Source organism: Seriola aureovittata, chromosome 18 (genome assembly GCF_021018895.1).
Source record: "Seriola aureovittata isolate HTS-2021-v1 ecotype China chromosome 18, ASM2101889v1, whole genome shotgun sequence".
NCBI lineage: Eukaryota > Metazoa > Chordata > Actinopteri > Carangiformes > Carangidae > Seriola > Seriola aureovittata.
Window position 1 is genome coordinate 4,884,092 of NC_079381.1, and position 478,580 is coordinate 5,362,671.

Below are 478,580 nucleotides of genomic sequence, written 5' to 3' on the forward strand. Positions count from 1 at the left end.
TGAGGTGTAAACCAGGCAGAAACAGTCAACAACATCCATTCTTTACTCACTGTCCTGTTAAGAGAAGCCATGGAAAATGTCCTTTCATCAAGTCAACACTTTGGTGGTTTTAGAGCCATTTCATAGTACCACCAATATGAATATGTGTTACCTTACTGTAATCTTGCTGTAATTAATGAATCATTCACAACTCATTTATTTAAGGATAATGTTTATCCTGCTCTGTACCTTGTGTTACAGCTGCACCGCTCATGAAAAAAGGACTCTACAAAGACAGTATGTTCCTGCAGTCCCTGTCTCATTTGTGCATTTACACTTTTTTAATACTTTCTTTTAAATCTCTTCTTAAGAAGTATCATGCTCATTAAATCCCCATCCAACAGTTCAGAGGTTTCTTGAAAGCCTTATCGTCCTAAATGGAATTGTTCCGGGGAAAGAGGGACTGAGTGTCGTGCAGCATGAAGCAGACAGCCAAGCTGTGTTTGCCACCCTTTGATAATGAAGTCCAAGACAGTTTCAATGGATAGCTAACCTTTCTCCTGCTGCTCCTCAGCTATTAATAGTTCTGTTCTTCCAGAAGAAAAGACAGGCAAGGCAAGCAAGCCTTACAATGCCTCTTTGCAGAGGTTTCAAAGTGCCATAACTGCAGCACTGTTATGAAGCATAATACAAAAACGTAATGGGAAATCAGCAATAACTGATGGTCTTGATAAAAGCTTTTGCTGCAGTTATGTGATAATTAGAGGGTTTTAAGGTCATGTTTACCTTCATATTTTTATTATTTCATTATTTTTTTATAGTTGTTATATATACTGAAGAAAAGTTCACCTTTCAAGCAGCGCAGCAACACAGTGAAGCAGAACTCTTCTGTTGATCTCCACAGTAAATCCTGGTCACACTGATTATTGCAGGTGATCCCTTTAGTTTATGAACAAGTAAGATGTGAGACAGACCTCTGCTCGGCTGTGTTTGAACACTGCTGTGATTTCTCACTTGCTATAAACCACATGTCACTTGTGTTTTAGTTGGCTCATTGATGAGGAGTTTGGCAGCTAATGAAACGTTTTGACAAACAGGTTTACCATATATGATAATGAAAGCTGATCAGTTTACATATGTGTTTATATCATTCACAGGAATGTTGTCAGGAGCTGCAATTGTTTGAAATAATGTATAAAGGTAAAAAAGGTCAAATGTGTGAAGCATTGTGGTGCGACATTGAAGCCACAGCTTATAAATGATATTATCCTGATGTAAAGGAAACTGCTTAGTTGGTACAATACCCTGCAGAAAGTCACATCATATTAAATGTTTGTCTATGTATTTTAATTTGAAATGGAAAAATGCTCAATATCTGCCACGATAATCGCAGTATGCACTTTTTGTGCTTATCCTTCGGCTCTAACATTAACCTGACCTGCATGTCTTTGGACTGTGAGAAGAAGTAGGTGAAACCCACGAAGGCACGAGGAGAACATGCAAACTCCACACAGAAAGGTCCGAGCTGACCGGCAGGTTCGACCCCAGAACCTTCCTGCTGCGGGTTGACAGCGCCAACCACTGCACCACCGTGCTGCCCTATTTATATATATCATATTGACAAGTGCTTATCTTCAGCTGTTGAAAAATGAAGATAACCACTTGCCTATTACTTTGAGAATCCTGACATTTACAATATGATATAATAATATATAATATACAATAGGCAAGTGGTTATCTTCATTTTCTACGACTGTAGTACAGAAGTGCATTTATTCGCTCACAGTCATATCCTATAAATACAGTGATGTATTCCTCCTCCTCTGTTGGTCGGGACGAACAAACAAAAAAAGCACATGGTACTCTACACATGAACCCTGTTCACAGCAATGATTACATTTGTCTACAGCCTTTGTTAAACCACGCTATACAACAGAGCGATATATCAACCACGTTCTAAAGGGTGTTTGGTTCGTCTTTCAGTGATTTAAATTTGGTGTTTTGCCACACACATGCCTCATCTCAGCCAAGTTAAAAGAGGGTCGAAATTATTTATTCCATACTAGAGTATAAAAACTTAAAAACAGTATTCAAGATTTGACATTCATGGTAAATTAAATTAAAAACCACATAAAACCAACCACTGATTAAATATAAAGTTGCACGGCCTCTTGTTTAACGGTTTCCAGATGTTGCTCCCCACAGTTATCTGTAAAACAAAACACCTTCCCATAAAACGTTTATCTGAATTGCATACTCTTATGAGGTATGCAAATGCCAAAATGCTAACCCTTGTAATTTGTCATAATTTTAAAGGGCTTTTACTTTAAAGCCAGGGACTTGAAGCATTAGAGCATGACAAACAGGAAAATACACACCGCGGTAGGTATTTCTATCAGCTGGAAATTGTTTTTTTTAGCATCACTCCAGTTAAACCAAATCTTCCCAACATTATGACTCAATGAGTTAATCACCTTTTGAGATCCCCCAATGTTGGTAAAGTCCACATGCTTAAGCCATTTTTTTGCACAATAAAACAAGAGTCCCGACCTTTTTCCAACTCATGTCCCACTTGAAAATCTCAGAAATGTTGACGGCCCACATCCGACCCCGTAACAATAGGGAGGTCAAATGAACGAACTGAATGAACTGAAAGTTTTTCTTTTTTGTTTTTCAGGAGAAGTCACTTGTCGATCTGTCGGTTGACTTGCTTTCCTTTTAACTCTGCTTGTTGCTAATCAGCTATCCATCTTGATGCTTCTTTCTTAATTGATTATTTCTATTTTTTTTTTTTTTTTAAATAATAATATCTTTTCACCAAAATTTTATTGTTTGGCAAATGATTAGTCGGCTCACTTGCAATATGTTCACGGCACAACAGTGGGCCCCCGGTCCAAAGGTAGGTAACCACTGGTCTACAGCAGTACTATCCACTCTACCACTCAGTGAGGTGCTATGGTACACACTGTAAATAAATTAAATTAATTAAATTCAAAATGTTTTTATTCCTTAGATAAAATGTCATGACAATCCATCCAATAATTATCAAGACATTTTGCTCTAAACCAAAAATGACCACCTGACAGTGGCGCTAGATGAATAGTTAGGGATCACCAAAGTCACTGTGGTTCCTCCCCTGGGGACCATGATCACATGATATGAGTTATCCACTGAGCAGTTGTGGAGATGTTTCAGTCTGGACGGACTGACCAACCAGCACTGCCATCCCTGACGCCATACTGCTAAACACGACTTAAAGTCATCTGTGTCCTCAAGGTGAATAAAACAGTTGAACTCTGTTCTCACAGTCTCAAAAACATTATCTAAAATTTGTCATTCAACATTTATCAGCATCAAATGATTTACTTTGCAGGAACTGTTCTCATGTTGTCAGTTTATTAAAACTTACAAAGTACCACAGTTTTCCAGATTGTGGCCGATGAGTCGTTTTGTCAGAGTAGGCATCACATTTTTCTCATGCTGGATATCTGCCGCTGTCTTCAGCCTAATTGTTTTTCCAACCAGAAGCTTACTCCCAGATTCCAAAAAGGTGCAGACATTCCCAGAAACACATCCTCCTTTCTGCTGACTCACTGCTCTCGCTCTGTATTTTGCGAGGAATGTTCTGCAGTTGTTGGCTGAGCCGCTTTGACAGACCCACAACAATCAAGCAGCAGAGGCGTTTTTTTTAAAACCAGTGTTTCCTGGTAGGGAAGGTGCTGCAAGAATTCACACGTCACATCTGGACCACACATACTGACACGACTGCGCAAACGAAAAAACCAGATCATCACCAACAGCTCGTTATTACACCTGATGGGTTCATTTGTTTTCTCAGATATTACGAAGACTAATGGGTCATAAACAACGACAGAAAGGCGGATGAAGAATGAGATGTTACACAAGAATTTTTCACCAGATTTCATTAAAGTGAGAGTGTGTGTTTGGTCTGTGGATCTTCATTATCTTTGCATTTGGCAAAGCATGAGCCATAGCAGCTATAATGACCCAAACCATCTGTAATTGATTTTATATCAAACATCAGGAAGCTCAATTCCCATCCTGATTGATGGAAAGGGTAATTTCTGTTAAATCCCGACTCTGCGGTGCAGGACACATCTGCCAAGCTCAGGAAATCACTTATAGCTTAATGCGCTGGTATTATGACAACACACACCTCAATTCTCAGATGTCACAGATGTTATTGTTGAATCAGATCTACAGTACATCCAGAAGAGGCCAATCGACAGCCTACATCCTACTCTGCAGGAACTACTGCTGCTACTTCAAGAGCTACTGCAGGAAAGACATTTACAAGCATTTTCAATGACCAATTTTCCTTGTGTCACAAAGTTTTGAAGAAGATCAAATCATTTTAATTGATGTTTTCCACCCACCTTTCCTGTGTCTACCATTCACTAGTGTCTGGTTTTGAGTGTGAAGGAACAAGTTCAGTATTTTGGGAAATATGCTTCATTTCCAAGAGTCAGATGAGATGATCGACACCATTCTCAATGTCTGCGCTTTAAGTGAAGAGCTGAAACTGGCACATGTGGACAAAGTACACAACTCCACAAAGTATAGTATATAATATATAATGTACTCCTGGTCAAATATTCCTCCAATACAAGTGAAAGTTGTTCAGCCCTTTTTTTTTTAAACTTGAGATATTGTAATGGAGTACTTTATTTTTAAATAGTATTCAAACGATAATTTTTTATGTCAATGCATTGTTGTATTGTTCCACAGTGCATTTAGAGAAACTAATGACTCTGAAACAACCTACTGAAGCAATGATTTACTTGTAGAACCTGTAGAATGAAAAGCGATTGGGCGTAGTAATACGGTAGGTCAACGGTTGGAAACATATAGTTCCAAAGGAAAGGGTTAGGGTTAGGGTTACATAAAGGTAAAGATAAAGTAAGATAAAGCTGTGAAAAGCTACACTTCAACTGATATTGGCTTTTTTTCTGTGGGCATTTTTTAAAGTGGCTAAAACTAGTTTTTGTGCATGGCCCCATCCACAGCAGCTCATCACTCAGCTTCTGTGCCGTTTCTCCTGACTGCTTCTCGAATATACTGATGCACTGACTATGAATAACTACCTCACACACCCCCTGCTTCAAAGTAAAGAGATAGAAATGTAGTGGAGTCCAAAAAAACAAAAAAAACAACCATAGAAACGTGGAGGTGGAAGCCTTAGTGTCTAGCTCTGTTCAAAGTTCAACCATAAACCTGCCAACACCTCTATAGCCCCGTAATGAAGTCACTGTACTTCTGTGCCATCATTAATGAACATGTCTGAAAGTAGAACTCCAACACAATCTCAACAACCTCAAAAGAGACGTCAAGCACGCACAGGACATAAGGCAGAATTAAATGATTTTTTATTCTCAGATATGCAATAATTCAAATATAGATACACAGGATTTTGGATTATATTACAACTCAGTGTGAGCTGTAAACTGTCCTAGACTTCCCAGCATGGCCGGTACACTCGTCCCACCATGCACCTCATGTTGTCCCTCCTCAGGATGGGGATGGTCTGGTCCTGGCCGGCGTTGTTGTGCTCGGCGACCTGTCCGTTGGAGTCAGCTCTCCGCTTGTAGAGGGGAACTCCATTGTGCAGCACCCGCAGGTCCCTCCACAGGCTCGGATCGGCGACGATGATCACCCTCGGCCCTCTGGTTTTCCTCGCAGTGGCCATGTCTGCATCGCTGAGGCTGGTTTCCGTCGCTTCGTCACTCAGCAGCGAGGCAAAAGTATCCTGCTCCAAGGAGGCATCTTCGGTCTTGGCCATGGGTAATGCTCCTGACAGTGCGTAGCACTTGAATAAGAGTGCTGCGGCGAAGATGACGGACACGAGTGACTGTCTCATGGTGAAGGTCTTCTCAGAGGTATGAGGCGTTGGTGTTGTGGGTGAATTGCTTTCCCAGAGCTCTTCCTTCGCTGTTCTGATCCTGGGATCGTATCGTGGTCTTTTATACTATCTCGGACACACTGGATAGGCCACGCTGTCATTTTTCATCATAGCTTCTCCTGTTGTGTTCAGGAAATTAGCTAATAGCATTAAAAGGCAGTTGGGTAGAGCTCTTACAGTGTTCAAGTGTGTTGTTTTGCCGGAAAGTTAATTAAAATCATCTCCAGTGTGGTGGCTGATATTGCGCTCTTGATGATGAAACAGTGGGAATTCTTTGAACAGGTGACACCGAGAAAAACATTAATCCAATACTGATGCCCTTTAAAACAACAAGGATGGATTACCCACCCGTGAAGCTCTTTGTGGTGTCAGATACACCTTGATGAAAGCTGTCCCGTCGCAGCATTGTTGCAGCGATGTTCAATCAGGGATTTAACCTTGGATTATTGCAAAAGAAAAGAAACAAATGAATCCTGAAGTGTGTGTTTGTGGCAGCAACTCCTCATCGACGTGTCAAAGAGGAAGTTGACGAAGATGATGAAGTAAGTAAACGTTTCATTGAGGAGAATATAGTGGATCTGCTCCCATTGGCTTGTGGTGGAAAATGAGTTAATCTTCAGCGTAATCACAATCCTGCCTAATTACAGCTGCCAGATGGGTGCTACAGGAGCTGTGCACACCTGTCCCTGCATAGGATCCATATTAAATTAGTTCATGTAATTTATGCAGGTGACATTTGAGTCGGATAAACATGTTGACAAATTAACAAAGTTTTTCTTTTTGATTTGGATGATTTCATGTCATCTGCTGTTCCAGAAAAACAGTTTTTTTGGGTAGATCTAGATCTTTTAGATCTTTGGAGCAGAGGCTGCAAATAATAATCTAATTAGTGCTGAAAAGTTTCTTAGATTTAAAGGTCCAATGTGTAACATTCAGAAAATCCAGTAAGGTAAAACAGTAAGGTGACACACACGAGAGTGAATATGATTGTCCGGCATCATGTTGATAGATGAGGTAACTAAAGTTACTCTGGTAATATAGTTTGACCGTATTAGACTGTGTGTGTCTGTGCGTGTGTGCGTAGTGGGGTATTTAAAGTCAATGAGAAAAAGATTTGCAATTTTTCTTGCATGATAGATGAGGCTCTAAAAGAGGACACACACACTCTTGAAGATGCACTTCAATGCATCAAAGATGGTGCGTTGCTGAAATCAGTGTCTCGGAAATTTGGCATACCGCCGAAAACTCTAGTGAAGAGGCCAGGCCATATTCATCTGGGGGAAATATTTGCCTTCACTGCAACATTTGGAAATTATCTGGTATGTCATATCCAAAATACGGAGAGAGCTCTCCTTGGACTAACATCATGGGATGTACAGAAACTGACCTATGACCTCCTCCACATCCCACAGGCCACCAGCCTTGCACGAGCAGTAGGTAGTGGGTGAATTCTGAAAGTGGGTGTTTATGAAAACATGCTTTAGAAGCAGAACAACATATGTCCAACCGAGCTGTGGAACATGGATGAGACAGGAGTCCAAAGCATCCAGACACCCCAGTCTGTGGTGGCAACGAAAGAGGTTCTACAAGTTGGGAGGATGACCAGCTCTGAAGAGGATATAATGTTACTGCTGTGTGCACTATGAATGCTACAGGGCTATTTGTTCCTCCGATGCTTATCTTCCAGAGAAAGGGAATGATCGCGATCCTGATGACAGCGGCACCTCTTGAATCTGTGGGAAGTTTTCGATTCTAGTTAGATCGACAGCCGCCTGTTTTGTGGAGTCGCTCACCCACTTTGCGAAGAAGGTAAATTCCAGCAAGAATGATCCACACATCTTCATATTTGATGGGCACCACTCACTTTAAACTTTAGAGGCTGTTAATCTGTCAAAAGATCTTGGCTTAATCATGAGTTCACTACCACCCCTGTCAAGGTTTGCGAGGTAAGTTGGACCCAAATGCAGCCAACACATGGGAGACGCTGCAGGCAGGTTTATTTAACCAAAATCAGACATGAACAGACGTGAACAGACGTGAACAAACCCTGAACTAAAAAGACGAACTGACACAGACAAAGGGAAGCACAAAGACTATATAGACACAGGAGGCAAAGGTGATTGCACACAGGTGAAACACATTAGGGCGGGGCAGACAATCACCACACAAGACCAAGACAGGAAGCAAAAACACTGACACACATGGAAACCTATTACATAAAAAGTGCAAAAAGTCCAAAATAAAACTAACGAAAAGTGAAGAACATGACAACCCCACCACAGGCATAAAATGCAGCCCCTCAACAGAACCTTTTTGAGAAGCCTGAAGTGGCCAAATGACAGACGACCAAAGACCCTGGGCAGTGGATAAGTATATATGAGATTGCTGGCTTTTTTGGTGATGTCTTTTGGTCTAAAAGAGAGTGGAAGGGTTCAGGGACTGTGGCTTTATGGCATGTAATAGGGACATTTTTGTAGAGGAGGACTTAATTAACAACTGAGGCCGCTGGTTGAGTGAATGCTGGTGCAATCTGGCTGCCACTGCTCTCCAGATCTTTAAATGTCTCTCTGTTAACTAGTAGTTAACTCTGCCTACGCTTGCCAGAGTTTTCTCTTTGTTCGGGTTTAATGATAACTAAATGTATTCAGGGTAGCGGAGGTCACCAAGGAGCTAGAGCCTGCCCCACAGCCTACTCCATCCACCTCCAAGGCTGCACCACCTGTCCGCCGATGGAGTGTGTGCGGAGTTGTCCCGTCCTCATCCTGCAATCCTGCAATGACTGCTTTCCTTTCTTTTGTTCCGACCCCCCACTCACCTGTCCGCAAACAGCAAGCACACAGTTCTGTCTGCTAATTCTGAGCCGTGGGGGGTGTGGTGCAATTACTCCCAGCTGTTTCTCATCAGTTCATCAGCTTGATTCATAGTCCTACACAACATCACAACCAGGGATAAACTGGGGTAAGACGCCCCCCCTTAAGAACAATAACTAGTTTCTATTTTTTCTAAATAAATATATTTTATTGGAATTTTATTAAAATCTAATTTTATTAGATTTTACTGGCTTTTTAGCAGTTTTAATAATTTTTTTAAACTGTCTGTGTTGCTTGTATGCCTTAACAGTAGAAATATATTCCTGGCATAAAAAGAACTTCACACTATTTTGTGACACTTGCATGATGCAGTAACTGTATTTATATAATGTGATGGCATTACTACTTAGCTAGTTTTCATCAAGCACTGTTTATGTAGCTTTCAGACAGACTCAGCAATGTCAGCTGTCAAATTATCTGGATTATAACGCTGACCAGACATCTCAGTTTGTCCAGGATTTCAGTTTCAAGCTGGGTGTCCCGACAAATATCAGTAAAACACTGAACTGTCCCGGTTCTCACCACATTTAAAATAATATAATATTACAGGCCCTATTGTTTTCAGTGTTTATGTTTTTATTGTTTTCAGTCATTATTACCTAACCCAATATAAAAACAAACATTGCACAATGTGTCTGAATTCGACACTGATCTGTCTGTATGTCAATCAATGTGTGAGTCATAGGCAACAAATCCTGTCAGTATGCTAACGGTAAGCTCTATAAGGTACCCGGCAACATAAAATGATGCGTTCAGGACATGCATGTTGAAATGTGAAATGCTCATACGCGTACATATGCGCAAACATGTGCATGAATGTGTGGTAGCCTACACTTACCAGTCCCAGTTTGGGTGTTTGCAAATATGGTCACACTACGCTACGGTTAGTGAACCAGATGGAATATTATAACACTGACTTCATTATTGACATGATAGTTTCATTCACAACTCTCATTTCGCTACTTTAATATCTCTGTGTAATAGACCTTTTATATTGTCAAGTAATGTTACAGATCTGAATGGGTCTGACAATAGGTTGAACTTACGTCAATTATAAACATGACAGCAGTGGGATGAGTAACGTTGGCCTCAGACATTGAGGCAAGGCACTTGGGAGTGAGCGTAAACGTCACATCCACTGGATTTGCCTGAAAAATTCACCTTGAATCCTTTCCATAGAAATCCTGTTACAGGCAGCCGAGAACGTCTAATTTTCTTTACGTTACGTTACAATGCATTCACACATTGGTAATAAAAAAGCAGTTTATACATGTAAATTGCTTCACATTTTTACATACAGTGCCTTTAACACTGCTGAACACAGTACTTTAAAAGAGGATTTTAGATTTAAATGATATGATATGCAGCACATTACAAAACTTTGATGGCTAGACTTATAATTTGGTGTCATTAAATTGTTAAGGTTATTTTAGAACTGGTAATGTGCAGCTGGGCAGCTCAGATGGGAAGTTCTGTGGACCATTTCTTATTGAAAACCATGTCTGTGGTTTCTAAAAAAGTCTGGCATTTGAGAATTATCTACACCCTGTTTTTATTACTGTCTGAAAGGCCCTGTGCGGTTTTCTGGAGACAGACGGTTTTGTTTAAATCTTATCTTTCATTCCTTGATGTCAGATATTCATATGTATAATTGATTTGATGGGTGGAGCTCTCCCTATGCAGGAGGTGTTAATTGTGCAGAAGAGAATGTCCCTCTCTTTGATAAAAACCATATGGATCTGTAAAATAAAGGTGTTTCAGGTTTTTCTTTTTTAGCACATAATCTCTCATCTTGAAAATATTCAGAACAGTTTGTCATACATTCCCTGTTGCATGATCTGCACTCAGTTTGTCTATTTACACTGTGAAGAAAAGCAACATAAAGAACATGATAGCACTTTTTAGGGCTAATAATATACAAACAAGATGGTCTCATGGAGCATGATGTCCATGGCAGGACATTATGGAGGAAGGCGTTGCTCTCCAAGAGAAACATCACTGCGTGCCTGAAGTTTGCCAAAAAGCAGCTTGACACTCCTCAACACCACTGGGAAAATGTTTTATGGACTGATGAAACTAAGGTTGAATTGTTTGGGAAGAACATGCAGTACTATGTATGGTGCAGAAAGGACGGTGCATACCAACGTGAAAACCTCATCCTGATGGCAAAGGAGGGCGGAGGGAGCATCATGAGCTGGGTCTGCTTTGCTGCCTGTGGGCCTGGACAGATCGCCATCATCAAGGGGAAAATGAAATCTTACAGGATAATGTCAGGGTGGCTGTCGCCAGCTGAAGCTCAGTAGAAGTTGGATGATGCAGAAACATCAAAGTAAATCTACTACAAAAAAAAAAAGCTGCCTTTTAGAGTGGCCCCGTCAGAGCCCAGAAACTAGACCCAGTAGAGATGGCGTGGAATGACTTAAAGAGAGCCGCTCTCACCAGACATCCTGAGAAAATGTCTGATCTTCTGTAAGAAAGAATGGTCCAAACTTCCCCCTGAACACTGAGCAGGTCTGATCAGCAGCGACTGGAAGAGCTGGTTTGAGGTTATAGAAGCCAAAGAGGTTGGACCGGTTATTAAATCCAAGGGTTTCACTAACTTTTCTCGCCAGCGTTGTGAATGTTTAATGCATGTGTTCAAAGACATGAAAGATTATAATAGTTGTGTGTTTGTGTTATATTGATTCAGGAAACCAGGTCATTCTGAAAGAGTCACACACACTTTTTCATACAGTTTTCAATGCAGGACTTTCACTGGGAACTGAGTATTTTACCAAAGGGGTTTTAGAGCTGCGATGATTGTATATAATGTCAATGCAAGAACACAATAGGCTATGAAGCAAATTCACTCTGGGCAATGCAAACTGAGGCAAAGACATCAGCTCACATTAAATATATTTGAACTTGAGTGAACGATTGACTAATCCCACAGCTGCGTGACTCTACTTCCTAATAAAATAAGGAGATAAGTCAGAGTCAGAGCTGACTTGTGTTTTCCTTGAGGTTATCAGACTACACTGGTGTGCCATGTGGCCATTGCAGAACTGACTTTTTTTGCATATTTTGCCAACATTTTCCAGCCAAAATCCAGCTTTTAAATATCTGTTAAAGAAGAGGAGATGCAAACCACTGCATGTTCTTTGACACGCTGTTCCATATACTGTATGATAATAAAAAATCATTTTCCTTACTTTCCTGGAAAACAGAGAAGCAGAAGCAGGAAACATTTTCCATGTTTCCCCTCGGGTGTGAAGGAGCAGACGGTGGACACCTCCTCAAGACGAAGAAGAAGAAGGAGAAGGAGAAGGGGATTTCTAAAAGCAAGAGGCGAAGATGTGTCGACCAGCTGACTACACTGATGGGCGCCAACCAAAGCACAAAGCCTCGGCCCAGGAGTTTGAAGGGAGCGTAAAAAGACCCAACTGTGTGCTGAAGGAAGACAGTGGCTCTCACATAACAGCAGCACCTTCGGCACACAGCGGCGCTTCTCTTTATTATGATACTGAGCGGTGGGCTGCACGACGCAGGCTCAAGTGTTATTCCAGCTAGGTAAATACAGGAGACAGATCTAACAGCAGTGAATGTATTAACAGGCACAAATTGAATTATGTCGTTGAAATTCCTACACGGTGCGCACTGCCAGCCCATTCTGAGGTCTGACCAATTGAAATCTGTTTTCATTCACTCACAGACAAGTTAAGGATTTCTGCACTGCAACATGCACAGGGGACTTCCTTTACAGGGGCAGGAAGTTCTGCTGGAAATTCACTGGATCTTCTGAAATAAGCAAGTTCTGCTTTTACACCAAGGTAGGGGCGGGAAAAAAACTCCACTTCTTGTACTCAACTTCTGCAACTTATGTTTAACTTAACTTTACTTGAGTATTTGGGAGACTTAATACTTTTACCTTGCAACATTTCAGAGGGAAATATTGTGTGTTTTACTTCACTTCTACACATTTATGTGAGAGCTATACCAGCAGGTTAAGATTTTACATTTGTCAGGAGTAAACACCATCTCTTTCTTTCCTTCATTGTTTTCTTTTTCCTTCACTACCTCATTTCCTTATGTATATATAAAACATACTGTATGTCTTCAAAATATAGTGTCATGTGAATAAGGACACATTTTTGACAAATACACCAGATAGAACCCTACAATTTAAACCTTAGCAAGATACACCAATGATACCGGTGTGTCAGCGAGGTAACGTCGACTCAGACACCAGATTTAAAACTCAAGTATTTTTAGATTAGATTTACCTGGCGCTGATAGTCTTAATCAGCATTGTGTGAACTCGTTTTGGTCAGGGTTTACTTGATTACTTTTGCAGGAGTAAAACTTTTGAATGCACATTTTTTATCTCCTGTTTCGTCTAGTTTCTTGCTGGGAGGGTGTGGCGGTGACGGTCAGTCGCCAAGAGCGTAAGCCACCGTTGCCGTCTGAGCAACGCTACTTTTTTCAGGGTAATAGACTGGACGCTTCAGTGACTCAGTTTCGGAAGGTGACAAGATGGGCCAACCAGGACAGAGCTAGCTGGTTAGCGTGCTAATTTAAGTAGCGTTTGAAATCGAGGTGAAACAAAAGTCAACTTTGGCTTTGCTCTTAAAGCCACAGTCTACCCACCAATCAAGACACCATTATACCACTGGTATCATGTTTGTGCTCAAACTGGACTTTCAAAGTGACCATGTCTTGTCTATGGGTATACTGAAGATAATAATGACGGCACTCAGCACAACTCCAAACACACCTTCAAGAGCCCTAAGATGAGAGCCAATCACTGCTTTTAGTCATTTGAAGCTCATACTGATAATGGCAGAGAGTGTTGGTATTGTTGGTCTGGGGGTCAGGATGTGACTGCAGGGGAAGATGAAAGACAGGAGATGAAAGCTGATCTTAGATCTGGTGCTTCCTGTCACAGTGATTTGACTAAAACACAGAACAAGAAATTCCAACAAACAAGCGACATCTCCAAAGTGGGCGTCCATCTCAGCTGCAAGACATGAACGCAAGGTTTCCAAGAAAAAAACAGCCCGTCACATTCATATCTCATCAGTATATCTGCAGAGATACTGGTAGTCATGGAGATGGTCAGTCAACATGTAATCACAATGAGTTACAAAAATAGCAACATCGGCACTCTGAGTGTTGGTTAAGAGACAGAGGGGGTGAGGAACTCGGACGGTAAAATGAACTACATGGATGGGTTTTGGAGAATCTGATCCCCGTCCAGCTCACACTCGCCTCACTGACCACACATAAGCCACGGTGGTGAGGCTGGGCGGGGGAATGTTGCTCCATGTTTCAGGAATTTGAGCTTAACAGATGCTTTGCTTGAAAACCTTCTTACACACATTTGCACTGGGAATAAATCTTGAGCTATTTTTGGAGAACGGCATTTTCTAATGCATGTATTAATATTGCAAAGACCTCAAACCTAATTTCTTAATCAGTTTCTTACTCTAAGTGATGGAATCATTTATGAACACAAAGTTAGGAAAATACTGATTATATCGCCTCATTACTGTATTTATGTTTTTGTCTGAGCTCCTCTGTCTGGTTTGAAGTGGGTGTGGATCTTTTGGTAAAGGGTGATGTCAGCTATTTCCATGCACCAATCAGAATTTAACAATATAAGAACCAAAAACAGGCTGTGTCTGAAGTCACTCCGTATTTACTATCTAGTGCACTATGGGTGAATGAAGGAGAGACACAGAATCAGATGACAGTTGCTACTTTGTTATTTAAGAGCCACTGTCAATCAAACAAAATCAAACCACACCCACACAGGTTCACATAGCTGTAATTGTTAAATCAAATGCTTAATATTTGAAATAGACTTAACATGTGACACTTTGAACTATTGCACATTCCTCCATCCATATTACATATTGTACATATTTGTAGTATTTTTATAATATTTGTTCACATTTTTATTGTAAATAATTTATTGAAAAAATGTATATTTATCTATCTGACTTGCAATACTTGCTTTTGCTTTATCAATCTTTACATACTGTATATTTTTTCTTACTATGTTTATTGTTAGGCACCAAAACACCAAAATAAATTCCTCGTATGTGAAAACCTATACTTGTCAATATAGCTGATTCTGATTTCATGTGTAAAATCGTACATTTCATCATGTGAAATATCTGAAAATCACATGCGCCTGCTTTATGTAAAGTTTTCACTTCCACTTGTAAAATGATTCTCCACATGATGTAAAGTCACGTGAGAAATTCACACGTCACAATTTTACTTTCATTTATGACCAAACAAAGAACGGCATTCCCATCAGCCTCAACTTTTTGTTTAGGGTAACACGGTGAATTAGGATGGTGAACATTACTGCTGATCCTCAGCAGGTTAGCATGGTCATCATGAGTATGTACAGTGTCAAAGAGGCACTAGAGAGGCTGTAGACACTTGTTGATTAAGACACACAGCTTTTGTTTGGTAGTACATCTGGTTTTTATTTATGAATGTGTGTGGAGATGTTGGAATGTGGGAGTTAGTGTGAGAAATCCTTTTCTTTTTGCACCTTTCCGTCTTTCCTTGCCGTTTCTTTGGTCTATTGTGTCCTTGTGAAAATTGAAAATATACAACTAGAAAACAGCTTTTCCATCCAGAGAGGTATGTAGTATTCTTGGTGACTGTCTCAGCCCACCACTGACATAACGTCAACATCACATTGCTTGTTTATTGCAGCACATACTACAGAACATGTGTCATTTACAGCCAACATAATCACAGATCACTATAAAATAATGGGTGGACACCCATTAGTTTGCATGGCATGACAGGGCACAGTTTGACAGTCTAGCATCTATAAAACATTGATTAGATTTCTGACTGTGCTTCATGCTGAGGTGGTAGACTGTTCCAGACGCTTTGACAGTGAAAACTCCTCTGCTGTTTCTCAGCAACAGACTCAGTGGTTTGTTTCTGTGTCTCATATCCACGGTAACAAGCACCAAGTGTTAAATGTAGCAGGGTTTGCATTGATATGAATAAACGGTGTGCGATTCTCAATGGAGAAGTCATTCAACAAGGTTACTGAGCAAATAACTAAATTCTCAAATTGAGTTTTCCCCCCAAATGATGATGTTGTTTCTTGGTTTGGCAGCAAATTACATTCACCGTCTGAGAGAGAGCTGCAGCACTGACTTTGCAGATTGTAGGTGAAAGGAAAGCAGAGAACAATACCCCAATACTGCCAAGTGAATTTGTTGAAGAATCCTAGAAAAACATATTCTCACATCATAGCCTAATTAGTTTTACATATTATAATAAAGCAGTGATCTCTCATGATTTTAAAAACTACGCATTATGGCATTATGACATTATGACATTATGACATTATGACATTATGGCATAATGGCTGTTTTGGGGCTCAGTATAAATGTGTAAACTGTTAAAGCTTTAACAAGAAAATATGTAAAAAATACTGACACTTACACTTTCAAATAAAGATTTAAGTAAATATTCTGGCAAAAAGTATATTTCTTGAGCATGTAAATTAATTCTTGACCTCGGTAACAGCAATAATCTAAACTCAAAGTCCACTTACAAGCTTTTTGGGGGGGGGGCTTCCAATCACAATCTCATGGTTTTCATAAGTGAACAGAGTTGGCTCAGCTGTCATGTAAACTAACTATGGAACTTTAGTTGTGAAGACGGGGGTGGGATTGTATCTTGTCTCTGTTGGTCCAGGTGATTGTTTATTTTGAATGTGATATTGATTCAAATATTTTGGAAGGGTTTCTATAAATAGAAGTTTTTTATTTTTAATTTTAAAATACAACCATTTTTTAAAAAGATATAAATGTATTCCAAGACTCGTAACTGCATGGATACTAAATATTGAGTGCAACTATACAAATGACTGTAACTGTTTTGCTGTTCATATTTAGGCTTTTTTTTCACTTTGAATAACTCTGATGATGTAACAATGGGTGATGATTGGATGGATCAGACAATGGCTGGATGTAAAGACATTTTGCCAGGTGATCAAATGACTGGAGTACCATCTTTGTTCACTTTAATTGCATCTCAGGGGACAATGCTTTAACCCACAGCTGTCTCCTGGAGACCAGAGGATGTGCTTCTCTGCTCACCCAAAAGAATGTGAGGAAGATTATTCATCCCTTCACCCTTAGTTCAGAAGAAACCTTTTAACTCTTTTATAATTGTGACTGTATTACCCATAAGGTTACTTTAACAAGTTCAGATAAGAGATTATTTTAATTGTCCAGAATCATACTGATGAAAAGCCAGTAATATATGTGCTTTGTATTATTTTGGAATTATTAAAAGCAGATCATACAATTAAGGTAAAAGACTTTGCATTTTGGTGTCATATTATGCATTGCATACATCACAGAAAAATAAAATAACTCCAAATGTAGGGAGAAAAAAATACCAGTGTTATAATTCAAAAGAAAAGGAATATTATATAAATACTGCAACTACATGGCCTCCCACCCTGAGTCCGGTTCTGCTGGAGGTTTCTTCCTGTTAAAAGGGAGTTTTTCCTCCTTGCTGTTGCCAAGTGCTGCTCATTGTAGGAACTGTTGGGTTTCTCTATTATATTATATTTTATATATATATGGTTTATATATATATATGGTCTGAAAGTTTTGACAAAATATTTGTGTAGTAGAGGAGACAAAATATTTGGCTTTTACTCTTTAGTTATGTTCCTCAATTCATTTTTTGTTAGGTTTTATGTTGAGGTGTAAATTTCCAATGTTTAAAGAAATGGGACTCTGCTACTAACTTTACTTTACAAGTGTTAGCCTATTTGTGTATGCTCTGGGTTCTTTCTACAGTCTGTTTTAGCAGAGAAAAAAAAAGCAGCTGTTGTAATGGCGACACTTCCGTCAACAGAGTCCTGTTGCTAAGTGAGAGACTTGTCACCTCATTCAGAGGCCAGAGGATTTTTTTTTTTTTTTATCGTACTTTATTTTTAACCCTAGTTTACAAGTGTTGATTGTGTATGCACTAGTTTCTCCCTCTTCTGTCTCAGCAAAAGAAAAAAAAATGCAGTTGTCATGGCGACACTTCCGTAAACTGAGTCCTGTTGCTAAGTGAGAGACTACCGCTTCATTCAGAGGACGGAGGATATCAAGTAACAGTAACAGTTGTTCAGTTTTACAGTTTAGTAGTTAATTTGCTACGATGACGGAACAGAGAGACACTGGCAAAAGTAAAGTTGGAAAATGTCTGTTGCATAACTGGACAGAGGAGGTAAGTGCTTAGTGCGAAGTAAAACCTCGCTACAGTTAGCTAGCAGTCAGACCTCACTCAGGACTGGGTATAAGGCGTGGGCTAACGTTAAACATACAAAACTAACTATAACAGTAATTTATAACTTCGTATTAGTTGTATTAGTGGCTAACACTACAACACCAGTTTTTTCAACAGTAGGACGGATGGATGGATGGATGGATGAATAGATAGATTTGGCTGAGGTGTTATAGCCTGATGGCAGTGGTGATCCCTGAGCACATTTTAAGTTATCGTGTGAAGACCTTTTTCACAGCAGACTTCTTGACATGTCACTGCAGGACAAGCACTGGTGTACGATAACTGATACTATTAGAAATGATTGCTTTCTATGAGGGTGAGCTGGTTCCAGGGTCCATGCAGGCTCTCTGGCGTGGCTGACTGGGACACTTAATGGAACTGAGCCATCATTAATTGCTTTTCCTGCTATGACAAGTTGAAATGTAGACCGTTTTCAAAGCAGACAGTTACTTGTCATGGTACAAAAAGCGCAGGTGTGCAGGTGCCAGCATGCAGTGCACTGATGCCTCCAATTCACTCATGACTGATGTTACGAGTTACACCTGTGTTTGTCAAGTCAGATAGCGTGTAAAAGGTCTAATGCTACAGTTTATTTTTATTATCTTTTGATTTTTTTTTTGTTTTGTTTTTTTCTTTTTATTTCAACCATAGTCACGTACTGTATTTTGTTAGCTGTTTCCAAGACGGATGATTCAATATGTAGGGTCACATAGAGTGCACTTAGTGGCATACCAATAACCACAGTTCCACTATCACTCTTTCTTTCGTGTGTTCATCCTTGCACCAGACTATTACACTATCATGGAGGGGTTGCACATGTAGTTTGTAGTTTGTTTTAGTTGTCTGTCATATAGTGATTCTGTGCGTACTTTAATTTTTCCTTTTTTCTTGTTATTTCATAATGGCTGTGAGACGTCTTTGTATGCTGCATTACCTTGACAACTCAGTTATAGTGTCAGGCCACTAAAGGTGACACATGCTCATAAAAGGTATTCAATCTACCTATCATTAGGTACATATACACAGAATATCTAAAACACAGATGTCCTAAATATGCAGAAAAGTTCCCAGATAGTATACCAGATACCAGATACCACCTCTTGAGATTTAAAAAAACAAAAACAAAACAAAGACAAAGAAAAGCAGGAAATCTTTGCATTCGAGAGGCTGTTATAAGCATTTTTTGTTAATTTCCTTTCCTTCCTTCTTTTCAGCTCTATTCTTAAATAAAACACACAAACCCAGAAAAATGTGGGTATGTGTATAAAACTACAATAAAATGAATTATAAATGCCATGAAACACAAACAAGATGCTATGCATTAAATCAAAGCAAGAGACAGTGTCTTTAATTGAAGCCTACAACTGAACACTGTAGGCTTAACAAAGGCAGTGTTATTTGCATTGCTTTAGACTGTAACATGTTTGTATCTTTTCATGTAAACACTGCATGTCCGTTTATCCAGAGGGCTGTTGCGGCTCTCGACAACGAGGAGACAAAGACACAAATCCAGAGACATGGGCACAGAGGGATTCTCACAATGGATCAGGAGTCTAAAATGGAGACTGTCACCACACTAAAAGCAGCTTATGTCCTTCCAAAGGGTCCAGGGGTGAAGCTTAAGGGTATGTGTCTTTGTCAATCACCACCCACAGAGAAAAACTATTTCATAACCCATGTATGGACTAGAAATGTATTTCATGAGAGCTGAAAAGACTTTATTCAAGTGGAGGTGTCTGCACAGCATTCACATACACACTGAAGCTATTGTGACCTTTTTTTATATTTGGTTTCTGTTTTGTATTTTACCATTCAATAAATCTTTTTCAGATGATTTGCTATGCATGCTCAGATCATCTCCTCTTTTATATTTCCATGGTTAAGGCATCAGAGGCGAGCTTTTGGAAAAACATATCGCCCAGATGATAAGGTAAATCAACTATGAAACAAGTCTTTTTGATGCTAAATAAATTACTGTTGAAAGTGGTTTGTTTATGGAAACGGAGAACACTGCCTGACCATGTCTTGAGGGGAACATAGCGGAGCAAAGTGATGTAATATTTATACGTCTGGGTTTGTTTTACCGTTCAATCACAGCTGTAATACCTTTTAAATCAGATTTTATTATGTTATTTTACGTGGAGGCCAGTCATCCTAATGGGGTTTATAGAGTCTATCCCCACAGATGTGGTTATTAACATCCCACACAAGTTAACTGCTCATAAAGAATACAAACCATCATGTCTTCGATTAAATCTGTTTCTCCAGTAGTAGACAGTGTCTCATCACTCAGCCTCAAGCCATACACTAAATTTCCTGGACTTTATAAGTGCACACCAACGCCGCTTGATTCATGCCGGGTTCTTTTCCAGCAAAGGACTGGGTTTTTCTAGGCTGATCAGTTGTAATGTTAAACACAATGCACATTTTGAACAAATGAATTACCAGAGTCAGCCAGATGAGAGGTTTGTAGAGTGGAAGGGTTTTGTTTTTCATGGTTTAAATATGACATCAGTCTCTTTTGACAGACACAATTGTATTCCAATGCACATGACGACCAGTGAGTGATATTAAGTGTAAGGATGATTTGTTTCTTACACACACAGTGGTTCACCGGCACAATTGTTTGCACTGATTATACCTGGTCTCAGGTCTGCGTGGGTACAGATTGTGTATGACGAGTGCTTTCTGCCTATCTCTATTGATAGTGTTCTTGCACCTGTTGTATGTTGACAATTTATATCTTTACCATTTCTGTTGAAACATGCCAGGTCACTTGTTTCCTCTCGTGTTATGCTGCATTCAGGCAAGAATGGGAACAGAAAACATTTCATTATATGTTTATTTACCTAATCATTCATCATATCAAACACTTATCATATGTAAATATACTGGACCATGAAGAGGGAAACAGACCTGTGCTACTGATTGGTTCTGAAGCGCTCAGACAAATACTGATAGAGGCTGATATCTTCTTGTTTTCACAGTGACAAGGTTCATGCTCAGCTGAATCCACTGACGCCCAAAACTGACTTCTGCTCCACCACCCACAGGGATTTCTGTGTTGAGGGATTTGTGCCTCTTACCCCAGGCACAACACAGGTATGTGTATGTGCTATGTAAAGTATACTGTATACTCTATGTGTGTAACTAAGCATGTTCATCAATACTGATGAGATCAACCCTCCTCTGTTGAATTAAAAAAATTGTTGGTTAATGTGGTTGGTTAAGTGCCTATAATTCTACTTCAGTCCCATTCTGTTTCAAATTAGTAGCCTATTTTAGATGGGGATAAAATCTGACACCAAAAGACTAAAATAGACTTTAGTTGCAGTGTGAGCAGCCATTCTTTCCACTTGGCTCGAATCCATATTATAATGTTGCCATTACTGATTGTTGATTCTATACGTCTGTTAGTTTCCTTGATGTCAACACTGTGTTAAGTTCTGAAATGAACACTTGTTTTTTTTCATCCACCTTTCTGATGGCAAAAGCAGAGGACTAACTAACAACACTGAGATTGAACCGTTACTAAACCGTTATTAAACTTCCGCTTACCCTGGTTCTATTTGAGCTACAAGGCTTCATTAAGCTTGACATTTGTTACCCTGGATAAGGAAACTGGTAATCAACTGGTTCAGTCAACTGTGGGTCGTTTTTAAGTAAAAAGACCCAACAGTTGCTGGTTCCAGCTTTTTAAATGTGGTGATTAGCTTTTCTTTCAGACCCATGTGTTCTTCTTCACATTTTCAGGCTCATGATTATAAAACTGACCAGGCGGTTACATTTTGGAGTGAAAACTACCAGCTGGTGCAGGTTTGTTATATTGTTCCTTTTTTTGGACAGTGTTTACTGTTGTCATTATATTTTTGTTTTTGTTACTACTTAAAACCATGTTAAATAGTTTTTCTTCCTGTTAAGTTATTTATTCCACGGCATAAAGTTATTTTATCTCTGCTGCTGTACTGTACTGTTTGTGTCTTATTATCTGAGTCTGCTGGAGATGTTTTGTATTCAAAGCTCTTTGCCCTTGATTCCCTCTCTGCTCTGTTATTACTTCGTGCCATATTCCTCAGTCCTTCACTCACCGACTGAACACACAGCATGTACAGTAAGATTCAGGAGCTGATTGATCATGGTTTAACATTATTCTTGTGTTGTTTTGTGGCACAGGGTGTGACGCCCGTACAGACCCTGAAAGCACCTTTCAGGAAGTCTGCGCTGTTCAGCACACCTATCAGTGAGCGGCTGGATGAAATCGAGCCCCCACTCGACGACTGACATAGTACGTCAGAGCATCGCGTTACAACACTTCATTACCAGTTTATAATAAAGTGGTAATCCACTTTAAAGGTTATTGTTATCCTCAATGATGGTGACACATCTGAAGATTAGCTGCCATTGTCACATGATGTTTTGTAGTGGAGAACAGCAAAGTCATTGGAAAGGCATCATTTATGTATAAATGTTTATTAAAAATGGGACGACGATGTTTAGCGAGAAAGTTACATGCCTGGAAAAACACATAAATCAATAGGTCAAACCACAGCCAGCAGCACACTGATATATGGACTTTAAACCTGCAAAACAAGCGATCTCTTACCTCAATCAAACGCACCAACAGTTTCTGTTGAACTGATTTGCTGAGAAACGTTTGCCTTCCTAAGAATCATCATGTGTTGTGTTTGTAAGCACTGTGTGTAATTCTAGTTAACACTCACCCAAAGCACAGTGACACAATGCAGATTGCATCTAGTAAACCATGACTAAAAGGTTGCAGAGATGTAGCTGCCCTGCTCCTCCTTCTCTCTTCTAGTCTTGTTGCTGTGTTTTTTTTCATGTTCAATGTTTAATGTCCTGTTTGCCTTCCTCTGACGTCTTCATCTCCTTTTTCTTCTCATCATTATGTTGCTGAAGTTTAAATCTCTGTAGGTGTTACATGTGCTTTTTCTGTTCCGCCAAACTTACAGTTTGCTGCTGCCACTTGTGGATCTATTAACCACATCATATCCAGTACGTATATACACATAAACATAATAATGTACCATAAATGCTTTTAACATTTAGAAACAGATTGGATTAGTAGAGTAGAAAGACTGGAATTATTTGTATAGAACGTTGCTGAACTAGAAATGTAGTATTTATTGTTTCTTTCTTGATAAGAAAAAGTTTTTACGTACACTTTATACACAGTCTCTGATAAGAACCTGTCACTATTAGTGTCTCAACATCAGCAGACAGATGCAGCAGCTGTTCTTAACCTCAAACGTATTCATGCATCACTAGTTTAAAACAGGTCGCATCATGCAACCTATGTTTACACATACTTACTTCTAGTTGTAACTGTTGTGCAGCTGACTGGACCAACCTACACAAACAGATCCCAGGACCAGCTTAGAGGGAGTGAAAGAAGTAATATGAATGGCAGAGGACAGCAGTGATAACCTTAATGAAATGCACAGCAATAATTAAATGTTATAGCATGACGGGAATCTCATAGAAACTGGTAATATTTGCATTTAAGAACTACGAACTTGCATTTCTCAGAATACCAGTAAGTAGTGTAATTTACAATTCTCCCATTACTTTAAACTGCATGGATTCTAAAAGACAGCCACCTTTACAACAGACTGGCCTTAAAAGTATCTGTATATTTAATGTTGTGCAACAGAGGTTTAGTAGATATTCCTAAAATATTCCTTAAAGTGACAGTTTTGGTTATTTGACTTGGAGGCTGTATGAGGTATCAATCCATAGTCAGTGTATTACCTGCAGTAGATTCAGGTCTGTGCCCTCTCAGTGTGGAGAAGCAGGCAGGAGCACTGGTGTAGAAGCTGAGTGGTGTACTATTGGGGACGGGGACTTAAAAATTGCCCACCTAAAAACCCAATATAAGTGCACACTTCACTTTGAATATTTTCACTGCTTTATCTTGCCGTCAAACAGAAATACGTTTTCTGCTGAGCTGAGCTTCCATATTCCTACGCATAAGTATACTTGCTCTGCTCACCGTATTACTGTGCAGATCAGCTGTTTTAGGTGTAAAGGGCAGTTGATGGCAAGATAAAGCAGTGGAAATATTCAAAATATAGTGTACACTTCTACTCATATAGTTTTTTTTGCTGGGCATTATTTTTAGGTGGTAAAAAAATAATTTAGTTTCTGCTGTACCTGTCCACAGCAGCACATCACTCAGCTTCTGTGCTCTCCTGCCTGCTTCTCCAAACTGGGAGGGTGCAGACTTCTACTACTGCAGATAATACACTGACTATTGAATAGATAAGTTACACAACCCTATGTCAAATAACCCCGAAATTTCACTTTAAGTTTTAATGGTGCAACCTGACTAATGGAATGAGCAGTCTGAACCTTCATCTCGTGTTGAAAGTTTGATTTTGTGACAGCAAATGTACTCTGTGTAGCTGCACTATTGTTGCCTGTGCTTGCTTTGTTTACAGGCTCCATTCATCTTTTTTTTTTTTACCATTTCACTGTTGCCTTTTGCAACCTCTAATTATTGCAATCAAACAATGCAACAAAAAGCCACACTTACCTCCTACGCCGGGCAAATATCTCTCTATTGTCCTTGAACAAAATAACAAGAAAAGCTATCGGGACTCAGAGAATTGCACAGAGAGTGCATCTCCACCTTTACAAAGACGTGTTTTCACAGGCCCACAGTATGGAGATGTGAAACACAATACATTGTTGAGAATCACACAGTGTATGCTACAGATTCACATATATGTTCTGTCAATCAGAGGACAATTCCAGGCGCCGCTGATCCTCTCTGAGCTTTCAGCGGGGATTAGTAGGCGGTAGCTATGGCGACAAGTAATTTTAGCATATATTTATGCAGCTTTTCTCTCCAAACATTTCATTATCTCATGGGATGATACAGGAAAACCAATTTGCCTCTGAAATACAGGGCTTTTGAGCAAATTTGTACTTAACATTTAAAGTGAAATGCAATACAGCAATTTTCATTTTACTTCTGTTTCTTTTATTTCAGTTGTGTCTCTCTGAGTGTGTCTGTCTGAGAGGTTTTTTTTTTTGGGTGGGTGGGGTAAAAAATCAGCAAGATTTTAAGGCATCTGATTCTCTGAAAAATAATAAACCCTGATTGTTGAAAATCCAGGTTTTACAGCTGAATTCAGTTTTTTCCACAATCCTCAAGATTCTTCTAATCATCTGCAGAAAAAAAATAAAAAAAATAAATAAAATAAAATCTGTTGTAACTCTATTTCCTAATCCAAACAAATATGCCGGGGAGACAAATGTTCATCCTTAGTTTGTACTTCATAAATCAAAATCAAAATGTTAAATTATATTGCAATATTAATGTTACTGTTCATTGTTTGATATTTTCATACACAATCATGCATTTATATTTTTCTTCTGCTGTTCTTCAAAAAAATATTTAATGTATGACTTCCATCTTTGTTTGGATTAGAATATTAAGATTAGAAGATAATATTGGAATAGAGTTGCAACTTGTCAAACTAGTCAAAATATTTTATTTATTGAGCGGCAGATGGTTTGAAGAATCTTCTGGAAATACCTTCAGAACTGCGTCTTGTGACCTTGTTTTTGCCAGAGACTTATCTTTCAGGAGAAGTGATGCTTCGCTCTATGACTTGAATGCAATGGAAAGAGTTAGGTTAGAGTTAAGTAGAGTTACAGAAGGTAATTGCACAAGTGAGGAATACAAAAAATACAACAATGAATAAATCAGGATCAATATGACAAAAAATACATGACTAAAAGAAAACCTCCTATTCACCACCTCCACTACAATCTAATAAAGATGAAAGTACTGTGTTTTAGTCTGGTGCTGGTTCAAGAGTCATGAAATCATCAAACAGTTGGAAATATTTATTTTATTTAATGATTTTGAAAATTATTTTTGCAGTCAGTATGCCTGGAGGCTTTGTACTTCAAGGTCTGGGCTGAATGAAAATGCAGAGAATAACACATGACACGATGACAGACAGACAGCCCAGTCAGTGGAGAGAAGTTAGCAGGTCAGCGAGGGACTCAGCGGAGACCTTCACTCCGCTGCTGTGCCTCTAACGGGCGCCGGCCGTGTGTCACTGTGAGGATGTGGGCGGTAATTACAGCTGTGCAGGAGGGGAAGATGTTCTCCGGCAGAGATGAAATCACACAACCACACACACAGACACAGTGCCCACGCCCCCGTTCCATACACTGATAATGAGCATCTAATGAGCAGTGATGTCATTACAACAAACACACAGCTGTCTGCTACCAACTCGCTTTTCCCTTATCAGTGCACAACTGCTTGCAGCTTAATTAGGCTGCAGATAGTTAAAGCTGTTTTTCTAAGGCACAATTTATATACTAAATTATAATAATAATATAATAATCCTGGCAGCATCGTAAAATGTAAAGTGATAAGGCTAATATATGTTGGATAAACCTGAACTAATTGTTATGACTTGGACCTCATATTTAATAGAGGATAAAAATGAAAAATAAAGCCTTCAAGGTGCAGCTTAATTTCAACAGACGTTCCCAAAAGGTTACACTTACAGACCGCCCCTCTGCTGAACGGGCTGCCACACTCCTGCCTTTTAAATGTGGTGGTGGGGTCTGAGCACAAGGTCTTTTATAAATTCTTTCTCGGTTAAACTGTGATGAAAACATTTGGCTGAGTGTTGTCAGGAGGAGATGATGGCCCAGATACACAGAGCTAACATGAACAGAGTGATGGGGACTTTAAATCCTAAACAGAATAGACTCATTAGAGCTGGTTTCTCATGTTACACCCTGTGTGGAAGCAAATATCAATAACTAACCACACTCCGACAACTAAAGCAAAAGTATAAAAATACTGCCTGCTCCATAAATGGAAAAAAGAGTATTTTACTCAGTTTATTGAACAAAATATCTTACAGTATCTTGGATATACATATATACATATTAGTTTGTACTGTGTAACACGGTTGGTGAACCCCTGCAGTGACATTGATTGTAGTTGTGCCTCCAAACTTCAATGGATGTTTCAAGGAAATATTAATACATCATTGACTTCCAAACACATTATACAAATCTTAATATAGAAAGCACAAAAAATAAGATTTTTTCAGTGAAAAGTACTCACTCTCAGGACAGAAAGGTTCTTCATACAAAAACAACTTTAACATTTTCTTTTTCTTTTTTTTTTTCTTCTTTTTTTGCAGTTACAGTATGCAGGTAATAAATATACCTGGAATTCCCTCCGTTTATGTCACATGGTGTCGTTCACTTTTCCTCTGCACGGAAATCACCAATAAGGACTTATTCTAGAACAAATAAAGAAGTGGCTCGGCCACCGGAGCTTCTGCTGCTGCTGCACATTATCTGCACGCCTCTCAGATAACATACACATCAGTCTTCTCCCCAAGAAGCCAGTACGTTCTCATTTTGCCTTTGCCCTGCAAAAAAAAACACAGAAATCAATAGGCTCATCAATGGAGATGAAGTGGGGGTGGGTGGGAGGTGGGGGCGACATCCTCTATTAGGCTGCCCTTCTTTAAGGGTGACCCTGATGGTTACTGCTGCTCAGCTTACACCTCCACCTTTCCACCTTTGTATGAAGCATCATACATGAGCAGAGCAGAATTAACCATATCATACTTGTTTACAGCTTATCACTGTTGTCAAGGGGAAATCGTGTATCTCTGCTGAATGCTGAAACGGTCCTTTAAGTGATTAGATATCACGTGTGTAATGTCTGTAATAGTAGATCATGAACCTCCAAATACACAGAAACAATACTGAGGACATAACCTGTGTCCTCAGTGGTAGCCACAGATATACAGACTAAACTATTAATCGATTCATCAGAATAATATTCCATCATTAGTTGCAGTCCGATTAAGTAGCATATGATCCTGTAACCCCTCCCCCAGACGGCCGCCCACCCCGAGTCCGGTTCTGTTGGAGGTTTCTTCCTGTTAAAGGGAGTTTTTGCTCCCCGTTGTTGCAAGTGCCTTAAGATAATATATGTTATGATTTGGCACAATAAAAAAAATGTAATTGAATTGAAAGATAAGCTTTTATTTGATGTAGTACCAACAGAAATCAACTTGTTGAAGGAATGTTTTAAAATCATATATAATTCTCTCTGGTGTCTTATTCTGAAATTTCTGAACAACATGACAACATATGTAAATTATTTTCTGCCATCAAATCTGAATCTGAATGACTTGTTCATACAGATGTTTTTTGTAGTGTGATGAAACATGAGCTTTGGTTTGCTTAATGGCATTTATTTTGAAACAGCAAAGGAACAGTTCTCACCTTCATCTCTACATCTCCTCGTAACTGGAGGTCGAAGTATCCAAACTCATCCAGAACTTCTTTGGTGGCTGATGATACGTGGATTTTCAAGGCTGCAAAACACATGAAGAGCACGTGAATGACACATGACAACTCTAACAGTATTTGATTTTTACCACCACACCGCCTCTATCTCAGGCCTCAGGACAGAAAGCAGGTGAGGAAACTGAGGAATGAGTCCCGACAGACGCCAGCAGCTGAAATGCAAACGGTGATGAAAATCTGTATTGTTTTGTCCAATTAATGCACACAGTGCAGAGATATGAGATGTGATTCCTGCCTGTGAAGCTTCAGGCTGCACAGTTTATCGCTGGCTAAGGGCCCTTAGCTGTAAGTGCTATCAATTATTTACCAGTGGAGGCACAATACAGGAAGCGACCCAGTAGTTAATCAATACATCTGATGATCCATTCGCAAAATATCCAACCACAGTTTCATAACACTAGTTCCTGTCACTGCCAGTTAAGAACAGACACGCCAGTGTAGAAAGTATTAGACTCAGCAGCTCAATACGTCTTATATTCAGCTTAGAAACCATGTTTCATCCAACCACAGCAGCAGATACTCGTTTATGGTTACCTCAACATAAGGACAATAAATTAATGATTTGCTGTTCATTTCGACCCTCATTAGTTGTTACCTTGCCAACAACTAATCTTCTCCCTTAAAGGTCTCATATAGTGTAAAGGGAGATGATTATAAAGCAGGTTTAGGTTCTATATTAATACTGTGAAAGTATCAAAGCGCTCAGTCCACAGAGAAATACAAACAGCCTGTATTCAGAAACTGAGCTTTAAAACCAGCTGTCCGAACTTCTGGAACTTTGTGATGTCACAACAAAGCAGGCACCGCTCTCAGCTACGCCCTAAGCCCCGCCCACCTGGATCCACCATCCAACCTTGCAGGATTTGGTTTCTCTGTGTGTTTACCTGAAATCTGCTATATTTTTATTGGATCACTCAGAAAACAGTCAGCCAATCAGAAGAGAGGATCAGAGCCTCCTCTCTAATGATTGGCTCACTGTTTGTTACTAGAGAAGAAGTCTGAGAGAGGAGATGTAAGACTACATTGAGATGGTTTTTGGTTCTTAAAACCATAAATATATCTTCTTATGGATCAACACTTCAAATAAAACACAAATTAACAAAATACAGTTTAAATCACACATGAGCAGTAAAACAGGTGCTCACTGTGTATAGGCTGATATTTCTTAGCTGAAAACAGTTCCCAACAAATGCTCTGTTTACTCCTGTTTGAGAACCGTTTGCGTGCAGAGCCCTGCTGTTTTAGAAAATGACTGTGCTTATTTAAAAAAAAAAAAAAAAAAATGAAACTATATACTTGTGAACTTGTTCTTATAGATTTCCATCTTTAGGAGGAACCAATGTGCTCGGGGCTGAGAGCCACAGACAGAGAGGGGAAGTCAGAAAGAGAGAGGCAGGAAAAAACTCTTTAGTTACTTCAAGTTTAAACCCTGTAAACCAAGTTAGAAATGTCTCACACATGGCAGAAGTTAATATGAACCATTGTGTAAATTTTCTTTTGGTACAAGCCCTATAATAGTCAGTGTTTTTATGTAGCCAAAGAAACACTTTTCGGAGGCTTTACACTATGTGAACATGCAACAGCCTCTATCCTTACATCATCAATTTAGATAAGGGAAAACTTACAAAACCAACATGCAAATGGAAAAACTTAACATGTATTATATTATGGTTCCTAAATAATTTGAATAGTGCTGGTGGTAAATTTTGGTGGAGAAACATGATCAAGAATAAGAAATCCTTTACAGTAAGGTGACAAAAAGCTGGAAAAAAACAAAAAAACAAACAGGAAATAATGAGGATGTTGTCATTGGCACATACAGCTGTGTCAAACTTCTACCCCCTGTTGAACATTTTTTTTGTTGTTGTTTTTTTTGTGGAATAAAATAGAGAATAGACGAAGAACAAGTGGTGGTGGCACTCACCCTCTCCGTTGGACTCCATTCGAGATGCCGTGTTGACAGTATCTCCAAACAAACAGTATCTGGGCATTTTTAGCCCGACCACACCGGCACAGACTGGACCTATAAAACACAAGCTAAATATAGTCACATTTTACAGGGGAAAAAAAACAATAATATGTGGAATGCGGGGAGTAATGCTGCTGTCATTATCACACATCCTACCTCAATGAAAAATGTTTTTAAATATGTCAGCAAAGGTGTGAGAGAATTGAAACTGCGCTCAGGATGTTTTAAATGACTCTGACAAGGCTAAGTACCAGCCTACGCACGCTGGTCTATCTCTGCTGCATGTCAAGTGTCTGAATAAGAATATAAACAATTCCACCATGAGCTGATGAAGTCTAAATACGGTGTCAGAAGCCTCTCGTAAATTACACCAGACCAAATGTTGCAGACAGATAGGGATAAAACATCCTGAGTTGTCATGTCCTCTTATTACCTTGGTATCCGGAGGTTGGAATTTACAAATCGGAACTGCCCTACACTTGAAGTACACTCCCAGATCGTTAGATGTACCTTGCTAAAAATTAAAGCATACCCTCCCTGACATACCATCCATTTATTATTAAATAAGATCTAATGCTGAACCAGTTTCTCATGGCGATAATCCCGTAGAGTCATTCACCAGTTATTAAAAATGTTACATTACTGCGATTGATAATTGGGTTTTTGGTGCAGATTAGGCTGACTAATTTTATTGGATGGATAGAAGCTAAAATAATTTACATTTAGTCATTTTAAAGCAGTTTAATCAGGTTTTATAGCACAAGTTGTCACATTACTTATACTGTTATTACATTCAATTTTAGATAGAGGAGATGGAGAGCTGTCTTTTAGTTAGTCCAAGTTTGTGATGGAAATTATTGTTCTTATTAGCTGAAGATTTTTTTAATTAATTTACATCAAAACCCTGGTACAGGGGAAATTAGAGGGGTCATGCAGGAAGAATCCTGATGCTGCCTGGACAGCTAACTGTATTTCCTATTAATGGGAAGTGGAAACGATTAAGTTCTCATAATTACAAGATTCAAGTAGCCTGGTTCAGACATCTGAATCACTGGCTGCATCTTCGATTTGTTCAAAAATTCAAAAAGGTCTGGTGTTGAACTCATTACCGGCCATTTTCCCATCAATTGTTGATGGACACAAGGCAGAATTAGGAATGCGATAGTCACCTTCCTTTGCCGGAGCGAGATAAATAGCTACGTCAATGAGAAATAGCGACAGAAAAACGGCTACAAAAGTGGGAATAAGTGTGGAGGAGATGGACGCTATGGTACATGTTGTTGTAAGTGGACTTGCTGTCGATTGTTGTTGAAAATATTCTCTCCAGAACAGAAGGTGAACACATAAAGTTACCATTGTCAGGCTTCTACCTAAAAGAAGGCATCTGTGCTTTACACTTGACATCGTGAGTCATCAAAAGGTCTTGGTCACCTTGGTGCAGATGTCCAGGTGAGGCTGAGAGTCTGGACTCACCTGTGTGTATACCTATCCTGAGTCTCAGCTGGTCGTTGGGCCTGTGCCGGATCTTGAACGTTTTGACCTGCTCTAACAAAGCCAGCGACATCCCGGCAATCTCTCTGGCGTGGAGTTTCCCGTTCCGCACCGGCAGCCCCGACACCACCATGTAGGCGTCACCAATGGTCTCCACCTGAGGGACCAATCACAAGAGATCAAAGCATCAGGAAGTAAAAAACATCATCGTTTTGCTGTTTCGTTTAGTCCTGTAATTATTCAACAAGATGAAGGACTCACCTTATACACATCAAAGTTATCGATGATGGCGTCAAAACAGGTGTACAGATCATTGAGCAATGTGACAACCTGTAGAGAGACAGAAGGGTTTTGATTATATGACTTCAGTAAAACAAATGTGCTGCAATTAAACTCTGTGTTTTGTTAAAATGCCGCCAGACTGGAAGAACAGTGTGTCTTCACAACCAACTCACAGTCTCTCACATTATGTCTGCTGCTGGACGTTTGCCCACTGAGGCTCTCTGATAAAAACACATTTACATGATCAAACATCAAATCCACAGATGGAATATCACACACACAATCTGTATTAGAGGCATCAGAGGCGGGCCATTTATTCAAAGAGGAATTATTCATTTAGTCTTCAGTTTTAATTTTAATTTCTTGTTAATTGTGTCTGAACCTCAAATTAAACCCAGCTGGTTCTTTATCAAGCTAAGACGTTCCTGTGCTGCACTTTAAGAAAGAGCAGTGCTGAGTGAATGTGAACATTTGAACTGAGAGAAACTTAAGATCATTTTGTTTGTACTGAACTCTTAACGGAACAAAGAAGGATCTGACACCAAGTTCAAAACACAGGATTGGATCCTGTTCCCAAATCTCACTCCCAAATTGACTGATGCTGTTAATGGTCTGTTTCTTCAGGAACATCCAGTATATGAATTAATATGTAATTTATATGTATGACGTGATTAGTGACTGAGCCTTTAAAGGTACCCTGTGGAGTGTTTCTTGTAAACAATTAACACTCAGTGTTACTCATCAAAACACATTCTGTGTTTCCTAACAAAAGCGTTGAGTGCATTTCTTTCCACACAGAACATCAACAAAGCTGATTTATTAAACATTTTAAAACCTCCATTATTTAGATCCGTGTTTGCATTGCCAGCAGTCATCGTCACTGTGGCCAAATGAATATCAGTTTCTTCTTCCTGCCTTTTGCTGGTTTGTTGGTGCATTACCACCAATGGAGGATCAAAGGATCTGTGAAATAGTGAGGAGCTGACAGCAGAAGCGTGTATTGCATCGCCCATGTACTTCTGCGTGTATATGTGTGTGTGTGTGTCTTCATGGGTGTGCACAACATACAAACCCACTCACCATTGCTCCGTAACGCCACTGGTCAACAGTGCATGTTACCGTTTATTTTCAGTGTGTTAAGTTTGAGTAATTGAACAAGAAGAAGACTGCAAGAAGACTTGCATTAACACTTTGCCTATTTAGCCTTTATAGGCAGGAGCTTTTAAAGTGTTACCACATTATCTACTAATAAAACTAAATGTACTAAATGTGATTTTAAGCAGGGATAGTCCATTAATAATACAACAATTTTCATTCAGCATTTATTTATTTATATCATACTTTACTATTTGCTGGATTGATATGATGACATATTAGACATCCTGCATGTATTTAAATGCAGGAAACAGCGTTCACATAACATAATAATTCACATAAGCTTTTTTGCCTCCTTCATATGGAGTGACATGTTCATTTGTTTTAATGGAACTAAACTGACTTGCACAATGTGGGGTAATTTTTTAGTGCACAACTTTCCAGCCTTGGAAAGACAAAACACAACTTGAAAAGAGAAACAAGATAATGGTGATGCGTGGAACACATTTTTGTCCTTGAGGTCACTGCTTCAACACTTCAGACTCTCCGCCTGAATGTGACCTCATGATAATGTCTTTGGTCTAGAAGCCTCCCTTTGGTATTCAAGTGAGAGCGAGATGTGGAGTGGCATTATGTGACTCAACTCTGCGTCAACGCTCTTCCATCTAACAACTGTACTATTTTGAGTTGTAGCTCGTGTGTGGGAACACACTGTGGGAACTATGAGACACACTGTAGGAAGAGACCTGATACTGGTGAGCACTTTTATGCATGAACAGAGAGAGAGAATTCTACGTGACTGTGATCACGACTAGGGATTTTTAATAAGCTTTTAGAGAAGGTGGAGAGAAAAAAATCAGGAGGAAAAAGGAAAACCTGCTACTTCAAGATACGTTACGGGAAGTCCGCTGGAGGACTGCAGTGCGGTATGACCTGCTGCGTACCTGTAGGGGTGTACTCTCTGCAGACATGGACGTGAAACCCACGATGTCGCTGAAGTAAATCGTGACGCTGTCAAATGCTTCAGCCTGCACTGTCTCCCCTCGTTTTAGCTGCTCTGCTACTGAACTGCATGAAGAGAGAAACATGAGGTCAAAACATTCATGCTGCAAATCCATAAAGACAAAAAAATAAAAAGGATACTTAGAGAATAAAAAGATCAAGATCAAACAAGCAACTGCAGGTGATGAGATGATGTTTGTTTTTAGAGTTGATATCAGTATCAGAAATGCCTCTGACGCTGGCTAAAATGCTGGATTGGGTATCGACGAGTGTGTGAGTCTACGCACCGAGCCGATACCATGGAATTCATTGATCAAACAGAAGTTTTCCCAGAAATCAATTCTTATTTGCCGCTCCAAAACAGTAGCCTAAACAGGAAGTTGCGCTGTGCAGCCACTGGCAACTACTGTTTTAGAGCCATGCCATTCAACAATGACAGCAATCATATCACGTCCATACAGGGTTAGTAATACACAGCTGTTGAATTTTTTTTTTTTTTACGCAGTGGTATCAGATCAATACAAGTTCAGGTATCAGAATCAGTATCGGGAAGGGAGAAATATTATTGGAACATTATCTGTTTTGTTGACGTCATGTTGTCAGTTTTCAGTAAAAATCGTTTGTCTCTCTGAAACATAATTACACAACGCCTGGCAGGTTCAATTATAACCACACGTCACATTATCTGTGTTAATTCTGCTCACATTAATTTTCTCTTAATCAAATAACACCATAGGCAAAAACCACTGTGGCAGAAGTCAGCTCATCTAATTCTGAAGCGTGGTGAGAAATGATATCTGTCCTTCCTCTCAAGCTCCTCTCAGTCTGGATGAAGGTTTTTCAGCAGGAGAAGAGGATAAACGGGTGAGAAGGACGGGATTTGTTGCTGCGGTGTTATCCAAACGCCTAAATTCGCTATAATGCCAGTTTTTCTGTCTCGCCTTAATGAGCGGTTCGCCTGACAGCTCTCTCCTTTCCCTTTCATCTACTCTGAGATCGCACCGCGGGGAAATGCGTATCTGTTGGTAAAATGCAGTGTTGGGAAGGATTTCGAGTCTTTAATTAATACAGGGATTTAACACAATTGACAACGTGTCACTGAGCCACGCTGGTAACACTCCCCCTATTTGCTGGGGAGTTAATTGGGGTTTTAAGCTTTGGGCTGGAAGGGCAAGAGTGTCAATGTGATTGTGATTTTTTTTTCTTACTGCGGTAAAATTTGGTAGAGGAGGTTTTCAGCTTTTCTCTTCTCCTCCAGGTAGGCTTGTGTTCGCTCCTCCACCAGGTTCTCCAGATTATTGGCGTACTGCTCCATCCTGGACAGCAGGTTGTTGAGAATACTGGTGCTGCCCTCCCTGTGGGAAACATAAACACAGAGGAGAATTAGGAAATGTCCACACGAAACCCTGATTACTAAATCACAAAAAAAAAGTCTGGCAGGGCAAAATCATGAGCAGTCAAACAGCCAGGCAGGATTTAAGCAAGATATATACTCCTGATCATCCGAAAGGCCCTCCCCCTTACACTTGACCGATGTCACACAGCGAGGTCTACATCGACCGTTTTTCTGTAAATTTCTGTAACCGTCGACCTGACATTCACACCCACTTAATGCAGTGACTGACCAGTTGTGTGGAGGTGAGAGAGGAGCCATGCACGTCTACCTCTCTTTACAATCACACATGGCATTTTTCATGTGAATGACTGGATGCTGCACTATGAATATCTTCTAAGAGAGACAGTCTGAAATTGTGTGCTTTTATTTCAGTGTGCAAAACGATTTCTTTACAACCAGTAAACAAACCACCTGGAGTACCCAGATCAGTTACTTTGATGAGTACAAAGTTATCATAACTGATGGAAATGATAAAACTACACAATCAAAATCCAAACTGGAATAAAACAGAATTATTCTTTAAAAGAGAACTACACTCTCTTATAACACTGTCAAACTCATGGTGGACAGGGTAAATTAAGTATTAAAAATCGCAGAACCAGAAATATCTCCTTTTTTTATTCCATTCATACTTCTTCCTTGTTGCCTACATTACCCACAGTGCAAGTAGCCCTAAAGTAGGCTTGACTCGCTACCCTCAAGCAGAAATGAGGAGTGGGCTACAGAGGTCTGGTAACTTCACATCCCCAGATTCTTCTCATTTTAAAATTTGTCTTTACCGCCGACCGATGCTGACTCGAGTGACATCACTTGAGGACAGTTATCACTTCACACAGCTGTCTCCGGAGACACATATACAACACTACTCCCCAACATCTGTAAACAGACGTTAATGAGTAAAATCCGGGAGTTACCCTTTAAGTTGCTGGTTATCTGCACTAACACTTCTTTATCATATATAAACGATATTGGATTTGTGAATCTGCTCTGTCAATTAAAATCTGATGAGCAAATTATCCATATATTTACCACTTCAATTCCATTTGAATTAAAAGTATTTGTCGATATAATGTAAATATACAGTAAATAAAACGTCCTTTCCAATTAGCAAGGTAAAAGCTCCTGCTTGCACTGTATGTAAACGTCAATGCCAAGTATAAAGACTGATCCTTGTGGAGCCTCTTGTCGCAAAACAAATTTACAACGAATGACAGAAACATCAATAGAAGTTAGAGAGAAGAGGGTGGGGGGAGGTCCCAGTTAGAAAGGAGCTGTAAATAATATTCAGTGCATTGTAACATGGAGCGACAGACTCAAACAGAGCAGTGGGGATTAAGTCCGTAGATCAAGTGGACGACTTAAGCTACTTGATGACTGCACCTGGAATTTAAGGCATTCCAATGAATTGGTGTTACAGTCCCATCATGTGCTTTTAGCAGCTCGATAAATATGGGCCCCGCTTTCTCAGCTTTACATAATTACTTCAGGGGCTAAATGTCAGTGTACATGACTGAGCTAACAATCTATTAATTCAGGCTTCACATATTTGAGTAGCTTTCTCTCCCACAACATGGCCACCTGTCACTATTGGCAACCACTTTCGAAAAAAAAAAAAGACTCACATATTTGTGTTACTTTGTTTGTGTACAGTTTTTCAATATGAACACAGCAGCTGTTGTAGCACCCTTCAAACAGACACTACAAACATCCTGTGACGATCTCTATGTTCATCTTCTCTGATGCCATCCCAGAAGTTCACATATATTTTATAATTATATAATACATCTGTTGTATAATATTTGTGTGTCTCAGGATATTTCCACATTACGCACACAGACACACACACAGACACACGCATGTACACGCAGTAACTGCGACGGAGCAAGCAGGTGAGTCATCCACACCACCATGGCGGCTAAAAGCATCAATGCCTGGCATCCTGCCACGTTTCTTCTGGGTCACAGATCCTCCACACACCCACATGTTTAAGTTTAAAGAAGAAAACATCAGAGACAGGGATGAGTATCAACACACTGAATGCAATCACACAGGCCACGCACTGTTTACTGCAGCACACATCACAGACATCCATGTTTTGCCACCATTCATCCAAACTAATAGTAATGGTGAGGACTGAGAGCGGTCTGTGATGCTTTTCATTTCTGCAACCGTTCTTCAAACCCCTTCCCCCTTAAAGCAAGTGAAATTAAATCTGTTTGTTTGTTAACTCTACTATTTGTTCTGTTGATAGGATAGTGGTGAGAAGTTGTTACAGTATAAAGCACTTTTTGCTTATGTCCTCTCAGACCGTGAGCAGTTACCATGTAACTGCCACCTCCATTGTCTCCCATGTAAAAGTGAAAGCAGCCGTGCCACTGAGGTCGGCAGCAGCAAGTAGAGAGAGGACAGTTGCTGCTCTCGTGAACGCGCATGATTTTTTGCCACAGAGATGGTGATGATTGAATTTTTTCAATCTGGTTGCTGTGTAACCATGGCAACCGCAGAAACTACACAGAAGAAAACTACCTAGAGGGTACCTGAATTATACCTGAATTTTTTACCCTTTTCAGCATCTCTGAACAAACACACAGTGTATCCGAATAGTAGGATATTCAGGCTCCTTCACTTTTTCACATTTTGTGAAGGCTTATGCTAAAATCCCCAAAAAGATTCCCTCATCACTCCATATTCAATATCCCATAATGACAAAGCAAAAACAGAATTTAATTCAGAGCCTTTGCTATGACACTTGAAATTTAGCTCGTTCAGATCATTTATCTTGATCATCTTTGAGATGTTTCCTTGATTGGAGTCCACCTGTGGTAAATTCAATTGATTGGACATGATTTGGAAAGGCACACACCTGTCTATATCGGGTCTCACGGTCGACAATGCAGATCAGAGCAAAAAAACAAATCATGAGGAGGAAGGAGCTTCCTGCAGATACCAGAGACAGGATTGTGTCGAGGCTCAGATCTGGGGAAGGCTACAAAAAAATTCTGTGGCAGCGAAGGTTTCGAACAACCAGGACTCTTCCTTGTGCTGGTCCCCCAGCCATCCCGAGCAATGGGGGGAGAACGGCCTTGGTAAGAGAGGTGATCAAGACTCTGATGGTCACTCTGACTGAGCTCCAGAGATCACGTGTGTCCTAAGATGGAGGGGCTTATGGCAGAGTGGCCAGACAGAACCTCTCCTCAATAAAAGTTTGCAAAAATGGCAACTAAAGGACTCTGAGACTGTGAGAAACAAGATTATCTGGTCTAATTAAACCAGGATTGAACTGTTTGGCCTGATATCTGGAGGAAACCAGACATGCTTACAATTGGTTGTCCTTCATCTACATAATGAGATTTGAGTATAGCACAGTAGGAATGATATGTGCATAGCAGCAAACATTTTCAGGTAAATGCTTTACTTGATGGGTTCCATAGTTAAATCACTTCCAAGAAAGGGACTAGTTATATAACTGCAAATTCACAGGAAGGTTCCTGAAAGAGTTGGTGTAATTGGGGATTCATTTTCAATTGTTTATTTCCCATTTACTTCATTTCAATTAGCATAAGTGAGATTCTTTTAATCGGTGCAGCGGGTCAGATGAATGAATGAAAATTGAAATTAGTTTACAGGCAAGCATAAACTTGAAACAAACAAATATGAAGAATGAAGTTTCCCTAGAGCTGTTCTATTAAAGAAATTTGTCTGGATCTCAACATCTGCTTTAAAGGGGTTATTTGTTTTGCTATTGCTACATAGCCAATGTTAGCATTAACAGCAGTTTACTTACCAGTCGAGAACAAACTTTGTGAGTTTCAAACTTTATTCCATTTCTCACCAAGAGCTGTTTCCGGTGGTGGAAAGAAACACTTTTGTTCTGCTTGCACTTCTATTACTTATTTTGTTCTACTGAAGTCAGCATGCTAACCAGCCAGCCCTGACCCACTTGGCCAGTCTCATCACTTTAAACACTAGTCAGTGTCCAGGCTGCCCTGAAGAAGTAGCGCTGCTCAGAGGGTATTATTACCTCTTGTCTTGAAAATACAACAAAGCTCTTGCCAAGACTTGTGAGTAAACAGCTGTTAATGCTAACGTTGGCTATGTGGCAATAGCAAAACTTACAAATAGCTCCTTTATACTCAACATGACCAGCTGAACTAAAATAAATCACTGACTGAATTTAACTGCTGTAATTCTTGAACACATTGTTCAACTACAACCACATGTAGATGACACATGCAAAAATCTGTGTGACCGTGCAGCTAAAATTGATGACTAGAAGTCAGATCTCGTCAGTCTGAGTCACTTGTACAAAGTTATAATTTTCCCAGACATGATCTACGTAGTTTCAGGAAATCATGTCCTTCGTCACCCAGCTTGTCTATTATTGTGTATTTTAATCAGCATCTGGATCCAGATGCTGATTAAAAATTTAAAGCATTGTGCAATGTTTAAAAAACAAATGAAGAGGACGGTGCAGTCTTGGCTGAGACTTGCATTCTCTGAGAACTTTGCTGTTTACGAAGCAGCTAAACATGCGTCAGGAAGTTACATTTTTCTCAAATATGTGAACTGACGTCAAAAGCACAGAAAAGCGCAGGTAAGACTAAAAGAATTAGGAGCACAAGAGAAAAAAAGGAACATTTCAGTGATGAACACAAGGTGAAATTAATATTTTTTTGCTGTATAAGTAGTGATGGCAAACAGTGTGACACTTGATGTGCATGGTGAGAGGTCAGTTATTCATAGCAAGTGAGGTGTCAGCTCGCTGTGTGGGTTAAACCGAACCGTTTACTGCTGGAACACCCCTCTTGTTACCGCGCCCTTGAAGCCCAAGCCCGTACATACACCAAAAATAACAGCCCATCCATCACATCATGTCAACAACATACATTTACCTAATGAAAATAACCGGCAAACAGTGCATTAACGCACGGGGCTCCGAGGCAAACGGCTTCATACACATAAGCAGGGACTTAGCTTGTGGTTGTCAGGAGCATCCTTGAGTGCTTCTGGGGATATAAATCATATAGAGCTCTCCACTCCAAGCTACTCCAAATGGATAGCTATACATCACCGGGATCATCCTGCATTGACTTACAGAGATAACAGAGAGGTCAAGCTGAGAGGAAAAACGCACCAGTCACACAGATCTGTTTATAGATTCCCTTCCAAACCACCTGTTTTTAGATTGCTACTCCAACAAGTCAACACGTGCACGTTTGTAGTTTTCCCCAGTCACACCAATTCTTCATTATTTTAAGGGATCATAGCTTCTGGTTGTTATGTGCAGTATATCACAACAGTCACAGGCTTCTATCAGGTTCAACCAATTTCATTTCTCCTGCTGAGGTAAAAGATGGTCTGACATCCAGGATTTGCATTTCAACTGAGAGCAGCAAGCGTTCAATGGCAAAAATGACACAGTATTCTTCTCGAGTGAGTATTGTTTGCGCTCAAGGTTCAAGGCTCAGCAGTTATCATACAATATAGGGGTGCACAAAGAAATGCAGCTGCAGTCTTATGGATTTTATTATGTGGACGTTGTGAATGTAGTGGTCTTTGGCACCACTACTGACGGCCTTGAACTCTCCAACAAGGAGGTTCTCGTTCACAGCAGGCGATGGTAATATACTTCGATGGAAAAGGCAATGAGACGGTAACTGTGATGGATTTCTTGTTTCACGCAAGATTTTCATATTGCGTTGAAATGAATGGAAACCAGTGGCTGGATGGAAATTGCTCGGCACTAATGTGAAATATACTTTAATAGGTAAAAAAAAACCCCACAGTGTTATCAGTGTTATGTAAGAGATCATTCATGACGAGGAACACTGGATAACCTTGCACTTAAAAGTTGTCAAAAATTAAAAATGATAGATTTGTATTTTATGATAACAAATATTTCAGATATTCAAGTTAGCTTTTATAGCACTGATGAGGATGCTGGGGTCAGATCTGTGCTGTTATTGGAAAATAAAAGGTTGAACTACTTTATTACTACACACGAGATCAGCTGTCAGACAGACGGCTAAGTAAATGTAGTTTAAAAGGAACGGGCTGTTTGATTGCAAGAAAAAGCAGCGTACACTTCAACTGATGTTGTTTGTTTTTCGATGGCTTTGACAGTAATCGTGTCTACTTTTCCAAAATGGCAGCGCAACTGAATTGAAACTACTGCAGGTAAGCCACAGACTATGTGCAATTACCTCACACACCTCTATGTCAAATAACCCGAACTATCACTTTAAGTCAACAGCAAATTCTGCTGGAATAATGAGTAATAATAATATTGAATAGGTTATTAAGAAAATTAAGTTCAAGCAGGTATGAAAAATAGACTGAAAGCATCACTGGACAATCTGTGCTCTATAGCTGGATTTATACTGGTGTGCTCACACAGCCCCCGAAGCTGAAACCTGTACCTCCTCAAATATACAGTATAACTGCACGTCTTTCTTACAGTGGCTATTCTGTGGAGACCACAGGAACTATGATTGGTCAGCCTGGGCTGCTTGTGTTTTCTGCTGCAGGTGGAAATTGCTGATAGTAAGAACAACATCATGCAAGGTGAAGGAAGCTCAGCTATTTTTTTTCTCCTTTTCACTAACACACATTTAACAAAGCCATCTGTACTGCAAACCTCCTGCTCACTGTGATTGCCGCTCCATCGTAGTGAATGAAAGAATGTACACATGACTACTTTGAATATGGACTGCCCGGCCTGCAAAGTCCTGTTCAACAGTGACACAAGGTAAATCTTCCCATCATCGCTCTCTATCACAAAGTGAATGAAAGCATGTTGACACATTAACAGTGGGGTATATAATTAAAGCACAACACAGCCCGATCATATGTGCAACACGTGTCTGGTGCTATCAACAGGTGAAAATCAGCTCTGAGCCTTAAATCAGCTCTTTCACCAGAGGCACTTACAGCAGGAGCTGGAAAACTGTATCTTAAGCGAAGCTAGATACCACACAACATGACCATGTTAGTGGCAGAAAGCTCCAAGTTGCCATTCAGAGTAATGAAGCGTGACCTGTGTTTTGATCTCCCTGTCACAACTCACGGGACAGGAGGAGCGACTGCAGCTGGCAGGCTGAACGTTACAACCTCTGGCAGCAACAAACTGCTGCTACTTACGTGCTGAGCTTAGCCTCCTGAATGCTGATTCTTCCTTTAAATCCCCCTTTTAACACCATCGGAGCTTAAACTAAACAATACTCTTATCACATTATATTTACATAGTGTAAATCTGTTTCCACTTTTTCCAGCTCTATCACAGATGTAGGATGCTTTGAATGATCGAAGTATTCAAACCTAAGATGCCATGTTTATTGTGGCTTTATTGTCACATCCAATTAAAATATTCAATTTAGTCTTCATGCTGAATTTTATACACATCTCCTCCATAGTTGAGCACCATATTTGGTGTTTTTGGAAACATTTTGGCATCTCGACTAGATCTGGAATAGAAGTGGCCTTGATTTGATGACAGTTGGTTTATTCGGTCTGATCGAACCACATCCACACAGACCTGATGAAGGAAAATCTTTCTTAACTGAGGTTTTTGTTTATTTAGCGAGTAGACTAATGTAGACTTATTATATGCCTTAGAATAGTTTTTAAAATACCTTTTCAAAGAAGAGATTTGAACAGGTGAAATCGGGGGCAAGTGGGGGAGTGAGTGAAAGAGAAGAAAGAGAGAGAGACAGTGTTGTTTTTCGAGTAATACAATTTCTTGGTGCTCACCTCAAACTCACATCTTATCAGTCTACTTTCTGTCTTTTTCTTTTGCCTCAGTTGTCTCTTTTTAGGTAGGCGGTGTACACACACACACACACACACACACACACACACACACACACACACACACACACACACACACACACGCCTTTGTTCAAATCTTTTCTTCTTGTGTGGTACACTACTAAGCATAGTACAATGAATGCTGTCTCCACCCAACGAGTGCACTAATTAAACACAGAAAAGTATGAGCTTGAAAACATGTTGATGGTTTTTGAGGGGGTCACATTTTCCTCTCTTGCACATTGAGGGGATGGGGGCTGGGGGGGAGAGATCATGTCCTTTGGTCGCCGTAGGTAATTACACATTACATATAAACACAATTTGAAAAATCAACTGACCTCCAGTGGGACATTGTTAGATAGTCTAGAAGCCAGGAATGAAAAAGCTCTGCCACCACAGTTCTTGAACTTTGAGGCACAACCTGGAGCCCTTGTTGACCTTGTGATTTGATTCGGAAAGTCCAGAATCGATTCATTTCATTTACATTCTTGATGATTCAGTTATATCAGATAAATGACAATGTTGTGTAAAGCTGGTTTTAGAATTTATCCTGGGAATTTACATTTCTTCTACATTCAGTGAGCAGCACTGTTGTTTCTTTGAATATAAAATTGTGTAAAATTATCATTATACACTAAATTGTAAACATTGTTAATTGTGGTTATAAAACTGGATCATCAATATTTCTTATGCCAACATGTGCAAAACAGTTGAGCAACAATTAAAAAAAAAAACCTGCACCCAGTTACAAGGGTGTCACTATGCATATTTTAAACGATAAATACTATCCCATACAGCTGTATGGGATATTTGTGTCAGTGACAGATGCTTCAACAAAGTACAGCAAATCCACTTTAATCATCACGTTGAGCACAGACAACAGTCTGTGACAGAAACTCTGCTCTGTGCACTGTTTGTTTGTCTGATATCTGCAGACAGACGTTAGCTTGTGTTGGTTCCCAGCAAGGACAGACTGAATCGGCCACTCGAATTCTGTGGCTTCACATATCATAACCAGAAATAACAACAACACACAACAAACACAAACTGAGAGTTCAGATCAGCAGAACTTTTTTTTTCAGCCTATCTCTCTCGTAGATAAAATCTTTAGATCCGCTAGGAGATAGCCAGAGTCAGCTAACCATGCTGGGTAACAACCGCAACTGTTTAATTATATTTAAAATAACCATTTTGTGATCATTGTTATAATTGGAGTTCTGCAAGGAAGAAATTTTACACGTCATGCACCACGTACAACAAGTAACCACTGCCGACAGATAACATTTAGCACAGATTTATGTGTACTGATTGAAGATGTAAATATCAATGTTTTTATAATCAATATTGGATCATTCTAATAATTAATTAATCAGATTTTAAATTTCAATCCTAAAATTGACTGGAAGCCAGTGTAACGATTCCAGCACTGGGGTAACGGGAACGCGGAGGAGTCTTTGTTAGTAATCATGCAGCAGAATTTTGTTCTTATTGAGGTGAGAGGAGCACAGACTCTGTCAGCGATGGATGCGAGAACAGGATAATGCATTTAGTCATGAATATGAGATAAATAAATACTAGCCAACTTTTCAGCTTTTAGTACAGTCCTGTGAGTTGGAACAACAGTTAGCCTCCCAACATCCATCTGAAGTGATGAATCCCCACTGATTGTGTCCAGATCAAAATGACTGTTTTCGTTTTATAAGAATTTAGCTTAATGCCACTTTTACAATTCTTCAATGGCCACAGTCACTTTTTTAATCTATAAATAAACTGTTTCATATTTAGCAGCTCATGTGAACCAGAAGCCACTACATGAAAACCTGCACACGTTAATGCAAAACTACATTTGATACTTCAGTGTTTTTACTCTAGTAAAACTGTGAGTACAGGTCTTCTCTATTATGGTATTTCTTCTGTAGTATTCTACAACTTACTTAATATATGTTGTGTTTTTACAGAGGGAATCATGTCTGTACATAAACAGTATAGTAGTGTTGTACACTCTCGAACAGTTCCTACAGACCTCTCATATTTCCATTTCCGTGTTTTAGTGTTTGTTCTCTAAAGTGTTCTCTCACTTTGTATCAGCAGGGATGCTTCACACAGTAACTCCCTCTGTCAGAGCTGCCCTCCTTGAGGGAAAACATGCGTGCCTCCCTTCCTGCGCCGACATAAAACTCAGAACCAAAATATGCATATGAATGATTCATGGGATCATTCAAAACAATACCAGAAACATGGACTCAAACACACACGCACACACACGCTCAGAGATGGAAAGGCAACAAAGAGCGCTTCCTGTCAAGAGCTGCCTGTCAGGAATTACAAGCAGCCTTTTATCTAAAATTGTCTTGGTGATTTCCAAAACATGATTCTTTTTTCCTATTTGCCTTTTTGAACCTCTTAAACACATCAACTTTCATGGCAGTCAGAGGGACATCGAGCTATCAACACAGCGTTCATGTGTTGAGCTTGGCAGGAATGATACTGATAGTGTGGGAAAAAAACTGGCTCTGTCGATTTCAATTTGTCAAATTATCTCCGCTTTGAAAAATAGGATGGAAGTGTGGAAAATGTTAAATAGATCAAGAGTGTGTCCAGCTAACTGTGTTTTGGTTTAATTCTGTTGATTAAAGGGTCGCTTCACCCAAACTACAAGAAAGAAAAATCTTTTTTTTAATCACTTCTCATATCTAGCCATGGTAGTGAAAACCAGTGAAGTGTGGGTCTCACTTGTTGAGTTTGGCCACGTAGATCTTGATGTGGCCGAAGTCGGCCCTCTCTGCGGGGTCTTCGGCCCAGCAGCCCTCCATCAGGATGGTCAGCTCCTCCGAGTGGCATCTGTTGTCCGTCGTTGGTCGGAAGTACGGCTTCTGACCGTTCCTCACCTTCTGTACGATCTCTGCAGTGGAGAGACAGAGAGTGTGATCTGCAGTGAGACACGTAGTGTGTGTGTGTGTGTGTGTGTGTGTGTGTGTGTGTGTCTGTGTGTGTGTGTGTGTGTCTGTGTGTGTGTGTGTCTGGATGAGCAGGCTGTTATACTCATCAGTCAGTTCAGGCATTTCAATCTGTTCAGTGTGACTTGATGCAACCTCCTGTGCAGCTGAAGCTGAACACCGCTGTATTATATGGGGTGGACAAATGATACAACAGCCCTGCACTGACTCAGGGAAGTTAAAAAAAACAAACTGTTTTTCTTTTTCTTTTTAACATTAAATGCTTAAGGATTAGTTCAGCATTTTTATTATTTCATTTTCTTACCTGTCGAGATTTAGAGAAGAAGATTGATGCCACTCTCATGTCCCTCAATAATTGTCCGGCACATAACCTCTAGTAACACCACAACATGTCGGTGGGCAGATTGCCTCCTCCAGACAGAGTCAGACTAGCTGCTGGCAAACCCCAAAAGCCTTTAAGTCAACTTTTTACAGAGAGGACGAGGCTGTTCTGGCAGATAGCTCCCACCCTCTCTCCAGCCAGTTTGAGCCTTTGAACTCTGGGAGGCACTTGGCAAATAAAAATGTATTTAAAAAGTCCTTAATCCCAAGTGATATCAGTATTATTAACTGTCTGTGAAGGATCTCACTCATCCAGGTCATGGTGATCCAAGAAAAGTTGAACTGAGGGCAACGAGACTTGGTTGAAAGACAAATCACCTCTGATCAAGAGGTTTCTTCAGTTCTGAATATTTTGCAGTGTATATAGTATATATTAAATATAATGAATATTTATATCTCTACAAAGTAAGAGATAGGATTTCAACCACAGAGACTGACATGAACTGTTCTTAATGTGTAATGTGACCTCGTCTATATGTTTGTTTTACTAACTGCTTCTTATTTTGTTGCTCCTTGTGTTTGAGCTGAAGACAAATTTTCACCCTGGTGGACAATAAAGATATTCTATTCTATTCTATTCTGTTTTCAGTCTTTTGCTAAGCTATGCTAACCAGCTGCTGGCTTCATATTTACCTTACAGACATGTGAGTGGTATCTGTTCTTCTAACTCTCAGCAGGACAGTGAATAAGCAAACTTACCAAAAATAATTACTATTCTAAGGTTTAAAAAAACAACCCTCTTGTTAGGCTGGTAAAAGCCTTTAAAAAACCTTTGGATTATCTTAATTCATCTCATCAGGCCAAAATCTTGATTTGTCCGTTACACTGATTAATGACCTACTACACGGGAAACTAAATGCTAACGTCATCATGCTAATATGCTAGAGTTAGATGTAAACAAAGCAAACACCCGCTTAACATAAGCAAGTTAGTTTCCACTCAGGTTTGAAAATGCACCTTGTGTGACCAGCTGAAACCAAACAGATGTTTTTGAATTATAAGCTCTTTCTGATAATTTGTTCACCAACAACATGATTTTTTACCACGTGAGTGTGACCCTGGTTCTCTACACTTCTGCAGCTGAAACACATTTACTGAGCTTGTATTTAACTAACAACTCCTTACTGCCACCACAATGCTGCTGCAGTGTGACTTATTTCTCTTTAGGGATTTCACTACGGGTTTTAATCTTTATTGCTGCATTCGGTGGCTGCTAAACAGAACCTAGATTACTATTTTGAGAATCATGTATTTCTGTTAATGTGCTATTTCTGGTGGATGAGCTTAATATATTCCTCAGTGCAGATTAGCTCTTTGCTGTTACCGATTTCTTCTCTCTGATCCATTAATCGTATCAATCTAAAAGTTTGTAAGAGACATCCTTCCCACAATTATTCCTCTGCATCCTCTTCTTTCTGTTATTAGTATCATCATTGAAGACACCACAAAACTACTACTACAGTGCTGGTTAAATCACATTCAGACAGCAGAGAGCAGGTGACGACTTTCACTGCTCTCAGCCTGTTATGGATGGAAAAATATCAAGCACTTGTTCAATGAGCATCGAGCACGACTGCGAATAAAAAGCCAATGAAAGTCATCACATGGAGGAAGCACCTTTTACACATCCACTTTGCATGTGTAGAAGTTGAAGTCAAGATGTTGAACTGCTTTAAAAGTTAAAAGTTTTTTCCCACAGTCCTTCAGCAGAAGCAGCGGTGGAAGTATAAGAGTGGTGGTGAAGAAACCGGTCAAACCGCAATCAGCAACATGTGTGCAAGAAGGTGACGAGCCAACATGTCCGCAGCGATTAAACTCAGATTTTCTTTAAGTCTTAGTTCATTTAGGAAGATAAAAACATTGTGTTTGAGTTTTCCAGCGAGAGAAGGCTACTGCTAATTAATTCCAAAGTACATCTGAAGCCAATCGGCTTAAGCAGACTGAGCTGGACAACAGTTACAGGTTTTTTAGGACGAAATTCCCTCTTTGTGTCCTAGAGCAGTGTTTTCCTTGCTGAGCTGCGGTGGAGGGATGGTGACAAAAAGCTCACCATATAATAACTCATGGTAGCTTTGAACTTAATTTTTCCACAGAAATTAACCGTGGATTTGATCCCCCGATCACCGGGAAAGGATCTGTTTGAGGCCAGTTCGTGCATAGCTCGTGCAGTGCCTTCGAGCTACGAGGGCACGAGAGGATTGTTTTCATTTGAAAAATATTTAACCTTTCCTTTCATGTATTGTTGGGCAAATACCTACTTGCCTCTCCAGCCATTTAACTTCTCTTTTTTGCCGGACCAACTCTAGTAATTACATTCGTAATAGAGCATCAGCGCATAATTTAAATTAGGGTCAATACAAGAAGTGTTCCCCTCGCAGTGGCCACACATGAAGTACAGTAAGCGTGTGGAGTCTTAAACCTCTAATGTTCTTTATGGGGACAGACTTGTTTTTACTACAGTATCAGCTTTGTTTCTCTTCCTATACTCTTTAAAAATAGATATTATTATTATTTTGAAGCATTTACAGTCTACCTTAAACAAATCCTGCTGCTATCTTGAGCTGGACTGACTTATATTTTTCATATATAATATATGAAAAAGATCTATCTATCTATCTATCTATCTATCTATCTATCTATCTATCTATATTTCTATCTATCTATATTTCTTGTGGATGTGTTTTGTTAAGTTTTTTTTTTGTTGTTGTTTATCTTATTGGCACCTTCCAAGCCAAATACAGGCTAAGTCAATAAAAATATTAACATTTTTCAAAATCATACATGAGTAGGAATTTTGAAAATCCCTGCAGCCTCTTAAACAAACATATTATAACAGATTAAGCTGCTTCCAGACATAAAACACATTTTTGTTTATTTCATTTATTTTTACTCGTATTAATCATTTTCCTTATCTGTGCTTTGTTTGGTTTGTTTCACAGTTCCATGTCTGAGATAGGAGCTGTGTTGGTTTCTGTGACTCCACCTGCCTTTGACATCTGGCCAACATGTGTTCTTTGTTTGTGTTCATGGCTGCAGCGCCACGATATAGTAGTCTGACCTTACAGAGGTCCCCTCTGAAATGTCAGTGAAAAGCCAATGAATGGTGTTCCTATTATGTGAACTTCTGTCGTTTCTGTCCTTGTCCTTCAAACTGAGTCTTCACAAATACAGTGTTCCTCTGGTTTCCTATAGAGAAGTTTTGTGTACGTTCTGATTCATCTGTCTGATGTTAGTCTGTTAGCGTGCTGATTTCAAGGCTCCAGCTCATTTGATGCCTCAGGGGTCCACTGACCTTTGACCTTAGGCCTATAAAATACAGTTGTGTTTACCTTTGGGGCTGAGGTCCATGCCCTCCACATAGAAAGGCCCGTTCCTCAGGGCTATTTCCTGCAGGATGATGCCGAAACTGTACACGTCACCCTTCTGAGTCCCGCGAGGAGGATGGCGGTCGTATATGAGCAGCTCAGGAGCCGTCCACAGCTTCTCTGAAAAATGAGTCACAAGTGTTAAACAACAGTGGCTGATGTCTTTGTGAATGAGAATTGTGCTGCGGACGTTCAAACTTTGAACTCGACTTACTTGCATAGACAGCGTGCGAGTCATCGTTTTCGCAGGACGAGCGGAAGCTGGCCAAGCCATAATCCGTGATTTTCAAAACAAATCGACTGTCCACCACGCAATTAGATGACTTCAGATTTCCATGGCAGCCGATGTAGCTGTTGTGGAGATAGTTCATTCCCTGGTGGAGAGGAGCGTTAAGTCAAGCATTAAAGGGTGTTCCCCCCCCCCCCCCCTTTTCCTCTACTGCATAATCATACATGAAAACACACAAATCCAGACATATGGAAATAATATGCTTTGACAAGTGGATGTATGCTGAAGCTTTTGAAAAGATGCCTTGTTTCAAGCACGGCAGAGTCATTGGGGGAATTTCTGTGAAATTACTGTTAATTCCTTTGGGAGGGGGGGACGGCGAGTACTGACTGTACTCATGTTCAATATTTTGTGGAAACGGTGAGTCAAACGTCCCTCAAAGCTTCAGCAGCGCCTCTCCTCTGCAGTGCGCTGCTATCTGTGTGGAGCAATTTAGCCGCAGCGCTTCGTCACGCATGTAGTTCAATATTGAATCCAACCAGGAGACCGACCTCCAAACAAAAAGCCCCTTTATTAGGACGGATTGAAGATAATCTCTTGAAGTATGTCCACTATTAGTTTTGATTGAGCTGGAAGGAAATTTTAGCAAAGTTTATGATTATGTTTCTGCCCCACTTTACGCTATATAATGGCAATATTTACTGTAGTTTCATACACTGCACTGTGCCAAAAATACATTTCTGTGCCTCACTCACACTTTCCCTGTCCATGCGAAACCATGGCAACCTAGACATTTTTTTTGTGTGTGTCTCTAAAGCACACAAAGCAGCTCATTTAACATTGAAAAGCAACCTTTTGCCAGCATTTCTATAAAACCAAGAGATAAATCGATGCCTCTGTCCTGCCTGTGACTCCTGGTTTTTGTTTACAGTACAGTCTGACCACCACGCACCTTCACAATGTCATTGATCAGCGAGTAGCGGAACATCCAGTCCAGGTTGATGCTCTCATTCTCCAAAATGTCCTGGACAAATCAGAAATAGAGAAGAAAAAACATTCACAGACAAGAAAAAAAAATTGAGTTTCTGCTTCATCTTTTGAACTCTCTGCAGCCATTTGAGCAACAAAGTTTATTTTGGGACTAAACACAGAACCACTTTCAGACCAGATACCGTATATTCTTTTTCATTTTCAGGGTCAGGATGTTAATGAATAACCCTCAAAGGCCCTGCAGCCAGTCACTTACTGGAATCTGGGTCCTGCTTTGACTTTAAGCCACATCACATCAGCTGCAACTATTTGTCTTTTTACGCAGAAGACCTTCTCTACAAGTGTGAGTGATGAAGTCCATGGCTTGAGTTTCCCATTGTTTCCAGCTCGTCCATTTTAAGAAGCTGCTGGCATGTTGGGAATACTGTGTGCAGGCCAAGAACAATTACACTTGGTGCATCGCAAATTTCTTAGGACAAATAACAAAGATTGAATATAAGACAAAGACAAAAATATGTCAAACAAAGGCGCTCATACTGTGTATTTTAGTGGGTCCTGTAGAGCTCCAAGGACAGAGCTCGGTCTACACACCGACAGGAATAGCCCGTCCATGATAAAACAGTTTATTCTGGTAGTGTTTGTAGTTTAATGTTTGTTTGTCAGCAGATATGTCAAAAGCCTGTTGAGTGATTTCAGTGTAATTTGGTGGAACGATTGGAAAGTCATGATCACAGGATTTGTTTTTGTAACGTGGATCCAGAAATTTATTAAAGGGTCCAGGCTTTTTTAAAAAAACAGTCAGGCTTTTTTGTGAACTACTTCACTTACTTGAAAGTAAAAAACATTTGCACGGTGCAGCAGCTAAAGTGATTTTCATCAAATTACTCGATTTAAGTCAGAAAAATGTCGGGAAATAGTGAAAATGCTGCTCAGAATTACCCAGAGCCCAAAGTGATATCTTTACATTGCTTGTTTTTGTCCGACATAGATATACAAGATATAAAAGATCAGCTGATCCTCACATCTGAGGAGCTGGAAATATTTGGCACTTTTGCATGAGAAATTACTTTTTAATGAAACAGATCAAAATGGTGTCGTTGTATCTGTTTCTGTGTGACCACTGGGCAGATCACCATCATCACTTTGTGTGCAGACAAAACAAATAACATATAATATGATAATTATTGTGCTTTATGGTTGCTGGCAGGTGGATTTTTGAACTTTCGGACAGACTCATGCTAGCTGTTTCCCCCTAATTCCAGTCTTCATGCTAAGCTAAGCTAAGCTAACTGGCTGCCGTCTCCAGCGTCATAGTAACTGCACAGACATGAGAGTGGTCTCGATCTTTTCCTCTAAGACTAAGAAAGAAAGTGAATGAGCATCTCTCCTAAGGGGCAAATGATTCCTTTAATTTTTTGTTGATCAACTAACAGTCGCTGTAGAGAGAGACCGTACAGCCTGGGCAGAGTATGTTGCTCTCTTGAGGCTTTTAGTTTACTTGTAAAATTGTTCATTTTTCAAGGAAACAATGATTTCATTTTCAAATATTGGCTGATTATGTTCAAAGTATATAAATACTCTGCTAATAATAATAATTTGTACCTGATGTGTTTTTTTTTCACACAAAGTTTAATTACCTCATTAAAAATAAAAAATTACACCCAATCCTACTTTCTCTATGTATCTATTAATATATGCAAATATTGTTTATTTCAAAAGTTTAACTTCTGGACACAAGATAAAGATTTTTTGAAGTCGATTGTCAGTGTATGTGCACTGGAGGTTTCAGGTTTTCACATCACACATTGTAAAAAGCTGCATATTGGACCATTACTGTCTTCTACACTAAATGTGTTGTCACATAACGCTCCCATATATGCACTTGTTAAAGTCAGATTTTATGGAGAGCACAGTGAAAGCTTCTACCTTGAATGTGAGAATTGAAAACAACAAACTTTATTCTGCACAGTGACGGTCTGAAGAAACAATAAACAACACACAATTTCAAGCGGAAGGAAACTTCAAGTAGCAGAATATCAGCAGTTTGACACTAGTGTAAAGTCATGTGTCATAAGCCTCTTCAGCAATATGTGTATAAGTGAAAGAACAGGAGCAGGAGACTGTACCTGCAGGCTGCCTCTGGGACAGTACTCTGTTACGATGCAGATGTTGGGAGGGTCAATGCAGGCCCCGATGAACCTGGTTAGATGGTTGAACTGAACGTCTCTCATCTGAAAATAACCACACAAACACACTGCAACTGTGAGTGCAAGTCTTTCCAAACATCACATTCCCAAACCCCATGGAAACAGAGGACGGGGGAGAGGACTGACGGTTCATTTATATACAAAGTTTTGAGAATAACGCTGCCAGCAGTTCATCAAAATAGTCTATTTGCAGTTGGCTAGCTGGCACGCTGTCCTTTTTCTACGTGTTGAGACGCATTCCTGCTCAGGGCACCCAGTTGAAACATGTGCATGTGCATAAATTGCCCTTGGAGGTTATGAATGAGCCAGTGTGCTGGGGATGATGAAGAAAAAAAAAGAAAAAAAGAAAAAGGTTGAGGTGTTGAGAGGATGTACGAGCAGGAATATGAGAGCGGAGCAGGCAAAACATGTAAAACTGCTCTACACGGAAAATAATCACGAATCACACACTGGGTTTACGATAAAAAATGTCTTCCAAAACATGAATCACTTGAAATATAAAAAGTATGAAAACAAAGATGTTTGAGGTTAAGTGATTAAGAGGGAACTTGGAGAACATTTTCTGGCATTTTCCTTTTATGAGAAAGTGTGAAAAAGCCTAGTCATTTTCTTTTATAGAAACAAACTACATGGACGTCCTGCTTCATTCCAGCCCGTAGGAGCACTGACAGAAGCAGAAGCAGAAAAAAAAAAAGAAAAGCCAGCAGCCAGCATGAAACTTCAAAAACAGTGTTCATAATTTCAACAGTGTACTTTTCTTCTTTGAGCGCAGTGAGTGACAGCTGCTCTCGCACCAAAACCAGGGAGTTAGTCGCTCCTGTTTCACGGCTCGGGAGATGTTAGCCTACCCTTTGGCCTATATAATTTCCCCTGCTGCACACTGGTGAGGGGGTGGGGGGTGGGGGGGTGAGGGTGGGTGGGGGGTTGGGGGGTGTCCATGAGGGGGAGGACAGAGAGCGCTGGAAGACAAGTGGTTAAGTTTCCACTGGCAGATCCGTCTCTTCCCCCATCTGGTTGGCTTTTCATGAGCTGAGGTTTGACAGCCGATCAGGCCCCCGGGGCATCTGAGAAGCTGCCAGCTCAGACAGCAGCCTCTCTCCCATGTGCGCCTTCTGACTGACCGAGAGGCCACAGAGGCATCCGAGAAGCCCGGACCCCTCTCCTCCGAGGGGGGGCTGCAGCTCACTCAAAGAAAGGGACCAAAAATACAGAGTTGAAAATTTGAGTAGAGAAAGTTGAATATTAAAAGATGCTTAAAGTGAGGAAATGGCCAAAAATCTTCCCCATGAGCATCCGTCTTGTTCATGAGTGCCTGTGTAATTTCAAAATTAGGGGTTTCCTTGTGCCACACTGTGTTTCCATCACCAAACCACATAAATTGTTTGTCCCTCAGCTTCCTTATAGCTCTCTCTTAAATATTTTCCAGCCAGGGGGACCTCTTCTTCGGCAGCTGCTGTCGCTGATGTTGAAGAGACAGTTTAAGGACGGTAATTCTTTGCTGGAAGCGCTCGAGTAACAAGTGGCATCCTGCAATGGAACTGGTCACAACATCCGTTTGGGTATGCTAACAAGGAGCCAGGTTCCACTTCTTGCGTTCAGTTCCAAAGAATAAAAAATAAAGCTTTTACTGTCCTACTGAGTCAGAAAAAAACTGATTCTCAGCCAATATGCTGAAATAGTTCCACTTTTTAGGAGCCTGTTTTGTAGCAGACAGAGCGATGGAACCTTGTATGAAGGTCTTTCTCCTGTAGTCGTAACAAGTGGAATAACGTCAGTTCATGGTTGTTTTATTTCAGAGAGACAATAAACGATTTGATGAGTAGAACTCTTTTTTTTTTTCTTTACAATTCACCCCAAGGTTCCAGTGGACTTTCTTCAGACCGAGGCCACTGAAAACTCTCAGAAACAGCTCAAGCCAATGGAGAAACGCAAGAATTTAGGCTTGTTTTTCTGAAGGAAAAAAAAGACTAAAAATAAAAGTAGAATGTAGAGTCTGTATCACTACAAACAAAAATACAAAAGTGTTGGAACAAAGACGTTTCTATTTTGAAAGTTTTACCAGGAGCAAAGCTAAAAGGTTTTGTCCTGTGGGTTCCACTTAAGGACAGACCGTGAAATCATTAAAATCAGGGGTTTGTCCTCTGCAGAGCATGAATTAGCTCAACAAATTTACCTGTATTCCTTTTAAATGTTTATATTTCTTTCTACAAGCAGAACTTCCACCTTACTTCGGCTCAAGAGGAGTGCTAAATATCCGGGTTCATCCTCTCGGGACCAAGAATATTCACGACAGTTTGGCCCTTTAAGAAGGTTTACTCTTCTTTTACCTATGTTTTGGGCTCCACCAACTCACCATTTTGTGCTGGGCAGGTCGTGTACAGTAGATTTCAAAGGTTTTTAGCTGAAAATATCTGCCTACTGTTGCAGGAAACAACTCAGTAAAGGTGTGGGCCATGAAAGCACAACAATGAGCTGAAAGACGCTAAAACACTTTGTATTTCTGACCTACTAAAGTCATTCTGTACAAGGGTGAATGCTCATGTCAGCTGAAAAAGCACTTCTCAAAGTTGCTACCAAGGGTGAATGTACATCTACTGTCATGGCAGCTAAACTACTGTGCTGTACAGACTTTTAATTTACTGTTTTTAAGTCATCTTATCAGGTTAGACACTTACACACACACACTGTATTATTTATTACTGTTTAACCACTAAAAATCAAAAAGTTATTATATTATGTTAGTACCAGTCGTCTGGCCAAATTCTCCACTTGTACAAAAGAAACATTAAAATCTAATGGGCAGATTACATTTGCTTATTTAAAGCTGCAATATTCATTATTTGGATTTTGGGGAATAGAGGATCACATGACGAAGATGTGTTTGTGTAGTGATACACACACAGATAATTATCGTCCAACTGTGCAGTTCCATTCAGATATAAAGCATGAAGCCAATCTGATTAATGCCTTATGAGAAATTGGAAGTGTATTATTGAAGTGCAGACCAGTGAAATTATACTAAAACTGGGCTAATTTGTTCTCTTCTCTTAAATGCAATTAAAAGCAGTGCAGCTGCTTTTGCCTTGTTGAAATTTAATACAAATTGGTCCGAAGATAGAGTGTCATATATTGTACAAATTGGACTGCTCTCATTTGTGATTGGGCTGCTCTCATTTGTGATTGGGCTATATAAATGAAATTGATGTGACTTGATCAATACTGAACGCTTACATGTTTGAGTTCCAGTAAAACCTGTCTGGTCAGCTCGATCCTCTTCTTGTTGACATGCTTGATGGCCACCAGGTTCCCCTGCGTGCAACACAAGAACAGACAGAGGGATCAATCCAATGTTAGAGACAGCACTGATGCAGAGTTCACTACAACGAGGACGCACTTTTGACTGGATGTCAATAAGGCGGGAAAAACGACAACAGAAACACACAGATTATAAAAGAAGTACAAATATGGATAATGAAAGTGGGGAGAGGAAATCCAACAGCCTTCAGAGGAGAGAACTGCACCTCGCACTTTATCCCTACATGTACATTTGGGGCCTGTTTCAGTCTGCTGCTGGAGAGGAACTCTATCTGTCACTTTCATTATGTGAGGATCAGTTAAACAAAGGAGCTGAAGTGAATTCCTCAGAGCCAAACATGTGACAGACCGGTAACTCGTGTGAGTCCATGTGAGCGCTTTTAAGTTTTATTCAATATGAAATACACAGATAGGAGCTGACCATGACTGCATGTCAGATACATCTAGTGTCTGAATGCTGTATGAAAAAGCAATTCATTTCAGAGTTTATCTTCCAGTATTCACAGGTTGTTAAGGCACCTCTCTGTTTGTTCTTTGGCTTCAGATTCAATCATCGCTGGCCTGTATTGAAATTGAGAAGCGTATCAGCACCTACGATGGTGCACGAGACCTTCAAGCTGTACCGTGACATCAGCATTCATATAAAACCCACATCATGCAGCTTCAAACAAAGACAGCTATCTCATTATTCAGCAGCTTCTTTATGTCACATTTCCTCACACCTCCTCCATCTTAAACGGATAAATCAGCAGCGGCAACAACTTGATGGTTATGTCCAGACTGCGAGGCGGGAGTGTAGAAACAGAGAGAGAGAGAGAGAGAGAAAAAAAAAAGAAGAAAATTGACACATTCTGCAGCTCACATTAAAACCAACTACCTCAATGCGCCCACACTCTCTCTTTCTCTCTGCTCTGCGGCTCTCCGGCTTTCTCCGCGAGTGTGCACATGTGTGGGTGGGAAAGGAGTGCGCAGGAGTTGAAAATGTCAGAACTCACTAAGCCTTACCTTAAAATAGCCTGTTTTTGCAAATAGCTGATATTTTCCATGGGCAGTTATCAAGGAGCCGTAGCTGGAGCCTCTCTGAGAAAGTGGAAAGGAGTAGCGAGAAGAAAAAAAAAACTGTCAGTTAGATGAGAGAAAAGAGGATTAAATCTTGGTCATTTAAGAAGAAGCTTCCACTTCATTGCAGCTTAGATTCCCCCCCAAAAAAAGGGCTCATCCACTGACATACATAGAGCACTTTCCTCTGTGCAACGTGAAATTGACTTTCGCTTGTATTTGAGAAAATAAAGCGTTTTCAGTTTTCACAACACCAACTGGAGTCCTTGGGCGAATGTCTGCAGTGCACACAGAGTGAACAAAAATCAAGTGGGCGCACTGCAGACTAACAGCCAGCACAGTCAACTACGCATTTGTATAGAATGCAAATATTGGCAACACATGGCACACTGGAAAATACATTGGTCTGGAAATTTACTGTGTTTTCCACACACACACACACACACACACACACACACACACACACACACACACACACACACACACACACACACACACACACACGCGCGCACGCACACACTCTCACACAAATTATCCCAGGAATTGCACTGGAAACCAGTAATGAAAAAGGTGTGTGCATGTGCTTTTCATGAACGCTCGCACGTGTGGGACGAATCACAACCCAGAGGAGATGCATTTCTACAAAAAACCGCACACTGCATTTTAATACACGGCACACAGCGTGTAAACAGGGTGAAGCTCTGCACTTCAAACAGGTCAAATTAGCATTTCTGATTCCCGGTGGGTCCGATTTTACAGCAGCAACATCTCGAGACGGATAATGAGTATGAATGGAAGCTGTCGACACATGTGTTAAGTCTTTACCAATGTGACCTGCCAGATGAACAACAACACGGGAGGCTGCGCCAGCAACACTGACGGCATAACAGACGGTATAAAGCTCAGAATAATTAAGAACTTTTCAGGGCTTTGCCACAGTGTAAGTACATAAAGTGCTTGAGAAGATGATCCACCTGTGAGAGGGTGAGGCGACTACCGGCTCGTTTGTGGTATTTATTGGGGCTCTCGAACTGAAGGTCCTCCCACCGGATCCTCCACAGCATTCCAGCCAGCTCTTTCTCCAGCTTCAGTTTCCTGCAGAAAAGAAAAACCAGGTGGTGAAATCAACAAGGACGGCGGTGCAAAGACCAGAGGAACAATCTCACATATAGAGCTCTGGGTTGAGCGTGTAGCAGAGGCTGTAAGCTGATATTTTTTACTACAGCTGTGAATCTGGAGCTAAATAAATTAATAAAACTCCGTCAGAGACAAGGTGGTCTGTTGACTCACAGGTTTTACTTTGAGGAATTAGTTCATGAGGTTTAAACCAACATAGAGTTCATCTGGCAAGTCACCTTCAACAGAGAGCCAATCACTCAATTTGCGTAGATTCATTCGATCTCCATCTTTACTGGAGGAACTTCCTGAGATACTGGTCTCAGGTCTGATCGCAGACCGCTTCATGTCCAGCGTTTCCTAATAGTTACAGGGAATTCAGAAAGTCTTCTGACCCTTTCACGTTTTTCACACGTTGTTATGCTAAAATAAAAGATATACCTTTTTTTTCCCTCATTAATCTACACTCAATACCCCGTAATTACAAAGTGAAAACAATCTTAGAATTTTTTGTAAAATTATCAAGAAGGAAAAACTGAAATATCACACTGACGTAAGTATTTAGATCTTTTGCTATGACAATTGATCTTGATAATCTTTAATATGTTTCTGCACCTTGACGGGAATCCGCCGGTGGTAAATTTAGCTGATGATTTGGAAAGACACACACCTGTCTTTATTAGATCTCACAGCTGACAATGCATATGAGAGCAAAAACCAACCAAATTTCTGCTGCACTGAAGGTTCCCCAGAGCACAGTGGCCTCCAGAAGGACCAGAGAGGGGACCAAGAACCTGATGGTCCCTCTGGCTGAGCTCCAGAGAGCCCGTGTAGAGATGGGAGAAACTTCCAGAAGGACATGTGTTGATGCATGCAGGCTTGCGTGTTTGTGTTTTATTAGATTTTAACTTCACTGGTGCAGATGCTTATTGAACTTTGGTGAAGAGGAAAACAACTTTTTCAGGTGACACAAAGGGCTCCTTCTTTCAAACACATACTGAAATACACAACAACATGTCACCAAAGTAAAGACCATATTGGGATTTAGTGAAATCAACTGATCTGTAGTCAGTAAATTGTATGTGTATGTAAATAAAAAATGTTAGTCAAAAAGCCATATTAATATAATAACAAAACCACTTTTGACCTTTAAGAAAAACTTTAAATCACATTTGTGACTTGAAATGTTGGTGAGTTGACTGGATGTCCTGCTGAGCATCCACTGAAGTTGTTAAACTGAGGTTCTCATATCTCCCTGCATGCACTGCGTTTGAGGTAAGAGTAGAGAAAACCTTCTGTCTTCTACTTTACATAAAGATACGCGGATGGAGACTTGTTCTGATGACTCATGGGTCTTTTCTTCTGTGTAAAATGAAATAAAAAAACAAAGATAACTATGATGAAGATTAGAGTCCACTTCAATTCTCACTCCCACTCTCTTTATTTTTAACAAACTCAGTGAGAGCGGACTCAGATGTTCTAACCTTATTTCAGTTCTAACACTGGTCCAAAAATAACTCCCAACTCAAAAACTGTTAAGAGTTATTGATCCTTAAAACTTGAAGGAGTAATGTAACTGGAACACTGAAACATACATCTGTATGATTGGAGAGTTATGGATTGGACCTAATGTTTTGAATGTTATTTATAGTGTTGTACGGTTGCTTTGGCTCAGTTTTCATAACAGAGATCCAAAGAGCAAAACTCTCTCACAAAATGCTGTAATTTTTATCTGAGGCTCAATATCACATAACTAAAACAGCAACTGAGGCGTCATAAAACATGTTTATCAGAGAATCAGAACACTGCATCAGTGAGCTTTAATCACTGTTGCATTGAAAATAAAATGGTCATTATCAAGAGCTGCTGTCAGACAGTGACTAATAATCATCACAATGGTGTTTGCAATAGTCATTGCCTCGAAGATTATAAGGAAAACAAGGAAAAGCAAGGAGGGGAGACAAGTAGCAAGGAAATTAAATGTACACACACGTCAGTATTTATAATCATGTAGAATAAGACTCTGAACGACATAGGCATTGAAATTCAGCTCACCTTCATAATGTTCTTAAAATATGTAGGTATTTGCAAATACAGTGATTTAGCGGTGTTCATTTCTAGGAGAAACCATTAGACTAATATGAAGTGGCCATTTTCTGCCGAATGAGAATGTGACTGTTTTGCAGCATTGTATATAAAGACATTTTTCTTTGTTTAAAAGTAAAAATATGGGAGGTTAGTCTGACCCTGTGTATTAACAGCATATTGAAACCCTCTGGTGAAAACTGATCCAATGGTCAAATAATGAAATAAACATGCTCAGTGAAGATTAATGTTTTATAATTACTCATGAACAAATTCTACACGAACTATACAGTAGATTATTATTTCTCTTATCACAATTTTAAGGAAATTTGTGTTTTTATTTTAATATTTAATGTGTTATTTTATACTGAACAAACATATTAATGCAGCATTTTTGTTTATACTCACATTTTTCATTAGTTGAAATAAAAGATCATAGATTTTTTCTACACACAGAGAGAGAGAGAGAGAGAGAGAGAGAGAGAGAGAGAGAGAGAGAGAGAGAGAGGGCTTAATTCCCTTGAATTTTGTTCATAAATGTGTTTGAATCTGTGTTAGTGAGCACTTCTCCTTTGCCAAGATAATCCATCCACAGGTGTGGCATATCAAATCACTGATTACACAGCATGATTACTGCACAGGTGTGCCTTGGGCTGATCACAATAAAAGGCCACTTTAAAATGTGCAGTTTCATCACACTTGTTGAGAGAGCTTGCACTTGGCATGTTTAATGTCCACCAGAGCTGTTGCCTGGGAAACCAATGGTCATTTACAACCATAAACCGTCTCCAATGTTTGTGGAAACATGAAACATGGGAGCAAAAACAAAAGCATTTTTGTTCAGTGTTATTTTACATTACACTTTGTCGTGTTGTTTTGTTGCATTTTGTTACATTGGGTCGCGTTGCTGCGTCGCCACATTGCATCACGTTGCATCATACAGAAGCATTTAATGCATTCACTTTAGAAAAAAAAAATCTGCTTTCTCAAGTAAATGCATTAGCTTCCATAGCATCACATTGCATCATTGCGTTGCATTGTTACGACACAGTCCTTTACACTGTGTTATTGCATTAAGCCGCTGCGTTAAGTTACACTCTGTTGTGTCCTATATGATGTTATCTTATGTTATTATATTAAGTTAGGTCACATAATTATGTTACGATAGATACCGTTACTTTTGGTTACATTACATTACGTGTTATGTGATGTTGTCTAGGTTGCGTTATGTTGTGTTGTGGTAGGTTCTGTTAAATTTTGTTAGATTAATTTACGTGATGTTATGCTTAGTGTTTTTACAGTGTAAATAGGTTGCTGAGTAAAGCTGTTGTGGCTCGTTGATCCAGGTGTCTCCTTTGGCCCAGTCAGTCTAATGATTCAAATGCGTCAATATAATTATGTCCATCATTCACTCAGTACCACCCTGATCACTTCTGTCTCCTATGTGGTGCATAATGACAGATGGATAAAAGCAGACATGACTAGAAACTCTTTCCACAGTCTTAAACTGCCTCCAAATATCAGCAGAGTCTAACCACGTTAATTAATCTAGTAATTTACATGTCAGTGATATTTTTGACATGTTTTGAGTGTTATTTCTGAGCATCAGTCTGACTGGCAAACACCAAGAACCACAGAGGGGAAGAGGCATTCCAGTGAATCAACACATCTGGGGCAAATCTCAGAGGAGCTGCTGTTTCTTAACACTTAATGATTAACAACAGAAACACATTCAAAAATAAAACTATTAGTCCAGGGTTGTGAAAACCTGAGTTGTTTTTTTTGTTTGTTTTTTTGGGTAGGGAGGAGGAATTTCATTTTCAGTTTGAAACACTGAGAAATGAAAAAGGAGCAGAGCCCACACATTCCAATCCAATCTAAAAGGTGTAAAACACTTCCAGATGGCTGCAGGAAATTATTGCAGTGTTTGCATATCGCAGTGTTTTAGCCTTTCCCCGAACCATCCCAGCTGGCCCCAAAAAGTGGCCCGTTTATTTCCTTTCTTTCCTTTTTTTTCACCAGGACAAACTGTGTAGGTGGACCCAGAAACTTAAAGGGGATTCTGATGCTTGTTTGTGTCCGCAAATACTCCAGACCCTGCCTATGTGAAACCATTTTCAGGACAGGAAACACCATTAAACCACCGGTGCCCTCCAGCCCCATCCACCACCACCAAAAAAAAAAAGGTATTTTTCTATTTAAAGAGCCTCGTTTAGAGACCTCTGGCAGCCAGAGGGGCAAAGTGTGGGGCTCCACACTGGGCCTATTGTTTCATAACTCCCATATGTGAATACCTCTGCTGGACCAACCCCTCCATTAAAACAACAGAGCCACTGCTGCTCTGCTCAACATCCCCTCACACTGCTGCTGCACACCAGACGCCAAAATCAGATGAGAGGGGCCGACCGTCCACCTGGTGAAATCTACTGAGCGCTGCGGGATGATATTCAACAGTAGCTCGATCAAAAATGAGCATTACTTCATTTTCACAATTTTGCATTTGTGCACTGCAAAAAAAAAAAAAAGAAGTCTAATGTGTGAGTAAATAATCTGTTTCTCATAGAAATCAGCTTGTTTCAACAATATTGCACCCGAGCAGTGATTTACCGTATTCCATCTTATTACGCTTTTTCGCATTTCCACTAAATTTCTTAAAACAAGAATTTTTCAAGTTGTATTCTTCTTTTCTTTCTTTTTTTCTTTTTTTAAAGAAAAACAAGAATTGAGGCTAAATTACTTTTTTAAATTCCATTTTCAAATATTTTGCTTAAGTATATATATATGCATATGTTTTTACCATGAAACAATACAAAAAAAACAGACTCAATCCACATGTTGCTTTTTATTAAATTGCATATTCAACAAAATTTTACTATTGTGTACATTTTGCACAGTCAACAGTTTTACATCAGTGGATCAATCTATTACAAAAAAATACTGAACCAGCCACCCATTTGTTATACAAAATACACCAATAATTTAAAAGTATAGATTACTCATCTCATTACAGATTAAATATGGATTTCTCATCCTTTTCTGCCTGTGAAATAGATTTAAATCCCAAAATGTACCCCAAAGAGATTTAATTAATCTGAGTATAAAATCTTTTCTTATATGTATCAAAAAACGTAAGCAGCAGCAAATATATAATTAATAGAAACGATAATAAATTCTCTGTTTAATTCTTGTCTTTAAAAAAATATTAAATAAATATAAATTTATCTTTGCAACCCTATCAAGCGACCCCAAGCTTGAGAAACTTGTAGACTGATTGATCTGAGAATAACTTTCAACAGTGACAAAACTCCAAAGTGTTTTAGTGGTGTTTATGTAAGGCAAAGTAGTGAACATGGAGGCCTTTCAGCAGCTGGTTGATCTTTGAGACGGTTGTAAAAAGCTCTGCTGTCTGCCTCGCTGTCCATCAGCAAAGTTCCACTGGTGTCTGCATAAACAGGAAGCGATTTGTTAGCCTTTGGTATCAAACAGAGCCGTCACAGAGAACACCCCCCCCCCCCCCCCCCAGGTTTAAATTTGCAGTTGCATGGCTCTGGAGTGAATGAAGTCGACTCAAAATCCAATAAAAGACAACATGTTTGGGTCCGTGAGAAATGGCTTTCCATGTATAAAACTGTCATTGATGTAAATGATAGATATAAATATAGACTGGGGCAGAGAGTGCAAAACTGCAGTTCAGGACCAAAAATGCATCACAGAGATAGATACTTGTTGCTATAAATCACCAAATGTTTCTCTTGGATCTCAGATTTTAAAAAGAAAAAAGAAAAAAGAAAAAAAAGAACAGCATGTTTCACTAAACTTACCGGCCGAGAGGCTAGCTGCTCAGGAAACCGTGCTGTGCTTGCTGCCCCGTGAGCTGAAAAAACAGAAAAGAACCTCTTAATGTTTTCAGAATTAAGTGCATGCTCTTTGTTTAATTAATGATCAGGTAGTTATTTGATATTAAACATGATTAACTCAGATTCAGGTTTAATGGATTTACCTCAGGTGGATAGGCGCTCCTCCATCTTTCTTCCACCATTCGTCTGATCAAAATCCATTCTGATTGGCTGGTGATTAACACTTGTTTGTGTTAATAGTCAGTATTAGTAAAGTGATCAGATTACCGCTGTGATTTGTTAGTTAAAATCAGCTCCTCTTTACTTGAAAATCATTGTGTTTACTGGTCGTGAACATAATTAACGTGTAGAAGGAGAAAACTTTGAAGAAGCGATGATGAAAGAGGGAAAATAAACATTAATTTTCTTTCATTGCATGCAGATTTTTACCAATGACATTAAGCAGAATTTAGTAATCTTCCAGTAGCTTGATTGCTTAGAGCATGCATGATTAACTTGTTGTGTAATTAAATGAGGCTCAATCTAATTCTCAGAATAATTTCCACAAACATGTCGACTGAGACACTAACATTTCCATTCAAACTGATTTCTACAGCTGAATAGAAATGATGTGGCGGGTTTTTACCTCAAACATACACAGCTGCACGTGGCAGCAATTAACCGTTAAACACCATCACTTGTCTAAATACTTAATTACATATCATTGAATCCAGTTTATTTTTAACTTCTCGCACACACACAGAGTCTGTAGGATCTGTAGCATCTCTAATGCCACCTACAGTATGGCGTACCTGACACTGTTCTTGCTGCTCAGTCCTTGAAATAAGTTGAAATAAACTCAATAAAATAAACTCATCTATTTTGCTGATTTCACTGACCATCTCCAGATTTTTTGGAATCAACAAAAGATACACCGCAAAACATCTTCATCTTATCATATCGTGTTATTTTTGTCTGCTGTAGAGTCATAAAAGTATAAAAAAAAACAAGTCAGTCATAAAAGTCAAATGGAAAAAATCTGCCAGAGCAGTAAGTTATTTAACCAACTTGTTTCAAGGCTGTAGCCTGGATTTTAGAAACACTGAGGTCATGAGTGCAAATTCCTCCAGCGTGACCCCAACCCACCCCCAACAAAACGTTTTACTCCACACCAAGACTTTTATATTCTCCACACGTTATTTTTATTCTTTTAACTCTTCAGTGAGGTTTTGGATAAATTTAATGTCACTACATGTTTGTCTAGATGCCGTTTCAAAGAATGATCAATCCTACTTGGAGGAAAAACACAACAAAGTATATTTTTGCCAACAGTTCAACTGAAAGATACTGAAAAACAAACTTTTCTTTTTTTTTTGTGATTGTAGAACGTAAACATGATGTTGAAATCCCCAAAATTCCCAGAAACAATGTTGACCTCATCCACACAGTGAACAGCCACAGTCAAGACAACCTTATTTTATTCATATAACCTAAAATCACATCACAGCGTACAACAGTCGCTATCCTACATAAGGGAAAACTCCATCAAAGTTGATTTATATTGGAAGCACATTAAAAATGATTTTACCACAGTGGCAGATGTTTTCAATTGTACAATTTAGTACTTAGTTTTAGACTGAAATGACTTCACTGGATTGAGATTTTTGCTGTGTAAAGGTTTGTTTTGCGGTGTAAGAAACACAGGTTTGTTTTTAAATTGAAAACCAGGCATCTTTGCGCTCTTCTAACAGGATTTTAAAGACTTTTATAAGCCAAAAGACTTATAATAACCAACAAGGAAACATGCAGTGCTTTGAGAGTAGTACAAAAATCACAGAGACTGATGTTTTCCACCTGACATCAGCAGTGTGTGGATTATTAAAATAGGAGGCATTTAGCTTTAATCCAGAGCAAAGAAAATAAACTTAATGAACACACTAATGATCATTAAATGAGAATAGCAGTAAGGGTTGTCTGGGGCCAGTATATGAGCTCACTTGGCAGCTTAAACACACTTCACCGCTGCTTTAACGCCGTCACCTGCTGAGCTGTTGCTGTGGCAACAATCGTGTAAATACCACACTGGCACCTATAGCAGCACGACCCATAAATCCTGTTTCAAACATCTCTCTCTCTCTCTCCCTCTCTCCCTCCCTCTCCCTCCCTCCGAGATAGAAAACGTCTGCTGTTTGATGAGCTAAGAGCAGTACAGACAGGAAGCATCAGCTCGCTGAGATCAAACTCACCTGTAAATGAGGAAGCTGGAGATTCCAAAAATGATGAGCGCTAAGCCGGATCCCACAGCTACGATGCCCAGAACTGGCAATTGACCTGGAAACAGGAGATGGATTCTACACTCAGTTGTCTGTCATGCGTTCAACAGATGTCCACATTCATATCTTTCAAAAAGAAAATAAAAAAGTGTGAAAAACACAGCTGTGACTTCCTGGAGAACAGCTGTACCGCTTTAGCAATCTGTCAGCTGTGGACACCAGCAACAAATTCACACAGTTGCACAGATCTGACATTTCTGATTTTTATTTTAAAACCCTGATGGAGACTAATTTTCCCACCAGCTGTAATCACAGGATAAGCTGATACTCATCATAGGGGGAATATCATTTCTTTGTTTGAGAAGATCGAAGTCACCTGCAGTATTTGCATAGCTCGAGCCAAGACATGTTTAGCCTAGCCTAGCATAAAGATTGGAAGGCATGGCAAAAACAGCTAGCCTGCCTCTGTCCAAGGTGAAACAAGAGTCTACGGCCGTGTTAGTGCTGTGTGAGGCTGTAACTAGGCACAGTGGTGCTTTTATCTAAATGACTAGATGCTAACATTTTGACAGCGGCAATGCTAACGTGCTGATGTTTAGCAGGTAAGAAAGCCGAGGCTGATGGGAATGTTATTAATTTCGCAAATTAACCAAAATTCATGGGAGTCCATCCAACAGTTGTTGAGACATTGTACTCAAAACCACAAGTTTCAACCTCATGGTGTCACATGTCACATCCTCTGGGGACATGAGTGTTTCTACAGAATTTCAGAGGCAATCCACTGAGTATGTTGAGGTATTTTAGTCTGGACCAAAGTAGTGGACCAACCGACCAACACTGCCACACAGCTAGCATGGCTAAAAGAAAATGTGCCGACCTCCAGCACCACTACATCTGTCTTTTTTTTTTTTTTTTTTTTTTTACACATTGTATCTCATTTGTTTAATCCATTCACAAACAGAGATGTAAAATTATGATTTGTGGCTTTAAGGGGTGTTACATGCTGGAACTATTTCTATCCATCCACCCAGCACTTCTGAGCAGCATCTCAGACTAGTATAGCACTGAGCACAGGTCGATGAATTCATGAAATACAATTAACTTCATTGTCAAACCTGCTATGCAGTTTGTAAACTTCATCAGTCTTATCGTTCTCAGTGTTTCTACAGTTTTGTGGAATTAAAACATGAAGGGCAACAAACATTAAGGCAGCAGCTTAACACTAGGAGATAACAACTTGTCTTCTTTGTTGTTGGGGTTGCACAGTTTGATATTACTTGCAGCTTATAATTGATTTTAATAATCCCATTCTCTGGAAAAGAAAACTCATGGTGCTGACAGTGAAACAATGGATAGTATACTGGCCTCTCTGTTTCTTTATTCTGTAGATTAGACACTTTGTGTCCATACATGATGTAAAACTGTTGGTCGACAATATGCTTCTACAAATTCCAGAGTATTCATTGTGCTTGGTGCTGAAAGCAGTACTCAATAAGGCGACATCCAGGCTCTCAGCTCTGCAAATTATTTGCGGATGGCTTCAGAGTTTGGGACAGAGTCAGATTTATTGCTCCTCCACTCATTATCCGTCCTTCTTGCCAAAATACATTCATAATTGCAGTGGTTTTCCTTCACAGTTTATCATCTGTGACATTTCCCTCTGAAACTGTCACTGTTCATACACCAAAGGCCATTTTTAACACTTATCTTTCACACTGCTTATTATTCGAGCAAATATTACACTTGAGGATTTGCTCTTTCAACTCATTGAGGCAAAAGGCTGGGATGAAATTGATGATAAAAATAAAACAAATATACCCACGCACGATTGACACAAAAATGTCACAGACCCTGTAGGGATTGTAGTGATAATATAAACAAAGTGTGAGTGCCCTGTCTTACTCTAAGTCAAAAATATATCATTAAAAGGTACTGTATGTAACATCCAGAATCCTTGCTAATAATCACCCCGGTGGCCGTGTCAGTGAACTGCAGTCAGCGTCATGTTGCTTGTGCTCGCTCACGTGTTCGCTGTTTGCCTCGCTTTCTCCGAGATAAGCAATGTCAGCCTAGCTAAATTTGTTGGATGATGGTTAGTGAACAAGACACAATATTATAAATAAGATGTGATGCCACACTTCATTACTGACATGATATAGACTGGAGATAATACACATGAATCTACAAAGTAACAGGTTCTAAAGAACAGACGTTTTGTGCCGAGAGCGAGTTGTTTGTTGAGGTTAGCGGGCTTCATTTCTAACATTAGCTAATGATGCACACTGTTGGTGCTGCAGGGGAGTGGAAGAGAGGTATTGAGATCAGTTACTCAGAAGCAAGCATTAACGTCACATCCTTTGGATTTTCCAAGAAAATACTTCCCAGAAAGTCCTCTAAATCAGCCTATAGGTTGTTAGGAAACCAAGAAAGTCTCATTTATAGTTACATTACAATCTGTTCACACATTGGCAATAAGAATACATGTAAACTGCTTCACATTCTTAGCAAAATGAAAACTTCTGGCCCAACCTTGTCCTCAGCCCGAGTCTGGCCCACATACTTCCACATCTGGGCAGATTCAAGCTGTTATTCTCCGGTACTGGCTGAAAGCCAAAAGATTTTCTATGTGTGTGCCAGAATTGGTCCAGATGTGGAAGTAGCATCTGACAGTCATGCTGTATATGGGCCGTGGATATACTCGATCAGAAGAAAACAAAGATGTTACCCAAGTATGGCCCGGATTTATTTTTGGTATCTGGGTTAAGTGTGTGACAATTTCACATGATGTCAATTTTGTGCATGAACTTCCTTGTAACAAATATTTTCATGCCATTTCCAACCACAGGTCAGTGAACCTTATGTTGCTTGTTTAAAAAATACTTCACTTCAGAAACAGACGGACTAAAATCATCTGTAGGCAGATTAAACTCTGAACAGTGTCCTGTTGAGACAGAGTGGTCATACCATCATTGCAGGAGGGGTCGTCAGTGGAAAACACACATGGGGGGTTATCCAGCGGTGGGCCCCCGCTCGGCCAGTGGATCTTCTCTGTCTGGGACCAAATGATCTCTTTCATGGTTCCATTGTAGTACGCAACAATCTGCAAACACAAAGGAATTCACTGATTAAAATGGACGAAAATAAAAAATATTATAGCAGTTTCTAATTTCATTGTCAATGCAATCTCTCACTGAAGGTTTCTAAGTTAACATGAGACCGTCTTGCAATGGGATCACACCAGCCATGACGCCCTTCAACATGTTGACATTCTGACCCATGAGTACTCATTATTACCAGCCGTAACAGCGGGGTTGGTATTGTTTTCACCTTGTGAGTCTGTGTGTGTCATCATGCCAAAATGTGGTCCTGGAGACAGCTACTGTAGCGGGAACTAACACAGGCAGTTTTGAGTAATTTGGCAGGTGTGTATGTGTCTGTGGACGTGTTTTGTTACAACAATAGCGTCACACAACCGTGTAAGATACAGTCACAAAACTTTTCCGGTACATTTGCGTACAATTTGAGACAAAAAGACGTCACACTATTCCTTTAAGACACGGCATTAATTTGCCAATACTTTTCAAAATTCCAGTGAGTTAATTATCTTTTTACCTTAAAATATTGTCTTGTAATCACTATTTTTAGACTTAATTAATTGCCCCAAGAATATGTGTGTTATGTGTGTGTGACTTAAATTCAAGGCAAAATTCAATCATGACCTTTTGATAACAAGCTTAAAAAACTAAGTTCATATGTCAATATAATCAATGAGCTCAGAGTGACGATATTTTTATTTCTTAAGACAATGAGATAATTAAGTTGTGATCTCACAGTAACAGGGCTAAAAAATATTCACCTCAGTAGTTAAGTAGAACAGAGGATGGTATATAGTTTTATTCTATCGGCATTAATGTTTATTTAAGAGTTACATTAGGTGTTCAACAGAAAAACTATTTCTTGTCCTGTTCTGTTCTTGTTCTGTTTCTGTGACCTATGATTAAAACATATAAGCTAATCAGGAGTTACATCTCCACAAGCAAAGTTTGTTGCGTGTGTGTGAGAGCTTTATTTTGACGGTGCAGCTTCCTGAGCAGCATCTGTTGTCCTGATGTGAAACATGATTCTTTCTCACTAGCCGGAGGAGTTGTGTCTGTCCCCTCTGCTCAGACCTTGAAGGCTGTCACCCCTACAGAGGGTCATCAAAACAATGCAGAATTTGACGGGTGGAGGGGCAGAGGCTGTGCAGTCTGAAATAGCGCCGGTATTTCAGTTCAGGGGATGTGTTTACCACAGTCTGCGCCCAAAAACTCTCCTCCAACAATTCACTCCATCTTGTGTTCACTCGTTAAACCTTGAATACTTTTTAGGCTGAAAGCAGAACAATTTAGTTTATTTTCAGTGCAGCTAAAAAAAATGTATTGAGAATAGATAAACGTAAGAGTAAATATATGTTGAAAACATGGAATATACACAATGCGGACAAACGTTTGTCATAATGAAATTAGAATTGGAAACACATTACAGCCTGTTTACAGGTGTTGGGGAGCACTACAGCATGAATGTGTGGAATAAAAAAAGACAATGAACTGTCCATCTTGAATCTCACAGTGTTATAGATGTGCAATGCTAAATCAGCAGTGTAGTAGTAAGATGTCTCCTCACGAGTCCAAACCATGACAACAGAACCAAGTGTACAGTGAAACACCGTAGTGATGTAGGTTAATTCTTGTCCTCAAAAAATAAGATTTGTAAACTGAGTTTAAGATCACATCATTATGCGTAAAAGGCATAAACAAACACTACAGTTATCCAGAGAATAAGTGCTTACAGCAAAGTAAGATATATCTTGAATACGATCTTTTTTAAACATATGAAGCCGTCCATCACAATGAATCAGCCTGAGTCATTTTGATGGATGCATATTCTGTTTTGAAAGTGAAGTCCATATATCGTCATCTACACAACACGTTCCACAGTCTGAGGTCCCGAAAGCTAAAACCGTTCTGTGATGTTTTCAACCAGGCTACAGGCAACTCAGGTCAATCATCACATGAATCAACCAATTAAAAGCTGAGGATAAATGAGACCAGGAAGTCACGCTGACAGCCTCTGAGGACTGCTATGAAATTCTAACTGAAGTCAAATGCCGATAACCCACTTCTTCTACCCTCACAGCAAAAATTTAAAAAAACACAGGACAACACTGGTTCACGGCAGTGTTTGCAGAGCACAAAATACACAAATATTTTCATTGGACTGTGAGGGAAATTTGAGGTTTTATGCATCTTATCATTAGAGAACTCAGGACTGCAGAATATCTCCCAAATAGTAATATCATTTGCCTTCCTTGTATCAACAACCAAACAGAAGTAATGGCTTAAGTTTTAAACTACGCAACACAATTTTAATAAAATTCTCATAAAAACAATTAGAAACACAACCTTATAGAGACTAAAAATTATTCCTTTAAAAGCTCCAAGTAAAAGGTTCCTAGTGAGAAAGCTGACAACAAAGACTGTTTTGGAGTCAATTACACAATAATGTTACATATTATTAATTCGTATATAATCATTATAGCAGTTATCGGCAGTGACATGCTTGCAACGCTTTTCTTTCTTAAACTTACCACATACAAATAATAAAGAGCAGTACATAAAGACAGAACAGCAAAATATGTCACAAAGAAAATCTACAATTACTCCTCATTTAATGATCAGTCCAGTTTATTCCCTACAAAAAGAAACTTCCCTGTGTCAAATCAGGTAATAATCTGATCATAAGACAGCAAGTCCACCACCGAAGCTTGGTATCAGACCTTACCTTCTGTGGTAACAAGAACTGACAGCTGGCTTCGTCAGATTTTTAGTCTTGTTCATGTATTATATGATTAGATACTTCCTGATTTAGTCAAGATTTTAGACTATTTTATTGTGACAAAGTTCATCAGCAGTTGATTTTATACATATATAAAATTCTGGACAACAAGAAAGGATTTTTGTATGGCATATGATCAGACGACAAAGTTTAACATTTGAGATCTCATATTAAAAATATTAATAAAATACTATTTAAAAAAACATCAAGAATGAGGCTGACATGGTAAAAATAGGTCAACTGAGTCCCTCACTCCCTCATTTGCCTATCAGCTCAGTCCATGCCTAAAATCAGCTTATAAACTGCCCCGACTCTCCCCGAATGGGCTTTTGGTTAGATGCCTGAAATAAGGTCTGTGGTTAATACAAACTCAAGACATTTTCACATTTTATTCTACAACATAAAATTTGTGAGTAAATACCCCAGTCGTGAAGCTTTTACGTGTTTTACAGTTGCTAACAAGGAGCTAAATAAGACTGGAGGTTAAACATCATCACACCGAGCACGAAAACCGATCTACTCACCAGTCCACCTTTATAGACTTGTTGTGTTTAGACTCGCGCTCTTGCAAATTATTCCAAACTTTGTAAGAGAAAAGGCTTTTATAGAAGAGGTAAGCGCAAATTCATGCAAATGTGGTGTAGTTTGATTATAGTCTAACATTCGGTTTTTACATCTGGCAATTGTACTGAGGCTTCAAAAATCAAAAAAGTGGTGTTCATTTGTGAAGATTATTGTAATGAAGAAACGTGTCACGGAGCTTATTTTCTGCAATAATCCAAAATCTAGTGGAAAATTCGTTTTGTTGAGGGAACCAGGGTGATCTCTAACTTCTGGGTTGGCCTACAAAAATGTCATCCCTGCAGCACCTATGACTCCCCATATGAACCTCTGCTGATAATCACATACACAATAAATACAAAGCAAATCAACGACAGTAGCAGGAAATGATTTACTCACCCCGTACTCTCCTGTCTCCTGGTCGGTCATCGCCCACAGGTTGACGTCTATATCCCTGGCATTTTTGTGGTCTGTGTTAACAAGTCCCGTCACCCCTAAAAAAAAAGAAAAAAAAAAAAGTAGAAAATACCCACATCAAGAGTGTGATTCAGTGTGTAACGTCACATAGTGTCCCTGAGATGTGTTCATATCATCTGCTCCCATTTAAATTAAGATGATTCAGTATGTGCACACAGGAGTTTTTCTCTGTCATCAGTGTCTGCATTGCAGGCGCTTTTCAAACAGGGACCTTCCCCACTCCATCACAGTGTTACTCTGTTTATAGTCAGCTGAATGAATAAATACAGCAGCAAGCTTCTGGATGAACTTTGCTCTCAGGAACTGTCGCAACTTTTCAAAACAGTTGTTACTCCCAAATAAAACGTACTCCTGAGCTTCTTTTGTTGCATTTCTTCTTTTTTTTTCCTTTTCTTTCAACATCTCCTGCTTGATTTTTGCACACAACACTTTACAATAAAATGAACCCATCTACTGTTTCCTAGACTAGAGAATGGTATATTTGATCCTTAATACAATGTAACCTTTAAGTTGTTAATGTCTGAATGACAATATGAAACGTCTGTCTTAGTTTGAGCAGTTTACGAGTATATGTTCAGGTAGTCGCATGGGACTAACAGTGGAATGGAGCGTCTTCCATGGCGAACACAACACAGGTCTTGCACATGGTCAGTAAGTCTGTATCGATGTTGACTCACTGTTGGAGGGTTTTATAACCCACCCACTCCCCACTACTTGGTTTGGGATGGCACTTCATGTGGCGGACCCTCCACACAAACGTGCAAACGGAGTGGAAGTGGGTAGGGAGAGGGTGCAGGGCAGGGGCCGTTATATTTGGATTATTTCCTGTCAGTACAATATTCTTACCATACTGACTTTAAGTGTGTATTAATAAGAAACAGACACCAGAGAAGTTTCTACAACATCACCAGACTTATGTTACCTGAAAAGTGACAGCAAAAATATCTGCAGGATTTTGCAAGTAATCCTTCAAGAGACAGTGTTTGACATTGTTGCAAGCTGGTTCACAAAGTTCCAACACAGATGCATCAATTAGGCTCACGACATTCATTTCTCCTACACTCATGTACTGCACTGTCGAATGGATTCATTCAAAACAGATAATGTGGAAACTCATGATAGTACCACCACCATTTTCAGTATTATCACAATTTACATGTCACATTTTTCAGCTTAGTTTATATCTTGTAAAGAGCTCCATTAGCAGACACCACACTGAGCTTTGTTCTGTCTAGAACAACTGAGTACAACAAAGGTTAAAAAACAGGTGACCTCGAAGCAGAAAAATACATTTGCTGGGTCAGTACTGGATATTTGAAAAGCTCTTGCTTCTATAAAAACAGGTAGCATCAAACATTATCAAAATGTCCACGATAATGAATTGAAAGTTTCCGTTGTTTATCCTAAGCGTGGGCTCTCTTTTCCTTCTTTTCCACTAAAACAAAAAGCAAAACATCCCTCATCAACCCTTTTAAGCTGAAGCTACAAAATTCCATTGTTCTGCTTCTTCCAGTGATGTGAAAGCAGATCTGGCAGGCACCAATATAAACAAGCAAGTGTATGAGCACCCACATCAAGCATCAAATGGACTCTTAACTGAAGTGTTGTGTGATAACTGTTCAATAACACTGTAATTATTGTGTTGAAAGGGCATATTTTAATCGCATTTTGGGTTCAACTGTGTTTTCCAGTGCTGTGCAGCTGTGCCGGTCACTTGGCATCACTGCATGTTTACTGGAGAGCACTGTTCCCTGTACTGATTTATAATGATTTTCAGAGCCAGTGGAGCCTCCTGCATTTACATATAAATCAACATCAAGTTCATATACGTGTATATCCGTGTGTAGCTGCAAGTTTTAATGAGTGAGTATATGTAAAACAGTAAAAAAAAATATAACTAGTTGAGACACTACAGACTTTATATTAGAGAACTAAACTGCTGAATAATCAGGCTATAATAAGTACATAACCCGAGTGGTAGCCTGTATGTGTAATAATATCCTAAACATATGCAATATTATCATGTGCAATGTTACCAATGAGCAATTAAAATGAGTACATGTACTTATTCTGCTTTTATACCCCTCTGCTATTATACTATTTATTGTTTGTTTTATACTATTCATTTAGATTGTAATATGACTACTTGTCTGCAAAGTTATGTTTACTATATGTACAACTGGAGATACTTAATTTCGTTGTACACTGTACAATAACAATGAAGGCATTGAACTGAATTGAATTGAATTGAATTGAACTGAATCACCCCAGAAACGGCGGTTCTGCGTCCTCATTGTGATGTTAATGCCATCGTTCTGGGCTCCCCCATCCGCCAAAGTCTCCTCCAAGGCCTTTGCGTACAGCACGAAACCATCATAGAAGCTGCCAGCAATATAGTCCATCTGAAAAAAGAGCGACGAAATTCTGAATAACCAGCAACGGAAATTTATGCAATACACAGGGTTTTGGCTTCGGACCTTAATGATGTAATAAAAAGTTACTTAACATTTCCTTCAGCCAGGGCTAAAAAGCCTGCTTCTATGAAATGATACGATTTTGGCCAATCAAAGTGCCAAATACCAACAAAGAAATTATAACTTCTTTAAAAAAATTACAGTTTATTTTAGTTTACTAAAACTCACATACTTAATGGCTGAGATGAAAGCAGTCATAAAAAGTAAAAGTATTAATTGCTAACATTATTGTAAACATCATTCCTCATTAACTGCTTACAATTACACAGCACAGTGGGGATTTTTCTGCACAGAATATCCCATAAAAGATTAAAGAGGTCATGATGCACGGGGGTTTTCATAGGCTATAACTTACCAATGATGGCTCCAAGTGCACACCGAAATCCTTCTTAGCTCTGGCATGGAGTTTCTTTTGGAAGTCTATGTACTCTGGATTATCAGGAGGCCGGTACGTTATGACGAAAACAGACTGGAGGAGACACAGAAACAGATTGAGAAATGTGACTTGAAGATTGAGCATTCAGTGTGTTTGTCTTTTTCAGACTGAACAGGACACTGGAAAATCTTGTGAAAACACATTTTATGAGTTTCATGTTCTGACTGTAATTTTAAATTGCTATCTAACATGTTATTTAGTCTTCTTTTCATCCTTAATGTTTTAGAATTATGCCAACGAAGTATGGCTGAAATACTCTCTCTCTGTTTCATCTTGTTTTATAACTACTAGTCAGTAATGCCAAGACTCCATATGTTAACTTGTGTACAGGCTAACGGTCTAGCAGGCTAGCGTTTTAGCATGCTAACGGTCAAACCAAGGCTAACAGTCATTCCTAAGCTGTTAGCAATTTGTGGCTCAATGCGTTGCAGTATTTCTGCTTATCTCAACTTTCTCATTTGATATCAGAAACAGATACTGTGTGTAAATTACATCAACTGTGCTGTGAAATGACCTTTCACGCAACATAACATTTTCATACGTAAGCTAAGTATGCTAGCCATTGTGAACCCACCCAAATGTGTGTTTACAGTTGCAGTGTCCAAATCTGTTAAGGGAATTTTCTAGATGCTGTTGTCAGTATGAAATAAAATATAAATTACATAAGAAGAAAAAGAAGAAGAAGAATTTACATATATATAATAAATAAAACAGGAATGTAAAGCACAAGTTATACTGAAGTTACCGGTCTGATTGTATTTCATTGTTTCCAGAAGCAAATGTCAATAGTATAAAATGAAATATACTGACATAATATTCCTCATATACAGAGAGTCAGTGCTAATCAGTGCCTGTCTAACCCAGGCTGTGGCAGATACTAGGCAGCTTTGTGACCCCAAAAGAAAATCACTTAGTTTTCTACCTGTCATGTGATACCAAAGTAGACAGACCCTGCATGCGTGTTCTCAATGTTGTTCTTGTTATCTTAAGATGATATAATGAATTATTCTATTAAAAAATGCATTTTATTCTTAAAGATTCTTATAATATGTTGATTTGTATTAAGCAAATATTTTCAACCTTTTTTAAGATTAGAGCTATGACTTTCACATTGTTTATCGCTGATAAAATGATGAAATCATGTAGACAAAAATGCATGCTGATAAAATCAAACCCATTCTATTGTTTGACTGGATTGTCTTATGAGACACTACTAAATAATTGCTTGCCCTAAAATGTCCAGCTGAAAGAGCGAATGTCAACAATCAATTCTTTCATGATTTGTCATATGGGAAATGTTGGAACCCAACCACAAACTTCTACATGCCATTATCGCTCTGAAGGAAGCTTACTGCCATAATGAGCCCTGAGACAAATTAACGCTTTGCAAGATGAGCAAAACGGACGCCAAAGTTCATTCTTCAGCCAATGTTAGGAGCAGTTCATATTTGGATCAACACATATTGAGATAATGCAAAAGCTGTATAATAGCGATTCATGGTTTCAACACAAAGAAGACCACTTGAATTAGTCATTAAATCTGGTCTCCAATCTTCAAATTGCTTTTTTCTTAAAATAAATCCACCCCTTGTTAACAGGAATATATCATGAAACAAAATACAATATGGTGAATGTGTATAGGCTAATCAAAGCAGTTTTCACTTATTATGAAAAAAACATTTGAATAGCAAACAAGATGTCGATTCAATATCCTCTTTGACAGAACAAATTAAATTACTTCTTTATTATTAAACCTGACTTAGCTAATAGCACATTTAAGAGGAACAGATAAGAGGGTATTTGTGGAGATAAAAGGCGTACACGTGAGTAATTATGCCTACAGGCACAACACTAAATCACCTTTAAGCCTACAAATGACACACAATGGAAGACATTCATTTCCCCACTATCTCAATGTTTCACATACATCTTAAACACTATAATCAAACATGTTTAGTCCATTATGACAGAAACTACCATAATCAATTTAATATTATGTTAGATTTATAGTCAGGAAGCCATTCTCCTTCAAAACTTCAGTTAAAAGAAGCCAGTGTGACATTTAGGAAATAAATGAGACGAACGGCACATCTGTGCCCACTCTACTATGTCTCATTGCACTAATTTGTAGGGCTAAATAGCTTCCTGTGAAAACACATCCCCTAATTCATTAATGTCATGCAAGAATTTCACTCCTTGAAGTGGCTGAAATGGTTGGGGGGATATATATGTCCTCTGGGAAGACTCAGTTTACCTACCACTTGGAAAAAAACGATGCAGCTTCCTAAGACCATCAGAGTGCACACAAGCTTTTCAAATACATGGCTGTCATTACCTTAAAAGCTTCCAACACCATGCTTTGGCTAAGTGTCACTCATCTCAACAGTACATGTTAATTGAAGCACGGTCACTACTTAGAGTAATGTCAGTCAGTTGGATGAAGACTCCAGGACCTTGAATCACTGCCCACGTTTCTGATTTTTGCAGTGATTAGATCGGCCTGCTGAAAATAATGTAAGCAATAACGACTGCTCAGACAGAAAATGCTATCATGAAAACAACGTCAGAATAGTGAAGTGAAAATAAACTGGCAATTCAGTCTGATTATCAGGTTAACTTGGATCCAGTTTGTCAGCTTTTCTGATTTATAAAGTCAATGATTCAGAACTGTGAGGTTGAATAAACACACACACACAGCAATGTGTTTAAAGTTTGTTTTTTTTAAATGATAAAATCCTGTTTCATTTTTCTTGATTGTAGTGCTGCAGGGCCTCATTCTTCGTTTTCTCAAGATATAGACCCTCGTTTAAAGCACTGAACAAGATGATGTCTATTGGAAACAGTCTAACTACGCAACACTTTTCACTGGTTTTAAGAAAATACAGCTTTTATGACTCCATTTGATAGAAATTATCAAATCGTGATGGGCTCAGTTTCAAGGTGGATTTATTTAAAGAAAAATTTTTTTTTACACTTTTCCTGTGTTTTATTTGAAGTGTTGATCCATAAGAAAGATATATTTGTGGCTTTAAGAACCAAAATACATCTCAATGTAGTTTTAGGCTGTGTGTATTTCTCTGTGGACTGAGCGCTTTGATAGTTTCACAGTATTATTATACTGTAGAACCTACACCTTTATAATCAAAAAAAGACATGGACATCTCACGTCATATTATATGGGACCTTTAAGAAACTTCTTGGAATGAGTGATACTTGAAACCATTGACAAGTATTGTATTTGAATCAACTGTTGGTTTTCATCAGGATTTAAGAACTTGGTTCTGTGTAACTCAGTAAGCAGAGCCCGATAAAGATTATGGGATTTAGAGAGAAACTGGGAATTAAATATCCCTTCTCTCAGACATCCATTTTCCAAGCCAAATGGTGGTTTTGGTCTTATATTATTTCCTGCCTCGAATTACAAAGCAGATGAAACACTGACAGTCCACATTCAATAAATCTACAAAGAATCTGAACACAGTCTCAACTTATCAAGAGTAACGATCCAAACAGCCCCATGGCTTTTTGAAATCACCCTTTACGGCTCTGTATGTGAACATGTATGTGCATGCATGTGTATATGAATATTCATTGTACCTTGAAGACCTCAGTGAGATCAGCCTTGTCAGAGTCAGGGCTCTTCCACGGTTTGCGATCCGTCAAGCTCTCTGCGAACACGTCCAGATAGAAGATGGCATAGTTTTCTGGGTCCTGGATCTCGCTCTGAAACAGTTTCATGATGTTCAGGAAGGTCTCCAGGGGGCCGCAGATGTATACGACTGCAGACAGAATGACAACAAGATGTTTAAAATAAAAAAATAATACTTTTCTTTATACACTGCAAAAACAAAATCTATCTTATAAATCCTTATACTGAGTCCAAAAATCATATTTTCATTTCACAAATGAATAAATCTGCCATTGCAATGAAGTTTCAGTGAGTTTCCAGTACAAATCAACATGTGTCAAATGTTAAGAATTTTCTAGGGTGATTTTTCATGGTTTTTCTTTGTCATTTCAGTGCATCAATCCGCTTATTTTGTCATCTTCCAGCATACTGACTCACAAGAACATCATTGAAACAAGTTCATTTGTGTTGGAAAGCAGCCTAAAATACCCATAAACACTGACTGGAGTCTACAAGTCTTTTAAGGCACAATAATAGACAACATATGCACAACACAACACACGAGTTGGAGGAAAAATTTCACTTGCTCAAAGGCCACATTTATATAACAAGACTTGCTGCGCAGTTCTGTGTTTTTTGTCTGCATGTGAATTTTATGGCCATATTTGATTATTTACATTCAAAACAAGACATATACATACATGAATAAACACCAGATGTAAAGCTGAACCAGATTACATCGGCAACAGGCACAAACAGTCAGGCATAATAACTGAGGCTGGAGAGCAGGAGGCAGGCTGGTCTGGTCTGTGGCTGGAGGGTTGACCATAGAAATGGGAGGGGCCTGTACAAAGGGGGCGTGGTTTTATTAGCCCCTTCTCTAGTAGATACACCCCTTGATTTTGTTGTAACTTGCCCAAATCCTCAAATTTCCTTCCTTTGCACAGTGTTGAAGTTTTTAAGCACAGCTGTGACCTGTGTTGAGTTTCACAACATCAGTGAGCTGGGAGGAAAGCTGGGTGAAACAAAATCACTTATACAGCAGGAATCTGTAACCTTTTTGACTTAAAACTATTGGGGGGGGGGGGTGCAGAGAGTTGTTTGACAGTCAGACCAGCACATGAACATCATGTGATAAAATGTCTATGTGCTTCCTTTCAGTCTAATTGATCTAGCTTGCTGCCATTCTCGCTGACAATATTAATAATGTCTGTTAAAACCAGAGCGGTGGGTCACATTTTCCACTATCTTTTGTAGTTTCACATAATGAGACAAGCAACATAACGTGAGCAGTGGATAACATATTGGCACGTATTTCAACTTTCGCAATGTCTGATTCTAATAAATGTGAGGCTTTGACACACTTCACTCGTCTGCAGCAGATGCACCAATGAAAAAAGGCAGCAAAGAAGTGAAACTGGAGACTGAAATCATTCGGGGTGAATATTGGAGGACTTCATACAGTGGAAACAACTGAGGAAAGAGATATTCAAGGAGAGATTCAAAAAACATTTTTTTAAATCTTTCAGTTCTGATGCTGGTAAAATATTAAAATTATACTTTTACAATATCTTACTTGAGAAATATAAATTTAAAAAGTAAAAGAAAAATCATATGTTTTTTCATGTTCAGTTTTTTTCAATGTTAAATGTAAACACAAAAAGAACCTTGCCAAAATAAAATCTGATCTAAAATTGGCAAGTTTTTTCAATTTAAAACCAGGCACTATCTGTTTTAATGTTGATTAAAATTAGGTATCTTACCAAATATTCAGTGCCAACCTTTCTGTGTTAAAAAAAAACCCACTGGGTTTCAAACATAAATAGAAAGTTTTAGATTTCAGCTTTAGTCTTAGTGACCTGGTAGACATTCGCTGTCTTGCTCAAAGACACTTCAACACTTCATTTTTTGCTGTTGCAGCAATCAAACCTGAGGCCCATGTTACAGTCTCTGAGAGCGTCTCTATACCCACTACCTTCACCCTGCCACCTACACCCTCCTGCTGTTGAGTCATGAATAAAAAAACATAGCATTATTTCCATTTGTAGCGTATGTCAGAGTGGCTGCTGCCAGTTCTGAGGCAGCGCTCCCAGTTAGCAGACATTTCCTCATGTGTTAGACCAAAGTTGGCCGCAGCCTAGACCCCAACTCTCATCTCTTCCAACATGGTTCGCCATGCCAAGTAGTCCTGCTGTCTCCTGGACCACTCCCAAAGTAAATGCTGCTACACAGCCGAGGGAAAATGTCCTCCTGTGTTGTAGCGGTCGTACAGTATATGGACCTGCTGAGGCTTTACACAAAAGCACATTAAATTATTTGGTACAAGTTGTTCCACTTCACAGACTCCAGGATGGTAATCAGCTCAGCTCAGCCCTGCTCTCTACCCTGCACAAAATCTCCCTCTTACATAATTTAGCCCGTTATTAAAGGTCCCATATTATATAAAGGTAGATGTCCATGTGTTCTTTGATTATAAAGCAGGTCTAGGTTCTATATTAATACTGTGAAAGTATCAAAGCCTCAGTCCACAGAGAAATGATGCACACAGCCTGTATTCAGAAACTGAGCCTTACAACGAGCCATCAGGACTTCTGTAACTTTGTGATATCACAACAAAGCAGTCACAGCAGATTTGTTTACCTGAAATCTGCTATATTTTTATTGGCTCACTCAGAAAGTCAGCCAATCTGAAGAGAGGCTCAGAGCCTCCTCTCTTCTGATTGGCTCACCAACCGGTTGTTTCTAGAGCAGAGCTCCAGAGAGAAGCCTCAGAGAGGAGATATCAAACTACTTTGAGATGGTTTTTGGTTCTTGAAACCACAAATATATCTTCTTATGGATCACCACTTCAAATAAAACTCTGGACAAGTGTAAAATATGGGACCTTTAAATCCGAAATTCATATTGTAATAGGACAAGATTGTTTCAAGGATTGTCTGTCATCAAGTCTCATTTTTACCTCTCATTTTTCCTGTTTTTATTCTGATAGTTTGCAGGACTGTCTCAAAAACCTGTTGACCGATTTAACAGAAAGCTGAGCCAAGTGATTCCTCTTTGATGTAGAGCCAGGATTTCTCAACAGTGCAAGATAGCGTACAATACAATAACGCACAAATAAGAGGACGGATGCATGAGCTCTGGGTACTTCCTCCTTGATAACAGTGCAGTCTGCCATTTCAAGATAATGACACTTGATAATGACCTAAAAGAGGCCTAAACCAAGAAAAGTGAACCAAGGAAAATACAGAAAAAATAAAACCTCCTGAGGGGTGAATGAGACATCAAATGACTTGTTTTTTCTGTGCTGCACACTTGTTTTTCTAAGAATAAGCTTCCTGCCATCATGTAATACCACTTTTACCAAGACCGCAATGATTAAGCTACTTGTCTCTGATTGGCTGGCAATTGTTAATGTGATAATCCTTGTGATTTTATAATAATTGATTTCTAAACATTTTCTCAAGTCGCAAAACAGTTGTTTGGTTTTTAACACGTGAAAAATAACAGATTAACGATATTTATTAACGTATTATTTATATATTAATCCCTTTTTATGAGTAATTCTTTCAGCAGTAGCCATTCAGTGTACTGTAGTTTTCATTGTTCCTGGCAGAGTCAGCCTCTCTGGCACACAGTTCAAATTGCATAACCACACATAAGGGATTCACAGGAAACAGCACATGCAGGTACTAGATGTGATGCATTAGACGAAAGTCGGTGCATGCAGGCATTTCAAAACTGTTGACTATCTTTCCAGCTCTTCTTTATCAAAACAATATGAAGCAATGATTCTTCTCAGCACAGGTTTTTTTTTTTTTTTTTTTTTTCTTTGAATCTGCTGTAAACAGAAACACCCGTTGCTGTTTTTCTGACAGAGAAGCTCCTAACAGCGTGCACTCTGCCCCAGTGGTCAATATCCGTGTCCTTTTCAGTGCAACTCTGGGACTTGTATTATTAAAGGGCACATGCTGTTACTGCAGGTGTTGCCAAGGAATTCAGGACTGTTGTAATTTTAAAATTTCAGCACACTTCATTCCTCTTTACCGTCGGCACTACTACAATTTATTCGGTGTATATTGTCTAATACAACAGCCCTCCTCTATACACATGGAGTTGACAAAATAATAGAAACACCTTTATACGTGACATAACACAATTCAACAGAAGCACAAACTACAGCCTCCAAAATGACCATAAAGTTGATTCAACACCTTTGTAAACAACTTCAACAAAAACTGAAACTCATCAAGTTGCAGGTGAAACACTACACTGTGTTCTTCATCTCCATTGTGTTCATTATTTTCTAACGTAAGGAGACGCAATAAGTGTGCATTATCGCCTGCTTGTTTGCAATGAGGTTTCATCTTGCTTTAGGAACTTGGTATTGAGTCTGAGTCTCTTGGAACAAAACAAAAAGACGGATGAAGTAATATCAAGTAAATAAAGCTGAAGACTCAATAAGGTGCAGATGATCTGTTTGTTGTTAATGTGAAGGCCTGTGATACGAACTATCTGCACCAATGGAAGCAAGCCGTACTCCCACACATCTGTTACATTCACTTCATAATTTAAGCAATTTAAATTCTTAATTACACTGTGTTTGGTTTGGTTTGTAAATTGGGACATTTGGCTGCTTTGGATGGCTCCACAGATAATCACATGCAAGTGCACAAACAGAAAGCAAGCCAATTACTGCACTCAGCGTGATTTTGTCATCTTCTCGATTGGATTAAGCTGGATTTTCTAACATGACTCTGTGTCATGTTTGTCTTGTAGCTGGATCTTTCTTAGAGAAGATTATCCTCCAGCTCTCTGTGTTTTCATGTTCTAATCTGTCTGGGAGGCTTTTATGACTTGTAGCTTCGCCTCTGTAGCATTCCTTTGTGTGGAAAACTAAATCCATGTAAGCAACATCCAGTTGATCTAACCTGCTGCTATACAGTTGCATCCTGGGAGTGTTTTCACTCAGGAAACAGGATTTCACTAATTACTCTGAGGCACTACCTGAGCTTCATTGTGAAGGAACACGCTTTTCATCACTCACTGGCAGCTACACACCACTGGCATATGTACTCGAAAAAAAAAAAAAAAAGGAATGCAAAATACAGCCTGATGTATTCTTCCACTCACACAGCTGAAATGTTCCCTCTCGTGTGCCATTAATGCAGTGAAAAGCATCAAGGCGAGAGTGTCACTGGGCAATGTGATGGGAGCTTGAATATATTCAGAGTGTTCAGAGCACTGCACTCATCTCACGCCACGCCAGAGCTGGAAGAGGAGTTTGAAACCTTTACTTAAAGGGTCAGTTCGCCCAAATTCCAAAAAAAAAAAAAAAAGAAAAAAGAAAAAAGAAAAATCAATTTCTGAGATTTCTGCCTCCACATTTCAAATGTGATGCACACGGCACTGAAACCTTTCATTTTAAAGTTCAACAGTAACATGTCTTTACAGAAGCAGTGACCCTGTTTTCCTGAATAATCCATACGCAACACACTGTCAACAGCTTTTACAGGAACTATTTTTCAATAGAAAGTAACTCCAGTGAAACATGTTCACAGCGAGGTACAGTTATTTTATTATTATTACTACTTCTTGGATGAACTGGACCTTTAAGTTAAAGTACTCCATAACAAAACAGAGTCTTGCCACATACTAAAAAATAATACAAATAAAATCTACCCAAGTTTGAAGAATGTCACAGTGTTATGAAAATGAAATGAGATAATCAGACAATAATGAAGTAGATTTTCATGTTTTCAGATTAGCTGAAAGATTGTATGCTCCTCCCCACGAGGAGAAAATTGCTAGCAACACCTTGGTTAATCAAGCGAAAATAACACTGAGCTACTTAAATATTGACATGTTGGGAGATGGATGGAAATTTTTTGCCTAGCAACAGCAATATCCTGTCATCTTATCTATCACATCACAGAGGGTCCTGGTGCAAAAACTCACTGCTGGGTTCCTGTTGACCCCACACAGCTGCCTACCATCCATTATTTCATATGCATCATGTGTGTAACCTGTCGTCTCCAAGTCGGACCAAGTCCTCACTTGTCCATATGTGCACTGACAGAGTTATTGGTTGCTGTCATTTTAGTGCAAACTTTCCTTTTTCTAAATCCCCGTACAGTGTTTCCTTGGCAAAACAACAGGCCAGGAACAGAAGAAAAGTGAAGATATCTACTTGATTTGACTAACTACAGCTCAGTTGTGTCTTGTTTTGTCATAACTAATCAGTAGCAAGTCTATCTGTTCCATCTGTCATTTACAGTTGCCAGTGAAGCTGCGGTAGTGGCTGGGAGCAGAAGAAAACATGCCAGTTTAAAAGTTATTTCTGAGTTGCAACATCCTGCATCTGCGTCAGTCTCAGTCACGATTGGCACCATTATCGTGCCAATTTAACAAGAAGATTGCATCCTCGCACTTAATCCCGCCTACAGACCTCTGATTGGCTTGACTGTTTTAGCTCTAGGGATGGAAATGTGGGTCATTGAGACTGTCCTCCCATAGATCATCTGCGCAAGCACCTTATTATGACCCCCAATTTTTTTTTTTATCAATAGATTGCGTGCTCTCGTTTTATGTTCCTTAAAGAGATTTGTCAAAGTTCCAACAATGTGTGGCTTCACAAAAAAAGCCCCAGTTTTCCTCTCTCACCTCGGCTTAGCCTCTTGCCAATCGTGTGACTTTTCAGAGAAGATAGCCCGGAGGTTATCTGCCGGGAGAAAAGTGAGCTGAACGCCGAGCCAGGACAAGCCCTGACAAAACCATTAGCTTCTGTGACCTCCAGCTCACTGCGGCAGCTCCATAATTCATCCTGGGAAAAGGGTGGGGAGGGGAGGAAGGGGGGCATTTGGCAGCTCGCACCTTTCACCTCTTTCCCTGTACCACCCTTTAATTACCTTGACACTGTGTTTATTCCATTTGTTGATGCTGTTACTGTAACAACAGATTAAAATGTTTAAAGCTCAGTTTGTTCCACTGTGCCAGAAACCATAATACCCAAAGATTTACTGGTTGGAGGCAGATTTTGCTCTGAGATGTTGAGCTGGTTCCAGAAATGATTCCCTTCAAACACTCCCAGGGGTATAGGCAGATAAATATTTGCAACACACCCATGCACTATCAGGATCAGCCACGCATTTCTGAATCCAAAAAACTAGAGCATCACAGTTGGACAAAAACATTATATTGACATAAGTGTGTGTCAGACTTGTAGCAAACAAGCAAAGGTGGGAAGCACCTGTATTCAAACTGTAAGTAAATACAATATATACAATATAAGTTGCGTTACATTTCAGATGGAAATATCGTTCTCCAAAATAAAAGGACAAAACACGCCATTTGTAACTGCCTTCCAAAAACAGTTCATAAGTGTTTTCTTATCGGCAGAAGGACTTTGTTTGTCTGCGCCGCCCAAAACCACCACAAATCACCATTAAGAAAACATGAAAACATTCATGTTGGTGTTTTCTGATCTGATGCTGATCTAGTTAAGGCTTGGTTGGGCTTAGGCACAAGACTGATGTTAATGTGTTTCTTGAGAGGAGCACATAATCCCTCAAACTGCGCTGAAAGCATTAACCCTATCCCCAGAGTTGGAGATTTGTTTCTTTTACACGCACAGATTTCAATCACATTCAATCATCATCTTCTGTTCTGATTTTTGAAAAACAGTGAAAGTCACCGCTGATACGACTTTAAAGACTGAGCACAAGACTTTACTTTTACTTTTACACACTGTCCTTGGTATTTCTTCTTGGATGTAAGTAACAGTTCCATTGCTCAAAATATTTCTGATCCAGAGCATTTAGGAATATGAGAACCAGACCTTACTAATGACTTTACTAATCATAAATCAATCATTTATTACTCCTTCATACACAAGTTATAAGCTGCTAATGCAAACAATTTATGGGTAACCAGGTTGTGAAAAATCTGTCTGGGGTTTATCCACCTCCAGCCTGACACTTTCAGCTCTTACAGACAGAAATACGAAAGGAGACCTAATAAACAATGTCAGTCTCACGTCTGTGTGTTATATGGGCTGGAGTCAGGACATGATTAGCCTTGCTCAGGATAAAGACACAGGAACAGAAATTCGACTGAAATTCTACCAACACCTCTAAAACTCACTAATTAGCACATTTAATCTTGCTTGAGTCATTAGTTCATGAATAGAAATGTAAAACGGCTATTTGTGGTTTAGAGGGAGTTACCTGCTGGAACTATCTCCTGACAAACTCTGCCAAGTACTTCAGTCCAGAGTCTCTGGTTATAGCACAAGTTGCCAGCCGTGAGCTGCGGTTTTGGTTTTGACCTCTGAACAGGCACAATGGTGCAGAGGCAGGTTACCCCACTGCACTGTGACCACAAGACCTCAGGAAGCTGCACACAGTCCCTGCTCCTGGACGTCTCTCATTGAGGAATAGAGCCAGTGCATAACTTTCTCTTAAACACAAAAACTACTGGTGTTTTTACTTTTCTGTTTATGCACAGGTTGGATAAAAGAGATATGGTATGTTAATTAATGAAATGTTTTATTTGTTAACTTTTGCGGAGCCAGACTCATTGTTTTGACCTACTTACAGTGTCTGTGCTAAGCTAGGCTAAGCTAACCACATCCTGACTCCAGCTCAAGACATGAGATTGATATAATTCTTCCCATGCAACTCTCAGAAACAAAGCAAATAATGGTGATGTGCAAAAATGTTGAGCTTTTGCTTTAATAACGTTTTAGCATTTATTAGAGTTTTTACCATGCAAAAATAAGTTGAAGGAATTTTTCACAACCTGGCAACCCAAAAATTGTTCTTATTAATGTCTTATGATCTAAAGGCACTAGTATATTATCTATTTAACATTAAATGAAATAAATCATTAAATAAATCAGTTACTTGCAGCTAAGAGATGTGGGAATATGTCATTTTACACACTTTGCTTCTGCAGTTTTGACAAACACGTGCGCAGCGCCGCGCGCGCACGAGCCATCATCCACTCTCAGTCACACAATTAACTTTTCACAACAGCAGTAATGAGGAAGTCTGCCTCGCAATGTTTCAAATTAAAGTTAAGGCGAGAACAGAGACGAGAGATTTAACTGCCTCTCGGCTGTGTGATTTACGCTTCATCAAATGAATACGTTAATAAATAAAATCTGTTATTTTCACGTGTTAAAAACTGTTTTGCAACTTGAGAAAATGTTTAGAAATCAATTATTATTGCCCTCTAATTGGCTTTAAAGTTGGAAAAATCCTCTTATTCCACACTGCTGACAGCATCATATATATATTCTGTATCATCCTGCGCCAGCTCTTCACTCAAACTATATGTTTCCACTGAGTAAAACATTCAAACCCAAAACTCCATGTTTATGTGTCCATCACTCCCATCAGATGGAAATGTTGCTCACATTCCCCCAAAAATACATGACATATTTGATATCTTTGGAAACTTCTGCACTAGGATTTAAAACAAACTTCTGTGGGTTTGAATAAAGTTTGGCTTCACAGCATGACTTTGTAAAGACTAACCAGAATGATCGAATAAACCCCTTCTGGATGTTGAACAGCAGCAGCAGCAGGAACGCACGCAGTCAACCACACATACAAAGCCTGTTGTAGCTAAGAGGGCACCCATTTGATCACGACCCCTCTCTCTCCCTCTATCTCTCTCTCCCTCTCTCGCTCTTTAAAAAACGCAGGTGGTGGTCCTCCGCAGGCAATAAACCACCAGCAGCAGACTACCCACAGCCTAAACATTCCTCTGTAATAACTCCGGATTAAACAGGCTTTTCCCTGCACCTATTTCAGTCCACCTTAGTTTGAATCTGCTGGGAAAAAGAAAAAAACTTCACTGTGACCTCATTCTGTGAACCCGGGATCTCCCGTTGCAGCATTGTGTAAAACACGTCAAATGAAAGCTCCTGATTAAATACATAGTTGTTAAATATTGCTCATCCCTTGAAGCTTAAGGCACAGATTAATTGCCCCTAGTCATTTCATATTTTTCCCTCAAATAAGAGATAGGCTATAAATCTGAGTGGCGACTGGCGTGAGACAATTTCACTCAACTGTTTCCCATGGAGCTCATCCAGTGAGAGGGAATTTCCTTCTCCATACACTGACATTAGCCAGCTGCTTTAATTTGAGATAATGTCACATGCCCCAAAGACAAGTGGCAAAAACAGCTCATGTAAAAAACTAAAAGATTTCTTCATTGAATGTTGGCTTTTTGTTTTAGCACCACGGGCCTGACTAAATTGAAATCTCGTTTCAGGTGTTATTCCCAGGATTTACAACTTTTAAATCACACATCTTTCCGGCAGCATGGACTTACTTCTCCCGTGCTCCTTCATAAAACTGATGTGATCCTTGTAGTACTTGAAGTCGTCCTCGTAAGGCTGGGCCTCCACCGTGATGTTCATCTCCTCCTTCAGGTTCAGGTAGATCCCCTCCGAGAGGAAGTAGTGCGGCCGGTCGTCCTGCCGCAGGTCGTGGAAGATCACCACGGCCCGGGAAGTCCAGTTGAAATGCGTGTGCAGGACGGTGGCAAAGTCCCCCAGCTTGGTGGTGGATGGCCCGCTGCGCACGATGGTCCTGTACTCCTCCCGCTTGTCAAAGCCGTACGCGGGACCTCCGGCTGTGATCAGCGGGAGTTTCCAGTGGGACGCGAATCGCCCCACGGAGGCGAGCGGGTACACGCACCCGGGTCCGAAGAAAGCGTCAGGGTGGATGTAAAGCTTGGCGTCCACGGCCACCACCTGCGCCCGGCTCTCAGCGCACGAGCCCGCGATGGGGTCCTCGGTGCTGTAGTTGAGAATGTTGATGTACCGGCCGAGCAGCAGCCCGTGTTTGCCGTGCAGGTCCTCGTGCGCCATGAGGATGGCCGGGAAGACGCGCGGCAGAGCCCACGGGTACTTGTGATGGTTGTCCGGGAGCATCACAGCCACGGTGATGTTACCTCTGCAGCCGGGGAAGAGGCAGCAGGACAACGCCGCGAGAAGGCAGCATCCCAGCGCGCTTCTGCATCCCATGTCGCGTCCCAGCCGCGTGGAAGTCCCGGAGAGCAAGTACGGCCACGGAGAGCGCACCGTTTGGAGAGGAGACACGGCCGGCTGAGGCACCCTTACACCAAACCATAAGTATCCGTCTCCCCCACTCTCTGTCTCCTCACTCTCTCTCAAAACTCAAACAAAGTCGATAAATGCATCATCACGTAGTGCCAGCCCGGCGGTGCCATGCGTGTGCGCTGCGTATATCCACGTTAAATGAAGTTGTTGTACTTCCAAAAGCGAGTCTCCAGCGCCGACCGGTCCTCACGCTAATGGTCTCTCTGAGTGTGATAACATCCATCCAGATGACTGCAACTTAAATCAGAGCAGCCCTCTGCTCTGCCCCCGCACGTCACACACTGCAAGAAGTGTGCGCTGCTTCCAGTGTCAACAAATCAAAAGCGAGTCCCAGAGAATTATTTTTCTTTAGTTAATTGATAAAATGTTTTTAGTGAGTTCAGGAGATGTCAGTGCGGGTCTTAATAGTTCAGATTTCCTGCAACCTTCCCTCAAAGACCTGCTTCATCCCGTCTCTCAAAATAAGACCTATTCTGACTGACATTTGTGTTTATAGATAAGACACTAAAACATTAAACTGCACCACAAACACGAAGAACACAAAGTTGTTAATGTTTTATATAAAAAAAACAGACAGTAAAGCAAACTAATAGACCGAATGACTTGTTGAAATATGTGACATTTTTTGCAGTGTATGAATAAATCCTCTGAAACGGGCGTGAGTCGCCCCCTGGCTGTCATTTATCACCCATGGAGGTTTTACAGGGTCATGGCCTGCTCCAGTCTCTGGTGCATTTAAAACTGAGCAGTTAAGCATTGTTTTAGGGATCCGAGCACATACATCAATATTACTGTAGATAGTTTTGCCTTGTATTAACTGGTTGGATTTTAAAGGATTATAACAGTTTTTTGTAAATCAGATTTTAAGTGCAACTGCTGCAGTAAATAGGCAGCTGCCTGTTGATGGCGCTGTGGATTGACTGATTAATCTGATTGGTATGCATGGCAGCATATGAATTACAGTAACTGAAATGCACCCCCTGCCTTGGATTATGGCTCAGGGGTCTGATTCACTTGAAGAATGTTACAGTTGATCTCTACTCATTAGGACCTGCCAACCAGTCTCCAGCATCAGTCTGGCAGTCAGCTGAAATCTGTGTTAGGTTTATTATGTATCTGTGCAAAGCCCAAAGTTTCCTGGTTCCAGCTGCCGAGCTGATGACTCAGTTAAAGAGAATAAAAATGAGAGTGGAATTTATAGCCTACTCCTGTTCTATTCAAATATCCCATGATAATGTCAGTCAGCCAACATACATACAACCAGGACACTGACACCAGAACAGTTTAGAGGAAATCATTCAACATTCATTTTGTTATTTACACCAGATCTTTTCCTACTGTGACATGTTAACATGTGAAACAGGCTCATTTATTTAAAATAATTACTTGCCAACACAGTTTTATGACAGATACCTGATTTTCTGAGTGACCTAACCCACAGTTTACACTTTGTAAGATTAGGTTACATTTTGTAAGTTAGTTTTAGTGCAATGTTTTTCTTGTAATGTTAAGGTAACATTGACAAAAATGAGCACAGACTAGGACAGGAATGATTACATAGATGCTGAGATATTTCACTGGATAAGTGAAAACTTATCCAGCTGGTGGTGCCAGATGAAAAGTCAGAGGATTGCCAAAGTCAGGAGGATTCATCCTCTGGGGATCATTATTATATGAACAACATTTCATGGCACTGCATCCGATGTGGTTAAGTTAATTCAGTCTGAACCAAAGTGGTTCAATACAAAGAAAACAAAGTGTTTACATCCAATGTTACTCATCAACATGCATGTGTGTGTATTCTTGGGGTCAAACAAAAGTAATAAATATTAACATTTCTCCTTACGATTGTTCTGCCACTAGATGTCGCACTAGACCACCAGCATCTCAAACCAAAACAAAGGCTTCATCGGACACCCACCCCACCCCCCACCCCCCACCCCCCTTCACGTTCCCAGTCAGCCAGGTATTATGAAGCCCCGTGAAAGCGGCCACTAAACACAGAACAAAAAGCGCAACTGAATAAAGTCACCCTGTGTACGCGAGAGCCAACAACATACAATATGACCACAACCTAGCCCACGCTAGCATGCGCCATGGCTATGCTAACAGTTAGCCAGCTAGCGATAGCAACATTTCCCGAAAAAATTCAAAACAATGGTAGCAGCAAGTTAGCCACCGTTATCATGCTATGTCGCCGATTACTAATGAAAACAGACATGAAAAATGATGTAGCATTCAAGTTACTTACACATGGAGAGGAAAAGCCAGGTCCAAGTCAAGCTGGAGCTCTTTAGCAGCTTAGGTCTAAATTCAGCCTTGAACTTATGTGCTGGGACCGCGGCCCTACAAACGACTCTGACAGAGCAGGTAAAAACTTTTTGGATGTTTTGACGGTCCACTGGCTGACCAGGATTTGAGCGGGTAGTCCTCATGGTCCTCATCTTCTCTTTCTTTGTAGAAGACATAGTGGTTTCTCCTTCAGTAGAGGGAATTCTGGAAGATCACTTTCACCTGAATGCTGCAAACTGCAGTGTCACCTCACCTGTGGGCGAGGCCTGTGTGTTCATAAATATGAGGAGGACCAATAGTTTAACAGGAGGGACATGCATTAAAACGCACGTGCTACCTGACCAGCTACCAAAACAAAAAACAGTGAGACACAGATTACTCCACTATATCTTTACATTAAAAAAAAAGTTGTTTGCAGTTATAAAATTATTCCTATAATAAAATCTCATTTACAGGACCTGAAACCTGTATTATTTAATTCTTTAATTCTTTAATGCTTTTTCTGGTGCACTGCTGCGTTACTTGGCCTGACCACCACCTGTAGTCAGCGCAGTACCAGTAATCAATGGCAAGAATGTGTGTAGTGTCACTTGTGTAGGAGGACACAGGTGACCAGGTGACCCACTCATAAAAACGTTACTAGTGGTCAAAAACTCCACAGGGCAGCTTTAACATTTACTTGACAACACTACAGTCGACCGCTTTATTTTGAGACGCATTTAAGCACATTTAATACAGTTACTTTGTACTTATGGTCGACTTTTTATCTGTACTTTGTGTACACATATAAGACGCGTTGAATGTTTTTAGTGTTGGTTAAGTTGTGAAATTTGTTCTGCAGCATTCACAGGCCTTAAGCAACATGCATCAAATTTAAATAACACACTTGTAGCTGAATGATTTTATTTTCCCCAGAGAATACGAGCTTGTTACAGGATGACAGTGCTTTGGCTCAGACAGTTGTCACATATATAATCAGACGTGTGAGGCCCAGATTCATAAAAAAAATACATTCCATAATCAAATTGCTTGACTTCAGAGATTCAGATCATGAGTAGCCCTTCAAAAGCTTAAAAGGAAATAGAGCTTAAGGTTTAGGCTCTATTTCTTTCTTTACAAACATAATCACTTCAGCAAACCAACCCATACACCGAGAAACATGCAGCCAGCCATTTGAATTGTTAGCACAAAACTGAACAGAGAGAGCAACATAAAGGCCTAAAATTGAACAGATTACTTGTTTTCATTTTCTATAGTGCTATTTGTTAGCATGACTGAGTCTCCAGCAGGTTTGTAGTTGTCTGTTGGTCCGTTTCTAGGTCCATTCATCCTTTGGCTTCAGGTATTTGTTCTTTACTCCTTCAGCCAGGTGAGCAGCTGGGGTGTGTAGTAGGTGATGATGATGTCAGCACCTGCATCACAGGGCAGGGGAAAATGAGTCAGATCACATCTAGAACTGAACTTGTAATATGCATTTTAATGAGCTTGAACATTTGAAATGAAGAAGAAAAACTACCCACATTTTCATTACTTACTTAAAACAACCGTATGAATGTGGTGTACATCAAAGCATGAGTACAGTCAGCTGGTTTTACTTGAGGGGTTAATGCAGTTAATCACAGTCCACTAGGTTTTTGATTTTATAGTGTCAATCTGGATAATAGTGTGAGATTTCATTTTAGATGTATCAAGCATCAGGCCATATCATGCTTGAATTATATACAGCAGAATAACCGTTTTTACAGTCTTTCATTGATCTTCTGATGTAGACTGATGGTGTAGAGCTCATTACTGAACAGGAGAGGAGACTCCTACAGTGCAGTCACCTGTTTATATTGCTTCATTCACTATAATAGAGCAACAATCACAGTGATTCTCCACTCTCAGTTTTTGAATGTGATTGACACCAACTCAGTGTGGAGGGAGGGCCAAACCGGAGAGAAAAGGACGCATTTGTTGACACAGTCTATGTTCAGGAGTGCCCTGCCCCCGCCGCCTTACCTGCCCTGCGGAAGGCGGTCATGGCCTCCATCACAGCAGCCCGCAGGTCAAATGCTCCAGCCTGCGCTCCGTGCCATATCATGGCAAACTCCCCTGACACGTTGTACACAGCCAAGGGGTGAGTGGGGAACTGAAGGGAGACACATGAAGAAAAACTGACACACTTCCTCCAACAGGTACAGTGATATTCGCATGTGACATTTTGCAGGGTTTGCTTCTGGGATTTTTCTCATCTGTGTTTCATAGCAACTGAGCATGTTTCCCAAAATGCAAAACTGCAGCATTGTTCCTCATTGAACTGATTTAGTTACAGACCTTGTCCTTGACTTCTCTCACAATGTCCAGATACGGCAGACCTGGTTTCACCATCAGCATATCAGCTCCCTCTCTCACATCTCGCTCCTGCAGCACAGAACAGCAGCAACATCTCCCACAACTGTTTCAACGCAACACTTTTAACCAAGTCATGTGTACATACACACACACACACACACACACACACACACACACACACACACACACACACACACACACACACACACACACACACACACACACACACACTGACCACAGCTCGAACGGCAAGTCCTCTCGCTCCAGGAGGCAGCTGATAGCAGCGTCTGTCCCCAAACGCAGGTTTAGACTGTGCAGCATCTCTGTATACAAACACAGCAGGGAGCTTCAGTCTACTCTCACTTCAACGTACTAACTCACTGATCTGTTTACACCTGATCCAAGAGCGCTCACTTACCGGAAAGGACCATAATAACAAGAGGCAAACTTTGCACTGTAGCTCAGCACTGAAGCCTGGAGGAGATCACAAAAAATGAGAAACAACTACAAAACACATTCTGTTATATTTACATGCTATCTAATAAGTATTCAAATATACTTTTTTTTTTTACTGTCAAAAAATCACATGAAAAGACCAACAATGAATACCGATTCTACTAACAAGTTTCCTCTGTGTATTCAAAGTCTGGTATATCTTATTCCTCTAAGCCAGAGAGCTCTCTTTGTTTCCAAAAAAACTATTAAAATAACATCAGTGAGCCACACTGTTGCTCTGGGTGACATGTTCCTTTATTACCATGAACACACACACTGTAGTTTGACTTGCTTAGACATACACCATCCTGCTGCCAAATGTACTCACTAAAGCATCAAATGTGGATTAATCTGCAGCTGAAACTAGTGCCCAACCAATGAAACATTTCCTTTTGTTTGAGTAACATGTTAAAAACAAAAAAAAAAAAACTACAGGCCCAGCTGTTTCAGAAAATCACTCAGCTTTTTTAAAAAAGATAAAAGTAAAAGTACAATAAGAATCACTTCTGTATTATTTTCAGTCGTTTACCTTGTTTCCCAAACCATTGGATATCAGTGCTTGTTTTATAGCTCTGACTCTTCCATCCATCATATCAGAGGGGGCGATGATGTGACAGCCTGTAGAACAGAGGACATGAAACTTGTATTAGTCCAGTTTAACTTTACCTTCAGTATCTGGGTAAACATGGAACTGACATTACTGCTGAGTGTAGGGCCGCTGCCAGGATTTTACATATCCTGAGGTCATGAGCCCATGTCGCCAAATACCCATCCCCTCATAAAACTTTAAACAGGCACCAAAAATATTTATTCTTTATTTACCGTTATATAAATAATTGTTATACGACTATATCTTCTGTGAATCTTATTTTTCAATATGGTCTAGATGTTGGCTCAAAGCTTTCATTACATGGCAGTATTCTGGTATGAGAAACATAATCCTTATATATATTTTTAATTGGTCATAAGTAGTCAACTCAAAAAAAGAAGAAGAAAAATACAGCAACCAGCCTAAAAGATAAATGAAAGAAACCTCCCAGAATACAGAAGAAGCAGGAGCTCTGGCTTATGTGAGGTCTCAGTTCAAACTATGAACACAATTACAAATTCGGAGACAAAATGCAAACCAGCTTCTGTATAAACCGATATGGGTGACAGAAAATACTTGATAAAAACACTCAATAAAAAAAATCCTTGTATGTCTCACTCCAAAGACAGAAACAATCTTAACAAAGCAAGAAACAAGAATTACCAGCCCGGGCGTAGGCCAGCGCCACTTCTGCCAAGCGCAGGCAGCTGGCGTCATTGTTCAGAGTACCGTCGTCATTCAGGATACCTGCAAGACAAAAGGAGAAACAAAACCCAAATATATGATGCACATTATCTCTGCCCTTTTTACTTTGCTCTTTATGAGACACAAACAGGAGATAAATCATCTGAGGAGACACTGACCACAGTGGCCATGCGACGTGTAGGGACACAAGCAGACGTCGCACGCCACCAGCAGCTCTGGGAACAAAGATCTGATTTTCTTCACTGCCAGGACGGCCGGTGTGTCGTCTGTGTCGGCACCTGAACCCCTGTCATCCTGACGAGGAAAGACCAGATAACAGTGGTTTTTTTTTTGAGTGTGATACACTGTTTTGCTGCCTCTCAGAACATGTCATTTCTAAACCATGGGCGTTAATCTGCTCTTACAACAGCCTCCTCTTCTGGTTTCAGACTTCCCATGGGATTTTAGAACCTGGCTGCAGGGATTTGCTCCCATTCAGACACAACAGCATTAGTGAAGTCCAAACTGATGTTGGGTGATAAGGCCTGATTCACGGTCAATGTTCCAGTTCATCCCAAAGGCGTTGGATGAGGTTTACGTCAGGGCTCTGTGGTGGCCAGTCAAGTTCTTTTACACTTTACCAAGCAGAAACCATGAAAAACAGACCCAGACCAAAAGTCTACTTTTGGCCAGGTAGTCTCTTTATAATCTGTTATAAAAAGGTATTATTTACAAGACTTATACCTTTGCTGTGAGTTAAATTCACAGGGACTAGTCAATTAGAAACCATATCTACCAATTTAGAGAAATGCAGTAATAATATAAAGTTAAAGACTACAAACACTCAGTCTCATTGATGTTTCATCTAACTACTTCTAAAAAAATTTATACGACCAGGCAGAGAAAACAAGACACAAACTTTAATGCTCATTTAAGAGTGATTAACATGACTTTTTCCTCTCTTTAACATACCTTTTCTACTTTTGCTGGAACACCAAAAATCAGCACGCATTTCAAGCCGTTCTCCACAAGTGGCCGCAACATTCCTTCCAGCTTATTCACACCATATCTATTAATGACAATACGTATAATATGAATGGAAGGAAGCAAAAAAAGGGCCTTTCAGGAAAGGAAACAATGAAAATGATCATCCTTCTTTAGTTTTATATGAGGAGAAAACTAAAAAGGCTTGTGTCTTGTGACGCACAAGCACACAAAATGTGAAGGTGGGTTCGCAGTTTGGTTTTGTTTTGTGCTGGATAACGGATTCTCTTCTTATCTTGGTCCAGGTCCAGTGTTTGGCTCTGGGTCCACCCTGCCCGACTGCTTTTATCTGAGGACAACACCCTCAGTGGGGTCACAGCTGCAGGGTGACACTGTGTGTTTCATCTGATTGGTGTTTAAATGAATGCTTCAATCACCCCAGTCAAAACAGTCCAATTATTTCAAATTGTCCTTCTGAGCAGAAATAGATTCTTCAAGTAGCTCAGGAAATCAGGCACTTTGTTATAGTGAAGATCTGAATCATGAGACGGCTGTGAAAGTATTTGTGGGTTTCGCTCTCACCTGGCCTGTCCTGGCAGGCTGCCGATGGGCTCCACTGCATCTGCACTGTCTCTAAAGGAGAGAGTGACAAAGAACCAGAGGTGAGAAGGTGGAAGTCCACTAAATTATAAAAGTTAAAAGCATAGTTTAGTTGACTTCATCTGACCACTACTACATCGGTCAAACTCCTGCACACTTGTTTTATTTGCCATGTTTTGTGACCATAACTTGGATTCACTTGAAGAAAACCGAGAAGTTTCATTTACGTGATGAAGATTGGGTAGATGAGATTGTCAGGTCTTAAATCTGCAGCACAGGTCTGCCAGTATCGGAGCGTCGGGTGGAAATAGCCACTGTGGATGATCGACTCGGCTGGTGTCTGCATCTTAACCCTGAGGCGGAGAGATGATCAGTGATAAAACACATAAAGTAATACAGGGAACAGAGCAGCCTCTTTTCTGTCTTTGTCTTATCTTTGACTTGTAGTTAATGAGCAGAGCAAAAACATCACTCCCACGCCCTGGTGCTTTATTGCAGTTCAGTCACCGTTAAAACTGACCAAGCATGCGTGACACTGCTTCGCCAAACAACACCTTGGCTCTGTCCCATTGTACAGTCACGCAGGCTGCAGGTTTTTAAACTTATTTCAAACAAGAACTTTTTATCTTAATACTGTGTGAACATTTTTTTCTCCATGCACAAGCCTTTTCTGAGTGACCTTGACATCCCACTCCTCCGCATTTTTTCCACAGCAGGACAGAGATCATTTACTTGATTTATGAATACATTTTTGATAAGGGACCATTAATCTGTGCTTTAAATTAATATTATCATTAACTGACTAAGTAGAATCCGATTGTGGTAAGATGGTTTTTATCATTTTATGTCCAAACAAACAACACATATTAAAAGTTTGGTCTCATATAAAGAACTGTGGAAAACAGCTTGATTATCTCATAGGTGATTGTTAACACATTTGTCATATCGTTGTTGCCTTTGGATGCACTGGACCAATTATCTTAGCTTGACTGAAAGTTTATTCTCATCAGCAGTAACTTTAGTCACAGTTAAAAACACATAGACACTAATGTGGGAGACATAATATTAAGTCATGTACAACATCACATCGGATTGTGATATATGGATCTGCAATGTTAAAATGATCCTCGCTGCAATCGTGTTATTTTCTTAAACTTAAATCCACTGATATGAACCACAAATGAATGACAAACTGCAACTTTAAGATGACAAGCCATTTCTGTTACACGGAGAAATACGACATAAGTTCAAACACACTACTAATGACCACTGTAATTTCATTCAACGATCACATGTATGTTGTTTTTTAGTAGGCTACATTTAGTTTTGTAACCTTGGCTCTTAACTAGGATATGTAATTAACGCTTCTTTTTAAAACTACAACCCACTGCAACTATTGTCTTAAATCTGCGACATAACACTCACACTCACAAGACATGTATGAAAACTGCAAAAATACCAAAGGAAGACAGTGTACTTGCCTGTGTGTATGAGTCGGCGACTTCTCTACACCTCACTCTACACAGTCAAATCCAAGTATGTCCTTTTTAATCGACGTTTCGCGGGCGACATGGCAGCGCGTTACCGCCACCTACTGACTGGAGTCTCTAGGGTTTTCATTAAGCCTGAAGCATATAATAAAACCAAATGGAAATTATTTTTATTATTATGATGATACATATATATATTACTGTATTTATTGTTAATACAGCAAGTACCATTGGAACACTAAACGGGTTTACACTTATTTTACAAAAGATTTGCCAAAACATATAGTCTTTCGGGCCACCGTACAAGCCAGGTTTAGTGTTCTCGCGATCATTCCTCAGCCCAAGAAAAAAAGCCGAAGCTACGATGCTAAAGGTTTGTTAGCTTTGTATACTGACAGTTTGGCGTCCAGCTAGATGGAGGAGAAAACACCCGACTGTTGTTAAGGTGAAATAACGTGTTTTCTCAGTAAAATACATCTTAAATATATTTTGGTATATGCGTATACATGTGCTGTTTTGTAATTAGGGGCTCTGCATCATCTGTGACTGTGGTTAGCTTACATTGTAGTGGTAGGATCGGCTACAGGCTGTATCATCATCGTGAACTGTAGTTCGTCTTGATGATGTAACGTTGATGATAAACCGTGTGTCAATTTAATTTCAGTCTACGAATATCAGCCGGTATCTAAGTGAGTTGAATCAGGGTAAATATTGAACTGACACTGGGGTGAAGTGATGGAAAAGGACAGTTGTTTTCACAAGCTGTTTCCTGATTCAGTGAGACGTGATTTGGGCCTGGTGCACTCTGAGTTACAGGCAGTGTGTGGGTGTATACCTGACGCTAGTTTTGCTTTTTTCCCAGTTCTGTCAGATGTGGCACAATGTACCCGCTTTTTCTAATATTATTATTTCTTTGTTAAATTTTAGGAAGGAAAGGTTTCCAGAGAGACTCAGACTGGGAGCACTTCCTGCATTCACCAACACCAATCAACCTACTCAGGGTGGATTTGAAGATGTAGCCAAGAGGGTCATCTCTGTGGTACTTCACTAATTTTGCCCAGGCATTATCAGTGACACCTCACGGCCACCCTCTGCTATCCTGGAGCACTTTGACCCCTAAGAAGGGCTGCCCAGTCTGTGACCTGGTCGTTCTCAGTCAGTCCGTCCCTGGTTGAAGACCCCACTGTGCTCAGCCATGCTGTTCTCCCTGAGGGAACTGGTCCAGTGGCTGGGCTTTGCCACCTTTGAACTGTTCCTCCACCTTTTAGCTTTGCTGGTCTTCAGCATGCTGGTCGCTCTGCGAGCTGACAAGTTCACACCCACACTGAGCTGGTGGCTGGTCTTCGTCCCACTGTTTGCTGCAGACGGCCTCAGCACCTACTTCACGGCCATTGTGTCCATACGTCTTTACCAAGAGAATGAGAAGCGTCTGGCAGTCCTGCGGCTCCTCTGGGTGCTGACGGTGCTCAGCCTGAAGCTGGTGTGCGAGGTGCTGCTGTGTCAGAAGCTGGCTGAGCAGGAACAAGCCAGAGACCTGTGGTTTGGCCTCATCGTCTCGCCGCTGTTCATCCTGCTGCAGCTGCTTATGATACGAGCCTGCCGTGTCACCTGAGAAGAGGCAGTCAGTAGTTGTGCTTTCACATCACAGAGCAGTTTTCATCTGCCATTCGAGATTTAAAGCATAACAACGGTATAATTTTTCTTTTGGCTCACTGGCACCTTTTTTCATTTTTTCACACACATGTTCCAGGCAGGTCACACTAGACTCCAGTTTTTTATTATTTCTTTCTAATAGCATCAAAATTGAGAAAATGTTTCACTGCTTCCTTGAAGTAGTGGACAATCTATTCTATGTGCTGCTAAATGCTAAAATGCACTGTATGGCCAAAAGTATATGGACATTCAGTTTGTGTGCATTTGGTCTTGGGGCTGTTTTTCCTTGTTTCCACCCTATAGTTCCACCAACAATAGTGTGTTTCCAACTTTGTGGCAACAGTTTGGTTTGACTCTACAATGTCCCTTTGCACAAAGCCAGGCCCATAAAGAAATGGTTTTCCTAGTCTGGTGTGGAAGAACAGGACTGACCTTAACACCTTTGGGATAAACAGAAACACTAAATGCAAGCCAGGCCTTATCACTCAGTATGAGTGACCAACTTCACTAATGGCCATGGGACTGAATGGGATCAAATCACTGCAGCCAGCCACTGAAATTATGTGGATAGCCTGAAACCAAAAAATTGGCGGCTGTTTTCCTAATGGTTTGGAAATAGGAAACAGTTATATATAAGAATAATAGAATGACCACACACTTTTGGCCATGAAGTGTAAATATAGTTAATGTTGCCTATTGCTAAATTGATGCTTTGACTGATTTTGAACTCTGAATGGAAGGAAATTGAAACTGTCTCAATTTTTCTGAGCCTCTTTTTCATCAGGATGGATTATGACTGTAAGTTGTTGTGATACTTTTAAAAATACAAACAACTGGAGGAGATGTCAGAGCAGTAAATCTGTATTTGGACCATGTGTGCCGCTACCATGGTGCAGTCGAGAGTAGACAATGAGCCTTGAGGGAAATTTATACTAGAGTTATGTTTTGATGCACATGTGCACACAACACATAAAGATAAAATAAACTGGTGAAACCTCAAGGCAGTAATACCCTAGGCAATTTTTTGGGATCTTTGATAGGTAACCCAAGGAGCTGCATCAGCAGCATTGATGCTTTTTCCCAGAGGAAGCAATTGATTGCCAGCAAAATTTGATTACATTTATTATCTTTTGTGTCACTTTGTTGCCTGTTACTGGGAGTGTTACTCATGCATTGTACCCCCAAATTGCCTGGTATGTCAGCTTCACCGGTGAGATCGGTCTGGACAGCAAGACGCTGGTTCTGAAACTTGTTGTCAGCTCACAGTCTCACTCTAATGTAGAAGAACTGAATGTGATTATCACTAGCAGTCAATTGTGTGCACATGTCTTCCCTAAATATTGCTGTTTATTTGTACAAAATGTAATGTTTTTGACCTTACCTTGCGTATGTACCGCATGTATTATGTATTATATTATGTATGTGTGCCTCATTTTAGGGTAATTCCAGATGTGAGATTCTGTGTAATATGTATATTTTGATTTTGGAAAGAAATTCACCGAACCTTATTTATGTTCTTGTTATGGCACCTTTATTGTCATCTGTATATACATGTAAATAAACCATCAACATTTTACCAGTGTTGTCTAATGAATGTGATATTATCAATAAGTCTGGTAAACGGTCTAGGTAGAGCTAGATATCCTGCTGCTGGGGCTTGGTCACCTCGGCCACAAGGAGGCGCCCTAGCTTTTTATATGGGAATGAGAAGCCACAATGGAAGAGACCATCCTAGCGTTTTTGTTTTGCGTATCATAGCCCTTACATGGATCCCGTACAGCAGCCACCAGCTCCCAAATCATTCCTTCTTCTTTTATATTGTTAATGTTTCTTGCTTGTGTTTTACAGTCATGGCTATTTGAAAGTCAGTTTGCAGACCAAACAAATGAGAAAATGTCACTATTTATTCATCAACTTTGGTGGTGGACATTAAATTCAATGTACATTTTGTAGGTTTTTGTTTTTATTTATTTTGCCAAAACCTGTTAAATTCTAATATATAACACAGACATTAATGTCATAATATTAATATATCATCATAAACCTCCCCCTAAAGTGTCTACCCTAGGAGTAGGTTTAAAAAGGAAACAAAGTACATTTCATTCATTCATTAAATGCATTTCATTGTTTACCTCTTCTGCACTCTTAAGCCTTGCTGTTCTTAATTATGGCTTGTTAATAAATGTTTCATGAGGTACAGTAAGCTCTTGTAGTACCCAAGAATAGCCCTCTAAGTGCTGATTCATGTGCAGCAGGCTACTCCTCAGCTCATGTGTTTACTGCAGCCGGATTATCGACAGGTGGCATCACCGGCAAATAGGCTACTGAATGAACAGTCGTCCGCCTCCACCCAGCAGTGGACATGCCCTGCTCATCACAGGCGAACAGAAACAGTTTAGGGTTGCTGTTTCTTTATACTGTAACACTGCGTTGCGGTTTTCAAATGAAAACTATACAAATACCACAAAAAAATGAATTTGAAACAACATTGGGAGTCCATAAGTACTTCTCCTTATGATGAAACATTAGATTAAGCAGTATGAGTACAAACAGTACAAACAATATCGACAACAAATCTAGATTTAATCGTAACATAAGGTACATCCACTAACGGCGTTAAAATATAGTCTAAATTTGGAGGGGCGGGCTGAACCTGAACGCAACACTTTTGATTGACAGGCCGTCCTTGCCCAGTCAACAATAGAAACGGGAGTGGCCTGCGTCAATGTGCGGCGGTCTACAGAAAGGGAATGGGCGTGTCTGTAAGGCATAACGACCAATCAAGAATTGGGTGGGACTGCCAAGGCCGCTCGTGCAGCTGCGGAGGGGCGGGGCCGCGTTCAGGGGCGGTGGGGAGAGAGGGCGCAAATGAGAAAGCAGAGTGAGAGGAGAGAGAAAAAAGAGACGGTAGGGATGTGTGTGAGTGTGCGGTGATCGGTGCCGCAGGTACAGTCAGAGCCGGACACAGGTTTTATAGCCGCACCGGACCGCGGCAAGACCGCCTTGGAGCTTGCCTCAATTCCTCTTCATCCCCCCCCAAACAACCCTCTGCAATGTCTGGCGGAGGAGAGGTACGCGTCCTTCGCCAAGAGGCCGGACAAGAGAGCCCGAGGATGCCGGCCTGGAAGCGAGAGATCCTGGAGAGGAGGAAGGCGAAGGGCGGCGGGTCTGGGGGAGCCGGTGCCGCTGAGACAAGCCCCAGCGGTGCGGGCCCGCAGCGGGTTAACGGTGAGATGACGGGAAATGTGAACGGCAGCAGCAGCAGCGGCGGACCCAACAGAGACAGTGGACCGAGCGGCGGGTCCGGGCGGAACTACACCATCAGCACGGCCAGCCAGCACTTTGCGAATAACAAAGAGACACGACCGGCGGCCGCGGAGAGGGCGACACCGAGGGAGGACGAGAGACAAGAGAGCCTAGTGCTACAGGAAAGCCTAGGCCCTCTGGAGGAGAACCCGTTCATCAAGCTGGAGAAGGAGCGGAGGAGGCGACAGGACCGAGAAAACGCCGCTCGTCCGGTCCAGCACATCCTGGAGCTTTACGGCAGCGTTCCCGGTATACGGACTATCCGTGCAGAGAATATTATCATAATTGAATCGGATCCAGATTACTTTCCGGAAGCTGGAGGGGTAAAAACCGGGGCCAAATGGCAACAAAACGGTGTCAGTAGTTACAGCTCTCTGAACGACCTCCTGGACCGGAGAGGGAGTGCTGTTACTGAGATAAGAGCCAAGGAAGTGGTCATTTATGACACCACGTTAAGCAAGAGCGAGGAGAACTTGAGCACCCTGGGCCGCCCTGATCATGACGTCCCATCATATGAGACAGGTGAGGGTCAAGGCAGGGTTAGCCGGATGCTGCAGAAGTTTGACAGCAACTATGGGAAGCTACAGAAGAAGTCCCACAGCACAGAGAACCTGCTGGACCTGGATTGTAGTGCCAGCAGCAGGCCAAGACTCTGGCCCAAGCCAGAGCAAGATCTGGTGCCAAAGCCCAGGCCAGGCCCATCGGTCAGCAGCCCGGGCAGCAGCCACCCATCGTCGCCCGTCTTCCAGAGTCCCTGGTCTTCCAAACCAAAGCCACAGCCTGCTGTCTCTGAGCCAGGCAGCCCCCAGCGTCTCCCTGGGTCCCCACAGTCTGTGTCTTCATTCCGCCAGCGGTTTGAGGAGAGTGGGGGCCTTGGCGTGTCTGTCACCCCCAGAGATGAGACAGACAGGGGGTTAACCAAGCCCACCACAGAGAGAGACTGGGAGGGCACCGAGGTGCCACCCAAACCAAAGGTGCCATGCTCTCCGGAGACCCATAGTGCCCGTGCCGAGTCCCCCTCAAGCCCTATCTCATCCAAGGTGGCCCGCTCCTCACCTTACTTTGAGATCCGTCCCTCTCCAAAGCCAGACCTAGACCGTATTCCTGATGGGGACACCCAGGCACGGGCCCTCGCAAACCTGCGCCTGCAGTCCCGAAACTCCTTCACAGTGATTCCTGCTCGCCACCCCCAAGCAGCCTCATCTGCAGCAAGCAGCCCAGCACCATCTGGCCCCATCAAGTCCCCTCCCTCCCACAGAGTGGCAGAGGTGCCCACGCCAGGAGTGCCAACTTCCCACAGCCCTACACCCACTCTGACCCCCTCAAAGAGGAAGGAGGAGAAAGAGCAGGAAGAGAAGGAGGTGGAGAGGGTAGTAAGGCCATCCAAGCCTGAACCACCTCCTTCTGCTGCCACAAGTCCTGCACCTCCTCCAACCTCAGAACCTTTGTCTCCATCTCCTGCTCTCACCCCAGCTCCCTCCTCTCCACCTGCCCTGTCTTCACCCCCCTCTTCTCCGGCTGTCCCATCCTCACCCCTTTTCTCTCCACCTGCCCCATCTCCCGTCCCCTCAGACTCTCCAGCCCCATCTCCTGTCCCCTCTACCCCATCCCCAGCTCCAGAACAACCTCCCGTGGATCAGCTGCCAGTAACAAACATAGACGACATTGAGGTGGAGCCCCCGCAGCGTGTCCCCGTCCCCAGTCCCATGGTGCAGAGAAAGAAGGGGAACACCTTCACTGTGGTGCCTACACGTACGCCGAAGACCGAGGCCCAGCCAAGATCACCTGAGCCCCAGCAAGAAGCCTCAACTGAGGCTGCACCGGGGTCCACACCCCCGCAGGCCCCCTATGCTCAGCTGGGCTCCCTGCTGAAGAAGCGTTACCCTGCTGTGGAGGAGATTGAGGTCATCGGTGGTTACCTGTCTCTGGAAAAGTCCTGCCTCTCTAAGACGGGCTCCACGGGCAAGAAGGTGAGAGCAAAAGCTCAATCAGACCTTGTGGCTTTATTGACAGGTTTAACAGTTGTTTTCTGAGCGTGTAAGAGAAACAGAGACCAGTGCTGAAAATATCAATTGATTAGTCAAACATAAATTAATTGTTTAAGTCATTATCAAGCAAAAAAAAAAAAAAAGCTTCTCAAATGTGAGTATTTGCTGCTGTTCTCTGGTTTATATCTCTGTTAAGCGATTGTCTTTAGGTTTCCAAACAATATAAAGACATTGCCTTTGTCTCTGGGCATTTCTTAATATTTTCTGACATTTGAAAGACCAACTGATTAATCAGTTGATCAAAAACACATTCAAGGGATAAATCAATAATGGAAAATAATCTTAATTATTCGCAGGCCCCATTTGTAGATTATCATCCTTCAGCGAAAGGAAATCTGTCACCACTGCAGCACTCAGGAAGTATTGTTGTATTATTGTGTCCTTACGATCTTATGCAGAACACGTGCCAAATCTTCCCGGGGGGATCATTAACGTTCCCTCTGTTCTAAATTTAGTAGTGAGTGAAGCGTCACACCAGAAATGCTGTGTTTTTGTTTTCTTTTCATCTGTGTGTGGATCTGTCACTGTTCTCCAACCAAGCCGGAAACACTCCGCTCACCTGTGCTTCTTTAGGACCCGAGCAGCCTTTCCACCTTTATGTTTAATCCTCGCAGTTATTTGCATGTGTTGCAGTGTGAGCGTTTGCTACTATAAATCTCCACATCCCGTCATTTGACCTGCTCTCAGGCTTCGACGCCTAAGTGGATTAAAAGCGTGCGTTTACACAGCCACTTGGAACGACACGCAGCGCTCTTTCCCTGTGGATTGCCGTCCCACAATGTTATTTGTTGTAGAGCGCATTATTGGGTTAGGTGGCCCTCCAAGCCTATTGACTGAACAATCTCATCAAGGCTGTATTCAGTTCTCAGGATTTGGCTCAGGGATCCGGGCCAGCTCCAACCCGTCCCAGACACATTTAGTGTTTTTTAATTCATCTGTGTTTTTGTGTAAAGCTGAGATATCCCCGGGCCTGGTCCTCAATCATAATTAAATGATAGCAAAATGCGTGTTTTGGGCATCACAGTTATCTTGCAATCATAATCAGATATGTGGTGCGTGCTTGGCGAAGGTCTTGCTGTAAACCGTTCCTGTTTCATCTGTATTAGGGATTAATTAAATATCAGAGAATGTTTCTAATTAATTTTGCGAGTGCTGCTGGAGGCTGTTTTCAGATTCTGCTCTGGATCAGCTCTGGTTGTGCTGAGCATTATTTTCAGCATGTTGCTGTTTATGTCACTGTGGTGTCTGTAATGAAGAGGGGAGCCAATGATTGCAGCCGGTGGCTTGAATTTTTACCTTACATAATACACTTCATGGAGCTGCTTTAGAGGTTGAGGGTGTGGATCATGTAACCGCAACATCCTGGGTTTGAGTCCAGCCCGGGACCAGCAACACATGTTATCCCCCACCTTTCCTCCTAGTCTACCGTACTCTGCCAAAGTGGAAACGCATAGTCTTAGGATGCATTCAGTTACATCACAGCTCTTCTCTTTTTGATCTACAAAGCACCACATCGGCTTTTAATGCTGAGTATTTTCAGCCTCTTGGCAGCTCTTCAATCTAGGCCGGTGTCTCAGCCTCTCAGACGTTGGCCCGCACTCCTCTTTCCTTGACCTGGTCTGCTGTAATCCTCTGCTCTCCAAGGAAATCCAACTACCCCTTACAGCCAGGGCAAGAATCTCAGCCCGCTCATGACTTTATCAAGTGCAAACTCTGCAGCCATCTGGATTTATACAGACCCATTAAATTCATTATCATTTCTCTAATGCACATGCACAGCAGAAAGGAAACAGAAAATTTAATGATCCCAATATTCTCAATATCCCCCTTAAATTTATCTGTGCTGTATAAAACACTTAATCCCAAGATGCCAAAATTCGTAAATGTTTCACCAAATCCTTTAAACGGGAGTTGGTTGGCGTCTTGTGCAGCATCTTCTCCACATTTCGCTGTTATTCAGCGTCATATATTTAGTATCAGTGGAAAGTGTGGGATTTCAACGAGTGTAGATTTTAAAATAAAGTTTCTGTGGGTTGGAGCGACGCTCGCCCTGCACATCACGACCGTATAATGATGGATATTCATGCTGCAGACTCCATGTCCATGTGACCTGGTTGTGGTGCTCATGATTTTATTGTGTGCTCATGTGCAATGTAGACGAGCAGTGAGCGCGGCCATGAGACATGAACACATCCTGTCTTTTGTCCTTGTTGCTCAAAAACCAAACACTTTCTCCTTTTGTTGTCTGTCTGCTCTTCTTGGTCATCATCAAGGCCCACATTTGTTTTGTTTTTTTTTTGCTTTTTTCTTCTTCTTTTCTTTTCTGGGCAGGGCTGTGCAAGCAATTACAAAAGCATCGAGGCTTGGCCTGGCCTGTATAATTTGTGTGGAATTTCTGTTCAGTGCCGCTTGTGTGTGAGAGCAGCCTCCGAGAATGGCCTCGGCTCAGCATTCTGGTCTGGGATTGGGTTTTTTTTTTTTGAGCACTCCTTTTTCTTTAAAACCCAAACCATTTTTTTTTTTTTTTTTTTACGAGGAAGTTGGCTAGAAAAGAATGTTCCATATGCACATCAGGACTTGAGAACCAAAGCAGATCATCAACTCTTCCTTTAGATTTTCCAAAAGTATTTCACTCTGTCCACCCTCTCTTGCTCTCAAGACTTGTGTGAGTGCTGAATGCTGGACCGCATCCAGCACGGTTTCTTCTGTCCGCTCATCTTTATCGCTCCACAAGCACCACTCTGCTTTGTTTTCTTCCTCCTCTACCCACAGTGCACTGCTTTATTCTTGTGCGGTGGTGGTTAATAAGGCCTGTCCCCTTGCTTCCAGCTTCCTGTGATCTCCTCCTCTGTATTGGGGAAGGAATTGTGGAAGAGCTATGTAGGTCAAGTGCAGCTTCTTGTACCGCATCACTCCTGCATTTGCATAAAATCGACTCGGGCTTTCTAGTGAAATACACAGGCCAGGACTGACTCAGTTTCCATCTGCAGTTTGATTGGATTGGGCTCTCTTGACTTAGCACAGGCAGAATTGGAAGGTTTTTATGTTTTATTTCCTTGTGGTGGACGCTGCCACTCTTTGTCGAGGAGAGGTGGAGCTGGCGACAAGACACGGGCGGGGGCGGAGTAGTTTGTTTTTGGAGTCTCTGCTCCCCATGACCAGTTATTATGGGAAAAGGGAGACGAACCCATGTGTTTGTCAGGACAACATCCAGAGGGAGAGAGAGAGAGAGAGAGAGACGAAGAGATTTTCTGGTGCACCCCGCCTTTTTCCAGTCATCATAGTTTGTGTTTGTGTTCGCACAGAAGAACCACTCAGATTACTCATTTTGAAAATCGCTGCAGCTTATTTATGTGTAATTTTGATCATTCTGTCAAGCTAATGATGCGGTTTAGTGAAGAGGGTGATGTGTTTGTTACTGAAAGTGGTGATTATTCAGATGAGTGCTTATTATTCTAATGGAAGTCGGTTAAGGATTGGGTTAAGTATCAATGTGTTCACTTCCTATTAATCTTAAATCGGCATAAGCCCATGATGGAACCATACCTGAACTAATGGTGCTTTCACACTGAACCTGTCTGGTGCAGATCAAAGGAACTGTCATGTTTTTGCCCGGCTGGGTGTTTTCATTTAAGCTAACTGTCAAAGTACTGTCAGTTGAACTAAATCTGTGTTTAAAACTGAAATGGACATAACTAAGATTACAAATTAGTGTGATGCTGATCTTTAGTGTAGTTTCTGCCACCATAGCCAGAAACCCTCCAGCTACAGTAGGTTGATTGCACAGGATGCTTCAGGGTTTCACACTGAACTGAGTCAAGCGGAAAACAGTGACACCCAAGTGTTGCAACTGAGATTTTAGGAGAACTAGCAATACCAGCAGAAAAGTCAAAATATGTCAGCGAAAATAACAGTGCTGGATAAATGTCCAGTTTCTTTCACTTCAAGCAGTTGTAGTACAAAAGCAAATTCAACCAAACAAATAAAAAGGAGACACAGCCAAAAGGCGAATAGCCACTGAAGGCAGTGCAGTGCAAAGTTCACCTAGTTTCATTTTCAGCAGGACACAAGAAAAGCACTTCGCAAGGCATTGTGGGATTCCTGGTGACACGGGATTGGACTGTGATACGATGAAAGAGGAGGGGTAGAAAGTTAACATTCTTAACAATGCAAATGAGAGTCGGAAAAACTGACTACAAAACCACAACACAGTGGTGGGTCAGGGTCAGGCTAATCTTTACCTTTGGTGGATGAATGTCTGTGGTGGAGAAGATCATTATTGTACTCTTTTCTCTGTCCCTGGCCTCAAAGATTATAGATACAAACAAGGCGATGTTGTATGATTTACTTCAGCTGGGTCTCCTCCATAAATATGAATCCAGTATCACTGTGCATTGTATGGATTCAATGTGCAGCTGCGGATCTACCAAAGCCAAAAATGTTTCCTATCTGTGAAACACTATTGAACATTTACGTGAAGGCCATCACATCTATAGAACAGGTACCTGAACGCATCTGATATAGCTGCGAGCTCTTTATGACACCAGAGAAGATATGTAAACATATAAGGTGCAGTAAAGTCAGTAACTGGCATTTAATGGTCTCCTTGCAGGTCCGGGTAGTGCTTATGATGCACGATGACATCATCAAAACTGTCCAAGGAGTGACCTCATTTGTTTTTACAAAAATGGTCTAGAAATGACTAAATTAAACGAAGTGTAAAAGCACCTTAACTTTAAAATAATACACTTTAAATACACTGATAGTGCAACAATAGCACTCACTATAGGACTAGGTGCAACATTATGCATTGATGCTATCTGCTCCTACATGAATAATACTTGTAAAAGGTGCTTTATAAATAAATTACACTTCTCTCCCTGTTCATATCAAAGTCATGTTTTTGCAGCACTGAGAACATGCCTCTGCTTTTGTGCATGAATGTGAAAGATGTTTCCTTCATCTTTGTTTCGAGAACCCACAGTTTTGTTTTATTTTTTTTTATGGTTAAATGTCATGCATACAGCAGGTTAAAAATACCTAAATGGTTAAAAGCTGCGGGTAACACAGGAAGGCCAAAGAAAGGGCACACTCCTACATTTACATTGTGCGCCTGGGCTACAGGTGTGAAAGTCCATTGTGTTTAATTATTTACCACCCAGCAGACATTCCCCATCTCTCCTCTCTTACACTTCCTGAAACCTACCACTCCACCCACTTGCTTTTTTTCCAAATAAAGTTTCTTTTCAAAATAAAAGCCAGCCAGCCATTATCCTGACAGCTTTTTTTTCTTTATTGAGGCTGAAGTGAAGGGGCAGGAGACAGTCTCTGAAGTTAAGAGGTAATATTAACTTAAAAGTGTATTTCTACTGAGTCAGTAACTTAACACTCAATTTGTTATACTTTAAAAACATTGATTGTTTCTGGTCACTGTTCATAAGGATCATTGCAATTACAGTTCTTTGTTTTTGTCCAATGAAAATGTAGTGATACTCTGAGCTGCTCTGTTGACAAAATCGGTTTCTATATCTTTACAGCAGCATTTCTTTTAGTGGAGGAGTTGTGTTCAAGCTAAAGTAATGCATGAAGTTGTTTTTTAACATTATCAGGCACATGTCAACATTTTATAATGTCTGGAATTGGTTTCATACTGACATATGATCACCTTATGAAGTTGTTTTTAGAAATGAGTTGACCTGCAGACACAGAGCAACATTAGCATTCATTTGGAGGTCATGTTTCCAGCGTCCCAATGAATATTCATTCTCTTTCAGCTCTACTTTTGGTCTCCACCAACCCTTGAGCTGCTAAATGCTCCACTGTGTTCACCAGCTAGTCACTTACTGTGTCTGTCTGCTGTTTGGTACCGGGCAGGTAGTGTATGTGAGATTGTCAGAGCATTTGTTTAGCAGCTGTTTGCAATGGCTGAAAAAAAGTTGAGAAACCACTGAGACTGAACCAAAACAGTAAAGTTGTGAGCTATAAAACCGAAACGACGAGCCCAAAGAGGATAAAACGTTGCTAAACGCGGAGGGGAACAACAAAGTTGGAGGTTTTGTCTGTTCCACTTCACTAGACTTTAGTCACATTGAGTCACAGTCCCACAAGCAACTTCAAAAACCTCAGAACGCCTTTGTCTCAAACAGTTGGTCACAGGAAAGATGCTACTTCTGCTTTTATTATTGATATCACTGGCGGTGCAAATATGGTTTCCTCTTAACGAGCTTGTCATTTCTTCCGGGGGCTCTGTGGCTGAAGGATGCACACACACTTTCTCACACACACACGCACAGCCATGCTCAATTGCTGCATAAACACCCACATAAGAAAACGCAGGTTTTTCCTACACAGCCCTTAGGCACATGTGCAACCCTGCAAAGTCGGTGTAATTAGAATTCAGCCACCGAAGCCCCACTATCATAGTCATGTTTAATTCAGTGTGTGTGTGTGTGTGTGTGTGTGTGTGTGTGTGTGTGTGTGTGTGTGTGTGTGTGTGTGTGTGTGTGTGTGTGTGTGTGTGTGTGTATTTCGAGTGCATGAGTAACAAGATGAAGAGACTAAGAGCAGGGGATGTTAAAAGAAGGGGCTTTTTGAAAGTTTATAAAAAGAAACCGAGTGGGCGAGTGAAAGAGGCAGGTAGAAGCCACTGACTTTTAATACCTGTAGTGTTTTTTTTTTTTTTTTTTTTTTTTCCATCATCTGCTTTGACAAATGCAAAACACTGTTGGGATTATGGGGCCATATGTGGTGCTTTCTGTCCGTAATGTAAATTTTATTCAAATACTTTCTCCACGGAGTGTGTATGTGATCCACTTGAATTTTTTATGGTTAACAAGCCCTGGCCCCAGGCCTGAGGTGTGCAGCGTGTAAATGATATTTCTGTTTTTGTTTTTGCTGTCGTCATCAATGCTCTTAATAATTTGCTTTTCTATGTAAAAGCCGACCGTCTTACTGCCATATTGGTCTCTCTCTGGCTGTCTCCACCTCTACTCTCCCGTTTCCCTCTATCACATATCCATGGCGCCTGTCGCCAGGGCAACACGAGCCACGGCCATTCTATCCTGTCATTAGGACTCCGGGATAAGGACACACTCTCTGTCTCTCACACTCACACACACACTTTGTGACATCAGTGTTGATTTTGTAGATTATGTTATTTGTGGATACATAGCTGTTATGAGAATCTGCGTAAAATTGAACCATCAGTCTGATAAAGATGTTTTAATGAGTTTCCTGGTGAGCTCGTTCTATAATCAGCGATCCTAAATCAGTGTTTCTGTGGGTGGAGACGCAAAACATCTTTGATGCTTAAGGGTGAACTAGTTATGTTTTTTTTTTTAAGAGGCCCAGTGTGAAGCCAAGGTCAGTTATTTCAGTACAGGGTTGAAAAAGGCCCCAAAGATGTTTCTGTTTTCATTTGGTCACTCGTCTGTGCGTTGTCTCTCACTGATATCATCTTATCTTGCCCTCCAGTGCCACTAGAAACATTTTTGAGAATGCCTTAAATATAGTTGTTAGAGCAGTGTTACCACGATAAACACTGCATGGGGCATTTTACAGTTACAGTAAAATTAACTTGTGAGTGCTCTCTGCTAAACACGGTTTCTAAATTATCTCAAACATAATTTACAGTTGCTGTAATACAGTTTCTTCTCACCTACTGTACAGGTTGACATATGCCAATACTGGTATATCTGTATTTTTTTCTTTTGGCATTGTATAAAAACATGCATTATTCCACTGTGGACATTTTTGAATATAATGTATGACGTCAAATATAATCCTAAAACAGTCCCTAGTTCAGGGCATAGTGAGCTGAATGAAAGCTGTCCTCCTGCGCTGGAAGTGCAGCTCCTGAGATGACTGACAGAATCACTGAAAAAAGCCACAAGCTTAATCAGACATACCTCAGCTTTTTGGGAAATACCCTTATTAGCTCTCATGCAGGGAGCCTTGTTAGAAGATGGGTATCAGTTTCATCTCTGTGCGTTCAGACCATCCTTGTTTAGCCTAGCTTGTCACAAGAACTGGAAGCGGGGGGAAACTCCTAGCCTTGCTTTGTCAGCACTATGAAACTCATATTTACTTCTGCTTTTGATTTCGCTTTTATACTTTTACATGTGTATTGTTGTATCTTGTGTATTTAACATGTAGAAATAGAACATGGGATGCGGTAGTTTAACGAGCAGTTAGCTTACACACTGGAGCTGTTTATTGGCTACCGACAGCCTGGCTCAGTGTTTCTGATGTTTCTGAACAAATCCAGGTGAGTTTGTGGTGTTTTAGTAGTTAAATCTTTCATTAACAAGATACATCCTGCAAAAAATAGTTTTAGTTCAACAGCAAACACGCATCTCCCCAAATGTCAGCCTTCAATTCAAAAAGGTTTGATTTACGTTTTTCAATTAGCGAGTTTTGACAATAATGCTATTTTGCGTTGCTTGTTTGTTAGCTTATTTTTTATCCATTTTTATTAGCTTAAGCTACCAGGCTATGTGGGAACGCCCCTTGACTTTTTCATCCCTTTTTATACCGTATCAGTGTTACATAAATCAACAGAAAACACTCTAGATATTGCCCTCCCCAGTCTTCATCATTCTACTTCTGTCCTGAATGTGCACACCATCCACCTTCTTTGCTGTGTGCCATTGTACTGTGTCGATCATTGACTCACTCTTTAACCCAAAGTTCACTGAAATAACAGTCTTATCACTTCTCGACTTCCGATTGACTGTACAGACTCTCACTTCCAACTCGAGTAATGATCAGAGTGAGACACACCCATTGGCTTTGGCTTGTGACTGTAGACAATGCCTGATGAAGCCACTGATGAACCATTTTGAGTCCTGTGAGCATGACGCTCCACATGTTGCCCCTTGAAAACCAGGCACATCTCAGCTACCCGTTAAAGGAATTATAAGGTATCCTTTAAAACATTTTCCCACAAGAAATGCCTGTGATCCTGATCCAGTGTGTAGGATCCTGTGCTGTCCTTTGTCCTGATTGTTGCTTTTGAGACACGCCCGACCATCCACACTTTCATACGAGAGTCCAGACGTGAGCTTTTATGTATTAAATGCCCCTAAACGTTCCCACAATGACAGTGTGTGTAAGGAAGGTTGCTGATAGGTTTCGATCTCCACCCTGCTGGTCTCACCTTACATATACAGTGTGTGCAGTTATATTAGTCTGTGCCAGGTCATTCTTATCAACAACAATGTTCTCAGATGTCAGAAAATATGAAAACAGCTCCACTGATCTATTTGAGGAGCTTGTTGATACAAACAAGTTTGTGAAATGTGTCTCCTCTCCCATTCGTTATCAGTCAGACAATACAACCCAGCACAGGGAGACTTTAACACATAAGCTCGTACTCACACACAGTTACAAAGAGCATACTATTACAGCCGTGACTCACTCAATCTTGAGACATGGCAGTGTAAACACACATTTTCACATTTGGCGCTGCTCGCTGCCCACACCACCAGCCCGCACTGCGAGCACCAGCCGCCTACACAAGTGGAGAGTTTTCTCGGTTGTGTCAGTGTAGTGATACTGGCTCATTAATGGTTGTATCACTCGAAGAGTTCCCTCTTAAACACTCAACTGACTCAACCTCATGTGTGATGTGATGAGAGATCTGACAACACCCACACGAGAGCATGTTCATTTTTGACCTGAATCAGATTCCAGCTACAGGGGTTTTCAGTAGGTGTACTGTAGGTGTATCTCTGCTGGGCACTGACCTTTTATTGAAAAATGTCAGGTCACTGATGGCCCCACAGGTTTTTCTATTTGGGGCTGGAGATGGACAGTGTAGGATTGAACCCCTGCATCCAATGACTTCTTCTGTTTGCTGTCTGTGTTGTAAACTTGTTGAAGGAAATCTGCTGCTAAAGTGCGTCTGATCTGCAGCAGGATGCTGTTTGCACTCAGCAAATTACTGTACATGATTACTATAAATAATGTGCTTACAGTTAGGATCACTGTGCTGCAAACTAATGATTTATTTCTAATGTTGACATGTTGATTATTTCTGCACAGAGGAGTATCCAGTCTAAACGAATCGTTACAGTATTTGTCATGAAAGCATATTTTGTTGTACTAATAGGTAGTGTAGTTTTTGCCTCATTGCACCGATGTATTGTTTATATAATTTGTTTATATAATTATTGTGCATGGGTAGGATTTCAATAGTAACATCTCTTTCCCAGAAACAGCGTCACTCTGTTTGAATAATCCACATACACAGTTTAAATTGGAACTACTTTTTACCAAAGACATAGCCCCTCTAAAGAAAACTTGAGAAATTGAAATTGCATTGGGGTGAAGACATAAATTCAGGATAGACATTCAAGCTTATTTTACTGGAACAACAGTTCAGTTTATTTTAAACTCTTAAATGTAGGACACAATAAAAAAATTAAAAAAAATGGATAGAAGAAATAGCAGTCTTCTGAAATGTGAGGTGAATATTCTCTCCGTCTGATCAGCAGTGCATCCTACCATTTTGTCTCCCCTATATGTAATCCTCTGGTTCACGCTAGTTATCCTAATTTGCCAGCACAGAGCAGAGGTACATCACATGCTTCGCTTGAGTACATGTAGGCTTTATTATCCCTCTCTTCAGGCTCTTAATGCAGCTGCAGCTAAACTCCTCAGCCGGTTCATTGTGGTGCTGTTCTAATATTATCTAGCTGGCTGGAGATTATCTCTAATCAGGCACCTGGTCAGACTCCTACCTGCCACTACACACCTGTAGTCCTTTTCACAGACTTTATTGTCCCACATTTGGTACACTGTTTTTGGCAGACAATTTGATTTTAAATGAGGTTTTTCAGCGCACCACAGGCATCAGATGCTTTTCCACACACACAAACACACACACACGCGCGCACTGTATATGAGCAGGTGCTGCAATAGCACACCACGCCTCATGGCACCTGACGACACTTAGATAAATATAGAAACGCATTTTAAAGAGATGCACGCCCAGTGAGACGCGCACGTAAACACGAATGCTCACATGCTGCTGCACCCACAGTTGTTCACAAGAAGTGCACTTTTGTGCCGTAGCTTCACTGTACCAGCTTTTGGCTTTCATGTGTATGTGTGCGTGTGCGTCCATTCAGCAGGAACCACTTTTCACCAAACGAGGACACGCCATGCTGGGTGGCCTGGAAAAAAATTCCTGGCACCGCTCCCATCTCGCCGATTGGCCAAGGCACATTCATGAAGACATAATCTCATCCACCGACTCTCCTCTTCCTCCTCTCTCGCTCGCTTCTTCTTTTGTCAGTCTTCCTTTTGTGCCCGGTGCACAACAACACGCAAACAACAAAAAAACACAGCCGATGGAAATAATGTGAGAGGAACTTGTGGAATCAATTTGAGCAGAAAGATTTATTTACTCAGCGCGATGTCTGATGTGTTGAAGCTGCTGCAGCAGCTCTCATCTCTGCAGACAAACACAGTCCTGACAAGTCACTTTCATTTTCTATTCAGCTTCAAAACTCAGGCAAAAAAAAATCTGCATTAGTGTTGAAATCATTCTACTTGCTTGTGTTGCAAGGATTTTTTTCTTTTTTTTTCTCAAATCTTTCCTCCCATTTCCTTAGTTTCTCCCTTCTAACCTTTTTCATACAAAATAGAGAAATTTCATTTGAAAAGGAAAGAAAGAAATGGGGCAACAGTTTAAAAACAAGACAAACTAAAATACAAAAAACATGAGCTACAGTTTTGTAACATGTTGACTTAACCCAGTTCTTTATGCATGAGAAGATTCTCAGCGTCTCTGAATCTTGGATAATAATTAAACACTCTCCAGATTTCTTTATAGGCTCTTAATTTTCCTCTCAAAGTGCAGGTTATTTTGTCCAATCTCAATAAGTAACCTGTGATACACACATGTCGACGAGCTGGAGAGTGTAAGTGGGGAAAAAAAGTAACCTCTGATTCAGCTGAATATTTACAAGACTTTGTTAATCACCTCCTTCCAAAGCTCATATTTTATCTCATACACACACACACACACACACACACACACACACACACACACACACACACAGGATTGGAAAAATACAATAGAAATACTCAAACCAGTCAGAGAATCACTACATTAAATCGTCTGTTTTAACAATGACTTAAGAATAAGCTGCTAAAACGATGCTGTTTCTACAAAACTAGTTTCTTTCAAGCTGCCTGCTAGAGATTTTTTTTCCCATGGTTTTATTTTAACACAAGATGACGCAAAGCATCAGCTTCACACACACGCACACACACACACACACACTGCAAAACATAGTCAGTCTTTGATGAACATGAACCAAAACCAGAATAATTACTTGGTCAATGCCACAGCATCGTGTCTGAGCAGCCTGTGGTGAATGAGAAGGACAGCAGGCCTGAGTCGGGCCCCTGTTGGCCTGAATTGGGCCCCTGTTGGCCCGTCCCATAGCCTGAGGATAGAAGACAAATCACTTCTGCCTCCATGATGCAGTCTTTTCAACTCATCTAGATGAAAGAGACTCACAGCCGAGGCTCAGACATGAGCAGCAGCAGGCAGGGAGAGGTACGCCACAGATAAAGATCAGAGCTCTGTCGCCCCCAATTCTCTTGTTCTTCTTTCTGTCCCTCTAAATCGGATCAATGCTGCAGCGAAACAGCAAAAACGTAAAGTCAGAGAGAGGCCAGCAGCTAATGCGTAGCAGTGGAGTCTCATCTAACAAGAGTCTGATATGAGAAGAGAGCGAAAAGTGAAAGACGGTAAAAGGGGAAGTGAATGCAGCAGCTAAGCTTGATTTACTGATGAAATGGCGTTTGGCATACAGAGACTTCCTTCAGGACAGGATGCCAGGTTAGCAAGGAAACGCATTTTGCGGTATAAGATTTAACACAGGAACTAAAAAAGGAAGTCGTGGGGCTAAAAATAGGTGACGTCTGGGACAGAGGACTCGTTTTAAAAATGGTAACACAGCGCCAGAGCCTGTATCTATACACAGGATTTGATTTGTGTCGCGGGGTTGTGCTGTTACTATGGCTGAATACTAATGTTTTTTCCTGGTTGTTGGAAGAAAAAAAGTAGAAAAGAACGATACTGATTTATTCAAAATCCAGGGACTGAAAAGTGAGATTGTTCAGGGTTGAAACAGAATTGTTATTACTTGCAGTTTGGTCCGTATTGAAAGGTCAGGGGTGATACTTGCACTTCTAATCTTCTCAAAGAAAAACTCTTTATGTCTGAATTTTTCTGCCAATTTTCCAATCAGCAGAACAACGTGATAGTATAGTCATTTTTATTAATATCCTTACTGAAACCTTGATACACCTGATGTAGCTGAACGTTGTGATATTGTGGATAAAACCCACAAAAACAGACTCTGTGTTAAAGCTCTTAACATTAGATGAGTGAGTAGCTGGTTGAAGCTAAAGGCTCTTTGTTAAGTTGACAGGGTTCAGAGCCTGATCTGTGAACCCTGGTCGTTCTCCACGCTGCCACCTGACATGAATATCAACGAGCAAGCGAAACAACCCAGGCTCCTCGTTGATATCATTATCTCGATAGATGTAATTATTTTTATCCACTTTTTATTGCCCAAATCAGATATTAGCAACAATTAAATCATCAAAACATGATTGTGAAGACCCAGTGGAGATAAGCGGAGGAGCTGTTTATTTCCAGAAATGTTAAACATGTCGAAGTTCAACTGTTCAACCAGAGACACCTGTGATTGACTGAAGGTGGTGTCCCACAGACCGTCCCTCTGAATGTATAGACTCTTGTTCTGAATCTACAGGTCCTCGTCTTCAATCTTTAGGTCCTTTGTCTGTAATCTATGGACCCTTGTCCTTAGTCTAGAGAGTTGTCCTGAACCTAAAAAACCCTAGTCCCGAGTCTACAGACTGTCATCTTTTATCTATAGGCCCTCGTCCAGAATGTATAGGCCGTCATCCTTAATCTATAGACTTTCATCCTAAATATGTGAAACAAGATCCTTGTTTTAATCTAGAAACCTCTTGTCCCAGGTCCATGGACCTCATGTTTAGTACCTTCATGCTTAATCTTTAGACTTCTGTTCTAAACGTGTCGACTGTCTTTAATCTGTCAACTTTCATTTGAAATCTATAGACCCATGTCTTTAATGTTCAGACCCTCATCTGTAATCTATAGATCCATATCCTGAATCTATAGTCCTGAGTCTATGGACCCTTGTCCTTTATTCGTAGACAGTTGTCTACAGATTGTCTTTGTCCATCATCTTTGTATCAGAAGCTGTTTAGATGCTTTTTTAAATGTGTATGCTAAATACTATTTACTCCCCCTTTTTTTGGATTAGATAGAAATACATTACATAGTGCACCTCTGAAGAGGAGTCACACTAGATTCAGTTGAACTTTTTGATACACTAAACATCATGCTATTTTATTTCAAGTCAGTCAGTTCATTAAGTTCAGGAACGGGACTTAAAACTAAGATACTTGACCTAGGCATAACTATAGAGATGGATCATAAAGAAGTCATAAAGGATGTAGAATAAACATGAAATTTGAACTCTGTGTGTGTGTGTGTGTGTGTGTGTGTGTGTGTGTGCGTGCGTGCGTGCGTGCGTGCGTGCGTGTGAACGAGGTGGTGTTGCCTGCTTGTCCCCTTGTGATGGAGATTAGGGCAGATTTAGATCACGGCCTACAGAGTAGATGGAGCCAGGTACAGTACGTTAAGAGCAGTCAGCTGACGGCCTCGGGGAAGACACGGACAAACCTGCTGTTATATGAGTGTGTATGGGCTGTCATCTCCATGGCAACCCAGGAGGAAGAAATAATCCCTTTTTTCGGGTTTGCAGCGCCTATGTGTGGCCAGAGCACACGAATAGTAAGTTATTAGGAACCATTTATGGTTTTTCTGTCATCTTAAAACTGTAACCTCAGGTTTGTGAGTGACCAACGAGAACTGCAGACTACAAAATGAAATCATAGAAAACAGACAGACTGATGGAAAAATAAGACTTTTTAAAAAGTTAACAGCAATAGAAAAAAATTCAAAAAAAAAAAACGTGCACAAACTTTGTTGTAGCAGTAACTTCTCTTTTAAAGGTGTGAGACGTCTCCTTGGAGAATACCTGTCAGTCGGTGTGCTCACCGACAGCTAAAACCACAGAGGTCTCTGGCTGCACCTTTGCCTTTCATGTTGGATTACACGGTGCAGCAAAGTGCAAGAGCCCGTCTCACCCCACGGATCCGTGTTTGCAGACCACTGAAGCGATGCCAAACAGACATGTCTTAGAGCAAACGCTCTGAAACGATCAATCACAGGCCCCCGAGCTCCAGCGAAGCTGCCACCTGTCCCACTTAGAGGACACCCCAAGTACAGTGCACGCGGCCGCTGACAGGTCTAAACAAACTGCAGCTGGCTCTATAACAGAATCCCAATTAAAAGCTCTGTTGAATAAGTAATGAGGTAGTTGATTCATGTTGAGCTTAACTGGCATTACTGCAGTGTTGAGCAAAGGGCCGAGACACGTGACGCCGATCAGTATGGAAGGTGCAATTACGCAGCAATAAGGAAGTAATAACCCGTTAATGTTTACCCTCCTCATAAAACGCAGTCGTCTTGGAGGAGAGTGACGTCAGCCTGTTGTTGGAATCTGGGCCTCAGAATGAGAAGATGTCTGATACTTTGAAATCTTGGCTTTCTGGCTGTAAAGTTTGGCCTCTTTAGCAGCTAATTCAGCAAGTAAACAGTCACCAGCAGGAGGTTTGTTTTCTCAGTAAACAAATCTGGCTTGTAAACAAAGAGCTGGTCTACAGACGCCATAAATGGCTGCTTACAAGAAAATGTGAACTCAAACTCGCAAAGAATTTCTACTTTTTCATTCATTCTTCTGTGATAATGAAATGATGTATATTAAGAATTTAAAGATGGATGTTCTGCTTTTATTATAGAGCCCCCTAATCTTTACCACATCCTGTTAATATAAGACATTTGGGGATTTAATGAAATAACTACTTTTGGTTTATTGTGAAATTTGACAAAAAATAATTAACTTGAGATCCACATAGTAGCTTTCTCTGGATTTTTCGGCTGCATCTCATGGTGCACATCAGTCTGCTCAGTTGTCATCATGTGGGTTTTGGGGGTCACTGCACCAAATTTGGGGATTTGAGGACATGATTTGCACAGTTTTGTGGGTCAAATCCCGCATTGGACTCCAGAAATGCTTGAGCCAGCCCCGTGTGAACAAATTCAGGACAGCTTCAGGAAACTTCTGTAGCTAATTGTCTCCTTTTTTCCTTATTTGCCAGCCAGCTATATTTTTTTATAAATATACAGTATAACATTCACTCCAAGTCATGAGCGGGCACCTGCCAAAGGTTCTCGACCACAGCCAAAACTCACTGTCATTTGGCTGGAGACCGGTGTTGTTATCCTTATTCTGAAGCCAGTGAAGTGAAAATAAAGTATGGAGCCCGGGGAAATCAGTGCCACCATGTATTTACAACATTAATGGAACAAATTATGTCATTTACCCATTGGTACTATTTGTGTTGTTTGTTTCTGTTGTGTTTTTTTTGTTTTTTGTTTTTAATAATTTGGAAAAACACTTTATCAGGAGAGTAAAAAGTGAACAATATTGCCAAATCAAAGCAGCTTGAAAACATGTCAAACATAATTTTTTTCTTTTGTCTCTTCCAGCTCAAAATCTCCTTCAACGAGTCGAGTCTCCAGAGCACATACGAGTATCCGTCGGAGAGCAGCGCGTGGGACAGCGGGGAGGAGGACGAGGAGGAGAAACGAGACGGGAAGATGGCGGACGAACAGCCAAGCATGGTGGGACGCATCCACATCCCTCGACCCAGTTTCACCGGCTCGCCCACGCACACGGCCAACAGCAACGGTGAGACGACACGAAAGTGATGCGTGTGACGGATGGGGGGGGGGGTTCTGTGGTGAACATGCAGGTCAGACGTCCACTTTTAACCCCACCGGCAGCCTTAAACTGTCAGCATCTTCCGTCCAACACTTTGGACCAGATGATTATTTCTCAACAGCTCAAATTTCCCGTAGATGTTCATGTTCCGCAGATGACTTCTGAGGATTTCAGGAACCCTCCGACCTTTCATGTGGTGCGCCAACAGTTCAAAATCTCCACTGTCCAGCACGATGGTCCACAACAAAGCCTCTTTAAAAATAATGGCTCAGTGTCCAGTTAACTTCACTATTAATATTCATGGTCCACAGGGGATGAACCATGACATTTTGGAGACTCCCTCAACTTCTCTCTGAAGCAAAAATAATTTGCTCAAAATTTCTACTTGTATCCCAGAAAAGGCTTAAGCTTTCTGGCAGTATGGTCATTAAATTACGATGCACATTCCTGCCCCTCAGAGGATACTCCACGAGCGTTTCTCATTGGATGGAAATAGATACAAATCATTTCACAAAGTGTATTTATGTAGCACTTTTGTAAACGCAGAGTATGGAAGTTTCTTTTCAGTAACACGTGAGGGTTGGCAGGCAATCGAAGCTGCTTTCAATTCATCTGGGTTTATATTATCTTACAGTTTCTATTGGGGCAATATCTTCTTGGAAGATGAGAACAGGGCTGAGAGAGGAGCACTGATCGTCCCACTGTGTTTTTATTTCTAATCAAATGGAGTTTAACCAATGGACGCTTTGCTTTGACCACCAGCCTTGTGAAGCCTTGAACATATAAGCTGAGGCCGAGTCACGGAGGCGTTGAGTTGATTTTGTAATCATTTTGTGTCTTGTTTTGTTGAATTTTAAATGTCCTTATGTGTCCTGAGTTCAGCCATGGTTCCTCTTTCCCACTCTGTGCTCAGCATAGAAAGATTTTCATTGTGTAACAGTATGGTTTCTGACAGTAAATGTGCATAAAGGAATATATACTATTGACTGAATGGAATGAGAGGTCATGAAAATGAATGTCTGGAGAATTTGTGGGTAGTTGAAGAGAGCAGAGGAGTCATGTGTATTTGCTGCAGTACAAAAATTTGTTCTGAAAATTAGGAAAATAATAAAAAGGGAGACATGATCGATTTGAAGGAGAGAAATTGCCGAACTACGCTGCTTCTTTATTATATAAGCGCCACTGCCATTGTTTGGTGCAGGTGTAACCCGGTGGAAAAGTGTGGTGACCGAGCCCCCTGCTGGACAAACTGTGAACTACACTTGAGAAAATATGTTGTGGACTCATACTTTCAGTTCAACAGCTTTCTTACACGTACTTGAAACATTCAGTGTTATTTTATCAATAAAAAAAAGTGTCCTATCTAAGTAAATTAACCTAACCTTAGTGTCTTACTGATACCTGTGCGTGCTATTGAAAATTGCACAATGTATCATAATGTACGCAGAAAGGTGCAAACACATTTGAAAGTCTGATCAGATTAGTTAGAAATGCAGGAGATAAAAATGAAATAGTGACATGTAGATAACACACTGTGTCTCTTCATTATCTGCAGACCTTTCCAGCTACATTCCCAAGCACTCGGTGGACTTCAGCGCCTGGCAGGAGCACAAACATGACGACAGTGTTTACCAGGAAGAAACCACTTCCCAGCAGACACAGATGACAGAGGAAGTTATGGTGAGAGAGAACTCCTCTGTTTAAAGCTGTTTACTCAGTGTAGCGGAGAATCAGTTGCCGCTGCCTCTCACCAAAGTCCCAGTTTATATTTCCTCACGTCATTCTGTGGAGTTTTCAGGATCTCGCAATGTGTTCTTCATTTTACTCTCACATTATGGATGTTTTATTTGTTTATATGTGCAGTGCGTCTTTAAGTCTTTGCGATGCGCTAAAATGTCTGAAACTGTTTTCTAAATTCAAGACCTGGAAAGGTTCCAATTATAGTCAAAGCCTCCAATTGTAATTTTTGCACCACATAAATATGATCTACATCCAAACTGAAAATATAGGTGCTTACTTACTGTTTATACAAACATAAGTGATGTATAGGAACCTTGAACAGCATCAGAAAACAGGATTGTTCTAATTATCGAGAAATCTATTCGATTTACCACAACTCGCAGATATCCAGTTTAATGATATGAAGCAGAGAAAAACAGAAAATCCTCACATCTGAGAAGCTGGAAGCAGAGAATGATTGGCAGCTGTTGTCAGTTCATTGTCAGTCGTCAAACGTCAATCGACTAATCCATTGATCAACTAGAGCCAGTGTTGTATTTTGATTGGTTTTTGTGGTTTCTAATATTTTTCACTAAATAAGATAGGTCTCATCTTTCATGCAAATTAGCATTAAAAGGTTTTAAAATAGATAAATGGTGATGGGTCCGTAGACCTTGTATGTGGAAAGACATTGAAAATAAGATTCAGATGTTACTGAAAACGAATGAAAGATTCATCCTTAAAAACATGAGGACTGCAGGTGTAGGAGTATATTGCCCAAACAATCAGAATAATAAGAAGACACCAGCTTTATAATAAGTTTGTGGATTTTTAAATGTTAATGTTTGTGCCTTCTCTCCTCAGCTCACACCGGCAGACAGCTCCTCCCTGTCTGACTACAGCAGCGAGCCCGCTCTTTACTTCTGATCAGTCGGACCAACCAGCTGTACAGTAGCTTTACAGCATCACACTCGTGGGACCAGACTGCAGCCGGAGCCCAGAGGAGGTCCAGGTCTACACTCCAGCCATCCCGAAGCACATCTTCCTGATCAGAAAGGACAAATTGTTGGGTTTGTTTTTTTTTCTTTTTTTTTTTCTTTTTAGGCTGATTTCCTGCCACGGTACCACTACATGCCACGTTATCAACTGCATATCAGAGCAGCACAGCTTTTTGCCAGGTGGCTGGTGTTTGATTCCCACCTTCTTTTTTGACCTGACGCAACAAAACCCAAAAGCAGCTGGACTGTCTTTCCCACTCTGATCCTGGGCAGTTGACCTGTCAGCCTCCCTCCCTACTCACCCTCACTTAACAAGTTATCTGACAGAATCAAATCGATTGTGAAAATCCGGCGAGACGTTCGTCTTCCTCTCCAGACTCTGGAAGAGGTCCACAGGGCTTCGTGTCTCTCCTGCTTCCAAGTCCGCATCTCAGCTTCAACGTTTGCTTCAGGTTTTTCGGGCGATGCTGGCGAGCAAAGGAGTTTAAAGCGATCGACCCAGCCTCCTTTTTAAAAGAACAGGAAGCCAGCAGTGCCCATGTGTAAGTATCGCCACGGTGACAGAGTTCAGTGTTAGCATGGAAACATGTCATTAGGACGTTCTCCAGAAATGTAGAACCTGGAGGACCAGTCCGCTTGCGTACAGTAGATCGACAGCAGACTCAAAAACACAAAAACAAAAAAATGGTTAAAGGGTGCCACAATTGTAGTTTTTTTTTTTTTTTTGTCTTTGTTTTTGTATCTGCATGTTTTGATTTCATCCAACACCTCCGTTGGTTCTCTTTTACTGTAAAGCTTCGATATGCCTTTTTAGTTTTGTATGTTTTCTGGCAAACTATGCTGTACTGAAGCTGCTGGACGTTCTGTAGAAGAGTCTTAACGGCAAGCAAACTTCAACACACTTCCCCTCTTTGTGACAAGGGAGGAAACATATGCACCCTTGGGGAAGATCTCCGTCAATCGGTAGCAACTCTGATCCCTGATCAAATGCTTGAAAAAGTGACCTTGGCCAATAATGTCTGTATGTCCGTATTGCTGGTGACAAACAAAACATCATACTGTTGAATGTTTCTGTATATCTTCTATCAAGGTTATCTGTGTCACGTCGTTTACCGAAAGCTGTTCGACCTCCTGACACCTTTTTCTCTGGCTTCTTGTGTATTTATTCCTGCTTCAAGTTGAAGTTTGCATGTCTGAGACCTGTTCATGTACAAAAAAAAAAAAAAAAAACGTTTTCGTAAAGGAACCTTTGCTGGTATGGAAGGAACCGGACGGGTCCAAACAGCCCCACCGGAGTTTTTTTTTTGTTTGTTTGTTTGTTTTTTCTCCCAGTCGGACCTCATGTACTTTCACATTCCACAGAGAAAGAAGCCGGTCCATTGAAGTAACGAAGGCAACAGTGATTATGATTTATTCATAATATGACATATCTGTGAGAGCGAATGCAAGTTTGTGTGTGTTTGAAAGAATATGTAATGACTTTTTAATTAAGATTTTTTTATATACAAGAATGCACCAAGTTTCCAGATGATTTTTTTTTTTTTAAACTCATAATGCCAACTGATTAAAGTGTTGCTGTAACGGCCTCACATTCATTCTTTACACTCCCAGGATCAACTCTACGGCCAGTATTGTTGTACAGTTTCCACCATATTTTCATAAATATGAACATTTATTTCTTACTTGTCTTTTTTTTTTTTTTTTTGAAGTTCTCCAATCAGATGAAGGTTGGATTTTGCTGTTAGGAGATAAAATTTTGTCTTTTGTCTTTGTCCGATGAATTTAGGAATCATCTGTTTCGTCTGGAGTCTTGGATGTTGAGTGTCTTTTGCACTGTCATGCTTTTAGCTTTGTTTTGCACCTCATGAAGGAACAGAGTCGGCGACAGAGGGAATGTGCACTTCAAGAGCAAGAAGTGTAGTTGAAGAGTTTGGTTTCGAATCAATAGCCACTATTGACACCTGTTATTACACAACCATTGACTGTGTGTCAGACACAATAGATGAGTAAACTTTTTTTTTATCAAACTGAATGAGTAGCATTTTGGAATAGAACTCTTCAATTGTACACGATGAATGCCATGACCATTTTTTTACTCTTTGCTGCAGCCTTGCATCTGAAGTCTTATGATTGTGACCACGAACAGTAATCCACATCCACACAGGTCCACGCTCCATGTTTGACCTAACGTTACCTCAAAAATCCCTGTAAAAATCCTTCATCGCCACTGTTATTGGCCCATTCATCTGATTGAAATGCATATATTTTACAGTGCTATCTGCAAACCATGATACTGTCTCCTAGAAGTTTGAATGTATTTTTTAACCACTCCAGGCGTCCATTAGATTCCACTTCATTTCAGTGGTATGAAAATCTACTCGACTCTTAAGTGTATAGCTTGAAACTTTACACGTGTAGACTATCACAGTGGGCATCAGGTCACACTCTGCTGCATCAAAATGCAGCAGGGCCTTGTTGAAATAATTGTTTCTATAAAACAGAAATTTAAATTTCTCTCTTCTTTCTTTAGAAAAATCGAAACATTTTCTGTTCTTACAAAATACATTTTTCATTAAACAGGAAGCTAAAGTTAATTCAAACTTAACGTTTCTAAAAACAAGCAGCTAAACAAAAGTTTCACAGTGTAAAACTGGTAAAAGTCTAAGACAAAACTGGATAAAGAAGATAAGGAATCTGAGCAAGAATTCTGTGCTCTATACTTGGAACTGAAAACACAATTCAGTCTCAGTATTAATGTTTAATACCCAGCTATCAAACGCAGTGCAGACTTTTCAAAACAATATGCACTTAAAAACCACATTACCATAATGTAGAGTAACTGACTGACTAATACAGGCTTGATGTTCGCTGTGATGGATTACAATAAAGTTTTCAAGAGTCTCATTTTCATACCATGACTGAATGAAGGGAAACTAATGGCTGCTTAAAAGAGCAGAAAAAAACCCCACAAACCTGTACAACGTGTTTGAAAATATTCCAGCAGAAATGTGAATTACACATGATATGTAGTTATGGAGCTAAAACTTCCAAATGCATTAGTGTTCTTAATGTTAATTTGGTCCATAGAAAAGACCCACTTGGACCTGCTGTGGAGCTGTGGTCACATGACACACCTGTGGATCCACCTGTGGTAACTGCTGCCTTCAACAAACAAAACCCCAAAGAGGACATGGACTCTTTGTGGGAATGTTTTTCCTCTCTGTCTTTCTGTGAGCTGAAGGACAAAAGAGGCAGAGTGAATTGTGGGAAACCTCCCTGATCGTCTTAATTGACACCAGCAAGAACTTTTCTGATGGCCATTTACCGGCACATAGAGACGAATTCTCTCACTGCACTGTTTCCCCATCTGTCTCCTCCTGTTTCGAAATGAGCAGTTTGTGTTGGTCACACTGTAGCGACTCTGTGGTAGAAGCTCCATCATGTTCCCCCTTTACTTTTCCCTCGTCTGTAAATCTACATCACAGCAGATGTGCTTACTGTAAAGTTATCGTCAATAATTTGGGCAAATAAAAAACAAAAAAGCAAAAAAACATAAACAAAGTGATGTCATACTTGTACAAATGAAAGTTCAATAAATAGAAGACTTGAACAAACATCAGTGCTGTGTGTGTGTGTCATTTTCATCCTGATAAAAACCCATTTAAATAATAAATGTCAAATTTCCTGGAAAAGACGTGCTCTTGTCTCCACAGGGGATTTGCCTCTAGAAACTAAAAGTACATATATTAGTTGTGGGAGTGATAAGAAACACATTTATTGGAATAAAGAATTTACAACAATTCAGTCACATATATTATAAATAGTCCAGAGTTGGAACATAAACTGCATAAAAAGTGCAGAGTCAAGTGTGCGGCTGTGGTCAAAACACGTGACCTTTCATTGCCATTAGTGCTCCTTCCTCCGGGGCTCTGTGGCTTTACTGAGGTTTCCTGCCTCCTGCTTCAGGACGCTGAGAAGAGACTGGGAACTCTCCAGGATCTATAAGTGGAACACAAAGGAAAAATCCCAGACTGAATTGACTGTATAGATACTTAAGAGCGTGAGTAAAAACAACATAGATGACATACAGCTGATGTGAAGTGTGGTGTGGACTGTAAGAGTGATATGAAAAAGGGCCCAGGCACTGCTGACTGTCTTGTTGTTTTTTAATAAGAGCAGCTTAGGAGTGTGTTTGCAGTGATTAGTGAGCACGCTCAGGGAGTTCAGCATCAGTAAGTGGGGTGTGCCTGTCAAATGAAACTGCTGCAGAAGGACAACTGAAGTACAAACCCACCCAGAAAAAACGTAATGGTGTACTATAATGCAGCAGTCAGTTCATCATCCTGTTAACAACACACATGTTGAACTGTTGGCTGCATTTCCTCTAGAAGCCTCGTACTAAATTATGTTTTGACCTATCACTACGCCCTGCAGAGGTTATCAGACTTGTGCCATCATACATCTACACAGCACTCAACATCATTCTTAACAAACCATTAACCTGTCAGATACTTGACAGCTTAATCGGCCCTTTTATCTGTAATGTATCTGCTTAGGCTAACCTGCATTGGCTTAGCTACCAGCTGGCTTGATACTATGCTTTGTCCAACCACCATCACTGTTTATCTAGCTTCACTAGTCTTAGCCATTAGCTAGAAACCTCTTTGGTATGAAAACATTCTCCATCAAATCCCGCTACCTATCATATCAAAGAAAAAAGAAGAGGGTGTGAAAATGAAGTTATGTGAGTGTAAGAGCGCAGCCATGTCTACAGAGTATCATCTCAATAACTGGTGCTTCACTGAGTTGAGCCCAGGACACCACAAAGGTGTGTGTTCCAGCCTCCAGGAACCACCCTCCTCTTTACCTGCAGTTACACACTCACAACTTCCCCACATGGCTAAACAATCTGCCTACTACAGCTAAGCTAACTTAGCCTAGCTGAGCTTACTAATATCCTAAGCTAACCAACATATTGCTGGAGATGTCAGCATTCTGCTCTGCCCACCAGGGTCGTAACTCACAATTATCATTATCAACTCATCTGTCGATTATTTTCTCGATGAATCGGTTACTCTATAAATGTCAGACAATAGTGAAAAAGTCCATTCAGGTTTCTCAGAGTCCAATGTCATGTCCCAACAGTCAAAAATTCAAAAATATTCAATTTACAATGACAAACGATTAATCAACCAGAATAGCTGCCATATTTTCAGCTATGTAGCAGAATTACCTGCGATCAACTGACCAGGTAACCTAAACACAAATACTGATATTATACTCCATTATACTCCTTCGCTCATGTTTAAACCATTTTTTGGTCCAAAAATATTGCTGATAGTTTAAATAATATTCAAGTCACACACCTTGGTGTACGCAGCCTCAGTCTCAGCGATGGTGCGGTCGAAGGTGGCACGGGCAGCGAGTCTTTGTGCCAGGCTTTCGTTGACTCTGCTCAGCTTCTCCGAGAGGACACGGATGTCATGCTGCAGTCGCTCCTTCTCGTCTTCCTCCTGCTTGATCTGACTGTTCAGCTCATCCCGCTTGGAGCACAGGTCCTCGATACCTGACAGAGACAAAAAGGGTTTATTACATCAGAGCCTCACTGAGTGATGACAAGGGAAAAAAAACAGAAAATTGTAGTATTGATGCACATTTCAAAATTATATGACAGGTAAAATCATTTTTTCAATAAGTCATGTCTCAATTGGTGTAAAACAGACACTTAATCAACAACGATCTGGATAATTGGCTGTTTTAAGTTACTTATCAAGCAAAAATGACAAATGCTGTCTAGTTACAACTGACAAATCCTGACAACTCAAATGTCAGGATTTGTTTGAACACAGAACTGCTGTGTGTTTCAGTTTTGTTTCAACCAATCCCATAACTGAATTGAATCTTCAATTGGGGTCTGGTAACCTGCCATAGGAGCTGGTAGACTAGAAACAAATTAACCAGCATCTGACAGGTGACAAGTGTTAATAGTTTTAATGTGTATCATTCTCAGAAAACAATAACACTTTGGCTGGGCATCTGTTGCTAGTTTTGGGTTTCACAGAGATAAAAGCTACAGCAGGTATTTAATACTGATAGCTGCGCTGTGTGGTGCGCAAAGACTTAAAGGCTGATTTACAGGTGATGGACTGTATAATCTGGGTGGGTTAATCAGATTGCACAGTACTATCCTGCTTGCTGGCCACAGCAGTAGCAGGTAGGTCAAAAACCAGAACAAGCAGAACAAAGAAGTAAGACTCCTGTATGATTCATTATCTGTTTAGAAAGTACTAGAAAGTGAGTTTGTCTGGAGCAGACGTTAACTTTGCATACGAAACATATTGGAGGAAATTATCCAGTTTAGTCGACGTAGTATTTTGTGGTTTAAGCCTAAAGTATTCAGGATACTGAGTTTTGCTCACCCCGCCGCCAAAACCGTCACCTCCAGGCAATAACCATCTCCCCACTATTTTCACTACCAGTCCGTCAAATTAGCTTCAACAACAACAAAAAAACAAGCCACTTACATTTGACAAGTTCGTTGTTGTAGGTCTGTAGAGCAGCAGCTTGTTGGGTCATGTCGGATGTTTGGGAAACGGTCTGAGTGTAAGATTCACCGAGGCTAACGTTATGTGCTCGTTACTTCTCTTAATTCTCGCGGCCTGCTAGCCTCTCATCAGTCTCGCTATGCTAAACGAGCCGGGTTCAGACATGAAACTAAAGATTCAGGCGTCTTTCCTCAGCAAAGTGTTTCAAATCAAGTACTTGTACATGGCGGGTTTCCCGGACAACTAATCCAAAACTACCACCGGATACCAAACTGACCTACCGACCGTGCAGGAGTCTTCTTCGTCTTCTGAATCCAGGCGCTTCACAGCTGATGTGTTGCACTTGCGCCCCCTTCTGGTGCTTAGTGTTACCTTCTAGTTAGGTGTACCATTTAGTACTGGTAAAGGCGACGTCATTTTATTTATAAAATACATTTAATTGCAAATTCAGCTCATTGTGCTTTACATTAAAATGCATGGCACTTAAAGGCAAACCCACTAAACTACAGACACACAGAAAAACACCAACCATAAACTTAAGAAAATAGAAAGGTTGCTTTGTTTTGCAAAAAATAATGTAGAATAGGGCAAAAAAGTCTGAATAAAAATTAGTTTTTTCTTCCAGTAAATTTCCACCAGGAGCATGATGGGAAATAATCTAACATGAATCTTGCATATAGTGACCTGGAAGATCCCTAGTCTGTACAAGATCTTATAGTGTGAGATTAAAAATCTACTGATTTATGACACATTGTCTTTAGATGGGAGAGGGTGTCAGACTAGTCTTTTAAAAGTCTTCTCAAAGGCGTCTAGTTTATGCTAGGCATCATTTGGAGGCAGATGTGACAAACCTCAGGTCTTGTTTGTCCCAGTGAACAAGACTCTAAAAACACCCTCAGTAGGTTTGATCATGGAAAGTGAGTCTAATCTCCTATCCATATCCTTATGTAAAAGAAGTGATAAGCCTGCCACACCATAAAAATAACCTCCATCACAAGTAAGTCCCAATCCAAAAATGTTACTTAGGTAAAAGGACACCTAGCAGCATTATAATGTTGTCAACGCGGAGCTAATTATAACTACTTTATAGGCTTTATACTTTTGTGCACTTTAACGATACATCATCGTGACTATATTTTTGTATGTAATATATTTATCTTCTGGGAACTTGTAACTATAGCTGCTAAGTACAATATTTCCCTCCGGGCAAGCCAAACCATTAAAGGAGAAATTTTGAGGTTGGGATGTCCTGGTGGTGGTGGGGTTAAGGATTCTGATCGTGTAAGATCAGTGTGCCTGGATCAAGTCCCTCATCACTCTGCCCTCATTTCCTGTCAGCTCTCTGCTTTCCAATAAAGTCAAAAATGCTTGACATGCAATGTTGGGCTTAGCATGAGTGAGGGCTCTGGCCGCTGGGTTTGCGAATGAGCTGGAGCCCTTTTATTGTCTGTTTGGGTGATCCAGCAAACCGCTGCAGTGGTAACCTGGTTCAGATGAATGCATGAACCAGATAGAAGAGATATAAATCGAAACTTTTATTTTTTTCACGATTCAAAGCTTGCCATATTTTTGTAACTAGTATTCTGTATACTGCCATATTCTTTCAGTTAAACCAGTCTCTCTTATTATCCATTCAGATGTTAGTTATAGCTACTCACATTTGTTTCCTCTTTTTCTTTATTACCCCTGAATACAGTTACTTCAAAATAAAATATCAACTGTCTATTGGATGCTATACAAACATTCTTCAGAGACTCATTTGACTTACATGGACACGAGCCAGTGTTATTCTTCCCTCACTTTTCAGATTGTCCATGTGCATTGATATTATTTATTGAGTTTTACTGGTTGCATACTGCATGTGTCAGTTTAAACCGTCTGTTGGTTTATGTGAAGAGGGATATACTGACATCACTGAGACAGAGGATCTCAATATGGTGCTGAAATAACAGTTAAACAGTAAACAGTTCATTTTGGTCATGATGGCATGAACTGCACAAAAAGAGGAAATTAAACACATATCAGTCATAAATCCAGATGAGGAGAAGAATCTAAACAGCTGGAGAGTAAAATTGTTTTGGAGGATAGAATGAGCAAATGAGGACACCTGCTGGTGTAATACAGACACAACAATATAATACAGTGCTTTATGGAGCAAATTACAGTTAAACCAGGCTGACCTCAGTCAGTCAGTTTTCATCATAAATTATGTTTTACAGAATTATATAATAATCATTTTGAATTTAAACACTTTATTATCCGTTTGTAACTTTAATCAAATTGTTGCTGGGGTCATAATCCACAAATCATCATATATTTTATATTTTTTATATAGTCATGGATATAATAGCTTGATCTCTAATAGTAAAGATGAAAATCACTGTAATAAAATTTAAGTGAAAGAAAAAAGTGTGTTCCTAATGGAGAGAAGCCTATTAAGTATTGACAGCAGACATTTTGAAATGTCATAATAGTAGAAACATAGCCTAGATGTTAACAGTGTGACAACAGTAGGTCTGTTCTGTTCAAGTGTTTCATTCAGTCAGTTTATTTCAATTTCAGCTTTTAAGCCAAGAAGTCCTTAAAGTGCTCAGAGGAAATCTGAACATCCACATTTTCATGACAACTTGGAAACTCCATCTGCTGAGGACGATCATGTGATATGGTCAATAATGAACTTTCAGTCATAATATTCATCTTAATTCTCTATTACTGCAGGAGGCATTAAATCTAACGAAATAAATGAAATACTTTCTGGACCCATAGAGATTTTCTCGTTTAACACCAAAGCACCTTGATTGTAACATTTCACATGTCCAGAAACAAATAGGTGAAGTTAACATAGATTACTCCGACTGTTTATGATGCAAATGAATAATACTTGGTAGATTTACTTCTCATAATCAAACAAGTAGGAAGCAACTGTTCTGTGTCCCAATACAAGTGTCTTCCCATTGATTATCATAAATTTCAATATATAGTTATTTCTTGTGTTTTTGCAGTGGGGGAAGAAGTGCTCAGATTGTAATGTAAAAGTACTCAATTACAAGTAAAAGTCCTGCATTTAAAAGTCTGGCTAAATGTACATAAGTAATTATAGCAAAATATATTTATAGCATCAAATTTAAAAAATACTCATTATGCAGTAAAATGGCTCCTGTGACTGATATATTATGATATATTACATTAACCAACTCAATGTACAAATAAGACTGATAAAAGTGTGTATTGCCCCACCTCAACAGCTGTAACAGGAGAGTGAGGGATGTGTCAAACAGTCTGTACACACCCACTCGGTCCCACTCGGAACACCTGTGTAGGGTTGTGCCAAAGGTGTACAGGGCCTTTTGCTACTGCATCACTTTCTAAGTAGTATTTTGTAGTTTAGTTTAGTTTAATTAGTGTTAACTAATTGTGTCCAGGGGTCACTTGACATGTCTCAGGGGTCATGAAAAGTCTAATGGGGCAGAAAGAATTGAAAACAAAATTCTGCTACACAAATTTGTGTCCAGTTTTTTTTCTGTTCTCTACATTTCTCTCTGAACTTTAGTGTAGCAGTAGTACAAAGTAACATAAGATGGAAATACTTGAGTAAGTACTGTATCTTAAATTGGACTGAGGAGCAGTAATTGAGTAAATATGATTTGTTTTTTTCCAACACAGTATTTTGTTTTCTTTCAAATTTTCTTTGAATTATCAGTACTGTGGCTGAAAATACTGTCAATAAAGTCCGTTTTAAATGACTAGGATGATGACTTCATTCTGTATTTCATTCTTTTCAGTTTGTCAAACCTAATGTGTCACTTCAGGTTATCAATAAAGATATGCATTTTTGTGTATTAAAAATCTTGCATTGATGAATGGAAAGAGTCTGCCAGTGCATTGAATCTGGACAATAATTTCTGAACCAAAATTGTATTTGTTATTCAGGGAGGGAAAAACTCATCCAAAGTCTTAACCAAACAAAGGCAGCTCATAGGGAGTGACTGTAATTACCAGGCGCAGCAGGTTTAATGAGGCATCCAGTCTAATGGCCAATCTAGACCTGATAATAATGTTCCTGACGTTGTTCATTGGTTTTCCACCGTTGACTTGTCAATGTTGCTTGTTATCACAGTGAAAAGCAGCCGACAAGTCAATTGACCTCAGGCAAAGTAATTGTTATTACTTGTCACTTATTACACATTATGGGAACAGCTTGTTTTTATATTTTTTTTATTTTGTTTTCAATTTATCAATTAATTTAACTTGTTTCCAGGGTTATGTTAGGCGTGACATTTAGAGTTCTGTCTATTCACACACTTGAGTAAAAGAAGCAATAAAAACAACAGTAAAAGCAGTAATTATCAGATAATAGCCTTTTAGAGTGTATTAATGTTCATGTATTATGCGACTGGATTATTTTTACTCATTCATTAACATGTATGGAGCCTTTTAATGGCAGCTGATCAACTTGGGCCTAATTTATAATTATTTAGACACTGTTGGGTTGTTTGATCTATTACACACATCTATTACATCATATTCCACAAGCTAATGAAATGTTCAAAACGCAAATCTTAATTTGTGAATGAACTGTAATTAATTAAACTATGGCAGAAATCAGTAAAATTAGAAAGTAGAAAATTAAAAATACAGGTACTTCTGTCTGGTACTTGAGTAAATCTACTTCTACCACTGATTATCGTCAATAACAACAAGCTAGTTGCTTCAGCACCTGTTGCAGCTATACATAAAATAACTGCCACATATCATACTGTAACTGCCTTTCAAAACAGCCTGTGAGTATGCTACGTAGAAAACTCATGCATGATTGTTGAAGATCCTCCAGGTTTCTCAGGTACTTCAGCCACATGTAGAACAACTATGTTGTCACATTTATTCTACTTTTCTTCTCTATCTGCTGTTGAGCTGTTCTTCACAGATCCTGTGGCTGTTTTGACAAAGGCCCAGTCTTTGAGACCACAAGCTTTTAAGGTTTCTCACACGTTCTCAGGCTGGTTGGCAGATTTCTCTGAAAACCACCAGCTTGTGTTAGAGTGGGAGGTGAGAGACACTTTCACATCAAGGCTTCTTCTCTGATGTGCACCACTCGGTCAAAGGAGGCCGGGCCTGACATCCTTCTTTGTGCTGTGAAGGATTTTTATGTCCACCCAGTTGTCATGCATATATCAGATCCAGTGGCTTGGTGCTGCTGCCTGTAAGAAGCTCGGGCCTCTTCTCTCTGCTTCCTAGGTTAGTCACAATGAGCAATGCTGGTGAGCACATGGCACAGCTTCTGTCTTGAAAACCCCTTAATTTATTGGATATATAGGTGGCATTTATAGTCAGAGGTTAAGTAGGGCAACTGCTCTGAGGTTGGCTCTATTACCTGGTTATGGCCTCTACTGCCTCAGTAGTTGGTAGATACCTGTATGTGCAAGGTGAGGTAAAGTTGCAAGAGACCATTGTCCATGCAGTTTTAGTTCTGTAATCAGAAAGTGTTTGCAGTGTGCAGTGTTACCAACCAAACATTTTAAAAAAAGTTTCAATGTACTTGATAATGTTACTGTCTGTCTTTAGTAGCTTTATGGTGAAATCAAAAGCTTTTCAGTGGACTACAATGGGCAGATCAGATACAAGTGTCTGAGTGCAGTCAGGCGTCTTTTCCAGTGCATCAGTGGTGAAATTGATCTGTCTTAATTTGGTCTGGGTCTATTTTTCATGATTCGGACACCTTAGCTCGACTGCAATGATATTTTGTAAAATAGTATGGTTCCAATTTCGTGAAATGATTTTGAGGGAAAACCTCTACAGTTTCAGTATGAAGTGCACAAAGTCATTCAGGTCCATGAAGAATTTGACTGGCCTGCACAGAGCGATAATCTTCACCCGACCTTTAAATCTACAAATGGTGACTCTGTGCTTTTATTTTTTAAGGATTACTATATTATTATTATTATTATTATTACTGACAGTATTATTGACTCCCAGGTGTGGTATTACACCGTCTGCAAATCAATAAATGTGACGTAATCGCGGGTGGGCGGGGTTTACGTCCAGGCACCATGGCTTCGGTAGGGACCGAGGTGAGTGTGTGAGCCTTATCTATGCCAAGCTTGTTTTACTTTCACAGTGTTTTCCGCGCCTTAGAAAATGTGTTCCGGTCCGGCAGCCAGAACCCCCCTTGTAAACGGGCGAAATGTCGGTGTCGAGGTGCTGGTTTGTCGTGAATTTCCCGCGGCCAGCCTGGAGTCTCTTGCTTTTGTGTTGGACCGGAGGGCAACTGAATGTGCAGGAAGATGCTGCGCCCCGGAACATGAATGGTCCGTGCGGGCGCGTTGGGGGCTCTTCTTCGGGGTTTAGTAATACATGGTCCAGGCTCATGTCACTGTCCTGCTTCTGTCCAGCTTTAGCGGTTCAAAATAAACCTCATATAGATGTGCATGCGTTTTTTGCCGACATTATTCGTGGTTTTAGCTGTGCTGTCTGTCACCGGCTCACTGATGGCTAATATGCACACTGCTCTTTAGCTAGCTGCTAGCAGCCGTGCTAGTTAGCAGACTGTGCACACTTTCTTAAATCGACACAAAAACACATATTTGAGGTTATCATCTTCTTTAAACTACAGAGGCCAGTCTCTGTGTAATTTGGGACAGTAGGACTGAATGATCGGCTGACAATGTTAGCTCCTCTGTGCTGTGCAGTCTGTTAGCTCCCTGATAAATGATGCAGTCAAATGAAGGCAACATTGGCAGTGCTGCCTACAACCTCCCACTGTAAACATATGGCGCCAGTTCTTACACCGGCTCTCATGCCTTGGCGTGATCATATTTTCACGTTGAACTTTTATGTGTAATGATTTTCCTGGTGCAGGCTTGTCTTTGTTAGCTTTCTGCAGTTATACTGTCATGGCTTTCAGTCGGTGTAAACCAGAGCAGGGCTGGCTGTAACCAGTTGCATTGTTTTGCTGGGTTTCATCAGTATAGATGGATTGATTTAACTGATCGCTCGGCTGCAATAGCACAGAGTTGTGCAAATGTATCAGGGCTTCAGTCTTTGTTTCTCTTTTTTTTTTTCCGGAGAGCTATGATCCAGTCTTGTTCGGCAGAGGTCGCTCGAGCAGCGTTGTGGTGGTATCTCCTCAGCAGTGCTGGGAGTATCTGGACTTTCAGCAGAGAGAGGTGTGGGTCATTGAGCTTTGCAGCCACTTCCGTTTGCATTCACAACTTTGTCTTGTGTGGTATGTAGATGCATAGATAAAATAGATGGCCTTTAAGGGTTAGTTCAACCACAGTGCAAAAAAAAACACACGTTTCCCTCAGTGGTATCTGGCTGTATCAGATAGTTTTAGTTTTATTTGCTAATATTTTCAAATATTTGTCTGTAAAGTACAGTGAACACACTCTTCATTGTGATTCACTGTTGTTCTGTGTTTGAAACTACTGGACCAGTCACTTTAGGCATTTTTTCAAGCAAAAATACTAAACATTTGTTAGTGCCAGCTGCTCAAATGTGAGGAGAAAACAAGCAATTTAAACATTTTACCATAGAGATAATGGCTGTTTATAGCCAAAAGAATTAATCAAGAAACTAATCGACGAACTGATAATGAAAAATAATTGTTAGTTGCATCCCTAGATGAATTGTTAAACTAATAAACAGATTAACAGACAATGAAAATAGCTGTTCATTTCAGCAATATTGGCCAAATACCATGAGGCACAAGTGGTCCATCCATCCATTCATCTCTGCACACATGCATAGATCTAGGCTTCTGAACCAATTGTCATCCTCATCTTTGAGCGATATGCTTCACTTTGTTGCTGCGTCGTGCTGACAAAAGCTTCGTCTTCTCTAACCAGTGCACATGGTTGTGTGAAACCCTGCAGTTTATTTGGAACAGCGTCAGAAAAGGTTGAGATGTGCGTCAGATAAAGAGACTTTATTCCTGATTTCAATGCTTGAAATTACATGCAAGTGGGAAGCATCACTTCCTATAATATGGCCTTAGTTTGAACAACATGTGCATTGTCAAGACAGATAGCTACTGGCTACTCAGAGTAGCAGCACATTAACAGCAAGTCCTTGCACAGGAAATGTTATTAACATTACAGATTAAATAATTTACCATACCAATAATCATCATATTTCAAGTAGATTTCAGTTTGAGTTAAGGTACTACTAACTGCAGGACTCCTGCTTTGCATTACGTTGTACAGGTGTTTCTAATTTCCTGGTCACTCAGTGTACAGTGTGTATGTCTGCGTTTCATTCAGCATTCAGTTTGTGTGTTCAATCATTCAGACAGGACGCATGGCAGGAGAAGAGGCTCGGTTGAATGTCAAGCAGCGATTTGGGCTCATGTAGTTGAAGTACATTGTTGAAGTGAAATAGCCATCACTGGTCATGTGACCCACCTGATGTCATGTCCGTATCTCCCTAGAGAAATTTGAATGTAGTGAAGATAAAAAACTTTAGGACCGCCCACTAAATGTTTATGACTCGAATTGTCAGTTTAGAAATCTCCAGGTTGACTCTCATTTTGCTGATCAAATACTACATTTTTCTTTTTTTAGCTGCATCATTGTACATTGTCTCAAAATGACCCAACTACAGAACTAACTGATGGAAACAGAGAGGGGTGACGTCTTCTTTGCAAACACAGACCTGAGAGAGGCACAGCAGCGTGACTTGTTTCTGTTCGCTGATCCAATACTCTCACCTCTTGTGCAGGATTTTGGTGGAACCGGCTAGGCTACTCTTGAACCAGATGCTGGTACAACTATTCAGCTGGCAGATACCCAGTATTTTTAAAGACTCTGATTAAGGTCAGGGCCAAAAAAACTAAAATCGTGAATCTTTATTATAGTCACAAAACTGCTAAAAACATGAGTGTGTCCACTAAATAGACAAAAAACTAAACTAGACTAAACTAAAACTGAAAAACTGCACTGTGGAAAGCTTTGGCAACAGAAGCTGTCCACCCCTAAAGGTTGCAATGTTCATTACGTCCCAAATCTCAAACTTTGACCTGTTCATTAGTGTACATATTATATTGATGTGTAATATGATGATTATCCCAGAGTTTTACCAGTAGCAGGGTTAAAGTTTTTTGTCCCGTGGATGGCACAAGAGAAACCATACAAAGTGTCCATCAGAAACACTGCTCGGTAAATTTTATTGTAAATTTCCATGGCAATCTGCAGGTTAGATTTTGATGTATGTAGCATTATTGGATGGTGGTACTAAGAGGAAAAGTTACCAGGTGACCAAATACAGCGCGTCTGATTCATACAGTGAGTATGAATTTCTAAATTTCACAGAGAACTGGTCATTTATAGCCATTATGTTCACAGAAAATGGCACTTGAAACATGCGGATGCCACTTCCCTCTAGAGGTTGAGATTTATAAAAACAAACTTGACGGGAGAATGTGCGCACCTTTGTGGAAACTCCTAACATCACATTAAAGGAATGTCATATTAAATCATACATCATATTCAGAATGTGATAAACATATACACACCTCTGTCTGAAAAGATAGTGGCCAACTCAAATCTTAACCATTAACATCTATGATTCATTATTAAATTATTGAGCACCTGTGACTGTCTCATCTCAGCCCCCAGAGTGCAGAGGAGAGGTTTGGGCCTTATGATGCTCACACTCCGTTGTAGTTGTGGTTCGTCTCAACCTCAATGACAATGAAAACTATGAAATAATCATAACATTTCTTTCTAGAAAGACAGATTTCTAACTAAATCGTCTAATACTGTGAATATTTTTGCCAACTACGATTTTAATTTAATCGTTTTCTTTTTTTAAAATTTCTTTTAACAAAATCGCATCATTGAACCCCATGACTGTGCTGTCACCAGGTGCACAGAGCACACGGGAGATGCCGCAGGGCTGCCAGGCACACTCTGCCTTCTCCTGCCACCTGACACCACCTGCTTTCATCATCAACTATGAAGATGAGAATAACACCTGTGTGCTGGATTTTGGAGTCAAATGGTTTTTAGATACTGAGTGTACATGTCTACAGGGGTGAAAACTCATCAACACTGAAAAGGTGCTAACCAGTGGAATTCAACGTGTTTAATCAATAGTCGATGTCAGTCCTTTGCTGTCCATCTTGCATTAGTCCAGAGTGAAAAAAAACCTGGACTGAGAGACTAGATCATTGTCGGGTTTCATTTGGTGCACATGCATTAGGGCTGTTGTTGTGTACCGGTATTGACGATAACCGTGATGTTCAGAAATGAAATATTGATATCGTGTTAATAATATATATATGATAATATTGTGATGGCAGATTTTAGGACTTGTGGATCTTTTGTTTATTAGTTCGTCTGGTTGTGTTTTCACTGTCCATTAAGTGTAATAGTTCTTTTTGCATGTTGTTAATTTCAGGGCTTTAAGTTCTCCGGCGCTCTGAATTCCAGCACAGGGCTGTTTTAGATTCATACATGCACAGTTACATGTCTATGGAAAATATTCTTGCATATTTTTTGTATAAAGTAGACCTACTCTATTAATAAAATCCTCTGTTTACACTGTGCTTCAGCAATGTGTCAGCTCAAAAATGCACATGATGGTGCTACTTTGAAAAGTACTGCAAAGAATAGGTTGTTTATTCATTTTTCATATCATCACTGCAACTTTTTGGATTAATTTAGCCATCGTTTGACAACAGTACGCCTAGTATGCTGCATACACTGTAGACGAACAGAGGGACGACCATTAAAATTTTTTTGAAAGATCGGTGTATTGGATATTCTTTATTGTTCTTAAAGTTGTTCTTGGACTTAGATAGAATGACCAGACTATGATTTCTGAGTAAGGACAGGGTGAGAAGAAGTAGATGATGGATTTATCCGCCATTTAGAAACGATCAGATTTGGTGTTCCTATCTTTCTGAAACGGGTTGCAATATGCACCACAGCTGTCATCCATCTGGATTATAGCCTACAGCTCGCTAGGTTATGTTTTAAGCATCTCATACCACAGTGCATTTAACTTTTTCGTTCATTTTGCACAATATTGTAAAAATTTCTTATTGTATTGTGTTATAAATATGTCATAGTTGGACTGGCCATCAGTACTATCGGGACAGATCCAAGTGGGCTGTCACGTTGTTTGGCCACTGGACTTAAAAAAAGTGTTAGTGTCTGTACCGGCCCGGTGCCAGAGCAGCTTAGATCAGCTAAATCAAGTAGTTATTTACCAAAGCTATGTTCTTTTTCCAAATGAAAAGTTCTTAATCTTAATGTCTGTGCTGTGGTGAAGGGAAATGTATTGGTAATCATTTAACCAGTAGGGCAGGGTATCTTGTTCTGTACTGACCAAAATGCATCCCTTGCACAGAGTTTTAAAAAAAACACACCTTCAAATACCTGGTGGTGTCGAATGTGTGGCCGGATTCATACTGCATCAAAAGAGGTGTTGTTTTGGTTTCTGTGCTGAAATTTGAATGTCATATGAGTAGCCTGGTTCCAGACCTCTGAATCAATCTCCACATTTGATTTGTTCTGCAACTGAAATAGGTCTGATGGTGTTTCAGCCACTTTCAGCCACTTTCAGCCAAAAACATTCAATCAATCTGATCTTTGTTGGCCAGATTAAGGATTGGTGCATCATCTCCCTGCGCTGTTTAGCTACTTCACCACGTCCATGACAAACAGCGCCAAGAAAGTGCTAACAATCGTGGATGAGATTGATGCAGTTCTACAAGTTGCTTTAAGTTGTTTTGTTTAACTTAATTCGACATGTTTCTGTGGTCAGTATCGAAAACATTAAGTGCTCATAGGAACCGCTACCACCGGTCCTGTGTTGAATGTAGGCTTCGGTACGGGACAAATTAAAATTTTATTATGGCGCTGAATGAAAAGTTAAGGCATCATCAAAGTTAGTCAGTACCACATTTCATGGTAATCCAATAGTTGAGAACTGTCAACTTCATGGCACCGTGAGAGGAAATTTTGGAGATCGCCAATTATTAGGATTCATCCTCTGGGGACATTGAATAAGTTTACCAAATTTCATGGTGGTCAATCCAGTAGATATTTCACTCCAACCCAGAAATCCCTATATTATTGTGACGCTAGAGGAAAAGTCGGGGGATCGCCAGAATCAGCAGGCTTCATCCTCTGGGGACACCACTGTCTGTAGCAAAATATCATGGCAACCCAAGACATCAATCCAGTAGTTGTTGGGATATTTCAGTCCGGACTACAGTGGTGGACCAACATACAGGCTGACATTGCTATTCCTAGAGCCATGCTGTTAAAAAAAAAACTCCACTGAATCCAGGTCTGTTAGCATGGCTACAGGCAAGGCCTTGGAATAGTCACCTTTTTTCTCCTGTTGCCATGAAATAAGATATCTGATCTCTCTCCTCATTGTGTGGTTTAAAATCATAGGCACTAACTTTCTGAGTCTTGAGATAGGCGCAAACATTTGTCATGGTGTAGTTAAGAGTTTCACATTACAGTGTTGCACACTTCAGGTTTTCTTGTGTACAGGATGAGGCTTTTCACATCGCCGGTAAAGAATGAGCTCCTCCTTAGTTAAACTATTCTTTGATCATGGGTGGGGTCCTTTTGTGTCTTGTGGGTGTTGCATAGTTCAAAATGAATGAACTGTTCCTGTTAAACTGCACTGTAAATGTGTCTTTACCTACCCTGTTGGCTTTTTGTGTACAGTATCTGACAGATTATCTGTATTCTCACTCTGCTGCACCACTGGTGTTGTTGGAGGGAAGAACTTTCTTTTTTTGTGCATTGGCTCCTGAAAGTTGATCAACCTGAGCTCGTATGTCAGGACAAGGTTGTTTGTCATTTAGTAGTGAAACAAGAGAAGCAACCAACATCTCTACATCTGCGTTCCTAATGTCCCCTGACGAGAGAAGTCATTTCACTCTAGGAAGTGACAAACCTCTACTATTGTAATCATAAATAAATGATTTAAATCATTAATGAAGCAAAATGCCAGATATTTGCTGGAGGATTTGCTGCTGTTTGCTCATTTATATTATTGGATTGTTGGACAGAATGGGGAAACCAGTTAAGACATCACAAGGATTTCTGGGAACATATGATCTCTACTATTTAAAAAAAATCAATAGATTAATATAACGAAAATAATAAAAGTTATGGCCCTGGTTAAGAATCATGTGGAAATAAACTTAAGGCCAAATGAGAACAGAACAGACTACATGAAGTACAAAGACCTGACAACAATACAGATTCATTATGCAAAGTTGTTGTCGTGTGTTTATATGCACTCTGTTTGTGGTGAGAACAGCCACATGCTTCAGGTTATCTGTTCTCGTTCCCTTTGTGGCTCCTATTGGAGCTTTGTTTCAGGCTCTTCCCCCCAGTGGCAGCTCGGCCTGTTACTTCATTTCTGTGACTTAATATGTATTGCATGGCCTGGCAGCGTTGTGTTTTACTGCCTTCATTGGCCCGAGGCTCAGTGGAGACAAAAGACTCTCCTGTTGAGAGGTTTGGATGTGGCCTGATGTCCGCGGTGGAAAACGTTTTGGCCGTCAGGCTCCTCACCGACATCTGATTTCTTTCTGGGGCTTTTATCCCTCTACTTCACTGTTTTTTTCCTCCCTAGGTGCTCCCTAAGTGGCTGTGCACGCACACCAGCTATGAGGCTTTTATTTTCATGTTTTCATTTTGCATTTAAAAGAAACAGAGTATAAAAAAGAGACAACAACAAAATGGCAGATAGAAGTAGCACCAATAGAAATACAATCTGGAGAAACACAAGAAATGACAAGAGTGACTCCGATTAATTTTACTACAGTTGACATAAGTGTTAACATGAGGTGTGAGATAAAAAAACATTAGTAGGTAAAGCTTGTGCAGGATTGTGTTTCTCCAGTCTTAAAGCATTTGCACAGGGAGTCTGCTCCAGTGGATGTCTTCAGTGGCAACGAGGTCCTCCAGCTTAGAGAAATGACTGACTGAGCATGCTCTGTGGAGACCCTCTGAAGAAGAGGGCCGACAGAGGGAGCCATCAGGTCACATGACCGGCGAGGTGAATGTGCATGCGGGGAAAGAAAAGGAAAAGAGGAACAATCTGTTCGACACATTCTCGCTCTCTCTCCCTCTCTCTGTCCTCCCCCTTCCCTCTCTCCCTCTCTCTCTCTCTCAAACACACACACCCTCTCTGACGCCTTCTTCTTCTCAATGGAGGCCATGAGAAGAAAGCAGGTATGATGCTTCCTGGAGGCACACAAGGGAAGAGGCATGTTAGCTTTATACTCTTCAGCCTTGGTTGGGCTTGAATGTTCTGAGGAGATGCATAGTCTTGCTTCTCAGTTCCTTTTAGTCATTTTGTATAAAAGTTACAATTAGTTGGTTTGAGCTCTTGCTGTCTTCTCATTGAGATGGTTTCATAGTTTGTAAGTTGCGCTTCTCAAGACAGCTGCTGCTGCTGCTTTATCAGTAGCTGATTGCTCCTGACTCCTGAAATCGAAGACTTAAGCTCGAGGAGCAGTGATTTGTTTAGTAGCAGTGCTTCTGTATCTGAGGGAGATTTGAGTGTGGTGTCATGGATTAGGACGGCTGCTGTATTTAGAGTAATCACAGCACAGGAAATATGATGTCATTCTCGATATGGCAGGATGGAAGTCTGACCCCCCTGAAGATCTGGAAACTACAACAGTACACTTTTAGACTACCTTTTCCTCCTCTTTGCTCTCTCTGTAGCCCTCATGGTTCGTATATAATGATGTTCCCGGGGACTGGATGTATGTGCAGACTAGACTGTGATCAGAAACATACTGGAGCACAAGGCTGCAGTGACTGCTTATTAATCTAAAGGATGCATGTGAGGCTGCAGTATGAGCGTCCATGTTTACCAGCTGCAGGTCTTCTGAGCAGCTCTCTGGCAATGGGTCATACCGCTGCATGTTTCTGTCTGTCAGTTTGCAAGTCAGTTAGTGACTGGACAGGTTTCATTTTCATCTTCCTGAAGATTATTTGAGATTCTATGCAGAAAAGTCTAAATGTTTCTATCTTTTTTTGAGCATTGGGCATTTTTCCCCTTAATTTGGAGAGCGGACGGTAGAGAAGTGACATTAAATTAGGGAGAAGAGGAAGGACGACATTTTGGTGATTGTGATTGCACGATCAGCATGTCACGTTGTTAGGCCAGCAGGAAGCCCCACATTTGTGAAACTTTAGGTCGTGACAGTGGAGGGGGTTGCAAGATAACTAAGGCTTTGTAAGATGATTTGCACTTTCTGGCTTTTCTTCAATCTTTGCTTTTTTTTTTTTTTTTTTCTTCTTGTGAGATACTGGATAGTTTCACTTCTTCAGGCCTCTTGAAAAGATTCAAACAAAACAATCTGAAAAGGCGAATATCACAATTTGGTCAAACAGCCCGTAGATGAAGGTTCACAAGCTTCATTTTTGAAAAATGTGAAAACCACTGTTTAAGAAGGTCAGGAATGCAACACTTCCTTTGTTTACTAAGGCTGCGTGAAATGCATTTGTGTACTTCACGGTCTCATCTCATTGGGGTGTTGACACCAGCAGTGTAACAGCTGTTTGTGTAATGTGTTTTTGTGTTTAGGTAGCTCTGACTTGTTTTCAGGCCTCTTGTAATAGATCTAAAGATAGGTCAGATCACTACAATTGTCCAGGCCATACCAGGTTCACATTAGTGACAGTGAATGATTGAACAAGTAGAATATTTTAAAGCATTGGGAACATCAGCTACAATGTATGCTATAAAAGTATTTATTTCTAATAATTAAAAAGCTTGTCCACAGTTCAAAAAAAATGTCCCATCTGGAGTTTACACTCTGAACCACTGGAGCTTTAATTTTGCAGTCATGGCTGAAGCTTTGGTCTATTCTAACATCTTAGTTTTTTTTAATGTGCTACTTAATGCTCCTGATCAGTACTCAAAGCCTTGGCTTCATGTTAGGAGCTTCTCTCAGCAGCATCCATATCCCCATCCACCAGCCTCCAAACCCCTACGTTCCCCATCTAGTGGAAAACTGCTGCAATGGCCGCGTTGTGTCAGTAAACAATCTGGTTGCGAAATGGCGGAGATCTGCAGACAGCCTTCTCTGCCTCCCTCCCCCCCTCTCCTTTCTGTCTCCACTGTGTATGTTCCACTTCCCGCCACTAGGGGGAGGGAAGAGGCTGGTGTTTTTTTGTAACTGGCTTTCCTCAATCCATGAAAACAAGGAACTGAAGGATTCTTCTTCTCCTCACCCTCACACGTGCCCTCTAGCTTCACTTCCTTGAGATCATACACACCAGAGGATTGTCCCAGACCAGATGTTCCCTCAGTTAGTGTGCTCACAGACCCGCTCTTGGTTCTGACCTTGTTGCTGTTTGACAAGGTGCACGTTCATGTTCGGCTCAGGGACTCAGGAGCACGTGTTTGGAGAATGGCTCGTTTAGTTGGGGTCTCGGTTGTGTGCAGGCTTCAGGACACACGCTCTGTGTTAAAGATGAAGATTTGATTGTCAGCCTTTGGAGAAGAGAGTTTAACTGACTGATTCAGTTTGTTTAAGTGAAGCTTTCAGTGGTCTCTGTCCCTCACAGGCCTTTTGATTGGGCCAGTTTGTAGGAATAGTGTTTCCTCTGCTTTCTTGGGACAGTTATACTCAGTACCTGCCTCTTACCTCAGTAAGTGAGAACCCCTGCCCCAGTCAGCACACGTGTCTGTGTTTCCACCCTCATTCTGCTGCATATGAGCCCCACATGAGGTTGGGGAGAGAGTAAATCTCTCTCCTCAGTGCTGGTTGTGCTGCTCTTCAGGGGTGAACTGACCTCTGTCCACTGCAGAGGACAGAGGTCCACACAGTTGAAAGGCTTTTGAACAAAGGGGTGGTTTTCACAAGCAACGTTGGACCCCCCCCCAAAAAAAAAAGCAAAAGTGAATTCATGATGTTTTTCTCCCAGACCTCTTTTTGTTTCCTTTGGGCTCATTTTCCCAGAGTGAGGGTGAGGTGGATGGTCTGCAGTTTTACATTTCCTGGTGTTGCCTCCTCAACTGCTCCCTCCTGACCCACGATCCGTGGGTGGTTGTGATTTCCTTTTGTAGCTGTGGCCAGCGTCTACTGCTCCTCTGGTTGGCTGTAACTTAGAAAGAGAGAGGACAGACAATGAAAGTTCATGGGGGTCGTCTCCATTCTCTTGGCTTACTCTCTAATCTTTGTGACAAAGAAATGTTACTGAAAAGCACAAACAAAGACGGTTTTTGCCTTTATATGGATAAAAGTGAGATTAGATTTGGTTCATCAATTGCCAGGAAATAAATTAACATCAATTTTGCTAACAGATTTGTTCTTTTTCAACCAACAAGCTGTGGTTACAGCTTCTCAAATGTGAGGACTTGCTCCTTTTGTCTGTTTTATTCAACTTTAATGAAATAAAACTGAGAATTACCAGCAGATCCTCACATTTGAGAAAGTAAAACATGAGTATTTCTGCTTTATAAATAACTTTCAGCACTCACTGCCCATGAAAATTGTCAGCTAATCAATGAATTGAGTAATTGTTTCACCACTGGTATTGTAAATGGAGCTCTTTAAAAAGCATTTCTGTATAACTATATTTAGACAGTTGACTGAAAGTTAACTGAAAAAGTTATCCACAAATTAATTAATGTTAATAACAGCTCTAAATCTGATTTCCCCTGACATATGTGGTCTTTTTTTCATCAGCCGGCTGGTCTAGCCAAGGGCAGTGCGGATAAGGGTGCATCTGCAAAGAAAGAGGGCCTCAATCCAGCAAGCAACGGAGAGACGTCAGGTATTAGTTAGAGTAAATCTGAAATTACTTTGTTATTTATGTGACTGACATTGTAATTTGAATGATGTCTTTGGTTTTGGTCCACAGATGGAGACAAAGACGTAGCAGCCAGGCTGGCCTCCTCTCCTGCAGCAGAGGCGATGCTCAATGGCACCGAATGTGACGATACGAGGCACAAGAGCCCGACACACGGCTCCGCAACAGGCAGCAACAAGACTTTACTGTTGGCGAATGAAAATGGTTTGCCTGACATGGAGCCACCGCACGGTTCTGTTACTGGAAGCAATGGATTCATCCTCACGAAGCAGCAGCAGCAGCAGGAAGGCAGCTCTGCAGTGATGCCAGGTTTGGGGGTTTCCCCTCCCAGGACTAACTGGTTGCCTTCGGGCACATCAACAGGGGGACATATGGTCAAACCCCTCCCTGCCTCGGCATCAGGGTGTGCACAGACTTCTGGTGCATTAAGGACTGACCCCAGTACAGGGACTACGTTGGGACAGGGTATATCAGACACTAAAAATGGCACAGCCCCGTCTCCTGCACCGGCTCCAGCACCCGTCACGATACACAGAGCGCGCAAGACCATGTCCAGACCTGCTGTCAGCCCGGCACAAAAGGTAAACTCATTAGTAGCTCAGTAGCTCGTTAATGTTTTCTGCCCCTCTCTCATTACTTCTAGTGATATCATGGAAATCATCATCACAAAATAAACAAGAATATTGTTCTATATCTTTATACATTAAATGACAAAAGTATATGGACACAGTATTAAGACACACAGGCATTGCACCCGCATGTGGTGCTTATGTAACAGTCTCCACTCTTCGTACAAGATTTTGGGAACTGGCTGCAGCGGTTTGATCCCATTCACCCATAACGGCATTAGCGAGGTCCAGCACTGACTTGCAGTCTGTTCTCCAGGTCATCCTAAAGGTGTTGGATAGGGTTGAGGTCTGGTCTCTGTGCAGGCCAGTCAAGTTCTTCCACACCAAACTGGGAAAACTATTTCTTTATGGATTTGGCTTTGTGCACAGGAGCACTGTCATGTTGAAACAGGAAGGGGCCTACAACAAACTGTTGGCACACAGTTGGAATCGCACTATTGTCTGAAGTATTATTGTGTCCTGTAGTGCTAAGATTTTCTGTCATTGGAGCTAAGGAACCCAAACAATGAAAAAAAAAAAACTTCCAGACCAAGAGAACACTACGTCCATATACTTTTGGCCATACAGATTATGCAAAATCACATGTAAAATGATCATATGTTGTTCAGCATAATGACCTGTGTTCCATCAACCCCAAAACTCTTTGAATTTTTTATGGCTATTTTCACAGAATTAATTTGGACAACAGCATTTTGTAAAACAATAATAGCCCTACTTTCTATAAATGGAAAAGTTTGTGAGCTGCGAGAGAACTCTGTTTACCGTCAAGCATAGTGTCTTTTTGCAGCAGGACGTCCAATCATGTGATGATAAAATCTGTGTGAAAATAGGTTAAACATATCTGTTCTTTAAAAACAAGTTAAAAAAAATTGTGGAAGAAAAGCGAACGGTGAGCGTTACCAAAACAAGTAGACTGACAGCAAAATCAAAGCAGGATTTCACTTCACACTTACACAGTCATCCTCAAAGCTTTTGGTTCTTGTCGTCTGCAGCTTCTTAACAGGGAATTAAGAGAAGCAAAAAGTGCCAAAATGGAGAAAATGGAGACTCACGTTGCACCTGACACGCAGAAATCCTTGCAACAGTCGTCCTCCCAGAACCATCTACCTCAGAGTCCACCAGACACGCCAGCTTCAGCACAAACTGCGTCATCCGCTTCACCAGCACCTCCGCCAACTCCAGCTCCTCCGGCTCCAGCCCTAACCAAGCTCCAACTAGGTCAGACAGATTTGAATGACACGTGATAAAAAGTGACCCACTGTAGAAAAACCAAAACCTGTTTTCTTGAATTGTTCTTGGAGTTTCACGGTGTAAATGTGTGTTTTCGTCTCCTGCTGTAGGCTCTTACTCAGGAGGGTTGTCATCCCGTAAGAAGAAGAGGAGGATGGGAACATACAGCCTGGTTCCCAAGAAGAAAACCAAAGTGCTTAAGCAGAGAACTGTGCTTGAAATGTTTAAGGAACTACAGCAGTCTGCCAAGAGCCCACAGGTCACTGCTCCATTTATCAAAATACACAAAACAAAACACAAAGCTTCATTTAGCCTCGTGGTGACATCTCATTTTGGAATAAACAACAAATCCAAAATCAAGTTTGAAACCTTTACATATTGATTAGTCCACCACCTCTCTACATTCAATACTGAATCTCCTAAAGCGGAACCCCGCTGAGTTTACACATCGAAGTCTGTTTAAAGCTGCTGGGCCGTACTACAGAATATGTGAAAGTATAAAGTCTTTTATGGCTACAGAGGGAGCTCAAGTCATTAAAACTAAAAATAAAAATCTTGGTGTAGTTAATTAGAAAGGAGTTAGCTGCTACTAGCATAACACACTTGAATCTCTCGGTGGTAAAGTTGCAAAGAAGAATAATGCAAGAAATAAAAAAAGATGATGTTTCTGGTGCTGCATCAGTTTTGGTTCTTTAAAAAAAAAAAAATGGTGGCACAGCGGTGCAGTGGTTAGCACTGACGGCTCACGGCATGAAGGTTCTGGGTTCAAACCATGTGAAGTTTGCCTGTTCTCCCTGTGCCTGCGTGGGTTCTCTCCAGATGCTCCGGCTTCCTCACTCAGTCCAAAGACATGCACATGAAGTTAAATTGCCTGTAGGTGTGAATGTGAGCGTGAATGGTTGTTTGTCTCTATTTGTCAGCCTTGTGATAGACTGGCAACCTGTCCTGGGTTTTCCCTCTCCCAATGACTGCTGGGATTGGCTCCAGCGCCCCCCCACGACCCCAAAAGGTTAAGTGGTATGGCTGATGAATGAATGGGGGGGGGGACACTGTTAAACTGCTAAATCAGCTGCACACTCTCTTAAATATCCACAAAAAAACAAATGAACAAGGTAACCCAGACACTCAGTGGAGACTTTTTCTGCTTTACATTTGACATGAAGCTCTGTTCTCTAGACGCATTTTGTTTAGCATCAACAAAGTATAGATCACAGTATAATGAGAGACTGCTATGATCATTTCTTATCTGACAGACTAAAGAGGTAGCAAACATAAATGGGGAGAAGGTGGAAAATGCCTCTGAGGAGGAAGAGTCGGAGGAGGTGGAGTCTGAGGAAGAGGAAGGTCAGCAGCCAGCAGAAGAACCTGTCCTTGCTGTTCAGGCAGCAACACCTGAACCCATCTCTCAGGTTGGAACATAAAAACATTTTCTGCCTCCTTCCATATTGCTCTCACTACATGTAGTGATTTCTACTCTGTGTAAATGCAGCACTCAGTGTTGAGTGTGATTTTCTTTGTTTGTTTCTGCGGTGGAGGTGGGAGATGATCAGGAGTCTGAAGAGTCTGGAGAAGAAGATGGAGAGGAGGAGGGCACAGAGTCCGACATGGTAAGATTCACTCACCATCGTTACTCCACAGAACTACACCCGAGTATTAGAGCTCATCTCATTTCACCTCTTTTGACAGACGACGGCGAGCAGTGAGAGCGGTTAAATGAATCTCTTATTGTTATTAAATTGCTTTCTGTCTGTTATTGGAATGATCTCTGCGAATGAACTCATCTGTCTGCTTCAGAGCACAGAGTCGAGTCAGAAGAAGAAGTTGAAAAAGAAAACAAAAGGAGACAGCGCGTGGCTCAGGCCGTCCAGGAAACGAAAGAGGAGGATAAAGGCCAAAGGTGACCAGCGCGCCGTCAAACACCCGCACTCCACACCTGTACAGAGTCATCCAGCTGCTCACCTGTGGCACACGTCACCTGTCAGGAGGAAACTGTCTGTGTTGTTAACATTAATTTATCTGAAAACACTTAAGGGGTTCTTTCACTGCAGTTTACAGGTGCGTGTTGCGTGTTGACACTGAACATATCCTTCCATTTTGAAGAAGTTAGAAGAGGAAGTGATTTTTTTTTTCTTTCTAATCAGAAGATCATTTATTTGTGAAGGAAACATTTCAAACTGTTTATTTTTTCTAATGTTACACCCTCTTATAAGATAAAATCTAGTGGGACCTGGCACCAGCTTTTATTGGCAAAAAATGTATGTAAAAAATTTCAGTAGTAAATGTTGAGTGTGTATTTTAGCTACAAGCTGAATATGAACTGAAATATGATCTGAAGGTTTAGCACAGTTAAGACCTGATGACACAAGGAGGAAACTTACTGGAGCACACCCCATTTTTGTAGTTATACTGTTCATAACATTCAGATCCATTAAGAATCATTTTTGAAAACATTTTAATTTTAAGCTTTAAGCTTTTTTTATTACTATAAATTGTACAAAAACTCAAGGGGGCATCCAAACTTAATTATAACACCCTCAAGATGGATAACAACTTTTCCTGCACTGTTGCTTCTGTCGGCTCTGATACAGGCTTCACACCGAGTAAACCTCTCCTTCATCACAACTTCATCATAGTTCAAACTGACCTGCAGCTCATTTCCCCCAAACAGCTCAGTTATAAATACCTTCACCAAGACTTTCGTCTCAAACACTAAACCCACTTCCCACTAACTCACTTGGCGAAGTGTTCATTCCTCTGCTGGACAGGTTTTTCTTTTTACATACACAAATACTGGATGAGGTTGAATTATAGCATCTTTCTCTTTTTTTTGTTTGTTTGATGGTGAACAGTGGAGCATTTCTGACTGTTGACTCTTGTTCTGCTCAGACCTGGAGGTGGTGGCTCAGCCTCAGGCTTCAGCTCAGGCCCTGGCAGGTGATGGGAAGGAGTACACACACATTCTCCCCCCTGAGTCTGTCAACCTCAACAAGCCTCAAGAGCCGGCGGTACCAAACAAAGGTGAGCATAGAACAAAGGAGGAAAACCTGTTGTTCATAATAATCCAGCCCGTGTGTCTTTTGACCCTTTTCTTATCGTTATCTAACATTTTACTGTGGTTCCATTTCTAACAGTAAGTAGGCATTAATGTTAATGATAATTTGGATATGTTGGCATACGAAGCAGGGTTTCCTATTGTGTGTTTTAGCTTAGATCAGCCACCTCACCTGAAATACAGAATGCTCCCAAAAACACAGCTAAAATATTTAGAGCTCGATGGGGCAGGTTTCTCTAACCAGCCAGTGGTAAGTGAGTTATACATCCTGTTTACACCATCTTCAGTTGACACGGAAACTGCAGTTAGTGGTTGCTAGGAGCACTTAACTTAATGTTTGTCATGTCGGTCGAAGATATGCTGTACGTCCATTTATTTTTTTCTGAGAGTTGTTTTTCAATAACCTGTTCCGCTGTGTCCATCTCATCCACATGTTGACGACATCCCCATTCTTAATCCCTCTCACCCGGCTCTGAACTGTTGTTTTTTCAACCAGGAAGAAAAAAATCAATAAGCACAAAACCAGACCCAGACCAAAAAAAAATAGATCTGAATCCAGGCCGGAATGTATACTGTGTATTATCATGGCATCTTTTTATTATTATTTATCTATTATTATCATTATTATTATTATTATTATTATTATTATTATGGAAAGATAATTGTTGCAAATGTATAAATTCTGGTGAAAACTGACAGGTTTTTGTTTTTGCTTTAAAGTTCATCCATTGTGAACTCAGATTCATTGGTGGGTTGTAGTGCAATGTCAGCAGGCTGAAGTATCTAACACAGTGTCTCCTTGGCACCACTGGGGGCGCCACAGTCAGAAATTTTGTAATTCCACATGTACTGCATATGTGTGTGTTAGGAAACTGTGGCCACATATCAGTGTGTGAGTGTGCAGTTCATCATATATGTCATTGTTGATTCAAACAAACTTTATTTTTCCAAGATATGAATTCGTTTTCTTCCCAATATCACAGCTCCTTCACTCAGAGCAACGAACAATTAGTTTTTTAGGCCCATCAGTGGGTCTGGGTGTCAGAACTCACTGCTTTTTGATATCAACCTAAATGTGTTTTAAGCACAGTGAGTGTGTGATCAAATAGTCCCTTATTTAATATATAATAATATGTTATATAAAAACTCTGCCCAGTTTAGACGATAGATGAAAAAAATTATATTCCTCAAGCTCAAATATTGTTTTGGTATCGCTCCAAGAAACCTGGTATTGTATAAACACAAGTATCAAACCCAAGCCTTTCTACCTGTCAGTGTTTCTCAGGCTTTCTCAACTTCCAGCCAACTTGTGAGCTGAAACGAAATTCAACCAGTATTATGTTCAACTTTAACTGACAGTCAGCCTTGGTTTCTCTGCAGGCGTTTCAGGGTCAGCGGTCGAAGAGGCTCAGGAGCTTCCTCTCTGCAGCTGCCGCATGGAGACGCCCAAGAGTCGAGAGATTCTCATCCTGGCAGACAGGAAGTGCATGGCCACAGAGAGCGTTGATGGACAGCTGACCCGCTGCCAGGGGGCTGTGCTGAAACATGAGATGATGCGTCCCTCCAATTCTGTCCAGCTGCTGGTTCTGTGCGAGGACCACCGCAACGGCATGGTGAAGCACCAGTGCTGCCCCGGCTGCGGCTTCTTCTGCAGGGCTGTGAGTACAGACGCTGGATCAGTGTCAGGCCTCCAGCTGCAGGCTGATCAGGTCTCACTGGAAGGTCTGAGCTGTTGAGTTAACTGGGTGGTCCCCGGGACAATTTATATAACAGATGACTCCACACTCATATGGAAAGTTTTCAGACCCTTTCAAGTTTTCCACACTTTGTTATGTTTCAGACTCATTTTAAAATGGATTCAATTCATTTTTTTTCTCATCAATCTACACACAACACTCCACAATGGCAAAGCAAAACCAGGTTTTTTTAAAAATGAATTGAATCCAACTTGAAAGGGTCTGAAAACTTTCCGTATGCACTGTAAATTTCTCTGGGGGTGACACTAATCTGAATGATATACATGAAATGCTCTGGGGCAAACACAGATTGATTCAGACCTGGAAACTTCTCTTTTCCTTTCACTATGAACTTTACAATTAAAACATTCAAAGAAAAGAAAATAATTTAAGGCAAGAGGGCTGCTGTGACAGAGAAAGGTTGAGGTCTTAAACTAAATACACTGTTTGAAAAATTATGCTCAAAAACTGGTTGATACATTTGTTGATTCAAAAGAAGAGTGAGTGCAGTGATGCTGTGAATTTTATAGCATAAATTACTTCTATATTCAAGATTTTTTTTTGTGTGTGTGTGTTGATCAGGAAATGTTACACACAGTCTCTGATCATCATAGGAAAACCAGACATGTTAAAAGATTTAAAATCTGACTGAAACAATCTGTGCAATACAAAAAAAAACCTCTCACTGAAAAAAGTTCAACAAGTGTTGAAGAGAGAATTTGTAGAGTATATTTGAGATGATAACAACAGTGAATACATGAAAATAAAAAAGCAAGTGTTCTCTTTGCCCTGATCAAAAGGTGTGATTGAGAAGTTTGGGATAAAATAAAATCATTAAAGGTTCCTGTGTGGTCATGTTTCCTCATATGCCACTACTACAGCAAAAACATTTTTCTACGCTCACCGACTCAATTATGTGTTTAACCAGCCTTGAAAGAATTATTGATGTAAAAAATGATGCCAAATATTCTCTGGTTCTAGCTTCTCAAATTTGAGGATTTTCCAATTTTTCTCTTTATATAGTTATAAAATTCATTTTTGATGTCACCGTTCATTATATAGACAAAACCATTTATCAAAAAAATGAATAGATAATAGAAATCTTTTTGGCTGCCGCCTTAGACTGGGTTTTTGGAGAGCACATGTAAGGTGTTTTTCTGATTCCCCGCCTTGACCTGACCTCTCACAGTACAGTAACATAAACACAGAGGTCTGTTCTGTTTTGACAGTGATTGCTCACAGAGATGTTTTGTGATTGATTGTGAAGGGGACCTTCATGGAGTGCCAACCAGACGTCAGCATCTCTCACCGTTTCCATCGCGCTTGTGCCTCGGTGCTGAAAGGTCAAAGTTTCTGTCCCCACTGCGGAGAGGAGGCCAGCAAGGCCAAGGAGGTCACCATCGCCAAGGCCGACACCACCTCCACTGTGCCCGCTGCACTCGCGCACGGTCCCGCCACACCTGGGGCCCCCGAGGGCAGAGCGGACACCACCACCGGCAGGTAAACTAGTTTCCTCTACAGAGCCTTTTTCCCCGAAAAGGTTAAAGAAGCTCATTCTTTTTAAAAGCGTGAAATAATGAGCCCTAAAGATAAATCTTTCATCCACTGCACAACTGAAGGTCATTTCTTGTTTGTTTGTTTTCCAGCTCTTCCCGTCTGGCCGTCGGGGCTGAGGCCAGCGGCCGGGCCGACAGCTCACTGTCTGTTCGTTCTGCACAGGAATTCGACCCCTCTGCTGTTCCTGGGTCGTCCAGGACTGCAACACTGCAGACCAGTATGGGAACAACAGGCTCACCAATAGTTCCTCCAGGACCACCCAGAGAAACCCTGGAGAGCATCCTGGTAGCTCTCGACACAGAGAAGTAAGACCAGAAGAGTTTGATTTAATTTATCTGAACAAACAAAAATCTGGACGCATGAGATGAACTTTTTTTTTTTTTTTTTTCTTGTGCTTGTTTTGATCAGGCCCAAGAAGCTGCGCTTTCACCCCAAGCAACTTTATCTCTCAGCCAAACAGGGAGAGCTCAAGAGGGTCTTGCTCATGTTGGGTATGTTAGCCCCACCCGGGCCATTTATAAATGCCACAGCAATCCTGTTTTTCATAAAATCTTCCGTACCTCTTTTCCTCTTATAGCTCTTTTATAGCACTTGTGTTTTATCCAAATGTTGTTGTTTTTTTTTTATGAAATATTTTCCTTCTTCATGTACCTTCCAGTGGATGGCATCGACCCCAACTTTAAGATGGAATCGCAGAATAAACGCACACCACTGCACGCAGCAGCTGAGGGAGGACACAAAGACATCTGCCACATGCTCGTACAGGTAAGACTCTTTTTACTTTCTGTTCTGCCCTGCAGTTGCTCCTGTGGTAATGGGAAAACAAAAGTCTGGTTTTAAAATGAAAACTATCACTCACAGAATTTTAAATGATAGACTTTGTTAACCCTCCTGCGTGATGTGTCCTGCTTCAGGCCGGTGCAAACTTGGACATGTGTGATGAAGATCAGCGGACACCGCTGATGGAGGCCTGTGAGAACAACCACATGGAGACGGTACTGTACCTGCTGAGGGCTGGAGCCAGCGCCTCACACAAGGTAAACCTGCATTTTAGTTTCACCGGGGTCTGAGAGGTTTCTATCACCTACACTGATGAGTAAAGTCAGAATGTAACTTGACCTCTCAGTTGTTTTGGCAGCTGTCACAGCTCTCAGAAGTTAAGAATCATCAAACTGTGTCCTGTTACTCCAAAATAAAAGTGACCACAAACTGGCCGCATGCTTATTTATATTTTGGTGAGATGTTTGACTTTAGAGACGGTCGGTAACTCAACTCTCTCCTCCTCTCAGGATGTTGAAGGGTTCACGTGTCTCCACCTAGCAGCGAAGTCTGGCCATTACAACATTGTTGAGCACCTTCTGAACACAGGACTGATCAACATAAACTGTCAGGTTAGTTTCTTTTTCTCACTGATTTCGTGTGAAAAGAAATTTCAATACAAGGTTTTTTACATTTAGTAGCTTTGAATGCTGCTGTCGAATCACTGTCTCCTCCAGCTGATCACATGTCATATAGGCAGATGCCCGTGTCAGTCCTGGTTGTTGGAAACATACAGTTCATTGTTATTAAACCCTCAAGATTATTCAGTCCTTGACATTTGACTGTCGGTCTGACGACAGCACAGCTGACTGAATGTGAAGGGGTCAGTGAACTCTTGATTCACCTGTCAAAGCATGAAGAGATAAAATACTGAATCATTTTGCAAAGGCAGGATGACCCATAGAGCCAGAATAACAGGCCCAGATATGTAGTAATAGTTCCAGCACTAAACTCACTGTAAAACCACCATTTGTTATTGTTACGTTTCGCTTTGTGTACAGATTAAACAAAAAGATACAACATGTTATCAGTGAACTTTAGAGGTGCTGGTATTTGGACTTTTCAGCCAGGCTAGCTGTTGTGTTTATGCTAAGCTAATCTAACTGTCACGTTATTGCCAACACATTCAGTCCAACCTGGGTTAAAGTGCTTTTACTGGAGATACTGCAAAGATCAGAAACAACTGGACGACCAGATAGAAAGAAACAAAGATGACTGAAGAGTGTCTTTTTTGTAAAGATGTACAAAAAAGTATTTAGACAAAAGTGTCCTGCATTGTTTGTGTGTTTCTGTCAAATACATTCGATATAAAAAGTAAAAAAAAACAAGTAGAGTCATTGTCTTCTCTCCAGTGTTTCAGCACCTTCATCAGGTTGATTTACAGAAAAAAAAAACACAGCCTGTTTATACTCAGCAAGGATGTGTCTTTTGTTTGAAATGGCTGACCTTGCTGCGAGTCGGTGACAGCTAGCACAGCTGTAATGACACGTTCTCTCCTCGGATGAACCTTTGTATCTGTTTCAAATTTAAAATGAATTATCATTGGCGATTCAAAGGCTCATGTTTCTCTAAAGAGTTTTTTAGGGAATTGTCAATATGTTGTTCTTTTTATGTTCTTTTAACTTCACTCTGCGGATCATTATTTTCCCTCAGGATGATGGAGGGTGGACGGCCATGATCTGGGCGACAGAGTACAAACACGTGGACCAGGTGAAGCTGCTTCTGTCCAAAGGAGCCGACATCAGCATCAGGGACAAGGTTGGCTGAGACGTCTGTCCTCCCTGTGTTTGACAGGCTTCACAGAAGAATAAAACATAATGTGATTGTTGGTTTGCATTGCGTCCTTTTTTTTCTTTAGGAAGAAAACATCTGCCTTCACTGGGCGGCGTTCTCTGGCAGCGTGGAGATCGCCGAGCTGCTCCTGAACGCTCACTGTGACCTGCAGGTTGTCAACATCCACGGAGACTCTCCCCTACACATCGCTGCTCGAGAGAACCGCCTGGATTGTGTCTCGTGAGTTCCAGGCAGTAGAAAACAAGAGAAAACACTCTTTGCAAGACAATTTAGATAACTTACTTGATGAACTGAAGTTGAGAACATCAGGCCAACCATGAAGCAGTTTTGAAAAGCTGTTGAGAGCCGACTTAGCGACGATCAGTAAAACACGCTCTTTGTCTCCTCAGGCTCTTCCTGTCTCGAGGAGCGGATGTGTTTCTGAAGAACCGGGAGGGGGAAACTCCTCCGGACTGCTGCAGCCACAACTCAAAGGCCTGGGCGGCTCTGCAGGCCAACAGGAGGGAGAGGGACGCCAAGAACATGAGGCTCAGTCAAGCAGAGGAAAAAGTCCTTCACAGGTTGAATGAAATTGTACAGGATTACAGTGGAAGACCAGTTTCAGCCATCCATGACTTATCAAATGGCAAAACACTGGAGACAGGACGTCTTTTTTTCTGGACTTGGAAAACTTTTGACAGCCCCTAACCCGTGCGTCTGCTCCTTTTACAGTGATATAGCTCTGGGCCAGGAGAGAGTTCCCATTCCCTGTGTCAACTCTGTTGACAGTGAACCTTATCCAGACAACTACAAATACATCCCTGAGAACTGTGTCACCTCCCCCATGAACATCGACAGAAACATAACACACTTACAGGTGAGTTCAAACCAGTTCACCAGATGTCTTGAGAGAAAATAAGTAAATGTTTGACAGTGTGAATTGACCATTGTTGTTTTTCTCTCGTCACCCACATGGCTGACAGTACTGTGTTTGTAAAGAGGATTGTTCGGCAAGTATCTGCATGTGTGGACAGCTCAGTCTACGCTGCTGGTACGACAAGGTGAGGACAAATCACTACACAGATGGACCAAAAAGAAATACCTGAAAGTATGTGGACACCTCAGCAAAGTAAGAATTCATTGGAACTAAGGGGCTGAGGAGCCCAAACCATGAAGAACAACACCAGACCAAAAGTGTGTGAGCAGGGGGTCCACATACCACATAGTGTTTATTAATATTAATAAGTCAAGCAGTCTTTACACCTATTGAAGAGATGTTTCTTTGTCATGTTCAGAGCGGCCGTCTTCTCCCTGAATTCTGCCGTGAGGAGCCTCCCCTCATCTTTGAGTGCAACCATGCGTGCTCCTGTTGGAGGACCTGCAAGAACCGCGTCGTGCAAAATGGACTCAGGTATTCAAACTTTATTAGCAAATTAATATCAACAAGATACAGATGTCAGCAGCAGTCTTACTTTTGATGACTTATATGGTGGTAGAACTGTGTAACTGTAACATGTATAATTACGGGTGTGAGGTGATTTGATTAAGTTGTTGTGGATCTTCCAGGACCAGGCTTCAGCTCTTCAGGACCAGTAAGAAGGGCTGGGGTGTCCGGGCCCTTCAGGACATACCGCAGGGGACCTTTATATGCGAGTAAGTCCTATTTAAAAATAAAACACTGTTAGTATTTGCAACTAAATGTGCATTTTTCTAAACCCATTTGTCCCATGACTCAGTATTTCTCAGCCTAGTTTCCAGTTATTCACCCGGGCAAAGATAATGACTTGTCAGTTTAGATCATAACACAACACAGCTGCAGTTTGCATCCTTGCAGACCTGTTAGTGTTTTTTTTTTAAAAAATGTATTCAGAGATGTGGGCCGACCTGGAGTAGACATGTTGTGTCACTCTCTCCCTGCTACTCTCACACACGGAGTATCTGTAACTCCTGCCAGATGGCAGCAGCTCAGACTGTGAGCGCAGCAGACAAGAGACATGATTACCGTTTCTGCTTTCTCATGTTCAGAGGTGCTGTCGATGTCACTGAGGTGTTTCGCTGCGGTGTCAGTCACTATCCTGCTCATGTATTGTGACTGTTTTCGACAGCTTTTTTGTAATAAATTGTGACATTTAAGGCCATTTCAAAAACAGGTTGAGTAACACTAAAAAAAAATTTAAAAAAAAACCCCTTCAGTCGTTTAGAAACTGTCTGTTCAGTAAATGTTGTCGACAGTCTGCTGGACCTATTTTCAACTTCACTTGTTTGTGTTGGCAAAGAAAGTACAGTAACTTAAAAGCATAAGTGTTATTCTTTATTCTTTTCAATTGTCAACATTCAAACCAGTGTGTGTGTGTCTCAATTCTTCCTGACTTCTGTTCCCAGCCCATTGTTTCTTATTGCAGATGTAAATCTTACAAATCAGTTCACAAATAAATAGTTTCATTTCAAAATAACTCTCAGTAATTTCTCAAAACATCTGGACACTGCAGTTTTTTAGCAAACCTTACTGAAACAGGACTAAATAGTGGATTTGTTGGTGACTATTCTCAGCACAATTTGAATAAACAGTTGCTGCGTCGGTGAGTATTTCCAGCAGCAGGACAGTGTGTGTGGGTCTGACTTAAAATAAACCACAGAGTGTGTTCATGGTAATGAAGGAACATGTCACCCAGTGTAACAGTGAGGCTCACTGATGTGTTTTTAATAGTCTCTGGACAACAGTGGAGCTCTGTGGCACAATAGATCTGACACTGAAAACGTGTCAGGCTTTGGGTTCACAGACAGCTCTCTGATTTCATGGGATTTATTGACAGTAAGAAAATATGGAAAATCACCAGCTCTATCTTTTTAAAGTTGGAGTGTGCCACTGATGATTATGTTCCATTTTAAGTTTTCAATTAATAAATCGACAGTTCATTGTTGTAACATTTACAGCTTGTGATGACTTAAAGCAGAGAGCCACTAAAAGTTTATATTAAGTCCAACAAACAGCAGTAACAGCATGTTTTTATTGAATTTAAATACAGTTGGATATCATATAAATTATTATTATATTTTTTTATTATTACATTCACCACACACATCATATTCTTATCATTTTACCTCCCTATAACTGTTTTTTTGTCATCTACATGTCTGTTTATTATGGTCCTGAGCATAAAGCAGAATTATTAAAATAATCATCATCTGACAGTGAGCTCCGGATAATGAAATGTTCTTGTTTTTTTTTGTTTTTTTTAATTAAAACTGAGTCATCCACTTACTCATGGTCTCACAGTGCTGAATAATGTGTGTGTGTTCGTTTTTAAATTAAAAATAACCTTTTGGGTTAAATATTTTAAAAGATGTGACAATACATCACAGGTTTACCAGCAGGGATGTGAAATCTATGAAGCTCCCTGTCTCAGAACTGCAGTCTTTCCAAATAAAACTGTAGAAAAAAAGGTTGATGAGAGTTTGGAGTGTGTAAACAGCAGTTAGAGCTGATGCCTGCAGCTGCTGACGGGTCATCTGCTTTTCAACAGGTACGTAGGGGAGATCATCTCAGAGGCAGAAGCAGAGATGAGGCAAAACGATGCTTACCTGTTCAGTCTGGATGATAAGGTAAAGTATGAACAACACATGTATTCCACCCCGAGCAACAACATTAGCTCTTTATACAACAAAATGTCCTTTATTTGGACATTTTTCCTCCTCACAGCTTTTTTTTTTTTTTTTTTAAGTCCGAGCCTTTCATTTATTTTCCCTCCCAGCCACAAGACTTGTACTGCATCGATGCCCGTTTCTATGGAAACATCAGCCGCTTCCTCAATCACATGTGCGAGCCCAACTTGTTTGCCTGTCGAGTGTTCACAACGCACCAGGACCTTCGTTTCCCACACATCGCCTTCTTCGCCAGCGAAAACATCAAGTCTGGAGAGGAGCTCGGGTGAGGACCAGTTTATTTGTTTCCCAGTTGTTGTGTTTTTTGTTTTTTTTTGCCACTTTGACATCAAGTGTTTGTTCTTGTTCATCATGTCTCATGTTGTTGAGGATCCCTGTGTGATGTATTCATTGAATCTGATATCAGAATGTATATTTGAGAGTTAGATTCAGTGGGTTTTTGGTGACAGAGACACAGATTGTGACCCAGAGTTTATGAAGCAGTCTTCCTCAGTGTGGCAGCGAACCTGCAAGAAAAGTGTTTCTTCAACCCTGGGTGTAAGATGAACGCAGGTTTTTTTTTATTATCACTTATCTTAATTGATTTTAAACATTATACATCACTTTTCCAGAGTGGATGTCTTTCAAGTCTTCCTTGAAACAACTTTCCTCCTTCCCTTCCAACCTCTCACCATATACCAACACATTTATATATGTCTACCTACATACCAGTATATCAAAAGAAGGGGGAAAAAAAGGGGGGGGCAGTGTCACTTGGTAAATGCCAGATTTAAGAAGTTAGGATATCAGATACTGATTCCACAAATGTGAGAAATAAATCCCTTATTTTATGGAAAATATGACTTTTGTGTTTGATCATGTGTGTAAGCCTTTCAGTCGCTGTGCAAGTGGAAAGTTCAATAATCCAAAGGTTCAAAGATGGATCGCAATCACTTTTCCAAGACGTTTGGCTTGTAACAGGCAGAGGTTAACCAGCTTAACTTTGATGAGTTCTTAGGGACGGTGTTTTTGGGAGTACAGGGATTTCTTTGTGGATGACGTTGGAAATTATGTAAATTATTCCTTTCCAAAAGTCTTGCATGTATTTACACCTCCACATGCAATGATATAGTGCACCTGTTCTACACTTTATGCAACTGTCTGGAATATTAGGATTTAATTTTTTGACTTTTTCAGGAGTTGCGTTCGTCCTCATAAGCAAATTATATTGGATCAGTTTAAATCTACTATTAATAGATGATAATTGCACTTGAAGACAAGACTTTTCCTATTCCTGTTCTGTAATATCCGTCTGAATATCCTCTATCCATAATTTGAGGACTCTGTAGACGCACTTTCCAATTTCCTATAAATTATTGAGATCTTTCCTTGAGCACTAAAGGGGAGGTTTTGATTAAATGACAGTGCTGTTCTATAATCACATGCTTTCTCATCCTGCCCTCTCAGATTTAACTATGGTGACCACTTCTGGGAAGTCAAAAGCAAGCTGTTCAACTGCGAATGCGGCTCCTCGAAGTGCAAGTACTCGTCGGCAGCCATGGCATCGCTGCAGGCCGACAGTACACCGGAGGACCAGCGGCAGCCCAGCGCGTCACCTGACACCAGCTCTTCCAACAGCCCCCCCAGTCCCTCATAAAACCCTCCTCCTGACACTAAGCTTCGCTACACATACAGGACTGTGTCCATTCTCCATGAACTTTGAACTTTTATCAGTGAACTTGTACTGTATCTCCACTTCTTATGAAATGACCATGGACCATAGACAACAACAAAAACAACAACAGCAACAACACACACACACACACACACACACACACAGACACACACAGACACACACACACACACACACACACACACACAGAAGCAGATGCACAATCAAATCCTGGAAGAAGTGACTGCTCCTTTATTCCACCTTGTGTAACATGAACAGCAGAGGGCAGCACAGCGAGACTGTCTTTACATTTCATACACAACTTTACTGGGAGGGAGAACTGTGCATTTTGTCTTTTGTTTTTTTTGGTTTTTTTTTTAAAGATAACTGATTGACATTGATAAATGACTTTTCTTAGAGTCATGATCAAGGAGTTTCAGGGGTTGGGGATAAGCGAATCGTTGTCTTTTGCAAAGACAACCTCAGCATACAGCTGTGTTTAACTTGTTTGACCGCTGTGGTCATTTATCATGAACCATTCCAGCAAAATTAGCTGATAAATATTGGATTTTGTTGCCACTTTTTTGTGTCACTTCATCTTTGTTGCAGTGTTTGAATGGATGTCCAACATTTGCCACCACGGTTGATTATAAATTGAAGAATTAACTGACATGATGTGAAAAAGTGGACTTTGTTTTTTTAAATTTGCTACTCGAATGAGTATAGATTGTCCGAAAGAAAGATGCTGTACCATTCCTCAAAAATGAGGCGTTTCTAGTCTGAATAAATTGGCTGAGCTTTTTTTTATATTAAGCATGGGGATCTTAATGTGTCAGATGTTTCGCCACAGCTGTGGAGGAGTTAAAATGGTTGAAATGGAATTTAAAAAAGAAAAAAATAACATGGTGCTGACAAAGGTTTTTACTTTTGTTTTCATTTGTATTACCCAAGTGAACATAGTTTGTAAAATAAGAGAACATTTTAAGTTTTTTTATGTTTAATTTTTCTAATGTAGTTACTGTAGTTAGCCTGTTTTTAATTTTGTCTCATGATTTTTGCCGACAGACGCCAACCCATCTTTTTAAATGTTGTTAGTAAAGCAGTGACTGTTGTGCAAAGTTTTGAAAGGTATAACTGAGAAAAAAAAAGGTTATAAAAATGCACTTCCATTACGTTCTGTTACATACTTCTGGACCGTGAACCATCCATCTAATTGGTTGTATCTTTTTCAATAAATTTACTACTAATACATTTATTCTGATATAGTTGTTGCAGTTTCTCTTGTTACCTGAAAATGTTGCTGCAGATTTTAAACATCTTGTGTTTCCTCTGCTCTGTCTTTTTGCAGAGATTTCTCAGGTCCAGGGAAGGTGCTGCCTTTTTAGCTCATTATCTTGAGTCAACCACAAACACATTACTGAAATATCTTCAAACTGAAGCCTGCAGTCACTTTGACCCTGCAGGAGCCGAGCGGCAGCAGCTCAGCTTTGACAGACGGGCTCGGGGCCTGGCGCTGAAATGTTTGAGCAGCTGTGGCATCAGAGCGGTCGACACGTCCCACACTCCCATTTGCTTTAATGAGTTAAGATTCTCAGAAGCTTCTCGTTTGTGCCGTGATGTTTGAGAGAAGAGCTCATTTCAAACTGATAGACTAAACAGTGGCGGAGGAGGAGGCGGTAATACCACATTAGAAAGATACTCCATTACAAGTAAAACTGTGGATTAGAAAGACAGTTTCCAATCCAAACTACTTCATGCTCAGAGGCTCCTCTGTCTAAAGCATTGGTTCCCAACCTTTTCCAACTCATGGCCCACTTGATAATCTCCAAACTTGTTGGCGGCCCACATCTGACCCCAAACAGTATGGAGTCCAGATAATTACTTCTCTGAGCACTTTTTATTTTAATGGTAATGATCAAACAAACTCAATTTTTCTTTTTTGTTTGACGGGGGAAGAGATCACTTGTCGATTCATCATCTGTCTCTTTACTCTCTTTCCTTATAAATCTTCCTGTTGCTACCCAGCTATCCATGTTTTTATTTCATAAATAAAGTATATCTATCTATCTATCTATCTATCTATCTATCTATCTATCTATCTATCTATCTATCTATCTATCTATCTATCTATCTATCTATCTACTCCAGTTTTTGCCATGGATGTAACGTTTTAGCATGCAACCAGACAGAGATAGCAAACAAGATGTGGGCTGGACCACAGTCAATACAAACAAGTCTCTGTCATCGGCTTATCACAGTGATAGGCTTTAATATGAGGAAAAAAATAAAAGCAGTGAAAGGAGTTCAGTCAACATTGTTCATGTTTTTAAAGAACATTTTAAAGAAGTTTTTGCAAATCATTTGGAGGCCCACTTGCAATACCGCCACGGCCCAGAGGGCAAGCAGTTTATTTTTCCTCTACAGAGGCAGACTCACAGCTCTGTTTAAAGGAAATTAAAAAAAAAAAAGACAAACACAATCAAATTCAAGTCAGGATTGCTAAAGGCTCTACAGACCCCTGATTCACCTACACAGGTGCTCTCACTTCTGTGTCTGATTACACCCCGTCTGAAGACGCTGGAGCTGCGCACAACATACCTGATCACCCCTCACTCTCTAGCTGCGCCTTTTAGGGCGGGATGACTTGCACTTCATCATTCTTACAGGCCTTTTTCGCAGCAGACATTTTGGCCTGTCGTAGCAGGAAAGGCTGAGGTGTAACTACAAACAACTGCATTCAGTTTACCTGCGCTATGGCCTGACGTTCTGCGCGTGCTGCCTCGCTGAGAGGTCTGACTGAGACATTTAAAGGAACCGAACCATCGTTAATAAGATTTCCTTCACCTGTGCTCCTCCTGCGATTACAGGTCAGTATCAGTATGTTGAGGTGACCTCATCGTTAGCCTGAGCAGAGGTCTAATCAGCCACTTTAACTAAACACACCTGTGTAAGTCTGCAGTGCACATGTTTAATATGTGAATATTAAAAACCCACAAAGTTGTGGATGAAACTGGAGATAATGCAATAATGAACATTCTCTAACTCAGTTAAAGCTGAAAACACACACGCACACACACACACACACACACACACAATACTAATATTTTACAGGCTTAAAATCTTAATCTGCAAAGTAACTAGTAAGTACAGCTGCTGGAAAAATTGAAAAGTGGAAAGTAAAAAGTGCAAAACAATTCAAAAAAGTACAATATTTTCACAGTGTAGTTCAGTCCAGAAGCAGAGTGAATGTACCTAGTTAATTCCTACCTCTACAACTCAACCCAACCGAGAAAGAAAGATGTAAAAACAAGAATAAAATCAGCTGTTGAAGTAACAAAAAAAAAAAAAAACCCTATGGATTCAAAATGTCCCCTGTAGCTGCAGGGAGGAGAGTACAAACAGTGGGAAGTGAGTGACTGTGCATCTGCAGGCCTTTTAGGTCTGCCTGATGATTGCTCCCTTCCTGATTACCAGGGCGGACAGCGAAAACAGAGTCGATAATTGAATCAGAGAAATTTCTCCTCCAGCATCGAAGATGGTCGGCCTGATAACGAGCTTCTTAACTGGCAGCACAGGAAGCAGCTTTTCCGCATTCCAAGGTGGGAGAAAACTTTGGTGCCCCTGCCCTGATGCTTTAGAGGGGAGGCAGTCACACATCAAGAGTGTGAGGGTCAAACAGCTGCTTCACTGCACCGCTCGGCTCAGCTGGACGCACCTCTGGAACCCCGGGGAGCGGTTATGAGGAGATCAACTCCGTACAACTCAAGATGGGCAGAGAGACGATCCACTGTGGTTTACGGTACGTTCACGCTGCTTCACATGACCTTTGTTTAAATCTGTTTACATCTCTTTATTGTATTAATTAACACCAGGGTAGCAGAGGGCCCTTTGGTTTACTGGTATGCTCAGTCAGTGGTTCCCAGACTGAGGGTCAGGGTCTTCTCTCGAGGGGTCAAAGTAAAGTCTCAGGGGTCACCAAAGCAGAAATGTTTTTGATCTCTGCAACACAAAAAGATGTGTGTTATGTCTGAGGATCTAATCCTTGAGTTTTTCTTGGATGATATTTGTTTGTTTTTTTTCATTTTTGACCACTGTTCAAACACACATCTGTGAGGCTGGTGATCTATGTTGAGGACCTAGCAGTAAACATGAGTTGTGATTATCAAGGGATATTATGGCAACTTGAGAAAGTCAGTCTAGACTACTGTGCATGGTCTGGTTTTGTAACTGTTGGGAATCTGACAATCTTATGGCCTAAAATCTCCAAAGGACCAATAAACTTTCCAGATCCATCTCTCAAGCCTTTAAGGTGAGTGTTAATGCTGCAAACAGGCTGTTTCACCACAATTTTTGCAGAATGTTTTTTGAGTCAAATGATTATTTATAGTTTTTTTTTTTCTCTCCAGATCAGTTCTCATGATTTCTTCTACCTGTGTGTATTCATTACTTTCACCCACCAGCGGTGCGCTCAGCCACATTTGGCTCCTGGAGGAAGCTGACCCTGGGGGCAGAGTACGAGGATACCTGGGCCCCGTCAACTGACAGGAGGTGTCGTCCCGGGCTGCGGGAACAGGGGGAGCCGGGGCCCGAGGAGGAGACATCTGACACCTGCAGCGGAGAGCCGGAGGAAACATCGTGGAGAGCCGCTGACACCAACACGGCGCAGAGGTATGACACAGTTTTACACCTGGATGGACTGAGCAGAGCGGGTAGTAGGGATGGTGTCCGTCAACTCGTCAAGAAGCATGAGACCCTGAACAACATGCCATGGCCCTGCAGGTGAGACACACATTTCTAAATAAAAATTCTGCATTTAAATTGACAGACACTGGAATGCATGATAAGATTAATCATCACATATCATCTGCAGATTAAAAGTCCTCTCTTTAACACAATAATGTAAGAATTTGGAATCATTTCAAATAAGCACAGAAGTGAAATAATGAAGGTAAGATAAAATAAGATTTATTTTTATGATTATATTATATATTATAACATTTAGAAGATAAAAAATAGTGCAGTATTTGTTATACAGGTCAGGTAGCTAAATTAGATTTTGACACAGGAACCTTCTTCAAGACAGGGTCCCAAGATAAAGTAATAAAGCAGGAGCCACCTAAAGGCCCTTGTATGTCACCGTTAGGAAGGTAAATCCACTCATTAACCACAGTCATTATATGTTGTGCTTTATTGATGCATTTTGCCAAATAAAATTTCAATTAAATCAGCAAAAAACATTTGACACCGACAAATAAAGCCCAGAGCTTTCAGGGCCCCTGGGGGTCTTGGACCCTCTTTGTCCAGTCAGTGATTCGGCCTCTTTCTGTAGGATGTTAAACTTTTTATAAAGGCAGCCATCACTTTTCAAATTATTTAACACTGTTTACAAGAGAAAGCCATGACTCACTCCAAAACTCTGGATATTCTCCAATGGGGATTTTATTATTTCCACAACAGCTGCTGCAATATCAAGATTGGATAAATAATAAAGTGGCTCTTTGTCAGAAAACTCTAAACACTGCGGTGCAGCTATCTTCATTCTTACTGCAGTGCATCAACTGAACCACTAGATGGCTCCTCCACTGTATCTAAACCATAATGACTTGGCTGCAGATGATGATGATGATTTATAGATGCTGAATTAATAATGAGCTTAATCAAGTTATAAATGGCCTCTAGATGTGAGTTTGTTAACAACTGGTCTCGTTGGCGTGCAGCTGGCCAATAAGAGCGAACTACAAAGAATGAATGTGTTACATTTGAGAAGGTAAGCACATGTTTTTATATATATATATATATATATATATATATATATATAAACCAGAGAAGTCGGCTGTTATCTATTTGTTTATCTGCAAAATAGCCCAACAAAATATTTTTGTAATCTCTGAATATTAACATGTGGTTAGTCACAACTAGATGAAGCTCAAGCTGTGCCCTGCAGTAAGGACACTGGTTCAGACTATTTTTATATTATGACTTGGAAAAAAAAGAAAAGACAAAGAAATACAAGCTTTAGATCAAAGCGACAAAGTAAAAACTTTTGATGTTGCATTTAAATTCATTTTCTCCAGTAAACTCCACACACAAAACATTCCCAATGCTAATGAATGTTCATCTAAACCAAGGGTTGCCTAAATTCATAGTGGTCCATGAGTCCCTGCAGCCATAAACACAGCTTCTTTATGTCCTTTCTATGATGCTACTAACTGGCTGTTTAACTGCTGACATAAACAGCAACAGCATAGTTCTTTAAAAGACACACACACACACACTGCACACACTGTAACAACAACACTGACAGTGTGAATAGTGTAAATAATTAAATACCATACACAGAAATTAAGTCGAAAAGAATAAACAATGAAAATGGAACCTCTGAAGACTGAGCGAGCTGGTTACATATGTTTCTTTAAAGACAATCGACATTCACAGAGAAACAGTTCATGATGGAGAAATATTCCCAAAAACCCTTCAAATCATCTCCAGTGATTGAGTCCTGCTCAGGGCAGTGTGCTCCAGCAGCTGCACTGTGATGACCGAGCCTGAGGAGGAGTCACAGCAAAGGTCATAACATCAGCACATCTGCATACATCTGCATGAACCCTGTTTTTAAAAAATCTCAGGAGAAAATGAGACAAAACACTGTTCACGTCTGTTTGTACTTAGGTCCTGCAGACTTTTTGAAATGTATAACTGACCACAAAAATAAGTACTAATGTTCGTGATACATTTCTCTGTCTGTGAATGACTTCTGGCAAACTAAAGGACTATACATTTATTATTTATCAGCCAACATGAAATATTTCTTCATTAGCTTTATGCACATGTAGCAGTGTGCTCTGTGGGACATGAAACAACGAGGAAGGAAAACAGGGGTTAAAAACATGAAAACATGATAAAGAAAATATGGAGAGTGGTTTACATTCACAAGCATTACACATTTTTTTATTTCTTTTTATCAATTTTCATTATCCAAAGCAACTTGATTGTACCAACAAGGTAGGTTTGCATTTCTTTTCATTAATGAAAAAAAACTATTTTATTGACATTAATTGATTCACTGTAAATTCCTGAGAAAAGTGACTGATTCTTTAGAGAATCGGCGCTTAAAACTTTTATAAACTACATTGATCTGTATAAAAAAATAACATGTTTTTCCCTTGTTGATGCTAAAAGAGAGATTGATTAAGCTATGGCTCGTGTTCTGACCCGCAGGGCTTCCCTGAACTTCATTAGTTTTACAGTCTCTTATGAGCAGCCAACAGACGGGGAGCGCGTCTGTGCGCTCCAGTCACCGATAGGCCCGCGCTGGTCACATGCGCTCCTCCTTATTCCACTGAGGACTTGCTATATAGCCCTCAGCCCCCATACAGCGATCAAACAGAAATCAAAGGATAACTGCTCGTGTTGGATTGGCTCGTTTTACTGTTGCTCTCAGCTGAAAAAAAAAAAAGAAAAAAAAAGAAGAAGGATTTCAGTGTTTTCTGACGCTCCTGACGTTTTTTTTTTTTTTTGACTGACATCCTGAACGTTTCAACTGGTGTTTGGACGCTGACACGATGTTGTCAGGATTTTTCTCAGCGACAGGCTGATCTGATTCTCTCCACTCAGACTCTGGCTGATATGGATGCAACAGCCTCAGTGAAGTGATAATTTTACAGCTAAAGTGCTTTATTGCTTATAACTTAAATGCTTTAAATGCCACTGACGATGAATGAATGGAAAGGATCCAGAGAACATGGTTTTCCATGAGGCCACCTTATTTTTTATATTCCAAACGCAGCGCTCTCTCTACTCTCTAACGCTAAGCTGTGGTTGGGATGAAGTGTGTTTGTTGTGATGCGCCTCCCCTCCATTTCCACTGACACCAGTTTGGATTTTCCCTTTTGGATCTGTGCGTTTCCAGAATGGCTCGCTTCGCAGAAGATCTACCCACCCGCTATGGAGGAGGCGCAGGCAGCGGAGGGAGAGGTGCGCCGGGCGCCGGGAGAGGGGGAGCCCGGGGTGGTGGCGGCGCTCCGGGTGGCCAGAGGATGTACAAGCAGTCGATGGCCCAGAGAGCCCGGACAATGGCCATTTACAACCCGAACCCTGTCAAACAAAACTGCTTCACTGTCAACCGCTCCCTCTTCATCTTCCGCGAGGACAATCTCATCAGGAAGTATGCAAAGCGAATAACAGAGTGGCCATATCCTTCCTGAGCTCAGAGCAGGTGCATCTGGAGCCTGTAACCTGTCTGTCCTTGCGTGGCAGCCGCACGCAGATGTTTGAAAAGCAGACACACACCACCGCCTGTAGGCCTGTTGTCAGCCTGTTAAGTTTAGCTGCTGTGTTATGTTCACTTGCCTCTAGGTTTATGTTGTAAAAACCCGCCCGTGCTGCTGAATGAGCAGCTGTTTGTGCCTGTGGAGCAGCGACCGGTGTCTTTTCTTTACCCCTGTCCGCGCAGCGCCGCCTGCACCTGTCGCTCTGCCCCTTATCTCCATTCAACATGACACAAAGATATTTTCTCAGTAGGTGCGGACAGTGAAAAGACTTCACTTCCGCCTATTGTGTTGCCTTTTCTATTCCCAGTTCAATACGGAGCCTCTGGGCGTCCACGTAGACAGATAAGTTCTTTTGTCAAAATGTCATCTCCGGGCATCAGCAGCGATCCCTGCGTCGTAGTTAATAATTATCAAACATCGCTATTGATTTACGCAGCTAGAAGTCAATAAAAAGCTGCGTGCGTAAAAGGGGAAATGGTAATGGTCAGCTGTCGCTGCTGCCACTGACCGCCCCCCACTCCCCATGTCCACCTGTGAAGTCATGTTGACTAATTGCTAAGAAAAAACGCAGTTTATTTTGGTGAAGGAGACCGCTGGTCGGAGGTTGCAGCACCGCCTCGTTGTCTTAGTTGGGAGCCCTCTCCATGGTGCTGAAGTCGCCCACGCTCACCGCTCCACGCCGCTCTCTCAACACTGCAAAAAAAAAAAAAGTCCACTTCAACGAGTCACGGTCACTCATCAAGTCTTAGTGCGTTCTCTCTTGACATAAGTGACAGAGTCTATGACATTATTCACTTTGTTTCAGAGTCTGTTCTCTTGAAATAATTCAACAGCCCATGAGGAAAAATTACATTTAATACACAGAACAGTCTGAAAACTAACTGTGATTTGCTCTGAAAACATAATATCATGAGCATTGAGACTCAGATTTTAGTTGAAGAATGATGAATAGAAGCAATTCCCAGTCACACAGTCCTTAAATGATGGATTATCTCAAAATAATTGTCAACAAGTTTAGTGATACATGCTTTTCAACATGTTTTTACAGTACCATAGTAGTGTAGTATAGTGTAGTTGAAATCTTGAAACAAGTGATTTGAAAAACAAAATTTTTTTTCATGAGCTAAAAACAAGATTTTCAGACTCAACAGTAAATCAAATGACTCGTTGAAATGAATGTCTTTTTGCAGTGACGTAGTAAAGTCTGGAAAGCAGCTGTAGAACCTGTGTGTCAAACACAAGGACAATCAAGTGGATCTGCTCTGTGGGCAACAGTGAGAACAGCATTAGCTTTAAACGAATGACAATGGTTATCCCTCTATGAATTAAATTTCCACTCCACAGGACCACCCCCCCCCCCCCCCCAAAAAAAAAAAAAAACCCACATGAAACTAAAAACCATAGCTGAAATGAAGTCAAAGTAGCCATTTCCTTTCAAAATTCACTGTCAGGGAATAGGATTCTGGTTGCATGCGGGTATCTTATGGATAACTGTTTTACATCTTGGCTTTAATGGTCGTAAGCTTCCTACTCCCTCACGATTCATGGGCCCTCAATAGGCCCTGACCTGCGGACATTGACCCAGCAAAAATAGACTGCAGAATGAGCCAAGCATTGATAATGGTTGGAAATGGTCAGCCATCTGGAAGGATCATAAGCGCATGTGTAGGATGCTTTATTTCTAGAAAGCCGGAGCATGATGTGGAATGGGATGTTTATGTTTTAGTGTGATGGCATTTTATCATTCATCAACAAGCAGGATGATTTGTTTTTCTGTGCAATTTAATGTTGTCACCCATCTTTAAATCGTTGTGTACTCATTGCTGTCCTGTTAAAATCTTGTATCCTGATTGAGTAGAAGGTCTTTTCCCTACTACCAAAGGGAATAACAGCTATGATTCAGCTGTGAAATTAAATGAATGCAACTTCACTTTCAACTGCTCCTTAACCCTCACACTCCATTTGAGTACATGATCCTGGCTACAATCATCGCCAACTGCATCGTCCTGGCCCTGGAGCAGCATCTACCTGCCAGCGACAAGACACCTATGTCAGAGCGCCTGGTAAGTGCATTTCTATGAGGTCACTTCCTTTAAAAATAAAGACCCTTTCAACAGTAAACAGATATGTAGAATAATCACAGGCACCCACTTTGCCAGAAGCACCTGCCTCCCAGAGTTAGAAGGGAATGACCTACAATGGCTTAACTGCAGCAGCACCTTTCACTCATAATGCGGGGAGCCACCCTGTGTGTTTTACTGTGTTTGTCCCTCCAGCTCCTATCTTGTAAGCCATCAGAGCCTCTCAGTGGGCTAGCTTTGATCACCTGCTCCGCCCCCCCCCCCCCCCCCCCCCCCCCCAGCTGCTCACATATGCATTCAGTTTAAACCAACATTTGAACTCTGTCTGTCACGTTGCACAGCTAACCAGTCTCAGAGAGAGACCAAAGAGACTGTTGCACAGGGAGGTCAAGTGGCAGATTCTGCTCCGTGTACTGGAGGAAAAAAAGAAAAAAAAACCTGAATAGCATGTAGCTTCATGCTTCAGCACTTTGCTGTTCTGGTTTTTGAGGGTGTTGCAGCTGAGGGGACTTTGTCTTAAAATAGAGATCCAGAGAGTGTTACAAAGAGCAACAGCTTGATGTGAAAATGTCAATTGATTCTTCTCATGTCGCACCACCTGCTCCTGTTTTAAATATCTCAGCTGCTGTGGCACAGAAATTCAGCAGCAGAGATGTTACTACTAGGAAAACAACAACGTAGCATTCAGCACCTGAGCAAGTGACTGGAGTGGTTACACAAAGGAGGAAACAAGCATCCTCCTCCCTGCCTCCTCCACCTTGAGGATGCAATACAACAAGAAGCCTTTTAATTAGAACGAGGGATCAGCTTTTATTTATGAAGCTCTGTCAACAGAGTAGGGAGGCATACTGTAAGTGGAGGCAATGATAGAAGCTATTCACTAAGAGTATTTCAGATCCAATGCAGGTCTTTAGCACCGTGGGCCTTGGGGATTTCCCCAGCTGTCTTCCACAAGTGTATTTATAAATCAGCAGCGTTTTAGATGTATGTATAATAGATGTTAACACACTGTTAGTACAGACAGTTATCCAGGCAGCCCTCCAGCTCTGTTATTACATAAGACATTCAGTTGTTTTGTCTATGAATCTTGCCTTTTATAGCACACCAAAATGAATGTACTGTATACCACACTGAATGCCTGTCCTTGTTATTTTAAAGGATGCAGGGTCCTACAGCTACTCGTATTGGCCAGGGACAGCTTATCTGCATCTCCATAACAACAACAAACTGTCAATATTTCGCCACCACAGCCTTCATGCTTGATACAGTAATTCTTGTCCAACATATCTATTATCACTGGATGTTGACTGTAGTCAGCCAGTGCTTTAGAAAAGGTCACATTTCTTATAGTGCTCAGGCCTGTCACACTGCTTTTACATGATTATTTATGTTGGAGGCTGGGTGATGCTGGGGGTTGGGGACACTGACTGTCAGGTTGTAGTATGCTGGGAACTAAAGAGAAAAATTGAGGGGGAGAGAGGTTAGTGTAGGCATGAGATATCCACAGCTCTTGCCCTGTGCATCGCCCCAGGCTTTTATAGATATTAATGGAAGCAAAGAAAAAGTGTCATGTCATACGCGCTTGATCCAACTCCCTTACTTACAGCAAGGCCCAGGGTTAACCCGGCCACATAGTGCAAATGATTCAACTGTGACATGTTGTTGATTGTTTGACACTTTTAGGAAATAATGTGGAGTGCCTAGATCAATCATGTCCAGTCATCTGTGTTATGCATATGGATTGAGTGCCAAAGTGCCCTTTCAAACAAGAATGTCTTTTTCCCATTGGGATAATTCCATTTGACAACCCAAATGTCCCTGTGGTCACTCCACGTGCCCCCTAATTTCATTATTCACACTAACATTAACATCACACCAGACGGGCACTTGAATGGCCTAAGTTTTCTGGTCTGTCTGAATATATGCAAAAAGTACCTCTTTGTTTGGTCCATATGCCCTTTTAGTTTGTGTTGATGTTTCTTTTTTGTCCCAATAACACCACAAACTTGAACTTGAAGTACTTCTCTGGTTGGGGCCAGTGCCTCAAGGAGGCCTAATATCTCTTAAGGGCCCAACAATCTTTCTGGTCAGTCCCTTGAGGTTGACCCAAAAGGCCAGCATCTGTCCCCTCTACTTCCATGCTTAATTTTGCCCTAATGCCACACAATAGAGGTCCAAATGCCTTTGTAATTGCCCCAGGTGCTGCATTGGTCAGCTCAAGCACCCCTGTATTTTTCCCAACTGCACCTCTGATTGGCCCAAGTTGCCATTTCTTCGGCCGACATAGGATTCCCACGCATCCCGAAAAACCCGCAAAACAGACCAGTTTTCTAGTCATGGAAAACGAGAGAAAAAGCAAAATGTCCTGGAAAATATTGCGTTGTTGTGGGAAAGTTATTTCAACATTCTCATATTTTCGGGTAGAGTTATGTTCAGGATCGGGAAGTTCAAATGGTAGGCTAGTTTATGGACGACATTATTTTGATTAGGCTGCTATCGGTTTGTTTTGGCAATGCTGTGAACGCACCACGAAGTTACGTCACATGCTGCAAGTTGGATAATTTATAACTCCGAAACTCTTAGGAATGTGAGTTATATTATCCTTCAAATGTTTTGGCTGCTAACTGTAGTAGTTTTTATGAGGTTTATTGATGAACCTATTCTTCCCAACTTGTTTTAAACTGTTGAATAATGGATTAGCAGGTTTGGTTCAGTTGCTAGCTAGCTTGTTTTGCCTGTAGCTAAAGGTTTAAGGTTTGTGATTCAGCTCTGGTGGAGCAAAGGTTTCAAATGTGCGTTGGTCCGTTGCTGAGAGTTGGATGATAATAAATGGGAAGTGGGGGTAAATACAATGACTAGGAACCCAACTGTATGTTAGTCAAACACCGGCTAAATACTCGCTAACGCCACGTTTAACTTTGCTAGCGTTTCTTCAAACCCAACGTTTCGTTGTTCAGGTAAAACAGACCATAATATGAAAAGTTTAACTTTTGTAGCAGTAACTCACAATGGGTGTCATTAACCTCGTTAAAGACTGTGTGACAAACTGATAAGATCCAGCTGCAGTAAATAATCTTAGCAAATTCAACTTTGAATAGTACATTCGGCTATATAAAGTGGAAATTGCAGGCTACTGTATGTTATTGGTGTTGATGGCAGGCTATTTAGTTATTGGTGTCGAGGCATCAATGGTTAATTCATAAGAAAAAAGTGAGTCAGGTTTTAAATTAAAAATGATAATATTTTTTTTTTTTAAATCAAAAATTCAAAACAAGTTGGGAAGAATATGTTCATCGATATAATTTCATAATTCATTTAGCATGTAAGGGATGATTTCATAGACAAGTATAGCGTAGTATTGACTGTATTTATTTGACTTCCACAGATAGGAACATATTGAAAACTAATCTCTAGAAAAGAGAGTGGGAACCCTGATACTCAAGCTCTTGGCCCAAATGTTTTTCGGTTGGCCCAAGCGTCCTTTTGGCAGACTTAAACGTCCTTCTGGTTGGCTTTTGGTCAGTGGTCAGTTAGTGTGGCCCTCTGTTCTGTCAAAGTGCCCTTTGCGCGGCCCCAGTCTCATTGACATGAACTTCTTTCATGTGACATTGGGGCGCAACTTAATCCTCACTCCTACCTAAAAGTTCTGATCATTAGAGGTGCCACTGTCCCTTAAAGAGACTTTGAACATCACTGATCTTGTCCGAGGTAACATTTAGACAGAGTTACAGTCCTTGTTGATTTTGTTGAAGTTGATATTTTTACTTTCTCAACACATTAAATGAACAGGCCTGAGACTGCACTGGTTTACTGTAGCCTTTGAGATCATGCCATGTGTGTGAATATTTGTTTTCACTGTGTTTACTCTGTTTTCATCCCAAGAAGGGGGCTCCACTTCCTGCACGTGTGGTCATGCTGGTGCAAGAAGTAAAAGGAGCCCTCTTTCTTTCTATCTTTTACTTACCCCCCTCTCTTTCACTGAATGCTTCATTAACCACTCTCTTATCTCTCACAAAGATCTTCCTCCGTCATTCTCATCATCTCTCCAATTCTCTCCATCTTTCTGTAGGATGACACAGAGCCCTACTTTATTGGAATATTCTGTTTCGAGGCTGCCATTAAGATCATCGCCCTGGGCTTTGCGTTTCACAAAGGCTCCTACCTCCGCAACGGCTGGAATGTAATGGACTTTGTGGTCGTCCTCACTGGGTGAGTCCCTCGCCCGCTGGGTGTCAGCTAGAGATGGAAGTCATAAGTGAGAGAGTGGTTTCTTTTGTGTGTATCTGTGACCGCCCTGAGTGAGATTGTAGTGGAATCTACCCTCTTCCAGTTAGAGCATCTGCCTAAAAGCATCTATATGTTATTCAACAAGTAACACAAGCCTGGGAAAGATGTGAAAAAACTGTCACTATGTACATTTATTGCTTTAGCCTTTCGATTTCTGTCCTTGACTTTAACACTGTGGCTGGACTACACTTCAATATATATTGTCCACACACTTTGTGGCTTTTGGGAAGGCACTTTCCTGTTTAGACAATGGCCCCATACACAAAACCAGGTCCAAAGTGAAATAGTTTTCCCAATTTGATGTGGAACTTGACTGGCCTCAGATTTAAGTGTCATGTTTGAGTGTCCACATACTTTTGGCCACAGAGTGGAAGACGCAGTGTGCGGTTGATGATAATTTTAACATTTTCATTTTGTGTTCAATAGATTCAGAAACTTCTGTCTTAACATTTACATCATATTGACCAGTTTTACCAGAAAGCCTTGCCATCTGAGTGTCGGCATGGCAACTGGAAGGTGCAATAAACACATGTTTCATGTTTGATCAAAGTTTCAGAAATAAGTACATGTTGACAGTGCCAGTTATTAGCTAAGTGGACCGCAGAGTACTGTGACAGATGCTTTTATAGTTGAAAATTGTGTGTGTATATATATATACATATATATTTTTTTTTGAGCAGCTCGGACAATAGTGGGTCCCTGGCAGGGAAGCTGTCAGATAGTGGGGCTTTAGAGACATGTAATGGCCTGTGTTTCTTATTATCAGTAAAGAGTCATGAATGACAGAGCAACAGTCAGGTCGATAGCTCTGAGTAATTACTGCTGGGATTTCAACTCAGGCAGCGCTGAATCTTTGTGTGGAAGGCGGTATGGTATTCCTTCTCAATGAACCAATGGCAGAGGGAGGATAATAATGTTTATAACATGCTTCATATTATTTCTTCATACCCTTTCCTCCACTTTATGGTTATCTCTTGTACCATTCTACCTGTTACTTCTATTAACCAATCTATCCACCCTAGAGTATTCTCCTAAAACACAAACAACTGTGCATTTATTGTCGTTGTATTGTCGATTCTCAGACAAGAAATCTTGGTCTGCTTGTCAGGTCACCCCTGTTGACAACAACTCAACCCCCTCAAGTTTATTATAGGTGTACTTAAGTAATAATACAACAGCCCTGAAATCCGACTTTCATGAAGGTTACACTGTTCAGTTTTTTATAACTGTTTTTGGGAGGATGTAGTTTGTGATGGTGTTGAACTATATTTCATTATACAGAGAGTTGTCTTTATTATTTAGCCTACCTGCATTGAAATAAGTAGGGTGCACAAAATAATAGAAACATCTGTATATGTTGGTTATATGTTAGTGGTGGCAGAGGAAGCAGTCCTTGCCCCTTCCAGTCTGTTCACACCTCTGAATGCAGGATAAAAGTACAAAGAGGGGCTTCCACCCCCTCATATTAAATCTTGCTCCGTCATTAGTGATGAATTTTGGTCAGCTCACTACAAACTTCCAGTGGTGGATGATGCACAATGTTTTTAGTTAAAGCAATATAACAATGTGAAAGCAGTCCTCTCAGAAAATTTCCCACTAAAAATAATCTGCCATGTTAGAAATGCGCCCGTTTCAGCCCAATTCAGTTGATGCTGATAAACGCTTCCTTTTGCTTAGTTAAATTCAAGAGCAGAGACATATTTACCGCCTTGATGCCGTACGAGGTCCAGATTGGATTTGTGCTGTAAATAATGACTATTTCAAAAAGTCAATAAACAAATGAATCAAGGTGGATATTGAATGAGGAACAGAACAAAGAGGCGGTGACCGCAAGGTGATGAGAAAAACAGAGCAGTCAAGGCGAAAAGAGCAAAGAAGGTAACCAGTGCGATATTACCAATTTTCCTTTGGACGCCTTCGTTAATAAATATTAGCATCAGAAAATTGGTGTTTTAAAATGAAGACATTTCTCCTTATCTTTCACTTGTCAGGACATCTTTTTCTTTTTCTTTCATTCGGCACATGCTGTCAGTGAGACCTTCGTGTTTGGAACTGTGATTGGATTGAATGTTCCCCCTGAAATGCCTACACAGACGAAGGACTGATGTGTGCTGGGAGATGAAAGCGGGCGTTCCTTAAATGTAAGACTGAGATCACACAGAGGCAGAGGCTGCTTGGAGCGAAACACTTGAATCCCAGTATCTTCATGCAGAAAGACGCACCAGCTGCTTCCAGTTTCATGTGATACACCTTGTGCACTGCAAGAAGCTCTAAGTGTGTTTTTGTCTAAGCCAATGAATTTCCAAACAGCAGTGGTGCTGAGCATTTAGCTTTATAGGATATAAGAAAGAGGCATGTTATTTAATCTTCTGAAAGCATAAATAAAACCGAGTTATTTAAAATGTGCTAGTATCAGAAAAAAGCAGAGAATGAATTTAAAGGACCACATCAATATTTGCTTGTTGACGTGGAGTCGTGTAGAATCAGTTTTTTTATTTCAGGGTTTTTCTTCTCTTCAAAAAACTAAAGCTTTAGGAATATGGCTTTTCAGTTTTGGCTATCCATTGCTGACACAGCTGGATATAAATGAACTATTATGTTGTGTATGTGTGTGTCTCTGTTTGGTTGCCAGGCAACCACAGTAGGTAATGTGCCTCAGCGTGATCGGGTGTGTGTGTGTGTGTGTGTGTGTGTGTGTGTGTGTGTGTGTGTGTGTGTGTGTGTGTGTGTGTGTGTGTGAGAGAGAGAGACGTTCCGTTTGCTTTGTGCTCGATATGCTCCTACGGGATCGGGGGTCTAAAGGTGTCCGGACCGAGCCCACATCGATGTGGAATCAATCAGATCACCTCTGGGTACGGTTTGTCTCACTGGCTCAGAGTATGAGCAAAACCTGTTCCTGGGAGATTTGGTCCTGATGTCAAAAGATAAAAGACGCAAAACGAGTACATTCAACCGCGTCCTTAGATGTTCAGCCTCCCTAAGTGAAGTGAAGAGGATTAGACAGACTTTGCTGCTCACCTGGGTGTTAAAATCTGTTTCTGCTTTGTCCTGTGTAGCCCACAGAGGGAATGACTAGCCTGCAGGAAACAATGAGTGATCATAATTAGAGCTTAGTATAGCACCAATGATGAAATGATAACGTGAAAATATGTTGAGTGGCAAGAGAATAAAAAATAAGTAAGTGAGAAACCCACAGATAAACAAAACACTACTACAGTTGCATGCTGTCAGTCAATGCAAGAATGATGGATGAAAAATTAAAAAAAAAAAAAAATGCTTTGCAATCAGTCAAACGTAAGGGCCAGTTTTTTATTGATCCTACTGGTTAGAAAATCTAATTTATAATCCATGCTGAGAGGATGCAATTGTGGCTGAGAGGAGGGAAATCATCCTGCTTTGTTTGAAATGAAAACATATTCCGTGCTGCTTTATCAATCATCTTATATTACACAGGTCAATAACATATCTTAGGCTTTTTTCCTCTTTGCTAAAAAATCAGTATTGGTCTCTGCCTGCTGTACAATTCCAGTGCTCAGTCCTTAGGCTAATTATGTCGATACAGCCATCCAGTCCTAATGAAATTGTCTAAATGATAGTGTAGCTGGAGGCCGTGGCAGACCTTTAATCTGTCCTGATCAGGCATTAGGAGCCCCCTAATAAGAGAATAAATCTGCCTGGGTTGCCAAAGGCCTAATCAATAGCACACTGAGCTGGCGTAGCACCAGGAACACTGAGCCCTGATGAGGTGCCCGACACAGCCTATCACACGCTGAGCATGACGGTGCCCATGAGGAGAAAGGGCGAGGAGCTTGCTCTGCTTAGAAGAAGCATTTATATCATATGTACGAAGCACTGTGCTCACAAGAAACTGGGGAATCATGACTCAGTGGCTGGAAAGAAATATAAAAAAGAATCCAAGATGAAAAGGGATTAAATGACACTCGCACTGGTGCTAATTTCGGAGGTGAAACTTCGCAGGTGTCCATTTGTTCTACCGTCTGTAATCGCCGGGTTCTTCCTCCTTTTAGAGCAGAAACTGGGAGAAGCAGATAATTTTAAAGTCAAACAGGGAGAAGAAAAGTGGTTTCTTATTTTGAAGTTTTGAATTGTAGCCATTTTTCTGAAAGCCAACAAAGTGGTGTACATACTTCTGATTGACTGCAGGGCGTGTGCTGTTTTCAGATAACTGCACCAGATACCACCAGATAATGATCTCTGAGGCCGACCCTAAATTAAAGAGGTAGTCCATCAATTTTACATGTGTGTGTGTGTGAGTTTACTAGTCATGAGGGGCCACTACTGATGCTGTGAAAACAGTTTTCCAAGTTTTCCGAGGCTCTGGAGGAGCTTTTTGATGAAAAAATACCCAGGTGACCTCACCTGTCTCTCAGCTCAGGCTTGGAAAGTATAATACTCAAGAGAGCTTGTGTTACACTGTGGGGATGTGAGGCTGGAAAAATGTGGGGTTTTAACCAGGGAGGCAGGAGGTAATACTGCATTCATGTCTTATCAGAGTGTCTGTAATATTGTAATATATTATAAGAGTTTTGGAAATGTCACTACGTCATGTCGACAATCAAGTCGTAATTATGATTTTTTTTTTTTTTTAAAGATGATATATCCGAAACGGAGCTTAATAATACGGACGTACATGGATGAGACACAGATGAGACACGAATGCCTCAAGTCCGTTCAATGTAATTTGACCTTCATTTAATGGATATATTGTAATTTTGTCATTGCAAAATATTATAATCATTTAAAATGCAACAAATTCTATAACCATACAACCGTCTTCAGTCGTCAGATCACGTCAACACGTGTCGTTAACATGGGAATCTTTCCCATTTCTACCATCCACCCCATTTGATGTGAACTCAGCATAATGAAAGACACTCTCATGTTGCATTATGGGAAATGTAAGATCCAGTTTGATCTTGACTCCCAACTTTATAGATGTGCACAATGTGATGTGAAATGGTTTGAGTACTCCCGTAAAAAAAACCAAAAACATTGTACTTTACAGCTGTCAACAGGCCTCTCACACGTGTTACCTATTTGCTTTATTTGTTAGATTATTTAACAAAGGCAGTGCAGAGAAAGTGCAGACACACACGTACATAAGAAACAGAAATGCAGCAGATGTTCTATAAGGTGCGAGGCTGAAATTAATTAGCATATATCTATTGTAGGTATGATGTGTGCAGGATGTGTGTGAGTGTATGTATTCATGTGAACACCGGATCCATTCAACACTCCTTCAGTTCACATCTCTGTTGCTGTTCGAGCCATTGTTTCATTGTTTCACTGTTTCACCATATGGAGCAGAGATATTTATGTACTTGAATATAACCCCTATAGAGAGAACATTAGAGATTGTCACTCATTCAGGTAGGATAAATAGAAATAGACGAAGGCAACTGGATGACTGGAGCCTGCATTTAACACTGAGCTCAGTATGAAATAGATGTGTTTAAATTTAGGAATGAATATGTTGCTTGCAGCTTCATAGCTACATTACGTATACATATATACATTTGTTAATGTGTGTCAGTAACGCCTGAACGGTTCAGTGGTTCTACAGTTAACCTCTTCTGCCTCTCGGCCTTTGATTGCTAGTCACACTGCTGTTATTGACCAAAGCCTCCCATGGCCTTTTACTGCCCGTGCAAACACTATGGCAACAGCAATCTAAGGCTCCTGGCTGAAGTCACTGAGAGCAATAATCCCACTGCCAGCACCAGGGAAACAAAGCCAGGGCAGTTGTTTTCATTTATTTATCTGTATGTTTGATTCACGAGTCCCGGCCGTAAGTGGTCAGGGCAGGAGTCGGTGCTTGTGTCTACTTCAAAGTTGTGATTTCCTTTCATGTGCCTTTCAGGCGACGGGGCAACACAATAGGAAGCTTCAAAGTATAGTTGCAGAGACCACAGAGGTTGGGTCACTTTAGCATGAATAAATGCGTCCTTTGAACGTCTGACAAAATGATGCTCTGATCATGTTGGTCTGACACTCGTGTTACATGTGCGCTTGATATGAGCGGGGTTTGTGTCTGAGTGTATGTGTGTGTGTGTGTGTGTCTGCTGTACATTACTGCACCTGAGGCCTGAGCTTAGTGTCAGGGGTAAATAGCATTTTATCATATTTGATTTAAGTATTTAATCCTCTTATTAAAGCTGAAATTCTCCCTTATCAAATCTGTTTCTGTGTAGTCTTAGTCTCGCTATAGGGATGTGGCCCTAGGGATGGTAATGTCAGTCTGTCAGTTGCTCCACCTCTTTGGTCCAGATTGAAATGTTTGATGAACTACAGGATGGATTCCCATGAAATTGCCATTTTGTATAGATTCTCCCCAGAGGATGAATCCTAATGACTTTGTTGATCGTCTGACTTTTCCATGAGGTGGACATTTGTAGTTAATGAAATTTGGTGAATCTGAATTTTAATTTGTCCAATACTTTGGTTATGGACCAAATACCTGCAAAACTAATGAAATTCCCATTAGCCTTATTTGTTAATTAGCAAATATTAGCATTCTAACACACTAAACCAAGGTACTGAACATAGTAAACAAGATAGCAACTTAATATCAGCATGATAGCATAATCTCTGTGAACATGTTAGCCACTAGCATGGCTGTAGACTGTAGTGTTACTTTTACTTTTATTTTATATTTTATGGTGAATACATTTTTTAAAGCAAAGAACTGATGATTTTTAATGCTTTATATTGTATTTAGCAGTCTTTTTTTTTTGGGGGGGGGATCAAAGTATAGCCACACTTTAACATTTAAAGCACTTGAGGAACGTTCAGTCAGTGTTGTAAACATCTGGATCTGAGTGAGCACACAGTTCTGTGTCACCAGTTACAGGCAGTACCTGTACAGTGCAAGATAAAGGAGAATTGTTTATATCTTTGTATCTCTGCTATTTAGCAAAATCACTGCCTTAATATTTTGCACAGCGGCCTTTTGCTAATCAAAAAATACAGCGATGATAACACAAGAAAGCAGTTAGACGAGGCTCTTCCAATACAAATTGGGTCATATTTTGGCAGTTTTGGCTATTATGTCTAATGGTATTGATAATGTTGTATCTTTTCTCAATATCATAATTTTTGGCTGGGGTTTTGACCAGTTGAGGAAAACTCTGGAGCATGAGGGTTTTCCTCTGTCTCACTCAGGTGCATCCTGAGTGTTGGGTTTGTAACCAATGACAAACAATGCTGATTCACTGATGTGCCCGAACTTGTCCAGCTGGTGCTTATGAAATTTTAAGTGTTTCATGATCCTCTCAGTAAGATATATGCAGCTTTACGGTCACTTGTAATCCAGGGGGTTGTTTTCTCAGAGGCGTTTCATTTTGGACACAGAGCTTCATTCTCATGTTATTGATTCTTTCCTCAATATCTCCTGTATTGACAGATGTAGTCAGTGACCTGACAGCTGTGAGGTTGTGTTGGTTTGTATACGTGTGTGTGTGTGTGTGTGTGTGTTTGGGGGGGGGGTGTTCTCGGAACAGGCTGTTCTGCGTAATGTCTTCTAGCCAGTTAGCAATCTCTTCAGTGAGTAAACACTGTGTGCTCTGTGGGGCTGGCTGAGTGCTGCTGATGCTGATGCCATGTTGTCCACATCGTAGCAGACTGATACCAGCTCCGCTCTGTCCGTCGGCAACAACACAAGAGCTCTGAGCAGCGGGTGAGAGCCCAGGCAGCTCCTTCTCTTCCTGCTCACGCTCACGCAGGGATGTGGTCAGGAATACAAAACTGAGGCAGAGCTGTAACCAACAAGTCTTTTCATTATTGATAAACCTGTTATCATTTATTGGATCATTCCATTAATCACATAGTGTATAAAACGTTTGGAATTGTCTGTCACATTATCCCAGCGATAAAGGTGAGTGTCTTTAAATAGCTTATTTTGTCCAAAGCCCCAGACATTGATGTTACAGAGAAAAGCAGCAAATCCAGGAACCAGAGAATTCATTCTTGAATTTCTATAAATGCCTTGATTAATGACTTAATCAATTATCAAAATTGTTAATTAATTTCTATCAACCAATCATCTGTCTTTAACTACAGAGTAAAAGTAAGCTCTCTCTGCTTCAGACTCAAAATCAGATTATATGAATAGGAGGATAAGAATACAGATCATAAGTGGATATAAAGATTTTACCTATCTGTGAGTAAACTGACTACAGCCTGTACAGCTGTGTCCGTCCTGTACAGTTTTTGTGGCCATTTTTCTGGCTATGGCAGAAAATATCATGACACCCAGTTCTTAATCCAGCCTACAGAGGTCTGATCGGCTCTATGAGCACAATATCAGACTTATTTTATGAGTGTATTTGTGGTTTAATCAATACCAGTCATTGCTATCAAACTGATTATGTCATTAATCACCTGTTCTGCTCCAGAAGTCAAAGAATAAAAAGATTATTGTAATTTTTTATAACTATTTTGGGGGAATTTTATGTCTTTATTATATAGCTGCTTGCAAAGAGGACATGATATGAGGGGGGAGAAATATGGCCAATGATATGCAACTGCTGGTCTCCAGACAGACCTTTCAGTTCATGGTCCACTGCGCCGCCAGGGATCCCTGCGTATTGTCAATTCTGACTTATATTTTGATGTGGATGTGACACTTATTACATCCATTGCATTAGCATGTTTGGACATTACAGCTGACTAATGACAGCTTGCGCCAACTAACAGGCAAGTCCTGGTGCATGAATATTTATGAGAACTGAAATACAGTAAGCCAAGGTGACTCAGTATAACACTGTGGATCTAACAAATCCAGCCTGCGTCTGTCCCTTTGCCACCGTGCCTAAAGTATTCATGTCGGACTAAAATGGCTGCTAGCTAGATGGCTTCACTTGAAGTGGCTCAACCAATTATCATGATGACATATATCTGGCAGGTTCTTGGCAAGTCAGTCACATTTTGCATCATCTGCTCCAGTTGTGAGACACAGCCCCTGGTAGGGAGGCATAGCTCATGATAAAGAAGCTTCTGAAGAATAACATGACTTCATTTGGCTCAGTGGGAAGTTGGCGAGCACACAGAGACACACTACAGTGCACATTAATCAAAGATTTGTCCGACTAATTGATGTGCACACACGTGTAAGATAAATACACACAAGCACTCATACGTGTCTAGACACACACACACAAAAAAAAACCCCACACGAAAAAAAAAACATGAGTAATTGCTCTCTTGCGCTATCTCTAACACACACACACACACAGTTGCACACATACACAGTTGCACACACACACACACACACACACACACACACACACACACACACACACACACACACACAGTTGCACATCCAACTTTGTGTCTCTGTTGGCTTGGCTGCCAGGGTTCCAGTCAAGCGTGGCTGAAAGTGATGCTTGTCATTTCCTGTAGGCAGAGGAAGTGCACTACACCACAGCTGATGTGGCAGACTGGCAGGTTTCCCTCTTCACACATGACTCAGTCCAGAGCTAATTAAAAAACAACATGTGGTCTGTAAACATCAGTAGTTTTACAGGTAACACCACTACATTTTGTTGGAAAGAGACTAGAGAAAATGACAGTCATGCAGTGTGGTTATAATTTATCCCACAGTGACACAGTGAATATCAAATGAGAAAAGATTTATACATATTTTGGGCTACAGCTATTTGTTCTTTCATTATTATATACATATATATAACTGATTCTAAAATATAATCTAAAAGGTGGTGCTCTCTGGAATTCTTCAAAAATCCAGTCACTTTGGTCTTGAATTTAGAAAAATCACCTCTCATAAACAGCTAAAAGATGTGTGTGAGGAAGCGTCCCAAGCCGAGCCCCCCCCCCCCGCAGGGAAAGGGTCAGCTTTCAACCTGGACGCTGGGTTGGCCAGGCTCACACAGCTCACGGTAAATAACAGAGACCTTTGAATCTTGGAGCCTGCAGTCAGCGGCACTGAAGAGAATGTCAGCGTTTATCAGGGTGAATGTGTTGACTCTCAAAGAAGAGAGAATGACATGTCAGCCTGCAGGAAGTTTACATGACTGGCACCTGTGACACACAAACGTACTTTGGTGTCTTAAAAACGTCACAAGTGCCAACAGCAGTGGAGGAGCTGCCCTGTTTTGTAACCAGGAATTCTCATGTTCACAGGGAGTTTTATTTACAGGGAACCTACGAGCGTGAATAAAATGATTTAGCTTTAAATGTCAGCATTGTTAAGTGAGTATTTACTGCACTTTTCCATCCTGACTAATGATCCTGCTTCACGTGTTCTTTCCCACTGGGATTATGTAAAAATGTTAATAGGATTTGGTTCAGTCTTTCCCTCTTCTCCCAGTCTTGCAACTGCAATCGATTTGGCAGACAGCAGTATTTATCATATAAATCTTGTTTTATCCAGTATGTTTTCATACTACGTCTACAGTTTTTTATTTTCTTACTGGCCACATCGAAGAGATAGTTTGTTTTTCTCATTCTGAATCTGACAGAAAGGATTTAAGGCACCACAGAGGGAGGACTTATTCCAACAGAGCTCTTATAGGAGCGCAAGATAGGATGATATATACCATAATATAAATCGATCTCTTTAATATTTCTGGTTGTATTAGGCCATGGTAGGCAACGTTTCCATTGACGGAGCAGGACTCCATTATGGCAATATTGATTTTTTTTTTTTTTTTTTTTTTTTTTTAAATGATAGCTGCGTCAGTGAGATGAAGTCTTCTGATATGTCAGGTATTCAGTCACTGGAACAAAAACAGACATTTCCATCTGGTTATTTTGTCATAAACAGTTTCTCAACTGATTTTAGAAAATGGATAATGGTATAATATTACACATAGAAACAGCATATGAGAATCATATCCAAAAGTGTGGTTCCTCCACTATTCCCACAAGCTTATTAGATCTCAGTAGAAAGTAATACAGGGATTATCTTATCATCACAGATGTGTTCTCCTGTTTGACATAACTGCTTTTGATTTATGAGTAACGTAACACTAACAGCGTTATATAGTTTACACTCACATCAAATCTGATTACAAGTGTGAACATTAAAATACTATTTTTTACCTAACCACCATCATTTACGAGTCAGTAAAAGGCTTATGATGCTACCTGACTAGCGTCTTCTTCATCTGTTGTCTTTCTCTTTTTAGAGAAGTATCTGAACAAGCTCATCTGAAAATGCAGTCAGCAGTTAATACATAATGACGTGTAGATATTAGCTTAATGCTATCAATTAGTTTACCCAAGTTAGCGTCACTGAGTTGGCTAATAAGTCTACCTTTTCTCCGGCGGGCCGCCACTGCTAAATGAATGTAGAGGAAACACTGTAGTTAGAGGAAGTTAAACATATCGTAGTCAACACAAAAATCACAAAATACAAAAATGAATGTGCATTAGAAACAGTTAACAGTCTTCATTTAAACGGTGTCAATGGAGCACATTTCATTCAATTTGCTAAAATATTCCAGCTATTGGGACCATAAAAACCAAATGGTCATGTAGAGTTTCATAATTCTAATTTTTGAATCATTTCTTAAACCAACCAGAAGCCAATACGAAGATCTGACACCTGGTGTTATATGATCACATCTGGATAAGATGGGTCTAGTATTTTGAATCAAATGTCGACCAAATGTTTAGGGAGACCTTTGAGGGGAGCATTGCAGGAGATGATGCATGTACATGTCACCGATATTATATTCCATTTTACTTGCTGTCATTCTTGATTTGCGGAGTTATGATATTACTATGATTGACTCCTTCACTAGAAATACCTTGCCCTTTATTGTTGGCAGTCAGAGGGCTTTTTCTCCCTTGACTTTGCGTTGTCGCAGTGTTGTTGGTGTCTTGTACAGCATTGACCTCCAGGACCTCTCGCAACCAAATGCACGAAAGCTGAAACAGCCTGAATATTGAATTATCTAACTGCGTCTTGCATTAGTCAGCCAGTCAGCGTCCCTCTCCTCAGTCCCCCCGAGTTGACCTGCAAGGGCAGCAGCTGCACCACCGAATGGGCCCCACTTGGTCATATTGCCGGTGTAATGGATGGATTGGCTCCCCTTTTTTTTTTTTCTGAGCCGTATCACCAGCCCCTAAAAGGGCTGGAAAGTGGCGTTTTGTGGTGTCCCCTCCTGTTCCCAAACATCTTGCGTAATGGAGCAAATTCTGGCACAGAGAGCATCTCCTCCTCACTGCCTGCTGTCTCCGGCTTCAGGCCGAGGCAGAGGGCGTGGGGAGTTTTGTTTGCACCGTGCGGTGAGAGAAACAGTATTCCTCCTCCGGTTTTTCTTCCCTTCTGTCTCATTAGATCTACCAGGAGGATGCTGCTGCTGCTGAAGCACTCACCGCCGCCTCCTCCTCCTCTCCACCTCGTCTTCTCTCCGTCTCGCCTCAGTGGAGAGGTGCTCTGTTTGTTCACCCTCCCCGGCCCTCGTGTAAGCTCTCTCACTGTGGAATAACTGATGGAGTCACACACAGAGAGGTGTAGGGCACAACAGAGAGGAGTGAAAATGAGGGAGATGAGAGAGGCTAAGATCAAAGTGCTGAAGTATTAGCTACCACAATAAACAGTATACATAACCTTGTGTACGTTATTACATTTGAGCCTCGGTGTGCATTGTTTCTGCATTTTCATTTTCCATTTCCTGCTTATTTGGGTAACCCTCTCACAGTAAAGTGGACTCGTTACTCAACACATGACTGTCTAAATGCCAGATGTACTGTATAGTAGGCCTATATATTGTCCAGGCAGTAACAGAATGTACTCTTCCATCTACTGTCTATATACAGTTGATACCACACGACTGTGTTTTTGCTGTCACAAATGCGTTGCCGTTATCTTTAAGCATTGTGCGCCTGTTTACTTTAGTTTTTGTTTGTTTTCTGTTTCAGCACATTGTAATACCTGTTTTTAAAATTTGCCCTGGTTTAATTCCCTGAATTATTCTACTTGGAGTTTAAATAACAGTCCCCTTAACTGTCTACACTGGACTATAGGTGTACTGTACCCCATATGCTCACACACTGCATCCAGGAATAGTTTAACATTTTGGGAAATTGGCTTATTTGCTTACCCTCCAAAAGTGAGATGAGATGTCGTGCCTATGCATTAAGGACTCCCTCCAATGAAAACCAAGTTTTTGACCTTGTTAACTTGTCCATATGATATTTTTTTATATAATATATCATTAGTGAAATAAGCAGTCAATGCCAGGACTCCATATTTCCACCTTGAACTGCAGTGAACCAACGACAGTCTCATAAAAACAGATTCACACAGCCAGGGTTTCATCTCATGGTCAACTTGCAGGGATGGGGGTCGTGGCAAAATAAACCAATAAACTTGAATCCTTGTCAGTACAGAGAGGAGAGTTTGCATTAGCACAACCACTAACACTGTCAACCACTGCCAGTTATAAGCTAACACACAACATAAACAAATAAAAGATGCTAACTATGCTAACCGTTCTGATACGTCTGCTAGTTGCCAATTTTGGTGCATAACAGATTGAGGCTCAAACGTGGCTGAGTCCGTCCAATGTTTCCACCGCTAATCGTACTGCTACGCACTGCTCTTCCACCGGTCAACTAAGTGCAAGCAGCGGTGGTGGGCGGGGCAAAAGGCCTGATCCAGAATTTTTTTAATGAGGAAGTAAGCGTAGATGAGCTTGTGCTGTAATTGGAGTCCGGATGTGGTTTGCCTTTAAAGCTGGAAGCAGCTATCCCAGCTTTGTCCAAGATTCACAGAATACATTTTCTAACACCTCTAAATCTGGTTTGTAATTTGATTAATCATTTTATCTAGCTTTAGTAAAAGCAAAAATGTGTTGGGGGAACTTTCTTGTGATTAACAGCGGCTTATCAGTGTTGGCTTCCAGAGCGCAGGTTGTAGCAAAGGTCTCTGAGCAGGCACAAGAATACAAAAACTCACTGTGATGACAAGTCTACACTAACTAACTAGCTAGAGGTGTGTATCACCAGAGCAGAGCAGGGAAAACCAGAAAAGGCTGTTTGTGTGTCTGTAAAGTTCGAGGTTTAGTGTGTGTCCTCTCCTCCGTCTCTGTGTGTCGGCTTGTTATGCTCTTGAGCTATTGATCCTGGCGGTGGAGTGTATTGATATGACGACCAGCTTGTGCTTCCTCGGAAGAATCCTTGTTATTCATGCCTCAGGGACTGCATGACTGACTCAGGGGATGTTTGGTGTTAGTGTTGTTTAATTTTTGCTTTGGCTTCTTCAGCTGTTTGAGCAACATCGAAATTGTGTTGTACCAGGTGTATTTGTTAACCCAGGATGAGACACTGTAAGTCGCCCAGTTTACTCATTCAAATTCATTTTTTCCTTTTTTTTCCCTTTTTTTTTTCTTTGTTTGTTTTGTTTGTGCAAATAATTAAAATCTAACCCCTGAAATGTGTTCCCGGTAATGAGCTGAGATGTTATTTCAGATGGCACCGGTGTAAATTATTGTCTCAAGTATGTCTTCCTTAGACTCATTAATTCAGTGGGCGTTTTCAGCTTTGCACAGCCATTACTGCAGTTTGAGTGCTAATGTTTTCCTGCTGTTAATTCGATGCTCTGTAACACCACAATTATCCCATCTCTTATCTAAGCAAATTGAGCAAACAAGATAAGAAAAGCTTGTATCTTTTTTGGCAAAACACAACCTTTTGATGTTGCAGCCGAACCCATTTGACAACATGCTTGGTTATCTGACAATTCACCAATTTACAGTAAGTCAATATTGACTCTAGAGAAATGTGGAGACTGGGTTAGGTCAGGTGGCAGCAGAGAATTAGTGATATCTCTGGAGTAATCTGCTGGCTGAGTATCTCTTTCTCTTTATTGGTCCATATGATCAGGCAGGCCTTCAGGCTAAACGTCTACTCAGCAGTGTGGGCGACTGAACAAGCCTGTTAACACTCTGAGAGCGGTGATGTTAAGGATCGATCAGGTCCCAGACCTCGTTTGTCCTTCACAGTTCAAGGCCTCGCACAGCTGGAGCCGCTGAAACGCTTTGTCCTTCACCAACGCTGGCTGTGTGGATGAAATGTAAATCTGACAATCTGAATCACTTTAAATTCTTAAGCACAAAGACAGTTTTGAGATTCTAAGAGCTTTACCAAAAATAGGGCCAAAAATGATAAGTTTGCTCTGAGGGTGGTGTAAAGGAAAGGTTTATAGGGTTTATTTCTTTGAAATTGCTCAGCAAGCCAAAGGGAAAACTGCTCATTTGAAATCTTGAGTACGAAGTTGATATTTTGCTGTTGCAGGAGGAAAGCTCACAATGGAAAGGTCTCCTAGCCTGATGCTTGACTAGAAGAAAGGTCAGTGGGTCACTAAAGGTCTGACCTTTCAGTTTATCCCAGGCTTCAGTCTTGAAAAGTAGAATATCCCACACACAGCTTTTGCTTAGCATCACGATTTATTGATCATCCTGCACGGGCCGTGTAACTAGTCAGCATGCCGGAGGCTCGTTTGTTATGGGAACCAGTTAACCACACAAGTTGATCCATCAACTAAGAACTGCCAGTCTATCACAGGGCTGACATATATAGACAACATTTTTATCAAAAGAGAAATATTAAGAAGAACATCCAATTAATTTAAAATGTCTTTTAGGCTCTATGTAAGATGGATGTATAGAGGCTTTGCATTATAACTTGAGTTCAAGGGAACAACAATTGCAACCTGTGGAGCTGCTTATGAAATAGTCTGAAATAGTTTTGACTAAAAAGTATTATATCAGGTTTGAGAGAAAGGTTTCTTTCTACACAGGCAGGGAAGTCTCAATGTCCTTTCAGTCCTGACAATACCTTTGGGAGAATTTGAAGATCATGTTTACAATAACAAGCCTTATTATTTCTCTCTTGTGAAGTGTTTGTATAAATATACTTATGATTTGTTTTTTTTGTATTGACTGACAAACTGGAAACTATTAGTATCTTAACTCTAGATTGCCCACTGTCACATTTACAGTAGAGATAAGTAGAGTATCTGTGTCTTTTTTGGATGTGTTACTGCAGACTACAGTCTTTCACAAAAAGACAGACTCAGCCTGAAAAGAAGCTTGACTTGCAGTCTACTGTTAGAAATAAAAAGAATTTGTAGGTCCGAGGAAGGCTTTGAGAGACAGGCTTATGACCTGTTGTTTGTTATGGAGAAAAAGACTTTGTATGCCTGTTTGTCTAAGGCTTGTGAAAAAGATAGAGGTAGTATTTTAGCACCTAATCGTGCTGTGCCTTCTCACCTGTTTCTCATTTGGTTAAAATTGTTGTCAGAGCACATTGGAATATTCTGTCTAGTGAGAGTTTTTAAACCCTCCCATATTCACTACTAAGCGACTGAGTAATTTGAGGAACGGACTCGTAAAAGACGGCTCTTTATGTTAAACCTACGATCTCTTTGCTCTCTTCCCCTGGATGATTTCCCTTGTTCAGACTGTGTGAATTGCACTGCCATGATTAAAGGGGACCGCTTCTCACATCCCCACACAGGCAGAAAAAATGAGATTGAGGGGCAGAATCATATATACCACCACACAATTGGAATTACGAGCATAAGTAGCATCAGAAAACTGATGAGGAGACTCCTGTAGACGGACACTTTAGGTCTACTGGCCATGGGGTTTGTAGATTATAGTTCATGGGTATTGAAGCGTTTAGGCCACTGCTGAGGGGAGGAGATAGGAAGAGGGAATTTCTCCAGAGAGGACTGTTAGTACCATAAGGGCTTAAATGTCAATCCTGAGTCTTGCTGTTTTTCTTAATATTTGTCTTTTGGTGATGTTGTTTTGATGATTTGAACCAGCTATTTCACACTGGCAGGTCCCTGGCTGCTATTTAGGGCTATTATAGGGTCATACCCACACGTGTCTCAGAAACACTGAAGAGAGCCTGGAGCTGCTGAGCATTAGCCTTTCTACATTTCTGAAATGACTGAATGCAGCAGCTTTTACAAGAAATGTTGCACAAATGTGCAACTGTTTTTGTGTGTTCTCTGTTAATGCATTGCATCAGTTTTAAGTAGGCTTTAAAATATGCCTTAAATTCCAGTCAGTGCAAGAATATGTCTTGGAATCTGGATCTTTGGAGACTGGATGTGCTTTGTAAACTTCCGCTCCCTTTATTAAGTCTTTCAATCAACCCACGTAGTGTAGCAAGCTTATATAGCTAACAAATATGTCACTTTAGAGTATGGAAGGTAGGACTAGAAAAAATTGATCATTTTTGGTAACTTTAAAAGTGATCTATTGGAGAAGCTTGTTCAGAGCATTTCCCAGCTTGCCCTGTCTGAGAGGACAAGTTCAAGTGGAACAACATCTGTAGTTAGGAGGACGTTTGTGGAGACGCTTGACTTTGACTTGACTTTGACTTGACTTTGACTTGACTTTGACTTGACTTTGACTTGACTTTGACTTGACTTTGACTTGACTTTGACTTGACTTTGGCAGACAGTGTTCAGTTTGTTTGACCCTCAAGTTTGAAAATTGGTGAATTTGTGATTCTGAAATTGAGAATTCCTGGGGGTGAATTTATATTTGAGAGTTGGGCATCTAACATGGCAGCAAACACTTTTTAATGAGCCAAATGCAATTCAGATCCTTTCCTTAGTCCCCCAATGTGCAAATCTTAAAATAAATCTAAATTCTTGAACTGATGTTAGCACTAGCTGAAAGGTCAGATGGTCACCAAAGTAATCAGATATGATCCTCATCCTCTGGCGGCTAAGAGTACCTCTGGCTGCAGATGTCAAGACATCAAAATGGTGGATGAGACAACCAACCAATCAACATTTCAGTCCTTATAGGCCCTGCTGCAGGTGAGAAAAAGAAGAAAGGAAAAGCCAACGCAGTGGCACGTAAAGTAACCTAAGATGATAACTGCTATTATCTCTATCCCAACACCTCCCATCTCAATCCTGACCATCCCTGACCCGTGCTGCCTCCGTTTCTAAAGATAGAACATTGAATAAAAGACAGTATCTGAGAGTCTTTGTTTTTGTGCGATGAGACTGAAATTCTCAAGAGAAGAAGGTGAGGTGTGTGTTGTGTGACTCCAAGGCCATCTCTGGAGAGCCACGCTGATACTGGAGTGTAAATGGGAAAGAAAGTGGCCCAAGCTCCCCTCACAAAGAGAGGCTGGATGTTTGTCCTTCAAGATGCGCAGTCAAGGTCTTTTACTCCCACCGCCAAAGAACCAGCACCACAACTGTCTGCATCATTATTACTGCAGTCTACCATAGGCTGCGACTTATGCGGACTTATTTGAAATATAACTAAGTCACTTCAAAACACAAACACAACATTACCTAAAGGTTGAAAACATACTGTTGATACTTTTGTTTGTCTGGAGGAAGATATTCTGTGGGGTCTTTCCCTTGCTTCCTCCAGGGATGACAACTGGAAACACAAATGACAAACAAACACCTGGAGTACAACAATAAGACAAAGGTGGTGTGAAATGGAAAACTAAGCACCACTAAGGGTTGTAAACACAATTCCTCAGTTTCTGTGGGAATTGGGGGCTTTGACCGTACCCTTCATATACTGTTAGGATCACAGAGCCTGGAGGGTTATCCAGCTTTTAGTCACCTTTTTTGGACCTGATTTGAAACAGACCTGTGGAAATCCTGCCCAAACATGACATGTATAAATTAATTTTTAAGAGAAGAGACCTGATCCAAAAGGGACCCAAGGACAATACACCAGACTCAACATGCATCTAAATACAATCAGATGGCTGAACATCACCATCAGTAATGTACCTTTATGCAGCAATCTTCAGGGCTGAAGTAGAGTAAGAACGTTTTCAGACATCATAAATTAAAGAAGGCCTTCCTCAGTGTGAACATCATCACTTCCTCCTGTCTGGTTGTAAGTGGGCTGGAAAACAAAAGCTGCTTTCTCTCAGTGAACTAAGATGTTGTGAAAAAAAAACCCCATTAAAAATCTATCATTTGGGTAGGTGAGATATTGAGCATGGCACCTAGATGGCGTGTGATGATTGAGATGCATTTGCCTTATCACCATGCCAACAGGTGTGGATATTATGTTCATTTAGCTCTTGCACAATGTTTTTCTTGAAGCAGTCCTTTCTGAAAGGCAAGGGAGCTCACACAGCGTTCCTCTGACCACAATGTGTGTGCCTTTTAATCAATATCTTTTTCTACTGCCTCCCATTTCCACTAGCTTTCCACCCTTCAACACAATATCTGCCTGTATTGATGTAAATGTAGATATTTAGGGTTCGAGATTGTACGGGGGCCTTTTACTCACCACAACCACCGATTTACCGCAGTGTCACCGCACTACATTAAAAAAAGGCTGTAAAGAAACAGATGGGAGAGGGAGAAGGCAGTAATGAGCGAGACTGAGAGAGGAAGGGATGGAGGTAGAGAGACATCCAGACAGAGAGAGAGAGAGAGAGAGAGAGAGAGAAAGTGTGAGAGAGGAGGTGAAGGGATGATTCAAATAGAGTCTTGCATGATTTCAGTTATGGCAGTGATCAGCAGTAGATAGAAGGAGAATGGTCAATAATGATCTGGAGATGAGTCTGATTCGGTTGCCAGACATAGACCAGAACATCATGTGAAAAAGATGTCAGATTCAGAACTGACTCAGAGCTACAGTCCGACCGATGGATTTCCACATCCATGAAATAAACCTGTACTGTGATACAGGTAGATAGAGGTGTCTATATGTAGATGTTTATGTACAGGACACCAGCCTCTCTTGTAGGCACTGACTGTTTTACATATGAACCAGTGGTGTGGTGGTAACTGAAGAAATTTTACCTGGCATGTTTCATTCATGTTTTACCATCAGTGGCTCATTCATCAGCTGTTTGGCAACCAGCTGATTAGTAGCATACAGTCACATTCATGCAGGTGTACAGTGAAGCTATTCTAACCTGATATTCACAATACACATACACACTTTGTATTAATCATTGCTTATAAGACATTTGCCGCCACTGCTCCAACACCCCAGCATCTTCCTTAAGTGCCAAGGTTTTGTCATTGTTGATTGGACCTAAGATTTAATGTTTCTGTGTTTGTTTGTTCCGCGGTTTACTTTTCTTATGCTGCTGTTATTCATGTTATCCTCGACCAAGATTTAATATTAATGTATTTGTTATGGGATTGGATGGTGGAGGGGCGCTTGGGTGGGGGTCCTCCCAGCAGAATCCTTGTTGCTGCCCACATTCTTTGAGAGCTTCTTCAAATAGCAGAGTCTTTGCTGGTGAATTCCTTGCCTCCTAACTGTGTCTCAAAGGAGCGCCATCTTGACCAGCTGCAACATTAAAATGTTGATACATATGATAATATATTCATATCTAATAATAATAATAATAATAATAATAATAATAATAATAATATGATAAATTAATATTCACTCAAAAAGGTTCCATTCCGCATGATGAGTACTTCTACTTTTGATGCTTAAATACTAATTCTTTACGTACTAGAACGTAAAAGGCAGTTTTTCAGACTGCTGTCTCTTCTGGATGCTGCACGCCAAAACACTTGTGTATGTCCATCTTTTGAGAAAAAAAAAGAAAAAAAAAAGCATATTTTTGTCAAGGTTGTAAATGACACCAAGGGGTGTGTTGGTTAATTAAGTTTGACAGGCATCAAATTCACTTTTGATGTATTTTGAGCTTCATTGTCAGTTTATTACACTTCCTTTCTAATTGACATTAAGTCTTACAAAATGATGACCTATTATTGACAGTACATTTTTGCAGGTGGTGTCTTTATAAATAGCAGAGAACTTAAACTCTTCTTAACTCTTCTTTTTATCTTAATGTATATGTACGCAAAGACAGAAGCATGATTTTTATATGGATGTCTATATTCATCATGCTGAAGGCTACAGTCTATACAGTAAGTGTCCTCTCTTATATAAACATCTACTGTAACGTGATGTCAATGTAGCTTCTGAGAAATGTTTCTGTTGAGGACGTTATTGCACAGACTTGATTACATTCTCAGGCATAAATCACAACAAATGTTGTCAGAATGGCTCCTGTGGGGAATCAGTCTTTATTGCTCTGTAACATTAAAGTTATTGTCTTCCATCGTACTCTGGCTGGATTGTATACAGTGCACCCCGTCTCTTTTCATCAGTTTCTGTCTGTGTTCCTTTCGCTCTTGATGACCAGCAGAAACGGCTCTGCTCTGCTCATGCAACTATATTCAATCTCAGATCGACTCTTAAAAAATAAAGTTAGCGAGAGAAGCAGCCTGCAACATTTCTGTTCCTTGGTTCAGCTAATCTTCTTTGAATCGAGGGATGAAATGTCCAAGTTTGCTCAGAAGAAGCAACAATTTGTGACTTTACCAAGTCTCATTTATTGTTACAAATAAATAAAGGAGAAGAAAATATCACTATTGTTTTTTTTGTTTGTTTTTTTAAAAAAAAGAGAGATTTTCTGGTTTCAAACAACTGCCCCATTGGACTGTTTACTGAAACTGGAAATATCAATGAGTTATTATATGCAGACTTGACCTTTTAAGCTGGGTTTTACCTGAACATGCAGATGGTTTGGGAACAAGATACAGATTAAATTTTACGCAACAACAGATTGGGGAGTTTATCAGCAGATGCCAGTTGTGTCACTTTGGTCCAGACTGAAATCTGTCATCTTCATAATCAAAAATGAATAGAATTAGCCTCAGGTGAAATTTTCATTTAGTGCTAATAAGTAATTAGTGGCATGCTAACATGCTAAACTAATATTTTGACCATGGTAAACATACCTGCTAATAAACAACATGTTAATATTGTTCTTGTGAACATGTTAGCATGCTGACTTTAGCATCAAAGCAGTGTAGTGCCTTCAGTCTCAAAGAGCTGCCTGCATGGCTGTAGACCCTGAGTCATTTTCAATTATTGCTTCTTCATGGCTACTTGCTTTACAGTCTGGGGTTATAGTGAAACCTCTTTGGTGTTACTTTGGGAGTCAGTGTATTAAGAGTCCACATAACACAATAAAGCATTGACGTCAGGGCAAGTCATGAAACCTCTTTCCCTCCTGCTTTATATTTCTCTTTTGTATTTCTGCTTGTTTCCTTTAGCTGGTCTCTTTTATCTTTTCGTCTGTTTCTTTCTGTCTCTGTTTCTCTCTCTGTCTCTGGCGATCACCCCGGGGTCATGCGCTGCCAACAAGTCCTCCCATCCAAGCAAATGACATTTAAATGTTAACTCCGCCTCAGATGTCCCCAAACCCCCACAATGCACTGTGTCACTTCCCACCATCTCCACCGCGGCCTGTGGCATGGTCTCTGTGTCTTAACCTGCTTGTTTACAGACATGTTTCTGCAGCCTGTTGCAACCGTTGGTGAGAGTAGCTGCCGAGTCTGTACAGTCTGCTTTGTCAAGAAATTATTTCTTCACATAAAATAGCTGCTTCTAGTCTTAATGTTAACATCGTCCTGACTCCATCTCTACACTATAATTTATCTTGAAAGCAGTAGAATGAAAGTAAATAAGCACATTTCCCAAAGTGTTACTTTATTCCTTTAAAAGCATAAAACCTACTCTGGATGCTTGAATTTCAGATATCTGGGTACATTTTTTAATGTCACCTCAGGACACAAGCTGCTGTGATTTAAGATACTGGGAATTCATTTACATTGCATGAAATTATATGAATTATAAATCCCTCTATATATACTATACATTGCCACATCTCCACCTGTCCTTGGTTTCTCTCTGTTTTCCTGACTCTCTGTCTCTCCAGTCTTTCCTCCCTTTCAGTAGAGGATTATCTTTTTCTGCTCCGTCACCGTCAACACGCATGGTTTCTAGGAACCGTGGCAGCATCAATGCTTGGATTTGAGAGAAAGTGGGAGTGTGTGAGTGTGTGTGTGTTTCTGAATTATACCACATTCAGGGACAAATGCTCCAGTTAAACCGGTTGATTGTGAACAGCTTGTTTGATTGGAAAAAACATGGTATTCTCAGTCTGGTTTGAAACTTGTGATTGCATTTAGTATGATTTTTAGGATGATGCCTTTGTGTGTGTGTCTCTCTCTCTCTCTCTCTCTCTCTCTCTCTCTCTCTCTCTCTCTCTCTCTCTCTCTCTCTCTCTCTCTCTCTCGCTCTCTCCCTCCCTCTCTATGTGTGTGTTTTCCTGCTCATTATTGTTGTTATCACTGGTACCATTGTGGATATTTCAGCTGACATACGGAGGAGTACATTACTGAACCTGCTTATGTATTAAAATTAATGTTGTCCCTTCACTTAATTTCATAACCAACATCTGGACAGAGACTGCCTGAATGTAAACACAGCCCTGGACTATCATTAATCTTTACATGTCTCATCAAATGAATCCATATGTCCGGGCACCACTGAGTGGAATCAACAAAACAAACAGAATTATGTGATTCATCCACCGCCTCTTTTCTCTCCCACCCACATCTCTCTCTGACTCTGACTCTCGTACTCGTTCCCCACTCCTGCGGTTTATCTTCCACGAGCCCAACAGAGCCATTGTCATGTCGCCTTCCTGTTTCTATGGTGACGAGGTGCGATCTGTCGCCAGCGAGTCTCTCGCCTCGGTGCTCCTCACTTGCCCCAGTGACTTTCAAGCATGTCCACTCTCTCATAAATGGCAGTGGGATCCACCAGGCTCACGCACACATGCTCAATCTCCCTTTATCCCACTCACATGCAAATTTGTTTTATTAATTAGAATGAAGTGCAATAATGCCGGTTTTATAATGTAAGTAATAATTACATAATAATAAACTCCAAAAAGTAATCAACCGCCCTCATCTCCTCTTTTATACCGTTTATGTGTTCAGACAGAACGGGAAGCCAATTTTCACCTCATGTCATCTGTGCAAACTTGACTGATGGGCTATTTGTGTTTATGCGCACCAACTGTAGTTTAGCTGTAAGCTAGCTAGCAACAGATGCACCAACCTTGTCTGTGTGAGTGTGTCAGAGTTCAGTTCAGCCTCAGACTGGTCTCTGATTTTCCTCTTATCTCTGTACATTTAGGAACCAAATTCAGGATTTGCATAAATTTTTCCACAAGCTAAAACATTGTCAACTCACATGAACACGTCTTCACGCCAGTCGCCCTGGGTGAATTTCTGCTGACATTGCATTGCACTCATGCCCCCCCCCCCCCTCTAAAATTTGCTTTGCAGAACACACACTTTATCCTGCAGATCAACTTCGAGACCTGTTGGTATGCTGTGCAGTGCTAACATGCAGGTAAGAGAGGCAGGAATGTTAAATAACAACTTTTGTTCTCAAATTCTGCAGCTTTACAAAATAAGTAGGTGATTACTGTAAAAATACCTGATTGGTTGTTAGAGGCTGCTAAAATACACTAACACCATATACCACACAACTCTATACGATTACATTACTCTAGTACATAGCATACTGTAATCAAAGTAAAACTGATTATCGTGAAAAATAATGAATATATATGGCAAGATGAGACATCGCTTAAGGATAGAGGTTAAATCAAAAACGAAGAAGTGTTTTGGATGAGCTTGGTTCAGCTGGTTTTCTTCAGGCTGTGACGTGATTTGACATATTTTGCTGCTTTCATTACAAATGCCACTTTAGTTCTGGTCTGATAGTGTGTCCAATTCTTGGTATTTGGGTTTGAGTTTGGCGAAGAACTTGATTTTTCTGTCTTCAGCCTCCAGCGTAACAGTAAATGTTGCTCTTTCTCAGCTTCTTGTTGTTGGCAGAACTGACAGTCTCTGTTTTCTCAGTTTGTCTGTGGGATTTGGTTCGACAAAACATCTACGTCCTCTGAAAGGATAGAAAGATCCTTCCAGCGAACCTTACGCTGCCGGTGTTTTTCATTTTAGATATGTGTAGTTATGGTTTTTTTTTTTTTTTTGCATGTCCGTGACGCCCAGTAAAAAAACAGCTTGGTTTTACCAGACGATTTTCTCTCTTTCTCCCTACCCATTACAATATGCCATATAGGACCTCGTGTCCAAACAGGCTTCTCTTTAGCTGAATCTATCAGCCAAACACACACCTGCTCTCCCTCGCACACAGGAAGCTGTGAAATGACTTTGGAGCATGTTACGTTGTCGCTCGGCCAGCTGCTACTGAACCTCAGGCAGTTGTGAGTGGACATGATTGGCACCAGCACATACGTACATGTTAATATACCACCATTTCAAGCATGCACACACACACACACGCACACACACACACACACACACACACACACACACACACACACACACACACACACACACACACACATACACACACACACACACACACACACACACACACACACACACACACACACACACACACACACACATATGCAGAAAGCCTCTGACGAAGCAAAACGCCATGATAAATTACACATGCTTACACATGCACACTTCAGTCATCACACACACGGCCAATACACAGATACATCATCCATTTCATCTACTAAAGGACAGATGTGTTTGTAGATGAGAAGATATGAGCGCGGCTGCAGTACGTCATAAATATAATATTAGTTCTGGAAACAACAAGTGTGAAATGGTCCTAAGATTTTAAATTCTTTTGACATTTTTTATCAAAAAGGCGGAAACTGAAGACAGGATTGAGATCTGATACCAGCGATGCAGGTAACAATTTAGATCGGGTTCTGTTGGCAAAATACCTGGATTTGTTAAGATCCAACACTAATTAGGGCTGGGCAATATGGCCAAAACTGATATCACGATAAAAAATTCCATATCAGTCGATATCGATATTTATCACGATAAATGCCACATCGTTATTTCTTTCAATTTTAAAGGTGGATTATTTTGGATTTTGCAAAAATAATTAAGAAAATAAATAAACAAAGAAGATCTGCACTGGGTACTGGCCTGGCGCTCGTCGAGGGTGAACTAATACTCGTTTGAGCCTGTACTTTCTTACTTTCTGTGTGTTCTAACAGGTGATATTGTTTCAAATGATGAAACAGGTTTGTGGTGTTGCCTGTCTTTGATGGAACGTGTCTCCGGCACAGTGTGCAATGTTTTGTCGGACTATAAATAGCCAAAATATCTCCAAACTACTGAAGTTGAGTGTCCTCTCAGTTTTCATTAGCAAAGACCAATATTGAAAACATGCAGATATCATTAGCATTATCATTGTTGGCTGTCGCTGATTAAAATGACAGATAAAAGAATTGATTATATCAGATATAGATAATTATGTTCGTTCTGGAACAGCTACATTGAATCTGTGCTCTCTCCAGGCCGCTGACTATTCTCTGTCAAAGACAGTTTGTGAGTGAAAACACACATCCGTCTACGACTCCAGTGAACTGTGTTTCTGTTGTTCAACAGAGTGGAGACTCTCGATAAAAGACTCACCGCTTTCAGCTTTTTAATGCAAATCCAATCAATATTTTGGACTCGTTAACATCATAGTTGTGAATCAGGACCCCCCGTTATTCTGATCAAGTAACTTGTGGAAAATCAGGTGGAAAAGTCAGTAGGTTTCAGCTGTTATTTCAGTGTGTCAATATCACAACAGTCAATATTAATTAATTAATTCTACTGCTCAGATCATTTTCAGGATGGAGGTATAGTTTGTGAAAATTACTTAGGCTAGTTTGATAAATGTTAATGTTGATTAATGTAGAAGCTGCCATAAAACCCAAAACTTAAGTGTTTCTGGTTTCTCACTCAAAAACGGGGGGATGACAGACCTGAACTGAATCTTTGAGCTATAGTTATTTATAACTTAAGTGCTTGCAAATGATGAAAGCTGAACTAAATGAGATTTGTTAAAGGATGTGAAAGGATTCAGACTGATTTGATAAAATGCTATCGATCCCCAACACTAGAGATAGCAAATGTTTTGGTGTGAAACTCTTCACTATATTACAATGAATCCTTCTTCAGTTTTATGCGTCATACTGAAATTTTGCGCTTACTTCAGTCCTAATAAAAAATGTCACCATTACACGAATTTCATGACCATTTCTTCTACTTTTGTTACAATTGTTTTGATGAGACACACCCATATGAAACCAGTTGAGTCCTGAGTGCTGTCCCAGACTTGGCCTCGATGCCAAGATGTTGCAGCATCAAACATGTCCGATACCCCTTCCCCCTAGTTATTTATATCTGTATTGTGTGAGTGCTGCATCCAATTATTTTTTGTAACTCTCCAAAATCAGCAACCTGATAAGAAACTACCTTCCTACCTTTTGATGTGAACAACACAGGTACAACACCTGCACGGCGGCTTCAAGACTCACATTTCATCAGATTTTCACACAATCCAAAAAAAATAAAAAGCCAAAAGTGTTTTTGCTGGTATATTTTATTAATAAAATGCAGTGAACTGTGAAGTGTCTCTCACAGCACTTTCCATCACCATGTATCAGCCCTACTAAATGGCGTACAGACACAAGTGTATGGTTGTCACGCAGTCCTGTAACTCTAGTGATTCATTTTTGAAAAAAGACGCTATTTGGTCTCCAGCAGCGTGCTTTAAATCTCAACACGATGTGACCATGACGCCGGCGAGTTCTTTTCCCACCTTTCCGATGCCACACCGCAGCCTCCTGTTTGGTTTATGACTCCGCAGAGAAATTAGGTTTTTTGCGCTGCAGTGCTGATGTAGAGATGAGGAAAAGGAAATTGGCCAGTGTAAAAAGATATGCTTGAAAGATGCAGGTATTGACAACAGAACAATAATAGGCTACTTATTACTGCAGATATTGAGATTTTTCTTCCATGAATGAGGATCATTATTCACAATCAGTATTCGTTGTTGAAAATACAGGATCGGGTGGTATTTTTCAAATTTTTCATTTGTTCAAGTGTCATGTATATTAACTTTTGGCGCGGTTAATAGTTTTGTAAAATGACTTACTTTTTCCCTAAAGATAAACTCTCATTTTGCAGTGAAAGTCTCATTTCAGATTTTATGGTTGTGTGTGTTTTCAAACAGCGTGACAGGCAGCCTGTCAAACATATTGAAACAAACACTCACTCACACTGGCTGTCAGGCATTGTGCCAGCTGGTAAACAGGTCCAGCTGATTGAATTGATTCACTCTTCTGAACCTGTGTCCTGTCGCTCCTTCTTTCTGTGTGAAAGTATTGCGCTCCCTTCACCTTTGTCTCTGTCAGTCGATGTGTTGCATCATGTCTACCTCTTCCTGTTCCTCCCCTCATATATTTTTCCCTCTCTTTTGCTTGCAGTACACTCTGGCTGGTTTTTAGCAGTATTGATGTATCTGTAATTGGACAATCACTGACCTTATGGTGCTGGCTTCAAATCATTTTAGACAGGAACAAATGAAATCCAAATTTAAACAGAAACAAACTGTAATTTCTAGTGCCAGTGCTTTGAAGTGTATGGCACTAAAACACACGGTCACCACACAATCAAAGCACAGCCGCTCCATAATGTTCCAAAATTATGTATCTATAGGGCTTTGTAATGTCATGAAAGCACATAATAATGTACTGAAGCTATGGGATATATATGAACATAACTGTACCGTGCACCATTCTTACCTGGATCTTGCTTGGTCAGTTGCCTGGTAATAACACTTTCCAACCCAATCCTGCAGCCGGACCAAAACATTTAGCCACCAGCCAAAGGAGCAAAAAAGATGTGACTAATAGGAGCTATTTGTACGTTTTGCTATTGCTACATAGCCAACGTTAGCATTAGCAGCTGTTTACTTTCCTGTCTACTTCCAAGTTCACTATCAAACTTCATTCCTTGACTCGCCAAGAGCTGTCTCCAGTGGTCGAAAGCAACCCTCTTGTTTTGCTTTTTTTTCTATCACTTTTTTTTTTTTTTTTTTTTTTTTTAACTGAAATTAGTATGCTAACCAGCTAGCCCCATCTTGTCACTTCGCAATACCGAGTGTTGTGAACATAACAATTGCTGAAGCTCTTGGCAAGACTGGTAATTTAACAGCTGTTAATGTTAATGTTGGCTATGTGGTAAAAGCAAAAAAAAAAAAAAAAGGCACTTGTAAACCTTTCCAACAAGATTGTGCACACTGCTGTTTGTGATTGAGGTTTCCTTTCTAGGATATTGAGCAATTTCCACCAACGCCTCCAAAATGCTCCACTTTTCTTCACCAGGTAGTTTGTGAACTTCGTCTGCTGTTTGATGCTGTTGGTATTCAGTGGGTTTATGAGAGTGCTGCGACTGAACCACAATATAAATGTCCCTGTGGGTTCAACACTATGAGCAACACCTTTTACCTTTCAAATCGTGATTTGATTTATTATAATATAAAACGTAATGATTAGTGGAGAATAACTGAAGTATTGACATCTCAGTTCCTTTTAGAAAATGTATTTATTGGATATTCTTTAGAATTTCCATATTTCAACTGACTCCATGAGCTGTATTTTGTAGCGGTTGTACTATGTTGTTGTAATTGTAAGACTACTCAGGGGGATTAGAGCATGCATTGAATGCAGTGTTAGTGTCGTCTATCCCTCACTGTCCTGTAGATGTGCTCCCCAACCGTTCACACAACGTGTTAGTGTAGCGGCTCTGCATTAGCAGCTCTGTGTCAAGGCTTCCCGCTTTCTCTTCAGCTCCAATTCACCAACATAATAGTGAGACATCAAGAGTGTAAGAGGGGGGAGGGAGGGAGGGAGGGAAGGAAGGAGGGAGGGAGGGAGTGTTGGTTTGGCAAAAAGAGACAAGATGCAGTCGTTGACAAGTTGTTTTTGTGCACGTGTGGATAATGTTCTTATGTGCTTGTGGTCTTGTCGTCCTCTTTGTGACAGAGTGCTCGGGGCTCTCTCAAGATGGATGATGTTTTACCACAGTTCCGCTGCTGGTTTGTAAATAATACACAGATATTGAATGTAATTAATCATGAAGGGGCTGCAGTCAGTTTGTACAGAAAACAGTATGACATGCAACAGTCACAGTATATATATGTGTGTGTGTGTGGGGCTGGTCCCCGGGCCCCAGGCTTGGCAGCACCAGTCTGGACCTGTGGGTTAAATGCAGAGGTGGCACAGGTGTGAACTTCCCAGGCCTCTCCTAAACATAACCTGCTAATTTTCCACCTCATTTATCTGGACCTCACTTGAGACCCCTCCTGATGCCGCCAGGACCGATTCCTCTCGATTTTGACCTCAGACTCCATTTAGCATTTTAGTGAAACTGCAGTCTGAATTATAATATTTAAATGTTGATTTAAGTGTAAACAACACTTTGACCTCCTTGTTCTACTGGAAGCAGGTGCACAAACATGCATGCATTACATTTTGTTAATGCTTATGAATACCCCTCCAGAGTCAAAGGTGTTTTTTCAGCTTTGCTTTACATTTGCTTTTGATGTACTATTCCTCACTGCAAATGTGGCTATACTTATCTTATATTCCCTTTTAAAAAAAAAAAAGAAAAGAAAAAAAAAAGCAAATGTGAAATTCATGCATACATGGGAAATATGAGTAATGTCCAAAAACTGCATATATGTAATGGGAATCCGTTCTTGTTGGCATACAGACACAAACAGAAAACACAAACAGAAAGTGACAGTGAAGTCTGTGAAGTGTGAAACATGTTTGGTCATCAGTGCCTTAATTCAAATCTTTTCACACTTCTTATACTGCATGTGGACTCATCACAAGTGAAATGCTGCTGTATGCATACACTGTTATGTGTGAAATTGTGTGATATATCACATTTCATATGTATTAAACACAGCTGTGTACGTTGGCCTCACGCTGTAAGCTTTGTGTGGTAGTTTTCATCACTGAATAGAGTTTGCTTAGTTGTTATAGGTTTAGTTCAGTTTCACACTAAGAAAAAGTTCTTGTTACACAGAAGTCAGATTTTTCAGTTCATTTTTCAGGTATTAAAAAATCCGCTTTTTCACACTTGATGTAAATACTTAATATTTATTGAAAGCTTAGATTCTGCACGTGACAAGCCGTAGTCACTTCTCTCTACACATTATGTGTAAAAAGTACTTCATATCAATATGATCATTGCATGAATGTGTAAGATAGTTATATGTAACATGCATGTCCTGGGATTTGATCAGTTGTGCAGTTTTCACCACTGGAATATATCCATTATTGTTTGGTTCAGATTAAAAGAGATGAATAGCCAGTGTATGTACGATACTTACACTATAGTTTTTAAGAACCCTCTCTGAATACATTTAAAAGTTGTGTCTGTTTTTTCATTTTAACATCTGAATCTCCTGCTGTTACTCTTTACAGCAAGTGTCTTCCTCTGCCTTCATTATTAAACACTTAACACTTCCTTTAATATTTAGAGCTTAGTCTAGCATTCATGTTCTCAAGTCCCAGTCTACCCAACATTCACCTGGATTTCCTCTTTGATTTTGCCAAATTTACTTTTCAGAAAAGTGCAGCTCTGTTACGCCTTCTCTTCCCAAAAAGCTGCTGACTGGAGTGATAAGGCCTCCATTATGCAACAGCCACTGTGTTGATTTATCTTCTCGTTGCTAATGAGTTGAAGGCTGATTACTGTGTAGTTTAATAGCTCTCAGTAATGGCCTTGTATGGACAAGGTGATTTATGGGTGATGGTCTTCAGAACAGAACTGGCCACACAGGTTCATTTTCAGCATTGATTAGCTATAGCCTGCATCCATAATTTTATTGAGCTCTGTGTGTGTGTGTGTGTGTGTGTGTGTGTGTGTGTGTGTGTGTGTGTGTGTGTGTGTGTGTGTGTGTGTGTGTGTGTGTGTGTGTGTGTAAAGAGAGAGGGTGGGGCGTCGGACAAAAGCCCGATCTCCTTTAGTCTTGAAGCAGCCAGCAGGGCCCCGTCTGAAGATCTGAGGCGGTGCTCTGGCTTGTATGGAAGCAATAATTCAACAGTGTAACTAGGTGCCAGTAAAATCTTTCAATCAATTCTAAAACTGACTGGTAGCCAATGAAGATGGACTAAAACGGGAGTAATACAGTGTGATCTTGACTCTGTAAGCTGGTTCAAAGTTGAGAGGCTGTGTTTTTTTACTTGCTGCAGGTGTGAGATTAGGCTTAGCCCTAAATGGGGTCAGCAGGAGAGAAAAAGACCTGATTTTTGAGATGCCAGCTTAATTTCAGAGAGACAAAAAGTCAGCTGATTATTAGCTGTAAATTGGCTTTAGCACTGGTTTTTGATGAAGCATAACATCCACAATAACGAATGTTGTAATTGCCTATAATGTGACCTAGTGGAAGCATGTACAGTATATAGAAAACAACAGGGGGCCAAGGGCCGCCACTGAAAAGAAATCACCTCACATCCTTTACATCTCCCTGATAGGTGCACATCAGGTCTTTCAGAGTTTCAAGTGGCACCTATGATTTGTCCTTTTTCCGTTTCTTTTCTGCTTGCCTGCATTTCTCTTTAAGTCCCTGGAGCTGTTATTTAGCCAGGGACTCTTGCAGGTAGGTGTATTTTTTCTGGTACAGTAGAATTCATAACTGCTTTGCATGGGATATTAAAGTTATTTAGTGATTCGTCGAGACAGATAGTAAGTATATGAGAATTATTAAAGATTAGGGCTGCTCCCCAAGTCGATGAGCCAATGTGTCTGTCAAGAAGAGTTGACACACATTTTTAGCTGCGTCAGAGTTCACAGAGCAATGCTGGAGCAAAAGTGTGGCAGGCTGTGAACTTTATTTTAAAATGACCGAACCACCGGACCAACTGTGATGGAAGTGGAGATGGTGATGGCAACACAGGGCAGAGCAGCAGCGGGCAACGCGAGGCAGGGCAGCGTGACTCGTTTCTGTTGGCCGCTCTGATTCTCTCAGCTGCAGTGTCCGGCAGTGTCTGACAGGCGTGCAGCAGCCCGACAGGACACACTCTCCCCAGTGCGGGAGGATTTCATAACTGACCAAAATGCCAACTTTTACTTTCTCTGGCTGTGTAGAAATCATCGCTGAAACTCATGCCAAGGGATTTTCTGATTGCCAGATAGTATATATGAGAAAAAGAAGATGCATTGTACAGCCCCAGTAAAGATGCATTTACGAAGGCTTCATGGTCTTGGTAACAAAAGTAGACACTGTTGAAGCAGGAGGTGGAAACAGGGTGATGACATTGCTGATGTGTAATCACTAAAGTTAATATGGTTCATCTTTCGGGGGACATGAATGCATGTGCCAAACTCCATAACAATAGATCCAATGGTTGTTGAGATATTTTCCTCAAAATACCATCTGCAAACTTTGGTGACAATCAGTCTAACATTCAGTCTGCTGCTAGCTAAAAAAAAAAAAAAGCTTGAAAAACTTACTAGCTATTTCAAGGACTTTCAACCTTTGGTCTTCATCAGTGTATGGTTCGCCAAGTTGTTTTTGAAATGGCTCAGTTGAAAGCTCTTGATAATGCTGGAAAGCTGGTGTTGAGTAAAGATTATCACGTCGCTTTCAGGTGAAGTTTCATGCCAGGTGTTTGTTACTGGAAATGAGTTGTAAATGAACTTAATTTTAGGAAGCAGGGTTGGTCCAATCTTCCAGGGGGTGGGGTAAATTTAGGCCTCTGCATTTTCTTTTTGCAAAATCTGTAATGGGAAGTTTTGAAAAACCCAGTAAAAACATATAGTATTAGAAATACAGAGCTAAGATGGAGATACTTTTTGTTGTTCAGTGCTGCTGAAATTGGCTTGTTTTTCTAATTTATACCATCGCTTCAGCACCAGTCAACAAGTAAGACACAATTTATGACTGCTTTCTTTCATTTTACACAATTTTGCTGACATTGTCATCACAGAGCAGACACTTAAAACACACTTACAATAAAACAGGTGCATTTGGGACTGACTTTTACTGCAAAGTGGCTTGACATGGCTCCATGGAGGATATTCAAGTTCATTACAGTGGCGCTGTAATGCAGCAGCTAATCTATGCATGTCTCATTAAAATGGTCATGAAAAATCTAATGTTAAAAAGTCTTATTTTCCCCTCTCTCATCCAACCTCGGACAGAGAAAATGATCATCTACTCCATGCAGGCGTGATTGTTAATGGGTAATATGTAGCGGAGCCAGAACAGGGAGCCGGCCTTTCATGGAGTCAATAATTCAATGATTTTAAATCTCACTTTGCCGTGTGAGAGAGGTTTAATTTAAGCAATAAAGAGCTGCACATGCGCTGCAAAGCTTAGGCATGCTGAGCACTGACAGAGCACAAAGGCATGTTTTGATGTTGAGACCGTTTTTTCATCTTTCACTGGCTCAACTTAATAGCACACACATTTGCCGTCCTATTCTGAAATGATTTTCTGCATGAGAGGAAAAAAAAACAACCCCACAGCTCTGTGTTTAAGATTTGGTCTTTTTCTTCTGTGGGTGGATAAATAATAATAATAAATCTGGATGTTAAAATAAACAGCCTGAAAGGGGGTGGACATGAAATCAGCAGTCCATGGCATGTAAACAGATTAGAGGCGGGTAGAGGCAGAACAGGAAGTGTTTAGTTGATTCTGCAGTATGTGTCCTGCTCATTTCCTACATCAAAGATGACTCACTATTTGTTCCTGGTGATGTTACTGTGAGTGAGTGAGTGAGTGAGTGAGTGAGAGTGAGTGAGTGAGTGAGTGAGTGATGTTTTTAGCAGAACAGCTGGGTACAAGTGAGTGAACAGATTAGCTGTTAGCAACACAAACAGATGCGAGTGATTTAGTTAACGCCAGTAAAATGGAGGAGATGTGTGCAGAAGCAGACTGGGACTTAATCTAGTAACATGGGTGTCTGTATTGTTTTCTTTGAGATGGTGTTTCCCCTTCAGTGTTTAATTAGTTCAGATTAGCAGGGGGTGGGGGTCTGACCCCTTTGACTCCCACAAAAGAGGTAAAAACAAAAGTGCACAGGGTTGAAACTCCTTCTTACCTGTAATTGTAAATATTACAATATATTTCCCATGTTCATCTCGTTAGTGGCTCACGTCCTCAAGTCTCTGCTCCATTGTGTCGAGCAAATTGAGACTGTAAATGTAGTAGCGGCAGCTAACTATCCAGCTTATTTAATACACTTAACTTTCTTATTAGATTATGTCGAGTATCTACAGATGCTAATGTTAGCTAGTTTCTAACTTTAGCACCGTCGCCTTGTCATTTCATTACCAATATAAAATGTCATATATTATAAAACATTTTTTTAACACTGGTGCTCAGTCATGAGCAGTGAGACAACGAAGGAGTAGTTGTTTTCTTTTGTGTGGGTGTGATGGTTCAGTTAGTCTTTTACCTTTTCGATATTAGCTTCTATAACAGACAGTCCCTTTGTTTTCACTCAGGTAATCAGGAGTCTTACCTGGTTGTCTTATTGAACAATATTAAAATACATGTGATGAAGGCTCAGTAATTGTATCAGCAGTGGTAGAAAGTAATTAAGTACATTTATTCTAAGTACTGTACTTAAGTACAGTTTTGAGGTACTTGTACTTTGCTTGAGTATTTCCGTGTCATGCTACTTTATGCTTCCAAATTTCAGATAGAAATGCTGCACTTTGTACTCTATGTCCAGTCGTGACAGAACAACTTTTGGCTGCACTGTTATTCGGCAGTCTTTGCCTGTTTATGTAACTCAGCATAGGCTTTCAAAGTATAAAAAAATATTAAACATTTTATTACTTTCGGACATATTTTATTACTTTTATGTCTGTTGTGCTTGGCCACGATGCAGCGATCATTATGTTTGCTTAAAATTTTAATTTGTCAACAGAGGCTAAATTGATTAGCATAGATTATATCCTCTCTCACCCATAAAAACCCTGGGTGCCTGCAGCACAGCAGATTTTTTTTTTAGCTTCACTCCACTTAACTCTTTTTTGTCAGTCAGATCCCATTGAGACTGAGTCTGGTTACCAGGAAACATGAATTTCTGCTGATTAGTGACTGAAGCTCTGAGCTGTTTATGTTCAGAGATGAGATCCCATGTGAAAACTGGTTCTTCACTGACCTTAAACATGGTCGGGTCAGTCCTGTCTAATGTATTCCTCATTAATAAACTGATTACTGATAAAGTATTCACTGAAACATGACTTTTCTACACTGCTTGAAAACTTGAGAACTTGCTGACATCTGGTTCTTATCAGGACTTTTTCTGATAAGTTAAGGAAAACTTTGTGAAATAAAGAATCTTATTTCCTCTAAAAAAAAAAAAAAAAAAAAAAGAAGAAAACTCAACACCTGTCAGTCCCTCTCAGTCTAAAAGGAAAAAAGTCACTGCAGTCTTATAAGTGGAATCATGTGAAGCTTATGCTCTGTGCTCCTGCATTCGCTGGATCACATCACCAATGTCTTTCTCCTCCCGCTGCTCATGCACTACTAATGGAAAAGGGATGAAGGCAGTGACTTGTCCATCCATCCTAACCTGTTGTTTCCACATTGAGGAAGTTGTATTTGAAAGTTTTTTCCTCTTCTCACTTTAAAAACCTTCTCTCTATTCAAAAATATGTTTTGGTGGAAGCATTGCAGCCTGGATTTCATCAGTGTATCAGAGAGTGTTCTGACTGTGTTCTGTCCTTCATGATCTGTATCTGTAAGCTTACGGAAAGATGGTGGTTGTGTTTAAACAACAGAAATGTGTGCTGATGTGGGACGTGAGCAGGGTGAGGATGACTGTCAGGATGACTTTCAGCATATAAGCATTAAGACAAGGTTCAACAGGAAAAGATATGTCCTCCATTTCAACAATGTGTCCTACAGACTAAAGGACAAAAAAGTTTTTTGTCATTGTCTGTTAAAATGCATATCACCTGATCTACAACCTCAGTGGTAAATGGCTGAATTTATATAAGCACTTTCATCCAAAGCGCTTTACAGTTTGCCTCTCATTTACTTATTCACACACACACGCACACACACACACGCCATGCTTGTTTGTTCAGAGTGAAGTTCAGGGGCCCATCCTCTTGAGGCTGAGGCTAAACTTTGTTTATTTGGGTTTTATTCACTTCTCAACAGGCGCTTCATTTTAACAGCATTTGAAATAAACAGCAGTTAAATGGTGCGATTCCATACTATCATGGATCCGGTCATTTGCAGCATCTTTGTTTGGTTAAATGATTCTCATGTCTTGTTAAACACTATCTTTACATATGTAGATGTTTTAATTAATCCAGATCACTTAATTTAATTGAGATATATCTATTCTTTTCTACCCTCATTATTTTACATGCATCAGCTGCAGACTGCTGCAGGGACTATATTTCCATACTACCCTCCCTCATCTTAGATAATCACTATTGTCATTTGTATTTTTGCATTTGCTCTCAGCTGTTAGCTAAAAACATTAATATGGTTTAATTGTTCTGATTAATATTGTCATGCTTAGTCACAGCATATATTCATCTATCTGGCTAAATTGTTTTGCACCTTGCCAGCTGCATGACTGAAGAACCTAATTATTCATTTATTCAGTTTGTATTGTAGTTTTTTTTTAATGAGCTTTTATCACATGTTAACTCAAAAACAAACTCTTTGTTTATCTTTTAATTAACCATGACATTTTTGGATTAGATAAGATATTAATTTTATATGTCTGATATTATAATGTGAAGTAGTTTTCAGGAAGAAAGTACATCGCTGTTTCTGTCCTGTCAAAGCGCTGTCATCGAGAGTAAGTTTACAGAGGGAGAGAGTCTGGGAATCTGTTTCTGACAGAGTCTGACAGTGATCCAAATTCAGCAAGTGGTGGCTGCACATTAGGGAATTTTTCTTCCAAGAAAGACAGATCTCCCCACTGATTAGACTTCTGTGAACGACAGCCTGGCTGTTAGCATGTCAGCAGGCCTGGAGTTTTCTTTTCACCACAAGAAGCACAAAAAAGATGTGCAAGAAAGACACAGAAATATATAAAAATAGACAGACATAAAAATAAAGGACAGTTTGTTCAGGCGGAGGTGGTAAAAATGAGTAATGGTGGTTTGAAGTTTGAATGTCCTGGTCAGATTTTTGGTCAGCTATAGTATTGCATGAGACATGATGATTACTGTTGGATGAAACTGCCTCCCTCTGTGATCACAGGAGCAAGCGGGAGATGAAAAGATAATTAAACCCCAAAATAAATGAAGTTAAAAAAAAAAAATATATATATATTTGCAATCAATATGGCAATCATAATAGTAAGAAAACAAAAATAGACTCTGCGGTTTGTGTATCTGCACCAGAGCGGGGTCCTGTTTATGACAGCAGATAAACAGTAAATCTAACAGTGGAAGGCTTTCATTACAAATCCTGATTAATTCATTATTAGGGTTATTATTAGATTAATAAAGTCAAGGTTAAGATCATATTAGAGGATTTTTGGTCTTGTAACTTATGCAGGTACATATGCAGGTTGATCCAGTTACGATCCAACTTCTACAGCAATTATTAGCTTTCAATTGAGTTATCATTAAATTGTCCATTGATTGGTTTAGGTATATGTTTTCCTGCTCTGTATTACATTGTTGTGCTTAAGCTTTGCAGTTCCTACAGTCGGTCTCATATTGAAACTGTGCATCTACAGAATTCACTGTATTCCTGAGAATAACATCCATATTGGATGATCCCACGCCTCATGACTTACTCCACTGCCTATGTTCAGTCCCAGAGCAGGTAGGGAGCTCTTCATGTAGCGTCGTGGAGAGTAAGTAGCACATCTGACTTCAGTGCAGGGGATGATGTTTGCATCCCATCACAGACCTGTGATTAATGTTCATCTTATTATTAACCATTACCGTCTATTTCTTACCTTGCTGCAGTTACCATGTGCAGAAATGGCAGAAAGTGCGAATTATATCATTAAACATTATTTTGCAGTATTGTCCATTGTTGACACTCTTGTCTGGTGATAGTGTAAATATATGATACCCTATATATTAATAAAAGGATGTCTGTAAAAGCCGGGAACTGTAGCTGAGTCAGTCCGGTTCTGTTCCAGACTGTGGATCAGTTTATCTCCCAGTGTCAGACCAGTGTCTCTGCCTGCTGCTGGCTCGAGACCTCTCTACACAGTTGTTTTCAAGTCCCCATAATCATCAACTTAACAAAAATAATTGCTCTGTTTTGTCTGTCACAGTTTTAGTACCCTTTTACTTTTGTTTTAATTGTTTCATTAACTTTTAATTCTGTAAAATGAAATGAAATAATTAGTCTGCAATTCAATTGAATTTTTAAATAAAAGCCACAAATTAAATATTTTAATTTATGACTTGTGAATTGTGTTCTCTGTGTGCAGCACTTCAACACCTAGTTTTTTATTTATTTTTTTAAATGTGCTCTTTAGATAAATTTGACTTGACTTTTTTTGCACCAACTGAATGAAATGTGGTTTGTTGCTGTTAATCAAGGGGTAGACAGCACTGACCTTCCAGTGAGTCAGATATTACGAGTTCATGCTGTGCAGCGAAAACACTGAAATGAAACACTATTTTAAGTCCTAGTGTTAGTTTCCAAAAATACCGAACATCTCAGGCTGTGTGTCTCTCTGGGTGGAGTCTCCCGTTCACAGTTCGTAGCCCAATCGAAGCCCATCGACGAGACACACATGCAGACTATCAGTACACTCTACAATTGTTCCCTGATTGCCTCACGTTCAAGATATAGGTAGACCTTACCTACAGCACAGCTACATCATCAGGGGCCCCACTTTGGGGGCGGGCGGGGGTGGGGTGGGGATGGGTGTACTGTACTATAGTATTTTTATTGGAGGTTTAAGGGGATTTAAAGTTGTCATTGATAAAAAATATGAGGGGCCTTCGGGGGCCCCCTTTTCACTTTTGGGACCCTAAGCATTAGCATGTTTTGCCTCTCCTGTGACATGATTACCTGCAGTTTGCAAGGTGTGCACTGATGCGTATCTGTAGCTGTTTTTAGGTAGATGTACGTTAAATCCTCCTTCCAGAGGTGGATAGCCTCTACACTGCATATACCTGCATATATGCACCGCTACACCTCTGAGTGAAATGTGTATAAAAGGATGCACAATACATTTAGGAGCTATAAAAAGATGTGATATTTATGATGATAAATGATATGATACTTGCAGACATTGTGGAATAAAATAAGTTTTCCAGCCTTGAGGCTACAAAAGTTTTGTTTTTGTTTCAGAGTTTGTTTGCAGGTGGAGGAGATACATACAGTATTTACTGATCTCATGTTGTTTCTTCTGACAGAGAAAAACAAATTCTGTTGAATACACTGTCTGGCTTTATATTAATCTGACTTTTTATTAATGTTTTTGTGTGTGTTTGTGTCTACTCTTCTCCTCTCTCCTGCTCTCTGTTTGTCTTTATTAGATGTTTGGGTGAACACACTGGTTTTCAAAAGCACAATAGAGAGAAAGGTTTGCTTACTTCATCTGTGACTATACTTACATACAGTACAGACAGAATAGAGTCCGACAGGAAACACTGTTTTACATGAAGGTCCAGATTCATCAAACCCCTGCGGCTACAATTCCACTGATGTACCTCAAGATCTATACAATGACTTGTCTACTCATGCAATGAATTTGTGCCATAATGTCATGTCCGTGCAGCTTTTCAGACCGGATTCAGCTGAGGAGGCCAGGCTTTATTACATTCACACACATAAATCACAGCACATCTTGTCAGGATGTCTCCTTGGGGGGAAGTGTCCAATAACAATAGCTCCCATATAGTGAAAATATAGTCTTCCATGTTACTCAATGGCTGGATTATGTACATCCTGTACTCCTGTTGCACTATAGTCCTACCACTAATAGTAATACAATTTCTAATAATGAACTGTAATATTTTAACACCTAAACACAGACTGCTAGGCTTGTCACTGCTTGTGACATTTAAATAAATTTACAGTAACTCCATTGTCTCTCATGTGGCTGAATGGCGTGTCCAAAAACAGTACAATATACTGTGTCCTGACACTCCATTTTTGACTAATGTGACAGCCATCCCAGCTCCCTGCTGCCTGTATGTTTTGCATCTGCTTCCTGTTTGGATCCAGGTGTGATGATAGGTTATCTGATCTGCAGCGCTTTTATTGGAACACCTGGACACACACAGCAGGACTCTGTGTGTGTTAAGTTTTCCAAACGCAACCTGATCTGCTGGGATTCTAAAGTAAAGTTCAGCTGTAGCTGTGTCCCACTTTCATACCACATATTAACACTGTGCAGAGTGTATTATATATGGATGTTCATTGTTCTGTTTTTGAATTTAGTAGAAAAGATTTTACTCCTCTGAACTAACAAGAAATATTTCTAGACTTCTGAGATGACAGACATCAAACTGTGACATTGACATGAATGCGTCTGCTTAAAGAGAAAGCAAAAATATGGAATATAATGTCATTCAAAAAAGATATGCTTGTGCACTGTGCTTTGTGTGTGTGTGTGTGTGTGTGTACACATGCTCACACGTTTACAACATTGTCAAGTTAATGTGAGCAGAGCTTAGTTAAAGAATCATGGTTTGTAAGAAGAGGAGGGCAGGACATGCAACTTGTGACCAATCAGCATCTTTAAGAAACAGCGGAGCTGTCGGTATTAGATCAGCGGTGTTAGCACTGAGTCACAGCTGTGATTGATAATCATTATCATAATAATAAGAGCTCTGAAGGCCACACTGCTACACAGGCTCTAATTGTTTTGTTTGAAACAGTTTTTCACTCTCACAGTGCCATTTTCGGCCTTTTACAGCAAAAAAGCGTTGTTATGCCCACTGTAAGCTACCCGTTCAACACCAAACGACAGACAGACATAATGGAACATTAGCAGCTAAAGAGCCAGATATTTCCCTCATGAGTTGGTGAAGACCTAACACAGAGCTAAAACAGTGAATTCAACTTACTTACTTACTTACGACTTACTTATTCGACTTACATTTGCCATGTGGCCAGTAAAATGACTCCAAATGAACGATAATGTTGCTCTGTAACTGCGGGATATGTAAAAAATGATGATTTGTCAGTGTTGTATTCACAACTGTTTTCTTCTGTCCCTGAGTGGCTGAAAGATTGCAGGTTATTGCAGGTTTAACGGTGCCCTGTGGAGTTTTCTTGTAAACAAAGTTTCTCTTTACTTTTAGTGTTACTTCCCGAAATGCATTAAGTACATCCTTGAGGTCTAAAAAATGTGTTGAACCCATTTCCTTCTTCATAAAATATTTGTAAAAGCCATTTTTTCTTAAAATTTTGAAACCTGTAATTTTTCCAATCTGTGTTTATTTGACAGCAGTCTTCTTCTTCTTTGCTGCATCTGCCGGCATGATGCTGTATTTTTTGCTGCATTATCACCACTTATAGATTAGTAGTGTGCAACCATTTGCAGAAGTGTGTGTTGTGTCACCTGCACATGCACGTTAAAACCTACGTGTTACATTTTTTCATGGTCAAAAACTACACAGGGTACAGATTCAGGTTTGCCTTGAAATACAAATTTGGTGAATTCAGGAAAACCTGTGTTGCTTTCCTGGAAGAGATCCATGTCAATTCTTATGAGAGCTTTTAAACAGCCCCCTACATGAGATCTTCATGGGTCCACTCGATTAGTAAACAAAGTCAGGCCTGGTCCAAATTATAGTCAGTCTAATTGGCTCACGTAGAGTGTTGGGTCTGTGTGTCAATATGTCTAATACTGGAGTGGATGCAGGCAGACTTTCTATCATCACAGGAGAAAAGTGTGTTTTTGAGGCAGATGAGATTTACCACAGCTGCTTATTAATTGGTGGAGTGTCAGGCTGCTACTGGTGTTGGTGCTCCTCTCTATTGCAGCCTGTTCCTACTTCATTTTGGAGCAGGTCTAATCAACCTCAGGTCTGGTTGTCAGAGGTTGCCATTCAGATCAGGTCTCTAAAAATCCTTCTGAAAATAAACAATATGGTGGACTTTCAACAAGTCCATTTTCCAAATCAGACCTCTAGGCTTTTCTGCTTTGATTGTTTTACCTTTCACTCTGTTAATTATGTGCTCTTGTAAAAATACAAAGAATTAGACCGGCACACAGCCCGCAGAAATGTCCAGGGTTATAGAAGGAAGCTTTGCAAAGCAGTTTTTTGTGGTCATTAATCATCAGGTGAGGCTCAGGTTAGGTGGCTACCCAGTGGCATGCACAGACCCTCTGAGGGGCATAGGCGAAAATTAAAAATGGGCCAACGGGAGAGACACACAACACACACACACACACACACACACACACACACACACACACACACACAAACACACCAACCACTTCACCTCTCTGTGCTCACCACTGCAACAGCCTTTCTCTCCGCCCTCTCTCTGTCTCTGTCTCTGTCTCTCTCTCTCTCTCTCTCTCACTCTCTCACTCCATTTCCTCTCTCAGATTCTGTCATTACTCACGTCAGGCACCTACAGTATGTGTGAGGAAAAAAAAATACCAACCACTGATCTCAGTAATAATTTCACTTTAACTAATGGACTCCTGGCAATGGAGAGCACACTGTGTATGTTTTGATAAGTTGGGGTGGGATGCCTGGTATTGTAACCGATTGAATGACCTATATTTTGGTTTTCATGGGCAGTAACTCTGGTGTGATCTGACTATTTCCTGGGCCACCAGTCTACAAAAGATTCATATTCTCCTTCATTGCTGAATACCAGGGGTCTGTCTATGTCCTGGATTGTGAGACTTTGCTAACTATGAGTTTGAAAGTTCATTCTTCACCTTGGAACCAACAAACTTTCTTAATAAAATTTCAGATGTAGGAGAAGAAGGAGGTGGCCAGAGGAGAGGAAGGGGAAGCAAAGTGCTGCTTTGCCTTAAACTTGCTTTTAAACGTGGTTTTTAAAAAAGTAAATGAACAGGCAAATTTGCATCAACTATTATGTCAGCTAGATGGAAAAGAACAATAAAAGATGTATGATGAGTGGGAAGTACAACTTATACCATTACCTCGAATTTATTAAAGGTCATTACTGTCCATTGTAGACTTTTTTATTTTATTTTTCTCAGCAAAATGCTTTATATTGTAAAACACACAACATCCATTTAATAAAACATGCGGTATTATGAATTTTATTTCATTTTCCTTCAGGTATGAGGCAGAATAAGAAAGAAAGAAATTGCTGCTCATGTAGAGAAATTAGTAACAAGAACACCCACTTCAATATTTACTGAAAGAATATATTTTTTCAGTTGTTCTTGGTTGTGAGGGAAATGGGAGATTGTCAGATCTGAGCTGATCAGGAAAATCAGAACTACGTTACATAGCCTGGGGATGTGAGCGTTTGTTTTTTCAGGCCCCTGCTTTTGACTTGTTTATGAGTCTAATAAGGAGTAAGCCTGTGTGTGTGTGTGTGTGTGTGTGTGTGTCTGTGTGTGCATTTACGAACACGCATGCAGTGTTAATTTAGAACCACAGCACTACAACAGCAGCCATGTTTGACGGCGAGTGGCTTTGGCAGCCGCGATGAGTTCATGAGTACCCCCTTCTGTCCTCATGTGCATTGTGGGAAATGCTTGCTCTCCTGACTCTGTCACAGCTGTACGCTCACATCGTATAATGTCATAGCAATACAGCACAGCACCATTCACACACATGCACACACACACACTCACTCCACGTTTTACTCACAAAACAGGATGTGACACGCTAAAGCCTGTTTCATGATTGGTTAGCTCGTTTCCTATTAGATGAGACGGTAGAAATGAGGTCTAACTGGCAAGAAATGGTCTGTGTGTAATGATGAGGCTTATTTTCTAATCTGTATGTTTTGTGTGTGTGTGTGTGTGTGTGTGTGTGTGTGTGTGTGTGTACATTTTCAAGATAATTTTGACTTTTTTTTATATGATGCAATTATAGCTCTAAAACCCAATTCTTGAGAAAGAAACAGACAGACAGACATGCAGAAGTACAAACACTAGACTAGACTCAGATTGTACAGGTGTAGACTATTTTGCTCCTGTAATTTTACATCACCATATCAACATGCATTGCCATACAGAACATTTTTTGGGAAATTAATTTGATTGTTTTTGTCAAATCTGGTAAATTAAAATAGCTGGAAAATCAGGTCACTTCACCACATTAATGAAATAATTTTGCATTTTGATTAAATTTCCGTGAAGTGCTCACGCTCAGTGGTTTGCTACAAAGACATAGACTGAAGATTGTGTAGAAATATCATCTAAAGAGGTCTACTGCCTGATCATCCAAATCTAATCCTCAGCGTGTTTTGTCAAAACCTCCTAAGTTGTTTTCAAAATGCCGTGTCATGGACCGAACTAGCAGAGAGAGGAAATATGGATGCAATTGTGGTACTAGACAAAAAAAGGTTTGTTTACCATAATCCTCAGGGGAACATGAGCGTCCATACCACAATCCATAGCAATCTGGTCAGTAGTTGTCAAGAGCAGTTGAACCAGTCAACCAACAATTTCATCCGTGGGCCTTTGAGTCTGAAGCAAACAGCAGATCAATGTAATTTGAGATTATGTTGATAGTGGTCTAGTAGACACAGAAAGATATTAATAAAGCTTTAAAGCCATACACTGATATGATGCTTTCACAAGTACCCAGAGTATGAGAGGCTGGTGAGGGAAATCTGTCAAAAAATAAAACTACAAATATGCATTTTTTTTAAAAATTTTATTTTCAGTTTTGTTTCCAAAGGTTTAAAAAGAGTCTTTGGGCTGGTTCAGGTTTAATTCTCACCCCTTATTCTATTTACTGAGCAGAAATGGCACACAGGCGGGTCGACATACATAATACAACAGTGCCAGTTCAGCAAGCAGGTATTGAATTAAAATATTCACCAGTTGGTTCTGTTAAAATGTGATGCAGAAAAGCGAGCAGAGAGACAGGTGGAGAGGCAGACAGACAGTCCGTGACCAGCTGGTAGTGTTCAGACAGACAGGCAGGGAGGCAGTTATTCAGTCAGGTTGTCAGCACCATGTTCTCTTGTCTGTCCTCTGGGAGCCCCAGTCTCCTCTTACACACACATCCTGGATGTGTGAAAAACTCAATCACAGCCCCCGGCCCCCAGCTGGGGAGGGTCGCAGTAATTAAACTACATCACTCAGCCTCACGAGGAAGCGGCGTGTCACCATTTTCCTCTCTTTTTCTCAGCCACATCTTCCTGCCTGAATCCATCTCTGTTTCATTTCAGATGTTTTCATTTTCTCCATCCAACTCTTTCTTTAAACAAGCTAGAACTTGTTGCAAACTTGAAGCAAATAAGCACTTTCCCCAAAACATCTCACTGTTCTCTCAAAGCTAAATTAATCATGTTTTAAAGCGCCAAAACAAGCTCGAAGCAAACAACACAGTTGTTGGCTTTGAAAGTTGTTACAGCTAATCTGTTGGCAGGCAGCTTCCTATTTACACATCCTATAGCAACATTAGCATTATTTAGTCTTGTTTCTGTCCACCTGATGAATGTAACTCCAATATTCACTCTCCTATTAGCTCTGATTTGGTCCCTGCAGATTCCTGAGAAGAAAACATTTAGCTGCTAGATATTCCACTTTCTTGTCCAACTAGTATTTGCTACAGTGTGTTTATAATGGAATCTGCCTGCTGCTGCTGGAAACTAAGTTTAAGAGGAGCAGTGAGAGTGAACCTGACTGTGAAATGAACCAAAACAATGAGCTAAAAGAGGCATAAAAAGCTCCACATAGCTGCAGGGTTGTTGTTAATTCTCTGTGGGTTAATCACTGCAAGCGACCCCTTCCACATTACATGCACCCATTTGATTAGTGGAGCTTTAATTTCTGCCAGAGGGGCGTAAAGTTGTGTTCATTCATTGGCCACTTCACACTTCCATTCATGTTTATGAAAGCTCAACTGTGGAAGCGTGAGGGGGGAAGAGTGATTCAGTTCTAAAAAGCATGTCCGTTTACCAGGGAATGAACATGATTATCAGTCACACAGTCACGTTTGAGCACGTGCATTTTTTTTTTAAATTAATGAATTAATTCTTTTATAGAATAGAAGTATGTGTTTCTTTATTTGGATTTAGATGGACAGCATGAATCAGTCTGATCTCGCTGTCTTGTTCTGCCATTGTCTCTTCAAGGTTAAATTAGTTCAGGTTCTATTCATAATCCAGCGATAAAGGCTTAATCACAGGATCCTGAGATATATTTGATGAGTCTCAGAGGAAGTGGGTTCTTGTATCGTGAACGTGAGAATCTGTGCACCTACAGCAGGTATGGTTGAACTCTTGTGCGTTTGCTTTGTTGCTTTTGTATGAATGTGTGTTTGTGGATGTATTTGTCTATTTTCCTTTCTCTATTCTCCGAAACCTGCTTGAACATACTTACATGATACCTGTGTGCGACAATACTGCTGTGTGTGTGTGTGTGTGTGTGTGTGTGTGTGTGTGTGTGTGTGTGTGTGTGTGTGTGTGTGTGTGTGAGCAAGTGACAGACGATAGCATCACCCTCCGTATTTCCTGTGCCAGTGTCTGGCGCCCACATGGATATATTGTGGTGATGATAAAGGGATATTAAAACTCATAGCTTCTTCTTGTGCCTGCTCCCTGCCCGACCGTCTGTCTACACAGTCATCAAATCATCCCTTCACAGGCAAATGCACACACACAGACACACATACACGTGTGCACTTAGCAAAACAAAGTGAGTTATTGATTGTGGAGGGCATTAAGAGAGGGATGATTCATGTTTTTATATCCGCTTTTCATTCTGTGTCTTCAGGTCACAATGGCTTTATTCACTGTGAATAGACTATTCTTGTGTGCTTCTCGTTTGTCAATTAACGTCATACACAGAACACTAACATTTTTTAGGATCCTAATGTGTTGTAATTGTTAGCAGATGTAGGCTGGCAGGTGTTCGGCAATTCGGTGTATTAAGGTGACTCAAATAGTTACTCTGATTGGTTGTTAGGGTGTTTTCAAATAGTTGCAAGGTTGTTGCTAGGGTATATACCGTGGTTACTATGGTCAATCTGGGTGGTTACTGGAGTCTATAAGGTGGTTTCCATGGTGATTCAGTGTGGTTACGAGGTCGTACTCTATGATTGGGTGTGCAGTCTGCAGTGGCACAGTACATATCGTGGCAGGATTGGTGGTAGCAGTGGTTTAAGAAGCAGTAGTGGTGGGTCATAAAATGGCCTATCAGGAGAAATATTGAATTGCCATGTTTCAGAAACATGGAGAGACTGTTTGTGTATCATTAAAGACCTGAGAAAATAAAAGTTATCTTTAGCTTTATGAGTTTGAATTTTGTTTGTTGTCATCAAATCCTAGAAATAACAGCACTGCTTTTAATTCCTTCTATGCTGTTTCTTTACCTAAACCTATCATCTTTATTTCCCGGTTTAGATGCTGGGTTATAAGCTTGGTCCAAATAAGGACCACCACCTGGGCATCGCATGATGTGTGGTTGACAGTCATTAGTCTAATTAGAGCTGACATAGGATGGCCTCTGACCTCTGTGAAGAGTTGAAAAGTGAAGAACTGCAAAACTGAGTTGGTAAATTGTGTATCTTGTAGTTTTTTTCAGGAGCTCAGCGATTGTTGAATTTCTTTTTCTTGCTGATGAACGGTGAATTGGCAAAAAAAAAAAAAAATTGTTACCTACACATACTTCACTGTTACAGATGTAGGAGCCTGCCTGTATCATTTAACAGCTTGTTGAATTGTTAATTCGTCCCCCTCTCTATCTGTTGCACCAGTGCGCACATATAGTGTGGAGCTTGTTTCATCATTTTTAGGCTTGTTGAGCACAAAATTTTCATTTGCTTTTTTCTTGGGTTGAACTTGGTGAAGCTGCTCTGTCATGTCTGGTTAATGGAGGCTCATCCTGCTTTGATATATAGGTAATGGGTTGTGAGATTCCTCTGTTACCTTTCCACTGTGTACCATGAATTTCCACGGTCGTCATTGATTTTATTTGAATCAAATTGAAATGTTTGGACTCAAATGAGAAAAATGTAATATATCATTAGTGGTTTTTAGTCACTATTTGGTGTTTTCAAGAGCAGTGATTTGCACAATACATTTCATGTTGTCACATGTAGTCCTACATATATATAATGTATATAGATAATGAAAAACTTCCCTGTAAAATTTCATTTCACAATTGATGGGGCACAGTGGATTGTGGGATACTGAGATCTACAACAGACACACTTGTGTCCTCCAAATTTGTGCAAAAGAAGTGCGTGTGTTCCTCAGCCACATCTGGACGAGCCTTTGATTTTGCACAGACTCATGGATCCGTTATGACGAGAATTCAGCCTCTGGACAGTCATGAACTAAGATGCAGCCACTGTGAGCGAATGTTTTAGCACAAGGTAGAGAGACTCAGAGAGAGAGAGTGGGTTTACATGTTCAGCACCATGGAGAGAGACGGAGAGACACTGGGTTTGAATGTTCCAGCGCTAATTTTATTCTTGACGGTGAATTTACTGTAGGTTTGAATGCAGGGCTGCATGTGCGTGCTGATGTGCAGGTATTACTGTAGATAAGTGGTGTTAAGAGGCTTTTTGCTCTACGCACAGGCCTCATCAATATGTCGTCTTCTACATCATCCCTCAGCTCTGATCTCTTACTTCTCACGGCATATTTTTTGATCTGGCCTTCCCACATAAACCTGAAATATATAAAACAGTATGATAAATAAAAATCATAAAGTGCACGTGGGAAACTGTAATGAGAAAATCATTTGGAAATCCATCACTGTCAGAAGTTGATCAGCTGCAAAGCCTGAGCATGAAATATGTATAAAACAATATATTCCTTATTACTAAACAGACACTTTCATCCCAGAAGACTGATTTCACCCATAATGATAATTCCCATAAAGCACAGATGTGCTTTATCAGTTACCATGCCAACTGGTAACCAGGGAGCAATAAGCAACCTTTCTTGTTTTCTACTGTTTCTGTGTGTGTGTGTGTGTGTGTGTGTGTGTGTGTGTGTGTGTCTGTGTCTGTGTCTGTGTCTGTGTGTTTGTGTGTTTATTTGTGTTTGCACTTGTTTTGAAGAATTTCTTTCAGTTAGTCATCAGTGTGCTTCCCTCTACATAAAAGCTGTTATACCCTTGAGGATTTTCTACCTGCTTTGGGACTCCCTATAGTGCTTAACTGAGAGGTTTAAAAAACAGACCCATTTGGGATGTTATAAATAATATCATTTATACTCTGTAATGCATAAAAAAACAAGGCAAACATGGAAGTTTTCTTTTCTAAGTTGGTTGCAACACAAATGTAAGGCAGAACTCGCTGCAGAGTGCCACCAAAAAAAATGACCACAAAGGCACGAAGAACAACTAACAAAGAGAGACAAGGGTCATTTCTAGTCTAATCTTTCAGTCTGGGTGGGGGGTCTTTCCCATGTCTTTATCCAGAGGCCCATTGTTCATTATCTATTCATGGATTTGGCATTTATTTATTCAATAAAAATGAAGCCATTAATAATCTACAGTTTATTATTCTATGGCTTTTAATTTGAGTCTTAACACATTTTTCTCATTTTTCAAATGAGCCTCCCTTCTTTAGAACCGTGCACCTATCTGGCCTCACGATTGAAAAGTTTTTAAACCCTCCCCTGTTAAACCCCGCCCTGTGTAGCATACTGTGTAATGTATAATTGTTTAATGTAAAGTCCTCATCAGGTTATTCAAACGTCCCACACCACAGTACTGAGGACTTGGCCTCAGCTTCTTCAGTCCTGGGTCCAGACCCACATCACCACTGTTTTCAGCATGAAAAATAGTAAAGGGAAAACTCAGTGGCAGTTCAGTTTCAGTTTCTCAGGAGTGTTTCTTCTCTGTCATTTCTCTCAGGCAACTGCTGACAGAAACTGATGTAACAACCTTGCACCACTGAGCGTCTGTAGCGCACAACCAAACACTGGAAATCAGTTTCCGTCTTGTGTTTACAAGACAAAATGTTGATAGGAATAGTTTAGCTTCCCTGGAAGTTGGTAGAGACATATCACATCATCTCTGTTTAAATCGACAGCCATGAAACAAGGTCTCACAAAGTGGGGAATGTATTGGTATGTCTCTCTCTTAGATTCCAGATCAAATTGATATCATTCCTGCTGGTTCACTTATCCTCTGTGTCTTTACAGTAATTCTTACTTTCATAGTCCTACTCTCCTTCTTTTTGACCTCTCTCCTGCATGAACTGCATATCTCTTTCTTTCTCTTTTTCTCTCGCTCTCTCTCTCTCCTTAGCCTGGAGCATGTTTTTTTTTCTGTGTGTTTCAGTGGAGCACTTAAGTCTCCCCCTCTGTGTCTGCCTGTAATGAGGGCTGCCAGCTGTGGCTCAATGGCCAGCACACACACGCGCACGCACACACACACACACACACACACACACACACACACACGCACACACACACACACACACACACACACACACATGCATACAACGACCAGCCACAGTCACTTCTCCACTTCTAGGTAAAAGCGGAGATAAACGGCACATGATGTAATCAGCTACATATGCGACCAACCTATAGGCTGTGTGTGTGTGACTAACACTAAACTATGTTTTCACTCTTATTAAAATGATTTTCTTTGTTTTACTTCATCATGAACTGCATATATTTGTGTTTTGGAGAGAAAGAAATCAGTTAGTTTGAAGACATCACTCCGGGAGACTCTCACCAGTTTTTGAAAATGTATAGAACATAAAAAATGTATTAATGGAAAAAAATAAACATCAGATTAAACGTAAATGAAAAAAAAAAGTCATTGTGTCAGTGCTGCAGTGATTAATTCACCAATCTGGCAATTTATGGAAGAGTAATCAACAATGACTTGGGTTACTGTAAATTGAATAGTAATGCACATTTTTCACAGTTTTCAGACAAGATAATCAGGAGATAAAGCAATAATGAAAATGGAAGCTCCAGTTGCAGCCTAGTTGTGATCACTTCATCATCATTAATCAGCAACAATATTCATTATCAATTAATTCTTTCAGTCGTTTGTCAAGCAGGAGTAGCAGGAGAACCACGTATTCACTAGTTCCAGTCTCTCAAATGTGAGGATATGTTGCTTTTTCTGTTTTATAACACTGGTGGTCGGACAAAACAAGCAAGACATCACCTTATAATAAGAACAGAAATGGTTAGTCAGAGACTTATATTGTACAGCAGTGTTTCCTCTAGGATTTTTTTCAGCAGTGGGGGCATGCTGTCGGGGGGGAGTCAGAGTAGAGTCAGTGGCAAAGTGGGGGGGGGGGGGGGGGGGGGGGGGGGGTAGAGTCAGTGGCAAAGTTTGCACCCAGGCTCATCTCTCTCCCCTGCACCTTCACCCAGCTCTCCCGCTGCTGTGCTCTGCTCTCCTCCACTTTGTTTAACAACTCCTCCCTGTCTAATGTTACTTGTCTAATAAGTTACATTAAAAGTGTGAGTAACGTAACGCTAACAGCGTTATATAGTTTACACTCACATCACATCTGATTACAAGTGTGAACATTAAAATACTATTTTTTACCTAACCATCATCATTTACGAGTCAGTAAAAGGCTTATGATAGGCTACCTGACTAGCGTCTTCTTCATCTGTTGTCTTTCTCTTCTTAGAGAAGTATCTGAACGAGCTCATCTGAAAATGCAGTCAGCAGTTAATACATAATGACGTGTAGATATTAGCTTAATGCTATCAATTAGTTTACCCAAGTTAGCGTCACTGAGTTGGCTAATAAGTCTACCTTTTCTCCGGTAATTCGCTGCCTTATTCCTCACGACTACACTTCTCTGACTCTCACCTGGTGCCTGACGTGACGTCACTTTCAAGGCCGCGCTCTCGCGAGTAATTAACTCCAATAGGATCCCCCAACCACCCCACTCCCTCCCTCCCCTCCCCCCGCTGTTGCGCTCATCATCACACAGGCTGTGCTGTGAAGGTGGAGAGATGTGGCGGTGGTGCATTTGCGACAATAAAAAAATAAAAAAAGAAAAGAAATTTGAAGGCGTGGCGGCTATGATTTAGCAGTGGCGGGCCGCCACTGCTAAATGAATGTAGAGGAAACACTGTACAGTGTGTGGAGATAAATGGTTTTTAATGTTCTTGTTGCATGTTTGTGTCTGTGTGTTTACAGAATCTTGGCCACGGTGGGTTCAGACTTTGACCTGAGAACACTGCGAGCGGTGAGAGTGCTGAGACCCCTGAAACTCGTGTCAGGAATCCCAAGTAAGTCACCTTACCATCATTTAAAGAGATTTCATTCTTGCTTTTGTAATTTGTTTTTAAACGCTTTATCACTTTGTAAGATAGTTTTGAAAAGTGCCATGAAGATTACACCTATTAAAGCCTCCACATGGGCCATTATAACAGTTAATGTCTCTTGCTTTTGATTGGTCAGTATGTAGAAAAAGATTAAGATTATATGACGTAAACTAGTCTTTGATTGTCTTATGAAGTTGTCTTTTAAATTGGAAAGTTTTCAATAGAAATCTCCGGTGAGTTTTATTATAATTAATAGAAATAATGTCTAAAATAATAAAAAGAAGAAGCAAGTGCTTAGACTTTCTTCCCTCCCCTCTGCCCCTCCTCTGTCTGTCTCTCAGGTCTCCAGGTGGTGTTGAAGTCTATAATGAAAGCCATGGTTCCTCTGCTGCAGATCGGCCTGCTGCTCTTCTTCGCCATTGTCATGTTTGCCATCATCGGGGTGGAGTTTTACATGGGCAAATTCCACAACACCTGCTTCAAGATCGACACTGGTGAGAGCAACAGCTTGGCTGTGGCCTGTGTTTGTACGACAACACTGATCATCGGCCGAGTCGACGCCAGGAAAACTTTTTTTTCTTTCAGCTGTGTTCCTGTATTTGTTACGGATGAGAACATATATTGCATTGCATATTTATGAAGGCGTGCATAAATGATTCATAAGTTCTGTATGTACATGTGGCTTATGAGTAGTTGCACATTCGCAGAACTGGCAGCCGGCGTGCCTATATCAACATAACAAACAAGTGCACAGCAGAATTTTTGACGGCCGTTTTTCACATCTTGATTTTGATGAATGGAATTTTCACAGTCGTCAGGTTTTGATTGATAGCTTCTGCTGTAACTCAATAGGGATGCTTATGTACTTGGCCTCCTGATCAAATGCTAACTCAGATGGCGTTAATGAGGTTGCAGTTCGCTGGTTCCCGCTTTCTGCTGCATCAGAAGTGTGTGTTAGTGAGGCAGCAATAAAACCTGACAAGGCATTCTTTGCCGTGTGAGTGGCTGCTGAGCAACTTATATTTATAGCTGTGTTTTTGTATGTTTGCCACAGATACTGAACTGGCATGCACCAAAGTCTGAGCTCCGCACACGCCCCAACTCTTTGCATATTTTTGGATTAGCCGGGAGTTAGGTGGAGTCAGACATTGCCAAGATGGCAACAGCAGAGCAGCCCACTCCGAGCTTCATATCACACAAAAGGCTGTCACAAAGGCTACATCCATCTTTATTTACAGTCTATGGTTTAAATAGATTCATGTGAATTTTTGCAGTGCTTAGACTTTCAGCAGGTTTTCTAAGAACTTATCAGGACACTATGAGAACTGTGACACAAAGAGCAGTACTCAAAATGTCACTGAGTCATTTTAGCATTATAAGCTTTTGATTAACCCCTGTCCCGAAGAGTGATTGTCCAGTCATAGCCTGGTAACTTCAACAAAGTGAGGTTTGGATTTCTCCTTGTGCTTGAGCAGTGTGCATGGGGCTGAATGGATTGAAAACAATGGCTGCCTGTCAGGTTGGAAAGATGTTTTCAGAAACAGCACAAGTAGTGAGGTTAACTTTCATGCAAAGTATACCATACATGAATATGAATCACCTGGACAGTCATTTAATGTGTAGAAATTAAATGTGTGTGTGTGTGTGTGTGTGTGTGTGTGTGTGTGTGTGTGTGTGTATAAAAAATATTTCCGATAAACACAGCCAGGCTCCTATTAGAGTTATTTTTTACTACAGCATTATAGTAGTTATACTTTAGACAGTCAGATTGCTTGACTGAAATTACACATTGTGTAATGCAGTGATGAAAATGATGAAGATTTATTTCCCCAACACTGGTGTCAGATAGAGTGTGAAGGTGTGACTTCAGGGTTATTGGCTGGCCCAGCTGTAAAATATGTGCATCTATCAATGTGTGTGTGTGTGTGTGTGTGTGTGTGTGTGTGTGTGTGTGTGTGTGTGTGTGTGTGTGTGTGTGTGTGTGTGTGTGTGTGTGTGTGTGTGTGTGTGTGTGTGTGTGTGTGTGTGTGTGTCAACCCAGTCAGGGTGCTCGTAGTGGTGTGAGCTGTTGTGACAGCCTGCTAATGTACAGTACATGTGTTACTGAGTTATTTCAGTCAGACACACAGCAGGGTTCGATTATGCTGAGCAGCACTGGTAACAACTTTGTACATGACCACTGCTGTGTTCTTTTTTTCTTTGTATGTGTGTGTGTCTATATATATATATATATATATATATATATATATATATATATATATATATATATATATATATATATATCTTTATACTATATTGTATCTTTGTATCTGTCTGTATGTGTGAACGAGTGCTGTAAGGACCATGTTTGTCTGAGTAGGTCTGCATGTTTTTCCTAGTGTATATTCATTAGGTGTTGCTTCACTTGAGCACGGGCTTGTCAAACACACACAAGGTCTAATTTGGATTATTTCTATTGTGGCATTAATGAGATTACACACAAGCTCCACAAAGTCTGAAATGATTTAAATGATTTAAGATTTCCTGTAGTCTTCACTAAATTCATGTTAACAGATGAGTATTTGAATTACAGCTGCTTTCAATTTATCAGTGTCCCATTTCCACTGCTCATTGCATTGAAATTCTGTAACTCATAATGGTTCACTAAAATATTCATGACTAGTCTCATAAATTTGATGGCAGCATGTTTAACATCGTCATCAGTGTGACTTTTAAAAGTGAATAGCACGATCAAATATGTCCTTGATGGTACCATATTTGTTTTTTAAATGAAAATAAAGAAAAATAAACACAGATGTTATTTGAAAAAAATCACATGTAATTCAAATAATGAGCTGTACTTATTTTTTTTTGCAAATTGTCCAATTTCATGAAAGAGCTGCACCCAGTACAAGAAAACAGAGAGATGTTCCCATATTATCCTGAAAGAGTCCGGCTGACACAGCACCTGTCAGTAAGAAGGAAAGGACGCGTCTTACTGGAGTGACACCAGAGAGATGTTGGCTGTGCAGTCTGGCTCTGCAAATCATCGTTAAAACTTGGCACAGCCTCTGATCGAGGCACTGCCCCTTATGAAACGCTGGTTGCACAAGGCATCTGTTATACTCAGCACATTTATTCTTTATTCTGATCCCCATCTGCTGACATATGTGTCAGCACATCCTTTAAACAAACTCTCGGCAGCCTCCATGTATTCTGGTACTATATCATCTCTATGTCACTTCACAAGCCTGAAAACTGAAGCGCATATATGGTAGGACTCGCCTTGATTAGTTGGACCACATACACACTTTGACACCTAAACCTGAAACATGGTTTTCTTTCTGTCTTGGCTTTTTGTAAACACTAAGCCAGGTTTTTAGAAAAGGTAGAAATGACTTGAAATTATTTTCCTTAGCCTCTAGCCCTCTCTGTGAACACTCATTTTCAATGTGAGTATAGCCGATCACACAATGACTTTGCAATCATAAAATAGTGCTTTGATTAATGTCTCAATGCAAAGTCATGAATTTGACTTTACAGAAAGAGTAGTATATGTGATGATAGAAAGCATCATCAAATAGTGCAAATGCTTTTGGCATTTATTAGTACAGAGTTTTGTTTTAAAATTTATGTGCGCCATATATCGTCCCCCACAGAGGTTGCTGCTGGGAAGCTCAAGTTTCATTTTGTTTCGAACACATGTTCGCGCGCAACAGTAGTTATCTTTTCCGAGCCGCGGTTTATAAACACTGTTGCCGGTTTATCAAACGGAATAAATAGTTGTATTTCACTCTCACTGTTGTCAGGTACAAAGTCACAGAACAGCCCCGGGAGTGGCTGCTGAGCACGAGAGACCGAGAGCTGCACTGCCCAGTTAGGTTAGCAAGACAGACAGACTACAGAGAGATGCACTGCAAGATAGCACTTAATGTTACACTACTGTTATTTACTGACATCAAACTCAGAGCAGAGATAACAAGTTTGCCTGATTGCTGTTCCCACAACTCACTCTCATGGTGAGTTTTTTTCTCTTTTTATAATCAAAATGATAGTTCCACTTCATCCTCGCATCGAAGTAGTGAACACTGATACCCGCATCGGAGGTAAGCAGGGGCGTGGCCCTGGAATAATCTGCGGGGGCCTAAGTAACTTGCATATCGCACATATAGGGCCACCCAGCTCTAACTGTCAGAAAATCATGTCGGCATCGATAAAAGGAATTGATAAGCTTGAAGACGTACGATTCTGATGCTTCCCATCTGTGTTATTACGTAATACTTCCAAAAACGTGTTGTAGCATGGTGTTGTATTTAAATGTGGATGTCTTGACTTACATTTTCACATGAAGTTAACATCCGGTATGATGGTGCGTCTGTACGAGTAACATCAGGACTGGATTTCGTCACAGTGAGGTGTGCGAGTAAAGACCAATAAGCATCACTTACATCATGGTCTGACTCAGGCCCTTTAAACCAGAGTGGTCTGTGGTCTGTTGGCGGCTGCATGATCCGCTGGTTTGAATGAAAGATGTGAGATACACTGTGACCACGAAAGAGATCTCAGTTTGTTTGAGCCGGGGGGACAGTGGCATGAATATTAGGACTTCCAGTACTGAGGCTGACTTTTCATTGTAATAACTTGTGGTGCAAACATGTCCATATAAAACCTTAACAGTGAATTGAATCACTTGAATCATTTTCATCTTTTTCACTGCAGTTTCTTCAAATTGTCATTTTCTTTATTGTTTCCCTGCAGAGTTTTGCGATATGGCATATCCTCAATCCTGCCATTCACTGCAATAACAACTGGTTGTTTCTGATTACAGGGCTTGGATTTCATAATCGTCCTAGGAAAGCATGTCCAACTTGGACCTTGAATGGTTTTAATGTTGCAGATGGAATAGTATAGTGGTTATTGATTTGTGTATTTTCTAGGGGTCCTTGATGTGATGTAAAGGCACATTTGCTTGATCAGTCATGATCTGCATCACTGCTAGCCCCATCTTAAAGAACTTGGAACATTGAATTAGTATCACCTGCCGAGCAAGGATGAAAATGATTTTCAGAGAACTTTTCTTAACCGTACAGAGAACAACAGAAATCAAATCTGAACCAGGGTAAAGGGGAAATCTGACGAAATGTCCAGATTTCCTGCGTGGAGTAGAAGGGCTGTGACATTGGTTGCTGGTTGGGTAACTCGGCTGTGATGGCAGTGCCGCTCTGTTGGAGCATGCTGCTGACAGTCGATCGTTGTACCGACCTTCACCTGTGGTCACTAGTGTTGTGTAATGACTGACAGAATCAGGCCGCAGACTCACTCTGCATGAAAAGGTTAGGAGGTCAGTGGTCTTCGTTGAGAGGTATCAGTTGAAGTGGGCAGAGCACCTGTGAGGAATATCCCCTGTGAGTTTCTCTTTAGAAGTCATGACTGATTGTTCGGAGATAATGGGACACATTGGAGCAGTGTGAGGCAGCTGGAGGAAGTTACAGGGGAAAGTGACATCTGGCTGCTTCACTGTCCCTGCTGCACTTCTGACCCACATAACAAAAAAGTATGCGTTGATAAAATGTATGAGCATTAGGGGGCAATGGTTTTCAACATATATGAAGCCATTGCTACAATCTGTGTAGACACTTTGAGATCTCTGCATTATTCTCATCTGATACTTTAATAACAGTGTTATGTGAAAAAGTTCAACTGATAACAGAAATATTCATTTCAAAACTCACTCCCCTATTTCTCTTTATTTTTCTTTTGCTCAGGTGAGAGAGTAGCCGACTGGCCTTGTGGTCAGGAGCCCCCAGCCAGGACGTGTCCCAATGGGACCCAGTGTAGAGAGTATTGGACTGGACCCAACTTTGGTATCACCAACTTCGACAACATCCTGTTTGCAGTGCTGACTGTGTTCCAGTGCATCACTATGGAGGGCTGGGTGGACATCCTCTACAGCGTGAGTCTATAAACACTAAAGACCTTGGACCTTGATTTCCTGCTGTCTTTTGTTCCTCACAGGTTCTTCTTCATCATCTCCAATCTTAACATCTTTGTTCAATTATTTCTCACTCCCTAGTGGCAGAGTTTTAGATTTTGTTTTAGTCGGTGTGTTCATTGGTCAATTTACCAGATATTCCTCAGAGAATTAACCCTAATGCTTTTTTGGCGACCTTGACCTTTCCTCTATTGCTGCCCTCTGGCCAAAATCACTAGTGCACAAGAAATGTCAAAATCTTATGGCTAGAGCACCATGAAATTGTCTGGGAACCTTCATGTTGTTCAGAGCGTGAACTTTAAGGGACAGCTCATACAGTATCAAGGTGTCTTCTTCTCTAATGAGCAGATTGCTAGGAAATTTGTTGAGCATATGCATGCTCTCATGGATGTACAAACCCCGTTGATTTTAATGACCCCATTGCATTTCTTCTTGCCCCATACACCAGGCAATCTTTGCAGTAGCCCTGGAGGTTTAGACTAAACCAAATAGGAATCAGGTTTACTGCCAAGCAGGTTTTCACATATGAGGAATTTGCCTTTATGCCTAAAAACACAGTGAGTAGAAGGTAGAAAAGGTGACAAGATTAATTTCTTAAAATACCTGGCTGAATAAGCGTAAATTGGCAGAGATGCAACATCTTTGCCTACCATGCCTGGTGTCTCCATCCACAACCAGTATATTTCACACAGGCACAGCTTCTGAAACTACTCAAACTCAGAAACTTCTGAATATAATCTGTTTGAAATTTTGCATTTGTTTCTAGGGAGATATTATTGAGGTTATTATATTATATTATATGGCAGTGATTGTCTTTGCTACCCGGCCTGCGGCCTGGTACCTATGATCAAATCACAGCTGTGCTGATATTCAGTACAACATCACGACCTTGAGTGTGATATTGCTTTTATACAACAGTTCTGCGTGCACCATACTAGTTAAAAGTAATAAGCAACAACAGATGATTATGATGTGTTTGTTTATTTCATCATTTATTTCGTAATGCCAACACAAATAGTTCCACAACTGGACTGGTACTGAACTGTTGCTAAGCAACACAAACATTTTCCTGTCGTGCACAGTGCACAGTAGCTTGCTACTTTGTCTAGACGTTACTGTTAAGTGCGTGCCGAAGAATTCAGGGTTCTTCTTTCATCCTTTTCTGACGACCACACATCATTTAATTCAAAAGGTATTTCTGGAAATAGTTTCATCATTGCAGAGTTTGTTACAATCTAAGATAGATAACGACCGTTAATGTAATTCTGATTAACGCTTAATAGAACACCTGTGAAGCGGAGTGATACATATAGTTAAAAGTCCCAGTGCTGTGTACTCTATATCAGCGCTCATAGAATGCCGCTCGTCCAATCAAATTACGTGATCGAAACTAACTGTTGTATAAATTATAATATACAGTATGTTATATTATAACAGAACAAACAGATATATGTAGGCCTAGATTTTTCCTTTTCTTGATCTTTTGGTTTTTTACAGCTGATTTTAGCACCATCAGAACAACATCTTCTTCCAAAATGCTTATGCACTCTCTGTTATTCATTTTTATTAAGCAGTTACCAGGCACCCCCACTTTTTTGCATGAGGGCCAAAATAATGTACCAATAAATTATAAGGTTACTCTTCTTCAGACTTTTTGATTACCAAAATCACAGTGGTAGTCATAACCCTGATCTCATTTGAAAGCTAACACTTTAAATTTTACAACCAAAATGTCAGAATGAGTAGATGAGAGACTGAACCAAGCTGAACATAGGGCCTGTAGTAGTTACCTTTTTATGTGGAAAACACTTTGGAGCTACAGCCGTAAGTCTGAAACAATTCTGTGTCAACAGCTGTTGCAGTGATATGGGCATCCTGAAGTGCTTTTTCACAGATAGAAGCAGGAGACTTAGGCTTTGAAGCCATGCACAATTCGTAAAGGTTGTGTCAATACTGAGTCCAGTAAAGACCAAAATACACCTAAAGTAGCACTACCAAGGCCAAAAGTGTTTGATCACCTTATCTTCAAAGAACACTCAAAGACCTCAGGTGGGCCGCTGGCTTAGAGAAATTAGTAATTGTTGTTTTTTTGAAGAAGATAACCTTGATTCTGAAAAGGAAAAGTGAAACCTTCCAAATAGTTTGGGAGTCTTTACTCAACTAATAAGGTATGTTAATGTGTTGGATATGATACCAAGTGATGGCAATGGCAACACATGAGAGATCTGGTCCACACATAGGGACTACACATGATAATCGACTGGCTCTTTGCTCAATAGCAGATACTATGTCTACGTTTTTTTAAAGAATGTGATGAGATATAATAGAATTTAAACTTGATGATAAATATTATATAAAGAAATGCCACAGAACCTGTTATGCTGTGATCATCTACAGCCTGCTTTAATATACCTCTAACCAATATGATTATATGCATCTGTTAGGATAATGTTGTTCCTGCCCTTTTTTTTAAATTGTGTTCTCTGTGCCTCAGTTAATTTGACCTTTTCTTGCAAATTTGTTATGTTATGTCTTGACTTATAATTAAAAAAAAATAATTTAAAAAATAATAATAAAAAAAAAAAAATACAACAGCACTACTGAAGTCCACAGTTAAAAAGTTTAAACAAAACAACAACAAAACAAAAAACATACATAAATGGTGGTTATTGTTTTATGTTTGTTGTTGTTTTCCTTGTGATATAACAACACCTTTGCTAAACCAATATAATCCATCCATCCATCCATTATCTAAACTGTTTATCCTTGTAGGGCCGCGGGGGGGCTGGAGCCAATCCCAGGTGACACTGGGCGAGGGCAGGGTACATCCCGGACAGGTCACCAGTCTATCACATTGCTGACATATAGAGACAAACAACCCCTTGCGCACACATGCGCACACTTCAGAGTTGCCAATTAACCTAATGTGCATGTCTTTAGACTGTGGGAGGAAGCCGGAGTACCTGGAGAGAACCCACACAGGCACAGGGAGAACACGCGTACTCCACACAGAAAGGCCCCAGGCCTGGGGTACAAACACAGAACCTTCTCCCTGTGAGGCTACAGTGCTAACCACTGTGCTGCCCAAACCAATATGATATTATGTCAAATGCATATATATGATATACATATAGCATATATCTTAATATGTAACAGTCTGTGGCTGGACTCAAAGCAGAGATGTTACGCCGATGTCTCAGACAACTGGGTCAGTGGGATGACCCCCCCCCCCCCCCCCCACACACACACACACACACACACACACACTTTGTCTTTCTGTCACCAGCCCAAACAGTTTTGTTATCTAAATGCCAGAACCTCTCTGTTTTTACAGGGCAGCCAAAAGCATGTGCCTTTTAAAAACGTACAATCTCAGAACACTTAGAAGAGAAATAAGGATCCCTAAAGGATGAGGGACGACCAGCCAAGCAGAACTAAAAAGTCTCTAGGCCAATCCCACAATGGCTGTCTGACTCAGAGCTTCATTTTTATTTTTTTTTTCACTAAATGATGTATGCAAAATCAAACACAAGCCTCACATATTGGACAAGTTGTACCTGCCGAATGATACAGTGGCTTCAGAAAGTCCCCAGACCTCCTTCACTTTTTGCACATTTTATTATGTTGTAGATTTGATTCTAACTGGATAAAATTTGCCATTTTGCCTTATCCATCTATACTCAACAAATCCATAATGACAAAACAAAAACATGTTTTTAGAATTTTTTGCAAATGAATGAAAAGTTAAGAAAGTAAAAGTGTGGTCAGGTGATTCCTTTGCTTGTTTGGCTTTAATTATTCTTGACGTGTGTAGAACTTGTCACAAGCTGAATTGATTGGACACACCCAAGGAATCAGTTACAATAACTGTCAAAGTTAATGCTGTCATACTGAGTTGCTCTCCGCTGTGTGAAATCAATTATTGTTGACCACTTTCAATTTTATTTGGCAAATTAATTATTTGTGGCATTATTTGTACATGGGCTTCTTTATCCTGCGCATCTCTTCCTCTCCGTCTTTGATTTTCCCCTTTCCTCTCCCTTCCTCTATATTTGTCTCCTCTCCCCATCATTTTCTTTTCCCAGCGTTCTTCCTTCTTCCCTCGGCTCCATGTGTTCCTCTCCCAGGAGACAGCAGCTAACTGGCACTATATTGTGAGCCACTTACAGAGCCATGTTTTTCTCCATCTTCTCCCTCTTCTCTCTGTTCCTCCTCGTTTCACTCCGAACATCTCCCGTAGCTTTTTCTGGCTCATTATCCTAAGCACTGCAGACCCACACTGCTGTGATCCGAGAATGCCTTTTCTCTCAGTTGGTACTTTTTCTTTGTATTTTGGTCTTTTTCTTTTCCTTCTGCTCAAAGTCAATTCTTTTGATCCTCGCAGTTATTTTTATTACAGGCTTTTTGTGTGTCTATCCTTACCGTATGTCTTTCTGCCCACCTATCTCATTCTCTCTCTTTACACTGCTCAATTTTACTATGTAGTCCTCTCTGGTTCTATTGTCTTATCCTTCTTCCTGCACCCAGAGGAAGAACGCCCTCCATGACAAGATTCGCGAGCATGAAGTGGTGTTCAGATTAAGTGGCCTTGTAGAGACCATTCATGCATCTCATTGAATAAGACGATGCTCATTTTTGGACTGTTTTGATTGGTCCAATTGCTGCTCTTGAGGATTTACCACACAGCATAAAGACATTAGCCCCTTTTAAACAAAGATCCCGCTATATTGCTGTTAAGAAGCCCCTTCATTACACCGTCTTATTGCTGGCTTATTGCTGGGACAACAATTATACGGGAGGGTAAAACAGAATAAATGTGCAACATTCTCGCCTTGAACAGGCTCTGTAAAAGGAGGTATAGTTGAGCTCATTGGAGAGGGTTTTTACAGTCTTTGAAGAGCTTCACTGAGGTTTAACACCTCTGTGGCACCTGGCTCACTCCATCTGTCTGTTGAAGCCTTTGGTGACTCATTCACTGTGCCGGTGGATCATCACCCTGCTGGCTTGTGTGAGTAGAAAGTGCCAGTTATCCATTACAAGAACCGCTGCTGTGGAGATACTTGTTTGTGCCTACCTGGCATGGGTTAAATGTGGCCTGCTAATTCAGCGCAGTGTTCATGTAAGCCTTGGTCTTCTTTCATTTTGCCCTAACCAATCAGAGAAAGGTGATGTATCTACAGCATATACCAATTCAAGAGCTTTTATTTCTGTAAGTTGATTGACAACTAACTCTACGGTTGTTTTAAGCTTATCCTTGCTGTTAACCATTTTTGTGGCCATTTTTGTGGCACTATGTGTCACGAACATAACGTAGCTAGGTAGCTATCTATGAAGGAAGATGTCACTGGAACAGACTGTGCCTCCTCCTTGTCTGTTACTTTCTATATCGGGACACCTCAGCATATATTATTGCTTGCGTAAGAACCCCTGACATGAAATGTTTTATAGCCCGCACTTAAAAGAACTTCTGGTGCTGTCTAACTCAGGACGCTTCGGAAATACAGGCTGTGGGAAGAAGAAAGACAACAGTCATTGCAGATGGGGTAGTAAATGATCATTTCTTCAGTAGTCCTCATGAAGTGATGACACTTCCTTGACTCACCTTGATAGATAGCGCTGTTATCGCTTCCTAAAGGTTCCAGTAACTCAACATATGAGCAGGGCTGAAATGTATTGCTGAACAAACTTTCCCCTGAAGCATGTGCCACGAGATAAAAGCAGAGATCATGACAATGTTGTGAGGTGGAAAAGAGCCATAGGTGTATTTGTGTGAATGCAGTAGAGCATGCATGCATGTCATGTATGCATTAATGTCCAGAGTCTACAAATGAAGATGCACCCTTGGGACAGATGTAGGGGGGAAGGGTGAAGTCTATAACATTACGAAGCCAGAATAGCATTCGGATGGGGGGTGGGGATGGGGGTTTTCGATTCTGTGGATTACATACTTTCCCGTAACCCAACGTTAACCTCACAGATTGATGACTGTGCTACCTCTGCCCTGAGGGGGATTGCTCAGACCCTCCTCTCTAATGGTGCAAGAGAAAATGCAGAGTGCCTCTCCCCATCCTCCCAGTCATTACCATCCTGCCTCCTCTGCTTCTTCTTCCCTCATTGCATCCTCTCTGCAGTCCAGCCCCCCCACTTACCTCATAACTTCCGCTCCCCCGGTGAGGCCACATGCCAGGATCCTGCGGTCTCCCGGCAGCCGACGTAGTGAAATGAAACACCGGTGTCTGCCATGTTAGTCTTCAGCCGGAGGGAGTGGTGACAATGAGGTTGCATTCAGACTGACAATAGCGCTGCCTATGATGGTGTGAAGTGGAAGCATGTTGTTACAGGTGCCAGAGAGAAGATGAAACACAAACTGAGGAGTCCAGTTTGAAGGCAGATCAGACAGGAAGACTTAAATTTTTTAAGCAGATTTAATATTTGAAAAACTTGCTCAGACGCTCAAAAAAGCTATTTTTATGTGCATGACGCAAACCCAGTGTAAAGGCAAAAAACCCCCCTAAAAAAAACAGCCTATCAGACCAGGAGTAGCACTTTGTACATTTCAATGAGACCACTACAGTGGTAAGGGTCGTGAAGAAGAAGGCCACAGCTACAAAAAATGCAGGGATGTCTGGCAAGAAAGTTGAATCTGACTCAATCTCTGCTAAATGTATTGCGACATCATCAGGCCAGACGGTGCTTTGGGCAGTCAGATACATGCAAACACACCATCCTATATCTTGTAATGTGAGCAGTGTAACACTGGCAAAATCCTACCCATAATCTTAAAAACCCAAGTCCTCCATCCTAAGCAACCATATTGGTCGTTTGGCCAAGGAACGTTTCCTGAAATTTGTATATTTGTATTATATAATTTGTATTTGTATGCCACAGAAACTGTTGAAAATCACAGTTGAAAAATAAATAACTAACGGATTTATGATGTAACAAATCTATAGTAAAGCTAGGTTTACGAACAAAAACAACTTGGTTAGGTTTTGGAGAAAGATCGTGGTTTGAGTTAAATTAAGTAATTTGATAGAGGACCCTCATAGTTACAATAATGAACACATAGTTAATGTTATTTAACAATCGTGGTAATGATTAAAATGGATTGAAATAGGAAACGAACTAGAAGACTGTCCTTACCAGAAAAAACAACTATACTGGTTATTTGTTATATATGACGACTTACATCGACCTCTTGCGGTCATAAGAACAGCAAAGGAAAACATAACGTCTCTTAAGGAGGAGCTGACATTCAATGGTCATTGGTTTGACAAACGAGTCCACTGTGTGTATCCCGTCTCCATCAAAACTACAGTTTCCCTACACTACACTACACCTAGTAGCCTTAGGTGACTAAACCAAACATTAACTACAGAGGTGGAAGATCAGGAAACCTCTCATATGAATTGTTTTTACAATCAATTTAATGTGTCATTTGGAAGGCATTAACAAACAGCCTGTTTTGTCAATTAGCTACAAAGACTTGTTGTATATTGTATGCAACACCCTGCAGTACCCAATCTGCATCAACACATTAATCTTCCTGAAATGAATGGGTAGGTATTCAGTGAAGTCTTTACACCCTATGAGGGAGCCCGGGAAAGACAAGAGTGTCACCAAACTGAGTCAACGCTCCGTCTTGATGTTTTAATCATGAACAGACCAGAGGAAAAGGGAAGGGAGCGTGCATGAAGAGAGATTTCAGCTTATGCTAATGATCATAATGTTGCCAGCTGCTGCAGAGCTGTGCTTTTGACTTGAGCAAAATATCCTCCCATCAGTGTCGTCTTTAGCGGCTAAACCACATGGTGGATGTTCCTGATATGCAACTCTAGAACGTTGGAGGCCAGATTACAGTGGAATACGCATCCAGAAGTTCAAATTAGCATGCAGAGGAAAATAATGAGCATTATCCTTCCAAATTACTCTGTCATTTACTGGCTTTTCCTTCATATTTCACCCCTCCCCTACATCCACTAAATTTCTCATGCTGTGATAGTAACAGTCAGCTCTCAAGGAGAAAACTGGATATTAATATGAGGACAAATTACTGAAGGAATTAGTACAGTACTGTTTTTCTTGTTCTCACTATAATAATCTGAAGTGCTTCTTGGTCTAAACAGAACATGTCATATCATTTGTCTTTCTCCAGCAGAAAACATGTTCACCTTCATTTTCACCTTCAAATCCCCGGTTAGATATTGTTGGCACGTTATCACCATCTAGCAGCAACGAGATCAAATCTGACTCATTGATTCTGACATCAGTCTCTCATTGGAGTCCCTCTACCCTGCTTTGTTAAGGCTACAGTGGCTATAGTTTGGAATAAAAAGAATTACTTTTTTAAGGTTAGGAAATGGTTGTAGTCTGTATAGGTTGATAATAACTGCTTGGTTAAAGTGAGGGAAGATCATAATCATGGTTAACCCTGGAGACCAACAATGGTGTCCTGTGTCAAAGTTGCACATTTTATTGGCCCAACCATCTACCCCAACCTACTTCCTAATGCCATGTCTAAGGCGTAGTGGGAGCAGCATGTTGGCAGTGTTCCACGTGTGTCTACACAGGACGTGTTCGGGCACAGGCCTGAGTTGTAGGTCACCCATACATCCACAACTCAGCTTTTGAGTTCAGGTTTTGGGTGGGTTATGTGACTAGCAGCTAATGTAGCTTCAAGCTCATATTTTGTGTATAATATTTTCAAACTTAAAGTGTTCAGACAGCAACCAACGCTGACTCAAGTGACATCACTCGAGGACATATATCAGATTTCACACAGCTCCGACTTGCACAAACGACTTTATACAGTACACGCAGTTGTACTCCCCAGCACCTGTAAACAGACTTCAACAGACTTCCCCTTTAAATGTAAAAACTTTCAAGACATTTGAAAAAATGACCAATTCTGTTCTCTCTTGAGTGGAAAGTCTTGGAAAACAAAGATGTGAACTGTAACTTTTACCAAAACTTTTCCAGAATCCTAACCAACCTGTTCATGTACATAGACGTGAACCGAACCTTAATCACAGCGATCATATCTGTAATGGTCATATGTAAGGGTTTTGGAAAGTACTGTAAAGATACTTTGGAAGGCAAACGATATGTTTTGTTGTTTAGTTTGACTCGACTTGGTTTTTCCCCAGGACTGTGCAGTGCAGTTTACAGTAACAGGGATCCCGTGTATTACGGCTCAGCTCAGGTATTAAGAGAAATGGACACTGTTCCTCCCAACACATACACTGAGAACCGTAGAGCACAGGCAGGTGACATGGGGGCACAAAAATAACATCTTCACTGCTCCTCTGACTTCTCAGATTTATTAAGAAAAAAAAAAAAATGAACACAATTCAACAATAATAAAAACCTTTAGCAGTAATGCCGTGATAATGATCTACAAAAGGACAGCAAAGCCTCGCGCTGATTCACACTGTGAGTGCAGTTTTAGCTCTGAGCCAGTCAGCGGGGAAGTGACTCTGTTGTAGCAGCAGCAGGGAGTGTGGGTGGTTCCTCAGCGTTGATAATGTTGCAATCTTCATTTCATGCCCCATGATTTTATTACATTTCCTCTGTCTCTCCTGGTGACCCAGTGGCCGCCATCAAATTGGGAGCGGCCTTAATTACTTCTGCTGTATCATGTTCAGGCTTCACACTAAAAATGTTGATCCTACTTGATATTAGATTTGCTTTCATTTGAATCTTGTGACTCAATCTTGAATTTTTTTTTAAAGAACCTAAAAGCTTGAGTTGTTCTGACTGGTTGGAAGTGGGTGGGGCTCTGTTGGAAAAAAGGTGATCGTTGCGTTAGCATCGATCTAATATGTTGAGTGATATCTGGCATTGTGGCATCCCTTTATTGAGATCTGTACAAGAGTTTGTGTGGTTTAATGCATGTGTTTGAAACGCTTGGGGTCTCACACACACTTCCTCTGACTTCATTAGAGCCGTGTGAGTCGCTGAGGCAGGTGCACCTTGACCCTGTCAGCTCAAAGACTCGTGCAGTCAGGGCAGTCACGGTGCTCGTCAAAATAAAAATAGAGCAGCACAGATGGACAGCTACATATTGTGTGAACGTTCAGTATTGGCTGTGTGTGGTTTATTAAAGGGGCTTTTTTTTTATGTTTTCTCTCCCGCCGAACATGGTTTCTTGCCAGGAGCGAGTGGTGGTGATTGTTGCTTGACAAAAGCTTCAGCCATCGTTTTGTTTCCAAGACAAGAGTTTATAATATGCCATCTTAGCAGTGCTAAATCTTCAGGGCAGATTGAAGGCTACAGTGAGTCGCTATTGGAAAGTGACAAGACCGGCCAGCGCTAGCTGGTTAGCATGCTAACTTCATTGGAAGAAAAGAAGCGATAGAAACAAGAGTTAACATTGGCGTTGGTCTTGGTGAGTAAAGGAATGAAGCTTGATCCTGAACCAGACTGGTAAATAAACAGCTGTTAATGCTAAAGCTGGCTTTGTAGCAATATCAAGACTTACAAATAGCTCCTTTAAAGCTGCCTGCTGCTGCTAGAAACGAGGCTGATGAGAGTGAACTGCACAGTAAATATATCATAAAGCCAAAAGTATCAGGCACCGTGGTTAATCCGCAGATTGCGTGAGCTGGGTTATAAAAATTATGATTCTGATTAACAGTGGGTGGGTTGCGTGTGGGTGAAATAATATATGATGTATTTTATGGTAAAAATACATTTTACATACTGTACATTATATAATATGCCAGTAATTCAGTACTCGTTAATAAGGTAATGAGAGTACTCGAATATTGAAATTACTGAAGTTGCCCATCCTTACTGTGGATATCAGACTTCCTGTGAGCCTGTGAGAGTCGTACTTTGATGTGAAAGGAACTATGTGTCCACATTTAAATGGTAAACCTTTTGGGCTCAAACTGCTGATGAAAAATCACTAAAATGAACCAGCAGCACATTAATTCAGTGTCAAAAGAGAAAACCAGTTGAGTCCGAGAGCGATGATTAGAGTTTCAAATTCAATTTAACCAGGAAAATTTGTCTTTTTCACGCAGCTCTCTGAAGACCTTTTGCTCTGTGTGGCACCTGAGCTGTTGAGTGCAGTCTGCTTGTTGTAAATGTTTCAGGACTGTAAGGATCTGCAGAATTGATTCAGAGTGGCTGTCTTCATCACAGCAGGCTTTCCTTGCCATCAGAGAAAATTAGTGTGTGTGTTTGTGTGTGAGCTTGTGTGTGTCCGTGGTGGCAGCACTGTAAGCTGAGAGTGGGAGTACACTGTCACACTGCAACTGCATGATGCATGACTCCAAATTATGTGGCAGCTTTTTGCTTTTCACCTCGCTGATCATTCAGAGCAGTCAGCCAGAGATGACTCATGGGAATATCAGAGGTGGAATAACGATATGAAGTGCATTTATATAAAAAAAAATCAAGCACTGAATATACTAAGTTATTACTTAAAGTTTGTTTGTAGATTATACCGCTATATGAAGTGTTTTTAAACACTTTTTCCACCAAAACTTTCATGAAATATTTTGCCAAATGTTGCTATTTCACTTGAACGGGAATTTAAAAGAAGGCACAGCATGGTCCTTGCTTGATAAGACCGCCTGCAGCTGTAAGTGAAGTTAGTGACAGGATCAGTTGCTGCAGCTGCTAAATTATTTGAAGATCTTTCATAAAGATGGAGTGAAGATGATGAGTTTCCTCTGAGTCTGTTTATTTTATTTTTTTAATTTTTAATTTAATTTAATTTTTTTAATCCATTTCAACAAGGAAAATTTCCATGCTGGTTATGTTTAGGCTTGGTTAGTCACAGGAGGTAGCATTATGTAATAGTAGTAGAAGTACAAATACTCATGTGGGCAAATATCAGATGGTCAACCAAACTTAGAAATCACTGAATTAGGTGCAAAGTTCTTCTTGGCTTCTACAGTTGGTTTATTCAATTTTATAATCTGCCTTAACTTTTAAACACAATGTGCCATTGCAGCCAGATTTACATGAAATGTGCACACAACTCAGGACTTGTCTTCGTCTCTTGAAACTTTCCACAATGTAAAGTTATAATATTCCCAGAAAGGATTTAGAAGTTGCAGATTAAAATGTTCTAAATATTAATTATTGACACAACAACAAATTTGGATAAATGTACAACCTTTGTGGTTGTATGTGGTCCCAAGCGTTTTTTCAAACAAGTTGAATTTAAGTTTACCATAATGAGCTTTTGTGTATCAATCATTTTTCAAGATTTGGTGTCAGTCATTTTTGATTTTTGTCATGTTTCTGAATAAACAGAGCTTTTGCTTGTGGAATTCCTCACATTTTTTGAAGGTCCCATATTGTATAAAGTAAGAAGCAGGTCTAGGTTCAATATTAATACTGTGATAGTATCATGGGGAAGTGCTCAGTCCAAATAGAAATGCACATAGAAATGCACTGTATTCAGAAATTTGGCCACAAAAACAGCCATTGGGACTTCTCTAACTTAATGATGCAACGAAACAATCACCACACTCAGCCATGCCCCAAGCCCCAAGCCCCGCCCACCTACACAACACACAACATCCATACTTGCAGGATTTGGTTTCTCTGAGTGTTTACCTGAAATCTGCTATATATTTTTTTCAATCTCTCAGAAAACAGTCAGCCAATCAGAAGAGAGGCTCAGATCCTCTCCTCTGATTGGCTAACAGACCTGTTGTTACTAGAGCTCCAGAGAGAAGTCTGTGAGAGGAGATGTAAAACTACATTGAGATGGTTTTTGGTTCTTAAAACCATAAATATATCTTCTTATGGATCAACACTTTAAATAAAACACTGGAAGAAATGTAAAATATGGACCTTTAACTATTGTTTTATTTGTTTTTTTGTGTCATCACATTATGCTTAAACAACATTTGGGGTCATTAGAAGTACCTTGCTAAAGGCAACATTGTGCATCAGCAATTTTGTAATGAACTAAATTAGTATAGCCAGTGGCCTTTGTTGCCATATGCCCTGTATTTTCTCGCCTACAGTGCACACAGTGTGGTTTAACCTCATTGCATTGCTTCATACCCAGTGTATGTAAAGGTGGGGTGAACTAATCAGCCCATGCATATAAATGACACATACATAGAGTATAACATACATTCTAACAATAGAAACCGGGCAAATTGTCGAACCAAAGCCTGTCTATAGGGATAGTCACTCAGAACATTTTAAGATTTGGTGATGTTTGAATGGTGAATGTATAATCATCATAATGTATATCATACATAAATATCAGTTAGTAGTAAAGGACCAGAAATATTGTTTTATATGTAATGAATATAAATTATAATGTGAAAGATTGTAAGATTTGATTAATATGCATGAAAAAAATGAGGCAATGAGAAAACTAATAAAAATCTGTAGACTCGAGGCAAAATGGAGAGAGTTGGTGACAAATACATACAAGTACACAAACACACATCTTAGCCTAAATATATAAATATATGAATTAAATCTAGACAGAACCACAGATGTGTCTGCTTGACAGTGCCACAGGCTGTTTGTTATATACGATACTGGATCACACCCGCCATCCAGAACTGACATACAGTTTGAAAAATGAGGTGATGGATGTCCTTCCATGCTGCCCAGGGGCAATCGTACAGCTCTTCTCTTCTCTTCTCTTCTCTTCTCTTCTCTTCTCTTCTCTTCTCTTCTCTTCTCTTCTCTTCTCTTCTCTCTCTTCTCTTCTCTTCTCTTCTCTTCTCTTCTCTTCTCTTCTCTTCTCTTCTCTTCTCTTCTCTTCTCTTCTCTTCTCTTCTCTTCTCTTCTCTTCTCTTCTCTTCTCTTTTAACCTGCATCACATACAAAGGTGATGGTCCAGGATGGGCCAGAGAGAGTTGTTCAGGATCAGGACTGTCAACAGCCATGGCATCTATAGTGTGATACATTGTCAAACAAGACAAGAGGAGGGAAAATAAATAACTAAAAACTCAGACACGTTGGTCTTTAAATTGATGGATAAAGCAGTTATTATCGAGTCTGACACTTTGGTTTCCAATGCCCTACTTCAGCTGATGATCCAAGCCTGACTGTAATACATCCCTTATAATGTTTAGACCTGTTATCATTCTTATGCCGATGACATTCAGTTGTATTGCTTGCTGATGATAGTAACCAATTGTCCACATTAAATTATTATTTGGACTCCATCAAGATCTGGATGGCTGACAACTGACTTCAGTTAAATGCAAATAAGACAGACACTCTTATAATTGCTCCTGAAAATCTAATTCCAAACATCAAGCAGTATACTGTATGTGTTTGTGTTAAGTATAACCTTAGAAATGTCTGTGCCATCTTTGACCAATCCCTGTCTTTTCATAATCATGTCAGTCAGCTCATGTTTTATTCCAGTTGAGGAACATAAAGTTAAATTAAGATCTCAGGTGACCATCGTTGACTTGGACAAGATTATTCATGCTTTTATTTCTTCTTATTCAGATTACTGTAACGCTCTTTTTTGTTTGAGTCAAACTTCGTTGAGCCGTCTCCAAACTGTCCAAAATGCAGCTGCTCGGCTTTTAAGTAGAAATAACAAAAGATCACACATCAGTCAAATTCTGCATCCATTTTAAAATAGTGGAGCTAACCTTAAGAGCTTTTCATGGTCAAACACACCAGGATATTGCTGACCTCCTACTCCCTTATACAGCCAACCGGGCTCTAAGGTCTGCTGAACAGAAATTAATGGCTGTCCCTTGAACCTCCTATAAAACCAGAGGTGACTGTGCTTCTCGAGCAGTGGCACTCAATTTATGAAATGCTCTCCCCTTATCATCGCGATAGACTGCTGTGACATTTTGCAAAAAATGTCTTCATAGCTGCTCCATTTTATTTTGTTGCCTTTTACTGACCTATTTCCTCGTCTGTTTGGAACTTTTGTACTTTTTTATTGATGTAAAGCACTTTGTGATTCTGTATCTGTGAAAGGTGCTATATAAACTTTACCTACTAGATCAATGGTATTTCATGACAGTGACTCTGGAAATTCTTTTACTCAGTCATAGAGATACTTCGTCTTTGTTCTTATAATAAATTGTAGTTACAGTGAACAAGATCCTCTTGCCAACAAGCACGTCTTACTAAAACATCTAGTCATAGAAAGTGCAGAGAAAAATGTTGAGAAAATGCAAAAAAGTTGCTGATTATATAGTGTTGATGCTCTGTTTTAATATTCACAGTAATATTCAAAATGACATCTAATAAATCCCGAAACTTGTTTTCTTCTTTTTGAGAGAAAACAGTCAAAAACAATGAGTCCGAAATGTCATCACAAAATCAGATTGTGTGCTCACTTGCTTTTAGCTTGTTCACTCTCTTGAATCTGAGAAACCCAGCAGCTCTTAGGCTTCCACCACGAGACCTCGCTGTGTTTCAGTATCTGAAAAGAATTTGCACAAACTCAACTGAGCTCAGCTCATCTGCCTGAGCTGTCAGCCAAAGAATTAAGGATGTGTCAACAGGAGAGATGTCTTCCATCCTTACCGGCCGACTCTCGGAAAGCTGACGCAACAGAGTGCATGTACAATTCATTTTCTCCTCCACTCCAGAAATACCGGGTTCCCCGGAGAGAGAAGCATTGAGATGTTTGTTGCTACTGCAAACACAAAAGAGCTGCATGTTATCAAACTCTGAACAAAGATACTAAATTAGCTAAATTGACCACTTGAGGGCAGCACAACCAGTTGTAAACACAGCAGACTCTTTGCTAACATGCTACTAAAGAGTTGGCTATTTAATTACACGGAGTAACATCAACATTTATTTTGAGTTATGTGAATCTAAAGTGTTAGGATTGAATATTGGTTCCCCTTTTAGCTCTCTTTTGGTCTCCACCAACTAAGTTAAATATCTGGCTCTTTAGCAGTGAAATGCTAAATTTATCTTCCTCTCACTTGGCGCTGTATAAGTAGCATTCAGTTGGTTTATCTGAGTTTTTTCTCTGAAAACAGTTGGAAAAGACATTGATGAGAGTGAGAAAGTTGCAATTCATAAAACCAACGACTGTGTGAAGTGAAGCTACGCCACTGCACCTGGTTGTTATTGGCCTAGAAATAGTTCCAGTAAATAATTTTTCCCTAAATTTATTCATGTACGCATTAAACAAACATGTTAAGTAATGAGTTTTACAGGTGTGGCAGCTTTTTCTCCCCTAACATTTGACAGAGCCAGGCTAGCTGTTTCGCTCTGCTGCCTGAATGTATGCTAAGCTAGGCTAACAATGTCCTGGCTTCAGTTTTTTAATTAACACACTCTCATGACATTGGTATTTATCTTCTCATATAACGCTTGGAAAGAAAGTAAGAATATTTCCCAAAATGACCCACTATTACTTAAGCTTAACTGAATAGAACTGAACTTAGATGGAGAGAGAAGAAAAGAGGATGCTCATGTAGCATTTATTTTAACGTTTAACAAAACACGGAGAGCAAGAGGCAGAGGATTGAGTGATGAGAAAGTGATGAAGTGTTGTACATGGAGGAAAAAAATGATACAGAGAAACAAAGTGAGGCTTCTTCCAGCCATTTATCCTGGTGTGTGGGCTCATGCTCCTCTGACAGCTGAGACAGAGGGGGTGTGTGTGTGTGTGTGTGTGTGTGTGTGTGTGTGTGTGTGTGTGTGTGTGTGTGTGTGTGTGTGTGTGTGTGTGTGTGTGTGTGTGGTGTGTGTGTGGTGTGTGTGTGTGTGGTGTGTGTGTGTGTGTGTGTGTGTGTGTGTGTGTGTGTGTGTGTGTGTGTGTGTGTGTGTGTGTGTGTGGTGTGTGTGTGTGTGTGTGTGTGTGTGTGTGTGTGTGTGTGTGTGTGTGTGTGTGTGTGTTGTGTGTGTGTGTGTGTGTGTTGTGTGTGTGTGTGTGTGTGTGTGTGTGTGTGTGTTGTGTGTGTGTGTGTGTGTTGTGTGTGTGTGTGTGTGTGTGTGTGTGTGTGTGTGTGTGTTGTGTGTGTGTGTGTTGTGTGTGTGTGTGTGTGTGTGTGGTGTGTGTGTGTGTGTGTGTGTGTGTGTGTGTGTGTGTGTTGTGTGTGTGTGTGTCACATACTGGGGTGTATAATATAGATCTCCAGTCTGCTTATTCAGCCACCCTGAACCTCCCATCACAATTACAGCCAGTATGTGGCAGCGCTTCAATACTGGCGTCTGCAAAATGTCACTGTGCTTCACACAACCCATCCGTCCGCAGGTCTGTCCCCTGCTAACAGGCCGCTATGTGGGGAGCCCCTCTCAGAGGGTGATGACTCCCAGAACCCCCTGGGGGAAAATGAGTTGTTGCTCAGGCAGTACAGAAGTACATAGTCAGTCAGTTTTGGCCATAACTGTTATCATAAAGTATCCAGCCAGTACTACAAAGTGCTTTGGATAAAGTCTAAGCCTCATTTGTTTTTGTGGCTGCATTATTCAGGAAAACATAAGCTGTGCTTGTATTGAATATTACAAAACAGGTGAAAATCTGAAAAATCAGTAATGCATATATTTTAATAAACTTCTCTGATTTCTAAAGCAGCGGTAATTGTGTTTTTGGCCACTTGGACAAGCTTTAAACAACACTGACATATTGTGATTTTATGAACTTGACATGGCTTCCATGTTATCAAAACAATTTCACATTTATTTATATAGACCAATGGTATCATTCACTGGGTGTCATGGTTTTTGGCCACCTAAAAAATATCTGGCTTGAATATGTCACTGTGGGCGACCCTTAACACATAGTGATTTGATCTATGGTTAACATAAAAATGTAGACTATTGTAATTTTAATACCATTTGTAGCCCAAAATGTTTCCGTTAATCGAAGCTTTTGATTTTGTTTACTGTGAAAAGCAAGAGCTGTTGAATGCACAAAACTGAAGGTAAACTGATTTGTATTAATATAAAATCTATAATGAATCTATAAAAAAAAAGAATGTTTTTCATTAAAATGTTAGAGGCCTTTCACATGAGTGAAATGAAATGTCATTGGTCAGTGCAGTTAGCTCTGTGTGTGTGTGTGTGTGTGTGTGTGTGTGTGTGTGTGTGTGTGTGTGTGTGTGTGTGTGTGTGTGTGTGTGTGTGTGTGTGTGTGTGTGTGTGAGAGTGTGTGTGTGTGTGTGTGTGTGTGTGTGTGTGTGTGTGTGTGAGTGAGTGAGTGAGTGAGTGAGTGAGTGAGTGAGTGAGTGAGTGAGTGAGTGAGTGAGTGAGTGAGTGAGTGTGTGAGTGAGTGAGTGAGTGTGTGTGAGTGAGTGAGTGAGTGAGTGAGTGAGTGAGTGAGTGTGTGTGAGTGAGTGAGTGAGTGAGTGAGTGAGTGAGTGAGTGAGTGTGTGTGAGTGAGTGAGTGAGTGAGTGAGTGAGAGAAAGTGTAAGTCATTTAATCAGCCCAGCCATGACAACTCCTATTGGAAGACTGAATTGTCACACCTATTTGTCTGTGGACAATTCATTGGTAATAGATGTTTCCGAGCTGTAACTCGTGCTGAATGAAACAGTTGTTTTGCTGTGATAGAGGACGGAGCATTAGTTAATGGCTTTGTGTGGCAGGAAGCTCACGGAGATGAGGGAGAATCTTTCTTAATTACTTTTTTTTTTTTTTCTTAACTGAAAAGTTATCAGTATTCTTCTGACGACGCAAGTTGGCAAAAGTTTTTTCTTCAGTCGGCAAACTTCGTAAAAAATATATTTTTATTCACTACTGTGAATGAGAAATGGGAAAGTAGGATGAAACCCATTCATGCCCTGTCATCTCAAAACCAAACATCATTTCTTTTACTTTATTTGTGAGTTGTGCATTAACCATGTCTGATTAAAATAAATAACTCTTTTTAACTGAAAGCGAGTGCACAATACATGGTGTGGTGACACGGTGACAAGTCATTTTAAAAAGGTGGTTCCATGAAAATGAAACTGACAATCCGGGTATTTATTTGCATCGGTGACCTCTACTGAGGATATATAGACATTTCTATTATGTGCTACTTTAGGTCTCATGTGTTTAATGGTAATTATACTTTTTTTTGTGTGTGTGTCCAGACCAATGATGTGGCAGGAAACACCTGGAACTGGCTCTACTTCATCCCTCTCATCATCATCGGGTCCTTCTTCATGCTCAACCTGGTTCTTGGTGTACTCTCAGGGTAAGTCAGCTCTAAACATAAACACACATATTCCAGCTCTGCTTAATCAAGACTGATGATTGCTGATTATAAACCCGGTGTAACTATTATAAGAATCTGCTCTGTATTTGCATCTGTTAAGAAAATCCTGCAGTTTGTTTGTGTTTGGTTTATATATTAAAATGTGCAAAAACTGGATTCATAAAAAAAAAAATCTGAAAAAATTTAAAAATGACAAACTGGGCGAAAAGGGGATTTAAACATTTGCATTTGCATTTCAAACTGTTAATAGTTCAAAATTATATGTTTTTTACTTTCTTAGAAGATTTAGAATCAGGAGTTTATTTGCATTTTCTTCCCATTCTTCTCTTTACTAAAGCAACAAGCAGTATTAATGGATCAATAATTATCAGACAAATTAGCAGTTAGATTGAGAACATGATGTCTTGATGAACAAGTCTTGATTTTGGATGGATCACCACTGGACCCCTTTTTGAGAATACTTACATACTGCATCTGAAGGCGCTTCTGTATTTGGTTCAGCTTGTGGTCATTTTACTGGCTGCTTGAATCAAACCCCGCCTACCTACACGCAAAGAAGCAAACCGTCCACCAATCTTGAGTTTTAGGACAGCAATCCTATTGGTCTGTTAACTGCTGCACAATGGAGATAAAGGTTATCTCATGTCTTGTTAGAAAATGCTGAATTGAGGGTGAATTGAGCAAACAGATTATTCACCCCTCCTCCTTCGTCATCTAGCGCTTCTCCTTTTTACTCTGGGTTTCTCATCAGCGAGCCTTGTGTGGTGAAAAGACCTGTGGCTTTTATCATCCTGGTCCTCTGTGCTCCTGGATCTGACATCTGTCCGTCTCACTGAGTCTGTGTTTGCAAGAAGTCTCCTCTCATCTGCTGTGACTCACAGCCCCTTGTCTCACCAGCATCTGGATGAAAGCAAACATGTGTGTGGTCATTAGTCTTCAGGTCACATAAAACCCACTGCTGAAGGAGGAGCTTTTCTTTCTGTGTGATTTCCTAATACAAGCATGCTGTGTCAGACGGCACAACATCAATTCTGGAGCATATCATACAGGGTCAACAGGTCTTATAAATTATAAGGCTATTATCTAAGTAGAAAAAACAGTGCAAGTAGAGACATGTTATCAGCTTGTTGTGAAACTATTGCTGATACAGTTTTTACTCATATATTTTTTAACATAATTCAAAAATGGCCTGTCCAATGATTGGCTGCTTTTAGGGTCATGCCGATGGACGATGAGCTTTGTGATTGTGATCATCAGAGCGGTCACTGAAAGCTCATGCCTTTGCCAATGTCAAGACGATTTTTGGCTTGTTTTCCCATTCATGTATTAACTTATTATTATCATGATTTTTACTATTAAATTCAGGTTAACACACATATACATACACACACACACACACACACACACACACACACACACACACTTGCATACAAGGACCAGTTGTGTGTAGGTGCTGCGCTGTGATTAAACACAGTGGAGGAGATCGACACACAGAACACTTAGTTCAGTTTCTTATCCTGATGCTTTTCATGATTGGAAATACAACCTTTGGACAGTCAGGGGGGGGCAGCCAGCCAACAGCTAACAGCTGTTTCGACGCACGTCCCCGCTGCTCATTTTGAGCAATTATTGTGAATGCTCTATTTCTTAAATGTGAATAATTAATGCTTTATTTGTGATGACAATTTTGGTCTAACATCACCATGAAACGTATTTGTCATCGTACTGTCATCACTCAGTCTATCTGTGAGAGAGAGAGAAAGAGAGGCGAGCAAAACTCCACACACTCGCTCTTTCTATCCCGCTCATGTAACATAAACCACCTCACCCCCATTGTATCAGCTATTAATCGATAGGATGATCGGACTATGGGTAGGATCCCACGATCCTAGCTGCTTTACAGATGTGATGGGTCAGGGGTGAAAGTCTCACTGTGATCTAGAACCACCATTTTGGATTGATGAACAAAGATTTCACCACATTTCTCTTGTGATTGTCCCGTTTGTTCTGGGACAGCCCAAAATGTGCAGCGCTGCTTTTTGACAGTGTTGAATTTAAAAGGATTTTTGCATTAATATGATGAAATACTTTACTTCGATGTTGGTGACAGTTAGATGAGAACATCGCTGCCTCCCTCATGTCTGTATTGTTGTTAAATATGAAGCTACAACCAGGAGACAGTTTAGCTTAGCTTAGCTTAGCATAAAGACAGAGGGAAATAAACACATAAGTAAACCAGCTGTAGCTTCATATTTAGCATACAGATGTGAGAGTGGGATCAGTCTTATCATCGATGTTGAACTGTTCCCTTCAGTAACTGTGTTTGCCAAAAACAGATATCCCCATGTGGTCATTTTGTCTATTAACTGCTTTGGAATTGATTTTCCAGAACATTAACTACATCACAACATTTGTTCTAATCTCAATATAAAACCACATATGCTGTATAAGTACTATGTCTGATACATCTCCAATAGGCACAACACAAAAGTGCATTATGGTTTAACCTGCCCTCAACAGCTGCCCAGCTGTCACCTGGATCCCTCAGGTGCATGTTTAAGCCACAATATCATCTGTTTTCATGATGCAGTGTCTCACACCTTTGTTGCTCCTGTAATGAACATGATCCTGTCTGTTGCTGTGAACGCGTATGTGCAAGTTATCTCCTGGCAGACAAAAACTAACTTAGCTTTTTGATTCTAAGTTGCCACATACGATGACATGCTACATCTATTTATTCTTTCTGTGTATAAAAAAAAAAAAAAAATCCATATATATGCTTCAACAGAGAATTTGCCAAAGAAAGAGAGCGTGTGGAGAAAAGGCAGGAGTTCCTGAAGCTTCGGAGGCAGCAGCAAATAGAGAGAGAGCTCACCGGATACTTGGAGTGGATCTGCAAAGCAGGTTAGAGTCGTTTCTGAATCCGTGTGAGCAGGCGTTTATGTGGTTGTTGGGTTAGAAAAACATGACAAATTGTTAAGAAAGTCAGTCATTCCTTTCTCTCTCCTGCTGCAGAGGAGGTGTTGCTGGAGGAGGAGGACGAGATTGCAGAGGAGAAGTCCCCGCTGGACGGTGCGTGGTACAAGAGGAAACAAAACCTTCCAGGTGAAAACAGGGCTGAGTATCTGTTTCCTGCTTTACCATGGTCCATCACTACAGGAGGCCAATGGTAAACCAGGCACAAAGAGGTAGTGTTGATCATTTCCATCTAATGGTTGATGCTGTGTAGCATCCATCTGCTGTACATAAATTCATCGGGAACTCACTTCACCATGAATGTGATCTCTTTAACGTGTGGAGAATAGGTGTAATTGAATTGTTCTGATTATTGTCCAGGGTTTTCCTTAAAGGGCCGATCTGTGTATACACACAGTGTGTAGGGGGACATTTTAGCAATAGATGAAAATGCTGTATTTTTGTATTTCTCAACACATTATAACTCAAACTGCTGGGCTGTTAGCTTGATACAATTGTTGGTTAGACACAGGCCTGATTTTTTTTTTTTTAGCTTATTACAAATGAATTATTATTAATATAATTGTTTGGTCAATAAATCCTTACACCAGCAAAAGTGCAGGCTTATTCACAGTTAGCTGGATACTTGCAGAGGTTTGAAGTTAATACTCTTTTTCAGAAACAGATATGTTATTTTCTTAAAAGCACGTTGAGAAATGTTGATATAGTTACGATTGTACTTAAGAACAGACAGATATTGAGAAATGATTAAGATCTGTTCATGCAGTTTCCACTGGTTGAAAAGCTATAGTCAGTATAAGTATAGTAAAATTAGTCCTGCATAACACCACAACTTGTGTAGGTGTTAAACCTACAAGATATGATGTGTTAATTAGAGAACTTTAGCGGCCCTGGTAGAGCCAGACCGAGATTATATTTCTTCAAAATAAATGACTTCTAGAAGTCAGTTTTCTGAAAATTGGACATATACTTGAATCTTTGGTTTTAGAATGGTTTCATAACTAGCCCTCATCAACAATTGATTTTCAATTTAAAGTAATTTCATTACAGCCTGTACATTTATTTTCAAAGTCCAAAATCAAAAACAGTACAATTCAGATAACTTTAACAATCAGATTATCAGACCTTCATTGACTACAACAAAATCAATAAATCTCTGATAAAAAATCTTTTCTATATAGTGCGAAAATATTCCAGGCTTTTGAGATAATCCATTTATCATAATAAACCATTTAAGTTACCAAACTTAAAAACATAAACAGAAAGCAACCATTCTGATTTTTGATCATCTGTACACCAGAATATTTCAGGGTTTTGTCGATTATTAAATCACCACAGTGTGGAAATCACAAAAGAAAATGGGACTTACTTTCTATTTCTCCCAAATCACACAATCTGTTTTCCTCCCGAATAGTTTTGAATCTGCCAAGAGAGGAGACACACCACTTCTCTGGCCTCTAGAGAAACAGGATGTAACCTATGATTCCGTGTCAGACTTGTATTTCATAGACATATGTGTCCTTAATTTAGTTTTTTTGACACAGTGCTTACTTTTAATAGTGTTAAAATGACAGTACAACATCACAGTTAACATATGGCTCCTCACATTAACAGTAACCCCCTATTGTGTGACTGCAAACTGGGCTGTTTGTAGCCAAGCCAGCCAATTACACAGCAAGTGCAATCGCATAATCAGCACTTACGATCAGCCTGTTACTGGAGTGCTAATCATGGTTTTCACGCTGTACTCTTGTTGCCTTTATTGCAGAAAGAGCACACTATTACTTCTGTCTGTCTGTCTGTCTCTCTCTCACTCCCTGTCTCTCTCTCTCTCTCTCTCACTCCCTGTCTCTATCTCCTATCTCTCACCTATGATGTCAGTCCATTAGTGCTGGTGTGAGGAGGGTTAATTAGTGGGATTTACAGCTTTAGTCTGATTGGATTTGTTAACATAAATTCACCATACCACGCTCCCCAAGACACATACGCACATGGAAATGCGTTTGCCAGGAAAACGGACACAAACTGTAAACAAATCCACGCTGACGACTCCAGTGAAGTGACAGCGGCCGGATTTTCTCAATTAGTTACATATGAGGGATTAAAATGTCTGAATCCACAGAAGTAGAAAAAGCCATTCTGATGTTGTTAGAGCGGAAAATATGGAGTTGGGCTTCTTCAGATGAATGACAGGTATAAGTGATGGTGCACAGTGTCAATCAGAGTTGATTGACTCAATAACTAAAACAATTTATCCTCCTTCTACCTAGTCTTTTAAGAAGAAATTGAGGAAATTATCCTTGATAATATTTTTCTCAGGATGGATATTTCATTTAGAGATAAAAGAAGGATGAACTTAAAGTAGTTGCTGTGTGGAATTGAAATGAAGAGTGAAGTGAAAATGAAAACTATTTCAAATTAACCTTGTTATAGCCATAGGAAATATTTAATTCTAGTGCAGCATCCTGCCTTATTCCGTCTTGCTTGAAGAAGCAAAGACTCAGTACAAGAACCAGTTGGTTTGAACACGTTATGATTTTCTTACTGCACGTCTGATTGTTTCACTTGTTTTGAGAAAATAAGGTTTTTAAGGATCAGTCATAAAACAGAAAGGATCTGATAAGGACGAGACATTTGCAGCGTATCTCAGCCTCACAGCCTCATCATTTGTTCTGCAGCCCGGTTCTGCCTCCCAGCAGCCCTTTCGGGTGGAGAACCGGGGTTGTAGATCTTGAGAACGAGCCCACAGCTCCTGTGACATGGAGCTGGTCACGTGACGATCACATTCATGTCGTGGTGGCAGTTTTTCATTTCCAAGGCTGGCTTCAAGCAGGAAGGCAGAAAATCTCTAAATGAAAAACATGATTGATGTCTGCTATTCATAGTTTCCAATTAGCTCACCCCTCTACTTTGCCATCCATACACACACACACACACACACACACACACACAGTATATATATCCTGCATTTGGATGAGAGTTCCTCCATTGAAATTCAATTTTAAAATGCTTGTTTTGTTTGTTTTTTTTGCTATAACAAACTTCTTTGCTTTAACAATTTCACAATAAAGTGTTTTGCATGACAGCACAGCACCGTTCCAACATTACAATTCATTACTACATCATATTTTATTAAGACTCATACGTGATTATTTTCTCCCTTCCGGTCTCTGCTGTTCTCTTCACAGTCCTGAAACGAGGCAAAGCCAAGAAAGGTAAAAACGACCTGATCGGTGCTGAGGAGGGCGAGGACCCTTTTGCTGACATCTCCTCTGTTGGTAAATCTTGCATCTTTTTATCCACAGCCTCCAGCAGACCACCTTTGACCTTCACATGCTGTCTGTCCACACAGTCGACCTTTACAATAAGAGCCGCTGTAAAAAGCCTGTCTTCCACACTGAACATAACCACTGAACATGTCCTCTGACTCTCTGGTCCCCATTTGTCAGATTAGTGTGTCACGTCATCTCAACACTATAAAACATGGTGTTAAATATCTCACACAAACTTCACCATGTACATTATTAACTCAGATTTAGCACCATGCAGATCTGGAGACCTAAAACTGTTTCTCCTGGCTGTGGAAGTATATCACCTTGAGGGAAAAGAGGTATAATTAACTTTCCCTAATTAGACTGTAAAATTAAAATGGCAAGAGAATCACCTGCAGCATATTAAAATTAGACTTTTTAATATTAATGGACTTAACAGTCCCACACAAAGACAACATGTAATTGCTTGTCTGTGGGTTGGAAATAAACAGAAGCATGGTAATTGAAACCATTTTGTTGCCTTCAATTTAAAAATGCTACTTTTTTCAGACTCTCTCATCTCATGATTGTTTTCCATCAAATTAAGTGCCAAGGGAATAGGTGCACTGCACAATCAAATGTGGTCTCATCTCGCTTGCTTCACACATTACGCCTGCAGTTCTGCTGCACGACATAGAGATATTAGGTACATATTTTTTTTAATGAGCAGCTGCAAGTAAAATTCAAGGAGTGTTCAGGTGTTTTTTTTACGCTTTTATTTCTGTCCCTCAGGTAAATGTTGTTGGCAGTTTATAGTCTTTATCTCAAACATCTTTTTCTGTGCATATTCACAGATGTGAAGTGGATTAGATTCCTACCCAACTATAGTGTCTCAAAAACCTTTATTTCTTGTCACTGGTAGTAGCACACTCCAGACACAAATACATGTAGGTGTTGCCAACTAATTTGTGCAGTGTACGTGACCCGAGGCACAAGTGCAATCCTGCTGCAACTCAGGAAAACTGAAAGAAAAAGAAGACGAATGCATCATTGTTAGGAGGAATAAAGCATCAACAGCTGGAAATGGGTAAACAAGTCCCAAAAAAGCCCCAGCTCAGTCTGGTTTTACTGGGAGTTAGATGCTGGAACTGTTTCTTGGCTGGAAGGATGGCAGACGGTCACCATGCCAGTGAGAAAAACTTTTAACTCCCTGTGAAACTACAGCCGGTTACGGGAGCTGCTGTTAGGCTTTTTTGTAAATCTCTGGACAGAGCCAGGCCAGCTGTTTAGCCCTGTTTCAGGTCTTTATACTAAGCTCAGGTAAGCGGCTGCTGGCTCTAGCTTCGTATTCACCATACGGACATGCGAGTGGTACTAATGTTCTCATCTAACTCTCAGCAAGAAAGTTTGAGAAAGTAACTTCCTTAATAAGAAAACTAAGGAAGTATTTCCCCAAAAGTTGAACACACTCTGTGACGTCACTGTTCTGGCTACAGGTGCGTAAAAAAACAAACCCAGCTGCATCCGTCAGTGATGCTGGGTGTGGTCAAAGGTAAAACAAAATGTAAAACTGATAAATCAACACACATGAAGGGGTTAGATCAAAAATGGCTTTTTTGTGCCTGCAGTCACAATAAAAAGTAGCCCGAGCAAGCGGGAAAGCAAATGTAGTTTCAAATTCTCGATTAGAGAGGCGATGATGGGGATGTTGCTCATCATGGCAGTAGGAAGAAGACAAAACAAACACACACACACACACACACACACACACACAGTGATTCACTTTGTAAACTGGGAAGCTGACAAATATTTAACCTGTACACTCATACATTTCCTCTCTTCCCCTCGCCTCTTCGTCATTGCCTCCAGCTCCGCCTGGATCTCCGTTTGGTCGAGCCAGCGTGAAAAGCGGCAGCAAGATGGACAGCTCGTCTTACTTCCGTCGTAAGGAGAAGAGGATCCGCTTCTTCATCCGCCGCATGGTGAAGGCTCAGAGCTTCTACTGGATCGTCCTGTGTCTGGTGGGACTCAACACTCTGTGTGTGGCCATAGTTCACTATGACCAACCTGAGTGGCTTACGAGGGCCCTCTGTAAGTCACACATACAAATGCGCAACATACTCACAGACACTCACTGATATCGATGGTATATCAAACTAGTTCCTCTTGGTTTTGTTACCCTGGCCACGTGGTAAACAGACGCAGCAGAGTTCGTGTTCCTGGGTTTGTTCCTGACTGAGATGACCTTGAAGATGTACGGACTCGGAGTGCGGAACTATTTCCATTCCTCCTTTAACTGCTTCGATTTTGGGGTAAGTCGCTGTCAGCAGTTCCACTCGGGTAGATACTAAACACTAACCAGCGGTGCCTGTTCTGTTTGGTTCAGGGCGAGATTTGATTAATATTAAATTGTTTTAAATGGCTTGTTGAAACAGAGCCAAACAGATGATGACTGATGACCCTCTGCTCTTCTCTCCAGGTGATTGTGGGAAGTATTTTTGAGGTGATCTGGGACATGATTAAACCAGGAGCATCATTTGGCATCAGTGTGCTGAGAGCCCTGCGACTGCTCAGGATATTCAAAGTCACCAAGTGAGTAGACATCCGACAACACACACACATGAAACTACAGACAAAAAGCACAACAGGATTTAGTCAGAAAAGCTTGTTATCATTTTTCACACATCTCTTAACAGTCAGCCTTTCAACATAATACCAGATTTTTGGGCTCTTTATGACCTGTCATGATTGTTTTAGCCTGTAAATTTTCCTCTCAGTGACATAAATCAGACAGGAACACACAGTTCATTCACACACTGCTGCGATCAAAGCTGAACTCTCCACTGATATCAGTAGCGCCGATGACCACATAACTGTTCATGTTACAGGTGAAAATGTGGGTTCAGTTGAAGCTTTCAACTACATCAGATAATAATAGAGTACTACAAGTTCAGACTTGTGTACTTCGGAGTCTGAATTTGGCAAGTTTAACTTTGTAGTCCAAGCTCCCAAGGAAGCAGCGTGACTGATTTGCAGTTGGAGCAGCAGAGATGACTGTTGAGTCGGTCCTCACATCTCTGAAAGCGTCATAACGAATTTTCCAATAGGCGTCAACCATTTGTATGAAATTTAAATGGTTACTTTATCGCCTGAAAAATGTCAGGCTAGTGACCTAATAACAGTCACAGGATGAAAGTTATGACAGCTACGAGCCTGTCTTAACTTTGTCCGCCGTTGCCACTTGTTGACATGAAATGCATTCTGGGATTGCTCTGTAAGTTAGCTCTGAGGCTATCCTCAACAAAAAAGGCAGAGCAAAACACTTTGATTGCCGACACAAGATGACGAGAACACAGATCGAAAAATCCACTTCTTTTTACATTACCCAAAGCATGATGGGAGCTGTAGTCCCAAAATTCTATGAAGATTTTTTTGATCATTTCACAGTAGATTTTTTAGAGAACCAATGCTCAGAGCGTGGACATGGTTGTTATATCTCTTCTTTAGTTTATTCATTGATGAAGTATTTTACTAATGTGTATGTTACAGGCAAAAACCTTGTAACATTTTTCATAACGTGTTGTAGAGAATACCATTCTGTCTTCTACCAATAGCCTGAACTGTTATAAACATAACAACATATGATATGCCTTACAATGACAGTGCAGTAGCATTAAAAATTAAAGAAGTGAAAATCATGCAAGACTTAAAGCAAAAGTCACAGTTACTGTCATTCAGTGATCACTGTAACTGCAACTAATGAGCACATCTACATCAAAAACCCAGAGTACTTGATCAAATCTGTGTGAATCGTTTTAAAACTACATTTTGTAGATATGAGGTTTTTATGTTACACTGGTGTCACTTTTGTCTTAATTCCTGTCTTTCTGAACTGAAAATCCTGTTAGAGTTTGATGGAAATCCTTTTATTTCATTAGATTAGCTGTAATCCCGTGATTCAGTGAAACTGGCAGCTGTAGACCCTGACGCATTGATTTGTTTTATGCTACCCACAGCTGTTCCTGCCAGTGTGGTCCCTCTTTCCTCCTCTTTCTGCTTCTTTCTCTCTTTTCTTGAGCTTTGTTGTGTTATTCTGTGGTATTTTGTGTCCCCATCCATCATGTCTCTGAGCCTCCCTCTGTGTGTTTGCTGCTTTCTCTCAGATACTGGAACTCGTTGAGGAACCTCGTGGTTTCCCTCCTCAATTCCATGAAGTCCATCATCAGCTTGCTCTTCCTCCTCTTTCTCTTCATCGTGGTCTTTGCCCTGCTCGGCATGCAGCTCTTTGGAGGACAGTGAGTACACTCTCTAACCTGTCCTGCTGTCTGACCGCTCTTTCCTTCTATGTCCATCCATCCACAAGTCATCACCGACACATATGTATACACACACACACACACACACACACACACACACACACACACACACACACACACACACACACACACAAAACCTCTCCTCTCCTGATTCTCTCTGTGTGTGTGATCCCTGGCCAGCGTGGCGGTGGTGACAGACGTGTTGACGCAGCAGGTAGCTGGCACAGAAGCAGCACTGACTGCAGCCCTTTGATATCACTCTCAGCAGGAGGCCCATGTTTTCTAATGACAGGAACACCTCATGATTCTGGGCTGGCTGCAGTTTATCAAAGGCCTGCCATCCAGCCCCATCTGACTCAACTCATACACACACATTGTACTCTCTCTCTCTCCTCATCACCCCACATCACACAGACACTGTAGGGCCAAGGAGGTTGATCACATGATTGCTTTTTGTGCTTTTAAATTTTTCACTATATTACATATATTAATTATAATATCTGTGCTGTTAGTGCCGTAGTTTACAGCCGATTGGTGTATCTTAGCCCTGTGAGGTCTGAGCTAACTTTGGCAGCTTTGCTCTGTTCAGTAGGAAAGAAATTTTATAGCTAAAAGTCCCTAAAGGATAATTTGGGTTTATTTAAACTTGGATCGTGTTTTCTCAGTCGATTATGAAAACATTAAACTCAACAAAGGATATTTTAGTGCTGAGATCTGTGAAGACAAACAACACAGCTCCAATGAAGTCCTGCAGGACGAGAAACATGAGCAGGCGTCGTACACAAGCTAAGAGTTTATCTGCAGTTTATCTATCTACACCACTTTATTTGAAGGTAAAACTGAAAGCTTGCACATTTCAGATGTTTGCAATAAACCTTAATTGCAAAGGAAAACTGAGTGTGCATGGCCACGATGAGCACAGTAGGTCAAAGCTGAACCAAGAAGTCAGGCCATAGATTTTTAAGGATGTTTACAAAACACTAACTGGGTAATAGTTTTTCAGCTTGTCTTTGTTTCCAAATAAGTTTAATCCACTTTTTTCTTTTTTTTGAACAACTTGTCTGATGTTCTTACTTTGCATGTTTCTTGCCCCCTTTGATTTATTTTTATTTATTACTTTATACTTAGTTATTATTATGTCGCCTTTTCCCAGATTTTAGCGTTTCACTTTATGAGGACACAATGTCGACATTGCCGCTTTCTTCACTCTTTCCTCTTGGGTTTAATGGGTAACATTTAGAGTAAAATAGGATAAATAACACTTGATGAGTACACAATGAGAACTTAGCGTACTTGTCTCATCTTGTGCTTCATAGGTCACATTTAGATACAGTGTTATTACTAATAGAAATAACACAATCCATGAAAATAAGATCCAAGTTGTAATAAACCAGAATTATCTTTTAAACATATATTAAAAACTGAGTGGAAAATTTGTGGAATAATTTGAGATTGAATGGAAAATAAACACTACAGCACTGGTCATTGACCTATGACCTCTGTTTCTGTTTTCCTGACAAGTGACCTCAAAGGCCAAGGAGCAAGTAGTTCAGCATTATTATAACATCGCAAAGGGAGGATGTCGGAGTTGATGGTTGTGCATACAGAGTGTCTGACTTTGACACCGGAGACCGCTGTTCAAATCCCGTCTCCATGATCATTGCTTAACCCTAACCAAGTAGTTCAAGTCCACTAATCTCAACCGTGTCTTAACCGCAGAGGTACCAACTTGATGTCTTTGAAGCAGCAGGCTGTTGCCATGGTGGCAAGTCTTACATCAGTCTGCGCCATCATTAGCATCGCATCAGTCTCTGGTGATGGACAAGTGTGAGATGAGTCTGACGTCCACATGGTGCTTCCAGCCAGCCGAGCACATCAGGCTGAGCACATTGTTCTCTGCAAAGAACGTCTGCTGTAACATTCAAGCTCATTTGCTTCTAAAAATGTACCAAAGGTGTCAAATAATTTCAGATTTTTCTGGAGCTAAATATCAAGCGTCATTAAACAGACAATCTGCCACACATGTATTTACAGATAATGTCGCTTCACGTTTCAGAAAGTGTTGAATGATATCAAAACCAAAGCAAACACCCGTTCCTCAGGCAGACGATGACAGTTGTTTAATGTAAAATAGGTTTTCAGCTTGTTAAGAACAAGAGAAAATGCTTTTTTATACCCAGACTTTATTTTTGGCTCAGAAATTATGTTCCTCCCTCTCCAAACACCTAAAGTAATCTCATGGTAAAATTGAGAGAATTGAAAGATAAACAGCTTGAGGCAGAGGAGCGTCTCCCCGCTGAGACTCACAGGACATCACCGACTGTTTGGACAAAAATATGTGATAAGCTCAAAGGAAATGTGCAGGATTTACTGTAATAGAATAAGGAATTTTACTGGTTGCTGCATTGTAGCTTCCAGTTTTTAGACCTTTGTTGATTAACTCTGACTTGTCAGAGATGGCATTTCATATTTTCAGCTCAGGTCTTCTTTAGTGTGTAGACTGAGTGAGTGTCCGACCTCTTGGTTGGCAGCCAGTTTACCTTCCATTTGACACTGTTGTTTTGGACTGTTTATGACATTTAATTTAATCTTTAATAAATATAATCATTGGTCAGTCCATCCAGGAATCCCTCAAAACTGTAATGCGAATTCAACAAATCCCCGTAATTTACATGAATCTTCCCTGCAAGTATTCGGTGAAACTGTCATTTTCTTCAGTTGCTTAAGATTTTGCGTAAAAAATGAAATTCGTAAGCACTTTTACAAAAATCGATCATCTGGTCTTTGCTTCCCCAGAACCTGTCTTCTCAGGCAGTAGTTACTCTCAGTCTATGTGTAACTATGGTAACCTTATAAACTGAATACAGTTTAAAAGAAATCATATGAAACGTCCTGGCTAGTTAACTGCACAGGTTAACAACAGAAATGCTTTAAATTCCGAACAAATTTCTGCTCTATAAGCCAAAAATCAATATAATTTTCAATTACATACAATTATTAAACAATGTTTATTGCAAAATAGGTGTTTTAAAATTTTAGTGCAATCACTGGACAAGCTGTTTCATCCATTTTGACGAGTTGCAGCCTCAGTATCTACAGTGGTCTCCCTCTTTGTATTCAGCCCCATTTCTCATTCAGTAAAAGCCTGTTTCATTTCTTGACTTCTCAGAAAGCTGCAGTATGCTCCGTGTGTTCTGTTTCATTCCCAACGCTCTGCAGTCCCACCATCCCATTTCTTTTCTCCATCATTATTATTATTATACAGCTGTTATCTTCAGTCCACTTGTACATGCTTGTGTGTTCTCAGAGATATGTGTTGCAGTTACTTATACAATGCAAACCTGCTGCTATTGTCTGAAGGATGCAGGGGTGAGGGCAGGAGCTTGTGGGGGAGTTTGGCCTCACATGACTCTTGTTTTCAGGATTGATTTAATGAAGTCCCTGTGGGTGCTGCGTGGAAGCCAAGCAGCACGCTTCCAATCCCTATTATCAGAGTAAACAGAGGTCGGCACACACAGTCGCAGCAGCAAACCACCACCGCTGCTCCCTGCGCTGGGCCCGCTAATCCTCATGGAAGGAGGGATGGATGGAGGGAGAGGTGTGGGAGAGAGGAAGGGAGGATGGGGTGCAGGCAGGGAAGGGGGAAGGAAGAAAGGAAGGAAAGGAGGGAAAAGAATGAGGCTGAGGTGCAATCTAGAAAGTGATGGAGGGATGAGCAATGAGTGGAGAGAGGGGTGGGTGGTAGAGGATGCAGTAATGAGACAGAGAAGGACAAAGGTAGAAGGAGAGGAGCATGGGGAGAGAGAATATGATGACATACCAAGGGACAAAAAGCTTATTGAATTAGTTGCTCCTCCCCCCTCTCCTCCAGCTCTCTTCCCTCCATCCGTCACTCCCTCCTGCCCCACGTCTCCCTCATGCATGTACAGTACATATTAGAGCCAGACCGATACATGCAGGCTGATATTATCAGCCGATATTTGGTTTCACAGATTCACCACATGGCCAAAAGTATGAGGACACTCTACCGTTACACCCACGTGTGATTGCTGAACATCTCATTCCAAAACCATGCCCATCATCTGCTGATGTAAGAGCCTCCATTTCTCTGGGAAGACTGCGTGCAGGGATTTGATCCCAGTCAGCCACCGACACTCATTAGTGTGGTCTAACACCAGTGGGTGATTAGGTCTGGCTCACAGTTGGTGTTCCAGTTCATCCCAAAGGTGTGAGATGGGTTTCAGGTCGGGGCCAGTCGAGTTCTCCCACATCAAACTGGGGAAACCGTTTCATTATGGACCTGGTTTTGTGCACAGTCATGTTGAAACAGGAAAGGGCCAAACACAAACACAAACTGTAACCGCAACGTTGGAAGCACACTATTGTCTAAAATGTTATTGTATGATGTAGCATTAAGATTTCCCTTATCTGGAACTAAGGGACCTCCACCATGACAAACAACCTTAGACAAAATGTACACAATTATGTACCTGTCCACATACTTTTGGCTATATCATGTATATCAGTATATATCAGCATGTTGTCCCAGAAACAAAAATCAATGGTAGAGCAGCACTAAATGTTTCACTGGCAGTATTTTGATATATGTTTGGTATTTTTTCTCAATCAACTTGATTACAACTTGGTTTTTGTTGTAGTTATTAAAATCACTATAACGTTCCTTTTTGAGTTTACTGTTAACTGTCAAATACTGAATAAAACTGTCAACTGTAAAATATTTTACATAATTATGTCCTCATCACAAAATGTTTTTGTTTCGTGTCTTCTAAAGCTATTAAAACCAATATTGGTATCACCCTCAAAAAAAACTGAATCGGTCAGGATCTAGTACACACATACACACACACACACACACACACACACACACACACACACACACACACACACACACACACAAACATATCAAAGGATCTGCTCTGAGAAGGAGAAACCAGCTGTCATTTGTGCAGACGGTCACTGTGGTAACTGTGCTCCACATCCTCTCTTTAACTCCCCTGTTGCACCTCTTCACAATAACAACTAATTTTGTGGTAGAATTTCAATGAATGTCACATTTTCATGTCCTTGAAGTGAACAATACTGAAGTGAGATAAGACAGAGATGATAAGTGATGTCAAGATAATGTTGCATGAAAGGCAAACATTTAAATCGCTGAATTTGAAGCAGGTGAAATCCCCAGCATCTGTTTTCACACATTTAAAGAAACGCATACGCATCATAATGTAACTGTCTTCAATGTTTTTTTTTTCTCCATCTGTCACAACAACACGCATCTGAAATACCTTGTACATTGCACTCAAACTTGTCTTCAGTGTTGCCTCGGTTTGTAATACGTCCTTCTTCTGTCCAACCCAAAAGTACCGAAAGTATTTCTTTTCTTTTCTTTTTTCTATGAACTGACACTTGACACTTGAAATGATGACTGCTCAGCAGTGTAGGTTATTTTCAGTTGAATGACAAACCCATCCTTATGCATCTCTGTGTCATTCTCTCATTGTCTTCTTCAGTTTCAAGACCACGGATTCAGGTTTTGGCAGGTTTGTTGGGTCATTTGGGGGCTTTCTGCAAACACCTAGATCCTTTGTGTAGAAAATGTGCATGTGTGATAAAAGTAGTGATGGCATTAAGCTGGACCCTTCTGTTTACTCTCAACAGAAACCACAACATGTTAACACTTAATATTTCCATATCTGTGCTATTGTAACTGTTGTGAACTCACTAGTGTTAGGGTCAGATAGCTGAATCCACTTTGGATCCAGTTAGACTGAATACTCTGATTCATTGACCTTTGAGGCCAAATCTCTATTGTCTTTTATTTACTCATTTTTGTTAGCTGTAGAAGTTAGTTAAAAGAGATGAAAAGATTGACAAATAGTGACAAAAATTTTTAATTGTAAAGACCAAATCTTCCATCATTTGTTCTTAATCTGTTTTTTCCATCATTGTGTTTTCTGTCATTTTGTCTTTTCCCCGTGTTGAAGTGTGTTTCCATGCAGGAGTGCTTTTGTGTTGAGCCCAAAACATACTGGCACTGTGGGGGGTGCGTGTTTAAACCCACTTCACACAGCTGTAGTTTTGAGACATTGAACCATCGACACTCCAGAAGAGCGACACTTTCTGTTTTTTTTTCAGACTAGCTCCCCTGCTTGGCATATCCAGGCTATACCTTGTCAGCTGATAGCATCTCTTCTTCTGTGGTGTTGTAGCTGTCACAGTGGACAAGGAGAGACTCAAATACCCAGATCCCTACAACTGACAGTCTCAGTATTATAAAGGTATTTTTAAAACAGACCTTTCCTTGTGAGCAGACGTTGGCTCTGGAGGTGAGGAATCAAATCAAAAAGGAGAGAATTCCTGAAGCTAGACATCACACCAGTTTGACTTTATTTCCGTTATATTAGATTGTAAACATGCTGTGTGGATTTGTGGACGTACAGCATCGCCGTTCCTTCAATTGTGCATATGACGGGTGTCAAATAATGCAGAGACACGCAGAGACAGTGTGTTTTGGACTTGAAAGTTGGAGCCGTGGCTCCCTGGTGACTGGTGTTTCCTGCTGCTGCATGTCTCTCTCCCTCTCCTTCTGTGTCATGCATTATCGATACAAGACAGCTCCCTTCATCTATGAATATGCTGTTCTCTACCTGAAGCTGTGAAGAAATCTGAAAAACCCACTTGTGTACTCGTGTTGTACTTCTATCTTTGTGAAGACCTGGTTCTCGCTTTATTCATTCAAAGGGCTGTTTGAGTGTTAGGAGTTGGGTTTTAGAGTTAAAGGTCCCATGTTTTCCATTTTTCCAGTGCTTTATTTGAAGTGTTGATCCATAAGAAGATATATTTGTGGTTTTAAGAACCAAAAACCATCTCAGTGTAGTTTCACATCTCCTCTCTCAGGCTTCTCTCTGGAGCTCTAGTAACAACAGGTCGGTGAGCCAATCAGAAGAGAGGAGGCTCTGAGCCTCTCTTCTGATTGATAAACAAAAAAGATATGGACATCTGACTCTCTACAATATGGGATTTTTAAGGTTAGAATTGGGTCCACGTTAGAGTTATGACCTGGTTTTTTCCGTCATACACATATAATGATAGAAATAATAGACATAACAACAAAAATCAGATCCAAGTTGTATTGAGCTAGATGTAACCTTGAAGGTCAGTGTTAGAGGCAAGGAATTGCATTGTGCCAATGAAGGTCGTCACAAGCATAGAAGTGCAAATGTATGTGTGTGTGTGTGTGTGTGCATTGTGATGGAACAGTAGACAATGAAAGTGTTACAGACAAGGAGAAACAGAAGAAAAGCAGCTGTGACTCAAGTGTGAATGTGTCTGTCTCTGTGCTGTGTCATGTTTCTCTTGAACAGAAACATGTATTGTTGATTAGACGGTTCAGCAACAAGCTCCTAATATTATTAATCCACATACTTTTTTCCAAATTTTCAAATTTTAATCCTGACCTTTAAAATAATGACATTTCTGTATCCTCTCCTGAAGTGCAGGTAGAAGCCATTAAGATCTGACTGGGGCAACATTTTATGTTGTATTTTTGTCTTTTCTCTCTTTGTAATGATGTTGTTTTCATTCTGATTCTTTTAGGTTTAACTTTGAAGATGAGACGCCAACAACAAACTTTGATACGTTCCCAGCAGCCATCCTCACAGTGTTCCAGGTAAGGACCCCCCCGACACACACCTGCACAGTCACACTAACACACACACACACACACACACACACAGACGGAGACACACAAGGTTCAGAAGTGTTCACTTCACACTTTCTGAATAAATGAGAGAATATGGACTTTATGGAAAAAGAAAGACTGTTATCAGTCATTTTAATTAAGGGAAATGACTGGTCTGTGTACCTTCTGTCCCCTAATGAGCTCGTTGATAATCCTTCAATTAGTCTATGCTCATAACCCTTCACTCTGTAAAGTAATTTAATTCTGCAGTCTGTGAGATTTGCAGGGGCTTTTCCCCTGGCACCGCTCTGACTCTCTTGTCTTCCTCAGATTCTGACTGGCGAAGACTGGAACGCCGTGATGTACCACGGGATCGAGTCTCAAGGAGGCGTTCGCCGCGGCATGTTCTCTTCAGTCTACTTCATCGTCCTCACACTGTTTGGAAACTGTATCCTCTTTGACATCTCGTAATTAAAACTGAGATGTACGTGAGAGAGCCAGGAGGAGCGAGTGACGACGTGAAAATGGTTCACGTGGTTAAAAATGGTTTTAATTCTTTGCGGGTGTGATCATCAGCTGAGTGTTGTTCATGAAACAGTGTCCATGAACAGCACTCTCAAAATCAAGCGTCTTTCACGTTGCAACTTTTAATATTCAGACCTTAAATCCTCAAAACTCGGGTAGAATCACAAACTAAAGCCCCACTACAGGCCGATGAACAAACCCCATTAAAATGAGGTACTGAACAGAACAAACAACATAGTGACAGGTTTGCCGTTCCTTGTGCCTTATCATTTGCGGAGATAAAAATGTTTTCTTGAGGGAGCTTTGAGGGGAAAGATCATAGAGTCATTAAAATCAAAACAGGTTTTCTTCCTGGGAGCATGAATGTGCTCACGGCAGTCTTCCCGTTACATCATGGGGTGCAGTGTCCTTTGTGCAAGGTGGACATTTTGGCCACAGGGTCGCATTAATAGGACGTTTATTTAGAATACAAAATTAAAAAGGTTCATTCTCTGGTGAGCATAAATGTGTTCAGCAGCAATAATGTTCCAAGAATTTATCTTTTCTTCCATCAATTCACCAACTACACGTTCTGTTGACTTATGATTCTCTTAAAGGCGTGGAAAAAATATTTTGCTAATCTTTTTGGGCGCTTGAGAATATAACTCCAATGCCATCTGGGACTGTAAATGAGTCACATATCTTAACAGCTGAGTGGAGGCCGTTGTCAAGACTAAGATATTGTCCTGACTCTGACAGACAGGCTGACGGAGTGACCGAATCGTTAGTAGCCCTTGCTCCTAGTGTGGTGTTTCATCACAGGTCATGTACTGCCCATGTGTATTTTCTCCTGAGTCCTGCTGTCATTCAGACACCCTCCTGAATGTCTTCTTGGCCATTGCTGTCGATAATCTCGCCAACGCACAGGAGCTGACTAAGGTGGGCTTGGACAACCAATCCAGATGTTGCACTTGAAGACATTAATAACACATAAAAAAAATATAAATGTTGTTGTATTTTTTTCTACTTCCCAGTAAAACATGTCAAACCAGTGCCTGCCCAGCCCAGCATGTGCACATGTTATAATATGAATGTATTTATATGTCTTGGTTGTCTCTGGCCAAAGGATGAGGAGGAGCAGGAGGAGGCAGCCAATAAGAAGCTCGCACTGCAGAAGGCTTTGGAGGTGAAGGAAGTCAGCCCGATGTCGGCAGCCAACATCTCGATCGCTGCGTAAGTTTCCAAGAATCTCCTTCCTCTGACAGCAGCACTGTTTAGTCGCGTACCGGAGATAAATGTCAGTGTGACGTCCCTCTGTATGTTCTTCCCTGTTAGTCTCTAATGTCTATGTCTACTGTGTTTGATCTGTGTACGTTCTGGACTTCTCCTCATCCACTGTGAGAGTGCTCCTGCGGCGCTGCCTTGTTTATAACACCCCACGTTTCCCTTCTTCACAAGGAGAGGCAATTAAGGAAGCTTCAATCGACAATACATGCTAGTTCCTGCCAGCTGTTTCTATTTCATTCTTAGTTCCAGTCTTAGTACATGCTTTGCCCTTTTTAGTGGCAAAATGTGAGATAATGTTGCAGGATTCAATGGAGGTTTGAAAGTTCATGCGGAACCAGACAACAATATGATATTTCATGGCTTCATTGAACATCCTGAGCTTCGTTACATGCTGCAAAAAACAGTGTTTCATTTTCAGACGATTGTTCCAGGTCTGAACAAGCAAGTCATTGAAATGTGTCCAATGTCATTACTACAACAAAACAGCTCTCAGCTCATTTCAAGTGTCTTTTAATTATTTTCTAAGCGTAAACCTTGAGGATAATGAGGGGAGAATACAGCAAATACTCTGAACAAGGTCTACTAAGCCACCTCTAGTCCAATATATATATATGAACAGATGAATTATATGTAATATTTAAGGTACCGTTTGGAGTTTTTGACCAATAGTAAACTAGTGGCACTATGGAGAAATGTTTTTGCGGGCGGGCCAGCATGGATGTAAACAAAGCAGTATCTGACATTTAAAGAATTGGCTTTGCCAATGTTTTATGGGGAAGTAAATGCAGCATTGACAGGCCATGAGAATACGTACAGCATTTTGGAGAGTAAAACTGAATGTAAATATTACTGTAAAGAAAACTCTGCAGGGCACCTTTGATTCAGAACTAGTATGGATACCACCTTAACACAAATTAATAAACTTAATGAATCTATATATCTTCTTCATTACAGTTTCAAAATAAGAAAGCCATCACATATATACAGTATATATATCTTTTATTCCCTGGACTTATTTTGAAGGTTGAGAAGATGAGAGCTATTCATCGAAAACAGAGAGGAGCAGCAGAAGCTTGTGAGCAAGATACAAGAAAACCCTAATCTTCTCTGTCAGACGCTCCCATTTTCTCTAATGTGATAATGACAGGGATGTCTTCATGAACGCAGATATCTGCTGTCATGCTAAAACTTTTGACCCGCCCCCTCTCCACCACAAGCCTGTGACTGACAGGTCTGGGGTCTTGTGTCAACCAGGAAATTAATTGCGCCTCCAAATTCGACCTATTTTTAGAGCCTTGATGAACACTGAAATTATGAGTCCGTCAAGAGAAAGCTGCTGTGAAAACTGGAGCATTTTCATTCTTACCAGTGATTTATAGCTGCATTATGTAACACTGGAGGTTACAGTAAGCCTTTTTCTTTGATACTCATCTGCTCTGTTAATGTGGAACAAAAGCAATAATGCACACTGTCTGTGCGTGTTGCTCACATCAGATGGATTTCACTGATTGCGTGTTGTGTAACTCTGCACAGGCCTTTGTGTGATGTGCAGTTTCACACAGCCCTTTATCCATTTGACAAAGTGTTCATCCTCGATTCACACTGACTCCTTAATTGCCGTCCTCCTCACCAAGAAATAGGTTGGTCAGACTGTAGAAAATGATCAGCACTGGTTAGCTAACCCTTCCAGTCTTTCTCCTTTTTCACCGTCATTACTGTTATTATGTGAACCTGTACATTACTTTCAGTGTTCTCTGAATATTTTAATTTGTACATTGAACAGTGTGTTAACTAGTGAGTGAGCTCATAAGCAACTGCTTTTATTTTAAATTAACTGTTTTATGTGGATTCTGTGTGCTGTCTCAGAGAAACTCAGGGTTTCATTACAAATCACGACAGACTTTTGAGGAATAAAAAAAAATTGACATTGTAAAAAAGATTTTTTTTTTTACAATGTAAATATATTTAAAACTAAAAAAAAATTACTATTAAAGTATCATTTCAATAGCAATTTTTATATTTTATTGTTTTGGAATGAAACTCTGAATGTTTTTTCAGTTTCTGTTTTTTATTATTATAAAAATGTACCAGCTTCTGTTGCCGTTGTGTTATTGAAGTAGTTGCACAGATTAGTCCTTTAATGTGAAAGAGGAGGGGACAGGTGGACACACAGACTGACAGACAGTCCACCTGTCCCCTTCAGATTTGTGTCTCATTTTTTCTTTTGTTTTTGTTCTGCATGTACAGTTTTGTAAAGCAAAATCGAGATGCACTCTCTCGCAGGTCGTCCATCAACAGCATTCAGTCACCGTGAGTTATCACTCTCTGTTACAATATTCTCCTCCTCTCCTCTCCTCTCCTCCCCTCTCTTTGTCTCCTTCCATCCTCTCCTCTTCTGTTCCTGTTCTTGTATCCTGTTCTGGTTATCATCTGCTGTTCCCTCTATTTTCCTTGTTTCCTCTCCTCTTTGTGTCATCTCCTTTACCTTTCCCTCCCTTCCTTTCCCTTTTTGTCTCTCCTCTCTTCTCCTCTCCTCTCCTCTCCTCTCCTCTCCTCTCCTCTCCTCTCCGGAACTCCATAAAACTAAATTATAGTCTGTCATGTCTTCATTGCTGATAAAATGAAATGTATTATTTTGAAAAAAACAAAACAGAAAAACACACTTATATATAAATAGCATAAACACATACCACACTTAAAGCTATAAGGCCAGTGTGAGTGAACTTCTGAGTGTAAATCGCTGAGGCAGAAACACAGTTATGTCTCCCTCTGGCCTTTACCAACCATTGTGTACTTTGTTGACGGCTGCAGATCTTCAGCGTTGGCGCCTGCAGTAATTCATCTTTTGCACTGTGTTCTCTGATGTGAATCATTTGGGTAGAAATGTTTAATTTCTCTGAGCGTTGCTATCACCACGGGCACTTTGGCATTTCCAGTCTGTTAGTTATCGTAGGCCCCAGGACATCACTTTAAAAGACGATATGATCCAAGGCCAAAATTAAAGGCAACGTCCAGCTGTGAGTTTGCTCTCCTGCCCGGCAATCCGCTGTCTCCATCGATTAAAATGCAGATGGCCAGAGAGGCTTATTTAACATCTCACCTCACCGAGATAACACAAATTCATTACTAGAGATAACTTTCATTTCTTTGACATTGCCCTTCTTGTGTGTTTTTCAGTGTGTGCATGCGCTGTGTCAATATATCTCACAATGGGAATTCCTCCGTTCAGCGCTTCATCTCTCACTTTCCTTTCTGTATCAACACTACCTGTACATCTGTTGCTCACTTGTCTGTGGACACCTGTCCTGTGTCCTCTTGTGTCTTCTGTCTGTCTGTGTCCTCTGTCTTTTAGGAGTTATTCTCTCTGCTCCTCCCCCGCCCGACGAATCTTGAGGTACAGGTGACCAGATGGAACAAACTTAACTTACCCATAAAGCCCCATGTAAATAAATCATACTGTGCAGAAGCAGTATGCAATGCCTTCACACATGTCAGATGGAAAAATGAACACATCAAAGGATTTCTTTGATTGTGTTTTGGACTCTTGTAGAAAATCCCATGTTCAAAAAGACCATACTAAATACAGGAATGGCAATCACCCATAGCATGTTGGTCCTGCCTGCACCATTCACACATGACCTGGATCAAACAGATTATTTCTGTTTCACTTTAATTGCATGCCCCATTAGATCAGAGCTGCACATGACAAAACATGATATTCACAAAATATGAAGAAGGTAAACGTTAGGCACTTCTAACTTTGCCTGATAAAGACACATAGTGAATAGGAGTAAATAAAGACAATCACAAGCATGGTACTTCGTCTCTGCACTACTGTGCTTTCCATTGGCCCATAACACGGCCTCTCATGCACAGTGGATTTAACTCGTAGTTTAGTAGTTTTATTTGGGGATATAGACAAAATTCATCCTTTACTCTTTTTACTGTTTTTATTAACTTTAAGTAAAACAGGTACTGTGCAGTCATACAGTAGCAGTATCTTTATGCTGTGCTGACACATCAGCAGATATGCCGGCCTACTGCTGATTCTTCTGCAGAAAACACAAACATAAAGTAGCTGTAATTAGTGCCAGTACATCATTGTTTTTCACAGACTCTGTCGGCAGATTTTGGTTTTCTTCTGACACATTGTTACTGATTCTTGACATTTTGATGAGCACTGTGATTGGCTGGCACCATATCAATCGATATCAATATCAATTAAGCACTGTAAGTAAGTGGTCATGGAAGATTGTGGCCAGATTAAGTCTCATTTCTAAATTCTTTAAATGTTTAATTCAACTTGCTCCACCAGTTTTCATAGATTTTTTTTTAATCGGTTCAATTTAATCAATTAATCAATTAATGTTTATTGTTATGCACCAAAACACCAAAGCGAATTCCTCATATGTGAAAACCTACTTGGCAACAAACCTGATTGTGAGTCTGATCAGTAGGGAACTATAGGACAGCAGAGGCCTGTGGAGTGTGACTTGAAGTTCAGGAGACTTTCAGTCATTAATAGTGTCTTAAACAACATCTGTCACAACTGAACTAAGGCTTGAACCCAAATGCACGACTCCAAGACAAAGTACCAAAAGATATTTTAATAACAAAGTATCAAAGGAAAGTCACTCTAACAGAGGAATATATGTACAAAGTATCCAAATGAAAATCACTCTTTTGAGGAAAACCAAAAACTTGAGGTCACATGGAAAAGACAAAGTATCAAAGGAATGTACAGAAAGGCTATGGAAAAACATAACATAGAATTCAAGAAACCTGGCATGGGACAACGTGGCTGGCGTGGTTCTCTGGTAACAAGACAAGACGAACTGGCACAAAGGGAAACGCAGACTATATACACACACAAGGTAATGGGAAAGAGGTGGAAACAATCAGGGCGGGGCAGACAATCAGACCAGTGGGAAACACACAAGGGAAGGAGGAAGTTATCTGAAGTCACGAGACAGACAAAACTAAAGATAACTTAACATCTCTTCATGGAAATGGCAACATCAATTAGTTCCTTTTATTTTAATGACGTCATGGGATATTTAATGCACTGTATCCCTACAGCTTGATATTTAGAAACCTTAATAATATCAGTGTGTCATTTCAGCTGTTGTATGGATCTGTTTTAGTCTGTGAAAAGCTGCTTTGTGTCAGTTCTTCAAAAGGAATACATGACAACAATGCCAAGATTAGTTGTCCTACGTCTTTTTTTCCCACCCAAACAAAGCAGCTGCAAGTCCTTCAGGAGAAGATAAACTTCATAACGTTAATACACATATTTACACACTTTGAAGCTAGTGCAGGTTAAATCGGCTAAAATCATGCTAATAAAAATTACCCCATCCAGGCAAACCCTGATACGTTCTTCATTCTGATCTCCACTGGTGAAAAGTGTTTCCCAGGTTTATCCCATAATCATAATCTTATGTGTTTGGAAAGTAAAAACAATCATGTTTTTGTTACTGAGGATTTGAACTACTTTCTCCATACAACACTCAAGCATGGTAAGTGAAAGCTTTACCATGGGGAACATTTGTTGAAGCATCCATAGACTACCTCATGTCTGGTTCTTTCTCGGTTACTTTACTTTATTAGGGGCCTGATGAGTAGATGATTGTGTGGCTATGGATGGATACTGTGGATGGTGATGTTCACCTAAAACCCATATGAGAAAAGCACTCATGAAGTCGAGGTAAACGAAATGTTTCTGTGTCATTGTTTTTGATCTTTTCCTGTGGGTTTGATCCTGTGTGCAGTAAGGAGCAGCAGCGCTCAGCAAAGGCCATGTCAGTGTGGGAGCAAAGGACCAACCAGCTGAGGAGACACAACATGAGGGCGAGCAGCGAGGCCCTGTTCAACGAGCTCGACCCAGAGGAGCGCCTCCGCGTGTCCTCCGCTCTCCACCTGCATCCCGACATGAAGACTCACCTGGACCGGCCGCTCGTGGTGGAGGCCAGGAACGGCGACAAACCCAGCAGGCCTCCTGAAGGAGGACGGGAGGAGGCAGGGGATCCCCGTCAGGATGGGGTCGGAGACAACCTCCACACGCACTCCAGGAAGCATCACCGCCACCGTGACAGAAACGGGGAGAGCAGAGACGGAGGCGACGGCAGAGGTGGAAGGCACCACATCCATCACAGCAGGAGCAGAGATCACAACGCCGACGGTGCCCAGACGAAAGAGAGGAGGGGGGAGAGGAGCCAAAGCCGCGACGGAGGGCAGGGTCACAGGCACAACCACCTGGCTGGCTCGCCTGAAGAGGAGACCACTGACACGCAAGGAGGAGGGTTAGGAGAAGAGAGGGGACACCGCCATCACCACTCCCATCGTCCACCAAAAGAGGGAAACGGGATGATAGCGAACGGTGCACAGGGAGAGTGCAAGGGGAGGGGGGGAGGAGGGGATAGTAATGGAGAGAGGAAGGGACGCTGCTCTCGCATGGTCAGAGCTCAGTCGACTCTGGACGGAGACGACTGTAAGAGGAGCAAGAATGGAAGCAGAGGTCATAGGTAAGGCTCACATGCTATATGCTCTATATTCAAATTGTTTTTGATATGTTCCTGATATTGTTGATGATATAAGATGTTTTTTCATATTTAATAATAATGACTTCCTAGTAGCCTTACATTAGACTTGCATATTAAACGATTCACACTCATTTTAAGTAAACAACGGTGCCTTTTTTTTTTCTAAGGGAAAGACTTTATATTTACCGCCTGGGACTTGTTTTTGTTTTTTGTGCTGTTGCAATGAATTTTTAGTGTTTAGTGAGAGTTTAGTGTTATGATAAATGGTAAACAATAATGTCCCAATTTATGAAAACAAGATGCAACTGATTAAAAAAAAACAGCAATCTGGGTCAGTGAACAACAAGTAATAATGATATAAATGATGTACTTTCAAAAGTTCTCAGCTCTCGGCCTCGCCTCTGAATAATAAGTGACAGGATAGAATAAGAAAATAGAGGAGCACTTGTTAGCTATCATCTCGGTGATCAAACAAAAAACAACTTGCCCTAGTTTCAGTGATGAAAGTCTGAGGAATGTTTGAGAAATGTGGACGGTTAGGAGGAACACCTTTCCGCTCATATACAAATATGAACATGGATTTAACTTGAGGCAAATGTTATGTGGGGTTTATACCTTTGGCAACCAAAGTCTGCAGTATCAAAATATGTACTGTGTCTAAATCATACAGGACGATGTAATTAGTGATGCCTCTTAATGCTATAGCTCATAGTTTCACCTCGCTCATTGTGGTGTGACACGGCCGTGGATCAGTTAGTTTGAGACGCACATCGTTTCAAGTTTTCTGTACAATAGACGATTGTCAGTTCTCTCCTTGAAACAGCTATAATCAATAGTGTTATGAACATTAGGTCACATGACCACTTGTATGTGTCAGGGGTTACTATTACTCGGCAGCTGCCCTCAGCTCTATGGAGCTTTATAGCGTCTTGCAGCTCATTGTTTCGGTTCACTCTCAGAGCTCTTATCAGCAGCGTTTCCAGACACAACAGCAGCTGTTTGCTGCAAACAAAACAAAACAAAAAAACAACACAGATAAACCCACTGTACACTATCTGCTCAGCACCAAACGGCAGACAAACACAGTTAGAGAGTAGCTGATAGTAAAGCATTTAGCAGCTAAAGTGTCAGACATTTCCCTCAGGAGTTGAAGCCAAAAAGCAGAGAGTGAATAAAAGGAGAGTGAATATTGGACTTACATCCATCAGATGGACAGAAACACGACTCCAAATGAATGCTGATATTGCTTCATATCTGCTGGATGAGTAAATAACAAGCTATTTGCTAACTGGTTCGCCCTCTCAGCTAAAAGGCGATGTCAGTGTTGTGATTTCAGCTTGTTTCAGCTGCTCCATGTGGGGGAAAAAAATCAATTATTGCTGGCTTAAGGTACAATCACATTACACTTCTGTCAGTGTTCCCTCCGTCTCCAATTCACTTCTACTGAAGTTCCCAAAATGGTAAAATTCAAGTATGCATTTGGGTGCAATCTCCAGCCAACTGCGGTGCACTTAGAAGTCAGGTCAGGTCACTGATGCACTGTGTTTGAAAATGGGGGAACTTATTAGTTTTTCATTACCATGTAAAGTGCAGCATTACATTACCAGACAACAAACAGCAGCCTGGCTCTCACAGCTGTGATCGCTCTGCTCAGTATTTATTTATTCCCCATATTGGAGTGGTTTCATTGAACAGAAGGCTAATATGACTGCACTGATTGGACAAACAACCATGTGGGCTGTTGATGGCCTTTACTTGTGATCTACATGTGCTGGCTGAGCTGGAATCATCACATTTCTCATACAACTGTTTCTGAATGAATCTGAGGTGAGAAAACAGCCCTACAGATGCTTGCTTAGTTTTATATCTTCACTGCCTGTTTTAAATATTTGTTCATGAAGTGGTGGTGGTGTAACAGCATGTCATAACATCATGTAAACACACCCTACAGCTTGTGGACTGGCCTGGAGTGCACCTGACTTGCCTGGTGGATTTTCTAGACTTTAATTTTGTATTCTAAGACATTGTGCAAGTCTAAGCAAGTTTTCATGCTACACAAACACCAAACAACTGTGTGTTTGGATAGCGTGACAGTAAAAGTCTACTTCTGCTTTTGTTGCCACATAAGTTGCGGCCCGTGTCCCAGGAGGGCGGACAAACTTTTCTCACAAGGATCTCATTTGGCAGAAAAAGCTTGAAGCATCCTGAGAGCAGAGTGTAACGATGCCTGTGATAAGACCCACATCTCTCTCCCCAGGGAGAGGCAGCCAGATGCTGAGGACAACGGCCTCGCCTCCACTCCTCTGCAGCCAATGCGCAGTAGCCTGAGTCTTGGAGAAAAGCAAGAGGATGCTGACAACCAGAAGAACTCCACCAGGGCCAGCCAGGCTGGCCTCAACAGCAACGCCATCCACATCCCCGTCACCATCACTGCCCCGCCGGGAGAGACCACCATCATACCCAGTGAGTGCTGCATGTCACAGTCATATCAAAGAGGGAGGGATAGGGAAGGTTGAAGGAAGAGTTTTATTTTGAAGTTTTGGTCATTGTTCATATTGGTTAAATGATGTTATATATTATAAAATTTCCACTAGTCATCACTTTACGAGAGTTATTAAGGATTATTGAGAGAATGACTCATCATCCCAAAGAAACTGATGAACAAAATATTATTGTAAACACTATCGATGATGTCCAAACGTACCAAAATAAGGACCATGTTGCCAATATCTGAATTGCCCATTAAAAATCTACCAATTGATAAAGCCACAAGCAGTTTATTCTATTATAAATTTAGTTACACTTGGATTATTTTGTCACGTTTCTGCAGTTAGTCCAGGTACTATTTTTATAATTTGATGAAGAAAAAGAATAAAAATTAAACACAGAGGGAAAAGTCTTGATGTTTCCCAACGCTTCCTGAAATACTGTTCATGCTGTCTGTATAACAGCAGCTTAATTATTTTTATATTTATTTTATTTACTCATTATTTATATTTAAGCTACGTGTTTGTTTTTGTACAAAGTTATTATCATATCACACCTCATGCTTAGTCTTGACCCTGCAACCATCATCTTATGAGAAATGTAAATACAAATAACTCCAAAGAGCCTGCCTCCTGTTACTAATGTTTGTTCCTCTTTGAGCTAAATGAATATATTTATTTTTTCCACACCAGTGAACAACATCGACTGTGACACTTTCCGACTCAGTGAGGAGAAGAAAGATCTGGAGGAAGAGGAGGCAGCTAATGGGCCTCGGCAGATCCTCCCCTACAGCTCCATGTTCATCTTCGGGCAAACAAATCCGTGAGTCATGACAGGGAGGTGGCTGAGGAGTGACGTGAAATTAAATTAATAGTTTGGGTTGAATTAACAACAACAGAAAGCTCATAAATCCCAAACATTATTAGCATTTTAACATTTACAGTGGGAAAAACTAACAAAAGAGCTGGGTGAAAGGCACCAGACTGGTGTTTGGATAGTCTGGAGACTTTGGCCCATCAAGGATGTGTTGAAATGTTTCCTGGAGAGCAAGATGCTCTTCTCTAATGACTGCATGTCACAGAGAGGAGGGCTGCATTCACACCGCCATCTGCGGAAAAACCCAGACCCTCATTCACTTGCATGAGGACACTCTGTCGAGGCAGCAGTGGCGCCAACACAGAGGGTGTAGCCAAAAACTCACAGGGTGGTCCAGCAAAACGTTGAACCGGACCACAACGAGGCATCATCCTGCAAGGCGCTGCCGGGGTCCAATCAGATATCAACCCTGGTTGATTTCTTTGTCGTGTCAACACTGTTTTGCTGTTTTACTTACATTGTTATTATTGTGACCAGAGATAAAATATTTGCTACTATAATAACTTTCCCAGAAATGTAAAAGCTTGTCTCAGAGTATTATAGACATCTGATACGCTGATAGATATGGATCCCTGAGACGCTTTGGGGACATTCAGTCCCACGTGGGCAGTGTTCAAATCCTCCATCACGGAGGAAACCGTCATCCTACTCTTGTATAACTGGAGTGTCCGCCGTGATGCAGTCCTGCTGGCTTCAGTAAACCTGACATCGCACTGGGCTGGCTTGTAGCAGAGCGTAAAGTTTGTCAGTCCTTCAAATCCGAGGCCGTGATGCTCTTCTGGAAAAAGTGCTCCTTTTGATGATCTCAAGATCTTCTTCGTGAGTCAAATTATTCATCCCAGAAAGTGCAGACTCTGTTCACCTTAGTGCTGTATTTATAGAAACATACAGTGTAAATAACATGTTCTTCATAGAGAAGTCTTTATTTCGAGGAAGTTACAGGTTGATAGATTCAGTTAAAACACATAATGAACCCAGGTAACCCTGAGTCACGTATCACTGAGGCTGATGCATTCATCTTTTGCCTTTTATGACTGTACCTCTGTTTGGACATGGAGGGATATGAATGTTGTCTGTGGGATGTTACTGGACGACTTCACCTGAATATATCTAATGAGCTGTCACTATTCGGTGTGCACTTTGTACTGTTGTGTATGTGTGTGTTTACATATGTGTGTGTGTGTGTTTGTGTGATCTTGCAGGGTGCGGCGGCTGTGTCACTACGTAGTCAACCTACGCTACTTTGAAATGTGCATCCTGATGGTCATTACCATGAGCAGCATCGCTCTGGCAGCCGAGGACCCCGTGCAAGCCAACGCACCGCGCAACAATGTGAGTCAGAGCAGCATCCAGACTTCATAAATAAACATCTGGAAGTATGCAACGAACACACTGGTTGCCAGGCAGGCACATGGACGCGCAGACCAGCGTTTGCATGAAAATGTGCATGCTCACATAAGCGCATGAAGATTCGCACACAGACACGTCCCATTTTGTCAGTCTGGATGATTCATTCGGACTGATTGAGAAGTCCTCGCTAACAGGGTTTGACAGTTCGCCCATATTAAGAAACAAGCAGTAGGAAGCACAAGAAGAAGCTTTTTTTTTATCGTTTTTTGGTAAAATGCAGACAGTCTGACATGAGAAATTTCATAACAAAACGCCCAAACTGGTGCATATCCAGTTTAGCAAAATGTTTCCGTACTCTTCATATCCCTGCATGACATGTTAGCTCATGTTGGGAATGAGGAAGTAATATATGCACACAGACACGAGACTTGACTTTTTGCATTTTGACAGACAAGCACAAGTAATTAACATTCAAGTCAGATGCACGGAGGGAATCTGAGGTGATGTTGCGCGTGTGTGTTTGTGCGTTGTTTATCCGTGTGTGTTTGCTCGCGTGGGCGCTCAGGCGATGTGTGCTCGTGCAGGGGAGTACAAAGCTGACAGAGTCTGAGACCTCTGACAGGGCAGAGGAACATGTTGTGCATATCTGGTCCGTTCACACGTACACACACACACACGCGCGCGCACACACACACACACACACAGACAAACACACACGCACCAAAGTGTCTTAAACTGAAAGGATCTGTCACTGGATCTGTACATGAGTCATCTCACAGCATATTTCGTTGCGCTCTGTTTTTGCAGGTTCTGAAGTATCTGGATTACGTCTTTACTGGAGTCTTTACTTTTGAGATGGTGATTAAGGTGAGAAGACTGGAGGTACACTTTGATTTGTGCGCTGAAAAAAAAAAAAAAACCCACAAAGTAAAGTTTTGGTAATTTGCAGGTCAAAGAAAAATCCAGGTTGGGATAAAAGGGGTTTGAAAATTGAAAGTTTTTTAGACATTTAGGTCAATTAAACAGTTTTTTCCTGCAGTTGTGACTTGCTTCATGTTGAGATGTATCATTTTCAACAAAATTTTAGTTTGGTTTTAGCTTGGTTTAGACATCTCACTGTCTTTTGACCTACTAATCATCAACTCGGTGCTTATTGAGAAGACTAGCACACAGTGGACAGCAGCACTGGCGTTGCTGATAGGTTTTTGGGTTTTTTTCTTGTCAGTTGTGATAACCTAACAAACTGCTCTAATGTCAGATGCTTTAGATAATCAGTGCTTTGAGTCACTGCAAAAAAAAAAGGTGCTGAATATGAAAACCAGAGTTCTATTAAAGATTTGCACAAAGTAAGAAGAAGGGAGCGATCAGAGTGGCCTTTAGAGAAACAAAGAAAATCTCAGCGACATCTTGTATGATTTTCTACATATCTCTTCATTCTGTGACTCTAGATGATTGACTTGGGACTGCTCCTGCACCCTGGCTCTTACTTCCGCGACCTGTGGAACATTCTGGACTTCATCGTGGTCAGTGGAGCTCTGGTGGCCTTTGCCTGCTCGTAAGTCAACATTTCTGTTATTCCCGCGTTTCTTTTCTAATCACAGCAGGGCTCTAAGTATATATATTTTCAAGGACAAGGCAAAGAGCAAATCACCAGTTGTGTTGCCTTGCGGTATTTTAAGCCACGGTTACCTTCTCTCCGGTGTCTGTCCCTTGATCAGGCTAGCAGGCTAACACACTTGGGCGAGGTACCCCTGCTCCAGTGTTTTGCTCAGACAAACAAATCCATTGTGATCATCCAATTACTCCCCATGAACTCTCAGGCTTTTGTGCTGCCTGGGGTTATTTTGCCGACATGACTATGTCAAACTCATCTTTCATTGTTACATAAAGTCTCCACAGCCCCCTCCCTGCTAGTCGGCTAATGGGCAATGCACCGTTTGGCTGACAGGTTTAAGGTTCAGGAGGGGACAGAAGGAACAGAGGAGGTGATATTCTTCATTTTAATTGGAAGTCTGTAAGCTGATTGTAACTCCAGCATCTCACTTTTGTATTACTGTAATTTAACTGTAGTTTTAACAAATTACATTTTTCCTGCGAAGGTTTTTGTTATTTTAAATCACAACTACTATCACATGATATTTCCAAGTTTTGTTAAACAGCAACAGTTTGTGCTAAATCTCCTGAACGTATTTATGTGTTGATCTTTAAAAACAGTTGTCAGGGTCATTATTTTGTATATTTGGGTTACACATTAGGTGGTTTAATGATGCATATACTACACCTACTCACCACATTCAGAAAGAAAAGCTGCAGCAGTTATGCACACGTTGTTCCTCACACAGCTGCACATGTTTTGCCTTCTCGCATGACTATTTTGAACAGGAAATGAACTGGTCTGTTTTTCCTGTCACATTAACTACACCTTGAGTACCTGTATTTATCATAAAGTGGCAATAATGTAATGTAAGTAGCAAGCAAGTAATAAGTACTCAGTTTACAGAAATCTAAAATGCTGGTACTGCTTATGAGTGAGTACTGGCCCAAATCAAGCACTGGTTAGGTCCATTAGTTAACTAGCAGCCAAACGCATAGTAGTGTTGATACCATTACCTGCAGCTCAGTGTACCTCACACACAGATTTAGAAATTATTATGAGATTATTAGAGAAGAGATGTATATGATTTTAACATCTACCTTCCAGCCAATTGGAAATAAATGTTAACCTGTAGCTGGAGAGTATAAAGGGAGGTGATGTGTCCCTTGATGCATGCTGGGTCTCCAATGATCACATATTTTATTTCAACCAGCGCCGTTACTGATTTGGCATCTGCCACTATTTCACATATCATGTCCTGAAACTCTCCAGTTCTTCACCTGTGTATCTTTCTTTGTAAAACGTTGTGTTGTTCTGATTTCTTCTCTTTGGCCAGCTGTTGACTGATGCTTCTCTCTGTCTTTTATCTGTTGCTGACTCTGTCTCTGTCTTCTGTCTTCCACTTTTTTCCTTCTTTCTTTGTTTTCTGGCTTGGATTGCTTTCAGGAGCCTTATGGGGTAATGCCTGCTCTCTCTGCCTGTGTATCGCTCTGTCCATGTGTTTGTCTTCTTGTTTGCGTCTCCTGCTCTCCTTCCTGTCCTTCTTAGCCTTGTCTGCAGCAGTCTTTTAACAAATGTCATATTTAGTTATTTGCTATTCTTATCATCACCGCCACAGTCACGATCAAAGATACTGGCATTTACTCTGTTTGTGTTACATAACTGTGTTTGTGTTACATCTGTGTTCAGGTTGCATAAGTGCAATTACCTGTTTTCCATTTATCAGATATGTTCTATGTGTGATAGTAGGAGCAATATACGTAATGCACAGTGGGGCAGCACAGTGAATAAGGGAAAATCCTGAACTGTCAGAAACAACCAAAGTTGAAGCTTTCGTAAGAGCGGAAGGTGTTCCAGGATATTCATGAGCACAAAGGATCTGAATGCTGCTGTCTGCAGCAAATAAACCCATGCTAATTGGAAACTATTAAACAGAGTGAATGGTAGCTATAAACCATTTCTTATTAATTTTTAGAAGCAAGGTATAATACATATGCAGGATAATGTAACTTTCATCATTCTGTCAGTATCTTTCTCACTGTTCATTTATAAACATAAATAATACTTTAAAGTTCCTCAAAGTATAATAACATCATCCTGTTTAACAGGCTTGGTCCATTATGTTGTGGTCCTGCTTTGATAGATGTAGAGGAGTGAGATTCACTCACATCAGATCAGATTGAACCATTTCCTCTTCATCCCTCCCTCCCTCCCTCCCTCCCTCCCACGTTCACTTCCTGTCCAGCCTTTTGTCCCTCCTATCGTCTCCCTCATCGGCTCACTTTCACGGCACATCAGCGTGTGTCAGGCTACGTTCACATTGAAAGGCTTAGAAGATGAATCTGGTTTCTTGCAGCGTGCATCTTATTTGGATGTAGATCTGATTTTCAGTTTTGATAACACACTCAATAAGTTAGTTGCTGTGGTCTGGGAAGACGGGGACTTGCATTGGATGCAATAACAAATATGAGCAATCAGACTGATCCGATTTTAACCCTCAGGTCTGATGAAGAAAAAAACAATGAAGGAACAATAAAGTTATTTACCAAACCGCCGTATGCAGCTAAGAAACCGACTTCAAAACATCTGTCGTTTCAGCAAGTGTCCCAAAACAACATACTATGTTTACATGGAAGTGACAGAGCTCTCTAGTGGCCATAGTAATTATGACAGGAGCAAAGGAGAGAGTTGCGTGAAGCCATAGAGCGAGAAAAGTCTGTGTATGGAGGAGGTCAGGATGGATGGATGTGTCAACAAAACGTTTGTCAAAAATCGCTTCCAGGTGTGATTCCAGAAGGTATGGACAAACGATGTTATGTTATTTAATTTGGAGGTCAGTAAATCTTTATACCAGCGCCAGTGTCATTCACACGCGTCGCCATTTTTGTGACACTTTTCTTGTCACTATATTTCTGGCCTTTTTCCTACCAAGAAAACAGCCACCTTCACTGAGTATAGTATCGCTGAAGATATCAGAAATGTGGAAATGAGTGTGATTCATAGTTCTGCAAATGCTGAAAATGTAAAAGCCAACTGAAAAAGTCAGATTCAGTGTGATTTTCCTTTGTCACTGAAACAGATGTGAGCCACATACGAGGGACAAAACATGACTTTATTTTCTGACCTGCAGTGTGAACGTAGTCATACAGTGTATTGTTCTCATTAACAGTGTCCTCTTGTCTTTGCTTCCCTCACAGTGAAAAAGTGTCCATCGCATCATGATCATCCTCTTGTTGTAGATTTGATTCATCCACATGTTCAGACACATAATCCCTATTTCATTGGAATATTTTATCCGACTTGTCCAGTGCGTCGTTCTTTCACAGGGTGATAAATTTAAGTGCTTTTCATTGTGCTTTGATGTTGTCAATTTAAAGGCCGAATAATGTCACTGTACCTTCATGTCTGCGTGATAACTGCTCAATATGTTTACTTTGCTCCGCCTTTCTTTACATGCTCGTTTGCTCTGTTTGTGTGGGTGGTGTAATGTGTGTGTCTGTGTGTCTCTCTGTGTGTGTGCTCATCATTGCTTTTTCTCATCAGATCGCAACAAAGCGTGGCCAGGTGGGAACTATCCCTATCTAATCTAACTTTTGCTTATTGACCCACTTGCCCCCCCCTCTCCCCCCCTCTCCCCCCCATATGTGAAACAGAGAACACTCCTCTTATCAACCTTCCCAAATGAACTTCATCCCAAGGTGCTTGGGATATGACCATGATTTCCCTCCCTCCCTCCTCCCTCTCTTCCCCTTTTAAAAAACTAACCTCCTGCCCCAATATTAGGACATCAAAACAAAAAGACAATATTGGGAGCTCCACCTCATAGCTTTCAGAAGACCAACATATAGCTACAGACATGCACCAGTATGAATCTGCACTGAATATCTTTCTACCTGCAACCTCGGGTATCTGTTTGTGTCAGCGCTAAGTCGTCTCTATCTATCGTTTCATCTTCATGTGAATCTCCTTTAATCACGACTAAAGTGGGCTTAATTGGTCAAATTGCCAAGAGATTATAGCCTGCAGCTCCATCCGCCTCCCTGCCCTTCACCTACATCCTCTCCTTCTTTATGCAGGGGGAAATCGACAAAGGATTATAGCTTCTTACCTGGATTCACCTTGACTGTCTAGTCTGTGTGTATGTAAAGAAATTAGTTATAGATAGCTGTTTGTTTTTTCATAAATATAATACTGTATGGAAGCCTCATCATTATTAGAGGGGGATGAAAATATAAGCCACCTTTCACCCTGATTTTCTGCTGCCAGTAATTGAAAGTAAAGAGCAAAATAGAGAAAAAATGCAAATGAGCTGCTGATTATGCACAAGAACAGTTGAACTACACTGTTAGTGCTAGAAATAATATTTTTGAAATCAGATTTCAGCCTGGATTTTCATAATGTTTTAATAATCATAATAAACTCTGACAAAGTAATATAAAAAAAAATGAAGATAATGACTCCTAACTATTTGCACATACATTATTCAGAATCCACCATGTAATTTAATCCTCTGGAAAAACGTAAAACTGCTGGATAAAAGGAGCCTCGTGCATCCTGTTTTGCTGAGGCGGTAAAGTGCCTCTGATTGGTCATCAGCTCTTGCGTCCCTAAACAGGAAATGCTCCTTGCTCTCAGGAGGGGCAATCAGTGCTGATCTACACCCAACTGATGTGAACAGACGACCTTGCACCCACAAACACACACACACACACTCACTCACACACACACATTACATCCTCCTTGCCCACAGCGCTTCTGAAAGCTATTGGGAGACTGTTCTTGCCGTTTCAATGTGTTAAAGTCCTTGAATAGCGAGGACTGGCATTGACTTTGTAGATTGCATGCCAGGGAAACCGAGTCATCTGAGCATGAGAGCTGCATGCCATTTTGTTAGACTTAGAGATTTCCACTGAGAAAAGGAAAAGGCCCCCAGGAGCTAAAATGTATGGAACCATGCTTCTCTCCTGTTTGAGCTCCATCTTACCTCACCACTTAATAGACTTTTACACACATGAAGTGTTGATAAAATTCATTATTCTAACTGTTTCTCAACCAATAACAGTGAAGCTTTGTTTTCATGAATCCCTCAGTCCCTAAATATTCTCCGCCAGCCAACCAGGTGTCTTTTAAATGAGAAATTTCTGCAGCACTGACTTACTGATCGTACCTGTGTGAGTGTGAGTGTGAGTGTGTGTGTGTGTGTGTGTGTGTGTGTGTGTGTGTGTGTGTGTGTGTGGTGTGTGTGTGTGTGTGTGTGTGTGTGTGTGTGTGTGTGTGTGTGTGTGTGTGTGTGTGTGTGTGTCCCAGTGAGTTGGGGAAATAACACAACTGGCTTTACAGGGTGGAAGACTGTGTCAAATGTAAATGTTCTTAGTATGATAATGCTTTATTTTACAGATCCCTAGCACCTTTCAAAGACAGACAATTAGAATTAAAAAAAAAAAGAAAGAAAGAAAAAAGAAAGCTATGGTACAGTTTCAGTACAAAAAAATAACAAAAGTGCCTGCATTTCATATCAGTTACTTTCTAGTAAAGGGTCCTGTAAAACAAAGTGTTCCTTAAAGTACTGTGGAAACATCCCCCCCTCCCATATCCCATCTGAGTGATTGTGAGCAGATGTAGGACATACATATTTAGTGGAGGGATGAGTACACTCAAAACACTCTGAGTAAAGGCTGCATGTGTCCTTCTAATACATTATTAAACAGCACCTTTTTACAGTTGGAGTAGAAGTGTCCCTTGTGGATGAAAACATTGGTTGGTCAGTATTTCTACACACGCTGGTGTAAGGAGCAGTGGGGCCTCGAGGGGCCACTAACAGGGCTTTTAGACTTGACGTCTTCCTGGTATCCTAGTGTCCTTCCACACATCCTTCACACATGAAACTGTTGCTGTTGCACATCCACAGATATTTACGCTCTTCTTTAAAGTGAAGAGGAAACAAATGAGAAATCCTTTTTATCGAGAGCGACAGTCACTTTGTCTGTTCGTGTGACTGATTAATTAAAAATTCCTCTCCCACTGTCCTTGGCCAATGTCAGTCTCTGAGTGAATGAAGGCTCAGCTGTATGTTATTAGCGTAGCTTCTACTTTTTAAACCCCCACTCCCACCTCCCACTCTGTGACCAGTTAACACAACGTGCAGCATCAGCAATGACTGACAGCAGTGGTTCCTGCAAAGAAGCTGCCTCCTGCACCAGGGGCTGATTCTTTGTGCATTTACTCTCAACAAATATAAGATGGTTGATGTTATTCTACAGAAACGGCATTTTGTGTGACTGGTATGTGCAATATCGAGACGGCCAAAAGAACTGAGCGGGAGAAAGAGAGTGAAAGGAAGAAAGGAAGCTTAGGGAGAGAAAGAAATAAGAGAAGGAAAGTAAGATAAAAAGAAGGGCAGAAGGAAGGGACAAAAGAAAGGATGAAGAAAATTACAAAAGCAAGAAAAGAATACAGGATACAATGAGGGAACAAAAGAAATAAAGAAGTAGACAAGAAAGGTCAGAAGAAAGGAAAGGTAGAAAAAAGAGATACGGAAGGAAGAAAGAAAATAAAGGGAGGTGGAAAGAAGCTAAGAAGGAAAGAGAAGGAAGGAGTGAAAGAAGTATAGAAGAGAAGGAAAGATGGATGTAAGAATGAAAGAAAAGACAACTTGAAGAAAAGAAAGAATAAAGGAGAAAGGGAAGGAAAGAGAAAAGATAAGCATGGGAAAGTTTTTTTCTAAAGTAACATGTAGCTACAGTCTTCACATGAATGTGCTGCAGAAGAAAAGAAGTAGTAAAGTGTAAATGTACAGTGGCAACATCCCGAACATATTTACAGTACCGGAGTAAGTGTACTTTGTTACTTTCATGTCTTAACACATAAATCTTGTATTGTAGCATGTTTCTGTAAAATAACATTACACACTCGCATGCATGTTCTCTACTAACAAAATAACAACAGCTATTCCTCGTACACAGTGTACCTCATGTACTACAGTCAGCTCTTTTTACGGGGGGAGGGGGGGTGTGAGAGGGTTTACATGATTATCGGTTACACTACATCACCCGGACTGATTGTACTCTCGCTCTGCACAGAGGGACGAAAGGCAAGGACATCAACACCATCAAGTCCCTCAGGGTCCTCCGAGTCCTGCGGCCACTCAAGACCATTAAACGGCTGCCCAAGCTGAAGGTACCGTAATCCAATCTGTCACCCACCCAGTCCATTCTGAGAAAAACAGAACAAGGGAGCAGCTGGTGCAGCAGTCGGTGACAGTCGCTCACACTATCATGAATCAAATGCATTTGCAGGACTGTTTATCAAACAGGAATGGGTATATGTGATTTAAAACAGATGTGTTTAGATTGGTTATAAATCAGATTCATATATAGCTCTCTCTGAAAGATTGGAGCTGTTGGACCTTTGGTTGCGTTCTGGGCTGTGGAGGAACGAGAGGAGTTATAGTCACACAAATTGGAAGTAAATGACTGAATATTTTTTTCCTTTACTGGAGCAATTCTGTGCAAGGAGGCTTATTGAGAGCCTGCATTTCCCAGAACGCCCTCCTCTAAAGATTTGGACACAGATACAAGAGGTCAAACCACTGAGAAAATGTGTTTTGAGGTTCAAACACTCACACAGCTGTAGTGAATTGGTTCACAGCAGCAAAAACAGCAAAAACTGAGTAAGAATGAAAACACAGCATCAAAATGATCCATAAAAACCTCTCAAGCCACCACTTGTATGGTCAGTATGAGCCACACACTCATAAATTTACCAGAATATGCATAAATAGATCATCAGCTTCTGTTTGTCTGTGGCATAGTTAGCTGTTTACCTTTGGAGCAACCAGCTATATTAGCTAAACTATTCAAGAATGATGAATGCTGACAGCTAGCTGGCTGCTAATGAACACATAACTCATATTCTGGCAAAAATATAAACGTTTGGAACATAGTGAACATAAACATAGAAAGTGGAGATGTGACATTTAGATTTTACTTTTTTAACCAGAAAACTGAGTCACCATCAGAATTGATTGTCACGTTAGAGTGACTATGTTCTCCACCTTTCAAACCTACAAGTAGGAAGCTGTGTGAAGATGGAGGTGTAATTCTTTAATTTCTTAATCACCATTGGAAATACTGTCACTGCTGGTTAGCAGTAAACCCCATTTACACTGAACATGCTTGTGACATAGTGTAGTTTCAGCTTGTGAAAAGTTGTAAATTGTCTGTTTGGCAGAACCTGGCATGATTTTTAATGACTGGTTTGGTTTTTTTTTTTTTTTTCGATCATTCGGCCTGTTTGAAGCTCAGTTAGTTGTGACATTACAGTGTGTTGACTGCCATTCATCTCTTACAGATGACAAACTGGCATTCGATTGAATATGAACCATTTTTGTCGTAGTGTTTTGTAACTGCAGAGATGAAGACCGATTCTACCTGGTGTTTACATTTATTTTGCCCTCGTGTTACATAAAATATACAGAATTTACACACATTTACATCATTTACTGCACTTACAAAACAGCAAAGTCCAGTGTTTCTACTGTATATTAACAGAAGTAGCTTCTTGAACTGTGCTCAGAAGACAGCCATTAAATCGTAGAAAAGTGTACAGAACTCACAGTATTACAAATCTTCAGTATCAGAATCTGAAAGTACTTATGGTGAGCTGCACATCAGCAGAACTGAAGATGCTATTTTGCCACCTCAGATAATAACAACGAAAATTTTAATATTATGTTTAGAGACAAATTAGCCATCTTAGTGGGGGTGGCCAAACATGCAAAATTTCAAATTCTACAGAGTGAGAAAGAATCTCAAGCAGAGTGAAGTGAGGAATCCGTAATAATGAGAGGATGCTGTCGTGACCCTCATCAAGGCGAGACCCTCAACTGTTTCCTCTGACGCAGAGATGACAGCTTCCCTCTGGTGCATGAAGGCAGTTGATCATCCAAAAGTGATGGATCTGACAAAAGATGAAAGATCTGATTGGAGTAATAGAGGCAAGATGATTGAGAGGGATCAGAGCTGGCAGACAGACGCGCACCCACAACTCTTGGATACTTGGACAGAGGAGTTTGACGGACAGGCTGGTAGAGGAGCGGAGAATTACGCTCCGTCCTCACTCTGGAGACAGAAGCCTCGATGGCGGTCATTCATGCAGCAGCATATTCATTGGTTAGATTGCATACATGTCAGGATACATAGACGAAGCACTTCATCTCACGGACAGATCACAGCACAAGCTGACAGAGCGAAATCTCTGGAGAGAGAGTGACAGGTAGAGAGACACAAAGACCGACTGCGTTCATGTACTCAGGAAGCAGTGATTTTGTAGTTTGCAGGCCATAAGACGTCTGGACATCTAGGTTAAAACAAGGCTGAATTTGGTTTGAAGGTGGGTTTTTAGACTTCTATGTTAAATATAAACATTGTTTCAACAGCATTTACTGAGTATTTCATCATAAAGTTCTAGTTACATGTTGAAATATAGTTATTAAGTAAAGTCTTTCTTTTGGCCAACAAGTTCAACTTCAGTCCGGTTTCATAAAGTTTAGGCATCTAAAACTACTTGGATAGGGTCAAGTTCAGTTTAGGTTAAGTTTGGGGACAGATCCACGTCATGGATAAATGAAACCAGTGTTAAATGTTGGAATGAGACAAAGTCTCAGTGTGAAACTCCGACACATTTTTCATCCACCCTGAAATCCACTCTAAGAATAACATCGTGTTACTTCAGCCTTTGCTTCTGACAGACAACAGTCATTATTTACACAATCACAAGAAGTTCATTGTGAGAACATTTTAAACTGTTTGCCTTAAGAAACAGTGGTGTTGTTTTTCTGCTGAGTCTCTTTCCATCTTTTCATCACTAAAAAACATGTTTACAGGATAGGTACTGTACAAAGTGTGAGCAGAGTAAATGCATTTGCTTTGGGAAAACATAAATTACAGCTGATGGGAAGGTTTTTCAATCAGCCACAAAGCTTTTTAAACAAAATAACCAGATTTGATTTAATCATGTTGCACTTAGGTTAATAGTTTGTTTTGAATGAGCCAGTTATGCTCCGTAAAGCTCATAGAGCTCATACTTCTACTCATACATGTTAGAGATGTTTGGCAATTTTAACATACGTTGAATCACATTATCATTTGGAGTTTATGCTTTTTGATTAAAGTTTTTGTTCAACTGAGGACTCTTGTGCTCAGAATACACTTCCTGTTATAAAAAATGAGAGTAGGGGCTTTGAGCTGCAAGTGGTATTTTCTTTAATACAATTTTCAGCCAGATTTCTGCGTTATGAATTTTTAATTTCACTCAGTTTTCATCTGTATTGTAACAGAAAACAAACCAGTAACAGTTAGCGTTAGCCTCCTGGGAATCTGAATGTGCATCAGTGTATTCTCCTCAGAACCCTGTGCAGATATGTACGTGTATTGAGTGTGTGTGTGTTTGTTTGTGTATAAATATTTTTTTCAGGCCGTGTTTGACTGTGTTGTAAACTCTCTGAAGAACGTCCTCAACATCCTCATCGTCTATATCCTCTTCATGTTCATCTTCGCTGTTATCGCCGTGCAGCTGTTTAAGGGCAAATTCTTCTACTGCACCGATGAGTCCAAGGATCTGGAGAAAGACTGCAGGTATGTCATCCAAACCCACCCTTGTTAATCCGCTCATTCCACTTGTTAAACACTCTTAGTTGCTTTTTTCCTCTTTTATTTTAACTTCCTGGTTCCTGTATTTCACATTTTGTCTCCTTCACGCCTTTTGATCGTATTTCGTGTGACATTTCGCCTGAGACTGTCTCTCCATGCGTCTCTCTCTCTCAGGGGTCAGTTTCTGGACTACGACAGGGATGACGTAGCAGCTCAGCCCAGAGAGTGGAAGAAGTACGAATTCCACTACGATAACGTTCTCTGGGCCTTCCTGACGCTCTTTACTGTCTCCACCGGAGAGGGCTGGCCATTGTAAGTCCGGACTGTCGACCTCCACGTCACTTTATGTGGACAGCACCTTTCATGCATAAAAAAAACACATTAAGTCAGCTGTACACACAGTGGTTTCCAACCTGAATATGAACCATATATATGTATGTGTATGTATATATGTGTGTGTGTGTGTGTGTGTGTGTGTGTGTGTGTGTGTGTGTGTGTAAGGAATGAAAGTAAAGAATGAGAGTCAAGAGGCCATTTTACAATTTGTAGCTGATAATCAATGCTTGAGTATTTGAAGCATTGTTGAATTATCTAATCTTTTCCATGTTTGAATTTCCTTCACTGATTTGTCTTGAAACACAGTCGGCACACCTGCAGGCAGACAGCACCGTGCAGATTAAACCCAGCTGATTTCTACCAGCCTTAATTACTGTGTGTCCTCTAAAGACGCAATCAGGGCCCATTGCATCCCTGGCTTCAGTCTGCCTCTCTGTGCCTGAGCTTAAGCACCATGAGCATATTCATCAACATCATCATCATCATCATCATCTCTGTCGAGGGCCGTTGATGGCCCGTTTGCTTATCTCATTCATTGTAAATTGTTAAACTGAGTGAGCCTGTCATGATCGTCTACAGTCACACACTTCTAAACAAGTAGTGACAGCACAATAACACGGTGACCACAACTGAAGTTTACATTAAGATAGACAGTATTTAACAGTTTGGGAAAATTAAGAAATTATACTTTGCTTTCTACAAACACTTGACAAAAGTTATATCTTATGCTTTTTCTATAATTAGAGTGAAGTACTTTTATTCTGACATGTTTAATAACAAAAATCTGAAATGGCTTCAGTGACAGTCATGGTAATTCAAATTCACCACTGTCATGTTTTCTTGGCGAGCACTTTCCAAAAGTTACAAAGTGCTTCACTCGCAGCAACAAACTATAAACCCGCTTACGGAAAGTGTACAGACAGAGCTCAACAAGTCTGTGCCATAAAGTACTTGCTGATTCCAACAGCAGGAGAGCTCTCTCTCCTCTGGCTCTCGTTGACACCTGTAATGATCTGCCAGTGTGTAAGGGTAGACTTGGAGAAAGTACACCGCCATATCCTCTGCTCAAGGCGTGCAGGGCTCCTGACTGTGCCTGGAAATGGAAAATATGGAGCTCTGTAACTCTCTAATTGAAGTGTTATGGAAATATTTTTGTAAAAGTCTGACAAAATAAACGTAGAGGGATATGTCCCCTCCAGGAAGAGAACAGAGGAAGGACCTGAATTCACTGAATCTCTACAGATATTTGTACCAGGCATCACTCCGCGTTTACTCTGGTGTGTATTTTTTACAGGGTCGGTTGCCTGTGAATCTCTCATCAGGTGTCCCTCTCCCTTCTTTTCAGGGTCCTGAAGCACTCTGTGGATGCTACCTACGAGGATCAGGGCCCCAGCCCGGGCTTCCGCATGGAGACATCCATCTTCTATGTGGTCTACTTCGTGGTGTTCCCCTTCTTCTTCGTCAACATATTTGTGGCTTTGATCATCATAACCTTTCAGGAGCAGGGAGACAAGGCCATGTCGGAGTGTAGCCTGGAGAAGAACGAGGTGGGAGAGTGGAAAGAGGCGTAGTTTCTTGGGTTTTTTTTTCTCTTGGAAAACAATGAGGCCCCCCCCCTTCCCCTACCCTACATGCAACCATAACACACACTGATTATCTCTGAAGAAGTAGTAGCTTCTGAAAATGTTTTTCTCATCCATCACAAATGTTGTCTTCATTAGAAATCAGAGCAAATGCTGATCCACTTCTAAATATCACTTGCAGGCAAATTATATCTGACAAGACTTACAATTCCCTCAAACAGAATAAAGTAATAAAGTCCTAAAAAGGAAAGCAGTGGGGTTTATCTTGCCTGCTCTCTTCATCTCCACTTCACAGGGACTTTGTTCAAATCATGCTGTTTTTTATTTTTTTTATTTTTTTGTCTGTAAAGTATTGGCTGGTGATCAAAGAGCAGCTCATCTTTTGATATTACAAAATGTTTAGACAATCCTCTGGTGGCTTGCCAGCTGTCTTTTATGTTATTAGACGTAATTTCCAGCGCTTTTTTTCTTCTTTGATGAAAGGTGTGAGAGGACTCATACACAGTCTGTTTTTGTTTTGCTTTTTCATCCAACAGAGAGCTTGTATCGACTTTGCCATCAACGCCAAACCGCTGACGAGATACATGCCAGAGAACAAACAGTCCTTCCAGTACAAGATGTGGAAATTTGTGGTGTCGCCTCCGTTCGAGTACGCCATCATGACTTTAATCGCCCTCAACACTGTCGTGCTGATGATGAAGGTCAGTGATTCCTCCTGCTAATGAGGCAAAGCACCGATTCTTCTCAGATGCTTCTCAGCCAAAATAAAGTAGTGCAGTGATACTCATTCAGTTCCCAGTGTGATACAACACACTGCTGAAATATTAAAAAGGGATTGCAAGAAACTGTTTCCATAAATCTGAACTATTTAATAATTTAGTTCTAAAGGCGGAGATGCAATTACAACAGCCGCAGTGGTCTGGCCTTGAGACATGGTCAACAATTAAAAATCAAACAGCACCACAGCCAACACTTCTGCCAAACACTGCCTGCTGCTCTCAGGGAGAAGAGCTCGTGTCTTGGCAGTTCCTTTATTCATCTACTCAGAGGAAAAAATCTGTGAGGGAATGAAAGAGCCAGTGTGTAACGCTGGTGACGGGGAGGAGCTCCACGAGTGAAAACAACTTCTACATTATCCAAGGCCGTTTCGAGTTTACTTTTTTTTGTCAGGTTAGATTATTATCACAGTATCCTATGTCGTTTTAAATCAGGCAGCAAGAAGAGTGGAGCAGTCAAGAAAAATTTGAACTACTGACTAACCTGTATTTATTTATTTATGCTGTACTATTAGGTGACTTTAAGAAACAGCACTGTGCTGTGATCCATAGATCTTTGTCTACTGTATTTTTGTCTGTCCGTCAGCACTTTGAAAGGCTGCTCATATATACTGTTTGAAGGAAGTTCGACATTTTGGGAAATGTGTTTAATCTCTCTCTGGTAGCTGGAGAAGGGAGAAGATGAACACCACTCTCATATCTGTCCTTTAAATGTGAAGCTACAGCCAGAAGCTGGAGACTGGCAAACAGGGAAACCGCTAATCTGGCTCTGTAACTAAATCTTCTTACCTCTAAAGCTCACTGATTAATGCACTATATCTCATTTGTTTAAACTGTACGAAAACAGAGTTTAAAAACTATAACAACAATTTTGTGTATGGATGTTTCTTGACCTGGTACAGTAGCCTCCAGGAGTTTTCACTGAAGCTCAGCCACATGTGTGGCTCCAGTAGCCAGATAAGAAATCCCTTTTCACCGGGATTAGTTTTTAAATGAGATATTTCAAACAAAATGAACTAAAACTCCACAAGAGAAGGTGACAGTAACAAACCTAAAGCTGTTTGTCACCTGCCAAAAACACCAGAAGAAAAGAAGTAGCCAAACGTTTGTGTGTGAAATGTTTAGCTAACTAACAACTAGCTAACTAGCTCATATCCAGGACTGTGATGGAGAGTTATCAGAGGGAACATTCACTCAGACAATAAAAATACAGACTCAGAGAAGAGAAACAAATCTAATCAGCAACCTTTCATGTGGAAAAAAAGGAACATAAGTTCACGACTTTCTTTAAAGTTTCTTCCTCAGCTGCTGTCTGGAGCGCTGCTCAGCATCAGTGCGCCCAGTGAGCCACAAGCTTTAATCCAGCATATACTGTGTCTGTCAGTATTGTTTGCATTTCCATGTTATATTTTCCTTCTTCCTGTGACACATGAATTCCTGAGTGACTAAAAGTGGATGAGGGCTAACGAACAGAAACTAACACAGATACACGGCAGCAGAAACACACACAGACCCAGACAGTTTCAGCGTCACAATCACCTGCCGTTATGGCAGTGGCAGGACACGGTCCCCCACTGATAGTGACAGGATTAGAATTTATATCTGCAGCTGGGATTGACAGATGCATTTAGACACCTTTTAAACATCCTGCTACACATCCAAACGTTCTGCATCTTAGCAATAAAACACAAAGTTGTCCGTAATGCTTCTTGGTTACATTTACACTCGTAGTGCGAGTGTCATATCTGATCTGTCCAAGATACTTCTTCCCTATTATCTTTCAACATATGTTCAGCGTGTGTTTCTCCTTTTGTTCCCAGTTCTACGGAGCTCCAGACCTCTACGAGTCCATGCTGAAATACTTAAACATCGTCTTCACAGCCCTCTTCACACTGGAGTGCGTCCTCAAGATTATTGCCTTCGGTCCACTGGTGAGCTGTCAACACCATATGCTGCGCGGCACTCTGTAAACACTAGACAATTATTCACTGTTGTGTTTCTGTTCACACACATGAAAGAAAATCTCCCTTTCAATATGCAAAACAGCCAGAAATATCGGTCTGAGGGCGACTGCGTTTAACAGCTGTAACTGTGCCCGAGTCCTCCATTGATCAAATCCTTTTGAATGTTGAAATCATTTGTAAGATTTTTGAGATTTGGTCTGTCAGCCGTTACAGACAGACAGTCACACTATGAGAAACTTGGATGGGTGTTTCTTGTGATTTTATTTTTAAGGGTTACATAAAGAAAAAATTAGAGGGTGTTAAACTTGTTAAAAACACCAATTAAAAGGTGCAAAATAATAATTTAAAGTTTCAAATTCAGGAATGAGGAGGGTGAACTAGTAACAAAAAAAGGGGACGAAAGGAAGAGTGCGCAAAAAGAATAAATCTTCTCTCAACATGGGGCCGTCTGGCCTCCAGCGAGGCATTTCATCTCTGGCTCCGTTCCATTTACGAGGCCCATTTATTAAATAGCTTTTCTCACACACCACTTACCTCCACCTGTTTAGCTGTTAAGCCCAGACGAATGGGTTTGCATCTGCTGGTATCGACAGTGAGCTGCTGCATCTCTTCAGACTGCAGCTGCAGGGCCTGGCAGCAGCCTCTGTCCTCAGGAGCTGGATGATTGACCAGTCTGAGGGGATCCGGGCTGCAGGCGGCGGCTCAGCAGTTGGTTTATGCAGGGACTGTTTCAACATTTGTGTGTGTTGTCTATGCACATATAGAATTTTGTGCCCTAGAGGTCGTTAGAACAGTTTTTTTTTTTTTCTTCATTCTTTGGGAACATGTTCGTACATCGCTGCAACTTCTGCATATCTACATTGCCCTTGGTGAGGTATATATTTGACCTTATACATAGACTTTAACTGTGCATTTAAATTAGCAGAATTATGTCATGTTAAAGTTTACTTCCTGCAGCGGTTGTATGAACCTGTTCTCACAAAAAGAGTTGCAGTGGCGAGAAAAAGTATGGAAGCTTGAGGATTCATTTCCCCCCTTGATGATGTCGAGCTGCCCAGACCCAGAGGCAGCAAAGAACCAATCACGGTGCTCCCTCCTGCCTTTCTTTCACCGATGGCAGTGCTGTGTGTTTTTCCCAAAAAATTCAACCGTAGTTTCACCAGTCCACAAAACATTTTCCCAGTAGTGTTGTGGAGTGTCAACCTGTTCTTTGGCAAACTTCAGAGCTCAGTAAAGTGGTTTTGTTAGAGAGCAGCAGCTTCCTCCCTGGTGTCCTGCCATGGACATAATGCTCCATGCTGCTGCACAGACATACACCCTGATTGGCATATGATAGACTCATGGACAGAGATGTTAACCATCTCCAATGAATCCTTTACTTTTTTTTTAACCTCACTGATCATTCTGGGTTGAGCTTTCGGAGTTGTATCAGCTGGGCAGTCACTCCCTACAGAACTAAGTCATCTCCATTTATAGAAAGTTTGTGTGACTGCCGACTGATGAACTTTTTCCAACCGTGAATGTTTTAATGATTTATTCAATATGGACAAGAACGAAGCAATGATTTGTTAATTAATTAAAATAGCTTGAGTTTGTTCGTTATTGTAACTTAAGATCTGACCATATTTTAAGACAAAGTGAGTGAAGCCTCTGGATTTGTCTTGTCTTGTTTGCATTTTACTGGCTCTCTAATTAACTCTCAATGTTTTGTGAGTATAAGATGTACAAAAAAAAGCTCAGCTAGTAGGATTGAAAATAAAAAGTGGTGACCTGTTGAAAGTTTGAAAGATGATAAGGGTTGAAAACATGGTGGATCCCCCTGTTTCATTACAAAAAGTATTAAAGATATAAAAAAGAAAACGCTGAACATTTTAAAGTGTGAATGAATTCCCTCTGTCCTGTCTGATCTCTGTGTCGTCTGTGTCTTGTAGAACTACCTGAAAGCAGCGTGGAACGTGTTTGACTTTGTGACTGTGCTTGGAAGCATCACCGACATCTTGGTCACAGAGATTAAGGTAAGCGATCATCATGGCCCCCCTCCCCCCTCCGATGGTTGGTGTCCTCGGTGCCATTAAACCAACCAGTCTCCCGTGTGTCACTGTGAATATGAGTGTCAGTCTCAGTGCATGCTCTGGGCTGCAGCAGTGGTTGAGACAATAGCAGGGCAGCATGCTGTGATACAGGAAGTAGAGTCAGGAGAACTGTGATGATGTATGAAGTTGGGATGTAGTTCATATGCAATAGTTACTTTTATAATGAACATTTACATTGGGTTGGCAAGTAATTATTATTTTCATTATCGTTTAGTCTTTGTATTGTTTTTTTGATTGATGAATTGTTTAGTCTATAAAAAGTCAGAGAGAGTGAAAAATGCCCATCACATGTTGTTGTTGAGTCTCAGCTGACATCCTCATGTTCCTTGTTTTATTCGACCAACAGTTTAAAAACCAAAGATCTTCAAATTACAGTGATACAAATGCAGCAAACCCTCACTGCTGTCCAGTTATAGAAATGGTCGATTGAAATGAAAATTGCATTTTTTTGGCAGTTGACTCACTGACATAAGCAATTACTTGACTAATTATTCACACACTAATTTACATGCTGTTGTCTTCATTATTGATGGGCCTTTTTTTTTTTTTTCATATCTGACCAAAGTGTTGCAGCTTCAAATCATGGATGTAGAAGTCATGCTTTGCTCTCGTGCTCTCAGTCCTCAAATCACAAGCTCAGCCGAGCAAACCAAGAGCAGAAATATGAAATCCTGAGAATCAATACATGAAACAAAGGCAGACGCAGGGCAACAGGAGGAGCATTACTGCCATTACAGTTCGGAGCATTTAGTTTCTTCTATTGAATTACAGCAGAAGACAAATAGACATAGGCATTTGATTACGGAGACAGAGGACTGAGGCTGGGAACTGTAGCTTTCTGTGTGGCAAAGTCTGTCTCACTCTCTTTATGTGATCATTAGTTCTCCTTTCTGTCTCTTCTCTCTCGCTTTCTCTCTCTGGTTTTTTTTCCCCCCTTCTTTTGCTGTTTCCATCTTCTGCTGTGTCTTTCCTGGCGCCTGTGCCCTCACTCTGTCACATCTGACACCTCTAGACGGTAAGTGGCTTTTCTTGTTGGCCGCTGATTTTTGTAATTTCCCCCGTCAGTGTGTGTTGTTCTCTCCCGCAGTCTTAGTTTGAAGTGTCTACCTACTGAATCCTCAGTGTGACATGATATAAAAGAAGGAGACCTATAAAACTGTTAGAAATGTCTGCTTGAACAACGACATCATCATCTGGAGCAATTTGAGTTGCATAAGATCTGACGTGAAAATATACACTGCAAAGAAAAAGCGGTTTAGTCTCCAGTCCCTGCACTTTCTGTTGTTCGTCAGATCAGTGCACCAGTATAAACAAGGTTTGGATCTCAACTAGATTACTTTGTCTCATCCAGTGGCATGTTTTGTACTTGTTAGTAATGTGTTGTACTTGTCATACTCACTCGTTCAAACTGACATTTTTACAGTGCAAGTCAATTGAAATAGTTGAAGTAAAGCAAAAACACAGATTTTTACACTAGTAATCTAGTCTTTGCCATCTGTGCTGCTTGGATTTAGGGAACTGAGGAGAGTCAGATGAAAAAATCAGAGTCTGTGACACATTTTGTATGAACAGGCCGATTTCAGCCAATTTCATTCCTGTTGTATTTCGGTTTTTGGTTTTGGTTTTTGTTACTTTCTTGCTAATTTGTATTAAATAACCAACCGAATTCACTTTGATTATTTATACCAATAATTCTATGAGATTCATTTAAATGAAGCTGAAGAGTAAGTAACAGTCACACACGTACAAAAGATTCCTGAAGTTAGCAGACTGTCTGAGTTTTGTCACTTCCACAGCAACATCTACTATATATAAAGTTTACTAGCATTAGCCAGTATAAGCTACTGGTCATAAGAGACCCAGTGGGGCTAAAGAGGCAAAATGTTGTAATTTTGGGTGTAATACGTCCCTGTTTTCTCTCCCAGGACAAGATGATCAACCTGAGTTTTCTGAGGCTGTTCAGAGCTGCTCGTCTCATCAAGCTGCTGCGGCAGGGCTACACCATCCGCATCCTGCTGTGGACCTTCGTTCAGTCCTTCAAGGTGATGAGACACGCACACACACACACACACACACACACACACACACACACACACACACAAACACACACAGTGACCCAAACATGCCAACTTACAGTGTGTGCCTCTGGGTAAGTATATAAAACATGTTGAGTGAGTAAGTAAACTGCTTTTATGTAGCAGGCGTTTTACAGAAAGAAATTACACAAATGTATAGTTTTATTGTTAGATTTATAGTTGAATAAATGGATATCACGCAGAATAGAAATAGTGTGATAGAAGGCTTGAAAGCCGGCAGAGACACGCTGCCGAGTTCCTCTGTTAGTGTTAAAATCGAACTAAATAGCTCTCAGCAGACAGCAGTTCGGATTTTCACACAGTGCTGGTTTGCTCTCTAAATCCCCTGGGACAAGTTGAGTTAAATGCGGAGCGCTGGGGCGCAGCTGAGGGAATTTGTAGCAGCTTTAATGTCGGTGGTGAGAGCTTTTAAGCCCAATGAAAATGGACAGTAGCTGCAGATTGTTAAAAGGTGGCTATTTAATTACAACAAATGCTCACCTCCTCCTCGCAGAGATATAAATAGCTGGTTGAAACAATCGACCCTGCAGGTCAGGTTGACTGCTCTGTTTCTTAAATACGACTGTAAAATCTTACACCGGCGCTAGTACTCTGTGGAGAATCAGCTTTGTGTGTGTGTGGTGTGTGTGTGTGTGTGTGTGTGTGTGTGTGTGTGTGTGTGTGTGTGGTGTGTGTGTGTGCAGAGAAAGAGAGAGAGATCAAAAAACATGCTCAAAGGGTTTTGTGTATGTCCAATGCTTACAATAACTGTGCGTGTGTGAGACAGAGGAGAGAGAGAGAGAGAGAGAGAGAGAGAGAGAGAGGAGTGACTGTGTAGAAATGTGTGGTGACGTGTATCTGTTTGTGCTCCGAGTGTCTTTAAGCTGTGTTTACATGTTTGTTTTCAGGCTCTGCCGTATGTCTGCCTGCTCATCGCCATGCTCTTCTTCATCTATGCCATCATTGGAATGCAGGTGAGTGGGCACATCAGCTGCACTAAAGCGAGTCTGAATGTAATCATCTATAATGGATGCCTCCTAGAAATGTCGCATTTCTCAATAACCTGAAAACCCGTGGAACTCGCCCAAAGGTACCCCTTTAACTGTTTTGGCTGATGAGACCTCGTCTCAGGACTGTGGGGGTGTGTACGGACTGTGCATGAGTGACATCGCCTGCGATCTCCTGTTAGTTTTTTTTTTTTTTTTACACCTACTGCAAGACAACTATCATTAGTAGTGGTCGTACATAATCCTCAGCATCTAGGATCAGCGAGCGGTAAGACGTTTGAAAGTTAGATGAGAAGATCAGAGCCCCTCTCATATCTGTCAGTTATATTGAAGTGAAAGAAGGGTGAGTCTGTGGATGGGCTCAGAAATATGCAGCCTGCACAAAGTGAGCCCCTCTCCTCTCCAGAGACATTTAAAAAAAGGAGGAAAGTATGAGTCACATCTGCACAATATCAATCCAACACAACAGTTTTTGTCAGTCAGCGGTTGATCCAGTTCCTTTGTGAGGTCCTAGTTTGTGCTGTTGTTGTGTGTTCGTATTGTATCCTGAGACTGAGGCTTAGTAAAAAAAAATTATATTCATAAGCTTCACAAACCAAGTACACGTCACATGAATTGCATAATATTGTACAGATATTTGATTTAGTGGAGGCAATATATATATAAAGGATCGCCTAGTCCTTATTCCCCTCAAAGTGTATGTGAGATTATGGTGTTAGTGCTGAAGAAGTAACCGGTTGCTGTTCCTGTACAGGGTCAAGATGCTACATTCATATTTGACTGCTGTCAGGTCTCCTGGGTCCAGCAGCCAGCGTTTATAGGCCAGCAGGATGGACATGCCAAGGGGCAAATGAATATTTCAAAAAAGGCCTCTGGTTGTTTTACTGGACTCATAGTAGGATCCACTATCTATCCATCCATCTATCCATCCATTATCCATACCGCTTATTCTTATGGGGTCATGGGGGGGCTGGAGCCAATCCCAGCTGACATTGGGTGAGGGCGGCGTTCACCCTGAACTGGTCACCAGTCTATTCACACTCACATTCACACCCACAGGCAATTTAGAGTCACCACTTAACCTCAACCTTCATGTCTTTGGATTGTGGCAGGAAGCCGGAGTAAATTCAATATACACATAGTTTACTGTGGAGAAAAACAAATCAAGAAAATGGAAAAAAAAAAAAAAAACTTCATAAGATAAGGTTTAATTGAATGAAACGATGTGGTTCGGATTCAGGCTCGGGCCTCTCACCCGTTGGATTCAGTTTGTTCAGGTCTGAAACCAATGGAAACATTAGATAGTCAGGGTCAGATCAACAGTCAGAGTCTGAAAAAAAATATTATTCCTAACACTATTATTTATCAAGAGTTTTATCGTCAAAAACTCTGATAATCTGCTTCATCAGGAGGGTGGACAACAAAACAACTGAGTAACTGTCATCAGAGTCTGGTTCAAAAGGTGCAAAATCCTGATTGGTGCACAGGAAGTATGTATGTGACATCCTGTATTCCCCACTGAGCTTTGCCGTCTTGATATCAGTGAAAAGTCGTGGGAGAAAAAAAAAAAAAGACAAATAGAAATCTCTCATGTGAGGTAACTGTGCTGCTTTCTCAGGTGTTTGGAAACATCGAGCTGAATGAGGACACCGCCATAAATCACCACAACAACTTCCAGACCTTTTTCCAGGCCCTGACGCTTCTCTTCAGGTAATCCTCCTTCTATACTCCAAAACGCCTTTTACCACAAATAATCCAGTAACTGCTGATATCGCAGATGGTTGAGCAGTGTTTGCCTCCACTCTTCGTGCACACGTGCGCGTAGTTTTACTGTGATCTGTGTGTGTGTTGCAGGAGTGCGACAGGCGAGGCGTGGCATGAGATCATGTTATCGTGTCTCAGTAACAGACCGTGTGACAAGCTCTCAGGAACTCTAGGGAAGGAGTGTGGAAGTGACTTTGCCTACTTCTACTTTGTCTCCTTCATCTTCCTCTGTTCCTTCCTGGTCAGTATGAAGAAAAAACAGAGACTCGTCCCGTCCAGCAGTTCGTTTCAGCCTGTCAACTACTTGCTGGAAGTTAGAGCTTTGTTACTAATTCTCATCTTCTTTTTTTTTAATGATCTAAAAACAACATTTTTATTTAAAAAGGAGAGCAAACTTAAACATGGTTTGAACTTATTTTCACCCCAGTTCACACCCCATGAATCCAAAAGTTATGTTTCCAGCTGTGAAAAGAGCCTGTTTGTAATTCACAGTAAATAGGGACATCTTGCAACGCGCATGACTCAGAAAATGTTGCCAGTTAGAGAAAGTAAAGAGAAGAATTGGAAGAAAATGCAAATGAGCTGCTGATAATGTGAGGAAATCCTCTAAACAAACTCTGTTAAACCACTGAGTGTTTACTCTGTAAATGGAATTTTTAATCAGATCACCTAGATATTTGTGTTACTGATTTTTTAATGCAATGTTGACACATATTTATAATCTAGTAATGAAAATAAACAGATGAGTTCATGGTTGGTTTTTGAATTAAACCCATAAGATTAAGAAAAGAGATTATTGATGAATGGTTGCCAACAACAGCAAAGTGGTGTTATGTTATGATTTTGGTTCAGTGGAGTTGCAAATGGGGTCAGTTCTGATAAAATGCATATCACATGTAGGAAATGAACCAGTGCAGACAACATGGTGAACAGGGCTAAACCACCAATATGGTCCTTTAAATGGAAATTACATAATCTCAATTATACAATCTTATAATTATTATTATTATTAAGTATTGAGTAACGTTGTCAATCAATGGAGATCTTCTCTTCACTAATCTTCTAATCTTTCTATTCAGACTAAAATCTTTGTTTTCATTCACCAGATGCTGAACCTCTTTGTCGCTGTCATCATGGACAACTTTGAGTACCTGACCAGGGACGCCTCCATTTTGGGGCCTCATCACCTTGATGAATTCATCCGTGTGTGGGCGGAGTACGACCCCGCTGCCTGGTAGGTGCTGTGGCCGCATGACCTCTGACTAGTACAATTGTGTTGAAATGGGAGGGGGGGGGTAGATTTTGAAAGAGAGGGAGGGCGAGGAAACACGAAACTCTCAGAGCAGTTTCTGAGTTCCAGCAGGATGACTCTGTGACGTGGAAGTGGAAAAATCCCATTTTAGGAGCAGTGGGTGAATGACATAAAGCCTGAGCCCGGAGTGTAGGCTGAGGCTGGTGACGAGCTCCCCTGTCGGCCGGACTGATGCATGTAAATCCAGCGTTCCGCTTGGCGTCCACTCAGCCCTCCTCGCCGCTAAGCTCCAAAGCTCCTCAGTCTGTCACAGTGGTGTGAAGAGAAACGATTCCTGTGCCTCCAACAAGGGAATACAGGTTTATGTCAGCGCCCTCTCTGCCCCTTACACCCACACTGTTTAACTTGTGACTAAAGCACAATGCAAGTTTTGAGTGAGACGGTGTGAGGCGTAATCTGTCTCAGATTATGTAAGGCTCATTAAGTTTTAACGAAGGCTTCGCAGGAGCCTTGTCAGTGACTCAGGACTCCAGGAGAGGTGTGAGATGTGAAATTGCCATCACCTAACAGACATAATGGGGGAGGAATTATTATTTATACTCTTGAATATAAACGAGCTGCTCTCAGAGGTGTCTACAGTAACTTTCAGCACATTTCCAAGTGCTTTAACTCATCATTATGTCAGATTGCAGCAAGGAATGAATTTAAAGCTCATCGTTTTCAGTGTTTATTGGTTTTCACTGGTTCCTGTTAAAGGAGCAGATGGTTTAAACTGGACTTCATGTCCCTCACACTTTAAAGCATTTTTTTTTCTATGTCCACTTGAGTTTACGATAAACACGAGGGCGTAGCCTTGTCCTAATCTTTTCTGCGAATTTTGGTGTTTAGTGGGGAAGTTTACTTTCCACAATCAAGCATTTACATATTTTACATAACCTGAATACTCTTAGGCCAAAAAAAGAAGAAAAAAAAAATCACCAATAATTTAATTCCTGACATCTTGGAGGGAGATTAGAAACTGTAATTAGACTTTCACTCTGAATGCAGCAGAGCTGTAAATGATTTTAATATTCAAAATGAGCACATTCTCAAATTTTGTCAGAAAGATAAAAACTGAAACTAAAGATTATATTGTATTTTCTATGCTGCCACTGCTTGATATTTTTTAATGCCCTCTAACAGATAATAGAATATCATAGATAGATGTAATGAAATATCCTGTGACCTAACCTCTTGAACGTGTCTCATCTTTTTCAGCGGGAGGATTTGCTATAAGGATATGTACAAATTGTTGCGTTTTATCTCGCCTCCTCTGGGCCTGGGGAAGAAGTGCCCTAACAGGGTGGCTTATAAGGTTTGCACTCCCACACAGTCCTTTTGTTTTCAAAGGGACCGTGATGGTTTCGGACTGTGAATGTCTGTTCTCATTCCCTGCGGTGCCAGAGAATGACCCGACCAAACACACATACAAACATGCATCAATCCTCCACTAACCAGCTGGCAGGTAACCATGGCGAGTGCAGGAAACAATGCCGCAAGTCAGGCTCAAACAAACGGCATCACATGCGATGTCTAACATTTTCCTGCTTCTAAACACAGGAGTGAAAGAGGAGTGGGTAGTGAAGAGAGAGCATTGTGTGCTTTGTTTCCACTGTGGTTACTGCTGATGTCTTTTAGCATGCAGAAACAAAGGGCATCTTAAAGGAATATTCCACCAAAACTTTTTCACTCTATCGTTTGAGTCTGAAATACCACCCCCACCCCACACCCTCCTTGGAAGGTGGCTCTGGAAAGTTTGTAGCTGCTCCTTTTACAGTGATGACAGCTGTGGAGCCAGTGGTGATCTCACCTGTGGCAAAAAATGAGGAGAAAGAAAGAAACATCAACAGAAACTCAAACGACTCCCGCAGAGTAATCCACTTTTCCCCTGTTGATCAGTACGTTCAGCACATTCCTAAAGCTATGTTTCTGACTGTAACAAAGAACAGTAGCAATGAAAGAATATAACAGAACAAAAAAAAACCCAAAGTTTAAAAAACAATAAGACAACAGGACAATCAGACAGGGATTGAGGGAAGCAGCTCAAACTCTTGTGGCCTTTTACCACACACAAATGTCTCTTGACTGCTGCTCACCACTGATCTTAACTTGCTACCTTTATTAACTTGTTCAACTAATTTTGATGTTGACTTTCAGGTTAAAGACCAAAGTTAAAACAGACTAGGTTAAAGATCTGTGACCCTCAAAATATTCTCCATTGTTCTTACTACGACTGTATAAGGTTAGGGTTAGTATTTTGGGGGGTCAAGGACATCACGGTGGGGTCACTACGCCAAACTCACTGAACAATCTAGTGCTGTTGTCGAGGACTTGATATCCCCACTTTTACTGGAATTCTTAGACAAGCAAATGAAAAAATAATATGAATACGCTACAAACTTTTTAGAGCCAACTTTCGAGCCTACAGGTGATGAGTGTTTGATACTCAAAAGGTTGATTTACGTCAGTGTATTCCTTTAACATAAAATGCACTCTCATTCCCAAGTGCATATCTTCCACCAGGATCCCTCCATCCAGCATCTTTGTACAGGGAATCCTCCGGAGCATCCTCTCCTCCTCCTTCCTCTGGGATCCATTCCTGAATCTGTGAATCCGGCTGGGATGGCATTCCAGATCATCATATCCTGGAAATCTTATTAACAAGGATTTCTGTGTCTCCCTCTTTTTTCTCTCCCATTCTCTCTTTTGGATTTTTTTTTACGACTTTCTGTTACGATGCAATTTCCCCCTCCTCCTTTTAATCCCTTCATCTGGGAAATCTTCATCCCTCCTTCCATGGCCTCCCACCGTCTTTCCCCCGGGAAGCGGCCGCATGAGTTACTGCGATATGTACAAGATGCTTCGCGACATGTCCCCTCCACTAGGTTTGGGAAAGAAATGTCCACCCCGAATCGCCTATAAGGTAGAATCACTCCTTCCTCCTCCTTCCTCCCTCCCTCCTGCAGTCACTGCTGGTTCCCTGCTTCCACCTGTCAAACATCTTCAGGCTTCTGTCAGTGTGTTGCAGTCAGTATCTTCTGGCCTGCTGCTGTGTTGTTCTTTCTTTTTATCTGTGACGCTCTGTGGTCTCTTCCTGCTCTGTCTGCTGTAGGGCTGTAACACTAATAAATGAAAATAGATCAGAGAACTGATTTAAAACCATAATATTTGCCTCCACAAAGTCATCTTGGTGAGAAAATAAGAAGTGTTGGTTATCAAAACATCAGATCCAGCTGCTGGTACAAAGCACACTGAAAGAAATAGGGGTGCTATGTCTGTTTGGTAGTTATAGCTGCAGTAGTAAATGGCCTTATATCTCATATCTCACTGAAGCCCCCCTGAGCTTTTAAGCCTCTTTTAGCTGACATCTTTTGGTTTAATGACAGTCTCAGTGCCCTCATCAACACCTAGTGGACCACCTAGAAGCTTAGGAGCCAGGTCAGGTCAGGAGTTCGTAGAGACCAACTCCAGGAGCTCATGGGGCTTTCCCAAGGCAAAGCTTAGGGTTAAAAATGTTTGTTTTTTTTTAGCCTGTTTTACAGCATGAGGTTGCATCTCACAGATGTCTGCAGTCTGTCTGAAATAATAAAATATTTGCCTGGGGGTAAACCAATGTTTCCACAGCCTGTGCCACGCTCTGCTCTGGCCTGCCATAGGCTCATGCAGTGGACTTAACATACATCCAGTGAAGAAGAAGAAGGGCAGAGTGGATTTAAAATGCTGGTCTTACCCCAGGCACTTGTTTTATTATTCCGAGCTGACTGTACACATCTGTGAGATCGAGAATATACCTTTGAAGAGAGGCTACAACCTGCTGGATAACTGGTATTAAAAAAAAGAAGCTTTTTGTGATTCTGCCACACTATGGGCAGAGCTTTAGGGATGGCAACATCATGAAATTTTGTAGACACATTCATGGTCCCCAGGGGATGAATGGCACTGACTTGGGTGATCTCTGAATTTTCACCTAGCAACACCATGAGGTGATATTTTTTGGCTCAGAGTGAGATGGATTGACAACTATTGGATGGATTGCATTGACATTGGGTACAGACATTCATGTTCCCCTGAGGATGGAGTTGACTGTGGTGATAGCACCATCATCGGGTCAAGATGTCACTCTGTCAGATATTTGCAGAACTACTGTTATTATCTTAGACCTGACACATGTGGCCCATGATTATATGTAAGACTTGTATACTAGAGGAGTGGGAGAAACATATACAGTTGAACAATCCTCAGGTAGTCCCTGTGCCAGCTGCTTACCTCTTAGCATGCAGACTTAATGTGAGTGGTTCCAGTGCATGCACAGCTGTCGAAATGAATCACGTTTAAAACAGCCCTGCCCTTGCCCCAGTTAAAAATATCTGGGTCTGACGTGGTGGCATCTCCAAATATAACTCCTGTTTTTGTGAATCGACAGGGAAAGACATGAACAAAGACACAGAGAGAGCAGCAGTGCACTTGAGAGCACACCCCCCCCCACCCCCACCCCCCCAATCTCTATTTTTCTGTTTTGTCCCTCCCACTATTTTGCCATTGATCATGCTCCTTGTTAAATTTCCCCCCTAATGAACACATCTTCCCCTGATAGTCACCTGTTACCCTCCAGTTTCCAGTGTTATATTCTGTCTTCAGGCTAAGCTTCACTCTCTCTTTTGACTGATCTCTCTTTCACCATGTCGAGGGATTTCTAACCCCCCTTCCCCTTCCTATAATTGCACTGTGTGTATCTTTTGTGTGTGTGCGTGCATATGAAGTCTTTGTCTGCAAGAATGTGACCTCTGCATATGTTCTTTAGAGGCATCTTGCTGTCTTTGTATTTTTTTTGTTGCTCATGTCTGCTCTCTGTGTCTCTTACTGCAAGCCTTTACATGCGTAGATGTTTTCCAGTAAAGGCACTTACTCCCCCTCTTTCTCCTCTGTTCTTTGCCTCTCATCGCTCCATCTATTCATATGTATTGTTATGATCCCACAGTGAATACACTTTCTCTTTTTCCTCTCTCTCTTGCTCTCTCTTTCTGTTTTGCCTCAACTCAGTTTGAATCACATGGGAACCATCATTTGCAATTTTCCTTTTTTCACAAATATTTCTTCTAACCTCTTGTTTTTTTTAATCAATAGTTTCTATATCCAGTCAATGTCTGTGCTTCCCTCACTATGAATGTGTTGCACTAATTCAAGCATGTGTGTCTGTATGAATCACTTCATTGCAGCATCGATCCTGCAGTCTTGCATGGCATGGATTTATCAGTTTCTACTTTCTACAGTCAAAGCCTGATGAATTTTTAAGTTTCATAACATACTGTCAAAGCAAAAGTAGTGATGAATTAATAATAACTGAGCCTCTGTGCTGCCTAGTATCTGTTGCTAAAAATCACTGCAGCAATGTGAGGCCAGTGACTTTTTTTTTTAACTTAACCGATTCATCATATAATCTATAAAATGTCAGAAAATAGTCAGATTAGAGCTCACGGTGATATTTTTAAATTGCTTGTTTTGTCCAACCAACAGTCCAAAACACAATTTATAATGATATAAAACAGAAAAAAGCATCAAATGCACATTGAAGAAGCTCAAACCTGCAAATGTTGAATATCCTTGCTTCATAAATGACTTGAACTAGTAATCGTTTACCAAAATTGTTGTTGATTACTTACTCAACTCGTCATTTAATTGACTTTTACTTTCAGCAAATATTTTAAAATCATTTCAGGTCTTTTCTTCATTCTGGTGCAGTGACCTACTTTATTCTGTCTTGTTTCAAGGCACATACTCATGTTTCCAGAAAACTATTGAAACATTAAATTGGAAGTGACTTGAAAAATTTGAATGGTCTACTCTTTCATTTTAGTCAGAAATGAAGGCAGTTTCACATTATTTTAGTCTACCTTAACTGTACTCACATGCCCATATGTAAATATATGTTAAATATTTATTGGTCCTCTCATCCTCCCATTGTTTGTTGGGACACATCATCAATAAACCTGCACACGACTGCAGTGTCAAAGACGGCCACTTGATTTGTTTGACTCAGACTGATGATGCTTCAATTCGAGATTAGAATACACTTTTGTGTTGAGAGAGGACTCTCATATGTTTTATAGTGGAATATCTTTACAACCAGTGTGAAGAGGAGGAATGATTACAGAGAGCAGCAACTCTTTCAGTACAAACATGGCATGAATATTGCATTAAAATCAAGTGTATATAATGAAGGAAGTGCTGCTGCATGTTTTCAGCAGCAATAAGAGTTTAGCATGTTCACAGAGCTCATGGTGCTCCACATTACAATTTAAGCAGCCCCCCCCCCCAAATTAACAATTGACAACATTATTCCTGATTAATCTATTAGGTTATTAATCAAGCAAGAATGCCAAATGTTCACTGATTCCAGTTTCTTCAGTGTGAGAATTTGATGCTTTTATCTGTTTTATCTGATGAACATCATCATGGAATAATTTATAGACTAAATGATTAATGAGGTTATCAGAAAACTAATTAACAGATAAATTGATAATGATACTAATCCTTATGTACAGCCCTTACATGTTACAGTGACTCTTTTTTTACCAGTTGTTTTATTTTTCTAGTAAAGTCCATCTTTTCGCTCGATTGACACTTTTATAAAATTAAAATGATGCATTATTATTTATTTGATTATTTATAATAAGCTCTATTCACCTGGCTGTGAACCAGAATTGTTTTGCAAAGCCAAATTTTTGATAATCCATCCCTTAATTGAACTTGTGGTAACATCTTTAAATCAGGCCTCCTCTCCCTGAGCTGTTGATTATTAGTTCCTGGTTCACGGCCCCTCCTCTCTTGCTTCCGTTCCTCTCAGCGCTTGGTGAAGATGAACATGCCCATTGCAGATGACAACACAGTGCATTTCACCTCCACGCTGATGGCCCTGATCCGCACAGCCCTGGAGATCAAACTGGCATCTGGTGAGAGACTAAAACTACAAAATCCAGAATCCCTTGCGGCTGCACTGGCGGTCCTGATGTTAATGTGAATACTGGTGATCGCTGTGGCGCAGATTTGATGTGACGTGTTTGTGGGTGCGTCCCCAGGGGTCCTGGCGCAGCGTTTGTGCGATGCCGACTTGAAGAGGGAGATAAACCGAGTCTGGCCCAACCTGTCGCAGAAGACCGTCGACCTGCTGGTGACGCCACATAAATGTGAGCCACAGTTCTGTTTGGTTTAACTGAGCTACATTACAAACAAGTCATTTGCTGGTCACTTGACTTCTTCCTGTTTGCTCTTATATCATCTTTTTTATTTCTCCTCTTTCTTTTAAAGATGGTTTTGCACTGCGTCTTTCTTTGCCCATTATTTTTCTCTGTTGGAGAGCCCTAAAAGTTTTATGTTTTCAAATAAATGAAAAATTTGCAGAGAACATGATTCTAGTGCAACATAACTAGAATTTTCTAGTTTCTAGTTTGTTTGTTTTTATTGTTTATTCCAGTGCACTGATTGCCTCATTCTGCTGTCTTTTAAGATACAGACTCTCATTTATAAACATTTCTTGAAACAAGTTGTTTTGTTTTGGACACTAGTTGAAATGATTATACTACACTGGCATTTTAGGAAGGAAAAAAACTACTTGTTTCAGTAAAAAAAATACTATTAGGATTCAATCATAGGTAAAAAAAAATCTCCATCTTACCAAGCAATTTTGGTCTGTTATTCTCAAAACAAGTCAAGAAAGTGTCTGCCAGTGTTGTGAGATCATTTCAACTTGTGTTTACAAATCATCACATTTCACTGATTCTCATATTGTAGAGAATTGTGAGTTTTCTTGATGCTAGTGAAGTGATATGCATTATTGCGTTTTCTTTTTTCTTCTTTCTATTAACACTCATCTATTAAATCAGGATTAAACATGTGATTGATCAATAATAGATAGGCAATGATAGTAAATGCACAGATTGAAGATGACAGCACAGCTCAGCTCACACCGGCCACGCTCATACTGTTCATGTCTCCTGCTCTGAGCTGTGGCGCCATCTACTGCCGTGATGGAGGAACTGTGTTCTCTGTCTGCTCTCTCCTCTTCTAGACAATGAGCTGACCGTGGGGAAGGTCTACGCAGCGTTCATGATCTTTGATTACTATAAGCAGAATCGTGCCAAGAGACTCCAGCAGCAGCATCCTTCAGGAGGAACTCAGGTACAGCGTGTTGACAAAATGTTGCTGTAAAGAGTCGCATAGAGAGAATCAAACTCCAGACCTCAGTTAGCGGGATTGTTTAGAGTGTAAAAAAATATTCTAGTGCTGGTTATCCGAGACTTAACCTTGTGATATTCAAGGAAATCGTGCATTAGGTGTCTCAGATCAGGGTTTTATGTTGTTTTTGTAGTCTTGTCTTCTCTTGTCAAATTATTTTGGTTTTAGCATCACTAACCTATTTTTTTCTGTCTTAGTCATAAGCTCTAATTTATCTAATGATACAGAGAGAACATTTAGAATACATCTGTCAGTGGAGGGAGATCATATTACTTACTTAAGAAGGCTGAATATGAGAAATTAAAAATAAAATAAAATAGATAAAAGTAACAAGACAGATGATTTCTACGTTCGACCTTTTAGAAGATGGTAGAACATGTACTGTAAATTGATTTGGTGCTCTTTCACTGTTTGTACACGTCCTTCTTCTGCGGCCAAAATCTAATTGTCATAGTCAATCTAATGGCTCCATTTGTGACGTCTGCTGTTGATCTGTCCTGTAGAGTAAACTGGGGGCGTTGTTCCGTCCTGTGCTGCCCCTCACTCACATACAGGAAGTAGAACCACCAATCTGCAGCCCCAAACAGCCCCTCCCATCCGTGCCTGAACCAGAAGCTAAGCCACAGGCCCCGCCCACCACCACTGCCACCACCTCAATAAACAGGGACACAATGTGAGTACATGGAGCAGTGTGCAGTAAAAACATCATATATCTCCCGTCTAGGTGATACCACAGTATCATATCACTGTGTCCATTTGGTGCATTCACCCACCACTTTCTGTAAGTTTCCCTCTCCTCGGTCCAGTTTGGCTCGTTTGTCTCAAATTTTTTTACATTACATTTTTACTGCCTCAATTTATAACTGGGGAAGGTTTCACAAAGACAGAATTTGACTTTGGCTTCAAGCTAACTGACAGTCAGACTTCAGAAAGACATCAAACTTCATCTGTTGCGCAAAGCTGTCTACTTTTTGACTATCTGAAGTACAACTAATTTGCCATGAATTCTGGGTAAATTCTTTTTTCGAACTAAAAAACATCACTAACCAAGCACCTGCAGCTCCATTGACCCCAGCAGGAAACATTTGAGGACGTTAAAAAATATTAAAGGGAGTAGACATTTACGAAGACTTCCTTGAGCATGAAACCTCAGCGCAGCACAGACCTGTAGCAGAGCTGAGAGGCTGTGGCTTCCTTAAGTGGCAGAGCTCAATTAGCTTGTGCTAACTCAGTCTTTAGTTTTGTGAGAGTGTCTTATTTGCATTAGACTAATGTAAGAGCAAAGTGAAGACTGGCCTAACACAGCAGTCTAAAATATCTCTGTGAAACTGGCCACTGATCCTACAACGCTGTTTAGTGCCAGTATTAAAGTCAGAGCTCTTGAATGTCTGTGTACAGCTTAAACCAGAGGAGTGCCATAAAACATTCCCAGTCCGGAGATGTTTCTCAGGCAGCACAGAGGCCCAAAGGCCGGAGGAAACTACAGAGGGGCCAGTCAGAAGATGTGCCATATTCCACCAGACCCCAGGTACAAAAAACACCTGGAAAATTCCATCCTCTAAACATTATTTTTTACAATCTAACTTTCTGTGTAATCTATGTGATCTGTTACCTCCATACATGCTTCCTCTTCTTCTTTTTCTTCCAGGAAGTGGTTGAGCTGAAACAGGTGGAGAACATTTCCGATACAGAGGAATATCCCAGCCTGGAAGGACACTACAGAGCGGCTTCTCTGCCCCGACTCAATGCTGAATACTACGTAAGCTCTTCAGTGCTCATCATGCCATGCTTCTTTTTTTTTTTTTTTTTTACAGCTCACAGAAGAAGAAAAAAGAAGCTCTCTTTGGTTCATTCACAGTTGTTTTCTTTGAGCTGCATCCTTGGGATAATCTCAGGTTTGGGAAATGCAGATTCTGTGGATACCTTCAGTTTTTCCTTGACAAAATGATCAGGAAATGGGAAAGGGCTGAAAAAAGGCTGATGGGAATCTGAGTGGTAGCCAGTTAGTGAAAGCAGCCGTGAGCAAACAGAAGCAGAGTTGCTCTCTGTCAGTCCGCATCAACTCAACGTGCTGACGCTGACCCTTCCAGTCTGTTTGCCATTTTTACTGAGGAGGAAATTCAGCGTAGAGATGGACACAGCGAAATGGACAATTAATAATCGATTAATAGACTTAGAAGATTCATAAATTCCTGCTGCATAGAACTTGAGCATTGCATTACATTACATTAGGAACATAATCATCTGTAACTATAAAGACCGACTGCTATTTCTACAATACCTCACATTGAACTTGACTGATTATACCGCCCTCATTACCAGAAATCTAAATCTGTGCCTCTGTCTAAGTGCTAATACAGTCTCCAAACTAAACCATATGCTGGATAACACTGCCAGTTTTTAGTTTAGTCATATTGAATAACTGACAAACCAGCTGAGCAGCAGCAGATGTGCTGGACTGACAAACCCCAAAATACAATTTACATACATGCTGTTTTAAACATTTCTCCTCCACAGAGATAGATACACAGTGAGTGTTTTTGCAGAAAGGTCTACTAGATGAGCAAGTAAGCTGCTGTCAGTGCTGTTTTACCACCTTCAGATGAACCTTTATTTAAAGGAATAGTTCAACATTTTAGGAAATATGCTAAATTTCCTCTTTCTAAGAGTTACATGAGAAGACTGATACCTCACATGTGTCTATGTGCTAACTACGGAGCTGCAGCTGGGAGGCAAATTGACAAGACATAGTTTCTGCACTAAACTCTCCCTAAAACTGGAATTGCTCTTTGTGTACAGACTAAACACATGAGATGAAACAAGTTGATTAGTTTTAGCTTTAGAGATGTTTTAGATTTGAACTTTGAACTGCTGTTACTCACTGCCTCAAGTTTTTTTTAATCCATGTATTGAGAAAGATACTAGAGATCCACAGTATTTGTCATGTCCACAATTATCACGATATTTAATTTCTCTGGTCAGACAGTTCAAGCGATACAATTTCTTGAGCCCTTTTATATTTTGCCGATAGAAACTGTATCTTATGATCTTTAATGTACTAATCTCATCATGCAAATACAACATAAGGGGAACTATTGTTAATGTAAGTTAAATTTTTTGGAAATCCAAAGGATCCTGTTTTTAAAATCTTTTGAGTGTCTTTGGTTTACTTACCAATACCATTATGATAAAACTTCATATTATCATTCATTGTTACATTTCATACAATATTCACATTTACCTACAGTACAATAGGATCTAATCTAACAGCTGCGTTTTGCATGACTTCAGTAATCCTTTGGTTTTTATGAATTTCACTTGTCATTCACTTTTCAAAATGTTCACTTTTTGCAGTAGCTGCTCTTGTCTGCTGCATATGGATGTCATGTCAAATAATTTTTCTGTCCATCATTTCTGTGTCTCCTGGATGGAAGCACCTCTCTGATTTTTAGCTTCACTGTTTATCTGCCTCTGTGTTTTTGTATGTCTCTCTCTGTCACCCTGCTCTGTCCCACTTAACATGTGCTTTCCTTATGTTTATGTATGTTTATGTTGCATGAGGATCTCTCATCCTCTCTTTCTCTTTAAAGGATAAGTCCGGCATTATTCTATATTTTTGTTATTGTCAACAAATCATATGAAAAGACCAAAACCAACAATGTGTAGCTCCATCACTCATTAATTTCTGACTCTCCTGCCTTGTCTGCAGAACTCACTCAAGAAGTAAATCTTTTAAAAATAGATCAGAAATATATAATTTCATTATTTTTAAAAAAGGCTCAGTGATATTTTTAACAGCTGGGCCCTGTAGCTTTTAGAAAATGTTCCTCAATGTGAAGTAAATAGTGTATATTCGGGGGACTATTTTCAGTGGCGGATTGATACACATTTGGTGCTCTAGTGAGTATTTTTCCCAGCAGCAGGATGGTGGGTGTGGGACTGAGTCAGGATGTATGTTTTTAATAGTTTTTGGATGATGACGGAGCTCAGGAGATATTGATACTTGATCAATTCTTTGTTGGTTTTAGTCTTTTCATGAGATTTGTTGGCAAAAGGACAAATATGGAGTAACACCAGTATTATCCTTCTCTAGTCTCTTTTCCTCCTCTTCTGTATTCCCTTTCTCCTAATTTCAATGCCCACTGCTAATGTTTTGCCCACCTCCCTCTTGTGTGTGCTGTCTGATAGCGGAGCCACCCTCGCCACGCCCCTGGGACCCACCTGGCAGTATGTACCACCTGTTGTGCCACCTCTCTTTTTCTTTTCTTCTTCTACTTCTTCTACTTCTTCTCTTCCCTCCTTCCCTCGTCCTCTCCCGCTTTTTCTTCCTCTTCTTCTTCTCTCATGTCTATGTTTGCCTCCATGTGCTCCTCTCATCTCAGTGCAGAGTTCACACCCTCCCACCACCATGGACAAAGTGACCCTCCTACTTATACACTATACACCGGTCATTCCATGCAATTGCTGATGGACATGTTACATGCAACACGCAAATTTACATTATACTCAAATCATACCCAGAATCCACCCCAGGAAAACAATTTATATCCAGTGTATCCGGGGGTATGTCAAGCACTCTGTCCTGCCTTTCAGCCATTAGCTACAGCAGTACAGTTCTATACTTTGGTAAAATGTGGTTGTGTGTGTGTGTGTGTGTTGTTATGTAGTAATGTAGTAGTGTAGTAGTGTGTAGTTACTTTGTGAGTCAGTGTGTGATTCTGAAACAAGGCAGGGACAGTACTGCTACTTTCCTGCTTTGAAATAACTCTTTTCTTTTAATTACACCACTAAAAACCCGCCCAGCCTTATCTGTCATTTAATTTTCAGTCTTAAAATCTTATTTTTCACACGTCGAATACAGATGCAAATTGAACAAGTCCGATTTATCTCTTTTACCCCTATCACTTCAAGACTCTTTGAGTAATGTGAAAGAAACGGGATTTATGATTACTTTTTTATTAATACCAATATATGACAGCTTTTAAGATTTTAAGACTGCATACTAGATAAAATGACTTAGTAATATGAATATTTTTTTGCAGTGTTGTGATATTGTTCGCTGACTGTAACTACAGGCTGAACTGTGAGGTAGGAACAAGAGGAACAGCATAAACACCCCAAATCTGCCTGTAAAAAACGCATTAGAAGCTCCCAAGTGTTGGGAATCACACCCCAACACTTGCATTAATATGTTATCCAAGTTATGAATCCAGACAAGTACTTTTGTATTCGGAAACTAATATCTCAAAAAACTATTAACTAAAATCATTTCACATAATCTACGCAGTAACCAGTAGGTGAGGTGGTACGTTAGCTGCTGTTCCAGTTCCTTATCTCATGAGTTTGTTACCTGGTAGCTGTACTGGTCAGTAAGATAAGAATTAGGTGGGGTGAATGTCAATGTCCTTAAAGAGTTAGTCAAAGTATTAATCCACTGAGAAAAACGGGTGAATCTAAAACATTAAAGGAATATGCCGCTATATGCTAAAATCTGCTACAATCATATTTTTTAGGCTAAAAATGGATCACGTGTCGATTTGGATATGAAAGGTGTCATTTGCAGTGACAAACCTAAGAAGAAATAACAACTTACTTAGCGTTTTAGAATTTTTCAGCTCATTGTTTTGATTTCGTGGCCCACAACTGTCATGACATCATTGTTATTTCCATTTTATGTCATGAAAAAGCTCTGATAAACCACGACCTGTCCAGTGAACGGTGGGACATACGGCAGCAGAGGATTTAGCAGCTGGAGCCAAATATTTCCCTCAGGACTTGGTGGAGACCAAAACAGTGCTAAAAAATAAAAAATAATATTAGACTTACATCAATCAGGTAGAAAGAAAAACAACTATTACATCAACAGCTGTTGATGCTAACATTAGGTATGTAGTCATAGCAAAACTTACAAATAGCTCCTTTAAACTATATTCCATCTTACAGGACCTCGATACTGGATTCTTATATGGCACTCATTCACTTCAATGAAATTTGCTCGCCTTGCACATAGGCCAACAAAGTTTTCTAGCCCACTGTGCATGTGCATTAGTGTTACCCCCGCTGGTCCCGCCCAAATGTTGGAGCTCTCTTAATACATCTGTGCTCTGTACAAACCATCCAAAGTCAAACATGGTGCAGGATATTTTTTCCATCCAACCATAATTTTTCAATGACATATTCCTTTAATTAAACCATAATGTGGTGATTAGAAAGTATTAGCTATTAACAGAAAGATTGCACTTCTTTCTAAGGTTAGAAGAGGTAAAAAAAATGCCACAAAGGCCAGTGACAACACCCCACCTCTTCTTTGTTCACTAGCAGAGACTCCTGCTGGCTTACAAATTGTGTAAGTTCTATAAAAGTAAGTATTCAAGTTTTGTCACAGATTTGTGTTCATTCTTCTCAAACATTTCCAACATCTTTGCCTGGAGAAGAACGGGTTGAACGTCGGTCTTTAGACCAAAGGTTGCCATCCACCTGTGTCATTTGTGTGTCGTGGATATTTTGGTGATCCAGTACAAGGGGTTTGGTTAAAGCCACCCACAGCCGCCAGTCTACTCTTCTTTCTCATCACGCCTCTCCACGTTTCTCCTCCCCTCACAGCCGATTGTTGACCTCAGTCCTATAAGACGCTCAGCTTCCTCGCTGACACCGCAGCGCCACCAGGAGGTCGGGCTGAGGGAGTATGACCTGGAACGGCCTGGTCTGGCCCAGTCCTCAACTGGACCAGGGCAAGTCCAGGGCCAGGATAGAGCCCACCATCATCACCACCACCACCGCTGCCATCGACGCAGGGACAAGGACAAAGACAAGAAGCAAAAGTCCCTGGATAGAGCGGCATCAGTGCAACCGTCCAGCACTGTCGGTGAGACAAAAACACATAAATAACAAGCAAATGTCATGAAGCATTTGAATTGATACAGTGGATTTTGGATGAATGCTTCCATTCATCACAGGTTGTCTTAGAAACATTAGATAACACAAGCCGAAGGTATAGTCATGTTCAGACTGACGTTAACACTGCATGAAACAATACAATGCCCTCATTCATTTCCATGAGAGAAAGGTGCCAGCGTAGAGGATTGTGACAAAAAAATACATCCAACCAAAAAAGTTGAATGTGGCTTAACATTTACAAGTCATTTAGAACTACTCCTCAGTGTAATGTCTCAGCTGGAAAGATTAATGACTTTCAGTATCTAACTTCAGGAATTCAGTGTCGGAACATGTTTAGAAACTGCTACTTATGGTCAGTCAATCACAATAGAGTTCACATGCAAACAATGCACCCTTGTTCATTACAATACACTCAGGTTTTATGACAAAAGTAAAACAAGGAGTACCTTTACCAGGTGACATGTTTGTTGAACAGGAGAGGTCATTCCTCACCTTAGAAACAGTAGCTTTAACATAAATTAATAAGATTCTGGTCTCCTGCAGCTGTTTTTTCTATGACAACTCTAAGCTAGCACTTGTGTTGGATTTTTTTGTTGTTGTTGTTGTTTCTTGCTTGTGGTCCTGTTTCTGATCACTCTCAGTCAGGTAATCTTGGACAATTAAGTAAAAATTCATTCAAAAAGTTCATTTTACAGTCTCACTTGTTTTGTTACATTCTCCAGGGCTCACCTACAGCTTTAGTAAAAATATAAACACTTAATATCTTAGAGCTTAAAACTCATGAACAAAGGATTTAAAAACGTCCATTAATGGAGCATGTTTTAGCTTGTTGAGATTCATTTACTTATCACAGCAAATCAATTCATCTTAATTCATATAAAACAGGGAGGAAATGCTCTTAGAAACTTGGCATGACTTTCATGGAGAGACAGATAGCAGATCACTTGGATGTCTTAACATAGCTGCAGAAATTCTTTATAGGATTAAAGTTCCATGATCAGGTTATGAACTGAAGGTGAAGGGGTTTCTGCTGCACTTCAGCCGGGGATTTTACATGTCAGGCTTTTCATCTGATTAGCAGAGAGAGAATTGTGAGCTCTCAGAAGAAAATCTGCTTTGCCGGGGATTTTTTCTTTTCTTCTTTATCGGCTATTCCCTTTGTTCCCTCTGACCTCGATAGTCAAATCTATACACTGTAGACTGAGTAAGTGCTGGGATGTCTGAGCTACCCACAAACTTAAACTTAGAGCTGCAAGATACAAGTGAAAAAGGTTGAATTTACATTTTCTTGCTTTATAAAAACAGAAGTTAGCCGCGCCACATTAAGAAAACACACACGTACACACCCGAATACACGCGTATTGTGCAGCACATCTAAATTCCCTTTTTTCAGTACCTTTGACACACTAACAGGGTGCGGCAGCAGTTATCGGCTGTTTGCCATGAATGAGGTCATGTCTAACACTTGAGTTGAATTTTGAGGTCATCTGTAAAATCCATAGAAAATAAAACGAGTATCCGCAGTTTCATACTACAGTCAGTTGCTGTTGAGATGCACCAAAAAATAAATGATTTTGACATCACTTGCTTTAAAGAACTGTACCATTACTTTTTTTTAATGTTTTTTTTCACATTTTGCCTTTTATTTGACAGTTGACAGACTAGGGAGAGACGGGAACCAGGGCAGAGAGAGACAGAGAGAGAGAGAGAGAGAGAGAGAGGAGGAGGGCCTGGCATGCAAGGGGCCCTGACCGGGTATCAAACCGTAGACTTTGCAGTTATGTGCGCTTAACCGTCAGCCCAACAGACACCCCCAGTACCACTACTGTGGAAAATGTTTGACATTACTGCTTATCATTTAGAACAATTTCTATGTAGACTTTATTTAATCAGGGAATCTCATAGAAATCTCTTTTGCAAGGGAGACCTGAGTACAGCAGAGAGACAGAAAAACAAACATACACATAAATATAATATAGTTCTCTTCTTGTTGCCATGGAGGACCAGCCTTCGTTTTCATAGAGAACAGTTGAGTTTTCACATGCACCTATGTGGACTTGGTTTTAAGGTAGAGCAAGCAGCGCCTCCAAAGTCAAGCACAGACATGATTCTCACCTGTACAGTCACTTTCCTGTCCTCCACACAAAAAACATGCTTTATTCTGATACAAGAAACACAGTGCCAGCTGCTCCACATGCTTTGAGTCTGCTGTCTAGCCAAATTCTCAGGTATTCATGACTGTGAGCAATTTCAATTTCAATTCCATCTAGCGTATGGATGGCAGGGAGATCCTCACTGGAATTATGATTTCTTGAGAGTAAAACACATTTTGTTGTGCCTGCATTCAGTACAGGCAGGAGATTACGCAGATACTCCCGAAGAACATTAAAGGTAGATTGTAATCTTGATGTAGTTTGAGTTGAAGAGGAGCCAAGTGCATACAAGACTGTGTCATCCGCTCAGAAACGGATATTATACGTCTGCGCCGGAGTGATAATATTGTAATAGAGTGTAAACAGTAAAGGAGGAGCACAGAACCTTGTGGTGAATGTCTCAAGGGAGTCGGTGCAGATTGTCTGTTCTCTGTCAGATAGATGTGGATGAAACCAGTTCTTAGCACAATCAACCTATGATGATGCAATCATGTGTGCTCAGACACCTCAGATTTCAGAGTCAGCAGAGCAGCACCAGCAACCGTTTCACTTCAACAAATGACCAATTTTATATAATCCTTTTCACACTGTCCATGTTGGACCATTGCTTTTCCTCTGGGTTTGATTTTATGGCCTTTTCCTCCTGAGCTGGCTCTTAAATCTCAGATGTCGGGTCGCAGCGTCCATGAATGCACCGCCAAGGAGAGTGGTGTCCGTAAGTTTGACAAGAAAACAAAGGCAGAAATGTGGTAAGTCTTTGCATGTTGGTTTTCATGGTGTTGAGTTAGCAAAGTTTTGAGTATAAACTGTAAAGTGGTCACAGTCTTTGTTAGCATTAGGGGCCGTCTGCTACAGCGATTAGAGCCTGAGAGCAGGTGGCAGGGTGTTTTTTGTGTTAACACTGGAGGGCAGCAGCTGGGCTTTATTGCTGAGATAAAAGGCCACAGCGGAGAGAGCCAGCACAGGGATTTATGGGTACCTCTTGGTGAGATAGCCGAACATCCAGCAGCTCTCTCTACATCTATTAAACTGAGAGAAAGACGTCCACTCCTCAAAGCCTGTCATTCTCAAGGCAGATCTCACACATCAGAATGATGAATAGGCTCCTGTGCTTCTGTCATCGCACTTTTAATCTGAAAACTGGAATTACTCCAGCGCTGAAGAAAGTCATTTCACCACAGAGCTTTGCTTTATGCCACACACACACACACACCTACACACACGCACACGCACACACACACACACACACACACACACACACACACACACACCTACACATACACACACGCGCACACACACACACACACACACACACACACACATATACAATAGATGAGTCATTTGCCTTTAGTCAGAGGTGTAAAGAAATATCAAAGCACTGTATTTCGCACTCCAAAACATGGTGATACTGTCACCAGACATATAATATGGCTGAGTGGTGGAGGTGGAGTGGGTTTTTTAGTCCTTTTCAATTCAGCTCTATAAGCTGAATGCAGCAGCTGTCTATCCAGGATAACTCACAAACAATAAACCAGAGGAAAAAATACAGTTTAACACAAAGAGAGAATAATAATAAAACAGAAAAAGAAACTTACATAATAATCCTTTATATTCTGGTTTTAAATTTTACTAAAAGAGTCATTTACAAAACACCTTAAAAACAGTCAGTGCTGTCACTTTTTCAAAAAATCAAACATCAATTAATGAGAAGTTACATTGAATCCAACTCATGCAGATTAATCTTAAACTTTGTCTGAAAATAGACGTTTGTTTTTTTTTTTTTTTGTGATGCCATAACTTCCATAGTTGGGTGACAAGCTAATGGATAACTCTGCAGTTCAGTGTGTTGATCACTTTCATGTCTGAATAATACATATGAAACTAGAGCTTAGCTTAGCATAAAGTCTGGAAGCCGGAGAAAAGCTAACCATGTATGAAAGTGGTATTTTCCAAAAATGTAATGTTTGTGAAATGCAGCTGCTGTAAGGAAATAAAACATTTATTCATGCTTTTTCCATCTCCAGTGCAGAGTTGTGTTGAAACACATTAGTGCTTATATAGTTTGGTGTTGTGATCACACAGCCCTGGTATCTTGTTTCTTCAGCTTTTTGCTTTTGAATAGAACAATCACCAAATATATAATAATAATAACAATTGAATAATATTGAATTTCTTTCATCGAGATGATGAGATGATAAAAGTGACAGCAGTGCAGTATATATATATTTTTTTCCTGCTTTTTCTCATTTCATTCAATGATGTGTTCATCCAGGTTCGTTTACCGACCCCTCAGCTGAAGGTTTGTCCAGAGAACGAGCGAGGGAGCGGGACCGCAGCCGGCCTCACGAGAGGAGGCACCACTCCTCGGCAGGAGAGAAGCAGCGCTACTACTCTTGTGAGCGTTACGGCAGCAGGGAGCAGTGTCACGCCAAGTCAGCCGGTCCCAGTAGATCCACGTCTCCTGGAGAGGGACAGGACGCTGGTTTGCTCAAACAGGTTTAGTTGCTCTTTAACCTCTAAGTAATGGTTTCATAACAGAGCCAATGAAACTAATGCCGCACTTCTACTAGTCACTGCAGTATGTGGATAAATACCTTAGTGCTAAAGCGCTAAAAAAATCTCAAAGGAAGTGATTTTGTCTCAGTTTGTTAATGGTGTTATAACGAACTGATCTTCTCAAACGTACATTTTGTTTCCTCAGCATGGTAGCGGTGTGGTTAAAGCTGGCCCTGTAACACTCCCCTCTGATTCGAGCACGCCGGGCCGTGGTCGCAGGCAGCTGCCACAGACGCCCCTCACCCCTCGTCCCGCTGTGGCCTACAAGACCGCCAACTCCTCGCCTCTCCCGTCCAGTGCCAGCACTGGTACGACAGGGCACCAGACTCGCTTCAGCCGTGGCCTTTCAGAGCACGATCGTTTACTTGGGGGCCACAGCGAGTCCCCGATACCGGTCACCCGCATCAGTTCGGACCCTAATTTAAACCGACAGCCGCAGGACGCTTCTCAACTGGCCCTCCTCGAAGAGACAGAGGACTTCCAGGACGCTGTGAGCAGCCACGGAGGGGGACACTCTGCCAGAACCACTGCCTCAACTACAGCCTCAGCTTCACACGGAAATGCTGCTGCACCCGTCACAGTGCCCGTCACGCAGGCCCGGGCTGGGGGGGTGCCGAACGGGTACCACTTCACCCTGGGGGTCAACTCTGTGTTGGGACCTGGGGGAAGAGGGAGTCTCAGGGAGAGGGAAGAAGAGGACTGGTGCTAACATGGCAGAACATTTTTGAAAGAAGTTGATGTTAGCAGAGAACGGGGCAGCTTGTCAGTGTTGTACAGCGCTCATGTCAGGTCCAATGAGCTGAGAGGAAGCCAGACGATTGATACAGAAGGGAAGATACTGAAGAAAACGCCAGTGGAAAGTGCTGTTAAAGGGGATCAGAAATCATTCCAGCTTTGTAGTGTTACTCTCCTTTTTTATACAACAAACTCTTTAAGGAAAAAAGACACCGATGACTTTTTCTACCCCCTTTACTTGCACTGAAATTATAGCACATGTGAAGACCCTTAAGTATTTTGCCTTGGCCAGTAAAATCAGTGTTGGAGCAGAAGACAAAAGCCAAAATCCCCTCATTCATGAACTGTGTTTCAGACTGATCTGAATGCCTCACTCCTGGTATTAATATGGCTGCTCACAACACTGTTTTTATTATTGTATGTTTCATTTTGTTTATGTTTGCCATGTAGGTTAGAGAAGAGTTAGGATATAACTTGATCATATTGATTTTTTTTTTTTTTTTCGGGGTTATCACCGAATTCTGACAACAAGAGATATTAGGAAAAAACTGATTTATTTTGGTCTTAAACTTCTGCCATGACACTTAACGGAAACAGTAATTAACGTGACAGAAATCAAACAATGGGATTGGTTAGAATGGAACTAGAGCTAGAGAGTTTTAATGATCATGTTTTTGTAAGTTGTGCCAGACGTACATTTCTGGAGCGCACGTAGGGACTAGATCAACTCTTTTCTGACGTTATGTGGCTGAATACTAAGTGCCTCGTTTTCCAAGACGTGTTGAGATGCAGCCTGGCTTTGGGTCAGACGGACTTGAACTGATGTAAGTATGTACACAGCTGAGAAAAAGTGGACAGAACAAAGCTCCTGTTTGAATCTGGTATAAAGAACAGAATGCAAAAAAAAAAATTCTTTTTTTGTACTGAATCTTGTGGTAGGTAAATCAGAATTACAGATGCAAAGTAAGCAATGTAGTGCATGCCAGGGTCTTGAACTTGTCAAAAAAATAGTGTCTGTACTTTTGCTTAAGGGTGTGTGGTAAGCATTTGCCTTTCTCTTTCAAATATACTGCCAGTCAGTTGGTAGAAATGGTCTCTGGATGGAGAAAAGTGCCATTTTTTTGATGAATAATCAACAAATATTCAGAAACACCTGCCTCCTAAAGCATACCGTATATGTCTCACGTCTGCCATATTTGCCCAAATTTCATGGGTTTCCTTTTCTTCTCACCTCTTTCCACTGAGAGCAGTAATGTGTGAGGGTTTGTAGGCCAGGTTACCTGTGTGTGTACTCACAGGTACAATAAGGAGTTGTGTTGTTGCTGCTGACTGTTGACTTAAAGTAGGGCTATGCAACAAGACGACACTTCATCTGCCCTGTAGCTTTACCCTCTGGAATCTCCAGGTTCAGGCTTTAGTGTGACTGCGACCAAATTTTACATTTATGTGTGAAGAGTTGTAAATTGTAAATATATTATATGATGTACAGTGAACTGAAAACACACTGAGGCACAAATCATATTAAAGCTGATATATGTGAATCACAGGGCATTTTTGAGGTTGGGAAGTTGACTGCATGACGCCTACCCAGATAGAACCACACAGAATATAAACCTGTTCTTTCCAGACTTGGGTCAAGTTGTATTTTTAAATAATCTTCAGTGGCTTTTAAACTTGTTCAGAGAAGCAGATATCAGGTATTTTGTCAATCACAAAAGGCTGAACTGACTATGAAACGTATTTCTGTTTCATAGTTCTGCACTGGCCTAAGACCTGCACCAGGCCCGTGCCCACCTCCTTCAGCCCTGGACCAGCTAAACCCAACTGGTACTGCCGGATCAGAGACCGGAGGCTGTATTTGTGCCATATATCATCTGTCACGTTAGCTATCCTCTGACTCTTTCTCTCTGGGCTGTTCCACTGGACATAACATATCTACTTAAAGGATAAGTCTGGATGTTATTGTCAACAAATCCCGTAAGAAGACCAAAACCGTCTCTTCCTCTACCCTGTCTGTGGCTCTCAACTCCCAGCGCATTAGTTCCTGCTGGAGACGTAAATCTTTGTGAACATGTCACAAATATATGGCTTATTATCTATTAATTAAGAACATATCTTTTCAGATTTATAATTTAATTTTGGTCAGGTGAATATTTTAACAGATATAATTCATTTAACAGGTTAAAGTTTTGGCATGGATCAAGGAGCTGTTTGTAAGTTTTGCTATTGCTACATGGTTAATGCTAGTATCAACAGCTGTTTACTTACCAGTCTAGAAGAAATTTTTCAAGTTTCAAACTTAATACCTTTACTCACCAAGAGCTGTCTCCAGCTGTGGAAAGCAACACTTTTATTTGGCTTCTTTTCTTCTACTGAATTTAGCATGCTAACCAGCTAGCCCCGGCCCGGTTGGCCCATCATCCATGGACTATCTATCATTATACATATTTTTAATCAAAATACAGATTAGATAAAAAAACAGACCTCTGGGTATCTAAATCTTGGTGCTCATTATATTGTCCTGGCTCATCTCTAAGCAGGTTAAAGAGCATGTAAATTATTTGCAAATATTATTTGATCCAAGTCGATTACTTCCTTGTGTTTTAATTTACTTCCTGTGGTCTCATATTTGTGCAATCTTTTTGATGGATCATCTGTAAGGAGACGTTTTAGACTTTACAGCAGTGAGGTAGGCGTGGCTCTGCTCTTCGTGAGGGTAACGTAATGGATTGCTTGTCATCTTATTGTCTTTAAATGTTTCTGCAAGTTGCCATATTGGAACAGAGATTTGTGTTCATCTCTACAGTAGATTTGAAAAAAAGATGCTCCATTTTCAGACCTCCAACGAGCCCCACGTTAACAGGGTGCCGAGTTTTCCTCTTACAGTTTTAACAGTGGCTGCCCCCTCTGGACATGTCCTGTTTGCATGTTCTGAAAAGAAAATGTGCATGTGAAAAAAAGAGGCATTGTTTGACTTCATTGAGTCCACAATTTGTACAATTTGTTTCCTGGTTGTATTTTCTGATTATCTAAATACACATGTATCTGTTTCAGGTAAAGAGAGAAAAAAAAAACACGCTTGAATAACATTTTATCACAGAACCACCAAAGTGGAAACAAGGCTCTTTCTCAGAAAAGAGGTTCTGGAGTGGCCGAATCCTTCGCTGCCTGATCTGTTACTTGACTGTCTCTCCCACAGTCATTTTGACTGTACCTATAGATTTTGTATTAATATACGAGTCCTTGAATAAAGAGGTATGATTAAGAAATCGCATGAGATTTCTGAATATTTGCATTGAAATGTCACATGATAAGAATCAGGTTTTGTTCGCATCTTATTAAATCTGAACCCAGTTTCAAAACTGATACTCCATATTCCTTTTTGAATCTTGTAGGTGCAGCTTTCTGCAATTTTTTTAAATAATGGGTCATAAACAAAAACTTGAGTATTGCCAATAGACTGTGTATAAATGGACGCAGCCTCCATGATGTCACCCATTAATTTATGAAGGTTTTGAAGCTCAGAGTGAGCTTCTCCACCCATCGCCATCTTGGAAGTGCCTGACTCTGCCTAACTCCTGGGTGATCCTAAAATGGGCAAAGAGGTGGGGTGTGTGTGAAGCCGAGACGTCGGTGAGTGCCGGTTTGTGGCCAGGACACACTCCAGTTGGATGAGCACACCCTTAATTAAGCATATCTTTAAGCCTTAATAAAATTTAAACAGGTGAATTATATAAAAATTCACCCCATGTACAGTTGTCATGAAGGAGGAAATTAGCTCTAGAGACTAAAACTGTTTTCCATACCAGGCTGTAAACATGTTTATTTCTGTAAAGTTGGGTATTTTAACATGGGTCTATAGGGATTGACTATCTTTTGGAGCCGGCCTCAAGTGGTCAGTGGAGGAACTGCAGTTTTCGGCACTTTAATGTTGGCTTCATTTTTAGCCCCTGAATTTGCTGTTTGGTTTTGCCAGATAAATTCAAAAATTAAAGTATCCTGTGTAGTTTTCATATTGCTTTTGCCAAAGAAAAGTAGGTTAAAATTCTCATTAGGCTTTAGGATTACATTTTGCAGTATAAGTTAATTTAGACTTTTAATTGGTATTAATGCAAATGCCAAAAGAGCAAAACTTTACAAAGCACCTCATATTAAAGGGACACTCTGCTCATTATACTCATGAAGATCAGTACTCAGCCTGTCACTTCTTATATTGTCTTCATTTTATCAAGTCTGAAGAGATAACCCTGATAATGTCATCAAATAAAAGCAGCTATAATCAATATTTTTTATATTAAAAATCTATCTTTGTGAGAAAGGAGTCCCTCATATAGTGACCAACCCACAGTGAGTTACTACTCAGCTCTGCAGTTGATCTCAGCTCTGTGGAGCTTTATAGGGTCTGTCTGTCACTGTTTCAGTTTTCTATTTGTGCATGTTTACTGTTCACTCACTCTTCTAGTGTTGGTTTAATGAAAGTGCAAATGGCAGTAGTACATTCAAGTTGAAAGAATGTACAGTGAAAGATTGAGGGCTTGATCATAAAACACACATTTCCTCTGATCTATGCTAACAGGAAAATGCATGCACTAGTACTGATGTCTGCAGGTGATAACTTATGCAGGCTATAATGTGTGGTTATGTGACTCCATGTTGGTCATTCACCTACAGTATGTGTCCTCTCATGCTACAGTATGATTAGACTGGGATGATGAAAGGTCCAAATATCTTTGAGAGACTAAGAAAACTGCTCAGTCTTTCTTAATAAAACTGAACAATTTGCAAACTAGCTGCAGACAGGCTTTAAAACAGACTGGGTGGAGGCCCTGTAGGATTTTAATTGGTCTACATTAGAGTGAAGGGGCGGGGCCGGCGTTGGCTCGTTTGGCGCCTCAGTGATGTGACGCAGCTGCTGGAGGAGAGAAGGAGGAGGAGGGGGAGGAGAAGAGGTAAAGAGGATGAGAAGTTAGGTGCACTGTATCCCACTCCTGCTAAAACCTTACACTTACTTTATAGAGAAAGTTAAAAAATGTTCTTCAAGTTTAGTTTAGTTTTGTAACAGGAGCTCGTTTTACGCTGAGAAAACTCTGTGACACGCGTCTTGTTTTCATGTCTTGAAACTTTAATAACAAAGGTGATTAAATTGGGAAGATGTGCCGCTGGTTGTTACAATGGACATTTTGCCTTTTCCGACTCATGACGACGAGTACCGCCTCGCCTGAGGACACACCGGTGGACCTCGGAGGCGAGTCCGGCTCCGGGATGCTGCTGACAGGTAAGAGTTCTCTAACACCTGTGGAGCTTCATAACGGTTCTACAGTGCAAAATAAGCACCGTACTTTATTTCTTTACCACAAATTTTACCATGATAAGTGCGACACATACTTTCAGCTATAGACAGAAACGTTTCTTGCTAATATTGGAGTCACATTAATGTTTTGTGGATAATATAGGGAATTATTCATGTAAATTGAGTGAACCTGTTGCTTAATATTTTTACCCCCTTAAAAGTGAAAGTAAAGTGAAGAAAGTCCCCAATTTTAGCTTTTAAATAGAGTGACTGGCAAATTAATTTCAGCTACTGTCTTCATTAGCATTAAAACAGTTGAGAATTAAAAATATGTTTTGTGTGCTGGCTGGTTGCCTTTAAGCTCAAAGAACCATCAATACAATTGTGAACAGGGTTTTGAGATTCTTAATAAACAAATCTCTGTAGTATAATTACTTGTAAAAATATGCATTTCCCCTGTAAACGTTATACCCACCAGAATCTAATGTAATGTAACATAAACCGACTGGTGTTCTCTTTAGAAACCACACCATGAAAAGTTGTAAAGGCTCATTTCCAACAGCAGGCTGATATTTATGTCAGATTTTAGCAGCTGCAGCTCATTACATCATTTAGTCAATGCAGTCTGGGGACTGATGAAAATCTTCCACTTCTCACGAGTCGCTCCTCTGACACTCAGCAACCTCAGTCAGTCCAACTTTGATGCTGTAACTCTCTTTATATTTCCCTCTGGTTGTTCCCCGGTGTGAGAGTGAACCCCCAACACAAGACTGAACTCAGACTACAATGCGACAGGCTATTTTCACGACTGCCCAATTGCATTTAATGACTTCTTTCAGTTACTATAACAGCTTCTCAAAGAAGAAAACTCTAATTAAGAATTGTTTTTAGGGCACATCTGTAATTTAAATTGATATTTTATTCAACATCAACAGGTCTCATAAATTTGAAGCCCTAAAACCAAGTCAGTAATACTTCACCGATGTTACAACCTAAAACAGCCTTAAATTTAATGTGATTGGTGCCATCTTGTTCTCTATGTGCATCTTTAAAGTTGTCTTTTTCAACCAGCTGTGAGATAATTTTATGTCAAGATAAAGTTTTTATTTGTGCATTAAATTATAGACAATAAGGCGTCCATTGAGGGGCATATTTTAATGATGAGTTTCCCTTTACATGGCTCAAAAGAGATGTTTGGACTTGCTGGATACATCATGTCCACAAAATGTTTTTGGTTTGCATAAAACACATGTGGAAACCGTAGCCAAAACTCATCCGCAGTTATTAAATCACATGGAATGCTTTTATTGTGCCAAGTAGACTTCATCATCCTCCACAGCCAGCTGTTGTCACATCAGAGTTTTCAGTGTCTGGATATCCTTTGTTTTATCAGCACTGTTGATGCAGGGACAGCAGTGTACAAGCTGTAGGTTTACATTATCTTTCTGAGCCGTGTTGGACTTGTTTAATCCATCCATGATCTGTTGAAATTGATCTTAGATTGGAGCTCTGCCAAGCGCCTGAGTGTGTCACGTCTGGATGCCACAGCATCGCGCCACACATTGTTTATTTTAAGTTTTATCACATTTCCTCGCTGCTATCATGTGCATGTTAGAGCCACACAGGAGACCCAAACAGAGATGTGTGAGAGCAGGGAACCAGCTGAGAGTTTTGCTTAGACCGGCGAGGTGACAGACAAATCCTGTTTTCACTGTGTGTTTTCATAGAGTTACTGTAGATGGCAGAGTGTGAATGCCTTGTGTAAACTTTCACTGGATATCACTGAATAGACTGATGGTTATGTATGTTACTACAGCAATAATCTGCCTACGTTTACTCTGTTATCGTTTGGTTTCCTCAGTGAAATCTCGCCCTGTTCCAGATGTAACTGAGCTCATATGGGAATTTGTGATTTCTGCAGATACAGTGAATCAGCAGACCTGATGCTGTGGAGCTCATTTGGGGGAATTGAATTATATATATATATATATATATATATACACTGTTGCCCATAAAGTTGGAATAATTTTGTTTTCAGTTTAATTGTGGTTTAATTGTGGTTTAATTTTCATTGTGATATGTTTGGAAGAGATTGACTACTTAAGTTTGAGAAGATATACACTTTATCCGTCAAGAATAAATCACATTGTCACAATCGTTTCATGGCAAGAGGTAAAAAATATTTTATTCCAACTTTATGAGCAACAGTGTATATGTATATATATATATATATATATATATATATATATATACATACAGTATGCATATACAGTTTTTGCTTTATTTTGTACATGTTCAACAATCAAAAATTAACACAAAGTTTTTGGACAATAATTTTTGAAAGACACGTGTAATACCGAAAACCTAAGAAGGATCCTGTTCAGCTGATTCATTTACCTGTCAGGAATCTGTGACGAGCCTCTCTAAGCAGACCTCTCGCTGCAGGAGCCTGATGGGTGGAGTCTGGCTGTCAGGCAGATTCAGCTCACCTGGTCTGGCTGCACTACATAAGCTGGTGGCAGTCAGCTAGTCTCTCTCTCTCCTGGCTTCCACCCTGTTTGGTTTTGTTGTGTCTTATTTGTTTTTAGATTAATTTCCTTTTCAGTTATAAACTTATTTCAATCAGGAGAGACTAATAAGAAGAACAAGAGAGTATGAGAATTAAAGTAAAATGAAATTTATTGTGAACAGAAGGAATATATTGTTTGTGCTTAGACCTGGGCAGGAAGTGGATCACCATGAACAAGATCCACAGGTTTAAGGTCCTTCCAATAAGAGGAATCTTCCCGGAGTCTAGACACTGGTGTTGGTGATGAGGAATGGAGCTCAGGAATGGGAACGTCTTGATGAGGGAACTTCTGATTGTCTGGCATCCATGGCGGAGGTGGAGAAGGGGTGGAGGTGGGTCGCAGATTATTCGCGGTGCTGAAATGACAGCTGAATGGCAGCAGAGAGAGACAATTTTTAAGTTTGACAGGTAACGGGTGATTGGCTGAAGACCACCATGTAAGGTTGTGATTGGGTGAAGATGTGAATGAGCGGGAAGTGTTGCTTGTGACTTAGAAGGCATGTGCAAGGAGATAGTCTTCCTGACTGAACTTTCGCTAAGCTTCATTTTTAGTTTTTACTCGTGTGGTCTTCCCTGCGTTGTCCAACCTTGAGCTGGGTTGTGGCAAATCTTAAACCAGTGAAGGCCTGTCAGGATTTTGGGAGCTGTGCATGTGTTCGTGTCGACTGGACTGCAGTTACTCATTATATAATTAGTTTACAAAGCCATGTTATTAGATGCCTGTTTTATGTGAGGAGTTTGGGCACTTTCACTATTGGCAAGATGAACCAATTCTGACTCAAACGTGAAACGATTTCAGGTGGTTTGGAAGAAATCCATCCCCCAATGTTATTGTAATTGAAGAGAGTAGAATAAACAAGTAATGGCAGAATCAACCAGGTATCCACTGAACTGATGTGCAAGAGTCGCTCACCTTCATATTTGAACCCTGTTTGACTGCAATGAATCACGTTTACTGTACATGAAGACATTCCTTTCCCTCAGGTTTGATGAATTGCATTCATTCACTCTATTACATTTAAAAAATTCCTCTGCAGGTGATTTATCTGTTCTACAAAGGTGTCATTGTCAAAGCCGCTCTGATTTGACTTTGAAGCCTCTGTCTTTGTGTGCTGGGTGCAATATTCACCCATCAGTCTGTAGTGAGTAGATAACTCTGTGCAGACCTTTAATCCCACATGACATGTGTGTGTGTGTGGAGGATCCATATAGTCTTTTGCCTCCACCATATGTGAGACATCCAACTCTACAGTTAAGAGGAAGACAAGTACTTGTCATGAACATTCATGGTGGATGGAAGCTGAATTCCAATGTTTTCTGTGACACACAAAAAAAGAAAAAACTACAAATAAATGAGTTCAATATTGCATTGAATAGGGATGTCACAATACCAGAAATCTGGTAGGTGGTATGAGTACTATTGAAATTTTACAATTCTCAAAATCAAATTAAATAAATAAATCAAATTTCAACATAAAATTCACCTTTGCGCCATGGACAAAACAGAAAGAGTTTTCCGAATGTAGTGCAGAACAACTTGTGTTCTACATACAGTTATCTTTAAAGTGAACCATGAATGAATGAAGGACTTAGGGCACAGTTGCCCGCCTATAGATCAGTAGCTCCTTGAATTTAGCATCAGGCATTTCTGTCATTTCCAATCCATCCATCCATCCATTCATCCATGCGTCCATCCATCCTTCCAGTCAGCTACATCCAGCTGTGAAATGTGACTCCCATATGTCTGGAATAGCTTACTGTAACCTCTGACCCCATGAGATAGGTATCAGTGGAGCACTGTATCCAAAACAGCTGTTGAGAAGAGTTTTGTGATGCTTAAAAGACATGTGCCTATGTCTGAGTGTCTCCATATCTCTCTACATCACCCATCCAATCACCTAACTGCTACCCTAGCACCAACACACTTTCCTCAGAAGTGGAAATCGCTGACTAACCCTCCTGACCTTCTGTGTGAGTGTCAGTGGAGCTCCGACAGTGAGAGGCACTGAGCGGTCATTTCATGCGTCTGAAGTGCACACTTTGGGATTTTGGGAGGGCATCATTTCACAGACATAACTGCAAACCTTTTTAAAAAAAAAAAAAAATCTTTTCAATCATATATACCACAGATGACATAAATGTGGTTTTGATTATTCAACTTCAAAAACCCTTTGCTCTGCCTTCAGTGGGGCCAAAGGATGTCTGTCTGTCTGGGACTTTGAAAGATATCTCCAAAACTACCAGCCAGTTCGCCATGAACTATGATGTAACTCGTGATCCCCAGAGGATGATTCCTAATTATGTTTAGGTGGGATCCTGATGAAAGCTGTAACAATTAGTCAAGTAGTAAATTAACAGTTAGGGTGTAACATAGGGCTGAAAAAGTATCAAAACCAACATTTGGAGTCGCTCAACGACTTCATCTTGCTCATATTGGTTAATTTGATTAATTAATACTTTCCCCAATCTGTATGATTATAAACTGTCACCTTTAAAAAAGTAATACCCATCTTCAGTCACGTGCCTCTGACCCATCCCAGGCTTTATCTACACTAATACGTTTTCACTCAGCTCACTTAGCTACGTTTACGGCAGATGTCCACTACTCTGTTTTTGAGCCCACAAAACGGAGACCTTTGGAAAACCTATTGGACCTGTTTAGTGGTCTGGATGGACAGAAGGGACTTTTGGAAAACATGACACAGACACAGCCCCCGCCTCATGGTATGGTTTTATCAGCCACGACTGTGGTGAATGCAACATGGATAGAGATTAAAGGTAAAACACCAATTTGTTTAATGCAGGGCTCAAAAAAAGAAAGAGACCAATAAACGCAAATGTAATTGTGATATTGATTTGAAGACATGTCGCCCAGCCGTGGTGTAACAATACTGTAACTAAACTATCAGTTTTTTGTTTGTATTGTAGAGTGTGATCAACATTACAGGCTCTATGGACTGCAGGTTAAAACTTAAATGTTTAGTTGTTTGTTTTATATTTGCAAACAGTGGATCAAGAAGGTGTTTTTGCATTGACAAATGTGGCAAACATATAAGTGAGTAACGCTATGATAATATGTAAAACAGAAATCTGGCAGGAACACGATTGTTTAGTTTTTTCAGTCTGCTCTGTAACACTTATGTCACATCACCAGTCCCTCGAGTCAAACCACATCAAAAGCAGCGTGCCGGCCGTGTCACAGAGACACTCAAGCTCTTCCAGCAAGGTGAGCTCATGATGTCATTGCCAATATAATGCCAGATCCATAACCAGGCGCCTGCATCCAATGAAACATGATCTTGGGCCTTAGTGCTTGGTGAGCCCTGTTCTGGAGCCAATTAACCAGCCTTAACCAGGCGGAGGCCCACATGCTGTGGCGTGTGTGGTGTAAAACTCCCTACAGTGTACACAGACTGGGTCATCGGTCTGGTTGTGGGAGTGGAGTAGGTCACAGCTTGTGGTTAGCTTTGTGTGAACAAAAGCAGGTGAAGAGGGTTAGGTCTAGACCACATGTTGGACGAGAAGCTCCTTTCTTGTCTGTAATCTCCTCGCAAACCAACTGGAACCAGATGGCAGATAGAGTGGGGCGATAGTGTTCAGACAAAGCACCTCCAATCTTTGATGTTAGCAATGAATAAAAGAAAGGACATTTTGTTTTATTTATTTTTTTGACTTTTAAAAAAAAAAAAAAATTTTTTGGTGTCTCCTATTGCTCAGTCACTACAAAGAGCTGCAGACATGGTGCAGCTTACAGGACTAAAAGACACACATTTATGTGGAAAGGGCAATTTAATGATGTGATGTTTGTGGTCCCGCTTTCACTGAAGTGTTAACGCGAATAATTGCGTCCATTCCCTTCGCATCACTTGTAGGTTTCTTTGTAGCGTGCAGATGTTAAACACCTGCCTTGTGGTGTTGAATAAAAATGCCAATGGTGACAGAGTGCACCTGGTGTTGCAGGGAGTACCTGCTTAATCTGTAAGTAGATGTTTCTTTTTGATTGTGCAGGTCAATCCATGTTGTTCAACAACCATATTTAGTGTTCTGATTTGATACATTTACTATACTACTACTACTAACCACTATTGGTAAAATGTGCAAAAAAAAGTTTAAAAATGAATAAAAACACAACCTGAAATAATTTCACGAAGTAAATGTTTGCGTTTAAACATTAAAAAAATATCATGTCCAACACATCTATTAGCATCAGCCAACTCTTTAAACAAGGGAAGAGCATTTTTTCCCTGCTGTAACGTCTTTCAGAGCACAGACACTGTAGACACTCCTGTCACCTGCTCAGCACGGTGCTGTTAAACCACAAACACCCCGGTTATACTGCACAGGGATGACAGTGAGCTGCAGCCCTTTTTATAAAACACACTATCACTGATCGAAGCTTCTCACACAGAGGCTCATCAGCTACAGTTCACTGTCTCTCCTGCGTCTGTGTGTCTGCTCTGTTGTCATGTGACATCACAGGTAGTGTACACTTGTGTTTATCAGAGGCATTTTTGCTGAAAAAAACTGCCTCCTGTCGCTAAAATTAGTGAAAGTGAACCAGAGCAGGACAGATAAACAGTGAGCTGAAACTCACTATAAAGCTTCATAGCTTCAAGCCGTCAGCAGCTGCAGATTCAGCCTTTAACTCTTCGCCTTTCACACCTTTCACATCATCACACAAATTGTCCTTTGATACACTGTTACAAAGCCAGTTTAAACGATGCAAGACTAGACCCTCCATGATACCGTATCAAATTTTCTGCAGTTTTTATTGTGAATTACTACGGTACAGTTTTGTTAGAGATACCTGTGCTTCAGAGGTTGTGTTCTCATTTTTAGGTCTTTCGTCTGTCCGATCTGTTGTGTTGTGTTTCGTCATGTACTGCTCATCTAGCCAAGGTTAAACCACACTGTCTTTCTGCCTTCAAACGATGGTTATGAGCAGAGGGTTCAGTAACAGCACTTGGCATGAATCTGACCGAGTATCTTCAGTCTTGGCAGGCATGCAAACCTAAATCTGTTGCCGACTGGTGTCTAATAGCAGGGCCTGACTTTATTTGGCAACCATTTGCCCTGCGGGACACATTTAAACGATATCATATTATTGTAATTCGTCATTAAAAAAAAGTCAAGGTGGAGCCAGGAGGCCATTTTTAACTGCTGCAGCTGCTACATGTATAACTGCCTTAATACGCTTGTGTTCCGCCAAATAGATGCCCGGTGATGCAATGTTGTTTCATACCAGTGAGACACACACGCAGACTCACACAGACACACTTAATTCCGGTCCTTGCCAGACACTTTCCTGTTTTACCTCATAGTACAGGAACTTTTTTCTTACCACATAAAAATTTAACAGATTTTAAACATGCTTGGAGTTAATTATCAAAGATTCATGACAGACACCATTGTGATACCTCTGCTCTTACACAGACACCCTGACACACAGACGTAGTGTTCTGTTGACCCTCTGCATTTTCATTGACCCCTGTGTGACATCAGCAAGGTGCGCTGCATGGTAAAATAAACCATGAACTCTGGCTGCCCAACTGGTGTTGAACATGCAGTTCAAAGTTTCTGAGCTCTAAACTGAGTTTTTACGACTAAGTAGGACCACTGCAGCATAGCCAGACATAAACATAATTTGTTTATACAGTAATTTATAACAATTGTTATTGTCAAGATATAGAGCTTCCATTTGCATTTCCCCTCTCTGCTTTTATTTGCATTGAATGAATTGTTTTAGCTTTACGGGATAAAGTTTGTACGCTCAATGACATATGCCTGTTGTCACAGAAAATGCAGTCACAAACTCGTTTCAGATTAAACTGCACTGGCTGTGTTCATTCTAATGAAGGAATTTGTCATCTAATACAACAGTACGACTCTTTTGTGTGGTTTTGTAGTTTTGAGATGATAATATACTTCTCTGGCACGGAGGCATAAGCTCCTGTGTATCATTTTTGCCATATTTTTTGCAAATGGTTTTAGTCTCTAAGGGGACTTCAAAATACTAATAAGATCAAATAGCACCAGTGTTATTCTTGAAAAAGAATAAAGAAGCTGAGACTCCTTCAACTCACCTACTAAATGGCGTCACCATTTGGTCGTGACTCTGTGGCATTTGAATTATGATTTTTCTTTATTTACAGTTGGAGATCATTCTTCATTTCATGAACTTGCAAACCAGTCTGATGACATGAATGGGTCTTTAGGTTAAATGAAATGAATAGCCCTTGACATGTTCATAAACGCCCTCTATTATGATGAACATGTGCAGATGCTTATCTTTATTGGTTTGGAAAATTTGACTGATGAAGGACCGGAGGTGACAACTGTGTTATGACTAACAGAACTCGAGCAGATCCTACATGGGACAGCCAGAGGGAAAGATTCAAAATCACTTTTGTTTTCTTTCTTTTTTTTTCGTCTTTACTCTACTATGGGTGAACCGTGCCCTCACTTTCAAACTCCTATCAACCGCTGTGTGTCGGGGCCCGTTTGACCTGTTAAGCGTTTGTTTACTTTAATGTGATTGATTTGTTTTGAAGTCTGGTGTGTCGCCTTCACTGCTCACATTTTAGTCCAGCCTGCGCAAGGTTGATCAGCCCTGGAGGACTTGGTTGTGGGGACCAAAGGCAGCCTTTCTGTCTCCATTCATCGCCTGCATGGCGCTGTGCCACTCTAATCAAAACAGTCCCCAAACAGAGACATTAACCATCTTTTTTATGCTTTGTGTGTGGAAGAGTGAGCAGGTTTGTTGTCCACATGTGTGTCTGTTGGCCACATTAGGCTGTGCTGTAAGGATGAAGGTGATTATCAGTGTCACAGCCTGGGCTGGATATAGATCAATGTCAACATCATGAGCAAATCTGAAGGTCGCTGTAACAAAATACTGAAACAAGTTGATTGGCTTTGGAAACAAAGTGAAATTATCTTACTGCAATTCCAGATTTTGGATAATTGTTTAAAGAGCATATGCTGCTTCAAGGACTCAATTACACACAAAAATTACTCAATAAGGGGACTTTTTGCAGGGGGCTCACATGTTATAGTGACAATCATGTGCATTGTGTTAGAGGCCAGATTACATGCAAAATTCAAAGAAACCTATATGTCATCATGGGTCATTCTATTAGCAAAAATAAAAGCTATAGCTAATACTCTATTTGGGAAATTATGAATCACATTCTCTGTCTTTTGTCTTTGTGATGAACTCATATAATGACTTAGTCTTTAACTGTAAAGACGGTGTAAGTGTCTTTACTGTAACTGTAAAAACACTGTAGACAGGGCAGTGTGCTGCACATGCGGACAAAAAAGCCTGTGAACAATGAACAAAGGGAAGACGGTTGAAACGCACACAGTGCAGCTGATTGTACTTCTTTCAGCCTCTCAGTCTGCGGTGCATACCCAAGAGACATGAGATTGTACCTGCGGACTGACATGTTACAGATTAAGGCTCAGCCGGCTACATTCCTGTCACACTTTTTACAAGTTTAATTTGCATACATATGAACCCCTCTCACACTGACTCAAGGGAAGCAACAGGATGCCATTCATTTTTTAATTGTAACACAATGTGACATGAGTCATAAAGTCTTGTTTCACAGTAAATGTAATTTATAAAGCTTATAATGGTAAACCAGTGAACTAAATACCTAAAAAATCCTCTAAATCTAATATTACAATACATAGTCCTGCTGAATAATAGTTCTCAGTCTGCTGGTATGTCTGATGTCTTTGCTAGTGTCGACACATATCAGGCTCTTGAATTTGCTCAGAAAATGTGAAGAGCAACGTTTCAATCTTACGCGGTGTTGAATGTTTGTCTGTTTCTAGTTGATGTTTCATCATGTCGTCTTTGGTCAGTTTGGTGAGGCACCTCCACTACTTTGTGTCCATCTGCCATGTTGGCAACACTAGCCTGTTTGTTGTTGTGTGTAGGATGAATGAACCAGGTTGTTTACATCTTAGGAGTGAATCAAAGCACCTCCGTACCTGCTGATGAACGTCCTGATTGCCTAATACAACCAGAGATATTAATGGTAAATGCCTACTTGGATAACTGCCTAACTTTGAAATTCAATCATAGTTCATCATCATCATCGTGTCTCTTTGTCTTTTTCCTCTTTTTTTCTTGAATTAAGTGAGGATAACCCGGTTCTCATGACCCAGCTGTGTTCTCGTCTCTGCTGATTAGGTGATGGTTACGTAATCGACTGTGGTCTGTGCTGCTGACAGACATGAAGAGAAAACCACCGCTATCACATGCCTCTCAGGATGGCCGAGTGTGGTTGTCATTACCGTGTTGCAGACCTGAGACTTGATGTAGACTGAGTTTCCATCAGCATATGCAAAACAGGTCAGTTTGAGGACATACTGTACATGAGAACTAATTTTTCAGTACTCATGAGTCTCTGTGACTCTGTGACAGCCCATTAAATGTTACACTGGGCCCAATCTATCATCCTGGAAAACAGTGGTCTCTATGGTTTTCTTTCTTTAATGTAGTGGCGTGTTGTTGTAGTTTAATGTTGTGGTGGATTTGCAGGCCGCAGCTACCCTCCATCCACAGCCACCAGGGCTTATTAAACACAGTTCCTCAGTCAAGGCACCAAGCTACAGCTTCACACAGTTTAACAAACATAAAACAGGCAGAACAGAAGCTTTTAGAGCTAGATTAAACAACTCATGTTTCACAGTGAGAGCGACTGCTGAATTTTGGGCACCTGGGAGTTAAATTTTAGAGCTTGACAGAGTTTGTGAATACAGTGTTGGAGACATGCAAACCCCAAGTTGGCAGTTGTAACTTGTAACTGTTGCAATTACACAGTCATGCATGGAAAATATTAAAGCACAGCCACTTAATGGCAAGAGATGCTTCCAAAAACTCTTATAGGTGTTCAGCTGGGCTACGATCGAGTGACTGTGAAGGCCATAGCATGTGATTCACATCATCGAACCATTCAGTGAACTCTTTTGCCCTGTGGGGAATCACCTGCATTTGTTGTTTCTTCACTCATTTATTGATTTTTTTCCTTTCATTTGTCACCAAGACAAATCCTTCTCCCTGTGCCAGACAGTCCTGTTAAAAACCACTGTAATGGCTCTGTGATGTTTTTTTTTTGCCACAGTTACACACTTGCATGGTAAATACGTTGCATGATGCTAGTCTATAGTTGACCTGGAGACCTGACGAATAACCACCTGTACTGAGCTTGACTCTCGGGGTCAGGATTCATACAGCACAGGGCCAGTGGCCAGAGCTGAGCAAGTCTTGTAAAAGTTTTTACAAGAGTTTTTTACAAGCAGTTTAATGACTTTGTCAATGTAATAGTGGTGTTTTCTTTCCACATCCACTGTGGCCTACACGATAATGATGACCTTAACAAGACAGGATAGTGGTCTGCTGCCTGTCTTTAAGATTGAGCCCTGAACCTGTTTGTGTTCATTTTCTGTGGCGTGATCCTTTCTCTTTTTGTTGACCTGTTTACCCTCATAGTCATTGGGTTAGTTCGTCCGTCTTCCTCTTCTCTTTCATCCTTTCTAATAATAATTCTAATTCTAACTAATTCTAATAATTCTACCGGTTGTTGGAGTTGGCCTTTCTATCTCTGGCTGCTTTTGTTTTGTAACAAAATGATCCATAATTTCTCATGACCATCAAATGGAAGTTTAACCTGCTGACCTCTTGCCACAGCTGAAGCCTTAGGCCGGGAGCACATTGGCTGCGTGGCATGTGCGTAGCAGCTGCGGAATAGCTTGGTTTTCATTTCGGTGCCCATGTTAACAGGTTAGAGTGGACACACTGCCTGCGTGTAACGTGTAAGTCTCACGCTTTGCATTGCATGATCTAGAGATTCATAGTCTGGCCTCTTTTTCATGTGTGACAGAAAGGGAAAAGACCTGTTGATGTCATATTGACATCATACCAGCAACATCACATAAAACTGACACCTTTCACCATAGTTTCAATGTCTAGGCTGAATATGACACCATTTTGGCAGCTGCATGTGGCCACAGTGGCATTTAAGTGACATTTTCTGTCAAAAATAAATCAGAAATTAATTTGTAATGAAAAGTTATCCAACATTCAAGTAACCTGCAGACTCTATGTAGAGATTGAGCTGGCTGTAGCAGCGATGCAGAAGAGACGCAGCCGGTGTGAACACACACAACGCAGCCGCCTTGCACATGCAACGCAGGCAGTGTGTTCCTGGTGTTACACATATTACATACTGCCCCCAAGTGGAGGGTTTTTTGCTCATCAAGTGAATAGTAAAATATAGGCCTAGATGTGTAACTGACATAATTATGGGCTGCATGTGGTGCAGCTACTAACTAGGTAGTAGTTGTTGAGATATTTCAATCTGGACCAAAGTGAAACATCGCCATTCTCAGAGCTACATCGCTACGTGGCTGGTAGGCGTCGCTCATTGTGAGAAGTTCCTACAACCTTTGGGCTGAACGAAACCCTTTGAATCAAACTTCGAAACCCTATATATATGTGTGTATAACCATTAACAAGGTTGTTAACTCATATTTTACAAAAGGCTGACTTGTTGGTGATGCAGGGTTTTCATCTGACAAACAGTATTATGAGTGTTTGACGGAGACCAGGTCTATTACACACAGTGTTTAACTTAAATCTGAAGTGTTTGCCACATGAAGACAGACACAGCACTGTAGACATGTACTGACAGCAGCTGCACTCTGAGTGCTGCTCTGCTAGGACTATGGAGCCGTTCCCATACACTGATAGGCCTGGATCCTATTTAATTTGTCAGTCTGGAAACACATTCATGTTCCAGCTTGAAAAGAAGGGCTGCTTACACAGACATGTAACATGACACATGGAGTAGATATAGTATCAGTTATGTAATTTGGAAACTCTAATCTGTTTTTCTGCTGTGGCCCATGGTTATATGTTTCATAGATAACAATGTTCATGAAAATATCAACAAACTTAAGGGAGCTGTAAATTAAAATTTAATTTCAGTCTGTTGAGAGAACATTTGACGCTGTTTATTAATGTTTTCTGTGGAAATAGAGTGGCCTCTTTTAGTTGGAAAAGATATTTTTCCCCATCCCCTGATCGTTTCTCAGTGGGTGCTGGGATCTGGTGGTTTGTCCACTGTCCAGAACACACCCTGTTTTACTCCTCGCGTTTCCAGTCCAGTTGAAATGTGTTTCTCCTTCAGTGTTCCAACAGGATTGTTACCTGACTCACCAACTCCCTCGAATGTCCAAAAGCCCCTTCTCTGCTTTCCTCATCTCATGTAAAATACTAATTTACGGGCAGTTCTGCCCTCCCCACCCTCTGCAGCTTTATTTTTCTAACTGGTATGTAAGACACATGTAGCAGCACAAAGGCTCTCTTCCCCCATCTGTTTGCATGTTCAGCCGTCACATTCCTCATCTGGCTATGTGGTTCTTGGTATTGCAAAAAGCCGGTCAGGACATGGCAAGAAAGACGTAATAATGTTGATAGTGTTAATGAGCATGTAATCACAAATAACTGCCTCATAGCCCTGCATTTCTGTGGCTCTGAATCTAAAGTCTTTGAATAAATCTCATTAAATGCCTGGCTTGACATGGTTAAAGAACTTCTCATGTTGCTTGTGGGACACAGGCCAGTGGATTACCACAGGTGCTGTTTATGCGCCTGGTCAGAGTCCAGCTTTGGGGACCGGTTGTCTGCAAAGTCTACTTCTCCAGATGTACTTGGAGTTTGTCTGTTAAGGCCCTTTCACCCCTTTCATCTGTTTTGCTGCCTCCTTAGGTGGGGTCCAGGGAAGTATCCTGTCCCAGGAGCTGAGTGTGCGTTGTGATTGTGTGTCCGTTCAGTGAGAAATGAAACATCTCTTAAACTGAGCAAACTGTCAGGCTTACATCTGTGAAAACATGCAGCTGATTTGCTTTTGTTGAAATCTCAAAATCTACAGAGACAGTTTACCGTGATTTTTTAAAAGGTCTAATAATTTCAGTTGTCATACACTGTTAATATAAAACATTTATCTACAGCTGCAACTCTTCATTACTGATACATCTAGTCTTCTTTTGATTGGCTGCTCAGTTATCTAGTCTATTGAAAAAAAATGCAGTTGTTATTGGATTATTATTAGTAAACAATCGTTTTAGTACAATTTTTTCCATCAAGATACAGAATAGAAAAGCAGCACATTTTCATTTTTGAGAACCTGGAAGAAAACATTGCAATCTAATAATTGCATGGTCGGCTGGTTTGTTGTTTCACCACTTTGGTGAAATATTTCAACAACTATTGGATGGATCACCATGATGTCTGGTACAGATACATAGTGATCCCCTGATTTTCTCCTCTCGAAACACCATGACGTTAACATTTATGGTTTTGAATGAACTGTCTCAACAACTATTGGATGACTTACTATTAATTTGGTGCACAATTTCATGCCCCACACCTAGCACTGTGGTTTAAACAGTCAGCTACTTTAGAGTTACTTTAGAGTAACTGCTGTTTCAACTGTATTTCTCTCAATATTTTGGGGCATTTTAACCATAATTCGATAGTTAGAGCAAGAATTTTTTATTGTTTATATTAAAATGAAATAGACAGCAATAGAATATTGCTGTCTATTTTCATTTTAATGAAATAGACAGCAATTCATTTCAATAGTGTTTTGGTTTGCCATAGTACATGCCAAGTGACTATATATTATACATTATTATATTTAAACTCAAAGCAAGGGTCTGCCTTCATCGAAACAGAATAATTCAAATATTCTTTAACCAACAAACTATATGTTACTTGCTTGGATGTCCAGAACCCTTTTACTTTTCCACCAGTTTAACCTGGTTTTAGCTTTGATATCTGAACAGCTTTTGACCGACACATTATCAAATCAGTTTTTACTGCGTACATATGTTACTTTATTGGTTGCATGTAAAGACATGCAAATGCCACAAGACCTGACTTGTAGTACATGCAAAACACATACTGCAAATAGTTGACTGTAAATTTTACACTATAAACATTGTTTCAGGGGATAGGAGCAAGAATAGTTATCTTGCTGCTGTATATCAACCTATCCTGCCATTTGAGGTTTTTAGGTTGAATCAAGAATTCACTTTGGTTGTCTGTCTACTCACACTAACATTGACCTTAACCAAAGTGACCTGAGGGTCTCCATGCTTAGGGGGGAGTGTGTCAAACAATGGAACAAACCTTTGATGGATGGCCTGGATTCCCCACAGTCAGACTGACTCACCACTCTGTCTCCTGCCCTCTGCCCTTATGTCATTCACTGAACATGAGAAGCTAATGTTACGCTATGCTGAGCTATCTCATTTGAAAGTTGAATGTCTCAAGTTCAGTGCCTGTCAGTACATAAGAGAAAGGGAATAGATTAGCTAATTATAAATTGAACTTGGCTTAAATAGATGCTGCCTGTTGCTGTCAGTAAAGTATGAGGAATGTGATACATCTATCTCACTCTTCTGCTAAAGAGAGATTAATATTTGACATTGTTCTGCTGTGTGACTTCTGTAGTCTGCATTGTTTTGATGTGCAGAAAAACTTCCATGCTCTACATGGCTAAAACCATATAATTAGTGCTATTCACTCCTGCAAAAAACAACAGGGAATTTGACCCGAGGGCATGTTCATCCCTCAATCCACTTCCTTTAGTGTCCTCTGATGAATTTCTAAACAGGCAGGTTTCGAAGTACACCAGGGCAAGTGTTGACTGGTGCTCTTCTGTGCTTCCTCTCCCTGAAGGAAGGAAACTATGGCATTGTCTTAGGGAATCTGTTGTGTGTTGAAAGCTTTAGCGAGTCCATAAGCATGGACTTGCTAAAACTGAAATGGCATTCAGATGTTAACAAAAAATATTTGGATTACTTGCACCCATGGGTCAAAGTTAAATATTATTCATCCCAGAAGGGAAATGAGAAAATGTTCGGGGGGGCGCAGTGTAATCTTGTGAAGAAAACCAAGTTTATTATTCTCAGTTTGATTCTTTCCAATTTGTTTATGATGGATTTCATGTGTTCCTTTAAAAAAAAAAAAAAAAAAAATCCTTTAATAAGATATTTATGATTTAATCTGCAAAATCTAAGTTTTGTCTCCTTGTGTTTTAGTGTTGTTTTACATGAAACAAGTGCACTTAATGACCTGATAGTCAATACTAAATAAGGGTAGCAAAGTTTGATTCATTGAGTTCAGCCAGAGCACAGCCCATCCTCACTAGTGTCTAGCCATGTTGAGGTGTTGTCTCCAACCCAATATAATGTAGGTCAGTGGAATTTTATATGTTTTTGCTCTAAACCACAAATTAAATGGCTGGTGGCTTTGTGAGGCTGTACTTAGGCCCAGTGGTGCTTTGAGCCAAATGCAATGTGTTAACATTGCATGTCTCATTATAACTCCAGAGTTTGTTATTGTTTTCTTCACTATCAAAGTAATTGGTGGTAGTTGTCACTACATCCATGGATACCTTGCAAACTTTTAATAGCGCCAATTGACCAAAATACCGACAGTAAAAAAAAAAAAAACTCAGTATATCTGTATATCAGGAAGCACAGTTAAATCTCTTACTGTTACATGTCTCTGGAGTTTTTACATTTAGCACAGGAACTTACAGATGTAATGCAACTTTAAGCATTAAGCACCACACAGGGATTCTCCCTCTCCCCTAACTTATGCCACCATAGTGTTTAATTTACTTTGCTGATGACTGGCTCCCGTGTTCTTGAGGCTCTTTTGTGAAGGGATTACAACTGCAGTTAAGCAAGAGAAAAACAGCACAGGAAGTTTTTATGTCTCTCAACCCTCCAGGAGTGATTAGTCGCTTTGGATAACCACCCTGAATGCATGGAGGAAGAGAGCCAGTCCTAAAGACTTACGTGTCCATTCCAAGAGGTCACAAGTTCTTTAACATTTATTTAGTATATAGTGTAGGAATCAGCTTGTGCCAATGTGATCAGCTGGACTAAAAGCAGACCAGATAAAAAATTTACTGTTTCCAGAAGGTGAGATTATGAAGGAGTTAATATAGTGTACATGTACAATGTCTTTTACTTGCTACTGCTACAACTCTGGTTTCAATCTGTGTCCAGATCTCTCTGGTTTCTCTGACTGTTCCTTTCTAACGTCATTTCTCCTAAACCTACCCCTGGTGGCACTGTAATTCTCCTCTCCTGAGTACACGTAATTCATGCTTTTCCAGACGAGGAAATGTTCTAGGTTTTCAAGACAAGGGCCCGAATTTACTGTGTTCTGCGTCAGTTCCTCGGCCTTAAAGCATTCGGGCTAACAGCATAGCTGTTATAGCCATTCAGTCCACTTAACTCCCTCTGTGTCCTCCATTGGGCTGTAAGCCCAGTTAACAAGCCTGTCTTCACACAAAACACAGATTTGACTTAAGCTCACTATATCCTCTGTAAGGGACACCTCTTGAAATAATATCCCAGCATCTGACAGAAGGTATTTCCATTAGGGTGCTGCATCTATGAGCATTTCACAATCTGCTGTTGAGTTAAAGCTTAGTGTGGCCGTAGGTGTGCTCATCACTCAAAGCTTTGTTGATGACTGACTGATTGAGATGTTTAGGAGGAGGGTTTCTTATGTTTCCTGTGTTCACTCCAACTTTCCATCTCTCATTTCCTACTTATCTGGCCCGGTGATTCTGCCGTCGTTTTCCACCAGAGCAGGTGGAAGTCTTTAATCTTCTGCCTATTTGGGCTGCCTGCCGTAACAGAGCAGAGGCCAGTAATTGTACCAGCACAGTAATTGAGCTATCTGTTGGTCCGTCTCAGCTTATTAGAGTAATGTGATCCCACCACAGGACGGCATGGCAGCCAGCTCTGATTCGCCTGATTACGGCTGCTGGAGGTCAGCCAGACCAGGAGGGCAGTGATGGGCCGGGAGGGTTTGATTTAGATTGGCGGGAGGATGTCTTATCATGTCCCTGTGGTTATCGCCCCAGTAACCAGCCACCACTAACCACTAACCACTAACCACTGGCTCTCCAGGGACAAAGGAATACCACTTCAAAATGACTTTGCGCAATTATTAATTGTCATCTTTGAAGAACAATACATGACCAAGACACACAGCCCTGGCATATTGTCTCCATATAAAGTTGTTATGGGTTCTGAATAGGAGGGGGGGGGCTTCAACGTTGTACTTTGTTAGCATGCAGGTTGCACTAACTAAAACACCGGCGCAGGTGGGACAGATGTCCCCCAGGATGCACAAATACTTTCATGCCAATTTTACCAGCCCAGGGAATTTTTACACATTTCACTTTAAGTTCATTACTTTTGTTTTGATGACGTTGAAAAGCGAAACGTATCCCCCAACATTGGTGCCATAACCACAGCAACTCACATTAGTATGAGCCTTAAAGCACTTTTCACAGTGTTACTTTATGTTGAAGGAATCACCGAAACATTACAACTGGTAGCTTAGCCAGGGGAGTTTGCTAGCTCTCTGGACCATCACACTGAGCACAGCCAAGTGTGATTATTTTTAATTCTTGGAGGGCAGTGGAAGAGAGGGGCTTGTATATTCGATGTGTGCAGTCATTAAAGGCAGTCAGCTCACACACCTGTAACTCATATCTTTTTAAACCAAAGAAACATCTTCATCTTCGACAATCGTTGGTTCATATAAGTTGTAATGTTAAAATTCAGTCTCTCTTTTCAACAACTATGATAGGAAACAGTCGTCAGTTTGCAAGAATCACTTTGCTCGGCCTGCTCTAAAATATTTGGCATGGTTTACTTGGAGCTCTGTTCTCTCAGTCTCCCTAGGGATTTGTCACAGTGCACACTGAGTAGAGTAAAGTATAAACAGTAGAAACGTGCCTGTCTGTGTTTGAGGAGGAAACGGGCCCCACTGATCAGCTCACAAAGTCAATGTGCCGTAGAGAAAGTTTGAACCTCTGGTCTGAGGTGGGAGAACATTCACTGTTTGTGTCCTGTCCCAGTGACCTTCAGTGGTCCCTGCCAGGTCTGACCTTCACTGACAGATGCCTCACAACCATAACTACCAGTGATCCCACTAGAGGAGCAGTGTGTGGAAAATCCCAAACAGAAGATTTAGGTTTATGCTATAAAGCTGTAGCATTCATGTGGTCTGAATGTATAAGAGGATGTGAAACAGCGGGGTCTTTAGTGGTGTCATATTTTCAAATAGCTGCAGGGCTAGTAGATTGACGCTACCCCTACTAGTTGTAGTTCTGTTAATATTTTTTCCAGAGCAAAGTCATCTAAATGAACAGATGGGTACATTCTCATTAAATACAATATACTACAACCACTGTATACTGTCTATAGAGTGCTGCAGAGATTATGTGTTTTTGCAGACTCCAGAAAATACGCTCTTGGTCAGTGATTCTGGTCCTGATTGGTCAGTTATGTCTTTGTTAAAACACCTTTCTATAAGGCAGAGCCTGGCAGCTCCTGCAGGCGAGTCCTCTCTCCTTTCAAAATGACTATAGTGGACTGAGTCAGAGCTGGGCATCAGCCAAGCCCCATAATTGCTGCCGCTCCAGAGAGTTAGAAAATTAGAGGAAGTGTGGACTGGCTTTATTTTGGCCTCATGCTATTCTTTATTGTTGGCTCATGGTGGACCACAGCCCACCATACCTTCTGTAACAGTCTGACATACAGTCTTTATGCTCCTTACCTGCTCCACTGATGTCTGAGCCAAGAGAAATTAGTGCAATCAGGAGAGGTGTGTCCAGGGCCTGACGCCTGGGATTTATGGACATGGACTGTAGTAGAGTGTCTGGCTTCTCGTTTTGACCTCACTCTGCTCCACAACATTAAAGTCACTTCCAAAGAAAACCCTGTTCTGAGTGCTGGTGCTCATGTTCACACTGAAGCGTTATCCCTCTGGAATGAGAATATTTAAATGTTTGAGGTTTTTCACTGCAGCACATGCTCAAAGGTTTTATTTTTTTCCACTTATGTAAAATGCACTCCATCTGTTTATAGTTTCCACAAATAATTTCTCAGTGCTGTCAGATATTTTTATCAAAGAATGGATGACAGCATTGGGAGACAGTGTTCTGTTCTTGAGGCTAATGAGGTGGGTACAGTCTATGTATGATTTACATGCTGTGGTTACTCAGGAATGACTGGATGGATACTGTGTGTAGCCAGCAGCTATGCATTGTACAGTGTGTGAGTAAGAGCCTTCCACAGTTGACCTTATCCCAAAACAAACAGATATGCAGCACCACAGCCAGATTACACACTTGTTTGTTTTTGGTTTGTGGATATCAGCCTTTTCTGCATTAGTCTGCCATATGTGTATATATGAGATTTCACTGTACAGCTGTTTAGATGGCACACCTGTCTGAACAGTTGTTCACATCCCCACAGTACATGTGGATGAGAGCATTTTAATCTGGATTTACTGAATGATACTTCCAGTTGTATGGCTGTCCCACTGCAAAGGAACCCATATAGAGTTTAGCCTCAGATCTCATGCACTGATAGCATCACATTAACACTGGCTGGATGTGTTGTGGCTACATGATCAGGTTGTGTAATGTCATCATTCATCCCAATGTAATTATGTTCCTTCATTCACTTTGTGACATTGAGAAATGGTGGGAATGTTTCCCTTGTTTTGCTGCTCAGAGGGAAAGAATCAAAAACAGCCAAAGTATTCATTTCACATTGTTTTATTCCCCGTGAGATTGAGAAGGACGATCACAGAGGTTTGCAGTAGAAATGCCTAGATGTGTTACTGAAAAGGAGATGATTACTGGGCATTTTTTCAGCTTACTTGATGTTGTCTACACTGTGTAATGGTGTTATGGGAGCCTGGCAGGAGCTATAGGAGCTAGGTGATAAGAGATAGGTGATAAGTTAATTTAACTCTCTATTAGGGCTGGAAATAATGACTATGTTCATCATTGATCCTGTTATTATTTTCTAGATTAGTCAATTAATTTCTATAAAATATCGTAAAATAGTAAAAAAAAAAAAAAAAAAGAAAAAAAAAAAGAAAATGCAGATTACAGTACTGTTTTTTCTGACCAAGAGTCCAAAACCCAAAGTAATTTAGTTTAACATCAAAAAAGACAAAGAAAAGCAGTGAATCCTCATATCAGTGAAACTGGATCTTGGTACTGTTTGTGATGTTTTTGTTATTTTGTTCAATCAGTGATGAAAATAGTCACCCATTGAGTTTCTGATGATCATCTAATCAATTATTTGACAAAACATTACATCTCTACTTCCTGTTGGACATTAGATTCAAAACAGATGTGTTAACATTATAGCCAAAATCCATACAGGTAGAAAAGAACACACACCTGTGTGTGTTTGCTCACAGTCAGACAGAGAAGCATGTTCCAGCAAGTCGCTCAATCTGTGGAGGCTGCAAACATTAACTTCCTCATCTTTAGTTATCAGCAAAACACTGACCTAAAGGCAGGAAGTGAGTAAAGGTTAGGACTTGATGCAGCTGAAGAAGAACAAAATTAGACAACTCTTGTCCTTAGTATAGCGCTTCGTTCATGGTAAACGTGTGAAACCAAAATGGAACCTTGCTGATGTCTTTTAATCAAGCAGTCCTGCTTTTAGCAGAACCATCAACACGTGGTCACTGACTCTGACATGTGGAGAAATCATGGTGAATGATGTGATTTATGTAACATCATAGTTCAGGATGCATGAGAACCATATGTGTGTCTCATGTACACAAAACCATTTTCAAAAGGATCACAGATGAGTTACATATGATCGTCCTGCCAAAGAGATCTCCCACATTGTTAACTCTGCATTGTGTTTAATCTAAAGACAGGAAAAAAAGAGAGTTGTTTAATCATTGTTATCTGAAACTGAGTTTGAGTTATTGTTCGATAACTATTGTCAGCATTCAAGTATTAAACTCTCAAGTAAATCAAAGTTGTTCTGGCACATAGTAGTTGGAGTAGCTATTGAAGTGGTTTAATAAAGGCTTTATTACTATTCGTCTGTGTTTCTCTCTAGAGACTTTTTTATTCTTAAATGGTGGATGATAATGAAGGCCTTCATTTATTACACAGATTAGCACTTCTTGTCAGAAGGCGACTGAAGAGATTTATGGAAAGGATCAGAACATGGTATACTAACAAAACAGACAAGATGCTTTACAATAACTGTAAACTGTAACTGTAAATCAGTAGCTACCGATGCTGATTTACAGCAACACGGTCCTGGGATCAAACCCAACTTGTTTACTTCCCTCTCCACTGGCGTCCTTGTCACTGCTAAAGGCAGACATAGGCTCAAAACGAAGGCAACAGTGTCTATGGTCATTCTGAAGGGCCACACCTGAAGACAGGGTTAGAAGTCTCATGTTATTAAGAGTGCTTTTAGACAACCCAACAAACTTCAGGGGCATTCTTTGTAGCTCTGTGACACGTGGTGTTACCAACTGCTTCTGCTGGGGGTACCATGACTGGGAACTAGGGCTGAATGATATGCAAAAAAAATTATATTGTGATTATTTTGGGAGATATGTGATATGAGTTATGATTTCACTTGGAATGATCATTTCTGCATTTAATTTTTACTGAAAAAACTCTAAAAATGATGATTTTTGTTTTTGTGTCTAGAATATGATTTGTAGGCCGGGGCATCTCTGTAAAACATTTAACCTTCATCAAAAAAATGAAGTGGATAAAGTTTTGACTAACAAGTGTGAAGTATTATACTGTCATAGTTGGAGGAGGCATATTTTACTGGGCCCACCTGATCTGAGCTTGGTTTTGGCCCAAACTCTGTTAGACACAATCAAAAATCACATGTGCATGTTTTTTCAAGTTCAGTTCAATTAATTCGGGGGATTTTTCTTAAAAACAACTGATGAGCAATCTGAACAAACAATTTAACACTAGTTTAGTTCACTAACTATTATAAGGCAGCCTGGTCACTTATATTTATAAAGAAAGATATAAATAAAACTTTTTTATAGACTCCACATAAACACAAAACTGTGAGTTAGTCTGACTGTGGGTAAATAAGACAAACTGCAAAATAACCCAGTGACTGAGCTAACCCTGAAAGTCCTTACTGTTCACACATTTCTCCTGATGCAGGCCTCAAACATCTGTTTTACTTTTGCAGGAAACAGAACAGGCATGACTGGCAGCCCCCCCCCCCCCGTTCCCTCTCCCTCTCCCCCTCTTAATGGCTTGATCTTTTGATTATAGTGTTGGGAGAAAAGCACATGAGTATGTTCCGAGGTTTTCCTTGAGGGCACATCGTTGGCACATGAAATGTTCTTTCATGAAAACTCCTGCTCAAGTGGGGCCTAATAAAGACCATGAGAGCATTAGATCAGTAATGTGTGAGAAGATTTTCCAGCTCCAAATTACTGCTCATTTAGATGTTGCAGTATCAGAAAAATCCCACACAGAATGACAGGAGTTTGTCGATTGTGTGAATGATGTTAATGTTGTTATTATGGTTCAGTACAATTTGTAAATTGTTAAAAGCTTGTCTAATTGTGGGTCGAAACAACAACTGATAAATTAGTTTTTTCTAATAAACTATACAGAATGGACATCTGATGCCTGGAGATTGATCAAGTAACTGTGGCAGAATATCAATGTAATATTTAATATTATAGTCTTGGTCTCAATTTGTGGGCTAACTTACAATCATTTCCAGAATATTTTGAGCCTGTTTGACTGTTCTGAGTTAAAAATGGATGTTTCCACCTTTGAGGTCATTGTTTCCCCACTGAAACTGATTATTTCTCTGAATTGTCTTGTGTGTTATCACGTCATTTAGTGCTGAAACAATCAATCAAAATTTTTTCAACTAATTCTTTTGACAATCCATTAAGAGGACTTATTGTTTTATTTCACTCTTGGTCGAACAAAACGAGCAATTAAAAGACAGCCCCCTGGACTCCAGGAACCTGTGATGGACATTTTCCCCTGTTTTTTAATATTAATGTTAGTCACATCTGTTGACTCTCTTACACCCCATCATTTACTTTCAGTCCACCACGAATTGACGTATGAGAGCCTCCGGGACAAAGCAAACATGACGTGTCCACAGTCATCTTAAAGATGTTTCTTTCATGCAACAGATCCTTAAATGGAAAACCAATGTTACTTATCCATTAGAGGAAAAAGCACAAATGATAGTTTTTGATCAGCGTCTCTTTTTAAATAATAGATGACTCACATTACTGTTTGATGCAGCTGTGGGGAAGTCACTGTTCTGCTTATTATCTGTGCCCCATCTAAAATCTAGTAGAGCATGTTCTCATCCCATCTAACTTCAACTGAGAAATTGTAAAATTGTAAATTCTTACTCTGAAAGGTTATTTCATTTATCTTTTACACTTGTGGAAAAAATTAGAAATCACAAAATCCCTTCATGATGGGCTTAAATCATTTGTTCTTTGAACTACTGCATAACAAAATCAGATATACAGTGTTATCATTCATGTATCATTCATAGCGTGCCCCTTTAACACTAGCATCTGTTTGCATATTTTGCCTTTAAAATCAAATCCACCCCTTCAATGTAGAATTCGTTGACCTCATGATGTATGTATCTGCTAAGAAAACATTAGGAGCAAATTGTGAGATTAAAGTCTGAAACTGGGCTGAGCAGATGTTCTGGTCATCAGATGGGTTCCACGTGCCTTGAGATGAATGAAAAAAATGTCATTTACTGTCTTTTATCCTTTCTGTTCCTTTTTAAAATCTAAAAACTGATGTCTTGTATACCTGATTAGCAAACTCTTTGACCTCCTGTCCCTCACAGCTGTTAGCTAAAGGTTAAAAATGCAGTTTAAACCATTATTCAAATCCTTTTTTTTCTCTGTAAGTGGTTCTCGTCCATATATCTTGGAAGATTCCTGGAAGGCTGGTATGCTGGAATTTTTAGTGCAACACCAGATATGTCCCTCAAGTGCCATTCCTTTGGGCAGCATAGTGTGACCACACAGTGCTCTGTAGGCCTGTGATTTGTATGGCACTGCTGTCAGGGCGAGTGTAAAGAGAATATGAGTCTCTGAAGGGCTGACATACACAGATTCATTTATAAAAGTGCTTGAGAGGAGTAGGGTTTAATCTGCTTGAGTACCCCTATATCTTAGGAAAAAACGCTGAGGCAGTCTCAAACATGTTCCAGAGATTTTTGTGTGGATGCTGTTATTATATGATCATGTAGAACACTGTAACATGAATGTTCTTTAGTTAAATGGATTTTTTTTCTTGAATGTCATGCAAATGCACCCTCTCTGTTAGCACAACTAGTCTCAGCACCACCTCTTACATAATCAGATTTAAGTTGGGAATGATCTCAGTGCTTTTCCAGGTTAGAGTGTGATCAAGATACAACAATACAAGTGTGTGAGTTCTGACTCACCTTCTCCAAATATGATGAAGAGATGTATTCATAATCCTCAGGAGGAGTTGTCCAAGCACAGGAAGGGCAATCAACAACACACATCTGTGGGCAGGACATGACAAATGGCTCTTTACCTGCTTACATGGGGTAAAAATAAAGGACTCTGAAAACTTACATCTAATGATGGGAAACAAGTCAGTGGGTGAGGGGTAAAACAATGATCTTCACTGTAGGGCACCAAAACAAGTGGGAAAAAAACAAAATAAAGCTTAAAATAGGATGGAATTTGTAGCAGCCGTCGGCAGGTTTGAAAGGCAGAGGCCCTGTAAGTGGTTTTCCGCTTTTTTGTAATGCCATCCGTGAGTGGTCTGTTCGCAGAACGTTAGGGTTTTTCCTAAGTGCCAACAGATGAATGATTTGGTTTGGTCACTGCAGATGGCAACCGCCTGGGTCCCCTAATCTTGAAAACAGAGCAGAACATATACTCCATAACCAAAAGTATGTGGACACCTGAACATTAGACCCTTAATTGTTGAACATGTCATTCCTAATAGCTATATGCTATAATGCTGTAAGAGCCTCCAGTCTTCTGTTAAGGTTTTCCACAAGGTTTTGGAACCTGGCTGCAGAGATTTTCTCCCACTCAGACACAAGAGCATTAGTGAGGTTGACCATTGATGTTGGGTGATATGAGCCTGACTCACAGTCCATGTACGGGAGACATCATGTCATGTTGAACAACACAAACAATCACAAAACACAAACTGTTGCCAAATAGTTGAAAGACTATTGTCTAAAATATCAATGTATGCTTTAGCAAGATCCTTTCACTGGGGCGTAGTGTAGGTCTCTGGGGAAGTTAAACGGGGAGTACAGAGAGAAAGAATTGAGGGGAAGATACTGTGTGAGGTGAAAGGGACTCAGTTATTGTAGTTTTGGCCCAATGATTTGGCCTACTCATCAACATAGTCAGCAGCTGAAGCTGCAGAAGTGGCTGCGATCTACAGCTCTTGGGGGCAATTTAGAGACTGAAAAATTGTGATAGCCAAAATTTACAGGAAAATTTGGACCCTCTTGTGGTCATAACTGAAAAAACAGATAATGGTACACAATTTTTGGATTCACTGTGACTTATTCTTCATTGATATCATTAACTATCCACAAAACTTGACTTAGAATCATTACATTCTCAAGTCTTGTATCAAAGTCATACAGGAATAGCTAATGGTTAATTCAGCATACTTGTATTTGTGTCAGTTTGTCGACATTTGAACAATTAGTGTTTAAAACAACAGTTCTCAAGTTGTAGCCCACAACTAACTCACTTACTTTATTGCAACATGAAGTAGATTGGAGTATGGGGCTTAGTGTGTTTATTGATGCATATTTCTCTTTAACTGTCTCTCTACAGATGAGGTGAACGTTCTGCAGGAGCTTTCTCTTCAGGTGTCAATCAGCAGCAACGCCTCCATAACTGTGGATGACAGCAAGTGTCCAGTTCTGCAGGTGGGACAGTACTCCACATTGGCTCTTCCCCTACGACAGCTCTTCACTGATGGGTACAGTTTCTTCTCAACTCTTCATTACTAGTGCTTAGTACTAGTACTATTGTATTTAAAGGTTAAAGATGATGGTTCCCCTTGTTTTTGCTCACCAGTTGTTTTTTAAAAAGTATCCTCCAGTCAGTCTGCTGTACATTTTCAGTGCGTGACATCTTAATTAGCAACATGTTGGTGCTTACTGTACAGTTCTGCCCACAGGTACAACTTATTTAACAAGGCCAATTTGGCATTCTTTATGCTTTGAGTAGCAATTAAATAGCTGAAAGGTGTGTGTCTGTGTTTGTGTTTAGGTTTGCAGATGAGTTCAGTTTACTGGTGCAGCTGCGGAGTCCTCAGAGAGAAGAACGCAGTGTCTTCACCATGCTCAGCCCAGACAGCCACATTATGCTGCAAATACGGATCAGTGCTCACGCTGTCATCTTCATAGGAACACAGCAACGACACTATGAGTGAGCCCACTTCTTTATTTTGTTTTTACTTTGACTTTCCAGCCCTAAATGAATACAAAATGAGTGACACTTCTGTATGTATTGCATGTTGCGAAAACCTCTTCGGCAGTTTTAAGAACCTTTTATTTATGTTACCTTTTATGCATTACCCTTTATCCAAAAAATCCAGATGTCAGATTGTGATTGATAGATCCATATCAGGTAATTTAGGATGACTCGGGCCCATTCCTGCTTCTTGGCACAGGAATATTCAAATGTGTCTGTAAGATCTAGGAAGGTTCTGTGGAAGTGTATTTGTTTGCAGTATGTGTGTATTTGTTTGACTGAGCATTGCGTTTGGCTGTCTCTTTGGTGGAATGATTTATTAGGCATCTCTTGGCAGCTTTCTCTTATTCAAGAACCACAGAGCTCGAAGCAATACATCACTATAAGACAGAAGACAGAACTGGGCAAACAGATATACACACATTGATACTGAACCTATCATGTATTGTTGGCCCTTGGTTGATTTTTATTTAAACTTTTTTTTTTTTTTTTTTAAAAAGCTGCTTGTCCATCAAGCATGTTGATTGGCGGCTTCCATGTACAAGGTTTGGTTGGGTCAAGAGTTCAGCTTGACTTGTAGAGGATTGTCGTCGTTTTCTTAGACGTTAAATCTTTTTCTCTTTTCTCTTATTAATATTTACATATTCAACTTCAATTAATTTACATGTCCACCTACAGGTCTGGAGAGACTTCCTGCATATTTGATAAAAGTTATATAGAGAATTACGTGGCAGCTTAGGGAGCTGTGCCAAATCTAATAAATAAAAAACAAGACTGGGTAAATGCCTGGTACATGGCTAGACCGTGGACCGAGTGTCAACCAGGGGATTAGAGCTACACCTCTTGTCACCGGCAGTCTACTGAGCCTCCCTGGTTTCTGCTCTGGAGCTGCAGGGAAGCTGAGTAGCGTTTCATATTCACTGAGCCTCACCTCCATTACTGCAAATAAACTACTTTCATTTCATGTATCATTATTACTGAAGGAGGCAGAGGAATAATAATAAGAGTAGGAGAGAGGGAAGGAGAGAGAAAAGTCAAGGTAACTGCTAAGCTAAAGGAACTAGCAGATCTAAATAGCATGTAAACAGAAACACCAGCAACCAGAAATGAGACAATACGCTAATGCAGCACTGCAATAAAAGCCCTGTTAAGAAATAAATGACTTCTGTCCATTGAAATGCGACAAGGCTTTTAATTAATTAAAAGACTCTTAATTAATTAAAAACCTCCTCCTCCTCCTATAGTAACAGTTACAGGAAGTGTTGAGTTTGTATTAACACATAATGCAGTAACTATAGCGACTCAAAACAACATTTCAAACGGTTAAAGTTTAGGTAAATATAGTCCCCAGTCACTTTTTAAGGAAATACACTAATTGAAACCTGTTGTGGATCCCAGGCAGAGGCTGTGCTCTGTGTGAGAGTCAAAATAAGAGAGATGTTCTGTTGCCTCTAACTTTTTCTCTGAGTAATCATTTTCTAAGTAAATATAGCTGAAATCACGGCACAGACTCAGTCTTTAACTTATGTGTTTGGTAATTTTGTCAGATGCCGTCCTGGTTATAACATCATGATCTTTGCAGCAGCTTGTAAATGGCTTGAACGTTAACATGTAGTTTTAATGGCCCACGTTCCAGTCTCTGTTTCATACTTGTTGTCTGACAAGAGAAACAAAAAAAACATGCATTGAAAAAAAACAAGTGCTATATCATCCAGACCACATCAGAGATCACTCCTGTCACCAAGAACAGAAATCTGAGGCTGCAGTGGACACTGGACAGCTGAAGATTGGAAAAATGTTGTATGAGCCGATGAATGTGGATTTCTGACCCCACCCCCAGAGGTTAGTGAATCCCAGGTCCCAACCTGCCATTTGCAGTCCAGGCTGGTGGTGTAATGGTCTGGGGGATGTTTTCTTGACACACTTTGGCACATGTTCCCCTTATAACGCCATTCAATCATTGTTTGATTGTCACAGCATATCTGAGTATTGTTTCTGTTTCATCCCTTAATGGCCACATTTGACCATATTCTAATGAACACTTCCAGCATAATGCACCATGTCAAAAAGCAAAGTGTAAAATATGGAACCTTTCATTTGTAGGGTGATAATGACACATATTATACCGGTAAAATATTCTTGTGGGTTTGGCTGATTCTACATGAAAAGCCATAACCACCGTGCACTGACACACTGTGTGATTGCAGAGAAACAGTTACCAAGTGCACGCGTACAACCAACAGCAGGATGAATTTAAATGGTTCCATGAATCTGACTGACTTGAAATTCTGTACAGTTCATCACACAAACCCTGATAATCTGTACCGTAAAAAAATATCTGTGTATTACTCTGTGTAAATGTGTCTTTCTGTTGTTAAAATAACAAAACTTGAGGATTGTGCAACAAACCATCAAGTGGAATAAAAGTGGGAAGTCTTATCAGGCTGAATGTTAATGACTGGAGGGTGTTATTTCTCTGCTATATGAAAGGTGTCAGCTGCAGTAAAACCTACAGACTCTTAGGGCTGCCGCTAATGACGATTTTTCTAAAGAGTAATTTATTGACTATTTTATTATTTGTCGATTAATCTATACGATTAATTTTCCTCCAGAAAATCTATGTGACACTCTGGCATGATCAATAAGCCCAGATTCTGGGTTAGGCATTTTGTCAAACACTTATTCAGTGTGAATTCTCAGGTAGCAGCAGACGACTTTCTGACTTTATGAGAGTATTTACCAGCTGCAAGGACCAAAGATATTAAAAAGCTCTGGCTACTAACGAACAGACAACACTGACATGAAGTAATCCTTCACATGTTTGTGACTGAGCTCACGGTGCACCATAAAAAATAATAATCACAAAATACCACTGGTTAAACAAGAGTTATAGTGAAGGGATTTAAACTGTGATGTACTCATGTACCGTATCTGCAGCCCCACCGCAGCAGAGAAGAAGTGTGACCATAGATGATTTAGAAAATAAATATATGGCTATGGTTAATAGTCACTCACCGCCACAAATAAATCAATATATGGGAAACAATTCATCAGCGTTAAATATTGACGTCAACGCATTTTCATAGTCGACGTCGTCGATCATGGCGACTATCGCTGCAGCCCTACAAACTACAATCACTTCATATCGTGCCAAGGTGAAAATGAAGGATCAAATTCAGTTTATAGAAATTTAAATAAGGTAAATATCTCAAAGCTCTGCTGTCGGACAGAAACAGGTGGATGTCATAGAATTAGTTTTTGTATTGAATTATTTTTATGTTGTAGAGGGGTGGGTGGTTACATGTTTGGGGGGTTTAGGGTAAGAAGGTGGGAGGAAAGGGAAAAGGTGTAGGTGGTGGTGGTGGTGGGGGGTGGATGAGGGTTGAGGGAGGTTAGGGATGGGAGAGGGGATAAGGAGGGGTGAAGGGGGTTAAGAGGATAGAGAGGTAAAGGGGATAAGGAGGGGGGGGCAACAATTCCCACCCAGAGCAAGCACCAGGCGAAACTTCATTTTAAGAGGCAGAAACCTCGAGCAGAACCGGACTCAGGGTGGGCAGCAATCTGCCTCGACCGGCATAGGGGGTGGGGGGTTGAGCGAGAGAGGAAGGATGGGAGAGGGGATAAGGAGGGGTAACGGGGTAAAGGAGGGTTGGGAGTTGGGTGAGGGAGAGGGAGAGGGAAAGGGTTGGTGTTGGGGGGTTAAAGGGAAAGGGATGTTACCTCTCTCTTCTCCTACTGTTTTTTCTCCTTCTTCTCTCTCTCCTTCTCCTGCTTTTTCTTTTCCTTCATCTCCTTCTTCTCCTTCTTCTCTCTTTCCTTCTTCTCCTTATTTTCCTGCTCTTTCTTCTCCTTCAGCTTCTTCTTCTCCTTCTTCTCCTGCTCTTCCTTCTCTTTTATCTCCGTCCTCTCATTCTCCTCTCTTTCCATTTTCTCCTTCTTCTCCTGTTCTTTCTTCTCCTTCATCTCCTTCTTCAGCCTCTTTTCTTCCTCCTTTCTAATCTTTGCCTTGTCTCTATCGGACTTTAAGGCGAGCTCCTGAAAAGACAGACACAGCACATGTTGCAGTATTTTCTCTTTCAAAGGTTCAATCTGGAAGAAATTTACAATCCAACAAGTTAGAATTCAAATCAAAGTGATGGCTGATGTGACGTACCTGAAGCTCAATGTTCTGCAGGATGAGGCGCTGGATCTCCTCCTCTATACAGCTGACCTTCTTGATCCAGTCCTCTTGCTTGGCCAGCCACCTGTCCTCTGCTTTGTTCTGCTGCTGCAGCTCATCCTCCTTTACTTCCTGCTCTCGCCTGAGATTCTCCTCTAGGGTCCTGACGTCTTCCTGCCACTCGATCTCCTTCTGCTTGATCTTGGCCTCAAGGGTTTTGATCTTGTCCAGGTGCTCTAGATTTCTGTATATCAGTACCAGGTTGTCAGCCCTGGCACTGCTGATGTGCTGTTCTTGTTGCAGGGTAATGTCTTTCACCCTCTTGTCGCAGCTCTCCTGCAGCGCTTTGAGCTCGGCGACTGCCTTCTCCTCCCTGGCAGTCAGCCGGCTCTCCCACGCTGCAGTGAACTGGACGATGCTTTGGTCAAAGGAGAGCTCCATCTCCTTGATACTGGCGACCTCTGCCATCCACTGTTTCTTGGCCATCTCTGTCTGGGTTTGTTGGAAACGCAGGTGTTCCCTCAAGGAGTGGACTTCCTTCTCCTTCTCTCTCATCCGTCTGTCCATATTCCTGCGCTCTGCGTCCAACTTTGTCCTTGCAGCTCTTTCAGACTCTACAGTCTTCTCCAGGAGCATCTTTTTCTCTGCCTCCCAGCTGATGTCTTTGCTGGCTACCTGCTCTTTCAGAGCTGCATTTTCGGCAGCCAGTTCTTTATTTTGCCTCTGGGCGTTGAGAAGGGCTCGTCGCAGGGCCTGCAGCGTTTTACTGGGAGGATGTGCCTCTTGTTGAGCAGCATCCTCAGGCTTCTTTGAAAATCTTTTCTTGTCTCTTGAAGTGTTGCTCCTCTCCATTTCGTTTGTACACAAATATTGAATTGGTGCTGGAGTTGTAGTACTGTACTTTCTCGTGTGGATGATGTGTTGTACTGGAGGTTCTTGTGTGTTCACTGAGAGATTTTATGACTAACTGTTCTGGAGTTCTCTTGGCCTTCTTACATCACAACATTCCGTATGACGTCATCACAGGACGTCATGGCAACCTAGAGTGTTGACTTGGTCACATGAACTGGACTTAAACCTTATTATACCACACACTGTATGATTTCTAGTGGATACATTAAAAATACAAAAAGCACAAAAACACTCGCCCAACATCTCAAAGTCAAATATCAAGGCTTTGTTTCATCATTCTTAGGGTTTAGGCCTCTGACAGAGATTTTAGTTTCTAAAGGTTTTGACAGTGGGATTGAGGTTTAAAGGGTTCAGGGTTAAGTTACATTTAAACAAAATTAGGTCAACAGTATATGGCTGGACCGCATCTGGTCAGTGTGAGAAATTGAGGATGTAGTTGAAAACTGTTGCGGAACCTGTACTAAACAACTGACGTCATTGTGTCCTAGTCTCTCTTACGCTCTGTGCTCACATATACAGTATTATAATACGACTGAATTTCAAATAAAGCAGTTGTCATTTACTTCTTTTTCTGTTTCTGTTGTCAAACAACGGAACAAGTATGGAACAGAGACTGAAACGTGGCCCATTAAAACTACATGTTAATGTTCAAGCTATTTCCAAGCTGCCGCTAAAATTGTGATTTTATAACCATCTGACAAAGTCACCAAACACATTAGTTAAAGACAGACTGTGCTGTGATTTCAGCTATATTTACTTATATAATGATTACTCAGAGAAGAAGTTAGAAGTGATATTTCCCATCTTATCTTTTTTTAATTCCACTCTTTCATAGGACATAGCTTCTGTCTAGGATCCACAACAGTTTTCAACTAGTGCATTTGCTCAAAAATTGACTGGGGCCTTTATCACTTATCACCCACTTTCTAGCTTCATTTAGCTCATTGTTTTTCTTTATTCTATACTTCTGTGTACAGCTTTCTAATGAAACAAATTTTCAGCAGCAGCTTAAGCTGAGGTAAACCCACTTTCCACTCAGCACCAAGTTAGAAACTAGCTGGTAAAGAAAGTGGAACATTTAGCAGCTAAAGAGCCAGATATTTTTTTCAAGAGATGGTGAAGACAAAATAAAACTAAATAGAAGGTGAATATTGGACACAAATACAACTCCAATGAATGATCATAATTTTGCTCTGTGTCTGGTCTATGTGTAAGAAGGCTAACATGTTAGCAACTTTATAAGCTGATAATATGTCAGGTGTATGTTTGACAGTATTTAGTATTTTTGTTCTGCCTCCAATTCTCTTCCAATAGTCAAGAGGGCCCAAGCATGATTTGAATTTATCTCATATATTAATTGTTGCAGACATTGATCTCAAGACGAACGAAACCAAAGACATGATTACATAATGTCCCATGTGTCTTTCTGTCAGGTTCCCAGTCAGCGGTCTGTCTGATGGAAAGTGGCACTATGTGGCCGTCAGTGTGTCTGCCAAGCGGCTGGCGATATATGTGGACTGCTCTCTGCTGGAAAGTGTGGACTGGGTGTACCACGGCATGGGGATCAGCACAGATGGGCTGCTAATGGCTGGAGGCATCATTGAGGGCTTTGAGACTCCATTTGAAGTAAGTGGTTTCCACCCAGTTTTATCTTCATGTTCAACTCTGCAACTTTCCTTTTCTTTTTTCCAGGGATCATTAAATGAAACACAAAGTTACACAAAGCAACTCCGCCTACAGTCATCAAGCACACACCCTATCACCTTTTCTGCTAGTCAGCACATTTCTTCCTAAATATTTACAAGAAGCTGAATTCATTAAGTTTTATTCTACCAAGGTCAAACCCTCAGCTGACTGAACAATGAACTTCAGGGTGTCTGAATAGCCCTAGTGGGATTTTAAATGATCTAATTTTCATATGTTATTCTGTATAGCATGTGTGTGTAAAATACATATTTTATGACCGGATGGTTATGCAACAGCCTGGTGCTATTTAAAACAACAGTGTCAGGGTAATAAGCCACATGTGTAAAGTCCAGTTCATTTCAATTTTGTCCAAAAAGACAGCATGTCTTCTCATCCTTATACACACACACACACACACAGAAAAGAACACACAAGTAGATATTCTAGCCCCGTGGCCCTGTCCTACCCCACTCCCTTTTCATCACAGACACAAAGACACGTGGGCTGTAATGCTTAGAAACCATGTGTTTGTTTTTATTAAGTATGCCTAGAAATCCCCATAACCTGCTCTATGCACAACTTTAATTACCCCCCAAGCATCAGTGTTACGTAAAATTACAGAGGAAACACTGATGAGTGTTTGGACAGATGATGAGTTCAGTATCCTCAACCCCCCTCCCTGTTCTCCACTCAGTATGACGACAACTCATTTCACTTTACTGATAACCAAACCTGCATGTGTTTGGGCTGTGAGAGGAAACCCAAAAGGAGAACACGTAAACTCCCTATGAAGTACAGATCATGTACATGTTTGCTGACAATTTTCAAATGCATAGAGTTCCATGTATTTTTTTAAGTCCATTCCAGGCTTCCATTTCACCAACCGTGTGGGTTTTCATTCATGTCAGTGTGCTATGAAAATCTATTGGTAGACACTAGAAACTTAACTGAGTTGTGTATTCTGACACAGAGGACAGCAAATCTTCATTAATTTTTAAAGTTAAATGCAGATTAAATTGAAAAGTCTGTATTGTCTGTATTGTATTCTTCCATCAAAGGCTGATTTTGCAACCCACAATGCGCCTGGCTTTGCATGATGGGCTTTGTGCCTCAGTTACAACAAGCAGTCGTGTAGCCTGAGGATCAGAGCAGACAGTGTGACTGTAACACAATGGGGGTGAGGAGACAGCATCTGGATTTGTTCTTAGCACCAGATAGACTGGATTCTCCATTGACTTGTTTCCCCTGATGACAGCTTTTTACTGAGCTCCAAGGACGGAGCACTTCCACACTCAAAGGTGGTGACAGTCCTTTCTCTGGACTTTCTTTTGTCTCAGGCAGGTTTAAACCATTCATTACTGTGCTCTGCTTTTATCTATAACTCTTACTGTCATCCACTCCACTGCTGAGTGACTGACGGAGAGACACATATTGCTTAATTCTTACGATTTAAGATGAAAATATATTATAGACATTAAGCAGGTTTTATATTGGTTTCATCTGTTTTGAAGGCCTCAGAATCATACTGTTGCGTTTTCAGTAATGTGGGTTTGAGTCTTATCAGTCTTATCAACATGCTCTAACTCTTTCTCACCTTTCCCATCAATTTCACCTTGTTTAAAGCCTTTGATGCTCATTAAGTGATCCACACGAAGTTCCTTATTAGGTGTTAAACGTCATAAGAATGTCTTTCTCTTTATTTAATTTCTTAATAGTTGCCAGGGATGTAATTACGGATTGTTTACTTGATGCAGTCTCTCTGCAGTAAACAAGTTGTTCAGTGCTTGGTTAAATGCTGAATCTTGTTAACATGCAATGAAATGCAGTATATACACGTAATTGAACTGATTTAATAACTCAAGATCAGTCACCAGTAAAATTAGTAGAAAACTTTTCCCACATGAAAGTGTTCAGCAGATGTCCGTTCAGCAGACACATGTTATTTATTCACAGTGTATTTTTAGGCAACAGCATTTCCTGACAGAGGTGCCCAAGGATCTGCATCAAATAAAAACACTTTTCAGATGTAGTTCCTTGAAACTTGTTACATACATCCCCCGCTCTCCACCTGTCTTTGGATTTGATTTAAGGATGTGAGATCAAACAGCTTGTTAAAATGTGTCAGTTCAGTTTTTCCTAATGGGTCTAATTAGTGCATATTAGCTGTGTGATATGTACCAGCATGTTTGAATTTGGCAAAAGAAGGGGAAATTTACATCATAATATTATAGATATAATTCATTTTAAATCTGTGTGGTTTCACTCTTAAAGGGATGTTTATCTGTCTTTAAACAAAGCAATTATTGTCAAACTGCACATGCACACATGCAAGCAGACATACACTCACACAGACGAGTGTGAGTGTTGAAACTTGTCCTGTCATTCTCTGTATGTACAGTATGTGCGCATGAGTGAAAATCTGTATAGTATATAAACAGATGATGAACATATCGACTGCAGGATATAGTTTATCAGATAGAATTAACCTGTTCAGACAAATCTGAACCACTGTCTGATTCCACTTTGACATCTCGAGAGGATTCAATTGTCCTTTTTGGATTACTTGCTAATTTATGGTTTCAATCATCAAATTGCATGATTTCTTGCAATTGCATTTCCTGTCTTTTGTAATCAAAAGACCTGCATCATTTCATAAAAAAAAAAGAAACAATTCTGTAAAAGCGATTTTCGGTAAGGAACCACGGCACCAGGTTGGAAAAAGATATGTGGGGTGATGGCTCACCAAAGGCCCTGTGTAGGCAGTTTGCCCGATCTGTAGCAATTCCTGGTTAGTCTTTTGACATCACATCTCTCAGAGTATCATTGAAATGTGAGGATTTAATGGAGATCCATGAAATTAAAATTGATTTTAATATAGCAGAGATTTGTGGCTTTTACTTTCCCTTTGTTGTAAAGTTTATTGGAGCAGCTGATAACAGCACAGCCCAGAAAATACGTCCAGCAGTTTGCTAACTTTTCAAAAGGAGGATTATTTGTAGATTCTTAACATTCAATTTCAATGTCATTTCATGATTACGCATCATGAAGTTGGTTCCACAAGATCATCTGGAGAGATTTATTGACAAAAGCGCTTAAAAAGTGAAATCCTTTACATTTATTATAGCAATATGCACAGGTTTACAAGTGAGGTACCACAGCAGTAATGGCAGCTTTATCTAAACGTAACCAAGACGTCTAAAACACCTGGTAACACCTGGTCTCTTGCGCCTCAGCCCATCCACTGATGGAGGTTGGTGCTCCCAGAGTAGGACAGGATACAGACAGTTTAATGGGCCACGTTTGAACGACTGAATCCAAAGAAATACAGCACCCAATTCACTTCAGCAGTTTAATCAGGTGCAGGTGCACATGACAAACATTTCAACATGTACTGCATTGGCATAGATATTAAAAAAATTGAATCGCCTCCTCCAGGTAGAGAACAGTCTTTTATTGCAATGGGAGGTAAATGTCTAGATTTCTTTCAGCCTTGAAATCACCAAAATCATGCTTACTTCAATCTTGTAAAAGATCTGTTGATGTAGTGTATACAAATGCAAATTCACCTCAGTATCTGCACAGACTCACAGGTGTAGTTACCTGTAGTCTCCAACTGTATATAAAGAGATATTTACATTTCTTTTTCCCATGAAGGTGGTGGACTTGACAGTGTGTTGACTGCTCACCCTGAATCTCATCTCTCTGTCTTTGCAGGGTCATCTCAGACAGCTGACCTTCCTGATGGACGACCCAGAAGCCGCCCAGCAACACTGCAGCCACCACCCACCCCGCTGCAGTGAGACGGCCCCCAAACCTCCTCGCTCCCCACGCACCGACAGACTGGAGGTGAGCGCAGATGAATGGAAAAGAAAAACACGGGATCAGGAAATTTCACATCATCTCCACAAGTGAAATTAACTTGTAGTATGGTTCCTTTGACTTATGTAAACAGCACGGCAAAGCAAAGTCTTTTGAAGCGCACGACCCAGACACTCAGACTCCTGCAGTTAATACCTTGACAGCAGAATGTGTTATATACTATGAACCATGATAAAAGATCATCAGAGGATTCAAAACTGCACTGTCTTATGTGGTTTTGATCCAGTCTGATGACTTTAACAACTCTGGGTGTTTGGTTGCTCAACGGTTTAGCTCTGAGCTGTCTTTGTTTGTGGTTTTTTAAATTTAGAAATTTTCGCCTCTGTTTCCTCGCAGAATATTCTGCTGTCCTCAAATGACCTGGAGGACCTGCTGGGGGATCCCGAGGATGAGTCATTTTTGAGCCGTGGCAGAACTGTGAGTCGAATATTTTGGTCCCCAATGCTGAGAAACATTGCAGTGCTCTTAAAAGCTGTGTTGAAAATCCCCAGCTCATTAAGGTGTTAAAAACAAAACAAAAAACAAAAAAAAAACAGGCAGTTGCATGGTTTCACAGCTGTGTCCCAAAGCTCTAGTTCAAGAGTATGGGCATCTGACCAGTCGTCATGGTGATGATATCCAGGTGTGGACAGGCAGGCAGCTACAGTCATGTATACCAACCACTGGTCTGGTTACACCGTTTTTGTGTTTTTTCATCAGTCTCCGTCTGTAAAACCACCAGTCCAGTGTCTGTCATTAATTAGCGCTGTGGTGCTGAGCCTCAGGCGTCAGAGGCCCCAACCAGCAGCCCCGCCTCTTATCCTTGTGCTTTTGAGTGTATACATATATATGTGTGTGTGTGTGTGTGTGTGTGTGTGTGTGTGTGTGTGTGTGAGTCCTGTGAGACGCCTGTGTACCTGACCTGTCTGCTTTGTGGCCCATCAGTCTGTGTCTGCTCACTGGTCTTTGTTGTGGCTTGCCGAAGGGTTCATGTGCGTAGTGAAGCTGAAAACCTGCTTTGATTAATTATAGGTAGGGGTCTTTTGATTTTTACCAAAAACATCTGGAAATATGTTGGTGTTTTTGTTTTGAATAAATTAAAAAATAGAGGAAAAATAAGGAAACAATAAAAAAAAAAACTAACAACTTACTTTTTGGTTCACTGTATATCTGCTTATCTTTTCTTTTCATGTTCCTTAAATAGAAACAGGACCACTGTGTAATCTCTGTGTCAGAAAACCTGTAATCTATGGTGATCATCAGTGTCTTTTTTTTATTTCCATAGTTGCTTCCTTTAACTTTTGGAGGCATGTGAGACAAGAAATCAGGGTAAAAATTGGTTAAAAAGGTGGTCTAAGTATTTTTCTGTGATAATCAGCATAGAGCTGCAACAATTACAGGATTAATCAAAGTTGACTGACTGGAAAGTAATCATTAAGAAACAAAGCAAAAATAACAAACATTTGCTGCTTCTTAAATGGAAAGATGTTATGCTTTTCTTCGTCATACATGATAGTAAATGAATTGTCTTTGGGTATGGACTGTTGTTGGTTGGACAAAAGACATCTGAAGGCGTCACCTTGGGGTGTGGGAAATTATGAAGGGCATTGTTATCTTATTGACAAAATGACTCATCCACTAATCTAGAAGATAAACATCAAGTTAATCAATAATGAAAATAATCATTAGTTACAACCTTAAATCAGTGTAAAATTAAAACAATCAGCCTTAGAGCAGAAGGATACCACAAGTGAGGAGCCGGGTAGGGCTGCTGGCTCCGAATTCCTCATGAGGAGCATGATAGGAAAGCCAGTCACAATATATGGTGAACCTACACATCAACAGTCACTCAGATCTTCAGTGGGGATCTCTTGATTCATCAGTGGGTGCCACTTAGTCCAACTAAAGCTGGGCCGACACTGGATGGATTTAGATTTCAACCCTCAAGTGGACACCCTGTCTAATTTTACAATCAGGCCCCAGGGAGACTGTGATGCCTGATTATTCACCAAAGTGATCACCAATCAGCGGGTGGGTGATGGAAAATTTAATTTTCCTGTCTTAATTTGAGCAGCTCCACATTATAATTTGTCACATGGTTGCTGTTAAAAGATCCATTATAAACTGTAACAAACGGGTTTTAGTATTATTGGAGTCATAATTTTCATGTTGTAGCTGACTGTGCTGTAATAGAAAAACAACTGGTCTAAGCTCCAAAGACAGACATATTGTTAACATTGTTCTTTTTACTTTGTGTTCAAAGTAAAATCACACAACATGATGCTGCTTTTGTCTTCTTTGAATTCTGTTTTGAGGACACAGCCATCTTGTTTTAACAGAAGAATAGAAGAATTTAAAAGTTTATTGGAATTATCCATGGATAAAACCAAGCAAGTGTTCAGTGTTTACATCCTGTATGAGTGCCCATGTTGTTAACGATCAGTTGATCAGTACAGCGTGAGTATACAAGTCATGTATATGTGTTTAACAGTGTCTGCTCAGCTCAGTCAAGTTGTATTATTGTCACCTTCCTGCTTGTTCTGTCAAATCAAATTGTCTTTCTCTCCATAACTGAGTCCATTGGTTTCCACTCTCAATATTTATTATCTTACCCGAATAGCCTGTGTCAAAAGTAAATATCTCAAAAATTAAGGAAGTCGTGACAACATTTCATTTGACATTTAAAACGTATTGCTTGTTGCTGATGATGAATATTTTAAACTGATTAGTGCATATAAATTCGCAATGAGCTAGCTTGTACATTTAGACATCCATTTTGTTATGACTACACACACACTGTAGTTTAATACCTCAGACCAAACAAAACATAGTTCCTCATATACATACAATTGTTTACACTGGCACTAAACCGTGTTTCTGGAATCAGCACGTTTAAAATGTAAACACCGGCAAAACCATATGCTCGGACATGAAGGAAAAGCGAAGCTGGTTTGAATTTACATTTTCGTGTCCATAGAAAAATGTCTGAAATAATCAGCGAGGGTCTGGTTTTCTTTACAGCATACAGTAGTGTGCAGCCAGAGTAGTGACTACAGTCCTGAATATAAAACATAGCAGACCGTGCCGTGCCATGCCAGCCCCACCAGGCACAGAGGTTCTCCATCAGGATGGCATTGGGATGCTTTCGTGATGATGTAGACGAGACCTCTCCTGCTGTTTTGTGTTGAGTGTTGTTTGCAGGAACAAGCTGCAGCAGATTTGTCTTAATAGTTGGTGAAATCTTCCTCAGCTGGCTGCATCTCTTTCTCATTATCTGTCATTCTCCCTTCATCTGTTTCTGTTTTTCAGATTTTTTTGTTGTGTCTGAATCTGTCTCCTCTGGCAGTCTGTCTGTCTCTGTGTCTGTCTGTCTCTTTATGTTAACACGTCTCTGTGTCCCTGTATCTCTGGCTCTGTGCTCCTCTGCTGTGTCCAAGAATCAATCATTTATCAATCAACCTGTGTGCTGGTCCTGCATTTAACACCATCCCCTTTTGAATGTGGTCCACCTGAGTTAAAACAAATTATTTTGAATGAAGAATCACAATATTCATACAAAACCAAAATGTAAAATCAACATTTCACCTGTACATGGGGAGTTACATAACTGAGTATTTCCAGTAACTTCTAAGAGTCCATGCTTGTTGCCTTGCAACTGGTCCTGGCCAAGAAGTAGTCTGGTACATAACCCGCTGTTTTTGTTCTGTAGAACGAGATATAACATGTCTTCAATGAGCTTTAGAGGTGTTGGTCGGAGGATTTTGTTACATTTGGACAAAACCAGCTGCTTACCCTCGTTTTCAGGCTTTATGCTAACCTAAGCTAACTTTCTCCTGTCTCCAGCTACATGCATACATTCACCTTAAAAACACAGTGGTGTCAGTCTTCTCATCTAAATGAAGACGTCACCTTGTTACATTCAATGGACTAAACGACTAATGGACTGATCAAACAGGCAAGTTGCAAAGTGCAGCTCTAGTTTATCATATAGGAAATAGTGAATGAATGGATCAATTAAGGAGTGATTTTGGACACGGCCTGTTTCTCATTAAATTCACACACAGTACTTCATTAACAAGATCTATTTCTCTTCCGCTAAGGTCTGCTGCTGTCGTCTTTGAGGCGTAACATTTCTAACTGTGGGGCCTCGTTGTTGGGGTTTCCTGACTTTGATGCATGTCCTGTCTGGGGCCAACAGCTCCCTTGACAGGTGCTCTCTTTGGAGACGTGGCACTTGACCAGTTAATCTACAGTTCCTTCAATGTGCACGGAGATGTTAAACACTCCTGGAGGTCAGGGACCTTAGCTACATATGTGATTACAAAGCCAGAGCTGAGGATGTTGATGGTTTTGAACCCTCATGTTCAACACGTTCTATATTAGTCAGAATTACTTTCTTTTGTAAATTGTAGTATTTATGTGTATCTTTTTACTTTTCCTCATGATGTGAAGATTTGCTGCTTTTTGTTTATTCATATCATTGTAAATTGAATCACTTAAGATCTATGACATTTGGTGAAACAAAACATGTAAGTAATCAGTTTGCTTGCTGGCAACTCTTGATGGCCAGTTATTATTTTATAGAATAAACGATTTATAAAATAATTCGAAAAATCATTTTACAGATAAATTGCAGTTCCACTTAAATGCTCGACAGTGATCAGAATTGTTTGTTCTTGATCAGAAATGTGGAGTTTCTTTGTGTACGTAGAATATATGTGTGTCAAAAAGAGAGGGAAAGACTGAGCATGACAGAGCTGTTTGTTTTTCTACATCAAACGTCGCCACAAGACTGAATCCAGTCCATCAGAGGGCTCTCAGTTTTATAAATGGTTTTATTCACTTGTTCCCTAAAGCTCCATCTGTCACAGAGAGAAGCAGACGCACACACACGCCTGTGGTCTTAATACTGTCTGTTCCATCTCCTATCACAACCAAGAGTTTCCACTCGCGTCACTGGAGAGCCCTCTTTCATAAAACTTGCCAAACAATAGCTTTTAACTGGCAAGCTGAGACAAAAACAAAGAGGCGGAAGAAAACAATCCATTATTTCTATACTTTTCCACGACTCTGTCAATCCACCACGGTTCAGGAAGTATTTTAAGTCTGGCAACAGTTTCTTATGAAATGACAATAACATAGGTGGAATTGTTATGTCTGAGCAAAGATTAATCGTTGAAATGGTTGAGTATTGTTGATTAATAAATGACCCATTGGATCTAAAATCTTTAGCAAACAGACGACGCTCCAGATCATTACCTTGAACATGCATTAATAGTTGGCTTACTTACACATCATGCAAACACATTAGGTTCATTTGAACTCACGCTCTTCTCTCACTGCTTTACTCTCACTTTCTGGCCATGCTGCGTACTTGGCCAGAGGCAGCAGCTGGCCAAAGCTGAGGTCAAAGGTCAGGTCCAGGTCAGAGTCATCCAGCTGGGTTGTTTAGAGAGTTAGACGGGCAGGTTACCCTGCGTTCACCTCTCGCCCAGATTATGAGTGAAAGATGTGCTGCTCCTACAAAGCTATCATTACGAATGTCATGACTGATCATCCGCTTGTCAGTAGAGCTGAGTCAGTGCAAACTGTACACTGGTGTGTGGATGAGAAGTTGATATCATTCCTTAACTGTCAGAGCGATTACATTGTTTGCCAAAAACAACATCACAGTCCTTTATGGAACTCAATACTGCTCTTTTAATTCTTCTCTTGTTCTCCTCTAAATGGTGCCCTGTAGAAAGACGAGGTTGCTTAACAGACAAATTTGCCAGGTTTCCTAGCAACAAAGACTGATGGAAGCAGGTAGATGTCCTGACGGACCTCCTCAAATTACAGACTGAAGACTTAATATCTGCTGAGGCTGGCCAGAAAAGCTTGAGTAGAATATTTTGACTGTGCAAAATGGACGTCCTGCCGGGGTTGGCTATAAGATGATGCATCTGGTGAAGGAATAGGTGGATTTTTCTCCTCCTGTGTCTGCAGAGCTCTGTGATTAGTGGATGTCATCCTTTATGACCAAGAAAGGCAGAGAAAAGTCAATAAAGAACATCTTTTCCTATGGATCTCCCTCACTTTGTAAAAGTATATAAAGTGCATGAATAATATATAGTTTACATGACTTGTAAACTATTGTAAATCCACACATTGTGTTACAGCTCTGTAAAATAGTTAAGTAAGCTATTTTTAAAAGGTCAAAACCAATCAAATAATTATCTCAAGAAACACTCTGAGGTCTGTTCACGCTGGGAGTTGCTCAACCAAACTGTTGGCATCGCAAGAAGATGACACACTGCAACGCAAACATGTCAGAGCAGCAAAAGAAAGGAGTCAGCAGAATACAGAGCTCTCATTTCCTAGGACAGTGTAATGAGAAAAGTCTAATATTAAAACAATCCCCTAAAATCCATGTGTTGGGATGGATTCTTGGGATGGTCTTTTCTGGGGTTTTCTGAGTTGCATTACGCATCAAAGAGCAAATAAAGGGTTTACAAGAGTATGAATGAAGGACGAGGAAGCATGCTTTGTGTTTGCTGTAAAAAAGTGAAAGAGCCTTTGTTTTTTTAAAAACAGGACGGTTCTGCACACTGTTGAGCTTTCCTTTTATTAGCATTACCATAGATGAGCAGTAACTTCTCATCTGCCTGGCAAGGTTTATCACTGCTTCCAATATAAAATAAAGTAATTACAGACAAGCCAGTAGGCCCTCAAATCATGGCGTACAAGAGGAAGTGGGTTGTTGAAAGAGGTGATGCTCGGATGAAAGAGAAGGAGGATGAAATCAAAGATTTGGAAAGAATGGATGGAAACTATGGAAAGGAGGAATTCTTGTCTGGTTGTTTCTTTCTTTTGTCACTAATCACCGCAGGACCAATTCTCAATGTGAGAAGTCCCAGCATGCTCAAACTAATAATTTTCCTCTCCCAAACTATCATTTAGTATGAGGTATCTATGCTGTGCAGATAAATCAGACGTGGTTAAATGCTAGGTGATGGAAAGTTGTAACAAGACTGCTGCATCAGCAACATGCAGCTGCTCTCCTCTCTGTCTTCCCAGTGCTATACCGCTCCACAAGGACTGAAATCCTTACGCTCCAGGCCCTGACTCTTAAAGTTAGTACATTTCCAGTGCACACGGCAGAGCACTCTGGAAGAGATTATGTGGCGGGGAGGACGTCAATGTGCTGGGAAGTTGTTTACAATTAAAAAAAAAGGGAACACTGATTTCCCTCTGCACATCTGCCCTGCAGTTTTAAAGCAGTTCTGTTCACCCTTACTCAACCTCCCTCTGCTCTCATTCATTTATATTGCTGTTTATGCTAGACCACCTCTCCTTTTGTTCCTAATAGACATGAAGAAACACTTCCTGTGACACAGAGCTGCCCCATTGATCTTGACTTTTCATGCAGAGGAGGTCTCCTCTATGTTGGCCCAATGGTGTAAATCAAGCCAGCGGTGAATATTTTCCCCTCAAATGTTCTCTCAACTGCGGTTATTTCGCTGAGTTTGGTTTATTTCACTGTGGCTTTCCTCTCCTCTAATTCCCCACCAGAGATTTTTGTTTTTCTTCTGGTGTGCAGGCTCCCCTCAACCAAAATCTGTCCATGTGTGAAAGCAGTGGGGATTCCCTCACATCATCCCTGTCCCTGTTTTCATTTGTTCTGCTCCCCCTCAGTTGGAATGAGCAGTTACTCACCAGAGCAGATTTTAGTTGCCCATGATGTTGCAGTTAGCGTTGTGCCAATAGCTTGGTGTGATCAGATGTTCACTCTCACCCTCAATCTAGTTTGGTTAGCTAAGTGCTGACAAATTGGATGCTGAGGATTTAATGTGTTTAGAACATTGGATTCATGCTCAGACTTTTTTGTGGATGAAATAATATTTATTATTTAAAAGACTTTGGGTTGTTTTGAAGTTTAAATTGTCCCAGATTTGACTTTACAGTTGTCTCTGTCAGTTTTAATTTCTCTGTTAGTTCCCTCTTTCTCACTGTTCACAGAGGCTACCCTCAGGGCTAATGGGCAGGGCTATATCTCCTACCAGATTAGGTGTATTGTTTGCACAAGATGTATGCCTTGTAAAAGTGGAAGGGTGTGTGTGTGTGTACCCGGTAGGTGTGTGGGTGTGTCTGCTGGGAGCTGGATCAGCCTCCTGTGCAGAGGTCTGCTTGTGGGTACAATGTGAGCAGAGCTGAATTGTGGACAGACGGAGTGTCTCCTGCAGTCATGCTCTACCATGGTGGATGGTACTTGCTCCTGGGATGTCTTCTGTTGGATTTAGATGGATTGCATGTGAAAGGTCAAAGGCGACAGAATGTAAAGGTATTGGCTGTTGTAACTCCATACACACTCTGATTTTCCCTTCTCTTTGAAATTGTTCTGCACTGCACTGCACCTTGTGTGTAATACTCTGCAGGCCATATCAGTACACACAGTGTGGTGGTGCTTTTGTTAATTTTACTGGGCGTGGATGTTAATTTTCTTTCAGCATGGACAATATCTGTGTGATTGTCTTAACACACATTTTGTCTCTTGAAGATTTGACTTTGATTTGGCTTAAAGCAGGTTGCACCTGCTGTTGTTTTCAGTGTAGAATCAACCTGAACAATGTCCTGTAGGTGACGTCATGGCCAGGGGTGTCAAAATTATTGGTGTTAATCCATTAGATCACTTTGAAGTGTTATTTTGCTGGAATTCAAATGTGTGTTATGTTTCTCTAGAGGCATGACTCTGCAGATCAGGTGAGTTTAAAGTCTTTGCAAAAATTCTTCTTCTTACACTGATCAAACTATTTCATTTCACAAAGCTTGAGATGAAACTGTTTTGGAGGATCTTTTGTTGGGTCTTGTACCAAACAAACATGTTCCCTTACATCTGGAGAATATGATTTGTAGGCTGGGGCATCTCTGTAGCACCAACTTGCTTATGGTGCTAATGGTGCTAACAATGCTGTGACGCATTTTACCATGATCAAAAAAATTGCAGCTCCTCCAATTTGGATATTGCACTTGGCCATATTGTGATTTTGATTATATTTTGATTAATTGTGCAGCTCTACTCACCAGCAGTTAGCAACAGTTGTTATTTGTGTGACTGCAAATTTTTAGACACTGTTAGAATAATATCTGCACATTTAGCTGTGGTGTAGCCCGGTTTGTCATTTATTACCAGTTGGGTACCAGGTTGATTTAGGGAGATATAGCTAACTTTATCAGTAATTCCAGTATATAACATCATCATCAGGTGGGTGGGATCAAAAACTGTGGAGGAGCCAAAGAATCTTGCGCGCTGTCAACCACTTTCACTGACTTTATTAACAATATTTCAGCCCTCAGACCTTTATCATATAAAATTCTTTGAATCATTGACCTCATGCTGCAGTGCTGCTGACATCCCCTGATTGGTGGACACCTTACAGTAGACAGATGCAACCCTCTGGATCAAGGCTTGCCAATTGATTTTTTGGCTTCAGTGGAAACTGGTGTGAAAATGAGAAGCCTGCAGAGGCAGAACAAGCTGTTACTGCAGTAGCTAGCTAGAAGCTACAGAACAATGTCAAGCGCTCCCCCCCTCCCTCACGCTTCATGATCATACTATATATCCCAGGACCACCACTGGTGATTTGGTGGGCGCTTTGATCCCAACCAATAGTGGCTTTTCTAACATGGGTGGTCCTGCTGGGAATACAATCCCCAACCATGACAGTGTTAATACCACGCTCAGCCTCCTTAGCTACCCAACAACACTGAGTCACAATAGAGAGTCACATGCTCACTCGTGTGCACATGACAGTGCTGATGAACACACACACACACATAAAGACATGCATGCTTATAGTTCCTTGCTTTATAGTCTGCCTTGTCCACATCACTTCAGACAGTGCAGGCTTTGTTGGAATTCACAGGTAGACACACACACACACACACACACACACGCACACACACATAAATGCACACAACTGAATACTTTGACCCCACTTTGTTTCATCACGGTGTAGGACACTACTGTTGCTGTTTTCCTTGTGATTGTTTTTCTGGCCATAACATTTATCATGTTCTTTTTTATTTGTTGTATTTTAACAATCATGGAAAAATAATGAGTCTTTTGATTGTTAATTTACCTGGGATCAAGCTTTGCCATGTGCAGTGTTCCTGTCTTTATTCCTGAACTATCTGACTACTCCCATCATGCATTTTTCCAGGCTAAATTGCCTACTGCTGCCTGCAAGACTCAGCCAGTCTGAGAACATCTGCATACCTGTGTCTTGGCGAGATTTACGGACCTTGCCATTTGATTAGCCCTTTGTAGGAGCAAGTGTTCATTGTCTGTGCGCTGTGTCTGTGTGTGCATGTGTGTGCACGTGTGTGTTGTTGATTGTGCTTTAGCCTGCAGCACTTGTAACAGGCTGTGAGGCCTTCAAGAATTTCTCATTGCTTATAACAGAGGATTTGTCAGCTACACACGCAGACAGACTCCTGAGAGGACACAGTGATTAAAGATGAACATTAATCTAATCCAGGTGTCAACACCTTCCCTAATTCTAATTTATTTTTTATTGTTTTCCCATAAATATTTGTTGCAGAGAAGTTGAGTCATGATCTTAATGTTCTCTCAGCATTAGCAGGTGATACTCATAAAAGCTTAGTTTTAATGGAACTATAATTGTACTGTATATTATCATATGCAGGTGATAAGTAGTATCCTGCTGAAGTAGGTATTTAGAAATATATTGTGTAATATTATAATAAATATAAGTGTTTAGTGCCACTAGACTATCCAAATACTGCCAGAACACCACCATACCAAATCACTTTCACCTGCCTCACCAGGCACCATACTGGAACTGTGGGAATAATAAAAGAAGACCATGTGAAAGTGTGATTGATTAGAACGTTTCAAGTCCATGCAAGTTGGACCAGTGGCTGACTAAAGGGTAGAAAAAAAAACACTGAAAAAAAAGACCAGAAGTACAGGTATGGTCTTGATACATTTAGTGCAATGTGACAGTTTTACCCAATTCAATGCAACTAATGATTATTAATCATTATGAGTATTCATGAATCGGATCAATAGTTTAATCTGTAAAACAGAAAACTGAAAATAAAATAGAAATAGAAAAGCCCAAGAAGAGCCCAAGGTGAAGTCTTTAAATTCTTTAAATTGCTTGTTTTCCCAGATCAGCGTTCGTCATATTTGAGGAAATGTTTGGCATGTTTACTTGATAGGCTCATTCAAATATAAAAATTTCAATTAATTAATTTTGTTGACCAATCAGTTAATTGACTGATCATTTCAATCCAAATGATGAGTACTTCCCATCATGCTGCAGTGTGGGATGAACTGTCTGGTATTTATTATCTATGGTGGATAAAGTCTGTTTTTAATTAAGGCTAGTATTACAGTTTTTCTCTCTGAACTTTTTGGTCAGAGCTCTAGAAAAAAGCCTACGACCTCAGCTTGGTCTGGTTGTATTCTTCCCTGCAGCAAACAGTATGACAGTGCTACAGATGACATTTCACCATAACTGTCTAATGACCAAGTAACCTGTCAGACCATGTGGCTTCTGTTTACAATATTTACTGCCTTCATGATGTGACAGTTTGGAGCCTAAACAGAAATTCAGACGCTATTCAGACAAAAGACCACAAACTGAAGTTACTTTGTTTGTTCAACCCTCACAATCTCATGCTAGATGATCAGTAATATTTGGACCCAAAAAGTACATGACACCCTAACATTATACTCACATGTGGATGTTCAACATGCCTCCACTCTTCTGGGACTTTCTATATGATTTTCCAAACTGGATGCAGGAACTCACAACAGAATTAGTGAGGTTCAACACTGATGTTGGGTAATAAGACTTGGCTCACAGTTGGTGTTCCAGTTCATCCCATAGGTGTTGGATGGGGGTCATGGTCAAAACCATTTCCGTATGGACCTGACTTTGTGTGTGGGGGGAGATTGTTGAAATGGGAAACTGTTGCCACAAAGTTGGAGGCACACTATTGTTTGAAAACACCACACACACACACACACACACACACACACACACACAGAACAGACACAGTGTCTTTGCTTGCATGAGCCTGCTACTACAGAGCCCTCTGAAAGACAGAGTGTAAACACTGCCTTGGCACATGATATAAAGGCTCGAAGAGTTACTTGCTGAGATTATTAGTTTTGTTTGACAAGATAACTACTCAGATTCATGTTGTGCAGCGTCTCTTCTGCAGATTGTCTTTGGGGTTGTTGTATTTTAAACTTGATCTATGGAGCTCTTTGCTGTAATGCCTGGTGTCACTGTCACAAAGATATTGACACTTGACAATGGTCTGAATGCTGGATGCTGAGTTGCCTCCCATTCTGCATCCAGCTGTTGAGTTGATATACTTTCACATCTGTCATTAGACAAATGTAATGATGTCATGTAATGATACTGAAAGACTTTTTACTTAAAACAACCTGTCAGCTGAATACTATTCGACCAACCATCCTCCTAGCTGCAATGGTGAGCTAGAGGTTATTGAGGCAAACTTGTGACCCGACCAAAAACAGCATCACTCACCATCACTCATTACCACCACCTAGCTGCCCTTGAGTAAGGCCCTTAACCCCCAGCTGTTCAGTGAAGCTGCTCAATGGCTAACAGATCAGACTGGGCAGCTTCCAGATGTGAATGCATGTGACTGTGTGAGTTTGATCAGGGCATTTCTACAAAAGAGAGCGTGACTCTCTTTAATAAATAAAGGTTAAAAAACATATTGCTCTAGTGCTGCGGTGAAATCAGTGGAAAAAATCCACTGTTGAACCATAACTCAACTCCTCCACTGGAGGCATGGTTATTATATAGTTTTGTTACTGTCACCAGATTTATAAAAAAAAAAACAAAAAAAAACAAAACCGACAATATTTTAGTGCTTAGTGCATGTTTTTATACTTTCTGAATACATACTGAAGACGTAATAACTCACAAATGTATGCGAACTGAGCCCTTTATTAGAAACACCTGTACACCCGCTTATTCATGCATTTATCAAATCAGCCAATCAGCCATGTGGCAGCAGTACAATACATACAACCACACAGATACAGGTCAGGAACTTCATTTAATGTTCACATCAAACATCACAATAAGGAAGAAATGTGATCTCAGTTACTTTGACCATGGCATCATTGTTGGTGTCGGACGGGCTGGGATTTTCACACACAACAGTCTTTAGAGGTTTAATTCTGAATGGTGTGAAAAACAAATACATCCGCTGAGAAGCATAGCTGCAGAAGGAAACGCTTTGTTGATGAGCAAAGTCAGAGGAGGATGACCAGACTATTCGGAGCTGATAGAAAAGCTACGGTAGCTGTGTGTTCTTGACACACTTTGATCATCATTTGAATGCCACAGTCTGAGTATTGTTTCTGACCATGTGCCATGTATGGGCCGCAGTTTACCATCTTCTAATGGCTACTTCCAGCAGGATAATGCACCATGTCACAAAGCAAAAGTGGTCTCAAACTGGTTTAATGCATGACAATGAGTTCACTGTAAATCAGTGTCACCACATCTGAATCCAGTAGTAACTTTGGTATGTGGTAGAACACAAGGTTCACAGCATGAATGTGCAGCTGAATAATCTGTAGAAATGATGTGATTCAATCATGTCAACATGGAGCAGGATCTCAGAGGAAAGTCTCTAACATGTTGTAGAAACCATGCCACAAATAATTAAGGCTATTTTGAGAACAAAGGGAAGCTCTACTCAGTATTAGTATGGTGTGAATATATATTTTCATTTTGTAAAATGCTTGATGATTTCCTAAAACAGCTGGCCACTGCAGGTTTTAACAAACATTACAAAAACGAAACAGTACTGCTGTAGGTTCACAAGATTTGTTTAAAGTATAATATCATATGGAGATTTTTTTTGGTATATGTCATGGTGTATGTCTTTCTTTGGTGGAAACTTTCAGTGTTCCTGCTCCTGACTGACTGGCCAATGTGTCATGGTTCTCCAGCTAAGTGTGGCCTGGGCTGGCGTTCATAGGGATATGTCACAGACTGGAGGGGAGATAAGCTGAGGGGACGGTGTTGACCAGAGGAGATCCAGTGTCAGCTTATCAACCAGGGCTGGCTGCCTGACTGTGGCCTCGGATAAGAGGAAGAGAAAGGGCCTTTGTTTTCAGCTGGCGCACCTCGTCTGGTCTCTTGCCTATCTCATTCCCTCGCTGGCCCCCATCATACCCAGCCAGCCCTCCATGTATGGCTGGGTTTCATTGCAGATACAGTATTTAAGACAGACTATTCTAATGTTTCAGATTTGATGAATGAAAACCAGGTTCAACTGGTTATTTCTGGGTTGTGTCTGGGCATATCAGTCTTTCTGATAATACAATCAGACCATGCTCAATTGATTTTTGCCTTAACAAATGCCAGTAACCAAATAGGAAACCTGAGATCTCCTCTGTGATAATTGCACTAATTCATAAAATGTGTATGATATTATGTCACTTCTTATATTTTATATACACTCGTAAATCCAGCTCTATGTGCTTTTCCAGCGGCAACTTTTGTTTAGTCCTACAAGACTTGTACTAAGCAGCTGTACATTAGAGAATAAAGGAAATGGGTTCTTAAACCTTGAACTTCACCTATGAGAGCAGATTAAAAATAATGCTCCCTTTGATCCCATGCATTTAGTATCTTTTTGTTTGCCGCACTGCTGTTTTGTGTGTCCACCCTCTGTACACAATCTAATAAAACCAGACAAGACACAATCATGAGTCCACAGCGATGTTAGTAGCTCTGAGAGGCTATATATATGCACATTAGTGCTTTGAGCTAAATGCTAATGTCAGCAATCTACACACAATAACAACGCTAACATCCATTTAGCAGGTATAATGTTTACCATCTTTACCTTATTACTTTATTGTGTTAGCATGCTAACATTTGCTAGTTAGCACTAAATACAAAGTACAGTGCGACTCAAATGTCATTAGTTTTCAAGGTATTTGGTTATAAACCCAAGTACTGGATAAGTTTTTGACCACATGATGGTCCACTCAGTAGCAGTGTCGACATTTTTCTCAAAACCACAAATGTCTCATGGAGGTGCAAGAGAGCAGTGGCGATCAGGGGATCCAGGTAAATAATAGGCCCTCTCGAGACCTGGTGGTTAGCTTTTGATCCACCATAAAGATACAAAGTATTTTACAGTTGTTACAAGGACAAGCCTGAACTAACATGAGCAAACTATTCCTACATACAGCTGGCATTATAATGACTTAATGATTACTAACTACTATGACTGTTTGGCACTGAATCGTACTTTGATGACATGATGCCAAATTTTAGCTTTTGAACAGAGAAGGGGGGAGTGATAAGACCAGTGCAGAGCCATATGTCACCTGTTTAAACGTATGTATTCTAAAAGGTACAACTCTGATCTACTACATTCTCTGAGCACGCACACTGCTTCCTTCTGCTCCTCCTGTCCTCCTGCTCTTCATATGACTCGTAGCTCCACTTTAGTGCTCTCCACTTCAGCCCATTGGGGTCATCAAACAAAATTTACAGCCCTTTGGTCCCCTCCCCTGAAAGGCCTCTCTCACTGCGCCACTTTTCCCTGAGGTCCAACATTTTGATGTGTTTTGCTGTGTGTGCGTGTGGCTGTGTGGCTGGGGGTGGGTAGTGTGGCTGTCTGTAAAATGCAATATGAAAAGCAAAGGAAAAATGCCTTGGTTGTAGTGTTTTGCGTGTTGTTAATTTGGAGTGTTTTCCTCTCACCTCTGGGAACCATATAACTTCAAACTGCTGTGTGTGTTTGCAAAAATCTTTTTCAGTGGTTGAGACTTCATAAGAGTCAATAATAAGTTCACATTTTGAAAGCTGATGTTAATTTACAGTTATAATATACAGTTACAATTATAGAGTAGTTTCATTATTAGTCGTTTTTTTCTTATGACAGAAATGTGTACAACTCTGTTGTCCTGCTTTATAGGCATTTTCCGCCCAGCAGTGGATGAAGTAAAAGGGTCACAGACAGGTATTGCACTGGAGGAGCCTGAGACCAAAGCTGTCCACTGTGCCAAAATAGAGATTAATATGAGGGGCTGATATTTGGGAATCAACCTTTGATATGATGCCAGGAGGGGAGTGCTCCCAGCTGCTGCCAGGAGGGGTGTGCTACTAGACAGTCTGTGAGGCTGAAGACAAAGTTGAATAGTGAAATAAAGCAAAAAATTTATATAGCACCATTCAGACACAAGGCAATTCAAAATGCTTCACAAACGATAAAAGTAAATAGAAATTTTTAAATAAGTCATATCAAGATTGTATAAAATCAGGTAAGTAAATAAGTAGAGGGCTTCTTGTCCCAGTTGGAGGTGATTGGAGTAAAGTAGAAGCATTGATGTGTTGTCTTGAACCACTCTTGATATGTCATGATTGATGTTAAACTTGCATCATGTTTTAACCTAAGTATCAGATTAAGATGGATACACAGTTTTAGACACTGCAGTGGAATAAGATTGGTGAAAATCTGTTTAACAGGCGACAGCTTTATATGATTGTTTACAGTGTAACAACAGTAGGATCCCAACCACATTGTAACATGGACAAGCATGGAGCTACCAGCTCCATTGGTTAGAGACAGCACGTTCAAATGTTTTGGAAAGAAATGAGACGGGTCAGGGGGAACTATCTTGATGAGCTGAGAAGCTAATTGACTTGAAGGCAGATGAAATGATGCCAGATGTCAATGAAGAGTTGATGACAGTTTTCAAGAAGGGAAGAAAGTTCTGCAGGAGTGGTTTTTCTGAGGGTTAGGGCTTGCTGTTTGGAGACAAGCTTAGGTCTTTTAAATAGAAGGTCTATCAATACAACATTAAATTTACTTGTTTGTCGATGTTTGTGTGTGGATGGGATGGTAATGCTACTTATTTCACTAGTCTGAATAGTTACCTGACTTACTGTGGATCTCAGACTCTTTCTTCTATCTTGATCATCTCTCTTTTTAACTATTTGTGTTTTACTCTTCTACCTTATTTTTCCTCAGACAAACTCCCCTCACAAGTCCCTAACAAAAACACACAATAAGACATTAATTCCCCATCCAGCTACTGAAATCTTAACATCTTACAAACTATGAAACTACTGTAGTAACATCTTCTTGAATGAGCTCAAATTCTTATTTTGTGTCTCAACAGAATGTGTTCTTACACCGAGGGAGTTCTCGAGGGGATGGGACAGTGCTTACAGGACCCAATCGGAAAGGTTCAGTAGTTCGTGGGGATGTTTTTGTGGTGGATGAGGACACTGACTTGTTGGATCCAATCTTCCAAAATGGCGGACAAGTGAACCCCCAGTGGAAGCCCCCCAGAAATGGCGCCAAAGGAAAGCCTGAAATGTCCTCTAAACATTCGGAGGAGAATATTACCATAGAGAAAAAGACAAATTCAAGTGGGAGGACTTCATCGCTGTTCCCTGGAAAACCGTCCGATGACATAATTGACCTAGACACCAGAAACACACCGAAGAAGCCCTCAGTGGGGTTTCCTGCACTTCCCAGGATCCCTTCAGATCCTAGAACATCCACAAATTCCAGCAAACTAAGAGAGGAGAGAGATGATCAGGCCAGGACTGTCTCACCTATACCTCATGTCATCACCTCTGACCCATCTGCACAGGCAGTAGTTGAGGAGTGGGGACCCAACGCCACACAGAACACCACAGACTCGGATCATAGAGCCAAGAACAACCGTAGACAACCAGACAGGGAGCACCCCGGAACTGTGACCATTGTATCCATCGATGGTGACCTGGTCCGGAGCTCAGATGGGAAAATGTACCGGCTCCAGAGAGGACCACCAGGCCGAATGGGTCCTCCAGGACAAGAAGTGAGTAGTCTTATGGTGCTATGCTCTTGTTGGTCTAATGCCCTTGTTTTAATGCTACTGTATGCATCCAAGTGAAAAGTGCAAGAAAGCAAGTCTTCTTGAGTTTCCTCTGCCTGATGTAAACTGTTCAATGAGAAATGATTGTTTCTACAGTTTTGAGGCTATTGACAGCCAAGGCCAAGACTTATCCCCCACTGTTTTAACAGTAAAGCTGATGTATTATATCAGAGCTATCTGTTGTAAGATGAGATTTAAAAAAAAGAAAAAAGTTCAAACCTTGTGAATGAAAAAGTGTGACATCTGTTTATGCTTTCCAGCTTACAAGAGCTGTTCTCCATCAGCTGCCATCTGAATCTGATCAGCTGAGGTTACGCTGCTCAAACACATGTTGATCCACATGTCTTTGATGCAGCAATCTCAGCCCCCAGAGAACCGCATAGTGAACAAGTCTCAGCAGTTTGTCGTAGCATTACTCAATGTGACAAACTTAACCTCCGGCTGCCAAGTCATCTTATTGGTGCCAATGAGTAAAGTCATTTTATAAGATGCAGTCAGACGGTTTACCTGGTGTAAGAGGTGGGCCATCACAGGAACTGCAGGGTAGACAGAATCAGAACCAGACTGCACATCTGGTCACGTCTGGGCCGTTTTCTGGAGTCACGCTGCCATAAAATGCACAGGATCACTCAGCACGATTACTGTGATTGGAGCCGGCTGTAGGGAACATGAAGGAAGACGTCCCATTCTCTCTCCTCATGTACAACATCTCAGATCTTGCTTACCTTGTTGTAGTGTAAAGCCTTCAGCATCATCTTCTACACGTGTGTTGACAAAGTCAGTTTATTTGAGTAAAAAGTACTAATTTACAAAAGAATATTTCTATGCTATGGCTGCAGAAAACACTCTTTTCTGACTGGTTGGCATATATATTAAAATTATATACGGTAATAAGATGCCTCAAAGAGAGACCCGGGTAGCAGTTTAACATCTGTTAAATCACAGTGTAAGCTCTTTTAAATGGCACACAGTTTAACCACAGCATCAATACATCTGCTTACTGTTGCATTCAAAGACGTCACTGACTACTAACTAACTTTGCTAAATGGATTATGACTTGAACACAGCCTACCTTGCTTTAAATGGCTGTTGTACAAGTGTGGTAGTACACTCTGAGGTTTCCTGTTGTAGAAAATAATGGACTTAGTGGATGACATGCCTCATCTGCTATACAACTTGTCATGTGTTATGCCTGTGTGTGTACTTATTATTGCATGTATTAGTATTGCTCCTTGTAGTTCAAGCATAAGTCAATTATATTAACTCCTGGTTCGTACAGGCTGCAGAGATTGATCACCCAACCAGCAGCAACTGGGTTTTCAGACTCTCATCAAATGCCACAGTAAAGATGTAGAGAGATTTATTATTTCTGTACCATTTACATATAGTATCCCAGTACTCCGAGCTATAAAATCTTACAGTGTTTTATTAACATAGGTTTTGGGACCAAAACCATAAAATAAATGGTTTTTGCTTTTCAACAGGCAAATTTAGTTGAAGACGCAACAATTTTACAATTTGACCATTACTGGTGTTTTTTTTATTATCATTATTTTATCTTGTGTCTTGGAAGATACCTTTTCTTTGTACTGTTTTTTTTTTTTTTTTTTTTTTTTTATCGAGGGGTTGTTTGTTATGTTTCCACAGGGATGTTCTGGTGAGCCTGGCCTGTCTGGGTTTAAAGGTGATAAGGTAAAATAACCTTGTTTATGACATTAAAGCCTACAGTGATGTGCTACATATTTCCAGTTTTCTCCTCAGGATTTAAGTACACTGTTGTCCTGTGCACCCCTGAGAAACCATCCAGAGCCATACCTTGTTTTAAAGCTCAGTTTCACCTTAGACATTTTAATACCTACAGCTATAAACTCCTGCCCATTCCTCCATTATGTCTATATGTATAATATTTATGTTGGAGCTCCAGTGCTGCAACAAATCACTTCTATGATGTAATGCTAAAAACAATGCTGTGCTATTATAATAAGTATCCCATATAAATTGATTTGTCTTGCATGAACGTACCACATACTGTTGATTTCTCACAGGGTAAAACGGGCCCTGAAGGTCGTCCAGGAAAAAGGGGGGAGTCAGGACCTCCCGGACCGCCAGGTTTACCAACCCTCTACCTGTGGAGGAATACTGCTGAGGAATGGGCTGCCTTCCAGGTAAGATGGAAACCAGAAAGTATTCTTTATATTGAGTGCGATTTTTACTAAATGTTGTTTTCCTTCTTCTGAACAGAATGTCTCTCTTTAATGTAGAGTCTTTCATAATTTGAGTTTAAAATGTTTGAATGAACAGTAGGTATATTTACAGTATAGAGACAGTCATTATGGTCCAGCTGCTTAGAAAACTGTCATCCACCTTTGAACTCAACCCTAATTAGAGTTAAAGGGTTAGGGTTGAGTTCTGAAGAAACTGATCTCCTGAGGGGTGAGACTACACTCAGCATGATCTGTATGCTGTCAGTCAGGCATGTTAGATGAATTGTGGACCAAAGCTCCCGTCCTAGACCCGATGGCTCTTTCAGCTGAACCTCCATGATATTTTACAGTTTAACAACAAAGATCATATCAGAACATGTACAGCCCATAGACTGTAAATAAAGATGGACGTAGCCTCCGTGACATCACCCAGCTGCTCTGCTGTCACCATCTTGGCAGTGTCTGACTCCACCTAACTCCCTGCTAATCCAAAAATGGGCAAAGAGGTGGGGGCGTGTGTGGAGCCGAGACTTTGGTACATGCCGGATCGTGGCAGCATATGCTCACCCACCTGTCACTCAAAGCTGCACGCCCTTAATTATGCAGAACTCTAAGCCTTAATAAAATATACACAGGTGAGATATATAAAAATTCACCCCCTGTACAGTTGTCATGAAGGAGGATATTAGCTCTAGGGACCAAAACTATTTTTGTACCAGGCTGAAACATTGTGACATGGGAGTCTATGGGGATTGACTCACTTTTGGAGCCAAGTGGCCATTTGTGGAACTGCAGTTTTTGGCACTTCAGTGTTGGCTTAATTTTCAGCCCTGGAGGTTGCCCCTTGGTACAGCCACAAATATTATTTGTAAAAGTGGCTCCTTGTAGACAGTAAATGGAAAGATAATTTATGGATTTATAATCTCAGAAGCATTAGAGTTTTTATACAAGCATTATGTAGTTACGATCGGCATTTCTCTAGGCCCTCATTGTGATGCCAGTCGGTCATTTGGTTGGCTGGTCTGTCGGTTGGTCAGTTGGTGGGTCCACCTCTTTGGTCCAGACTGAAATATCTCAACGACTTTATGCAGTGAGAGATTCTGCATTACTTCAATTCATTGATACTTTGATTTAGGACTTAATACTATCAGAACTAATGACATTCCACTCAGTATCTTGTGTATTTAACAGATGAAAATATTCAACCTGAGATATTATGGTCTACCAAACAGTCACCGTACCCATTTGGCATCTTTACTGACCAACAAGTAGGCACTGAGATCACACATAACATCTTAAAAGTCCTATCCTCACACAGAGAAGTTACCAGCTTTGCACTTTTGTAACTTTGAAGCTATCACATCCCCCAGTGTCCCTGTAAACATCTTAACCAGTTGAAATGAAGATGGCTTTTCCTTCCTTCTCTCTCCCCCTAAGTGCCTGTGTAATTCATCGTCAGTTACCTAAAAGACACACTGGACTTCAAATGTTCTTTGAGGCTAAGCCATCTTTCTCCGGAGCTATAAGACTATCTGTAAAACCTCTGACCCTGCAGTTATAGTGCTTGCAATCTGATGCTCTGTCATCATCTGTTTAATGTCTCTGCAGTGGACACAGCTGTTTGTCGTCCAGTGTGTCAGTGTGATGAAGAACTGTCCGTCATTGAAAAAAGATGACGAAAATAAAAGTAGTAGTGCTAGTAGTTTGTGGTGGCGATTTGTCACCGTATGCTCTTTGAACTTTATGTGGAGAGGCTACAGAGGTCATTGTCATACTTTTACTCATTCTGAATGAGGGTCAAAGATAGTTACTCTAACTCCAGGAACTGTGGAATTTGAAAGATGATCATGTTTCATTATAAGTTATGTGTTTACATTTCAGTGACCTGTCAAAAAAAAAAAAATCTCCATCATTCAAACTTATTTTAATATTTTGTGTCACTTTGCTCAATCCCAGTATCCAAAATTTCCCAATATGCCTCCAACGTCAGGGCTCAAATCTATTTTAGACACCTCCCTCCCCCTCAAAGGTCTTACATCCAGAATTTTGAGATTATTGTGCTTTTTAAAGATTCTCCTGTGATTAAGTCCAAAGTAAACTGGGAAATGATGATTGGGGAAACTTTCCCAGAGGAAACTTTGGATGCTGCTGTGGAGAGAAAAAAACAGTTGTACCTCTTGTACTTCACCAGCCTGATTCAATTTAAAGTCATCCATCGTATCCACTATTCAAAAGTCAAACTCGAGAATATAGATCCTAATTTAGACAAGACTTGGATAGATGTCATGGGCTCCAGCAGACTTGACTCACATGTTCTGAACCTGCTCTCATACTGGTTAATTATTTTTGAATGTCTCTCCAAAGCCACAGGCAGAAGTTTGAGGACAAACGTTTGGACGGCCATTTTTGGGGTTCCAGCAAATGATCAACCATAAACACTAAACATTACATTAAAGAATATTATAGCATATAGGATTATTGGAGAGAAGAAGAATTATATTAAACCCCCTGTTGGCAACCCTCTGGCTTAAAGACCTAATGACATTTATTAATCTTGATCAAATAAAGTTTGCACTGAGACACTCTGCTCAGAAGTTATATTCCATTTGGGGTCCTATAATGTAATATTTCATAGTATTAAGAGTCTTCCTGACTCTATGTGAAGGGATTTAATTATTAATGAATTCATTTATGAATAGATCCATTCATTTGTTTGTTTGTTCGTCCTCCTTCTGTCTTCCTCTCTACCTTATTTCTGTCCTGCTTTTGACTATCACTGATTTTGATTCGTTTGTCAAAGCACTTTGTAAACTATGTTTTTAAAAGGTGCTATATAAATATATAAAGTTAAAGTTATTTATGGATCCCCTCAGCTATTATAATTTTATTTCATTTATTTATTTTCCTAATTTCTCTCAGTAACTCCATCATTACATTTCGAAATCAGCTGACAGTTTTGTATTGTGTTACTAGTAACAGAGAGCAGTGTATATGGAGGATGAGATAAGAGGGCTTGAGTAGAGAGGATAAAAAAGCCTGTTTGTTGATGGGTTTAAAAGAAGCATATCTGTTAATGTTTTCTCACTCTGCTCAATGTAACTTTGAGTAAAACTAAAAAAAAGTGCTCATATACATTATTATCATCCATATAGACTCTCATTTTCTGTTTTTTGTTCCTGGATCTGTAACTTATCCTGTGTGTTTCCATCCTTCCTGTAGCAAACCAATTTCTATCAGTTACTTCGTGCTGGTTGGCCTGTAAGTATGCTGTGACGATTAACGGCCTTTCTTTGTTGGGATGTAGTTGTTTTGTTAATTCCTGTTGACCTGAGGCTGGTTTGTTTTTTGTGAGCTTGCAGAGTAAAGAGGGTCCAACAGGACCACCTGGAGAGATGGGCAGGCCTGGGCTACAGGTTAGAGATGGGTTGCATACACAGTTTTGATTTAGAAAATTCTGTGTTGATTAAACCTGAATTAGTGAACAATTTCTATTTTCCCTGATCTTCTTTCTCAGGGGCCAGCTGGTGAACCTGGGGACCGTGGACGACCAGGGATGCCAGGAGAGATGGTAAGCACCCAGACTATCACTTCCTATACAGTAGTAAATAGTTGTTAAACCGTTTGGTAAAAAAAGATGTTTTAGAGCCTCAGACCTGGTGTCACCTCATCAAAATTAGTCCATGAGTCTAGAAAATCAAATGATGGGTAGCAGGGTGATGAGTGGGGGTGAGTAAACAGCAACATACTAAATGCTAAACATGGAACGTCATGCCCTGAGAGACCTGTCAATCAAGGCAGATTGACCGGCAAGACATACTCATGAAAAGTTTGAAATTTATTGAGGTTTGTTTACATTTTCAGCCATGCTAGCGGCGTGACTCTAGGGACGGCATGGTCGGTCCGTCAGTCGGTCAGCCCACCACTTTGGTCCAGACTGAAATATCTCGACAGCTATTGGATGGATTGCTTTGACATTTCGTGTGGAAATCAGGATCCATAGAGGATAAATTCTTGTTACGATCCCCTGACTTATTCTAGGAAATATGTACTATGAAATACGAAATTATTGTACCAGTTGATGGACTGGTACAAGATTTGTTACACAGGTGGCTCCCAGAGGATGATTTGTGATTACTTTGGTGACACCTTGCCTATTGTGCCATCATCATCTTGTCGAACACTTTGGTTTATAGCCAAATACTTGCAAAACTAATGACATGTCCTTTCTGTTTCATGCTAATTAATGCATATTAAAATGCTTATTTAAGATCCTAAACATAGTAAACATTACACCTGATAAACATCAACTTATTAGCATTATCACTGTGAGCATGTTAGCATGCTAACTTTTGCAATGAGTTTAATGCATCACTGTGGCCAGCATGGCTGTAGACTCTTATTCTTGTTTCCACACTGAATGACAAAATCACAAGTCTATTGTGGGTCTGCATTTAACGCCTCTAATGCTTCAAATAAACTTAATGATGGGTGCAGTTAATGAAATAATGAAAAATAAAAATGTCACATTTTTATGCCTTCATCACTTCAAATAGAAATATTCTACATTTCTTACTTCCTTTTAATACAGTCTGATACATTTGGTGTCATTGGAATTGGCCAATGCTTGTTCATGCAGCAGTTGAGTTAAATAAAGTGTAATTTACTGTAGCTGGTCGAGCAAAGTGTGGTTAAAAGAAGTGGGTGCTGTCCGCCTGTGCATGAAACTCTATGATGTAACCATTCCCATATTGAGAGTATAAGCAATCAAAGTTGCATTGCTAAATTAAGAAGTTCTATATTTCTTTCTAAATTTGAACACACTAAGGCGTAGTTGATGTTGAAGTTTTCTAAATTTATATTGTGTAATTTCATAAGTTTCACATTCACTCACTAAGGCCTCCCTTCTTCTCATTTAGTGTTGAGTTACATAAGATTTGAAAACCACTGACATAATGTGTTTGGGTGAACAGGTTGTAAAGGTGGAGGTAATTTAAACTGTGTTACATCCATCTCAGCAACCATCTCAAAATACATAAACATGAGTCCTGGAAGTTCAGTTTGACCGTATGGAAACTGAAAGCCTGGTGCCAGTATTGTGTGAGGTCTCAGTTGGGTAATGAGTTGGTACTGGGGACCAAACAGTGAGGTTAGGGATAGCTGGAAACACTCACTCCTGGTGACTGTTCTGTGAGAGAAGAAGAGAGAATATATAATGGCTTCAAAAAGTATTCAGTCCACTTCACTTTTTGCATACATTACTGTGTTGTAGAATTAATGTAAAATTGCAATTTTTCCCACCGGCCTATACTCAATAATCCAAGATCAAATTGAAAATATGTGTTTCATTTTTGGAAATGTATTAAATGTCAAAAACTGAAATCTCTCAATTACAAATGTATTCAGAGACTTAATTCAACACTTTGTAGAAGCCCCTTTCCAGCAAATACAGCTTAGATTTTTCTTGGGTTAGTCTCTACAAGCTTTACACCCCTGGATTTAGGAAGTGTATCCCATTCTTCAAGCCGCTACAGCTTCGTCTTGGCTGTATGCTTCAGGTCATTGTCGTGGTGAAAGGTGAACCATTGCCCCAGCCTCAGGTCGTAGGAAGCAGGTTTTCTTCAAGGACCTCTCTGTATTTGGCTGCATTCATTCTTCCCTCAATACTAGCAAGTCTCCCTCTCCCTGCCACTGACAAGCAGCAGTTATAGTGTCCATTGGGTTCTTGGTCACCACATAGGTGAAACACACATAGGTTTGAACCTTTCAAATATTTTGCACATTATGTCCATAAAAGGGTAAACCAATACAAGAAAAGATATGACTACTTGTATAGCTGCTTATTTGAATGCATATTTTGGAGATGCACCCTCAGGTTGCTAGTGCTGCTAACTGTAACTTTTATACAAGTTTATCTCAAGGCTCCACAATTTTGCTGTGTACTGACCAAAACTGAAGTATTTCAGTTTTTGAGTTTTAAATTGTTCAGAGTGCAACTCAGTCTGTAGCTGAGTTGGGTTTTGAACTCTCTGCCATCATTGCCACATGTTGTTGCTATTCATTCGTTTCAGCTAGACTTAGATTTCATTTTGACTCTAGTGCAGCGGATCAGGCCCACGAAAGAAATCTTTTTTTTTTTTTTTACAATTCCATCATATAAATGACAAAGACCGTTTTTGCCCAGTTATGCAGTGTGTATGGCCAACTCTTGGAAGAGTTCTGGTGGTTCTAAACTTCTCCCATTTCACAATTACTGAAGCTGCTGTGCTCCTGGGAACACTCAAAGCTTCAGAAATGGTTTTATACCCTGGCCCTGATCTATGCCTCATCACAAAATTTTATTGTGGGGGTTCCTTCTGGCCTGGTTTTTGTCCTTACATGAAGTCTGAATTGTGGGACATTATGTCTGTTCAATTCAGTTAGACTCCTGTCAAGTTCTGGTCACATCTGAAGGATAATTAAAGCCAACAGGATGTACCTGACCACCACAACTTGGAGTGTCACAGCAAAAAGTCTGAATACTAATGTAACTAAGAACTTTCAATTTCTGATGAATTTGCAAAGATTTCTAAAAAACATGTTTTTGCTTTTGGGTCATTTGGGGTTATCTAGTGTCGATTGATGGACAAAAATCTTAATCTTAATATAAATATGAATTAAAAGTTAATCCAAAACACAAAGTTCTGAATACCTTCTGAAGCCATTATAGGTGGCCAAAAGTATAGATTGTGTTTAGATTGGCAGCTTCTAGGTATGAATGTGTGTAGTTATGAAAAATTAGGCAGTTAATCAACATCAGCTTTCATGATTTTAATTAACCATCTGTGAAGCAAAATGATAAACGGTTCCAGCTACTGAAATGTGAACAATGACTGCTCTTCTCTGTTTTATATGATTATAAATTGAATATCTTTGGGTTTTGGAAGGTTGCTCAGACAAAACAAGACACATGGAGATGTTACCTTTGGTTTTGGGAAACTGTAATTGTAATCCTTCTCCATTTTGTCATATTTTATAAATTAAATGATTACTCAATTAATCACTATAATCGAAATAATCATCAGTGTGTAGGACTGAAAACTATCCTGGTTAAACAATGGTGAAAAAGCTCATTCATCATGTCAGTCTCCACATGTATAATTCTGTATCCATCATCCTGAAATATATCATCCTCCAGTGCCGACACAGGTGGTTTAGCTATTCATTGTGAATCTGTGCATGTTCTCCGCCTGTTTTCAGGCAGTTATTGTGTGTGTTGTTATTCAGGTGATGCCCTGTCTGTGTGATGAATGGCTCTGCAGAGTGTTGGAGAGGCATCAACGTCTCCACAGTACAGACTTGTAATTTATAATGTAACTATCAGGGTGTGAAGCTCACACACGGCTGGAGAGTTTTGTTATTTCACTCTTTTTCTGGTTCATTATTTTCATTTTTTGTTTTACTTTGCTGGTTTCCTGTAAATGCTGACGCACAGGCTGATAGAGAAGCAGTCAGTATCCAGAGTGGCTCTACCTCTGATGATTTATGTTGCCTGACAGGGGGAGCAGGGTCCCAGGGGTCCTCCAGGACGAGCCGGGGCCCCAGGGAGAGATGGTGAGAATGGAGAAGACGGTCAGCCTGGGTCACCTGGTGCTCCTGGATCACAGGTGGGCACATTCTCTATAGTAAACACTGCTAGTCTAGGATGAGTGTGTTACAGTTGGTTAAATATGTGTTTGTTTTTTCACCTGTTTAAATCTTTCCATCTTGTCTCTAATTGACATCAGGGCCCCTGGGGATACAGGGGAGAACGAGGGTCTAAAGGGGAAAAGGGTGATGAGGTGAGGAATAAAACTGCACAGCTGCTTTTGTAAGGAGAAGTCAGCACCATTTAAACTTTTGATTTACTGTTTGTGAAATTAAACATGTGTGGAGTGAAGAACACATTGTTGTACTGCATACAGTTTGAGCAAAAACTCATAAATACTATCTTTCTCTTTTCTCTTTTACTCTAATACTGTCTTTCTTTTTTTAACCATTGACCATTTATTTAGCACATATATTTTTGACGACATTGTTTGTTTAGGAGTATTTTGTTCAGCTAACATTTTGTCAAATCCAGATCCAACTGTTTGGTCTAATTAGTGCTCAGTTTCATTTGAGGTTTTTTGATACTCGAGCCTTTGAGAAATAATTTGGGAAATATTATGAATATTATATTTTATTTAACCCCATTTTCATTTTATTAAAGAATCTAATCTTCTGTTAACTGTTGTCATCACACAAGCAGCCGAACAATAACTTTGCTTAACTAAAAAATAAAAATGAATAAATAAATTAATACTTTTTTTGGCCACTGTGGGGCAGCAGAGCAACAGACAACACTGACGCCATCTTTTTAGTTAATATGACAAGTTTGTCTTTTTTTATGACAAGCTTGTCAGCAAACAGTTATCAACTGAGCAACATTAGGTTTCATTTGGAGTTAGTGTTTCTGGCTAACTGGTAAATTTCAGTCAAATATTCATTGTCCTTACAGCTCTGGTTTTGCTCTCCACCACCTTTTGAGGCAAAAATCTGGTTCCTTAGCTAGTTATTTGTTTATTAAAGCTAAAAGGTAAAAGCTAGTTGCTAACTTTGACAAGTCTGCCATTCAGTGCTGAGCAGATAGTGTATTTAACAGTTTTTGTAAGAAGTTTTTTGCTATGAAAGCAGTGAGAGTGAGGGAAAAAAGATCTGAGAGATACGATCTGATGACAATCTGAAGAACTGATCATTTTCGCACTATGAGCCACCTCACATACAAAAACATTGATTATAGCCACTTTAAATCTATATTTGATAAGGTACTTGTAGCATAAAATCTATTCTCAGGAATGGAAAATGTTTAAAAGGTGTCACTAATGAAAAATTGATTGTTGTAAAAAAAAAAAATACACTGTAGTCAATAATTTTTTCTCGACCTCCCCAGGGTCTCATCGGCCTCAAGGGTCCAAGAGGGGACATTGGTGAACCTGGTGAGAAGGTACTCTGATGCATTTATTTGTTATCCACCGTTTAAATTAGAATTTGAATTGGCACCAATGTTATTGATACACAGCGGTACACAACATTAATGAAAGACCTCTGGTCCTTTGTGGCTTTCGTGAAGAATGAAGATGTGGATTGCTTTAAAACAGACGGACTGTACTGCCTGCATCTCTTGATATGATGATATTTCTTTTTGAACAATAGAATATGTTGTAATGATCACATACTCTTCTGTCTTTGTATAGGGCTCAACTGGTTTACCTGGCCCACCTGGTCTTGTCGGACTACCAGTGAGTGTCTCCACTGTTACAGCATCTTTTTATATATGTAACAAACCAGGAATTTCACATTATGTTCATAACCTTTGTGAAGAAAATAGGTGGCTCATTTTTCCTTTATCTGTGACATAAAGCCACTTATACTGTATATTAAGAAGCAAAATGTATGTACAAATGGATATCAGCACAGTTTAACACAATAAGGATGACAGTGAAGCTGTCTCTGTGTAATACATTTCTTACACGTCTAACTGGTGTAAAATAAGAGGAAAAAAGCAATCAGCTTTTATGAGAAAAAAAAAAACATTTGCTTCTAAGTCTGTTTTAACCCCAAATGAGTCCTTCTTCGAGCTTTGAGTTCTAAGTCGTGAGGCGGTGACTTTCATTTTCTCTTCAATCTATTCTCTGGTTTATTTTGATTCTACATGGCATCAAATGAGAATCTCCCAGCACAGATTCTGTGACCAGTCTGTATCATTGATCCTCACTTTGAATACAGTGTTTTCTATGTATTTTAATGATATATTGAATACATCTTTATTTTTATCTTCTCTGCAGGGGTCTCAAGGGGTCAGAGGTGGCCACGGGCTAGAGGGGCCCTGTGGTCCTGATGTGAGTCATGTGCTGTCCGACTGTTGATCTGAACTCTTGTAACTTTGCACTTTACACAATCAGGGATGACCCACAACATCATCAGTTGGCCTGAGAAGACATGGATTTTGCAGCATTAGTAAATTGGGGAAATGTATTAGACATACACCTGTCCATGGCTTGAGTCTATCCCAGCAGCTTTGGGAAAGAGGAGGTCTACACCGTTAACATTAATATATACATACATCATTTTTAAAAAATTGACATTTTGTGCGTTCGTTGCCGCTGTAGCATTTTGTGTCAATTATGTGAATGAAGGTTAAGACTGACTTATACACTGTTGCTCATAAAGTTGGAATAAAATATTTTTTACCTCTTTCCATGAAATGACTGTGACAGTGTGATTTATTTCATTTCACCTGGGTAATTGGGACACATAATGTAATCATTGCACCTGGTCAAAAGTGATTACTGATGCATTTAAATAGGAATAAACAGAAGATTGTGTCTGAAAACTAAATTATTCCAACTTTATGGGCAACAGTGTATCTTAAATTTATCATACAGTTTTAATCATGCAAGATTCTGAACTGTAAATATGAACTTCTGGACATTGAGGACAGTGCATCATTGACACTGTTACTTTCTTGCTGTTACTAGGGGGAGAGCGGACTGGATGGCCCCCCAGGTCTGCCAGGGCCAACGGTAAGAAGACAGAAGGATACGGTGATAAAATATTTGACTGGTGTCAGTTATAGATATATACCTAATATTTTTTTGTGTGCGTGTCACAGGGAGCACCAGGTGTTACAGGAGGTGTTGGCGCTCAAGGAGTTAATGGCTCGAGGGTAAGATTAGACTACAAGTATTTATTACCAGCGACAGCATGACTGGTATTATTGTGAGTATTTGTGTGTGTGTGTGTGTGTGTGTGTGTGTGTGTGTGTGTGTCATCATGGGAAAATGTGGTCCTTGAGACATCCACTGTAGCAAGAACTACCACAGAGGAGGTTTTGAGGTCTTTTGAGGCAGATGTTTGAATGTCTGTGGACAGATGTCACCACAATAGCGTCAGAACTGTACAAGATACATTAAGGAAACTTTAGAGCTTTGTAGTTAAGATCAAAATGAAGCCAGAGTTTGGTCTGACTCATGAGTACTAAGTTAATTACTAGTACTAGTAAAAAGTACTGAGTGCTCATGAGAGTGTCAACATGCTGATTGGCATCACAGGCGGTGTGATCCCATTGTGAGATGGTCTGTAGTTATAACTCTGGAGGTGAAAAATGTTTTCACCTAGCTCTGTCTTTTTTTCAGTTAAATTATTTTTCATTAAACTGTAATTTTCTTTGATATATTGAAAATTGCTCATCACAAGTTCCCAGAGCCCTAGCAGATGTCTTCAAATGAGCTGTTTTGTGTAAGCAACAGTCCCAAACCCAGAAATATTCAGTTCACAATGACATCAAATAGAGAAAAGCAGCAAATTGTAATATTTCAGAAGCTGGAACCAGAGACTATATGACATTTCTGCTTGATGAGTGACATTAATGAGTGGATAGATGCATCATCAAAATTGTTGATTCATTTTCTGTTGATCAAGAAATGTTTGATGGAAACAGGCAGATAGTGACTAGCTGACTAAATGATGGTATGAGTTTGAAGTTTGGGCACCAGTTTTATAGATCTCTTCTCTTGTTTATAAAATTTACATGTCAGATAAAATTTCTTTCAGGGGGACATGGGACCTGCTGGAAGTGTTGGTCACAAAGGCCCACAGGTATATATTTTGTTTTTATCATAATTATGCTGCAAGTTTTTTTTAGAGACTATGTTTGACATTGAAATGTGTTGCCTTCTTTTTCTTCCCATTAGGGGCCTCCAGGTTTAGAGGGACAGATTGGACCCCCTGGACTCAGAGGGCCTCAAGTGAGTACAGTTCAAGATGAGAGTGTTGATGGAGACTTGTGACTCTTTGCGGTGCTGCTTCATAAACTTGTGCAGGGGGTTTAAGTCAAACTGTGTATCTTAACAGGGACATTTAGGACTGATCGGTTTCCCCGGCCCTAAAGGACATCCTGTAAGTTTGTTCTCATCACGTTATTTTGTTTCATTTTTTTCTTTTTTTTGTTTTCTTTTGGTGCACAGTGGATTTAATGGTGGAACTGGAACTGAACAGCAAACATTTCAATCTTGTGCATAATGAGGAGCCAACAGTAGTGTATCAACAAGGCCTGATCATTTAAAATCAGAAGATACAGTATCTTATCACTGCTTTCCTGTTTGTTTGTCTTTTGTTTTCTTACCAGGGGCCTGTGGGACCCATGGGTGCCCGGGGGGAACCCGGCTTTGAGGGGCCCATGGTGAGTTACACTTGAACATGTTCACCAGGGTATTACATCATAACAATATTACACTTGCAGGTTCACACTAAAGTGGCAAGAAAACAGTGTGAATAACCTGGTTTCCTTTAGTAATTGATCATAAAATGCAGCGTTTTCCCATACAACTAGCTAGTGAGGTGTTTAGGGGACATCTGTGAATTGTAGGTTGTAGTGGGTTACATTCTCCCCCTCTAAACAGCCTGAGTCTCTGCATGCACACTGGTCACACGCTGCATCACCCACGACCACAAGTAAAGTCTTAGCCGAGCTGAAATTTTATCTGATCTTCATCTAAACCACAAGTGTAAACAAAATTAAAGTGCTTAAGCTAATAACACATAAACAATTTTTAGCGTTCTCATTCAACACATCCATTAAACATTCACGCAGCTGGTGGAAAAACCAAGTGAAGCCTTGGATTTAATAACTGTTTGAACTTCCTTTTCCCCCAATAACCTCAAACAAGCTCTTTAGTAGCTGATCAGAGGTGCACAATGTTCAGGAGGATTCTTCCTTATAGAGCTGCTTCAGCTCGGACATATTCTCAGGATGTCTGGTGCGAGCGGCTCTCTTCAGTTCATTCCACAGCATCTCTCCTGGATTAAGGTCAGGACTCTGACTGCGCTCCTACAGGTGGATTTTCTGTGTTTGAAGTCATTCTATAGTAGATTTACTTTGATGTTTAGGGTCATTATCCTGCTGCATCACCCAACTTCTACTAAGCCTCAACTGGTGGACATCCACCCTAACATCAGCCTGTAAGATACCTCGATAAAGCAGAGATTTCATTTTCCCCTTGATGTATGGCCTCAAATTAGAGTCAAAAAGATTTTGAACTTGTAAAGTTTGTAGATGTAAATCAACCTTTCTAAACCTAAACCTATGAATCTGCATGAGAAATTCAAATTTGTACATGTGTAAAAAACATTTGTATTTGTAGAAAAAAAGAGACTAATCTATAAACAAATGATATCAGTGATAAGGTTACACAAAGACAGTCAAAAAAGTCTGGCTCTTCTGTGACCCAGGTGGATTTGCATGCATACACAGCACATTCAATTTTAACCATTGTTTTCTACAGGATATTCTTTTCTACCTCACTGATCATCTGCGTTGTGTCTTTGGAGTTATCTTAGCTTGGCCTCCAATTCTACGGAGAGTAGCCACAGAACTCCTTTTCCACACAGTTTGTCTAACTGTGAACTGATGAATATGTAAATTATCACTTGGTAACTCTCTCCAGGTTTATGTAAATCAACAATTCAGCAGCTCAAAATGTTTGAGTGTTTTTATGAATGAAAATAGCTCAAACCCACACCTCCAATCTTGTTTCATTGGTTCGACTTGTTAATGCCGTTAACTGCCAACCTACACTGTGAATGTTTGAATGATGTTTTCAATGCAGACAAGATCAATACAATGATTTGTGTGTTATTAGTTCAAATAGATTGTGTCTGTTTTCTTGCATCTGCATGTATGAACAGACATATATTACATATAGATATATGTAAGAAGGTCACAAGCAGATGTGAATATTAGATTTAGTACCAGTTGTGTGCAAGGCTTTGTATTTGGTCCCATAACTTTTGTTACCACAGTAGATGTACCTCACTGTACAGCATAATATATTTTCACATTGATCTCTACAAGCACTCTGTTGGTGGACGTTTTGCTGCAGCCTCACAGTGCCATCTCCTGGATGTAAGGTCTCAGTGGATCATGACATGATTCTGTGACACTGAACTCACTTCTTCAGTGTCTGCTGAGCTTCACCACAATAACTCTCCAGCAGATTAAAGTTTTCAAATTGACGCACATACAAAATAAATTCCATTTTTACTAGTCATTTCACCCTATATCTATCCTACTATATAGTAGGTATTGTAGTGAATGGTTTATAAATTTGCTTACATAGTATGTAATGCTTAATTAATCTGATCTCATTTTCAAGTTTTAAAACATATATTCAAGAGCTTTTGGCTTTGTTTACAGGGCACTCCAGGGCTACAAGGTCCTGCAGGTTTTCCCGGGGTAACGGTAGGTGCCCAGTATAGATTACAAACATATTCACTGCTAAACATTATTGGCTGAACCTGCTTTTGATCATTTCCTTCTTTACAGGGTAACAGGGGACCAGATGGGGACAAGGGGGATGTGGGACCTAAAGGCAACAAGGTAGGACACAGCAATTTTTCTGTTTGATAACACTGAATGAAGAGAATGAGCTGCTTAAATGAATAGCTCAACACTTTGAGGGATATGATTATTGACTTTCTCTTTGAGAGTTACATTTATCAACACCATTCATGTCATGTACGCTAAATGTAAAGCAGCAACTGGGGACTGGTTAGCGTAGCTCAGCACAGAGACTGGTAACAGGGGGAAACAACTAGCCAGGCTCTGTCCAAATCTAACAAAATCCGACTACCAGCACCTTTAAAACTCATTAATGAGCTTGATATATCTTGAGTTTTCTTTAATCAGCACGAAACAGACTTAAAGAAAGTGAATAAGTGTATTTACCAAAATGTCAAACTATTCGTTAACATTGACACATGATTCAGAAAGGTCTCTGCCCCTTAGAAAGTCTCTCTGTTTTTCTCTTAGGGTATTAAGGGGGCAGAAGGCATTAAGGGTCCTCAGGGAGAGAGGGGCCCCACCGGCTTCCTAGGTTTCCCAGGGAACAAGGGCCAGCCTGGCCCCAAAGGCACTGAGGTACACTTTACAGCACTGTGGTTATTCGTAAATATTCTATGTGTAAGTATTTTTAAAATAAGATCCACCTACAGTCCTGTTTTCAGATAACACACCACTTGTTTCAGATCTATACTGGCAACAAATAAAATCCTTTCCATTACCATGTTATTAACCCACTGTGTTTGCAGAGCATTATTGTATTACATGCTGTTTTAAGCAGGAGAAAGAAGCGTGTGGTGAAGGTGAAAAAACGAGATAAGCTTGACTGATTTTATATTTCTTCGTTCAGGGCACAAATGGAGAAACTGGTCCTCAGGGAAAACAGGGCAGTCGTGGGTTAAAGGTCAGTGATGATTTGTGCGTCCAACACCGTGAAATGTCAGATGACTTCATATGTTGATCCAGATTTAACACCAGATGTAACTGTGTAACATTAGAGCTTCCAATGGCCTAATACACATGCATTTAACAATCCACATTCTTGTTTCTACACTTGGTCATTCCACAGAAAGATAAAGTGTTTAAAAAGTCTAAAAGTGTTGAAGTATTTTTCTTGGAGCATGTGGAGCATGAGTCACAATGAATACTGTGAAATAATGTTTTAGATTCACTCTCAGCCTTCTGCTAAATGTCTAATCCATTGTAAAAGAAATAACTACAGCTAGTTTGTTTGTCTATCTTTGACACACAATGTAAAGTCTTGATTGTTTAAATGTTTTTAAAACCGAGCGATTAAGCCGCAATTTACATCTTCACTAATAACTGAGTGTTCTTAGCAATGTGTGGATGATGAAGTCTCTCCTGAAGTGAGTCATTCATTTTTAGGGGTTAAAGATTCCTGCCATCTTTAAGTTTACAGTGAACTCAGTGTGGGTGAAGGATGATTGTCTCTTAAAATACTGCACCTTAGTCTTACAAGATACAGATTAAAACAGAATTGATGCTGAGGAGCTGGAGATATTCAGAGGTTTTCCTTTAGTGTGGGAGCGCCAATAATGAGTGGATCCTACATTTCCCATAATCCTACTTTCCGTTAGTTTGTAGTCTCCATGTCCAATGACATCATCAGGGTTATTGTTTCCTTCAGAGCTGCAGAAGACATTACCACTAACCATGATGAGTAATTTGAACTTGATGTGTAAAATTTACCACTTTAAAACAGCAACCTGATTATTCACCTTTTTTGACCTCAGGGAGTCTTCCTTCATAAATATGTTTGTTTGCAAAGCTGACTTTGCTGATGTGACTATGTTACACAAGAGTAGTAACCCACACTCTGCTCCATTTGTCTAAAGTGGTCATAAATGAATCGTCTGTCATTTCTGCTTCACCCTTTCTACACAATTTCACCCATTTTAAGAACAAGAAAGCAAAGTCATGCTTTTTTATATAATTGTCATACTGATGCTCAGCAACAAACACTAACATCTAAACCTCCTTGAAGGGGAACAGGGGACCAGATGGACGTAACGGCAAACCAGGACCCAGAGGGAACAAGGTATAAGACTCCTTTTAGCTCATAGGGTTCAACACACTGCCATCCCAGAGGCATACATGAACTGAAAAAAAAATATGGATATACTGTTTCTGTCTCTAGAGTAAAAACAGAAAAAGACAGCAAGAAACAATTTTTAAAAAATGCCATATTAGAGGTAGCACACAGAAACTGCACCGCACATCATCAGCTTAAGAAACTTACAATGTGAGTTGCTTTGTATTCAGTTACTTAATGCTAATATCTTCTCTCTTTTCTTCTCTCCAGGGTCGGACTGGACAGAGGGGCCACACTGGCCAGCCAGGCCCATCGGTAAACTTGCTCACTGTCAGAAATGATTCATAGTGTATTCAAGATGAAACTCTCTGTAGCTCATGGTCATATGTTTGAAACGCAGGTCAGACAGAATCTGAATACTGGTATTACAAATATGAGAACTAAAGTTTAGTTAAATTGTTGAATTTATGAAGTAGTTTTAACAAAACTTTCTTTTTACATATACATTTGTAGTACGAGATGCTCTTTTATTTCTAGTCATAATCATGAAGCAGATTTCTAGATAGAAAGTAAACTCACCTGCCATACTGGCCTGCAGAGGCTAAACTGATTCATTCTTAATTGCTCACTTTGTTTCTATTTGAAAAAAAAAAAGTCATATTTTGAAAGTAGTCAAAAAAAAAAGAGGTTTACAGGATGAACAGTTTGCATGTGTGTGTCTTTTGTGTCTGTGTGTGTTTTTGGTTGATTCCTCCCAGGGTTTGCTGGGGCCACCTGGACCAGAGGGAGCAGAAGGAAAGCCTGGTACACAGGTTCCCATTCTCTATCATATTTCAATCCCATCACCTATAAATGTTGTGTTTGTGTGTTGTCTTTACTTTCTGCCAGTGTACCAGTGTTTATTATTTTGTGAATTATTTCCAATAAACGTGGACTTATTCCACACAGTCTTTGTCACTGGGTTTGATTCCCAGCTTTGACTTTTAGAGGAAAGAGGACTTTGTAGAGTGATGACTACAGACGCAACAGACATTTCACTGCACATAGTCACACACTTTAAAAAATTCTTCTCTGAATACAAGATTAGATGGCTGTTGGGTGATGGTTTTGAAGAGTGACATACTGAAACACTACCACGATGAAAATGCCCTAAAAATGTCAAACCTTCTCCCAAGTTGAGTTGAGGTTACTCCTCTGAAGTAATTGTTGGTTCAGACAGTAGGAGGCAGTCTTTGTACAGTACTGTGATGAGCTGTTGTACATCTACAGTAGAGTTCATGTTGTTTCCCCGACTCATTTATTCATCACTGCATTTTATCCAATAATGAGAGACAGAGTTTTACTTGGCTGGAAGATTTGTCTAATTCTGACAAATTGCATTACAGTACATTATTGAGAGTTTCCATCTTCATAATCAGTATCGCCATGTTTTTGTGTGTTATAACAATGATAAAAGTTTAAATGAAATGGATTAAGAGACTGAATATTCATGTCCTGAGTTTATACATTCATTCCTTACATGACCTCTGCTGCTGGGAAAAATTGCATCTCTGGTATTTTCTCTCTGTTTCAGGGTCCCTCAGGTGCAGCTGGCAGCGACGGCAGTAAAGGACTGACGGTAAGACCTCAGCGTTCAGTTTATGACATCATCCCTGCACCTCTGCGTTTTTTGGCTCTTTGCCCTCAGCTTCAGGGTTCAGCTGAATACAAACACATTATTACAGCTTTACAAGATATCCCAGGTTCAAATTATGGAGGATTTTATATATTTGTGAGCAGGAAACTCAACGAACGCTGCCAAAAACAGATTTTAAAAGGACACAACAGAACCTGCTACCAGCTAGTTAAACAGATCAGGTGTGTTGACTAAACGGCTGAGTGTGCATGTGTGTATATATCACACATATGCCTACACATACTGTATAATAGTATACACATACTCAATGACTAAAAGTATTTGGTCACCTCAACATTGCACCTACATGTGTTTTTGTCCAAAAGTTGAAACTAAAGAGTCAAAACCATAAAAAAGAGCCACAGAACAAATATTTTGTGTTCAACAGTTTTTGTTAAAACTTTTAATCCTACTGGATTTATTCATCTAAATGTACTGCTGCTGACGAACAAGTTTTGTATTACCAAATTTACAGTCACCACATTATTATTAATTAAAGACAAATACAGCCTGTTAAAGAGTGTTAATCTAAATTCTTAATTACCGATACATTATCCATAATGACATTTAGGCAGTAGCTTCATGAGTTCCATTAAATGAACGACCAAGAAGCAATTAAATGGTAGATTAAGCGACTATTAGTGAAATTCTGAATCAACTCGTCTAAAAACCAAAAATGTAACTGTTCACTGCACGTCTGTTATTTGCAAGATATAAATGGCAGTTTGTTTCACATTTGCATTTGGTATTTTTAGGCAGCTTTGCAATTCTCATTATGTTTTTTCATTCCTCTCTGTCCCTTTTCACTACATTTGTCTTTTATTACTGTCACTTTTCCAGGGTTTTCAAGGGATTGCTGGGGAGAGAGGAGCAGATGGTCCACCAGGTTCTCTGGTATGCCAAGTTGTCACTCTGCGGCTTTGTCATCTGAAGGACAGAGGACTTGAAACTGACTTCTTCAGAGTTGTGGCAGCCAGGCAGGAAATTTGGAGATGAACAGCTCCATTGATGTGTATAGCTCGAGAAATAGCAGCTGGGTTGACTGTAAATATGCAAGCGGCTGAAAAATGAAGCCGACACCGAAGTGCCAGAAAGCAGTTTGTTGAATGGCCAATTGAGGCTGGCTCCATCAGTGATTCAGTCCTCATAGACTCCCATGTTAAAATGCCCAACTTTACAGCAGAAATAAACATGTTTACAGCCTGGTACAAAATACGGTTTTAGTCTCTGTGGCTAATTTGCTCCTTCATGAAAACTGATAACTCACCCGTTTCAATTTTATTAAGGCTTTAAGTTATGCATGATTGACAGCATGATGACGACAGCAGAGCAGCCCACTCTGAGCCCACTCTTCAGAAACATGTGGGTGATGTCACAGAGGCTACATCTGTCTTTATGTACAGTGTATGCAAATATGGCAACCCACAGATAACAATGTTTTGTTCAAAGATGAAAAACAAAGGACACATCAGACTTAGTCAGTTAAAACGTCAGGAACATCAATCTTCTAATTTAACGTGTGGTCAGACAGCCAACAAGCATTTTTTCAAAAGATTTCAGATTTCTTTAAATATAGAAAAATCCTTATTTTCACTGTGTGTTTCACTGTTACAATGTTGCCATACATATCTGTGCAGTCCTGCAAATCTGATTGGCTAGGTAGATAAACATTGATTTGTACTTTGGCCCTTTGGTGATGGAGTGTTTTCGTCTGATAGGGGCCACCAGGGAAGACAGGACCTCCAGGCTTACCAGGACCCCCAGGAGAGATGGTGAGTCCACAGGTGCACAGATACTGGTTGTGTGTGTGTGTGTGTGTGTGTGTGTGTGTGTGTGTGTGTGTGTGTGTGTGTATTTTGTCAATTTTATCTTACATAGATGTGTGTTTTGTGTGTGTGTGTTTTCTCAGGGTTTCACAGGGAAACCAGGCATGGAGGGACCTCAGGGCCCATTAGGCATGTATGTAAGTGATTTTTCAGCCGGGCAGATACAAGGAATGCACCTGCACTACCTTTTCATAGCACATACACTGTACGCAGGATATACAGTACATGTACAGTATAACATATTGTTGCACAATAAGACTTGGCACTGGAAAGCACTGATTATGGAGCCTTGACAAAATTATCAAGATGTAGAACAAGCTAATAACAGCTATCCAGGGCCGTCCCTCTGGTAGCTGTTGTGTGGTGCTGGATTTATGACATTAATTGATAATTCAGTTCTTCCGTCTGTTGTTCCCCCTCCCATCAGGGTATCCAGGGGAACGTGGGCATGCGTGGGCCTCCAGGTTTCATGGGAGAAAGGGTATGGTCATCTTTGTCTCACCTGTCTGCGATGTTAAAGCCTCATGACAACAGTAAAAGATGCTAAAAAGTTTATTAGAGATGATATTCAGATATTTTTGCTTACGTTTGCTGACAAAGTGCAGACGTTTTTCATATGTACTTGAGTTGTTAAAATCTCTATGTTTGCAAACACTACAACATTAACTGTGACAAGAAAAGTCAGACTAATAATCTCTTCTTTTCTTCTCCACCAGGGTGAGCCAGGTTTACGAGGTTTATCTGGGCCTGTCGGGAAGCCAGGACCTGCCGTAAGTGTACAGTCAAGTTTAGTTTTTTTATTTTCTATCCATGGACCCCTGGTAACTGTTAGGACTATATGAGAGAACGACTGAGTATTGTTGAGAGGATTTGATTAAGACAGCGGCGATGATGGGGTCACGCCAAGGAGGGTTTGGTGTATAAACCAGTGAAGTGTGCAGCTGGTGTGCAGGGACTGCAGGTTTATGGAAGCGAACAGGACACAGTGATTGATTTTGTCGGGGGCACTGCTGGCAAAACTAATGGCAGAGTGACGTGACACGTTCAGCTGATGGAGGACAAATAACTGAGTTTCACTGTTGTCCTGCATGAGGAGAGCGCCAGGAGAGATCCTCAATGATAAAGAAGTTCCCTCCACATGTAACAGCCCAGTTCCACTGTACAGTATGTGTAAACTGTGGTCATAAGTTTTGAAGCAGAAATCCAAATTCATCAGACCATTCTACACTTTTAACTTTAACTGTCCAGTTTTGGTGAACCTGTGCCCCCTGCAGCCTCAGATCTTTGTTCTTGGCTGAGAGGCTGACATGGTCTTCTGCTGTTGTAGCTCATCCACCTCAAGCTTGTTGTTGATTCTGAGAAGCTTTTCTGTTCACCACAGTTGTAAAGAGTTGTAATACGAGTTACCATAGTTCTGTCAGCTCCAACTAGTCTGGTCATTTTCCTCTGACCTCTCTCATCAACAAGGTGTTTCCATACGCAGAGCTGCCGCTCACTGGATGTTTTTGTTTTTCTCACCATTCTTAGTAAAAAACGCTAGAGGCTGTTTTTTGGGAAAATCTCAGGAGATCAGCAGTTTCAGAAATACTCAAACCAGCCTGTCTGGCACCAACAATTATTGCATTGCACTTTACGATTGGCTGATTGGATAACTGCATGACCAAACAGGTGTACAGGTGTTTCTAATAAAGTGCTCATTGAGTGTAAATGTCCATGAACACACAGGAGTAACACAAGTAAACACATACGAGCCTCTGTGCTAGCATCTACTGTATCCACAGACAGAAACAGCAGAAACTTAAATGAAGCTTTGTTTTGTTGTTGTTTCCATAATTAGACAAATTGTGTGAACTGATGTTTTTCCCTCTGAGTCTTCTGATCTGTTTTGAAGTCTTGGGTGAGGCTGAAAGGTCAAACTTTCTTCTTGAAACTCATCAAAGTTTCTGCACCCTATAAATCATTCTTCCTGTCTTTTGGTTGGTTAGATCTGGGAATAAGAAAGTCCCTCTTGCATGGAAGGGGTTAGTTTCAGTAATGGAAGTCAGACTGTTTTCTGAAGTTCACTTCTTCCCCACAGTCCTCCTTGCAGTGTCATTGGCCACACACTCTCCTCACTCACATGGTTGCTCACTGCTGTAGTGAAATCCATCAATGTGACATAGAGTGAAATCATTCAGTACCAAGGAGGTGGATTCATCAGCTGCTGGCTTGAACACTAAATATGCTGGTAAACTGGACGCTTTCGTGTTCACTTCACTGGAAGCACTGACAGCCACACTCTAGCAAATAATGCTGTCAACAAAAGGAAGACATGTACAGCCTGAGTCAGGTTCTGTGTTTTACTGCAAAGGTTTTTTGAAATATCATGTCTATACTTTATTCTCAGAGGGAATAAAAGAAAATGTAATAAGACAGAGAGTAGACAGAGCCGGTGGGGATCAGTGTTTGCCAAAAAGTGAAAGCTTTAAACCTCCGATTTTCTCTTAACCGTGTGACAATACAGTCCTCACCGTCCTTGAGATAAAATAATTGTTCAGGATTCACAATTCATTAAAAACTTTGTTTTTGTTATTAGTTCAGGTAAGTTTTCTAACTTTCTTTGCAGGTAGCAGCAGGATTGAAGTAATAGCAAATGCAGTCATGAAAGAGTGTTTAAAGAACAACAACAACAATTCATCAAGGGGATGAATTAGTTAAAACTCACAGATTGTTTCCTACTATCCACTGTACACACTGTAGCTCACGAAGCAACCAGCAGTAAAACTATCCCTCAGTGCAGATAAAGTCATTTGACATACTTAGCTGGAAGGTTATGTTCAGCACATTTTTAAAGTTTAGCCCTAGAGAATAATATAGTGACTGGATTAAGGCACTTAATGCATCAGCAAACAGATAACCTCACACTACATGTCGCTAAAAGACAAGGACGCCCACTTTCCCCGTCCCCATCTGTCATACTTTATCAAACTGCAGCAATCAGGCCTCACTGTGTTTGTTTACAAGAAAACCCCACAGGGTACATCTAATCTTAACCTGCATGTGTTACAGAGAGTACAGGTAGCCTACATATAAAGTGAATAGTGTATGGTATAAAATGTATCTGAACAGCATAAAACAATATGAATAAGTTATTTATTTTGATAAGATTCAATCCATCCCGCTCCTAAAACGTGCTCACCATGAACAAAAAGAAGCACTGCAATCATACATTCTGCCACTGTAATTTTTATCGTGTGTTATGTTTATTATTGTGTTATTTCCCTTACCATCATTGTTGTCTTTGACCAACAATACGAACTGTTTTTACAGGTGGAGTTCATACTGCAGTTGAGAGACAAGAATATAAATTATATCAGTTTTACACAAAAAAGATCAGATCTGCTTTATCTTATTTCCTCTCTCAGTGCTCAGGCAGAAGTCTGAGCCATGGGTGGGATTAGCATGTTCTGACTTGCCTTGTCTGTTTTTCTTTTTCAGGGTCTGCCAGGTCCTCCTGGAGAGAAGGGACTCCGGGGACCTCAGGTGAGAGAAGCCTTTAATAAAAGAGTTTGTAAATCAAAGAGAAGCTGATATTTTGCTTCCATCATGTCTTGTTGATGGATTTAAACTGTGATGCTGGTGGATTTTAATAATTTAAACTCACTGGCCCTGTTCAGACCTGGTATTAAAACCTGTCTGTGGTGATCTGGTCCGATCACTCTGAAAATATTTCACTATTTGAAATGGCAAAACTTTGTATTATTTTTGAGCTGTGCACAGTGTGCTGATTTGCTCAACCCCTCTGTGCCTCTCTCTCTCTCTCTCCCTCTCTCTCTCGCTTACAAACACAAACACATTGACACAAACACAAACACTCGAAATGCAATTTAAAGCAAGGTGTGATTTGACGAACTTAGAGCTGACCACTTGTGATCAGATCATTGAAGACGCATGTTAAAGCCAGGTCTGAACAGGGCTATTGTCCATAAGGAAATCCAGTTTGTAAAACTAGCACAGCATAATGTAATGTACAATATCATACATGTATTTGTATGTTACCAATGTTCACATGTACATTTTCTTTCTGTCTTTCTAATGAAGTTCCAACAAAAGCCCAGTTATCAAAAACACGCCAAAGAGCAACACAGATTTACAGATCTAAATCTGTATCGTGGACAACGGTAGTTCCTTGGGCAGAAATAGTTAGATTTGTTGGGAAACCTTCGGAACTAACAGACCATGTGTTTCACTTCTCTGTTTCTTAATCAACCAGTGTCTTAAGTGGAACTCATGTTTTTAATCACAGGGCCGTCCTGGAGATGAAGGACCCAAAGGGATACAAGGCCCAGCAGTGAGTTACATTTCATAGTGAAGTTTGTTGGTCTGTATTTTTAGGAATATTTTTAATAATTTGCGTTTGTATTTAAGTGAAATACATCATGAAGAGAGAGGATGTGCGCAGCAGGGTGGTGTGTCTGTAATTATCAAGCAGTAAAGTTCAAGTTTGGTGTCAAACATCACAAGCAGTTGTGCAGGTGCTGTCTGTCTGTCCAGAGGACGAAACCTGCCACAAGCTGCACATAAAAACTATACTATTCAAGGTTGTGTATATTCTCTCCTCAACAAATCAGACTTAACATATTCATGAAGATGCCTTTGAGTAGAATTGCTGAGTCGCAGCAAAATTGCATAACGTCAGTATCAGTGGCAATCATCAATCATGAATAAGGTCAAATTTAACAGAATGGCATCATTTTTATTGTGGAAGAATTCACTCCATCATTAAACTCAGTGCACTGCTCTGAAATTGAATGAAAGAAGGTGATGTCATTGATTTTCTATCAGTGCGGTCCCTACAACACATGCTGACAATTGCTGTTCATTGATTATCACAGTCAATGAACTAATCATCGCAAAAATTAGGAAACTGTCAGCCATCTGTACTTGTTGATGTGCACCACTGATTCATAAAAACAGAACAGCATGTGTATGTATTTGTTGTGCATGTTAGCTGACTTGGATCTCTGATGCGTCTGTAGCTGATGTGAGTCACAGCTGACTGAATGTTAATAATAAACTTTACAACAATGACAGGCTAAAACAACAACAGATACAAATTTGCAACAGATGACAGAGGTTTCACTGGGTGATTCTTGAACTTGTTCTCAGCAGACTCCAAAATGTCTTTCAAACATTGTTACATTAAAATTGCAGATTAGATTATTGTGATATTCTTTTGACACAAAGGTTTGAATATTGATCTAACAGCTGTTCTGTGATATTTAGGGCCCTCCAGGTGTTCCAGGTGCCGATGGGGAAATTGGAAAACCCGGACCCAGGGGAAGTATAGGGCCCCCAGGATCTCAGGGGCCACAGGGGCCAGCAGGAATCCCAGTGAGTGGGTACCTACCATCGACTGCTGTTTTTCTTTATGTCGCTTGTCATCTGGAAATAAACAACCCGCTGAAGCTAAACATCTGTCACATTCTAAAAACTAAACACATAAAAAAGTTGTTTAACAGCATGTTTGTTGGATCTCCTCAGGGCCCACAGGGTGCTGATGGGTTATTAGGAGCAGCAGGGGAAAGAGGACCTAAGGTAAACAACAGTACATATAAGAATTATGTAATATGAGTGTTTTATTATGATATTTATGGCTGTATAAATGTATGTTTTATGTGTGATACTATAATCTCCAGGGCTTACCTGGTTCACCTGGTGATGCTGGCCACACAGGACAAGATGGACAACAGGTCGGTAAAGTTTCATAATGAAGCAAAGAAAGCTATTTTTTCATTTATCTAACTTCAAAATCTTTTTTTTTTTTTTTCTAGTGCTCCATTAAAAAGATAAATTAAGATAAACCTGTGATCTATCGCCATCTAATCCTGTCCAAACAAGCATCATAAGTAATAAAGAGTTTAACATTTTGTGGCCTGCAATGAGCTGCTTCTCAAACATAAGCCATGCATGTGATCAATAACATCTTAAATCCGCTCTGGATTTTACATGCAGCTCTTCTGGAGAAGCTTCGTCTATATTTCTGTTGAATTTTGAGAGAAAAGTGACACTGACAACAGAGAAATGAGAGTAAATATGATGACTGTAAAGTCCCTGTCACCTTTACACAGTTAGATGCCGTAACATGATGGTTTTTGGATCAACATCACCAGTTTTTGCATCTAAATTTACTTGTGTACTAGTACCACAGAAAACTTTCCATTGACAGTTGATGATTGTTTTGATCTCCCCAGGGTCTCCCTGGCCAAACGGGAATCGAAGGACCACCTGGACAGAAAGGAGACCAGGTCAGTGACTCCAGCTGCACCAGTCCTGAGTGTTTGCATCACTGTTTGCACACACCACAAGCAACTTAAAAAAAAAATTTAAAAAACAGTTGTACAAAGTGCAACTGTTTCATGCAACATGAAGTCAAGCAGACTTTGTTTAATGTTGAGGAACAGTCGGCAGCCTCATAAAGCCAGCTGTGTACTCTCACAGAAAAACCTGTGTCAATAAAGTTGTCGTGCTTGACAGGGGGACATAGGGTCCTGCGGGAAACCTGGTCCTCCAGGGCTCCCAGGAGATAGAGGACTTGAGGGCCCAAAAGGGCTACAGGGACCACCTGGACCAGCGGGTAAAGAGGTAGGTGCAGTTACATTTGTTACAGCTGTTTACGCAAAGATCATCTTCACTGTGAATGATTACAGATGTTGACACACATGTTGAGCTGCTGTCTCATAAATGACAGAGCAGCTTCACAGGAGGTGATTTTCCAATTCAGTGAAGAATTTATGGACCTCATCAGATCACCATCAGCTCCACCATGTTTACTTTATAACGTCACACAAACAAAATGTGTGATGGTGATCAGATGTGTTTGTTTGTGTTTTGTTTATTGGTAGAATTAGATTGTTATCAGCTTATAATGTCTAAAAGATTTCAGGTGCTCTGTCAAAGAGGTATAAGAACACTTTGAAAAGCATTAAACCACTGTTACAGATAGTAAGCTGTGAACTTACATTTTTCTGATGATGCATTGGTGGCAGTGCTTAACTCGAGTTGCTCCTCTTGTCAGATGGTGATTATATAACAAATCATCTTATCAGATTATGTAACAAAAAACTATGCTTCTGGCTTACAATATGTACTGATTATCTTGTCGTGTTGTCAAGTGGCAAAGCTTGTAGTGTGTGTGCTAAAGTGCTCATTTTTCAGTTCCTTGTTGAATGTAAAAGGCTGTCTTGAAAAACAGTAAAATGTGGTGCACGCCTAAAGGCCGAACCTTGGATTAAGGATAAAAACAAACAAAAAAAACCCCATGACAATTAAAAGCAAAAGGACCCAAACACCAAGATGTGGCAATGTACAGGAACAAAGTAGATCAAATGGAGCTTCAGTTGGCGCTAAAGTACGGTGTACGCTAACGACTGCTCACTGAAACTCTTCTTGTTGAAACGTTTCCTTGGAATAATGATATCCAGTCCTTACCAATACTTTGTATCATGAAGTGTTTATTTTTCTTGTGTCCGTAATCTGAAATGTCCTGGACTTCCAACAAGATTCGTAAAACAAGTTAAACAAAAAGCAGCCACGAAGTTGTCATAGAACAGTCAGAAACTGTTTGCCCCTTCACAAGGAGCAACACCTGTGTTTACTGCCTTGTGGCTTAAATTTTCTGCGGACAGCCTCGACCTTACCATACACTTCCTAGTGCTCGGAGGAATATCACACAAATCAAATAAATGGCTCCTACAAAGACAACTACGCATCTCTGGACTTCTGTTAACTCCTCTTCTGCAGGGCGATTTCGGGCATCCTGGTGAAGCTGGAGATCCTGGTCCCAAAGGGGAGAAGGTAAACATTACTACTACTTTACTTTGGTTTGTTGAAGGTGAAAGGATAAGTTAAAGTTCACCCTGTTCACATCTCTGATTACAAGCAAGATGATTGTGTTAGTTTGACTCTCTGGGTGATGTTTGCAGTTTCTGATCAGACTGTGGTTCCTGTCCACAGGGTGAGGTGGGACCTCTAGGTTTGTCTGGTCGAGAAGGCCCCTGGGGAGCCCTCGGAGAAAATGGAGAAAGGGGTCCAAAGGGAGAGAAGGGCCACATTGGACTAATGGTCAGCATTTTCACTCCTCACATATGTGTGGCAATTGTGTGTTTAGTATTTTTGCCACATTTTAATGAAACGCAGACATGCTCCAAACTTCTCAAAAATTTTGGATTTTGGAGGCTGTGTGCAACAGAGACAGTAAGGAAGTTGGAAAGACTTGAGAGACAGATCGACACTTGTGGTATTTATCCTTTAAAAGTTTTGATTGTATAATATGTCTATAAGAGATGCATAATCAAGAACTATTTAATGTTTTATAGCCTTAATAGAAAGATCACAAATGTGTTTTCTCTCTGTTGTGACCATTTAAAACCCCTCAAGTCCGAATAGTCATGATAGACAGCAGGAATTTTAAGAATTTATAGAATAGAAATAGAGAAATAGAGAGAAATAGAGTTCGTGTAGGCTTCTGGAGTTCCCCTATAATAAAATGCGGAGGAAAAACTGTCCAAGATGTCACTTAATTATCAGTATAAATAGAATATGAAACTGACCAATCAGACTGATCCATAGAAACTGTTCCTGATGTCACATTCATTTTCTTGAACAGGGTGAACCAGGGTTGATGGGTGAAGTGGGACCTGTAGGTCTGGTGGGGATAAAGGTGAGTTTGTTACAGGATGTGTTGATGATGTCGATGACGTGCTGCCTTCAAATGAACCTTTACTGAACAGTTCACAGCTGTGATTGACATTTATTGATCCATCTAATTTTTTCTTCCTGTCTCCACACATTAGATTAGATTAGATTATATTAACTTTATTTATCCCACAACTGGGAAATTCATTTACCACAGCAGAAAAATAAACAACTATAGAATAAACATCTATGGAAATATACACATGTTCAAACACATCTGTTTTTAGTTTTGTCTGTGGTGTGTTTGTGCTCATTCTAGGGAATCTCGGGCCCTCGTGGACCTCTGGGGCCAAATGGACCTCAAGGACATAAGGTAAAAAAAAAAAAAGATTCCGTAACAAGCTGCTACCATACACTCATAATTCTTAATTACTGTTTAATTAAGTAAATCAAAACAAAACAATGATTTTGACAAAAATTATACTTGATATTTTATAATTGCTTTTATTGATATTGAACTGATGGTATTTCTGGTAACAAGAACGACTCATCATCACAATCACAATTTTTTAAATACTTGATTTAAAGTTTTCAGTTTTACAGTAATACAGTATGTTGAAAAGACATGAAGTAACATTAATAGATGAATTGGGTTAAACAATGCACCCGTGCGTGCAGCCAGGCAGGTCAGAACCCCTTTGGATGTTGGGTAAAATGACAGTTTCTTCTTTCAAATCTATCCTGCGTATTGTTACAGCCACAGTTTAAAAGAAATGTTTTCCATGTTGTCCAGGTTTCCATGTTATTCTGTTATTGTAACCTACTCTACATCAGTGCATGTTTCAGTCTTGTGTAAAGTAAAACAAGGCAGTATCTTAGGGTTTACCCTCACAGGAGTAACTCAACTAAACATAAAAGTGCTTGTCCTCAATAATCACCTCATTGAGAGGACCCCAGCCCTGCTAGGCACATACTGTATTTTCTAATACATCCTCTTTTTTTCTACACAAGCATCACCCTCAGTTCTTTGCTTGTCAGTCAGTTACATTAGAAGAAATGTCAAAGGAGCAAAATTAAAGATTTTCATTCATCTCTCCAGGGAGATTCTGGGCTCTCAGGAATTACTGGACCTCCCGGGTCAGGAGGCCCTCAGGTAAACTCCATTTAACATTTTATGCAACACTGTATAAAGCATGCGTGTGGAAAATCCATTTGGCTCTGTCTTTGTCTTGTTCATAGGGAATAAGTGGAGCACATGGCATCAGAGGAGACACAGGGAGGCTGGGACCACCTGTAAGTGTCCTTGAGTATCAGGAAATTATTCACTTTTTTTGATTTATTTGCCATATACTCAAATCAGTATTACATCTGCTGCACTAAAGTTATTCTCACAGCTCACATTTGACTGGGTTGTAGCTAATGGAGTCAGTATTACTAAAAGCATGAGTTTCCTTTTGTTCTGTTACAGCAAACATTATAAATTAAGTATTCATGGGAGGATTACACCTTCAAGTGATTAAAAGAGAAAGTGAGATATTTAGAGTGGTATTGAAGTTTTAATGGTCATTACAGTGGTGCAGTACTGCTGAATGAATTCACAAGGCATGTTGAGTTTAGACTACATCAACTGGTCTTTTCATCTGCTAACATCTGAAGCCCTGATAATGAAACAAAGTTATCGCAGCATTGAGATAAATATTAGGAAGTGTATCGGGTACATCAAGGGTGGGTTTTAGCCTCATTAGCATCATGGCTCTAGATAATTGAATGCCAGTCTGTTGGTCGGTCCACCACTGTGGTCCAAACTGAAATGTCTCAAGAAATATTGGATGCATGACCATAAACTTTGGTGCAAACATTTTTCCATTTAGTGCCACCGTTAGGCCAAAATTTCAGTTTGTTCATTACTTTTGTTCATAAACAAATACATGCAAAGCTAATTATATTCCTCTAAGCTGTACTTTGTGTTTAGTGGTCATTAGCAATGTTAGCATGCTAACATGTTAAACTAAGATGTTGAACATGGTGGACATTGTACCTGCATAACATCAGCATGTTAGCATTGTTGCTGTGAACATGTTAGCATGCTGACATTAGCATTTAACTCAAGGCAGAGCTGTGTCTATACAGATAACCAACAGCTGAGGAACTGCAAGTAATTTAAAAATGTTGTCTTTGCATAGTTGAAGTTTGAAGTGGTACAGTATATCTGTTGTCAGCATTATTTTGCATAAAACTGTTCAAGATTTAGTTGCTGTTGAATCAAGTCACCAAGCATCCCATCCAAAAAGCGGATTTTCATTTAATTAAATATAAGTAAAATCAGTTTTTAAAGGAACTATTGTTTAGGTTTACTGATACAAAGCCAACATTAGCATTAACAGCTGTTTACTTACCAGTCTAGAGGAAACATTGCAATTTCAGCATCAAACATAATTTTTTACCTGCCAAGAGCTGTCTCCAGTGGTGGAAAGCAACGCCAATGTTAAACTTTGCTGCTTTTATTCATATTACTTCTTTTTTTCAACTAAAGTTTGCATGCTAACCGGCTAGCTCCAGCCAGGCTGGCGAGTCTCGTAACTTTCCGTTAGGAGTCACTTTAGTGTCCAGTCTGCCCTGAAGAAGTAACTCTGCTCAGAGGTCGTGTTATAACCTCTTGTATTGTAAATGCAACGATGGCTGAGGCTCTTGGCAGGACTGGTAAGTAAATAGCTGTTAATGCTAATGCTGTAGCAATGGCAAACAAATTGCTCCTTTACGCCCAAATGAAAACAAAACAAAAAAACATAATAACTTGTCAAGGTGATTGTGTTGTATTGAAAGTGCATTCTTATGACGTTTGCACGACAGGGTCCAGTAGGACAAGTTGGACCTCAGGGAGATCAGGGAACTAAAGGGGAACCGGGGCCACAGGGACTGAAGGGAGAGCCAGGAGCTCCAGGCCCATCAGGGGAACAGGTACCTACTGTATGACAGTTATAAATAAACATGACAACAATATGACCTCAGTGCAGTTCTACATGAGAGTGTGCCTTCTTGAAGAATACATCAATTGAAAACAATGTAGAGCTGTGTGCAAATATCCATAAATCTGCCTCAATAATATTGATTACCTGCAGGGTGAGGATGGTGTGCCAGGAATCCAAGGTCCTCCAGCTCTCCCAGGGTTTGAGGTACAACATCAGCTCTTTGTCTGATTGTCTGAATAACTGCTGAAGACTGCTTTTTTCTTAGCTACTATAACATTGGTATTTGTGCTTCTTCCATTTCTTTTTCAGGGGCCTCCCGGAGAGATGGGACCCCAGGGTCCCCCAGGGCCCACAGGCACTCCTGTAAGTATACAGATGTGCATAGCACAGATGATGAAATTACATTTTTGGATTCAGCAGCTGATCTATTATACTAGTTGTTTGGTAGTGATTGATTATTGAGAATTAACCAAAACAGTGTTGTTTGTAATGTTTGTCTGAAAGTTATGTTATCAGCAAAATGAGAAAAAGCTATTATTTCTGTGCAGGGAGTGCAAGGAAGATCAGGACCTGAGGGGAAACAAGGCATGAAAGGGGAGAAGGTAAGGTGTTTCTGCTCTGATTCCAGCCATGATGCTAGGCCAAGCTAACTGGCTGATGGCTATAGCTTCATATTTATTTCCAAGCAAATAAGCATATTTCGAAAACATGTTATTAAAGGCTGCCCCCACCTCCTACATGCATTTGAAATTTAACCAAAGTACAATGAGAGGTTAGGCTAGCTTGGTACCATCCCCAGTTGATTTGCTAACACTATGAAGAATAAAACGGGGTGCTGAACCAACCCTACACTAATCTTGCATGTAAATAGTTTTTTTGGCCATTTATGTCAGACTATGTGAAAATCTTGAGCATCAAACAAACTATAACTGTTACAGTAGTTTTAAATTTCCCTACCAGAAAAGGGAATTTAATTGTTCACTAAACAGTCTACATGAATACGTTTACAGCTCAAAAAATGGTTTGTCTTTAATTACTTTTTTAAGTACTGACACTTCTTATCTAAATTATTTCCTCTCGTGTTTTGAGAAGGAAATGTTTTTCAATTTTTGTTCTATTGATTTGATTACAGATTTTGCCACACACAAATTACACTGCAGGAGCTAAACATCTCCTTTTGCATTTGGAATTGGTCCATGGTGATGCTAAAGATGCTGATGAGTTTTTGTTTTACCCCAACAGGGAGACGATGGCAAGAATGGAGCACCAGGGAAGACGGGACATGTTGGCAGGAGGGTAAGAGCTTTTTGCGGGTGCAATGCAGTTTTAAGTAATGTAAGTCAGTGTAGCAGGAAATCCACAGTCGTAATGAATCGTCATTGTCTCTGTTGGTAATTCTAATGCTATAACTTTTTATAACTCTGGAGAAGAGTCTTTGTTTAGTGTTGAAAACAGGAATTTTCATGTACAGTATATGCAGTGGCACGTATACATGGGATAATAGAGGAAAGTGGCCAGAAACAGCCATTCTGACAGTCACTGCATGAACTGATTCATACATAAGATATTAGGTTGTTTCGTGTGTCTGTGTGTGTGTGTGTGTGTGTGTGTGTGTGTGTGTGTGTGTGTGTGTGTATGTGTGTGTGTGTGTGTGTGCGTGCTTGCGTGCATGTGCATGTGTGTTTCCTCTTGCTTTTGATTGCCTCATTGAAAAACATGACAAACTCGTCCTCAGGGGAAACGAGGGAAGGCTGGAGTCAGGGGGACCAGAGGAGACAGAGGACCAAAGGTGGGATATATGGAAATAGAACTTCAGGCTTTGTGTACATCCAATTTAATTATGATGTATGAGCCAACAGTAGATTGTGTTTTGTTGTTCAGGGCGAAAAGGGAGACATAGGACTGGGAGGACTCCCTGGGTGGCCCGGTCTCATCGTAAGTCAATTTATTTGCTCATTTAACATCAGTTCATCTGTTTTTATGTCATAGCTGAACATATCGACACATTAGCACTGAGATTGTCTGTTCAGCAATCTGTCCCGTTCAGTGATTTGGAAAGAAGACATCGCAAGTAATAAATTCCACAATTAAAGAGCATTTTATCAGACAGTGAATTGATATGCACTTGATATATGTATTTATTTTTTTGTCACCAAGGGAATCCCTGGGTTGCGTGGAGAGCTGGGGGATCAAGGTGAAAAAGGAAAAGAAGTAAGCAAGAATAAATAAACCTGACACAGAATCAGTGAAAGGTTTCCACTCAGGACCAAACCCATCTGGATCCCACAGGATTCAGTTTGCTAAAAAAAAGGCTTGGTTAATTTAGTTTTTGCTAAAATAATAATGGATTATCTTAGATTCAGTAAAACACAGTGTTTTGTATTGCTCCCTTTTATATAGTATACTGTGCCTCTGAAAGAGACATTAGCTTCAAATAAAAATGTAGTGTACCTTTTCTCTTTAAAGGTAACTAGAAATGAAAATGAAGAACCATTTGAATTTTATTAAAGTTTCCAATAAGCACTGAGTAATTTTGTGTAATACATAACATGCATACATCAGGAAACTCAAAATAAAATTAATGAGAACCAACAAAATATATTCAAATATAGTTACAGTATATATATACACACACATATGTATATGCATACACATGTACACATACATATATATATATATACCCCCTCCACACACGCACACACATAAAATTATAAAATCAATTTTAGGTGTCATATGAGAAGCTCATTACAGGTTGAATCTTTTTCTGTCAGGGGGATATGTGAGGTTTTTGTAAAAGCAACTCAGGGCTCATAACCAATGAATGAAATAGGCGAATCCAGTGGTAAATTCTCCACTTTGCGAGAGTGACTCTGTGATAACTAAATGTGAAGTTTTAATGTTGCCTGATTGTCATAGCAACGTGCAAGGAGGGATTACAAGTGTTAATAAGCAGAAATAAAAAATGCTGTTAAAACTGAGCTGTTGTTGTGCTTCAGCTCATAAAATGTGTTTTCCCACTGGGTTTAGTTTGGGTTCTGCAGATCAGAATAGTTTGTTCTTTTTTTATTGTGGAGATTAAACTGCACTGTCTGTGCCCTCAGGGTGAGAAAGGAGACATGGGACTGCCAGGACCACCTGGAGGTGATGGCATGAAGGTAGGAGTTCTCAAGGTGTAGTGTGTTAATAAGGAGATAAACATAATGTCTGCAAGCAAATAATAATAGTTCAGGTGGTAACTTTGTCTGTGGGTGTGATCAATAAGTAGCAGGTAATGTTCATTAATTCTTTCCTAATAATTACAGTCAAGAAGGAACGAATATTCCTAAATATGCTGTTAAGCGATGTATGCATGCTGTCTAAAAAGTTTTTCACATATGTAAGAATTGTGAATAGATACTGTATGTTTATGTTTTCAGTTAACCAGGTCCTTAGATTTAAAATAGCAATATTTTTGATGGATATCAATACAAGTTTGGCAATTAGAAAATTATTCTGACTTTTTTGCAGTTAAAGCATCAGTAAAATAACTAATTCATAATGTGTTTGTCATATTAAAGCAGTAAATAGTAATAATGACTATGTAGAGATACTGAACATATTTCAATCATGATGTCAGCCTTATTAAACTATATACTAATTATACGTACATCATACTGAAGAATCAGAAAAAACCTTGTCCATCCCTTTGTCCATTACATAGTGATTGTAAATTTGTCTTTGACACGGTTCACTCAGTCTACAGACCAACAACTTGTCATATTGGTGGTGAAATTACTCCTTCATTCACTCCCTTTATATTAGACGCTGAACAGTTTACTTTATAGTGAGCTGTAAATTTCAGATAATTATTGATTAATTTAATTATTGGAATTTTTGGGGCTCACAATTCAGACACTAAAACAAAATGCAGAGGGGAATTATGGAGCATTATAGTAAATGATCTTCCCATGAGAGAGGAGTTGGGTTGAGTTTTAAAAGGGGTGTGAAGGGTCTTGGGTGACGAGGGTTGTTTTTGGCATCTCACTGACTGGGTGAAAAGATGTTACAGTGGGGACTGGGTGGTGCCCGTTATTTAACTTGTATGGCCGATGATCAGAAAATGTTTTTATTTGTTTAAGAAAGAGAAAGTTGTACATGTTTTTTTGGGTCTTTTACAGAGTCACTGTGCTGGGATGAGAACAGGACCATTAAACACTAAATGTTGTGAACTGTCCACATGATTTATCTACTGTTGTCCAGCACACTGCAAAAATGGTCACTTATTTATTTATAGCCATTAATTTATGGCTACTGTCATTTTGAATCTGGCAGCATCTTGCAAAACTCAAGAAGACGTTTATTAACTAAAAGAATATATTTGAATTAAATCGTTGCTTGGATGTGTATTGCTCTTATGACTATTTCTTGAATTGTCATGTGAGTTACTGACTTGACTTGGGCCTCATGTAAGAACCAGTCATACGAACAGATTCGTTCTTATGTGGTAGGTACAAGCATAGAAGATAGAAGAGAATTTGTGGCACTCACCAATTTTCTCATACTGAGAATTTTTTCTTAGATACCAACAAAATTCATGATTAGTCCAGACTTGTTGTGCAAGTCATGAATAAATAATCTGCCTTTCTTCATAGGGCAAAAACATTTATTTTATCTACATGTATATATATTTTATTTATGAAATTTTACCTTTTTACAACACACACGCAACAAAAACAAATAGACTTAATAGAGTGGAACAGAATAAAACAGAGAACCTGCCAGCTCATAGAGGAACTGCTCATATGCATGTCAGTCTGTACAATAATTGAAATCTCCACAAGTAGATTGAGAGTCAGAGTCCATGGATCCAATACCATGTGAGGATGAGGAAGAGGTCCACGGCACAGGCCAGAAAGCCAAAATGCTGGCAGATCAGAGCCCAGAGCAGTACAGTACAGTTCAATGTGATTAGTTCCCAGGTCGCTCCTTCGTAATATGCTCAATAAAGGGTGGGCACTTGACATAGTACACTAGATTTCTTCCAGGTATAGACAGGGATCCATGTCGTTTTGTTATTTTTAAAGCAAGGAGGGGAAACTGATTTCATCTCTTTTAGTCTAAGCCTTTTTGCTATGACCTTACTGAGCCTGAGGGCTTGTTGTGATGCAGGAGGAAGAGTCAAAAGAGTAGTTGGAGTAACCAAATATCACCAACAGACAGTCAGGGATTAACTGTCTGCTGTATATGTTGCTGTGCAATTGAAAAATGTCATCCTAAAAACTCTTGAGCTTGGGACATGACCAGAAAAGATTACTGCATCCCGTCACTTGACTTACATTTATCACAGATTGCAGAGACAGATGGAAAGTTCTGGTGATGGATGACTTTAAACTGAAAAAGCTGAAGTCCAGCACTGATAGAACATGCTTTGATCCCATCCAACCCTTTCACCCATAACTCATCCAAAATCTCCTCATCAGTATCCTTAATCCATACGTCTTTAATGTGGATAGGAAGGTTGCTCGAGAAAAAAAGGCCAACAAACTGAGATTAAATGTTTGGAGGTAGTGATTCTAGTCGTAAGGTCATAGAAGTTGTGTTCTTTGGGCATCATATCAACGTAAAGTATAGTGTATAGTACCCAAACAGCTTGGGTCTGTGTATTTTGGTTGAAGCAGTTTGGAGAGCGTGGAGAAAGGACGAAAAGACAGAAAACTCAAATCCACACAAGCGCTGGGGCTTCCACAATACTCATCGTTTATTAACTTACTACACTTCAACCATACTATGCCTGGTTGGACGGCTCTCTCTTATCATACATGAACAAAACAGAAATCACGTGTACGCTGAATGTTTCTCTTGAGTTGAGGTGCAAAAAGAAATTAGGAACTCATTAACAGGCATCCACTCTTATCAAGGTGTGCTGCTCAACTAACTAAAGGAAAATAAAAGCGCAGTCTGATGATGCTGCTCCTCTCGTATCTAGGCAACACAGCATGTCTTGAAGGCACATTTCACAATTTCATCTGTTACAACTGCCAATAGTGAGCAGGAGGGAAGTCTACGATTGTTGCTAGAGATCCTTGATGGTAGACCGACCCTTATCAGACCAATGTGAAAAAACAACTGCCATCAAGCCTGGTTTAAAAGAGGGGTTCTGATAAATAGGAGCATAAATGGACAATTCTGAGAGACCAGACAAAGGGCTTAACGATATTGTCTTAAAGAAAGAGGACATAAGAAAAATTGGTATGTTTTAAAAAAGATGAATAAATTTAGGGAGTAAGTAATGAAGTAAGAGAATTTTAGGGCAAGAAGAGGAAACTGTGCTTGCATTGTGTCATTCTTCCTGTGATGGTTTTTTTTTTTTTTCAGGGAATTCGTGGTCCTGATGGGTTGCCAGGTCCAGTGGGCCTAAAGGGAGAGCAGGTACACAGTATAAACTTTGTCAAGTTAGTTTTGTATTTAGAAGCTTGACTTTTTGAGGAGGTGTAAAAATGTTTTGATGATCTCCACTTCTCTTTCTCTCTCTCTGAAGGGGAGTATTGGTTTTCCAGGGTCGAGGGGTACACCAGGGATGCCAGGACTGCCCGTACGTTTGCGATTTACTCCTTTTACAAATTTGTGCAGCACATTTTGTTTATTTAACATTATTATTGTAGCCACCTGCCATATCCCTCTTTTCCTTTGTTTGTAACCAGTATTTTGCTTTTCATTTTGGTTTCATACTCTTGTTACTTTCTTTAATGGAAAGAACTTTGCCACTGTGAAAATCCTTTTGGATACACAAAGTTTATTTAGGCAATACTTTTTTTTTACTTATTTCTTTCTTTCTCCGGGATATTCAGTATTTTAGATTCAAGCAGATCATCTGTCACTCATACTTTTCTTCCAGATCGTGTCCGCAAAATGGAAATACCAGGGTAGTGGAACGTGTGATGGAAATGTTATTGTTTTATAATAAACCCAGTCATTCCTGTAAAGTAGTAACTGCTATCTATCAGCCAAATAATCAGCTGCCAGTCTGTTGAGTCATTCACAGTTCAGCAGCAAATTATGACTATGTTCAACCCACTGTGTCCTGGGGGGAAAAAATCCATTGACTTGGGTTATAAAATGTGTGAAGCCGTGGCTGATGGGTTCGTAATGCAGTAGATAAAAGGACTCGGAAGCTTTGTTGATAAATGCGTGTCACAGTGAGAAATCATGCTAATGCCCTTTTCTTCTCCTGTTCTCTCCTCTGTTGCAGGGTTTGTTTGGATTAAAGGTATGAAATCCTGAACTCTAGCTCTCTTGTCCTTACACTTCTGCTCAACTCACCGTTATCTGGTTCATGTTGATAGCACATATATTCATGAAGCTGTCACACTGTGGAGTCGGTGTTAGTATGTAATGGGATTGTGCTGGAGTCTTTATTTTCATATCAGTTTATTTTATGGTGTGGCATCGCCATGCAGGACAGTGCAGAATCGTATGCTCATCTCATATTCTCCTCCCTGCAGGGTTTGAAAGGATACCAAGGTTTGCCCGGTCTGCCTGGCAGGAGGGGCCTCCCGGTGAGCTTACACCAGAGTTAGACAACACAGGATAAAACACTTGAAAAATCATATTCTCTTATTACTTACAATACACTAGATACAGTACATTCAGAATGTATACATTATTCTAAGATATCTGCAAATGCCTAGAGATGATTCAGTTGAATATGAGATTAGCACAGTCATCTTTTATGTGTCTGACAGGTTGCTTAGATTATAACTTGACTGGCTTTTAGCCAACATTAGCTTAACGTAGCGGAAATAAGCAAAAACAAAAAAGAAAAGGTTGTTTGTCTATCACTTGGGCCATTGTTTTATTATTACATGCACTAATATATAGCTGAACACTACAAAACTGTCAAAGTATGAATGTTTTCTTAAAGTCAATGCCTGATCACTCACTTGCTTTATGAATTTAAGATTTTTAAGACAAAATAAAATCATTAAATTAATAAATGTGTTTTTTTCAGTTTACAGCTTTTTTCCTTAAGAACCAGATAAAATACAGTTTTCTATAATGGATAATATTTTTCTAAATCGGAATCTATATTAGTACATACAGTATTTTTAATATATTTCTCATCTCACTTGTGGATCAACCTTGTGTTTTAGGGTCCACCTGGCGTTCCTGGACCTCAAGGAGAGTCGCTGAACATGACTTTGACTCAGCTCAAGGCAAGTTATTCATATCTTTAGTGTCCAATTAAAATATTTTGGTTAATGTGGGATTACAATTACAAAAGCATTTATCATACGAGCATATGCAGTATGTCAAATTACAAGACTTACATTGTTATGTTATACTGAGTATTACACAGTTTTAACTAAAAACATCAGGAATAAGTAAAACATTCTCGCTAGAGTATAAATAAATCTTTTGTGTATAGGTGTTTGCCCTTTAAGTCATTTAATTGTCCTTCCATGTCCAGGACCTGATGTACGTGTCCGATAAGCCCAACTATCCCCTGATCCAGACTCTGCTGGATTCTCTGCAGCAGGAGCTTCGGCTGCTGGTGGATCCTCCCGATGGCAGCAAGGAGTATCCTGCCACCACCTGTCTGGAGCTCTGGCTCTGTCACCCTGAATACAGCAGTGGTCAGTCACAGACACTAATCCACACTTAAATTGTCTATTTTGGAAATCACTGAGTTAGTGTAGTTGAAGTTCTGTTTCTCTCTGTTGCTTGTGTGCATCATCGTAACAAGCTGTTACTGTCGTAAGTGTGTCATTATTATGATTCTCATCACATCACATCGGTGGACTAGTTAGAGCAGCAGAAATAAATGTTTTCACACTGCAATTTTTTACACTTTACAACGTTAATCTTTCCTTAGTAGAGTCCAGTACATTGGAGTGGATGCTCAGGTCTTCCTGTCATTGTGAAGTACAGTACTTTGACGCATATGCATATGTCACTGAGCTCTCACTGACCTTTCTCTGCAGGAATGTATTACATTGACCCCAACCAGGGCAGCCCAGCTGATGCTCTGCTGGCCTACTGCAGCTTCTCTTCCACATCAAAAAAAACCTGCCTCCATCCTCGAGACTCTCAGGTATAAAGACATCACCGGATGAGGGTTGCAGGAAATTTCACCTCTGGATCAATGACATGCCCGAAGCATGCATCGAAGAACATTTATTAACATTAAAGAACAAGCAGCAACACAGTATTAAATCTTGTAAACATACCGTACATGGAGTCCATAGGAGTAGAAGTAAATAGAGTATAACATCCATAGTTAGTGAAACAGTACATTAGCAATTACTTAGATTGTTGTATGAATGCTGGCAACACACTGGCTAGCTTGATTAGCCGTAAGCTGATCACAGAAAAACGAATTTAACGTCTCAAAATTACTAACGACGGTTACAAAACAGCTATAATTAATGGAGTATTTACAGAAAATGGTTGGACAAGGGCTTTCAGAGGGTAGATAAAAGATTCTAGCTAGTGTTTGTTTGACTACTGCTTTGGAAATGTGCCAGTAAATTGAGCTTGAAAGGTTCATTCCTCACCAGCAGTTTAATCAAAGAAAACATGGACCTTGAGACATAATTAGTTAAAATGTACAAATGAATGTTGAACTGAAACTAAATGCTGGTGGCTGGATACATGTAATACTGTATTAAAGGCAGGAACAAAGGTGGAATGTACATATAATACACAAAACAATTACTAGAGGTCTAAATTATGACCTTTATTGTTCACCTTAGATTTAAGTTTTAAGGTGACTATTACTACTAATTGACAATTTGCTGCATTACTCTTTAAAAATTCTTTGAAAACAGACTGCAGTCTGTATGAAAACACAAAACACACATTCACCTGTCATCCTTTCCGCTCCAATGCAGTCAATACTACATAAAACACTGACTCACTCAAGCAAAGATAATATGAATTGTTCATGCGTAGTGCGAAGCGGATGCATCTGTTACTAATGCAGCCAATTTACTTCAGATTTATGCTTTAGCTGCATGCTAATCCAGGGTTATCAGCTGCTGTCTGAGCATCACTGATGTTCACAAATCACTTACGTGAGCGCAGGACTTGCATTCAGATTTGAAAATGTGTGTCCTTTTTGTCTCTGCTCGCAGCTGCCCATAAAGGCTTGGATGGAAGAATTTTTGGAGGAAGAATCCTTTGAGTGGCTCAGCAGGCTGGAGCAGGGGTTTCAGGTGGGTCGGTCCCTCTGGATGCAACTACAGAAATAAACATTCATTAAAACTGTCTTCTGTGATGTTACTGGACATTTGGGAGTAGAAATCCACAACAAACAGAAAAACACTGACACAAACATATATGGCCAGTGTGTTAGCAAGTATTCACACATCCAGCAGGAGTAGACCTCATTAGCATCATTTTTCTTTGGTGTTTGTTTCCACCTGATGAAATTATGATTCTCTCCTTTCTGCTCTGGTTTTGTCTCCACCAACTTCTGAGAAAAAAAATCAGGTTTTTTGGCTGCTACATGCTCCACTTTGTAGCTTTTTCATCACTGTAGGAAACACATCAGTAACTTTCTACAGTAATGTTTCTAGTATTGTTTTCTGTCATTCATATAATGTCATTTTGTTCATTTTCCATTCAGTTAGTCTTTGTTTTTACCTGTTAATATTGATTGTTAACATTATTGATCTGTAACCATGAACCATCCTTGATAGTATATTACTATTACTATTACTATTATTCTTCTCCTCAGTTTTACTATCCAGGTGCTAATGTGGTCCAGATGCGTTTTCTGAGGTTACACAGTAGCACTGCCGTCCAGAAGGTGACCTTCTCCTGCCATCCAGGACACAGACTGGGCCAGACAGACAGAGACATCAAGTTCCTCACTGACACAAGGAAGCAGAGTTACCTTGGGGAACTTAAAGACTGTGTGGTAAAAAAAAATCTCTAAACTTCCTTTTGTTGCCCTACTCTTCAAAGCCTTGAGGACGCACTAGTCATGCAACTGATATAAAATCTCTTTTACATGGCAAGAGGAGTATTGATCATGTATTAACTGACAGCCATGAGCCTCCTCCTCTGACTTGCTCAGAAACTATCTGGGTCACAGAAGCTTTTGACAGAACCTCTCCACGTTAAGATATGTTGTGGAGAATATTTCAACAAAAAAATATCATAAATAAGTTACATAGTATAGCTTTAAGTCAAAATATATAATGATATGTCAGATAGGAAAGGAAACAAAGTTACTGCAAAGACATTATTAGAACAGTTCGTCATAATTGTTATTAGCTTGTTATTGTTAGCAGTAGTGTGTTAGTTGCTACTATGAAAATTGGATTGAGGAACTTTAGAGGAGAGCGCTTTGCAATACTTGCCACATTCACACATTCATACATCACAGCCATACACTGATGGAATCGCCATCAGGGGCAGTTTGGGGTTCAGTATCTTGTCTAAGGACACTTCGACACACGGACTGGAAGAGTCGGGGATCGAACCACTGACCTTCTGATTAGTGAATGACCCGCTCTTCCTCCTGAGCCACTGCCACCCCAGACATCATAGTTATGGAAAGTTAGTCCTGGATGTATCTTTCGGCATTCCTGGAAATATACAAGAAGAGTTATGTTATAAATAGGAGTGAAAGTGTCATCTTAGGTATTTTTCATGTTTTCTAACATTATATAGACTAAACAATGAATAAGCAATCAACAGCTCATGGAAATAATCATTAGTTGTAACCCTAATTGATAGAAAATATAGGATAAAATATGCTGAACTGTTACCGTCACATAAAACCCTGGTAATGATTCAAAGCAGTTACATGTAAAACATGTATTCTGTTTCCTGTGTGTCAGCCTGGAGAGGAGATGGTTTCTGGACCTCGAGAGACTGTGTTCGAGTTTGAGGACCTCCAGCTGCTTCCTCTGAGAGACTTGGCACTAATGGGAGGTGGAAACATCACATACCAGTTTGGCTTCACTGTCGGACCTGTGTGTTTCAGCTAGAGGTGCTTGAAAGCTGTGCCGTCCCAGAGGACTCAACGGTCCAGGATACAAACCTTTGTTCAAAACATGGACACTAAGAGGACACCTGGAACACATCATCCCATTTCTGAGGACGTCACTTGCTTTTCCTGTTGTATTTGGGGATTTCATCTCTCAAGTTGAGTGACTCCATATTAATGAATTTGAGAGGGCACAGGGGCCCCCAGCCTTTTCTTTCACGGAGAAGTCAATTTTGTTTACAGAGACATTTATCTTGTATTGAATAATTTAAAAATGTATGTTTTTTATCCTTTTATAGACAATGTTTTTTTCTATGTTTGATTTTTGTTATGTATTCAGGGCCTCTGTTATAGTCTGCCCATTGTGTTTATAAAAGTCAGACTGTCCCAGCTGACTTCTTAACAATGTGTTCTGCATGTGGACGCAGCTACTGTCGTCCAATTGGCCGTATGTGACCAGGCCAGTAAATTCTCTCACTGTACATCCACTACTTCAGTACTGCAAGTGAACTCAGAGGTGTCACTCTTCTCAAGGTGTTGATCCAGTTTTATTTCAAAGACCAACATTTATTTAATTCCAAATACAATAAAAGGGACCAGTCATGTTATCTTAGATACTTGATGCTGTCTCTTGTCAACAGCAAGACCAAATTTCCTCATTTTGTTAAAATACGAAACGGCATTTACTGTTTTTAGTTTCATGTTTTTTCACATCTCAGGTATAATACTTCATGGGCACTGAAGCTGTTGCTACAGTATGTTGGTCAGCTTTGTAGTTTAGCTTTAAAATAAGACTTAAAGGAGCTGTTTGTAAGTTTTGCCATTACTACAAAGCCAACGTTAGCGTTTACTTACCAGTCTAGAAGAAACGTTGCAAGTTTCAAACTGTATTCCTTTATTCACCAAGAGTCTCCGGCAGTGGAAAGCAACTCTCTTTTTCTTTTCTTCAACTGACGTTAGCATGCCAACCAGCTAGCCCCAGTCTGGCCAGACTGTCTCGTCACTTCCCGATAGTGAGTCACTGTAGCGTCCAGCCTGCCTTGAAGAAGTAGCGTTGTTCGGAGGACGTATTATAACCTCTTATCTTGTAAACACAACGTTGGCTGAAGCTCTTGGCAACACTGGTAGTAAACGGCTCTTAATACAAATAGCAACTTTAACGTGTTAAGACTAGAAATGTTAAAGGATAAATCCATGAGAAGACCAAAACCAACAATAAACTGATTCACCATCAAGTCTGGTTTGTGTAGACAAAGTCTGATATATCTTATTCCTCTGTACCATAGAGCTCCATTTTTCTCCAGAAACTATTAAAAAACACAGCAGTGACTTACACTGTTGCACTGAGTGACACGTTCCTTCATAACAATGAAGATACACAACAGTTTATTTTGACTCTTTGTCCCACATACACTGTCCTGGTACTGGAAATAGTCACCAAGTGTGTTTTAATGTGCTGCTGAAAGCCATCATCAGCAAAGGCACTACTTAGTTCTGTTTGCTAAAACTACAGTGCGCAGTTGTTTAAGGACATCACTGAGACCATTAAAAATGAAACCATACAATTTTAGCTGTTTTTAAATATTTAAATTTTCAGGAGGAAGAAATGGGCTTGGGAAACAGTGCTCCTGGCAGGGTAGGGAGGTCAGAAGGTATTCAGAGATGGAAAAGCACATTGTTGGTTTTGGTCTTTTCATGGGATTTTTACAATAGAAAAACAATTCAACGCCAGCCTTATCCTGTCAAGTGGTGAACTCCTGCACATTGTTAATATTGATAAAGTTTCAGTCATTGGTCATCATTAGGCTTTAAACAACATTGCAATAAGCATCATCTTTGTACAATAGCCACAGGCTGCATCACCCAATCACAAACAAGGTAAAATGACAGGAACACCTGAGATGATTAGACACTCAACAAGATCAATGGGCACACCTCATTGGAAGAAGAAATCAAACCTGGATTAAAAGGTATTAAAAGTGTAGCTTTGCAACAGGTGTACATTACATAATTTACTATTTTAACAATAGAAATGTTAGATTCAAGTGTGCTAAGGACATTATCTTTTTTTTGTTAGCCTCATGTAAACCAATACACCTATATCCTCACAGAACAATACTGTAATTTCTTTCACTGTACTGTAAAGATTATGCATCAGTTCAGCAAGTGCAAAAGTAGTAGCCCAACCCTGCAGAGCTTCTTTGGCCCCTAGTGGAAAAACAAGTGCCTATTACCACCCACTTAGCATCGAGTAATTGCTGTCGGTCTGAATTTCTGCTTCATTCAATCTGAGAAGAGCTTGGGTCCAGAGAAAAGAAGCAATTCTTGTAGCTTCTCAGCAGAATCAGGATTCGGTCCTGGAGCAATGGTCAGCAGTGACTGATGAGTAGTACAGTGTACAGTCTGCAGGGAGCGGAGGATACAGTTGAGTAAGATCTCAGGGAGTTTGTGGTGAGAGCGTAGTCCACTAGCCTGGCCAAAACAGCAGCTCTGAAGCTGGGAAAACAACAAAGCTTCATTTTCTTGCTTTTACTAAATTGCCTCCAAGGTTCCACAAGGTTGAGGCATGCCACAGCTATCAAACAGAAATATACTTAGCCTTCATGTCAACTTAATGTCAATTAGATTCAAGTTTGGCCACAGGTCTGCAGATTCTGGCCAAGGGGTTATTTTTTAAATGTTTATTATTTGTATTTAGATTTGTCATATCATCAATCCACATGATTGCCTTAGCTGGCTGAGACTGATCATTGTAACTTTACTTGTTTTGTACAAATTGTCATTTTAAAAAAAATATGAAATGACATGCTGGACATCTGTTGTTTGATCCCTGCATCAGCTCATTCAAAGAATTGTGTCAGCTGAATAAAAAAAAAACATAACCAAATGTCGACTCTTGCTTTTGGTAATTCGAAAAAAAATACATCTTGGAATGATGATGGCACTGCATTAAGAGTCAAATGTCTGTACCAAACTTCATGGCAATCCATACTATAGTAAAGCCACTTGGCTACAAGGTGATATTACCCAAGAATTTGTTTGTTTTTTCTTTTAATGTCTGAAGCAATATTTTGTAAGCTACGTTGTGTCAGACTGATAGAACTGTTCAGCTGCAGGCTCATCCACTGTTGAACAGAAAGCTCAAATTTCTTGGGATTTTTATATTTTCACATCTAGGAAGAATTTTCAAGCTACGTATGTATGTCAGATAATAAATAACATACATTATATTAAAATTAATTCATAGCAGCAGATCTTGAGGTATTATATAGGTGCTTATCCAATATATGGGTTACCACATATATGACAAAAGGAAAGGGTTACACCTAACAAGTTTGTTATCTCAAGATATTTCCACTGTGTGTTGCTCTTGGATTTCCATTTAGCTGCCATCTCTCTGAACTGGGTGACAGACCATTCATCTGTTGCAGAACCTGCAATTATAACACAAGCCATTTGTCAGGTTCTGCTTCAAGTTTAGCTTTAAAAAAGCAAAGGTTTTAAGAAAAGAAAAAAGAAAAAACATTCAATATAATGATAAAAGTAATTTAAATTATGGAGAACTAGAGTGGCACTTAGTAGGGAGCTTGCTTCCGCCAAGGCCAGACAATCCTAGACAAGATTAGATTATTATCTGGATCTGAACCAAATTGAAGAAAGTCATAGATCTCAACACCATTAATCCGTCTCATTTTTACATCAAGTCCTATCTTGCAATGTTAAGGAAATTGATTATAAAAAAGTCTTTGATCCACCCATTTAACCAGATCAGCAACATTTCATTCGTTGTTCCCTGACCTATGCCCCATGCCTCCAGCAAATTTGGTGCAAATCAGTCCAGTACTTTTTGCGTAATCCTGCTGACAGAAAACAGACATGGGTGAAAACATCTGCCTCCTTGGCAGAGGTAATAATGTGAGGAACCATACTGGTAACTGGCAACTAGTGGAGGTAAACTCAGCTACACTTATGCAGCGGTACAACTATCGGTCAAGAGGCAGGATCTTACATTGGTTCTTGTAGCTGATTCAACTGCCTCCTCCTATGCCTGTGGCTGCAGAGAACATAGCACAGTTGGCTGCCCAGACACAGCTGTACCCAAAGCCTCCAGCTGCAGGACTTATTTTTGTCGACTTTCAATTAATTTCTCTTCAATAGTTCCCAGGACTGCACCATCCTCCACACATTTGTGCTTGCTCTCTCCAAGAACCAAACTACCTCCTCTGCGCCAACTTGTTTCATGTTTGTGAATAGATTTCAGGGCGTCTGTATTGCTCAGTCATCTGTTTTGGACCAGTAGCACTAATAGAGATGGTAGCAGCAGTAGCAGCAGCACAGTTGATTGTAGCAGTGCCTGTAACCTTGGCAGTGGTATCCTTACAATAAGAGCCGTGTTAGCAGTAGCATTAACAGTACAGTAAGTCACAGTAAAAGGGTGTAAGAGTTGGTGAAGCTAGCCTTCAAATGTAATTAAAATGAAAAAAACTAATACATGTAATTAATTCATTCTTCATTGTTTTGTCTTTGCCTTAAATTAAATAATTTCAGTTAACTGCCAGTGTAATCTGGACTTTTTTAGTCAGTTTAACATGCAGAAATGTAAACTATGTCTGCAGGCAACCATGAAATTCAGCTATATGGAGTGGTTTCCTATTCCAAATGAATTAGGAATGGATATTTACTATATGTGTTTTTGAATTAAAAACACATACAGACATGGTATACATCACCTGCAGCACCATAAAGTTCAGGCTAAAGTTTTATGTTGAGGGGTTGTAAAGGGTTAACGCTCAAACCCGTCAGAACACATGCACACGTCACGTGACGCACAGCGTCATCTCTCGCCAGCTTTTACATTTCCGCATTTGTCTGTGGTTTCCCACACGCTAACTATAGCCATGTTTATCCCAGTTTAGTTCGTTTGACGTTTCATGAAACAGGAGTTCATTTGCGTGACAGTCGGACGGGCTGCTGTGTTACATGTTGGTCTTTCTGGCAGCTGAACAGTGTCACTTTCCATTCAGAAACAAGGCGAGGGAAGCGAGCTAAGCCCCTCGCAGCTAGCTAACAGCTGCTTAGCTTTGAGGAGAGTAACGTCGCTGTGAGGCAGCCAACCAGGCACAAAGGTGAGGGGGAGGCAGCTGAATGTTTGATATTTTTGTGATTTTGCCGGTGTGTTTACACAGCATGTCAGTAATGTGTGGAAAACGGGGTGAAAGCTACAGATTAGCCCAATTAGCTTATATAGCTTTCTTGCTGCAAATGACTAGTAGTCGGTTTCATTTTTTGCGTACATTCTTAAAATACCCTTTTAAAGATGTCAGCTGTAGTAAGAAGACTTTTGAAGTAGCGTGCACGATTTACAAAGCAACCTATGTTATTGCCTTGTCAGAATTATGCTCCCTATAGCTTTCCTCTTTTTACTTTTAATCACTGATAAAGAGACACAGAGACCCTGTGAACACTTAAAGGAACATCACTACACTGAATTAAACCCTGTGCGCCGATAACAATCAAAGAGCGTTTTTAAGAGCCTTCTAAGGTTTTACAGCCGCTTCCCAAAATATCACTCAAGAGTTAAGAGCTTGTTATCATCAGCTGTCCATGGTGCTGAAGGGGGTGGTGATGCATACATTTTAAAGTGAAACTGAGAGAGATAAAAAAAAAAAAAACAGTCGTTGAGTATGAAAAGCCTAATGCACAATCAACAATCATGCTGTATTTTATATGACTTGTGTGTGTAAAGGAGGGTGTGTATTTTGATCAATGCACATGCTAGTTGTACTAGTTGTATTACTCTCATAGCTCAAGTAAAACTTCAGTGAGAAGTCTTAGTTTCCTCTCTAGAAATGTTTAACAATTCATGCAGGCTTTAGCAAATTAACATTGCAGCAGCTGGAAATTGTCTATCAATGAAGAAAGGTCCTTACAAACAGTTAACAAAACATCAGGAAAACTGACATGTCAGACAGATGAAGTGAAAATAGCATTGAAGGTATCTGGCAGGTAATTGCTGCAAATGGTGTCTGGGCATATGTAAATCAATTAAAGTTTGCAATAAACATGGCTGGTTTGTGGTAAAATCATGAATTTCAATCTTCTAACTTGATTTCTAACGTGATGGCAGGTTCAAGAAAACTGGTACACTCCCCTTTGTAAAAACCTAAACATTCAGTCAGTTAAATAAACATATTCCAATAACCCTAATGTGGCTGAAAAAAACATTCCTATAATCCTACACTTTTAAGCAAAATGTAGCCTAGTTTTACTTTAGTTATCCTGATGTCTGTGTATCTGGTCCACCACACAGCCATAGTCCAAGAACTTGAAAGCTGTACATTTACGATGCTATGAAACAGACAAAAGTAGCAAATTCTCACATTTGCAAAAGTGGAACCATTTAGTGTGTTGCATTTCTACTATTTAAATCACTAATATGATTGATTGATTATAAAGATAGTCAGTTCATTTTATTTTGATTTTTCTTTTTTTCCACCAGTCCTTTCAGCACAATGTTGGGATCCACCCTAATTTCACCTTTCACGTTTTACATTACCCTTGCTTTAGTAATGTTAGTTAGTCTAACTGTGGTTTTCACTTTTCTGAGTGCAGCTTCTATGAGCTACGACTGTCTGCCCCGATCAGAGGATGTATCCGCCTTCCAGAAAGGACTTCATCTCTCTGACACTCAGTGATCCGCACAGCCACTCCTACAACAACGGCAAGCACCGCAGACAGTCCTGCTGGAGGGTGAGTGGTCCCGTAGTACAGTGTTTTAGATCATTGCTCTAGACAGAGCTGAGTTTTACCACTTTGACACACAAACCCCTATGTTTGATGCAAGGTCATGAGCTTGTTTTTGACCAGATGTCACCAGAAATGCTGTCACAGGTTGTTATAGTCACAAAAGGCTCTTATCTGCATCTGAGGTCCATTCACCTCTCAATCTCAGAGTTATGGTTTATTGTAGGACGTTAATTGAGAAAATGTTCAATGATAAAAAGACCAGATACTTTATAGAATTAAATGCTGGAGAAATTAAATTCATCATATTGATGTAGTAATCCTGTAAATCAAATATTTCCATGAAGCAGTCCTGCTCATTGATTTGCAACCTCGTCCATCATGGCCTAATATGATACAGCCAGAGGTATTGAAGGGATAACTGCACTTGATATAAACAGCATAAAAAAAAATCCAATTTCTCGTATTTTCACATGGCCCAGCCCTAGTTGATGAGTTGCTCAGTTGTGACTGATTGTGAAGACTACAGCAAGGCTTCAGCTGCTGGTATCAACCTGCCTGGTTATGTTTCTGATGACTTCACTGAGATAGATGATCTCTGTCTTTATGAAATGTATCTGCCTTTGTGACAAATCGATGCCTGGGTTTCAGTCTTCCTTTTTTACGTTTCCTTTGTTGTAGAGCAGCCTGAACTTTCAAACTCCTCAGATAAAAGCCTGCCTTGAGCACATTGTGTCTGTTCACAACAGGAAGATAAAACGAATTCTTTGCATCTCATCGTCTTTCTTATGCCTCCCTTTTCACATTTTCTTTAATCTTGTTTTCTTTATTTTCAATGTCTTTCAACTCTCTCACCTCATTTTGCCCTCTGACTATGAGCGACCTCGTCTTCATTCTTGGTTTTGATACTGAGGTATATTATGTTACAGTTACCATATCACATCTCATACTTTTGTTTGCTATTCCTTCTGCGGGGGGTTTGAAACTCAGCAGCTTCGTTAACAGGTTTCCCCTTTCATCCTTGTTCAACTGGTCTTACAGCCTCGCTCTCAACGAGACTGCCTTGTTTGTTCACTGAAATTTTCTGTGTAATCAATTCAGTTTTATCAGTTCAGTGGTCTTAGATGGAAATACTAAAAGATTTTAATTTCACCAATTAATGAGCTCTGTGTGTTCACAGCTATTAGTGTTGTGTTCAACACATACCAGTCATGTCATTTAGCGTCTTGCATTTGATGCATATCATCTGACACCAGTAGGCCAGCACACACTGAACACACCACACAGACAGAAGTAAATGTCAGGCAACAGTAGCTGGGACGTTCTAATCTCTTGAGCATTTGCGATAAAATTGCAGATTTTCTGGAGACTCAAAAATCTGTTGATATTGAGAAAACCTGACAGTGGTGTATCCTGATGGACAACAGCCTGCAGTGATGCATATCAAGACACCACAGGTATGTGGGGCTGCACAGAAAGCAGTGGGCGTTTTGACATGCAGAAGATGCTGGTGTGCATTCCCTTTAGTTTAACAATATATGGCCTAAAACATGTTGTTTTCCCCCCAACAAATCTGCTTTATTTTAAACACAGTTGGACCATCTGTCACTTTCAAATCAGTGTCCACATTTAGTTAAAAAAACAGAAGGTTATGATTAAAAAATAAGCTGTAATGTTTTCAACTTTCTTCCTTTATTTTACACCTTTGCATCCTTTTTGCAATCCTAGAACCTATAAAACATGAGGTATTTATTTTGTTTTTATTAGTAATATTTTACTTTCAAAAACATCTGCAGATACCCTGATTATTAGGCAGCGCTTCTTTAATCATCAACAATCATCTTTTCATCAAAAACCATAAAACCATCTTCTCATAAAAAACAAAAACAGCATGGTCAGCTCTCATCAAGGGAATTCATTCTGTATGAATTGAAAAGGCAAACCACTGCTCTCATTGACTGATCTATAACTTTTTATTTGGGAAGTATATCAACAGACATTCCTTCTATAAATCCAGTTTTATAGCAGAGACTGGATCTGGCTCAGCTCTCCCCTGGACATGTGGTCAAATTTGATGAGTGTTTATAGTTCCTGAGAGAACCTCTGTCTGCAAATCATGTTGCTTTGAGTGGCTTGTTGGCTCAACGTTCGCTCCACACACAATGAAAGGGGCTTCACTTGCCACTTGCTTACTAGTCACACTGGTTTTCTTGGGACACACGTCGGGTGGAAGCGCTGAAACTCTCATTGGTATGTGTGTGTGAGTGTGAGTGATTCTGTATTTCAACAGGCAGCCTGCTGAGTGAATCTCCTGCCTCCAACCCAGTGCAGATAGAGAAATGTAATAATGGTCTCCTCTTTGTTGTGCACTGTCAACTTTAAAGAAGGGAATGTAACATCTAATAACTACATTGCTGTTCACATATTCAGTTGATGTGTTAGGGAAAGACGGTTGTGTTGACAGCGATATAAAGCAAATGTCTGATTAATAAAATATGTTTCTTGTAATAAAATATCCTAAACTCAGGGTTTAGTAGCTTTAGAGCTTTTGGCTGCATGTCTTAGTGCAAATCTGAGTATATTACATCTTGTCAAAAAGTATAACACTGGATCTTATGAGATCCAGTATTCAGAATAAAACCTGCGTTTTTGGAGATGTACCATCAGGCTGTGCTGAATGTTCTCATGCTGTTGTGTTAAATGAACTATAGCAAAGTAAAATGAAAACGTCCCCTGAGATAAAGTCTGTTGTGTGTTCCGTCACAGCTCGCAGACGATGGCTCAATACTTTCATGGTGTTGCACAGGTGTTAATTAGAGTAGGTAGCGGAGTGGTACCAGCCTGCCTGTTTGTCTTCTCTCCTGAGAGAAGCCTGACTCTGTCCCTCCCTCTGCACTGCTGGGTTGCACTGGTTTAGTTTATTTGTGATCTCTCACTGAGCTTAGTGCCTCATGTGGAGAGCAATGTTTAGTTTGTACAGGGTAAGCTGGACAAGGAAGGCCATAAGGCTTCTCCCTCTTTCACTATTTCGCTATTTTTAAAAGAAGCTTAAACAGATTTAAGATATTTTAGGACGGGGAGGATGATATAATATACTGACAAATGCTCCTGATTTTAATTTAGAGTTGTTAGACATGACTCAATGAGGTAAGTTCTGTTTGTTTATCTCCCTACAGAAATGGAAGCAGCTGTCTCGGCTCCAACGAAGCCTCATCCTGTTCCTGCTGGCTCTGCTGCTCATATTTGGACTTCTCTCCTATCCAAGCATCACAAAGCAATGGGGAGGTAAACAATGCCCACACAATACTACACTTGCACACAGGCAGAGACAAGTCTGTCATTAATTCAAATGGTCCTGCTCCATGACTAGTTGAAGCTGATGCGTTGGATTGCCTGTTTTGTTGTGTTTGGAGACCCTGTGATAGTTACGCTTTTTAAATTTAGATTAGTTTTTGTGTGCACCTGCTTCCTTGGACTCTTTTTACTTCTGTATGTGCTGTATTTGATTTTCAGCCCACGTACACACTAAGATGGTTAAATCTGAAATGCCTCTATTTCTCTCTGTTTGGGCATTCCATTCACACAGCCAGTGTTTTATACACCCACAAGCTTTTCAAAAATCCCTCTCCAGAGAAGATAAATGTGAAAGCTCCTTGAGTTTTAGTTTGGACTGGAAAGACTCAGCTTTTGGAAAAGCATGATATATTGTGTGCCTGCCCAGACTTGGTCAGGGTCTGTGTGGTAGGGAAGTTTGGAAGACAACTTCCATCTTCATCTGTGGCCATCTCTGTGATGAGCCGGTTTTAATGCTATGATGTTTTGGAAGACAGTTTTAGACCCATAATTTAATCTATAATGCTTAAAATAGTGAGCTGCCGCAGTCTCAGTTTGCTTTCTTGTTCATTTTGTGTGTGTAGGGTTGGCGGACAGGGAGGACTGGCTGGAGCTGAATGACAGAGAGCTGAAGGCCATTCCTCCAGGTGTGAAGCCTGTGTTGGGTCCAGTTGCAGATAAAGCTCCCGTTCCTGTGGCGAGGCCACATGTGGGACCAGCTGTGGGACCAGCTGTGGGACCAGCGGTTGGACCAGCGGTGGGACCAGCGGTGGGACCAGCTGTGGGACCAGCTGTGGGACCAGCTGTGGGACCAGCTGTGGGTCCAGATGCTGTGGCGGAGCCCAGAGGACCAAACACCCCCATTTTGGCAAAACCTCCCACTAAGGTCAGAGTTGTGTTTCTATGTATTTATTACAGTGACATCAATCGACAATAAATTAAAACATAAAAACGCTAGAGTTCACAAATTCTCATGATATTAGTTATCAGGTGTCCTCTGTGTGACATCTTGGTGAATTAGTTTGATGAAATGGTTGTAAAAGATCAGTCATGATGCTGTAATAACTTAGGTGGCTCACACATCTACAAATTTATTAATCCTTTACCATAAGGTGTTCATGTTGTCCCCTCATTTTTAGCTCTAGCCGTTTGTTTATCCACAGAAAAAGACATTTCCGAACAAGAGAGGTCCGCCGAGCCTACAGAAAGATGGAAACGTTTCAGATACAGTCGGTGGGGAAAAGCAAGAGCAGGAGGTTGTTCAAGATGGAGGAGGCGGGGATGAGGATAAAGAAAAGAAGCTTGTCAGGTGATCTGTTGTTTGCTTTTTCCCCTTTTAAATGAATGTACAAAACAACTGTTTTGGAACAGTGGGGAAAAAAGGATGACTTGTTAACATGATGTTGCCTTGAAAATCAGAATCAAACATGTTCCAGCTGCACCGAGGCCCTGTAACAGCTGTTTTTTTGAAATACGTGCATCAGAGAAGCAGTTATAAATAATTCAGGCATCAGGCATCAAACATCAGATCGGTTTTTACTTTTGTTATGCAGCTGGAGAGGAGCGATGATTGAAGCCGACCAGGCCACTGAGCCTCCACCCTCCCCCAATGAGAAAGAAGCTGCAGCGCCCCCAGCCAACCCTGCTGACACTGTCCCACTAGAAGGTCAGTACTGAACTGCTGGACTTCTTACCAAGAGCTTTATACAGCAAGGGCAAGGGGACATGAGAAATTAAGGTATACAGTCTGCAACTAACAATTATTTATTTAGTCTTTAAAAAGCTAAAAATGTCCATCACAAGTTCATGTCTTCAAACGTCTGACCAACAGTCCAAAACCCAAAGAGAACAATGATGTAAAACAGAAGCTGTAAGGTTTTGTCATTAGAAGTAGGGAGTTATGAAGGAAGGAGCTGAGAAAAGTTAAAATTTTTCGGGTTTTATATTTCCCCTCAAACGGATTCTTTTCTTCAGTGCTTCGGCCAGCTCTACTGGTATATGCTGTTTAAAGCCCATCACCTTTTTCTGACTTAAAGTTTGAACGTTTTCTAACTTGCAAGATAAAGCCCTGCTGTGCTCAAAGCAGCTGCATCAACACATGACACAGAATATTCTGTCTGCTGAAAATAATTATAAAATGAGACGGGCACTGCAGAGGGCTTCCTCTCACACAGACTTTTAAGATTAGCCTTTCATTTCTTATTCATTCCTTTGTGGAACTTTGTTTGTAGTTTCAACTGGAAAAGTGGACAGACTGGAGGCAGTACGTGATGCCTTCAGACATGCGTGGAAGGGCTATAAGGACTTTGCCTGGGGTCATGATGAGCTCAAGCCCATTTCCAAGTCTTTTGGCGAGTGGTTTGGACTGGGTCTGACCCTCATTGATTCCCTGGACACAATGTGGATTATGGGCCTAAAAGAAGGTATTGTGTGTCACTTATTCCCTCTCTCATGTTTTAATACAGATGTCAAATGCAATACTAATATAGGCAGATGATATATATTTTGTTACAAATACCAAAAGTTTTTTTTTGTTAAGTTGAAACTTTTTCAGCTTGCACAGGTGCATCTTTGCCATAATTTTCACTGCCTGGAGAATATTTGTATCTGTTGTATCCACTCACATCTGTCTATTTGTACATTATGTAGGTAATCGTGCAGTCGCTGAAGGTTAGCTTTGCATTTAGTTTTAACAAAGTTTGAAGGGGAAGCTTCACTGATTTTATGCGTCAAAGTCTTTTTACAGATGTTGGAGTAGCAGTGCATATGTAAAAAATATGTGTAAAACGTCCTGTGGCTCCAGAGGAAGCTGTGTGAGGTCTAATGTGTAAAAATGATGGGATGAGGTGTTAGAAAGAAGTGAGTTTATCAGATTTCTGTAGCCCGCTACTCATCGCTGCATGAACCTCGTAGCTTAAAGCTCCAGTAGCTGCTACTATCATGCTACTAATAGCACAGGCAGTCAGCAGTCCAGTTGAATTATGGTTAATGTAGTGCCAGGATTTGAAAAGGAAGAAGAGTGTATGGAATAAAAAAGACAATAACTGGTTCAGCTGGTTTTTTTTACTGTTGATTGTGAGTCTGTAAGGGGATTGTGATGCTAATTAGTGGAATTTTCTTTGAAGAATATGACATAACATCAGTGAAGGACTGTCTCTGGAGTTGGTTACTAGACCACTTGATCAAAACAACAGCAAGACATCTTTAAAATGCCATGTTAAATTAGTGTATAAGTGTAGTTCTTTCTTCTCCTCTCTATCTTTTCCTCACTCTTATACTCTGCCTCACTCCACACAGAGTTTGAAGAAGCAAAGACCTGGGTAGAGAAAGAGCTTACCTTCAACAAGAATGTGGACGTGAATCTTTTTGAGACGACCATCCGTGTCCTTGGGGGCCTGCTCAGTACCTACCATCTTACAGGAGACCAACTCTTTCTAGACAAAGCAGTGAGTCAGTCCATAACAGACATTCATAGTTTCTGTTTTCTTGTGTAGTGCAGTTGTTTTAGAACATAATGGTGCAGGGTAGAGTTGTAAGTTTTTCTAGACATCATGTTCAAATGAACAAGAAAACAACACTTTAAAAGTTATTATTAGATCTTTTATTTGAAAACGTAGTTTCATTGAGTTCGTAATCTCTTTTTCAAGAAAAACCTGTAGACAAAAATAAACATATACAGTTTATACTTTGACTTGTCTATAAGAAAATAGACACACACAGGTAATTCACAGACATACATTATTCATTTTCACATTTAAGAAAAGTGTTTTAAACCAGTTTTTCCAAGTTCAGTGTGAACAAGAGGTACAGCTATAGTTAAAGTGTCCTGTGACCCGACATTGTGACCAGAGAGCAAACGTAGGTAGTTTCTGCAGGAGAGCCTTATATAAACTACATACAGTGCTGCTCCCTTCTGTTGTTATGGAGGACCATCCCACCTTTTCATATAGGATGCGATGGTGAGTGCGAAAAGTGTCACCTGTGATGAAGTGCTGTGCTCTGTGATACAGAGTCATGAGGCTTCAGGGTTATGGGAGAAGCGTGCACATATACAATATCACCATTATCAAAAGCAGATAATATTTCTGCTCATGGTGTCTTCATATTTATTGTTGTGGTAATGTTCCTGCAAAATAGATTCCACAATACCTAGAAAGCAGAACTAGACCATCTATCTCTGTTCCTCTTTCCACTTAAAGAAAGATCTCGGGTCCAGGTTGATGCCTGCCTTCAAAACTCCCTCAAAGATCCCATTCTCAGACGTCAACATCGGGAAGGGAACAGCCCACCCCCCTCGCTGGACGTCTGACAGCACGCTGGCTGAGGTGACGAGCATTCAGCTGGAATTCAGAGAGCTGAGCCGCCTCACCCAGGAGCCACAGTACCAGGTCAGGACAACACAAGGGTCTCCATAATAGTGCGTGTGTGTGTCAAGTAATTACATTTGACATTACTTTTAATTATCTGAGATGGACTGTAAAAAGATTGGAGGTGGTTCATATTAATATTTCCTGGGTTCAGATGGAGGGTTTCAGTTCACTTAAAATCAGACATTAAGCACAGGTCGAAAACACTTGCGTGATTGAAGTGACAAGCATGACCTAGGATTTGCTTTAAATCCATCTTGTTGTCAGTGTATGAGTGATTCCAGAAACCAGAGCTCGCGCCTGAAGTTTTTCAACCCAGCCTGACAGTAACTTGAATAAGATCTGTCATAACCTGAGCCAGCCCTCTGAGACATAGCTTTTGATGAGCCCAATCGCATCAAAGTGTGAAATAGCTAATGATTTTGCAATGATAAACAGCTTAAAACCATCTTTTTCGAACACATGAGCAGTAAGTGAAGTGAAGCTCGGGTTCATTATCTCATGTCTTGGCAGTAGTGTCATCTCCTCTGTGTTTTTATCTTTCCAGGAGGTTGTGAATGAGGTAATGAAGCTGGTCCACAAGCTGCCAGGCAAACATGACGGCCTGGTGCCCATGTTCATCAACACCAACAGTGGCCAGTTCACGCACAAAGGAGTCTTCACACTCGGTGCCAGGGCAGACAGCTACTATGAATACCTGCTTAAACAGTGGCTCCAGGGAGGCAAAACAGAAGACGAGTGAGTCCAGCTTTACTTTTCAGATTTAATGTTCTGTGATTCAGAGAAATATTTGCAAAAGCTTGTAAAAGCTGAAACAACAGAGCCATAGGAAAGAAAACTTAGTGTATCGCAGCCTCTATCGAAGTGTGGTCCGCTGACCACCAGTGGTCCACAAGTGACCCCTAGTGGTCCGCGAGTAAATTAGTTAAAACATGTTTTAAATTTAGTGTTTCTCAAAACCATCTGTGAGTGACCACATGCCTACTAGAAAGTATCGTATATGTGTTGTTTTCAATATTAAATCGACTCATATGTAAATTCCAATTCAAACATTATTAGGCAGATATGAATCGGCTGTTTTAGAGTATAATTGGAACTCCCTGTAACGGCCATTTTGCGACACTGCCAACTCACGTAGCTTCGCCCGTCTATAGTTTGTTTTACCATTTATGTTAAAAATGATCAGCGTGACATTTGAAAGGAAATGAACCTAACAGTTAACCTGCCCTGGGATTGTGCTAAAATTCACCGGTTATTAGCAGCCTATTAACTATCAAACACAGAAAGAAGACAAGATCATGGACTGGAGGATTAAGACCGTGTCAATTAACAGAAAATCAAATAAAACCTCAGACATAATGGACACAACAGGCAAATGTTTAAGTGTCGAGTTTTAGTAGTAATTTAGTCACCATGGCTGAGACTCGTGTATGGTGACATCCGGCCAGTGTTCATATGTGTGTGATCGTTCTGATGTTACATAGATAACAACACTTGTTGCCGTACAGTGTGTGAGCTGCAAAGTTTCCTGATTATCGAAACTCTTTACATGATTGAGGTGACCAGAGTCTGAACAGAGTCACTGCTTCTATTCCTGGCAGGTCGGACTTTCTGCGGCATGTCAATACCCTACTCTCTGCCCCCACTCACACACACACACACACACACACACACACACACACACACACACACACACACATACACACACATACACACATATCATCACAAAATCTGAATCACTTTAGAGAGAGTACATCACGTTAGAGCTGAGACATATTGGTTATTCACAACTTTTCAAAGTGCTTATCAAGACACATTTAGGATAATGACAATCAGTGTAAATTGTCAGACTCTACATCTTACAAGCTGCAGCTACACCGTTAATTTTTAGTGGAACCATATTGTGATGATATGATTCTGTTTTATTATCTGCTCCAAGTAAATTGGATTTGGTGACTAAATGAGTCTTTGAAGTTTCTGTTTCAAGCATGTGACGACTTTTGTCTGATGTAATGTATAATAGTGGAACTCACTGCAATGTATTAAACATCACTTAAAGTATTTTACATGAGATCTTTTATTTACACTATTTGCTGTTTCGTGATATATGTCGACATGTGCTATGACATTGATCAGCCATTCTGCCAGCCTTAAAACAAATCTCATTAAACTTACTGATATCTATAATATAAAATTGACTATCATTCACACAACTAATATATCCATGTTAATCTGTGTGTTTTGTCCAGCCTGTTGGAGGACTACCTGCAGGCCGTGGAGGGAGTAAGAAAACACCTTGTGAAACAGACGGGGCCCAGCAGACTGACCTTTGTGGGAGAGCTGTCCCACAACCGCTTCAACCCTAAGATGGTAGAGATGCTCACTTAAAGTCAGTGTGTGAAATACAGGGGCTGTCAGGGGCTCGCAGACCCTGTAAATAACTTAGGACCTGGACATACAGGAGGCCTACTTTGGAAGTACCACACGCATGAACCCCTGATTGTCATAGTAAGGTATTTCACACGCTGCCAAAACTTGATAAACATCTACAGACAGTGACCACCTTGTTGAATCAATCAGCTGCTGTGCAAACTCATCTGCAGTCAGTCTGCAGTCAATCTTTCTCTCTGTTAGCCAGTCCGATCAATTCCAGCTCTCATTTCTCTTGTCTTTCTCAGTTCTTCACTTCATGATTGATCCCTCTGTGTCACTCTTCTACAGGATCACCTGGTGTGCTTCCTGCCAGGAACCTTGGCACTGGGGGCCCACAACAACCTTTCAGGGGACCACATGGATTTGGCAGTGCAGCTAATGGAGACCTGTCACCAGATGTACACACAGATGGAGACCGGGCTGAGCCCAGAGATCGCTCACTTCAGCCTGCAGGCCAGTGATGGGCGTGATGTTGTTGTCAAGGTGAGGCTAATGGCATTTGATTGTCCCGTCTTTCTTTATTTAAATCGTCATTAATAATATTTACACTTTTGTATTTCTTTTATTTTAAAGACTCCCCAATTTTCATGTACAACCTCTTTGAAAAGGTGTTTATATTACTACCACTACTTATATTGCTTCTAGTACTTATTAGTGTGTCTGTTTTCGGTGTGTGCACAAACTATAAATTATAGCCTACATGTGATGTAATGTTGTAAAAACGACAGACATGGCTGGTGCATTATGTTTTTTGGGTTGTCTGTCCGTCACTGTGACCTCACAAAACACACTTTTGGTTTTGAAGCAAGAATTCATATGCTAATTTTGACAAAAGAGTCCACCATGTTTATCATTTGAGTGTGGACTGATGTGGATTTGAACTGCAACTTGACTGCTTGGTGGAGGGATAGAACTGCAAGGTGGTAGTTGTAGCTGTAGTATTTTTGTACTTGTCTCCTACTTGTACCTGTCTTCATCAACTTCAAAGTATGAGGTAAGTATGAAACATTTTAAACATTTCAGGAGTTCATTGTGATTCCAGGATTAAAAACTAAGGAAACTGATGTCGGATCAGACATCATTGGTTCTTTAGTAATTCAGTGTGTGAACTAACCACTGGCTGGAAATGGGGAACATTTCCCTCTGACACTCCCTCTGATCAAAAACATGTTTTTCCTGTGGTTTCATGTCCTTGGTTGTTCAGTTTTCAATCCACAGGAAGATGCAGGTTCAGGTTATAGACATTTATTCAGGTAAGGTCAAACAAAATAGGAAAATGAAAAAAATTTCAAGTAACAAAAAAAATGAAGGAAATCATCATAAAAAGTTGAAGATTGTTCCAGAGCCTTGGGGACTGGTGGAGGGATTACTTGTACAGACAGGCTTTTCATAACTTTCTTTATTGTAGTTTTTATTCTTTCACTTTTATTAACTTAAATCCCTGTCTGAGAAATGTGTAGTGCTTCCATTAACTGAATTCTAAGATGAAGAACTCTTATAGTTTGTGGCAAAGTTAGCAGAGTCACATCTAGCCGCAGGATGTTTTCAAAACATTTGTTTTTTCTTGTTTCTTTGTGCTTGGAGCCATAACTAATCTCACCAAGATGCTCTCAATTTTCTTTTTTTTATTTCTCCCTCAAAGCACTGTGAAGGAAGCACATACATCTGTGTGCCACTGCTGTCCAACTGTCTGCTGTGTTGTCACTCGCTGAATTTTGAATCCGTATCTTATTTAATCTTAATGCTCTGTCGTTGCTTTCTCGATAAGTCTTGAAAATGCCATTTTCAGTTTCAGTGGCTTTGCCTAGTAAAATAAGGTCAAACTAAAAAAATGATCTTTATCTTATCACTTTTATTGATTGTAATATTTATTGGCACCTTCCTCTTCATCCTCCAGCCTGCAGACAGACACAACCTGCTGAGACCAGAGACAGTGGAGAGTCTCTTCTACATGTACAGATTCACCAAGGACACTAAGTACAGAGACTGGGGATGGGAGATACTGCAGAGCTTCAATAAGTACACTAAGGTACTTCAGTTTAATCACCCCTTTTAATTATCCAGCCAATTAAATTACAGTTTATAGAGAGATGAGCCATATCACCTCTATTATATGAGGGTCAACTGAAATGTTGATTTTTTTATATTGCTTTGTTTTGGAGATCCAGGTGTGGTACTAAAAATTAAGATTCAGGTGAGAAAGATTTATTCTGACAGCAAAAATCACTGTGGTCAGATTTTTGACAAGGAAGAAAAGAAAAACAGGTCAACATGTCAGACCACAGTTACGAAAATATGACAAAGTCGATCTTCCTCTCAGGCTCACTGACATTGTTGGCAGGAAAGCCGAGTATGTTTTTCTGTGTAAAACATCTGGCAGCTTTGGGAAAGTTAAACTTGCATCCTCCATAGTGCTTTTTTTTCTGCTTGATTAAACCTCTGACTATATACCTCTGCTGCAGGTCTCCGGTGGTGGCTACACATCCATTAACAATGTCCGCGACCCTGTTAACCCCGGCCCCCGGGACAAGATGGAGAGTTTCTTCCTGGGTGAGACGCTGAAGTACTTGTATCTGCTCTTGTCTGACGACGTGGAGCTGCTCAGTCTAGACAAGTATGTCTTCAACACGGAGGCCCATCCTCTCCCCATATGGCCCTCACCACCAAAGTGATGTCGCCATACAGTCGACGTCTGTTAAAATCAGACCCGCAGAGTCCTGTATGAGTCAAAGACTGTCACTGGCGCTCAGCCGGGCACATCTCTAAGCAACCATCCAGGCTGGACTGCTGTGTCAAGCAGTGAAGCAGATCTGAGCTGTCCACCTGTACTTTGATGCATTTCCATGTGAAGGAGTTTTTTTTTTTCCCTTTTTCTTTACTTTTTCTAAGGAAGAGGTTTGTGTTAGAGCTGGTCTCTAATGATAAAAACTTTTTTTAAAATCAGTTGTGATGAGCTGGAGCTAACGGGAAACAAAAAGAAGAAAGTGGGAGTGCTTTATCACTTGGTGACGGGGAGAATTCTTGTATTTACTCTTTGTGTTTCCCCCATGTGCGGTAAAACCCTCATTGTTCCTACATAGTCAGGTGTCATGGCTGTGAAGGAGTCAACAAATGCGATGTTTGAAGGTGCAGTAACCAGTGATGGTAATGTATGGAGTATGTGAAGCTAAATTCATATTTAAACATGTTGCTCTAATGAAGGAATCACATTGTTTGCCCTTGCTTTGGCAACATTCAATGCACTTGCTCATGTATTAATCTGATGTAAAATAAGTGAAGTTAGGTCTAGTTAGAACTTTTTAATCCCTCTCAGGACTTTGTTTCCCTGTACTGTCCCGTCCTAAGTGTTTGGGAGCAGTGGGCGGTTAAAGTGCAGCGTCAGGGACCAGTTTCACTTCTGAGGCCAGTGCCTTGGCAAAAAGCAAAGGCAGAGTATTCCTAATAACTAACGTGCATGTCTTTAATTAAGACTCTGAGGCCATCAGATTAAAACAGTGGCTATAATGCTTATTTTCACTCAAATGGGACAGTTAAAGAGCTGTGAAGCCCCAGAGAGCATTGCACTTCAGATTGATTACTTATTGGTTGATTACTTATTGGATCACTTTTGCACATGTGGCAATAATGGCTTAGATACTGAAAGACAAGAAGTTAAATCTGAAGCTCACTGCACACACACACACCTTGTTGTGTGTTCAAAGGGAAATCTGGTTGTTGAATGATCTTTACATTTAGTGCGAAGTCATGTTTTTTTTTTTTTGTTTGTTTTTTTTTTGGTCGTGGTACTGTGACCTAAATGTTTGAAAGTAAAGTGTGTATAAAGGTGTAATGAATGAATCAGTCCTGAATGATTTTCAGTCCAGACTGAACACTTAATGACACAGTGTTTTACTGATGAATGTAGACATTTGATTATTTGTTTGTTTTTTAATTTTGCCTTTTTGTCACGGAGGAACACTAACATGCACGACTGTACCCTGCTTTTGAGTCTGATCCTGGTTTTGATTATATTCACACTTGTTTTATATGAATTAAAGGGGAATGGTCTGAGGCGACCATGCAATTAGATCAAAGTAAACCGCCTGAGTACATTATCATTTCCCCTGTCGGGGACGAGATACTGTACACACAGCCGTTCATTCATCCACTCTCCATAGATGACTTGTTTAAGAAGTGAAGTTTGTTGAATAGTTTTCTTCATACTTGAAGGAGTTTGATTCATTGCTGTTTATCAATCCCTGACTCCCTGTCAAATGTGATGAAGAGCATTGTGGGAGCTCTTTTTTTTTTTCCATACGGTGATGTTGACAAATCATTTTGAAGGACGTATCCGGCCTCATGTGTCTGCTGCTTTGAAGATGGTTCAGTTCTTCTCTCTATAAAGGATCTTGAGGTTCTGTTTTGATGGACAGCAGTGTTCCAGTTTTCACCATCTTATTCTTGTTAATGAACTTCATCCAACAGAGAGCCATATGCTAACCCACGCCATTGAATGTGCACCACGTTTGCCAACGCTCTGCTGTGCCTGTTGAAATGAATATTGTGCTATGGTGGTTTGTTTTTTTGTTTTGTTTTTTTGTTTTTTTATTGCTGCTGTATCAGTGGTGTTTATTTGTGAAGTGTTGGGTGTGAAAGTTTGATTTATGGCTCGTATTTTTACTCTGGATGGGTGGGTGAAAAAACAACATGGGTGTACATATTTTGTGTAAATTGTTTCTACTGAATCAAACCTGTGTGTCTGCTGGTATTTGAGATATTTCCCATCTTAATGTTCTTTGCCATCACATCAAAAAAGTTTGGCTTTAAGCAAGTCTTTACTCTTCTGCATTTCCAATGTTTTTTTTTTTTCCTTGAAATCTTTCATAAATATTATCATGATGGTTTAAAAACCCCTTTCAGACATGGAATTTGTATCATTTCTGCATTCACCTGTCCGTTAAAGCTGTCAAAGTCTGTTCAATGTATGTTCAATGGATAGAGCTGCAATACTTGCACACTTAATTGCATGTGTAATTTATTCTGTCTAGTAATGTCCATGCAAAGTTAAAATATGCTAAGACATCATTTTCACAGACTGTATGTGAAGAGCAGGCCGCATTAATGATGATTTAAGACTTATGAGACTGATGTCTGATTTATTTTATTTTTTAGTTTTTTTTTATGTCTTTTGTCCACAGAGTGAACTCCACGTCTGAAAGGGGCCTACAGATGCTCCATGACTCTTACCTCATTCTGTTATGGTTTTGATGAGTGTAATATTCTTAATGTAATTATACTACAACTAAATCTGCCAGCAACATTTCACACTTGATGGGATGAAGCTGGCATTATTCTGTCGTTTTCCTAGTTGTCATCAAATTCTATGAAAAACCAACAACGTGTTAGTCAGCTTCTTCCCAAGCCTGTCTGTGGCACTGGTTCCTTCTAAAAATGTAAATCTTCAAAAATGGCTCACAAATATGTAGTTTCATTTTTTTCTTTTTTAAGTCTCAGAAATTCCCTCAAACAGCTGGGCATTGTAGTTTTTAACAAATATTCAAAGAGGAGTAAACAGTGCATTTGTTGGGGACTATCTTCAGCTGTGGATTAATATGCATTTGGTGCTCTAGCAGGGGCAAGAGAATGGTGTATGTGGGTTTGAGTCAAAATAAGTTACAGAGTGTGTATATTATTGAAGGAACGTCACCCAGTGCAACAGTGTGGCTCACTGATGTGTTTTCAATAGTTTTTGGAAACAGTGGAGCTCTGTGGCAAAGAGGAATAAGATACATGAGGCTTTGGCTACACAGGCAATACTTTGAAATATATTTCTACATTGTTTTTGCATTTACATTTATTCATGTGGCAGATGTTTTTGTTCAAAGTGATATACAATTGAGGAACAGTCCAAGCCACAGCGGATCGATGTGATCTTATTGTCTCATATCAACAAGGACACAGATTTTGCCTTTCCATTTTTATGATGCAAGTAAAGCAGCTTTATTTTTTAGCTTGATCTGTAGTAACCAGTAATACTGCCAGAGACAGTGAATGACAGGTTCTTCTCATTGATAAATATTCTGCTCTCTCTCTTATTAGCCTTTATATCATATATTCATCATCACTGTTTTGTGTTAAGTAACTGATGGTAACCGAAGAGATAAAAGAAGACAAAAGACTCATTGAGCTCCTCATTGAGCTCCATGGTGAGCTCCCACAAAACCTATTTAAATTCACTCAGCTCTGGCATTTCATATTGTAATGGTTTCACAGCTGATTGCTCCACCTTAAATCATTCATTATTTTTTTTTTTTAATGGAATTAGGCGGTCTAATCTAATCTGACTTTTTTTTTTTTAAATATAAAACTCTTAGAGTAGTAAAATGGATTCTGCAGAGGTTGTTTTGCAAAAGCCTGTTGAGGATTTTAAGGTTTTTTTTTTTTTTTTTTTTTAAAGTGGAGGGTTTAATGTACAGTATTTGATCTACTCTCTTGTCACCTGATTGGCCAAATCTCCCTCTTTTGATGAGACTGCTAATTATTCTTAATGTAATTACTAATGAATCCAAGCCATATCAAAATGACAGCTCTGTTATTTAGATGTATGTAGGCTACAGAACAACAGTGTTGTTGATTGTTTCTTGCCTGCAGAGGTTCCTGCTTCACTGGCTGTGACCCTGTGTCAGGGACTATCGACATGGATCAATAATGTTTAGTGCTTGAAAAAAAGACACATCTTGACACAGCGGCCACTTCTCCATGGTGAAAGAGCCTCTCTGTTGGCCTATAAGTCAATAATCCATCTAAATATTTTTGAGAAGTATTCATTTTAAATTAGAAATTACTTTTCACTTTTCTGTTTACTGCAGTTTTGAGAGCTGACACAGTTTCAGCACTTTCTCATTTATGTTTCTTCTTTTCATGGTTTCTTACTTACCATCAAACCCATGTTCACTGTACAGATGACTGAGCACTTTGTGGCTTATTGCAATGTTCACCAAATTCAAACTATTTTCCTGCCAACTACATTTTTAAATAAAGCTTTTCAGTGAACGTTTTGTACTGTATCTTGCTCTGAATAGATTTTTTTTGTTTTTTTCTCTCTGAGAAAACCCTGAAGAAGATTCATGGCTTCGGCACGCTTCACTGCCTCCCCAGCACGGCAGAGGCTCTTATAATAGGCGATTAATACCCACGGTTTTGAAATGAGACCTTGAACAATCACAGGCTAAATAAAACATCAAGTCCAGCTGCCTTTGACTCAGTATGTTGATATTTTCAGTTCTGCAACAGCAGGGGGCAGCAGAAACCATCCATCACTGTCCACACTACAGCCACTTACTAACGACTCTAAAGAATGCATGGCTTACATTTGTTCTTCCAAGAAATGTTTTCCATCTTCGAGTAACAGAAGGCAGGGCGGCTGCACCCATGAGTCTTTGCAGCAGGTCCAAAAGGAGGCTGGTGAACAGTAGGAAAGAAAGACTCTCACATATGGTGCACTGTACTGCAGGAGCAGCATATGCCTGAGTCTACTCTTTCTTCAGGTGCTATAGGTAAGTTTTCTCTGCTGCCAAATGTGGGAGTGGGTGGTGGTGATGGTCGCTCACCCAGGGGTTACAAGAGGTTATAATACGTCCTCTGAGCAGCTACTTCTTCAGGGCAGCACGGCCAGACTGGGCCTACCTGGTTAGCATGCTAACTTCAGTAGAAGAAAAGGGTGAAGGAAAGAGAAGGAAGACGAGTTAACGTTGGTGTTAGCAGACAGCTCTTAAAGAAGTAAAGCTTGATGCTTAATTTGCAACGTTTCTTGTAAGACTGGTAAGTAAACAGCTGTCAATGCTAATGTTAGCTATGCAGCAGTAGCAAAACCTCCTCCTTTAATTTTTTTTATTTTCTTTAAATTTAGTAATTTTTCTGTTCTTTTTTTTTTTCAAATTTCTATATAACTTTGTTCATGAGAACTGCCTCCTCTATGTTGTTTCCACCTCTGGCACCATGTGACTTGTGTGTGCCTATTTGACTGACACACCATTCAGCGTGAACAGAGGTCCACGACTGATGTGTGTAACACAGTAAAACTGGTTTGCATTGGACAGGGTTGACATTTGTCATCATTTCTATTCAGCATTTACTTTCAGTCCAATGCCCAAAGGGTCTGCCGCTCGCTCTCTCGTGCAGCAACCCAGCTCACACACCCTCAGACAAACAGTTGATGAATGAGTCACTGCTGTCTGGGAGTGAAAAATGTTTACATTCATTACATAATAATGTGCATTTGAACCCTTTTTTTTTGGATGTTTTCGTCGGTCAGGGCCGTGGTGAAGTCACTGCTGCGGCGCTCACATAAAAATGACACCTGACAGAACTCCACTTAGTAACATGGGAAGTAAAAACAACAAGTGGAGGCTGCAGGTGAGATGTGTGTTATCCCTGACATCCACTGCACACTCTCTCGTGACAGCAGCTGCAGCAACATGCAGCATGTGACATTTTCACATCTTTAAATCGCTAAGCGCAGTGATAGTACAAAAAGGGACATGACTCATGATAATACACAGATGCTGTTTGTTTGTTGAGATTTTCATGCCCTATGTTTTTTATCACATATATACAGTGTATCACCAGATATAGCGTTTCAGTGTTTTGTGCAGGAGTATTATCTGGAAAACAAACATGGTTGTGTTAGACGCACTTTGAGAGATGTACTTTTGATTTCAGATAAAGATCAACAAACAGACATAACAGTGACTGTATAGAAATAATGCCCCTTGCTGATAGAGAATTGATTTAATATTTGCCACTGCAACTGCAAGAAATATTCTTATAGGCTGTAATTATGTACAATAAGTTATATTGGACTAGCCTTTTGTGTTTCTCAACTGACAATAGGCCTTTTCCAAACACTGATGTAAACAAACCCTTGGCAGCATCGGAAAATGTTAATAACTTAAATTCTTGTCGTCTACCATTCTTTCGATTTGTCAAACATTGTTCATTCATTTATCTGTGCAGTTATATTTTCTGTAAATTATATCTGCCTAAGTGATGTTTTGAAGGGGGCATGGTTCCAGACCTCTGAATGCAGTATCTTGTGTTTTGATTTAAGATTACAAGCTACACTGCTTTTCATGAATGTTAATGTGGAATATTCTGCTCACCAGAAATGTGGATTTGGTGGATCTGACAAAAGAAATTATGCAGAACAGCCTGCAGCAAAGGTAGTTGTCAATATAACCCCTGATACTGTGCAGCCATGAATCATTTTGCATTGATCCTATTAGAGTTTTTAGCAGCTACCAGTGTGGGATTTACTGCAAGAGCCAGATGGTTTAGAATCCAGATATAATCCAAAATTCTTTAAATCTTCAATGCATAATTAGATTGGGGTGTTTCTCAGATTTATGATGCTGTTGTTGACTTGAGGGATGCTGTGTGTTAGTACTATGGTAGTCCGTGGTTTGGCTCTGAGACTTAGCCTGAGGCTTAAAGCTGCATCTCTCTCCCAAAAGAATACGAAGAATAAGTTTTACAAAAACTAATTGTTGCCCGTGGGGGAATTTAGAGAGATTTTCACCCAGAACCCACCAGCTGTCAGTTTGCCTTTTGCCAACAAATTGGGTTGAAAGAGTCTTATGAATGTTTCAGTTTCCCTGCACTGTATTCAAATTATGAGAGTGAATGCTGTCTTAACAATTTAGCATTTAGCACATTGTCTGCTGTATGTGGTGTCTCTGCCTGTGCCGGACGTGTCTGAATGAAGTTTAGATTTGAATCAGGTAGCTCACGCGACCTTCTGTGTTTTCAGTGGTTCTTACTCCCAGAATTTAGAAATGACTTTAATAACTTGCTAATGATAATCAAGAAAGAATTATGGGACACTGTGACTGTGATTTTCTTATTATGTGTTTATATGTTTAAGTGTTTGAGAAACTGACAATGTAATCTCCCCCTCTCTTATTTCCTGTGCGGCTCTACAATAAAGGCGAGGACATAGAGGTTGTATTCTTGGTGATAGTTCTGCAAATCAGCTGGGTTTATATGAAGAGACATTTAATTCTCAGATTACAAACTGTTGTGGATCTGAGACATGCTAGAACGCTTGTTAGGACTGTTACTCATATCATGGCTCTGTAAAAGCTGGAACCCTGTTGTCTTTAATTCAGCTGCACTCACTGATTAATGCACTGCTGTGTTTTGAATGTGGCTTTTCTAATTGTTGCAGAATGACAATGAATATGAAGTGAGACACCACTCTGAGAAGTCGCAACAAGGACGTCAAGGGAGTGATCAACAAACATTTGTGTGGTAAATGCCACTGTACTCTCTTTACACTCCAAATAACTCAGTTATGATTATACAAATATAACAGTCTTCATTTGATAGAAGATGAATTCCACACAAGACAAATTCCAAATTCATCTGATGTAGCAGTTTAGACACTGTGTCCGTTTCCAAACCCTCCAAAAAGATTAAAGAGCAAAGTAACACCCCCTGAAAATCTTGTTTTTCTGACCCCCGGTGGTTTTAAATCCCTCCTTGCTGCTGTGATGCAGAAATGTACTCCAGGATATGTGACTCAGTGCATTTTAATGAGAAACCTTAAATGTAAACATAACTCCACAGTGCACCTTTAAGTTCCTCTTCAAAGCGGGTGCCTGGGACCCGTCAGTCAGAAGTAAAGATTAAATATTTGATTTGGATGTGTCTTTTAATAAACCTGAACCCAGGAAGTCCCTAAAATAACTTGCAGTGTGTTTAATTTGAAAAGCAGGTGAGACAGTCTGTTTAGTTTCTTCCCCCTGTAGGCGTCTGAAAAGGTAAAGTGTGATTATCTTTTCTCTCTATCTTCCTTTCTTCGGGTCTCTTCCCCCCTCCACCTCGGTGGAAGGTGATCCATGGACGGTGCAGCCTCACGGAGCAGCGTGACTCCTCTGATCACTGAGAGCTGAATTCATCTGAGCAGCTGGAGACCTTGGCACCAGCCTGTGCTGTGCGCTGTGAGCTGTTATCTATCAGCAAAATGTCAGCCGCAACCCTGTGGTCTCTCAGATGAGAAATGAAAAGAAAGGCAGGGGGAATGAAGGAAGGGGAGATGGAGAGATGAGAGCAGCTCCGGTCGCTTTTTGCCAAAAATTATCTTTCTTGGTTAATGTTAAAAATCTCAGAATTTCACAAAGATTACCTCAGGTGATGATCTACAACACAGTTGCAAGACCCAGACCAGCCTATTCATATCCTATTTTACATCATTTTGGAAGAAAAAAAAAAAGAAAGCTATCGTTATGCATACCCTGTGTATAAAAAAGTCAGTACACTCGATTAGTGCAACACAGCATTGTCTTTATCTTGCAAAATATGAAGATATTGCAGATACCTGATATTAAGACACGAAAAACATCTAACGACCCCGGGTTCATCACTGACGATGTGTCCAGGTTGCACCCCAAGGTGTATTATAGAACTAATACTTTTAATAATCAGCAGAGAGACATATCATTCCTATCTTTTTTCACTGTTACATGGTGCTGACAGAAGCTTACTGCCCAGACATTTGTCTTTATATGAGTTAGCCAAAAGTGATGCAGTCTAATACAACAGTCCATGCAATAAATCCTATCTTTATTAAGGTTATAATGTTCAGTTTTTGTATGAACTTTTTCAGAGATGTGTTGATTCAACTTTACATTCATTTTGGAGGCTGTAGTTTGTGGTGCTGTTGAATTGTATAGTGAAATAGTGGCAGATGTTTCTATTATTCTGTCCACCCCTTTTATGAATGAGGCTCGGATAAATAGCAGGTGGGAACATGAACAACAGGCTTTGTTCTATCAGACTGCATTGGTTTTTTGCTTAGTGTATGTAATAAACTGGCGACAGAACGTACACAGTAATTATATTTTTCATGTTTTTCTAACGTAAGATTCTTTTCAGTGCATTGTCAGTTTTTCAAATGTCTCTTTTAAGCAACATGAAAACCTGCCAAAGCCCCTGCTGTGTTGATACACAGCACATGTAAAACCTTTTCCTGTACATCATTAATGTTGATTTCCTTCTTACTGTTGTTTGTCCAACTTTATTTTCTTTTTTTAAGTTATTTTTTTCATGTGTTGTTGCCCTTTAGTATAGCCACAGTGAGACAGGAAAGTTGGGGAGAGAGGGGATGACACTGGATGACATGCAGCAAAGGGCCTCAGGCCAGACTCGAACCATACAGGGCCGCTGTGGTAAGGACTGCAGTACTGTGGTACGTGCTCAGGTGGGCCACCACAGCACCCTCACTTCATATTCTTTACTTGTGATTCCTGGTTTTGTTCAGTGTGAAGGAGTTTGTTCTCTTTCGTAATCTGTATTTGGTAGTCAGTGTAAATGGATGAAGTCCACTGGACAGCTGCTGTTTCTGCTCATGTGCTGGGTCGTTTCATATGTAGAGTAATTAGACTTTTCTTCTGTGTTTTGCCTTTGTTTTTGCTTTATCGATACAGGTTGACTTTAATGATTGTTTGTTTTGTTTGTTGTTTTTTTTGTGCGACCACTTTGTAGAAGTTAATGTGGATCCAAGTGAATGTAGACTAACGAAAGCTATGCTATGTGCTATATTTTTATTGGCACTGGTTATGAATGACTCTCTTGTGGCAGCTGAGCTCATCTTTCTGTTGACAGGTGCATTAAGATGCTTTCATGCTCTTTATTGACCTCAGCGGTGAAATATGAGCTGCCCTGTTTGGGTGTTAGCTGAGTCGGATTTGCTGTTTATGTTGGACCACTGATTGTGTAAGTGATTGTATTTCATGCACACAAAGTGCTCGGCCTTCATGAGTTTATAAGACACTAAAAATACAGTTGCACTGGTCATTTCATTACATTTCAATTCATTTCAAAATTATAGGATATTTTACAGCTCAGTCTTAAATAAAATATACTGCCTTCTCCCTCAAGCTTAATTGGCAAATAAATACTGCTTCAAAAAAAAGTTCCCTTCCTGAATCACATCACAAAACGTACATTCTTTACGTCCTCTTCAGCAGGACAGAAAAACTAAACATGAACCTTATTCTCACTTTTACCTATAGCTCACAAAACAAACAAAGTCTGTCTTTGGAGGGGCATTAAACCTGCCGGTATCCAGGACGAATGTTCGTGATCCTGAACGTAACTGTGCACATGTTTTTATTGTGAGCTGGCTTTAGAAATGTAGAGATTAATGTTTTCTTGCTCATGGTTGAATCCCTGTAAATCTGGTTTCATAGCAAACTCGATGTAGCTTTTGTCACATACACAAAAGGTTTTGTTTTTCCTTTTTTTCCATACATACTTTATATTCAGCTCAACATCAAAGAAATGTTTCAGCTCAAAACTGTTCTTCATATCACATCAGCTGCTCCAAGCTACACACATCTGTAAGTTTAAAGGTTTTGGGGAAATATGCTCAACTGTTGTGAAGAAAACAGTATCAGTTTCATTTGTATGTTCAGGAAAGTGGATTGGGCTTCAAAAGAATAAAGGGTTTTTTTGCACATTTCTCAGAAACGTGTCCTAGCAAACTGACCTGTGGCTTTGAAATCCAGTCTGCAGGTATTTCTGGTCACGTGTCGGTGCGGCAGAGCTACGGGTGCCTCTGCTCGACAACATGCAGCGGAGGCCACTAGTGATCTGAATGTCCAGATTTCACAGCATACGCTCAATGCCACAGCCATTTGTGATTGATGTCCAGCTTATCCCTGCAGATTATCTGACTAGTCATTTGCAGTTCGCCAATTGATAGCCCTGCACACTGCCAGTGTGTGTGTGTGTGTGTGTGCGTGTGCGTGTGCGTGTGTCTCTGTCTGTTTGCGTAAATTCTCTAGAAGTGTATAATTTGTGCATCCACATGCTGCTGTCACTGCAGCAGCTCAGCTAACTGTGATCCCTCATCAGATCAAACAATCAATCACAAACAAACAGCAGAGCTATTTTTAGCCGTGGATCAATGTTGTGCTGCGAAGTGAGATGGATGAGGAGCAGGGCTGACAAGTCAAAAGGGTTCCACCATAATCTTTGACATTTGACATTTTAATAACATAATGGCCTCCACAGAAATTAGTTGCTTTAGTTATTTGAATGTCATCAGCGATTATTTTCAGCATCAGTCTATGAGAAAAGTTTTGGGCCATAAAAAAAGTTACATCTTTAGACTTTATGGCCTGAAAGTTTTCTTTTATTGACAAAAGCTTCTGTATCTTTGATGTCACCCCAGACCTTTTTCAGTCCATAAAAATACAAATGAATTAGATTCATTATACAGTATAAAAGAATATTATAAAAGAAAACAGAAACAGTTGTTCAAAACCATATTGATAAGCTTGTTCTCTTCATCTCTGCTCTTTTGTTTGTATGTTTTTCTATGTCAGTCACCCACCTTGTTAAAAAATAAAAGACTGTCTCTGGTTCTCCTCATAGCCTGTCGAGCTTCCTCTTTAAACACCATTAGAGTTTCTTCACAGGGGAGCTGCTCATGTAGAAAATTGGATAGACTAGAAAGCACACAAGTGCTGCCCCTTTTTTTATCTCAAGATTTGTTCACAGAGATGTAAACCTTAATTAACGACTGAGATACTGTATGTGTAAAATCTGTTTATATTTTTATATTCAGGTTAAGAAGGCACAATCCTTCTTTTTGTCTTTTAATCAAATTACCTATACTTCTGTTGAAAGAATTTTTATTTCTACATCTATCAAGGATGCATGTCTCATTCAGGTCGACTTATTTCAGACAGAAAAATTATACTTCCCTCTTTTAAAAATGAGAAGCAGTGCAGGGAAAGACGTTCTTGCAATTCAGTGCTTCAGCACGTACTGTAAAAGTTAAATTAGGTGGACACAATAAAAGTAACATCTGCACAGTCGTACACCAACAATACCCCAGCTCAACAGCAACAAATATAAAATGGTCACAGATATCGTGATTCAACCTCAAGACTCTTTTGCTACCAACCAAACTTTATCTGTAGCACCAACTTTTGAGAACTGTCAAGTACCAAATGCTGGATCTGGTATTGCACATTCCTTCTTACCTGCTGTTTCTAAGCTCCACCAGCTCATTTGTGTTTACATCCAAAGTATTCTCTCTCTCTCTGCATTTATTCAGCTGTCATTTGATGTCACAGGATTTTGTGACCCACCTCCGCCCCTTCACCACTTCAAACTGTGGACTCCTGACCATCTCTAATCAAACCCCTTGATCAGAAGTTTCCCTCTCATGAAGATGACCCCATCCCTGAGCCCCATTCCTCATCACCATAAATAGTGTCTAGGCTGTGGGGAAAGTTTCTTCAGATGCAATTTGCATAAATTTGCATACTCAAATAAAAGGTTAAAACAGAAGAACTGTAAGGCCAAACTGCATTTATGAGCCATCATTTGAAAGGTAACATCTTTTAGTTTCTGAAAATGTGCTTTTTTAGCATGGGACTAAAACCCAACCTAAACTACATCAGCTCAAACATAGTATTTTTTTTGTCCTCTCCTGAAACAAGTCATATTCGATAACAATAACTAGATACATTTTATACAATAACTATGAAAATCCTTTTCCTTCTACATCTTGTCAAAAACTCCTGTGTGAAGTTTCAGGCCTCTGGGCATAACTCTATGGGGCATGGTTAGTGCAAAAATTACCTGAATACTTGAATTGTGGAACATCTAACCAGGTATAACATGTCAATATTGACTAAAGTTTAAGTATTTACAACTCCAGAACGCCTTTGTAACGTAAAAACTAACTGTCAAAAACTAACTT

At 40.4% G+C, this 478,580-nt stretch overlaps 12 protein-coding genes and 1 long non-coding RNA gene across 25 annotated transcripts; 7 read left to right on the plus strand and 6 right to left on the minus strand.

Moving 5' to 3' along the window:
* Positions 1-5,344: 5,344 nt before the first annotated feature.
* On the minus strand, positions 5,345-5,937 carry pmchl (pro-melanin-concentrating hormone, like). The gene has a single exon (XM_056403841.1). It carries the CDS (start codon positions 5,855-5,857, stop codon positions 5,450-5,452), a length of 408 nt encoding a protein of 135 aa, XP_056259816.1. The 5' UTR covers positions 5,858-5,937; the 3' UTR covers positions 5,345-5,449.
* Positions 5,938-17,881: 11,944 nt separating this feature from the next.
* On the plus strand, positions 17,882-26,806 carry spag8 (sperm associated antigen 8). Its single transcript, XM_056403343.1, has 6 exons — positions 17,882-18,024; positions 19,550-19,709; positions 19,969-20,014; positions 21,072-21,186; positions 21,838-21,900; positions 22,258-26,806. The coding sequence occupies exons 1-6, from the start codon at positions 17,956-17,958 to the stop codon at positions 22,363-22,365; spliced, it is 561 nt and encodes a 186-aa protein (XP_056259318.1). The 5' UTR covers positions 17,882-17,955; the 3' UTR covers positions 22,366-26,806.
* Positions 26,807-26,950: 144 nt separating this feature from the next.
* On the minus strand, positions 26,951-94,448 carry npr2 (natriuretic peptide receptor 2). 2 transcript variants are annotated; one of them, XM_056403342.1, is made up of 22 exons: positions 94,163-94,448; positions 80,747-80,928; positions 77,069-77,182; positions 76,506-76,641; positions 74,162-74,256; positions 70,292-70,427; positions 67,301-67,385; positions 58,992-59,112; positions 57,964-58,038; positions 56,875-56,952; positions 53,563-53,667; positions 51,399-51,470; positions 50,432-50,591; positions 50,182-50,337; positions 46,248-46,416; positions 35,521-35,667; positions 34,255-34,378; positions 32,195-32,263; positions 31,916-32,090; positions 30,398-30,496; positions 28,390-28,481; positions 26,951-27,521 (listed from the first exon to the last, which is right to left on the minus strand). In XM_056403342.1, exons 1-22 carry the CDS (start codon positions 94,377-94,379, stop codon positions 27,459-27,461), a joined length of 2,670 nt encoding a protein of 889 aa, XP_056259317.1. In that variant the 5' UTR covers positions 94,380-94,448; the 3' UTR covers positions 26,951-27,458. The 2 variants fall into 2 exon arrangements, with proteins under 2 accessions (XP_056259317.1, XP_056259316.1); XM_056403341.1 differs by lacking the exon at positions 94,163-94,448 and adding an exon at positions 91,119-92,127.
* A 641-nt stretch (positions 94,449-95,089) lies between these two features.
* On the minus strand, positions 95,090-101,509 carry alad (aminolevulinate dehydratase). Its single transcript, XM_056404050.1, has 12 exons — positions 101,371-101,509; positions 100,117-100,242; positions 99,872-99,922; positions 99,278-99,374; positions 98,485-98,620; positions 98,285-98,368; positions 97,562-97,650; positions 96,956-97,011; positions 96,773-96,860; positions 96,520-96,606; positions 96,205-96,334; positions 95,090-95,615 (listed from the first exon to the last, which is right to left on the minus strand). Exons 2-12 carry the CDS (start codon positions 100,233-100,235, stop codon positions 95,557-95,559), a joined length of 996 nt encoding a protein of 331 aa, XP_056260025.1. The 5' UTR covers positions 100,236-100,242; positions 101,371-101,509; the 3' UTR covers positions 95,090-95,556.
* A 127-nt stretch (positions 101,510-101,636) lies between these two features.
* tmem203 (transmembrane protein 203) lies at positions 101,637-104,608 on the plus strand. Of its 3 annotated transcripts, none has more exons than XM_056404052.1 (2): positions 101,637-101,752; positions 102,307-104,608. In XM_056404052.1, exon 2 carries the CDS (start codon positions 102,575-102,577, stop codon positions 102,989-102,991), a length of 417 nt encoding a protein of 138 aa, XP_056260027.1. In that variant the 5' UTR covers positions 101,637-101,752; positions 102,307-102,574; the 3' UTR covers positions 102,992-104,608. The 3 variants fall into 3 exon arrangements, with proteins under 3 accessions (XP_056260027.1, XP_056260026.1, XP_056260028.1); XM_056404051.1 differs by having other exon boundaries at positions 101,700-101,824; XM_056404053.1 differs by lacking the exon at positions 101,637-101,752 and adding an exon at positions 101,940-102,083.
* A 1,093-nt stretch (positions 104,609-105,701) lies between these two features.
* tprn (taperin) lies at positions 105,702-131,644 on the plus strand. The gene is made up of 4 exons (XM_056403984.1): positions 105,702-108,308; positions 125,077-125,278; positions 126,867-126,991; positions 127,895-131,644. Exons 1-4 carry the CDS (start codon positions 106,086-106,088, stop codon positions 127,955-127,957), a joined length of 2,613 nt encoding a protein of 870 aa, XP_056259959.1. The 5' UTR covers positions 105,702-106,085; the 3' UTR covers positions 127,958-131,644.
* A 134-nt stretch (positions 131,645-131,778) lies between these two features.
* On the minus strand, positions 131,779-134,881 carry ssna1 (Sjogren syndrome nuclear autoantigen 1). The gene is made up of 3 exons (XM_056403986.1): positions 134,553-134,881; positions 133,395-133,594; positions 131,779-132,027 (listed from the first exon to the last, which is right to left on the minus strand). The coding sequence occupies exons 1-3, from the start codon at positions 134,602-134,604 to the stop codon at positions 131,935-131,937; spliced, it is 345 nt and encodes a 114-aa protein (XP_056259961.1). The 5' UTR covers positions 134,605-134,881; the 3' UTR covers positions 131,779-131,934.
* Positions 134,882-148,506: 13,625 nt separating this feature from the next.
* ehmt1b (euchromatic histone-lysine N-methyltransferase 1b) lies at positions 148,507-169,745 on the plus strand. The gene is made up of 26 exons (XM_056404029.1): positions 148,507-148,780; positions 152,257-152,344; positions 152,432-152,961; positions 154,002-154,227; positions 154,350-154,498; positions 155,493-155,648; positions 155,775-155,846; positions 156,034-156,136; positions 157,126-157,257; positions 158,672-158,949; positions 160,295-160,527; positions 160,674-160,889; positions 160,993-161,075; positions 161,243-161,349; positions 161,499-161,621; positions 161,874-161,975; positions 163,057-163,161; positions 163,262-163,416; positions 163,587-163,757; positions 163,909-164,053; positions 164,160-164,237; positions 164,472-164,587; positions 164,743-164,829; positions 166,701-166,779; positions 166,929-167,104; positions 168,286-169,745. The coding sequence occupies exons 1-26, from the start codon at positions 148,757-148,759 to the stop codon at positions 168,473-168,475; spliced, it is 3,924 nt and encodes a 1,307-aa protein (XP_056260004.1). The 5' UTR covers positions 148,507-148,756; the 3' UTR covers positions 168,476-169,745.
* Positions 169,746-170,694: 949 nt separating this feature from the next.
* Positions 170,695-341,693, plus strand: cacna1bb (calcium channel, voltage-dependent, N type, alpha 1B subunit, b). Of its 7 annotated transcripts, XR_008830252.1 has the most exons (52): positions 170,699-172,289; positions 172,951-173,269; positions 176,400-176,680; positions 178,717-178,823; positions 182,911-183,050; positions 236,103-236,194; positions 236,572-236,724; positions 241,975-242,162; positions 261,210-261,313; positions 264,123-264,238; positions 264,350-264,439; positions 267,499-267,588; positions 269,431-269,652; positions 269,761-269,873; positions 270,041-270,153; positions 271,725-271,856; positions 277,406-277,435; positions 279,492-279,564; positions 279,907-280,024; positions 280,952-281,019; positions 281,207-281,313; positions 283,615-283,677; positions 287,139-287,891; positions 290,167-290,372; positions 291,089-291,218; positions 292,475-292,604; positions 293,430-293,489; positions 294,071-294,177; positions 301,296-301,392; positions 304,690-304,850; positions 305,040-305,177; positions 306,547-306,748; positions 307,321-307,485; positions 309,381-309,491; positions 311,456-311,539; positions 313,543-313,659; positions 314,601-314,666; positions 316,318-316,409; positions 316,554-316,704; positions 317,570-317,697; positions 320,581-320,677; positions 324,599-324,704; positions 324,831-324,938; positions 325,820-325,929; positions 326,490-326,659; positions 327,385-327,514; positions 327,635-327,745; positions 330,175-330,213; positions 332,590-332,851; positions 337,309-337,532; positions 337,738-339,151; positions 340,082-341,693. XR_008830252.1 is itself a non-coding variant. In XM_056402910.1 (51 exons), the coding sequence occupies exons 1-51, from the start codon at positions 172,229-172,231 to the stop codon at positions 338,299-338,301; spliced, it is 7,599 nt and encodes a 2,532-aa protein (XP_056258885.1). In that variant the 5' UTR covers positions 170,698-172,228; the 3' UTR covers positions 338,302-341,693. The 7 variants fall into 7 exon arrangements, 6 of the variants coding, with proteins under 6 accessions (XP_056258888.1, XP_056258885.1, XP_056258889.1 ...); XM_056402910.1 differs by lacking the exon at positions 320,581-320,677 and adding an exon at positions 318,973-319,069 and having other exon boundaries at positions 170,698-172,289; positions 337,738-341,693; XM_056402909.1 differs by having other exon boundaries at positions 337,738-341,693.
* Positions 173,660-181,136, minus strand: LOC130186141 (uncharacterized). Its single transcript, XR_008830253.1, has 3 exons — positions 181,089-181,136; positions 176,430-177,453; positions 173,660-175,931 (listed from the first exon to the last, which is right to left on the minus strand). It is a non-coding gene; the product is annotated as an uncharacterized LOC130186141 (long non-coding RNA).
* A 1,588-nt stretch (positions 341,694-343,281) lies between the features above and the next one.
* si:ch211-196i2.1 (collagen alpha-1(I) chain) lies at positions 343,282-448,827 on the plus strand. Of its 4 annotated transcripts, none has more exons than XM_056403960.1 (68): positions 343,282-343,602; positions 370,962-371,109; positions 371,403-371,561; positions 378,111-378,303; positions 382,078-382,209; positions 382,579-382,659; positions 399,425-400,114; positions 401,819-401,863; positions 402,217-402,336; positions 405,595-405,633; positions 405,735-405,788; positions 405,890-405,943; positions 409,911-410,018; positions 410,139-410,192; positions 411,323-411,376; positions 411,627-411,671; positions 412,218-412,271; positions 412,911-412,955; positions 413,045-413,098; positions 413,986-414,030; positions 414,126-414,179; positions 414,286-414,330; positions 414,560-414,613; positions 416,627-416,671; positions 416,756-416,809; positions 417,242-417,349; positions 417,621-417,674; positions 418,776-418,829; positions 419,094-419,138; positions 419,582-419,635; positions 420,397-420,441; positions 421,339-421,392; positions 422,217-422,270; positions 422,408-422,461; positions 422,752-422,805; positions 423,041-423,094; positions 425,802-425,846; positions 426,610-426,654; positions 427,590-427,697; positions 427,848-427,901; positions 428,003-428,056; positions 428,558-428,611; positions 428,841-428,948; positions 430,107-430,160; positions 430,320-430,427; positions 430,972-431,025; positions 431,320-431,373; positions 432,100-432,153; positions 432,240-432,293; positions 433,851-433,958; positions 434,120-434,173; positions 434,279-434,332; positions 434,518-434,571; positions 435,212-435,265; positions 435,705-435,758; positions 435,851-435,904; positions 436,127-436,180; positions 437,071-437,124; positions 440,324-440,377; positions 440,487-440,540; positions 441,198-441,215; positions 441,451-441,504; positions 442,099-442,161; positions 442,416-442,581; positions 442,930-443,039; positions 444,082-444,162; positions 444,687-444,869; positions 445,798-448,827. In XM_056403960.1, the coding sequence occupies exons 1-68, from the start codon at positions 343,479-343,481 to the stop codon at positions 445,945-445,947; spliced, it is 5,499 nt and encodes a 1,832-aa protein (XP_056259935.1). In that variant the 5' UTR covers positions 343,282-343,478; the 3' UTR covers positions 445,948-448,827. The 4 variants fall into 4 exon arrangements, with proteins under 4 accessions (XP_056259935.1, XP_056259936.1, XP_056259938.1 ...); XM_056403961.1 differs by having other exon boundaries at positions 370,962-371,056; XM_056403963.1 differs by lacking the exons at positions 343,282-343,602; positions 370,962-371,109; positions 371,403-371,561; ... (1 more) ...; positions 382,078-382,209; positions 382,579-382,659 and adding an exon at positions 390,416-390,541.
* Positions 374,993-376,666, minus strand: LOC130186699 (calponin homology domain-containing protein DDB_G0272472-like). Its single transcript, XM_056403965.1, has 2 exons — positions 375,760-376,666; positions 374,993-375,641 (listed from the first exon to the last, which is right to left on the minus strand). The coding sequence occupies exons 1-2, from the start codon at positions 376,615-376,617 to the stop codon at positions 375,339-375,341; spliced, it is 1,161 nt and encodes a 386-aa protein (XP_056259940.1). The 5' UTR covers positions 376,618-376,666; the 3' UTR covers positions 374,993-375,338.
* A 2,001-nt stretch (positions 448,828-450,828) lies between the features above and the next one.
* On the plus strand, positions 450,829-469,869 carry man1b1a (mannosidase, alpha, class 1B, member 1a). Its single transcript, XM_056404313.1, has 14 exons — positions 450,829-451,072; positions 452,559-452,696; positions 455,867-455,975; positions 456,608-456,909; positions 457,187-457,332; positions 457,577-457,689; positions 458,255-458,446; positions 459,321-459,469; positions 460,223-460,411; positions 460,938-461,128; positions 462,640-462,760; positions 463,112-463,306; positions 464,721-464,852; positions 465,286-469,869. The coding sequence occupies exons 2-14, from the start codon at positions 452,595-452,597 to the stop codon at positions 465,493-465,495; spliced, it is 2,151 nt and encodes a 716-aa protein (XP_056260288.1). The 5' UTR covers positions 450,829-451,072; positions 452,559-452,594; the 3' UTR covers positions 465,496-469,869.
* Positions 469,870-478,580: the final 8,711 nt, after the last annotated feature.

What these genes read in the sequence shown, in the direction of transcription:
- ehmt1b (XM_056404029.1), top strand. Translation starts at nt 148,757, where the DNA reads ATGGAGGCCATGAGAAGAAAGCAG. An exon ending in AAGCAACGGAGAGACGTCAG is followed by an intron (nt 152,345 to 152,431) that starts GTATTAGTTAGA and finishes TTTGGTCCACAG; the next exon opens with ATGGAGACAAAGACGTAGCA. An exon ending in ACATCAGCATCAGGGACAAG is followed by an intron (nt 163,162 to 163,261) that starts GTTGGCTGAGAC and finishes TTTTTTCTTTAG; the next exon opens with GAAGAAAACATCTGCCTTCA.
- si:ch211-196i2.1 (XM_056403960.1), top strand. Translation starts at nt 343,479, where the DNA reads ATGTGCCGCTGGTTGTTACAATGGACATTTTGCCTTTTCCGACTCATG. An exon ending in TGGGTCCTCCAGGACAAGAA is followed by an intron (nt 400,115 to 401,818) that starts GTGAGTAGTCTT and finishes ATGTTTCCACAG; the next exon opens with GGATGTTCTGGTGAGCCTGG. An exon ending in AGGGCCCATTAGGCATGTAT is followed by an intron (nt 422,462 to 422,751) that starts GTAAGTGATTTT and finishes CCCTCCCATCAG; the next exon opens with GGTATCCAGGGGAACGTGGG.
- tmem203 (XM_056404052.1), top strand. Translation starts at nt 102,575, where the DNA reads ATGCTGTTCTCCCTGAGGGAACTGGTCCAGTGGCTGGGCTTTGCCACC.
- ssna1 (XM_056403986.1), bottom strand. Translation starts at nt 134,604, where the DNA reads ATGACCCAACAAGCTGCTGCTCTACAGACCTACAACAACGAACTTGTC. An exon ending in CAACAACGAACTTGTCAAAT is followed by an intron (nt 133,595 to 134,552) that starts GTAAGTGGCTTG and finishes TGTCTCTGTCAG; the next exon opens with GTATCGAGGACCTGTGCTCC. An exon ending in CTGAGGCTGCGTACACCAAG is followed by an intron (nt 132,028 to 133,394) that starts GTGTGTGACTTG and finishes TTCCACTTATAG; the next exon opens with ATCCTGGAGAGTTCCCAGTC.
- cacna1bb (XM_056402910.1), top strand. Translation starts at nt 172,229, where the DNA reads ATGAGGAGATCAACTCCGTACAACTCAAGATGGGCAGAGAGACGATCC. An exon ending in AAAGCGAATAACAGAGTGGC is followed by an intron (nt 176,681 to 178,716) that starts CATATCCTTCCT and finishes TTAACCCTCACA; the next exon opens with CTCCATTTGAGTACATGATC. An exon ending in CTGTCGTGCTGATGATGAAG is followed by an intron (nt 307,486 to 309,380) that starts GTCAGTGATTCC and finishes TTTTGTTCCCAG; the next exon opens with TTCTACGGAGCTCCAGACCT.
- LOC130186699 (XM_056403965.1), bottom strand. Translation starts at nt 376,617, where the DNA reads ATGGAGAGGAGCAACACTTCAAGAGACAAGAAAAGATTTTCAAAGAAG. An exon ending in TGCAGAACATTGAGCTTCAG is followed by an intron (nt 375,642 to 375,759) that starts GTACGTCACATC and finishes CTGTCTTTTCAG; the next exon opens with GAGCTCGCCTTAAAGTCCGA.
- spag8 (XM_056403343.1), top strand. Translation starts at nt 17,956, where the DNA reads ATGACGGAACAGAGAGACACTGGCAAAAGTAAAGTTGGAAAATGTCTG. An exon ending in TGCATAACTGGACAGAGGAG is followed by an intron (nt 18,025 to 19,549) that starts GTAAGTGCTTAG and finishes CCGTTTATCCAG; the next exon opens with AGGGCTGTTGCGGCTCTCGA. An exon ending in AAAACTACCAGCTGGTGCAG is followed by an intron (nt 21,901 to 22,257) that starts GTTTGTTATATT and finishes TTTGTGGCACAG; the next exon opens with GGTGTGACGCCCGTACAGAC.
- pmchl (XM_056403841.1), bottom strand. Translation starts at nt 5,857, where the DNA reads ATGAGACAGTCACTCGTGTCCGTCATCTTCGCCGCAGCACTCTTATTC.
- man1b1a (XM_056404313.1), top strand. Translation starts at nt 452,595, where the DNA reads ATGTATCCGCCTTCCAGAAAGGACTTCATCTCTCTGACACTCAGTGAT. An exon ending in CATCACAAAGCAATGGGGAG is followed by an intron (nt 455,976 to 456,607) that starts GTAAACAATGCC and finishes TTGTGTGTGTAG; the next exon opens with GGTTGGCGGACAGGGAGGAC. An exon ending in AACTCTTTCTAGACAAAGCA is followed by an intron (nt 459,470 to 460,222) that starts GTGAGTCAGTCC and finishes TTCCACTTAAAG; the next exon opens with AAAGATCTCGGGTCCAGGTT.
- alad (XM_056404050.1), bottom strand. Translation starts at nt 100,235, where the DNA reads ATGCAGACACCAGCCGAGTCGATCATCCACAGTGGCTATTTCCACCCG. An exon ending in TGTTATTATGGTCCTTTCCG is followed by an intron (nt 96,861 to 96,955) that starts GTAAGTGAGCGC and finishes GTTTGTATACAG; the next exon opens with AGATGCTGCACAGTCTAAAC. An exon ending in GACTTGCCGTTCGAGCTGTG is followed by an intron (nt 96,607 to 96,772) that starts GTCAGTGTGTGT and finishes TCTGTGCTGCAG; the next exon opens with GAGCGAGATGTGAGAGAGGG.
- tprn (XM_056403984.1), top strand. Translation starts at nt 106,086, where the DNA reads ATGTCTGGCGGAGGAGAGGTACGCGTCCTTCGCCAAGAGGCCGGACAA. An exon ending in GCACACGGCCAACAGCAACG is followed by an intron (nt 125,279 to 126,866) that starts GTGAGACGACAC and finishes CATTATCTGCAG; the next exon opens with ACCTTTCCAGCTACATTCCC. An exon ending in AGATGACAGAGGAAGTTATG is followed by an intron (nt 126,992 to 127,894) that starts GTGAGAGAGAAC and finishes TTCTCTCCTCAG; the next exon opens with CTCACACCGGCAGACAGCTC.
- npr2 (XM_056403341.1), bottom strand. Translation starts at nt 91,815, where the DNA reads ATGGGATGCAGAAGCGCGCTGGGATGCTGCCTTCTCGCGGCGTTGTCC. An exon ending in TACGTGGCCAAACTCAACAA is followed by an intron (nt 35,668 to 46,247) that starts GTGAGACCCACA and finishes TGTTTCCCACAG; the next exon opens with GGAGGGCAGCACCAGTATTC. An exon ending in GAGGAGATGTAGAGATGAAG is followed by an intron (nt 27,522 to 28,389) that starts GTGAGAACTGTT and finishes TTTTTTTTGCAG; the next exon opens with GGCAAAGGCAAAATGAGAAC.